The 576,716-nt window shown below is 41.5% G+C and overlaps 2 protein-coding genes across 4 annotated transcripts; one reads left to right on the top strand and one right to left on the bottom strand.

The window, feature by feature from the left end:
- Positions 1-136,102: 136,102 nt before the first annotated feature.
- Positions 136,103-533,905, bottom strand: DYNC2H1 (dynein cytoplasmic 2 heavy chain 1). Of its 2 annotated transcripts, none has more exons than XM_077805779.1 (89): positions 533,658-533,905; positions 530,067-530,237; positions 528,795-528,930; positions 528,305-528,423; positions 527,559-527,703; positions 524,993-525,225; positions 524,525-524,659; positions 524,314-524,427; positions 524,016-524,127; positions 523,678-523,802; positions 510,110-510,285; positions 508,301-508,496; positions 507,630-507,725; positions 504,989-505,141; positions 504,774-504,872; positions 498,155-498,294; positions 497,840-498,068; positions 497,008-497,135; positions 495,910-496,025; positions 493,570-493,697; positions 491,968-492,117; positions 490,811-491,016; positions 490,023-490,178; positions 489,817-489,931; positions 489,184-489,354; positions 488,624-489,006; positions 486,855-486,987; positions 486,654-486,771; positions 486,117-486,229; positions 485,895-486,014; positions 483,384-483,534; positions 482,323-482,525; positions 481,420-481,602; positions 480,998-481,180; positions 478,089-478,312; positions 476,905-477,020; positions 475,724-475,923; positions 475,139-475,403; positions 474,553-474,760; positions 471,676-471,805; positions 470,382-470,537; positions 467,956-468,215; positions 461,954-462,200; positions 460,698-460,849; positions 459,970-460,114; positions 457,798-457,900; positions 454,350-454,517; positions 454,115-454,245; positions 451,795-452,043; positions 450,320-450,428; positions 431,918-432,031; positions 431,010-431,152; positions 429,303-429,384; positions 427,136-427,290; positions 425,078-425,215; positions 420,653-420,766; positions 411,322-411,482; positions 404,949-405,072; positions 400,363-400,484; positions 398,351-398,437; positions 393,589-393,715; positions 387,365-387,506; positions 385,716-385,846; positions 382,824-382,922; positions 380,399-380,522; positions 369,563-369,726; positions 368,036-368,155; positions 354,024-354,158; positions 352,964-353,107; positions 343,602-343,691; positions 336,576-336,641; positions 331,867-331,917; positions 323,880-323,957; positions 322,924-323,055; positions 311,376-311,448; positions 298,599-298,759; positions 294,021-294,146; positions 293,169-293,279; positions 286,848-287,003; positions 281,768-281,843; positions 279,147-279,358; positions 278,129-278,233; positions 244,822-244,938; positions 215,307-215,516; positions 205,439-205,528; positions 151,362-151,471; positions 150,920-151,001; positions 141,838-141,954; positions 136,103-136,453 (listed from the first exon to the last, which is right to left on the bottom strand). In XM_077805779.1, exons 1-89 carry the CDS (start codon positions 533,853-533,855, stop codon positions 136,295-136,297), a joined length of 12,945 nt encoding a protein of 4,314 aa, XP_077661905.1. In that variant the 5' UTR covers positions 533,856-533,905; the 3' UTR covers positions 136,103-136,294. The 2 variants fall into 2 exon arrangements, with proteins under 2 accessions (XP_077661905.1, XP_077661913.1); XM_077805787.1 differs by having other exon boundaries at positions 385,737-385,846.
- Positions 533,906-540,334: 6,429 nt separating this feature from the next.
- Positions 540,335-557,942, top strand: DCUN1D5 (defective in cullin neddylation 1 domain containing 5). Of its 2 annotated transcripts, XM_077808645.1 has the most exons (8): positions 540,335-540,644; positions 543,249-543,340; positions 546,025-546,095; positions 546,538-546,629; positions 552,145-552,253; positions 552,337-552,441; positions 553,211-553,313; positions 554,140-557,942. In XM_077808645.1, exons 1-8 carry the CDS (start codon positions 540,568-540,570, stop codon positions 554,193-554,195), a joined length of 705 nt encoding a protein of 234 aa, XP_077664771.1. In that variant the 5' UTR covers positions 540,335-540,567; the 3' UTR covers positions 554,196-557,942. The 2 variants fall into 2 exon arrangements, with proteins under 2 accessions (XP_077664771.1, XP_077664781.1); XM_077808655.1 differs by lacking the exons at positions 540,335-540,644; positions 543,249-543,340 and adding an exon at positions 547,876-547,928 and having other exon boundaries at positions 546,020-546,095.
- The last annotated feature ends 18,774 nt before the right edge of the window (positions 557,943-576,716 follow it).

The following is a 576,716-nucleotide window of genomic DNA, read 5'->3' as shown; positions in this document are numbered from 1 at the left end:
CCCCCCTATACATTTGCAAAAAATGATAACATCTTTCAGATTATCCAACTCCATCAGCTTTTAATATCGTGTTTAATACTCCTGTGAATCTTTTTTCATGTTTGGACAAGCTTAATTGCTCTATTCATTTCATTCAATGTTTCTAATTACCCTCTCACGTTTGCAGAACTTTAACATTTCTTATTATCTAATTTTCTTGTTTCCAGATCAAACAACTCAAAATTGTTTTTTTTTAAATCAACTTTTGAAAGTCATTTAGCATTTCACTGGATACCTTTTAAAGTCACACTAGAGAGCCTGGCACAGAACTTCTACTGGCTTGCATGAGCACCATCTGTCAGGGCCCGAAAGAGCAAATCACCTATCAGGAGCAGGAAGCAGATAGAAGAGGATTAAATTAATCATGCATCTGTCCCATATTAGCATCCACCTGGCTCTCCCGTTTCCTGCCCACTGGCCTCAATTTCCCACTTTGAAAAGCAGCATTGCCAACTTGATGTTATTACAAGTCTTGTGATATTTCATGGTTTTTCTTAAAACGGCCAGGAGTCATGTATGGATCTTTCAATTTTATTGGAGATAGGAAGGTTTATACCACAACATGAATTAGAATAATAGAATATCAGGGTTGGAAGGGACCTCAGGAGGTCATCTAGTCCAACCCCCTACTCAAAGCAGGACCAATCCCCAACTAAATCATGCCAGCCAGGGCTTTGTCAAGCCTGACCTTAAAAACTTCTATGGATGGAGATTCCACCACCTCCCTAGGTCACGCATTCCAGAGTTTCACCACCCTCCTAGTGAAAAAGTTTTTCCTAATATCCAACCTAAACCTCCCCCACTGCAACGTGAGACCATTACTCCTCGTTTTGTCATCTGCTACCACTGAGAACAGTCTAGATCCATCCTCTTTGGAACCCCCTTTCAGGTAGTTGAAAGCTGCTATCAAATCCCCCCTCATTCTTCTCTTCCGCAGACTAAACAATCCCAGTTCCCTCAGCCTCTCTTCATAAGTCTTTGCTAAAGTCAAGGAACAACACGTCCACTGCTTTCCCCTCATCCACAGAGCCAGTTATCTCATCATAGAAGGCAATTAGATTAGTCAGGCACGACTTGCCCTTGGTGAATCCATGCTGACTGTTCCTGATCACTTTCCTCTCCTCTAAGTGCTTCAGAATTGATTCCTTAAGGACCTGCTCCATGACTTTTCCAGGGACTGAGGTGAGGCTGACTGGCCTGTAGTTCCCAGGATCCTCCTTCTTCCCTTTTTAAAAGATGGGCACTACATTAGCCTTTTTCCAGCTTTTTAATCAATTCTGGCTGAGTTTGTTGAAGTTAAAATACACAATGAATAGCCTAACTGCAAAAGAGGATTGTTTTGGCACTTTAATAAACAAATCTGACACGGGAGTATTTTTATAGACTCTATTCTGGGAGGATTGTTAAAAATATACATTTTTATTTGGTGTGTTTAATTGTCATTGGTTACGAGCCATACTGTCATTAACTTTGCTGATGAAGATTTTGAAAGTTGAACCTTACAGTTTTTGGAAATATTGGATGCCACACCAGGCCTGAATACTGTTTTTAAGAATGGACTTTTTAAATCCACTCAGTTCCCTCTTTAGGTCTCTTCTTTTTGTCTTTTTAGAAGGAGGCTCTAGTAAGAAGTGGGGTCCATCATCACAACAGCACCAATAGCATAATGCATTCCTCAGAAAGAAAAAGACTGTGTCCAGATTTACATAGCTGGAACAATAATTTTTCCTTTTTTATCATGTACCTTCCAACAAGCCAATTTTAGTTCTAAAGGCTAAAGAACTGTTGTATTTAAATCAATAACAGGAGCCATTCCACTTCTGAAGCAAGAAGAGCCAGCCACTGATGCACTAGTCAGAGAAGCTGACAACACCAGTTCTGATTTCACACTAGTATTGTGTCACCTAATAAACAGGATGATGTTGAAGTTAATGGGAGGGGGCAGAAATGGAGGATATCAGTGAGGAAGTCAATAATGAGGAAGAATAGGAAAACATATAGTGTTAGAAAATTAAGGACAAGGGGCAACAAAATATTGCTGCCTATAAAGTACAGGGTGGAACCTTGCAGACCTGATAAAAATATTTTTGAATATAGAGTGAAGCCAAACTCGCTCTACCCAGCTCTTATGATCTCTTTCATAGCCCTATTTGAGAAGCACAACATGACACAAGGAGTGAAGGGATTACATTAAGAAAACTAGAAATATATGGAATGTTAGGATTTAATGGTCAAATGCTCAGATACTTTTGCTGATAAGTTCATAAGTCCTGATTCTCAGGTACACTTAGGCCTCTTTTAAAATCACTCTTATTTGTATTGCATTACAAGAGCCTAGGAGTCTCCATCATGGATCAAAATCCCACTATGCTAGGCACAGTAGAAGTAGTTCCTTACCAGAACTCTGGCAGTGTGAAGGGGCCTTAAAGTGGGTGCAAGTGTAATTTACACCTGAATCCACATGAAACCCACTTGATTTCTTATATGTACACAACATTGAAACCAACAGTGGGTTTTTATTTGTTCCCACTTGTAAGGTTTCTTGGTCCTTCTAGAACAGTGTAAAATGGCCTAAATGTAAATGAAAATCAAGCCCACAAAGTATTATCCCTACTTGTGTCAGATTCTGCAGAGTGCTGGAATACATTTCCTAGTTTTTATTTTATTTTTTTTGTGGGGGGGTGGGGTCTGTAATGGAGGTACCTCCTAGTGGTGGGGTGTAGTATTGCAGGCCTTTTCTCAGCCTGGCACCCCCTGCAGGCTGCTGGCTGACCTTGGTGGGTCTTCAGTGGCTTGGCCCTCTGGACAAATCATAGTCCAAATACACTTCTTCTGGGGTAGTAAAGAGTACAATAAATCAGTCTATTTGTCCTCAGTAGAGTCTTCAGCCCCAGCTCTTGGACCTTTAAATTCAGCCTTTGGTTTGGGCTCTCAAATAAGCCATCCACTTTTGGAGGTTTATGCCACTGTGGCTGATAGGGGAACCCAGACCTGCCTACTCTGAGTTTCAACCCAGGCACCTTATAAACAGCTCAGTTTCCATTCAGTGCTGCTTCTTCCCTCGGCCTCTTCCTACAGGTCCCTTATAGCTTCATCCTCACCCCGGGGTTAAGTTCCTTAGGGCCTTTCTCCCTGCAAACCCAGCTTAAGCAAATGCAGCTGGAAACTCTGGCTATCCCTTGATCTCCTATTACCAGAAAGCAGCATCCTTCCTCTCCCCTCTGTTCCCAGCCAGGAACTGAGTTGCAATGCCCCTGCAGCAACTTTTGTCTGAGCCTGTTGGGCTCTGATTGGCTGCTTCCATGAGTCCTCTCTAGGCAGGACTGGAGGACCCACCTTCACTGCTCCTTGTCCATCACTTCACTGTTTCCTGGGGCGGTGTGTAGTTGGACCACTGGGCCTCTGGTAGAGAGCCACAAAGGCCAAGTACAGCCCATTACCAGATCATACAACCGCCACCAAAATTTTAGCTCCATTTTAATTAGATGGAAGACAGTTGATCTCTGCATGGTTTTTTCACATATGTAATAATACTTTTGCTGTAGATATCTACATTCATTTTAGGCAAGTCTAAAAAAGAATGTTGATTCCAGAATGAAATCTTAGGTGGATCTTCAACATAGTTTTTTCCTCCCCATAACTCCCATTTTCCTCCCCAGTTCCCCATTGGAAAAAAGTATATGAGAGAGAGAAAGTGGGGGGGGGGGGGGCGGGGCGGGGAGAGAATCAGAAATCTGTCAAGATGAAAGAATTCATTTTGAAAAAAATCTCACTTCAAATAAATATTTTTGTCAAAATAGAAAAAAAGGAAAAAAGTTTCAAACAAAATAAAAACAGTTTTCTTTCTAAATGTTTCATGAAAAATAAATTGCAATAATCTTTTGCAGGCATTCACAACACCTGTGTACATGACAAAAAACAAATGATCAAACATTTAACTTAATAGGATGAAAGTTTTATAAGGGCTGGCCTGATGAAAATCAAAAGCTTTGCTTTCATTGAGGATGGTGGTGTAAGAGGGACAACAATTAACTCAGTGACATATCTAATAGGATACTGTTCCATCGAGTGTCCAGAAAGTGAAGAAAAGAAACTCTATAAATATCTACTTTCATCATGTACTCCATATACTACAATGAGCCAGAAAATGGGCTGTGGTGTTGCACCCTTTTGCAACACAACTGGTACAAAGCAGCCTTTACACTGGTGTATTAAGCTACCAGCAAAGGGATATCTTCTGGTGGCATAGGGCCAATGTGATGCCTCTTCATCCTCTCCAGCTACTGGCATAAGAAAAAGGGTCAAGGCCAAGACACCCATGTGCCACAATGATCCAAAACCATTGGGGCCACTGGCATCCAGTACAATATGCAGCAAAATTAGGCTGCTTTGACTTACTCTAAGGACTGGGGGGAGGACTAGCTCAGTGGTTTGAGCATTGGCCTGCTAAACCGAGGGTTGTGAGTTCAATCCTTAAGGGGGCCATTTAGGAATCTGGGCCAAAAAATGGGGATTGGTCCTACTTTGAGCAGCAGGTTAGACTAGATGACCTCCTGAGGTCCTTTCCAACCCTGATAGTCTATGACTAACCTTGTGTACAGCTGACCCAAAAACAAAGGACAAAAATGGTTTGAAGCCACCTCTGCATTCCCCCTGCTGAGTTGTATTGTGCCGTCAAGAATCTGAGCCACCATCTTTCAATATAATATATATATTTCATTGCTCAGGATTTCAACTCTGTGAGTTGTAGTTATGGGGAAAAAAACATATACATCATGGCTTTTCTTGGAGTTGTGTTTGATGGTTTTTCTTGTTTATACTACATTGACACATATATTGGGAACAGGAAATCTGAGTGCTTCCATGCATTGATAAAAAGTTCTTTGCAATAAAAATAATCTCACATGTCAAAGACCAATTGTTAATGGATTAAACAGTTTCCCTTGACTCTGGAAAAATGTCTTTTTCTTAATCTTGGGGAAAAAATGAGACACCAACACTCTAATGCCATTTCCCCAAATCTTGAATCAACATGAAGGTAGAGGCAACAGTAAGAATGTATTAGCACCACATGAATAATAATAAATACAGCAGATGATATAGGCATTTATTCTCTCCCTCATTGTGTTACGCTTTGCAGGAAGTATCACGTAATGCAAAGAAGCTGCCTTAAATGTGTTAAAGCAGCAGTTTAGTTATTTTTCATAAAAAATTATAGCAGCTTTATACTACTTACACTTCTGGGAGCACGTTGTACATGGAATACATTTTCCTGGTGACATATGAGCAAAATGATTGTTCACAAAGCTGCAAATCTTAAGTCAAGAGGTTATGATATTTACGATAGGTGCCTCAATGGAAAGCTATCTGCTTGGGAGAAGAAGTGTTTTGAGACCAATCTTTTCTCATTTAAGAAGGTCTCATACAGACGTTTTAAGATTTTTCCAGTTTTTAGAACATTTTCTTGGTTGTTTGGGGTGCAGAAAAATTGAGTTTTCGATTTCATTACAAACTCAAACCATGGCTCAAGTTAACGAAGCATCTGGTGAACACAGGCCAAGTCTTGAACAGATCCTGGACTAATATGCTGCTTTGGGATGGAAAACAGGAAAAACAAATTTTACAGTGATCCAAGGACATCTTGATGGTAACTGGCAGATGGCAGAGTGGTACATAAGGGTTACAGGGAGCACCTGGGTCTGGAATCTACATATTACTCCCCCAAAGAATGCCCTTTAAAGTCTCTACTGAAAGCCTGTATCACTATGGTCATTGCACAGTGTACATACAGAAAATGAAGAGTTATGTATATTTACTAAAAATTACATTCACTAGGTACGAGAGTTAAAGTTAATCCACATGCTCCTGCTAGGCAGGGTGGTAGAGATGCTTATCTCACTCTTGCTGGTCATGTGTAAATTGAATATTGTATAGTTCACAATAAATACCCAATTACATTCTGAGCAAATTGCTAAATCAATAGACTGTGGGGGCTGCAGGAAAAAGAAAAATAGCAAGGGTTATCCTGTTTCGGAGTAAGACAATGAACTTTTGAAGCTATACCCGCAGTGCAGATGAACCCCCAGTTATTTGTTCAGTCTATGAGGACAAACAGCCAGCAGGCTTGATTTTATGAGAAGGAATCACAGCCAAACTGGTTGAAAACACTGGGGAAAGGATAGGGTAAGCTAACTTGTAAGAAACAGGGGGAAATGCCTTATAGGTTATGTTTAGCTTTTAGAAAGCATTTGTGATTTTGTTTTATATGTAACCATGTATTTCCAGTATTCTTACTTTCCATCACTAGAATCTCTATCCTTTGACAATTAACTTATTCTTGTTTCCTCTCTCTCTCTCTCTCTCAAATGCTATGTGTTAAGTAGCACAGTGATCCGTCGAATCTTGTAAGCTGGGGTGTACTATTCCTTTGGGAGTAACAAATCTGGTCTCTATGTGTACAGTGGTATGGACCTGAACACTCCAGTGGGACTCTCAGAGGACTCAGAGGTTGGTTTGTGCCCATCACTAACCTGTACACAGGAAGCAAGGCCTGCTGAGATGCCCCTGCGAAGTATCACATACATGTTTTCTACCATTGACAGTTTTGTGCTTTGAAAGTTAAGAGTTTGTTGGAACCTGTACAAATTGCCAAATTCCACACAACTCTCGCTAGGAAGGACCCCCAAGCTACTTCTTGCTCACACTTGGTTTCAGCATTTTATCCAAGCTTAAGCCATGCAAAAGCTTGCCTTCCACTTATTTCCCCCAGCCATGAGCGTTATACTGAGTAACCAAAGATCTGACTTTCACAGGGCTCAATTGTGTGCTCTACAGCACAGCTGTGTGGGCTACCTTCATCACTGTGGGTGGGTGAGTAGTCACCACCGCCTCATCTTATGCAGATGGGTGGAACTTTGACTTCACCCCCACCCCATGCACCAGGACACACGGCGGAGTCAAAGCAGAGAGGAAAGCAACCCTGAGTAGTAGCTCGATTACTTCCCCCACCAGAGTAAGGCACAAGGAGGAACCATGTTGTGACTGAGCCACAGTCTGTTTCCTGCCACCCTCCTAGGCAGTGCAGTTATGTGCTGCCTCTTATTCGAGCTGCATTCAGTCCAGCCCAGAGTGAAGATTTTGCATCTTTACGTAAGTGGGTCAATAACATATTAGCCTCCAAAGTGACTCAGAGGTAGGTTCTCCTCCTGGATATACTAATTAAAACATATTAAATAATGAGCATTACTACAGTCAGATTACTCTTACAATTTCCTTTTTATCTATCACTTTTCCAGGGGTCTAGGAACCAGGGACTCTTGAATTCTAACCATGGCTCTACCAATGACTCATGTGACTTTGGATAAGCTTCTTATCCCATTTCTGCCTCAGTTTCTCCAGCAGTAAGACAGGGATGATAATACCCTACTACTTTGGATAATCAGTTAATGTTTTTGCACAGTGCTCTGAAGACGTAGTCCCCAGGTGTACAGAGTGTTTCAGAAAACACCCAGTTTAGACAATTCCCCGCATCATGAAGTTTATAATCCAGAAGTGGTTGGGCACATCACAACACATCAAATGGATGAAGGGTCAGAAGACAGCATCTTCATCTATCTGAGATGGGAGACTAGGGAAACAAAGTGGGTTCTAAGCAGCAGATATGGAGAGAGGAGAATGGGCCTGTGCAGCTACCAGGCAAGAGTAGGGGGAAGCATGTAAAAAGGCATGTAAACAATTACATGGTTATTTTTAAATAACTATCCCCAAATTAGGCTGCTGGAGAGGTGGTTTCTTTTCACCCTTCAATAGGCGATCCTAGTATAACTCAGGAACTAAGTCTCAACTGAGCAAAATGTCTGTTGATGTCAATTTGAACATTGAGTAATTAAAGACTACAGAATTTAACTCTTTGACCACAGACTGAGGAATCACCATCTTCATGTCTCAAACTAGTTGGGAACATTTTGTTTAATTTAATAGACAGGGCTGTGATTTTCTTTTCCCCAATTTAGAAGGATGAAAGGAATTTTCAGCAAAACAGACTAACTAATGAGTGGGAAAGTTAGCTCATTAGCTACTAATAGCTGGGTAGAGGAAAGGCTGGGGACAATTTATGTTTATTTTTTTAAAAATCTAATTAGATTAAAAAGAATAAGACACAAAACTAATAAGACTTTTGCTTATGTGCGTTTCATCCCTTTCCTCTGCCCTCTGTCTGTAAGTTTTTGGGGATAAGGTCTCTGTTTTTATATGTATCTGTAATGCATCTAGCTCATTTTGTGTGCTACAGCAATGTACATAATGATCATTAGTAAGAGGCTATATACAAAAGATGGGCAAGAAGCTAGGAAGGAGAAGCAGTGTGATCTAATGAGCATAGTACTGAGAGACCTGGTTTCTACCCCTGACTCTGACTGATTTTGCCTAAGGTCACACAGCAGTCACTTCACCTGTGTGTGCTTCTTCTGGTTCCCCTTCTGCCTCCAGTCTGCTTATTTGCAAACTCTTCAGGACAGAGGTGATCTCTTTACTATGTCTCTGGAGAGTGCCTAGTACAATGGGTCCTAATTTCAGTTGGGGCCACCCAAGCATTGCTGTAATATAAATGATGATAGTGATGTCACTGTTATTATCAAGTGGTTTATATGTGCAGTAAAGTCAGTTTCTTGTGACTTAGTTTAAATTACAAAAAAAAAAAAATCAATGATTCCACAAATGCAATCAAGTCAACGTTCTTAGTTTAAATTCCCATCTACATGCATTCTGTTAGGTAGCTTGGGTTTTTATTAGTACATATTCAGGGATATATGTGCTTCATCTTAAGATGGTTTCCAGTGACAAACAGCCCATGTAGGGGTGAGCAGTGGTGTGGATAAAAGCGGTGCAAAATTCAAGTTAATGAGTATTCAGTCAGCTAAACACATTTAACCCCATTTTACAAGTTTGATTAAGTTTTCATGTGAGCATTTGCATTCAGATATACACCTTTCCTACGTGGACAATTTCAATCAGACAAATGCAACCTAGGGATTGCAACTAGTTACTAGACAATAAAATTCATCTGGTGAGCTGCTGATTGATCAGCCCATTTTCATTTTGTTTGGCCTTGCCTGGGAATTAACAAGACCAATACTTTCAGCTCTTGAAAGGGTTCACAATCGATCTGCCCCTTGATGGAAAGCATTGTGGTCTGTGTTTCTGAGGAAGAGTGCCTTCATTCTTAGCATCATAATGGGAACTGGAGTGGGAAAGACTGAAACAGTGTCAGCAGTAGAGAATAGGGCCCAAATTCACTGCTCCCAGGAGTAGGCACCATGCCATTGATATACTTCTGTTCACACCAGCTGTTCATGTGACCCAATTAATTAAATAGTCGAGACATTTATCACTTTTTTTCCCTTTGCCATCTTTAAAGAGTGGTTATAGTTAGAAGGCAAAATGACTCCTTATGCTTTGTATCTGCTCCCAGGCCATCTGAGCCATAGCAGTTTAAATTATTGACGAAACCAAGTTTTGCCTATTGCAACAGCTTTGGTAATTATCCCTTTCATACATAGAACACGCTACAGCACTCTGGGCTTAGGTTGATACCAAACTGAATAATGAAGCGGTGCTTCTCTTACTTTACCTATGAGTCAGATCCCCTGTTGCTGTCGAGCAGTGGTGTTCCATTGATTGCAATGGATCAGACACTACTTTATACCAGCTGAAGATCTGGCCCTACCTTTATTTTACCATGATTCTTTCTGGACTAAACTTTAAACTAGCATCACTTAAGTTACTGCTGGGAGACAAACAGCAAGTCTTTCACAACAGGAGCATCTTTCTCCTTCATGTCCTCAATTTAATTAATTAACTTAAACCAAAACTATTTCTACCTTTCCCATCCCCTAACACCAATTTGTGGCCTATCTACGAGTGAAAGCAATGCAGTAGAGTTCCTCCCAATGTTAGCATATGGATTTGTATTACTGTATCACCTAGAGGCCTCAGCTGAGATCCAAGCCCCTCTGTGCTACACACTGTACAAATACAGAATCCAGGCTGGCCTCTTCCCTGAAGTGCTTACAGTATAAATAGACAGGGTAGAGTGGAGAGGAAACAGTGTAGTAAAGGACAGTCACGTTATTTCTGATTCATTATACATCACATTTGTATACTGTATTCCACCCACAAACTATCATAAACACTCCTTTTAATTAAGAACCATCATCCCATTTAAACGATGAGAGAAAAAAGAGTCAAAGAAGTTTGGGGACTTGCCCAAGGTTACCCAGGAGGTCTCTCTCAGAACCCTGATCTCCTGCCTCTCAGACCTGAGCTTTCGACTTACAAACATCACTTCATCATTAGAGTCCTCACTTCCTTCTCTGCAGTCAATTCTCATTCAAGTTTTTCAGACAGCACACCTGTTACTCAGACATATGACTGTCTACATCAAGCGCATTTAGCTCAGTAACTCAAGTTGCTGTAAATAAGAACCTTCACAAGAAGGTAAATTATTTGCTCTCTAGTGCAATTATTCCTTTATTTTTTCCCCCCACAGGCTGCATATATTTAATAGATTTTGAGAGCTTTCCCATGTGCAAGATAGCCTCCAACGCTGAGATTTAAGCTCCCACAAATGACAACATATATTGCTCTTCACTTCAGAAACCTCTTGTTGTACTCAAGAAGCTCTCTCAAATATAGTAGTTTCACACTGAAAAACTCAAGAATGGGCATGAAGTCTCTCTTCTCCCAGAATACAAGGGATTTCTGGTAGTCCTATGTCTTTTTAGATAAACATGACATCAAACTACTTCCTAATTAGCAACAATTTTTTTATTTGTATGATCATCATAAGACAGCACAAACACTTTCCATTATTAGACTTGTTTTCATTTGATTATAATTTTGCCAAATTTTAACCATTCAGGCTGAAGTTTCTCATGCTGAGTGTCTGCCCAACCCTGAGCTGTTTTGTAAAGCTTTAGCTATAACAGCCCACCCATTTCTAATAACAAGATTAGGGAAAGATACATTGTTTTGTCCCTGTTAAAAAAGTATTCGTATGTCCATTCCTCCAGTGCCCCCATGTTTTAGAGCAGGAATAATCTGAATCGGGCAAAGTAGTGATTTGACCTGACTATACTAATGCCTGACAAATGCCCTAACTACCAGGCTATTGACTATTCTGGGGTGGATTTCATTCCCCCCCCCCCCACACACACACACTCGAAAGGTCTGGTTTACCCACACTGAAACAATACAATTTTTGAAACCTTAAAGTTGTGTGAAATGGAATTTTTGTTTTCTGCCTAGCCCTATTTGAGACACCTTGAAAGGATTCTATTTTCAGAAATTTTGAGCACCCATCCTCCTTGGGGCAGTGAGAAACAAGCTTCCTTTGAGGTGTTTTTAACTGTGCAAACAAAAATCTGGATAGGCAAAAATCACTGGGCATTTCTGAAAATCTTGACCATACTAAAAGGAAATGTCAATCTTAAATTTCAGGGAAAATGAAGACGAGTGAAACAATGCAAAGGAATGAGGGTGGAGGTGGTAATAGGAAGACAATGATGTTTATCATAGACCAGCTGGGTGCACAATTTGTAGGTATAGAAGATATCTGGTTAATTAAATTCAGTATGTTTCAAAGGTCACAAACAGATTTAATCTCCCACAGCAAACCTACTCCCAGAATATTACTAGCATCCCAGCTCACACAGCATTTCCAGTCACAGTCAGCCCTCAGTCAACTTTCATCATCACTCTCATTCCGCAGAGACAACAATGAGACATGTAGGTAGGCCAGATATCCATATGTCCCATGAGTATCTAGATACATGAAGGTGAAAGTCAAGCATCTTCAGCCACCCAAGAAATTCAAGTATTTTAACTTGGTAAAGTACATCTGATTGAATGGCAGCCTTTTTACTTGGAAAAACCTGATAAAAATCAGAGTTTACATACATGTTTAAGTGATAAAATTCATTTTCAAATAATGGATTTCCCATCCAAAAATCTTAAGTATTACATACTTTAAAGATAATACTCTCATTACACCTCATATACAATGAAAATTCATTCTGGGATCATGGAACTCTCCATCTTATTGTCTATTTATGGAGTTAAAACAATCAAAATACAGCCCCAGTCCTGAAATTGGGTCCATAATGGCAAACATGAGAAACCACACAAAGCCCCATTGAAATGGGGTTATATAGACACCAATGTCCACCTGTACAGATGCAACTTCATTACTGGGGCCTTGGTTTTATTCCCTAACATTCCCATTTATGGATCTGAGCACTCAGAATTTTGGAAAAACATCCGCTCAGATTATATGAAATTGAAATCTTACAAAGTTAGCCACACTAATTGCCTCATTTAAACTGTGCTAGACAGAATTGCACAAGTTCCTTTAGTGCTGGAAATCGCCACCAGCAGCACATATCAAGAGCCTTGAAAAATGCAAGCTACAGACACATTTGTTCCAGTCATTTTCCAGAGTCCTTTAAAATATATTCAGCTTTCTTTAAATGCCTTTTCACAGGCATTGATAATTTTGTTTGAAGTTCACAATATGTAAGTCTTGCTTGCAGCAATCTAATATAGTTTAAATACATTGAAAAAAGTTTCCCCCCCGGCAAGAATATTTGTTAACAAGAGAAATCATAGCTAACCACTACAGGGCATGAATGTTCAGAATGGATTCCCTACCCCATTATTAGCACTGTGCCCTTTTTACTCCTTATCATGTTTGTCTGATTACACAACACCATGATTCTAATCACTTCAAGGAGTCGACGGAGACCTGTGCATATGAGGCACCATGAGGTAAGGTCCTTCATGGGTGACAAGCCAATGAAAATGTATACCCAAAGAAGGCCATTACATAATTTAACCTAGACAATGAGTATCAAATTTTGCATTTTAAATATCTTCTTGAGAAACATTTCTAGTTTTCTTCATAGCAATTGTACATACTCTTTACTGTAGATTTGCATTATGTGGCCTGTGGTGGTATATTACAGTATGCCTGATTTCCTTCCACTCGCATCAGCTCTTATTCCTTTTTCCTCTGTTTTTGTCATTTTGACTTTTACTGAACTGCAGAGTAAGTTACTACTCAACATGAGTAAAGGTGTCAGAATCTGGCTCTACAATAGCAGTATTTCTGAAGGAGCAATTCCAATAGAATTGCGTATACAACAGTTCATTCAGGGTCTGAGTGGTGACTGACTGAAAATAAGAACTGTTTCTGGAATTGTGCTTTTCTAAGATTCTTCCCTACCCTGACCACAAAGTCCACAACACCATAGTGATTTATGCCTTCCAGTTTACCATACCATTCTTTCTAAGCTCCTTGTCCAAATATTTGGAACCTGGAAAAATGGGAGAAGATTCCTAAATGGTACATTCTGGACTGGTTGCAATGACATCAGGCCTGGTGTTCCAGAATGTTCTGTTGTGCCAGTGCTTGTTTTTTCTAAAAACATCTTCCCACCTTCACTGTCAGGAGGAACAGGTCTTGGGAGTGATGGGAGAAGAATGAAATTTCTACACAGGAGTATTACAGTAACAAAGTAGTTGTTTTTTTCCAAGGTGATTACTGACCTTTGGTGGAGAAACTGAGAAATCCTCCCCTTAAGATGGAAGTTAGAAAAGGCAAAATCCTCAAAATGACTGTTACATTCCCTTCTGGAGTTATCTGGACCAGTGATCTGCTAGGTCACTCCAATCCTAGACTCGGGGAACCAACTTTACCCTGCTCTGCTGTGAGAATCCCCCACTCCTGGGCTGTTCATGCATGGCCTCCAGTATGTAAGCTGTTCCTTGGATTGTGCAACCAAATGACACTAGCCAATATCTCCAGTCCCAGACACAACCCTAGGAACCTCCGTCTTGCAGTGTCCAGTTATGCCCACTGGATGCTGAAAGCTTTTATGAGCTTGTCAATTTAACAAAGAAATTGACATGTACCAGGTTTGTTATCCCAAGGAGAGTCTCTGACATGCTTCAAACCAAACACACTGCTTCAGGTAGAATAAACAAACAAATTTTATCTCTGAAGTTAATAAATGTAAGTGATTATAAGTCAAAGCATAACAAGTCAAATTTGGAAAATAAAATAAGAACAAAACGCATTCTAAGCTGATCTTAACACTTTCAGTGCCCTTACAAACTTAGATGCTTCTCACCACAGGCTGGCTGGTTGCTCTTCAGCCAGGCTCTCCCCTTTGATCAGTGCTTCATTTGCTTGGTGTGGTATCTGCAGATGGAGGTGGAAGGGAGAGGAAGAACATGGCAAACATCTCTCCCTTTTATTATGTTCTTTCTTCACTCTTGGCTTTGCCCTCCCCCTCTTCAGAGTCAGGTGAGCATTGCCTCATCGCAGTCCCAAACTGACCAAAGGAAGAGGGGTGACTCACTTGAGAGTCCAACAGATCTTTTTGTTGCTGCCTAGGCCAGTGCCCTTTGTTCCTGTGAGGCTGGGCTGGGTTTCTCCCATACATGCCCTGATGAGGTGTGAACTGCCTCTCTGCTTTTGGAGAGTTTTTGCCTGGGCTTATGAAGACACATTTTCAGCCTCATAACTATATACATGAAGTTATAACCTATAACATTACTATAACATTGCTGTAACAACAATTACTATAACATCACTATAACAACAATGCTCAGTGCATCATGAGCCTTCCGAAGACACCCAACATGACAAACTTAGTATTGGATACCACACAATCATCTCACAAAGATGAACATGGGGGTGCTGGGTGTTCCCCCCGAGGTACAGAGCATCACAGAAAACTGTTCTTTGTTAGAGAAAGGCTCAAAGAGCTGCCCTGATTTGCAAACAAACAAACAAAAAAACAAAAATAAACAAACCACCCAAGAGGATTTAAATAGGCAGAAGTTAAAGGAGGCTGTTAATAAATGTTCTGTTGTTTTAACTCACTTATCCTATTTTGACTATCAATTAATATGTAGCATATGTATAAGCTATAACTATTTCATATGGTAGAAGTACTTATGGGGGCATAGGTATTTGGGGGAAATAAATGATAGGGATGTGAGAATGTGCCATCTTCTCTGGCATACAAATGTGAAAAATATAATAGGAGGTGAGGGTACTCAAAACCTAGAAGAGAGAAAAACAGCAAGCAGCAGCCAGTTGCAAAATGAACACTTTAGAACTGCAGCTGTGTCTTTCTGCACAATATATATACACATCCCTGGAGTGGCATTCCTCTTCTCTAGTAGAGGTGGGCTGGCAGCAGGGCTGGTGGGGGTAGGGCTGGCCATTCACACTGCAGCCACGGGTATGTAGAGGCACGTTCCACATCCTCAGACTTCCCCACACACATTCCCGTAGCCCAGGCTAGGTGTCATCCATGCAGCTGGGCTCCTGAGGTTTGGGCTGCAGTTTATCCTGTCTGCATCCAGAGACCCCCATGACTCCTCTCTGTCTCCCCCTCTAGCTAATCCCAAATCCCCTATAAAACTCTGATGCACCCCAGAGCAGCAATCTCAAGAATACACACAAAAATGATGCTAGATATGCAGGCAGGCTGTCGATCAAAACATGCAATAACTGTGAAATGGTTAGTTCAGCAACAGTCCGAACAGCAGACACTTAGCTGCAAGCCCTGAGCAGCTGTGCACACGCACACACTGGTTTATGGAACCAGGAAACAGCACAAGAATAGGGAGCAGGAAGCAGGCAGGCACTGCACACACCAATCATCGTATCCCCCTGCTGGTTCTCAGCCATGCGCACAGCCAAGAGAGAAGAAGGCAGTGTTGGTGGTGTCAGTGGTCCAGAAGCAGGGGAGGTATGAGGCTACTGCGGGAATGGAGACTAGTGGGTGAACATAAAAGGAACAGGGGCTACCGGGGGGCAGGGAGGAGCTGTTGTGAGGAGCAAGAGCAAATCATGGAACAAAAGGGGAGGACAGAGGCCAACGGCAACCTATCCCCTCCTCACTTTTTCCCTACCCAGCAACCCCCAGCTCTCCCCCCAAAACCTCTGGTTACCTCTAATTTCTCCCAAGCTGCCGCTAGGTCCCCACACACACTCACTACCATCTCTTTTTAAAGTCGCAAGGAATAAAGGTCTTACCTGCTTCCACTCCTCCAGCCTTGTGTGGGACATCTGTTGTCAATCCAACAACTTTCACCAGCACTAAATCCATATGGAGTTCTATTCAAATTATTTGCAAATAAGCAAATTGGTTAATTATGTAATTTGCATAAAAGATCACACATGAAAATACCCAAAATTTGGCAGGTCAGAACTGGTTGAAATTTTCTAAAAATATTTGGAAGAAAAAAATGTCAATAAAAATGCTTGAGGTTTTGACGAGCTCTAATATAATTTTTAGGTAGGATTTCTGTGCTGTAGAATAAAGTGTAGAAATGCCACACATCCTCTACACTCTATGCAGTCTTGTTTCCCCGATGACACTTCCTGCAGGGTAAAAAAACAAAGAAGCCCAGGACTTGTAACAAAAAAGTATGTCCTGCAATATGCTGGCACATGGCTTCTGACAACACAAACAATGAATTAGAGTGGTTATATCACTTACCCAACATCTATCATGGCAGCATCATTCACAGACGTCAAGCACATCCATCCACCGTCAAAATGATATAAAGAGTAATCTAGATGGCATGCTTTTTTGTTCTTGAGTTCCACAGGGGTGGGATGAGGAGCTCAAGAAGCCCCAGTGGTAAAAATGTAAGTTAAACCACCTGTAACCATGACATATCCTGTTGTAATGAAGAAGGATCTTTCAGTTCTTAAGTTTAGCTCTCACATGCTCCTCATAACAGATTCAGAGACTAGGGAATGCAGATTAAGTTTTCTATCTGCCAAGAAGTGTGCCATCAATCCAGAATATGGTCCCAAACCAGAGGTTGCTGCTGTTTTTTTAGAAAGATCATGACTGATGAACTAAGAAGCTCAATTATTTCACAAGAGGGACATCTTGACCTTAGCTGGCATTTTTGATGTGGCTTTGAGAAAAAATTGTGAAGTAAGCTGTCTTGATAGTTGGCTGCATGCAGTCATGCTGCCAGGGCCCTGTCTTCACACCTAAATACTGGGGCACAATGCCAGCCAGGACTGGAAGGTTGGACACTGGAGTTGTCCAGGTTGCACCAGTGACGATACAAACAGCAGAGTTGATCGTTGAGTCCAGCTTGCCACAATGACAACTGGAGCCTCATGCTGTCGCACAGCGTTCAGCAGTAATTAGGTACAGAAATTAGGGCCTTTGTAGGTTTCAGAGTAGCAGCCATGTTAGTCTGTATCCGCAAAAAGAAAAGGAGGACTTGTGGCACCTTAGAGACTAACCAATTTATTAGAACAAAAGCTTTCATGAGCTACAGCTCACTTCATCGGATGCATGCAGTGGGGAGATATATACACAGAGAACATGAAACAATGAGAGTTACCATACACACTGTAACAAGAGTGATCAGGAAAGGTGAGCTATTACCAGCAGGAGAGAAAAAAACCAAAACCTTTTGTACAGATAATCAAGGAGGGCCATTTCCAGCAGTTGACAAGAATGTGTGAGGAACCGGGGGGCAGGGGGGAGTGAAATAAACGTGGGTAAATAGTTTTACTTTGTGTAATGACACATCCATTCCCAGTCTTTATTCAAGCCTAAGTTAATGGTGTCCAGTTTGCAAATTAATTCCAATTCAGCAGTATCTCATTGGAATCTGTTTTTGAAGTTTTTTGTTGAAGATTTGCCACTTTTAGGTCTGTAATCGAGTGGCCAGAGAGTGTGAAGTGTTCTCCGACTGGTTTTTGAATCTTATAATTCTTGACATCTGATTTGTGTCCATTTATTCTTTTATGTAGAGACTGTCCGGTTTGGCCAATGTACATGGCAGAGAGGCATTGCTGGCACATATCACGTTGGTAGATGTGCAGGTGAATGAGCCTCTGATCGTGTGGCTGATGTGATTAGGCCCTATGATGGTGTCCCCTGAATAGATATGTGGACACAGTTGGCAACGGGCTTTGTTGCAAGGATAGGCTCCTGGGTTAGTGTTGTTGTTGTGTGGTTGCTGGTGAGTATTTGCTTCAGGTTGGGGGAGGGGGAGGGGGGCTCTCTGTAAGCAAGGACTGGCCTGTCTCCCAAGATCTGTGAGAGTGATGGTCGTCCTTCAGGATAGGTTGTAGATCCTTGATGATGCTCTGGAGAGGTTTTAGTTGGGGGCTGAAGGTGACGGCTAGTAGCATTCCGTTATTTTCTTTGTTGGGCCTGTCCTGTAGTAGGTAACTTCTGGGTACTCTTCTGGCTCTGTCAATCTCTTTCTTCACTTCAGCAGGTGGGTATTTTAGTTGTAAGAACGCTTGATAGAGATCTTGAGACATGAGACTCTCGACTGGATTTCAGAATGTGTCTTCGCAATGTGCTGTCAAAAGAACAATTTTGAAGCCAAGATTTGTCTACACATGAGTAGGGTAGGTTTCAATCATGGAATCTTAAATGATTCTTTCATTCAAGACTAGATTGTCTTGGGATGCAACAGTAAAAAAAAGTAGATAAATGATTATTGAGAGGTGGATCTGACATTAGAAAGGGCAAAATGGATATGCCAAGCAGGAAAACAAACTCAAATAAAATGCCTAGAGAAAGGCACAGAGCACATAACTGAGTACCATAGCTAAACCAGTGAGGAAAAAGTTCACAGAAATTAATCTTTCCAGGGACAGAAAAATGGAAAAAAACAGGAACAGTGCCAGCAATGTGGCAGCTGGCATGAGTATAGGAAAATGGCCAGCATTTAGGCAAATATGTAGAAACTGTGGTAAGCCCAACCATTATTCTAAAAAGTGTACATAGAAAGAAGGAATGTGTATTTAAATACAAAAATGGATTCCTCAAGTGAAAAGAAAAGGAGTACTTGTGGCACCTTAGAGACTAACCAATTTATTTGAGCATGAGCTTTCGCTCACGAAAGCTCGTGCTCAAATAAATTGGTTAGTCCCTAAGGTGCCACAAGTACTCCTTTTCTTTTTGCGAATACAGACTAACACGGCTGTTACTCCAAAACCTGTCAAGTGAAAAGCTATCCTTAAAAACAATAATAGAGGAGGCTGAAAAATCAGAAGATTAGTAAAATGGCATCTATGTGACATATGAGATAGACACTATGGCATAAGTAAATGTAATAAACAGAAATAGAGACAAGTAAGGAACACATAAAAGTGGACAGGTCAAAAGTACCTGTGAAAAACTATGGAAAAACAAATACAGTGCTGGGAGAATGAACACTGATGCATACAAAGGGAAAAAATGATAAAAACAAGAGTCTGTAGTGGTACATAGAGGCAAGCAACCAGTTTTGGCCTACACATGTGTGAGGCGCTTGGTCTCATTAAGAGGATGTATACCACAGAGAGACAACTTAGAACCAGATATGAAAGTATTAATAGCATGATATGAAGATGTATTCACAGGGAATGGTTGCCTCCCAGTAACATACAAGATGCATCTTCAGCTTAGAGGAAGGTGTATCACTTGAGAATAGAAGAACTGACATATTAAACTCATCAGTGAGCCCAGAGTAAAAGGATGGGCTTTACAGTTGTGTATGGACCCTAAGCAGATGAACAAAAATAAAAGAGAACACTGCTACTTGCCCACAATAAGTGAACTATTATCTGATATGGCGGGAACCAAATTGTTCAGAAAATTAAATGCCTCGGCAGAATTTTGGTAGATCCACTTGGACACAGAGCTCCAAGATCTGTACTTTCAACACAACAACATTTGGCAGATACAGCTCCCTAAGACTGCCTTTCAGAATATGTTGGGCTCCAAAAGTATTTCACCATGCAATCAGTCAATGCCAGAGGATCTAGCAGGTGCACAAGTGTACACAAATAGCATAATGATTTGGGGCAGCACTGCCGTTGAACATGGGAATGACTGGAGGGAGTTCTGGAAATGGTGAGAGCTAATAACCTTGAACTGAATAAGGCCAAATGTCAACAGGAATAACAATAGGAACAACATACTTGGGAGAGAACGTTACCTCAGAGAATTTAGCCAGTTGAGGGCAAGGGCCCAGGTAGTGACACGCACATTCTGGAAATGAACGCATGAATATACAGATGGTGTATATGTGTTGAGATGGGAGGGCTTGGCTTCCTTGACCATTGGATGCTGTTCTGGAAGGAGAACTGACTTGGGAAGGGGAGTTGACTAAGAAGATGAGTGAGAGCGATCTTCAACTGGTGGGAGGAGGACTTTAGACTAGGTTCAAAGGGGCAGATGACAAAGCCTATAGTTAGGAACAAAAAAGGGAGCTTAACACAGGCTAAATGTTGGGGAAGGGAAATGGAAAATTACATAGGGTCATAGTGCAACAAGAGGATAACATTGGGGAATTTGATCTAGAGGTCTATAAGCAGATAACAGAATAACAATGGAAGAGGTTTTACTTATATATCATGACTGAAAATTGGTAAAGAAGGGTATAACCTGTTCAGGAAGGATAGGCATGAGAGGGTAAGAGACAGTTAGACTTGTTTCATATTGAATATACACGTGAAGTCCAGAAGGAGGTGAGAGGTAGAGCAGTTGAAAGTCTCTCGATGAAGATAAAAGGGGAGGGGAAAGAGGGGCATGGGGGGGGGCAGGGGGGGGTGGTGGGGGGGGGGGCTCGAGGGGGGGGGGGGGGGGGTGGGGGGGTATTTCTAGAACAAATACAGAGACATCCAAGAGACAAGACCTAATAATAATGGAGGACTCTAGCTATCCAGACATCAGTTGGGAAGTAACATGCTAGTCAGTAAGGTCTTTGAATGTCTGGGGACACTTTTGGTTGGAAGTAACCAGGGGGACAGCATTTAGACTGCTTGTGACCAGGGAGGAGGAACTGGTTGAAGGTTGAAGGCAATTTGGATGAAAGTGATCATGACATTTTAGATCTCATGAATTAGAAATGGAAGGAGTGAAAGCATCAGAATGAGGACTGTGTACTACAAAAACCCTCAGATTTTAACAAGCTCAGAGAACTGATAGGTAAGGTCCCATAGAAGAAAATCTAAGGTATAGAGGAATTCAGGAGAGCTGGCAGCTTCTCAAAGGGACAATATTAAAGATGCAATCTATCCCTCTACAAAGTAAAAAGAGGAAGAATCGTAAGAGGCCAATATGGCTACATCAGGAGTTCTTTAATTACCTGAAAATCAAAAAGGAATAGTACAAAAAGTGAAAAAATGGACAATTGCTAAGGATGAGTACAAAATAGCACAAGCATGTTGGGACAAAATCAGAAAGGCTAAGGCACAAAATGAGTTACACCTATCAAGGGACATAAAAGGCAATAAGAGAAGGTTCTTTAAATATATTGGAAGCACTTCTACTTAGCTGGGAAGGAGAGCTAATAACTGATGATATCACGAAGGCTGAGTTGTTTAATACCTAATTTTGCTTCAGTCTTCACTCAGAAGATTAATGGTGACCAGATGTTCAACACAATAACAAGGGGGAAGGAATGCAAGGCAAAATAGGCAAAGAACAGTTTCAAGAATATTTAAATAAGTTAGAAATAGTCAAGTCAGCAGACTCTGATAAAATTCAGCTAGGTTACTTAAGGAACTAGCTGAAGCAATTACCTTTGAGAACTCATTAAGAGCAGTGGAGAAGGGCATATGTTGTAGCTATCTGGAAAAAGGGCCTGGGGAATTAGAGACCAGTCAGCCTAAACTTGGATACCTGGAAAGGTTCTGGAACAAAAATATTAAACAATCAATTTTTAAGCACAGAGGATAATAGGGTCATAAGTAACAGCCAACATTGATCTGTCAAAACAAATCATACCAAACCAAACCAATTTACTTCTTTGGCAAGATTACTGACCTAGTGGATGGGGGAAGCAATGGAGATGATATATCTTGATTTTAGTAAGATTTTTGAGAGTCCCACATGAAATTCTCATAAGCAAAACTAGACAAATGTGGTCTAGATGAAACTATAAAGTTGGTAGAAAAACTATACTCAATGTACAATTATCAATGGTTGTCTGTCAAATGGGAGTGGTATGTCTAGTGGGGTCCTGCAGGGATCTGGTACTATTGAATATTTTCATTAATGACTTGGATAATCGAGTGGAGAGTATGCTTATAAAATCTGTGATGACACCAAGGTGGGATGGGTTGCAAGCACTTTGGAGGACAGGATTAGAATTCAAAGCAACCTTGACAACATAAATTGGTCTGAAATCAACAAGATGAAATTCAATAAAGATAAGTGCAAAGGACTAAATTTAGGAAGGAAAAAATATACAACTACAAATGGGGAATAACTGACTAGGTGGTAGAACTACAGGAAGGATCTGGGTTTTCTTTTCTTCTTATGTGGCATCTCCATTACTGGAGGAATGCAGCGATGGTAGCCCATTCTATCTGATCCTCTGCTAACTTCTTTGTGGATAAATAATCCTTTTTATCCACCCAGGATACCACATTATCTGTCTGAGAATTTTCTGCCTCTTTTTCTTCTGAAATCAACTTTCCTTTCCCTGGCCTGTAAACATGTATCACTGGAACTGGAAGTTACAGTGGATCACAAATTGAACATGAGTCAACACTTTCATGTAATTGAAAAAAAAAGGCTAATATTTTGGAACGTATTAACAGGAGTGTGATATAACACACGAGAGGTAGTTTGTCCCATTCTACACAGCACTGATGAAGCCTCAGCTGGAATATTGTGTTCTATTCTGGGCCTGGATGCTGCATTTTAGGAAAGATGCAGATAAATTAGAGAAAACTCAGAGGAGAGCAAGAAAAGTTATAAAGATTTAGAAAACCTGACATGAGGAATTGTTAAACAAACTGGGCATGTTTAATCTTGAAAATGCAAAGTGATGGGACCCTGCAGTTCCAATCTGGACATCACTTAGTACTGGCAGACTGACAGTCTGTACCTCAGAGTAACACCCTGGCTCCCCCATATTCACCATGGTGATATGATGATATGTTTTGTACAAAACATACCTTGTGATGTATCATTTTAAAGTCTTGATTTGCTGAACATTAATATCCTGCTGGACTGTACGTGCAATCATTATATATGAAGGTATGAAGCATTGCTGTATGCGTCACTGAAATATATTGTGAGGTTGGGAACACCCACAACCAGCCTTTCAGATACAACATGGAGTAGCCATGTATAGCCAGACAGCGTTAAGGGCTCATCAACACCCGTCAAGGAAAGAATCCACTACCACAGAGGCTGTATACAATGGAGACTGCCTGATCCCCACCTCAAAGCAAAGATCTTTCCAGCAAGCTGGAAGAAAATATAAAAGAGGGGAAGTGACATTACTTGGCCTCTCCTGTCCAAACTCAATACCTGGAGGAATGTCTGGAGGACAAAGACTTTGAACTGGGAAGCGTGGTTCCAGGCTGGGGGAAAAAAAAAGAGTCACAGCCTGTATATTGAGGATCTGTAACCTGCTTGTACCATCTGTCAGGGTGAGATACTGCTTGATTCAAAGCCTGCTTAGTCTGTAGAACTTAGACTGCAAATTTATTTTTTTTCTTGAGTAATCAAATCTGATCTCTATACCTGTTACTTATAATCACTTAAAATCTCTCAGTAGTTAAAAAAAAATCTGTTTTATATGTTACCTAAAACAATGTGTTTTGGTTGAACTGCTTGGGAAATTTCAATTCTGTTTACAAAGACTAGTGTGTGTCCTCTCCCCTTTGAGGGATGAGTGAACTGGATAATGAACTTACACTGGCCAGGCTTCTGACCGGTGCAAGATGGTACAGTTCTGGGGTGTAAGACTGGGAAGCTGAGGGAAGTTGGCTGGAGCCTCGCTATTGATGATTCATGAACAGCTGAGAGATCATGTAACACAGTTGGCTGACCCCTGCCTGTGGATGTCTGTGTAAGTGCAGTGCCTATCAGAGGTCTGTAGCTTGACATCAGCACCACAGTGTGAGAGGCAGTCCAGGTTGGTAGATTTGAAGAGCTCAGAGGTCCCACAGTCCAGCACCTCAGGGACCCCATCACAGAGACAAACAGTCCAGAACGTCTGCTCCAGCTGACAATACAGAGCCTTATGATCTGGAACTATCAATAAACATACATGTGAGCACGGTAAAAGTGTTATGTGCTGTATCTCTAGGTATATGGGATGAATTGGAGACAAACATCTGAACATTATATCCTGCAAGCAGTGAAATAAGCAATAAGTAAAGGAGGGGGGAAAACACTTCTCACCTCCCTGCTCCCACTATAAAGTGAGCTCTCAATGAGTCAGGAATGCTCCTAAGAGGGGGACAGATCATGGTTACCACAGTAATAAGAAGGAAAATATTAGAACAAATACAGAAAGGGCACCTGAGAATGACCAAATCAAGGAGGAGAGCTAGAGAAGTTGTGTTCTGGCCACAGATGAATAGTAACATTGAAGAAGTGGTGTGAAGGTGTGGACTGTGTCAGAAATACAGAGATTCAGAGCAGAACGAACCAATTATACCCAATGAACCATTTGCAATTCAACAGGACAAAGTCAGAATTGACATGTTCAGCCTGTGAAGACAGGATTACCAGGTTATAATGGACTCCTTTACCAATTTCCCAGAAGTAGTCACACTCGAAGATACCACAGCAGCTACAGTTGTCATACACATTAAATCTGCATTTGCACATCATGGACTTCTTAGAACTGTAATAACTGACAATGGGCCACAGTTCAAGAATAGGGAATTTCTTGAGAGATCTAATCCAGATACCTTCAAGACAATGGATTAGCTGGATATGGAGTACGTATAATGCAAAATATTACAATAAATGAACTTCCACAGTTAAAAAAAACATATTTTGTGAGAATTTGGCAAGGTCGGCACTAGCAGTCAAAGCTATAGTGACCAAAGAAGAGTCACCTTGCTCATCCACAGTGATCACAGATTAAGGAAAATCTTACGAAGGAATCATAAGCATTGTGCAACATGTCTGACAACTTGGCCAAGACAAGTGAAGTGAAAGCAGACATACAAGGTGAAAACAGTTCACAAACTGACCTGGTTACTGACCGCAGAAAAGGTTACTCACCCTTTGCAGGAACTGTGGTTCTTCAAGATGTGTGTTCCTATAGGTGCTCTAATTCAGGTGCACGTGGGCCCCACATGCCTTCGATCAGAGATTTTCACTAGCCAAAAAGACACAGCTAGCGAAAATCTCCACTCAAAGGCACATGGGGCACACTCGCACCTGAAGTGGAGCACCCATAGGGCCACTGCTCAAAGAAGAAATGTATTAAAGACAGGGCCTTGCCTACTGAGATCTTGCAATACAGCAGATCAGAAAGATTGCTGAAATGCCCTCAGAGACTGATTGAGACGTTAGGTTATGTTTAAGCAACCTGAAGGTTTGCTAAGTCAATTATTCTATTTGTCATAGTTTGTTAGTTCAATTTAATAGTGTGTTAGCTCAGTAAAGGGATCTAAACACAGAGAAGAAGTGCTATAGAGTATGTCCTTCAGGAAGTGTAAAGGATGCCACACTTCCTGTACACTGTAGATGCAAAGAAGCTTAGGACAGGGTAGGCATAGACTGCAGTCACACAGCGTAGTAGAAAGTTTCATTACCTCATTTCTGTACATAGTTCTGTTCATAATAAAGGGTTTATCTTGACACCAGTCTGCTCAGCAGTAAAATACTAAAGTTTGGTCAACCACAGCAACAAAAGCAGCAAACTGTAGTTCTCAGAAATGTGTCTATCCTTCGTTGCCATGGCTAGTGAAGTGATACCGTGATTCACACACAGACCCTCCAGTGATGAGGTGTGTCAAGGTTCCTTCCCCACTCTGAACTCTAGGGTACAGATGTGGGGACCTGCATGAAAAACCCCCTAAGCTTATTTTTACCAGCTTAGGTTAAAACTTCCCCAAGGTACAAACTATTTTACCTTTTGCCCCTGGACTTTATTGCTGCCACCACTAAGCGTCTAACAAATATATAACAGGGAAAGAGCCCACTTGGAAACGTCTTTCCCCCCCAAATCCTCCCAAACCCTACACCCCCTTTCCTGGGGAAGGCTTGACAAAAATCCTCACCAATTTGTATAGGTGAACACAGACCCCAACCCTTGGATCTTAAGAACAATGAAAAAGCAATCAGGTTCTTAAAAGAAGAATTTTAATTGAAGGAAAAGTAAAAGAATCACCTCTGTAAAATCAGGACGGTAAATACCTTACAGGGTAATCAGATTCAAAACCTAGAGAATCCCTCTAGGCAAAACCTTAAGTTACAAGAAGACACAAAACCAGGAATATACATTCCATTCAGCACAACTTATTTTATCAGTCATTTAAACAAAACAGAATCTAACACATATCTAACTAGATTGCTTATTAGTCCTTTACAGGAGTTCTGACCTGCATTCCTGCTCTGGTCCCGGCAAGAGCAACACACAGACAGAGAGAACCCTTTGTTTCTCCCCCCACTCCAGCTTTGAAAGTATCTTGTCTCCTCATTGGTCATTTTGGTCATGTGCCAGCGAGGTTATCCTAGCTTCTTAACCCTTTACAGGTGAAAGGGTTTTTCCTCTGGCCAGGAGGGATTTAAAGGTGTTTACCCTTCCCTATATATTTATGACAAGGTGTATGTAAGTACCCAGTTACATACTGTCTGAACATAAATATGATCATGGTGGAGTATGTTCTCCCAGGGACATTAGTAATGATTAACAGCTGAGACAATAGGATTTAAGTGGTGCAATATCAGTCACAGCAGATAATCTCATGCAATATCTTGGAGGACAATATTCTATCAAGTACGTATGGCTTATATCTCACTGTGGGCCCGGGACCGTCTGTAACTCCAGAGGGGAGGATTACCAGAGCTCATCCAGGAACAAAAAACAGTGTGTGGGGCTCAGGGAGGAGAGGGATTGTGATTAAGGTGAATCATTTAAATAGTAAATATGTCCAGAGAGGTACCACCCCCGGGGAGACTTGCAAATACTGGTTCATTCTGGGTTTTCCAGATACCAACAGGCACAGGCTGCATTTAAACAGACTCAGTGCCTTCTTTCTGACTCAGCAAATGGGGGACAGAACCTTGTGTGCAAGGAGGGCCCCAATCCTTGAAGAAGAGTTGGAAGGATTTTGGCCTAGTAGGGTCATATGAGACTGATGGGTGTCTCCTGGTATGGTTAGTGTGAGTTTAAATCTGCTTCTTGTTATTATGTTTTCTCTGTAATGCTTTAACTAAGAATAAAGGAGCTTGCTAAGAAAAAACTATGTGGTAACTGCTGGCAGTACAATGTTCAGAGCCCTAGGAGAGAAAGCAAAGCACAGGTCCTCACCATTAGGCAGACTGGCATGCTGGGGTATCAAGGAGGGAACTGTGCAGCCTGTGCAGCCTATTCAGAAGGGCGTGGGACAAGAATCCCTGCCCAGGGAGAGGTGACAGCTAGAGACCCCTCCTGGAGTAGATTACAGGGGGGGAAGATACACCCATCTCTGAACACAACAGCACCCCATTGCTGATTCCCCATTTACAGAAGTTCACCAGCGTTGCTGGTGGTTGATGTTCTAATGCTGGGCCTAGATCCACACAAGAACAGTCAAACATAGTCTTTGTCATATGGAGGTATGTCAGGTAGTCACTGTTAGGCCAGCCTTCTTAACTAGTATCCCACTGAGACCTGAGTGAATGGTAGGAAAAATTATTCATAAACATTTAGCAGCTTTAGAACTTCATTTCTGATGATGGTTGCACCCCTTTTTCTTAGTTAAGAACATAAGAACAGCCATATTGGGTCAGACCAATGATCCACTTAGCCCCATATCCTGTCTTCCAATGGCCAATGCCAGATGCTTCAAAGGGAGTGAAAAGAACAGGGTAATTATCAAGTGACTCATTTCATCACAACATTTGGCAGTCAGAGGCCTATAGCCACCCAGAGAATGGGGTTGCATTCATCACCATTTTGGCTAATGGCCATTGATGGACCTATCCTCCATGAACTTATCTAATTCCTTTTTAGCCCATTTATACTTTTGGCTTTCACAACATCCCCTGGCAACAAGTTCCACAGTTTGACTGTGTTGTGTGAAGTATTTAATTATGTTTGTTTTAAACTTGTTGCCTATTTTAATTCTGTTGGGTGACCCCAGTTTTTTCATGGACATACATATGAGCAAACTACTTTCGAGATGGTCACTGAAGTTAAATTATTAAACTTATTTCTGTGACAAGATTTAATTAATTTCAATTAATTATTAAATAATTTATAAAGGCTAGACCATACAGGCAAGGAACGTAACTAAGTCCCATGGTATTATTTCCAATCTGGCATCTGGGCCTGGTTTAAGTCAAGAAATATTCAAATAAATAGTCCCAGTGAACAGTTTGTCAGCAGCCCACAAGCTGAAATCTCAAAGCAATTTTTTAATGAAGTCACAAAAATATTGGTGAGTAATTGCAAACAGAGAACAAATTAATAATTGTCAGAGTCCATTTAGGAAAGAGTACACAGAATAAAGTGATTATTCTGAATTGTTTACACAGCTACAGTCCCAGTAGTGAGTAAAGCTAGGTGTGACAGATTCTTGGTTCAAGTTCTGCAAATTGCAGAAAGATAGAAACCTCACATGTAGCTGCTTCCTATTCATGCATTATTTCCAACTGCCCTGCCTACAAGTGCTGCAGCCCTGGTTCCCTTTAGGCAATTAAGCATGAAAGTCAAAGCCAGAAGATACAGCAGTTTGAACTGTCAGACTGGTCTCCATTTTGGAAATGAATGAAGGCAAAGGATTCTGGGATCTACATAAGAAATCCCAGAGTTCTAAGTGACCAAGTCATTAAAAAAACCCAACAACAATAAAAAACACTTAATAATCCTCCAATCTGGCAGCAGCAGTTGGAGCAGTCAGGGATTGCTATCCTGATTTTCTCAGTATGCACTGAAACACAATTCGGTGGCATGCTTTGTGTGGCTATACATACAGTAGAACCTCAGAGTTACAAAACACCTCAGGAACGGAGGTTGTTTCTAACTCTGAAATTTACATAACTCTGAACAAAACATTATAGTTTTTCTTTCAAAAGTCTACAACTGAACATTAACTTAATACAGCTTTGAAACTTTACTATGTAGAAGAAAATGCTGCTTTCCCTTTATTTTTTTTTAGTAATTTATATTTAACACAGTGCTGTGTACTGTATCTGCTTCCCCCAATGCCCCTCTGCTGCTGCCTGATTGCATACATCCAGTTGCAAAGGAGGTGTGTGGTTGATTGGTCAGTTTATAACTGTGGTGTTCGTAACTCTGAGGTTCAACTGTATAGTGGAAACATGGATAAATTGGGGGGGAAATGTTGTAGTGGAGGCATAACAACGGTATTTGTAAAGCAACAGATGGTCAAATTAGAAACCACTTACACTAAGTCAGTTCTAAATGTTGCATAGATCATCATTTATCAACTGCGCAACACCAGATTTAGGGTAGTAAGTGACAGAAGGCAGAGTTTTAAGGAAAATTGGTTATGTCATAATTAAATTGAGTATGTGTCTTTTCACACGCAAAAAGGGATAGAAAAAATAAACCAATATATCCTTAGACCATGTTAGTCACCGAGTCTGTCCACAGAATGACAATGCTGCACCAGTTTACTCATTTAGTTAAATGGCAAGAAACAAATGGATGAGGCATCACAGACTGTGATATTGTGAACAAAATCAGCAGCTGCCACTAATTACATATTGTAGACACAAAGTCAGATGCAGAGACTTAAACAGAGATATAAAATGGCAATGCACTTGGATAATGAACTGGATTAATGTAGCAACTGAAGTTTATTAAAATGAATCCTTACTGGAAAACCAGAAAAATTAGGAAAAAGAAGTTAAAGTCGGGCAAAGGAGGATAGTAAAGGAGGATGAAATAATACAAGTACAACCTTGGCCAAATCCTACCATTCTTATTCAAGTTAAACTCATGTTGACTTCCATACTTTGAGAAAGGAATGCAGAATCAGGATAAACGTGTTCAGAATGAATGGGAGCAGCAACAAATCTGACATCTTTACCATTTTAAAAGTGATTTTTAGATGAAGGCTATGTGACGTTGCATTTCATATGCTTTATGAAAATATGCTTATGAATGTGATTATGATGTACTAGAACATGCTTTATGCAAAAGGTCTCTTGTAAGGCATCATTACAAAGCTTATAATCTACTGAGTGTGTTCATCCTATTTGTTTGCATGTATTATTTTTATGTCTGGAATCAGGAGACTAAGATATAAACTTGTATCACTGATGTAAACATATTAACTGGAAAGTATCAGAGGGGTAGCTGTGTAAGTCTGTATCCACAAAAAACAAGGAGTCCAGTGGCACCTTAAAGACTAGCAGATTTATTTGGGCATAAGGTTTCATGGGTAAAAAGCCACTTTTTCAGATGCATGGAGTGAAAATTACAGATACAAGCATAAATATACTGGCACATGAAGAGAAGGGAGTTACCTTACAAGTGGAGAACCAGTGATGACAAGGCTAATTCAGTCAAAGAGGATGTAGTCCACTCCCAATAATTGATAAGGAGGTGTCAATACCAAGAGAGGGAAAATTGCTTTTGTAGTGAGCCAGCCACTCCCAGTCCCTGTTCAAGCCCAAATTAATGGTGTTAAATTTGCAAATGAATTGTAGCTCTGCAGTTTCTCTTTGAAGTCTGTTTTTGAAGTTTTTGTATTGCAGAATGGCTACTTTTAAATCTGTTATTGAATGTTCAGGGAGATTGAAGTGTTCTCCTACTGGCTTTTGTATGTTACCATTCCGGATGTCTGATTTGTGTCTATTTATTCTTTTATGTAGAGACTGTCCGATTTGGCCAATGTACATGGCAGAGGGGCATTGCCGGCACACAATGGCATATATCACATTAGTAGATGTGCAGGTGAATGAGCCCCCAATGGTGTGGTTGATGTGGTTGGGTCCTCTGATGGTGTCGCCAGAGTAGATATGGGGACAGAGTAGGCAAAGGGGTTTGATACAGGGATTGGTTTCTGGGATAGTGTTTCTATGGTGTGGTGTGTAGTTGCTAGTGAGTATTTGCTTCAGGTTGTGAGGACTGACCTGCCTCCCAAGGTCTATGACAGTGAGGGATCGTTTTCCAGGATAGATTGTAGATAGTTGATGATGTGCTGGAGAGGTGTTAGCTGGGGGCTGTATGTGATGGCTAGTGGTGTTCTGTTATTTTCCTTGTTAGGCCTGTCCTGTAGTAAGTGACTTCTGTGTACCCATCTTGCTCTGTCAATCTGTTTCCTCACTTCCCCAGGTGGGTATTGTAGTTTTAAGAATGCTTGATAAAGATCTTGTAGGTGCTTGTCTCTGTCTGAGGGATTGGAGCAAATACGGTTGTATCATAGGGCTTGGCTGTAGACAATGGATCACGTGATGTGTCCTGGATTGAAGCTGGAGGCACGTAGGTAAGAACAGCACTCAGTAGGTTTCCGGTATAGGGTGGTGGAAACCATTAAGGTGCTTCAGAATCAATGAACTATAAATGGCTCTTACTTGGAACCTTTCCTGTGTACATGTGGGCCAGCCCAAGAAGAATGGAGGCCAGGGTCTCACAGGACATGTGACTATGTCACATGATGCTGGGATCCATCTTAAATCTGGTACTTTTCCATTTAGAAGGAGGGGTGGGGACCCAGAGAGACAAAAGATTCTCGCCTTGTGCCAAAGCTATAAAAGCGGGTGGAACAGGACAAAGAGGCTGCCAGTCATGAGAAACCTCTAAGATGTCTGCTGGAACTAACAAGGACTGTACCAGGGGAAAGGATTAGGCCCAGACTAGGAAGGAGTCTAGTCTGTGAAAGAAGCTTATTGGAACATCTCTGAGGGTGAGATATTACCTATAATCAGTTTCTTAATGTATTAGGCTTAGACATGCGTGTTTTTTCTTTATTTTGCTTGGTGACTTACTTTGTTCTGTCTGTTATTACTTGAAACCATTTAAATCCTACTTTTTATACTTAATAAAATCACTTTTGTTTATTAATGAACCCAGAGTAAGTGATTAATACCTGGGGGAGGAAACAGCTGTGCATATCTCTCTTTTAGTGTTATAGAGTGTGGACAATTTATGAGTTTTCCCTGTATAAGCTTTATACAGAGTTAAATGGATTTATTTGGAGTTTGGATCCCACTGGGAACTGGGTGTCTGGATGCTGGAGAGCTGTTTTCACTTAAAGCCTGCACTTTTGGGGCCACGGCCCAGACCCTGGGTCTGTGCTGCAGCAGGCTAGTGTGTCTGGCTCAGCAAGGGAGGGTTCTGGAAGTCCCAAGCTGGCAGGGAAAACAGGCTCAGAGGTAATTCCAGCGCGTCAGGTGACAGTCCCAAGGGGGTCTCTGTGACCGAACCCGTCACAGGCTATATAACATCCAGAGTAAGTTTCAGCAATGCAAAGAAGTCAGATGCTCCACTGATCAAATGTTACATCCTTGGCTGATTTTGCACTTGAGAGGGAGACATGGATGGAGCAGATTGTGACATCGCAGCCCTGCAGTGCACAAGGAAAAGCTCCCCAGGAGGCTGTGCTTGTCTGTGGCTGATCTACACAGTTTAATGTGGTACATAACTACATTGGTTTAGAAACTAAGGGGTTGGATTGCTGTACACACATAAGTGTTGATGTAGTTATATTGTTATAACTTATTTCTGATAAAGAAACAAGCTATAACAATATAAGCACCTTCATTCTTGTATAGCTGTGTCCAGAGTAGGGGGTTGTTCCTCTTTAACTATAACTGTTTCTAAATTCATTCAATGCCCCCATAACACCCCCTACATTAATCCAGAGCTCAAGTGGCTTGGTAGTATGTTGCCCCTTGCAGAATGCGGAGTTGCGCAAAACTCCAACTTCTGCAAACCAGGAAATGCACAGTAAAGGTGGCCAATGCAATCAACACTGCTCTCTTTCACTGATGCTCCCTGTTAATACACACACACACCTTTACTCTGCCAACCCCACAGTTGCTGAAATGTATATGCTTTTCACCTCCTTTTACAACCCATCCACTCTCACCCAGGAAGTTTGTGGTGCATTGACAGAGCTATGGGATCCAGGCAGGTTGGGGTGCACTGGCAGAGCTGTGGAGTGCACAGGAATGGGGTTGCACAGACAGAAATGGAGGATGCAGTGGGGTTTCCATTCAGAGTGACTGGGGTGCACTGGCAGAGCTAGGGGTGCAGGTAGGTTGGGTGCACTGGTAGAGTGGGGGTACTATGCCTCCCTCACCTGAGCCCCAACCTCTCCCCTCCCCTATCATCTATCCCCTTTTATCCTCCTAACCCTAACCCCTTCCCCTTACTGCAGCCCCAAACCCTTAGTCCCCAACTCCTCTTCCCCCTAATACGTTCCTCCTTCCAGGAAGCATTCACATGTCCTTCTCTCCAAATGATTCTGTAACCCTTCTGCCAGTCAGATGTCAGCAACAATGGTCGGGTTCAGTATCTGAGGGATTTCTTATCAACAGTATAACACAAAACCAACTCAAGGCCCCACCCAGTGACCTGGGACAATTACATACCACCTCCTTGGTGCCTCTAAGAGGCAATACCTCCCCTCTCACAAGCACAGAGTCTGAGCGTAGCAAAGAAACTTTTAATAAAGGAGGAAAGTAACCCAGCATTATTTGGGAAAATGCCATAAACACGGTTCATAAACATAGACCATGAGCAAAAGACCCACCCTAAGTAAATAGGGCAGTGCCCTTTTCCCTCAGGTTCTTAAGTCCAGCAACCAAAAATCCCTTTAACATGCCTGTCCCTTCTCTGCACCCCACTCACAGTTGTTGTCCTTGGTCATTGCAGATCCAGAATCCAAAGGTGCATCTGCAGAGTTCCCCTCCCACCCTGGGTGGGGTGGGAGGAAGAAGGCACCTTACTTGCTCCGCTGCCCGGACACTCGCTTGTCATTCCTTTCTGCAGCTTCCCTGCTGGCTGATCATTGTGCTGCTCCTATCTGCCAGCCACCCTGCCAGCCAATCACCATGCCTCTTAGCTGGTCTCCACTGTGATTCTTTCTGCCTGCCACCCTGCTGGTGGCCGATCACCATGTTTCTCTGCAGAGCTCCACTTTAGTCCTCTCTACCAGCTGATTACCAATCCACCAGGCTGTCTTCAGGTCTCAGCACTTAACACAGCCCTCAGTGATTTCAGCAATTAGTGGGGAACCCTCACTGCTGGTGCACACTAGGCACTCTCTTGCATCAGAGACACTGTCCCAAAACAGGTCTAATGCTTAGATCTAGGTATCACTGATTTCAGCTCTACAGTGTCTAACAAGACTTTCAATTGAATCTTAATCAGCACTGTTATTTCATAGTGGACAACCACACCACCACTTACAAACATCTTTTCCCCCACCAGGCTTTGAAACCCATGTCCCCTGCCTAGCAAGTGCCATTTAGTTGAGGGCGAGTCCCTCAATCAGGGTATGCCAAGCACAGTTCTGCTGACCTTAATGCATACAACAAGGATAAACAACCCTTTATTACTCCTTCCCCATTAACAAAGAGACTGCGGATCCAACACCAGCCCAAAGTGATTATTTAGGCAAGCAATCCCATCATGTTGAGTACTTAGGCAGGGTGGGTGTGTCTATGCAAACAAGATCAGCTCCTGAAGTCCTCTTCCACAGCTCATCACTAGATGTCGGGGAGAGCTCATTCAGACTCTGCTTACACTTCTTACAGTCTCCCTGCCCCCTTCCCCCAATAAAGAATTCCCACCCATGATTCAAACTGTAGCAACTTTCAGCCGCTTAGTTCAAAACTCCTAGATGTGTTAACTGAAGGGTGAATTCACAATCAAGAGATCTGTGATTCATCCAGCCATTATTACCTCTCAGTTTAACAGTATAAGTGAGCAGAAGAAAATCATTGGGGGGGGGCTGTAACCCAGTAGTCCCTTGGCTAAGTGACCCCCAAATATGTGGGTACTGCCTACACTGCCTATAGTATATTTTGAGCCAGTGCTCTTCTCTATGGCAAGCTGTAGATTGTGGTGGTGAGTGACAGAGCTCAGTACTCATTTAGTTAATTTACAATGCTAAATGTTCATTTTCATTCATGTCAAAATGCTGCATGTTTTTACAATTAAACACAAGCTAGAAAGAGATTGGTCATGTAAGCAGTGGGTGAGCCTTTAATTCCCTTCATCATGTGACAGCTGATTAGACCACAGTCCATTGTTCCTTCCATGCAGTATATTTCCTGAAAACACCCATGCTGAGTAAATGTAACCACATCCAATTCCTAAGGGCACAGAAAATGGCAACAATGATTACTGGTTTAAATAAATATAGCAACACTGGTGGCAATGCAATCTATTCCCACAGTGAATGTAATTTAACATCCCCGTCTAGACACTTCCTGTTATCCATCAATTACCAGATCAGCAAGAAATAGCATTCTCCAGCAGAGCCTCCTGTATAAATGTCCTGTAGATGGTATCTATGCCTTTTTAACCCAGCTGAGGAGTTGGATGGTTTAAAATCAGAAACAAGGCAAATGGTTTCAGCTTGGAAATCTTATACCTTAGTGGCTCACAATGAGCACAGAATGATCTGGGTTTGTTTTTTTAAAAAACATCTGATTCACAATGAGAGTTTCTAAAACTTATGCCTCATATTCATAAAAGTTGAAAACAGACAAGACCAGTTAGGCCTCCTTACATAATACCATTGTAGTATTCTTGCCTACAGTGCTTTTAAATGAGTGCGTTATTTTGAATAGCCAAGTGACAGGGCTTCCACCGCTTGTCTTGTGTGTTTGTTCCATAGAGTAACCCTGTCACAAAGCTTTGTCCTGGTATTTAATGTAAATGCCCCTTTTCTGAACTTCACCCCATTACCTCTTTCTACCAATTTAAATAATTCCCCATGTTCCTCTCACATTGGAAGAGTGAATGTATAGCTGCACTTGAGCATTCAACTAGCTCTTTGCTGGTTGCTTTTTGAAAGGGAGTGGCAATTTTGTGGTGTAAGTTAGCCAACACTCAACTAGCTGAAATCCTCAGCTGAACACAGTCCCCAGCTAGCATCCAGCCAGCTGAACAGGCAAGCTTCCTTCTCTGTAAACATACAGGTGAAGAAAAATGGTCATGAAGAGCAGAAAATGGAGAAGATGAGAAATCAAAAAGCAAAAACCTGGGACAAATATCAATCCCTGTTTTCAATTAGATTGTTTCAGTGTGGGAGTGCTGGACACTTAGGGTACCTGCTGCTCCTCTTACACAACTCAATGGCCAGAGAAATGTGAGTCCTTTTGGCACATCCCTTTGGATAATCCTTACATATACTAACACACACAGAGACCTATGGGAACTGACAACAGTTTATCAGTTACATCTATTATTCTAAGGCCAGAAGGCACCACTGTGATCATTTAATCTGACCTCCTGTATACCATAGCTCATAGGTCCCAGAACCTGGGCTCCAGCCCAAGCCTGAACATCTACACCTCAGTTTTACAGCCCCGCAGCCCAAGCCCATTGATACCAGTGGGGGAAGTAGAATTCATTTCTTACCGGTATGCTGTACCAGCTACAGGGGGGGCATGACCTTCCCATGCGACTCCTCACATGACCCCCACCCCCAGCCTGGGCCCTGCGCTCTCCCCCTCCGCTCCCCATGATCCATCCCATGTTACCTGAGGGGGGCGCTCTGTCCTCCTCCTGCTTCACCAGAGACTTCTCAACCACAGGGCTCTCCAGAACTGCAGAGGTGAAAGGAACAGAAAGTGAGGCCACCAGGCGGCCCCATGCCAGCAGCTCCTCTAGCTTTACCACCCCCCAGCCCTTCCAGACAGCTGCATCTCCTGAATCCTGCCCGAGGTCTGTAGAGCAGCCCCAACGGAGGACAGGGTGCTGTGGGGTGAGGCTAGGGGTGGTACAGCCATGCCAGAGGAGCTGCACATTCTGGTCCTTTCGCTGCTGCAGTTCTCGGGAGAACCCTGTGGTTATGAGCTCTCCTGGGAACCGCAGCGGCAAAAGGAGCAGAACTTGAGGCCAACGGCAGCTCCTTTGGTGTGGCTGTACCGCCCCGAGCCCTATCCTCTGGTGGGGCTGCTCTACAGACCCCGGACAGGAGACGCAGGCACACAGCTGTGTGGAGGGGCTGCCGGTGTGGGGCCGTTCTGCTCCTCTTGTGTCTTTCCAATATGCTGTACTGGCTATAAATAGCTTACTGGTACAGTGTACCAGACCATATTCCCTACTCGCACCAGTGGCTGATATGGGTGTTTAAATGCAGTGTAGATATGCCGTTAGTGAACGTGTTACATAGAAATGGCCCAAACACCATCCAAGCAGCACTACAATAGGGCCTCAAAGGAATTTAGGCATCTCAGTTCAGCACCCAACTATGTTGAGACTCCAGGCCCAGATTCCTTCCCCATCCATGGAACCTAAGTACCTTTGACAGGTTTCAGAGTAACAGCCGTGTTAGTCTGTATTCGCAAAAAGAAAAGGAGTACTTGTGGCACCTAAGAGACTAACCAATTTATTTGAGCATAAGCTTTCGTGAGCTGAAGTGAGCTGTAGCTCACGAAAGCTTATGCTCAGATAAATTGGTTAGTCTCCATAGTGCCACAAGTACTCCTTTTCTTTTTAAGTACCTTTGAGGATCTGAGCCTAGATTCTTCCCCCATAGCACTATGTCACAATTCCACCTATCAAAATCCCACTATTAGCTTCTGTATTTCAGCCAATGTTTTACATTTTAAAAGCATGGTGGTGCTTAATATTTTACTGTAGCATGCAGTGCAATCAGATCTTGCTTGCTTTTCTTTTTTTAATCCTTCTCACTTTGAGACACACATTGAGTTTAATCATTTTGTGACCGAGAGACCCTCACTGCTCACATTTGCATTTCCATACAGGAATGTCTCAAGAATTTCTAGCCTGTCTTTTGCAAACCAATCTACTCTCTGCAGGACTAGAAACAGTTGTGCAAAACCCATCTGAAGATGACAGATGTAAGACTAGGAAGATGCCACAACTTAGAAATCATAACATTATTCCAATAGCTGTTTGTTTGGAAGAGAGATATGTCCTCTCTCTCAAACCATGATTGAACCAAGATTGTGGTAGCTCTGAGACACACTTAAAGCAGAAATCTGCTCAGTTGAAAGTAGGGTTGGTAGCTAAATCTAGCTCTCAGAACACATGACAAACTACTGGTGTGTGTCACGTTAGGATGAACTAGTCTCCAGGGAGACTACTGCAATAAAGAGGTGGAAAAACCAAAGTAGGACTCTTACCTGCACTGAATCCCAGTTAGACTTGCTTCCCCTCTGTTGCAAACTTCACATCCCCGGCTGCCAGCTGCTGCCTACCCTCACAAGAAGCAAACATCAAAGGATAGGCAGCAGACACCAGAGTGGGGATTTCTAGCATGAAGCACCCATCAACTCTCTCTGAAGCCAAGAGAAATTGGGGACGCTCGGAACGTTCCAGAGTGCACTCAGCACTTTGATGGAGCAGGCCTCATTAGACCTTATGTTGGGTATGAAAAGTTATATTGTTCATAATTTATTAAGTTACATGTGTGTATAAGACCCAATAATCAGTTTCTAAGGATATTTCTAAGCAATCCAAGATGGAGTCTGAACTGTCTTCTTGTGACTCCATTTTGTGACTATGCACTGTCAACTTGGCCTGGATGTAACTGGATTAAATTAGTTTTTCCTGCCACTGGGTGTGATCTCAAGGCCAAACCACCTCAGACTGTTTCCCGCCTTTCCCGAGATCATACCATGTTTTCCTGCCAGAAACTGTATAAAAGGACTGTAATCACAGACTGGTGGTGCAGTCTATCTTAGTTACTGTGTGTGTGCGGCTCGGGTCTTCGTGGCACCAGTGCACCATCGAAGAATACTATTCACTCCTGAGGTGAGAAGAAAGAAGAAGACGTATTCTACCTTACCTGCTCCTGTTCCTGGGAAAGTCAACAACCAGAGGGTTCTCAGTCCATTTCTTCCATCCCAACTGTCATCGAGGGACTCTCCAGTGCTCCTCTTCTACGGGTTCTAATTACCCATGGAGTGGAGGTCCTGGACTTCACCGCTGCCACGGAAGTGCTGGGAATATAGTGAGACATAATAATTAGGGTTTTCTTAGTTGGGGTTACATTTTCAATTGCCAGGGTAGGTCCTGTATTTTTGGGCCTGAGCTTTATGCTCATAGGAAGAGCTGCTGTGTCACTGGTTTTGTGTTGTTTATATAGTTATTGCTCGTTTACATTTATCCCTTCCTTTATCTGTAATTTATTCCTTAATACACTTACCTGTTGTTTAACCCTTATTTCTGGTTAGTCTATATTTGTGCACCACATAGGGAAGAGGGAAGGAGATCTGCACCAGTCCACCGGTGACAGATACGGCAGAGGGTGGGTTTGCTCTTCAGAGAAAAAGAGGCTGTTTATATTCTGTTAGCTACACCCCTTACACAATTAGAGTCATCTTGGCTCCCCTTTGAGATAACACTTATACCACACAACACAGACTGCCAGAACTGTCCCTTAGGTAGGGTGAATTAGGGCGACCACTCTGGGCCCCACGCTTTGGGGGGCCCTGCGGGCCAGGCCAATTGGCTGGTGCGGTCGGTCCCAGAAGAGACTAATCCATCACTTCCACCCCAGGCCCCGCACCTCCCTAGGAACAGCCCTGCAGGCTGCCTACTAGTATCTGAAGAGTTTTCAGCTGAATTCACAATATGTTTTTAAAATATTCTACATTTTAATGTAAATTAAAATATTGTTTGGGGGAGAAACAAATGAAAGCCAATTGCAAAAAGGTTATTTTGGGAAGAGGGGAAGATTTAAGCTTATTTCCTCCCGTCACAAAGGCAAAACCTCTTCAGAGACAATGGGACAGGTTAAAAAAAGGCTGATTCAGGCAGGTTTGAAAACAGACTCCCCTCTGCACTAGCGTAGCCTCTTGCATCAAAGGGGAGAACGACTTGTGCAGACAGCAGATAGAAATTCTGGGCTGCCCTGCTGTGTATGGTTTCTATCATGGGAGTAGGAATTTTATCAGTGCCTATAGGAAGAGTTTTGCTGCTGCATCTCTAAATACAGACGCTTAATTAGTGCCCTGACTGAGAGCCTTGATCATGTCCACATTTTAGGAAGCACCAACCTCTTTTTGGCTGCATTGGACTCATATAATCTCCCTCCCACTCACTGAACATAAATTGTTTTGTGCCTCTGCAACGTGGTCCCCCAATGTAGTTGTGGTTGCCATCTCTCTGCTGTTTGCTAGCATAAAACAGAGGTGAATGTGCTCTAATGGATTTATAGTCTTTTCTACAGATTCCATATGTATCCTGTCTTTGCATCCACCAAAATGAGAATGCCTGTTGCTTATGAGAATAATGCAGACCAGTGCATTTTAGTGCCTCTTTTTGTTCTGAAATCGAACATTTAGGATAGCTTCATAGTCTGGTCCTTTCTGCTACTTGTTTCCCAAGATTCCTTTCTCACCTCTCCATTTGAAGTAATAGACAAGACAAACATTCTCTGATAAGCTAACCCTTTTGCATAACTCTGGCTCTTTATACTCAGGGCCTGATTCTCTTTACTAAGGCCCCTTCACCTAAATAAGAATAGGATCCTTACATAGGGATAAACCCAGTGATGAGCTGCCAAAATCTTAACAACCGGTTCCCTCCTCGTGGCCCACCCCCACACCCTGGGACTCCTGCCCCATCCCCCTTCCAACCCCCCGCGTTCCTTGATGCCCCCCACCCCGGACCTCTGCCCCATCCATCCCCCTTCCCTGTCCCCTGACTGCCCCCAGAACCGGGCAAGAGGGTCTTGTGGGCCAACGTAGTAGGTGCCCACCCTGCCCCTAAGAGCCAGAGGGACCTGATGGGGGCTGAGGTGGGGAGTCCTGGCGTTGCTTACCTGGGGCAGCTCCCAGGAAGCATCCCGCAGGTCCCTTTGGCTCCTAGGGGTGGGGGAGCATCCCCCCTAATGGTCCCCCCCGCCCCGCATGGCACAGTGGCACAGACAAGATGCTGGGTCAAGGACCACAGTGGCTCTCCTGAGAAACCTGCGCAAGCGCATTGCCCACGTCCTGGATGAGACTGTTGAAGAGATCACTGAGGCCAGTTACCGTGATGTGAGAGAGCACATCAATGACCCATTCCACATCTAGGCACGCATGCAGCCCTAACCATCCTCTCCCCAAGAGCCCGCACCGAATAACGTCCTTCCCAAAATAAAAGCTGCTTATCAGGAACCTCCTCTGGTGTTTGTCCTTCCCCAAGCACCGGCCGCCGTGACTGGCTACCTTCATCCTGGCTTGAGAGCAGCTCCTGGCTGTATGCATCTAGGGATTCTGGGGTGTCTTCCTCCGCCTCAGCACCCTCGCTCCTGCTTTGCTCCTCCTCCCAACTTGTTGAACTGGGCTCTGAAGTGTCCATGGTGGTACTCGGAGTGGAGGTGGGATCACCCCCAAGTATTGCGTCCAGCCAGTGATGAGCTGCCAAAAATCTTAAAAAACTGGTTCCCTCCTCACCCTAGGAGGGGGTCGTGGCCCACCCCCACCCCCTAGGACCTCTGCCCCATCCATCCTCCTCCCCTGTCCCCTGAATGCCCCCAGAATTGGGCAGGAGGGTCTTGTGGGCCACCATAGTGGGTGCCCACCCTGCCCCTGAGAGCCAGAGGGACTGGCATTGCTTACCTGGGGCAGCTCCCAGGAAGCATCTGACAGGTCCCTCTGGCTCCTAGGGGCGGGGTAGCATAGCTGGGGGGGAGCAGGGGAAGTGGCCTTTCCCCCCACTGATCACATCAGAAGTGGTGCCTTAGGGACCGATTCCGTGGGTGCTCCGGGGCTGGAGCACCCACAGAGAAAATTTGGTGGGTGCAGAGCACCCACCTGCAGCGCCCCGCCCTGCCCTGCGCCTGGCCCCAGCTTACCTCCGCTCCACCTCCACCTCCTCCCCTGAATACCCCGCCCCGCTCTGCTTCTTCACCCCCGGCTTCCCGCAAATCAGCTGTTCATGCAGGAAGCCGGGGGGGGGGGGCCATGGTTTCATTGGTCCTGTGAAGTATCAAGTACCCTCAGCTCCTACTGAAAGCAATGGTGGTTAAGGGAGCTCAACCTATTCCAGAGGGTCTCAGCACCTACCCAGAGCAGATCCTAAGGTTTTCAATCACTATTTGTCAGAAAGGAGAAGGGATGCCCTGAACCTTGAAGAGGTCTCTTCTTACCAGCTCTTTTTCTCCCCCAAATCTTGTCCTCCCCCGCCCCCGCCCATTTAGTGCCATTTATTAAGGAACCACAAAGGCACTGTGGTTCTCCCAGCATGAGGACAGTGTTTGTAGTCATCAGCATGCTCCTGAATTTCAGTTTTACTAGGTTACCAGTAATTACCATGCATCACACCACCCTGTGTGCCATTATGCACATTTGTATATGGCTCGTCTGCACTGCTTAAACAAATATTTATCATCCTTTAAAGCTTCCCTTGGAAAGGGGGAAAACAGAAGGTCTGACATCCTGTCATATAATGTGCAGTGTGATTTGAACTGCAAACAGGTATTTCTGCGTGCGCTCTGGTGGCTGGAGTCTGTGGAGAAACTTTACTTGTAATTCTAGAAAAATAAAACATTGAAAGTCATCTGGTATCATTTTGTACTAATCATAAAACTAATTACCATCGCATTTTACAGTCCAACAAACAAATCCAGGCTCCAGTTATTCTGGCATGATAGTGCTATACCCTCCATTGCTGTGCAGGAGCACTCTGGAATACTCCACTCTTTGCCAGTGGTGCTCATATGCACATGACAGGCATGACAGATGCTCTTAGGAACCAGACCAAATAGGACGGTGACCCACTGCACGAGTGTTGCAGCAGTTTGATAAACTTTGTGTGTTTCATCAGGCACGCGCTGCATGAATGTTGGATGCTGACCAAGTCAAAGGTTGCGTCAGCAACTTCCTTTCAGGTGGGAAAACTCCTCCTCTGTTGTTGTTTAGGATGGAACACTTATGTGAGGAAGGATTTAGATGGTAGTCTCCAAATAGGAGAGGTAGTTAGAGAAGGAAGAAGATTTTACTTGAGTCACTGCTGCAGGTTGAATTGACTTATGGCTGCCTGTTATGTCATTTCAGCAGCCCTGGCTAGTTGTAACAGTGTGCTTCAATCACTCCTCTTGCTGCTGGCATACCCCTATGCTGAGGGCTGGAAGGGAAGGATTGGCTGTATGCCAGCTGGGATAGGCCCTGGTGTTAGGAGGCAGCCCAACTGTCTATTCTACTTGGGCTTTGGCCCCTGAATATCACCTGAGTCCTTGTACAGGGGTTGCACATAAGTCAGAATCAGGGCCTTTTATTCTCTCACAACACTTCCTGGTTCCTCCCCACTAACTGGAGTTACAGGAGAAGTATAGGGCTTCTTCTCACAGACATGACACAGCCTGTGATCACTGCTGTACCACCACTTAACAGGGAGGGTGGGGGGGGGAAGAAACCAGACTGACTCAGTTATAAGATATTTAAGTCTAATCTTATCTAAGACTCCCTGACCCCAGTACAAGAGATGAGATAACCAAGGAACAGAAGCTGCAAGAAGAGAATTTAACAACCTGCACAGGCTGGTGATCAAGATTACCTCAAATGAATGAAGCACAGGACACAATGACAAACAAGTTCAGACAGAAAGTTAGGCTGCCTTGAAGAGATTTTGGTCAAAGAGGTGAGGGAAGAAATCATAGAGGAAGAAATCAGTAAAATATAGATTCATTCATTTTCTTGCCTGTTTTTCCATAATTGTCTTTTGTCACACAAAATTTACAACCCAGGTTGAATCAGACATGAGGAGGTAGTTAATGGCTCACATAAATCAGGTAAATTAGCTATTTTTACCATTTTTCTTCCTGAAAGCAATTTGTGCTGTCCCCCAATTGGAAAAGAAATTTCTGTGCTGTGTGAGCCATTGTGATAAGCAGACTGGTACTTGGCAGCAAGGTTTTCTAATACTTTGGGGTTCACCCTCTACAAGGCTAACAGATCCTGCTTGAGCCCTGCACAAGGATACAGTAAGAGAAATGAAATGTGTGTAAGACAAATTCAAAGAGTCAGGCCACTTGTCACAGAAAAACTGGCCAAGATTTTCCAGAGTGACTAGTGAGTTTGGTTCCTTCCATTTTTGGGTGCCCAATTTCAGATTTGCTCACCACCTGCCCTTTGGAAATCAGGCCCCTTTATAGTGTCTTGAATTGGGTTCCCAAAAACTGTGTGACTCAAAAGTCTCTGGACACTTCTGAAATCTTTTGAGATTTTCCTAGGAGAATTTGTTTGCCAAATAAAAGCTCCCAGATGTTTTCCTCATAGGAGAAAAAACAAAAGCTTATTGCTTATATTTGCCTTTTTATCATCCAATGATAAGTTCATTTTATTCTTAATATTTGTATTGCAGTAGAGTCTAGAGACTAATTGGGGATCAGGATACCAATGCATCCACTAGATAGTCCCTGCCCCAGAAAGCTCGCGGTCTAAGTACAGATGAGAGATAACAGGTGGATGCAACAGAGAAAGGGAAAGCACACACAGACTCAATGATCACCACAATGAGGAGCAATAAGTAGTAGTCAGGGAATTGTTACATTTCTATGCAGCTTAAACAATTGACCCAGGAGTGCCAAGGCATTACTATCATCTGATTGCAGAGAACATTTGATAAAGCAGGTTTATGTATAAAAACAAATGCTGAGCAACACCAATCTGCATGTGACTGATGCGCACAACCCACACTGAGGTATCCAAGTCTAGTGCCATTTCATATTTTTAGTATTGGTGACAAAAGAGATAAGCATGTCAAATTAAACAGTTCTTTGCAATACCTCCATCTCTCTGATATGGAGAATTACCCCCTCATGCAGAAAGGGTTATGAACAGGCTTGGCAGAATCCAATATTTAAATAGAATTTTGATAGATAACGTTTATTTTAAAGCATTTTTTATATTTAAAGTTTATGTTTGTGGAAAATTAGGAAGTGGGTCACACAATAGTTATTGAATGACACTAGGCACAATGACAACATGAATTGTCAACATCACATGTCAAAATATACAAAGTAAATATCCTTATATCTAACTAATAAGTCTTTAAGCAGCATTTCTTACTTTGCCTATCTGTACATTTCAATGATTATCAATGGAAATATTTTGTCTTTGGTTTGTGTGTGCAAGGTGAAATCAACATTATTGACATTTACTGATAAAAATCTAATCCTTCCAAGCCTAGTTATAAAGCTGAGGAGTCCAGTATTAACTGGAATGTTTAGCTGTTGTCTATGGCCAGAAGGAGACTGTTAGGGCAACCAGCATGTGTTCCGTACCAGATCCAGGTATCAAGCCAACCCTAGAAAGGATCTAAGATTAGGAGACTTCAGCTGTTTCTGGAGCTGCCTCACCACCCCTCTGGCAATCGTATTGCCCAAGAAAAATTACAAACAGTGACATAGTCAATGAGATCACTGGTGTCAAGATCTTGCGTGCACAGGACATATGTAAAGATGGCTGTTAGTACTTGAGTCCACAATGCCTCCCTTGTGCTTTCACCATCCTCAAGAGGCATGGATCAGTGTTGGATGTGATGACACAGATTTCCCTCAATTTCAGAACATCTGCTTGCATGACTGGGTCAAACTCCATCAGCGAGGCTGGTAAAACTACCTCTGTCTCTTCTTCAGAGCTGGAGAGACTGTTTCAAACTCAACAGAACTCTGTGAAGTAACGCAACTGCTCCTCACATCAGGAAGCAAAGGCAGTCCAGGCTGATTAGAAGTCTCACATTCTGGAACAATTCTGCTGGTAGAGACATGGCAGGAGCAATGGCAGAGGAGAAAGATCTCTTGTCCTCCTTCATAATCACAGCAAAAGATCAAACACCTTCTGCCACAGTCCATCAGCTTTAGAATCAGCTTTATGCTACCAGCATCCCAATTTCCCACCTGCTCCTGTTTCCATCTGTTACATGTTATAGTATAATCATGGCAATCTGTTTCCTGGAGAGTAAAACATGTAGGACCCAGTGTATCTGTGGCTGTGGACGAGAGAAAGTTGTAATGCTCTACCAGCCCAGCCCAGGAATCTATCTTAAATACTTAAAGATTGTGAGGCACTTGGGTTATGGGGGCCATGTACTTACCTACACACCACTTTGTGAATTAAGAAAGTGCTATAATCTCAGTTTCTACAGATAGGGAACTGACAGAGAAAGAGACCAAGTGACTTGCCCAAGGTCATGTAGGAAATCTAGGGTGGCGGGGGCATTGAGCTCCGGTCTCCTGAGTTTCAGGCTAGTGTCCTAACCACTGGACCATCCCTTCTCTCCAAACCAGAATTAATCTGTTCAAATTTTGCCAAACCGCCCCCTGCTTTTGCAGATCCATGGTCTTTTCATTGTAGGAGTACCAGGGGATAGATGATGTCTCTCAAACACCTTATCACAAAGACAGCTTGAGCATTCACCATCTTCAACCCTTCCTGTTTTGAAATTAACTTTCCCACACTAATTTTACCATGCAAACTTTCACAGGGCATGTAAATTATTTTACATAATTTAAAAATGCCTAGAAAGTGCTGTAGGTTGACTAATGTAAAAGGACATTAATGGTGACAGAGTGGAAGATATTTTAGAGACGTAGTGAATTCAGGTTGGAGGTTCTACAATAGATGTCAGCAGTTGCCTTTAAAGAATTGTTGTGGAGCTAAACTGAAGCACATGTTCCCAACAGAACCTTGAAGTCACTGAGTAGGAGTAAAAGTTCATCACACTCAAAACTATTTCTTGTGGCCAACAAGAAATTATTCAGGATGTGGAGGAGCTGTTGGCAAAATGATCTGTAGGTTAGTCTTCCACCACTGCAAAATGCACTGAAACACAGATTAACAGCCATGATGGAGAGTTAGCTTTTCAGACTGAGTGCTGTAGCTCTCAAAACTCCACAGAGACAGAAAACTCCTCAACGTCTGCAGTCTACCAAGATCTAGGAAGCTGTTTCCTTGGCAACATGAGGACAATCATAATTATTCCCCAAAGGTGAGAAGTGGAAAGCGATGTTTTCATGCTGTTACATCATGTTTCCTGCTTTGATAGGCAGAATTTATTGTGTTAACATTCCTAGAAGTTTGGCTGGTACTTCTGGTGCTGTGTGTTGTTTAGAAACAAGAAAAAACAGTTTTAAAACTCCAGACGACTTGGTAGTGCAAGTTGAAGGGAATGGAAGTTATATTTCAGGGTGAAACTGGGACTGCTTTAAAATCTTCTCAAACTTTAGGACAGTAAATAGTCTTTTCCAATTCTGTGTCATGGAAATGTATAAGGCTGTGTCTACACTAGAGAGTTTAGAGCAGCACAGCTGTACCAATGCAACTGCTGTGCTGCAAGATCTCATGTAGCAGCTCTATGCTGACGGGAGAGCACTCTCGTCAACATAATTAAACCACCTCCAAGGAGCAGCGCTCGCTATTGCGGCCGTAGAAGCTCTCCATTTGACATAGTGCTGTGCACGCTGCTACTTATGCCAGCAAAACTTATGTCACTCGGGAGGTAGGGAGGGTTCACATTCCTGAGCAACATATGTTGGCAAAACTTAAGTTGTAGTGTAGACATGGCCGAACTTAGTTTCAGACGTAGCAGAATACCTATACATTTCATTAAGTGGAGCCTTAGTGTTGGTTAGTATTTCTGCTCATCCTGAGGTGATTATAATTTAACTTTCACATCTCTGAGCATGTTAGAAGTCTTTTATGACTCTGCTGGGATTGGATTACAGGGTGTGGGCCTAATAATTAGTAGTGTCCCTCAAGCAAGTAAGCTTCAATATGTTCAAATTCCTTTTGTAATTATGCCCTAGTATTTTCTTTCTTCTGAATAATTCAAATCTGGCACCTGTGAAGCAAGGATGTTAGACTGAATCTGCAATCCACTACTGTGCTTAGTAGAACTTTGAGAATACCTTAAACTACAGCGACAGAGAGAGAGAGAATTAAGAAAACCCGATGAATACAGAAAGTAAGAAAACATGGCCTCCACTGCAGAGAGATTTGAAAGTTGGTGCCCCTTTAAAAGGCAGTTGAATGTGTGTCTGCAGCTGTGGCACAAATCTATTTCACACTTGAAGAATGAAATTCCCCCTGGGTTTGGGCTGGTGAGAAATCACAAGTAGGTGAGAATGGCAGGTCGATAGTAACTTTTATTCTTAATGTGGGTCACTACCAACTATATAAGGCTTTATCTACATTATAGACTTGCAGCTGTTCCGCTGTAAGGTCTCCTAGGTAGCAGCTCTGTGCGAGCGAGAGAGAGCACTGCCCGCCAACAGAGTGCTGTCCACACCAGCACTCTTGCTGGTGAAACTTGTGTGAGTCAAGAGGGTGTTTATTCACACCCCTGACTGACAAAAACATTACCAACAAAAGTGCTAGTATAGACAAAGCCTTAATGACATAAATCCATGTCAGAATGAATGTCTGAGGATGGCATTGTAAAATCCCATTGCCTTATCAAGAGGTTTATTCTCATTGTTCTACCACTAATATGATACCCTATTTCTTTTTTAAAAACACAGACGACAGTACAAAAGTTAACTGAAAAAAAAACCACAGCAAAACCCACTAGTTAGCAAGATCTACATATGCTTACAGACATGGTATACCCATTGAGACACCCATGTGACCCTCCTAGAGCCTCCCAGCACAGTTATTCCCTGTTATGTTTGAGGGACTGACGGCAGTTTGTGGGACTACACTTCTTCAGTTTAACATGTGAGCTGCCCCGACACTTGTGTTTCTCACCATCACAGCCCCTATGAGGCTTGCAGAAGCTGAGCATGGTCAGGGCATGGATGTGCCTCTGCCATGCCTCCCTCCCACTCACTCTCCCCTTTGGCTTCCCAGGGGCTTCTGCAGACTCTGTGCAGGGCTGAAGGGGCTGGCTTTGTTCTTGGTGTTCAGACCCTGTACCAGTGCTATCTGGTGGTGGGCCTTAGGACCACGGGCATACTGAGTGCAAAGGGCAGCAGGGGAAAGGTGAATCTGGCCCTCAGTCCCCACCTTAGGAAATCAGGTGTCTGATGGCAATTAGCCTTGATAAGCCAACAGTATTTCTTGAGCAGAATGCTGACAAACCTAACCACATAGCTGAGAGGGGTCTCTTGTTAAGAACTGCATAAACAAGCTGCACAGAAGAAGCCATTTCCAGTGCACAACACTCAAAGTTTCTAGTCTGACATACCTAAGAACAAACCTCAGAACAATATTGCATAGAAGAGCTGGATGAGAAATGGCATTTTCATCATGTGAGAAATTTCAACATTTCAGACTTAGTTTCTGTTCCGATTCAGGCTGCAAAGTTGAAATATCCAAAAAATTCCACCCAATGAAAAATTCTCAGTTTCAATTCAGAACTGTCAAAACCATGTCAACATATTTTATTAAAATAGAATGATTCAATGTGTTGAAAAACACTTTTCCATTTTGAGCTGACACAGAGGCAAAAAAGGTTGTTTTGAATCAGTGTTTCATTTTGAAGTGACGACTAGAAATGTTTTGTTTGATTCTCCTGAGCAGAAAATATTTTCAAGTCATCAGATTTGACATTTCCTATGGAAAAGTTTGACAAAGCCACATTTTCTGGTGGCAAATTGAGAGAGACAATTTTTGGCCAGTTTTACTATATATTCTTGATCATAATAATATTATGGCACCTCCAGTACACACACATCCCTTCCCCCCCTCCCCCTTTGATTGAGCATTCAGGTAACTTCTCTGGCTCCATGAGAAAACGTTAACTTTTGTTGTGCCCTGTTCCCTGCAGGGTCCATCGACCCCATAGAAGCAGGTTTACTATTGGTATTTTCACTGCTTCTTGGTACAGTGGGCATATCTGAGGAGTTAATTCAGTGGCAAAAAAAAAACCCCTACATTCATGCACAATTAAGATTATATAGTGGAAGTATGAGTTTTGCTCAACTCAGCATTCTGCAAGGGAACGAAATACCGCCAAGCAACCTTAACGATGCATTGGTGTCATTTTTTTGCCATTGAATTTCCTACTTTTCTGAACAGGGAAAGATGTTGCTGGAAGGAGTGAATAGTCATTTGGACAGTTGTACATGTTATGTCCCACAATTTGCATACCAAGCCAGCCCAGTCCCTGCTTCCCACCAATCAGCTGGGCCCCACTACTCCTGCTTCAGCACCCCTTCTCAGCCATGCACCTGGCCCATTCCCTGCATTTCACCCTCCAACCTGGTCCCCTCCCCACTATTGCACCAGCCTCTACCACTGCAAGTAAGGAATGCAGCTCTCTGAAGTCCCTACTCCCTGGTATACAAATATTTCTATTGCCAATACTTTCCATGCTTCCTATAACTTTACTCAACTGCACTGCCTGAAGCAAAGGACAACTATATTACAATGGAATTGTGTTCCTGGTTGTATTTCATAATGGCTGGAGGAGAATTTGTGGCAGGGCCAGCAAGAGGAATCCCACACAGCGTTTCTGTTCCAAAATGCTTAGTTTTAGGTTTAAGATACTCAGACTCCTGTCCAATAGATCTACCCCATTGCCAAGAAACAGTCAGGTATCAGAGCTTATAGTGTTTTTATGCCATACAATACACATTTTCTGGTCAGCCATGAGCCCTCCAGTTTCCAGATTAATGTTCTCTCAATACTTAATAGCTTCTGTATTGTAGCTGTTGCAATTATTCTGATGCTTAGCCAAATCAGAGCAAGCTATCATAGCTCCTGGACACAAATCTCTGTTGTGGTCCAAAACTGCTCTCATACATTGTGAGATGTGCACCAGAAATAATGTCCAGATCAGTGAATCACCACAATGGCTGGTAGATCACACCCTCTTAAATTAGATGCTGCAGCGTGGGCAAAAAATGATGCAAAGGCAGGTCACCTCTCTCCCCCATATCAGACTGTAGTCAGAAATCCCCATGTCCTGCTGTTCTCCCTGCAGTCCTGCGATTCAGGAATTGCACAGAATCCACATACTGGCAACGATGGTAGCACACATTTCTGTTCCCTCAGTGGCCAAAGTACTTGCACCCTTAGTTCTAAACCTCTGCACTGTGTCTTTGGAAACATCACATTAATTTGCCCCAATATCAGGAATTAGCTACTTTCCCCACTTCTACATGCCCTCCTGCCCCCCTCCCCCACCGCCACCAGGTACTAGTAAAATACAGATTATTAGACAACCAATCCAAGGCATGCTATCACTTGTCCACATTTCCCATCCCCTTCACAGCAACAACCCCTCTCCCGTCCCCATTCCCCCCACCAATCTCATGCACACACTCCCGCGTCTAGGCTAGAGGCCTTAGAGTGGCACAGTTATACCAATGCAGGTGAGCTGCTGTAAGATCTTCCATGTAGCCACTCTATGCCAATGGGAGAGAGCTCTCCTGTCGACATAATTAAACCACCTCCAACAAGCAGCAGTAGCTCTGCTGATGGGAGAGCATCTCCTGCCGACATAGCGCTGTCCACACTCGTGCTTCTGTTGGCATAATTTATGTCAGAGGGGTGCTTTCACACCCCTGAGCGACGTAAGTTATACTGACAGAAGAGCTAGTGTAGATATAACCTAAATCCTTTGTCTCCTCCTCACCCAATATAACAAAAGTTTTGATCAGACCAATTGCTGATTATTCTGTTGTGTTCACAGTAAACCTCCACAGAAAAAAGGTTCTTCTATTCATCCATCTGCAACACAAAAGGCTCTGAAAGGTGTGAAGTGGCCCGTTGACCTCAGTATGATGTTCTCAGCTAAATAAAAAGAACAACTCATGGAGATCAATGCAACCTCAAACAACAGCTCAGAGCCTTGTGAGCCAGTCCATTCCTCTCAGGGCATGGCTACACTTGCAGACGTAGAGCGCTTTGAGTTAAACCCACCTTCGGAGAGCGCAGTAGGGAAAGCGCTGCAGTCTGTGCACACTGACAGCTGCAAGCGCACTGGTGTGGCCACATTTGCAGCACTTGCAGCGGCATTGGGAGCAGTGCATTATGGGCAGCTATCCCACAGAGCACCTCTTCCCATTCTGGCGCTGTGGCTTGTGGGAAGTGGGCAGAAGTGCGGGACATTCTGGGTCCTGTCCCAATGCCCCGTGATGCATCGGTTCGCATCCCAGCAATCCCTGTGCTTCCGTCCACATTTGGCGCCATCTTTTAACATTTTTGTACTGCGCGCTCTGTCTTCCCTTTCAGTCTGCAGGAATGGAGCCTGAACTGCTGAGAAGTGTGCTGATGAGTGTTGCCAGCACATCACGTTTGGCAGTAGAGTTATTCCTTATGATCCAAAGTGACAGCGAGGGCTCCGACGATATCTACTCAAGTAATGCATATGACATGAGTTTGCTTGTGGCATTCACGGACATGCTCACCACCGTGGAATGCCGCTTTTGGGCTCAGGAAACAAGCACTGAGTGGTGGGATCATATTGTCATGCAAGTCTTGGATGATGAGCAGTGGCTGCAGAACTTTTGGATGAGAAAAGCCACTTTCATGGGACTATGTGAGGAGCTCGCCCCCACCCTGCGGTGCAAGGACACGAGATTGAGAGCTGCCCTGACGGTGGAGAAGCGGGTGGCTATTGCAATCTGGAAGCTGGTAACTCCAACTCCTACCGATTGATCGCTAACCAGTTTGGAGTGGGAAAGTCGACCGTTGGAATTGTGTTGATGCAAGTTTGCAGGGCCATCAATCGCATCCTGCTCAGAAGACTCCGGGTAATGATATTGTGGATGGCTTTGCATAAATGGGTTTCCCTAACTATGGAGGGGATAGACGGCACACGTTCCAATTCTGGCACCAGCTCACCTACCCTCCAAGTACGTTAATCGGAAGGGCTATTTCTCTATGGTTCTCCAGGCGCTTGTGGATCACGATGGGCATTTCATTGACATTAACGCAGGCTGGCCCAGAAAGGTGCATGATGCACGCATCTTTCGGAACACTGGCCAGTTCAGGAAGCTGCAAGCCGGGACTTTATTCCCAGACCAGAAGATCACTGTAGAGAAAGTTGAAATGCCCATTGTGATCCTTGGAGACCCCGCTTACCCTTCAATGCCATGGCTCATGAAACTCTACACAGGTAGCCTTGACAGCAGCAAGGAGCGGTTCAACAACAGGCTGAGCTGGTGCAGAATGACTCTGGAGTGTGCTTTTGGCCATTTAAAGGGCTGCTGGCGCGCTCTGTATGGGAAGGTGGACCTGGCTGCTGACAGCATCCCTGCTGTTATATCCGCATGCGGTACCCTCCATAATATTTGTGAAGGGAAGGGTGAACGAGTCACTCAGGCATGGAATTCAGAGGTTCAACACCTGGAGGCTGAATCTGAACAGCCAGAGAGCAGGGCTATTAGAGGGGCCCAGTGCGGGGCTGCAAAGATTAGGGATGCCTTGAGGGAGCAATCTGAGGCTGAAAGACACCAGTAATGTCTGGTGCCCTGCACAGGAATGAAGTGCAGTGGTTCCAATGTTAGTAGGAATCTGTGTTTGCTACGCTGACTTGCAGTGCCTGTTTCTTTCCTGGGCTAAGGTATCTTTTACTTTAAGCAATAAGAAAGAATGTTTTCAAAGCCAAAAAAAATCCATTTATTGAAAAGAAACACAACTGCTTGGGAAACAGAAAGAGCAAGGGAGTAGAGTGGGGAACAGTACAATCACAGATTTGCATATGTCCTGTTATACTACTCAGCCTTCCTGTCTAGAGTGCTGTGTAATGAGCGCTGCACTTCAGGATGGCTATACCGCATGGTGATGGGGATTGTGTGCAGTGGGTAAGGGTCATAGTTTTCAGGGCTGGGTGGTGACACTACAGGTGTTGGAGGCAGCTGGTGGTGGTAAGAACCCAGATGCTGGGGAAAATGGGTTGGAGGTGACATTGGGGCACAAGGGAAAAAGTTTTGGGACAAGGGCTGCGGGTGGGGGTGGGGGGGAATGGTAGTGCTCCACCTGCATGGCTACTAGTGCCTGGATAGAGTCCACTTGGTTCTCCATTATGTTTATCAGCCGATCCATGCTTTGCTGCCGGAGCACCGCGCTTTTGTGCTGGCACTCCTCATTCTGCTGGTGGATCCTCCTTTCGCTGTCCCGCCACTCCTGCACTTTTTGATTTTCATTATTTGAATGCTGCATTACTTCATGCAACATGTCTTCCTTGCTTCTACATGGCCTCTTTCTGATTCTTTGGAGTCCTTCGGCCAGTGATAACATGGACGGCTGAAATCTCAAGGTTGCATCTGTAAAGGCAAAATGCAACACTTAACAGAGGCTGCATTGTTCACACCAGGCAGAGCAAGGATTCCCCCATACTTAAGGGCAAACACAGTCTACACAATAGCATAATTTGCCCATGCCAAAGCGAGCGCACATAACCCACAGGAGCCCCGAAATGGTGAGTAAGCACAGGTCAAGCATGACTGATTGTTTCACGGCTGTACTGTCTTCTGGGTTTCTGTGCCTTGGGGAGAGCCAACAGCAGCAGAGGGCCCCTATACTGAACACTGTCCCCAACTTTTCCAGCGGAGTTTGTCCTGGAAGATATCTTGCTGCTGAGGGTGACCTGGGAAGCAAGGGAGGGTCTTCTACTGCAATTCGGCTTCCGTGCTGGCCCATATGCAGCTTGCCTGTGTGCACCAATGGTCCCCCCGCCCCGCATGGCACAGTGGCACAGACAAGTTAGCCTTACTGGGACAAGGACCACAGTGGCTCTCCTGAGAAACCTGCGCAAGCGCATTGCCCACGTCCTGGATGAGACTGTTGAAGAGATCACTGAGGCCAGTTACTGTGATGTGAGAGAGCACATCAATGACCCATTCCACATCTAGGCACGCATGCAGCCCTAACCATCCTCTCCCCAAGAGCCCTCACCGAATAACGTCCTTCCCAAAATAAAAGCTGCTTATCAGGAACCTCCTCTGGTGTTTGTCCTTCCCCAAGCACCGGCCGCCATGACTGGCTACCTTCGTCCTGGCTTGAGAGCAGCTCCTGGCTGTATGCATCTAGGGATTCTGGGGTGTCTTCCTCCGCCTCAGCACCCTCGCTTCTGCTTTGCTCCTCCTCCCAACTTGTTGAACTGGGCTCTGAAGTGTCCATGGTGGTACTCGGAGTGGAGGTGGGGTCACCCCCAAGTATTGCGTCCAGCCAGTGATGAGCTGCCAAAAATCTTAAAAAACTGGTTCCCTCCTCACCCCAGGAGGGGGTCGTGGCCCACCCTCACCCCCTGGGACCCCTACCCCATCCATCCTCCTCCCCTGTCCCCTGACTGCCCCCAGAACTGGGCAGGAGGGTCTTGTGGGCCACCATAGTGGGTGCCCACCCTGCCCCTGAGAGCCAGAGGGACCTGCTGGGGGGCGAGGTGGGGAGTCCTGGCATTGCTTACCTGGGGCAGCTCCCAGGAAGCATCTGACAGGTCCCTCTGGCTCCTAGGGGCGGGGTAGCATAGTTGGGGGGGAGCAGGGGAAGTGGCCTTTCCCCCCACTGATCACATCAAAAGTGGTGCCTTAGGGACCGACTCCATGGGTGCTCCGGGGCTGGAGCACCCACAGGGAAAATTTTGTGGGTGCAGAGCACCCACCGGCAGCTCCCGGCCCCGCCCCACGCCCAGCCCCAGCTCACCTCCGCTCCACCACCGCCTCCTCCCCTGAATGCACCGCCCCGCTCTGCTTCTCCTCTCCTGACTTCCTGTGAGTCAGCTGTTCACACGGGAAGCCTGGGAGGGCTGAAAAGCAAGTGGCAGCTTTGCCCTCAGGTCCAGGGAGGCAGAGGCAGAGGCAAGCTGGGGTGGGGAGTGGTTCCCCTGTGCCCCCTTGGTTACCTGCTGCGGTGTGGGCGGCCCTCCTTGCACCCCCCCCGCCCCAGCTCACCTCCGCTCTGCCTTCCTAGGCCTGAGCACGAAGCCACCTCTTGCTTCTCAGCCCTCCCCGGCTTCCCGCGTGAACAGCTGATTCACGGGAAGCTGGGAGGGGGCAGAGAAGCAGAGCAGGGCAGTGCGTTCAGGGGAGGCGGCAGAGGCGGAGCGGAGGTGAGATGGGGCTGGGCGGGTCAGGGAGGAGCTGCCGATGGGTGCTCTGGACCTACCAAATTTTCCCCATGGGTGCTCCAGCCCCAGAGCACCCATGGAATCGGCGCCTAACTGTGCCACTTTTGGCCGGTTGTTAAATTTAGAAGACCTTTTAGAACCGGTTGTCCCTCAGGGGACAACCGGTTCTAAAACAGCTTCTAAATTTAACAACCGGTTCTAGCGAACTGGTGCGAACCAGCTCAAGCTCAAGCTCACTACTGCATCCAGCTCTTTGTAGAAACGGCAGGTCGCAGGGGCAGCACCGGAGCAGCTGTTTGCCTCGTGGGCTTTGTGGTAGGCATTCCGCAGCTCCCTCATTTTAGCCCTGCACTGCAGTGCGTCCTGGTCGTGGCGCTTTTCCATCATGTCCCTTGACATCTGCCCAAAGGTATCGTAATTCCTACGGCTGGAGCGCAGCTGGGACTGAACAGCTTCCTCCCCCCAAACCTGATGAGGTCCAGCACCTCACCATTGCTCCATACTGGGGATCACCTGGCGCGTGGAGGCATGGTCACCTGGAAAGATTCGCTGAGAGCACTCCACGCCTGGATGAGCAAACAGGAAGGGATTTTCAAAATTCCCAGAGAATTTAAAGGGCAGGTCTGACAGTTGGTCACCTGAGGGCAGGGCAGTAGAGTTCAAAGTGATGACCAGAGTGGCTAGAACAGGCATTTTGGGACACTTCTGGAGGCCAATCAGAGCTCATTAATAGACCAGGCATACACACTGGCCCTAGTTTGAGAACCACTGATCTACACAGCAGTGAAACAGCCCTGCAGCCCAAACCATGTGAGCCTGAGTTGGGTGGTATGGGCCAACTGTGGGTTTTTCTCTGCTGTGTAGACCTACCCTGATATGCATGAAGTATATCCATTCTCAGCTCCCCATCCAGAGGGGAAGGACTTCCTTGAGATCCTGTCTCACTTTGGGGGTACAGAGGGTGCCTTAGACCTTCCAAAAAGGGCAAGTTCCCCAGAACCCAACTCACATCAGTGCGATGGTGGGAGTCCAACACTAAATAAGAAGGTCCACCTTCTCCACAAAGATACTGGCACACACACAGGGGGCAACAAGAAGGGCTCACACATACCCGGGGGGCATCCCCCCCACCCCATCTCCCAGCTCATGAGGGAGCCCAGAGGTGGCTCAGATCCTCCCTAAAGGGACAAAGCCCCCCAGATCTTGGCGCACACATGGAAGGGGACTTGGCTGACAAGTGTCTCTACCCCTATTCTTCCCCAGTCTCTCTGCCACTCATCCCCATATCACACTTCAGTGTCCCATTCCCCCTAGCCCCATGTCTGAGCCCCCAACCTCTCTCGCCTCCCCAGTTCCCCCTCCCCTTGCTGCAGCTCCAAACTCCTTTCCCCCATGCCCCTACTCTTCTGCTCCATAATACCCCTGCCCTCACAGGAAGCATTCATATGTCTATTTTTCTCCCCACATTCATTGATAAAATGCCCCTCAAAATAAAATTGCCACCCATGACACAGGGATCTTTTTTTGCCCTACACTATTTAACATTTCCGTCAGTGATCTGCAAAAAAAAAAACAAAACCACCACCAATAAAGGTTGCAGAGGACACAAAAATTGGGAGAGTGGTAAATAACCAAAAGGACAGGTCATTGACACAGTTCAATATAGATTGCTTGGTAACTGGGCACAGGCAAACAATATGTGCCTTAATACAGCTAAATGTAAGCATATACATGTAGGAACAAAGAACATAGGCCATACTTACAGGGTGGGGGACTCTATCCTGAGAAGCAACCAAATCTCTGAAAGAGATTTGGGGGTCACGGTGGATAATCAGCTGAACATGAGCACCAGTGAGATGTCGTGGCCAAAAGAGATAATGCGATCTTTGGATGTATAAACAGGAGAGTCTCAAGTAGGAGTAGAGAGGTTATTTTACCTCTATATTTGGCATTGGTGCGACTGCTGCTGGAATACTGTGTCCAGTTCTAGTGCCCCCAATTCAAGAATGATGTGGATAAATTGGAGAGGGTTCAGAGAAGAGCCATGAGAATGATTAAAGGATTAGAAAACATGCCTTACAGTGATTGAGTGCTTTGAGTCTATTTAGTTTAACAAAGAGAAAGTTAAGGGGTGACTTGATTACAGTCTGAAGTATCCGCATGGGGGAACAAATATTTAATTCTGGGCTCTTCAATCTTGCAAAGAACGATATAACATGATTCAATGGCTGCAAGTTGAAGCTAGGCAAATTCAGAGTGGAAATAAGGCACACATTTTTAACAGTAAGAATCATTAACCACTGAAGCAAGCTACTGAGGGTCATGGTAGATTCTCCATCACTGACAATTTTAAAATCAAGATTGGATGTTTTTCTAAAACATTTGCTCTAGGAATTACTTTGTGGACATTCTGTGGCCTGTGGAGTGCAGGAGGACAGCCTAGGTGATCACAATGGTCCCTTCCGGCCTTGGAATCTACAAAATTGGAGCAATCTCCAGGCATTTAAAAAACTTCAGTGATGTTTGTTGAATGTTATAGTGCTGGAACCCCACCCCTCCATTCCCCACTCACAGCTGCCCCAATCCTTCCCCTCACCTGTCCTTCCATTTGCCCACTGGCGCTTCTCACTCCTGTCCCACATGATACTCACTCATCGGCATAGCCACCTGGTGAAAATATTCATAGGGGATGCTGAGTAAAAAAACAACTGTTCTCTGGTGTCTGTGTATGGGGGCAGTGGAGGGTCACTGGGTCTGTCCCAGCCTGGTGTGGAGGAGAGGCCACAGGGGAGGATGGGCTGGAGAGCAAGCCCCCCAACCCACTCACCCCCACAGTGGTGGCTCCTGTCCAGTGGTGCACGTAGAATTTATTTCTTACCAGGACATTGTGCACTGGCGACTCGTGGGAGGGATACAAAGGGGGGCACCAGCTAGAGGGGGCACCAGCTAAAGGGGCTGTAGGTGACCCCCCCATGACCCCCCCATGTGTCTTCTCCCCATCCTGCCCCAACCAGGCCCCCCCCCTTGCTCTCCCCATCCCATGTTACCTCTGGGGGTGGAGGGGCTCTGTCCTCCCGCTCTGCGGGACAGAGACTTCTCAGCCGCAGGACTCTCTGGAACCGCAGCGGCGAAAGGAGCAGAACATGGGGCCAGTGGGCAGCCGCTCGCTGGTAGCTCCTCCGATGCAGTTGTACCGCCCCCAGCCCTGTCCTCCGGTGTGGCTGTACAGACCCCAGACAGGAGACGTAGCTGCATGGAAGGGCTGGGGGCAGTTCAGCTGTGTTAGAGGAACTTCTCGCATGAGGCCACCCAGCGGCTCCACATTCTGCTTGTGTCTTTACAGTACGGTGTCCCAGCAATAAATGTCTTAATGGTCTATCTGACTGTACTGCTCTACTTGCACCACTGCTCCTCTCTCATGGGGTTGGGCCCAACTCCCTGCTCTGGCCTGGTGGCTCTAACCACTCACAGACTTGCTGTAGCTGACTCCTCTAAATCGGGGGTGGGGCTGAGCAGGGCTAGTCATCTGACCACCCTAAGAAAGCAAGGAATGGGAGGGTAGAAGAGGGGGAAAGGGCACCAGTTTCTAATGTGAACATGGGATGCTGATGCTAGGGATAAAGGGTGAAGTCCCCAGTGGGGATTCCTGGCTAATCCATGGGGGACTGGAGCAACCGAAGTGGTGGCAGGTGCATCCAGGAGTTGCTAGCATTTGGGCTGATGGACTGGGGTGTCAGGGTTATCAGAAGGATCATTGGGGGAGTAAGGGATGGTGGAGAGGAAAGGGGAAGGGAAGTGGTTTGGGGACAGTGCGGATTGGGGGATGGGACAGCAGGGGAGGATTTAAGAGGTGGCTTCCTGGGATATGGGGCTGGGGGGGGGAGATTGGGAGCAGTGGCGGAGGAGGTTTAGGGTGGAGATGTGGGGCTTTGAGGGTTATTTTTATGGGTATGTTTATATGGGAGGTTGTGTGACAGGGATGGGTTTATTTGGGGAGATGGAGTTTGGTGTCGCAGGGAGGTGGGATGGGTGGGTAATTGTGGCAGGAGGAGTTTTGTGGGTTGGGTGGCTCTGCACAAAACAAAACCCACAGAAGCTTTTTGGAAAATTGTCATTTTCCAGGGCTTAGATCTCCATAACCCCTAGATCAAATGACCCAAATTTGGGTCTTTAACCCTACTCTGCACCCTTCTGAGCCAGCTCAGTGGTTTGAGCATTGGCCTACTAAACCCAGGGTTGTGAGTTCAATCCTTGAGGGGGCCATTTGGGATCTGGGGCAAAAATTGGGGATTGGTCCTGCTTTGAGCAGGGGGTTGGATTAGATGACCTCCTGAGGTCCCTTCCAAACCTGATATTCTATGGTTCATACCAAATTTCAAAGGGATCAACCTTCAAACAGACATCATGATGCAGCTTTCACTATAGTGGCACGGCTGCACAACTATAATTCTGGTGATAGAGGTATTACTTATGCCCCATTTTAAGCGTAAGAATGGAGAAGGGCTCACCAGGCAACCACCCCCTCATGGCTGGGCATGATATAGCAGGCTCTCTTCCTGTGGTGCGGCTGAGGACAGCCGCTCTGCTCCTGTGGTTGTCAGGTTTTTCACATGAATCAGCCCTCCACCCATTTCATGTTCGGTCCCATTCCTTCTCGGGCAACAGAGTCCCACAAAACAACACTCCAATGACTTGACATCAGATCTCCGGACCAATTCTGGGGGCTTACACACCACCTGGCCCAGTGGCCAGTAGGTAAACCCAGCCCCTTCCTCTATTCTGGGTTCCAGTTAAGGTACCCTATAGCAAAAGTCGCTCCTTCAGACATCTTCCTGGCTTACTTTCTGCCTCTGCCTGTCGCTAAGACCCTTTTCTTCAGCACCTTCTAGAACTCACTCTTCTGCAGGCTCATCCCCCTTCCCAGGCTCCATAGAGTTCTTCCCAGCTCCTGTACTGAGCAATGCTTCCCAGAGCTCTCTCTTTCTCTCTCTGGAAGCCTGGCTCCCATTTGTCTCTCTCAGGACTGTCTGTCTCTTTCTTCTGGAAACCCAAACCACAGCCTGCATCCCTAGAATCTGCCCTTTTCTCAATGCTCACCACAGAAGTTCACTTCATCCCAGTAGCTTCCCAATGTCTCTCCTGACTTACTGGCAGAGTTTTTTCCCTCTCAGAAGAGGATCCCAAGGCCTACTCTTCCCCTTAGTCTTCTTGCATCTCTTATACTGTCCTGATGTCCTTCTTTTGTTAAAAAGAAAAGGAGTACTTGTGGCACCTTAGAGACTAACCAACTTATTTGAGCATAAGCTTTCGTGAGCTACAGCTCACTTCATCGGATGCGTACTGTGGAAAGTGTAGAAGGTCTTTTATACACACAAAGCATGAAAAAATACCTCCCCCCACCCCACTCTCCTGCTGGCAATAGCTTATCTAAAGTGATCACTCTCCTTACAATGTGTATGATAATCAAGTTGGGCCATTTCCAGCACAAACCTGGATTTGTGCTGGAAATGGCCCAACTTGATTATCATACACATTGTAAGGAGAGTGATCACTTTAGATAAGCTATTGCCAGCAGGAGAGTGGGGTGGGGGGAGGTATTTTTTCATGCTTTGTGTGTATAAAAGATCTTCTGCACTTTCCACAGTATGCATCCGATGAAGTGAGCTGTAGCTCACAAAAGCTTATGCTCAAATAAATTGGTTAGTCTCTAAGGTGCCACAAGTACTCCTTTTCTTTTTGCGAATACAGACTAACATGGCTATTACTCTGAAACCCTTCTTTTATTAGTCACCTTGCTCCTCTCAGCTGAGATTCATCCTTAATTCATGCACTTAGTGCCTCCCCAGGTGGGCCTACTCTTAAATTTGACCTGATCCATCCTCCAGCTGCAAATGAGCGCACTAATTGCTCTCTGGCTGCGGTTAACTCTTTCTCTGCCAGTGTGAGATATATACCCCATTATAAGGGAAAATAGAGGGAACTGCTAATACATCTAAACTGCTAATACATCTCAATGAACATTTTAACTTTGCCCACTGTGTAAATTACCTCTGTCCCCAGGACACGTAGTGCTGTATCCTTTGGGTTTTATTTTATTTGGTTGGGATTTTTTTTTGCAAGACTAAAACCATAAGCAAAATAAAACCCAAGTAAATGTAGGGTTTGATTATGAAATAGAGGAGAAAAATGTGTCTCTTTTTCTAATTGAAGAATTATTACAGCCACACTAGTTATTTCCCTAACTTCTTGATTATTATTTAGAAAAAAAAACCCTACAGATCAGGCCCTAACCAGCCAATTCGTCTGTACTGAACTCACCTGCAGCCACCTATGAGATCTTTCTGTGATAGTCAGAAGCCCACAGCAAACACCTTGTAATCATATTCATCCTTCTTGATATTTCCAAAGAACATTTGCCAATTAAAATTCTCTTCATGCCCCTTCTATCACTGGGGCTCTCCAGTTTTCATATGTTCATCCTTTGCCATTATTATGATATGGATATTTTTCAGGTGCCATTATCTCCTCTCACAGCACAGCTAAAGCATCTCGACTGTGCAATGGCATGCAGAAGACAGAATTATTTGATTAGGTTCTCTTTTTAAAATCTGATATAGGGAACCATTTTTATATTATCCTGTAATGTGAAAACTAAATGAAAGGCTGAAATTAATAGGCTATGGAGAATTGCATCAGCTCCATGAGAGAGATGCTAGCATTAGAGCATTCTATATTTAACCTTCCCCTTCTAAGGAGGAACAAGAACAAGTCAACTACATACAGTAGGCCTAGTAGTTGTTTTCAGTCTCAAATTTATTCACAAGCCTCAGTAGGTTTAGGTACAATCATTTGTAATACACCAAAAATTTAAGTTAGGTGGACAGATTAGCCGACCTGGAAATCCTAGGGAAAAATAGCATTGAGCTCTAATAGAGTTTTACAGCAAGAAAGTGACAATGTTTCTGACACGTGTGTTTTCCACTTCAATATTGATATACTGTACATTAACTGTAAGGCGTGAGATATACGTCTCAAGATATAAAAGCAACGCAGAGTGGAAGGAACTGAGTGAAGCATCACAGAGCTCTGTCAAGAACCAATAGAGATAGAATTTGAATTGCAAGAAGAAAAGATGGCAAAAGTATTGAGGGATGTACTACTTATTAATTATTATTTTTATCATCATGAATCTGATACCATAGATATGCTGCCCCAGTTACACCTCTGAACACTGATGCTCAAACCAGAGAAAAGCAAGAGCTGCAACATGATGCTGGAAAAACATCAGACTATCTCAGACCATCAAAAATAATTTGACACTCTGTGACAAATGCAGAGGGACTTCATTAAAGACTTGAACTTCATAGTGGGAGGAGCAGGGTTACCATGAATAAACAAACCAAAGTGTTTTAAAGGCAAATAAAAATGTTGCACCACTTAGCACAGTGGGATCAAAAATAGATCTTAACAGGGGACTTCACTAACCAATAACATGCTGGGGAAATGATTCATACAATGGGTGTTTCCTTGTGCCAGATAGTAGCTGAGCCCCTACTGGTCTGGGGTAAACTGACTTATTAAACCATAGCACTCAGTTGGGCCTGGGCAACAAGGAATATTTGGCATTGAAGACAAGATGGACCCCAGGACGTAAAATGTTTAAGTTTACCCAGTGCTATTCAGATGCTGATGCAGGTGCAGACAAAAGAACTCAAAAACCAGGCAGGGCTCTAAGAGTGCTGAGATTATAGACAGAGCTGATATCAAAAACAAAAATCCATTTATTCCTTTTCTAACCTACTTTGGTTTTTATAGCACACCTATCCCTGTGGGATGAGAGCCCCATCCAGTGTTAGACACATACCAGACGATCTGCTAAATGACTTACACCCACAAAATCAGTTTTCCTTAACTTTCTCCCCCAACTGTGATGAGCGAGTTTTATCATTTGTACAAATCTTTATGTAAATGCTATTCAGTTCTGAATGCCTGTGTGATGGAAGAAGTGAGTTCTGCGTTTGGACCTGAATGCTTATGGTCATTCCTATTGCCTGCAGGAGTGAATTCCAGTCTCAGACCAGCTTCTAAGAAAAATCTGTCTCCTACACAAGAGTATCGCCTTAAACAAATGACTGAAGGATACCTTTGCCCCAGAAGAGGGCCGGAAGTGAGTGGGCATACACCATGCTTTGCATCTCCCCCTGTCTCCTGAAGATTTCACAAGAGTTGTGTCCCATGTATTCTCTACTGGGAGACAAAAGGAAAGACTGATGATGAAACAGCACCAGGGAGAGCACATTGGTCAGCCTCCTAACTCCTTCAGTAGCTCAATTGTGATACAACAGCATCTAAGTGTATGTGGGTGCTATAGCTCGTCCTTGGGTTTCCTTCAGGGGTGCCCCAAGACATTACCACAGGCAATGGCATATGACTCCGCGATGCAACTTTATTTTTAACCTCCCCGCCCGCAAAGAACTATACTTTGTGAATGCCAATTTCGCCTTCATTGTGTTTCTCATTTCTTCCCCAGAGGTATATTTGAACAGATACCCTGTCCTCAGGATCACTACCAGCAACTCAGCAGTAACAGCGGCAACTCCTTTCTATACCCCCGTCCCACATTTTTAGGGAACATTCTGCATATGCTTCCAAATGAATTGAAGAATCAACATTATATATAGAGAAAGCAATTTTGTACAGGGTAGGGGAGGAAGAAGTGTTAAGAAAATTGCAGAGCAGGGAGGTTAACAATACCTGATTTTGCACGGTTGACAGAATATTTGCGCTTTTGCGGGGGGTGGGGGAATGAGCAGCATTCAGCATAGCTTTGCTGCAATTGTGGTTCAATGAAACCAGGAAAGCCATGGAACAGGAAGATAATGTTGGTGTAATCTGTGACTAGCAGAGACTGAATTCCATTGAGAGTAAAGGCAGGAAAAATGCTAATGTAATTACTTTTCTTTGGAACAATACAGCCTAAGTGAAAACCCATATCTTTATTTTTGGCAGTATTTTGTGTACAACAGTTAATAATATAGGATGGCAATGTGTTTAGATATTAGAAACATGAAGTTTTCTTTTATCATACATGAGAAAGCCCTGTACGATGCAGCAATCTGTTTTCTATATATTATATTTTTGAAGCTGAGTTCTGCACAAAATAGGACTTGACTGTCATTGTTACTTTACAATCTAAACATTGGCTTGCATAAGGATGATGTAATACAGATGCCCTCATAGCCTACAGCTCCCAGAGGATGTCTCTCTTCCTTAGGAAAGAATACATCTTGTGAAAAGCAGCAGCCTTAAGCTAATTATTTTAACACACTGTAAATCAACCATCACCAGTTTTATAGATTTTAAGGTAAAAAAAGACCACTATGATTATGTAGTCTCATCTGCTGCATAATACAGGCCACTGTTTGTAACCCAAACCAAACTTAGTAATTGTAGGTATCTAAAGCTAGACACCTAAATCAAACTGGCTTGATTTTCAGTGCGCTTATCGATACATCCGGCGAAATTGGCATTGCTGCAATCAATGCAACGGTGTCAATTTAGCAGGTCTTGTGAAGACAAGCTAAGTTGATGGGAGAGTGCTCTCCCATCGACATCTGTACTCCACCTCCCCAAGAGGTGGAAGGTAAGTTTGCGGGACAGCATCTCCTGTCGACATAAGCGATGTCTACACCGCACTCAGTCCTCCTAAGTTACCTTGTCTTCAGTTACATAACTGAAGTAGCGTAACTTAGGTCAACTTACAGCTTTAGTTTAGATGAGCCCGGTGTGTTGAGCATTCACTACTCCTAATAAAATAAAGAGGAAATTTGAGTGCTCAATAGACCTCATTGGAAAAATTCCAGCAAAACTTTTTTTTTTGGTCAGAAGTTGCCAATTCATCAAAATATTTTCTGGAAAGTGGCACAGGAGATATGGAACAGAAGACTGTCTGAGGTGACATAGGGACAGTTTGTCTGGCAGGACTTTATTATCCCAAAAGTGGGGGACTACATGGACGGCCAAGTCATAAAGAGGGAGCACCCGAGTCACAGAGAGAGAGAGGGGCCATAGCATGAGTAACGAAGGGCTGGTGGCACCAGATGTGGTGAGAGCGAATTCCCAGACCTAGCCACAAGGAATCACACCTGAAGTGAGTGGACTCCTTTACAGGGACCAATCCAGATCAGGATCCCATTGTGCTAAGCACTGTAGAGACAGAGCAGTAAACAGTCCCTGATCTAAAAATGTGGGCCCAACTATCTGTCACATTTTAAATATATCCACAAGGTATTTGGTATTTTGTCAGAAACATATGGAACTAGGGAAAGGGGAGGAATTATAAATACAGTAGATAATTTACAAGTTCTATCAGATTTTTACAACTTTCATTTCTGAGCAAACAAGGTGAATGCACCAAGAAAAGAGAACTGTCTAATAAAAATCATTTACATTAGATTACATTCAGTTCACCAGGAAAAAAACAAAGCATGGGCGTATTTTATCTTGGTGTATTTTTCAAGGACACAGTCAGTGTAAGTCACTTATAATAATGCTCGGTTTGCAAAAGTACGTTAATTAATCAGCTTCACTGGCACAACATAAGTTTCTGATACTAATAAACTATACTCAAGCTGGTGATGAAGATGGGGCTTTTACTTTACAATTTCAAGCACCCACAGTAAAATGATTCCTTTTCCTCCCAGTGAATTAAGAACAAGCCTATACTGCACATCAAAGATTCATTTGCATACATTGCCTCATTATTTTACACCTGCTACAGCCTCCTGCTTTTTGTTTGCTGTGTGAAAGAAAGATTGAGTCCTTGAAAAAGCTTTTATTAGGCCTGTGAAAGGAAATAGCCTCAGGCCCATATTACTTTGAAATCAAAGGATAACTCCACAGTGTGCCCTGTATTGGATAAAGGAAGCTGAAAGTCTTAATTTAATTTTAAAAGTGTCAATAATGGGACTGAAACTTGCCGGAAGAACTTCTATTTTGTTTAAAGGAACAATAAATTAAATCACAAGAACCCAGATTTTGTCCTCCCTTAGCTCATTGTGAAATTCTACCATGAGGACATTTAAATCCCAATCATGTTTTGGCTAAACTACTTTACTAGTAGCATAAATCTTTAACCATTAGCAGTTAGACACCTAAATGCCTTGGGGGATCTGAGCCCAGCAGGTTTGGAATGTCCATGAATAGAATAGCTAACAAAAATAGATAAATAAAACATGGACCAAATATAAATATACCCCAAACTACCAGGACAGAAACCAGAACACAGATGTCCACAACATCTCTCTCTAATATAATGCTACAGAAAACTGATAGGGAACAAACAGGCCTTGAGCCTCAGCCTGATGTACCTGAGAAGGCAGCACAAGAATGGCTAGGGGCTGCTCTAACTTGTGGCTGCCTACAGGCTATGCAGCAGTCCAGCATCCTACACAGCACTCAGGACCCTCTCCCACCCTCAGTGCACCTCTTACACCAGGGTTTGTAGGAGTGAGAAGTGGCATAGGGCCCTCCACTGCTCCTTCACATCAGTTGAATTCTCCCTACAGTCCCTATTCACTATCTCTATTCACTATCTCAGAGGTGTATAGGTGTCAAAGCAGGGATGCTGAACTGGTCACCTATCTCTTAGAATATCAGGTTGGAAGGAACCTCAGGCGGTCATCTAGTCCAACCCCCTGCTCAAAGCAGGACCAATCCCCAGATTCCTAAATGGCCCCCTCAAGGACTGAACTCACAACCCTGGGTTTAGCAGGCCAATGCTCAAACCACTGAGCTATCCCTCCCCCGCAATCTTTAGTAGATGCACTAATACAAGTTATGCTGTTCAGTGAGAGAGGGGTTTTTTCCCCCCAGTTTTAGAGTGCTTTTCTGAATTGGAAATTGGAAACATCATCCAAGTCTGAATTTCCTTGAATGTGAGAACTCCTCCAGATAGTTCAATGTACTTTAACCACTGCTTGCAGACTTTCTGTTACTCTCTTGCTCCTCAGACAACTCTCAGGTGAGGTGTGTTTGAGTCATATCCAGAACTTGTATCTAACTAAAATATGTATCACCTGACTACAGAACAATAAACATGGATTCCACCAACACTTTAATTTAACCAGGATAACATCAGCTCCCTACCCCCGCATCCCCTATGTTGCAGCTATAACCCAGGGCTAAATGTACCTGCAGAAAATTGTTTCTTCAGGAATTTAATTTCCCTGTTCACTAGTTTTATATCTATTAATTAAAAGCAAATTTTTAGTCATGTTTTCAGTCACAGCTTAATTGGCTGGGAGAAAATACCTTCGTATACAAGCCTTTCTGAGTAAAAATCCCTTTTAATTTCAACACAGACCGCCTACAAGAACCTCTGTTAAAACCAATGCTATCGTCCTTTGTATCTAGCTGTGCATTTTTCTTGCACCCATTGCTGTAGTGTTTAGGCATTAGCCAAAAGGCTAAGATCCACAGCACATTTTATCCACCTCCTCTTTCCCCTGCTTTACAGAAAGAGAAGTTGGGTTTAGAATTGTTTTTATGATTGTCATTCAGCACCTCCCGTGCTTTTTATTATTAATAATGATAACCTGGGTTTCCCAGGACAGGAATACATTATTAGGCCCCTCTGATGCTTCTCTAAGTGGGGAGGACTGTGTAAAGAGATAAGTCTTTTGCCCTAAACGTGGTAACACTTAGTCTCAACTTGATTTCTGATGGCGGAGAGTTCCAGAGCCAAGGGACACCCACCAGTAGTGCTCGTCTTCCAGCCCTTCAGAGTTTCAGCCTTGGAACTGCCAGCTGTGTGTCATAGCCAATCATATTAGCCATGACAGGCTGTAGAGGAGGAGGTGAGTTCTGAAACAACTTAGACCAATCCCTGCTTTAAAGATCAGGGCTGGTACCTTGACATAGATCTACGACTGATTGACAAGCCAGGGCCAGCACAGAGGACCAGTGTTCACCTCTGTGCCACTGAAGAGGTGAGCTGCTGTATGATGAAGCACTGGCCGTCTCCATGTGTCCTTCAGATTCAATCCCAGGCCTGTTATGTTGCAGTAATCCAGCCTGGGGGTGACAAAAGCATGGATCATGGCACATAGGTCTTTGTCCAAGAGGAAATGGTGCAGGCTCCTTGCCAGTTGAAGACAGAAGGTGTTTCAGATGGCTGTTGTTCTTCGGAGTCAAGGAACAGGATCCAAAGACTGTACACCCCCTCAGCCTCTGGAAGGGAAATTCCACTGGCAGAGAGTGAGACGACTGAATCACAGACAGGCTTGTAAGAAATAGTATTTACTAACACCGGTAAAAAGGATGACTTAAGCCTGTATTGACTCCATGTGTCACACACCTAGAAGACTATTCTCCTCAGCCGTGACACAATAATGGCTCTTGGACAGAGAAGGGACTGCTGGTATCATATATACCTCACATTGCATGCGCACTCCTTATTGAACAGTGACTCCATTCACCAATGCGATAGAGTCAGTTGAGCACGGTCTTAACTGTTAATGTACTTCACAACCTGCACCAGTGTCACTTCACGTAGTTTGTATGATCAAACTATGACAGCCATGATATTAAATCTATGTTATTCTGATGCATCTCAAATATATTCAGAAGTAGAGAAGGGCATCATGTAAAAATGAACACAGCCCCAAAAAGAATTATGCAGCTTTCATACTATTAACATGGCAACACTGTTAACCATCAACTAACTTCTAGGAAGGATGGTCTTGTGGTTAGATAATAGGATTGATGGTTAAGACACCTGCCTCAATTTGAACGCGCAACTCCCCTCTGACTCAAAAATAACATTTAACCTCTGATTATTTATTATGTATTTATTACTTGTTATTGTAAAGCATTTTGCAATCCATGGATGGAAGACTTCAACATATTTATCAGTTACTATCCAGCTGTACAACAAAGTAAAAATTCATTTAGGGTTTTATTTGATAGAAGAAGAGAGGTTATAAGCATTATATCACCGCTGTGGTTTATATATTAAGCATTGGGGTGAAAATTTTAATTGAATTCCATATGTTTTAATATGCTCGTATTACTCTAATCTTTGTGACAATTATAGCTGTGTAATGCAAACATACAGACATCTGTATGTATGCCCTTTCACAGCACATTCCATAAATTCCTGGATGCTTGTCTAAGCTGTGTATTCACATCCATGAGCACTGAAGGAACAGAGATGTCCTCCTGAGACAGATGTCCATTGGCAAAATGACATGCCTTATTTGACCCTAAGCATGTACGACATTTAATAGAAGCATATGGACATGTGTTATTCTTCTATGCTGCAAAATATAATCCTCTTTGCAGGGGTATTTTATATTGGGAAGTATTTCAACATGGCTCCATAAATTTATGTCCAAGGTACCTGTGTTCTAACTGGAGCTGGACAAATACTGCAGAAAACTTTTCACAAGCATCCACTTAAAATATATTCAATTACTGCCATTCATTGTTCTGAGGCTGCATAGGGACACTGTGCTGAGGATAATGTTCCTTTTTCCCTAGTACTCCACTATCAGCCATTGACAGAGTGATTGATGGTCAATGGAGATGGGAATGGAGTACAGTGGGGCAAAAGGAGGCTGACCTAATTCAAAACCCTTTCCCCTCTCTCTTTCTCTCTCCATATATATATATATATTTCTACAAATATTCCAGGAAGCAGAAACAATTCCCCTGGTTATTTTCTGACATGAGTCACACATGGAGCACCTACCAGCTAAGCCACCAGCCAGGTTTAAGTATCTGTGTCTTGTTGAGATGGTAAACCCATTCATCTCTGATCTCAAAATGGGGCCACAGTCACCTATTCACTACCACCAGCTGCTCTTAAGCCCAACTTTAGTTTCTGGTCATTTTTATGATCACTGATTAAATCCATGTCATGAGCCAGGAGGTCAATCTCTGACCTGGGGTGGCCTCTCAGCCTCTGGTTGTCTGAGAATGTAAAAGGGACACTGAGCAGCCAAAGGTCCCCTTGCCAGGCTTCTCTTCCACCCCAAGACCTACTAATTTTACAGGTTCCAGGTTGGCCCTCCCCATGGCTCCTTCTGACAAGTGATCACTCCATGCTCTCAACACTTCTCCCAGGGGTTTCCAATCCTGGCCTCAGGTGTCTGGATAAGTGAGCTTCAGTTTAAGGCCTACCGGGAGAGGCCTGGTGTGCCTCCCTACTGTCAGCTCAGCCTGCTGGCTGGGGAAGGGTCACATTGTCACATCCCTGTAGACATGTTGTAAAAATGAAAGGTATCTCCAGGGACCCCCTCTGATCTGCTGAACTAGACTGGAATCTGTAGATCCAGCTACACCCAGGGTCCACTAGCCCCACCCCTTCTGCCCCATTCACCTAACAGGGACAATTAGCTTAGCCAGGCCTTGCTTGCAGGCCTGTGTTTCGGCAGTCCACACCTGTCTGTATACACAGTCTATGGAGTTTCCCATCATGTTTGTGGATGGTTGTATCACCTGCACCTTCTGCATCAGTCTTCGCCTGATAAAGATGGCTTGAATCGGCTGACACAGCTGTGCTATCAGCTGCAACTGTTGTTGTCTCTTTTGGAAATGGGTTCAGACCTATCTAGTTTATAGATGCCCCCTAGACCCTGTCAAAGGGGTAGTATATATATTTAATGTCACATCTTTCATCAGGACTGGAAAGATGTCCACATTCTCCACTACTTGTGGTAAAGTGACTCACCAGCTGGGTGCAGCATTGCAGGGTTTCATTCTCTGCCACCTGCCACCCATGTTCTCTAGAGATCCCCTTTTGTCTTGTGACTCAGCCCTCTGGTTGGGTGACCTGTGGGCCTCAACCCTTTTGGGATAAACTAAGGTTTTCCCCTAATAGTCCCAGGACCTCAAACCAGGTCAATGGCCTCGTCCAGGCCCTGGGCCTGTGTGTCTGGGGTCTTCCTGTTAGTTTTCTGGGGGAAGCTGTAGGGGACCCAGTCCCTCCTTCTATCCTGGGGTCAAGTCCAGGGACCCTTGTGGCAAGTGGTTAAGGCCTGTCTGGTCAGACCTCTTGCCTCTTCCCTGGACTACTTCCTCCAATGCATCCATCTTCTCCTCAGAGGGCTCGCATTCTCAGAAAGGGTCTGCCCAAGGGCCAAGCCCCAAGTCTCAGGCCTCAAGGTAACAAAGGACAAGAAACAAATTGTCAGAAATAAAGCTTTTTTTATTTTATTTATTTACCACTTTTGCAGAAAAGGATAAATAAATGTCTCTAGTTATGGTTCATGCTTATGACAGGTGGCCAGAAGTAGGAGACCTCATGGAACCATCTGCTGCTAAGATTATCCAGACTTTATGTAATGTGTTCCCAGCACATGGGTGACCTGAAGAGATTCTCAGATGACAACCTTCAAATTGTTTCTGATGAAGTTCAAATAGTACTGTGAAAAAAATTCAATAAATTACACTAGGGTCAGTGCTTAACATAAAGAATCTCATAGGTTAGCAAAGCATTTGTACAGACACTTAAAAGCACATGAGAGAAAAATGGAAGTAAAATCCCTCAACAGTACACTGCAAACAGGTCTATTCCACAGCCTATGACAGAGAAAACACCAAGGTTGAAATCCTGGCCCCACTAAAGTTGATGGCAAACTCTCATTGACTTGGATGGGGGCCAGGATTTCACTCCAGGATTATTACTTCTTTAATATAATACTTAGGCTTAAATTGGCAAAAGAAAAAAGCTCAGAGTGAGGAACCCCACAGGATATGCCTGACAGGGTTTCCTACTTAGACAATAGGGGTTTGATATGAAAATACAGGGGAGAAAGAAAGTAGGGGGAAAGGTGTTTTCAGGAAGTTATTTAGCCTAGGGACTTGGTAGAAGACAAAAGAATGGGTACTTACCTTCTCAGAACTGTTATTTTTTGAATGATTGCATATGTCCATTATGCTAGGTGTGTGCATGTCTCATGTACCAGTGCCAGAGTGTTTTCCCTAGAGTTTTCTTGTAGGGTTGGCCACCCATGCATTCTGGTAAATCTCAAGCTTTGAACCGAGGGTATAAAGGGCAGAGATGTCCCACCCATTCCTCAGTTCCTTTGAACTGGACTCTTGGGTGATAGGCTCTGATGTGTTAGGGAAGGAGAGTGAGTTGTATAATGGACAAATGCAACACATCTCGAAAAGCAACAGTTACAAGAAGGTGAGTAGCCTCTGAATGACTGTATCTGTCCATCATACTAGGCCAGAGGTCCCCAAACTGTGGGGCACACCCTCCCCCCTAAGAGGGCACGGAGTGACGTTCGGGGTGTGTGTGTGTGTGCAATGGACCTGGGCCAGCCCCCAAGCAGGGTGGGGAGGGACTGCCACCCTACCCCCAGCTCTGCTCCAGCCACACACCCCAGCTGCAGCCCCAGCTCCCAGCCCCATGCCTGGTCCCATCCTCCAACCCAGTGCAGCTCTGTTCCTGGCCCAGGGCCAGAGCTGGGGGCAGGGGTGGGGCCAGCAGCGAAGTGACACCCGGCTGAAGGCCTAGCACCGTGGCCCAGTTGCAGCTCTGCTTCTGTCCCCACCCCAGACTCAGACTCTGTGACTCCGTCCCCAGCCCATGGCTCCAGACCTACCTTCAGGCCCCAGCTTCGGGGAAAGGGGAGGAGAGAAGAGGGGTCGGACAGGGATAAGGGGGGCACAACCCCTAAAAGTTTGAGGACCACTGCACTAGGTGATGCCCAAGCAGTTTCCAGTGGAGATAGGGTTAGAAGTCTCCTGGAAGAGGGACTGCAGAACTGCTTTCCCTACATTTGCATCTTCCTTTGGTGTGGTAGTAATTGCATAGTGTCTAGCATGGATGAGGACTGAAGATCCCATTGCTGTTTTGCAGATGGCTGCCTTCACTGAGAGTTGTAACAATGAACAGGAGGCTAACTGTTCAAAAGGGGGACCCAAAAGGGCTGATGGCCATAGGGTTAGAGAATACAATCCTACCCATAATATGGAGGATGAAATGCTGACATTGTGGCCAGGTGCATTTTGATGGAAACGACCATCAAACCTGACTCTTCTATGTGGAACAAATAATGCAAAATCTTAGATTGCATAGGCGACACATTGTGTGCCTCCTGTAGGTTTAGCCACTGAGGAACCAGGCCATGAGGTATAATGACTGAGGGTTCAGATGCAACATCTGCCCATGAGTCTATGATATCAGGTCCTTTACTAAAGGCAAAAAGAGTAAGGGTTCCCTGATAGACAGTCTGTGGAGTATAAGAACCCCAGATGCCTTTCCCAGGCTGGCATCAGCAGTATCATTTTGGCTTCACTCTTGCTTCATGTTGAAAATTACCTTGGGAATCAGCAGCACTGGAGGGTTGGTGTAACGCATGCTCTTGTCCCATGGAAGGCAAAGTGCATCTGAGATGGACTAGGGCAGTGGCCAGCCCTGAAGAGAAAAGGGAATATTTCCTGTTCTGATGGGTTGCAAATGGTCACTGATGGCACTCCCACTACTAGAAATATTGAACTTAGAATGGTTATGTTGAGTGGCCATTCATGCTCTGAGCTGAAGGATCTGCTTATTTGGTCTATAAAGCCATTCTGGACCCCCAGTTTTATGATATTATGAGAGTTAGGGAATTTCATATGCAGAAATTCAAGATCTGACTTCCAACTAGCACAAGATGTTTGATCCGAGATCCCCTGTTTGCTGAAATAGAACACTGATGCAATATTGTTAGTAAGTACTGGATAGTCCTCCCCTGTACATGAGGCAGGAACTGGTGGCATGCTCTGGTGATTGCCCATAACTCTAGAATGTTTGTGTTCAGCCTGACCTCTTGAGTAGTGTTAAGGAAAAGCTAGCACATGTGATCCATTTTGGTTTGGGGCCCACCATTGTTTAAATGCCAGCACATCATACACCAGGAGGAGTGATCCTTAGATACTGAATCCCTGTGAAAATCCTCCTCCTTGTCTCCAGCCTGCCTTGACTCCCAGTATCTGGTTTTTGTCAGTCTCTAACTCCCTGTCTCTTGGCCTTGATGTGAGGCCTCCCATTCTGATAATAAAAGTTACTGATGCATGGCTTTAGGACCATGCTGTGTAATTAACATACTGGTATAGCACGAGGAATGCACCAAGCAGGGATAGGTGGTAGATAAGACAAGGGTTTGTTTATTGGCTAAGGTTTCTGATGCACGAGGGCAACATGCTTTGCTGAAAAGTATATAACCTTTGTATAATCTGTATTCAGGGTCCCCCCCTGGCTAGCAGGGGGGCACCACGCTCGAGCGTAATAAACTTAGTGTCTTTTGGGAACTTTGCAGTTGTGGACTTTGTTTCTGTGCCTCAGCCTAGATTCGAACTGTGCGTGACCTATCAGGTATAATTCGCAGCATTGGTGTGCGTGTCCTATCAGGTGTAATTCGTAGCATTTGTGTGCGTGTCCTATCAGGTATAATTCGCAGCATTTGTGTGCGTGTCCTACCAGGTATAATTCGCAGCAGTTGTATGCGTGTCCTACCAGGTGTAATTCATAACAGTATACCACAGGCCTTGAGCTTGCAGGTCTCCCAGATGCACTCCCTATCCCATGGCGAAAGCATCCATTACCAAAGGACATAAGAATGGCCACATTGGTCCATCTAGCCCAATATCTTGTCTTCTGGCAGTGGCCAGTGCCACAGAGGAAATGAACAGAACAGGGTAATTTTTAGTGATCCATCCCCTGTCATCCAGTCCCAGCTTCTGGCAGTCAGGGTCTTAGGGACACCCAGAAAATGAGGTTGCATCCCTGACTATCTTGGCTAATATACATTGATGGACCTATCCTCCATGAACTTATCTAAGTCTTTTTTGAACCCAGTTGTAATTTTGGCCTTCACAACAAGTTCCACAGGTTCACTGTGTGTTGTGTGAAGAAGTATTTCCTTATGTTCGTTTAAAACCTATTGCCCATTAATTTCACTGGGGTGACCCTTGGTTCTTGTGTTATGTGAAGAGGTAAATAACACTGCCCAATTTTCTTGCTGCACACCATTCATGATTTTATAAACCTCTGTCAAATTCCCCTTAGCCACCTCTTTTCTAAAATGAACAGAGCCAGGTTTTAATCTGTCCTCACTCGGAAGCTGTTCCATACCCCTAATAATTTCTGTTGCCTTTCGCTGTACCTTTTCCAATACTACCTTTTTTTGAGACCGTGTGACCAGAACTGCAGGCAGTATTCAAGGTGTGGGAGTACCATGCATTTGTATAGTGGCATGATGGTATTTTATGTCTTATTGTCTATCTCTTTCCTAATGGTTCCTAATATTCTGTTAACTTTTTTGAGCGACATTGCAGATTCAGCAGATATTTTCAGAGAACTATCTACGATGATTCCAAGATCCCTTTCTTGAGCGGTAACAGCTAATTTAGAAGCCATCTTTTTGTATGTATAGTTGGAATTATGTTTTCCAATGTGCATTACTTTGCATTTATCAACATTTAATTTCATCTGCCATTTTGTTGCCCAGTCACCCGGTTTTGTGAGATCTCTTTGCTGTCAACTTTGGACTTATCTTGAGTAATTTTGTATCATCTGCAAGTTTTGCCATCTTACTGTTTACCCCTTTTTCCAGATCATTTATGAATATGTTGAACAGCACTGGTCCCAGTGCATATCCTTCCATAGAGTGAGGAGATAGGAAAATGGGACTCTCCCGCAAATATTGTCATTTCATCCACCAATCCAGGGACCCTGGGATCTTGTCTCAGATACATACTAGAATGTCCAGGTGATGTACCTGAAGGTGGTTACACTGACTTGAGCCAAGTCTGTAACTGTCTTAGATATAGCCTGTCATGGAGGAGTTAGATAAGTGATGCTACCATATGCCCCAGGAGTGTGAGGCAGTTCCTCACTGAGGTTTGGGGATGGTCCTTGAAGGACACACAGAGGTCTTATAAAGTTATAAACCTTGGTATTGAAAGAAAAGCACTGGCTAAGGTTGAATTGAGGACTGCCTTGATAGATTCCATTCTCTGGTGGGATATGAGGATTGATTTCAATTTGTTCACTTCCAGACGTAAGCATGACAATAGGTAGACTGTTCGATGAATACCTCTCTCCTCCTGCTCCAGCTCGCCATCCGGGTATGGGTATATCTGGATATCGCAGCAGCAGAGGTAGGCTGTTACCACCTCACTTGGTGAAAAGCCTTAGTGCGGATGTTAGGCCAAAGGGTAGAACTGTGAACTGGAAGTGGTTTCTTCTTACTGTGAATCATAGTGGCCAAGGTGGATTGCCACATAGAAATAAGTGTCCCCCTGGTAAAAGGCAACATACCAATCTCCTGGATCTAGCAAAGGGATTACAGCTGTGTAAGAAGTCATATGGAACCATAGCTCTTGCTGTGCTTGTTCAAGTTCTGAAGGTCCAGAACTGGCCTGTGACCCACTCTTGCCTTGAGCATTAAATAGCAAGAGTAGAATCCCCTGCCCTTCTCCTGAGGATGCACTTCTATGGCTTGTATTTCTCCCAAAGAACATAGAGTCTGCGCTTCCTGCCTTAGTACAGAACAGTGCGATGGGTCCTGAAAAGGGACAGGAAAAGTGGGCGGGAAGTTGGGGGGCTGGGGGAGAGACAGGAAATGCAGGGTTTTACTTTGCTTTTTTACTGTGCGCACTTGTCTGAGGGGGTGGACGGCCACGCACTTAGGAAATGTCACAACCTGTTTCCAAAGGGCAGGGGTAGATTCTCTATAGATCTGGCATGCTATGCCATCCTCAACAGGGGATGCTACTGTGAGGCATGTGGCTGCTTGGAGGAAAGATGGCATGGGCCTCATTCTTTGCCATTTGTACTTTAACCTATACTGATTTGCTGGAGGACAAAACTTTGTGTTTTGAGGGGGCTGAGGTATACAGACCAAAGGACTTCAACACCGCCCTCTAATCAGTGCTTTGTTCATCTTCAAGGCACATGTGTGATCTGTTGTACCTCTACAAGAATCCCTGATGACTGTAACCATGACTGGCAGCTGAGTCTCCAACATCCAAGACTGTAGTGTGGAGCATGAGACCAGCTATACTATCCACCAGGAGAGACTGGAACTCACTGTTGGAGACGCTGGAGCAGCATGTTGAGGAATTTGGACAAAGCATTGCAATTAGAATAATCATAACAAGTCAACAAGGCCTGATGATTCGTTATGAATAGTTGTAATGCCTGAGTTGAAAATATTTTCCATCAAAGAGGTATAATTTTTTTTGCACCTTTGTCTTTGGGAGTTTCTTTTAGTCTAACTTGGTGTCTCAGTTATTGCTGCCACTGTCAGGGAGCCCAGTGTGGGTACTACAACTAGTGGACAATATATAAAAGAAAGAAAATGGAAGAAAAGAAAAGGAGTCCAAGGAACAATAACAAATGCCACTAACTAACAAAAAGAACTAACTTTGATGGCATGTTGACAGAAGAAATGAGTGTCAGCGTGCTCCAACAACCAGCCAGGGACAGTAAGAAGGAACTCAGGGATTCCGGGAGAGGTGTGGCTACACACTTTATAAGTTTAGTTCGAAGCATGAGGGATACCAGAGTGCAGGTGTGGCCATCCCTACAGGCACCACAAGGGAAAACGCTCTGGCAAAGGTGCAAGAGGCAATCACTTGAAGAAGAATTTGTGGACCAATTATTACAAAACAAAGGTTTAGAAAAGGCAGTGACCTGTACATTGACACCGAGGACAGTTTAATCACCGGAAGAGAAAATGGTTAAGGGTCAGGGGAATGTTTCTGCAGAAGGATGAGGAACCAGAAGAGGAGCAAGTCCCAGCTCTCCTTCCAGAAAGGCACTTTTGCCCACAAGAAAAAACATATAACAATAATTAAAAAAAAAAATAACAGGGGAGCACTGCAGAGTGTGCAGCTGTGTAATAGGAAGGAAACAGCCATTTTCTTTTCCATGCAGTGAACCTATAAACAGGAGGCATCTCTCCTTTTGGGGAGCAGAGAGGCCAGAGCTGTACTGAGAGGCAAGTCAAGATGAGGGGGTCTTACAGCATGGGTTTGTTTTCAGAGATTTTATTATGAATTTGCTCTTCCTTAACTGGAAGTAAAAGCCATGCAGACTGTAACTATGTGCTTTGTTCTTTGTGCATGGAAAATATAACACCATATCTAGGATCTTGGAAGCCTTTCAAAACTTGTTCTCTTAGCTGGAGGAGATGCCATGAGCTATAGAGCTTAATAAAACAGCCCTGACCCAAGGTTTACAACACTAAATTGCACACTTGAGGCTGCATTAGCAAAAACAGATGGGCAAGATGTAACATTGCATAGGGTAATTGGGCACCCTATTGGTGAGCACTTTCCGTAATCAGGGGGGTTTAGCATGACATATGTTGATCTTTCTGCTCTTGTTTGGATACTGTTTTATTATACACACTAATAAGGCACCTGGTCGTCTAGTTTCTGTGGTTTAAATCCTTATTTGGATGTTCACCTGCTGGGCACAACCTTTCATGGTGACAAAACAAAAATGTTTTATCCTGACCCTCTGGCTCTCTGGAAAGTATAATTATCAGAGTTATGAACATTTAGGAAAGTCTCTGCCTCAGCTAAGATTGGCTGCTGGACCGTTTCTAAATGCTTTACTGAGGAAGAAAGGTGATGGCTGATAGAATGGCAATGGAATGCAAGAGCTTGGGAATGAACTCTCCCATGTGAATGGCTGACTTTGTCAAAACCCCTCACACCTCCTTTTGAGAAGGCTGAAAAATTCCATTAGGTTTTTGCAGTTTTAAGCAACTCCACAGTTCTGTGTCTGGGGCATAAATGCTCCAGTATAGATAGAGAGCGTACTTGCTGTGTTTGTGGCCTGTCTCGGAGCAGGTAATGTTGGAAACCTCATGAGAGCCTGTTCGGATGAGATTTCAACCCCTAGAGTTTCAGATAAACATCCAAATTTGTGGGAGATTATCAGAAATGAACCCAAACCGCTGAACCTCCTGAGATTTGTCCAGATGGACCTAATCCAGATGGACCTAGTACTCAGGCAAACCTCTGACTGAAATCAAAAGCAGATGAGAAGGCTCAGCACCTTGCTGGGTCAGACCCCAAGGGCTTCAGAATCCTAAAGCTCAAAAGTTTCAAAACTGACTAGTGACTTGGGGTGCCTCATATTTTCGGGTGCCCTGCACAAGGCACTTTGAAGGGGACTAGTTTTTTAAAGTGCTAGGCCACTGCCTTCTGAAAGTCAGGCCCTTTTAAGGTATTTCAAGAATGCCTTTTGAAAATGTAGGCCAAAATCTAAAAGGTCACATTATCATTTTTTCATTAAGAAAAATGAAATGAAACGGATGGGCCTTGAAAAAGCCACTGCAGAGAGATTACCCTGTATTAACATCGAGCTCAAAAAAGGCTAGACTGTACTTTAATAAGGGACAACACACAAGTACATTTGTCTTTCTTCTACAGAAGCATCAGGAGCATCACCCCAGAAGCATACCAGAGAATGTACTCTGACTCAGAGTCAGAGTCTTCCGCTTGCTTTGAAGGGCCAGTGAGTAACTTCACCCCTTTCTATGGAGTAGCTTTCTCCCCAGTGCACGCCTGATCAGCTACTTTGGTTGATGAGTAGAGTGGGAGGAGTCAGGCACCTGTCCATTGCCTCCCACACCCAGGTCCTCACTTGTGGGAAGCACTGGGCAAGCAGCCTGTGAGTTCTGTCTGTGGGCTGGAAGCACAATTTGATCAGGACTGTAAAGGAATCTTGCTGCACTGCGCAGCTGACTAAGGGCATTAGGGCAATGATAATATAGATCTAAGGATCTGGATCCCTGCACAAACAAACAAACCTCAGCAAGCTGAACAATAGCTGAGCACCCTGGATAGAGTGATGCAGGAGTGAGTAAGTCAGTCAGTGGAAATAAGTGGATTTCTCCAGCCACTGTGGTTGTATATCCTGTATATACCGCCCCCTCCTCCCCCGCCCCTTCGCCCACAATAATCAAGCTCTATGACTAAAACATTTCTAATGACTGCAATGAAATGTGTATTCACAGCATGCACCAACAGATAAATCCTGACACAGAACCAGGAATGCATTCCACACATTACATATGCCAAAGGAATAGGATTTAGTGAGGTCATTTATGCTGCACTGGAGTGGAAAAAGAAAAAAAAAACAGACCTTGTTGTAATGAATTGGGTCCCCTGGGTACTGCAAAGAGTCATCAGCTGGGCATCAGAGGGAAGAGAATCAGACAGGAAGTGAGCTGTGGGAGGAAAGTGAACGAGGAGAAGCCTTGGAGGCCAGATGTGCAAAGCTGGGCTCTGGAAGTACCCACAAAATGCACACATGTACATTACATCCTGAAATCCCTGCATTTAGCCTCACAAATGTGTACCAATGACAATCTCTTAAAGGAGACTTAGAGGAACCATGAGGAATTTTATCCCACTCCCCCATAGCCCCCAAATGAAATGGTATTTTTAGAATTAAAAATATGCTACCAGTACAGTAACAGCTCCATTCTTTCTGATGGGTAATTCATTCACAAAATAATTGCTAACATTTACAGCACTCCAATGACCTTCTCTGCGGGATTACAGTGGAACACACCAACTCTGAAAACATCCAAAGGTTAAAAGAAAATCTATAGTCTATTTCAAGTGATGAATTTCAGCCATCCACATATTACCTAGATAAATTACCCTTGGATACAGAAGAATAACACTCTTACTCAGGATAAAATATTAAATGCTCCTGATGCTTCTGTAGAAGAAAGACAAATGTACTTGTGCTCAGCAGCATACATTTCCATACCAATGAAACCTCAGGATCAGATTCCAGTGCATGCAAGCATTAGAAAAATTACCATACCTCCAGATATTCTGGCTCAGTTGGAATTCCAATCTGCCCTTCTGAATTTACAAGAAACATTTGAAACTTGATTGTCCTATGATGATTTTTTAACTTCAATGTGGCAAAATGGCACAGTTTTCAATAGCACCAACATAAGCCTTATTACAGACAGGTCAAGAGACTCCAATCAAGGTGCAGGAGAAAACTGTGCATATTCATTAAGAAGCAGAACTTTTCTCTCGTAGCAAAACAATCTGTGCAAGAGGAAAGAACTAAAATCTCCAGTTGAGACAGACAGTGGGGTCAGTGGAAAGTGAAGTAAATATCTAGCAATGGCTTTTAAGAACTAGAATGATTTCCTGAGAAGCTGGACCTGGTCTGTAAATATGACAGAGAAGATTCCCTCGTGATAAAATCCACCTACTAGTTCTAGGTGATGAAAGAAAGTTCTATACTTTTTCCTAAAGACACCCTGAAGTTAGGCAAGAGAAAAATGTCCCATTCCTCACAAGCCCTTTTTGAGGCAGGAGAACAAGAGGACCTTGCAGACTAATAGGCACAAATGGAATATTATCCTTATCAGTCCCCACCCTACAATACCAAAAGATCCTGAGCTGCTACTGTGAAACATAAACTGCAGGAATGCTAAGTGCTTCATCTAAACCCTCTCAGGAGCAAAGGAAGACTGTGCAGGGGAGTTGAGGGTTCATTTGGGAGCAGTCCAGGCCATTGGGAATAGGGCAGAGGTAAAACATTTGGCCACATGGTATTCTGTGGACCAGCTTCAGCAATGGAGATGGACCTGCCACGACTAGATAGAGAGTGGATCTTTCTGGGTATTTATCATTTTGGGCACAAATTTCACAAAGAAGGAACCAATGTTCAATGAACAGAGGTGAGAGGGAGAGAGGAACAGACGCTCAGAGGTGCAGCTGAGCTGTGTGAGATTTTTTTCTAAAGACACCAGCAGGACGGAAATGGTTTATGAGAGAGGAGGAAGACAAAAGCAGAACTGTGTTGCAAGTCTCTATTAAATTGCGAAATTAGTCAGACGCTAAAGGCCAAATTCAAATCTGGCATAATGGGATAACTCTGGATACCAAGTAAGACATATTTGCAGTATGATATGGCCTATCTCCACAAACCAAAGATCCCTTCTCAACCAGCTGAATGCCGGAAGAGGACCTCTATCCCCAATGAGTTGACAGCTTGTCGTTGCCATCTTGTCCCACCCCCACCACTCTTGTACCTTTAGCATATCAAGCCAGATTCTCTGTGCCTTGCTAACCTCCATTGCTGCTGGACCTTGGATGCTCCTCTCTGCATAGGGAAGTTCTACTGGTATAATACAGGGAGAGAATTTAATGTGTTATACCAGAATAACTCCCCCATGTGGGCACTCTTTCCCATTTGTAAACCACTTGCAAAGAGACAGAAGCTATAGTGGAAAAAGGCAATCTTACACCGGAAAAAGAGTGTCCACACAGGGAGTGATACTGGTATAACTATAGTGGTTTAACTATATTGGTATAACTGAAAAATATATCTCATATAGACATGCCTTGAGTGAGGCAAGGGCTTTGTGCATGTGTAGATGGTTGGGGACTTAACAGAAGGGAGAAAGGAACAGTAAAGGCTGGGTGAGTGAGAAGTGTTTATGGCGGATAGAGATCAAGTGAAGATTTCCTCCTCCCAACACCCATGGCCTCTGTTGGAACTCCAGAATACCCCCTAGAAGGACTCCAAAAGCCTTTAGGAAGCTGACTATTCATCCAGGTGTTTTACATGGTAGGATTAGCCAGGGTCCTAAGGCATAAGTGACTTGCCCAAGGATCCGCATGTCACAACCTTGCCTAGTACCCAGCTGTATGGTCACCAGTCTGTTGTGAGTGGACCCATTTGCTGGTTCCCACATGCTTCCAAGCCAGCTATGTCTGGGCAGAAACTAGTAATTGTTTCTAGCTCTAGGTCTATATACGGCACACTCCCAGGATCAGATCTCTTCTCTGAAACCCTTCTTTGGGACGTTGGACTCCAGCTACCCTTGTCCACCTGCTCCAGACCATACAATCTGTCAGACTTCCCGAGCCCCCCAGTCACTTAAATGTGCTCCCTCAGAGCTTCAGTAGTCTGAGAGCACTTGGAGCTTCTAGTTTAACCCCCTCAGCTACAACATGGCAGGAAAATGAAGGAAAGGGGCTCAGTGAAGTAATTTCTTAACCACAGTGACTTCATGCTGAAAGCTCTTGAGAGCTACAGATCTTTGAAAAATAACAAAAGTCCTGAGACCCACTGTCACCTAGTCTATTCTCATCCTTCCTGTGAGTCCAAGGTTGGTCAGCATTTCAGGTAGGGCAGAGTCCCTTCTGTCCGCTCTCGTTTCAATGCTGTGATGGTTGTCTCCCTTACATCAAGTCTCTGTCTCTCTTGCCATGTGTTCAGCTGGAAAGCTCCGACCCCCTCGCCCAGTCATTCCTGCTTTAACTGTGTAGAAAACAAATAGTTCCAAGGGGCTACACCAGTAGTTGACAGACAATCAGAGACAATGGCCTCAGACTGGAGTCTTGATAGCTTCTTCATAGTTCTGGTAAGTTTTCTGTTGGGAAAGGCTGATTCAATGGAATTGAAACATTTCATGGGAATGTGTTGATTCCATAGAAAGTTTAACAAAAGCCAGGCAGGAAGGTAGGCTGTCCCTGCTGCCTGGTTTACTACCATCTCGCCCAGCTACCAAGTTCTCTGGGCTGCCCAGCTCTCCGTCTCCCAGGCTCCCCACCTGGCCACTTCCTGGGTTGATCAGTGGACTGACAGGGAGCAAGGTTTTCCAGGGAGTTGGGCAGCCTACCAGGGTGCATATTACATTTTGGAAACATCAAAATATTCTTGCTTCCTGGGCTACCCAGGCAGCTGGAATATTTTACTATTTTCAAAACAAAATATTTTAAAATTTAAATCCTGAGAACATTTTTAGGTTTTTAATTTGTCATCCTGATGGGGGACTTAAACCTTTCAAAAACTGACAGCTTTTCATGGGATGGAAATTTTGTTTCGCAGCCAGCTCAACTTCTATTATTCTTACTAATATTATTTTGTGTTACTGTAATTCTTAGAAGCCCTAGTCATGGGCCAGGACCCCATTGTGCTAGGGGCTGTGTAAATACAGAACAAAAAGAAAGAGCTTATAATATAAATAAAAGACAAGAGACAACAGATGGATACAGACAAATTGGGAACACAAAGAAATAACAAGACAATATTGTCTGAATAGACAAGATAAGCACAGGGTTGGGAGAAGGGCATAACAAGCAATAGGGCATATAAAAATAATTACTTAAAAATGAAAATTGATCTTTAAATATTAAATTAGACTCTTATTACTTCAATTAAATACAGGTTTATTTAAAAAAATAAACTTATTTAAAATTCAATTTTAAATTGTCATCCTTTGTTAAGGCCTAAATTTATTATACTCCACTCCATTAAAATTAAATACAAAATATAATGCTAAAGATTACATGTTTGCTGACAAGTTTTAAAGAAATTTCCAAAAGTAGAATGGTTTGAATCACAGGCTAAGCACCCGGCACCAGAACTGCAGAAATGCTAAACCAGCTTTTGACAGCATTAGCCTCTTCTGCAGGTTCAGAGAAAATATTTTCTTAATTTCAGTTTACTAAAACAATTCAGTGCAATGAGTAGTTCATTCAAAGAAAGCAGGAAAGTTTGCTTTACTTGTCCAATCTATGAATAAAAACTAGATGTTAGAGGATGAGACCAACTATTTTAACATCTTGAAGAACATGGTGATCAGATACAATCAGTTCAATTCACTAACTGCAGATAATACTTCCTTCATTTTAAATGCAAAACATGTTTGATATACTCTTTGATAAGCTTTTTTTCTTATGTATCCACCATATATAAAGTAATTTTATTGAATTACAAAGAAATTAAAATTCTGGTTTTGTGTTTTTTAAATTGAATTTGCATTTCTATCAAACAGAGCTTGACACAAATTTCAAGTAAAAATTAATCATCTCGATAAGAACTGCTCCTTTCACCATTTTCTAATGTAATAAGAAATGTAAAACAAGAATCTGAGTACTGGTAAATTAAATTATATGATTGCTTAAATTAATGTGCATAGATATAGTGTATCCTCCTGGTTAGCAAAAAAAAACAAAAACAAAAAGCAATATACACAGCACCAAATTTAGTGTGACGGTTATATTTAGTTGTAAATCAACATGTTTTAATGGTTACTGGCCCATGAGAATCGATCTTTCTTTAGGAAAATAACTAAAATGTACAAATGCAAAACACAATTAAAATTTCTGATTTAAATCAAGGTTTTCCGCTTGCTGATGTAAATTGTGATTAAAATCAGTGATTTAGATTGCTTTGACTTAAATCAACCCATCCTGACACTCAAGCAGAGTGAACAATGTGACGTGTTAGTTCCATGATTTAGATATTTATTTAAGAGGGAAGGGCTGTTACTTAGAAGGGGATCAGCTAACTGGAAAGAAAAGAGAACAGAAGGTGATTGAGGGGGACATGGTAGGAATAGAGTGAAGCTGAGGTGCAGAGACTGCGAGAGCGAGCGAGTGGGACAAGGAGAGGTAAAGGAAAGGGGAACAAACAGCCAATCAGCACATGATCAGAGAAAGTCGGAACATTCTGCAGTTTTCACTGCAATGTCCAAAGTTCCAAAGGTTTGGAACCTGGTCCTACTAGATAATATCTGTGGCTGGATCCTCTATGCAGCCCGCATGGCAGGGGGATGAGAGGTACCGCTTAGGTCCTAGTATCCCCATGGTGGGGGAGGTCTCCTCTGAACAATTCTGGGTCCAGGGGGTTGCTGGTCCTTCAGTGAGAGCTTTTAAGTGAGAGCTTTCCTGGGCAGGTTGGTTCTTTGAAATGCAGTTCAATAATCTGCCTTGGGGAAGTTCAGACATGTTCAGCACTGTGACACAAAGGCACGTTGGTGGTTCACTAGTGTGTGTCAGCAACCCTTGTCAGGCCTGACATATGCACTACACCTAACACACAGTTGTTATAATCTGGATATAAAGGTATCATGTAAGGTTTCATATATAAATGGGTAACATACTGGTCCTGAAAAATCATTGTGTGGTGCATGTATGGGGTGTGTACAATGAGTTATAAATCTTTGCTAGCATTATGGTCCTAAAATGTGTTTGGCAAGCAATACATAAGCTTAGTCTGTCCTGGACAAAGGAATGTGTATATGCTTATCTGACCTGCCTGGTCATCAGGCAGCGACAATGAAAGTACATTTACATACAAGGTAGGCAAAGCCACAAGGCAAACCAGAATAGAGGATGGTCATGTCACACGCTCGGTGGGTGAAGGAAGCTGCAGCTCCAGAAAACGTTTCTGCCGCCTGATGCAAGGTCATGAACTTTGGAAGATACAAGCAAAGCCAGAAAGCCATTTTAGCATCCATCATTGGACAGACACACAGGCCAGAGCTCTTATAATCTGAGAAAGATGGACCCTTCAACCACAGGGCTTGAAATCTCTGGGAACTGACTATAGGTGAGAAACCTGCTGAGACAAAGATTGTAACTTGCGGAAATTAAGTTTGAGTTACTAGAAAGCATGTTGTGTTTTGTTTGTTTGTAACTATTTCTATCTCAATTCCTTCTCCTTGGTATCACTGAAACCTGTGTCCTTTTCTTAATAAATTTAATCTTGTTTTATGACACAACCATCTCAGTGCAGTGTTTCAAATTGAAGAGTAAAATCATCAGCCTGACGAACAGGCTGGTGCCGTGTACTCTCTCTTTAAAGGAGCAGTGAACGTAAAAAGGTTCTGTGAGTGTTACAGTCAGAGGGGCTGAGCACTGCAGAGGATGATATTTCTGGGGGGAGAACTCAGGGCTGGAAGGGTGGTTGAGGTCCCCCTGCAAAAAATAAATGAATAGTGGAAGCTAGGGTGTGACCTGCATGCTTGTATGCTGGCTGTTGGTATCAGGGCTGTGAGGCACAGCAGGATAGTATTTAAGGCACCCAGAGCTTCAAAGCAGGTGTTGATGGAACCCTTACCAACCTGGGTGAACCCCCAAGAGTCACAAGAACACAATACAAAATGGAGCTCCTAATTCAATATAGAGTTCACAATTTGATAGACATCTCTCAAGGTGTACCGGAGCCCAAATTAGTAGCGAGTGCTTGTCTTACAGTCCTGTGCTCATCCCAGTAGACCATACTCCTTTCATAGCCAGTTGTGGACTTGACGAGATAGATTTGTCTGGCAAGGGGTAACAGGCAGATGCTTTAACAGCTTCTCCTGCAGTAGCGAGGAAGACAAGAGAAAAAAGATGGTAGCTGGAAGGAAGCTGTGGGAGAAAATATATGATGCAAATTGTGGTCTTCCAAAGAAGAGTTGGTTACTGGGCATCAATGTGACCATTCTGGTATCCTGAAGATGGAGGAACTTGCTGGGAGGAAGAGGAGAAATCAGGTCACAAATAGAAAAACACTGTATTCTTAGTACAGTACTGTGAATCTCAGTACCCAGGAGAAAAAATGTTGAGTTTGAACAGAGCTGGGATACTGTATGTGGTCTGGGTTCCTTGAGGCTCATGCACACCTACCAGCCAGACATCAAGAGTGATAGCTCAACAATTGCCGACATAAATCCCAACAGGGACATGAAACTTACTAGTCTTCTTCTGTCTTACTGTCTTCTCAGTGCCAGTGGTTTAGAATAGCGCATCTAAATCCTATCTAACCTTCCTATGCACTTATAATGTGTTCATCACTGTATCCCCTGAGTCAAGTTGTAGAATGAGGTATTCAGCATTACAGGATTAGACTCACAAGACCAGATTCTGGCCTGACATTCTGCCAGTAGAAGCCCATTGAATTCAGACATCATTTACAACTCACACAAGTCCAGGGAGTTCAAGGGGGTGCGGGGTGGGTTATACAGGCTGTAAGTCTGGATTTGCATTTGGTCCCAGCAGTCTATTTCTGTAATACTGAATCTTCTTGTGGTGTATATTTTCAGCAATGTTAAATACCTATTTAATAACAGCTGTATAAAAAACACATTGATCATATTTTAAAGTGTCTAATGATGTGACCATTCACTGCTAAGGCAGCTTAGTTAAAGATCTTTATATTTAGGTGAGCTGTCCACATAACCAATAATGATATTATGGAACGACTCTCCTGTTTGACTAAAGGGACGGCATGAGTGGAAGCTACAACAAACAGAGGAAATTGTATATTTGTTCACAGCCACAGGAGCTCTTTGAGGCAAATCCTGTGCCTGGATTTTTAAAAGGGCTGGATAATTTTATGATGTATTAACATTTGTAACTGTGCAAGTGAAGACAAGATATGGGCAATCACATTTTATGCTTCAGGATACTAGCTGATCACCTGTGGGCTTCAAGGAAGGCATTTACCTCCCCCACATCTCCCTAAAGAGCACTGACCAAATGCTTACATGCATTATGAGATTGTTTTGTCTGCCTCTGAAGCATCAGGCACTGCTCAGTGCCAGAAGCAGGATGTCACAGACAGGGCCCAGTCCTACAAACACTCATGTTTTACACGTGTAACCTAACTCATGTTGTACATATGTGTAACCTTACTCATGTGAGTAGCCAATGCTAGGCAGGCAGCCCACAAGGATTACTAATATAATTAATCTTTCTTATTTATATGTCATGATGTGACGGAGAGACTGCCGAGACTCATCAAGCCCTCGGATCGCTTCCCCTTCCTACTTCTCACATGAGCACCAATGATACTGCCAAGAATGACCTTGAGCGGATCACTGCAGACTACGTGGCTCTGGGAAGAAGGATAAAGGAGTTTGAGGCCAAGTGGTGTTCTCGTCCATCCTCCCCGTGGAAGGAAAAGACATGGGTAGGGACCGTCGAATCGTGGAATTCAACAAATAGCTACGCAGGTGGTGTCGGAGAGAAGGCTTTGGACTCTTTGACCATGGGATCACTGTTCCCTCTAAGCTGTGTGTGTGCGCACGTGCACACAGATCCTAAACCCCGCACACATGGCGAAACACCGCACTCACAAAAATTTGCAGAGAAGCACAACAATTTGCACAGAATAATTTTTTTGTGCACACAGCCTGTCAAAAATTAGAGGGAACATTGCATGGGATGGTGTTCCAAGAAGGACGAGTGCTAGGCAGAGACGGGCTCCACCTACGAAGAGAGGGAAGAGCATCTTCGCGAGCAGGCCGGCTGACCTAGTGAGGAGGGCTTTAAACTAGGTTCACCGGGGGAAGGAGACCAAAGCCCTGAGGTAAGTGGGGAAGTGGGATACCAGGAGGAAGCATGAGCAGGAGAGCGCAAGAGGGGAAAGCTCCTGCCTCATACTGAGAAAGCAGGATGATCAGCCTATACACAAATGCAAGAAGCCTATGAAACAAGCAGGGAGAACTGGAAGTCCTGGCACAGTCAAGGAATTATGATGTGATTGGAATAACAGAGACCTGGTGGGATAACTCGTATGACTGGAGTACTGTCATGGATGGATATAAACTGTTCAGGAAGGACAGGCAGGGCAGAAAAGGTGGGGGAGCTGCATTCTATGTAAGAGACCAGTATGACTGCTCAGAGCTCAAGTATGAAACTGCAGAAAAACCTGAGAGTCTCTGGATTAAGTTTAGAAGTGTGAGCAACAAGGGTGATGTCATGGTGGGAGTCTGCTATCGGCCACCGGACCAGGGGGATGAGGTGGACGAGGCTTTCTTCCAGCAACTAACTGAAGTTACTAGATTTCAGGCCCTGGTTCTCATGGGAGACTTCAATCACCCTGATATCTGCTGGGACAGCAATACAGTGGTGAACAGACAATCCAGGAAGTTTTTGGAAAGTGTAGGGGACAATTTCCTGGTGCAAGTGCTGGAGGAACCAACTAGGGGCAGAGGTCTTCTTGACTTGCTGCTCACAAACCAGGAAGAATTAGTAGGGGAAGCAAAAGTGGATGGGAACCTGGGAGGCAGAGATCATGAGATGTCAAGTTCAAGATTCTGACACAAGGAAGAATGGAGACCAGCAGAATATGGACCCTGGACTTCAGAAAAGCAGACTGACTCCCTCAGGGGTCCGATGGGCAGGATCCCCTGGGAGAATAACATGAGGGGGAAAGGAGTCCAGGAGAGCTGGCTGTATTTTAAAGAATCCTTATTGAGGTTACAGGGACAAACCATCCCGGAGTATAGAAAGAATAGTAAATGTGGCAGGCTTCCAGCTTGGCTTAACAGTGAAATCCTTGCTGATCTTAAACACTTGTTGCCAAGAAGGCTAATGGCATTTTGGGCTGTATAAGCAGGGGCGTTGCCAGCAGATTGAGGGACGTGATCGTTCCCCTCTATTCAACATTGGTGAGGCCTCATCTGGAGTACTGTGTCCAGTTTTGGGCCCCACACTTCAAGAAGGATGTGAAAACATTGGAAAGTGTACAGCAGAGGGCAACAAAAATGGTTAGGGGCCTGGAACACATGACTTAGGAGGAGAGGCTGAGGGAACTGGGATTGTTTAGTCTGCAGAAGAGAAGAATGAGGGGGGATTTGATAGCTGCTGTCAACTACCTGAAAGGGGGTTTCAAGGAGGATGGATCTAGACTATTCTCAGTGGTAGTGGATGACAGGACAAGGAGTAATGGTCTCAAGTTGCAGTGGGGGAGGTTTAGGTTGGATATTAGGAAAAACTTTTTCACTAGGAGGGTGGTGAAGCACTGGAATGTGTTACCTAAGGAGGTGGTAGAATCTCCTTCTTCTGAGGTTTTTAAGGTCAGGCTTGACAAAGCCCTGGCTGGGATGATTTAGTTGGGGATTAGTCCTGCTTTGAGCAGGGGGTTGGACTAGATGACCTCCTGAGGTCCCTTCCAACCCTGATATTCTATGATTCTACAATATGTTACAGATATGCAACCTCTGATCCTGCAAAATGTGCACATAGGTAGGCTCTGAGACATGGATACTAACCCACCAGCATTGCTACTCTCCTTGTCCCTCCACTATTCACTCTGTTGTGTAAGACACTTATTACAATGACAGAGGGTTTGTTACACCCACTTGCATCTCTTCCTAATGTAGGGTCTGATGCTGCAAGCCTTTACACATGAATTACTTTACTCATGTGAAAAGTTCTATTTCGTTCAATAGGACTAGTCACATAAGTCATGTACCAGTGTAAGCGTTTGGAGGCTCAAGCCCTGAGACTGTAAGCACTTCATGGCAGGGATTATCTACATAGAATGAGATCCAGATCTACTTCATAACTATATATATATAGTTATATATATGGTGTATAAATATGGTATATATATATATTATAAGAGCCCTGTTAACTACCTGAAGTTACTCACAAACATAAGCGTTTGCAGGATCAGACCCTTACATGGAATAACAGAATGCTTCACTATAGCAACTCCAGTGTGCGTGCACGTGTGTGGTATTGTGAATTGAAATAAAATGTAAAGGAAGATAAATTTTACTGGGATTTTCAGATAATGAAAAGACAGTAACAGCCAGTTTCTGATAATCGGATTATCAGCCTGGTTGACTAGAACGCTCAGCTTCTGTGATTTATCGCTAGTTTCAAACAGCTGCTGCTCTTATTATGATCAGCATTAACAAATTAGGATCCTGTGAGCTGCGGAGGAAAAAATATGTCCTTAAAGCACTGTCTGCATTCCTAATGGCCATTAGCGTATTCCTAGATCTCACTACATTTCCATTTTTAACTGAATTACTGAGCCTGTTAATAGGTGCAGCAATTAGATTTTTTCTTGCAAATAGAAATGGTTCCAGGAGGAATCTCTTCTTTTAGTACCCACCCTCACAACGGACAGGAACCCCATTCTCTCACTCTTTCAAAGTCTGTTGCACTTTCGCAAGGACTTCACAAATTCAGCACCACTAAAATGATACCGCCGCCTCCTCTTGGATCCATGGCACCCATCAGATGGCACACAGGTCACCAAGACAAACACCTACTCTCACAAGAATAGCCAGTTTTTAAGGTCTTGTATGAAAGACCACTCCAAGATGAACTGCATGAAATTTAGTTTATCTGTAGTGGTTGCCTTTAAAAAGGCAACTGCGACAAACATGAGGGTGCTCTTTAACAATTATTAATACTGTATCTCAATCTATCACCCTTTCTGATAGTCACCTAAAAGCTTACACATACGGATCATTAAGAGACAATGCCAGAGCAATGAGCCTTAAAGTCTCTCCTTGGACAGCACCTAAACCAGTATGAACAGGGAGGTTCAGAGAGAACTAGACTCAGGCCTTCTCTTCATGGCCGATTAAGGTGTATTTTTTTAACCTGAGGGTAACTAATTCACATGAGCTATCCCAAGGTAAAAACACAATGCACTTTAGAACCACACCCCAAAATGGGAGAAGTGCCAGAGACTCCATGAACTCCACATAGAACTTTGCTATTGCTATCTATTTTCCATGGAAGACTCTCAGATACTATGGTGATGGGCAGCATATAAAACCTTAAGATAGAGAGATAGTGTCCATGAGTCCCAGTCTAAGAGTGAAGGAATCATGAGATCCCACCCTGAGATAAGTAGGGGTAAGATGCTGAACACCTGAGGTGGGTGCTCTCAGAGACACCAAAAAGGGGGCAGAGGTGCAGCTGGCCCCATAACTGTAACAACACACAAGACAACACACAGTTACCCCACCATCTCATATTCTAAGTAGAGGAGAAAACTGTAGTGACTTCAGACACCACTGCATGATAACTACTGGCAAAGGCCACTGTATACCAGAGGCCTGAAAATCTTTCTAGAATAGCAGAGATGTTTTTGTCTTGCTCATAATGGGTTGTAGAACAATTAATGCTTACCACTGAAGAGTGATCCTATTTGCAGGAGGAAACAGAAGAGCATGAGGGTCCAAAGTTGTGAGGGCTTTTTGCCATGTATCTGTGTTTCTCTTCTCATAGTCAAGCTCACACCAAGGGGTGGCAAAGTTATTTGAAAACATCCAGAAGTGTGTGAACAAACTAATTAGTTACTGTAAGAAACAAAGTCCTCCATTTTCCTGCCAGAGATGGAGACAAGATTGTTTGGTGAGTGAGATTTGTATCACATTCACACTATGATAGGTACAGCCAAAGATTTTTGTTGTTGTTGTTGGCTTCTTTCATGTGTCAACAATAATTTAAATTTTAGGCTTAGACAGAAATGCATGTTGGCAAGTGAAAACTGATAGGATATCAACAAAAATTTGTTAATTAACTGATTAAAAATCATCATTGCATTGCCAACAGTCAAATGGGTTGTATGATACAAGTGCTTATTTCTATTCACTATGGCACCATATGCTTTATACTCTGGTGTTTCTGTGCTTTAGAGTCATACCTCATATGATCCAAATTCCAGGACTTGGAGCATTGATAGAATGGAGCCTGTAGCAGCTCTACAGGGTTCCTGGGCATCACACAAGCTTCATTGTATCCCAAGGAGGGAATTATCCCTCAATGAGATGAGCAGCTAAGCTGTATACATCCATATACCTCTTATTACCACAATGAGAGCAAAGACTCCACCCCTCCTCCCAGTTACCCTGTAAAACATCTGGTCCCTTGAAGATGATGTCAGGGAGACATCATGCATGAGCATTTCCTTGTGTCATGTCCCAGGAGTGATGGCAGATTCCATTCCCTTGCCTTCCTGGTGATTAATAATCAGACAGGAATAGATTTAAAGGGAACATGAACCTCAAAAACACATATCCTGATTGACAGCTCTGAACCACAGTTCAGCAAAGATCCACTGAAGAAGAATAGGAAGAAAAAAGAAGGGCCTATTGTGATAAAGATCCCTGCTCCTTAGGTAATTGGGGAAGGAACACAGAGACTCCAACATCACTAAAAAAAACATAGGGGCCCTGTTTCCAGCCTATTCCCTGTCCTGCTGGAGCAATAGAGGGATTATCACAGAATTCAAGAGTTTTTCCACTGACCTACTTACTGCCTCTCAGAGAGGTGGATTTAGTGCACTGAAAGAAGAACTCCTTCCATCACTGTAATATCTACACTACAGCGGCACAGCTGCGGTGCTACCGTTATGTCACTGTAGCATTTCTAGTGTAGACATACCTTGAGAATTGCGCTCTGTTCCACTCTAGGACGGTTGTGTAAGACACTTACTATAGTTACAGAGCAGTTTTTCCATTGCTGTAGTAATTCCACCACTCTGAGAGGAAGTAGCTAGGTCAAAGAAAGAATTCTTCCATCTACCAGTGATGTCTATATCACGGTTTAGCTCAGCTTAACTACATCGCACTGAGCATGCATTTTTTCAAGCCCTGAACAATGTAGTTAGGCCGACCTAACTTTGTAGTGTGGACCAGCCCTGCTTTGTATAAAGTCTGGATGATACCAAGCTGGGAGGTGTTGCAAGTGCTTTGGAGGATAGAATTAACATTCAAAATGATCTGGACAAACTGGAGAAATGGTCTGAAGTAAATGGGATGAAATTCCATAAGGACAAATGCAAAGTACTCCACTTAGGAAGACAAAATCAGTTGCACACATAGAAAATGGAAAATGACTGCCTAGGAAGGAATACTGCGGAAAGTGAACATAGTGGATCACAAGCTAAATGAGAGTCAACAGTGTAACACTGTTAAAAAAAAAACAGAAGCAAACATCATTCTTAGATATATTAGCAGGAGTGTTGTAAGCAAGACATGAGAAGTAATTCTTCCACTCTACTCCGTGCTGATTAGGCCTCAGCTGGAGTATTCTGTCCAGTTCTGGGTACCACATTTCAGGAAGGATGTGGACAAACTGGAGAAAGTACAAAGAAGAGCTACAAAATGATTAAAAGTGTAGAAAACACGACTTGTGAGGGAAGACTGAAAAAATGGGGTTGTTTAGTCTGTAGAAGAGAAGATGGAGAGGAGACATGGTAACAGTTTTCAAGTACGTAAAAGCATGTTACAAGAAGGAAGAAGAAAAATTGTTCTCCTTAACCTCAGGACAAGATAGGACAAGAAGCAATAGACTTAAATTGCAGCAAGGGTGGTTTAGGTTGGACATTAGGAAAATCTTCCTGTCAGGGTAGTTAAGCACTGGAATAAATTGCCTAGGGAGGTTGTGGAATCTCCATCATTGGAGATTTTTAAGAGAAGGTTAGACAAACACCTGTCAGGGATGGTCTTCTAGATAGTACTTAGTCCTGGCTTGAGTTCAGGGGACTGGACTAGATGACCTCTTGAGGTCCCTTCCAGTTCCACAATTCCATGATTCTATGAATTATATAGAATCCTAAAGATGTGCTAGGCCCTTTACAGACACAGACCCTCGGTTCATGCACAGAGGAGCTAAACAAATGGGATATGGATTTTAACAGCATTGCTGGAGGAGGAAGGAAATGTATCCCCCTTTTCTGACAGCTGACAATTAAGAATGGGGAGGGAGAAGAACCCTTTCTCACACTCCAACTCCACAGGGCCTGCCAGCCGCAAAAGAACAACTGGCCTTGTGCATAGCCAGTGTGCCTGATCATGAGTCCACTAGGCCCTTTACGGCTGAAGGCACTGGCTTCCAGATTTGCATACCTTCATACTTCATAGCAGTGGTGGGCAACCTCTGGCCTACGCCACTTCCCACAGCTCCTATTGGCCAGAAACGGCAAACCACAGTCACTGGGAGCTGTAGGTGGACCTGCCTGTGGACGGTCAATGTAAACACTGTCTCGTGGCCTGCCAGTGGATTACCCTGACTAGCCGCATGCAGCCCACAAGCCGCAGGTTGCTCACCACAACTTCATAGATGCTGTTTTATGTGAAAAACAAGGGATCTTTAATGATTGTGTTAATTCTTTCATAGAGCTGGGATATATATTTAGTGACTCATTTGAGGCTACCTTGATGGGATGGAGAGAATGTTTTAGAGAGCCATTTGTGAACAAGTTCTCACCTTTGTCCATTTGCACTAGCAATGTGTGATTGTTTTTAAGGCAACCTACATTTCATGTTATTTTATTTTATTTTTGTACCTAAGAGGATTGCTAGGTAATGTCCTGTGTGTTTCATTGAGGACTTGTTCTGTCATGTTCTAAATCAAAACATTTCTCCTAAAACTGTCTGACTTCCATAACCTTTATGGCAGCCTTGTTGGCTTTGATTTTACAAGTGGACATGACACCAGATGCCAAGAATTTTCTTGTCATCTCCATTGTAGATTCACTTTGGTATGCTTACTGGGCTACAGAAATCTGTCACACACTAATCTGCTTGGAATGTCAAGAAAGCCTGAGCTGAAGCCTTGATGTATGAATCTTCTATGCTGATAACTCTCTGCTGAGCTTTGATGAATGCATAAAGAGCTGGCAGATGAGTGGAGTTTTTGATTAACTGTGCTGGTCTATGCGCACTCAAGCTTCAGTGAGATCATATATTGTCAGCCTGCTATCTCCTGTGTGTGGAATTCTCTTTTAAGCTTTTGTGTTTAGCTGGAAATTCGTTCACTACGCAGTTTAAAATGAAGTTCAAATCAGACATAACTTACAGTGTTATAACAGCTATGTAATATTTTCTGTCTCTAAGTAGCTTTGAAATGGAATTACCCTTAATGTTTATAACCTTTTGTATTCACATTTGCATTAATGCATTTTCCTTAACAAGATAAAAACATTTATCCTCCAAGCATATTTGTATGGCATTTTGCTCATGCATATATTTGTCCCAGGTACCACGCTGTTCCAGTTCTTCTGACTTTAACTTTCTTCTTCAACCAGCATCTCCCCTCTTCTGAGGGAGAAGGTTGTGCCTACACTGTCTTCCTTTGGAGAGCTCCACCCAACTAACAGGAATACCTGCCCCTCCCAACATTACAGGGCTCCTGGTCCCATGCCCTTAAAGAGGCAGTGCCCTGGGGTTCCCCCCCCCTCATTCAACTACTCATTCCCTGGGACTGCTTCTTCTCTTCTGCTATAAGGCCATTTCTCGGTCCTTTGTTCATTCTAGCTTCCTGGGGTGGTATCTTCTGGACCCTCTACTCTTAGGGGGTCATCATACATTTTTACAGTAGCTTTAACATGCCATTGTGTATTGTTTTATAATAATTATGGTAATACATTGTGTCATTACCATACACAGACTTCTAATCTATAATTCTACAAGGGATATTTTCTTTACATAAATGCTATTTTATTCAATTATTTGTGTAAGAAAATCCTCTGTTATTTTAGTTGTGTTAAACAGAGCACAAAATGCAACCCAATGCAATATAAAACATCACAATAGAGCAGTTTGTTAAGGCAAGTCATCTTCACAGCATGATACATCCAGGCATGTAGAAGCAAGAGGGAAATGGGGTGTATTAGGTTTTACCAGACACATTTAAAATGTTTCATTGTACACCTTTCAGTTTGTACCTCTCCTCTGAATTCCTCTGTAGCAGTTTTCATGGCAATAGATAAGGTAGCTCTTACCATCCATAGGATTCCCTCGTGGCAGATATCCTTTACAAGCTACTCAGGACTCCAGTCAGTATTTACAGCTGAGGGTTGTTATCAGTGCTTTTGCTGTGGTTCTAATCATGCAACATGCTGTATATTAACAATATTGAAAAGGCAGTAGTTTACTCTCTCCTTACATCCTCAACACTTGTTATTAGAGGGACACTCTAGTGGTTTGAAAGCAGAATGCTCTCCAGGATTGACATCACACAATGCTTTGGAAAGTCTATTGCCCAAGATCATCCTTAACTGCCCTGATTTACAGGAGAGACAAGGTGGCTGAGGTAATATCTTTTATTGGACCAACTTCTTTTGTTGAGAGAGCCTGACTTTCAATCTTGCACACAGCTCTTCTTCTCCAAAGCTCAAAAACTTGCCTCTCTTTCCAACAGAAGTTGGTCCAGTAAAAGATATTACCTAATCTAATACCCTGGGGCCAACACAGCTACCACAACATTGATTCACAGGGACATTCCTGTTTAAGACTAAGGGTGGCATAATGCCAGGCTAAAAGTCCTAAGCAGAGCTATGAGAAATATATGATTTGGGGTTGAAACCTTTCTTTCTTTATAGTTAATATCGTCTAAATTCTGACTTCAAATGAGCTTGAAAAATCAGATTAAATATCATCTGAAACCACTGAATTTTGCCTGGTTTGAGATCAAAATATTCATGTTCTGCTCTACCAGGCAGCCGAAATTTGACCCATTTGCACTTAAGACTCAACTTGGGTTAACGGTAAAGTCCATGAAGACTCAAATGGGACTTCAGAGAGACTAAAAGAAGAGAGAAGGGGGAAGCTGAAAACACCATATGCTTTGAGGGAATTCAGGCTCCAATCTGCAATAGTTGAACAAAATCTGACATTCCCAACAAATCAATTTTAAATGTAAATACTACTTTTCCATTTTAAGATGCATTTTTTAACTATCAAGCATTCCCGGAGATACATTATGAATTTGAGCTGTGCTGACACACTTTTCCATCGGCTCTTGTGCCTGATAATACCGACTGTGCCTTCCTAATATACTTATTTAAAGAGGTACTCTCAACAAGAAATGTAGTTGATTTTTAAAAAATGATTTGAAAATAGCTTCAGGTACTTCTTGCTTATTCCAAGGCACTCTGCCATATTTTGTGGGTTTACAACCTCTTTTTCTGTGGTATTTTCAAGGCCACAATTTTCACAAGTGACAGTAATTTTGGGTGCCTAAACTGACATGCTTTAAAAGAGCCTGTTTTTCAGAAAATGCCAGGCACTCTCTCTGATAATTGGTGCCCTTCAAAGTGTCTCAATTTGGGCAACCATAATCCCTGGTCACTTTTGAAAATTTTAGCCTAAATGTTCTCTCTCTTGTGTTGCTCTATGAAACACCCACAGAAATATCAGAGGAAACTAACTTACAGACTGAAAGTGACTGACTCAAAGTGCTGTCACTACACTATTAAAGGTAGAAAAGAAGCAAACAGAAGGAAAAAAAAGAGGAAAATCTCTCTCTCTAATCTCTCTCAATTAGAGTATCCTTTGGTGTTACTGGTAACAACGGTAGGTAAGAAGCTTTGAGAGAGAAGACTGACAGCATAACTTTAACGACGGAAACAATCAACAGGAGCTGCTGGATGTTAAAAAACCAATGCACGTAGGGGAATGTCTTCACTGCAGAGTTAACTCAGCTGATTGGCACCAAACTAAGTACCCAGATTAGCCTACCCAGGGTGTGAGCAGCCACACTGCAAAGCCCTGCCTTTTTAAACTGTGCCCTCACCTTTCCTGCCCTACCGATGTGTGCACTAAGATTTCTGGGGAAAATCCCGCATTCTTTGTCCTGTAACAAGCTGAACAGCTCTATAATACTTTCCCATTGATCTGTGGAAGAACTTTCTGTGCACACAAGGGGAATTGTGGGAAGGTATTGGAGGAATATCAGCACTCGAGTGACTTAGCCTGTGTCTTCACTGCACAACACGAATGAAAGCAGAACCTGGGCCTGGGTTCTAAGCCATACCCTCAGGCATGCCAGCTAACCCAGGTTTAAAGCACCACTAAACTCAGGTGAGAATTTTCTGTATGTGGAGGGGAAGGGGCTTATGGGACAATATTTGGGTAAGAGACTGAGAACTCTGTAGCGAAGACAATACATAACCAAAGTGAGAGTGTAATGGTCCCTCTCTCTCCCATAGGAAGGGAGGCCTCTCAGTCTGGTCCCATCTGGCCAGAACCAGAATGCGCAGGCAGTCAAGAGCCCACAATAGGGCTGGGCAACCAACAGTCACAATCAGGCTTTAGCCTGGGTTTGGGTGGCTCAATCTGCCAGCCCTTAAACAGAGTCTGTACCTGAGCTGGGGCGTGGGCTTGAGGAGGCTCAGGCACCCAGCAACAGTCTATCTGTGGGCTGAGCCTGGGTTTAAGGAGGCTCAGGCTGCCAGCAAATAAACAGTCTTAAGGCTGGCTTTAGCCTGGGCGGGACTCAGGCAGCCAGCAAAGCAACAGTCTATAAGGGAGCTGGTAAGGGAGGCTCCTTCTTCAGAGTTGGAGCTTCCCTGCACAGTGTCTGGAGTGGGGTGGGGTGGCAGGGGGACATGGGACCACCCTATTCCACCCTGTCCCAGCCCAGGGCCCTGGCAGTGCCAGGATTGGCTGCCCCTGCATCCGCCGGGATCCAGCTGCAACATGCCGACTGAGCCATCCCTGGCTCTGCAGCTGGCTGCTCTGTGGCTGCCTCTGGGCCACTTCCTGCCTCCCCAGGGTTTGGTACCTGTGGCCTCCAGGCCTCTTCTGGCTCCTTGGGATACACAGTGGCAGGCACTCTGGGCCAGTCCTCGTTGGCATCTGAGGATCAGAAACAGCCGGGGGTAGGTTCCTCTCTGGGATGCTGCAGAACAGGTGGAGCGTCCTTCTCCTCCACAGGCTCTACCCCAACTGTGCTGCAGGGCCTGCCTTTTATACTTCCAGCCACACCCCAGTACTTCCGGTGAGGGGGCGGGGTGATCTAGGCTCCGCCCTCCAAGGGGAGTGTAATGGTCCCTCGATCTCCTGCTGGGAGGGAGGCCACTCGGCCTCACTACAGAGAGCTGTTGTGTGCTGAACGTGTGTGAAAACTTGACCGTAAAAGCACATGATCAGATTTTCAAAATGCCTAAGTGGAATTTTTGCTGATATGGGGAGTTCTGCCCCATAACTGTCAGAGTCTAAAATCCATCTGTTCATCTCCCAAGGATATATATTCGTGTTTGTGGTTGGAGGTTTGATTATTGTATATTATGGGGTAGAATGAAGTCATTGTACTATCTGGCTTTTGGATTTCTTTCAGTATTCATTGTGCCTTATTTTATAGTAATTTTGGTTTTATCAAATTTTCCATTAAGACAGCCAGAGGCCTGTGGTAATTTGTAAGGAATGATTGTGTGATGAAAAATGATGGCATGTACACTAATAAAAACAGGGGATACATTGTCATTTTACTTTGACCCGAAAAGGTAGTTCATCTGGGTGGGTTGAGGTTTCATGCTTCACATTGTAGGATAGTTTGAATGTCTTGCACTATGCATCCTAGTATCATCTTCATAAAGAATTTCAAATGCCATAATTTGTGGAATCATTTAATCAGAAAAACAATTTATATAAGGGATGCCTAAAATTACAGTTACACTTTGGAGGAAAGGTTATGCCACATATACTCTGTACGCATAGATTCTGCGGGCCTAATTCTCCCCTTTGTGCGTCCACTGGAGTCAACTGGAGTTGCATCCATGCAACTTGGGAGAGAGAATCATGGCTTTGGATACAAAACTAACTAATTCCATTGCAGTTTTATAGTACAATTTAAGACTATGTCTACTCTGCCCTGCAGTTCATACTACAGGGGTATGAATAGCAGTGCACATCAATGTATCCCGTCTCCCCATGTGCATGCTGCAGATGCAAAGAGGAAGTTACTCACCTTGTGCAGCAACGATGGTTCTTTGAGATGTGTGTCCCTATGAGGGCTCCACTGTAGGTTTGTCTGCGTCCCTGCACCTCTGATAGGAGATTTTAGATAGCGTTGTCCATTCGGCCCGCACATGCGCGCTTTGCCTCAAGGATATCTAGCATTGCTCAGGCAAACCGCCCTCAGTTCCTTCTCTGCACAGAGTCCTGTATTGAGAACTCTGAAGTAGAGGAGACAAGGGTGGGTCGTGGAGCAACCATAGGGACACACATCTCTAAGAAGCATTGTTACTGACAAAGTGAGTAACTCCCTCTTCTTCCTCAAGGTGTGTCCCTATGGGTGCTCCAGTGTAGGTGAGTCCACAGCAGTATCCCTGATGAAGGGCTGGTGCTTTGGAGCCAAACTATTACTGATGACTTTACAATGGAGCTGAAGTTGGCATCAGAAGCTGAGTCTGGTGTAATTCCGTAATAGTGTTCTCCAAAAGTATGAGCAGACACCCAAGTTGCTGCCCTGCATATTACAGTTACACTTTTGAGATGAGATGAGAAGAATCTGGAATAAATTTTGGATTAGGTCAGTCAAAATGTTTCCTTTCAATAATTTTGAAACATTTGTTTGGATTTAAATCTTTTAAATTCTTTTAACCTTTAAAAATATAAATTAACTAAAATTTCTAAACACAAAAGTATTTCAAACTGAAAAATTTTTTTTTTCATTTGAAAATGTCAAAATGCAAAATGGGACAACTTTGAAACATTTTTCAAAATTATTTCAGGAGATTCATCAAAACTGACCCTTTTCCAAGAACAGTTTTGGTTTTGACAAACCGGCACTCTCTGACGAAAAACCAACGGAACCCAGGCAGACCCATCATTCTGGCCATGGCACTCTTACTGAAAGAATATTAGGAATCATAGAAACCATCTTGAAACCGCTCAATACACAAAGGGCCAGCTTCCTCCAAGACACTACCGACTTCCTCCAGAAACTTCACACCTTTCAAGATTCATGGATCCTATACATGCCTATCACAACATGTGGTGTACCTCATCAAGTACATCAAATAACCCAATAACAACTATGGGGGTGAAACCAGACAGTCACTACACTACCAAATGAACTCACACAGAAAAATAACAAAAGACAGAACCACCCTATGACTTGCGGGTGAACACTTTTCACAAAGCCATAACTCCATATCTGACCTCTCAGTCTTTGTCATCAAAGGAAACTAAAAAAACCACCTTAAAAAAACAAGCCTGGAAACTTAAATACGTAAAAAGAAAAGGAGGACTTGTGGCACCTTAGAGACTAACAAATTTATTTGAGCATAGGCTTTCGTGAGCTACAGCTCACTTCATCAGATGTATGAAGTGGAAAATACAGTGGGGAGATTTATATACACAGAGAACATGAAACAATGGGTGTTACCATACACACTGTCACAAGAGTGATCAGGTAAAGTGAGCTATTACCAGAGGAGAGAGGGGGGGAAAAAACCTTCTGTAGTGATAATCAAGGTGGGCCATTTCCAGCAGTTGACAAGAACGTCTGAGGAACAGTGTGGGTGTGGGGGGCATAAACATGGGGAAATAGTTTTACTTTGTGTAATGATCCATCCACTCCCAGTCTTTATTCAAGCCTAAGTTAATTGTATCCAGTTTGCAAATTAATTCCAATTCAGCAGTTTCTCCTTGGCGTCTGTTTCTGAAGTTTTTTTGTTGAAGAATTGCCACTTTTTGGTCTGTAATCGAGTGACCAAAGAGTCTGAAGTGTTCTCCGACTGGTTTTTGAACGTTATAATTCTTGACGTCTGATTTGTGTCCATTTATTCTTTTACGTAGAGACTGTCCAGTTTGGCCAATGTACATGGCAGAGGGGCATTGCTGGCACATGATGACATATATCACATTGGTAGATGTGCAGACTCCAATAAGAGACTGCTGAATTGGAATTAATTTGCAAACTGGATACAATTAACTTAGGCTTGAATAAAGACTGGGAGTGGATGGGTCATTACACAAAGTAAAACTATTTCCCCATGTTTATTCACGCCCCCCCCCCACACACTGTTCCTCAGACATTCTTGTCAACTGCTGGAAATGGCCCACCTTGATTATCACTACAAAAGGTTCCCCCCTCCCTCTCCTGCTCTCCTGCTGGTAATAGCTCACCTTACCTGCCCACTAGCCTTACAGCGTGTATGGTAACACCCACTGTTTCATGTTCTCTGTGTATATAAATCTCCCCACTGTATTTTCCACTGAATGCATCCGATGAAGTGAGCTGTAGCTCACGAAAGCTTATGCTCAAATAAATTTGCTAGTCTCTAAGGTACCACAAGTACTCCTTTTCTTTTTGCGGATACAGACTAACACGGCTGCTACTCTGAAACTTGTCATTAAATACATAAGTCTCCTGGACACTAAAAGTCATATACTAAACAGAGACATTGGTTATAACAATTTGTAACACACCTAATTCTTAATTGCCCACTTCGTTTTAAGTGGTTTCCTATAGTATATGTGAATGCCTTACGCTTATCAATCTGTCCTAACTTGTGTTTAGCTTAGACACTCTGATTATCTCTTCCAAACCTGAGGAAGAGCTCTGTGAAGCTCAAAAGTTTGTCGATTTCACCAACAGAAGTTGATCCAATAAATTTTTTTACCTCTCCTACCTTGTCTTCTCTCATATCCTGGAACCAACATGTCTACAACACTATATAAAGAAGTCAGGAGCTTCTGGTTCTCCCTGTCTCATAACACGAGAACAAGGGGACATTTAACAAAGTTGAAAGGTGGCAAATTCAAAACTGATAAAGGAACTACTTTTCCACACAACATGTAATTAGTCTGTGAAACTCTTTCCTTCATTTTGTTTTCCTTCTATTTTAGCTTTCTGCATATTATTCAGACCCTTCTTGTCTTTCCGCTGTTCATGGTTTCTTGGCTTTCAGTTGTCACTTTTTTTTATTTAACTTCAAAACTTCAATCCAGTGCATTTTTAGATCCTTTTCAATTTCAAAGGCTCAGACCTTTTCAGTTCCATCAAATACAGTTGTTGAGCCCTGACCAAAAAAAAAAAAAAAGAGAGAGAGAGAGAGAAATTTTAAAAGTATTTGACTTTCTAAACAGGTAGAGCAAGTTATATTTAAAATGTGCTACACTGGGATTAATTTCTTTGGCACTTCAGCACATAAGAGGGTCAATCAGATTGGCCTGTGGTAGTACAAGAGTTTCAAATCTCATCAGTACATTCTTAGGGGCAGACATACACATGGAAAGTGGCCAGCTTTGAATCCTCTGGTTTTTTTCTTGTGGTTCCATGAGCCATGAAGAAGTGTGGTCAAAATACCATTGTTCGCATTATTTCCTAGAGAGATGTCCTCACTGCCCCAGGCAACCCCGGGAAGCAGTTAGGATGTACAAGCTATTCCTTTATGTGAATAGGATTACATCTGCCAAGATAAAAAAGACACTTCATTCTCCACACATAACTGCTACCTCGCTTTAACAATTCCAAGCCAGAAGTAGCAGTAATATGAGGCACGTGAATCTCACCTTATCTTACTGAAAATGTCACTGACTTTGTATTGATTACTTGAGAAAGTAAAGCAATGTCACCTGTGAGTCAAATCAATCATTTATTAAACATAAGAAAGGCCATAGTGGGTCAGACCAAAGGTCCATCTAGCCCAGTACCCTGTCTTCCAACAGTGGAAAATGACAGGTGTCCCAGAAGGAATGAACAGAGCAGGCAATCATCAAGTGATCCATCCCCTGTCGCCCATTCCCAGCTTCCGGCAAACAGAGGCTAGGGACACCATCCCTGCCATCCTGGCTAATAGCCATTGGTGGACCTATCCTCCATGAACTTATCTAGTTCTTTTTTGAACCCTGTTATCGTCTTGGCCTTCACAACATCCTCTGGCAAAGAGTTCCACAGACTGACTATTGTTGTGTGAAAAAATAGTTCCTTTTGTTTGTTTTAAACCTGCTGCCTATTAATTTCATTTGGTGACACCTAGTTCTTCTGTTATGAGGAAAAAATAACACTTCCTAATTTACTTTCTCCATACCAGTCATGATTTTATAGACCTCTATCATATCCCCCTTAATTGTGTCTTTTCCAAGATGAAAAGTCCTAGTCTCAATAATCTCTCCTCATATGACAGCCATTCCATACCCCGAATAATTTTTGTTGCCCTTTTCTGAACCTTTTCCAGTTCCAATATATATTTTTTGAGATGGGGCGACTACAACTGCATTCAGTATTCAAGATGTGGGCATACTATGGATTTATATAAAGGGAATATGATATTTTCTGTTTTATTATCTATCCCTTTCTTAATGATTCCCAACATTCTGTTAGCTTTTTTGACTGTTGCTGCACATTGAGTGGAGGTTTTCAGAGAACTATCCACAATGACTCCAAGATCTCTCTCTTAAGTGGTAACAGCTAATCTAGACCCCATAATTTTATATGTTTAGTTGGGATTATGTTTTCCAATGTGCATTACTTTGCATTTATCAACATTGAATTTCATCTGCCATTTTGTTGCCCAGTCACCCAGTTTTGTGAGATCCTTTTGTAGTTCTTCGCAGTCTTCTTGGGACTTAACTATCTTGAGTACTTTTGTATGATCGGCAAATTTTGCCACCTCACTGTTTACCCCTTTTCCAGATCATTTATGAATATGTTGAATAGGACTGGTCCCAGTACAGACCCCTGGAGGACACTACTATTTACCTCTCTCCATTCAGAAAACTGACCATTTATTCCTACCTTTGTTTCCTATCTTTTAACAAGTTACCGATCCATGAGAGGACCTTCTGTCTTATTCCATGTCAGCTACTTTACTTAAGAACCTTTGGTGAGGGACCATGTCAAAGGCTTTCTGAAAATCATTTCTTTTCCACCTTCTAGGAGGATCAATATTTCAGTGTTTGAGATACCACACAGGAGACATGGAGAGGTAATAAGATAACCTATATCCCTTTGGAAACACTGGAGCAGAATTCCAGCAAGCTACTTGGCTCTCCCATCATAAAAGCACAAAAAGTTGCTGATCAGCTTTAAGTCAATGAAGTTGATGGAGCAATGGTGATTTGAGGATCCGGACTCATGGCTCTGACTGGACAATCTGGCAAAGATAGTACAATTAATGTAGGTTTCTGCTGGATGTAGTCTGACATTTTTCTATATGGTGACAATATGTTTTGCTTGGAATTTGTATTTTGTCAAAGTTGGATAAAGCACATTTGGAACAGATCCTCAGCTGCTGTAAATTGCTACACCTCTACTAACTTCAATGGCGCTATAATGATTCACACCAGCTAAGGCTTTGGCCTTCTTGCCTCACTGCAAAGACTTTCAAGAATTTATACGAATATTAAAAATGGTTGAAGGTCACTTGATTTACTGGCATTTTCTAAATTGGCCACCAAACCTCATACTGGGAACCCACCTGAAATCAAATATGGTATTTCCCAGCTCCCTAGCCACCCAGCTGAGTTCTGAAAGTACCCACGCCACTGTGTGGTTAGAAAGAGCCAGTTGCTCTCTCATCTCTTCTCCACTCTTCTGTATGGCTGTTCTTCTCGACCTTGGCTCCCAACGTTGCTCGCTTTCCTCTGCTGGTCCCTAGCCCTAGGGAGGAGTTGGGAACTGGATACAGGTCACCTCAGAGGCAAAGAGATGAGGATTTCTGGCAAGGGGGAGTCATGGGACTTCCTCCTCTCCAGAATCCCATCATAGTATCACCTCCTAATACCCTGTACCTCTTCCCCCACCAACTGCCCACCTGTATACACTAGACACTGAATAGCCCCAAGGTGTTAACACACCTACTTGGGGACTAGCCAGAGTCTGCAGAGATAAAACTGGAACTGATAGTGACTCCTCCTATCATCCATTGAATGATAATCACTCCTATGCATGATTGTGGTGAGTCATCCCTGAGTTACTGCTGAGCCTGCTTAATCCTGAAGAGTCATCCCGACCCAGAAAGTGGGATGAACCATCAGAGGAAATTACTTATTCCTACAAGTCTTGTGATAGGTCCCACACTATTCAAGCAGGGTTCAGGAAATACATAGGCAAGGGCCCAAACAAGTGATCTCCAGGCAGGTGTATAGGCTCCTAAGGGACACAGTCTCTCTAGTCTGCTCAATGTCACTACGTGGCTGAGAACATTTCCTTTGTCGAGTAGTTCTGACAGTTTGCACCTGCTCCCATCCGGGCCTGTTTCTACACTAGCCAGTCCCTGCATCTGCTCCTTCCTCAGCTGGCCACCCAGTGATTCTGACAATGTCAGACACCACTATCACACGAAGCTTCTTTGTCTGATTGGCAATATAAATGATAACAAGGGCATTGACTGACAGAATTTGTTTGGTATGAGCCTGGATGGTCTCCCTCATAAGGAATATTTTAAGTCAAGTCATGCTGAAAGCAAAGATTAAACCTTTCTTTAGAAATAGCCTTACACATTTACTGCAGCATTATGAACTGACTGATTACAGAAGTACAGCTTTGGGGAAGACTAACTGATGACATTCAGAACCATTCAGCTGATGAGTGCCTACTCCTGAGTTTGGTATTGTGTATGCATAGAGGGCAAGCAGAAGTTGGATGCGTTGGTTTCTTTTCAAGTGAAGTACCCCCTTAATGTATTGTTGCCCTTTGGCTGAGTGCTAGCATGATTCAGGGCCTTACAGGCCAGTTTCCCATTTGGAGCAATATCAGTGATGGTCAGGGGATTTTCTCAATGTAACTTGTTAATTTGCAGAATATACACAAGCCCTGCTTCCTTGGGCAGAGGTGGTTACACACCTCAGACACACTCTTCCCTCCTGCAGAAGCCTCTAGCCAGGCACCTCTGCCCTGTCCCCAGAAGCAGCTGTCCTGTACCTCCATCTCTCTCCAGGGCCTCGCACAAGTTTAACCGCTTAACAGACTGTACCTCTTTTCCTCCCTCAGTTCCTGCACTTTCTGCCTGGGAAGCCACTAGTCAAAGGTTGGTCATGGCCTGGAAGGTGAGTTTGGGCATCTAACACTGCTTGTGTGCATCTGCTTTGAGACACGATAGTGGCAGAATGTCTAACGGCCCAGACAAGAAAAATCCTTTAACCTGCACAATAGCCTTAATGACTCACTGAGTGCAATTACTATATGGTATCTTTAACTACTTCTACACAGAATTTTCATCCTGGGTGCTCATAGGCCAATGAACCCAGTGGGCAAGTTGTTAGCATCTTTTACAATAATATATTAAACATGAAAGATGAAAGAGTACCATAAAGCACTGTAGTGAGGTGGACTGGCCCTCCCCAGACAGAGAAAGAGGGTAGCTCCACCCCCTCATGGGCAGAGCCCTATCCCTATCTCCACCCCACACTCCCCAGAAGCCAGATCACCTTACTTCACTGGACTAGTAGGTACCCTGGGAGGGGGAGTGCGGAAGTGGCCCAGGGGTAGTAGACCCCTCTCTGGCTGCAATGCTGGCAGAGGGTGAGTCGGTGTGTTGCGGTTTGGATCCCCGCTGATGCAGGGGCGGACCCCTCCGCCACCCTTAGGGCCCTTGGCCAGGATGCAGTGGAGTGGGGGGGCCTGCGTCCTCCCTGCCACCCAAGTGGTGGGTGGCAGTTTCTCCCTCCCTCAGGCTAGCTGAAGGAAAGCCTGAGGTAACTGACTTTGGGTACAGGCCCAAGCTGAGGGACTTTGTTTTCCATCCAGCTTTGAACCAGAGCCTGGGCTTGTTAACTATTTGCAGCCCCACCTGAGTATACAGGCGGAGCTGAGAGACTTTGCTTACTGTCCCGCTCTGAACCAGAGCCTAGCCTAATTGACAATTTGCAGCTCCACCTGAGTGCAGGCTTGAGCCAAAGGACTGCAGTTAGCCCCGAGCGAGGGGCTGGACTACCGGCTCTAGCTCGCCACTGTGGCGAGAAGCTGGGTGAAGGACTGCTGGTTCCCACAGAAGTGGTGGAGATGATGGAGTTGGGACACAGCCGGAGGTCCAGGAGCGACGTGGGCCCCCACAGACAGAGGAAACAGCAGAGCAGACAACGGGTGAGTTACCACCTGTAGAGAGCGCTCCAGAGTTGGACAAAGCTAATTCCCAGAGCAACCAACAGGAGGCACTGCGGTGGTGAGCACAACCTGTTACAAGCACCTTTAAAGAACCACTGGCAAATGTAAAGAACCTACCCTAGGCAATTCTGCTGATATGTTTTCTGATTCTCTTTTGTTTTTGCCAAGGAGTTTACCTTGGTTCCTGGGTCTTGGTGTGATTGTGTAATGGGATCTACAAACCACATACTGAGCACAGGCAGAAGTGGGAGGGGAGCCTCTCCTGCTTACAGGCAAGCAGCCTGACTACACCTCCATGAAGCTGCCGCAACTGCCAGTCATGGAGGCAGGCACCCTCAGCTTTAACCAATATGGAAAACAAGGCCTGCTATAAAAGAAGAAAGCTCAGAGAAGGGGGAGGGCAGAAAGGCCTCGGACAGCAAAGGGGCAACCAATACACCTGCACCAGGCTGCCTCCAGAAATATGGCCCAAAGGGACTGAAGCAGACCAGTAGGTCTAATTAGAGACCAAGAACTGTGCTGAACAGGGGCTAGCTAAAGAAAGCCAGTGAGGAGGCAGTAGAGACACCTGAAAGATCACATCAAGGACCGGTGACAACCTGGTACCAGAAGTGGGGTTGTGCATCAAACTGTCGCTGAAGAGAAGGGAAACAACAACAACAACAAAAACCTAATAATTTTTTTTCTTCTTTCTTTCTTCTCCTGTATATGCCAGAGACTACGGAGGTGAATCAACTCTTGCAATGGCTGGCAGACTCATAAACCCAACAACAGAGGCAACAACAGCTATTTGAACAGATGGCAGCCCATCAGCAACACATGTTAAAATGGATGGCAGAGCTAGTACCAGCCGTTACCCCTCAGAGTCCTGCTCCTTTTGGGATATGCATCACCCTTAAATCAGGGAAATGCTCCAGCCTGACAGTCCCTAAGATGACAAGAGACGATGACACAGAATCGCTCCTGATAACCTTTGAGAGGGTAGCCACAGCTTTGCACTCTTCCCAGGCTCAGCGGGTGATCTGCTTCACCCATTTCTCATCAGGGAATCTCAAGCTGCATATTGGGCATTTGAAAATATGGCAGCCCAAGACTATGAGCAGGTGAAGGCAGCCATAGTAGACAGACTAGGCCTAGACAAAGAAGCCTACTGCCAGCTTTTTCTCCATGAGCGCTAACCCCCCTCCCCATGTGAGACCTCAGACAATCACTCAAAGGCTTAAGAATTTCTGCTTGCATTGATTATAACTAGAGACCCAAATGGAACCCCAGCTAGTGGAACTCATGGTCCTAGGCACCGGCATGGAGGACTATATGGTCATTCAAGGCATTCGAGGACTAGTCAGGGAAAGAATGACAGCTGTAAATACACTGCAGAAGGAGATGGGCCAGGGACCTAAAAGTGGTGGTCCCTCTTGAATAAACCCCAGGAAAGCTCAGGCAGCTGGCTGGCCAATGGATAGCATAAGAGACAGGGGCACACCTTAGGGTCTATGGGTAAAATTTCCCCACAACAACATGCCCATGCCCTTACACACCTCACCAGCTCCTCCTCCCATACTTGCACAGGAGCAAGGACCCACTGAAACCCAGAAAAAAGGTGACACAGCCACTAGAAAACAAAGGACAGACACAATAACCTGTTACTCCTGTGGACAAGAGGGGCACCGATTTCAAGCCTGCAATTACATGGAGTGTAACTTCGGGCAGGTCTAGACTGGTGAGAATAGGGCCTGAAGAAAAAAGTCCAGAGAAACTCATAATCCCAGTTGAAGCAGAGAGCCAACAGACTCTGGCACTCGTAGACTTGGGGTGTAACCAGACATTCGTCCAAAAATGGATAGCTGAGGTAACAGAGAAACCCGAGAAGGGAAAAAACCCTATTAAATATATCCACAGGGATGTTTTATAGTATCCCATTAGGACAATAAGACTGACTGTCTATGGCAGAGGTGGGCAAACTATGGCCCGCGGGCCACATCCAGCCTGTCAGACCATTTAATCTGGTCCTCAGCTCCCACCAGGTAGCGAATTCGGGGGGTTGCCCCGCTCCGGTGCTCCAGCCGGATAGTAGGGTCAGGGGCTTTTCGCGCTCTGTGCAGCTCCCAGGAATCAGCTGACATGAACCCGCTCCAGCTCCTAAATAGTACACAGAGGTGTGGCCAGGCAGCTCTGTGCGCTGCCCCAACCACAGGTGATGGCCCCATAGCTCCCATTGGCCGCGGTTCCCAGCCAACAGGAACTGCAGAGGTGGCGTCTGCGGACAGGGCAGCGTGCAGAGCCATCTGGCCGTGCCTTGGAGTTGGAACAGGGACATGCTTCCGGAAGCTGCTTGCGGTAAGCGCTGCCCGGAGCCTGCACTCCTGAGCCCGCCCCACACAGAGGCGTGGCCAAGCAGCTCTGCGAGCTGCCCCATCCACAGGTGCCGCCCCCGCAGCTTCCATTGGCCATGGTTCCTGGCCAATGGGAGCCTGCAACCTGAGCCCGCCCCACACCCCAAACCCCTGCCAGAACCCTGATCCAGCCAGGAACAGTGTAAGGATGGGAATGATTAATGCTAGTGGTTTGTTTCTTTGTTTGTTTCTTTGTTCCAATAGGTGAAGGGGGCAGTGGAACAGGGTAGCAATCTGTAATTCTCTATGCCATAGTCTGTGAGTTGATTTCTGGTCAGATTCTGTTGTTGATTTACAGGCTTGGGCTGAAAAGCCTGGTTGAGTAAAAAGATGTGTCAGAAGGACAGGGAACATCTGGAGAGAAAGGAAAGCTAGAAGTAGATTTGGATAAGATTTTGGCAGATTTCATGCAGGTGCATGATAATGGGACTTGGAATCCTGGGAGCTGTACCAGTCCTGGAGCATTCCTGAAATGTTGTAAGCAGATGGTAGAGGTAAAGGCAGAAATAAAGGAGTTAAAGGAAGAGAAAATTAAGAAAGACAAAGAAATATCAAGACTGAGGGCAGCTGAAATAGTGGTACTGCAGAAGCAGGAGTGTGACAGCAAAGTGAACTACGATGCACTAGAGATCTCCCTGAGTGTGTGCTAGGAGGGCGCAATCATCCACAAAGAGTGCTTCTCTTATTTGTAGTTACATTACTTTTGCTTTTGCTTTAAGCTTTATAAGTTTGGAGTCTGAGCTGTCATGTCTGTATCTGATGTATTTTCTTCTGTTGAGCCCGTTTGTAATATCATCGAGAACTTGGGTGACGAATAGGTTGAAAAGTACAGGGGCAAGGACACAGCCTTGTTTGACTCCATTTGAAATGGGAAAGGAGTCAGTGAGATCTCCATTAAAAAGTACCTGACCTTGGATTCCCTCATGGAATAAATGAATGATCTTTACCAGTTTTGGTTGGCAATCAAGTTTGCTGAGGATCATCCATAATCCTTCTCTATTGACTATCAAATGCTTTTCTCAGATCAATGAAGATGCTGAACAGATCCATGTTTTGTTTGATACATTTTTCTTGTATTTGCCTGATACTGAAAATTATATTTATGGTGCTACGACCAGGTCTGAATATGCATTGAGCCTCAGGTAGATTGGCTTCTGAAACAGATGACATCAGTAGGTTGAGGAGGACACAAGCAAAGATTTTCCAGCAACAGATAGAAGAGATATTCCACAGTAGTTATCACAGACTGTTTTGCTGCCTTTATTTTTAAATAAAGAAATAATTGTGTCATTTGAAGTCTTGTGGCATTTCTATGTTGTCCCAGATGTCAGTAAGGATCTTCTGGAATGGTGTTACCATCTTTGGATCAGCAGATTTATATATTTCTGCCAGTATTCCATCTCTGCCTGAGGACTTTCCTGAGTTCATTATATTGATCGATATATTGATCACTGTTTCTTCAAGTGAGGGGGTGAGTCAAGGTGGTGTAGAATAAGATTTTGAGGTATCTGGTTAATAGCACTTGTTTCAATTGAGGATGGTCTGTTCAGTAGTTGGCTAAAGTGTTCAACCCATCTCTGTTCCATGCCATGTTTGTCTTTGACTGTTCTGCCATCAGCCATCATGAGTGAACCTGTGCCCACCTTTGAAGGTCCATAAACTAGCGTCAAAGAACTTCTTTGTTTCATTTGTTTCCCCATACATTAGAGTGTTTTCTGTTATATTTTTCTACCATTTATCTTCTAGTAAGCATAGTTTTCATTGTGTCTTGCTTTGCAGATGTTTGAATCTGTCTCCATTTGAGTTGGGCTGAATATCATTTGCCAGTTTTGGACAGCCTAATTTTTTTCTTTCAAGAGTACTGTGATTTCCTCATTGTTTTCGTCTAACCAGTCATGGTGAGCCCTTTTCTTCCATTTGAGGATGTCAGTTGTAGTTTTTTGTACTGTCTCTCTGGATTCCTCCCATGAGACAAGGTTATCGCCAAGGTTGGTTTCTAGTGTACTTTGTAGCTTGTCTCGATAGGATGCACGGTTTAGTTTAGCAAAATCAGGGGACGTCTTGATTGTTTTGGGCCGTTTCAGGTGTGGGGTATAATATGTAGATTCAATATTGACCTAATCATTCTATGATCCGTCCAACATTCTGCTCCACACATGGCTCTCATGATCCTGACTTGTCTTATGTCACATTGTCAGACAATGATGTAACCTTTTAGATGCCATTGTTTGGATCTGGAGTGTATCTATGTAGTTTTATATTAGTCTGCCTGTCTGAAAATGGTATTTCTAATTGTCAGGCTATGTTCTGCACACTTGCTTAGGAGTAGGAGACCATTTTCATTCATTTTTCCAATGCCATGTTTTCGAATGACACCTTGCCAGTTTTTGTTATCTTTACCTACTCTTACATTGAAATCTCCTATGATGATTAGTTTGTCACTTTGTGGTGTTGACTTGATGAGAGAGCTGAGATCAGAGTAGAACCGTTCCTTAGCATCGTCAGGGCTTGTTAATGTGGGCATATATGCACTGATGATGGTAGCAAATCATGACTTATTTAGCGGTAACTGGAGTTTTATGAGTCTTTTGTTGATGCCTATATTGCACAAGGGGTTGGGGGGGGGTGAGATGAGGGCTCTGGCTGGGGGTGCAGGCTCTGGGTTGGGGCTGGGGATGAGGGGTTTGGGGTGTGGGAGGGGCTCAGGGCTAGGGCAGAAGGTTGGGTGTGGGTTGAGGGCTGCGGGGTGGGGCCGGGGATGAGGGGTTCACAATGCAGGAGGGGGCTCAGGGTGGGGCAGAGGGTTGGAGTGTGTTGGGGGGGGTGAGGCCAGGCAGCGCAGAGTGGAGCAGCAGGGCAGCCATCCGCTTGAGGCAGGGATACTCTGGGGCCCAGGGGAGGTGCGTGGGGGCAGCAGGCAGGGCCGGGGGAGAGACCTGGCTCCGAAAATTAGTGGATCTGGGCCCCCGGGTCCTGAATATTCCTGGAGCCTGGGCACCACAGGCCCATATACCTCACCGCCCCTGGCGGAAGTGTCTGCGAGAAAGGGGGAGCTGTAGAGTCCAATGATTGACAAGTAAAAGCCTGAGAAGAAAAGCTACCCTGACCAATAGGAAGTGAAATGCCCGCCCCCAGGAGCTCTGTCAGAGTGGAGAAGCTATTTTGGAGGAATCTAGAGCCAGGCACTGAAAAGGAAGGACTGGCTGTGTGGGCAGCTGGTGAGTCACTGGCCTGCACGCAGGGTTCCCCCTAAGAACTGGCCTCGGGTACGTGGAAGCAAAATCCCTCAGCTTGGTCCTTTCTTTCCCTCTTCAAGGTAACTTCCCAGGCTACAGAATTTGGTTAGGAAAACTCCTCACCCACTCAGGCTGGGTTAGCCCCCTGAACTAGCTTTCAGCTCCCTTGATGAAACTACTTATCAAGTGGCAGGTACTGCTCTTGCTGCTAGCTCAGGCCTGCCCACCTGCTGTGACTGTATCTGAGCTCTAGGGTAGGAGATGAAAGTTAGGATTTTAGTAGAGTTATTATTATTTTCAACTTGAGCCCTGCATCCTGTTGTGGTGATGGGAAATCTTGGGAACAGAAGCAGCCGGATGCCTGCATGAAGAGCATGCTTGCCAGCAGTGATCATTAGCCCTTCTGCAGTTGCTGAGGTGTCCAGATTCAGCGCTGACCCTGAGGATCATTCACAGAGTGTGAGAGCACCATATTTTAGTTAGCTAGTCAGGGAAATTGTTTGGGACCCCTCCTACTCCCTGAACCATGCCAGGAGGTCAGGGTTTGTGGATTTTATTACCTGCTGGATATTAAATCTGTGGAGGGGCTTATGATCTTATCCCACTTGTGAGTTTTGTGGGCTGTCCTGAACCCAGCCAGCCAAGCTGCTTTGTTGCTCCAGAAGATATAATTGTCACAGATCATCAAGGGCTCCTGTGAAGAATGCAAACCAATGGGACACTAAATTTTACTCTTGCTCTATCAGATCTGGGGGAAATCATGGGTATTATCAGTGTGGGCAAAGTGATTCTGAGAGTGGTATTTTACCTGTTATATTTTTACTTTCTGTTTAATATAATAACTGTGTTGAATATATTGTATATGTTTGTGTTATTTCTTCGGAGTCTCCACTTACCTCCACTTACCTGTGGTTTCAGAGTAGCAGCCACATTAGTCTGTATTCGCAAAAAGAAAAGGAGGACTTATGGCACCTTAGAGACTAACAAAGTGCCACAAGTCCTCCTTTTCTTTTTACCTGTGGTTAGAATTTTCCTTCCAAGCTGTCCTGGTGACCCTGCCAGCAAGAAGTGAGGGGGCAGGCTGCACCGCCAAATAAATTCATATGGGAAGAAAATTAGGAAGTTACACCCTGCTGAGCTGGGTGTGGGATCCAGATGAACCCAGGTCTGTCCATCAAAACCCGTAAGGAGATTGGCATTAAAGGAGATAACCAGGTGGATGAGGTGCTGTACTTTTATTATAAAGGGTTGAAAACATGATTACAGTGTGTACGTGCTCATCGCTCCTGCTGCTTATTCCTCAGGGGACTATGACTTCACAAGAGGAGATGAACTAGTGAGACGCAGAGATCCTGCTTTCTTGCCAATGTCCTTTTCAACAATAAGGGTCAAACTGCAGGCCTGAGAAGGGAGTGGTGCTGTCTCTGTTTCATGAGGACTTTGGGGAGGAACTGTGCCTCTGGGAGTCTGATACTCCTTCGTGTGGCCAGCATTCTGGGAGTAGCCACTGCGCTCTTCAAACAGGAGAGAGAAAGATGGAAACAGACTAGACACAAAGGGATGCAAGAAGACAGGAAGGAGAGAGGGCCCCAGAAGAGGGTATATCCTAGGACACACTGTGTTCCAGATGCTCAGTGGCAATAAAGGTCAGTCTTTCAACCACACTCTTATGTGTCACACTCTTCTTGTTAGTGCAGTCAGGTCCCCTGAGCTACTTGTAAAAGAGTACAACTAAACACAGTAGGCCAGCGTCTGCCCTGATTTATACTCACTGAAATCAGTGGGGATGCCCAGTTGTTAGAATGGTTGGGGTCATCATTAGGATGTCTAATTTCTCCCGCTGCTGGGTGTTTTTCCATAGCATTCCCTATCTCTGCAGAAGAAGACTTCCTTGCACCCAGCTGAGTGTTCCTGGAACTTGGGTCTTCTCCGAATGGGCTCTGCTATAAACACCAGCATGCGTAGCTATACGTATTCCAATTAATGAAGGAAAATCCTTCCTAGACAGATGATAGTCAGGGAAACTCTTGTAACGTTAATTTTGTGCTTTCCAACTTGAGTGCACCAAGGTTAAATGCAGCTTCTCCCTTTGAAGAACAGCTCCCAATGAACAAATCCCACTGACAAAGCAATAAACTCTCTGAAAAATGACAGATATGGGTTGAAACTTCTGAAGTTAGAACTAATTCCCTCTCTGTTGCTGCATGTACCTGCTCAGGGCTCGCTGTTTGTTCTTCCTTTCTCACCCACACCTGAATTCTTATAACACTAAGAGCAGAAAGTTACTGGTACAGTTGTTAATTGGCTAGCAGTTCCAGTATCTGATGCAGGATTCCTGTTTAATCTTTCAGGGAGGTGTAAACCCTAGTAAAGATAGCTTGGCTAATTCCTCCTTGTTTCCACAAAAAGAAAAGGAGGACTTGTGGCACCTTAGAGACTAACAAATTTATTTGAGCATAAGCTTTCATGAGCTACAGCTCACTTCATTGGATGCATTGAGCTGTAGCTCACGAAAGTTTATGCTCAAATAAATTTGTTCGTCTCTAAGGTGCCACAAGTACTCCTTTTCTTCTTGCAGATACAGACTAACACGGCTGCTACTCTGGATCCTTGTTTCCAGTTACTTTTATAGCCCACCTGATTCTTCTTTGCAACAGAGACTGAAGACCTATAGGAGCAGCTGGAAACAGGTAAGAGACCCAGAGTGCACTATGTGATCAGTCAGCTCCCTGTGGACTATGGAACACAATTTGGATATCTCTGCTCTAGGCAGCAGCTGAAGCTAAGAAATGATTCAGGAAGTGAGGGAAAGGCAATAAATTGTTTTACTTCCAAAAAGAGCTACATCACAACTAACTGTAAGCATTGCTCCAAGATTCATCTGCCTATGCAGTAGAGCTGGTCAGAAAATTCCTCTTGAAACAAAATTTTCATGCAAAGATGGAAACATTTTATATAATTTTTACATTTTTTTTTTTACATTTTCTGACTAGCCCTGCTCAAGTCATTATAAGGCTCTATGTCATAGTACCATCTAGTGGCATCCAATAATATTACATTCCTTGTCATAAAAACTCTTAATACCTTGTGGAAATGGTTGGCAGCGTCAGCAGAGACATAATGGATGGAATGGATGTAGAGAGTGAAATAATCTCTTACCCTTAGAGGTGGTCTCTCTATGTCAGAGCTTAAACAAGTTGATGGGGTAATGTGCAGGGAGTTCTGCTGCCATTGACTGATGTGCCTTAGGTAATTCGTTTGGCAGAGCTGTCTGTCTAGAACACTTCACAAGCACGATATTGCAGATTGCCTTTTCTGAAGAAGCGTGAAACTGATGAAAAAATTCTTAAATGCTGCTGTCCACAAGAAGAGAAACGTTGTGAACCTAACAATGGAAAAGGAGATGCAGGAACTTTCCGCCTGTGTTCCTAATATTTCTTTTTTCACTAGACTCCAGCTTTTGACTTTTCCCTGAGAGATGGCAAGCGAGTGACTCTTCTGACAGGCTTTTACTATGAAGCTGATCCCAAAAATATGAGATGCCAGGAGTGGACTTCACTTTACACATAACTGGTTATTGCTATTTGGATAAAATCCTAGATGGGACCATCAAACTGTAATTATCCCACCACAATGTTTTTCCATTGTAACTGAATCTTACAGATTCTCAGTTAACTTACGTCTTCATCAGAGACAGAGCAATGGAAATGTTTTTGACTATAAGAATGTAATAGCCAATTCTACATGTTTTAATAGTACTTAATTGTCAACATTTGTTGCAGTAAATCGTTTCTAGGCATCTGTTTTACACATAAAAGCCATTTTAGAACCAGGCTGTGCAAAGATCCTGAACATGTGCTATAGAGATTTTTAAAACATTGTAACTTGGCCAAATCAAAACAATTTTTCACCGAAATGAAAGGTACATCTGTGACCGAAGGACGCTCTCTCTGCCAAATTGCACCAAATTGTTGACGCTCTGGTGCTGTTCAAAAAAGAGGAACAATGACTTTTATTCGTTGACCTTCCAAATCAACTCAGTGAAAATTTTAGCAATTATATAGCAATGTAAGTCTTTGTGTTTTCTGGACTTTATACATAGGCAATGCAAACAACATTCTGTTCTATGGTCCTCACTCAAACATCTTAAGTAGGGGGCATGGATTAGCAATTAAGAATTTAAAGATGCAGGAGAGGATGTCCAAAATGCCATCTTTTTGTGGCCTCTGCTGTATTTAGCAGTTAGAAAACATTTTACTGGAAATTTTTCCTTCTAATAACTACACTTCACTATAAAACAAAACTAAAGAACAATAAAGGAAAACCTTACAACAAAGAGAAAACCCTAAAGTAGAGGAATAAACAGCTGGAGAGCTGAGGAAGAAGGAGAAGAGGAACTGCTGCTTGGGTGGCTAGAAGGAGCTGAGGACACCACCTCCAGGGAGCTATGATTCATCGAATAACTTTGCATGGATAGTTCGGGGCTTGAGGCAGGGATGCATGGCCCTCCAATACTCAGAGCTTCCCAAAGCGTTGCAGGCTTCTGTGGAGCATGCAGGTGCATTCCAAGAGTGGGGATCTGTACTGAAAGCATTCAGAGGAGAACATAGTTTTATCAAGGACTCATTTATAGCCAGGACCTGCTGGGCCAAAGCTCTCACCTGTTCAGCGAGATTATTCTTCAGCTGTGACAGTCTCTGCATGTAGTCTGAGTCTATCCTCTACATCTAGCTTCTCATTCACATCTCTTCTCTTGTTCCCGTGGGATAATGCAAAGGCTTGAACAGAATGTTGTGAAATTTTCCAAATATTCAGTGCTTGGCTGAGACCAAGAATAAGAAATATTAGTCCTAACGGTACATCATTTAAAGAAAACAATAAGCAACAGAAAATATTGGTGTGCACACTATCAGCCTTCATTATGCATATAGGGTATGTCTACATTACAAAATTAGGTTGATTTGATTTAAGTCGACATTGAGCCTTCGATTTAAACAAGTCGATTTTGCATGTCCCCACTATGTTCATTGTGTTGGCAGAGCACATCCTCACTGGCAGGGCTTGAATCAACTCATGGAGTGCCACACGATGGGTAGCTATCCCATACAGCACAGAGCCACATGGAATATTGGGTTGGGCTTACAATGCCTCATGGGATCAAAACATTTGTGCGGGTGGTTATGGGACCACGGTGTTAGCCTCCCATGATGCACTTACCTCCCTCCCTCCCTGAAATCAATGGCAAACAAACCAAACCTTTTTTGCACCTTTTTCCCTAAGCCTGGGTTATCCCTGCAGATGCCGTAGCATGGCAAGCATGGACCCTGCTCAGTAGTACACTATTGTTGTGAGCATTAAAAACATCTCGCATCTTATCCTGCAGTATTTGCTCAGCTGCCACAGGAGCTGCCGCGTGAAACAATGTGATGCTACGGAAGCAGCCCTGCTGGAAGCCATGGGCCCGGGAAACAAGCACTGACTGGTGGAACTGCATGGTTGTGCAGCTATCGGATGACAAGCAGTGGCTGCAGAACTTTTGAATGCACAATGACAGAACAAGGAGCAAAGGTCTCAAGTTGCAGTGGGGGAGGTCTAGGTTGGATATTAGGAGAAACTATTTCACTGGGAGGGTGGTGAAGCACTGGAATGGGTTACCTAGGGAGATGGTGGAATCTCCATCCTTAGAGGTTTTTAAGGCTCAGCTTGACAAAGCCCTGGCTGGGATGATTTAGTTGGGGATGGTCCTGCTTTGAGCAGGGGGTTGGGCTAGATGACCTCCTGAGGTCCCTTCCAACCCTGATATTCTATGATTCTATGACTCTGGGCAATGTGCAGGACATAGTGGATAGTTTTGCTGTGATGGGGTTCCCTAACTGCACTGGGGCGATAGACGGAACATATATCTCTATCTTGGCACCAGATCACCTTGCCAAAGAGTACATAAAGTGAAAGGGGTACTTCTCAATAGTGTGGCACGCACTGGTTGATTATAGCGGCCATTTCACCGACATCAACTTGGGATGGTTGGGGAAGGTGCATGACGCTCATCTTCTTTAGGAACTCCAGTCTGTTCAGAAAGCTGCAAGCAGGAACTTTCTTTCCAGACTCCAGAATAACCATTGGTGATGTTGAAATGCCATCGTGATCCTGGGAGATGCATCCTACCCCTTGCTCCCATAGCTCATGAAGCTGTACACAGGCAGCCTGGACAGCAGTAAAGAGCATTTCAACCATAGGCTGAGCAAGTGCAGAATGGTGATGCAATGTGCTTTTGGACATTGAAAAGCACGCTGACGTAGTTTGCTTACTAGGTTAGACCTCAGTGAAAGCAATATCCCCATTGTTGTTGCTGCGTGTTGTGTGCTCCATAATATCTGTGAAACAAAGGGAGAAACGTTTCTGGTGGGGTTGGGGGTTGAGGCAGATCGTCTGGCAGCCAATTTTGAGCAGCCAGACACCAGAGCAATAAGAGCACATCGAGGTGCACTGTGTCTCTGTGAGGCTTTGAAAACTAGTTTAATCAATGACCCACAGTAATGTGACACTTATGTGTGTTGTTCCTGTCAACTTCATTGCATGTACTCCCCTGTAAACTCCACCCCGGTAACTACAGTGTGCTGAACAAATAAAGAGCCTTTTGTTCTCAATCCATTTGTTTTTATTATGCTCACAAACACAGATAGAGAGCAAAGAAAAGTAAGATAACCTGGGGCAAAAGGGCTGATAACACTGGGGAGGGGGGAGAAACAAGGACAGCTTGCTTACAACTGCACTACAGTAACAATCAAAGGTGTGGGAATGGGCGCCTTCTGAATGCAAGGGATACTTGACCTCCCCCCCATCCCCGCATCCTAGGACATCTGGGAAAGGAGGATGTGGAACTTGGTGACGATGCAGCAGGTTTAGCATAGTGGCAGCCGGACTCTAGCATCCAGCTGCCTTACTTGAACCAGACACTCAACATGTCCAATTGCTCCCTCATAATCTGCACCATCTCTCCTGCGTGTCATGCTCTTGTCCCTGCATGCTCTCCTGTCTCCGCAGCCAATGTGCAGGCTGTCGGGCAGTGCAAGCCTCCATGTGCTGAGCTCCGTCTTGTGACTCTTGGAGGCACACATTAACTCACTGAACATGTCCTCCCAAGTCTTCTTTTTCCACCTTCTAATCTGGGAAAGTCTCTGTCCTCGTGTGGAGGAAGCACCTATGGACAAGGTTTCAGCTGGAAAGAATACAAAGCACAAGAAAAGGAGTACTTGTGGCACCTTAGAGATGAACAAATTTATTTGAGCATAAGCTTTCATGAGCTACAGCTCACTTCATCGGATGCATGAAGTGGAAAATACAGTGGGGAGATTTTATATACACAGAGAACATGAAACAATGCGTGTTACCATACACACTGTAACAAGAGTGATCGGGTAAGGTGAGCTATTACCAGCAGGGGAGAAAAAACTTTTGTAGTGATAATCAAGGTGGGCCATTTCCAGCAGTTAACAAGAACGTGGGGGGGGGAGGGGGGAGGAAGGAGAAATAAACATGGGGAAATAGTTTTACTTTGTGTAATGACACATCCACTCTCAGTCTTTATTCAAGCCTAATGTAATGGTGTCCAGTTTGTAAATTAATTCCAATTCAGCAGTCTCTCATTGGAGTTGTTTCAGAGTAGCAGCCGTGTTCGTCTGTATTCGCAAAAAGAAAAGGAGTACTTGTGGCACCTTAGAGACTAACAAATTTATTTGAGCATGCTTATGGATGCTCAAATAAATTTGTTAGTCTCTAAGGTGCCACAAGTACTCTTTGTCTCTTTTTGGAGTCTGTTTTTGAAGTTTTTTTGTTGAAGAATTGCAACTTTTAGGTATGTAATCAAGTGACCAGAGAGATTGAAGTGTTCTCCGACTGGTTTTTGAATGTTATAATTTCTGACGTCTGATTTGTATCCATCTATTCTTTTATGTAGAGACTGTTCGGTTTGGCCAATGTACATGGCAGAGGGGCATTGCTGGCACATGATGGCATATATCACATTGGTTGATGTGCAGGTGAATGAGCCTCTGATAGTATGGCTGATGTGATGTGTCCCCTGAATAGATATGTGGACACAGTTGGCAATGGGCTTTGTTGCAAGGATAGGTTCATGGGTTAGTATTTTTGTTGTGTGGTGTGTGGTTGCTGGTGAGTATTTGCTTCAGGTTGGGGGGCTGTCTGTAAGCAAGGACTGGCCTGTCTCCCAAGATCTGTGAGAGTGATGGGTCGTCCTTTAGGATAGGTTGTAGATCCTTGATGATGCGCTGGAGAGGTTTTAGTTGGGGGCTGAAGGTGATGGCTAGTGGCGTTCTGTTATTTTCTTTGTTGGGCCTGTCCTGTAGTAGGTAACTTCTGGGTACTCTTCTGGCTCTCTCAATCTGTTTCTTCACTTCAGCAGGTGGGTATTGTAGTTGTAAGAATGCTTGATAGAGATCTTGTAGGTGTTTGTCTCTGTCTGAGGGGTTGGAGCAAATGTGGTGGTATATGTGACCATCGCTTATTAGCACTGTAATGTCCAGGAAGTGGATCTCTTGTGTGGACTCGTCCAGGCTGAGGTTGATGGTGGGATGGAAATGGTTGAAATCATGGTGGAATTCCTCAAGGGCTTCTTTTCCATGGGTTCAGATGATGAAGATGTCATCAGTGTACCGCAAGTAGAGTAGGCGCAGTAGGGGATGAGAGCTGAGGAAGTGGTGTTCTAAAACACCATAAAAATGTTGGCATACTGTGGGGCCATGCGGGTACCCACAGCAATGCCGCTGATTTGAAGGTAGACATTGTCCCCAAATGTGAAATAGTTATGGGTGAGGACAAAGTCACAAAGTTCAACCACCAGGTTAGCCGTGACATTATCGGAGATAGTGTTCCTGATGGCTTGTAGTCTATCTTTGTGTGGAATGTTGGTGTAGAGGGCTTCTACATCCATAGTGGCTAGGATGGTGTTTTCAGGAAGATCACTGATGGATTGTAGTTTCCTCAGGAAGTCAATGGCGTCTTGAAGATAGCTGGGAGTGCTGGTGGTGTAGGACCTGAGGAGGGAGTCTACATAGCCAGACAATCCTGCTGTCAGGGTGCCAATGCCTGAGATGATGGGGCGTCCAGGGTTTCCAGGTTTATGGATCTTGGGTAGCAGATAGAATACCCCTGCTCGGGATTCTAGGGGTGTGTCTGTGTGGATTTGATTATCACTACAAAAGGTTTTTTTTCTCTCCTGCTGGTAATAGCTCACCTTACCTGATCACTCTTGTTACAGTGTACATTGTAACACCCATTGTTTCATGTTCTCTGTGTATATAAAATCTCCCCACTCTATTTTCCACTGCATGCATCGGATGAAGTGAGCTGTAGCTCATGAAAGCTTATGCTCAAATAAATTTGTTAGTCTCTAAGGTGCCACAAGTCCTCCTTTTCTTTTTGCGGATACAGACTAACACGGCTGTTACTCTGAAACCTATCATGCAAAGCACAAGAGTAGCACTGACAGCGCATACATTGTTTCTGGTGCAAGATCAAATCTTTTTATAAAAGAAACACCCCTCGATGCATTTCCCTGCAAGTCACAACGTAATCACAACCACTGGCTACTGAAAGAGTCGGTTTGCTGCTCCAGCCATGGTGAGTGAGGCCACGATAGGTCTTGTGCTACAGCTTTTGTTAAGACACCCTTTGGATCAATGGTTCTGACCTCAGTACAGTCCCCTTTCCCATAGCAACCTGGCTGGTAATTGAGGACAAACACTAGCATAAAGCCCTACAAGTAGTTTGATTGTTACAAAAGTGGAACCGGGTTGGGGTGGAAGGGAGACAAACAGGAAATGTCACCACCCCCTTCATTAAATGCTGGCTGCAATACAGGGTGATCCCTTCCAACCACAACCAGGTCACGCTCAGAAAAGTGTGGTCGTGTGACCCAGAATTCACCAAACAGGGGCGGATTACTTATCAAATTGCTTGCAGTTAAAGGGTTAGCATTTAAAACTTCCCGTTTCCCCTAGGTAACCATATGCAATACCACTCTCGTGATGGTAACAGAGGCGGCAAGGGAGAAGATGCTGCAAGTGTCTGGGTACAGACCTGGTCCTTAAGTTGCAATGCTGTGTGCCACAATGATGCCAGCAGAGTTAATACTGGAGTGGCACGGGAAAGTGTCCTACTGTGGTGGATGAAATAAGGCAGCCCTTCCCAGAAACCTTCTGCAAAGGATTGCAGAGTACCACCAAGAAAGCTTCCTAGACATCTCCATGGAGGATTCCCAGGCACATAATCAGTCTTTTTCAGAGAGCACCCTCTGCGTAGCTGGAGTGGCCACCGATAATCACTATCCCAATTTTTTTATTCAGATTGAACATTAAAAATAATAGCATGTAACCCCTATGGTTTGATTGGAAATGTGTACTCACCAGAGCTCCTCATAGAAGTGGCATGTCTGTGGCTCAAAACCACAGCAACTGTTCACCTCCCTTGTCTTCTGGTATGCTTGCTGAAGCTCCTTTATTTTCTCGCAGCACTGCTGTGTGTTCCTGGTGCAGCCCTTCTCTCCCAGGTCCTGCGTGACTTTGGCATAGATGTTAGTGTTTCTTTTGCTGGTTTGGAGCTCTGCCTGCACAGACTCTTCTCCACACACAGCAATAAGATCCACCACCTCTTGCGTACTCCATGCGGGAGCACATTTTCGGCCTTGAGCATTCATGGTCAGCTGTGCTGACGAACTCTCCATGCTGATCAAATGGGAAATGATCATTCAAAATTCCCGGGACTTTAACAGGTGGGCGGCTGTTTCCTGTGTACTTGGCAGAAGTGCAGTAGAGTTGAAAGGGTTCTCCAGAGCTGTCACAGTGGAGCACCGTGGGACACCTCCTGGAAGCCAATTCATTTGAATTACACAGCGCAGTGTCTACACTATCCCCATGGCGACGCGTGGATGTAGACTGAAGTGCTACGCCTCTCGCAAAGGTGGAGTACAGAATTCAACTTTTAAGCCCTTTAGGTCTGTGGAAATGACTCAGTAGTGTAGACACATACACTATTAACTCAACTTAACGCGGCGTATGTCGACCTAACTATGTAGTGTAGACCAGGCCTAAATATAGCTATGATATATACTGCCCGTAAGCCATTCTTCTGGATGAAAGTCTTGATCTTAACATCTTAGGATGTTATACATTAGACTATGGTCATTTGGAGGTTGGGGTTCAGATAATTATATTCTGGGTTGGGATAATCTCTCCTCATCACCTCCAAAAACGATAGTGTTGCCTTAGAAGATATAACCTCTAGTCCACAAAGCATTCGCCGAAAGCTGCCAGTATGGAAAGTTGGAGGAAAAGACCAACATTGTGGCAATTCTATTTGTAGTCAGAATAATATTCTTTTTAATACATTTTGTAACGTTCTAAATATGTTTTGCAAAACTTGATCCAATAAACACTTCAAGCTTTCCCCATAACCCAGCTAGGTTTTCCTATCATTCTCTCAACTGTAGTCACATGAGCCTATAGTAATTAATATTCAAGGCTGCTGTTGCCTCTTATAAACTTATGACTTGTTCCGTTTTTAAATACATCATTATAACTTGAAATTCCTTAGTCAACGCTGAGACCTACAGATTGGAAATAGAGTTACAAAGAGAAAATATCTCTCTTCTTTTGTAAACAATGGTGGCATTTCAAAACAACTAAAACATACTTCTTGTTTCTGAAAGCCAATTCACCTCACACCACAGCAACAAAAAGACTGCAGTGGGTTTGACTCTTCAATAACATTTATTCTTCTGTCTGAGAATGTAACATCTTCTCTGACGCAGACTTGTCTTTAACTTCCTCAGTGCACCGAATGCTGTGTTTTCTGACAGCTGACAGCACCAAAAAACCCTTGACTGCCATGAGGTTGTAGCATTTTCTTTTAAACATATGAAATGATTTTTTATAATTTTGTCTTTCAATGCATTTATTTGTAATTTAAGTCTACCCATGAATTATGTGAACTGAGATTCTTTTTAAGGCTTCTGCATTCATTCTGTTAAAGCTTTTCTGTTGCTATTTAGATTTATAATTATACTTATTTGTATTTACCCACCACATGTCCCTTTTTCAGCTCCCTGTAAGAACACTGGTTCTCATAACACGCACCTCAGCAACTTAGTTCACACTGCATCTGGCGTTCCTTCAAAGCCAGTTACAACCTATATGGATAGTCAGAGTTAATATAGGACTAACAATAGAAGTATTAGACAATGTTAGGCTACATTCCGACAATGTGGTCAGACCCTACACCTGTGAAGAGCCTCACTGACTTGAATCAAGCACATACAGGTGCTGGGCTTTGCTCATGAGCGTCACATTGCATGATCAGAGCCTAACATTGTCTTTTTTTTGTAATTACAATTGGGGTCTTAATTTGCTTTCAGGAAAATTTTGCAGCTTTAAGAATGTACTGTGAATTCAGTAAAGCACTAAGTATTACAAAAATATGTATAGCAACAGCCCAATGTTTGACCCCAGATTTTAAATAATTCTTTAATAGCTGATGGATCTGTTATGTTCTATTAAATTAAGATTTAGGACTATATTCAAATATATTTTAAATATCCCAAACTTTATTAATTATTATTATTATTTTTCACATGGAAGGAAAGATATAACCAACTTGTTCAGTCCCATCTCTGTTTAATACATTTACACATTGATTTTGGTCAAATCTTTGGGTATAATGTCAATTTTACCAGAAATATGTCTTTAAAATAATTACAGGCTTTTACACAAAACTCCACTTTATTGGTATAATAGGAAGTTCATAAGATAACTAGACTTAATTTTCAGAAGTTCAGGCATGCACATGTATGCTTAATTTGAACTTACATTTGTTGTGACTGCATGTGCATTCACGTGATTTGTGAGAGCACGTGACCAACCCGCAACTAATCATCTGTATATGCAGACACCGTGATTGCTTGTGCAATGGTGCATATTGTGGACTTGAACTTAAGTCTTTCCCTGTAATTGGTTAGGTCCAGACTGTGAATGGCCCTTGAACAGGCATATAGGTGAGATAAAGAGCTTCCTTACATTTGTGAGGCTGTGCAAGGACCACTTAAATAGCAGTCCCAGTGCTATATGGAACACAGTAACAGCCTGCTTCTACTCCTCACTGGACAGTCAGTCTAAGCCCTGGCCTACACTAGGACTTTAGGTCGAAATTAGCAGCGTTAAATCGATGTAAACCTGCACCCGTCCACACGATGAAGCCCTTTTTTTGACTTAAAGGGCTCTTAAAATCGATTTCCTTACTCCACCCGACAAATGGATTAGCGCTTAAATCAGCCTTGCCGGGTTGAATTTGGGGAACTGTGGACACGATTCGATGGTATTGGCCTCCGGGAGCTATCCCAGAGTGCTCCATTGTGACTGCTCTGGACAGCACTCTCAACTCAGATGCACTGGCCAGGTAGACAGGAAAAGAACCGCGAACATTTGAATCTCATTTCCGGAGACTGCGGGAACTGTGGGATAGCGACCCACAGTGCAACGCTCCGGAAGTCGACGCTTGCCTCGGGACTGTGGAAGCACTCCGCCAAGTTAATGCACTTAGAGCATTTTCTATGGGGACACACACACTCGAATATATAAAAACGATTTCTAAAAAAACGACTTCTATAAATTCGACCTAATTTCATAGTGTAGACATACCCTAAAAAGACAGTGAAAAAGGTGGGACCTGTGGAATAGGGCTGATGCCCTGGCAGAGTAATCTGCTCCATGTCAATAGATAGAACAAACTTCCCATTCCTTGAGGTGTGATCTCTGGTGATCCTTCTCCACTGGTGCAACTCTGCACTGTTCCCTTTGCAGCATAAATGCCACAATCCAGCACTTAATTATATTTGGTGGAGTCCTTTAACGATTTACACAGGTAGTCCTTATACAGGTATACAGTCCTTATTGTCTTCAGTGAGAGTAATTGTGTGTGTAAACACTACCTGCTTGAGTAAGGATTGTCGCATCAAGCCCCTAGGCTCTTAAATACATTTTATATATGTGTCTGTTACAAAATTTGGCTGGATAGACAGAAAGATGTCTGTGCAACTCATAAACAGGGAAGGAAACAAACAAACAACTGCTCCCCTCCTCACCAAAAATCCCAGACTCCTCTGCAGGGATTTGTGCTTCAGTTTATCCCAAAAGGCAGTATCAAGGTTCCTTCCCCACTCTGAACGCTAGGGTACAGATGTGGGGACCTGCATGAAAAACCTCCTAAGCTTCTCTTTACCAGCTTAGGTCAAAACTTCCCCAAGGTACAAAATATTCCACCCTTTGTCCTTGGATTGGCCGCCACCACCACCAAACAAATACTGGTTACTGGGGAAGAGCTGTTTGGACACATCTTTCCCCCCAAAATACTTCCCAAAACCTTGCACCCCACTTTATGGACAAGGTTTGGTAAGAAGCCTCACCAATTTGCCTAGGTGACTACAGACCCAGACTCTTGGATCTTAAGAACAATGAACAATCCTCCCAACACTTGCACCCCCCCTTTCCTGGGAAATGTTGGATAAAAAGCCTCACCAATTTGCATAGGTGACCACAGACCCAAACCCTTGGATCTGAGAACAATGAAAGAGCATTCAGTTTCTTACAAGAAGACTTTTAATAAAAATAGAAGTGAATAGACATAAAGAAATCCCCTTCTGTAAAATCAGGATGGTAGATACCTTACAGGGTAATTAGATTCAAAACACAGAGAACCCCTCTAGGCAAAACCTTAAGTTACAAAAAAGATACACAGACAGAAATAGTTATTCTATTCAGCACAATTCTTTTCTCAGCCATTTAAAGAAATCATAATCTAACACATACCTAGCTAGATTACTTACTAAAAGTTCTAAGACTCCATTCCTGGTCTATCCCCCGCAGAAACCAGCATATAGACAGACACACAGACCCTTTTCTTCTCTCCCTCCTCCCAGCTTTTGAAAGTATCTTGTCTCCTCATTGGTCATTTTGGTCAGGTGTCAGTGAGGTTACCTTTAGCTTCTTAACCCTTTACAGGTGAGAGGATTTTTTTCTCTGGCCAGGAGGGATTTTAAAGGGGTTTACCCTTCCCTTTATATTTATGACAGGCAGTAAAACATCTGTGCAAAGTAACAGAAGCTGTTTTTGATGTGCTAGCAGTGTCTATTTCAGAAATGATTGCAAAGAGCTTACTTGCCCATAACTTCCAGGAGAAGTTGCTAGCACAGTCTACTGCCTTCCAGCTCTCTCCCATCTGTGAGCAGAATGAAGTTAATATACTCCCTTATTTCCCAGCCTGTCTTGCCCCAGGCTAGGACTACTACAATTGCCCTGGTATATTACTGTTCTCAGCCTGCCTTGCCTTCCTGGTTCTGAGAAAGAGAAACTGAAACTACCAGAAGCCAGCTGATCCCTCATCCCTCAGGGAAGTTTCAGCCCAGCCTGCTTTATGGGACTTACCTTCAGGCTCTAAAATTAGGGTCAGCAACATTGTCTTCTTCTTAAACTGCAGAGGACTTCACTGAGACCACAAAGCTCACTTGATAAGCGTATTTCCTGCCCCACAGGTATTTTACAAAGCAAGCCTGGAATGGAGCGACATTGGCTCTGGGGGGTGCCCCTCATAAGTCCTCAGGGAGTGTGTATATTACAAGAGAACTACTGTTGTCCCAAGAAATAGTACAACAGTACTGTGTCCTCCTAATAACGTCCATTTTTGGGGCAAATTCTCTGCATTTTTACTCTTTATTTGTTGTGTGTGGGGCAGGATTCAGTATCTAGGACAGGGGTGGCCAACCTGTGGCTCTGGAACTGCATGTGGCTCCTGCTAGAAGCCAACTCTGGGGAAAATATGGTGGGTGCTGAGCACCCACCAGCAGCCCCCCCTCCCCTGTGCCTCCTGCCCACTGCGATCAGCTGTTTTTTATAGCTTTCAGGAGGCTCGGGGGGGGGGGGGGGAAGGGCAGAGGACTGAGGACGTGGCGTGCAGCCCCTTCCTTCCCCTAGCGCCTCCTGCCCACTGCTATCAGCTGTTTCACAGCGTTGAGGAGGCTCTGAGGGGTGGGGGAAGCAAGGGCATAGTGTGCAGCCTCACTCCTCCCTCCCTGTGTCTCCCACCCACCACAATCAGCTGTTTTGTGACACGCAGGAGGCTTGGGGGAGTGGGGGAGGAGCGAGGACACAGATCACTCGGGGGAGGGGGTGGGAAGAGGCGGGATGGAGGTGGGGGTGGGGACTTGGGGAAAGGGATGGAGTGGGGGGTGGAGCTTGGGACAGAGCCGGTGGTCCAGCACCTCCTGACTGGCCAGTGTCTCCTTGAATAAAGCTATTCAGTGACTAGCTGGTGTGGAAATTTTTAATCAAAAATTTTCTTACACCATCTAACAACGGAAGGCAAGTGCAAACAGAAAAGAAAATACACAGATGAAAATCGAGGCTTCCAATAGGAGTGGGAGAAAAAGTACTTTTTCGCTGAACGTAATGGTAAGGCCATATATCTTCTTTGCCAGACATGTATCTCTCAGTTCAAAACTTCAAACTTGCAGCATCATTTCACTTCTAGTCATGCACATATGGATCAAGAATTCCCACAAGGTTCTGAACTCCAAACTCTAAAACTGAAAACTTTGGAAAAAAAACAACAGATGTAGAAACCCAGTTCTTCACCAGATTTGCCAATTCATCACAGGCTGTAATGTTAGCCTCATATTATGTGGCCTGGCACATAGCCTGTGTGAAAAAGACTTACTCTGAAGGAGAACTTATAAGAACACGCCTCACTGACGTGATTTCAAACCTGTCACCAGAGAACGAGAATCTACAGAAGAAAATGTCTGGCCTGCAGCTTTCACGCCACACAATAGAATGCAGAATCTCCAACCTGAACAGTGACATCGAATCGCAATTGCATTCGCAACTCCAGCAGTGTGAGTATTTTAACATCTCTTTGGATGAGTCGTGCCATGCACAGGATAAACCTTATTATTGGTATTTGTCGGCACTGCATCTGACTATTGTGTTGTAAGGTAAGAACGCCTCAATATTGTGTCACTAAAGTACAGAACTTGTGGACAAGATCTAAAGGAGACATTGATGTTGGTAGTTGCGAAAAGCCACTTGCCTTTACAGAAGCTCATTGCCATTGCAACGGACGGAGCTCCGTTCATGTGGGGATCTGCGAATGGATTAGTAGGGCTTTGTAAGTCTGATGAGAGCTTTCCCAAATTTTGGACATTTCACTGTGTTGTTTATTGGGAGCAACTGGTACCTAAAAATCTCTAATTTGATCTCATCATGAAACCTGTTTTGCACATTGTGAAACTCATTCTCTCAAATGCACTCAATCACAGACAGTTTCAAAATCTAATTGAAGAACTGGATGAAGACGACTCCCCTGCTGATTTGCCATTTCACTGTGCAGTTCAATGGCTCTTGAGAGGTAAAGTTATTTCCTGTTTTTTCGAGCTCCTGGAACCAGTAAAATTGTTTATGGAGAAGAAGCAGAATACACCCCGAGAGCACAGATTCTGGATGGGTTCTAGACTTGGCATTTCTTGCAGACATGCTACTGTAATTGGATAAACTAAACAATGAAAATTCCGGTTGCTGTCTGATCTAGTGCAAAGCATATTGCACTGCAGTTGTTTCACACACAAATGCTTGAGGGAGAGCTGACACACTTTCCCTCAATGTCACAACTTCAAGCCAGATGCAGCAGAACCCCTAAAACGGAGCACAACTAGGTATGTGAGCGTGATTAAAGATCTTAAGGACAGTTTTGAGGAAAGATTCCAAGATTTGCAGCAGAAAACAGCTCAAGTCAGATTTCTGATTGACCCTTTTAGTGCTGAAGCGGATTGTCTGAAGCCCCTTTAGTCACTGATGAAGCAACATCCCAGATGGAAATGACAGAACTTTTGGAAGATGACAGATTGAAATCTGTTCAGCGGGGACCCTTACTTTCTGGAAATCTATACCAAAGGATAAATACCCCAACAACAGAGGTGCAGCCCTAAAATTAATCTCAATGTTTGCCTCAACCTATCTTTTGAGTCTGTTTTCTCGACACTCAAACATGTGAAAGCTAAGCACTGATCCATTTTGACAGACAGCCACTTAAGAGAACTGCTGCGTGTGAGCAAAACTGAACACAAACCAAACTTCAAGGGAATTGTTGAAAGCAAAGATTGCCAGAAGTCCCACTAAGTAAAAGATTGTTATCGTGAACTATATTATAAATGTATAATAAATATACATTATCAACGTATATAATTGTGTATGCATATACACACATGTATATAATGTTGTGAATATGCATAATATGTAATTATGTGTATACACAGTAATATGTAATGATGTGTATGTACAATATATGTAATGTATATATATTTATATATAATCATTACATATTACTGTGGCTCTTTGGCAATGTACCCTGGTAAATTCTGGCTCCTTCTCAGGCTCACGTTGGCCACCACGATCTAGGATGCAGTGCTCCATTTTCATGTCTCCACCTTTTATAAAGGTGTCCCTAAAAACTGTATCCTTAAGAGATTTGTTGTTCCAGTGGGGATTAAATACCTTTATTCTAACTGAAAAAAGTATATCGGCCCCACATTTATGACACTTAGGCTCAACGTTAATTTTCTGAAATGTAACATTAAAGCTGAAAAGCTACCTAGGCAAGAGACAAAATGCGGGATGTAGGGGGTTTAGGGGAGTGGGGCAGGTTTGAAAGGAAGAGGAGCTTCCTTAACAAAAGCAAACTGCAAATATGGCCAACCCTTCCCCACCCCCAAACAAACATCAATTAAGAGAGATATGGCCTTAATTTTAAAAAAATTGGTATGGGCTTATGCCAGTTCTACACTGGTATATCTACATTGCCTCCTGACTTGCACCAATGTAAAAGAGATCAGAGTCAGTCCTTACACTTTTCTTTGGGAACTATTTTTAGTAATGCAATAAATACATTCTTTTCTTGTTTTCTAAAATAATCTTCATAAAGTCATTGTACAACCATAATTAGATACTAAGATGAGCATCATGATGGGATTTTGTTATTCTTGGATGGTTTTGGCTCATCTCATTTGGCATTGTATCTAACAGCATACCCAAAGTATGGCACTATCCCAACGTGACACCATCTTGTGTCATATTGCTTGGAGTGAATCAGTGTGCGTCAAACACACAGTATCCTGAACTGGACTCACTTGATGCCAGGAGCCCATAAACATAATTATGTCTCTCTTATGTCAGCCCACTGCATGGTGAAGGTCTCTTCAGTCTGACAGTATTTTATTGACATTAATGGTAGCCCCTCTTTTAGACATATTAATGGATAAGTAAAATGCAGAGTTTTAAAAAAAATTCTAATTTTGAACCCATTAGCGTTCACATTAACTTGTTCTTTTATATCTACATTGTTTGAATACTGTCCGGTTTCATAATTCTGTGTTCAGCCATTTCTGTGTGATAATTGCAATGGACATAGGTCCCAACTCATAGCACACAAAGACTGCATGAATCTCATGTAATTTACTGATCATGCTCAAATAAAATGTGATTAGTTAAAATCATTACAGTACATTAAAAAATAAAAACAAAAAACTTTCAATTTGTGCATAAAAAGACTGCTTAATCATAAAAAGGCTCATCAGCTACTTTTATTACATAATAATTGTAAATATAACATATCAAACAGAACACAGATATAAGATGCAAAAATAAGCACAACAAAGAAAACATGTTTGATTTTCACTTCTGTTAAAGCTCTTTCGGACTGCAATAGTCAAAATATAAGATTGCAATAAGACAGAACAGAAAATAAATTACATTACAATCTTGAGAAACTGCCACTTGTGTGTCTGGCATTACAGTACTGCAGATCATTTTTACACCACCTCACAAAGATGCAATGTATTCCAATCCCAGGTCATCTTTTTCAAAGTTGTAAACATTTTGGGGATTTATACACCTCTGTTTTAAAAGTAATATTTAACATACAATAAAACCAAAGCCATCTGACAGCAAACAGCTCAGATGTTAAAAAAACCTGACTGCACAAAGTTAGTGTACTTTCATCTTACTGATTTTTTAAAAATAATGCAGCTCCACATTGGATCCACTGGTCTTGGTTTCCTCCACAGGGTACATCAATATTTGTCACCACACAGTCCCTCTCAGCACTAGTATAGACTGGCAGGGATATGCACTCCTCCGGAGAATACGGACCATATGCATCCTGTCAACAAACCACCCATTAGTTATAATTTAAAAATACAGTAGGTATATTAACACGACACAAGAACAGTCTTGGATGACAGTGTATCTAAAGAAGAGTCAGAAGTTATAATGTGATAAGTGCAACCTTTGGTAGGTGTCAGAAGAATAATCTGTTGGCTAAGACTAGGAAGAGGGAGGAGAAAGCAAAGGTTTCAGAAAAAGTATTTTTCTCTAGACTTCTGACACAACTCACCATTTGAACTCTCTTTACTGTGTCTGTCGGGTTTTGAAGGATAAATTGATAACATCTGACATCATATAACACCTGCATCAGAGATCTAAAGCAGGTTGAATTAGCTCCCATGAGCACAGCTCCAACACTTTCCACTTCAAAGATTTTTAAAGTCTGCTGCCAACCAAGTTACTCTTATTTAAGCCATTAGTGTCCAAAGAAACATTTACATATTTTAACTGGAATCATTACACATAAATATTCTTGGTTTTTGACCTGCAGTGAGTAGAAAGAGACAAAGACAAAGTAGTCTTGTTTTAAAATTCCAGAACAGTCATTTCTAAATTCTGACATATAGTTCAGTCTGTGCAGAACTGATGTGCAGGGTTTGTAAGTGACTGAGTTCTTACTCATCCTTGTACTCACTGAAGTAAATGTCTTCAGCAGTTTCAGCAGGCGAATGATTGGGCCTCTGAAGTAGTACAAGAGCTGCTGCAAAAGGGAAATGGTTATGAAGGAGAATGGGCTGTCCTGGAGGATATGACTTGTTACACATCCTGAGATGCACAAACTGATGAGCAGCAGCCATCGTTTGTGTTTATTGTGACAAAGGTCTGTCCTCGTCTCCGTGGGTCCCGTGTTTCCTGGCAGATTTCGCTAGCCTCAGAGGCTCACTGTGACCCTCCACATAACCCTTCTCTCTCTAGAGTCAAGGGTCACAGTCTACTGAGCCATTTTCATCATAAACCAGTGAGGGAGGTGAGGAGAAACTATCCTCCTTTGCACAGTCTCTGTTGTTTCCCAGTCTCATTGATTAATTGGGAGGGGGCGCAAAGGGGGGAGCCCAGGTCCACTCTCTACTCCAGGCTCCAGCCCAGGGACCCTAATAGTATCAGCTATGGTAGCTGACCTTTTAGAAACATGACATGTACAATTCCCTGGGCTACTTCCCCCACAGCAGCACCCACTTCCTCAAGCCCCATTTCACCCTTACCTCAGGGCCTCCTTCCTTGTGCCTGATATGGTGTGTACTGCTCAGCCTCTCCAACAGCACAACTTCCTCCCACAGCTCCTGACATCCACACCCCCCTGACTGGCTGGGAGGCTTTTAACTAGTTTCAGCCAGCCCAATTGGCTTCAGGTGTCCCAATCAACCTAGCATTCTCCCTGCCTTCTGGAAAGTTCTTAATTGGCCCCAGGTGTCTTAATTGACCTGGAGCAGCTGCCATTTCACTTATCCTGGTACCAGGTATTTGTTTAGCCTGGAGCTAATATATCTATCTCCCACTACTTTTCTATAGCCATCTGGCCTTGCCCTGTCACATTATGTATAAAAAAAAATCCTCTTAATCCTGCCCTTGGGCACTGGGCAGACAGACAGAACACAGCTCCACACAGATTCCCCTTCCCCATTGTTGCAGACTACTTTGAGGATTTTTTAGTGTTTATTAGGGTATTGTTTAAACAATGAATTGTTACTAGGAGGGCTCTCCAGGCCACAGAGAGCTGCTTTAACTTATACCAGGGACTGACATGGTCCCCAGCCAGCAGCAGGACAAAGGGATTACAAAGTTCGTAAACTAAGCCAGACCAGAGGATCTGGCCCACAGCGTAAAACCTGCCTACTGTCTCTTCCATGCTCTCTTTATAACAGACAGACAAGAGCTTAGATAGAAAGGGAATCAATCACAAGTATAAAACAAAAAAACCTTACATGCAATTTTAGCAATCCAAAACATGCAAAAATATTTAAAATGATTGAATATTAGTTAAAACAAGAAGGGTGGATGCTTTCACTAGTCATATACAGGGAAATGCATTAACTCTTCACAGCAGTATTCACTACAGCGGCATGTGGTGGTGTTTGGCACATCTGGAAAATAGACCATTTCCATTAGGTGCCTAAATAGGGATTTATCAAGTTAACTTTAGGCACCCAGGTTTAAACAGTTCGAATGAATTTATTTATAAGCAGATATTCAGATAGGCATATACTTACTTCATTACTGTGCAGTATTATCAGCATTGCTATTACATGAATATTACAATTATCTGCTAAATTTTGTTATGGAGGAACAAGTGAACCAGGGGTTGATGGAACCATGGCTCTGCCTCCTCTTCCCCCACACTGACCAGTAGATCTGGATGTAGCCCGAGAAGTAAAATATTCCCTCCCCATTCCTAAGCAAGAGGGAGCTAGGGAGAATTGTGGCTGATGCACTGTTCCCTCTGAGGGCTCCTCCTGGGGCACTGCAACTATAAAGCACTGAGTTTAAAGGCTCATTCTAGCCCCTACTCTTCTGTTGTATTTAACTCTGCCTTTAAAACACGATACAATAATCTGATTTAACGAAATTTGTTTGATAGAATTCTGGGCAATAAGTTTGTGGTCAGAAAACCATACTCCTCACAACACTCAAAATCTCATTTTATATTCTCGGAGAGGTATCAAAGATTTTTGTGAAACAAACAAGCCATTTGACTTCTGTCAGTAAAGAACTGGAACAAATAACAAGCATGAGTGAGTTAAGTTTCATTATTAGAAAACGTATAATATCTCAAAACAGGAAAGAAGTTAAAGTGCTAACAATGACTGTTTTCAGCACTTAGACCTGAATGTCTAGCCATTTTTGAAGATTTTATTGCTGTTGTAAGTCAACTTCCCTCATCTTTTCAACACCAGGGGTGAAATTTTGGCTCCAATGACGTGAGTGCGAATTTTGCCATTACCTTCAATGAGGCCAGGAATGCACCCCACAGCTTTATGTCCTAATAACTTCATGGGACAAACGTATCAGTCTTACTTTCCTCTTCTGGAGATAATATTGTTTGCCTCATGCCCTGTTTTGTTGCCATTACATGTCTGATTAATAGAGCATAATGCATGCAGAATATCTATCTGTGTTCATGGCACCTGCAACTGCTAGAAGAGGAGGGTCCCCTTTAAAGATAATATTAATGCTATGCTTTGGTTCCACCAGTAACTGTACAAGATAGATACAAACTTACCTTTCCACTTCCTAAGGCTAAATAGGTCACCTCTGTCATGTTCCCAAATACTGGCAATCCTAATTTTGAAAGGCTACTTTCAAAATAAATTCTTTTGAACAAACCAATGACCAAGTAGTCTGCAGATACTTTTCATTCATAGACAAGAGATTCTTGATTTTGAGACGTCTACCAGTATAGCTTGTTTCTCAGCTGGACGGACAGTGCACAGGGACTGAATCAGGATTACGTAGTTAATAAGGATGTTGTCTGTAGTATCCCAGACTCATTTGTTACAGAAGTTGGAAGGTGTGTAGTGAATGAGGCAGTGGAATGCAGAAAGAAAAGGGACCATCTCATGGTTAAGACAGATGAATTACACCCTGAACAACTGGATTCTGTTCCTGCTTCTGCCACAAAATTCCTATATGATGCTGAACAACCCATTTAAACTTTTTTTTTTTAAACCAGTGGCCACTAATCGTGTGTTCCTTGTTTTCTGGGTGCCCAATTTCAGATACTTCAGCACAGGCTTAACCTTAACACTTGGTTGAGTGCTTTGCTGAATAGGAATGGGATTACTCACAATATTGCTTAAGGTTAAGCATGTTGGGTACGTGCTTTGCTGAATCGGAGCCTCAATATAAAACAATCTGTATTTTCGCCAGACTCAGTAACTCCTAAGTCTAGAATAATTGTATTTAGCAAAAAGAGCACATTTTGGAAAGTTTAGGAATCTGTTCATTTTCATTAACAAAACAAGGATTTGTGAACTACTAAAGCATTTTTTACTTGGTGAACTGAAAACTGCTTTATTAGCCTTGTCTATATTTTTTCTTCAAATTTTCAATCATTGTAGCGTCATTGATGATAGCAATGGTGTGAGATCCAGTGTAGACCAGCTGCTAGCATTTTAACCACTGTGTTCTCTAACTAAACCTGACAATTAGTCTATATTAACATTTGACCTGGCAATTAGTCTATATTAATGCTTTCACCATGGGCATCACTAGTGTAGCAGCATTGGTGGTAGCAAAGTATTGGGACATTTTAAGAAAAAAGTCTAGTGTAGGTGCAGTTAATATGTCTCAGCTACAGAGCCTCTGTTTAATGTCTGTTTCCAGATATTCAATTAGAGGCACTGTTACTTCTTGGTCAGGAAACAGTACATCAATAACAATGAAATATCTAATGTGATCCTCAACATGTTTAATACTTAGTACTGGCTAAATTTATGATTCCCCAAAAGCTAACTTTGTCTGAAGAGTTCACGAGGTTGACACATACCAAAAACAACCATTTGCCACTTCCATTTGTTGTACAGGACCTTGTTTGCAGGATGGGAGAAAAAGTGACACAAAACAATGGAAAATAATGTACTGCTAATTGAATTTACGGTAATACAGAAGTGGAAAAAAATCCATCCCTACCTATATAATTCTTGCTTTTCTGTATTTACATTTCTATATATCTTCCATAGTTCTGTTAAGCTTTTTAGTTTGCTTTTTAGCTACAGCTTTTATAAGCTTGTGATTTTGTAATGCTAGCCCATGCTTTGAGAAATTGCTATGTAAGACACATTTCTTTGCAGCTTCTGATTCCAGTATTTAACAAATAATATTATTGTAATTGGAAAATTGTACAGGTTACAATTCTTACTGTTTGGATTACTTATTTTGCTTTAATCTAATGCACTTCAATAATCACTGGAATTTATTTTTCATTAGGGCTTCATAAGAAGGGCTAACGGTTTTATTTTTTTGCCTGCAGCTCATAAGATGTTCTTTACTTTAACTCAATTTTTACATTATATGGTGTTAAAACTCTAATGGAAAAATTCTTTTTTAAGAACTTCCAAATACTTTTATAAGTTTTATTAGATATAGTTTTGAAAACGTATGATCATATATTTAAAGCAGAGAAAAAATAATAATAAAAACTTTGATTTGAATACATTTCCTCTTTACAGCGTCTTTCTCTTCATTTGTTTTTTACTATTTAGAAAATATTGGCCAAAATGTAAATAAATCTGCCATGTTATACCTAACTGTGTGTTCTATTAAAACTGGGAGGTGATCGTTTTTTTAAAAGAACAAACAAACAAGTTAGGAACATCATACTGGAAAGCTATTACACAGAAGAAAGGAAACTATAAAAGTTTAGGTGCCTTAATAATTTAGTACCTGTGGAATCCAGCCCATGTAACAAGGGAGAACTGATGACACACTGGGAGAGTCATGCTGGTTTTCTGAAAGTCGACGTCCATCAAAACTGCAACCTTCCAGTTGCAGGCCACTTATCTGTCATGGAAACATACAAAATATTCAGATATATATTAGAGCCTAAAATGTCAGTAATGATTATACTGTGCCTTAACAAAGGCATCAATAGTCCTCTCTATTGTGACCAAGTTCTAAACAATAGGAAACTAATTATCATAATGTTGCATGTGAGAATAAGAAATACGATTTGAAAAGAAGATCTAGACTATTCTTCAGAGTGAACTTCCTCTGGTTTGGTTTAACCTTCTTTGAAAATACTAGAGAATAATACCTGTAAATGTCATCATTTATGAAACTGCGGGTGCCCTGGCATTAGACATATAGTGGCAACAGCCAAGTAAACATTTATTAACAATGTCATAAAACAAAATTATAAAAAAGAAAACTACACACCAACAACAAAAATACAACAATAACTGAAAAGGCAAAGTTCTTGCTTGGAAGTTTGACCTAAGCTTTCAAAGAATGGAATAATCTCCTGTATGTTTTTTACAGAAGCAAATAAGATAATTTTCTACTTATATTACATTCAGAAATAGTATGTGGGGGGGGAATGAACAAAATAAATGTTAAGCAATACGAAATGAGATTTTAGGCTAAAGTGCTATTGGGTAAAACAAATTCTAACGGGTTGTCATAAACATGAAGGGAAGGGTAACTGCTTTTCTGTATACAGTGCTATAAAATCCCTCCTGACCAGAGGCAAAGTCCTTTTACTTGTAAAGGGTTAAGAAGCTCAGGTAACCTGGCTGGCACCTGACCCAAAATGACCAATGAGGGGACAAGATACTTTCAAATCTGGAGGGGGGGGAAGGCTTCTGTCTGTCTGTGTGATACCTTTGCCGGGAACAGATCAAGGATGCAAGCCCTCCAACTCCTGTAAAGTTAGTAAGTAATCTAGCTAGAAAATGTGTTAGGTTTTCTTTGTTTTGGCTTGTGAAATTCACTGTGCTGGAGGAAATGTGTATTCCTATTTTTGTGTCTTTTTCTAACTTAAGGTTTTGCCTAGAGGGATTCTCTATGTTTTGAATCTGACTGCCTGTAAGATTATCTTCCATTTTGATCTTATAGAGTTGTTCTCTTATCTTTTTTTGTTCTTCTAATAAAGTTCTGTTTTTTAAGAATCTGATTAGGTTTTTTGGGTCTTAAAAATCCAAGGCTGGTTTGTGCTCATCTTGTTTATTCTCAAGCCTCCTCAGGAAAGGGGGTGTAAGAGCTTGGGGGGATATTTTGGGGAAATTGGAACTCCAAGTGGTCCTTTCCCTCTTCTTTGTCTAAATCACTTGGTGGTGGCAGCATACTGTTCAAGGACAAGACAAAATTTTTGCCTTGGGAAAGTTTTTAACCTAAGCTGGTAAAAATAAGCTTAGGGGTTTTTTCATGCGGGTCCCCATATCTGTACCCTAGAGTTCAGAGTGGGGAAGGAACCCTGACATGGATTGAATGCATAAGTAACTATCTCCACATTGTTCTACTTGTAACATATTTAAAATGAATGATTTTAATAAATGATGATCAAATCAGCACTTTCAGCTTCTGAACTAAGAAAAACTATTTTTCCTGCTTTAAACTGAATTTAAGCTCTGTGTTAATGACAAAGGAGATCTAGTGTGTGTAGCAGCAGTTCTAAAAACATTTCCTTTGAAGATCTACAGTCTTGGAGTCGGGTACTTTCCTTGACTGCAACATATGGGCAACTACAAGTCAACATGAAAAAAACAAAATTAATGACACAGCAGAAAACTCTCCCCGTCAAACAATGAAGTTAACCAAAACAGAGTAAAATTGTATTACAGAGACATGGAGATTGATCCTAAATTACACATACCTGAGCCTCATAAAAATCCATTGTGGGATTCAGACTGGCTGTATTACTATAACAAGAAAAAGCTCTGCAGGCTTTCTACGCTATAAAGAAGCTACGCACCTAGGTAGCTACAACTACACCAATACAACTACTGCTAATTCAACAGTATAATTAAGTCATTTTACATTGTAAGAATGAAGTTTGGAGCTCATCTTAATAGGTTATTACAGTGACTGGGATAAAACCACAATAAAAACTCAGCACCTGCAGTTCTGCAAACAAATGCTCCATGAACACAAAAACTCCAGCAACAACCGCTTCAGACCAGAACCGGGCCAATTGCCCTTGCTAATCAACATGCAGAAAAAATATTCAACTCCTGGTGCCCTCTCAACCAAGGCATCAAATATTCTTTCTCGTGTGGCTTTGTTTGTAAAATGTGTGATTTTGGTACTTGTGTTCTTTACAAGTGGAGCAGATTTCACCATAAATGAATAGCACCTTGCAAGGTTTTGCATTTTATTACTTTCTGGCAAATTTGCTCTTGCATATTAGGGTTCACGTCATTTTAAATGAATTTAGGGGAAGTGAGCTAATATCAAGGTTCAAAGACACTGTCTCCATAAGACCATGTTCTCCACAATAAACATTTCCTGTCTATTAAGTGCCATAATTTCCCACAGGACAATACAGATCTTAGTAGCCTACAGGAAACCAAATGTAATTTTCTCCACAGGCTGCATGGTTCTTGGTGCTTGATAGAGGCAAGCTGTGTAAAAAGTGCTTCCTATGAACTCTTTTAATGATATCTTTATAAACATCTGGAAACTTAGTTTCAATATGTGTTTTATAGCTTCTCTTGAGTGGCTGGATATAACATTCTTGCAATAATATTTTGTGTTACAGAATTTATATTCAGCTTTACCTGAATTCATAGCATTTACTGTCAAAAAGTCCTTTACTGTGCTTCTTCTGTTTTTGTCATGAATTTGGTTCCAAAATTATTGAAAATGGAGGACTTATGTCAAAATGGATAAGACCAGCTGATTTCAGATGTTGACAGACCAATCAGTGCAAACAGCAAATAGGACAGGTATATGTGCGTAGCAATGATGATTGTCAGGTGAGAGCCAGACATTTTCAGAGTCTCTGTCCAAGCAATTCCAAGTGCCATTAAAGAAGGTGCCATTATATACAAATTGATTCTGAATCAGGTATTCTTCACATCCCTACTAGGAAGGAACTGCTATTAATCATGCCTTTTTGTCATCTGACAAATTAATCATCCATTTCAGAGTTGGTAAAATTTATTTCCCCTCCTCTGTCACTTCCACCTGATAAATCCTCATCTTATTCAAAAATTGTGTGCATGCCCTTGAACTTTGCACTATGAAATCTAATCTCATTGCTATTATCCAGTTTTCAAGGTTATCCAAATCTTGTTGCATGATTTTTCAGTCCTGCTCACTACTGGCAATACCTCCCAGTTCTGTGCCATCTGAAAATTTTATTAACACACTCCCAATTTTTGTCTTAAGGTTGTTAATGAAAATGTTAAAATGACTGATCCCAAGTGTGATCCTTGAGGACCGTCATTAGTAACCTCCTACAGAATGATTTGTTGTAGTCTCCCCTTTAACCAGTTCCTTTCCCACCTTTTGATTCTTGTATTAATCCTCATCTTCTCCAGTTTAACTAATAATTTCCCACGTGGAACTGTATTAACCGCTTTACTGAAATCCAGATAGACTAGATATACTGTATTTCTTTTGTCTAGAAAATTAGTAGGGCTGTCAATTAATCACAGTTAACTCAATTGATTAACTCAAAACAAATTAACTCAACTAAAAAAATAAATCATGATTAATCATAGTTTTAATCGCACTGTTAAACAATAATAGAATACCAATTTAAATTTATTATGAATATTTTGGATGCTTTTCTATATTTGCAAATATATTGATTTCAGTTACAACACAGAATACAAAGTGTACAGTGCTCCCTTATATTATTTTTATTAAAAATATTTGCACTATAAAAACGATTAACAAAAGAAATAGTATTTTTAAATTCACCTCATAAAAATCACTTCATCGTGAAAGTGTAACTTACAAATGTAGATTTTTTTGTTACATAACTGCACTCAAAAACAAAACAATGTAAAACTTTAAAGCCTAAAAGTCCATGGTCTGATGGCAGCATTATCTCCTATAAATGTAAACAAACTTGTTTGTCTGAACGATTGGCTGAACAAGAAGTAGGACTGAATGGGCTTGCATACTCTAAAGTTTTACACTGATTTATTTTTGAGTGCAGTTGTGTAACAAAAAAAATCTAAATTTGTAAGTTGCACTTTTATGATAAAGAGATTGCATTACAGTACTTGTATCAGGTGAATTGAAAAATTCTGTTTCTTTTGTTGATTTTTTTTACAGTGCAAATATTTTTAATCAAAAATAATAATATAAAGTGAGCATTGTACACTTCGTATTCTGTGTTGTAATTGAAATACATATATTTGAAAATGTAGAAAAAATCCAAAAATATTCAAATAAATGGCATTCTATTATTTAACAGTGTGATTAAAATTGTGATTAATTGCGATTATTTTTTTAATCTCATGATTAATTACAATTATATTTTTTAATCTTGTGATTAATCGCAGTTATTTTTTAAAAATCTTTTGACAGCCCTAAAAATGAGTGCACCTCACCTGAAATGGGGGGAACGTTGTCCGGGCTTGCCGAAGAAAGGCAGCAGTGCTTTATGGAGGCGGCAGGGTGGGCGGGGCGGAAGGAGGTCAGAACCTGCTGCAAAATGTGAGTGGTGGTGAGCTTTGTGGCGCTGACTCACCCCCTGGGAATGTGATGGCGGAAGGCTTTAAAGGTGCAAGCCCTGGTCGTTGAAAGCCCTTTCTCCACACAGCAGGCAAGGCAGCACCAACGCTCCTTCCCTTTGAAATGCGAATATCCGGTTGGGTTAGGACCTGCTGTGAGCATTGCACTAGTCACTCCTTTTTAAGGGGGCTCAGAAGGAATTTTTCCCTCATCACTATGGAGTGAGGTTTTTTGCCTTCCCCACAGTGCGTGTCAGGGAGGACCTTTTCTGGTGAGGAGAAAAGGTGGTAGGCCATATATTGCAATTTTGTAATTTTGTAAGATTATTTTGTAAGTGAGGGGCGGATGTCTAGTACAGATACTCCAGAGGGAAGGTATCCAGTGGCCAGATAAATGGCCTGGTAAAGGACTTGAAAAGAGGTGCTGGATAAAGGATCGGAACGGGGGCGGGGGTTGGGGAGTCCTATGATTGGTACGGTAGGGACCCAACCCTCTTTTCTTATAGCCCACCTTAACCCTTCTATGGGGGGAGGATGGTAAGGTCCAAGCCATGGATTGGTTGGGGGACCTGGATGGAGAATGAAGGAGTGCTGGTGGAAGCCCCAGGTACTTATTTGAATAAACATGGATTTGCCTGCATTGTACACTTTACTTGCCAAGTAGTCCCAGACATCTATACAATAAAATTGTGGCCTGATTAAATCCATATCAAGTGTCTCCTGTCCTTTCAGCATCCCTTTTTATATTCTTTGTAGGCTTTCTCTTAATAACCTATTTGAGATGCTTGTTCATCCAATGTGGTCTGCGACCCTTCCTTATGAGTTTTTGCCTTTGTTTGGGATACAGGCTCCAGATAGTTTCTGCAACTTTGACTTAAAATAATCCTAAAACTCCTTCACATTCAGATACTTGAGTTCTTCAGTCCAGTTAACTTCCTTAACAAATTCCCTTAATTTTTTAAAACTTGCCCTTTTGAAATTAAGGACCCTAATTGCAGACCCATTTTGGTTTATCTTTCTATTTACCTTAAACTGAAATAACTCATGATAACTCAAACCAATATTGTCCTCTACAACCAGTTCTTCCGTGGGGTCCTTGCTACTTACCAATACTACAATCTAAAATGGGATCATCTCTTGTTAGTTCAGTGACTATATGGTGACGAAATCTGTCATCTATCACATCCAGGAATATCAGGGCCCTACCATTATTAGTAGCATTTGTCCTCGAATCTGTGTCTGAGAAAATAAAGTCTCCCATAATCACATAATTCCCAGTAGCACTTATTTCATTAAAAGATTAAAGAGGTCTCTATCCATATCCAAATCAGATCACGTGGAATCTGTAGCAGACCCCAAGCACTATCCCTGTGGAGCCTCTGCTACCATTCTTTTCCAAAGTTATTTTGACCCAAACAGATGCATTCCATCACATCTGATTTCTTTACACTCTATCTCACTGTTAATATGCAATGCTACTTTACCATCTTTACCTTTATTTCCTGAACAACATATACCCTTCAATACCTGCCTACCAGTCATGAATACAATTGCACCATATTTCCATTATCACTATAATATCTCTTTTTTCCCTTGTACTAGTGCTCTAGTTCCTCCATTTTGTTACTCAGGCATTGGTGTACAATACCAACATTTTAGTTGTTTCTGCTTAGCATCATCCAATTTCCTTGCCAGATTAGGTATAGTCATTTTATTGCTAATATTGCCTCCTCACTGTTACTGTTATCGGTGTTTGTATTATTGTTACTCTTGTTGTCCATTCGCCTATTCTCTGTTGTTCCTTTCTCCATTGCTGTATCCTCTTTCACTTGATTTTCCTCCAGCTGAATATTAAAATCAGTGGTGGAAAATATATAAGCATCTCCCAACCATCTGCCCCACATTCCTAATTTAAAGCTCTTTTGATTACATGTGCCAGTTTCCATCCCAGAAATCTATTACCCTCCCTACTCAGGTGCAATCTATCCCAGAAGAAGTGTCCTCTGTCTGTGAATGCCTACTAGTAGTCCAACATCCCAAATCTCCCCTTATAGAACCATTGCATGAGCCATATGTTGATCCTCATAGTCTTGTCTCACCTTCATTCTCCTCCTCTAGGGACATGTAGAATCCCACTGAAGATCACCTATGTTTCCATTTCTTTATGCATCTTCCCCAGACTGGCGTAGTCTTTCTTGATGCATCCCAGCGAGAATCTAGCAGTGTCATTTTTTTCCCATTTGAAGGACAATCAGTGAATTCTTTCCTGCTCCCATCAGGATTCTCTTTAGCCTGAGGTCCACATCCCATATCTTAGTTCCTGGTAGACAACACACTCTTCTGTTCTCTGGATCAGCTCTGGTGACAGGCCTGTTTATTCTTATTAAGGAGTCTCCAATTACACAAATCAGCCTCCTTCTGGTGTTGGTGTGATTCTCAGGTCTTTCCATTTCCATAGTTTTATCCATCTAATCTTACCTACCTATGATCTTATCTACCTACCTATCATCCATCCATCCATCCATCCATCCATCCATCCATCCATCCAAGTACTTACATAGAATTTCAAATTAAAAACAACAGCATTTTGAAATAAAAGTAACAGTATCCTTCCTTCTGTTTTCTCAATTGTAGAAAAATGAACTTGGTTAGATTATAGGGTCTTTGTGTCTGTGTTAGTGTGTGTATAAAGAATTTATGAAGGAGAAAGCTAAGTAGAAGAAAGAATTCTGAAAGTAAGGCCTGCAACTCTTCTTATCTCTAAAGACAGAGAGAGTGCCATAATCTTGAACTAGCTCTTGTGAGAGTTCTGTCTCCTACGCTCATAAGCCTCTCCCTGTTGGTTAGAAGTTTCACTGTTCCAAAGGAATGTAGCCTTGAGAGCAGCAATCTCTCAGACAGTTTGGGTCAATTCCATGGGAAATACTGAGTTTCAGGACAGACACCTGGAACCTGAATCATAGAAATTAAAAGGCACTCTCATTTTAACAGCAAGGCAAGGCAAGGTTGAGCACACTGGTGGAATCATTTCAGGTGGCCTCTATTGCTGCTGCCTTGCTTTACATGTTTTATGCGTTAACACACAGGATTTCACTGTCCAAGGCTGTCAGTTCAGCTTCTTTCTATGAACACTAAATTCACAAGCACCTTCTTTAGAGAGAAGTTTCTAATTGTTATTTTAACATACAAGACAAAATTTTCAAAGGAGCCTCTGAAAACTTTGCACATGAAGATGCTCTTTTTTGAGTTTGTGGGATTTCTATACATGAAAACCGATGTCCACATTTGGTGGCATAGTTAAGGAGACTCAATGTCAATTTAGCCCAAAGTTTACACAACTTGTCAACTGAAAGTTAGATTTGCATGACCTCCTCTCAGCTACTATAATTATCCACACAATGAGGAAGAAGAAGATTCTGAGTCTCACTTACTACAGCTATAGTCTGGTATAAAGTATTTAGTCTTTAATTATGCGATACAGTATGTATTTTGGATCATATTTTATATATAGTGTTTAATACACAATACATGAGATTCCTTTACAAAAGAATGTCTTAGATACTGATTGGGTACAGATTGTGCTGGTAATGTATCAGTGATTAGAGTTTGGATTTTAATGAGAACTTAAAGAGTTAGCTGTCCATTAAAAATCACCGAGATTGAGTCACATCATACATACTGAAAGTCAATGGGGTTTGGAGACCTAACTCCTTTCAAAATCCCAGTTCAGAAATTCAGCAATTCCTTACACACAGTCTTGGTCATTAGAGCCAGTTTTCCTAAAAAAGGAGATGTTCACCATGATGCTAAAGTTACTTATTTTTATGTCCCTTTATATGTCTTGTTAAATGCCACAAGGTCTTTAAGTATTGTCTGGACAACTGTTAGAGATTATCAGACAGGATTATAGTTTAAATTCTTGTTTGAACGACCGTGAAGAGAACAGAGGAAGAACAGTTCTAAGATGATAATTATAAATAATAATGATAATGATAACTAAAAAAAAAAAAGACACTCCAAAATTAAAACTAAAACCAAAAAACAAAATTGTCCCTATCCTCTCCTTTACCTCTGAAGAACATTAATAATAATATTCTACTGTACTAATATTTTTGTACCCATAAATTACTGACGATCCTTTGTATCTCAGGTACAGTACTTCACCTGGCAGCGATCTTTGTTGGAAAGATCCCTCGATTCAGTGAAACACCAGGCTTTGATTGCCACAATAAGACATTTCAGCAACACTTTTGTAACACCTATATTGTGATTCTAACCACTATTTTTCTGTTATGTATAAGCTCCAGAAATTCAGATGGAAATCTAAGTGGGCACAGTACCTTAACTTGGAGTTTTGCTTCTTGAATTTGACCTTTCCACGATGCTACAAATTTAAGGTTGTCCACCGAACAGCTCATTACCCTAAGAGATAAACAAATATATCCTAAATGTCACATACATGTAATAGGAAATTCAAATATAAAAACAGGAATAAGATGTTCACACTGTTTATTACATCACATAATACAGATTTAAAAGAAAAACACATTTACAATTCCACAACAAAGTAAAGGATTTTTTTTAGCATTGAATTAACTAAGTAGCTATTTTACCTCAGTGTAAATAATAAGAAAATAAAATGATTAAGGACTCTATTTTGAAGCGTAATATGTTAAGTGTGCTTCTTGACAATGAAGGCACAGTAATAAAAAATGAATATAAAGGGGAAAGGGGAATAATGGAACTGAGAAATGTGTAAATAGGCTGCTTCATGTCACCTACCTTGCAGTTTCCTGGCGTAAGGCATTAAGAAATGTGTCTGGATGGAAGAGCTCTGAGAGGTCAAGGGTGTCTGAGAGCAGTGTCTTTTTTTCTGCTTTATCTACCCAGTTCTAAAAAAAAAATGTATTGCCCATTAATTGGGAGAACAATTAAACCAGTAATTTATTGCTTTATCTTCTAGTACTTTGAGTTGGTGCAAATTTGACAGCTATCTTTAATGTTAAATGTGTTAGTATAAATGATTTATTAGTATAAATGTACTATAATCTTAAAGAGGAACACTGATTCCTACTCTTTGGTACCCGCAACCAGAAAATAAACAAAACCAAACAGCATTTATCATTTTGAAGATAGTAGTTTATTTTGTATGTCTCTGAAGTGACTCACCAATATGAATAAACTTAAAAAGCCTTCCAACCTTTGTACAATGCAGCCCGTTTGTAGAACTCAGCTCTTTGCATACCAACACTGGCTTTTTAGGGTGTTCTCTAGCATTCCTATTTCACCTTTGGTAACCATAATTTCTAATTAAAATTATTTCCAAATGGGGATGTGTGCCACAAAAATGTCATCACCATTACTGTTATTAGTTTATTTAGTTTGGATAGATTACTGAATTTCTTTCAATTTATGACCTCTGATTTTCTTTTGTGAAAATCATCTTTTAAATTCAGAAAGTTTGATTTTCATGCTGCAGTGTGAAAGAAGTATTTTAAAGTATATTCCAGTAATTTCCCTTCAAAATATCTGGTATGATTATACAAAGAGTATATAATTTTGATAGGAATTAGATTATATCTACATTATAATACAGAGTTACAGGATATAATGCTGGAAAAGACCTCCCTGGTCCTCCATTTCATCCTCTATCCAGAGTGCATGGTTTCCCTTTTCTCTGAATCTCTTAATTTCATAATAGTCTGCTCTTGAATACCTCTAGTAATTAAAAATGGTAGTTTCCTCAATGCTACATTCAGCACTTTCTTCAAGGATTCTTGAACTACTGAATGATGCAACTGCAAAATTATTTTGGTCATAAATCCTTACAAGGCTCTTTTGTTTCTATGATACTCTGTATTGCAGCGTTTGAGGCTTATAAAGGTGTTTCTGAGGTGGTGTTTCGCTGAGTCATGTTTGGTCATGATTTTTGACCATGGACCTAGTCTCCTTTACCTCAATTAGTAAATGATTGATCTGAGAACAAAATTTAATGAGGCAAAGTATTGCCACAGTTACACACATAGCTTCATCCCCACTGAAGAAAGTTTGCATATGTATGACTCAGGGTAACATCTGGCTCATGGTTTCCTTGAGAATTGCAGATTCAGCATTTTCAACTGCAGGTTAAGCTCTAAACTTCTTAGATATGTCTTCTCAGTGTAATTGGTGAAGGCAACTCCAGATACTTTGATAACTGGAGTAGGGACATGAAATGAAAATTAAACTTCATAGTCTCTGTCATTACAGCATTTAATTAAAATTAATAGGAGTTACCGCACCCCTGAAACTCAGGAGGTTTATTTAGCTGATCCAGAAAATAGGAGGGTGTGCTGTCTTCCGGGTGCTAAGATACGGGATGTAGACCTGAGGTTGAAAAGGATTCTAAAGGGAGCGGGAAAGAATCCCCTAATTATCCTTCATGTGGGAACAAATGATACGGCTAGATTCTCGCTGGAAAGTATTAAGGGAGACTATGCTAGGCTGGGGAGGACGCTTAAGGAAATTGAGGCTCAGGTGATCTTTAGTGGGATTCTGCCTGTTCCTAGAGAAGGGCAACAAAGGTGTGACAAGATTATGACTATCAATAGATGGCTTAGGCAGTGGTGCTATAAGGAGGGCTTTGGGATGTATGGCCATTGGGAGGCATTCATGGATAGAGGACAGTTCTCTCGGGATGGACTTCATCTGAGTAGGGAAGGAAATAGACTTCTAGGATGGAGGCTGGCACAACTGATTAAGAGAGCTTTAAACTAGGAATTTGGGGGAGATGGTTGGGAGATGTCCAGGTAATCTCCAAGCCAGAATTAAGCATAGAGTGGAAAGAAAATGAAGTAAGAGTGGATACAGCTGTAGGTAGGAGGAAGGGCAGTGTAGATACAAGTCTAATAGGTTATACTGGTAGTAAAATAACCGTGCCTAATAGGGTACAGAATGTGAGTGAGGCTAAACAGCAAAAATTAAGATGTTTGTACACTAATGCAAGGAGCCTAGGTAACAAAATGGAGGAACTAGAGTTACTGGTGCAGGAAGTGAAACCAGATATTATAGGTATAACAGAGACCTGGTGGAATAGTAGTCATGACTGGGCTACAGGTATTGAAGGGTATGTGCTGTTTAGGAAAGACCGAAATAAAGGTAAAGGTGGTGGAGTAGCACTGTATATCAATGATGAGATAGAATGTAAAGAAATAAGAAGCGATGAAATGGATATGACTGAGTCTGTCTGGGCAAAAATTAAATTGGGGAAGAAAACTATTAGAGCCTCCCCTGGGATAGTGCTTGGGGTGTGCTATAGACCGCCGGGATCTAATTTGGATATGGATAGAGCCCTTTTTAATGTTTTTAATAAAGTAAATACTAATGGAAACTGTGTGATCATGGGAGACTTTAACTTCCCAGATATAGACTGGAGGACGAGTGCTAGTAATAATAATAGGGCTCAGATTTTCCTAGATGCGATAGCTGATGGATTCCTTCAGCAAGTAGTTGCTGAACCGACTAGAGGGGATGCTATTTTAGATTTGGTCTTGGTGAGTAATGAGGACCTCATAGAGGAAATGGTTGTAGGGGATAATCTTGGCTCAAGTGATCATGAGCTAATTCAGTTCAAACTGAATGGAAGGATTAACAAAAATAAATCTGCAACTAAGGTTTTTGATTTCAAAAGGGCTGACTTTCAAAAATTAAGGAAATTAGTTAGGGAAGTGGATTGGACTGAAGAATTTATGGGTTTAAAGGTAGAGGAGGCCTGGGATTATTTTAAATTAAAGCTGCAGAAGCTATCGGAAGCCTGCATCCCAAGAAAGGGGAAAAATTTCATAGGCAGGAGTTGTAGACCAAGCTGGATGAGCAAGCATCTTAGAGAGGTAATTAAGAAAAAGCAGAAAGCATATAGGGAGTGGAAGAAGGGAGGGATCAGTAAGGCAAGCTACCTTATTGAGGTCAGAATATGTAGGGATAAAGTGAGACAGGCTAAAAGTCAAGTAGAGTTGGACCTTGCAAAGGGAATTAAAACCAATAGTAAAAGGTTCTATAGTCATATAAATAGGAAGAAAACAAAGAGAGAAGAAGTGGGACCGCTAAAAACTGAGGATGGAGTGGAGGTCAAGGATAATCTAGGCATGGCCCAATATCTAAACAAATACTTTGCCTCAGTCTTTAATAAGACTAAAGAGGATCTTAGGGATAATGGTAGCATGATAAATGGGAATGAGGATATGGAGGTAGACATCACCATATCTGAGGTAGAAGCGAAACTCAAACAGCTTAATGGGACTAAATCGGGGGGCCCAGATAATCTTCATCCAAGAATATTAAAAGAATTGGCACAAGAAATTGCAAGCCCATTAGCAAGAATTTTTAATGAATCTGTAAACTCAGGGGTTGTACCGTATGATTGGAGGATTGCTAACATAGTTCCTATTTTTAAGAAAGGGAAAAAAAGTGATCCAAGTAATTATAGGCCTGTTAGTTTGACATCTGTAGTATGCAAGGTCTTGGAAAAAATTTTGAAGGAGAAGGTAGTTAAGGACATTGAAGTCAATGGTAAATGGGACAAAATACAACATGGTTTTACAAAAGGTAGATCGTGCCAAACCAACCTGATCTCCTTCTTTGAGAAAGTAACAGATTTTTTAGATAAAGGAAACGCAGTGGATCTAATTTACTTAGATTTTAGTAAGGCGTTTGATACGGTGCCACATGGGGAATTATTAGTTAAATTGGATAAGATGGGCATCAATAGGAATATTGAAAGGTGGATAGGGAATTGGTTAAAGGGGAGACTACAACGGGTCCTACTGAAAGGTGAACTGTCAAGTTGGAGGGAGGTTACCAGTGGAGTTCCTCAGGGATCGGTTTTGGGACCAATCTTATTTAATCTTTTTATTACTGACCTGGGCACAAAAAGTGGGAGTGTGCTACTAAAGTTTGCAGATGATACAAAGCTGGGAGGTATTGCTAATTTAGAGAAGGACAGGGATACCCTACAGGAGGATCTGGATGACCTTGTAAACTGGAGTAATAGGAATAGGATGAAATTTAATAGTGAGAAGTGTAAGGTCATGCATTTAGGGATTAATAACAAGAATTTTAGTTATAAGCTAGGGACGCATCAACTAGAAGTAACGGAGGAGGAAAAGGACCTTGGAGTATTGGTTGATCATAGGATGACTATGAGCTGCCAATGTGATATGGCTGTGAAAAAAGCTAATGTCGTCTTGGGATGCATCAGGAGAGGTATTTCCAGTAGGGATAAGGAGGTTTTAGTACCGTTATATAAGGCACTGGTGAGACCTCACCTGGAGTACTGTGTGCAGTTCTGGTCTCCCATGTTTAAGAAGGATGAATTCAAACTGGAACAGGTACAGAGAAGGGCTACTAGGATGATCCGAGGAATGGAAAACTTGTCTTATGAAAGGAGACTCAGGGAGCTTGGCTTGTTTAGCCTAACTAAAAGAAGGCTGAGGGGAGATATGATTGCTCTCTATAAATATATCAGAGGGATAAATACCAGAGAGGGAGAGGAATTATTTAAACTCAGTACCAATGTGGACACAAGAACAAATGGATATAAACTGGCCACTAGGAAATTTAGATTAGAAATTAGACGAAGGTTTCTAACCATCAGAGGAGTGAAGTTTTGGAATAGCCTTCCGAGGGAAGTAGTGGGGGCAAAAGATCTATCTTGCTTTAAGATTAAACTCGATAAGTTTATGGAGGAGATGGTATGATGGGATAACATGGTTTTGGTAATTAAATATTCATGGTAAATAGGCCCAATGGCCTGTGATGGGTTTTAGATGGGGTAAGATCCAAGTTACCTGGGAAAGAATTTTCTGTAGTATCTGGCTGATGAATCTTGCCCATATGCTCAGGGTTTAGCTGATCGCCATATTTGGGGTCGGGAAGGAATTTTCCTCCAGGGCAGATTGGAAGAGGCCCTGGAGGTTTTTCGCCTTCCTCTGTAGCATGGGGCACGGGTCACTTGCTGGAGGATTCTCTGCTCCTTGAGGTCTTTAAACTACAATTTGAGGACTTCAATAGCACAGATATAGGTGTGAGGTTTTTTTTTTTGTAGGAGTGGTGGGTGAAATTCTGTGGCCTGCGTTGTGCAGGAGGTCAGACTAGATGATCATAATGGTCCCTTCTGACCTAAATATCTATCTATCTAGGTGCCTAAGTAAACATGCAGATATGTAACTGTGGGCACCTAAGTTCGAAAATTTTGGTTTTACATTTATTGTGTTCTTAGACTATTCAACTCTTTTACGATCTGTTAGCTGAAGAAATGAGCCATCTCCTTCTGAGCTACATTCTCTGAACTTCCCACCATTATATCAATAAAATGCCATTAAGATGCAAGACATAACCTGTGTGTCTTACTTTTCAATCTTTACAATTGCTGTTTTCATTATTAATTATAGTGAACTGCTGAGCTGTCTCCTACTTTCCATTATTTTACCCCAAATGTTGTTAAAAGACACAAATACAAAAGGTGTCTGCAATCTTAAAAAAACATAGGCTATTAACTACCCTTCTAGATATTTTTCCACAGCAGACATCTCTTGAACATTTTACTCCCACTTTAACCACTCACTGAAAAGGTCTGAGACTCTTGCCAAAATCTAGCACACTAAAAAACTTTTCAGTGAAAACAGCTCACTATACATGAATCCGGTGGAACTATCTTTCCTTCATGACTGAACATATCCTTGATCAGAAAATAATGGGACTACTCTTATTCATAAAGTTAAGCAAGTGCATAAGTGTTTGCAGGACTGGGGCCTGAGCATCAGGGACCTATCCGCAGCCTGCAGTTATTCTAGTACTGCTTGTCTCTGACAAAGGAATAACAATTTATTTATATAAATATTACATTTCAGTTTAGGGTTTTTTGGTTTTAAGCTTTGTTTTGTTCAGTACAATAATGCTTAATCACCTAGCACTTGCTCACACTGAGCACTCCAAGACCCTTTCCCTCTGCAATTTTAATGCCAAACGCCAAAACAACAATTTCAAATCAAGGAATCTGATATTCTCAAAATGTAGATATGAACTGTGAAACAAATACTTGCTGAACTGTGATCTTTCAGATTTAAAATTTACTCAACTTGGTCACAATGCTGTGTAATGTAAATACGTCTTGGCCAAAAATTTCCAAAACCAGGATCCTAAAGTTAAGCTCCTGAATGAAAGGCCCAATTCTTGAAAGTAATGAGAACCCAGCGGTTTCCACTGATGTCAGTGGGTGTTGCTGGGTGCTCAGCACTTTTGAAAAAATCATGATAGTTGGTTAGGTGTCTGAATTAGGATTTAAGAGCCTTAACTTTTAAGATCCCATTTTTTAAACTCTGGGCCTTAGATTGTAAACCCTTCAGGTCAGAGAGGATATCTTCATATTTGTTTACACAACAGGGCCTCATTCCTGACTGTGGCTTCTCCATGTTACAGTTATATAAATATTAAACAACAGCATACACTTCTAAATGTAGTTTAGTGGTGCAATTCTACAAATAGTCGCAAGTCTCATATTTGTATACAGAAAAGTTAATGACTAATACTAAACCAATAAATACCAGCTCACAAATTCTTTATGTTATCACCATATAGAAAGGATGACAAGTTGTGCTCTTTGCTAAGTACCATAATCCATGTAACTGTATCTATGAGTCCATTCTGGATTCTGAGTGAATAAAAAAGCTGTGAAGCTACATAACTTTTATAATTGCAGGTAGCACTTACCAAACGCCCACATCTTGCTGAAAAAAAGCATACTTCTCTGATTTCTTTAAATTGCTAATAGGCTGCTTCCATAAAATTAGCTTAGAAATGGGAAGTCATCTAAAATACATCTAAACTATCACTTAAATAATTGTAGTTTTTTCTCTGTCAAAGTGTCAAAAGAGATCTCCATCATGTTTCCACCATACTCAAACATTTAATTCAGTGACCTTTAAATCTGTCACAACATAGATTATGAGCTCTCATTCCAAACAATTATGACAAGTTGGTTTTTTTGGTTTCCATTTTCATTAGCTAAAGATATGCAGTTAATTGCTCTTGTCTGCACACTTCCTTTACTGACTCTAAATAACAGTAATACCTTTTATTGTACAGTAATAATCGTGGATGATGATTATGACAGACTTTAAATTGCTTTGCATACTATAAGAGGCCACACAATTATTTCAATTTATATTTAATAAATTCATTTTATTAGTGTTTTCAAATAAACTTTTAACTGTTAAAGAGAGATATTGGCAGGAATATAGATGCACATGTTTAATCTAATTAAAAAGGCCGGCACAGTTGACAATCAGATTTCACTCCATTAATGTCTGGATTAATATAATTAATTATGGTTGGGAATATTGCAGTACCAAAAAGTTTTCATTAGATCATAGAAGTAAACATGAAATTGCTACTTGCATCGGTGTACAGTACAGAATGGGAGAAGGATATCTTTTTAAATTAAAAAAAACGTTTAAATAAAGATACAGGTAAAATACACTTATAATTAGGGCTGTCAAGTGATTAAAAATGAATCACGATTAATCGAGTGATTAAAAAATCAATTACGATTAATCACACTGTTAAACAATAATAGAATACTATTTATATAAATACTTTTGGATGTTTTCACATTTTCAGATATATTGATTTCAATTACAAAACAGAATACAAAGTGTACACTGCTCACTTTATATTTATTTTTATTATAAATATTTGCACTGGAAAAATAAAATAGTATTTTTCAATTCACTTAATACAAGTGCTGTAGTGCAATCTCTTTATCATGAAAGTTGAATTTACAAATGTAGCATTATGTACAAAAAAAAACTGCATTCAAAAATAAAACAATGTAAAACTTTAGAGCCTATAAGTCCACTCAGTCCGACTTCTTGTTCAGCCAATCGCTCAAACAAGCTTGTTTACATTTGCAGGAGATAATGCTGCCCACTTCTTGTTTACAATGTCACCTGAAAGTGAGAACAGGCATTCTCATGGCACTGTTGTAGCCAGTATTGCAAGACATTTACATGCCAGACGCACAAAAGATTCATATGTCCCTTCATGCTTCAACCAGCATTCCAGAGGACATGCGTCCATGCTGCTGATAGGTTCTGCTCGATAACGATGCAAAGCAGTGCAGACTTTGAATATTCATTTTCATCATCTGAGTCAGATGCCACAGGTACAAGATTGATTTTCTTTTTTGGTGGTTTGGGTTCTGTAGTTTCTGCATTGGAGTGTTGCTCTCTTAAAACATCTGAAAGCATGCTCCACACCCCGTCTGATCTGATTTTGGAAGGCACTTCAGATTTTTAAATCTTGGGTCGACTGCTATAGCTATCTTTAGAAATCTCACACTGGTACCTTCTTTGCGTTTTGTCAAATCTGCAGGCAAAGTGTCCTTAAAACGAACAACATACTGGGTCTTCATCAGAGACTGATATAACATGAAATATTACGGCAGAATGCAGGTAAAACACAGAGCAGGAGACATACAATTCTCCCCCAAGCAGTTCATTCAAAAATTTAATTAATGCATTATTTTTTTAATGAGCGTCATCAGCGTGGAAACATGTCCTCTGAAATAGTGGCCAAAGCATGAAGGGACATATGAATGTTTAGCATATTTGGCACATAAATACCTTGCAATGCTGGCTACAAAAGTGCCATGTGAACATCAGTTCTCACTTTCAGGTGACAAATAAGAAGTGCGTAGCATTATCTTGTGTAAATGTAAACAAACTTGTTTCTCTTAGCAATTGGATGAACAAGAAGTAGGACTAAGTGGTTGTAGGCTCTAAAGTTTTACATTGTTTTGTTTTTGAGTGTATGATGTCCCCCTCTGGTGTTAGCTGGACCGGTGATCTGCTAGGTCACTCCAATCCTTGACTCTGGGATCCAGCCTTACCCTGCTCTGCTGTGAGAACCCCCCACTCCTGGGTGTTCATGCATAGCCTCTGGCATGGAAGCTGCTCCTTGGATTATGCAACTGAATGACACTAGCCAATATCTCCAGCCCCAGACACAACCCTAGGAACCTCCATCTCGCAGTATCCAGTTATGCCCACTGGACACTGCAAGCTTATACGAGTTTGTCAATTTTACAAAGAGATTGATATGTACCAGGCTTGTTATTCCAAGGAGAGTCTCTGACATGCTTTACACCAAACATACTGCTTCTGGTAGAATAAACAAACACATTTATTAACTACAAAGATAGATTTTAAATGATTATAAGTCAAAGCATAAAAAGTCAGATTTAGTCAAATGAAATAAAAGCAAAATGCATTCAAAGCTGATCTTAACACTTTCAATGCCCTTACAAATGTAGATGCTTCTCACCACAGGCTGGCTGGTTGCCCTTCAGCCAGGCTCTCCCCTTTGATCAGTGCTTCAGTTGCTTGGTGGTGATGGTGTCTATAGATGGAGGTGGAAGAGATAGGAAGAGCATGGCAAATGTCTTTCCTTTTTTATCATGTCCTTTCTTCCCTCTTGGCTTTGCCCCCCCCCCCCGCCCCAGAATCAGGTGAGCATTACCTCATCGCAAACTGACCAAAGGAAGGGGGGTGACTCACTAGAGAGTCCAACAGATACTTTGTTGTTGCCTAGGCCAGTGTCCTTTGTTGCTGTGAGGCTGGGCTGGGTTTGTCACATACATGTCCTGATGAGGTATGAACTGCCCCTCTGCTTTTGGAGAGTTTTTGCCTGGGCTTGCTTTAAGTCATGAGAATACATTTTCAGCCTCATAACTATATACATGAAATTATAACCTATAACATTACTATAACATTATTGTAACAACAATTACTATAACATCACTATAACAACAATGCTCAGTGCATCATGAACCTTCCGAAGACACCCGACATGACAAACTTTGCATTGGATACCACATTGGATACCATTTTATAAGGATGAACATGGGGGGTCTATGGTGTTGCCCTGAGGTACAGAACGTCACAGAGTGCAATTATGTAACAAAAAAAATCTACATTTGTAAGTTGCACTTTCATGATAAAGAGATTGCACTATGGTACTTGTATGAGGTGAACTATACATTTGTCACCTCCAGGCTGGAATACTGTAAATGAGTATATCTGAAGCTGAATGTAAACACAATTATTAAATAATAGAAATGTAGGGCTGGAAAGGATCTGAGGAGGTCACCTAGTTTAGCCCCCTGCATTGAGGCAGGACAAGTATACCTAGACCATACCTGAAAGATGTCTGTGAAATCTGTTATTAAAAAATTTCAGTGATAGGAATTTCACAATCTCCCTCAGTAACCTTTCCAGTACCTAACTATCCTTATAATCAGAAAAATTTTCTTAATATCTAACCTAAATCTCCTTTGCTGCAAATTAAGACAAGTACGTCTTCTCCTTTCTTCAGCAGACATGGAGAACAATGGATCATCCTCCTCCTTATAACAGCACTTACATATTTGAAGGCTATGATGTCCCCACCAAGTCTTCTCTTCTCAAAACTAAATATGCCCGGATTTTTTTTAACAACCTTTTATTATTTTTGTTGATCTCCTCTGGTCTCTCTGCAAGTTATCCGCTTCTTTCTAGAAGTGTAGCACCCAAAACTGGATACAATACTCCCGAGGCCTCACCAGTGCAGGGTAGAACAGACAATTACCTCTCATGTCTTCCATACAACAGTCTTGTTAATACTCTGCAGAATGACATTAGCCTTTTTCGCAATTGCATTACATTGTTGGCTCAAATTCAATTAAGGATTCACTGTAACCCTCAGATCCTTTTCAGCAATAATTTACATTTGTCTTTTTTTTATTTCATGTTGTTGATTCCACACCAATTCTCCAGTTTATTAAGGTCATTTTAATTTCTCATTCTGTCCTCCGAAGTGCATGCAACTCCTCCCAGTGTGGCATCCTCTGCAAATTTTAGAAGTGTACTCTCGACTACATTATCTAAATCATTAATGAAAATATTGAAAGTACTGGACCCAGGACAGGCCCACACAGGACCCAGCTAGATGCAGACTTCCAGTTTGAGAGTGAATCATTGATAACTACTTTTTGAGAATATTTTTTCAACCATTTGTGACCCATCTTATAGTAATTGCATTTAGTCCACATTTCCCCAGTTTTCATATTAGAATGCTGTGTGGGACTGTGTCAAAATAAAGATATATCGAGTCTACTACTTCCCCTGGTGTAATAATTGGGCCTACAAAATTACCCTATGTGTAATTTAACTTGTAAAAGGTGAATGATAATTGATAAAATGTCACAATACCTTTAACAACAGATGTTGATGGGAAACGGTACAAAAGAAAAACAGAGAGATTAAATTAGTCCACAAAGAGAGGCCTACTTATATAATTCAAGGACTGTGTTGAGATCATGCTTGGTAAACAAGTGTGGGACTGGAAATGAATGGACCAAAAACTTGTGTGTTAGAAATTAGGCCTAATTGGTGGACAAAATAATGAGGGCATGGGCTATTCCACCCATCACTCCCCTTTTGGGGCAAAAAGATGGCTACTGTGATGCTGGCCGACTGAAAGAAGGGAAAAGAAGTGAGGTTCAACCATTGTGGCCATTACCACAGTATCCTGGGATCCCAGGATAGTACCTGACAATGTTGCACCTTTGTCGTCCTGATCCTCAGAAATATCCTGACTATACCAGACCAGAGATGGGATACAGATAACACTGTTACCTCCACTGGCTCTGGCTAACTCCAAAGACCACCTGGAATGTGCAGCTTTGTCACCTCCTCTTTCCCCCTCTCAGTGTGTTCTTTTCCTTCCCTACCGTATTTCTTTCCTTTCCTAGCCCTCTCCTTTTTCCTTCTGTCTAATAAAAGTCTGGTTCACCCACCAAGATGGTATATTTTGCAACTCTGCTGTTAGCCTGTGACTCAAAAGAGGAAGCTAAAAGCAGTGCCCTAAACAGCCCAATGCTGGTACAAGTTTGCCAGGTCTCAGAGTGGTTTATAAGACCATGTGCTGTACCTGTGTTTTTCCAGCAGTGAGATTCCTAGTGAAAATCAATACCTGAGGGAGAAGCTGCACTTTTCTATTTTTACTATTCTTTTTTTCTTCCCTCTTGTATATGTTTGTCTTTAGGAAACACAATCTGACGTTAACAACAGCAGCAACATCAACGGCTTTAGTCCATCTCAACTAACTTTTTCTCTTTTCTCCAAAAGGGACAGTTACTACCATCTAACAGACAGTCAAATAGTGGGGGTTTTCTTTCTAAAAACACTCTACAGATAAAGGGGAAAAGGAATGTTGTTAAAATGAAAGCTTTATTTAATACTTAACATTTCAAATGCTCTTTTTTCATTCTTTTTAATTTTAATAAAAGGTTAAAAGAACTTTTAATGGTGTTTGCATCATAGTACTAAGCAGGCGGAGATCTCTGTATACCAAACTCCAGACCCTATTTAATGTTGGACATTGACTGGGCTATGTTAGCCCATATATTCCATCTAAATTAATACAACAGCCTTAGTCACTAGACGAGTAACCCTGTCAAAGAAGGAAATTAGAATGGTTTGGCATGATTTGTTCTTGTCAAATCCATATTGGTTACTTCTTAAAACCCTATTAACTTCTAGGTGCTTACAAATTGATATTTTAATACTTTGTTCTTAAACTTAAACAAAACAGCATCTTGGTCTCGCCTGTTATTAGCTGTCCTTCCCTGCTAAGCAGAGAACGTACACTTTCCTTTGTCTTTATCTTGCTCCTAATGTATTAATAGAACATCTTGTTGCCTTTTATGTCCCTTGCTAGGTAACTCATTTGGTGCCTTAGCCTTTCTGATTTTGTCCCTCCGGTGCTTGTGCTATTCTTTTATTCTCATCCTTTGCAACATGTCTATGTTTCCACTTTTCAGTAGGATGCCCTTTTTTGATTTTCAGATCACTAAAGAACTCCTGATGAAGCCATCTTAGCCTCTCACAATGCTCCAGTTGGTACAGAATCTGGCTGCCTGACTCCTCCTCCATGACTTAGGCCACGAGGAGCACATCAGGCCTATGTTCAAGTCCCCCCACTAGTTTCTAGTCAGTTTCAGATGCTATTTAAGATTTCGTCTTAATCTTTAAAACACTTAATGGATCAAGCCCCAGCTACATTAAAGCCCAAATTTCATGACTGGTGTGTTCTCATAACATAAGAACTAGGGGACAACAAATTAAAGTAATATGCAGCAGGTTTAAAACAAACAAAAGGAAGTATTTCTTCACACAACGTACAATCAACCTGTGGCACTCTTTTCCAGAGGATGTTGTGAAGGCCAAGACTAGAACAAGGTTCAAAAAAGAACTAGATACATTCCTGGAGGATAGGTCCACCAATGGCTATTAGCCAGGACGGCACAGATGGTGTCTCTAGCCTCTGTTTGCCAGAAGCTGGGAATGGGCGACAGGGGATGGATCACTTGATGATTACCTCCTCTGTTCATTCCCTCTGGGGCACCTGGCATTGGCCACTGTCGGAAGATAGGATACTGGGTTAGATGGACCTTCGGTCTGAACCAGTATGGCCATTCTTATGTTCTTCTAACTATGAATTACTTACAGTTTTTTCCCTCTGGGACAGATAATACAATTTATAAAGCCCAGCATGAAATACGTGAGAGCTGGGATCAAATCATTATTGGTTGACAGCGTCTGACTATGGAATAAAATTCCAGATGATATTAGGTGACTCCAGAGCCAAAATATCTTTACAGATGTTGAAGTACCTTCCTCTTAAAAAAAAATCTCTCTATCATAGCAAGAATGACACTTGTAACTTTGAATCTCCCACATACCCAAAACCATTCCTCCCAAAAATAAAAATAAAAAGTTGTAACACAACTCTATACAATTGTTGAGATAAGCACTAATTTCATATTTTTCTAAAACAATGTTAGATTTCTTATTGCTGTGGTCAAACCAGCTTTTAAAATGTTATAAAAACAGCCTGTTGTAGATTAATTTTGCATGACGATTACAAATATAGTATGAAAAATAACTTTGCAGACATATCAAAAGAGCTTTGCAAAGCAATTCCAAGGAGAATATTTAAAAACTTTTCATTAATCTGAGTTAGCAAAGCACCCCTTTCATTATATTATAAATATAAGATTTTCTTTTTTCCAAAATAAATCTGCTAGGATAGTCTCAGTTGGTTCAAGTTAACATCCAAAATGTGTATTTTCCATTTTAAAGAAAAAGCTTTCCTTATCTTCTACACTCTCCAAGCACTCCCCAAATGAACAGCGGCCACAATATTTGCACATTATCATTGATACAACTTTAGGTTCATATAACTCCTTTACAATATAAGTCAAGCACTTCCCCTCTTAAGTTTTGACTAATTACAAATGTATTCTCTACTATAGTATTTTTACCCTTTGTCTGATCCCCCAAGGGGTCTTCTATTGAAGTAGAAAACCATATAAAACTACAGGCCCATCTACACTGGGAGTTATTCTGGAATATATATTACTGATTAACTTTATGTATGGAGGCTCTTACTGAGAAATAAAGCACTCTTATTCCAGAATAAGAGCATCCACACATAGAATTAAGCAGCAATAGTTAATCTGTTTAAATTCACACCCTATTTTATTCTGGATTAACTTTAACTTTCATGTGAAGACAAGCGCAGAGGAAGTGAAGCAATTTTTTGGTAACACTGGCAACTGCCTGAAAACAGTACAGTACAATTCTGTTTTTCCAGTGGTTTCAGAGAAATTCAAAGCCTTTAGAAAAACAGGTATTTGGGTAAGCAAGGCAGTAATGAATGATAAATACTGCTGTTGGAGGACAGGGTGGATATCCAGATGTGCAGGGGCTTAGGTTAAGAGAAGTTCAATTAAGCAGTTATACTGTATTTCCTTTTTCTTCAAAATGCAAATTTCAGAAACGATAAATATACAACAGTTTAAAAGTCAATATTTACTCTCAGACTCTGAGATACTTCTGTTATTTCCTTCTCTAAGTACAAAAGAAATATGAAATATTCAGATATATGATAAGCTGTGGGAAAATAACTCTTTAATGGCAACCACTAAACTTGCAATTAGAGTTTCCTGAAAAAGTGTACTCTTTTTGAATATACATTGGAGGGAGTGCAGGAAGCACTCCATGCACTCACCTCTATACAAGGACACAGGTGGGGTGTATCTCTCCACCCCTGCACACCCGACACAGGTCTAACCACAAGGAAGCCAATAATTTAGGTAAATATGTCTAGTATAGTAGGGTTGCCATTTTCAAACCTGGGTGACCAAAGTTAGACACATGTGCGTCCCTAAGGATTAAGCCTCTTTTACTTAGCTGCTAAATATGGATTTAAGGGATCCAGGTTTGAAAATCTGGGCTTCTGTCATGTGTGAACAGGTGGGTACGTTTCTTAAACTACATGAATTAAGCCTTTAATATGACTGCCTTATACAAAGGGACTTACTAACTGAGATATCAATTGCTCCCTCAATGCCATCTGTTGGAGTCTCTATAAGCTAGAAGGAACACATACAGAATACTAATCTTTAGGCAAAAGGCCTTCCCTTAGGTCAAATCATGTACTAATCATATTTTGAGACATAAGACAATGTAATTCTTTTTATCTTCTTTCCAATTTTGCCTTTGATTTTTTAGTGTCTAGAGACCAAAATTACTATTCACTGCTTCAAATAAAACACCATTTCCCCATTTTACTTTGACATGCCCCAGAAACCATGTTTGTTCAGTAAGTCTGGATAATAGCACAGAGTTTGAGTATAAAATTTCTGAGTTCATTAGGATCAACATGCTAGGTAACAATGTGCCAGAAACTGATATGCAACAAGGCATAGCTGAGGAAAGCATTAGCAAATATGATCTAATTTCAGCTGCAGTGGTAATTTACTTTTATCAAACCAGAGTCAACTTTCCACGGGTTACTGTTTTCTGAAATTTAATAAGAATAGCAGAATGCTGAATACAGGTATAAACTTTAAATGTTAGTGAACACATTCATTTTAAACATCCTAAAACAAGTTGAAGATTGGAATACACCTCTAAAAAGATCCTTTGGGATATTTCCTCCATCTATTGTCATCAGACAATGCATCCAGACAGCATTCTTACCCTGTGTTTTACTAACCTTTACTTTCTCTGAAGCTAAATATACTAGACATACAGGATTAGACTGTGTCTGCAAGGGGGAAGTGGAAAGAAAGGGTAGTAAGGAGAAAAAGACACCACTATATTTTTCCTTAACAGTTGCAGGTCCTAAAGAGTGAAAGGAAGAGGGAATGGCAAACTCTTCTAGCAACTTAAGTGGCCCCCAGAAAGGGCCATGTTCCTGCTTCTCAGCCCCAACACCAGCAACAGTGCAGTCATGAACACAAACGACTCCGTTCCTACAGGATTCCTGGCAAATACTGCATACCATGCTCCCTGGGAGAAATTAAAACAATCACAGTTATACTGACTTCTTTTGCAGTATTTTGACGTGTGAAGTGCTTCCCTTTCCCCCATGATGCACATCAAATCCATTTTGTGCAATTACCCTACATGCTGTGGAACAAGGTTTAAAGTAAGGAGGAAGCAGCAGGGAGGTCAGCTCCTTGTCCTCTGTTAACAGAAGAGAGAGAATAACTCTGAAGGAGGGCAGTTTTCCTGGAGCGCCTTCTTTTCCAGCAGCAAGAGCTGGTGCCTGGCTGGAGAAATGCCGTGGCTCCCACCCTTCTGGCATCTAGATGATGTGACATTTAGGCACCTGATCCTTTTGTGAACCCAGTCTTTATACTTTTGCAACTCATGCATCCTTTATTGAAATTAAATTTACAACGAGGGCTGTCAAGCGATCAATAAAATTAAAAAAATATTTGTAATAAAAATAATAATATAAAGTGAGCAATGTACACTTTGTATTCTGTGTTGTAATTGAAATCAATACATTTGAAAATGTAGAAAAACATCCAAAAATTAGCAATTAATCGTGTGATTAATTGTGCTGATAAACAATAACAGAATATCATTTATTTAAATATTTGTGGATGTTTTCTACATTTTCAAATATATTGATTTCAATTACAACACAGAATACAAAGTGTACAGTGCTCACTTTATGTTTATTTGTATTGCAAATATTTGCACTGTAAAAACAAAATAAATAGCATTTTTCAATTAATTTAATACAAATATTGTAGTGCAATCTCTTTACCATGAAAGTTGAACTTAAAAATATAGGATTATGTACAAAAAAACCCTGCATTCAAAAATAAAACAATGTAAAACTTTAGGGCCTACAAGTCCACTCAGTCCTACTTCTTGTTCAGCCAATCACTCAGACAAACCATTTTTTTACACTTATGGGAGATAATGCTGCCCGCTTCTTATTTACTATGTCACCTGAAAGTGAGAACAGGTGTTCGCATGGCACTGTTGTAGCCGGCGTCGTAAAATGTTTAGGTGCCAGATGTGCTAAATATTCATGCTTCAACCTCCATTCCAGTGGACATGCATCCATGCTGATGATGGGTTCTGCTCGATAACAATCCAAAGCACTGAGGACTGACGAATGTTCAGTTTCATCACCTGAGTCAGTCACCACCAGCAGAAGGTTGATTTTCTTTTTCGGTCGTTTGGGTTCTGTAGTTTCCACATCGGAGTGTTGCTCTTTTAAGACTTCTGAAAACATGCTCCACACCTCATCCCTCTCAGATTTTGGAAGGCACTTCAGATTCTTAAACCTTGGTTTGAGTGCTGTAGCTATCTTTAGAAATCTCACATTGGTACCTTTGTGTTTTGTCAAATCTGCAGTGAAAGTGTTCTTAAAATGAACAACATGTGCTGGGTCATCATCCAAGATGCTATAACATGAAATATATGGCAGAATGTGGGTAAAACAGAGCAGGAGACATACAATTTTCCCCAAGGAGTTGAGTCACAAATTTAATTTACACATTTTTTTAACGAGCGCCAGCAGCATGGAAGCATGTCCTCTGGAAGGGTGGCTGAAGTATGAAGGGGCATGTGAATGTTTAGCATATCTGGCACATAAATACCTTGCAATGAGGGTTACAAAAGTGCCATGTGAATGCCTGGTCTCATTTTCAGGTGTCGTTGTAAATAAGAAGCGGGCAGTATTATCTCCTGCAATGTCAACAGACTTGTTTGTCTAAGCGATTGGCTGAACAAGAAGTAGAACTGAGTGGACTTGTAGGCTCTAAAGTTTTACATTGTTTTGTTTTTGAATGCAGTTACATTTGTAAGTTGCACTTTCATGATAAAGAGATTGCACTACAGAACCAGTATGAGGTGAATTGAAAAATACAATTTCTTTTATCATTTTTACAGTGCAATATTTGTAATAAAAATAATTTAAAGTGAGCACTGTACACTTTGTATTCTTTGTTACTGAAATCAATATATTTGAAAATGTAGAAAAATATCCAAAAATAGTTAATAAATTTCAATTGGTATGCTTGGTTTAACAGTGCAATTAAAATTGTGATCAATCGTGATTTTTTTTTAAATTGCGATTAATTTTTTTTTAGTTAGTAGCTTGAGTTAACTGTGATTAATCAACAGGCCTAGTTACAACCTTTTTTGAGTTAAATAAATATTCTGTTCATCCAATGTAAGTAAGGTCAATGCTCTAAAAGAGTACTCCATCTACATTAGTCCTTGGTCTCCTCTTATTTGAGTACTGCATGCAACATCTGGAAGCATGTTTGATCAATGAACTTAGAAATGAGGGTTTGGTTTCCACAAAGAACCTCTATGCTGTATAATAAGTATGTTGTGATTTACCTGCTAACCCAGCACCAAGAACATGTGTAAATCCAAACAAAAAATATTAAATCAGGGACTCTGCTTCCGACACGCATGTTCTGAAGTTATCTACATTCATCTTCTATTCATATGAGCTCAAAATATCCCTCCCAAACTATTCTCCCTAGAGGTCCCACTTTTAAGAAAAGACTAAACAGGACCAAACAGGTACTTAGGTACACAGGTGATTTTGTGCTAATGTAAGGTGCTAGATGATAGTCCTGGAAACTGAAGACTTCTCTTTATCTGCAAAAGAGGTACAATACGGGTAGTGGCAGTGCAAGCTTTCTATACACTCTCTCTCTCCTACATGACTCAAATTCCACTAGAAGGGAGCTTCTTTACAGAGGAGAGCATAGATTGGTTTTGCCAGAAGCTGGGAAAGAGCGACAGGGAATGGATCACTTGATGATTACCTGTTCTATTCATTCCTGCTGGGGCACCTGGCATTGGCCACTGTCAGAAGACAGGATACTGGGCTAGATGGACCTTTGGTCTGACCCAGTATGGCCGTTCTTATGTTCTCTTTTTATATTATTAAATTCTTGTCCTCTCTGATGAGGCTAACAAGAGTGCCAACTAGCAAGAGTGTTTTTTGTAGTATGGAAACTTGTTTCTATTACAAATTGGATGTCTGTCTTTTTTCACCTATATATACCAGTCATGATTTCATAGACCTCAATCATATCTCCCCTTAGCCGTCTCTTTTCCAAGCTGAAAAGTCCTAGTCTTATTCATCTCTCCTCACACGGAAGCAGTTCCAAAGCCCTAATCATTTTTGTTGCCCTTTTCTGAACCTTTTCCAATTCCAATATATCTTTTTTGAGATGGGGTGACCACATCTGCACGCAGTATTCAAGATGTGGGCATACCATGGACTTATATAGAGGCAACAGGATAATTTCTGTCCTATTAGCTATCCCTTTCTTAATTATTCCCAGCATTCTCTTTGCTTTTTTGACTGCCACTGCACATTGAGTGGATGTTTTCAGAGAACTATCCACAATGACTCCAAGATCTCTTTCTTGAGGGGTAACAGCTAATTTAGACCCTATCATTTTATATGTATAGTTGGGATTGTGCTTTCCAATGTGCATTACTTTGCATTTATCAACATTAAATTTCATCTGCCATTTTGTTGCCCAGTCACCAAGTTTTGAGAGATCCTTTTGTAGCTCTTCGCAGTCTGCCTGGGTCTTAACTATCTTTAGTAATTTTGTGTCATCTGCAAATTTTGCCACCTCACTGTTTACCCTTTTCCAGACCATTTATGAATATGTTGAATAGGACTGGTCCCAGAACAGACCCCTGGGGGACACCACTATTTAACTCTCTCCATTCTGAAAACTGACCATTTATACCTACCCTTTGTTTCCTATCTTTTTAACCAGTTACCAATCCATGAGAGCACCTTCTTTCTTACCCCTGGCAGCTTACTTTGCGTAAGAGCCTTTGACGAGGGACCTTGTCAAAGGCTTTCTGAAAATCTAAGTATATTATATGCACTGGATCACCTTGCTCCAAGTGCTTGTTGACACCCTCAAAGAATTCTAGTAGATAGGTGAGGCATGATTTCCCTTTATTAAAACCATGTTGACTCTTCCTCAACAAATTATGTTCATCTGTATATCTGAGAATATTGTTCTTTATTATAGTTTCAACCAGTTTGCCTGGTACTGAAGTCAGGCTTACAGGCTGGTAATTGCTGGGATCACCTCTGGAGCCCTTTTTAAAAATTGGTGTCACATTAGCTATCCTCCAGTCATCTGGTGCAGAAGCTGATTTAAAGAATCATAGCATTCTTACATGTAGCTGCTAGATACATTTCACTTTAAAGTAATAAATCTGAAAAGATGGCATGATAAAATATTAATAAAAGTTGTGCATTTAAATTGTTAAAATTTAATGTGCAGATTGTTCAGTTTTGAATTACAGATATTTTTCATGACATCTAGATCCTTCATTGTGGAACAATGATCCAGAAGAGCTATTGCTGGGAATAAAATCATAGCCTGAATTAATAATAATTCTTGAATCTCATATTACTTTCAACTCTCTCTAGCTGTGGCGAAGTCCTTTCAAGCTGGCAAACAGAAAAGCACTCATGAGAAATAGGGCAATCTCATCTGTCTCCCTTCTTCCGGACCTAGCAGTCCTCAGACTTATCATCCCCACTTCAGAATGCTAACTTGTATTCTTGCCCTTTTGAAGACTGCTGCTCCTGTCTCCCCTGTGGCACAGAGTGAAATTTCTTCTGACTGTTAAAGGTCACTCAATCCAGTACCATTCCATGCAGCCATCCAGCCCATCTTCCCCATCCTCTTAGTGAATATGTTAGCAACTGCACCTGTTCAATCCTTACTAAATTCTGTTTTGATACTTTAAATAAATGTTCTTCCACCCAAGAAATGCAAATAGCCTCTAAAATGCCTCAGTGAATATTGGAATTTTGCCCATATTTTTGTGACTACCCAAAATACATTTTGTTAGGAAAAATATCAGTATCGAAAAAAGGATGCTATGATGACCTGCAATAGATAAGGCACAATGTAAAACTGATAGTGGTCTCTGACAAAAGCTGAAATGATAAGTGAATTTTAATGTATGCGGTAGAAAGGAATTATGTGCCATTTGCATATGAAAATGATACCTCTTATGTTATGCTTTCAGATTTATAGATTCATAGATATTAAGGTTAGAAGGGACCATTATGATCATCTAGTCTGACCTCCTGCACAATGCAGGCCACCGAATCTCACCCAGCCACTCCTGCAATAAACCTCTCACCTATGTCTGAGCTATTGAAGTCCTCAAATCATGGTTTAAAGACTTCAAAGTGCAGAGAATCCTCTAGCAAGTGACCCGTGCCCCATGCTGCAGAGGAAGATGAAAAACCCTCAGGGCCTCTTCCAATCTGCCTTGGAGGAAAATTCCTCCCGACCCCAAATTTGGCAATCAGCTGAATCCTGAGCATGTGGGCAAGATTCACCAGCCAGATACCCAGGAAAGAATTCTCTGTAGTCACTCAGATCCCACCCCATCTAACATTCTATCACAGGCCATTAGGCCTATTTACCTTGAATAGTTAAAGATCAATTAATTGCCAAAATCATGTTATCCCATCATACCTTCTCCTCCACAAACTTATCGAGTTTAATCTTGAAGCCAGATAGGTCTTTTGCCCCCACTGCTTCCCTTGGAAGGCTTCACTTCACTCCTCTGATGGTTAGAAACCTTCATCTAATTTCAAGTCTAAACTTCTTGATGGCCAGTTTATATCCATCTGTTCTTGTGTCCACATTGGTACTGAGCTTAAATAATTCCTCTCCCTCCCTGGTATTTATCCCTCTGATATATTTATAGAGAGCAATCATATCTCCCCTCAGCCTTCTTTTGGTTAGGCTAAACAAACCAAGCTCCTTGAGTCTCCTTTCATAAGACAGGTTTTCCATTCCTCGGATCATCCTAGTAGCCCCTCTCTGTACCCGTTCCAGTTTGAATTCATCCTTCTTAAACATAGGAGACCAGAACTGCACACAGTATTCCAGATGAGGTCTCCCCAGTGCCTTGTATAACAGTACTAACGGTATCTCTACTGGAAATATCTCGCCTGATGCATCACAAGACCGCATTAGCTTTTTTCACGGTCATATCACATTGGCGGCTCATTGGTCAACCAATACTCCAAGGTCCTTCTCCTCCTCCATTACTTCTAATTGATGCATCCCCAGCTTTTCCTATTGATCCCCAGCTTTTCCAATTTAACTAATAATTCCCCATGTGGCACTGTATCAAACGCCTTACCGAAATCTAGGTAAATTAGATCCACTGCGTTTCCTTTGTCTAAAAAATCTGTTACTTTTTCAAAGAAGGAGATCAGGCTGGTTTGGCACGATTTACCTTTTTTGTAAAAACCATGTTGTATTTTGTCCCATTTATCATTGACCTCAATGGCCTTAACTACTTTCTCCTTCAAAATTTTTTCCAAGACCTTGCATACTACAGATGTCAAACTAATAGGCTTGTAATTACTCGGATCACTTTTTTTTTCCTTTCTTAAAAATAGGAACTATGTTAGCAATTCTCCAGTCATATGGTACAACCCCTGAGTTTACAGATTCATTAAAAATTCTTGCTAATGGACTTGCAATTTCATGTGCCAATTCCTTTAATATTCTTTGATGAATATTATCTGGGTCCCCCGATTTAGTCCCATTAAGACTTTTGCTTTTACCTCGGATATGGAAATATCTACCTCCATATCCTCATTCATCATGCTACCATTATCCTCATTATCCTCATTAAAGACTCAGGCAAAGTATTTGTTTAGATATTGCGCCATGCCTAGATTATCCTTGACCTCCACTCCACCCTCAGTGTTTAGCGGTCCCATTTCTTTTTTCTTTGTTTTCTTCTTATTTATATGGCTATAGAATCTTTTACTATTGGATTTAATTCCCTTTGCAAGGTCCAACTCTACTTGACTTTTAGCCTTTCTCACTTTATTCCTACATGTTCTGACCTCAATAAGGTAGCTTTCCTTGCTGATCCCCCTCCATCTTCCACTCCCTGTATGCTTTCTGCTTTTTCTTAATCACCTCTCTGAGATGCTTGCTCATTCAGCTTGGTCTACAACTCCTGCCTATGAATTTTTTCCCCTTTCTTGGGATGCAGGCTTCTGATAGCTTCTGCAGCTTTGACTTGAAGTAATCCCAGGCCTCCTCCGCCTTTAGATCCGTAAGTTCTTCAGTCCAATCTACTTCCCTAACTAATTTCCTTAATTTTTGAAAGTCAGCCCTTTTGAAATCAAAAACCCTAGTCACAGATCTATTTTTGTTTATCCTTCCATTCAGTTTGAACTGAATTAGCTCATAGATTCATAGATTCATAGATATTTAGGTCAGAAGGGACCATTATGATCATCTAGTCTGACCTCCTGCACAACGCAGGCCACAGAATTTCACCCACCACTCCTACAAAAAAAACCTCACACCTATATCTGTGCTATTGAAGTCCTCAAATTGTAGTTTAAAGACCTCAAGGAGCAGAGAATCCTCCAGCAAGTGACCCGTGCCCCATGCTACAGAGGAAGGCGAAAAACCTCCAGGGCCTCTTCCAATCTGCCCTGGAGGAAAATTCCTTCCCGACCCCAAATATGGCGATCAGCTAAACCCTGAGCATATGGGCAAGATTCATCAGCCAGATACTACAGAAAATTCTTTCCCAGAAAATTCTTTCCCAGGTAACTTGGATCTTACCCCATCTAAAACCCATCACAGGCCATTGGGCCTATTTACCATGAATATTTAATTACCAAAACCATGTTATCCCATCATACCATCTCCTCCATAAACTTATCGAGTTTAATCTTAAAGCAAGATAGATCTTTTGCCCCCACTACTTCCCTCGGAAGGCTATTCCAAAACTTCACTCCTCTGATGGTTAGAAACCTTCGTCTAATTTCTAATCTAAATTTCCTAATGGCCAGTTTATATCCATTTGATCTTGTGTCCACATTGGTACTGAGTTTAAATAATTCCTCTCCCTCTCTGGTATTTATCCCTCTGATATATTTATAGAGAGCAATCATATCTCCCCTCAGCCTTCTTTTAGTTAGGCTAAACAAGCCAAGCTCCCTGAGTCTCCTTTCATAAGACAAGTTTTCCATTCCTCGGATCATCCTAGTAGCCCTTCTCTGTACCTGTTCCAGTTTGAATTCATCCTTCTTAAACATGGGAGACCAGAACTGCACACAGTACTCCAGGTGAGGTCTCACCAGTGCCTTATATAACGGTACTAAAACCTCCTTATCCCTACTGGAAATACCTCTCCTGATGCATCCCAAGACGACATTAGCTTTTTTCACAGCCATATCACATTGGCAGCTCATAGTTATCCTATGATCAACCAATACTCCAAGGTCCTTTTCCTCCTCCGTTACTTCTAGTTGATGCGTCCCTAGCTTATAACTAAAATTCTTGTTATTAATCCCTAAATGCATGACCTTACACTTCTCACTATTAAATTTCATCCTATTCCTATTACTCCAGTTTACAAGGTCATCCAGATCCTCCTGTAGGGTATCCCTGTCCTTCTCTAAATTAGCAATACCTCCCAGCTTTGTATCATCTGCAAACTTTAGTAGCACACTCCCACTTTTTGTGCCCAGGTCAGTAATAAAAAGATTAAATAAGATTGGTCCCAAAACCGATCCCTGAGGAACTCCACTGGTAACCTCCCTCCAACTTGACAGTTCACCTTTCAGTAGGACCCGTTGTAGTCTCCCCTTTAACCAATTCCCTATCCACCTTTCAATATTCCTATTGATGCCCATCTTATCCAATTTAACTAATAATTCCCCATGTGGCACCGTATCAAACGCCTTACTAAAATCTAAGTAAATTAGATCCACTGCGTTTCCTTTATCTAAAAAATCTGTTACTTTCTCAAAGAAGGAGATCAGGTTGGTTTGGCACGATCTACCTTTTGTAAAACCATGTTGTATTTTGTCCCATTTACCATTGACTTCAATGTCCTTAACTACCTTCTCCTTCAAAATTTTTTCCAAGACCTTGCATACTACAGATGTCAAACTAACAGGCCTATAATTACTTGGATCACTTTTTTTCCCTTTCTTAAAAATAGGAACTATGTTAGCAATCCTCCAATCATACGGTACAACCCCTGAGTTTACAGATTCATTAAAAATTCTTGCTAATGGGCTTGCAATTTCTTGTGCCAATTCTTTTAATATTCTTGGATGAAGATTATCTGGGCCCCCCGATTTAGTCCCATTAAGCTGTTTGAGTTTCGCTTCTACCTCAGATATGGTGATGTCTACCTCCATATCCTCATTCCCATTTATCATGCTACCATTATCCCTAAGATCCTCTTTAGTCTTATTAAAGACTGAGGCAAAGTATTTGTTTAGATATTGGGCCATGCCTAGATTATCCTTGACCTCCACTCCATCCTCAGTTTTTAGCGGTCCCACTTCTTCTTTCTTTGTTTTCTTCCTATTTATATGACTATAGAACCTTTTACTATTGGTTTTAATTCCCTTTGCAAGGTCCAACTCTACTTGACTTTTAGCCTGTCTCACTTTATCCCTACATATTCTGACCTCAATAAGGTAGCTTGCCTTACTGATCCCTCCCTTCTTCCACTCCCTATATGCTTTCTGCTTTTTCTTAATTACCTCTCTAAGATGCTTGCTCATCCAGCTTGGTCTACAACTCCTGCCTATGAATTTTTTCCCCTTTCTTGGGATGCAGGCTTCCGATAGCTTCTGCAGCTTTAATTTAAAATAATCCCAGGCCTCCTCTACCTTTAAACCCATAAATTCTTCAGTCCAATCCACTTCCCTAACTAATTTCCTTAATTTTTGAAAGTCAGCCCTTTTGAAATCAAAAACCTTAGTTGCAGATTTATTTTTGTTAATCCTTCCATTCAGTTTGAACTGAATTAGCTCATGATCACTTGAGCCAAGATTATCCCCTACAACCATTTCCTCTATGAGGTCCTCATTACTCACCAAGACCAAATCTAAAATAGCATCCCCTCTAGTCGGTTCGGCAACTACTTGCTGAAGGAATCCATCAGCTATCGCATCTAGGAAAATCTGAGCCCTATTATTATTACTAGCACTCGTCCTCCAGTCTATATCTGGGAAGTTAAAGTCTCCCATGATCACACAGTTTCCATTAGTATTTACTTTATTAAAAACATTAAAAAGGGCTCTATCCATATCCAAATTAGATCCCGGCGGTCTATAGCACACCCCAAGCACTATCCCAGGGGAGGCTCTAATAGTTTTCTTCCCCAATTTAATTTTTGCCCAGACAGACTCAGTCATATCCATTTCATCGCTTCTTATTTCTTTACATTCTATCTCATCATTGATATACAGTGCTACTCCACCACCTTTACCTTTATTTCGGTCTTTCCTAAACAGCACATACCCTTCAATACCTGTAGCCCAGTCATGACTACTATTCCACCAGGTCTCTGTTATACCTATAATATCTGGTTTCACTTCCTGCACCAGTAACTCTAGTTCCTCCATTTTGTTACCTAGGCTCCTTGCATTAGTGTACAAACATCTTAATTTTTGCTGTTTAGCCTCACTCACATTCTGTACCCTATTAGGCACGGTTATTTTACTACCAGTATAACCTATTAGACTTGTATCTACACTGCCCTTCCTCCTACCTACAGCTGTATCCACTCTTACTTCATTTTCTTTCCACTCTATGCTTAATTCTGGCGTGGAGATTACCTGGACATCTCCCGACCATCTCCCCCAAATTCCTAGTTTAAAGCTCTCTTAATCAGTTGTGCCAGCCTCCATCCTAGAAGTCTATTTCCTTCCCTACTCAGATGAAGTCCATCCCGAGAGAACTGTCCTCTATCCATGAATGCCTCCCAATGGCCATACATCCCAAAGCCCTCCTTATAGCACCACTGCCTAAGCCATCTATTGATAGTCATAATCTTGTCACACCTTTGTTGCCCTTCTCTAGGAACAGGCAGAATCCCACTAAAGATCACCTGAGCCTCAATTTCCTTAAGCGTCCTCCCCAGCCTAGCATAGTCTCCCTTAATACTATCCAGCGAGAATCTAGCCGTATCATTTGTTCCCACATGAAGGATAATTAGGGGATTCTTTCCCGCTCCCTTTAGAATCCTTTTCAACCTCAGGTCTACATCCCGTATCTTAGCACCCGGAAGACAGCACACCCTCCTATTTTCTGGATCAGCTCTGGTTACAGGCCTATCTATTCTTCTCAGTAAAGAGTCCCCAATCACATAGACCTGCCTTTTCCTAGTGACTGTACTATTCTCCAGTCTATCCCCTGTTCCCTCTGGCTGCAAGTTCTTTCCATTCCCATTCTCCCTTGTAATCCTTTTTAACCCATCCTGTATCCTCCTGGGGCTCATATTTGGTGTAATCTCCATTAACTCTTCCCCTTTTCCTATAGGACTAACCTCTCTTCTCTTCTTCCTTGCCCTGTCACCTTCAGTGACTACCTGCTGAGCCCCTTCCTCATTTTCCAACTCTGCAAACCTATTCTTAAGCTCTATTTCTCCTTCACTAGCCCGTCTTTTCCTCTGCCTAGTTCTTTTAGTCACATGCTTCCACTGACCACTTTCCTCACCCAGTCTCCCCTCAGAATTCCCTAGTCCTGCTTCCATCTGCAAGTCTGAGCTTTTCCCTTCAGATACCTCATGTCTTTGCTCCATAATCTGCTCAAACCCCTTCCTAAACTCTACCAGACTTTCCACCTGCATCTCCAAACCTCGGATCTTTTCCTCCATCAGCTCTATCAGACGGCACTTCATGCAGACAAAACTCTTACCAGGTGCCCCCTCCAGGATCATGTACATACCACAGCTTCCACATCCAGTCATCTTCATTGTGTCTTCTGCTACATGGGTCACTCCCACTGCCACCTCTGTATCTGTCATATCCTTCCCACCTAAATCCTGTTACTCTGGGAAACACAAACCACACCAAAACACCACCACCCACAGCAAAACCAAACCCAACACAAGCACCGCAAGACAAACTCCCCTTTCAAACTCCCACTCAAACTCCCCTGTTTACAGCTCTGTTTGCTAGCTCCTGTGCCGCTGCCTGACTGGCTGCTACCTTTATAGGACCCCTAGTCAGTGAAGCCCCGCCCCCTAATCAGGGCTCAGCTTCTCTCCCAGCACAAAGCCCCTACAAACCTCTACACATACAAATACTACCAATACAAAACCAAGCACACACAAATACCTTCTCCTCCAACAGAACTCCCACTCAAACTCCCCTGTTTACAGCTCTGTTTGCTAGCTCCTGTGCCGCTGCCTGACTGGCTGCTACCTTTATAGGACCCCTAGTCAGTGAAGCCCCGCCCCCTAATCAGGGCTCAGCTTCTCTCCCAGCACAAAGCCCCTACAAACCTCTACACATACAAATACTACCAATACAAAACCAAGCACACACAAATACCTTCTCCTCCAACAGAACTCCCACTCAAACTCCCCTGTTTACAGCTCTGTTTGCTAGCTCCTGTGCCGCTGCAGCTGTCTGTGCCGCTGCCTGACTGGCTGCTACCTTTATAGGACCCCTAGTCAGTGAAGCCCCGCCCCCTAATCAGGGCTCAGCTTCTCTCCCAGCACAAAGCCCCTACAAACCTCTACACATACAAATACTACCAATACAAAACCAAGCACACACAAATACCTTCTCCTCCAACAGAACTCCCACTCAAACTCCCCTGTTTACAGCTCTGTTTGCTAGCTCCTGTGCCGCTGCCTGACTGGCTGCTACCTTTATAGGACCCCTAGTCAGTGAAGCCCCGCCCCCTAATCAGGGCTCAGCTTCTCTCCCAGCACAAAGCCCCTACAAACCTCTACACATACAAATACTACCAATACAAAACCAAGCACACACAAATACCTTCTCCTCCAACAGAACTCCCACTCAAACTCCCCTGTTTACAGCTCTGTTTGCTAGCTCCTGTGCCGCTGCCTGACTGGCTGCTACCTTTATAGGACCCCTAGTCAGTGAAGCCCCGCCCCCTAATCAGGGCTCAGCTTCTCTCCCAGCACAAAGCCCCTACAAACCTCTACACATACAAATACTACCAATACAAAACCAAGCACACACAAATACCTTCTCCTCCAACAGAACTCCCACTCAAACTCCCCTGTTTACAGCTCTGTTTGCTAGCTCCTGTGCCGCTGCCTGACTGGCTGCTACCTTTATAGGACCCCTAGTCAGTGAAGCCCCGCCCCCTAATCAGGGCTCAGCTTCTCTCCCAGCACAAAGCCCCTACAAACCTCTACACATACAAATACTACCAATACAAAACCAAGCACACACAAATACCTTCTCCTCCAACAGAACTCCCACTCAAACTCCCCTGTTTACAGCTCTGTTTGCTAGCTCCTGTGCCGCTGCCTGACTGGCTGCTACCTTTATAGGACCCCTAGTCAGTGAAGCCCCGCCCCCTAATCAGGGCTCAGCTTCTCTCCCAGCACAAAGCCCCTACAAACCTCTACACATACAAATACTACCAATACAAAACCAAGCACACACAAATACCTTCTCCTCCAACAGAACTCCCACTCAAACTCCCCTGTTTACAGCTCTGTTTGCTAGCTCCTGTGCCGCTGCCTGACTGGCTGCTACCTTTATAGGACCCCTAGTCAGTGAAGCCCCGCCCCCTAATCAGGGCTCAGCTTCTCTCCCAGCACAAAGCCCCTACAAACCTCTACACATACAAATACTACCAATACAAAACCAAGCACACACAAATACCTTCTCCTCCAACAGAACTCCCACTCAAACTCCCCTGTTTACAGCTCTGTTTGCTAGCTCCTGTGCCGCTGCAGCTGTCTGTGCCGCTGCCTGACTGGCTGCTACCTTTATAGGACCCCTAGTCAGTGAAGCCCCGCCCCCTAATCAGGGCTCAGCTTCTCTCCCAGCACAAAGCCCCTACAAACCTCTACACATACAAATACTACCAATACAAAACCAAGCACACACAAATACCTTCTCCTCCAACAGAACTCCCACTCAAACTCCCCTGTTTACAGCTCTGTTTGCTAGCTCCTGTGCCGCTGCCTGACTGGCTGCTACCTTTATAGGACCCCTAGTCAGTGAAGCCCCGCCCCCTAATCAGGGCTCAGCTTCTCTCCCAGCACAAAGCCCCTACAAACCTCTACACATACAAATACTACCAATACAAAACCAAGCACACACAAATACCTTCTCCTCCAACAGAACTCCCACTCAAACTCCCCTGTTTACAGCTCTGTTTGCTAGCTCCTGTGCCGCTGCCTGACTGGCTGCTACCTTTATAGGACCCCTAGTCAGTGAAGCCCCGCCCCCTAATCAGGGCTCAGCTTCTCTCCCAGCACAAAGCCCCTACAAACCTCTACACATACAAATACTACCAATACAAAACCAAGCACACACAAATACCTTCTCCTCCAACAGAACTCCCACTCAAACTCCCCTGTTTACAGCTCTGTTTGCTAGCTCCTGTGCCGCTGCCTGACTGGCTGCTACCTTTATAGGACCCCTAGTCAGTGAAGCCCCGCCCCCTAATCAGGGCTCAGCTTCTCTCCCAGCACAAAGCCCCTACAAACCTCTACACATACAAATACTACCAATACAAAACCAAGCACACACAAATACCTTCTCCTCCAACAGAACTCCCACTCAAACTCCCCTGTTTACAGCTCTGTTTGCTAGCTCCTGTGCCGCTGCCTGACTGGCTGCTACCTTTATAGGACCCCTAGTCAGTGAAGCCCCGCCCCCTAATCAGGGCTCAGCTTCTCTCCCAGCACAAAGCCCCTACAAACCTCTACACATACAAATACTCATGATCACTTGAACCAAGGTTGTCCTCACTACTCACCAAAACCAAATCTAAAATGGCATCCCCTCTTATTGGTTCAGCAACTACTTGGTGAAGGAATCCATCAGCTCTCACATCTAGGAAAATCTGAGCCTTATTATTATTACTAGCACTTGTCCTCCAGGCTATATCTGGGAAGTTAAGGTCTCTCATGAACATGCAGTTTCCATTTGTATTTACTTCATTAAAAACATTAAAGAGGGCTCTATCCATATCCAAATTAGATCCCGGCGGCCTATAGCACATCCCAAGCACTATCACAGGGTGAGCTCTAGTAGTTTTCTTCCCCTATGTGATTTTTGCCCAGATGGACTCTGTCTTATCCACTCCATCGCTTCTTATTTCTTTACGTTCTACCTCATGATTGATATACAATGCTACTCCACCACCTTTACCTTTATTTCTGTCTTTTCTAAACAGCACATACCCTTCAATACCTGTAGTCCAGTCATGACTACTATTACACCATGTTTCTGTTACCCCTATAATATATGGTTTCACTTCCTGCACCAGTAGCTCTAGTTCCTCCATTTTGTTACGTAGGCTGATTGGCCGATGTTAAATTCCAACCTCTAGATACTGCAAAAGTGGCAGTAAACCATACTAATTTAACAAATTGCAAATACAATCCACCAATCGTTTCATTTTACAATATATATTGATTACTGTAACTTTCATTCTCCCTCTCTCTAATTACATTGAGTTTGATGCTAATAGGGGGTCTATTAATGACTGCCAATTTATTCAAAATCATTTGTAATACAGGAAGTTGTTGTGCTTAATTTATTCCTTTATTTTCATAACCAGACATGCCTGTCAACAGATATTCTTTATTTTTAGAGTAGTGACTCAGTTTATTGCTAAAGAGAAACTGTTTTTGTTGATTTTATGTTTTGTACTATAGAGACTTTGGTGGAAATTGGATGGATCTGGGAACTGGCAATGGTCAAACAAACATTTTACTTCTTGGCCACTGGTTATAATTTCCCTAAGTCAGAGGTGATTCAAAGTTACCATCATTTGACAGCTGTTTGTTTGCCTATGTGAAATATATAGAGAATGTACAGAGAAAGTAGATAAGGAGGTGTTGTTTACTACTTCTCATAACACAAGAACTAGGGGTCACCAAATGAAATTAATAGGCAGCAGGTTTAAAACAAATAAAAGGAAGTATTTCTTCAGACAACACACAGTCAACCTGTGGAACTCCTTGCCAGAGGATGTTGTGAAGGCCAAGACCATACCAGGGTTCAAAAAAGTACTAGGTAAATTCATGGAGAATAGCTCCATCAATGGCTATTAGCCAGGATGGGCAGGAATGGTGTCCCTAGCCTCTGTTTGCCAAAAGTTGGGAATGAGCAACAGGGGATGGATCACTTGATGATTACCTGTTCTGTTCATTCCCTCTGGGGCACCTGGCACTGGCCGCTGTCGGAAGACAGGATACTGGGCTAGATGGACCTTTGGTGTGAACCAGTAGGGCCATTCTTATGTTGTTATTGGATCAAATAAAATACAGCAACTGCAGCTTTAAAACAGATATATATATAGTACAATTTCTAATACATTATTGCAGTGGTTCTCAAACTTTTTTTTCCCCACGGACCACTTGAAAATTGCTGAGGGTCTCAGCGGACCACTTAATGATCTTTCCAAATGTTGTTTGTACCATTAGCTAACTACTGTAGTTTGGATAAAAGCGCTATATAAAAAAAAACTGATTTAACATTTTTTGTTCTACAAATAAAAGCACACAACTCATATTTTAATATCAGTAGTCTTACCTTTCTAATGTGATGGATGTGCCCTCTCTTCCCTCTCTCCCTTATGTTCTTAAGGCCTTGTAGTTAAAGGTAGGTCACTCAATAGCAATGTGCCTTGAGAAAAACTTCTCAAGACAGAAGGTGGGAGACACTGATCTCCTTAGTTAACTGTTGTGTATTGTGTGCTTTATAGTAGAAGTCTGTAACCACCTGTTTCCAATCATCTTATTTACTATCATTTGAATCTCTTTTCTTTCATAATAAACTTATTCTTGTTTTCATTGTTCTGTGTGTTAAGTGGAGTAGTGATCCTAAGTTAAAACTAGTAAGCTAGTGTGTGCTATTCCTTTGGGAGCAGAGAATCACAGTTCTGTGACTGTTCAGTGGATTAGGGGCTGGGGACCCTAGATGGATGTTCGGAGGACTTGGCAGTTGGTGTGTGCCTATTCAGAACCTGTACAGAGAGAGCAAGGCTTGCGAGGCCTAGAATGGAGTGCTTGTATTGCCATAGACTGGTGGAGTCAGGGAGCTGATCCACAGCAGGCACAGACAAGACTTTGTCAGGCTAAGGGCAGGCGGTAGCAAGGTGCTTCACAACCCTGGGTAATGTGCTCTATTACCAGAAAAGATAAAAAAGGATAAAGGAATACATACCACATTTAGAAGTACAACATGAAATGTAACCAAATAAAGATTTGTAACAATTCGTATAATTATTTTTAGCTGAAACCTGCATACAACCAGTATTCATTAAATAGTTCATGGTCCATGACTCTGAACATAATCTTTATGCTTCAGATGTTCACCATATCTAAAGTAGTCTCTTGATTGTCAATGGGGATTAATTTTTAAAGTCATCTGATCAAAAACACCATTCCAAAAAAATGCATGCTCTGTTTTATAAGTTACTCCAAAGCTGGAATGATCAAAAAATTTGAAAGAAATATTTTATTGTCAGAAAGTGAAGTTTTGTTGAAATCATATTTTCCATTGGGAAAGCCCATTTAGTTTTGGGTCAACTTGAATCAAAAATTTTTGTTTCAGTCTGCTGACCCTCAATGAAACATTTTGTTTCATGCCAACATTAATCTTTGGCTGAGCTTCTTCAATACCTCATGAGAGCTGAAATTCTGGTCCTTCCTCCCCGCATTCTGCTTTTTGGGCAACTCCCTACATCTTCCCGGAGGGACTACATTTCCTATGGTGCACCGATACCTGTTGCTGAGCGGCCACGATGCTTTATGACAGGGAAAGGTTGTGATGAATAATGGGTAGGCTTGAAAGGATTAGATTTTATTTTTGTTTATGGTGATTTCACCAAATACACACAAACCGATGAAAAAATGTTTCCATTGATAATAATCAAAATGTACACATAGGCAAAATAAGAAAAAATGATGCCTGAAAACTTATTAGCATTTGATTTATTTTGTATATTTTGACACATGCTTGACAATTTGTGTTTTAATGGTTATAAAGATTGAACTTTTTGAATCTCACTGTCCACTATCATTAAATAATTATCGGACCCAATTTAATTTCCTGTGACTGAAAATTTAGAATGACAAAAATTAGAAAAAATAAACATCGACATTATGTGTCAAAATTATAAAAAAATAAACATTGGCTTTTTCCTAATCATGGGAGATTTAGTACAGCTGAGGAGCTGCACCCATATGGGAGACTGGGGCGGGGAGGGGAGGCATGAGGGGCTCATCTACAACTCTCACAACTAACTGTTACAGCTCAGGCAGATACATCGTTTCATGTTGACCCAACACAAATATTTCAGGTCAATAAACTGTAAACAAAGTTTGATTTGGGTATTTTGTAATGTTTTGTTTTGAGTGAAAATGTTTCACTCAAAACAAAACATTTTCATCATACCACATACAAAATTTTCAATATATTGATTTTTTGCCCCATGTCAAGACAAAAATAATGTGCATTTTGATCAGCTCTATTCACTCAATAATGTCTTGGTTGATAAATTCTTTCAGTTGCATGGATTTTTTATTTTGGCATTCAGTGAGTGAATTCAGATTAGAGAAAATGAAAACATTACCTTAGTAAAATCCTTTACCTGGGTTTTTGTTGTTGTGCACTGCTCTCCAAACTTTGTCATGTTTGTGTAAATCCATCCTAACTGTGACCATACCACCTCCCCCATCAGGCCTACGGTTCTTTTCCTAAGAGGATTCTTCTAAAATATGTCTAAGTAATGTGGGTTGTCTTTACTAGTTAGTGCATATCCAATATAGTTTGGGCAGCAAATCTCCTAAGGATACAATGAAGCCTGTATCCTTAGTATACATATATTTTTAGTAGGAATCAGATTTTACAATACCTCAATCCTCCTCTTGAAGAATACCTCAGTCAAAGCTGCTTTTGTCAAATAAAAAATCTGAAGCCAGACTGATACAAATAGTTAAATTACAGTAATAAAAAAAATGTTTAAGAGCAAACCAAAATTTCTTTTCCCCAGAATACCAAACCAGAGGGCCAAGCCAGCAGAACAGAAGGATGTCGGAGAGGCACGGGAAAAACTGAGTAGTAAGACCGAGGTGGCATATTAAAACCATCAGAAAACAACACCTTTATTAAAGTATAAATCTGAAGATTATTCTCCATAGCGCTGATGATGGAAATCTATGAACCTTTATTAAATCTGTGACAGTTTGCAGATGGAAGGAACCAATGATGAGCTAATTTTATTTAATTAATAATGAAAATTTACAGAGAAGGAAAGTTCATTAAAAAATCATTTAAGGATAATCAGAGTCTCGGTGTAATATGCATAAGCACACATTGGGGTCAAAGTTGAGGAGAAATGTGTGCAAAATGAAATGCACACTTGCAAATAATAAATATCAGTTACAATTAATAAAAAATAAACAAAAGTTAATTGGAGTAGCATTTGTGGAGGGGTTCTCACTAGGATCTTGGGGAACAGGTGTGTCTTTCTGTATTGTTATTTAGCCATATTCCAAATACAAGAATATTTTATATTTAACATTCCAAGGTCATTTAAAAAAATAAATTTTATCTAATATTCTATCATCTATCACTATTCTCTACAATCATTGACAACATAAATGGAGGTTACTTATCTGTAACTGCAGGTTCTTCGAGATGTGTGGTCCTTATGACCGCACATGCATAGCTGATTTCCTTGTGCTCTGAATTGAAGGTATAAAGGGCAGCGCAACACCTCTTGTGATAGAATGTACCTGAGTCCATACCCTACAAACTAGTGTAATAATCTTTCTACAAAGTATGCCTTGTGAGGTATCATTTGAAAACTCATGATTTGCTGGTAATTATTGTCCTGGTAAAATATGTGTGGCAAAACTGTATGGAAATTAAAAGATTTAATTTCCAGGAGGTGGATCTCTTGTGTGGACTGGACCAGGCTGAGGTTGATGGTGGGATGGAAATTGTTGAAATCATGGTGGAATTCCTCAAGGGCTTATAACATTCATAAACCAGTCGGAGAACACTTCAATCTCTCTGGTCACGCGATTACAGACATGAAAGTTGCGATATTACAACAGAAAAACTTCAAATCCAGACTCCAGCGAGAGACTGCTGAATTGGAATTCATTTGCAAATTGGATACAATTAACTTAGGCTTGAATAGAGACTGGGAGTGGCTAAGCCATTATGCAAGTATGCATCCGATGAAGTGAGCTGTAGCTCACGAAAGCTTATGCTCAAATAAATTGGTTAGTCTCTAAGGTGCCACAAGTACTCCTTTTCTTTTTTACATTTAAGTAGTAAACAGAGTCATCAAGCAGGCAGGAGGGACAAAGGAAGCTCAAACAGGTGAGAAAGAAGCAGCAGGAAACATCCGTCCACACAGACTTTTTGTCTCCTGATACCCATCTGGGAACGTTTTTCAAAAGGGGGACTGAAACTATAGAAAGGAGTAGCAAATACCCATGCCACCCCTCCTCCCTGCCCATCACATTCACAGCACCTGAAGCAACAAAGGAAGCATTCATTGGATTCTGGGAGAAGGGGTCCTGACTTAAGAAGTTTGTTCAGTAAGACTGCTAAAAGCATATGGTGAGAAAACTTTGCTTTGAATTTAGCAGTTTGTTAAGGTAGGCACCAGTTGCATTTTATCTTTACTTTTCTTGTGACCATTTCTGATTTTTATGCTTCATTACTTGTATTCACTTAAAATCTTTCTCTTTGTACTTAATAAACACGTTGTTTTATTGTTTTATCTAATCCAGGGTGTTTAAATTGAAGGATCTGGGAAACTCCATTTGGGGTAGCAAGTTGTGTGCATATTATTTCTATTAAAGAAATAATGGACTTTATATAAATTTATATTGTCCAGAAGAGAGCTGGGTAGCATAAGATATACATATCTGGGGAAAAAAAATCTAAGACTGGGAATGTGTTGGGGGTATCCTGCAGTATCACCAAGGCAGAGCCAAGGTGTGGCTGACTGGGTGCAGAAGACACACAAACATAGCTGGGAATGACTTGCATGCTGTAGGCTGTTCGTGAGCAATCTAGGCTGGAGGCTACAGCAACAAAACATTGTAAAGGGCACTCCAGATTAGAGGGCAGTGACAGAGCTAGTGATTAGTCTGCTATGTCTGGTATGTCACAGCCTCTCCAGTTCCTTTTCTGGCTGTGAATCTGGTCATGATCTGCAGCAGAAGGGATGGAAAGTGGGCAGTGGAATACAGATAGGGACCACAAATCTCAAGGAACCTCCAGTTACAGCTAAGTAACCTCCATTTCTTCTTTGAGTGATGGTCCCTACGTGTATTTCATATTTGAAAGATTATTAAGCAATAATCAAACAAGAGATGGGTGTGAGGATGCAGATGGTATGGATGTCTTTAGTACTGCCATCCCCAAAGCTTTATCTGTAGAAGTCTGGAACAATGCATAATGTCTTGTAAAGGTGCGTAATGGAGCTCCAAGTTGCCACTCTGTATATATCTAGTAAAGGTACATTTCACAGAGATATCATAGAGGTTGCTTGCACTTTGGTGGAGTGGGCTCTCATCCCCTCTAAGGGGAATGTGAGCTAGTTGGTAACAAAGGATGATGCAGCCCGAGATTCACTTAGAGAGTCTTTGTGAAGATAGACAAAACGGATATTTAGAGAGGGAAGCCTTCTCTACTCATCAGAAGCATGATGTTCTGGGAAAAAAAATACTGGTAAGTGGATGGTTTGATTCATGTGAAACTCCAAAATGACTTTAGGGATGAATTTCTGGTGCAGGCAAAGAAAGATGAAAGATGGTATATGGCTGATCTGCCCTGAGGGCTTCTTGCTCACTCACCCTCCTGGCTGATGTGATAGTTAGTCATCAAGAGATGGGATATAGAACAGATGGCTAATGGTTTGAAGGCAGGTTTGGTGAGAAGCTGAAGGATGAGATTGAGATCCCATTGTGGTGTTGGTTTTACCACTGGTGGAAAAGTTCTAATAAGTCCCTTCAGGAATCCAGTCATCATAGGACAAATAAGCATGGGCAGCATGTAGCACAGGCAGGGGAAGGCTGTGCCTCCAAAAACAGCCTGGTGTGGCCCTGCCCATGCTCTGCCCCCAGCCCCCGCTCCGCTTCAGTTCCCTTCCCGCCGGCGCTCTTCCGCGGCCAAGAGGCTGGCTGGGGCCGGTGCAGATAAGTCCCGGGGCTGGAGGCACTGGGGCTGAGGCCACGCTGTGTCACCCATCTGTCCAGTGCTGGGGGCGCTGGGACCACGCTGCTGGGGGCGCTCCAGGGCAGGGGGCACTCCGGCCGCACTGCCCGCCCGCCCAGCGCTGGGACTAGGAGAGCTCTGGCAGCCCTGCCTGTCCAGCATTACAGGGCTGGGGCTGGGGGAGCTCTGGTTGCACTGCTCGCCCAGAGCTGCGGCTGGAGGCGCTCTTCCTGCATCGCCCGCCCAGTGCTGGGGCTAGGGGAGCTCCAGCCATGTCGCCCACCCGATGTGCTGGGGCTGGGGGAACTCCGGCTGTGCTGCCCGCCCCGCCCTGCTGGGTCTGCCTGTCAGGAGCCAGTTGTTGAGATATGGAAAGACAGTAAAGCAGTTTCTACTCATGCAAGCCACCACTGAAAGTAAAGATGATTGGTGCTGTAGCTGGTCTGAATGGAAGGACTCTGAATTAGTAGTGATCTTGCTCAGTGAGGAACCTGAGAAACCTTCTTTGGGATGGATGAATGTCTATGTGAAAGTAAGCATCGTTCACATCAAGAGCTGTGAACCATGTGCCCTCTTCTATAGAAGGGATTACTGATGCCATTGTGACCACATGGAATTTTAATTTTCAGGTGAATACATTTGGTTGGCATAGACTGAGGACCAGTTCCCATCCCCCGTTCTTTCTGGGAACCAAGAAATACAGGGAGTATAATTCCTTCCCTTGATGCTCAGGTGGCACCAGTTCTAAACACCTTTTCTGGAGAAGAGAATTTACCCATTGAGATGGGTCCAGGAAGGGCTCTCTGATGGAAAGGTGAAATAAATTTGAATGTGTAGCCAAAGTGGATGATATCTAGTACCCACTTGTCTGTCACTGCCCCCCAGTTATGAGCAAAGTGGAAAAGGCAGTCATCAAAGGTTCAGGGGCCAATAAGACATGACATTTTCAGAATGTGGTCCTTGAGCACGCCATCAGAAGAACCCTTTGGATGATAGGTGGGGCTGGATGGCAGTTGTAGAGGTGGAGGAAGAGTTGGAGGGTCTTTGAACCCTTTGTTGTTTGCATGGAGGTCTGGGCCTGTAGGTTTGCTCATGGTGTTTCCTCTTCAGGACTGGAGTGTAAATGCCCAGAGAGCGGATAAAGCCATTAGACTCAAAGAGAAGTTCCTCGATGGTATTCTGATGCTCTGGTGGAGAACTCCAAAGATTTCAGACACGAATCATGCCTCATGACTTTAGCTTTGAAGATGGCGCTAGAGGCAGTGTCAGCTGTCTCTACTGCCACTTGGAGTGATTTCTTAGCCATCAGCCTGCCTTCCTCTGTGAGAACTTGGATCTGGGTCCTCTCTGCCTAAGGAAGTTTGTCCTTAATATCTAGAAATTTTAAATTAATCAGGAAATATTATTTTGCTAACAGCACCTGGTAATTAGCAACTCTGAATTGGAGACTAGCTGATGCAAATATTTTCCTTCCCAAGAGGTCAGGGTGTTTACTGCTTTTATCAGTTGAGATAGTCTTGGGGTGCTGTGTCCTGGACCTTTTTGTAGCCACTTGCACTTCTAAGCAGTTGGGCGCTGGATGAGTAAATAAGAACTCTAACTTTTTAACTGGCATGAAATATCATTTTGAAGCCCTCTTCAGGGTAGGATCACAGGAGGCAGTGGTATCTCACACAGATTTGATGGGCTCCAAAATGGCCTGGTCAACTGGAAGGGCCGCCCTAGAAGGATCAGAGGGTTGAAGGATGTCTAATAGACCACATTGTGTGCCCCGGACCTTCTTAAGAGGCATGTGGAGCTTGACTGCTACTCTTTGTAACAGCTCCTGGTACTGCCTGTGGTTGTTGGGCTAGGAGGGAGATGGTTTAAGTGTTTTATTCTAGAGTTCGTGCTTGGAGGGGTACTGCTTGCAGTCTGAGGCTGCTGTAGAGGGGGGCTCTCCCTGACCTGTATCCAAATGGAGCCTCATGGCCTGCTCCATGAGGTGCTTCTGTAGACAGATCTCTCATCCCTTGTGTGTTCAGAGGGAAGGAGCAGCAGATACAGCACTTGGTGGCAACATGAGGCTCCCCAAAGCAAAAAAAGGCAGCGCTGGTGTTCGCTGCTGATGGAGAAACAACGGGGCAGGAGACACAGTTCTTAAACCCCAGGACTCCTGGCATAGTCTCTCTCCATGAGCAGAAGCCCCTCAAGGGAGAGAGAACTAAGCTAATTATGCTGACTATAAAAACACTAAGTCTACACTCTAAAAACTATTTACAATATATATTTGCAGGTATTAAAGTAGAGAAAGATTGAAGTGGACATAGAATTCTGACTCAGGCCATGCAGTGGTAAGAAATAACTGGAGAGACACTAGTCTACATTGCCCTTTACAGCCTTGGTTCAGAGCATGAGGAGGACAACTGCATGTGTGTGGACCAACAGACCCTGTTTAAAAATTTACAGACTGAGATGCATAGTGCGCATGGGTATCCATGCGTAGAATACACATGGGGACAATTGCTCAAAGAACTGTGGCATATGTTCATGTCTACAGACTTTACTGGGTGATGTTGTAGTTGGATCTCTGCATTAAAGTTCTGGCCTAAACTCTAGGAAAAATGTAAACAAGTTCGTCTCTCTTCTGTGTACAATTAAGCATTTTTGCATTCCCAACAGTCGTTACACATCACAAGCACATATAACGAGAGGTAGTATCTGCCAAAAATAAATAATTAAACAGACTGACAGATTATAAAAACAGAAGAGACCACTGGGATCTTCTACTCTGATCTCCTGACACCCTGACCGCAGCTTTGACATAACAATCTAGCTCTTTAGCCAGTGATAGACCATGGCGATATACTGAAATGGAAACTTTTTTGATACCTGTACTGGAAAAAGCAGGTAGTCTACTACTTCTGCCCAAAACAAAGTTGCATATTATCTCTATTTTAAATGTAAAGTCCCTTCGATAACTGTGACTAATGATAAGGACCAAGCCTGTCTAGTTTCAAGACACAAGTTATGTCTGTACATAGAGTACTGCTTTGTGGAACTGAAATTTTTACATTGTATCCTCTGCTAATAAAACTTATTCTGATATTAAAGGTAGACATATTTTCTCTTTCTAAAAATAACAAACATTTCCTTTTAATATAGCTATTTTAAGATTATGAAAGGTTATTAAATTAGGGTTATGAAAGGATATTAAATTGAGGTATTTCACATATTCCCTCAGACCTGCCTCCCCTCTCACAATAGAAACTAACTAAAACCACAATTTAAACCTACTCCACCATTTTCCTTTAACTTCAGTTTTTCCGCCATGCACCTGAAGACCAGTTCAAAATAGATATTCAGATAGATATTATCTAATCTGCATTTTCCAATTTTTCTCCCTACAGCACAGTAACTGCTCAAGGAAGTTTAGTTTTCCTTGCATTGTTCCCTTTCACATACATTCTTCCCTCCTCATGTAGGGTCTTCAGATTTTCCCTTGTGTTCACCCACTGCAGCCCTTTCCAATACTGTTTAGTAGGATACATCTCTGCCCATGCCCATCTGACCGAGACCATGAGTGTGACACTAGGCTCCACAATCTCCTTACCTTCAGCATCTTTCTCTAGAAGGTGAGGAATTCTCATCTCATTTGGGGAAGTCTGTGTGAAGTTATCCAATACTATAGTAGTCAAACATAAATCTTGGCTTTAAAAAGACAAATGATGAATTAGGTAGTTAAAATAAGTTAAATTAGAGAGAAAATGTTAGTGAATCAAAATAAATGGTTTGCATAACAAACCTCTTCTGAATAACTTGCAAAGCCCAATAACGTAAGCACCCTTAGCTTTATTACAAAAAAGAAAGAAAGAAATTGTATGTCTCTAGAAATCAAGTCAGTCTGTGAACATTTCCTGTTCAGTCTGACAGCCACACTATGATGTCCAGACAAATCTTCCTGTGACAAAGTGACTCACCAGTTAGTGTGCCGCTTTATGGCCAGGAATGATATTGCGAGGTTTCATTCTCTCTAATCCTGCCAACCTACCTTCTGACTTGGCCCTCTGGACAGGTCAACTTTGGGCTCATCCCTTTTGAGGGAATCCAGGATTTTCATCTAGTAGTTCCAGGACCTTACCCCAGGTCGATGGCCCCAATGCAAGCCCAATAAACCTTCTGGCACTTTGCATCTTGTGTCTTGCTGCTCGTCTACCAGATGAGGCTATAGGGGAATCCAGTCTTTCCCTCTTTCCCTCAGCCCAAGGATCCTTGTAGAAAGTGGTTAAGATCTGTGTGGTTAAATCACTTGGTTCTTCCCTGGGCTACTTCCTGCATTGGCCCAACTTCTCCTTAAGGAGTTCATATTCTCAGCAGGGTGGGGATTCTGTCTGGGGCCCAGCCTCTAGTCCCAATTTTCAATGTATTGAAGAAAAAGAAACTAAATTTACAGAAATAAAGAGCAGCACCAGTTTCTCTGTCCTACCCAGATTCTCCAGCCACCTATCCTACCACTTTGTGCTCACAGGTAACCTCAGGTAGTTTGGCTCTCTGCTGTACTCCTCTTTGAGAGCTGAGGATAAGAGGTCTGTGTCTGCCCACAGATTCCAAGTACAGAAGGGACTATTATGACCATCCAGCACTTCCCCCACCTCACTCGTAGAATTTCTTCCAGAAGCTGCATTAAAGATATCTTTTAATAAGACATATAATCTCATTTTAAAGACTTCAAGCGACGGTGAGGCCACCACCTCCCCTGGTAAAATGGATATATCCAGTTTCTATTTTAGCTGATCAAAGAATAGCATGGATTTATCTCTTTTAAATGTCCTCTAATCAATTTTCTTTTTCCATGAAATATAAGTTATTGTCAGACCCCAGGTCCTCTTTCACATAGCCTTTTAGAATTAGAGATTATGAATAAGATTAGAGAATATGAATATATTTTCTCTGTTTCAAAGCAAAGGACAATTTGCTATTCTCTTATACATTGCTCTCATCAGAATTGTCTCTCTCTTTTCTCTCCCCTGCCCATTTAAAATATATATATATATATATATACACGTGTGTGTCCATTAATATGTCTCTATAACTATGTACCTGCACTTAGCTGTATCACATCTGTCTATTCTTTCATTAGCTATGTCTAAAATCTGTTTCTCAGTTTCTTCTAGAAATATCAAGAATAAAATAACTATCTTTCAAAATGGTCTGAAATTTAATGTGGATTGTGAAAAGTGGTTCCATATATGAGATGTAAACAATTACCTTTACTGGAAGTAATAATATTACTGATGTGCTGGAGCACATTCGAGCATATGGTGAAAATTGGGTTCCTGTACAATGAAGATAGTAGTCAGGTTAAATAGAAAAGTGCACCCAGTTCTCCAAGCAACAATCAGAAATTATTAATATGAAGTAAGGAAGCAATGACCCACAGTAAATTATTCTCTAATTCTAAGAGAGTATGAATTTTAAAAAATTGGCAAATTAAGTCAAAATACGAGGGAACATAAAGATGGCTCAAGTCTCTAGACCTAAGATTTGAAACAGGAACAAGAACTCAAGATGAATATCACAAATAATATTGGACAAATGTTTAGCAAAATATCCAGGATACTTCTAGTTCTAAGATTTTACCAAAATGAATTTCTAAATTTGTAATAACCGATCCCAGGGTGACTCTTTCAGGTTAACTGAATGAAACGTAGCAAATGTTAACAGATACCATATTAGAATAATAGAAATGTAAAAATGGAAGGGACCTCAAGATGTCATCTAGTCCATCCTCCTGGTGCTCAAGCAGGATTAAGTATACGTAGACTATCTCTGACAAGTATTCTCTAATCTGGTCTTAAAAACCTCCAATGACTGGTTTCCACAGCCTCCCTAGGTAACCTGTTCCAATGCTTAACTATCCTTATAGTTAGCAAGATTTTCCTAATACCTAACCTAAATCTTCCTGGCTGCAAACTAAGCCAATGACTTCTTGTCCTACCCTTAGTGGATTTGATCACTGTCCTCTTTATAACAAGATTTTACATAGCTGAAGACTGTTAAGATGTCTCCCCTTGGCCTACTCGTCTCTAGACTAACATACCCATTTCTTTCAACCTTTTCCCACATGTCATGTTTTCTAAACTTATTTTTGGTTCCTCTCCCACAGACTCTGTCCAGTTTGTTCACATCTTTCTTAAAGTGTGGTGCCCAAAACTTATTCCATCTGATGCCTCATCAGAGCAGAGCAGAGCGGAAGAATTACCTCCTGTGTCTTACATATAAGACTCCTGTTAATACATTCCAGAATGACATTTGCCTTTTTCCCCAACTGCATCATACTATTCCTTCATCTTTAATCTATGATCCACTATAACCCTCAGATCTTTTTCAGTGGAATTACCATCTAGCCAGTTATTCTCCATTTTGCATTTGTGTATTTCACTTTTCCTTTCTCAGGGTAGTATTTTGTCCTTGTCTTTACTGAATTTAATCTTACTGATTTCAGACCAATTCTCCAATTTATCAAGATCATCTTGAATTTTAATCCTGTCCTCCAACGTGCTTGCAACCCCTCTCAGCTTGATGTCATCTGCAAATCTTATAAGCTTACTCTCCACTCCATCATTCAAGCCATTAATGAAAATATTGACTCATACTGGATTCAGGACAGATCCCTGTGGAACCCCACTTGATATGTTATCCCAGTTTGACAGCAAACATATTGTATACAAGCCATAAATTATGTTCCTATTAGAATAAACAATGCCAGGTCTTCTCTTTTGTCCTGGGAACGATCATACAGCCCTCACCAGAACTGTGCCAGTTAGTCATAAGGATCTGAATCTGCCAAACAATAACGTAACATGGATTTCTGTTGCAGTGACAATAGCAACCATGTTAAATTGAGAAAGTGGAAGTCTTAAGCTTCTATAATGGAAGACTGACAGGATGAAATGTAAAACAAAGCATTAATGGAAACATTAACATTATTTGGGCAAAAAAACCTAGAAAAATACATCAGCAGATAGGATCAAATAAGAAAAAAGTGACATGCATTGTAATAGTATACATTTGGAGTATACCTGTTCTGACAGACTCTCTAATTTACCGGTAATTAAGATGGTTATTACACTGTTTGATCTCTTATAATTAACTATGATATAAAAATATCTCACTTTCTTTTTCACATGTATTTATGAGAACAATAATTAGATACTGTTGTCAGAAAACTAAGCCAGACACTGTTGGAAGGTTGGTATTAGGAACCTTCTTGGAATTGCCTCCTCCCCCTGTGATCCCTGATATATATGAATAATTTTGCCTGGGAGTTATATTAATGATAAAGACTGCACCCACCGGCTAGAGGGGAAGTTGATGCCTATGGCATGCCCTTCCCCCAGCCACGGCAGGTTGGCTTGGGGGGTTCCCTGAGCAGCTGCACAGCGGGCCATGGAGCTTACAGGGAACTTAGGTCAGGGTGGTATTTTATTCACACCTGTGACCGACAAAAGTTTTGCCGACAGAAGTGTTAGTGTAGACAAAGCCTCACACAAGTTAGATATCTGTCTTCAGGTTGGGAGGGCCTGATGAAATACATCCTGGAATGCTTAAGGAATTAGCAATTGTCTTTGAGAACTTGTAGAGGATGGCAGAGATCCCAGGGAATGGAAAAGGGCAAATTCAGTACTTATTTATAAAAAGTAAGACAGTCAAGTGGTTAAAAAAATGAATCACAATTAACTGCAAGATTAAAAAAATAGTTGTGATTATTCGCAGTTTTAATTGCACTATTAAAGAATAATAGAATACCATTTATTTAAATATTTTTGGATGTTAATTACTTCTGTGCTGCTGCTGTGGGTTGTGGTGCCTAGCAGTCAGCTTGCGGCTCAAGGCAGGCTTCAGGCTCCATGGGGCTGCATCTTGCCGGAGCCCACAGCCATCCACATCCCTTTGGCCACTCTTGGTTCACCATGGGCACCATTTCATATTTTGGCTTGGTGTGTGTTTGTTGGGGGGGGAAGTGTGTGTGTGAGTGTGTTGGGGGAGTGCTGTCTCTTTAAGCAGAGCACTCAGGAAGCAGAAAGCATTTTCAGCCAGCAGCAGCTGCCGGTGGTAGCACTCATTTCTGAGGTGGCAACAGCAGCATACAGGCTGCCTCTGTTCCCTGACCCCAGCTCTGCGGCAACTGGGTACACGGGCAGGGGGAGGGGGACATCAGCCCCTCTGCCCCTGCTCTGCATGGGTACAGAGCAGCTTAGCCAGTGGCGACTCCAGGGGGGTGGGAGAAGGAGGGAGCAGCAGTGGTGCAGGGAGGCGGGAGAAGGGGCATTCCTGCCCCGGAGGAATGCAGCAATGCCCCCCTGCACACAGCACCCTGGACGATGGCCCATCTCGCCTAACCCTAAGACCAGCCATGTTTCCCTCCCCGCCCGCCGAGTTGTCTCCAGAAGTGTGCAATTAACGCTTGTTAAAAAAAAGCGCATTAATTTCTTTTGAGTTAATTACACGCATTAACCATGATTAATTGACAGCCCTAATAAAAAGGGGAATAAGGACAACCTGGGGAATTACAGACCAGTCAGCTTAATGTAAGTATCTGGAATTGAAGCAAATGATCAAACAATCAATTTGTAAGCATCTAGAAGATAACAAGGTGATAAGTAACAGTCAACTGGGATTTGTCAAGAACGGATCATGTCAAACCAACTTTCTCTGACAAGGTAACAAGTCTTGTGGATGGGGAAAAGCAGTAGATGTGACTTTGGTAAGGCTTTTGATACGGTCTCGCATGTCTTTCTCATAAATAAACCAGAGAAACATACCTTAGATTAATCTATTATAAGGTGGTGCACAACTGGTTGGAAAACTGTACTCAGAGAGTAGTTATGAATACTACACAGTAAATCTGGAAGGGCATGCTGAGAGAGGTCTTGCAGGGATTTATTCTGGGTACGGTTCTATTCACTATCTTCATAAATAACTTGGATAATGGAAATAGAGAGTATACTTATAAAGTTTACGGATGATACCAAGCTGGGAGGGGATACAAGCACTTTGAAGAACAGAATTAGAATTCAAAATGATCTTGAAAGCTGGATAAATGATCTGAAATAAATAGGATGAAACTCAAAGACAAATGCAATCAACTGCACAAGTACAAAATGAGAAATGACTATCTAGGAAAGAGTAGTGCAGAAAAGGATCTGGGGGTTATAGTGGATCACAAACTACATATGAGTCAACAGTGTAACACTGTTGCAAAAAAGCAAACATCATGTATTAGCAGGAGTATTGTAAGCAAGACATGAGAAGCAATTTTTCCACTCTACTCAGCACTGATAAGGCCTCAACCGGACTATTGTGTCCAGAACTGGGCACACACTTCAAGAAAGATGTGATCAAAATGAAGAAAGTCTAGAGGAGAGCAACAAAAATGATTAAAGGTCTAGAAAACAAGACTTTGGAGGAAAGATTTGAAAAAAAAGGGGTTGTTTAGTCTGGAGAAGAGAAGACTGCTGGGGGACATGATAACAGTCTTCATGTATGTGAAAAGTTGTTACGAAGAGGAGAGCGATAAATTGTTTTTCTTAAACACTATGGACAGGAAAAGAAGTAATGAGATTAAATTGCAGCCAGGGAGATTTAAGTTAGACATTAGGAAAAACTTCCTAACTGTCAGGGTAGTTAATCACTGCAAGTTATTACCTAGAGAGAATGTGGAATCTCCATCACTGGAGGCTTTTAAGAACAAGTTAAACAAAGTATCTGTCAGGGATGGTCTAGAACTTAGTCCTGCCTCAGTGCAGGGGACTTGACTAAATGACCTATCAAGGTCTCTTCCACTCCTACATTTGTAGGATTATATATATATATATATATATATATATATATATATATAAAATCTCCCTACACACACTTTTTTAATCATGTCCAAGAAAAGGAAGATTCCAAGGTATTTCTCTCTATGCCCTCCTCTAAGGGGATTTGTGACAGGATGGGTCACAGAGACCCCCTTGGGACTGCTACATGATGTGATGAGACCTCTGAGCCCATTTTCCCTGGCAGCTTGGGACTTCAGAACCCTGCCTTGTTGAGCCAGACATGCCAGTCTGCTCCAACACAGACCCAGTGTCTGAACCACATCCCCCCAAAACTGCAGACTTAACTGAAAACGACTTAAGAAGTGCTCCTGTCTCCAGCACCCAGATACCCAGTTCCCAATGGGGTCTAAACACCAAATAAATGCGTTTTACTCTGTATAAAGCTTATATAGGGTAAACTCATAAATTGTTCACCCCCTATAACATTGATAGAGAGATATGCACAGCTGTTTGCTCCCCCAGGTATTAATTACTTGCTCTGGGTCAATTAATAAGCAAAAAGTGATTTTATTAAATATAAAAAGCAGGATTTAAGTGGTTCCAAGTAATAACAGACAGAACAAAGTAAATTGTCAAGCAAAATAAAACAAAAACATGCAAGTCTAAGCCTAATACAGTAGGAAACTATATGCAGGTAAATCTCACCCTCAGAGATGTTCCAATAAGCTTCTTTCACAGACTAGACTCCTTGCTAGTCTGGGCCCAATCCTTTCCTCTGGTACAGTCCTTGTTTCAGCTCAGGTGGTAGCTAGGGGATTTCTCATGACTTCCGCCTCCTTTGTTGTGTTCCACTCCCTTGTACAGCTTAGGCACAAGGCGGGAATCTTTTGTTTCTCTGGCTCCCCCCCCACACTTCTAAATGGAAAAGCCCCAGATTTAATATGGATTCCAGTACCAGGTGACATGGTCACATGTCCTGTGAGACCCCCAAGCCTTCATTCTTCCCAGCCTGACTCACAGGAAGGCTTACAAGTAAACAGAGCCACCTATAGTCAATTGTCCTGGTTAATGGGAGCCATCAAGAATCCAAACCACCATTAATGGCCCACACTTTGCATAATTACAATAGGTCCTCAGAGTTATATTTCTATTTTTCTAGTTTCAGATTCAAGAATGATACATTTATACAAATTGGATGACCACCCTCAGTAGATTATAAGCCTTGAAATGATACCTTATAAGAGACCTTTTGCATTAAGCATATTCCAGTTACATTATATTCACACTCATTAGCATATTTTTATAAAATCATATGGAGTGCAACATCACAGGATTCTTAGCTGTCATTTAAATATAACAATTACATTTCAAGCCTGGTTCACTGCAAAGATAACCTTGAAATAGTCAACTGATTACTAGTGTTGAATGCTTGTGACTATGGTTTCTGTATCACCTGCGATCATGGATTAATTCAATGCAATTTCATCGGGGTAAATTTAACCCACAACTTAAATGAAAGCGGATAATAGAAAGCATGCCATCAGTGTTCAGGATATTAATAGATATGGGACAGGAAGAAGAGTCAGTACAATTTTCTCTGGTTTCTCTGCAGTCATCACTGAAATCTAAGAACATATCAGTGTGATACTTTTCTTTAGAACTGTGTGACCTGGTTTCACTTAGAAAGCAATCCTGTAAGTATGAGATGTGCTGGTTTGTTTGAGAAAAACAGCTAGAGAAATATTGGCCTAGAACACTATACTTAGTATTAGAAAGGTTGTATGGTGACATGACAAAGGTGGGGACAACAGCCAGTGAAACCATCCGTGTTTTCTCAATATTATAATAAACTTCTATTTCTACTCTACTACTGCTCCTTCAAACTCAGTTACCCTCATTTTTCTTGGCCTTAATATTTGTCTCCAAAAATACATAAGGAAGAACATTTTATGTGCTTTACAATAGGTATAAAAATATCCCCAGACATTCAGACCACAGTTATAAAAGCTTAAGAGATAATATTCTGCTAAGGAACTCAGTTTGATAGCTGGAGAAAGGTTCTTTCACTATTTCCACTTTTAAACTTTGAAAATGTTTGCCATACTTTTGTTTTCAAAGAAACCTGAATTATTGAATGGATTATATAAGGCTTCAAGTATTTTCATAATGTTTGAAATTTGTATTCGTCAACTTAATATGTTTACAATTAATTATGGAATGCTAACATTATGATTATTGGGAGAGTTTCAAAAGAGACTTTGTTTTTATTAAAGAATGTATATACAATTGCATTTTATTGAGGCACTTTCAATAAAATAAATCCTCACAAGAAAGGAAATATTTACTTTGCTTTGTCACTCTTTGAAGAACTGCTTGCTGAAGCAGCTTTTTCTTTGGAAGATTTTCTATTTGATTGTTTAATTGCTGGGGTTACATGTCCTAAAAATATTCATGTACATGTATCTAGTGACTTCAATGGCACCAGCTGCTGCTATGCACTTTTCAAAAAGGGTGAAAGTAGGCATCCAAATCTTGGGACTCATTTTAAAAAAATCTGGCAGACAATCTTACTTTTATACATGATATTGCTTTTCATACCCAAGTGCTGTCTGATTGAAAACTTATATAGGCATAAAGGGTAGGATTTTCCAAAGCACATAAGATTAAGAAGCACAAGCCCTACTGAACATCAGTGGCGCATATTCTTCTAAATCTGTTCACCACTTGAGAAAAATCTCTCCCAAAAAGCAATACTTTCTCCACCAGCTACCTGTATTTTTCAAAAATGTCCAGCCACAATACAGTGTAAACTAGAAACTGAAACTGCAGGAGAAATTTCACTTGAATTTGGCCAAGATATGGATTTATACCTTTAATTTTATGAAGCGTTTATTATAAGTTTGAATAACAATATAAGGTATACAGAATTATACAACTGTAAATTATACCCTTAGTACTTTTTGTCGCCATTTAAGAGAGGTTGAAGCTCAAATAGCTTAGCAGATTCACGTACAGTATTAGAAGGTGGCAAAAAGATATCAAATATGATACATCAAGTATGAATCAGCAGCTAATTCTTATTAAGGTGACATGACATATACAAATAAATGTATACGGAAATGAACTTTATATAAACACTACTATTGATTTCAAGAGTGCTACAACTGGAATCAATGAATGCCCAAGCATATGCTGTGTCGGTTTCTTCATTTGGATAAGTATTATTTCACTTCTCCTCTTAGGATTGTTATTTATAATGTATGCAACATAACTCAATGTGCTTATTAATGCTATAGGCAATGCTATTATACACAGAGATACCATAAACAGAGCTCCATGAAAATCTTGATAATTTTTCATTTTTTTTTTTTTTTAAATTTCATTTCATTTTGTTTTATCCCCCGTGGGAGGAGGCTAGGTTCTGTCCCAGGAGATGGGAGTCCCTGGGTGGGATGCTTGAGAGTAAACCCATCCTGTCCTCATGAGGAGGGCAGGCCCCGAGGATGGACAGTGTTGGCGAGCAAGCCTGCCCTACACTCACCCTGCAGTGGTGGTTCCTATACCTCTGGCCTTGGCCTGGCTTCCTGCTCTGGGCATTGCAACCTGGTGCATGGGGTTGCAGGGCAGCTCAAATTTGATTCTGCCATCCTTCTATCATCATGGAGTTGCTAGGCCAAATCTAAGCAGCTCTGCAACCCTGTGTACCATGTTGCAAAGCCACTCACTAAAATTTGGCCTGGCCACCCCCTTGTTATCACAGAGGAGTGGCAAGGCCAAACCTGAGCAGTGCTGCGACCCCATGTGCTAGGTCACAATGCGTGGAGCAAGAAGTGAGGTCCAGCCCTGCAGGACAGGAGCTGCTGCTGTGGGATGAGTGCATTTTATTAAATTTTATTAATTGCTTTTCTTTTTCTTTTGTTTTATTCATTGTTTTTCATTTCATTTCATGTTACTTCAGACTTCCAGAAAGCATGGGGCTCTAACTATAAACAATATTGTTAATGCCCTACCTAGCCTTATGAAGTGTTTGAACAAAAGCAACAATGCCTAAACATACCAACCGTCTAGACAACAAGAATAATGTATCAAAAAAACTTATGGAGTATGAGTAATAGTAAACATTCTGCCGGAGATTTATACAATATCTCTAAATTGCAAAACAAGACAGGCAATAATTACTGACAGTGGGAAGATGCTTTTCTCCAGGTATACGCATAAATATACATAACCATACATACCTGCGTACACACATATATTTCTATTTTCTTAGACTTACAGATTTTAATCTAATTTTTACATTGCTCCTCCTAAATAAATGATATCTCAGTCATCTGCTACCTGAACAGACAACAGCCATATCTGCTTTTTGCCTGAGACATGAAAGTGGAGTAATTCATGTTAGCATTTTAGTCTGAAGGCACTTCTCCACAGCCATGTGCCATTTCAAATACATGCTAGACCATATGGTACAGTCCTTTAGAAAACAAATTCTCTGAAGTCACCTCATAACAAGCATTAATTCAACAGACTGAAGAACAGCATTTATTGTCCAATTATATCTTTTCCTTGCTGTTTCTCTCAGAGCAAGTAGCACAGAAATTAAAGACAAATTTGCAACTAAGTAATACATTCAGGAACACACCTAGGACAAACAGATGTAATCATCCACCCTATTCCATGGAATAAAACAGTGTGTCTTCAGAAACTCACTGCATTTAAAAAAAATATTATTGGGTTGTGAAATCTATTTCATGCTTTGATATGATTGTCTAATTTTACTTTTTTATCCTCCTGTCCCGGACTCCTTTCCCGCAGCTCATTCACCTAGTTCTCAGAGTATGAAGGAATTTTAATTTGCATTCTAACATAGGAACGCCACCTTCAAACATAAAAGTTGACTATTTTTCAAGAATGTGGTAAAACTGTATATCAAACCATACCCTAGTTTCACTGGCAACTATATATGAAGTCTCATAAGGGACCATCCTTTCTACATATAAAAGTTCAGTTTTATTTCAGAGAGCATGGCATTTAGAAAAACAACAGGAGTTCTACAAAGACAGCAAGAAAAACAAAGATCTTCCTTCCTTCTCCACAGATCCTGAGTTAAAACTTTGATTGAAATTCAGGTCAAGTTAAAACTGCTGTAAAAGTGAACAGCAATGTTACTGCACTCCGAAAATAAAGTTTCAGGGTTTACTGGGACAAAAATTTGAGGTCCTTATGTTGTACCTCCATGTTTATGGTTTTTAACATTTAATTATTTACACACAAGTTCTAAATCTCTCTCAGACAGCAGCTTGGAAAGTCCTACTATAGAGAAGTACACAGTATATTGTGGTATAAAAAGCAGTAATGTTCTGAAGTTAACTGAGTCTTCTACTTTACCTGGATAGCAAGTGCTCGAGCTACAAGCCCTCTGAGGTATTGTAAAGGATCATCTGGGCCTTCCCACTTACTCTGCCATGTGAGGGGACACTGAAATAAAAACAGATTAATTGGCTATGCAGTACAATTCAAAACTACAGGTATTACTACTGTTTTAATGCAACTATTTGTATTACATTTAATTATCTGGAGACTGAGTGTAGTTTAAAAAGAGAGCGAGTGTCACGATCTGAGCATACAACTATGAATTCCCAGCTCTAATGCAAACTCCTTACATGGTGCACAGACACAATGGTGACAAAGGCCATACAGAGACTCTGTTTAACAGATAAATGTGACCTACCACGAGCATTATCCTTTTACAGTAAGGACAAAAACATTAACAGTACCTACTTGACAGGAGTGAGGTTAGTATTAACCAATGCCTGTAAAGTGGTGTGGGTCCTGATTCTTCAAGGTGCTCCCCCTTAATTAAATGGGAGTTGAGGGCACTTGGCATCACACAGGAGGTGCTGAGCACCTTGAAGGATCATGCCCTTGAAGATTAAGGGCCAGATTTTCAAAAGAGCTCAGCGTCCAACAGCTCTCATTGAGAACAGCATCTGATGACATTTGCAAGTCTGGCCATTAAAGCATATAAGAAAGGATGACACTCAAAGTGAACTAAACAGTGCTAACTTTCACTGAATAAACTTCATCTTAATACAAATAACAGAAAAACTTTGGGTCTAGAGACTTTGGTAACGTTTAAATAGACCAACAAACAAAAACAAGACAAAGAAAATAAAGAAAAAACATTATCTCTGTGGACGCTTTTGCTTAAAAAGCATGACTTCTGAAAGACAGTTATAAAAAAATGGTTACTTGCCCGTTTTGTTGTTCTTTGAGATGTGATTGCACACATGTATTCCACTCAGGGATGTATGTGTCTAGTGTGCCAGAGCCAGAGAGTTTTCTGCAGCAGAACCAGTCAGAGCAGCATATGTGCCTTGCACACTGCCGTGGCCCCTGCCAAGGTTATACAAAGGTGGCAATGCCCTAACTTGGCCTCAGATCCTTCACATCGAAACATAGCAAAACGGGATCCAGGGGGATGGGTCCTGGAATACCTGTATACTATAGCATCTCTAAGAACAACAGCTGAAGAGGTTACTTATCTGTCTTATTTCTTCTTCAAGCGGTTGCACAAGTATGTTCCACTCAGGTGACTCACAAGCGAGTACCGTTAGGTGGTGGGGCTCAGTGTCTACTTAAACATGGCCTTCCCAAAATTTGCATCAATCTTTGAAGCAGTTGTGATGATATGATGATGAATGAAGGCACAGAGGACCAAGTGGCAGCCCTATAAACATCCAGTATTCAAACATCCTTTAGAAAAGCCACCAACGTAGCATGAGCGTTCATTGACCGAACCAACAGTCTTTGTGGCAGAGAGGTGTTTGCCATGGTAATACAGGAATTAATCCATCCAGAAATTGTCTGTGCAGTAACTGCTTGACCTCTCATTCTATCAGCATAAAAAAATAAAGAGCCGGGGAGAAAGCCTGTCCAGATAAAAGGTTAATGCTTACATTCCATTCAAAGTATGTAGACATTGTTCATCCTTATGTGACTGTGATTTTGGGAATAAAACATGGTACGTATATTGTCTGGTTCCAATGAATAACTGATACCACTTTGGTTAACACCTTCAGATATGGCCTCAAAGCCACTTATCTCTGAAAAATACCACTTATGGCAGGGGTGGCCAAACTTACTGACCCTCCAAGCCACATACGATAATCTTCAGAAGTTCCAGAGCCAGACGCACCTATCAGGGCTTGGGGCTTCTGCCCTGTGGCAGGGTGGTGGGGCTAGGGACTCTCGCCTGCAGGAACTGCACCCCACCCCGCTCAGTTCCCATTGGCCGGAAACCAGTGCTCAGGGCCAGGGCAGCATGTGGAGCCCCGTGGCCCCCCTGCCTAGAAGTCGGACCCACTGCTGGCCGCTTCTGGGGCACAGTGTGGTGTCGAGACAGGTAGGCGCTAGCCTGCCTTAGCCAGGCAGCACCGCCGATGGGACTTTTAATGTCCCCGTCAGGAGTCCTGACCAAAATGACTCAATGCCTGACATGCTGCGATCCAGTACTGGGTCGTGACCCAGTACTGGGTCATGACCCGAAGTTTGAAAAATGCTGATCTAGAGAGAGAGGCTCCATGTTTCAGAGCAGTTCAAAGTTATCAGCAGCAGAAGGGTCCAGGATGCCCCAGATGCCTCTGATCCCAGTGTAAAGAATGCTTTGTAGTGGTGTGGAAACTGAGGCAGGGAAATGTGTTTAGGGTTTATTATTTTTGTATAGATTTGTGTATTTTTCATGCTATTAAGTAAAGAGCAATTTTTTTCCGAGTCTGCGTGTGTTATGTAGTACAGTGGTTCTCAAAGCCGGTCTGCCGCTTGTTCAGGGAAAACTCGTGGTGGGCTGGACCAGTTTGTTTACCTGCCGCGTCCGCAGGTTCGGCCGATTGCAGCTCCCACTGGCCACGGTTTGCCGCTCCAGGCCAATAGAGGCTGCAGGAAGGGCAGCCAGCATGTTCCTTGCCCCGCACTGCTTCCCGCAGCCCCCATTGGCCTGGAGTGGCAAACCGCGGCCAGTGGGAGCTGCAATCGGCCGAACCTGCGGACGTGGCAGGCAAACAAACTGGTCCAGCCCGCCACGGGCTTTCCCTGAACAAGCAGCGAACTGGCTTTGAGAACCACTGATGTACTATACCTATCATGTGCCCTTGAACAGTTAACCAGTGGATTCAGAATGCCCAAACTGACGGAGTTCTGGCAGAGAGTGTGTTTAAACTTTGGGGAAGTTTGGGGAATCAGCACTGGTCCAAGGAACTAGACTGCAGAGGTCTCATCTCTTAGGAGGGGGTACTAGAAAGAAGATTCCAAGGTAGGGGCAAGGCATGGATTCTGTTCAGACTCAAGGTTTAAAGCACATACAGATTCAGCATCTGAATCAGTCTTTTGAATATCCAAAGACAGATTGTGAGGGTACATTTTCTATTTTTTAATGCACACAAAATTGTAAATATTTGCTGGCTAAATCAATGTATTATATTCTCTACTCTGTGTATTAAAAGAGAGACTCTACTTTGCAAAAGTATCATATTCTTTTAGAGATGAGTCAAAACAAAATCTGTGATCTGGGTTTAGAATAGAATTTGTGACTTCACTCCCTTTTATAATGTGATGTATTTGAGTACCTCAGACATCAGAAATATTCCAGTCCACTGTTAAGAGTTCTGCCCATTAGAGAGACATGAAGCCTGGGTTGGGCTTATTTTTTATTAAAAATCATATGCTCCTCTTTCACTAGTCAAGATGCCCCTTTATTCTTCTTAATGGTGTAACTAAAGCAGCCACAATGGCTGGTAAAAAGCAACACACTTTTGAATTCTGATTTTTAAGTTAAGCTCCCCCTTGCACTCATCCCCAACCGTGTGTCTGGTGTCTTCTCTTCTTCCATCATATTAAGTCTTATGCAACCTGGACTGGAAACTCCTTGTGGCAGTGACTACAAGTCACAATCTGATATCACTTACACTGGTGAGAATGAGTTTTACAATTGAGATGAAAATTGTCTGTATCTTATTTGCCTGTATAGTGTCAACAACATATTTAATGCTGTTTACATTAACTACTACTACTACTGCAACTAATAGCAGTAAACAATTAAGTGTTCCAGAGTTTGCCTTTATTAACAGGTCAAAGCATATTCAATTTATAAGTCATATTCAGATAATCTCTTAAATTACTTAGCAAGGAATTCTTACATCTCTGTAAGACATTATACATTTTAGATTTAAGGTTTTTATGAGAAGTGGAGACAGACTGGACTCATCACACATTGCCCTGGGGTATTCAGCTGCAGTAATTGTGTTGTCTTCTTCAAATGACATCTCTGATGTGGACATTATCAACCATCACCTTCCATCTTTTGAAGTTGCAACAGTGTTGGAAAACTTCCACTCTCCTTTGGATATCAGTCCGCCTCATGACATTTCTGACATAACTGGCACTCTTTCTTCCTCTTCCTGGTTTGCCTGTGATCTTTCCTGATGTCATGAGTGCTGGAAACATGTCACTTTGTGATCGGCAAGCTATGTGTCCAAAAAAGAGGTTATTCTTTTATCTAGGGTCATAAGTAATTGTACTCTTTTAAAATTTATCCTTCTCAGCACTTCTTCATTTGTAGTTTTAGTTATCCAGCTAATTTTTAACATTTTTCTATTACACCAAAACCTGAATGTTCTGAGTCTCCTCCAAGTGTCCTTTTTAAGCATCTGTCTCTCACATCCGTACAGGAGAGCTGACCATATGTAGCACTTCAGCAATCAAGTGCAAATATGCACTTTTAACCTTCAACAACACAGAAGTCTTTGGAAGTTGTTCTTCATCATCTCTTCTGTTTCTTGTTATTAGACTCCCTAAATACGGGAACCTATTCACTTATTCCATCATTCAACCATTGCCTACCTTGTGCTCACTTATTATAAGACCCTCTCTTCCTAATGTTGATCCTCATTCTGTATTTCTTGCTGACACTGTTTACAGTAATACACAAGTTCTGAAGTTCTTCCTTAGTTGAAGCAATGCAAACTAGGTCATTAGCATATCTTATGTTGTTGATGTATATGCCATTGACATGATGCCCTGGTTGGTGTTTTCTAAACTTTCCCTCATTATAACTTTTACATATATGTTAAATAGTTGTGGAACTAAAAAGCAACCTTGATGGGCACCTGAAACTGCAATACTCATAGTTCATAGTTAATTTGGATTGCGGTTTTCTGTCTCCAGTATAGCTTTTTATTAATTGTATATCTATATGAGAGTTAATATTACATTCTTCAAGAGTAAGAATAATCTTGTCATGTTGGAATTTATCAAATTCCACATATAAAATTTCCTTTCGCACTTCTTCCATGCTCACAAAAGATCCTCAGGGCAAAGATTGCCTCCCTCTTGCCTATTCCTGGACAGAAACCAAACTGACTACTACTAATTCTGTCTCCAGATGGAGAGGTATTTATGTGCCAACAATTTTCAACAAAACTAAGTGTGTGGCTTATCAAGCTTATAGTTTGCAGTTGTTCACATTCTCTAGCATTAACCACCTTTGGTAGAGGAACAAAGACTGACCTCTTGAAGTCCTCCAGAAATTCTCCTGGTATGTATGTTTAAAAAGGCATTCTAGCATTTCAATTGCAATACCATCCTCCCCAGCCGCTTTTCCTCAGTTTATGCTTTTTAATGTTCTTTCTAGTTCCCATATTGTAAAATGTGTTGCTTTTTCTTCTCCTCTTTTGATGTCTATATGTCCTAATTTTTCAAAATCGTGAAAAAGTTCCTTCATGTATTCCATCCACATTTCCAGAACGATGATGTTTTCATAGCATAGCCTCCCATCCTTAGTTCCAATGCAGCTCAGCTCTTTTCTTGACTTCTTTATTTGTCTCATAATTTTCTGTGGTGTTATGAATCTTTGTAGTTCTTTCTGGTTTCATATTCTTTGATTTCATCACATCATAACTATGTACAACCTGTTTTTTCCCCTGTGTCGGGTTGCTCTCCTTACCACTGGATGGGCCACCTTCTGGTGATTCTGGGGATTAGCTTGGTCAGGCCAAGGTTACCCCATCCTTGGTCACCCCATCCTGAGGTTATGCCCCATCAGTTTCTCCCCTGCAGCCCCTCTCTTGCTCTCAGGAGCTGCAGCTGTCCTCTTTGTGACTCAGCCCTCCGGCCAGATCACTATTGTAGTTTTCCATCCCGGGGGAGTGTATCAAGGTTCCTGCTCTCCAGCAGTCTCTCAGGAAGTCGTCTGCTTCACTGCTTTACAGTACCACTCCCACAGCAGCTGGCAGTGAACCTGGGCCTACCCTCTACTCTGGGTTCTAGCTCAGAGACCCTCTACACAACAGCTAAGGTCCGTTCCCTGCAACTTGCTGCCTTTCCCTGGGCTTCTTCCATATCTCCTGGCCCTCCCCACTCCTCTGTCGAGCCTCCTCCCAGGGAGTAACTTTAGGCAACTCATCTCTGAAGCCCCCCAAACACACTTCCCTTTTCCCAGGGAGTAACTGTAGACTCCTTCCCGGAAGTCCCTTCTGTTTCCAATTTCCTGTCTTTTGTAGAAGCCCCGCCTGCCCCTCACAGGTGAGCCTCTCTCTAATTAGCTGCCTCCAACCTAAAGCTCCACCATTTTCAGCTTAATTAGCCGATTGGCCTACCTGGCCCAAGTCAGCTCTTGCAGGGCCAGTGTGGGAAGCATACCCTATCAGATCCCCATACCCAATCTTCATGAGTTTTAAAAGATATATACCCTTTAATTACACAACTGAACATAAAGGTGAGGAAAGGCTCTCAGGTAGTTAGCTAAGCCAGTGCAGAAACAGTGCATCAACAGCTAGTCAGCTCAGTACTTAAGTTAGGGAAACCAACAGTTTCTAGTTTTCCTTACAATTTTTTCTACACTATGTTCTTTATTACTGTTATGATTTTATGCTATTTTTAAAACCAAACTGCTTGCAAATAAAAGTGGCAAAATCTAAATGTCAGACATCTACAATTCTGAATGTGGGACCAATGTAACTTTCCTGTGTTAGTATGGTACGTTGACTATTTGTGAATGCTCACTATTTATCCAACAGATAACAGGCCTTATGCAGCTGTTACAGTATTAATATTAATATGCACAGGTTTCAAGAGTCATTTTAAAAACCTTTTGAAGTGAAAATTCTCCTCTATCTGTTTTGGAACATGTACTAAGCACCTATACTTTACAGTTCTCTTTATAAAACAAACAACAAGATACTACATATCACAGAAAAAACTGAGGAAAAGAAAGTAATTTGGGATGTCTATGTATAGAAAGTGAATCTATTTAACTATACTAGTTTCTAAATCAATTTAGTTAAATCAGTGCAAACCCTGTGTTTGAACTGGTTTAAATTAAAATTGGTTTATGTTTACTTTATAATGACTTCCCTTAATTCATAAACAAACCAAACAGCTTCAAACTATTGAGGAAAGTGAACTGTCAGTTGGTCTAAATAAGCCATCCAACCTAGCCCAAATCCATCCTGGACTATTTGTGTTGATGAAGACTGGTGGGAGCACAGAACCTCCAAAAGAAGACAGAAAGTAACCGCTACCATCATAAAGTTCCCAAAATGTCTCGTGGAAAAGACAAAGACTAAATTATGTCTCATGGTCTGATAATCCATGCTCAATTGGCACTGAGGTAGTGCTATTCTAATATGTGCATTTGGGGAGACAGATACAACAGGTTATGAGCCAAAGTAGTCTTGGGGGTTTGGGTCTGGAACAGATAGGTCCTAAGGTATTTAAGCCTGGAATAGAGTTTGCTATGTTCTGTTTAATACTTCTGATCATAAAACCAAATCCCAGAAAGGGTGTAATGTTTAATTTGTACAAAGTATACATTGCCTTTTGCTGTAGCAGGGCCGGCGACTCCCCCAATGTACAGGAATTCATTTAACCAAGTAATAATTCCAAATATTTTGAATATTAATGGACTGTACATTGTAATGCAAAATGCCTGACAAAGTTGGCTGAAGTTTTTACTGAGCATTAGAATTGCTCTAGATTTAAAAAATTTCTTATTGTTTATGGACAGCAATGCAAGCCTTATTTGGTTTGAGTTGCACTAATCTGTACTACATAAGAAAAGGGTGCCGATATATACAGAGAACTGTTGTATTTACCACTGTGAAACAGCAAAAAAATAGAGAAGAGGCAGCATTTTATACTAAAACATATTTCCTAGGATATCCTATTAGCAAAATTATTTCCAATATGTTTTAGTTGTAAATGCAAGTTTCACTAAAAGGGGTGTGATGCTGTATGACTGAAATATGACCATTTATATAATTAATATTGTCACTGTTTAGACAACTGCAACAAAATTTGTACAAAGTATATAATGTAAGGTGTCAACAGAAGCGATATGATTTTCTAACTAAAATTATCCTGTTTAAATCCATGTATCATCACTGTAGCTGAAGTTATGAATATTGGCTATAGATCTGTATCCCAAATGTGTTTGTAACACTCACCAAGTATAATTTACAGTGAAGCCAGACCTCTTTGTATTGATGGCCCATGAAAGGCAACTGACTCTCACAATGGTCCATAGAAGAAACTCATTCCGCCCAAGATGGCTGTTCCTGCAGATACCTTGGCCTGCAAGTGACCAATGGCTGCCTCTAGGAGTCAGCAAGCCATGTAAGGGCATGTGACTTGCTCATTTGACCGTGCACTCCATCTTGTGCCTGTGACTTTCCACAAGTAGACTGTGAGCTTTGTTTGGGACAGTAAAATTCCATTCACATGGCAGAGGATATAAAAGACCCTAAATAATCTCCAGTTGCCTCTTTTCTGCTCAGATTCTCTAGACTATGGACTTACAACTAAAAGGCGCATTCAAATCTATGAACTGAGGACCTTCCAAGCTTTTGGAAGTTACCAGAGACTTTAGAAGTCAACAGTCTGTAACATCACTGCTACAAACCTGAGATAAGAACTTTGCAATTATTGTATGTATATGATCTATTAACCATTTTAACTGTCTTCTTTTCTCTTATAAATAAACCTTTAGATTTTAATTACTAAAAGATTGGCAGCACCGTGATTATTGGATAAGATCTGAGTTATACATTGACCTGGCTATGTGACTGATCTCTTGAGATCAGAAGAACCTTTTGTTTGATAAAATTCGTTTTCAATAACCACTCATCATAAACTCTAGTGTCTGTGTGGTGAAATACATCCTGGAATGCCTAAGGAGATTGCATTTTTGACTTCTTGTTAACCAGTGTGATGAGACAGAAGTTTACTTTTGTTACTGGCTTGGTATATCTAATCATAGAATAACTACCTGTTCGGAGTGGATCTGCCCTATTTCTCAGCAGTTTGACCTGAAACTGGCATCCTCAGCTGTGACCCACTGAGGCACGTTGATGGGGGTGGAAAATGATTTATACATTTTTAAGGGATAATATGAATGATTTGGCTTGTGAGATATTATGAGATTTGAGCTGGAAATGCTATTCCAGGATCATTAATTCTACCATCTTTGTATATCCTTCATAGAGAAAGATCAGCTAATGTGCATAATATGCTCAGAAGCCCCCACTGATTCTTAAAGCCAATATTTTTTAAAGTTTTCATTCTGAAAAGCCAGTTATGTTTTCCTTAAAATAGTAATATTTGTATATTTCAGGATAGTTGAGTAGTTTGGGAGTTTTGTTTTACTATTTATCCTAATGTCAATAAAGAATTGTGCATACTTAGCACCTCTCAGGCCTTAGTACTCATCAAAGGTGCCAGAGTGATAGCCCTAAAGGTAGAATTCATTTTTCTGGGCATGATGGCTGCACTGCCAATGTCTTTAAACTTCTAGGTATAAGAAAGTAGCTCTGTTTTAATTCTTGGACTCTCTCCTTACCCTACTACTTAAGAAACCAATTAACATAGCAGTTGTTTGTAAGGCAGATAGCTAACCACTAAGCAACAGATCGACAATTTAGTACAAAGGGCACTAACAGCCTTTAAATGGTAACAACATTTGGTGCTAAAACCCTGAACCAGTTTTGAACTATAAGTGACCAGAAGGTGAAAGGTTCCCTATTTGATTAGGAATCCCCTGAAGCATCTAATCTACTCTTGTGACAATTTTAAACAAACCAAACAAAAGGTGAAATGTATATACGTATCTGAATTTAGCCGACTTCTGTTCAATGTCATAGTTACAGAGTAAGGATTTATAATGCTTAGTTAAGTGCATAATTTCTTTTTTCAAATACTAACTTACCTTCTGGTTTAATAAAGCACTTGCTAGACTTTGTACTTCAGAACTCAATAGTGAGGTGCCTCTGATGACTTTACTGAGAGCTGCAAGTGACTGATGGACACTTTGCACTAGGAGAATGGCATTGAATTGTTCAAGAATAATGAATGATAAGATTGGGGATCCTTGTTGCTCAGTAGGAGGAGACACCTTCTGATGAATCAGGTTGGAGTTCTAAAAAAAAGAACGTAGAATGCTCAATTAATAAACTCAAAGTGATAACTATATTATTATCCTACATATTGGTTTCTTTATACTCTCATTCATGATTATTTACTATTTGTAGTATAGAAGTCCATAGTAGTATTGTGCTAGGTGTTGCACAAACACAATGGTAAGAACAGTCCCTTCACTGAAGAGCTTACAATCTAAACAGACAAGGAAGACAAAGAGTGGAAAGAGAAACAGAAGCATACAATAACTTGCCTAAAATTATAACAGGTCAGTGGCCAAAGCAGATATACAACTTAAGTCTCCTGACTCCAAGTCCAAGGTCCTATCTGCTGGACTTTTGTGTCTTTTTAATGTGAGACAGGATGTACAGGACATATATTTCATTGTGTATATACAGTCTTATTAATACTTTTCTCTTCAGTATTTTTCTCTGTCACTGTATCTTTATTTTTTATAATACAATGAAAGGTTTTACTATGGAGATTCTTTATGACAATGTTAAAGTGAAAAGGAGTACTTGTGGCACCTTAGAGACTAACCAATTTATTTGAGCATAAGCTTTTGTGAGCTACAGCTCACTTCATCGGATGCATAAAGTGGAAAATACAGTGAGGAGATTTATATACACACAGACCATGAAAAAATGGGTGTTTATCATACACATTGTAAGGACAGTGATCACTTACGATTAGCTATTACCAGCAGGAGAGTGGGGTGGGGGGAGAGAAAACCTTTTGAAGTGATAATCAAGGTGGGTCATTTCCAGCACATTTCCAGGAGTTAACAAGAATGTCTGAGGAACAGTGGGAGAGGGGGGGGAGCAGGAATACATAAGGGGAAATAGTTTTACTTTGTATAATGACTCAGCCACTCCCAGTCTCTATTCAAGCCTAAGTTAATTGTATCCAATTTGCAAATTAATTCCAATTCAGCAGTCTCTTGTTGGAGTCTGTTTTCGAAGTTTTTTAGTTGAAGGATAGTCACTTTAAGATCAGAAATCGAGTGACCAGAGAGACTGAAGTGTTCTCCGACTGGTTTATGAATGTTATAATTCTTGACATCTGATTTGTGTCCATTTATTCTTTTACGTAGAGACTGTCCAGTTTGACCAATGTACATGGCAGAGGGGCATTGCTGGCACATGATGGCATATATCACATTGGTAGATGTGCAAGTGAACGAGCCTCTGATAGTTTGGCTGACGTGATTAGGCCCTATGATGGTGTCCCCTGAATAGATATGTGGGCACAGTTGGCAACGGGCTTTGTTGCAAGGACAGGTTCCTGGGTTAGTGGTTCTGTTGTGTGGTGTTTGGTTGCTGGTGAGTATTTGCTTCAGGTTGGGGGGCTGTCTGTAAGCAAGGACTGGCCTGTCTCCCAAGATTTGTGAGAGTGATAGGTCGTCCTTCAGGATAGGTTGTAGATCCTTGATAATGCGTTGGAGAGGTTTTAGTTGGGGGCTGAAGGTTATGGCTAGTGGCGTTCTGTTATTTTCTTTGTTGGGCCTGTCCTGTAGTAGGTGACTTCTGGGTACTCGTCTGGCTCTGTCAATCTGTTTCTTCACTTCAGCAGGAGGGTATTGTAGTTGTAAGAATGCTTGATAGAGATCTTGTAGGTGTTTGTCTCTGTCTGAGGGGTTGGAGCAAATGTGGTTGTATCGTAGAGGTTGGCTGTAGACAATGGATCGTGTGGTGTGGTCTGGGTGAAAGCTGGAGGCATGTAGGTAGGAATAGCGGTCAGTAGGTTTCCGGTATAGGGTGGTGTTTATGTGACCATCGCTTATTAGCACTGTAGTGTCCAGGAAGTGGATCTCTTGTGTGGACTGGTCCAGACTGAGGTTGATGGTGGGATGGAAATTGTTGAAATCATGGTGGAATTCCTCAAGGGCTTCTTTTCCATGGGTCCAGATGATGAAGATGTCATCAATGTAGCGCAAGTAGAGTAGGGGTGTTAGGGGACGAGAGCTGAGGAAGCGTTGTTCTAAGTCAGCCATAAAAATGTTCTCATACTGTGGGGCCATGCGGGTACCCATAGCAGTGCCGCTGATTTGAAGGTATACATTGTCCCCAAATGTGAAATAGTTATGGGTGAGGACAAAGTCACAAAGTTCAGCCACCAGGTTTGCCGTGACATTATCGGGGATAATGATTCTTGACGGCTTGTAGTCCATCTTTGTGTGGAATGTTGGTGTAGAGGGCTTCTACATCCATAGTGCCCAGGATGATGTTTTCACGAAGATCACCGATGGATTGTAGTTTCCTCAGGAAGTCAGTGGTGTCTCGAAGATAGCTGGGAGTGCTGGTAGCGTAGGGCCTGAGGAGGGAGTCTACGTAGCCAGACAATCCTGCTGTCAGGATGCCAATGCCTGAGATGATGGGGCGCCCAGGATTTCCAGGTTTAGGGATCTTGGGTAGCAGATAGAATACCCCAGGTCGGAGTTCCAGGGGTGTATCTGTGCGGATTTGTTCTTGTGCTTTTTCAGGGAGTTTCTTGAGCAAATGCTGTAGTTTCTTTTGGTAACTCTCAGTGGGATCAGAGGGTACTGGCCTGTAGAAAGTGGTGTTGGAGAGCTGCCGAGCAGCCTCTTGTTCATATTCCGACCTATTCATGATGACAACAGCACCTTCTTTGTCAGACTTTTTGATTATGATGTCAGAGTTGTTTCTGAGGCTGTGGATGGCATTGTGTTCTGCACGGCTGAGGTTATGGGGCAAGTGATGCTGCTTTTCCACAATTTCAGCCCGTGCACGTCGGCGGAAGCACTCTATGTAGAAGTCCAGTCTGCTGTTTTGACCTTCAGGAGGATTCCACCTAGAATCCTTCTTTTTGTAGTGTTGGTAGGAAGGTCTCTGTGGATTAGTATGTTGTTCAGAGGTGTGTTGGAAATATTCCTTGAGTCGGAGACGTCGAAAATAGGATTCTAGGTCACCACAGAACTGTATCATGTTCGTGGGGGTGGAGGGGCAGAAGGAGAGGCCCAGAGATAGGACAGTTGTAAGAATGCTTGATAGACAGACTTACACGGCTGCTACTCTGAAAAATGTTAAAGTGGAAGCACTAATTCAGAATGGAATATGGACTCCGTTTTTAAAAATTAATGCTATAAGTAGTGAGACTGTTGTATTAAGTAAAGAATATTGTGAAGATCCTCACTTTCCAGTAAGAAAAGATAAAATATCAGGGTTTTTTTTTTAATAGATTACTTTAGACTGCTGCCATTTCAATCAAACAAAACTTGCAATTTCAGGCATATTGTCACTTCTTTTATAGAATTCAAAGTCTATTTAGTGCAGTAGTGGGGTCGTGGTTCCAGTAATACAATTTCTAGTGCTTACTGGCCCATATGTGCCTCTCACTGAAGCACTGTCTTTTATTTAATATAGTTATTACACATATACAATGACTGTATATGAAGCTTTATTTTTCTAAATTGTTTATAGCATTTTTTCTGCAAGACAACCAATTTTCCCCCATCAGGACATTTCTATTAAATAATAACAGAAATACTGTTTTCATTGTTCTTATTCTTTCTTTTCATCTTCCCTGTCCATGCTCACTTCTCCCTCTCTTCCGCCCCCCTCCCTCTGATTTTCATTTTCAATGGAAAGCAGCTCAGAGACAAATGACACTGCCAGAAGAAACTCTTGGGAACTGTGGAAGGTCTGCTGGCATGATCTCCTTCACTCCAAGGAATGGGATGTTCCTGGCAGTGCTGGAAGAATCATGATCCTGCAGAAAATAGTCAGGAGAGAGAAATCAAAGATATTGGTTTTCCTTGTGTATTCCACATTCAATTGAGTACCCATACCCTCATGCTCCTTTTACAAGCTTCTTTCTTCAGAAGTACACCTTCTTTCATACATTGTGCTGGGATAGTTGTGGGAAGGTTAGCAATTGTTAATGGTTTATACAAATGTTCAGTTTTCTAGGGGTTTTGTTGCTGCTGCTTTTTTTAAAAATTTTTTTTCTGTTTCAATAACTCCAACATTGGAGTTGTAGTGAGGGCAACATGGATGTAAACATTGTTCTTTTTTCTTTTCTACTATTAACACTGCCAAGATCAGTCCAACAAATGAAAGGTGTATTAGTCTATTCATAGATTCCGAAGCCAGAACATTGGTGAAACATCCAATTATGATTTTAAAATTGTCAGTGATGGAGAATCCACCACTTGTTAAATGTAAATCTTATTTCCAGTCTGAATTTGTCTAGCTTCAACTTCCAATCATTTGATCATGTTATACCTTTCTCTGCTAAACTGAAGAGCCTATTAAATATTTTCCCCCATGTAGATACTGATAGACTGTAATCAAGGCACCCCTTCTCTTTGTTAAACTAAATAGATTGAGCTCCTTGAGTCTATTAGCTGAAGTGAAGTTAATTAAACTAGGCTGATTTACACAAGCTGACGATTAGGCCCAGAACTCTTATATCTTATGAAAGTGGAACTTTCAGTCATGCCTTGTGAAGCAGAAACCTCTTTCACGTGGCTAAGAAGTGGTACTGGTATCAATTGCTCCTCCATTGTAAGAAAAGCTTCATGGGGAGGGTATTAATCAAGCAACAAAGGAAAGAAGAAAAACTCAGAGGGATAAAATAAGACAGAGGAAACATATATGAAAGTGTATTTATAAGGATAACAGGTAAGTAAAATGGAGGTATTCCTATTAAAACTTGCCAGTCTATTTCTTAGTACAGTGCCGTAAATATACTTAACAGTATTTAACTGTATGCTGGGGAAAGAAAGGGTACAGGCTGGGCTGATAGGTACTGATTCTCAGCCTTGAAGATTTGTTCAAGATGATCATGATATTTAATATAACATAAGTTGGGGGATGCTTGGATCTGAGTTTTTGGGTTTGGATCATTTTAACTACAGAAGCCACTTGCAAAGTTCAGGTCTGGGTTCAGAATTTGAGTATCCTCAAAATTCTCTAGTATTTGCAATTGGGATTTTGATGTAGGTCCAGCTCTAAAAATCATGTTTGGCCCTGAATTATCAGAATCAGAAAATTCCACTTCTGTAAGGAAAGTGAGAAAATTGAAATTCAAATAGGCTATAGTAAGAGAATTACATGGTGTAAATCTGTAATACAGATTTTACTAAAACAAGGTTTTAATGCTCTAGTTTTAAAGCAACTAATTACCTCTTCCTCTTCAATAATGAATGTTCTTAACTTTTCACAACTTTGCAAATCACTCTTAAGTAAAGCCATTAACAGAAAATTACTTCTGACATAATTTTCTAAGGATCTTGATTGTTTAAAAATGATGCAGTGCAATCATATTACTAATAGATAATGAAACAGAAAATGGAACCAGCAAGAATAAAAGACTCTACTTAAACCATTACTTTATATCAATCAGAATTTATCATTCAATATGTAGGCATAGAATAAGATTAGACATTTAACTAGGTGGTAAGTGCGTGATATCTCTAGATGACGTATTCTGATTTTCATTGTGCTTGGGCACTAAAATAAGGAAATAAAATTAGGTTTATTGAGTTCTCAAGATCAGTTATATACCATATGAAAAAGTGGTTTTCCTTTCCAGTATATTTACTGAATGATTTCAGAAGATATATCAATCTTGCTATAATTACAATTCTAATGAATACTAATAATAGTTTATTTTTATCTTAAACAGTTTCAGTTTTATAGTTTATCCTGTGCTATGATGTATACAATCTACCTACTACATTATGCTGAAATATTTGTAGCGTTGTGTTTTATGGAACAAGGCACAAACTAAGTTACTTTTCCAAGTAGTTATCTCTCTCCTAGAAGATGAAAAAGTATGTATACTACATTTGATTTCATACTGACCTTCCCTACGAAACACAGGAGAGCTAATATTCTGGTATTAGTTTTTCACAATTTAAATGTAAAATGAAAAGTCTTAGAGATATTCATGTTTTCAAATACCCACTGTCATCTTTATTTCACACTTTTGTTTTGAGTTTATTTTAGAGCTATTCACAATTCAAATTTATTCATCACTTGACTTATTATCTTGAGGGATATTACCAGTTTGTAAATATTATCGTACATGCAGATTATTACCCAATCCATATTTCTGAAGCAACTGTTCTGAGATAATGAACTCAACTCATAGTAACAATATACTGAACTGAATCTTAAACATGGGATGAATACACTTTATAAAATATGTTCAATAAGCCACATATACCTCAAAATCACTATTTTGCTAATTTGCAAAATATTTTTGTTCACATGATCATTTTCCACTGATTTCCTAAAGGTAAAAATCAGAGAAGTACCCACGGTGAAAGTGACTAAAGGCCCTGGCTTTGTTTAAATTAGATCAAATCAACTTCTAAATCTGCTTTGCAGTCCAGGTGACTGTCTGCTTTTCTATTTCATCTGTGCTCGCAAGCACTACAAGTCCAACAGGATCCTTGAATGTCACTGGTCTCAAGCTCATAATGCAACTAAAAGATCTGTAGGGCCATTACTGGGAAAAGAATAAAGGGACAGGGAATCATGGCTGCCAACAAATAGAATAAAGGTCTTCAATAGACAATTAAATAAAGTTGGTTATTGTTGAGAAATCTGTATAATAAATGCCCAGTATTTGAAAATTTGGCTTTATTTATATACTTCAGATTTCATATAAATTATGAAACAATTATATTATAGTTTACTTTTTAACTTTAATATATTTTGTGTCCCCCAACCCACTGAATCTATAAATCTACACTTATATGAATTTTCATGATTCAGGATTGTGCATGATGAAGAAATACTTCTGGATTCTCTGGCTTAACGTAGTTCATTGTTTTTATTCAATATTCAAGTACAACATTCAGGCTCTATTGCTTCCTTCACATAGAGGATCCTATCTTATTAAGCACTTCCTAAAAGTAAGTTCTCTAGTTCCTAGACATTACCCAATTCAAAGCATACTCTAAGCTTCCCAACAAAGGGTGTGTCTATCATAACAATCTTCTACTATTCCCTGGCAAAAGATTACCCTTTTCCCCATGTCATTCATATCCTGGGCTCTGGGGTTCCACAGGAATCTCAAAAACACTTTGTTATCACATGTATTTTGCCCGTATTCTAGTGCATCACTGGTGAATTTACAGCAGCAATGTCTGAGAACTAAACAGCTCACCAAAAGAAAATAGTGTGAGCAACCTGTTTTCCCTTTCAATTTTCTGTTCTTTACGACTACTCACATGGGGAGGAGTCAGAAATGCATGTGAAAATTAGACATGAGAGGTGAAGTGGGCAAGTGGAGCCACTTGGAAAGAACTGCTGAAGTTAAGTGTGCTCTTTCTAATCCAAAACAATTAGGGTATATTTGTACCTTTAACCTCAAATACCATTTTATGTGTTTCATATCCAACTGTGCATCATCAACCTTTCTAACCATCTTTGATACCTGCAACATTGCTTCTATTTCACCTTTTGCTGAAATCTCCACAGTTAGACGGCTTTCCCTTCACCCTCTCCCCTGGTTCTTGTCACGCAGACAGAAAGCAGAAGATCAGAATTCCAATGCAGGCAATGCAAAGTTTATTGGGGTTAGTTTCAAGCAAGCATAACCATAGTTCTGATGCCTCAGAGCCTTGTTTCCCAATGTACCATTTGTCCCCCTCCTTAACAGGCATAAATATAGCTGTTAATACACGTCCTTGGTCCTACCTCTTTCAATTTATGGTCATAAATGGTTCAGTTTTGTGGGGTTGTGAGTCTGGGGTCTTCATCCCACCTCTTTTGTATCCCTTGGGAGGGGTAAGGAGTAAGGCTGTGTACTGGCCAAGGCCAGGCTTTTCTTTGGCTTTTAGTGTTTCTTATGCCTCCCCCCCCACCCCCTTGCCACTGCTAACTGGTTGCTTGACCTTGGCTTGACAGAGGAGCCAGGCAGCCTTTCAGTGTATGCTTGTATATTACACTCCCACCATGCTGGTAACACTTTAAGTGTTCTTATGTTAAACATGTTAACTGTTCTTATCTGTTCCCATTATACTAACAAACCCATCTGGCCAGGCAAAACCAACACACACAGTGTCTTTGTCCTTTGTTGACACATATTAGTATAAAATATAAAAGTATATACATATAAAAATATCAACAATCAAATGGAAAACCCAAAATTCTATCTCAAGAAAAAATACAGGACTGAATCTTACATTATTACTAGCACTCCTAACATCCACCTAAACTCCATATCCTTTCATCTAAACTATTCCAACTCCTTTATCACCTCCCTTCAGCTATTCTTTTTCAGATGTGTATGAAGTAGGATAATGAAATTGCTTCCCTACCGAAATAACTTCACTGGCTCTGCACTGACTTCAAGATCTAATTTATATTTTTTTCTTATTTTATAACTTAACATTGATATATTGTAATTCATAGAATACACAAAAATATAGGATTGAAAGGGACCTTGAAAAGTCATCAAAGTTCAGCCTCATGCACTGTGGTAGGACCAAGTAAACCTAGACAGCAGTGTGCCCTTGTTGCCAAGAAGGCCAATGGCATTTTGGGATGTATAAGTAGGGGCATAGCGAGCAGATCGAGGGACGTGATCGTTCCCCTCTATTCGACATTGGTGAGGCCTCATCTGGAGTACTGTGTCCAGTTTTGGGCCCCACACTACAAGAAGGATGTGGATAAATTGGAGAGAGTCCAGCGAAGGGCAACAAAAATGATTAGGGGTCTAGAACACATGACTTATGAGGAGAGGCTGAGGGAGCTGGGATTTTTTAGCCTGCAGAAGAGAAGAATGAGGGGGGATTTGATAGCTGCTTTCAACTACCTGAAAAGGGGTTCCAAAGAGGATGGCTCTAGACTGTTCTCAATGGTAGCAGATGACAGAACGAGGAGTAATGGTCTCAAGTTGCAGTGGGGGAGGTTTAGATTGGATATTAGGAAAAACTTTTTCAGTAAGAGGGTGGTGAAACACTGGAATGCGTTGCCTAGGGAGGTGGTAGAATCTCCTTCCTTGGAGGTTTTTAAGGTCAGGCTTGACAAAGCCCTGGCTGGGATGATTTAACTGGGAATTGGTCCTGCTTCGAGCAGGGGGTTGGACTAGATGACCTTCAGGGGTCCCTTCCAACCCTGATATTCTGTGATTCTATGATTCTAGACCATTCCTGACAGGTGTTTGTCCAACCTGTTTTCAAAAACTTCCAATGATAGGGATTCCACAACCTCCCTTGGAAGCCAATTCCAGAGGTAAATTACCCTTATAGTTAGAAAGTTTTTCCTAATATCTAACCTAAATCTCCCTTGCTGCAGATTAAACCAATGACTACTTGTCCTAACTCCAGTGGAAGTTTTTATAACAGCCCTTAATATATTTGAAGACTGTTATTCGGTCTCCCCTCAGTCTTCTTTTCTAGCTCTTTCTCTGCTAAGTAGAGGACCTATTTCCCCCATCTTTCTCTTGCTCCTAAGTCATATAATACTACCCCCAAATAGATAGGCTGACCATACTTCCCTATGCTGAATACGGGACACCTCGTAAAATTACTTGTATTCAAGCGAGTTCAACAGCAGTCGGTCAGAACTATGCAGTACAAATGTTAAAATTAACATCAAGTTGACCGAGCCCCTTTAAAAAGAAATACTGCGCAGTTGGATTTTTTTATTTGCCTTCTTATTCTTTAAGGCTTTAAGGTTCACACGGGAAGGGGTGACACACACACACCCGTCCCCCCCACACACAGGGAGAGGTGACACAAACACACTCCTGTACACCTCTCTCATACGGGGGAGAGAGGACGGGTTGACTGACCGACCTGACTCTCCCTGTCTAGTGTTCTTTGCCCTCCATGCCTGGCTGGGTCCCCGGGAAAGACCCACCTCTCCTGCTACCTGGCGCCATGTCTTCCCGAGGCAACATGTGGTGGGGGCATGCAAGGTCACATGCCCCCCCCCACCCCAGATTTCTGCCAGGGTTCACACCACAATGTGGTCAGCAGCAGCCTTTTGGCACTGTGAGGAAGGGAAGGGACAGGAGCTACGTTCAGCTGTGGGAGGAGGGGGGGAGGGGAGCATGACCCAGTCCATGTCTTTGCAGAGCTCATCCCTCCCTCCCCCGCCTCCGTCCCACTCCGCTGTGGCTGGAAACAGCTTGTCCCTTCCTGCCACAGTATTGAAAGGCAGCTAACACCTCCAGGCTGCTGCTGGTCACTGACATAACCCAGCTGCCTCCTGTCCCATGGCTACAGCACAGGCAGGAAGGGGTTAAGCCTGAAGGATGCATTGTGCACCAGGGCCCAGGGAACATGACTGCAGGGGCTTCAGCGAACCTGGCCAGACAAGCTGAAGCTTTACCCTGCCACCAGCCTTGCACACCCACCCACAGGGTTGGCCATTGGACACCCCACCACCACCACTGATGGGTGGATGACTGGCAAGCAGGAATCCAGCCAGCAGCAGGACCCACCAGTGTTGGGGGCAGGAGGGAGAGAAGACAGAAAATATAGGACAATTTGCCCGTTTTTAAGAAAAAGTCAGGACATCTGCAGGAAGGCTTAAATACTGGACTGCCCCTTTAACAACAGGGTGTCTGGTCACCCTACAAATAGCTCAGTGGTTTGAGCATTGAGGTGCTAAACCCAGGGTTGTGAGCTCAATCCTTGAGGGGGCCATTTAGGGATCTGGGGCAAAAATTGGGGATTGGTCCTGCTTTGAGCAGGGGCTTGGACTAGATGACCTCCTGAGGTCCCTTCCAACCCTGATAGTCTTATTTTAGGGGGGAGGGATAGCTCAGTGGTTTGAGCATTGGCCTACTAAACCCAGGGTTTGCTACCATGTCAGAATCTAAGATTGTGCAGTGACTTAACAATGCCTATTACTCACAACATATGCTGATTCTTCACCAATTTACATACTAGTTTACTAGTTTCATTTAAGAAGTGCAAATAAATCCTATGTGAAATCCTGGCCCCACTGAAATCCATGGGATTTTTCCCATTGACTTCAATGGAGCAAGGATTTCACACTCTAGGACATTACATCAGGCATTGTATTAATTTAACTTTGTTCATGTACTGTATATTTATAGGGAAGAAATGTCTGCTTTTTGGCAGACATAAAAAAGAAGCTTGGTGCTCAGAGAAATATGACATCAAGAGTAATGTATTGTTTAACAATCTACAAAATTTTAAGATAATCATGGCATGGAGATTACATGTGCACACTTGTAGGTTGTGAATAGTTATCACAACCGTTATTTCCAGGACAAACACACGTCAACTGGTAATTTTTATTATGTTCTGGAAGCATCACCACTTTTGTAATGAATAATTATTTTCAAGGCATTTGTAAGTTGGATGGAAACAAAATCCCTTTGGACTAATATTTGGTTCTCTTTCTTGACAGACTATTTTTAAAAATATGATTTACAGTCAATCTTGGTCTGGATAATAATTTAATTGGCTTCTGACGATTTTTGCTCCTTGTGTCAGGGGTGGGTGCCAGCAGTCCAGCTCAGTGGTTAAAACAGGGCTGAGGGAGACAGGAACCAGAGCCGGGGGCCAAGAGTCATAGCCAAAGTGGGAAACCAGAAACAACAGCCAGGCATTGGAGCGAGTCACAGAGCCAGGCATTGGAGCCAGGAAGCTTTCTTTGACAGGCTAACAAGCCTTGTGGATGGGGAGCAGGGAGGGTAGATGTTGTATATCTTCACTTTAGTAAGGCTTTTGATACTGTCTCACATGACCTTCTCATAAACAAATTAGGGAAATACAACCTAGATGGCGTTACTATAAGGTGGGTGCATAACTTTTCCCTCTGTTGCAGACTGAAGATTTACGGGAGTTAACCAAAGCAGTAATCAACTCATCTTCTGCATTTCCAATTCCTATATCTTTATTTAATGCTTGTGGAGCAACCTGATGTTTTTCATCCAGTGATAAGTGGCGAAAGGAATAGAAACCATTTTTTAATTTCTTGGGGTTATTTCTTTGTGTTAATTTTTGTATATTTGCTGGGGAAAGAGTGCTTTTAATTCTGAAACTGTGAAGCTCAAAAACACTTTAAATTGTTTCTCTTCAATGGTTAACCTACATTTGAATTGTTTAAAGGGCATAAATTCATTGTCCTGAAAGCAGCTAATGATAGTACAAAGCCCTTTGATTGTCCACTCTCTGAAATATGCTTGAAACTTATTTATTGCAAGACAGCACAAGATAGGTTGCATGTACTATACTTAAGAATTTCGGTGCCATTTTTGAATAGGAACAGTAAGAAGCTTAGATTTTGTCATGGGGTGGTTCAGAAGTGGCACTGGTCGGTAATGTAGATAAAGTAATAGGATGTACTGTATGTTGTTCTATGGAAAGCCTTTCAGGTATTCATTGTAAACGTGGAATACAATGACTTAATTCCAGTGGTATTCTTAGTTGACCAGCAAAACTGTGTAATTTTCATTTAGGATGGAAAAGCTCTCCTTTTTCATTAGGCAACTCCATTGTCAGAAGATTAGTCCTTATTTGTTTCTCTTCTACAAAAGAATGTTAGATACATTTATCATATATTTTTATATGGTTGTGAGAGGGTGGTTTATTTTCATGAGGTGGATGAGGCCCTAGAATGAGGAGTGGGGAGATCCTGCCTTTTAACTAGACCTTTTGTAAGAGAAGGAAAATGTTTTAAAAATCTGTAAATTCACTGAGACATTAAATCCTGAATATTTAAAACCATTTAGGACAACTCAAGTTCAAAGTCAGGGTGTAGACTTTTCCTAGATACTTACACACCCTATTTACGACTATTTCAGATTTTCCCCATCACTTCAATAAGTGAGGTATGAATGGAGTTCAGATAACATCACTGCAAATAAGGATATTTTTTGTTTAAGTGATCCAGTTTTAATACCACGTCCATCTGGACTAAATTGGATGGTTATTGCTGATACCCATTACAGAGGAAAAGGATAAGATGCCTCTAGGTGTGTTCTTCTGTTCATATAGACTATTCCTAAAAGTTTGCAGTCACATTTAGGAGTGGGAGTGATCTATAAGAAGCACACTGTATAACAAATGCACCAGAGATTTTTCAGAGTTTATTTTGGGCACACTGCCTACCGGGAAATTATCAAAGCAGAATATGGGTTGTGTTTGTGTTTTAAAATTCTGATCTCACTACTGGCTGCCCAGACATTGAAATTTGCAAAGGCTCTCTGCTACAGGCAATGGGGTCTTCTGTTTCTTTTGTTACCATATCCCTTTCCCTTCCAAACCGTTCAGTGTCATTCAGGATGCTTTAGCAATTGTCTGCTGGGACAGTGCAAGCTCACAAATGCCTGAGAAGTCCCATAAATAGATTAAGGGAAATAGCTAGTTATTTTTTAGATGTGCTAATAGACTGGCATTTCACCAATGTAGCAGAAATAGAATATGAAGATATTCTACATAATATGGCCATAATTTTCAAAAGTTTGGAAAAATTAAAATATGGCTCAACTTTGAGTTGGGCACATAAAGCATTTTCAAGGCCATTGTCTAGCACACCTAAGTTGCCAGAGCACAGAGTGCTCAGTAAAATGTTCAGCTGTGAACATGAAGATTTTTGCATGTTCAAAGCTGAATGGAAATGCTGACTAGCTGAACACTTGATATTATAAAGATTTCCCAATACTTCCCATTATAAATCCTTGTTTCTAGCTGCTTATAACTGTGCCAAAATTTAACAATACAGGCTGAAATTTTACGTTGTGGGTATCTGCCTCAGGATGAATTTGTTTGAAATTTTCCCTTTTTTGTCATCTAGAAGAACCAAACTAAATAAAATTACACACATGTTCTTGCAAGGCAATAGTCCATATATCTATGGACATACATATTTTAACTGCACATATTTAAAAGAATTACAGCAATGTAAAAATTCTGTCAGTTCAGGAGAGACAGTAAAAGCATAGATAAAAGGTCACTAATGTCACATAATAATCAAGTTCTTAAATTCTGCAAAAATATTCTCCATCATGAATGTGATTGAAATGACTGAGAATAAATAATCCTTTCTTTGATGGACACTATTCAAAACAATGTCAAGTATGTAAAAGCAACGTATGTATGGTGATGTCAATTAAATCTGTAAGGAAACATAACAACGAATATGGCAGTGAATGTTCAGTGCGATGATCCAAGAGTGTTTTGTCCCATTGCTGCTTTTATCGAGGAACATAAGACTGCAGTACAGCTTTCCTAGCACTTATTTTGAAGATATAATTAACAAAAAGGCTACCACTAATTACACGTAAGAACATAGGTCTTTAGAGAAATATGGGATAGTTTAATACAGCTGGTCATTCCATAATCCTAATTAAATTATATAACAAGTGTGTTGTCAGTACAATGCTAATAAAAGGGTTTTAAAATCAATAGCATTACCAGAAGATCTATCCCTATTTTGAATTATGGATACACACTGAACACACATGAGTGAACAGACAAAAACAGTACATACACCAAAAATCTTTTCTATAGTGTTTGGGGTGCCAAAAAATCCTAGATTGTTCGGCAAACAGTGTTTATTTGTGTTCCATCTAAACATTTTCAACTGCTAGACAGACAAAAATAAAAAGTAATTTACCAGATAAGTGATGAAGACTGCCTAGTAAGTAGCCTCCCTTTTAGCCTAACTGGGAAAAATTAGTCAAGACATTTATTGGAGTATCCTCTTTTGATCCCTTAGACTGTTCCATGTAGGTAAAACCTTGTATTGCAGGTTGGTGCATAAGTAACATTATGCATAAGGGAAATTGCATACAGTTTCCTTGCCTGTAATTTACTTCCAATTACTTTTAAAAAATAAAAACATTTTTTAAAAGTTGTATTAGTGTATTTCACATTAGTGTGAAACTGAAATTGTAAGCCTTCATTCATCTAAGTAGACTTTACTTAAATGAGTACTCCATAGATGTCAATGGCGTGCAGGCAGCGTGCAGAGCCCCCGTGGCCATCCCTGTGCCCAGTAGCTGTGCGGAGCCAGAGCAGGCAGGGAGCTGCCTTACCCCTGCTGTGCCACCGACCGGACTTTTAGAGGTTGAAAACTTGGCAACCCTAATTCAAACACAGAACCACCACAAAACACACACATGTACAAGTTCATGACAAACACAGTCAAATGCAAAAACTTTACATCCACCCCAGCCAAATAACATAATGTGATTAAAAGACATAGGTGTAGTGTAATATCCAAAAGAAAAAAGGATATTAGTGTTAGAATATTGCATTTCAATGCTGTTGCCAGGAATTGGATGTATGTGTTCTGAGTAATTCTATTTAAGAAAAGACAGTTACCTTTTCCGTAACTGGTGTTCTTCTAGGTGTGTGTGCTTGCCATGTGCACCAATGCCGGAAGTTTTTCCCCTAGCAGTACCCGTAAGGGGGAGCGTCCCCCCGTAACCCCTGGAGTGGCACCTAAGGAGGGCTGCGCTCCCCCCACCCCCAGTTCCTTCTTGCCAGACAACTCCGACAGAGGGGAAGGAGTGTGGGATGTGGAACAGATATGAGCAACACGTCTCGAAGAACACCAGTTACGGAAAAGGTAACTGTCTTTTCTTCTTCAAGTGATTGCTCATGTCTATTCCACAATAGGTGATTCCAAGCTATATCTGTTGGAGGCGGGTAGGAGTTCACAAGTTCTCGGGACGGAGTACTGCCCTGCCGAACCCGGCATCATCCCTGGCCTGGGAGACGATCGCATAGTGAGAGGTGAACATGTGAACCGAAGACCATGTGGCGGCCCTACAAATGTCCTAGATGGGGACGTGGGCCTGCGCCCGAGTCGAGTGTGCCCTCACGATAGGTGGTGGGGTGGGGGGTGGGGGAACCCCCGCCAGCTCATAACAGAACGGATGCACAAAGTGATCCATTTAGAAAGCCGCTGAGTGGAAATCGGCTGATCCTTTGCACACTCAGCCAAGGCGACAAACAGTTGCGAAGACTTTCTGAACGGCTTGGTCCACTCGAGGTAGAAAGCCAGAGCTCACCTCATGTCGAGCATGTGGAGACGGCATTCCTCACTAGTCACGTGAGGCTTGGGGCAGAGGACTGTCAGAAAAATGTCCTGACCCATGTGGTAGGCGGAGACCTTGTCCTTATGAAAAACTGCATACAGCGGTTCAGAGGTCAGGGCCCTGAGCTCCAAGACCCATCTGGCTGACGTGATAGCTACCAGGAAAGCTACCTTCCATGGGAGGTGAGACCAGGAACACGTGGCCAGTGGTTCAAACAGGACCCCCGTGAGATGAGCCAGCACCAGGTTTAGGTCTCACTGTGGAACCAGGGGCTTGGAATATCGGTAGAGACGGTCCAAACCCTTAAAGAACCGTCCGATCATAGCATGGGAAAACACCATGTGCCCTTGCACTGGGGGATGAAAGGCCGATAGGGCCGCCAAGTGTACCCAGACTGATGAGGGCGCCAGTCCCTGGGTCCTCAGGAGGAGGAGATAATCAAGGATAAGCTGGATCAGGGCAGCCATCAGGGAAACACCCTGGCCTGCTGCCCACCTCGAAAACCGAGACCACTTCGCCACATAGGAGAGGCAAGTGGAGGGCCGTCTACTTTCGAGGAGGATGAGCTGTACCTGCTCCGAACATGTCCTTTCCTCGCCACCTTGCCACTGAGAAGCCATGGCATAAGGTGAAGCGTTGCTAGGTTGGGATGGAGGAGGCAGCCCTGATCCTGAGAGAGCAGGTCCAGGCGGAGCGGCCAGTGGAGCTACCGCCATGGTGGAGCTACCGCCAGCCCTGAGAGGGTCCCATACCAGTGCTGCCTGGGCCACACCGGGGCAACGAGGAGGACCCTTGCTTTGTCCGTCTTTATTTTCTCCAGGACCTTGCTGATCAGAGGGAACAGGGGAAAGGTGTAGAGGAGCTGGCCTGACCAGGACAGGGTAAAGGCAGTGGAGATAGCGCCCCTCCCTAGGCTCCCCCGGAGCAGAACCAGGGGCATCGTCAGTCCTGCCCAGTAGCAAATAGGTACACCTGGGGAGTACCCCACCTTCGGAAGAGCTGGTGAGCCACTTCCGGGTGTAGAGACCACTCGTGCTGAGAGGAAAAATTCCTGCTCAAGCGATCCACCCTGACATTCTAGGTGCCCAGCAGGTGGAAGGCTTTTAGGTAGATGTCGTGGGCTATACAGAAGTCCCACAGACTGACAACTTCGCGGCAGATGATCGGGCCCCGCCTTGCCTGCTGATATAGAACATTGAGGCCGTGTTGTCCGTGAGGACCCTGACTACCTTGCCCTCCAGGTGTGAGTGGAAGGCCATGCACGCCAGTCGCACCCCCCTGAGTTCCTTGATGTTTATATGAAGGGGTAGGTCTTGTAGAGACCACAGGCCTTGGGTCTGAAAGTTCCCCACATGGGCCCCCCAACCCAGGTCCAACGCGTCAGACACCAGCTCCCACGATGGGACCTTGTCCCTGAATGCCCTTAGAGCATGTTGTTTCAGGCGGACCACCACCACAGGGAGGTGATCACCGAGTTCGGCACGGAGTGGACTTTGTCCATTCTGTCCGTGGCCTGGGAGAACTGCGAGGCCAGCCAGAGCTGGAGGGGCCTCATTCTGAGTCTGGCATGACGGACCACATATGTGCACGCAGACATGTGACCCAGCAGTTGCCGGCAAGCCCTGGCTGCCATCACTGGAACCTTGTGACTGAGTCGATGAGCCCTTTCAGGGTCTTGAACCTGTCTGGTGGGAGAGAGGCCCTGGCCGACGTTGCGTCCAGTAGCAACCCACTAAACTCTATGTGTTGGACTGATACTAATGTGGACTTGGCGTTGTTTATCAACAGGCCCAGGGCAGTACATTTGGACAGGAGGAGCGAGCGCCACATGATCCCTCACCTGCGACCGGGAGGTGCCTTTGACTAGCCAGTCATCCAGATATGGGAATATCTGGACCCTCTAGCATCTGAGGTAGGCCACTACCACCGCCATACACTTTGTAAAGACCCTGGGGGCAGTGGACAGACCAAACGGTAGGACCATGAACTGGTAGTGACTCTGTCCTACCACAAAATGGAGGAAACGTCTGTGCCCCTCGAATATGTGGATGTGGAAGTACGTGTCCTGTAGACCAAGGGCAGCGTACCAGTCCCCGGGATCCAGGGAGTGGTTGATGGAGGCCAGGGAAACCATGTGGAACTTGAAATACCGGGAGTAATACCCCTTTGCCCAGGAACTCCTTGGGCACTGCCTCTATAACTCCTAGGTCCAGGAGCCGCCCCACCTCCTGCTCGAGCAGAGCCTCATGAGAGGGGTCCCCCAGGAGGGACGGGGGCAGAGGGTGGTTGGGCAGGGAGGAGGTAAACTGAAGGGTGTAACCTCAGGAGATGGTGTTGAGGACCCATCAGTCCGAGGTGAGCCGCAACCATTCCAGGAGGAAAGCACACAACCGACTGGAGAAAAGGAGCTTTACTGGGGGTAGGTCCCTGCTGAGAACTGGTGGGGTACCCCTGAGCGTCATGTCAAAAACACCTTTTGTCCGCATGCCTGCCCTTAAAAGACCCAGGCTGGGGTGCAGGCCAGGATTGCCGTTGCGGGCGCTTTCTATAGTCCCGCTGCTTTTTGTGGGTGGCCTCATACTTCGGGAGGGCGGCCTGAGCGGGAGCCTGCTGCGGCTTGAACTTGGGTTTTGCCAGAGGAGGGACATAGAGGCCCAAGGTCTGGAGGGTCGTGCAGGAGTCTTTCATGCCATGCAGCCTTGTGTCTGTTTCCTCAGCAAACAGAGCCTTCCCGTTGAAAGGGAGATCCTCCATTGATGACTGTGCTTCGCTGGAGAGCCCAGAGAGCAGAAGCCATGATGCCCGTCTCATGGACACCGCTGAGGCCATGGACCGTGCCGCCATGTGCACCGCATCCAAAGCAGCCTGCAGGGATGCCCTTGTGGCCACCGCCCCTTCCTCCACGAGCGCCTTCTTAAACTCCTTCTTATCGCGCTCCCAGAGGGAGTCCTCAAACTCGGGGAGGGACCCAGAGGTTAAACTCGTAGCGACCCAGGAGAGCCTGATGGTTTGCTACTCGTAGCTGAAAGCTTGACGACAAATAAACTTTTCTCCTGAAAGTATCCAACCTCCGAGAGTCTTTGTTCTTGGGAGTCGGGGCTGGTTGCCCCTGCTGCTCCCTTTAGTTGACTGACTCGACCACCAAGGAGTTGGGCGCTGGCTGGGTATACAGATACTCGTGTCCCTTCATGGGTACAAAGTACTTGTGCTCCGCCTTTTTAGAGATGGGGGCCAATGAGACTGGTGTTTGCCACAGGGCATTTGAAATTCTTGCCACCCCTTCACAGAGCGGCAAGGCCACCCTGCCCAGTGCTGAAGGGGACAGCACATTGAACAGGGAGTGTGAGGGCTCTTCCATCTCCTCAGCCTGGAGGTGGAGGCTCACTGCCACCCTTTCTAGGAGGTCTTGGTGGGCCCGGTAGTCCTCCTGTGGGATGGAGGGGGGCAGGGCCGCAATCAGCTCATCTGGATGGGGCGAGGCTGGTGCGGTGCTTTGGGTGTCGTCCAGCACCCAAGGATACACCACTGATCGGACTCCGGGCACGGTACCGAGGACACAGGTCCCCCCGACCTTTTTTCTGGCGGTTGAAAGATGGACACTGATGGTGCTTCGAGGCCCCGGCCACCAAGTGAGCCCCGACTCAGGGCTGCGCCAGAGGCCACAGTGCCCACTGGTACCACTGGGCCGGCACGACGCTTGGTGCCATTGCGCTTGCTGAGGCACCAACAGGGCCGGCTGTTCGGGCTAGCTAGCTTGGCCTGTAGACGGGCGGTTGTGAGGGGAGGCCGGGCTGCCGTATGATCCGCTGCTGCCTCTGGACCGGGAGTATCAGCGATGCCGGGATCTACGTCAGCCACGGGACCGCAATCTCGACACAGAGGAGTGGCACCGACGGTAGTAGCTGCTCCGCAAATGGCCTTGACGGGCAGACCCGCGTCGGTGAGACGGTGGCGATCAACACCCGGGGCTACGGTGCCTTGGTGGGGACTTGGAACGGGAATGGGGACTCCAAGCGGGAATGGCGTTGACGATCGTGTTGCAACCAACTGCGGTATCTCCTGCGAGATGAGGACCGTTAGCAATGTCCGCCACAGTCCCATCGGTATTCACTCCACGAAGACGAGTGGTGCCGGGAGTCCCGGTTGGACGGCACCCATCCGGACAGTCTGGCCGGCGTTGAGGGCTATCCAAATGGACTGATCCCTGAATGGTCACTGGGCGGTGAGTGGTGTCAGGAACATTCCCTCAACAGAGACCGATACCGGGCTGGTGGTGACTGCGGTGATCCCAGCGATGGCTTGCCTCTGGAGCATGGGGCTGACATCGGCAGAGCTCCGGGCACCGGCACGGACATGACTTCCCTGGCTGCCTGGAGGGCTTTCAGCATAGATGGCATCCGGACATCTGGAGAGGCCTGCTCCGAAGGGGCCAGGCTACTCCACTCAACGTGAGTTGGAGGCCTAGAGCCCGATACGGATCGAGTACTACCCGACATGGGCCTAGCCTCTGTCCCAGACTTCTCTCGGTGTCGTTGCGAAGAGGGAGTTTTTCCGGTCCTCCTGGCGTGCCCCGTGGACAGGGAGCGGTGCCGACTGGATGATGGTACCGGAGGGTCTCCGCGTACCGACGTCGAGGTGCTCGGTACTGGTTGGGAGTGGCGTGCCTGGGTCGCAGCCAGCACCAGCTCCATCAGGATGGCCCGGAGCCTAATGTCCCTTTCTTTTTTGGTCCAGGGCTTGAAAGACTTGCAGATCTTGTACCTTTTGCTGATATGGGTTTCTTCCAAGCAGCGCAGACAATCTGCTTGCGGGTCGCTCCTTGGCATAGAGCGCCAACAAGAGCAGCACGACTTAAAGCCTGGGGTGCGGGGCATGCCCCGGCCTGGGCTCAATGACTAACTAAACTAACTGAATTAGCTAACTGACTACAGGTACTACTGAACAAACGAAGAGTTCTGGGGATGAGCTGCAGCAAAGCTGGAGCCGAGCAGTTCTGATGCACCTTCACTGGCGGCAAGAAGGAACTGAGGGTGGGGGGAGCGCAGCCCTCCTTATACTGTGCCAGGCAGGCACTGCTCCAGGGGTCGTGGGGGGGCACTCCCCCCTATGGGTACTGCGAGGGAAAAAACTTCTGACACCGGTGCACATGGCGAGCACGCACACCTATTGTGGAATACACGTGAGCAATCACTCGAAGAAGAACCAAAAGTGGTTTATTGTGCAATACAAGGTCCGTGAATGAGTTTTGGTAGCAAAAAAAATCATAGAAAAATAGGGCAGGAAGGGACCGCAAGAGATCACCTAAGTCCAGCCCCTGGTGCTGAGGCTGGACCAAGACCATCCCTGATAGGTGTTTGTCTAACCTCTAATGATGGGGATTCCAGAACTTTGCTTGGAAGCCTATTCCAGTTCTTAACTAACTTTATAGTTAGAATGATTTTACTAATATCTAACCTAAATCTCCCTGACTGAAGACTAAGCCAATTATTTCTTGTCCTACTTTCATTGGACACGGAGAACAACTGATACCGCCTTTAAGCTATCTGAAGACTGTTACTTGGTCCCCGCAGTCATCTTTTCTCAAGACTAAACATGCCTGAGTACCCTGAAATGGACACAGTACTCCACTGAGGTCACACGACGGCAGAGAAAAGTGGGATAATTGCTTCCCATGTCTTAAATAAAAGACTCCAGTTAATAGAGCCCAGAATGATATTACCCTTTTTTGCAATTGCATCCCATTGGCTCATATTCAATTTGTGATCCACCCATATTATTTTCAACAGTACTATCACCCTCTGTTGTAGTGGCACATTTGATTTGTCCTTCCTAAGTATTGTACTTTGCACTTGTCTTTATTAAATTTCAACTTGTTGATTTCTGATCAATTCTCTAATTTATCAAGGTCCTTTTTCAATTCTAATCCTGTCCTTAAAAGTGCTTGCACCCTCCCAGCTTGGTGTCATCTGTAAATTTAATAAGCATATTCTCTACTTCATTATCCAAGTCATTAATGAAAATGATTAAAAGTATCTAACCCAGGACAGACCCCTGCAGCACCTTACTAGATACCTCCTCCCAGTTTGACAGCAAATCATGGATAATTACTCTTTGAGTACAGCCTTTCAATCAGTTGTACTCCCACCGTATAGGAATTTCATCTAGATCACATTTTTCTAGTTTGCTTATGAGAATGTCATGTGGGACTGTATCAAAAGCCTTTCTAAAATCAATATATATCTCATCTACTGCATCCCTCATCCAATAACTTGTCAAAGAAAGATGTAATGATTATCAGGGTCACTTTTTTCCCCCGCTGCCTCCAGTGATAGGGAGTCTTGATAGTGCTTAACTGGGTGTCAACTCCCTGACACCTCCAATCTACTCACCACCCAAAAAAATCTCCTCAAGGCTATGCCAGCCCTTACATTTTCCTGCTGGTTAACCATAGGTGCATCCCAGTCTCAGAGCCCCTTTGAAGCATTTCCCCATGATATCCAGCCCCGTCACTGGCTACTCACAGAAGCTATCCCCAAGGTGACAGAGTACAAACTAATCTGATTGATTCAATTAAGTATCAGCTCCTGTATAACATCACTTCACTGAGATATATTTATCACGAAAACAATCATAAGTTCATTATCAAAGATTAAGATTTAAGAGATAGTACAGATAATGGAAACAGAAAAGTTACCTATAAAACAAAATCAATACACATTTTCTAAAGGCTAATCTTAGTAGACTAACCTTAAGTCTAAAAGCAGTCTTATTTCACCTAAATGTCTTTTACAGTGCTTCCAACCAAGGCATGTTGGGATCCCATTTTTATGAATATATTCACATTGTCCGAGTACTTCTTCAGGTGCAGGATAAGGGGGTATCTTCTGACTTTTCCCTATATCCCTGCAAATTCATTGTTTGTTCCAAGAGTTCAGATGACCCCCTCACAAGATTTATTCCCTGTTGTGCTGACTTCATATTGACTCAACATCCCCATGTTGACTTTGGATGCAAACAGGGTTTCCATTGTGTTGGCTCACAATGCTTAATTTACTTGTGAACTGAGGCACACAGGTGAATATATATCCTTTGTCTGGTGGAAACTTGTGTCAACCTTGCCTTGATTCAGACTTTTTTTCCAGTACTTATATCCATAACTTCTTACATGGTATTTGTACATACATTTCACAATAATCTTAATGACCAGTGTGTGTCTGGCTTTTATTGAAGCTCACACATGACTTTCTTCTTTCTTTATGGATAAATACTATGAAAGCACTGTGCTAGGTGTAATTAGTTTGTTAGACCTGTCAGGAGTTACTGTTTTAGAACTGTTTCAGAGTAGCAGCCGTGTTAGTCTGTATCCGCAAAAAGAAAAGGAGTACTTGTGGCACCTTAGAGACTAACAAATTTATTTGAGCATAAGCTTTCGTGAGCTACAGCTCACTTCATCGGATGCATCGGATGAAGTGAGCTGTAGCTCATGGAAGCGTATGCTCAAATAAATTTGTTAGTCTCTAAGGTGCCACAAGTACTCCTTTTCTTTTTGTTTTAGAACTGTTTTTGCCAGTTGAATTTAGCAGCATTCTTACAGTCACAGTTCATTGACAAATATATACTGGCTAAAACTTATTACCCTATTATTCTTTAAGTGCTTACAGCCTAATTGTTTAATAATTTGTTCCTGTATCTTTCCAGGTATTGAAGTTATGCTGGCTGGTCTATAGTTCCCCAGGTCCTCTTTGTTCTCCTTTTTAAAGATAGGTATTATGTTTGCCCTTCTCTAGTCCACCTGTCGTCCATGAATTCTCAATGACAATGACTAATGTTTTGGAGATTGCTTCAGTTACTTCCTTAAGTATCCTAGGATGAATTTCATCAGCCCCTAATGGCTTGAATACATCTAATTTATCTAAATATTCTTTAATCTGTTCTTTGCCTATTTTGACTTGTGTTTCTTCCCCCTTGCAGTCAATATTAATTGAGTTGATATCTGGTCACCATTAACCTGTTTAATGAAGACTGAAGGAAAATAGGCATTAAAGACCTCAGCCTTCTTGATGTGCATCACTTATTAGCTCCCCTTGCCCGATAAGTAGAGGACCTACACTTTCTTTTATCTTTCTCTTGCTCCTAATGTATTTATTGCCTTTTATGTCCTTTGCTAGGTTTCAACTTATTTTGTGTGTTAGCCTTTTGATTTTGTTCCCACATGCTTGTAATATTCTTTTGTTCCCATCCTTAGTAATTCCTCTATGTTTCCACTTTTTGTAAAATTCCTTTTTGATTTTCAGGTCATTAAAGAGCTACTGATGGAGCCAAATTGGCCTCTTACTATTCTTCCTATCTGTCCTTCACATAGGGATAGGTTTCAGAGTAGCAGCTGTGTTGACAAGTATTTGTATTTTCTCTTAGCTGGTCATTTCCTTGATTTTTAGTGATTGTGCCTGTAGAATTTGCACGTTGACAAGAACGTGTGAGGAACAGTGTCAACTGCTGGAAATGGCCCACCTTGATTATCACTACAAAAGGTTCCCCACCCCCCACCACTCTCCTGCTGGTAATAGCTCACCTTACCTGTTTCAGAGTAACAGCCGTGTTAGTCTGTATTCGCAAAAAGAAAAGGAGTACTTGTGGCACCCTAGAGACTAACCAATTTATTTGAGCATGAGCTTTCGTAAGCTACAGCTCACTTCATCGGATGCATACTGTGGAAAGCGTAGAAGATCTTTTTATACACACAAAGCATGAAAAAGTATCTCCCCCACTCCACTCTCCTGCTCGTAATAGCTTATCTAAAGTGATCATCAAGTTGGGCCATTTCCAGCACAAATCCAGGTTTTCTCACCCTCCGCCCCCACAAACTCACTGTGAGTTTGTGGGGGGGGGCGGAGGGTGAGAAAACCTGGATTTGTGCTGGAAATGGCCCAACTTGATGATCACTTTAAATAAGCTATTACCAGCAGGAGAGTGGGGTGGGAGGAAGTATTGTTTCATGGTCTCTGTGTATATATAATGTCTTCTGCAGTTTCCACAGTATGCATCCGATGAAGTGAGCTGTAGCTCACGAAAGCTCATGCTCAAATAAATTGGTTAGTCTCTAAGGTACCACAAGTACTCCTTTTCTTTTCACCTTACCTGATCACTCTTGTTACAGTGTGTATGGTACCATGCATTTTCCACTGTATTTTCCACTTCATGCATCTGATGAAGTGAGCTGTAGCTCACGAAAGCCTATGCTCAAATAAATTTGTTAGTCTCTAAGGTGCCATAAGTACTCCTTCACATAGGGATAGTTTGCTGTTGCACCTTTAATACTATCTGTTTAAGAAACTCCTTTTCCCCTTAGATTTTCTTCCCAGGAGACCTTGCCTACCAATTCTCTAAGTTTCTTAAAGTCTACTTTTTTGAAGTCCATTGTCCTTATTCCACTACTCTCAGTCCTTCTTTTCCTTAGAATCATTAAGTCTATTATTTCATGATTACTTTCATTCAAATTGCCTTCCACCTTCAGACATGTAACCAATTCCTCCCTGTTAGACAGAATCAAGTCTAAAATGGTTACTCCCTAGTTATTTCCTCCACCTTCTAAAACAAAAAACTGTCCCTATTAAATTCTAAGAACTTATTGGACATTTTGTGTTTTGTTGGATTACTTTTCCAACAGATGTCTGGGTAGCTGAAGTCCCCCATTATGACCAGATCTTGTGTTTTGGATATTTCTGTTAGTTGTTATAGAATTGCCTCATCCACCTACTCCTTTTGATTTGAGTGTTGAATGGATGGGAAGCCATCTAGGGATATATATATTTTCCTCTTAGCTGGTCATTTCCTTGATTTTTAGTGATTGTGCCTGTGGAATTTGCACTTGAGCAACAACTGTGTATCAATAAAGGTTTTACATTTGGAGAGTTTCCCAGGTTTTTAAAATAATATATCTCAATGTTGATATTTAGTCACATAAATAATTATGAACATTGATATCCCCGCTGTTCCCCCCTCAAGGAGTCCCGATGTGCCTCCCTTTCTTAGCCCTAATTCCAAGACCCCGTAGAGCTGTACTCCTTCCCTATATACTCCTTGCACAGCTTCTTTTCTCCTACACACTGTGAGGCAGATGGGCGTGCATATAAAAATTAAACTCCAAAATTGTGACTTTTAAGAGAAAAATATATTTTACTGTTAATTAAAGTTAATCTTTCTCCCAGATTTTTTATGTTAAAAATGGAGTTCAAAATAGCCACTGAGTAACAAAATATACAGGGTAAGTTATGTGCATCTGTCTATAGAGCAGGAACTGTCCCTCCTAGGGCATGGCTGAATGAATGTATGATTGGCGTATCCCTATGATTTCTGTTCCAGCTTTACATTTCTTAAATTGTTTTTGAGACAGGACTTTTTATGATGGTTGAGATAATGCCTGTGAATTGACCCATGACCTCAAATATCTCAAAATACCTATGAACCTGCTGGTGGACTGGGTATATTTTTGGAACATGGACTTTCAAAGCACAAAGAAATAGAGGTTCTTCTTTTGCACAAAGATGACCTTATCGGACCCCATTTTGTGACACCAGTGACTTCTGAAGAGAAGTGTCCCTTTCTGATTTACTAAGAAGCTCCTGAGAGGAGTTCCCAGGGGGAGAAACCAGCCAGGCCACCATCTTCAAAACAGAAGGAAGGGAAGAGGTTTTTTCTGCTGCTGGCTTGCCTACTTCTGGCATGTTTACTTGCAATGGCTGCTGTGGCCCTGGCATAGCACCATGCCTGGCAACGAAGTTTGTGCTTCCTCCAACCTCCCAGTTGGCCATTGAGGAAGGAGTTGAGAAATGGGAAACATGTAAGCTTCAACAGACATCCAGCAAGTCAAACAGAATTAAACTGCTAATTTTTTCAAACAGGTGTTAGAGGGCTTTCCCTTTACCCTCTCCCCCGGTTCTTTTCACACAGACAGAAAGCAGAAGACCAGAAGTCTGAAGTGCAGGCAATGCAATGTTTATTGGGGTTAGTTTCCAGCAAGCATGTATACCATAACTCTGATGCTGCAGAGTCTTGTTTCCCAGTGTCCCATCCTCCCCACAACTCTCCTTAGCAGGCATAATTATACCTGAACTGCATGCCCACAGTCCCATAAGTTACAACTTATGGTCATTTCGCTGGCCTTTTACTGTTTTACCCTCCCCCAAATCCCTCCTTGCCCCTCCCGACTGGTTGCTTGACCTTGACTTGAGATAGGAGTTGAAGCAGTCTTAAAGTGTGCGCTCATATATTATATTCCCACCATGCCCGTAACACTTTAACTGCTCTTATCTATTTCTATTATACTAACAAACCCATCTGGCTAGCCAGAAGCAACATACACAGTGTCTTTGTCCTTTGTTTACCCATATTAGTTAGGATCCTTTTGTTCACACATATTAGTAAGAATGTATGTGTATCAAAAAATCAAACAGTCAAGCAAAACCCAAAATACTATCTCAGGCAAAAATTCTGGCCTAAATCCTACATTGGCACCAGGACTCCTAACAACAGGTATCAGCTTCATGAAGCTGAGTGAAATAATATAGGTCACAACAATCATCCTCCATAAGTATCAACCTTTTGAGTTTAATTCTGCTAACCAATCCATTATTAGTAGAGGGATGTCTCTCCCTCAGCATTCTTGCACTTGATTTTAACTCCAGCAGATGGCTGGTCGTGTGTATGTGTCCATGTGTATGTATATGCAGGAGTATGGGTGACTAGAACCCACAGAACTTATCTGAGAACAGCATCTATATAATAATTTCTCAAATACTTAAAACAGCCCTAGGTTAAACAATTTTGCTGTCTAAAAGATCATACACAGAGGTATTTCATGGATTAGCAGTTGCATGTTTAATCCTGAGACATCATGTCGAATACAGTATGCATAATAAATGGTGGGATTTGTTATTAGTTTGAATCAGAGTATCTTTCAAGATAACTGTGTTAACTTACAATTAAGATTCCCAAGACATTGATCAAGTATTTGAAAAAAATCATACCTAAATATAAACATGACTAAAAAAACCCTCTAGTACTAAAAAGTTAGAAAGTGCTATGCTAAAATATACAAAAACATTGTTTACACATCTGTTACACAAATAATGTAATTAAAAAGAAAACCCAGAACTTTTAATTGCCCATGTATCATGTAAATATTAAAGTAAACAATAATTAATGTAAAATTATATCCATTTATTTCACTGTTATGTGTATAGTGTTTTGAGATATTACATTTTTGAATATAACATACTGTATATGTAAATGACTTTTTAAGTGCTTAGCAGGTGAAAAGTATCAGACTTTTGAAACTCTAAGAAAAATCCTTTCCCTCCCTTAGAGTAATCACAACAATGTTCACATAGTCATGACTAGTATTGCAATTGATTCAAACATTATAGTGAGTGGTATTGAGGTGATTTGCCAGTTTCATGCAAAAGAGCATTGTGCATAATGTTGATGTGTTTGAAGGCAATGCAGATCTAGGGCCAGATTCATCAGTATGCTCTTGCTTGCTCAGGCTGATTGTGCTGTAAACCCGTTTTAGCTGCCAACTAACACATGTTTATAGCTCCTGTACTTCAGGTGTGATTCAAAGTAGTCAGAGTATACTGGTGAATCTGGCCCCTTGATTATTATTTATTTAGAAATAAATCAAGTTAAGGTAGTTCTAAAAGATGGCATTATTTACAACTTCAATTATGAATTTTTTTAAAAATTACTAATTACTTACAAAACTACCATTCTGTACTTTGGCAATATTACGCAGAAAAATCAGTGTCAGTGCTCTACAAGCATCTCATTTACATACATCTCAAATAAATTTTAATAATTATACCTTAAAGAACTTGAGACACATGGGAGACGAGAGTGGGGAAGAGTTGCACAAAGTGTCAGTGGTTTCTTAATTATAATGGCAATGTTTTAAAATCTAAAATAATCTCTACTAGATGCCACAGAAAATGAGCAGATGGAGTTTGAGACTTACACATTTTACTGTAGGTTTCAAAGCCACATAGGAGATCTTATTCACAAACTTTGGGTCTGCGCAGTCACATCAATATGAAGAAAAGATTGACAGTGAAGATGATTATCATCCTGAATGTGTACTTTATCCCTAATCCAACTGTATGTATTCCTTATGATACTTCTGATTTCAAATAAATTTCATTTACATTGTTGTTGTAGTGTCCCATTATTAAAAAACATATCTTAAAATTTATTATGTACTTCTGAAGAGAAATAGCAGTATTTTTAACAAGCTGTTTTCTTACCTGATTAAGTTTCTTCCATAAGTTGAGAACAGGAGAAAGCTCATTAGACCAGATTTCTCTGTCGAATTTGCAGCCAGCAGTTACTGACCTGCTCAGGATTCGAAGCTGTGAAATGACCTGAAAAATGAGAAGATAATGTAAGAGGAAGGCCATATACACATGCCAATCTTGAACAGGATTAGGAATAAGATCAATAAACAGAAATTTACTCCTTTATAAAAATACAACACAGAAGCAAATGAACTGAAATATGTCCAGACTACAATTTTGTGTACAATTAATTTTTAATATTGTTATCTAAGCCAAACACAAGTCATCCCTAGACCCAGTTATGCCTATTATTTGAGCCCTATTCATTAAAAAAAATCTTGGCAATGTCCTTACCTCTGTCACATTCCTGGTGTCCAGTTATAACTTATACACTAATGAGGTTTGTAATTAATTAAAGCTTCTCTTTTTCGTAACATACACAAGGTGCAAAATTCTGACCTTAACAGAGCTCTGTCTGTGCAAATGAAGGCAAAATTTGGCTATATATATATATATATATATATATATATATATATATATAAACTCCCAGGTATGCACATCCCTGAAGGGACATAAAGTCAATTAAAACTCGTTTATTCTTATTTCACAGTGGAGCTCTGTTGTTTACTTAGCTACCCACATCTGCTCAAACTATTCTCCATTTATTTTAAGGAAAGAGAAAAATAAAAATGTTTATGATAATATGGATGATGAACTGGAGTTATAATTTAGCACAGGAATAATGTAATGGATTTCTGGGAAATTCAGCCTTGGTCCTTCTGTGTTTGTAAATATTCAGGGTGAACTCTTGGCCCCACTGAAGTCAATGGCAGAACACCCATGAGTGTCAGTGGGGCCAACATTTCATCCCAACTTTCAGGATTCTTTACTTTTACAGCACAGCTGTTGAATTCCCTTTAAACATGTTTTTGTAATAAATCTTCTTTGATGGCAATACAGTGTGCCTCTGACACTACACGTAAGGTAACAGTTTTAATGAATATGCCAAATGATCTTCTGTTGATATGTTAGTTCAGACAGTCAATTCCTTTATTGTTCTCAAATCATGTGATTCTTGTTTTGTTTGACTTCAAAGAACTAAAGTTTGTAATAAAAAGTACACTAATCTTTCAAAAAGACTGGACTATATAATTGTTAAGCATTCACAATCATACACTTGAAGTCAAGTGGTTTCTGCATTTTCTAACCTTGAAAAATGTGTAATGATGCACTGTTTCATTTTCTTTTGTTTCCCTGATATATTATTTTCATTTGCTTTGGCTGAACCAAAACAGCAGCATCTAATTTATCAGCCTTGCTACAGCATGAGGCATCATTAATTGGTAGAGCATGGAAATGTTATTTTAACTTTTACAATATTGACTATCATTTATTCTTGTTTTAAATTTGCCAAACATGACAGAAAATGAGTAAGAACTTCCGAGAAACATACACAAAATGGCAAAGGCTTCATATTATATTTTTAATTAGGCTAAAAAAGGCTTTAAATTTTTGTGAAAAATTCACCATTTTATTTAATGTTAATGTTTTATTTCCTCAAAAATTTTTGAAGAAAAGTAAATCAAAACAACATTTTATCCTTTTGGCCTGTATAGTAGAGAGCATAAATGAGGAAAAACGGTTCTTGTTTCATTATTACCTTGATAAGGAATTGCAACAACACAAAGTCCTATGGAACACTTATCTGACAAGGGTCAGAGCATGTCACAATAAAATACATTGGTCCTGATCCTGCATTTTACAGTGGAAAGGAGACTTTACTCAGGCATAGTGGTCTGCCTGCGAGAAGCACACTACAGTGCTCACCTCTTACTGCTTGCCGACATTTAATCCTTAGGGTAAATGATTAAATGTATCTGAAAAAGTACAGAACTGAAAACTACCACTTTGTTCTTAATGCCTTTTTAACTGAAATTATCAATATGTTTTCAAATTCAATGAGTATGTACCTAACCAAGAAAAACTTCTTATTTAATTAAATATTCTTGAAAATTGTCTGCTCCTATTTTTCATCACTTCCATCTTTACGGGAATTCCCTATTTTTGCTTATTTTCTTCCTTAACATTGACTAGAGATTATTTTATTCTGCTACTATGACTTTCATTTAAACCCTTCTCTAGTCTTCTAACACCAACACCCTTAAAAGATGCTTTGGAATGTCTAGTTAATTTTATTAAAAAAGAAAAGATTCTTGTTTAACTCAGCCAAACTGATTTTTTTCCGACTACAGTAAAGGCTGTTTTATCTGGCATGTTGGGGGAATGTGCAGAAAGAATAGCAAATATGGCAGGCAACCATATGGCAGGCGACTTAGAAATCTTTGGTGAGCTTAAACACAAAAAGGAAGCTGACAAGAAGTGGAAACTTAGAGAGATGACAAGGGAGGAGTATAAAAATATTGCTCGAGCATGCAGGGGTGTAATACAGAAGGCCAAAGCACAATTGGAGTTGCAGCTAGCAAGGGATGTGAAGGGTAACAAGAAGGGTTTCTACAGGTATGTTAGTAACAAGAAGGTGGTCAGGGAAAGTGTGGGACTCTTACTGAACGTGGGAGGCATCCTAGTGACAGATCATGTGGAAAAAGATGAAGTACTCAATACTTTTTTTGCCTTGGTCTTCACAGATAAAGTCAGCTCCCAGACTGCTGCACTGGGCAGCACAGTATGGGGAGGAGGTGAGCAGACCAGTGGTGAAAGAACAGGTTAAGGACTATTTAGAAAAGCTGGACATGCACAAGTCCATGGCCTAGATCTAATGCATCCGGGGGTGCTGAGGGAGTTTGGATGATGTGATTGCAGAGCCATTGGCCATTATCTCTGAAAACTCGTGGCAATCAGGAGAGGTCCCAGATGATTGGAAAAAGGCAAATATAGTACCCATCTGTAAAAGGGGGAGGAACTACAGACTGGTCAGCCTCACCTCAGTCCCCAGAAAAATCATGAAGCAGGTCCTCAAGGAATCCATTTTGAAGCACTTGGAGGAGAGGAAGGTGATCAGGAACAGTCAATATGGATTCACCAAGGGCAAGTCATGCCTGACTATGATGAGTCAAGTGGCTCTGTGGATATGGGGAAAGCGGTGGACGTGATATATCTTGACCTTAGTAAAGCTTTTGATACAATCTCCCACAGTATGCTTGCCAGCAAGTTAAAAAAGTATGGATTGGATGAATGGACTATATAGTAGATAGAAATCTGGCTAGATCGTCAGGCTCAACGGGTAGTGATCAACAGCTCTATGTCTAGTTGGCAGCCGGTATCAACCAGAATGCCCCAGAGGTCAGTCCTGGGGCTGGTTTTGTTCAACATCTTCATTAATTATCTGAATGATGGGATGGATTGCACTCTCAGCAAATTCGTGGATGACACTAAGCTGGGGGGAGAGGTAGATACATTGGATGTTAGGGGTAGGGTCCAGACAAATTGAAAGCCGTTCATTGATTGCCCTGGCTTCTGCAGAATCTAAGACCACTTCTATAAATGCTATTTTCTGAACAGGTGAGAGGATAGACTTTCCCTCACTGATTAGCAATCCCCATGAGCTGAAAGTGGACTGGATCTTAGCCACACTGGACATAACCTGGCTCTTGGATTGGAGTCTCACCAACTGGTGATCCAGGTACAGAAACACTTGAACTTCTGATTTCCTCAGGAACACAGCCACCACTGCCATGCATTTTGTAAAAACACATGGGGCCACAGAAAGGCCAAATGGCAGGATGGCAAACTGATGGTGAGATTGGTTGACCATAAATCCAAGGAATCTCCTGTGTCTTTTATGTATTGCCACATGGAAGTATGGGTCCTTCAAGTCAAGGGCAGCATACCAATCAATAGGATCCAGGGAAGGGATTATGGAAGCCAGAGTGACCATGCAAAACTTTATTTTCTTTATGCATTTGTTCAGCCCTCACAGGTCTAGTATGAATCTGATACCTCCCCTTTTGCTTTTGGAATTCCATCATGAATAAAACCTGTTTCCCCTGTGTAAAGGAGAAACTTCCTCTATGGCTCCCAACAGGCGGAGAGATTGTACCTCCCAAAGGAGAATTTCCTCATGAGTGGTCCCTGAGAATGAATGTGGAAAGGAGATGTGGAGGGGTTAGAAATTAAAAAAAGTTAAACTAACAGATACAAACTTTAAAACTCTAGAATATAAAATCTATTTACATATATCTTAATATATTTTCACAGATAAGGAAGAAAGCAGAACCTCCGGACACTGGAGGTTCTGACCCTGACCATACAATGGTGAGAAGGAGCTGGATAGGTGGTCAGTCTGCCTCTCCCGTTATCTCCTTATTGGGAGGCACAGAATGAGGTAGGGCTCATATGCAGACTTACGGACACCACTTTTAAAATTCTTGGCTCCAGCTGCATGGAGCCCATACATAATCACGGTGGAATACACACAGGGACCAGCACTCAAAGAAGAAAGTCAATTGTAGATAAAGAAAGCCAGCACCATCCATGGCCTGATATACCTGAGACATGAATAAATAACACTGCCAGTCTTGTACTAGCATACCTCACGCACTGGGACACATAGTGTAGCAAAACCCTGTCAAGGTCTACGTCAAAGCCTACCCCCTAAAACACACCGCTTGGATGTATACAAGTAGCGTACAAGATACAGGACAAGTCCAATGTGGTCCACCCTTTTATATTACCGATTGACATCTCCACTTGTTTCATATTTGAGTTAACAAAGCTTCTATCAAGCCTGATACTGGAGTGTCCAAAACCCGTTAGACTCACCTAAATAACACCTTAAAAAAAAAAGCCTGAAATCTCAACATCCACTATGAGTAAGCCTCTTATCCATTTCAACACAAAGGAAAAGAAAAGATTCAATACATAATGAATCATACTCAATAATAATCAACTCACCTCTCAATCTTTTTCCTGATAAAGACCTCAATCTGTGTAGTTTAAGACCATCAGTATAAGGCATTTTTTCCATATCTAAAATTATTTTTGTGGCTCTTTTCTGCACCCTCTCCAATTTTTTCATCATCCTTTTTAAAATGTGGACAACACAACTGGTTGGAGTATTCTGTTCACCAATGCCACAAACAGAGGTAAAAATCACCTCCCTACTCCTTTTCACTACTCCCCTGTTTATACGTCCAAGAATAACATTAAGATAATATTTTCAAACGTACTAAGCATACACCATCTCCTTGAAGCAAATACAACCTTATTTTTATGAAGAGATGGAACAGTAATCAGGATATTATGGTTTTTCCTTAGTCTTTTGAGAAGTGCTGTGGGACCTTTCATGTTTACCTGGACAATCACCAAAGATGGCCTTAACAGTCCTCCTATTATTTCATCTGAAATATAGCTTCTCTTACAGTAAATAACATTTTATATTGTATGACACTGTCAGCAGTGACTGTGAATCAACGTCCTAGTGTAGAATTTGAACACAGGAACTTTTGCATACAGGCATATCATAACTGTCATGATCATAATGGTCCCTTCTGGGCTTAAAATCCATTAACCAAATATTATAGGCAGGGATGGTTATCACCACCTCGTAAGGTTCCCCAACACTTCCCATTATAAGACCCTATTTTAGTTGCCTAGTGATATTTTCAAAATCACCTAGCAGCCTAACTCATATAGGTATTAGAGGACTCGGCTTTCTTGAAAAATCACACACTAAATACTTTTAAAAATCTGGCTCTAGGGCTGGCATTGTCAGGAGTAAGCTAGCCTGCTTACCCGCTAGTTTAACCCCCGGACAGTCTAACAAGCACAGCTGGGCCCCAGCTGAGCCACCTGATTGGCCAAACCACCTGATCAGCTCTTAAGATCAGTAGCAGCTGAGGGTACTGGCTACTCATAATATTCACCTTTTGCTGAATTAGCTTCTGATCCTGCCTTGCCTCACCTCAGGTAGCCTGACTCTGACCTTCCACTCTGATTCCTGACCTTGGCTCCAACCCTTCACTCTGGTATCTGGCCTCTGACTTCGGCTCTGACCCTTGGCTCCGATTCTTGACTTCAGTTCTGATCCTTGGTTCTGATATTTGGCCTCTAACTCTGGTTTAGACCTTTGGTCCCAATTCCTGACTTCTGACTCCACTGTGACCCTTGCTCCTATTCCTGGCTACCAACGCTGGTTCTAGCCATTACGCCTGCCTCCTGCTGTAATCACTAGGCACAACCTTCTTGTCCCAGTTCCCGACACACTAAACATGGATAAAACAATGCAGAATGCTGCTCATTAACTAAGCAATGTCCACCCTGTGCACTGAGTGAGAAAGGGGTCCTGCGGAAAAAATAGTATTTGATCATGTAATTAAAGACCATATCACAATACATATGCTCAAGGGGGACAAATTAAGATTGCATAAGCAATGCTAATTCTGGCATCTCCTAACTTCTGAGTGTTTGACTTTGCAATCTTGATAATATTCTTTTAACATAGTTTTTTTTAATATTATATGCCATACAATACAGTCCAAATATATATGCAGTATGTAAATTACTACTCTTCAATATAAAAAAATCTGCCATGAATAAAAGCAAGAGAAGGAAAGAAAACAAGGTAATCCAAATATAAAAACTGCCAACAACAATAATAATAATAATCTGTTTTTAGCATGGTGAAAGAATAATACAGAACCATGAGAATTTTCAAATAATCAACCTGATTTATATATGGAAAACTAGGCAAAGCAGCATTTATATTAAAAATCAAAAGAGAAATTTATTCATGAATAGCTCATCTAATATATATGGAAAATACCGAGAACTTGCTATGTGATTGAAGTTTTCCATTCGCAGTAAAAACATCTCATATCAGATGTACCATCTTGTTCTTGACTTTAGGAAAAGTGAAATGTACACATTAACATAATTAGTAAAGGTACAGTGATCACCTGAAGAAAGTCAATATTTACCTATCCACAATTATCAAAATTTAACAGTATCTGAGATTCTAACATTATTGCATATTCTAATTATGAGAGCACATTCTAGCTTAATATTGACTACTGCATTACATTAAAAGAAAATAAATTCTGGGGAATTAAGAAATATAACAGACATGATGTGATGGGACAAAGTATTAAATCTGTAAGGGGAGGAGGTTTGACCTTTGAAAAAGAAAAACACAAAAGATTGTAAATAGTCTAATGTGGCTTCACATAGAACTCCTCACATACTTTTGGATTTGAAAATGGAAAAGTGGGATGGAAATAAAGAATAGTCAGGGCTAGATCATTCCTTCCTATGGAAAACCCATAGACAAGGAGTGCTGAGGATGGGAAAGCTCCAAAGTTTGCCCCTCCCTCTACTCACCCACACAACAAACAGGAGGATCTGCCCTCAAGAACTTCCAGTTACAGCAGAAAATACTATTTCTCAAATACATATGTGATCATGTGTTACAGGTTGGGTTAAACCTTCTAATGATCCGGGAGTCACCACTGCCTTATATTCAGGATAAACGTAAAGAAGCCATTGTAAAGAATTCGCTGAAACAATAGCAGTGGCAACCGAAACACTGACACATGAAAAAGCTTGATTAGAAGTTGAACTAAGTTGCCCAAGGGGTTTCAAATGCCAGAGCTAAGGTTTGGATTGGTGGAACTGTTCTTGTCTGTATGTCAGAGAGAGAGAAAGGAGGAGGAGAAGAAAGGGAAAGACACACAAGAGACAGAGTCAGAAGGAGCAGAAAATGAGACAGCCTGAACAAGCAGCTGGTACCACAACCCCGAGTAAAGCCTGGAGAGCGAACCTTTGGGGGTTATAGGCTGACAGAGGTCTGGTGCCGTGACCAAGAACACTGTCTCCTGTTTGGTTCCTCTTGTGTTCGGAGAAAACAGGACTTTGTATATTCTTCATAAATAAACAAGGCTGCATCAAAAGTACCAGACTCCTTCACCAATTTCTCCTCCCAATTGAACAACCTATAAGACCCGGAATTTTTGGCTAGCCATTTGGGTCCAAAGGAGCAACACATGTAATAGGACTATATTGTAATTCAAAAGAAAAGAGGTGCAGAGCTAATGTTGCAGACACATTACCTTAATTTTCTGCACTTAAGGAAGCAACCGTAACATTCTTTTAAGACATTTTTATATGAAATAGGTGTGCTTATTTTTCCAATTACAGAAAAGCAAGAAAATACATAATATTACTGGTCATTTTTGTAATGATTCACAGAAAAAAATGAGCATAAAAACTTGCAATTAGGAAATTAAAAGTTTGTAAGAACATAAGAAAATATATATAGTCTAGTAAATTATTTTTCCCAAAGAACTGTTATGTAATATCAACAAAAAAAATAATGTCCCCTATAGCTAGTTATGCTGAATAAAGCAATATACTCATCTTGATGTATAGGGAATGCAATTGGATTGGCAGCCATTTCTGGGGTTAGGTTGATGTCATAGCCACTTTAAGGCAGGTTCAAAAACAAGGTAGGAAGAGAAAATTAAATGTTTCTAGACTCAGTTTTGGGAAAGCAGCACAGTCATAAACTACAGGTTCCAAATCAAATAAAGCCATTGCAGGGCAGTTTTATTCAGACCTACGAAAGCCTGTCTCTCTCATCAACAGAAGTTAGTCCACTGAAAGACATTGTCCTCATCCACCTTCTCTCTCTAGTATCCTGGGACCAACACAGCTTCAACAACACTGCATACAGACTATGACATTACCATCTACTAAAGTAAAATGCTAAAATTATGTTTCATTAGAGCTTATAGAGGACAATTTTCTCAAAACCCTCAGCAAACTTTTTCAAAACTAGGAGAGAGAGAATAGGGATTTTTATTCTGCTCTACAAAAATTAATAACCTTTTAAAATCTGTAAATCTACAAAAACATATACAGGCAGGTACTCTACTGCCATCTAACAGATTTAATGCAGAAATATATATCTGTAGCACAGGAAAGCTCTTTCTACAGGTTTAGTACATCAAAATGAAACTATAAATCTCTTTACCATGTTGTTTTGACACAATTTTACAGCTCTAACTAAAATATGACAGTCTCACAATGGTCTCATTTACTATTTCTATAACTAAAATTATAGTATATATCACTTAGTAAGTGCCTCCCTAATCCATGCATGGAGAAAGGGGGTGGGGAGGAAGAGTCCTTTCAGCCACAAATTTCTTCTGTGGGGAAAAGGGCGTGATCCTCCCACACTGCAGTGTTCATCCACTTCCCCTTGACCTCAGAGAGGACTCTTTAAGGGTCTTGGGATCTGCACAGGTGGAAAGAATGAAGAACAGATGGGCCTAGAGTGCCACATATTATCTCTGCACTGGCCTTGTTGGGATTCCAGCTGCATTCTCTTTCCAAGGACGACATCTGTATTACGGATCCTCCATTATAGAGATCATCAGGACAGCTGTTGGCTGGAGAAGCACTAACAGCACAGTTCTAATGAATACACCCTAGCAGGGAGTAGGGTTAGCATGAGGTCCCAGCATTATCCAAAGGCGTGGATAATCCTGGCCAACTGTGAATCCTGGGGAATTCAAGAGGTTTTGGGGGATAAACTGCAGCCTTTTCTGGGAGGAGGACTAATTCACTACCCTCAGGTGAACAGCATCATTCTAATGAAAATTAAAAAGGATACTTGAAGTGCTGCTTGGTGACAGTTCAGCCACAAAACAGACTGAATTCTCCAGGACTACTGTGGTATGGTAAATTTCTTTTATGTTGTACTCATGGAGTATGTAAACTAGGTACAGAATACTTTCTGCATTTTTAGGATGCTAGCTCGGCAGAAATGTTCAGGTTGCTCATTAACTGATTAATGGTACCCACAGCTGGATATTTCACAACCCGTCTAGCTCTATTAAAGCCTATTAATCGTATGTACGTGATGGCAAATTTATTAAATAAATGTCATCAGTGAATATTCTTTCTAATAAAAGATTTTGTACAATTTACATAAGGGTAACAAGCCGGCTAAATTCCTCTTAAAGGAATAGTGCATTTCTTAGTTCTAATACTATCAATAGTGTTATCAATATTTACTTAGTAAGATATAGGAATGTTTTAAAATTGTGCACTTTAAAAAATACCTGTTACTGTTTTAGTGTCTTCATAATTGTGAAGAACACTGTCTTTCAGTAAATGCTTCCATTTTTTTGCTATAGTAATTCTAATCAGGAAGTGCTCAACTCCAACACTGGACTGATCCTATAAACACTGGACTGATCCTATAAACACTCCAACACTGATCCTATAAACACTCCAACACTGATCCTATAAACTCTTAATACCAGAGGCAGACCTTATTCCCCTGAGTAGTCCCATCATTGGAACGCAATGTTGGAACTACTCACAGGCATACATCCTACCAGGGAGTAGGGTTAGCATGAGGTCCCAGCATGGACGAGGAGGCCAAAGGCGTGGATAACCCTGGCCAACTGCGAATCCTGGGGAATTCAAGAGGTTTTGGGGGATAAACTGCAGCCTTTTCTGGGAGGAGGGCTAATTCACTACCCTCAGGTGAGTGTTTTAATGAGTGTTTGTTGGATTGGACCCATAATTTTGAAAAAGGAAACTCCAGTCTTCAGAAAAATGAATGAGAGGCTATAGACTTATTATTTATATTACAATAACACTGAGAGAAGCCCAAAAAATAGGATCCCACAAAGTTTAGCACTACACAAACACATAGTGAGAGGCAGCTCCTGAACCAAAGAGTTTCAGTTTAAATAGACAAGACAGACAAAGAATGGGAAGGAAAACAAAAGACACAGAGATGAGTGTGACTTGTGGAAAGTCATACAGCAAGTCAGTGACAGAGGTGGAAACAGAACTCCAGGTTAAAATTTTGCTTACTGAAGTCAGTGGCAATACTCCCATTGACTTGAATGGGCCAAGATTTCACCCCAGGTTTCCTGATACTCCTTTCAGTGCCCTGGAGCACTAGACCACTCTGTCTTACACCGTTGCTTTAAGATATCCAGTATTCACTTGATTAAAACAATTATTTACTATACAAATAGTATTCATAATAAAGCAGTAGTAAGTTTACCAAACAATATATGCTAATAAATAACTAGTTAAAATTACTGTAAAAATCTCCAGCCTATCTTATGATTTAAAATGCATGGATACAAATGCTAAGTACTGTACCACTTTCTGACAGGCTTCCTATCTGTTAAGTAATTTTAACTTTGATCTCTACTTAGTAGCTGTTTTAAAGATCTATCCTTTTTGACATCTAAAGTGATTATATATGTTATAAAATAAATTGCAGTTTTCCTTTAAGCAAGAACATCTATAAAAGGAATGTATCTAATATACAGCTCTTTGTAGTTGTAAGGTTTGCATTATGTGTAAAATTAAGCAGCATATTCTTGACTGATTTTGTGCACCCAGCTCCCATTGTCAAATTCTTTTCCATTTATCATTATTTACTTAAGTCACCTGGCTGTAATATATGAATGCTATCTGTGTCAATATCAAGTTGATATTAGCAAAGGCAACAATACAAATTTCCAAACTGTTCAGATGCCATTCATGGCATAAAGACACAAAATACAGACATAGGATAAGGACACAGATTACTTCTACTTGCTTTTAAATACTCTTTCTAAAAATATGCATTCTAGTCTTGCACATGTCCAAATTGTAATTTGTGGTGATGATTTGCAAGATAAGATTTTTACAACGTATCAGAAGTAAAATGCACACACTATCACTCTATACTATGTAAAGCAGGGGTTCTCAAACTAGGGGTCGTGACCCCTCAGCGGGTCACGAGGTTATTACATGGGGGGGGTCGCGAGCTGTCAGCCTCCATCCGCAAAACCCCGCTTCGCCTCCAGCATTTATAATAGTGCTAAATTTATAAAAAAAATGTTTTTACTTTAAAAGGGGGGGTCGCACTCAGAGGCTTGCTGTGTGAAAGGGGTCATCAATACAAAAGTTCGAGATCCGCTGATGTAAAGGAACCACATCCACATATTTTTCAAGGGAGTTAAATCTTTAAAGCTTGAACGGAAATCACATGAGACCTGTTAGGTTATGCAATATTAACTTAATCAAATTAAGAGTGAACCTCTCCATCACTGAAGCACATTCTCGTATTGCCATTTGTCAATGTGTCTTCAAATTTCAAAACTATGTACTACTTATTTGTGTGTGAAAAGGCCATATACCTCACTATATTAGTAATACAGTTAAGTAACCGAGGGCAAAATTCACCACTGGTGTACATGGGAGCATCTCCACTGATTTACATAATATGGTGATGGGCACTCTCAGAATATTTTCTATCCAGGATTTAAATTCCTTTGATTACACACAGCGTGCTGGGGTGTGCTGGGTGCCTTTTCCTCTCACTTCCTCATATACTGTATTCAGCTCAAGGTTTGGGGGAGGGAAGAAGTAAAAATGTTTCCACTTTTAAGTGTAACAATCATTTTCACAGTATGCTGAAGAGGCAAATTGCACATGAAGAGTGCCTGGTGTATTGGAGACACTGCATGGGGGGACAGAGAGAGGCAGCAATCAGCCACTAGCACTCTGATTCTGGGTCATGTTCATGGATTGAGAAACAATGAAATCAGACAGAAGCACCTGCTTACACCATCAATGAATTCTAATAATTCAAGTCTCTGAGAGCACACGGGAACAGTTGGGAGCAGTAGACACAGCAGCAGGAGCCTGGAGAACCTCAGTGAGAACACTCCACCCCTCTCAGGTTCCAGCAGGATTTGGGAAACTCCTCCTCCCCATCCTGGGGACTCAGCAGCCCTCCCCTATTGCTGGGGAAATCAGAACAGAGTCACCTAGTAGTAAAACCTACCCTGGGAGCAGAAGAAATAATCCCAGTAACTGCATGTATAGTGAAGCCCCTTCATAGCTCCCAGGCACCAGTGCTGTCTGAAGATTGATTTTAAAAATGTCACTCTGGTTATTTGCTCTGAGATCATCCCTGCCCTTTCCCTGAACCACTGTTGCCACATTCGCTCTCCCTAAGTTCCAGGATTGTCTGCACCTTTCTGTCTTCCATCTATTTCCCTTCTCTGCCCTCCTATTCAACATCCCTTTCCCCTTCTTCCCACTCCTTTGCCCATTTTTGTTTTTACATTTCATCTGTGATTCTCCATCTGTTGCCTCTCCCATCATAACAAAATTGAAAAAAGAAAATAAGTTAACAAGACATTTTCTCATCATTACCCTGATCACTTTGCTTATTCACAGCATCTCTTTCCTATAAGATTTTTCTGGAATTTTGAGTCTTTTAGATAAGATCTTCAGGATAGGGGCCATGGGTGGGATTCACAAGGGGGACTTAGTCTGAGCATTACAACACCTAGCTTTTAGGTGCCCTGCTCCCAATTGGAATTCACAACCCCTAGTTAGGCACCCAGATGCCTTACACAATATATGGGGAGAATTAGGGGCCTAAGAATGGGATTCCCAAAAGCCAGCCCACTGAGCAGGAAGTAATCTAAACTAGCCAGCAGGAAATGCCAATGAGAGGAGTGTGACCTAAGCTCCACCCCTCAAAGGAGTTAGGCACTTAACTCCAAGCCAGGGATTTGAACACAGGTCTCCCACAAGAGTGCCCCAACCACTTGGCTACGGAGTGGTCTGGGGTGGGTCTCAATATCTTCTGCTGAAGCTGTTCCACTTTGTATAGTTAAATAGTCATTGGAGCAGGGACTTCAACTAGGGTCTCCTATATCCTGGTGAGTGTCGATGGGGTTATAAAGTCATTTTCTCTCTGTCCAAATGACTATTTAAGTATTTTATACAAAGTGGAACAGCTTCAGCAGGAGAGATAGGGAGGGAGGGGGAGAGAAAGAGAGAGACACCTCCATCCCCACAATACCCCACAGCCATGCTGTAGGGCAGTATCTGAGCACGTGTGCGAGATCATGCCCCATTGGTGAGATGGCAGGGGAATGCCTACTTTGTGAATACCGCTGGGGCTTAGGCATGAGTTAGGTGCTGAGCTGCTTGGCAGTGTCAGGACTGAGGCAGCTGTGTGCATACCCAGCAGCAGAAATGTAGGTGCCATAAGGATTTTACCAGTGAAAACATAGATGCCTTGGGTGTTTAGCTACCAACAGGATTAGACTGTAGTTGGATAGGCATTTTAAAGATCTAAATTTTAGACTCAGGTGCCTAAAGTACGCTAAGTGACTAAATCTCACTTGTGAATCCCATTCCATATCTTTATTGCATATTTGAACATTAGTCAGCACAGTGCCAACTCAGTCTTAATTGGGGCTTCTGAGTAAGACAGTAATTCTACTACAATCATTGTCTTTCCATGTGTTTGTACATCATCCAGCACAACAGAGATCATCCTCCTGACTAGGTCCTTTGGGCACTCCAACAGTATGGGAAACACTGACTTGCTCTGTGGAACAATTTCTACCAAGCTCACTACTCTGTGCAGAGGATGGAGAGTATGACATATGCAACCACTGCCTTCCCTCTGTTGTGGTAAATGGGGATTGGGCAAAGACAAAATGTCGGAGAAATAATCTGTCTGGTATAGGGCTGGCATAGATTATGGTTCCCCCACAACCACGGGAGAATCTTGGAAGAAACTGTGAATGAGTTAAAGTCCATTTACTCTGGGGTAAATAGACACTGTTCCTTATACGGGGGAAGACAAATGTTCAATATTGCTGTATATCAAAATAATCAAGACTAGTTTTTAAGCTATATTTTAACTGAAGTATACAACTAACAGTTAAATACAATAAACCATCTCTCTGTCTTTATATTGCCTACAAGAGACCGTTATTAATTACACAGCAAAACACACAACTTAGTTAATATACTTCAGCCTTATTAATTGTCCAGATCAGAGAACAATAAATGGAGCAAGTAATAACACCTACTAAAGAGACAGGAAGGGAATATTTTCTTAATTATTATTGTAAATAGTCTTTGCCATTGGAGAACGAGGACTTAAGCTTTAGTAAATTAAAATGCTTTATAGCTTTTTGCAAAATGAACAGAATTTAGCTGTTTATCATCAGTGTACTGGAGATATTAATTCAGAGAAATGTAAGTTATATATGTAGGCAACCTAATTACATATTTTTATATTTTAAATAGAGAGCAAAATTATTGGTATTAAAATAGGGACAAGTACAAAATGAAGGCTGATCATAATCAGAGCATCCACTTTTTCAATGCTGTAAAATTTTGTAAAGTGTGAAAACCAAATACAGAACTAGTTTAAAGTAGAATAGTGGTATAAGATTTTATAGTATTCCTATGGCAAATAACAGAAAATAGAAGCCTAAGGTGATACAGCATTGTGTGCACTAGAATGTAATAAGCTGATAAGTGTCACTATCTACCCCCTATTGAGTTGTTAGCATTATGACAACCCATTAAAAAATCCACATTTTGCTTTGTCAGCTTTTATAAGCCTCTTCAAAATGTACGATACCATGTACATGATTTTGGAACTCTTTGAAGGTACGTGGGCTATAATCACCACTAATAGTCTCATGCTGATAAAAGACAAACAAGGCAGGGTACTGTATAGAAAGTGAATGAGGAACAAATCTGAGGATATTTTGATGACATTTCCTGACAGGGATGTGCAGGCAGGAATCAGTAAGCAATAAATTCCTGGTGAAAATATGGCTGGCTTCAAGCATAAGGTCTCTTTCTGGAATCTTGGCTTCTTGATTCTGCTATTTAGATTATTCATGTAGAGGGCAGCTCTGACTCCTATGGCTCTGTTTTTCATAATAAAAAATATGTAGTAAAGCACTGAGATCTTTTCGGAAGATCTAGAATTCCCTCCCTAGCATATCTCTCTTTGTTTTGGCTACAAAAAGGACTAGTGGAGCTATGAGGTTCCTGAATCTGATTAAATTACAGGTTGTAACAAAGCGGTCTTTGGCAGGACACTACTGAGAGTATCAATTCAGGATAAATTGCTTAGAGAAGGGCAGTCACAGCCCAAGGCTGGGGGTCCTTTGCACACCAAACCAGCCAAACAGAGAAGACTTCGGTTTTACCCCAGTGGCTAACCAGAAGTCATACACGCAATTCCCTTAGACACTCCAGCTTCCCAGTATCACCACCAGCACCACTCCTTATGGGGATGAATGGTTATGAAAACCAATACCACACTAAAAGAAAAAAGGTTCTCCCAATCCCAAAGAACCATGCCCCAGACCGAGGTCAATATATAAGTCAGATTTAACCCACAAATCATGCTGTTGCCAATCCTTTAGAATCTAAAATCTAAAGGTTTATTCATAAAAAGAAAGAAATATAGATGAGAGCTAGAATTGGTTAAATGGAATCAATTTCATACAGCAATGGCAAAGTTCTTGGTTCAGGTTTGTAGCAGTGATAGAATAAACATTTCAAATCAAGTCTCTGGAGTACATCCAAAGCTTGGATGGGTCATTCAGTCCTTTGTTTAGAGCTTCAGTTTGTAGCAAAGTTCCTCCAGAGGTAAGAAGCAGGATTGAAGACAAAATGGAGACGATGCACTGCCTTTTATAATCCTTTTGCCATGTGGCTTGTGCTTCCTTTGTTCCAAATAACAAGCTACTCAGCGCATGGCATGGAAAAGCCTTTGAGTTCTGTCCAAAGGCATGTCCCTGTATGCCTTGCTGAGTCACAAGGTGTATCTGCCTTTTCTTAATGGATCAGTTGTATAGCTGATGGTCCTTAATGGGCCATCAAGCAGGCTAGGCAGTGCTCATGCCAAATTGTCTGGGGTGTCACTCAGAAGCATAGCACAAGTTTGAAATACAGTCAGTATAGAGCAAATACTTATAACTTTAAATTCAAAAATGATACATGCATTCAGAGAGCATAGTCATAACCACCAAATCAAAACTTTTCAGAGACACCTTACTTGACCTCCTTTGTACAAGATTTGGTGCCAGTATATGACCTTTGTTGCAACAATGGTCTATACAGTCATAGTTCATGTCACGTCACACAGGTATTGACAGTAAAGTCTTTGTTTTATGAGACTATTCCCACTCTTACCTGGTAACCTCTCTGAAATAATGATGGAGAGGCACATTTGCATTTAAAGAACAGATACTTGCTAGGAAGATCTCTATGCACCTATTTCTCCATGTTGGATGCCTATGTCACTAATTACTCTTTCAGATGTTCTGATGCTAAATGTTTTGTTGCTAGATGTCTACATTTAGCCATGTTAAAACACATATTGTTTCTTTGAATTCAGCTTACCAAACGATCCAGATCGCTCTTTGTCACTGACCTGTCCCTCATTATTTGTCACTCCCCCAATTTTTATGTTATCTGTCATTTCTCAGTGATGATCTTATGTTTTCTTTCAGGTCATTAATAAAAATGTTAAATAACATAGGGACAAGAACCGATCCCTGCAGAAGCCTACTAGAAACATACCCACCTGAGGCTGATTCCCTGGTCAGTTACATATTGAGACCTGTCAGACAGCTAGCTTTTGATGTTTGCCATATTAATTTTATATTGTTTTAGTTTTTTAATCAAAATGTAATATCAAGTCAAATGCCTTACAGAAATCTAATTATATACATGAACACTATTATCTTTATCAACCAAACTTGTAATCTCATTAAAAAAAAAACATGTTAGTTTGACAGGATCTATTTTCCATAAACCCATTTTGACTGGCATTAAGTATATTACTCTCCTTTAATTTTTTATTAAATCCCATTATCTTGCTTAGGATCAATGTCAGACTGACAGGCCTATAATTACCTGGGTCATCATGTTTACCTTTTTTAAAAATTGGCACACCATTAGCTTTCTTCCAGTCTCCTGGAACTTCCCTAGTGCTCCAAGATGTATTGAAAATCAACAGTAACAGTCCAGTGAGCTGCTCAGCCTGCTCTTTTAAAACTCTTGGATGCAAGTTATCTAGACCTACTGATTAGAAAATATGCAACTTTAGTAGCTGCTTGTAGCGGGATGGTCACCCGCTCCGGCCTTAAAACAGCCCAGGAGAAGGCTGTGGCTGGGAGCAAGCAGTTCCCAGGCTGATTGCGGAAGCAGGCGCAGCTGTGACCACACCCCAATCAGGGCTCAGCTGGCCCTTATAAGAGGGCAGTGGGCCAGGAGCAGACAGTCTCTCCTCTAGCTGTGGAGGGAGCTGGGCCTGGCTGCTGGAGAGCATACCAAAGTACCTGAGGTGGAGCAGGGCTGGGGAAGGCCAAGGGAGCCTGGAACCCCCCAGGCTGCAGGCCCAGTGTAAGGCCGGATAGGTATTGGGGTTGCAGGGGACAGCCCAAAGGTAGGCAGAGGCAGCAGGTCCAAACCCCCCTTGCCTGTGATGATTGGCTTATATACTGCAGTCCGCCCCAGTGTGCGGGGGCTCAGTGGTGACTGGCAGTAGCCAAAGACTGAGGTGAGGTGGGGATAGTAGGTGGGGGTCCTCTGGGGAGGGGAGACCCAGAGACTGTGTGGGTACTGCCAGGGGACAGCATCCTGGGTAAAAGAGGCACCGGGGTCTGGGAGGGACATGGGGGCCAGCGGCAAGTGGGACACTGGCCTGCAGAGGGCGCTCCAGAGGCTGGAAGAGCTAATTCCCTGAGAGACCAGCAGGAGGCGCCACAGGAGTGAGTCCCGCCCCATTACACTGCTGTTTAAAATCCTCCTGAGAAATCATTTAGGCACTCTTAAAAATTCCTCCCAATATACACAAACAGAAAAACAAAACCAACTTTTGAATTAGCAGAACATATTTTTAAAAACTGTTAAGCACAATGTCAATTCTACTGCTACCACTAGCTGGTAGGATAAGAACTCTTGAAATGCATGTCATACCCAATAGTTTGACTCCTTTTCCAGTACCTATACATGGTACTGAACTATTAACAGGTTAATTCCAGCTAGACATTTCTAGCTTAGTCCCGGGAGATAGAAGAGCAGACTCAAATATCATCAAGACAGCCACCTAAAACATCTAATACACTTAATATCAGAGACCAAAAGAGAACTTGTATGTTCATGGAATCACATCATATTGCTATAACACTGCAATAACACTTTTCCAGACTACAGACATCAAACAAAAATCTAGACTAACACGTAGGTGAAAACACATACCCAAAACAAAACAAAAAAACAAAACAAAACCCAATAGACTGTCAAACCTCAGCATCAATTCAGTATTACACAAGCACACATGTACCTGACATCCTATATCTTGTCCTTGGTTTCTTCTATGAGATTCAAACTAGTTTAAAGTAGAATAAATTGACTTAGATTGACAATTATTTCAGACTTGAAACTATTAAAATAACTCTCCTCAATAATACGTCCAACCAAGATACGGTCTCCAAACCAGAATGCACTGGAGAACAAATATGTGAACTAATATCAAAATCTGAAAATGAATTGCATAAATTCAGAAAAGCAGGCATATCAAAAAACTGACATCCTCTAAATGGCTCAGAATAGTGATGCTAGAGAAATAACAAAACATAAAAGAAAAATAAAAGAGAAATATGAAACAGAATTTCTAGGTATAATAAATATCTTCAGGCCAGATAAGATTAAAATTCACAAAGCACGACATCTCTTACAGGGAGATAAATCCAATAGAAACAAAGCCATCAACACCCGAGAAATCACCAACAAAATGAAATCAACCTTCCAAACTTTGCAACTAGGACATATCATACTTTTTTTGGGTGGAACACCCATATTTTTTGTCATACGTAAAAAAGTTATAGCAAATATTTGACATATGATACATTGATTAAACCCCTACCTATTATCTAAAATGACATTTTCCCCAAAATGAAGAAATATTTATTCAGAATATCAATAGGAGGAAGAAATATGAATCACCACACTAGTGAGAAAGGCCAGCAGTTACTTTGCTAAACAGACGTCAAGAAGTTTATGGAATGGATAAATATTTAGGTTTAGATATTTGGAAGTATTTGTCTTTAGCCAATAAGACACTTATAAAAGTGATTAATCATCATAGCAATAGTGGTTCTTCTCGATTACTGCTTGTGTGGACCCTCACTCCTTGCAGCTGTTCTCCCATGACATGCAAACTTGGAATCTTTTAGCCATACGTCCTTTGGGATTGTCTATGAACCCTCCCTTATGTCATACACTAAAACCTGAGGGTATAAATGTATGGGGCCCCAACTGTCCCATAACTCCTTTCAGTATTTCAAGAATCCACAGTCAATACAGTAAAAAAGCAGAGAATGTGGGCCATTATATCCTTATGAAATACACTGTACTTCAAAACAGATTGTCTGGTTTCCTTAAACCTGGGGAGGCCTAGGAGACCTGGATAGGGTAGAAATTGGGAGAGGATAAGGTCCTCTACCATTATATCCAATAGAGGTGGCTGTATCCAAGTACCAAGGGACCTTGAATCAAGACCCATTCATGATGGCAGTGAGACCGTCTCCTGGTCCCTCAGGCCAAATCTCTACCAATAGAGGCTCTGGTGCCAAAGACTGAAGCATGAAAAGAGAAAAGGATTCCTGCTAGGGTCAACAAGGAACAAATAATAACATCACACAGGTGTTCAGTTCTCCCTTTGGTTAGAGGAAGCACCAAATGGGGTCATTGCTGGAACCTCCACATCCCTCAGTGCTGAGGGTACTGTTCCAATTTCTGTTTGCCCTGGAAAGACCTGGACACAGGACCATGACTCCCCAGTTGTTCAGTACTGATTATGGGCTAAAACACTCTTCATTGTGCACTATACAGAAATATTTCACTCTCTTTTACAGGGTTCAATTGTGCCTTGAAGTACTCTCCCCTGAGCAGGGGATAGTGTGGAGACACAACCATCCAATGGATCTCAGGAATTGCACAATGAGCTTGGTGATACATATGGTGTGAGCACCCATTTACAGCATATTCACACTTGTGTCCTTGGTTAGGTCTACTCCATGCTTCCTCCCTGCCTCCTTTAGAGTGTCTTGTGTACAAAGGGAGTTGTCCCAGCAGGTATGAGGGAGAACTCAGGAACCGCAACTGTGCCCGAGTGGTGTGAAAAGGAGTCAGAGGGTGGGAGTAGCTATTTACAACCCTCCAATACTTACACAGCCATAGAACAACAGAGCATGATCTGTACTACACTGAATAAATAATACATGCATGCCTACCCAAGGCTAAAAATTATGTCCAAATACCTAGGTACAAACCCACTTTATAAATAAAAACCTTAACAACTACTTGTGGATTTATCAGTTTATAGCAATGTAACATTGTATAAAATACTTGTGTTCTTAATTGTATAATTGTATAACCTTAATGTCTGTCTAAAACTTTTTTATGAGTACTTTTATGAAGGGGTCAGTGTGGAAGTAGAAGAGAAATTCATTTGCGGTAAAACAGCAATACTTAGATAATACAGATTTTCAATGTCTTCATTATTATTTCTTTATTATAAAAAAAGTGTTATGGTGTTCAGTTTAACTCTGTAACCTTGCTGATGTCCAAATAATCCCCTTTATTTCCTCTTCCCCCAACATACACAGATGCTACACTGCTTACCCTTGGAGGATGTTATACATTATCAGAACTACACATGGCTTCCTTTTGAGCCCATCAATGCCATTCCTTCAATTAATATAAACATTTCCTCATCTCAGGAGCTGAGAGCATTCCCTATGCAGCACTACTGGTCCTTGCCAATAAAGGGAATGAGAAAGAGGTTATAAAAACTATTAAATGCTCAGATTGACTAGCAATATTGAATATGATCAAAACTACTCATATACCTCACAAAAGAGAAATTTAATGTTTATGTGAAAATGCAGCCTTTGCTTTTGAAGTAAACCTGCTTAATGCCCTATAAATCACTTTCTTATATAAGCATTAGTAATATAGTAGGACATTTACAGTGAAGATCCCTTGACTCTGCAGTATGCTGCATTGGGCTGCAGCAAATCTCTATCTTCTACATCACAAAGTCATGCTGCAGCACTAAGAACTTTCTAAACTAAAATATACTAAGGTGTAAACATTCTAAAAATGACTGTGTGATATTCCCAGAAAGCCAACATAAAGCCAACACTTTTATTAATCTCCTACATGTCCTGGCTTTTGTTAGAATGAGAATTTTATAAAATACAATTAGATACCAATTAGCTCACAGACTCACTTCAATATTTACTGTTTATTTAATAAATGACAATACTGTACTGTCTTAAATACTTGTTTAAAACAGCTCTGAAACAATGAAGCATGGGATATAACAATTTCTGATTGAAAAATCAGCCTAGAATGAAGACTTTAAAAAAAATCTTTTACTTAAATCAACTGGCAACAATTTTGACATTTCTCTTCTATTAAATCTAAGGGATTACAAAATACCTCATTTAAGAAAAATCCTGCACCCACTTAAGTGGGCTCACACTGTGGCTCTCTTCACAGCAGGGCAGAGGGATGTTGGTGAAAAAAAGCAAACTAAGCAGCAGAGCAGGAGTGTTAGAAACCACTACTCAGCATAAGGCAAAGAAAATGTGTATGAAACTCCAACTCATTTCTGCAGTGAAAATGGTTAAGGGACTTTCATCTTTCTGCAGTTGATGGTAATAGCAAAATGGCTAATCCAGATGGTGGCAGCATCTTCCGAACTTCCTCACTTTTATGCCTCTCTTACTCCATACTTTAACTCTGGAGTGAGTACAGAAGAGAGGCTGTACTAGAGGTCACTTTCAGTTTGGTAGGCATACAACCAGCAGCTAACTGCACAGCTGCTAGTTATAGAAATTGGATAGGATTTGGGCCAGTGTGATTACATCCTTTTTTAGTAAAAACTCCTATTTGGACTACTTGCACTTCCCAAACTAGAGGAGCCAATATGATGAGAAACAATTATATGTTAATCAATATGCAGTTGAAGAAAACAATCTTTTTCCAGTAAAATATACAATTGTTAGAAATTCCCTATATTTAGTGGCTCAGCCAAAGATGACACAACTATTCTGAGAAGCTCTGGTTGTAAGATCTGCCAACACAGGATATTCAAAAGGGTCTGTTGTCATAAAGTGACATTGAACAAACTGTTCAGAATCAATACTATAATTAGAAAGCAGTAAACTGGGGGGGAAAAAAATCTTATGTTTGCACATCTTTCCTCAAGTTTGCTAAAAATAAGACTACCATATTCTGCTTCCTGTAGAATGGGAACAGATTTCTAGCAAAGGCCCAATCATGCTATGAATATTAATGACATTTTGAAAGAACTGTATTTCAAACATGGGTATTTTACAAGATATGTTTTTTATTTCAAAAATATAATTATTTCCACTTACAGATAAGGAAAAGACACAGAGCCAAATTCAGTCCTGGTGCAAGTTAACATCGATACCTAATTTGGACACAACAATTTGGAAAATATGATATTATAATTTGGGAGTTCCTGAGCTCAATCCACTAGATTATACACTTCTCATATACCTATTAAAGCACTCTTTTGCATTTTATTGATTGTAACATGCTTACATAAAAAGAACTGCTTTAAAATGTATGTATGCCTAGATGTGATCACAAAAGGGATTAAATAAAAATTCTTACGTTTTAAAGCCGTTCCTGCAGAACCCAGGACATAGACCACCAATGATTCCTGCATCAAGCCCATAACTTCTAGCTCAGCTACTGCACATCTTTAGAAAGACATGGAATCCTGATTTAAAGACTTCAGATTATAGAGAATTCACAATGTGCCCAGGTAAATTGTTCCAATAGTTAATTACTATTAAAAACGTGCCTTATTCTAGTCTGAAATTTTTCTAGTTTCACCTACCAGGCACTGAATCTTGTTGTGCCCTCCAATATCAGAAATCTTACAGACCATGATCAAGTCATCTTTTAACGTTCTTGTTGATAAACTGACTACACTGGGAATTTTTAATCCCTTAACTGGTTTCCCAGTCTTTCTTGTAGCTTTTTCTGAACGCTTGTTAAAAAAAGGATGTTATCCATTTGAAGGGTAGAAACCAGAACTGGATTCAGTTTTCCAGTAGATGTCTCACTAATGCCATATATAATGTTAATAACACCTCCACACATCCATATTCCCCTTATACATCGTAGTCACCAAATTGCATTGAAAGGCCATGTTCAACTGATTACCTACCATAACCCCATGTCCTTTTTTGAGTCACTACTTTCCAAAACACAGTACCCTTCATACGTAAGTGGGGACCTAAGTTCTTGGTTCCTACATGTGTATCTTCACGTGTAGCTGCATTAAAACACATATTATTAGTACTAATATATGAAGTATGGTACTACAGAGGGGCCAACTGAGCACGGGACAGCAGTATGCTAGGCACTTTACAGCATAGTAGAGATGCTGTTCAAGTGAATCCCGTTTACCATATGATCCTTATCTATCTACAAATCTGACCTGTCATTATTTACCACTCTACTAATTTTTTTTATCTGCCAACTTTACCAGAAATCGATTGTTTTTTTAAAAAAAATGAAGTTGTGACAAATATTGCGACCATATGCAGCATCTTTGGGGACAATATTGTATTTTATGTTTAAAGCATTAAAACCTTTATATATATACATATTGAGATGGGCCAGACGATATAAGACATGGGAATATTCATAGCCCTTTGTACCAATACAGGTGATATCTGTGTGTATGTTCTTAACACACTGGGCAGGGGCTTTCTGCAGAAAATTGGATCATGAAGAGGTGATTAATGCAAAATCCCAAGGCTGGCTACACAGATACCCAGCCTTGGAAGCGTGACCATCAGGAGAATAGGGAGAGGTACAGTTTAACCTGTTTTCAAGAGGCTGAGAAGAAAAGGGTTTGGGGTATAAAGGCTGAATTCAAACAGACTCAGGATCTTTTTTATTCAGCAAACTGATAGGACCCTTTTGTCCACAGGGAACCCAATCCTGCTTGAAGGTTTGGAAAGAGTACAGCCTACCACGATCACATATGGAAGATGGGAAATTTCTGTTAAGTTTAGTGTGCATGTAAATTTATTATTTTTATTGCTTCTATATGCTTTTGTATTGAATGAATGCATTCTGCTTTGAAAGAGCTGTGTGATCACTGGCAAAAGCACTGTCCTTGTCCTTGGAGAGAAACTAGAGAGAGCCGAGGGCTGGTGGTTGTCAGATCTGCTTGGAATAATCATAGTGAATTGCAGACTAAAGAGGGGTTATGAGTCCCTGCCCATAGAGAGGTGAAGGTTACAGGTCTGAGATCTGAAGTGGGTGCCCTCGAGGAGGCCAGGGTGTGTGTGTCAAAGATGCAGTTAACCCCAAAACTGTGTATTGCATTCCAATGTCTGACTTCTCACCCAGATTTTTTTTGAATGCCAGAACAATGAAAATGCATATTAGGGACCAAAAATTACCTCTAATTATTAGGCTGAAACCACCAAATTGATTCCACTTGTGAGACAAAACCAGTTTGATCCATGCCTTCAGAGATGATGGATATGGGCATCACATATTTGGAACCAGGAATAATCCTCAGGGGCACCACCACCTTGTGTGCCAGGTTGCAATGACACTAACTCAAGTTTGGCTCCACCCCCATCCCCCATGATGATGGAGAGATGTCAGGGCCAAACCTGAGTGGGCAGCGAAACAACCAGCACTGCTTCTCCTTTCCACAGCCATGGGATTCTCTCCACTCTTCCCTGGGGCCTGCCTGGCCTCACCTCAGCCTGTATCCCCTCTGCTCTGTCCACAGGACTTGCTCAATGACAGCCTCAAGACTTCCTACAAGTATGGGGAGCTGTGGTGAGTGCCTGCACAGGGGAGCTGGCTGGGAGGTGGAAATGAGGGGTTTTGCTTAGGGTTCAGTGATGGGCTAATCCAGCCCTGGCCAAACTACAAATTGTTTTTAAAAAATGAGGGTGACCTCACTTCCCCCATCTACCAGCATAACCTGCTTTCTATCCAGGCTGAGGCACAGCCAGCTTTCATCCAAAGCTTCATTCCAGAAGACATTGGGAAAAAGTGCTCCAATGAATTATAGAGTAATGATCATCAGCCGCACACTACAGGTAGCAAGCCCACACCACTTCACTATCTCCCTTAGTAGTCTGACAAAACAGAACTTTGTTGTTCTTTCTCTAGCTAGGTATAAGAGAGCATACTGATCAAGTTTGCAGATGACACCAAATTTGGGGGTGAAGGGGTTGCTAATACTTTGAAGGATAGAGCTAAAATTCAGAGGGATCTTGATAAATTGGAGAACTGGGCTATAGACAACAAAATGAAATTCAACAAACTCAAATGTAAATTGCTACACTCTGGGAAGAAAAACCAAATGCACAAAGACAGAACAGGGGAAAACTGGCTTGGCAGCAGCACTGCAAAGAAGGATCTGGGAGTTGTGGTGGATCATAATCTCAACATGAGTCAGCAATGCGATGCTATTGCAAAAAAAAGTAATGCAATATGAGGTTGCATTAGCAGAAGCATAGCATGCAAGTCACAAGAGGTGACAGTACCTCACTACTCGGTGCTGGTTAAGAGTCAGATTTAGCACTGGGTCCAAATTTGGTCACTAATCTATAGAAAGGATGTGGAGAAACTGGAAAGGATCCAGAAGTGAGCAACAAAGATTATAAAACGGATGGCATGCAAGCAATATGAGCAAAGTCTTAAGAAACTGGGTATGTTTAGTTTGGAAAAGAGAAGATTAAAGGGGATATGATAGCGGTCTTCAGATACTTGAAAGGCTGCCATAAAAAAGATAGAGAAAAGTTGTTCTTTTTTGCCATAGAGGACAAGACAAGAGAAAATGGGTTCAAACTATAGCCCAGTAAATTTAGATTAAATCTCAGGAAAAATTTCCATTGCCCTACTGTTCTTACAGTTAGGAACGGACTGCCTCGGGATGTTGTGGAAGCTTCTTCATTGGAGGTTTTCAAAAGGAGACTGGATAGCTACCTGTCTTGAATGGTTGAGACACAACAAATCCTGCAGCTTGTCAGGGGGTTAAACTAGATGACCCTTTGTCAAGGTTCCTCCCCCACTCTGAACTCTAGGGTACAGATGTGGGGACCTGCATGAAAAACCTCCTAAGCTTATCTTTACCAGCTTAGGTCAAAACTTCCCCAAGGTACAAAGTATTCCACCCGTGGTCCTTGGAATGGCCGCTACCACCACCAAACTAATACTGGTTACTGGGGAAGAGCTGTTTGGACGCGTCTTTCCCCCCAAAATACTTCCCAAAACCCTGCACCCCACTTCCTGGACAAGGTTTGGTAAAAAGCCTCACCAATTTACCTAGGTGACTACAGACCCAGACCCTTGGATCTTAAGAACAATGAACAATCCTCCCAACACTTGCACCCCCCCCTTTCCTGGGAAATGTTGGATAAAAAGCCTCACCAATTTGCATAGGTGACCACAGACCCAAACCCTTGGATCTGAGAACAATGAAAAAGCATTCAGTTTTTTACAAGAAAACTTTTAATAGAAAATAGAAGTAAATAGAAATAAAGAAATCCCCCCTGTAAAATCAGGATGGTAGATATCTTACAGGGTAATTAGATTAAAAAACATAGAGAACCCCTCTAGGCAAAACCTTAAGTTACAAAAAAGATACACAGACAGAAATAGTTATTCTATTCAGCACAATTCTTTTCTCAGCCATTTAAAGAAATCATAATCTAACACATACCTAGCTAGATTACTTACTAAAAGTTCTAAGACTCCATTCCTGGTCTATCCCTGGCCAAGCACAGCATACAGACAGACACAGACCCTTTGTTTCTCTCCCTCCTCCCAGCTTTTGAAAGTATCTTGTCTCCTCATTGGTCATTTTGGTCAGGTGCCAGCGAGGTTACCTTTAGCTTCTTAACCCTTTACAGGTGAGAGGAGCTTTCCCCTGGCCAGGAGGAATTTCAAAGGGGTTTACCCTTCCCCTTATATTTATGACACCCTTGCAGTCCCTTCTAACCCTACAATTCTATTATTCCATGAGAGAAGCCTCAGGGCAGACAGACACATATTTCTGTGTTCTAGTTCCTCAGAAAACAAACAAACAAACCAGAGCCGCTTGGGAGAAACTGCTAATGCTACCATTTACTACAGGTATAGCACCAGTATCTTGTTGACAATGTTACAGGCAACTGACAGATCTAAAAGAAGTAGCGTTTGTACAACACTTAGCACAATGGGTCCCCCACCACTGTATTAAAAATAAGTAATCAATATTTGATCTTTGTTGATAACTAGAAGGACATAATTGACCAAAAGTCCAGTTCAAACTCTAAGACGTATCCAAACCTGAAACTAGACTGATAGAGGTCAATGAAAACTGTGGATTCAGCTACTGCCACAGCTTTCTTGCAACAACTACAGCAAATAAACTGATCTTTTTTTGTTTGCTGGCCAAACTGAAAAATCCAGAAAAGAAAAGTGTTTAGCTTCAAACTAAAACTGAATTTTCAGTTTTCTCTTGACAAAACAATCAGTCAAAAAAGTATCTCTGGAGGATGTTAAATAGAAGCTACTAAAGATGGACATTTTAAAACCAGCAGGTATCCAACAGCTTGTATCCAAGAGTTCTTAAAGAGCTGGCTGAGAAGCTCACTGGACCATTGATGTTGCTTTTCAGTAAGTCTTGGACACTGGGAAGTTCCAGAAGACTGGAAGAAAGTTATGTTGTGCCAATGTTTTAAAAGGGTAAATGGAATAACTTGGGTAATAATAGGCCTGTCAGACTGACATTGAACCTGGGCAAGATAATGGACTAGCTGATGCAGGACTCAATTAATAAAGAACTAAAGGAAAGTAATGTAATTAATGCCAGTCAACACAGATTTATGGAAAATGCATTGTGCCAAACATTGAGTGGGGTGTGTTTCTATTCCCACGAGGATTGTTTCTTCATCCTACACTATTAAATGTTATCATCAATGACTTGGAAAAAAACATAAAATCATCATTGATAAAATTTGCAGAGAACGCAAAAATTGGGGAAGTGGTAAATAAAGAGGACATGTCACTGATTCAGAGCTATCTCGATTGCTTGGTAAACTGAAGGCAAGCAAACAATATGGCTAAATGCAAATGTATATATCTAGCAACGAAGAATGTAGGCCATACTTACAAAAGGGGGGCTCTATCCTGGGAAGCAGTGACTCTGAAGAAGATTTAGGGGTCATGGTGGATAATAAGCTGAACATGAACTCCCCAGTGTGACACTGTAGTCAAAAGAACTAAAGTGATTCTGGGGTGCACGAACAGGGTAAGCTCAAGTAGGAGTAGAAAGGTTATTTTACTTCTGTATTTGGCACAGGTAAGACCACTGCTGGAATACTGTGTCCAGTTCTGATGTCCACAATTCAAGAATAATATTTGGAAAGGTTCAGAAAAGAGCCATGAGAATGGTTAAAAGATTCTGGGAGCATGTGCAATTCCATGGGCAAGTTAATGACAGAAAGTAAGGAAGGTGCTATTTGAGTCATAAAAATTTATAGAATCATAATTTCAATGGTGTCACGATCTACGGCATGGCCGGGGGGACTCACTGCCCACTCGTGACTCCCAGCTCCAGGTCCTTTAGATTAGGGGTTCTCAAACTGGGGGTCAGAACCCCTCAGGGGGTCGTGAGGTTATTACATGGGGGGTCATGAGCGCTCAGACTCCACCCCAAACCCCGCTTTGCCTCCAGAATTTATAATGGTGTTAAATATATTAAAAAGTGTTTTAATGTATAAGAAGCGTCACACTCAGAGGCTTGGTATGTGAAAGGGGTCACCAGTACAAAAGTCTGAGAACCCCTGTTTAGATAATACGTCATAAAAAATGGGTCAAGTTGTGTATCATTCAAAAGCCCTTTCTCCCACCAAAAACAAAGGAAGCAAACATGACAAACCTAGAATAAATATGCAGATATATATTTGAGAAAATGTTCAAAAATAAACATTTTAAAATTATACTTTAACACAGCCATGCCAAAAATGCAGCTCCCAAAAAGACAAATTGTGGCCCTTGTCTTACAGTACTGTTGTCAGATAATGCTCAGAACATTATACCTGATTAATTTTTTTAATGTTACACATTACTATAAATGGAAGGAGTGCTCCAAGTTAATTGGCCATCATCTGCACGCAAAAAAAAAGCGGTTCAGGTGTATTGATTATCTGCTTTATTTATTAACCAAAAGAGTTGTAATGAGGCATTGGTTCAAACTTCAGCATCCAGCCAGAAATTGCTGGAATCCATCTGCAAACTAAATGTACATAGTTACAGAACATAATTAATTACAATCCCAAATTAATTTCTCACAAAATCTTTGTTTTTACGTGTATCTTGATCATTTTTGGCATCAGTAGGGAAGAGAGAGTTACAAGAGTAGCTGAATCTTTGGAGAATACTACTGGGGAGGACTTGGTTAAACATAATGCTCAATGGCACCTTACATATTACAAGAAGTGCACCTATAAACTGAATTTGGCAAGGTTGGAGAGGAACTACACTGAGTCACAGGAAAAAGTTGAAGAGGCCGGGACAAGTGCCAGCTGTAGGCAAGACTAGTTCCACACTCCAGTGTACATTCCTCTCTCTATGACCTTTTGCACATGCTGGAGAGCTGCAATATCACAGATCAGATCAAGCAATTTGGTGAGGCTGAACTGAAAAGAAAGCACAACTTTCAGGATGTTGTGGCAATACATGAAGATGGTTGAGTCTTTGCTGTTCTTTATGCAATCTGTCAGGACTGCTAATTGAAATTTGCACTTCACAGCCGTGGAAGACTTAGTGAAATACTTTTTAGTTTAGATTTAACCAACTGTTCTGTGGTGATTGCCTTGTACCTTGCTGAAATAAGAGGCATAAAAAAGTCTGACCTTGACATATTGGAGGAATTGTGAAAAAAGAAATTGGGTTGTTAAAATGTCACCAGTTCCCTTGTATGCATTTTGTGCAGACGAAGCCCTAAAATACCACTGCTCTATACTGGGCATAAGTCTATTCTTCCATTTTTGTAAAATCATGCACTTGGTGATCATTGCAGCTCTCAAGAACCAAAATCTTTGTGGTGGTGTTAAATCCAATTTAGCAGGTAAATAACCTAGGATATAATTTTCGGCTGAGGTTTGGTTGCTTAACTGCTTCCATTTCAACCATTGGAACTACTCTTGTAAATACTATTCTTTGTGAGTAAAGGTTGTAGAATTGGGATCTAAATTCTACCGCAATTATATGGCAGATAAAAGATAGGTCAAATTTTTGGCCTAAACTTTTAAAAAGTGAACATTTAATTATCTGATAGTACTCTGACTGTTATGGAAAAAAACTGTTTTATTGTCCTTTAGAGATGTAATGTAAAATAAAATGAAAGCCAAATTATACATACTGCAACATACTACAAATACTTAGATATTTGTAACAAATACTTGAGAAGGAATAATAAAACACCAATGCTTACACTGGTCTGCCTTTCTGCTGTTAATAGTGTGTTTCAGAGTGCATGCAACAGTCCCTTAATTTATTTCCTATATGGTACATTGAAGCTTGGAAATGAAAAACTCATAAGTAAAACTAAAAGTTCCTCACCATTTTCATGATGAATTTGCAAGCCTACAGTAAATGAACACTGAGTAATTATTCACAGTACTAATGGGATTACTAAGTAACTACTTTTCAACATGAATAAGAGTTGCATAATTGGACACTAAGAGTAAGAGAAGCACAAGAATTTTGTTTTTATGTCAACCCTAAAAACGTCTGGTTATCTCTGAAGCTGCAGTCAACAACAATCACATTCAACTCAGTTGTGCACAATCCTCTATGTCAGTGATACTCATGAAAATGTTGTTGGCATATGCTTATTGAAAACAGAACAAATGCTGGGTAAAATACTCTGTGTGTGTGTGTGTGTGGTGCTTAGTACAGTGATGGTACTACTATAGGTAGTAATAATGATAAGAAAATATATTTCACTTTCAAATTTGAATGCATTACCAACAATGATTAAAAAGCACAATTAGTGCCTCTAAATATGATGAAATACATATTGTGCCAGAATGCCAAATTTGTGGCCAGCACAGAGCCTAAATCCAAACTCTTTCCTTTCTCAATAGAAAAGTATACCCTTTTTGTGCTTCCTGTGGTGTGTGGTATTTTGGGAGGAGGGTCTGTTCTACAGGAATCCCTGCATAGGTGTAGTCATGGTAGGGCATGTTGCATCCCTTTTTATAAAAAGCCTTGACTCCTCTGGATATTCTTCCTTCTGTGTCCTCACACTCGAAGTCCCAGTCCCACTGCTTTTGGAATGGGATCTCATTCTGAGAATCCCAATTCACACTGGGAATTAGGGAAGCTGTGCAGGAGCCCTACTTTTTCCCCAGGGAGCTGAGGACCCACTTGAAGGGGTTAAAGTTGGATCACTTAAGAGATTTTTTTCTTCTGTCTAAGGTCTTCAGGGTAGGGAAGAGGGACCTGACATGCCAGTCTGTCTCTGAGCCCTGTGACCTGACAGTGTAAGAGTCAGCTTGCTGTGAACAGCTAGGACATAGTTCACCCTTCGAAGAGACTGTAAATGTAGCTGTGCATATAGAGCACTGCTCTGATTCAGTGTTTGTGGGACAGCCCTGCCATAGCTTGGGAGTGGGGCGATAGAGGATACCAAGATGGGTAACACTGAAGCGGTAGATCTGGGAGGCTGAGACACCTTTGTGCCAATTACCCAATCTAGTGGAAGAGGAGGGGAAGGAAAATAGCTTCATTGCTCACTACTGTCTGAAAAACAAATTAAAAGTAAAGTTGGCAAAGGAAACAGTGTCTGTTTGCTTTGCTCCTGACTAGCTACTACTGTGGAGGCAGAATTCTGGTCACAAGTCGAAGAAGGGGGATAGCCAGTGTGGCTATGCTGTGATGTTGAACTGCCTCCAGAGCTGCAGAGAGGGGAAAAGACCCTACTTCACAAAATTGTAGGAGACACTTGGCCACCAAAGCAAGTTATTCGTTCTAAGTAAGTAGTATTTCAAATGTTTACACTATTTAAAACATTAAGTAATGTCTCACAATTAACTCCCACAGCAGAACAGAACTCAAAACATGTGAAGTGACCCAAATAAACATTTTACTTGTATTACCAAATAATTGCAGAAGTTATTTTTAAATAATTCCAACATTCTGAATTTATAATGAACATTACACAAAAGTTTTCAAAGTGTAACAGGCAACAAACTAAAAATGTCTCAGTGTGATGTGATTTTCTTATGGAAATGCATATTTATGAACAGATGTCTGGTCTCCCGGGCTGGTCATATTTCAGATGATACTAACAAGCAGTGCAAAATTTAAAACTTACCAGGGAACTGATCATGCGTTGAGAAGAGCGTGCAATATTGGCAGGCAGGCCAAAGAAATCGGGTTTATCATTTTCTGGAAGGCTTTCAATAATATCACGGTAATCCTACAAAAAAAGGTAGAAAGAGTATAGATAATTGTAAAAGTTTTCTGTGCAATCACAGCTCATGAAAATCAACAGTATATGGTCAGGATAATTCCAGCACTATATTTTCAAAACATAAACTCTCATTTCATAGGATTTATAATTAATTGCATAACAGCATTTTGTGGACATCACTAAAATAGTACCAGCTCTAAAATGAAATGACTTAAGCATATGAACATATGCTAATATTGAAACACTGTAATGAAACAGAACAGAAATCCCCAATTGCTTCAGTTTACAATCGATAAACAACAACTCCAATAACAGTGAAGCTGTGATTTCACCAGACAAAGGCTCTCTGCAGTACAATTACAAGACTTCCACAGATCAGTTTGATGTATATCCTACATTGCTATTAACACCACTTTTAAAGCTTTTCACTATTTGGAATTTCAATTTGGAACTATTAGTCACGTCCTTCTTCGTGTTGTAGTCCATTGCAAGATGCTTCCACTTACATTTAAATTTTTGATAAGCTACCATTTATTATACAAAGTATGAAATGTGTGGCATTAAAATATATGGTTATATGGTGATAGGAGGGGTAGAGTAGAACCAGCTCTGTGTCTAAAAGACACTCAAGCTACTGTTCTGGTACAAGGCATAAAGGCTCATTATGGGCGAGGCTGGAAGGAATATGAAACAGGGTATTTCTTACTACCCCTTACTGCCTCTTACTATTAGTGTTATAGGGCATAGTCCTACAGGGACTGAATATCCTTCAGCTCCCATTAATTTCAGTGGGATTGAAGTGTGCTCAGCAGCTTGCAGGAATCTGCCTTTAATTAGTATGTTCATTTGCTAATTTAGTACTGTAAGAAAAAGAACAAGATTTGGTTTCCATGTCTGATAACAAGGCAAGCATACATACCAAACTGCTGCAGGAATTGGGTAGAGAGATGGAATATGGGAAGCTGGTCATCTTTTTGCCCCTAAGATTTAAACCTCCAATAACTCTGGAATTAAAAAGCTGCTCCAGATAGGTCCGAAGGACTCTCATATCAAAGTAATTATCTATGCGACCTCCATAAATAGCATTTTCAAACAGGCCATGCACAAATTCCCACTGAAAATCTTTGGAACCTGTAAATTACAAAATATTACTGTCACATTGACCTTTTTTTGCATAGTGTGATGAACATTTCCTCTTATTACAGTTAACCTTCAGAGAAACAAGGAAATACAAAGAAACCCAGTAAAGTAATAAAATCATTACTTAGCAATTTATTTCGTAACTCTAACCAAAAAGTAAAATAAAATAACTGTAAAATGTAAAATATTATATGTTCCAACAGCTGTACTGCAGATGTTCTCAAATATTTTTTCATGTGATAAGAGTGTAATTAATGTGTTTTAAATCCTACCGAATGACATAAATATTGCAGATGTCTTGGGGAACTTTTTATCGTAGACCTCAAACATATCAATCAACCCTATTTAGTTGGAGAACAAAAGCACCTTCTCACTAGAGGCCATTCCATATTCAATTGTGGCCTCCTATCTCCTAATCCTTTGTCATCAACCTGTTCAACTCCCCTAACTCCAATGGATCTTTAAGTGTGTTACAGCCATATCACTTTGTGCTGTGATCTCATCAGGCCTCATAAAAAAAGCAGGGTGATTGAATAATACTCTACCATGCCAAAAGAAGACATTGTTACTGAGATGCTGGCTTTCTTATGTGATGTAAAAAGAGGTCCAGGTTATCTGTGATAATAAAAGATCACACAACAATGTGTTTAAAATTAAGGATGTTAACTTTGGTGTTCTGACCAAATTGTATTCAATAAATTACACTCTGCCCACTTAATTATATCCTACAGTTTCAAATAAAATGTCTCTCCCTCTCACTTCTTTGTCCCAAACTACAGAGGAGGGTTAAATCAATGCCGCATTTCATCCAATATGTGATTGTTTAGCATGGGTGAAGTAATTATGGTGCAAAAGAACCTTGAGATTCTTCAAATGAAAAGGTTTGGTATCACACTTAAGTTATTAGTGTTCACACTCAAACTCCAATTACTGCAGGAAAAACTACCCTCAACACAACAGTTAATATCGATGGCCTAAAGTCTCTTGGTAATATATTCAAACTGTTAAGTCTGCATGTACATAGAATGAATTCCAAAAGTACTAGCCACATATAAATCCCATTTAAATCAATAGAAGCTAGAGATATTGAACACTTTTGAATATTGGATCACTAGTTTTATTGGGATTTGGAACTTAAAGGCCTTACCAAAAAAACCCTTATATTTTTCATTTAAGTAAGATAAACAGAGGATCCAAATTAGAGCTGGTTGGAACATTTTCAACACAATGAAATTTTGCTGAAATATGCTGTTTTGTGGATGTGTATCATTCATCCAGGGCAGAGGAGTGAAAAGAGACACGTACACACTATAGCCTGGTAGCTAGGGCACTGGCCTGGGATGTGAAACACCCACATTCAAGTCCCGGCTTTGCCTGATTTTGGGTCTCCCACATCCCAGGCCAGTGACTGAACCCTCCAGACCACACACAAGCACTCACGCTTACTTCTGTGATAATGTTCAGAAGATTTTGTTTTTGATCCAGAAACAGAACTGTAGTGGGGTGGTCACCTGCTCCTGCCCTGAAGGGCTTGAAATCAGCCCTGGGAGAGGGCTGTGGCTGGGAGCAAGCAGTCCCCAGGCTGATTGGGGGAAGAAGGCTCAGCTGTGGCCATGCCCTAACCAGGCCTCAGCTGGCTCTTATAAGAGGGCAGTGGGCCAGGAGCATAGTGTCTCCTCTAGCTGTGGAGAGAGATAGGCCTGGCTGCTGGGGAGCGTACCACAATACCTGAGGTGGAGCAGAGCTGGAGGAAGGCCAAGGGAGCTAGGGAGCTCTGGCCTGGAAACCCCCCAGGCTGCAGGCCTAGTGTAAGGCCAGATAGGTACTGGGGTTGCAGGGAACAGCCCAAAGGTAGGCAGAGGCAGCAGGTCCAAACCCCCCTTGCCTGTGATGATTGGCTTATACACTGCAGTCCACCCCAGTGTGCGGGGGCTCAGTGGTGACTGGCAGTAGCCAAAGACTGAGGTGAGGTGGGGATAGTGGGTGGGGGTTTCCAGGGGAGGGAGACCCAGAAACTGTGGAGGTACTGCCAGAGGGCAGCATCCTGGGTAAAAGGGGCACCGGGATCTGGGAGAGACACGGGGGCCAGCAGCAAGCAGGACACCTGCCTGAAGAGGGTGCTCTGGAGGCTGGAAGAGCTAATTCCTTGGGAGACCAGGAGGAGGTGCCACACGGGTGAGTCCCGCATCGTGACAAGAACAGAAACAAATTTAAAAACCTCAACAGTTGCCACAAAACAGAATTGTCATCCCCCACTCAGCTCTAATTAAAACAGCCAAATTATTAAAAAAATAAATTGATCTATGATCTGCTAATTTTATAAAGATCTGAAATGGAAGACAGTCAGAAATACTGGACTAGGCAAACAAAGGAATCAGCAATCCTTAAGGAATAACATACCATCAAAGAGTCCATCAATAACGTCATACCCTGCACGGAGATCAGATAAAGAAAATTCATAAAACTTGGTCCAACCCTATCATTAAAACAAACACACAAAAAGTTAATATGAGTTATGAAACAATGAGCATTAAATGAACATGAAAAAGTAAACAAAAATAGCTTTTTACAGAATATATATAATACGTAACACCCGGGGGAAAAAATCCACATCACTGGTTTGAAGCCATCTTTTCTAGGCTGCTGCTCAGAGATACAGAAACAGGCAGCAGAGAGACAATATGAAAAACATCTCTATCAATGTGTTTAATTTTACATAGACATACAGGCTAGATGCCATCAGGTGTATGCCTACTTGTGTAGCAACTGAGAGTTTTTCTATAAAAATAAATATATTTTAAAAATCCTAATCAGCAACCCTTCTTGAGAATGATGGACATGAGCGTGCAACTCTCTCCCTTCCCTAATAGCGCTTGTTGCAACAATGACTCATTGATAATTATAACTAGACACCTCACTTCCTTACTCTCAATGGCTTTTTTGAATTTCAGTTTCCTTTCGGACTTTGATAAGTATGTCTGCTTCTTTTAACCACTGTCTACAACACATGCCAACCATTATACTCCTCATCTTATTTTACCTCTATATTAAGAAAAAAAACAGAAAAAAATGGAGCAAGCCATTAGCAAGCAAGCAATGATGCCTTCAACGTGTACATTCTTAATTGCTGGCCCAGTCCTAGATCCTTATTTATTGGAAACTGTATTATTCTTTGTATAGTATTAACATATACTAAGTAATTTACAAACAAGTATAAAGACAAAAAGTACCTGTCCCAAAATGTTTACAAGACAAAGAGGCATATAGGCACAAAGGGGAATATACACCATATATTAAATAAATTAAAAACTATCTGACTGATAAATCTCAAAACATAAATTGTTAATGGAGATCATCAGCAAATAGCAGTGTTTCTGGTGGGAGTTCAGCAGGGACCTATTCTCACTTCAACACTATTAAAATTTCTAAATTAAATTATATGGAAGAAAATATAAAATCATTGCTGATAAAGTTTGTAGATGCAACAGAGATAGGTGGGATGGCAAATAATGATGAGAACAGGTCATTCACACAGAGTAACCTAGATTACTTGCTAAAATGGGGGCAATCAAATAACATGCATTTTAATACAGCAAATGAAATGCCCTACATCTAGGCACAAATACTGTAAGCCATACTTTCCAGAATGCAATCCCGCATCCTGAAACAAGAACTCTGAAAAGGACTTAGAGGTCATTAGAATCATAGAAGATTAGGGTTGGAAGAGACCTCAGGAGGTCATCTAGTCCAACTCCCTGCTCAAAGCAGGACCAACCCCAACTAAATCATCCCAGCCAGGGCTTTGTCAAGTCAGGCCTTAAAAACCTCTAAGGATGGAGATTCCACCACCTCCCTAGGTAACCCATTCCAGTGCTTCACCACCCTCCTAATGAAATAGTGTTTCCTAATATCCAACCTAAACCTCCCTCACTGCAACTTGAGACCATTGCTCCTTGTTCTGTCATCGGCCACCACTGAGAACAGCTGAGCTCCATCCTCTTTGGAACCCCCCTTCAGGTAGTTGAAGACTGCCATCACATCCCCCCTCACTCTTCTCTTCTGTAGACTAAACAAGCCCAGTTCCCTCAGCCTCCCCTCGTAAGTCATGTGTCCCAGCCCCTTTATTATTTTTGTTGCTTGCCGCTGGACTCCCTCCAATTTGTACGCATCCTTCCTGTAGTAGGGGGCCCAAAACTGGACACAATACTCCAGATGTGGCCTCATCGGTGCCAAATAGAGGGGAATAATCACTTCCCTCGATCTGCTGGTAATGCTCCTACTAATGCAGCCCAATATGCCATTGTAGATAACAAACTGAACTCAAGCTCCCATTGCAAACCATCTTTCAATACATAAAAGGAATACTGAGCAAGAATAAGGAGGTAATATTATCTCTATGGTTTATTAGTGGCACAACTACAGGAATACTTGTTCAGTTTTAGTATCCACACTTAAAAAAATATGCTGAAAAAATCAGACAAGGTTCAGACAAGTGCTACAAAAATGATTTGGGGTCTGGAAAGCTTGCTTTAAAGGAGCTCTGTCACAGAGGTTGAGAGGTGACTTGGTCACAGTATATTACCCACAAAGGGAGAATATAACTGCTACTAGAGCATAGACATAACAAAATTCAATGGCTGGAAGTTCAATTCAAAAAAATTCAAACTGGAAAAAGATGAAAATTTTTAACAATTAACTAGTCATCCAAACAAGTTACTAAAGGACATGGTAAATTCTCCATCATTTTGAATCTTTAACTCAACCTCTGCTCTCTTTTGAAAAGATATGCTGCAGTGTCAATCAGAAGTTATCGGGCCAGATGCAAGTATAACAGAGGAAATGACTTGTGTCAAGAAGGAGATGAAACTAGATGAACATAATTGGTCCTTCTGACCTTGAAATCTGAGTGGTGAAGTTTTATTATTTCCATGATTTCTGTGTGGACTGTTCTAATTTGAGGTTAAATTTTAAGTCTTTTGGTAAATTAACACATCTCTGCATAGAAGTCTACTTTTAGAAGCCTTTATGGACAAAGTACATTTTGAAAAATGACTTGAAGGAGGAAAGTGTGGAAGCATGGCAGATTGGAACAGGCAGTAGGTTTTAGCTTTGGGAGCCAAAATCATAAAAGGCTCACAGTCAAGAGTGAAATTTCATAATGATGAAGTGGGGGTAGGGATAGCTCAGTGGCTTGAGCATTAGCCTGCTAAACCCAGGGTTGCAAGCTCAATCCTTGAGGGGGCCATTTAGGGATCTGGGGCAAAAATTGGAGATTGGTCCTGCTTTGAGCAGGGGGTTGGACTAGATGACCTCCTGAGGTCCCTGCCAACCCTGATATTCTATGATTCTAAGTGATCTTAATTTATATTATACTGTTTTTAACAAGAAACAATATTCTATGTTAATCATATTTTTTTTTCTTTTTTCTTGCATCTTTCCATGTTCTGGATCAGAAATTTTTATAACCTACTTCCCAAACTCATGATTGTATGCCTGGTTGTCCTGCAAATTGGCTTATCTAGGGTCTGCTGATATCCAGTTCATGTGCCAAATCTTTGGCCTCTCCCTTGGACTTTTCTGTCCATGATCATTGCAAGGGCCATCCTACCAATATAACACTCAGGTCTCAGTTGGATATGTCCACACCAAAGTACCTTCACCTCCTTCAATTTCCCTTCAATTGGAGCAAGCTGCATTAGCCCTTAACCTCATTTTATTTCCTGGAGTGGCCAACCAGTTGACCACCTCAATATCTTCATTTCCATAGTGGAGAGTATGCTGATTTCTTTGCTTATGGCTGGCCATGTCTCCATTCTCTATACATCTGATCAATGTTATTATGCAATATCCTCAAGTGTTCTAATGTTTGGATGACACATTCAAAACCAAACTTCCAGTCATAATATTACTGCAGTGACCCTGTAGGTCCTTCAACAACACCATCAGCCACCTCTGCAATTAGGGTCATAGTCCCTTTAAACAAAGACCCAAAAAGGAAAAGAAAGCAAAAACAAAAAAGACTCCAATCATTCCAGCCTAAATCAAAGGACAATAAAATAGTCACAGGAAAGGTTCATTTAGCCACGTGTCCAAATAAAAACAAACCAAATGCAGGGAAGCTTCCTTTTCTCTAGTCAGGGCTGCCCCCTTCAGCCAAGGATCCAGTTGGAAAACAAAGAAACAAGGAAGTTCTTACTATGGTTATAGTCTCTAGGCTTCAGTATAATTCTTCTCAGTACAAGCGAGGTAAATAATTCCCCAATTTTATCTCTCCCACCCAGGATCTAGGTTCAGGAGGAGACCAGACATCATCCTCCTTGCCTTGGAAAAGCCAGTTCCTACTTCCAGGTTTGCCAACTTGGTGATCTTTAAGGGCTAGTTTCTACCTTTCTGTTTGGTGAAGAGGCTTTTAATGCTTTCTTGAAACATGCAAGAGGGAGCACATACACTTTGTCACAGGGCCCCAGACCTGTATCAGGATCAGCTAGCTCAGATCTCTAAGCCCATGAAGAGTTCCACTGGAACCAGTGGGACTCTGAAAAGCTGTAGGTGTCTGTGCTATTAAGCCCCAATTCTGTACTGAGGCCATATCCAATCATTAAGATCTCCAAATTAGTAGCCACCAAAAAGTTCCACATCAGTAGCTATTGTGACAGGGTCGGGCCAGATGGCTACAGGAGAGTAATAGAAGGCAGATATATTAGCCCCTGGTTAAGTAGGTCCCTTTTCCCTGGGTAAGGTAACAAGGAAGGTTCCAGAACAATCAGGAACCTTCTGGAGACAATTAAGACAGACAGGCTGATTAGACCACCTGCAGCCAATCAAGAAGCTGCTGGAATCAATTAAGGCAGGCTAATCAGGGCACCTGGGTTTAAAAAGGAGCTCACTTCAGTTTGTAATGCGTGTGTAAGGAGCTGGGAGCAAGAGGTGCTAGGAGCTGACAGTGAGAACGCATACTGTTGGAGGACTGAGGAGTACAAGCATTATCAGACACCAGGAGGAAAGTTCTACGGTGAGGATAAAGAAGGTGTTGGGAGGAGGCCATGGGGAAGTAGCCCAGGGAGTTGTAGCTTTCACACAGCTGTTCCAGGAGGCACTCTAGACAGCTGCATTCCACCGGGCCCTGGGCTGGAACCCGGAGTAGAGGGCGGACCCGGGTTCCCCCCAAACCTCCCAACTCCTGGTCAGACACAGGAGGAGTTGACCTGGACTGTGGGTTCATGAAAACAGCCAAACTGAGGGCTGCCGTGAAGCTCCAAAGTGAGCAAATCCGCCAATAAGCGCAAGACCCACCAAGGTAGAGGAGGAACTTTGTCACACTATATTTATCACTTGTGCATGCCCCAACATACAAAAAAGTGCATATTTTATGTTAAACAACAAACTTAAAAGCTGGTAAATATGAAATGATTTCATTATGAAATGAAAGAAAATATTTTAGTAAACAAACCGAATATTGGCAAGAAGTTACAGTATTTACCTGAGGGATATAATTTCTTCTTTCTTGGCATGCAGCATGAAACCATGCCAAACTAAAGAGTGCATGGGCTCGAGACAAATTGCCCTTTTTACCAATCTGCTCTGGACTCCACGATTCATAGGTTCTCATCAAATTCTTTTTTAGGCCTGGAGGGGCCTAGGTAGACAAAAACAACTTAGTTGTGCGTGCGTGTGTGTGTGTGTGTATGTATATGTGTATATATAATATAGTTAAACAACAACATCAACAACAGCACATATATATATGTCTAAATGTCTAAGACTAATTATTTCCTAAATCTTCAAAATTAACTTAATTAGATTTGGAAAATAAGAGAAAAGGCTGATTAAAAAAATTGTAGTAGGTGGCCTAATAATAGAATCATCTTAGACTGGAGATAATGTTGACTCACGGAAGGGAATTCTGAACAGAACAATAAACAAATTGTGGGACTGAAATGCAATATAAGAAAGATTAAGAGAAGGCCATCAGCTTGAAAAATGTTAATTTAAAAACAGACTGAAAACAAATTTGTTCAAATATGAATCAAAGAGTTTCTTGTTTTGAAATCAGTGTTACTACTTATTATTTATGTTTCGATGAAGCCTAGTGGTCTTGATCAAGGATAAGGGCCCCCTGTGCTATGCATATAGGCATAGTACATACATATGATAAAAAGAGACAGTCTCTGATCAAAAGTATAAGTCAAGAGACAACACACAAATATAAGATGTGGGAAGCACAAGGTAACAGTGAGAAAATTATGATTACTGTAATAAGAAGGTAACACTACGTGACAATCCATTATCAAGTGTAAAAAAAAACACAAGAACGGCCATATTGGCTCAGATCAATGGTTCATCTAGCCCAGTATCCGGTCTTCTGATAGTGGTCAGTACCAGATGCTTCAGATGGAATGAACAGAACAGGACAATTATCGAGTGGAGAGGTGGTGTCAAAGGGGAGTTAGGTTTAAATCTTTTTAAAGATTTTTTCCTCTCCTTTGAAAAAAATGATGTTTTTGGCTAATTTCTCCTACTTACAGCAACCTTAAGGTTACTTGTAACAGTGGCAAAATATTTTCTGACTGATTTTTTTAATAAGTTGATGATTTGCCTTAAATAAATATGTATATCTTGACCAGATGATGATTAAGGGGCTTTGACAACCAAATAATAATCACCAGTGAAAACAAGCCAAGTGAACAACTAGTGTCCTTAGTAAGAACAAGATGTTGGGCTTATAAGAAGAGATAAGGAAAAGAATCAGTGCAATTATATCATTGTGGAGCCTCAGTGATTTTAGAGGTGGTGGATCCAACAACACCAAGGAGCTAGAACATCAGGAAAGGGCCTAGAATCTCAGAGACTCTGTGGCTAGTGTGTCATTAAGGCACGCAACATTGGTAAGAAGGAGTCCCTACCCTAAGTGCCTAAAGTAAAAACTCCACTCAGTATGGAACTGCCAACATTTGGAATACAGAACACAGAGCCATCAGACCTTGTAATATGGAGCTGCTGGGGTCTAACTGGAGGAAACCTCCTGAGCACTGTTGGTTCAGGTGTTCCTGAGAAGAGCATCTGCTCTGTCCACTCCTTGAATTACTTCCTTTCTGTGGCACAGGACCATCTGCTGTCAGAGAAGAAGAGCTAAACAATGTAAGAAGCACCAAGGACAGCAAACTGCTGTGTTCCGGTAGGTAGCCTTAGATCACCAAAGACATCAGTGAAGCTTGCTCTGAAGATATGGTAATCCCACAGGTGCCTTGGAAGATAGCTCAATACACTGGAAGCTCTGTTACTATTCTAGGATAGCTTGCAGCCATGAACTGACTTGGGCAATAAAGTGTGATGGCAAAAACCTGAACAGGTGCCGATGCTCGAAAGTGCCTTTCCAAATTAAAGACAATGAAGTGAGCTGTAGCTCACGAAAGCTTATGCTCAAATACATTGGTTAGTCTCTAAGGTGCCACAAGTACTCCTTTTCTTTTTGCGAATACAGACTAACACGGCTGTTATTCTGAAACCTTTCCAAACTAAAGCATCAAGGGAGCCCTTCTGTGACAGATGCAGTCAAGCAATTTCCTTTCAGTGAGTACCATCAAACCATGGAGGGTAACTAATGCTCAAATATCAGCCCAGCCTTCTTAGCATCTAAGGACAGAGGGGACACCAATACCTTTAAAGCACCTCCATGCCAAAGTGTCAAAACTTGGGGTATGTCCAAGATGCCAATGCCAAGGAGCTGACTTCTGGTGGACCTTATCTACAGGTCTGACAGTTGAGATCTCACCTCTGAAGCTTGTGTGGTTAGGTACCTCACCTTCTGGCAACTATACACCAGCGTGACGTGACACCTCACCTTCTTGGCACTCTTGCAGCAAGTTTAAAGCACTGGCATGATGAGGCACCTCAGCGATATGCAATGCACCTCACTTCTATATGCTAGTGAGCTGCCTTACTCCAAAGATGCACGAGGGTGCCTTATCTGCCAATTGTTAAGGTATTAGTGCCAATGTGCTGAGGTAGGGATGCTGAGGCACTTTTCCTGACTGGTGCATCTAGGCAAAGATGCTGATGCATTAGATTGCCTATTCTACATTGAATAGCTAAATCTGAGTCTCCTTTGACTGGCATCAATGTATCCAGAGAAACATAGTGTCACCCCTACCTCACACTGATGTAACAAAGTTAAGGCACAGATAACCAATTGCCTGGAGCTCATACCTCAGGTCAGATATGCAGGAATGCCTCTTCTGCATGTCAGATTTCTGTGTCTTCAAGTTTCTGGGCTCAAGAGTTCCTGCAAGTCTTGACCTCAACACAGAAAGATAAAGCATCTACAGTCTCTAGATCCCTCCCAAGCCCTTAAGCAGGACAGCATGCCTTAACAACTCCAGCCAGGAGCAGAATTGGAGATTTTATTAGTCTTGTGGCAGGGACCTAAGAGTTTGCCATCCAGAAAGCATCACAGGAAACCACTTAAATGTTGTGTAGTGAGGTACTGGTGAAAGGAATTTTCATTTGAAATGAACCCTTGAAAAACAAGATAGGAGAAACACAAAAGAAAACAAAGATTCAAAAACTTAATCTACAATTTGTCTGACAAAGCAAGTGCTCTCAGTCCGGAAAGATAGACAGATACATCAAGGGCAAGCAACTGCCGTAAGCTGTCACAGGCAGATAAACTTCTAAAATGAAGGAATTTCTGTTTTCAATTGGTAGAAAAGAGCAGGAAGTGGCTGCATTGAACTGCAAATTTACTCCAGCTCAGAGAAAACAACCAAAGCTTTGAAAGAAGCTACCAGTTAAGCCTGAGACGAGAGGTTCAGCACCAATTGAAAACTGATTACTTGGCATGACTGAAAGCTAGAGAGCAATAAATGATATTGTGAAATTACCCAAAGTCAAACCGCATGTAAAAAAAGCTGAAGCAGCAAAGCAAAAGGTCTGGCAAGCGACTTCTGTGGATCCTACCTTGACTAACTGAGATTAGAAAAGAATGAACAGAAAAAGTGTTAACAGGGAGCTGTGGCACTGGCAGTTGGAGTGGAACTTATATTTTCCACCTGATGGGTTTTAGGTGAAATACACACCCTTGGGCAGAGGCTCTTAACTTTAAGTATGGCTGCCACTGTTGCCTTTTCCATTACAACGTTTTCTTGAGGCAAGAATTTAAGATATTGCAACAGGCATAAATCCCACCTATTCACATTGATTTTGGATATAAAAGTTTACATAATTTTTGAAATTCTAAGAAGAGGAGACACCTAGAGAGTGAGAAAAACATCATCCTACCTAACAGAACCAATTCAGAAGAAAACAGTGTCTGCACTGTCACAGATTGAGTCATAGAAAGATTATCATCCCTGGATACTGTGAGAGATCACTAAATAGGAACTAAACCACCAGACTGCAGACTCAGAAAAAACATATTATGCAATATGATGTAAAGCATGATACAGAGTATCAAGAGCAGCTTATAAGGCAGGAACATTAAGAAGTTATCACTCTTGCCATAAAATATAAAAACAAAAAAGAAATTCAGAAATAAATCTTTCATTCTGTTAACTCTTCTGTTTGTGCTTATACTCTATAGAAACTTCCGTATGATCATGCATTGTTCTGAGGCAACGACATTACCCAGGCATAATAGGATGCAATAAGGATAATGTAAGAGCCGTAAGTCTGAATTTCCACATTTTTGCTTGCTTAAATCAGCTATAAGAAAAGGAGTACTTGTGGCACCTTAGAGACTAACCAATTTATTTGAGCATGAGCTTTCGTGAGCTACAGCTCACTTCATCAGATGCATACCGTGGAAACTGCAGCAGACTTTATATATACACAGAGAATATGAAACAATACCTCCTCCCACCCCACTGTCCTGCTGGTAATAGCTTATCTAAAGTAATCATCAGGTTAGGCCATTTCCAGCACAAATCCAGGTTTTCTCACCCTCCACCCCCCCACACAAATTCACTCTCCTGCTGGTGATAGCCCATCCAAAGTGACAACTCTTTACACAATGTGCATGATAATCAAGTTAGGCCATTTCCTGCACAAATCCAGGTTCTCTCACTCCCTCACCCCCCTCCAAAAACCCACCCCCATACACACACAAACTCACTCTCCTGCTGGTAATAGCTCATCCAAACTGACCACTCTCCAAGTTTAAATCCAAGTTAAACCAGAACATCTGGGGGGTGGGGGGGGGGGTAGGAAAAAACAAGAGGAAATAGGCTACCTTGCATAATGACTTAGCCACTCCCAGTCTCTATTTAAGCCTAAATTAATAGTATCCAATTTGCAAATGAATTCCAATTCAGCAGTTTCTTGCTGGAGTCTGGATTTGAAGTTTTTTTGTTTTAAGATAGCGACCTTCATGTCTGTGATTGCGTGACCAGAGAGATTGAAGTGTTCTCCGACTGGTTTATGAATGTTATAATTCTTGACATCTGATTTGTGTCCATTTATTCTTTTACGTAGAGACTGTCCAGTTTGAACAATGTACATGGCAGAGGGGCATTGCTGGCACATGATGGCATAAATCACATTGGTGGATGTGCAGGTGAACGAGCCTCTGATAGTGTGGCTGATGTTATTAGGCCCTGTGATGGTGTCCCCTGAATAGATATGTGGGCACAATTGGCAACGGGCTTTGTTGCAAGGATAAGTTCCTGGGTTAGTGGTTCTGTTGCGTGGTATGTGGTTGTTGGTGAGTATTTGCTTCAGGTTGCGGGGCTGTCTGTAGGCAAGGACTGGCCTGTCAAAAAAACTTCAAATCCAGACTCCAGCGAGAAACTGCTGAATTGGAATTCATTTGCAAATTGGATACTATTAATTTAGGCTTAAATAGAGACTGGGAGTGGCTAAGTCATTATGCAAGGTAGCCTATTTCCTCTTGTTTTTTCCTACCCCCCCCCACCCCCCAGATGTTCTGGTTTAACTTGGATTTAAACTTGGAGAGTGGTCAGTTTGGATGAGCTATTACCAGCAGGAGAGTGAGTTTGTGTGTGTATGGGGGTGGGTTTTTGGAGGGGGGTGAGGGAGTGAGAGAACCTGGATTTGTGCAGGAAATGGCCTAACTTGATTATCATGCACATTGTGTAAAGAGTTGTCACTTTGGATGGGCTATCACCAGCAGGAGAGTGAATTTGTGTGGGGGGGTGGAGGGTGAGAAAACCTGGATTTGTGCTGGAAATGGCCTAACCTGATGATTACTTTAGATAAGCTATTACCAGCAGGACAGTGGGGTGGGAGGAGGTATTGTTTCATATTCTCTGTGTATATATAAAGTCTGCTGCAGTTTCCACGGTATGCATCTGATGAAGTGAGCTGTAGCTCACGAAAGCTCATGCTCAAATAAATTGGTTAGTCTCTAAGGTGCCACAAGTACTCCTTTTCTTTTTGCGAATACAGACTAACACGGCTGTTACTCTGAAATAAATCAGCTATGTTTTTAAACATATATTCAATATTGTAACCACTGGTTCACTATGCTATCTTTTAATAAAGTTAATTTTTCTAAGTCCAATTTGGGGAAAAAATCTGGAAGTCTTATAAACAACTATTTTATTTCATGGATCAGCAAGTTCTCATACATGATCATACAAATGATCACTACAAATATCCTAAGGTAAATGAATACCAATGTGTTTCATTCATATTTTAAAAAAATGACAAAATCTAAAAAAATCCCCTTATTCTGTATTACTTACAATTTGCTGAACTTCCTTCTATAAGACATATGCCTGTTGTTTCATCTCTCATGAGTACTTGTTTGGAGCTATTCAATAAAAACGTTCCTTAGAAATCTTACCTCATATGTTATTTTCAGACTTGACTGAAGCAAAATCGGAGCAAAGTTTGGATGAACTTCAGCAGTAAGCCACAGACGAAAATTAGGCTGGGGCTGAAGAGTATTTAATTCCTATTTAAAAAAGGAGATGTACTCTATTAAAATTATGAATATTTGATTTTTCAGAACAGTAAGAGTTTAAAGGAATACTATCAACTTAAAATCATACTTCTGTTTGAAAACACCTACTGTTGTTGCAAGCAACATCTGGGATTACATTAATTGACAGAGATTGGAGAAAATCATTTTTTTCAGGTTGGTTTACTTTGTAGTTTTCACAGCACTTAGTATATAGCTATTTCACTATTACACCTTTATATCAGTTTTCCCCTGTCTGTGTGAGTCTTTCACACAACATGGAAGAGTATCTTTTTGTAAATATAGGAAAATATGATTGCAAAACAACAAAAACCAGCAGGAAGACTCAGGGGCAGGTACAGTACTTAACTAATTTAAAAAAAAAACTAGATTCTGAGCTGATGCTGTTGCTTTAAGCAGTACACATTCTCAAGCATGTATGAGTCACAACAGGACTGCTCAAATAATTAAGTACTAATTCATCATATGGGTGGCAGAATAGGGCTCTAAGGAAATAGTTCATTTTCTACAACTCAATGAAAATTAAAGTAAAAAACGCATCAAACGAGGTGTGTTTTTCTTTGATTTCAAACATGTAATCACACTGGTGACTAGGAAACCTGTAAATTTGTGTTCCAGACCCTTGTTTTCCGGTCATCAACTTTGCATACTTAGAATAGAAGTTGCCAGATGTTTCTGAAATAACGCAGATGACTCTGATGCAGTTATCCTCACCTTTTCCAAAATAGGAAGCCAAGATACAACAAGATGCAAGTTCTTCAAACAAAGCCATTCTCCATTGCGTGCACATTCTTTTAGAGTTTGAATGGCTAAGTCAGCTTGGCCTTGACCCATGGCAACCTGCAAAAAGAAATACATTTGTATTGGGAATTTGTTATGCCTTAATATTTTGTTCAATAGTGAAAACAAAACACTAACTAGAATTCTCTGAATGTTTTGCTTTTGAAGATCCCCATTGTAGGATTAGAACAAACTGCACGAATCTCCCAAACATTGCAAACATCTGAGTGTTAGGGAGCGTACACGCATCAACACACAGAACTGAGCATTCTGGACAAGATGAAAGGGATTTGATCTAGATGGTATATCCTTTATGATCTACAGGAACCATTGGTCTAATGTAATTAAAACGGAGATAGGTCTTTGCATAAGATTGGACTGGAGCTCACTAGCCAAAATATCAAAATCGGTGCTTGGTACTGAAAGAGCTGATGGTGCTGGGTGATGGCAATGTTCTTTCCCTTTTAGGTTGACATTGTTAAGGAAAAGTTAGCACATGTGACTCCATTTTGGTTTGGGGCCCACCACTGTCTAAAAGCAAGCACATCTTGCACCAGGAGGAGTGTTCCTTAGATACTGCATTCCTGTGAAAATCCTCCTCGTCTCCAGCCTGCCTTGACTCCCAGTATCTGGTTTTTGTCAGTCCCTAACTCCCTATCTCCTGGCCTTTGATGTGAGGTCTCCTATCCTGATAATAAAAGTTACTGATGCATGGCTTTAGGACCATGCTGTGTAATTAACATACTGGTTTAGCACGAGAAATGCACCAAGCAGGGATAGGTGGAAGATAAGAAAAGGGTTTGTTTATTGGCTAAGGTTTCTGATGCACGAGGGCAACATGCTTTGCTAAAAAGTATATAACCTTTGTATAATCTGTATTCGGGGTCCCCCTCCTGGCTAGCAGGAGGGCACCACGCTCGAGTGTAATAAACTTGGTGTTTTTTGGGAACTCTGCAGTTGTGGACTTTGTTTATGTGCCTCAGCCTAGATTCGAACTGTGCGTGACCTATCAGGTATAATTCGTAGCATTTGTGTGCGTGTCCTACCAGGTGTAATTCGTAGCATTTGTGTGCGTGTCCTACCAGGTATAATTCGCAGCACTTGTGTGCATGTCCTATCAGGTATAATTCGTAACAACATACAAATTGCTTTGTTAGACACTGAACTTTGATAGTGTGACACTGCTGGTACTGAGATTACTGATGCCACCTTTGGTAGCAAAAAAGATGGACTTGATTCTCTTCTACTCACATGGATGTAAATTAGGAATAACTATATTGAAGGTAATAGAGTTACATCAGTGTAAAACTGGTAAGGGATAGCAGAAACAAGCATCATGACAGGTTTCAGAGTAACAGCCGTGTTAGTCTGTATTCGCAAAAAGAAAAGGAGTACTTGTGGCACCTTAGAGACTAGAGAGTGAGTTTGTGTGTGGGGAGGTGGAGGGTGAGAAAACCTGGATTTGTGCTTGAAATGGCCCAACTTGATGATCACTTTAGATAAGCTATTACCAGCAGGACAGTGGGGTGGGAGGAGGTATTGTTTCATGATCTCTGTGTGTGTATAATGTCTGCTGCAGTTTCCACGGTATGCATCCGATGAAGTGAGCTGTAGCTCACGAAAGCTCATGCTCAAATAAATTGGTTAGTCTCTAAGGTGCCACAAGTACTCCTTTTCTTTTTGCAGAAACAAGCATGTTTTCTTTCTATGAGAAGAGTGGGGAGATACAAATGACCTAACATAGGACCTTGTCTTTTTCATTTTCTTAAGAGTGCTGTCTGTTCAGCTGCTAAATAAATTAGGACTTCCAAATGGAAAATCAAAAATCTTAAACTGAACTTTCTGATGAACAATGTATGAAGACAAGATTTCCCTTTCCCCATCTCAGTGAAATTGCTGAGTTAGTGGAATAGGCATCTGTGTCAGATGCACTGTACGCTACTCTTAACGAATATTCCACCAAGCTTCCCTATCATCTAACAAAGACTGTCAAATAACAAGGAACTTGGTGCAAGATAGGTTAAGAAGATGCTAAAGTGCTTCTGAGGGAGCTACTAAAGTCTGTCTTGGCTTGTCACTGATGAAACAGGTAAGGGGAACCATGACTCTCTGGCTAACTCCAGTAGACAACTATTGATGGAAGAGTTGTTGTGCTTTTTATCCTTGAGTTCGAATAAATCAAAGAGTTTGAGGGCCTTCTCTTGGACTGGTGGTGCAGGGATGTCCAGTGTATAAGCCAAACAGCTGATACCTTATCTTGGAATGCTTTTGAATAATCAGGAGGAGATAAGGAAAAGGTGATCAAGTTATCAGGTGAGGTGGAAGTAAATGCTAAACCCTCAGTGGTCTGTTCCCTATCTTTTACCATTGATTCAGAATTACTCTTTCAGCTTTCAGAGATGATTTACGAGATAAATAAAAAAATCAGAGATTCTGTCTCCTGTGTGGAATGTTTGGGGAAGATGATTTTGGAGACTTAGTGCTTCTCTTCTAATCTTTTTAAATAGGACAACCTCCAGTAGATTTACCATAAGAATGTCACTCTTTGTCCAGATTTCAGAGTGGTAGCCGTGTTAGTCTGTATCAGCAAAAAAAAACGAGGAGTACTTGTGGCACCTTAGAGACTAACAAATTTATTTGAGCATAAGCTTTTGTGGGCTAAACCCCACTTCATTGGATGCATGCGGTGGAAAATACAGTAGGAAGATATATATATATATATATATATATATATATATATATATACATATATACACACACAGAGAACACGAACAAAGTGGTTGTTGCCATACCCACTATAAAGAGAGTGATCAGTTAAGGTGAGCTATTATCAGCAAGAGAGAAAAAAAACCCTTTTGTAGTGATAATCAGGATGGACCATTTCGAACAGTTGACAAGAAGTTGTGAGTAACAGTAGGGGGAAAAATAAGCATGGGGAAATAGTTTTACTTTGTGTAATGACCCATCCACTCCCAGTCTTTATTCAAGCCTAATTTAATGGTGTCCAGTTTGCAAATTAATTCCAATTCAGCAGTTTCTTGTTGGAGTCTGTTTTTGAAGTTTTTTTGTTATAGTATTGCCACTTCTCGACCTTTTGTTGTTTTGCAATCATGTTTTCCTATATTTACAAAAAGATACTCTTCCATGTTGTGTGAAAGACGCACACAGACAGGGGAAAACTGACTATAAAGATGTAATAGTGAAATAGCTATATACGAAGTGTATTCTTGATTAAAGACCTAGAAGTGGTATATATATATATATATATTCTTACTGTATTTTCCACTGCATGCATCCGATGAAGTGGGTTTTAGCTCATGAAAGCTTGTGCACAAATAAATTTGTTAGTCTCTAAGGTTCCACAAGTACTCCCCTTACTCTTTGTCCAGATATCATTCCAAAATGTTATATGGGATGGCCAAGAGGGAAGGAACGTTCTTGGAGCTAATCACACAGAACTAATGTCAGATGTGTCAGAAGATGAAAAGAGAGAAAGCTGCCCTTGTAGATATTAATAACAAGATGGGATCCCAGAGAGACTTGAATCTTTAGAGTATGAGAGGAGGGACAGATCACACTAGAGTTCAGTAGAGAAAAAGGTATAAATTCGAAGACTGCTGAGAGGCAAGATTAAACTGCCCCTATCCTGTTATGCTGTTATCAGAGGAGTTGTGGAAGATTGCTTCAAATCCAAAGTGGAGTACTTCATATTCAAATACCCATTGGGGACGAGTGCATCAGTTTTATGGGAAGACCTTAAAAGGTTAATTGCTGTCAGGTTACACACATATCATGGACCCAATTGTAGCTAATCTTGGTCAGCTCTAAGCAGCTAACTTTTGAAGATGAGTCCTTCTCATCCTTACTGGGCATTTTTTTAAGAGCTGCATTCAATGGTACCAAATATTCTCTGTACTTGAAACCGAGAGGCTTAGAGAAGGTTGGAGTCGTCTGTTTATTCAGATGCAATCCAGAGTCAGGCTATATCGTGCTGATGGATGGGCTGATGAGACCTGCTCTTGAAAAATGATCTTCAGACTCCTTTGTCAAATCAATTGACCTTTTGTGATTAAATGCAGCGTAGAGCAAACAACATGTGGAGACCAGTTCAGACAACATGTGGAGACCTTTTCAGCTTTCACGCAGGCAGGAAAGCATCTGTTGTGCTGGTCAGTGATAGACTTCATGCTGTCACAAAACATGCACCTCTTGAACCTAAGTGCTTCTTCAGAGAAGCCATCTTGAATGATCTACTGGGCAGACCTGAAAGAGTAAAGTACTGTACAAAAACTACTATCAGCTATCAATTGAGTAATACCTAGTTTTTAAGATTCTCAAACTATTTTACAGAATTTTTCTTAAAGAAAATGAAGACGAGTAGTACTGAACATTACTTTAAATTTCTGATTTAAGTTTTTCAGTTAAAAATAGAAATTAAAAACACTGCTATGACCATTGTAACATTTTAGACACAAACATTATATTGTATCATTTTGCATATCTGAGACCAACCTGGTGGTAGCACTCTCCATGTCTTTCCACACTGGCAAGTTCTTGTAGTTCTTGAGAAGGATCAGCACCAGGAGAAATAATTATCAAGATGGGCTCAATTTCCAATGTCTCTTTATACAGACGTTTTAGATTCAGAGGTGGTGGGGACAACTCTTTTATTCCTGCAATTGGATAAATATTAAGAAAATAAAGCAACAATAAAGAATAGAATGTTCCTTAGAAATAAACTCCTTCAACTCAAAGATAAACCAGCTACATATATAGTTGGAAGAAAACATCATTTCCTAAAAGACTAAGGTTTTTTTAAAAAACTTCTGATTCATACAAAAGACCCACTTTGGTATATAAACAAGGTACTGTAATACAACAAATTCATATTGCAAAATTAAACAGAAAGACAAATAGGACAAAAATAATGAGGAGTCCGGTGGCACCTTAAAGACTAACAGATTTATTTAGGCATAAGCTTTCATGGGTAAAAAACCCGCACTAATACAGACTAACATGGCTACCCCTCTAATACAAATAGGACAGATGCTATTATGGATATGGGACTGCCTTAGCTGCTGTGACTGAACTTAGTGATCACAAAAATGTGCCTATGTTAGAACCACATTATTTATCCTGCAATTATCAATAGCAATCAATTGTTTACACATTTATACAGACATCACATAGGTTGGGGGGATCAAATCTGGAACCTTCAGAACCAAACAAAACAAACCACCACCAGACCAACAAACCAGGTTGGTCTCCACGGTAACAACAGCAGGAGATAAAGAGAGATGAAATTTACTTGTAGATGATAAGCAGAAACAGCTCCCAAGTGCACCCTAACATTGGGAAAAGACTTCTTCAAAATTCACAATCTCAGGAAATGATGATATGTGACAACTCTTTAATTGAGGCCAAAATGAAATTGCTTTGATTTCAGAGAATAACACTTCCTTGCTGAACTTTGAGAGATTGCACTTCCTTAGAGCATTCAACATCAGTATTTGATAAGGTATCATGATCTACACCACCTAGCATAGGGACTCTTCAGTTATTTGGATAGAAAATATTTGGTCTTACAATGAGAAAGATCTGGGAGCACAGGTAGAAGCACCCATGCTCTAATGACCCATCCATATGATCCAAGCACAAAATTGATGCTCCTAAACTGGATCAATGAGAAGGACAAGAGTGTTGTGTCTCCTTATCTTCCAGGTAATATATAGAAAGAGAAGAATTGGAGTAAAAGAATACAGGAAGTTTTGACATAGGCTCAGGTTAACTCCATTGTGGCAGTACCACCATACAAACCTTATGGACTTGTCTTGCTTGTGTTGAGAGCCTAAGTGATTAGGATGACCTTGTACAAGCCTGCTGCACCAGGATGAATTTCATCCATAATTTGCTGCAGCATGTCACTTTGATGTTGAGCACTTTGACCTAATTCAGCAAAGCATTTAAGTACATGCTTACAGTTATGTGTATAACTGAAGACTCACTGATGTAAAAAGGATTTAACCACATGCTTCAGTGATAATTCTGAGCTTGGCAACCATGCATTTCTCTCACACATCTTAACCACTTGAGGAAAACTGCAGTTAAGGTGAGGACACACAATAACCTTCTTAGCAAACTGGCCAGCACTTCTTAGGGAACAAACGCTCAAACTACCCGATCACCCAGTTTAGCCTACTGTTACTCTGCACCAAAATACAGTGCTCCAATCTAGCTCCATTCAGCTCACGTCAAGCTGGTTGACACAAAATTACATTTAATCGTGTGCATTGTAACTGGGATGATTAGACCCACACTAGTACCATGACTCCCCATGTTAAGCAACATCACTCCTCCACACATTTGTTGTGAGAGTGCTACAGCCAGAATGGTTGAGAAGATCAGGGCAAATCCGAGCCTACCACTATACACAGTCCTCTTCAACCACCCAAGAGCGCACTTGTCATCAAGGCACTCACTGTGGGCCCACTTGTCCTGCCCAGATTTCTCTGTGAAGTCTATGTGGTATGAAGAATGGTCTGCAGCTGACGTCAGAAACCAGTCTCTTATAACTATCCTGACCATATGTGTACCTGGCTTTGATTTGCTATGCCACTCATCAAATCCCTTCTTAACTGATTTTGATTGGGGAAGGGTTAATATGCAGCCAGCCTGCACACGTTGGTCCAACAAAAGGATCCCTCATTCAGCTGTGGCCAAAGACAGACAATGTCACACACCGATGACTGCCCTCTGACCAGATTTGATGGTGGACTGAGGGCTCTACACTTTGCTGATGAGGCTGCTGTAAATTGGCTTTGCAAGTTCTGCATCTCATAAGAAAACTGAACTGGGCTTAAGATACTGAGGTGTTAGGTGCTATAGAAACCCTACGATGACAAATCAACAGCTATGCTCCATGTCAAACATTAAACCATTTTAAAAATGTATTTGAGTTTAAATGAGTGGGGCAAATTTTTAAACATATTTACCTCATTTTAGTCTAGAAGCCTATATTCTATAGTGCTTTAAATTGTTAAAAGCAATTTTACTAGACACCCCAGAATATACATGAAGGTCCTATAACACCAACTTTGGGCAGTCTCCCAGCTCTCAGTTCAGGTGCCAGACAAGGCCTTGTTTGTAGCCTACCAGAGCTGCAATTGAAGGGTAAGTCCTGCTCAGCATCTGTTGCAGCATGCTCAGTATAAGAAAATGAAAGAACAGAGGCTTATCATTGGAGTGAATCATAGAATATCAGGGATGGAAGGGACCTCAGGAGGTTATCTAGTCCAACCCCAGGCTCAAAGCAGGACCAATCCCCAATTTTTGCCCCAGTTCCCTAAACGACCCCCTCAAGGATTGAACTCACAACCCTGGGTTTAGCAGACCAATGCTCAAACCACTGAGCTATCCCTCCCTCCTCAGGGATAAGCTTTTGAAAAGCACTGTGTCAAAGTGTTTGAATTCCATATTCGACAACCACCACAATTTTCTCCTATACAGTGATTTATAGCATATGACTACTGACTGTATACTCATTTCAATTGGTTAATATTCTCCACATCTACTCATACAGAAATTCAAAAATTATAGTGAGTTACAGTCTTTCTTCCCTATAAGCTATATCAAGTTTTCAATACCTACAATAACTTAACTGGGCCTAATTATCAGTGGTAGCCCACTAATCACCACCCTTCTTGAAAAACCACTCTCTGCTTTCAATATTCAGGCCAGTTATTTTTTGATACTGATTTTTCCAACATTACCTTTCAGACCAGGAACTATGTTTTATTCTGTGTTTGTACAGTCCCTAACACAATGGAGCCTTGATCCTAACTAGGCAATAATGTAACAGAAGTAATAAGCAGTGTGAAGAACTATGAGTGCAATATGGATATATTCCTAGTTTCCTAGAGATACCATTAGATCATGGGAATAACTCACGTCTTCGCCCTGAGTGAAGCATTCCTGTAAGATTCAGTTTTCTTCCAGCTCACAAGTAAGCGGCTGCATGACATGTACCAAAGCAAAGCTGGCAGAGATAATTTCAGGCTTACCAGCTTTGATAGAGTTGCTTTTAAAAACAAGAGGTTGGTAGGAACAAAGTTAAATAAATCACTGAAAAAGAACTTAAGTGACAGCTATTCATGTTCAGATGATGACAAGAAACAGAAGTACTGAGAAGGTATCTTAATTAGTAGCATCAGAATACCTTAAATGAAAGTCACAAAGCTATCTCATTTCTCAAAGTGGGAGCCTATTTCTTTCCTCAGAATAGGTGAGAATTAAATGCTAAATAAGTAATAATTACCTAGGCTATTGTAATAAGCTAAAATAATTCAATATTAACCAAAGGCAGTCTAATACACACTGTACAAAACTCATTCATGGAACCAATCCATTTAAAGTGTACCCTCCCACCAACTTATTGTAAAAACCTTAGAAAAATATATATTTAAAAATAAAACTTAAAAAGTTAACCCATCCTGTATGTTTTCATCTTGTAAAGGAATGATGTTTGGCAAATCATTAGCCTTCAATATTATTTTATCACTTTTTGCTAATTAAATAAAACAAAAACAGCACTCCTACAGTAACAGTTAACCTAATGGTAGACATTTCAATGATCTACCTGAACAGGAAAGAAGAAGACACCAGCCAAGGCTCCACTACGATGTTCAAGAGCTGGGAGAACCAAGGCATCCATATTCACCTGGGGTTATCAAGCTTGGCATTGTCTGCTTTTCTTCAAAATCCTTGAAACAAGGCTGTGAAAGTGGGAATAGATATTCTGTTCCCAATTCCAGAAGAAGGCATCCCAGTCCAGCACTGAAGGGTCAAAATTATAGGGGGAAAATGTAAGGAAGCTTTGTATTATTTCTTGATGTGAGAAAAATCTATTGACTGTATGCCGTGCAGATGATAAATTCAGTGAAAAACTTCAAATGCTGTTCACCTGGGGCCAACGACGGATGGCTAAGACAATCCATTGTGACAATTTTCTTCATTTGAAGATCAGCAGCTCAGAGAAGATAATTTAATTTCTCCCCAGGAACATATAGCTTTGCCTTTCAAAAGGAGTAAATTGCTTTTCATTCTTTGCTTTCCAGCAACATACACCACTTACCACTTCTGTGTGATTTGTTAGCTTTGCAAAAGCCCACCCGATAGGTCCAAAAGGTTGAAGATATGCTTTTACTTTTGTTAAGACCAAGTGTCACAGCATGAAACCTTACTTTAGATGTACTCCCCGCTCCTGGAGACTGGCATCTATGGGATTTAGGGTTGGATTCCAGAGTTCTGGAGAACTACAGGCGCTGGTCAAAAAGCAGTGCAAAGACCACCACCTCAATTATTATCAGAGCTTGGAGGCAACGCAAAGGGAATCCTACTAGGACTGAAGACTGATTCACCAGTTGAGAAGGAAATTTTACATATACTATATAAGTGTGCTCAGAAAAGCAATGCCCGCACAGGTTGCACAGTGACCGAGTCAGCAAGGAACAGACCTGGTTGAGGTTGTATGGCTGCCTAGGACAGAGCAGATCCAATGTTCTAGGTCTTTTTTTTGCACCAGTCACCAGGTTGATGAGTATTCACAATAGTATCAAATTGGACTTTACCAGATTATCTATGGAGACATGTTGGTTTAGGCAACTCAGGACCCTGTCCCTATACAATCCCCAAGTGAACCAGCCCTTATGAAGCTATTTCCAAATGGATTCACTCCAATGATAAGCCTTAGCTCTATCATTTTCTTACACTGTGCCAATCACAATGGCATTCAACAGAAAACAGAAATTGGAGAATACAATGGAAATCGAAGAAGGGTGTGTCATTTTTGGAAATATGCTTTGTGAAGTAGTTCAATGTCTCCTGATAAGAAGAAGGATGCACTCCAAGAGGTATACCTACAGCCCACCACAGTGCTTTTTAATAGAATAATGAAAGATGGAGGTACAAGATCACACTTTGATGTGAGCACTATCAAATGCTGAGTCAGAGGATAAAACTGACACCTGAAACAAGTAACATATGACTCATCTCACTGTGGTGAGAACTAAGTTCTGAAATTATAGTGTCAAATGGGTGTGACAAGTTGAGCTGCATAGTTCTGGAAAGAAGGCTAAGTGAATGGTCACCATGAGAAACTGGGCAACAATTTCAAACATCCAATAGAGGGTACAATTAACTATCTTCATGGTGTTATGAGGGATGGTCATAGAGTTGGAAGGGGGTACTGACCTAGAAGTGAACTGAAGACCTTTGTATTCACCTTTGGAACCTCACAGGATTCTTGTAAGAGATTGCTTTAGAGAGAACTCAATTTGTTCCCATTCATACTAGTGTCATTGAAAAAGACTATATTAGTTTTTACAGGTTTCAAGAAGCGGAGATGGACATTCCAGGAACCCAGAATCTAAGACTATCACCAGGTTAGTAAGTCTTTACAAAAGTTTCAAGTGCTCAGTTTGCAAACGTGACAAAAATGGAAAGAAAAACTGGAATTTGGAGCCACAGTGCTGAGGGATTACATAGCCATTGTGAAGTTGTATGATGATCAGAGGAAGTACAACAGGAGCAAAAATAGCATACGGAACCCAAAGCCCATAATACAGATCTGCCTGTGGTGCTGCAGGCTGAGGCAATTAAAAGTTCAAAGGTCAAAAATACAGAGCCATTATCTCTGAAAAATTGTCCTGAGTAAAGAAAAAAACAGGGGAGGAGAAAAAAGTCTGACATCTAAACACAACAACTTCCAGATATAATGAGCCAAATTCTCTGCTGGTGGAAATTGGTGTGGGTCCAGTGAAGTCAGTGAACAATTTTTCACAGCAGCTCTGTTTTAAAGTTCATGCAGCTAGGCCAATTTATGCCAACAGTAAGCATGGCCCAATTTTTTAAATCCCTTGTATCAGGGATCTGTGGGTAGTAATGTTAACAATATACAACAGACTAATGCTATTTATAGTTGCAAACAGAAATAGCAGATTTAATTATATTTGTTTTAGCAAATAATTATGATTTACCTAGATGCAAGGGGACCAAAAGAATTCCAATGTGGTTCAGTTTTAGGAAAGTGCCTGTGATAATGAATTCTGATGTGCTGCTTAGCATACATATTATTTTATTTCTGGATACCATTACTGCCTTCTTAAAGAAAATGAAGCTGTAGATAATTAATGTCAAGCCTCTTTAAAAACTGTATTTCCATTTTAGCCAGATTTTTTAAAACAATAAGTCACCCCGAATGTGGCCACTCTACTAGTGGTCCTGGACTATCTGTTGACTGTCAAGAAATCGGGTCTCTCTATCAGCTCGCTAAAGGTTCACTTAGCAGCAACTGTAACCTTTAACCAGCAGGTAGAAGAATAATCGTTTTTTTCTCATCTGACCACAAAGAGGTTTCTCAAGGGCATAATGAACCCCTTTACCCAACCCAGACTTCCCACTCCTCAATGGGATCTCAACCTGATGCTAAAAGGACTGACTAGACCAACATTTGAATGCATGGCCACTTCTTCATTAACTCATCTTTCAATGAAGACCGTGTTCCTGATCGCCATGACCTCAGCAAGAAGGATATGGAAGAGAGAGGCCCTGATGGTGCAACCCCCCTTCACTGTGTTCTTCTCTGACAAAATCACTCTTTCACCACATCCGAAGTTCACTCCCAAGGTGACTTCCGCTTTTCATATAAATCAGCTTATTCCACTTCCAACCTTTTCCCCTAAACCTCATCAAGATAATAGGGAAACCATCCTACATATGCTCAACGAGTGGGAGAGCCCTGGCATTCTATTTGGACAGAATAAGAGCTTTCAGAAAAATCTCTGAGACTTTCTTTCTGTTGCAGATAGATCAAAAGGTGCAGTGATTTCAGTTCAAAGGCTCTCCATATGGGTCGTGAACTATATCAAGCTCTCTCACCAGATGCATAATGTAGTACCCCCATTTTCAATACGTACGCACTCTACAAGATTGGTTTCCTTTTCTGTCGCCTTCTCCAAGGATATCCCTATATCAGCAATCTCCAGAGCAGCTACCTGGGCATTTGTACATACCTCTGCAGAACATTATGCCATCCTGGAGAAGATAGCTGCTGACACCAGATTCAGTGCCATTGTACAGATAGTGTTGGTACCAGAGGTGGTTGTTAGGGCCAAAAGGCTTGCACTGATGGGTTCGGAGATGCGGACCTGGCAGTGAGGTCTGCTGGTGCCAGGTGCACCAGGGTTGGTACCAGTGCCGATGGCCGTACCAACAAAGCCTTCCCCAGGGCAGATCCCTTATGTTTTTCGCGCCCCCATGGTACTGGTGCTTCTTTGCCCGGACCCATCGGATATTTGGGCAGTCCAAACTTGCTCTGTGTGCTCGGTAGCGTGCATGTCCTGGGCACCAGCTTTAGACAGCTTCGGTGCCATCACTACCGATGATACTGATGGAGCTAGACATGGGGACTCACAGACCTTTTCTTAGAGACCTTATGTGAGTGGCTTGTCTCTCTCGGCTCACCCCCCCTTCGAAGTAGAGGGTTCTGGTGAGATTTCCCACCGGGACTCCAGGGGTTGAAGGGCAAACTCCATGAGTAGGATTTTGAGTCTCTGCTCTTTGTCTTTCCTGGACCTGAGCTTCAGTTGCTGACATATGCCATACTTTTGTGGAATGTGCTTCTCTCCCAGGCAGCAAATGCACTGCAGGTGTCCGTTAGTCACTGGGATAGATTAGTTGCAACTGAGGCACTTTTTGAAGACCGGGGAGTCAGGCATACCTTTGTCCAGGGGGTTCCCCCTGACAGGTGTTGGCAGGAGGCAAGCCCTTCCTTCTTTTATTTATGTATTTATTTAAAGGCAGGACCAAACAACAATACAAAGGAAGTAACAAATAAAAAAGGCTTCAATGGAAGCTAAAATTAGTAAAGGGCGTTAACATGGACAGCTCTAGCTCAGTCTTTAGCCAGGGGCAGTTAGAAGGAACTGATGAGGGATTGCCCTGCACGCTGGGTAGCCTCTTGGGAGGAGGGGAGCAGAGAAAGCATAGGCAGGATGGACTGCTACCAAATTTCTCCAATCAGCAGCACAGGGATGCAGACACACCTACAGTGGAACATGCTTATAGGGATACTATTCGAAGAAGTTCTGCTTTTACTTCATTCACTTAAATGCAGATGGAATTTCAGCATCAGAATGCCTATCCACCGCATGATGGAACATCCCTGAAGAGTTCTGGGTTGTCAGAGTGAAGAATTGAACAGCCAAATTTGAGTTACCAGGGTGGAGGGTGGGGGCAGCAGATTAAATTTTACAACAGTTCTCATGCTCACGATGGATAACATTGGGTCAAAGTCGAGGTCTGACTTTTGTCCTGGTCTCTGGTGGACATTGCTCCACTCATGCCAAGAACCACACTGGGCACTTCTGCCAACATATTGTCACTGGGGAGCTTTCACTTTCACCGGGGAGCTGGCTTCAGTCTGTCCATTTACTGTCATGATGGACACTACTTGGCCAGTAGTGACCTCTCACAGGTTAGCCTAAGGCCCTCTAATTGAAGATACTGGCATTGTTTGCTCTCTTGGAGCAGGATTCGACTGCATGACTAATCTCCACAGAGAGGAAGCAAGACAAAGAAAAACAATAATGTCACCAAAAACCCCCCAACAAACATGGGTCAGAGGCCTAAATTTCCATGCTCAGAGCACAGCTACTGTGAATAGTTGTTCACAATGGCAAAGAAGTAGCAGATGTAGGCTGCATCTGAGCTTCCAAGCTTATATGCAAGGAGCCTGGAAGGCACCATGGTCTTTGGCTTATTAGCTGTTTCTGTGACCTTTGTGGGCATGCTTAAACCCAGTCAGTCAATCTCTAAATTGGAAAATTACTTCTTATGTGTAAGAATAAGTATTAATAATAAGCTGGTATTTCACATTTTGATCATGGTAAATGCTAAAACAAGGAATGATAATTATAAATTTCTTAAAAGAATGTCCGCAAAAAGAAAAGGAGGATTTGTAGCACCTTAGAGACTAACCAATTTATTTGAGCAAAAGCTTTCGTGAGCTACAGCTCACTTCATCGGATGCATGCAGTGGAAAATACAGTGGGGAGATTTATATACACAGAGAATATGAAACAATGGGTGTTACCATACACACTGTAACGAGAGTGATCAGGTAAGGTGAGCTATTATCAGCAAGAGAGCGGGTGGGAAAAAACCTTTTGTAGTGATAATCAAGGTGGGCCATTTCCAGCAGTTGACAAGAACATCTGAAGAACAGTGTGTGTGTGGTGGTGGTGGTGGGAGGGGGGCAGGAATAAACATGGGGAAATAGTTTTACTTTGTGTAATGACACATCCACTCCCAGTCTCTATTCAAGCCTAAGTTAATTGTATCCAGTTTGCAAATTAATTCTAATTCAGCAGTCTCTCGATGGAGTCTGTTTTTGAAGTTTTTTTATTGAAGAATTACCACTTTTAGGTCTGTAATCGAGTGACCAGAGAGACTGAAGTGTTCTCCCACTGGTTTTTGAATGTTATAATTCTTGATGTCTGATTTGTGTCCATTTATTCTTTTACGTAGAGACTGTCCAGTTTGACCAATGTACATGGCAGAGGGGCATTGCTGGCACATGATGGCATATATCAAATTGGTAGATGTGAAGGTGAACGAGCCTCTGATAGTGTGGCTGATGTGATTAGGCCCTATGATGGTGTCCCCTGAATAGATATGTGGGCACAATTGGCAACGGGCTTTGTTGCAAGGATAGGTTCCTGGTTTAGTGGTTCTGTTGTGTGGTTGCTGGTGAGTATTTGCTTCAGGCTGGGGGGCTGTCTGTAAGCAAGGACTGGCCTGTCTCCCAAGATCTGTGAGAGTGATGGGTCGTCCTTCAGGATCATCATCAAGGGTCATCACCAAGGATCTACAACCTACCCTGAAGGACGACCCATCACTCTCACAGATCTTGGGAGACAGGCCAGTCCATGCTTACAGACAGCCCCCCAACCTGAAGCAAATACTCACCAACAACCCCTCTGCCATGTACTTTGGTCAAACTGGACAGTCTCTATGTAAAAGAATAAATGGACACAAATCAGACGTCAAGAATTATAACATTCAAAAACCAGTCGGAGAACACTTATACTAACTATGCCAAGCTGTTCTTCATGATCTAAAAATGTTACAGGTTGAAACAAGCTGTTGTTGATGTGTATTGTCAAGGTTCCTTCCCCACTCTGAACTCTAGGGTACAGATGTGGGGACCTGCATGAAAGACCCCCTCAGCTTATTCTTATCAGTTTAGGTTAAAAGCTGCCACCACCAAAGTGTTACATAAAGAACAGGGAAAGAGCCCACTTGGAAATGTCTTTCCCCCCAAAATCCCCCCAAGCCCTACACCCCCTTTCCTGGGGAAGGCTTGATAAAAATCCTCAACAATTTGCATAGATGAACACAGACCCAAACACTTGGGTCTTAAGAACAAGGGAAAAGCAATCAGGTTCTTAAAAGAAGAATTTTAATTAAAGAAGAAGTAAAAGAATCACCTCTGTAAAATCAGGATGGTAAATATCTTACAGGATAATCAGATTCAAAACATAGAGAATCCTTCTAGGCAAAACCTTAAGTTACAAAAAGTCACAAAAACCGGAATATATATTCCATTCAGCACAACTTATTTTATCAGCCATTTAAACAAAACAGAATCTAACGCATATCTAACTAGATTGCTTACTAACTCTTTACAGGAGTTCTGACCTGCATTCCTGCTCTGTTCCCAGCAAAAAGCATCACACAGACAGAGAGGACCCTTCCCCCCCCCGCCACCTTTGAAAGTATCTTGTCTCCTCATTGGTCATCTTGGTCAAGTGCCAGCGAGGTTACCTTAGCTTCTTAACCCTTTACAGGTGAAAGCGTTTTTCCTCTGGCCAGGAGGGATTTAAAGGTGTTTACCCTTCCCTTTATATTTATGACATGTATTAATAGGCAATAGTTAGGCCTTTCACAGAAACTGAGAAAACAATGAAGGGCATTGCTGTATTTTTTAGATATAGCTCAACAGCTACTGGACTGACATTCCAAACTGCTGATTACCAGTCCATGCAAAATGCTGATCTACAAAAATGTTGGCAGCATTATTTCAGTCATGTCACGCCTCAGCCTTTGAGTCCCTTTACCAGCTCCCTTTTACCTTCACATCAGACAAAAACTCTAGTCCTTATTTCTAAATCTTTCACAATTTAGCCCCTCCCTGCTATTTATCCAGTCTCTTATCCTACTACGCCGTAAACTGTTCTCTTGCCCCTACCAATAACAGCAGCCTTTTTCATCTGCTTGTCTACTTCCCTCACAAACACTTTTTTCCATGCTGCCTTCTATGTGTGGAACAACCTGCACAAATGGGTTGCACCGCCACTGCCCTGGTGTTCATTCAAATCCCTTCTCAAGGCCTGTTAGTATTGTGACGCCCAGGTAAACTGCCTAGTGATAACAGCTAAGGAAGTAAATTGACTGTTAGAGATTCACTAGCAGTTCATCCTCTTTTCTTGTTAATGAAAGCTTGGAAGACTCCAAATTGTACACTTAAGATTATATGCAATTTTGTGTTCCTGCTACTGTCCCCACTCCCATCTTGTGTTCTGCATCACATATTGCATCTTTTTCCTATTTAGAGTGTAAGCTTACTAGGGCAAAGGGTGACTTTCACAAATATACAGTGCCTAGCATGGCAGCCTCAATAATAATGCCTCTTCTGTGTATACACCTTGACTGGTTGTCAGACTCCTAAAGCAAGTCTTGAGTGAGCAGCGCTGCAAGGCTATGAATTTGCTGAGTTTCATATGTCAGAAACAAAGACTATGACATGTCTCAGATTCAGACATAACTGAGGCCTGGTCTAAACCTAAAACTTAGGTTGACCTAGCTACATCACTCAGTTTTGGAAAATTAAAGCTGCAGGAAAATACTGCAGAATAAAACTGACACAAAATCAGCTGCCTTCCCCTCCAAAGAACCTGTAGAAGTACAGTAATAGTAAAGAAGAGCAGAATAAACAAATTTAGTAATTAAATTTGTAGCTAGTGTTTTAAAAACACAGTATAAACAAAAAAGTAATTATTAGCCTTTTGTATTAAAAAAAATACCTATATACTAGAAAGAAATAAGCAAACCTAAATCCTACTGTGCTCTTAAATTCTAAGATTTAAGACATAGATTGCTACTGTAAAATAAGAAGAGCACATATTTTATACTGCAGAAAAAAAGACATGCTACAAAACCCATCAAACTTACCTAGGGCTTTACATGCAAAAACGGCCATTGAACTCTGAAGTCTGTCTGGTCTGACAGCCTGGACCACAAGGACCTTAAGATAAAGTATATTCAGTAAGAGTCAAGTATATTAGAAGAGCAATACATAGTACCAATTCTAAACCTGATCAGCAGGCTTACAATAATAAAATAAAATAAAAGCTTTTCAGGGGAGAGGGAAGATTCTTCTTAAAATAACTGCATTTTAAATGTTTTTTTCCAGAACAGGTTTATCGACTTTTGGTATATAATTATAAATCATCTAGTAAAACTATTCCAATTCAAATATAAACAGCTAACATAACTGTTCCTTTTGGGTGCAATTCATCCCTGTGTAGACAGCTGCAGAAGCACTATGGATCACCTAAATTCTCCCTTATGATGGGGTATTCACCCCACACTAGCCCAGAAAGGCTTAACAGGCTCAGGAGGGGTTAAGTAACGTGTGAGGACACATCTGAGAGAAAATTAGGGTTGATAGGCAAGCTTTCATTGGAGCCCAGCTGGGCACATGCAGGTGGGGCTAGTATAAGGCCAAGAAACAAGGACAGAAGATGCTGCAGTGTGGAAGCTTTCAGCCACTCTCTGGGCTTAAAGAGGGAAAGGAGGAAACCCAGGGAGCCAGTAGAAGCCTTGGGATCCTAGCCCTGAAGGAAGGGTTTACCCAGAAGGGTGATGGAGCAGAAGCCAGATAGAGACATGGTAGGAAAACATCCAGAGAAACGACAGCAAGCCTTGAGACACTGCATACCTTGGTTGCTGATTTGAGGGTCCCTGGGCTGGAACCCGAAGTAGAGGGCAGGCCCAGGGTCCCTACCTGCCACTGGATAAATGGCATTGTCTTGAACTGGAGGACTGGGAATCATACCCAATCAGCCAGTCCAATGAGATTTTTATGGAAGGGGAAAACTATAGTGAGCTGGCTAGAGGGCCAAGCCACAAAGAGGGAGCATCCTGAGTCACAAAGGAGAAGCACTGCAACTCTGGAGTGTGAACTAAACATGGGAAGGGGTGTCAGACAAGGCAGAGCTATTCCCCAGATGCAGTCATGAGGAGGTGCCCTATTGGTGTGTAGTGAACCCCATTACACACCTGAAAGGCTGGAACTGCTTGTCCAGTAAAGAGAGTGCATTATGTGGGTAGCTAGAGTGACAAACTCCAAGATTAGCCTTATTTTTGCTAATTTGCACATGAAATGTATTTGTCTTCTTAACTGCTAATGTTAGCATCTTGCTGCCCTTTGATTTGTTAGAGCAGAGTTCAGGATGCAGAGGTAACTCACCTTGTGCAGTAACTGGATTTCTTCTATATGCGTGTTTCTAAGGGTGTGCTGTATCAGGTGCACATGTCCCCCATGCCTCTGTTTGGAGATTTTTTGTAGCAGTGCCTATTCAGCCCACATATGCGCCCTACACCTCTTCATGCCCTGTACCAAGGATATACAGGGCTATGTGGGCAAACTGCTCTCAGTTTCTTTTCTACTACAAAGTCCCACAGAGGAAACTCCAAAGCAGAGAGGAAATGGGGCTGGTAGTGGAGGACTCATAGGGACACATCTCAAACAACTATAGTTACTGCATAAAGTGAGTAACCTCTGTTTTTTCTTCGAGTAGTCTCCCTCTAGGTGCTCCACTTCAGGTGACTTCCAAGCAGTATTTTCAGCAGAAGGAGGTAGCTTCGGAGGCAAGTCCAGTACTGAAGACAATACTGCAGTCCTCAGGACAATATCTGGTTTAGGAGAGTGAACTAATGCACAATGCTTGGAAAAGATATGAATTGAGGACCAAGTAGCAACCTTGCAGATCTCAACAATGGAAACGTGTTTAAGCAGTGCTACAGAGATGATCAGAGATCTCATGGAAAGAGCTAACACCCTAGAAGGAGGTTGTACATCAGCAGATTCATAACAAGAAGTTATACAACTATAAATCCACCTCAGAAGTCTTTGGGTGGAGATTGCAGTTCCTTTATATTTCTCAGCAAAGGAAATGAACTGGCTAGTAGATTCTGTAAATGATTTTGTTCTGTCGAAATAGAAGGCTAATGCCCTTCTGATGTCCGAAGTATGGAAAGCTGCATCCTCCCTGGTATGGTGTGGATTTGGGGGGAAAAACAGAGAGTTGAATAACTTGATTAATGTGAACTTCAGACTATACCTTGGGTAAAAATGTAAGATGCAATCATAATGAAACTTTGTCTTAGAAAAAGAACTGTAAAGGGAGGGTCTGCCATTAAAGCCCTTATTTCCCCAACTCTTCAGGCAGAAGTGATGGCCACCAAGCAGGTTTTCTCATTGATAGGTGAAGAAGTGAACAGGTGGCCATCAATTCAAAGGAAGGTTTCATAAGGCACTTAAGAACAAAGTTTAAATCGCAAAGGAGCGATTTATCCTTTAATGAATCTGATCACTGTGGGGTGAACGAACACCTAAAACCCCAAAAAATGGAAGAATGGAAGGCCATGAAAGCTGCCAACTGTACTCCAATTAAACTCATCTGGTAATTCTAACAGATAGTCAAGAACAGATGAGAGGGAAGAATGGATGGACAAAAGATGCCAGAGCACAAACCAGTAGTGGAATCTTCCATTTCTGAAGGTAAGTGGAACAGGAAGTTTGTAATCCCATGAGCCAGGGAGTAACCAAGCCTTGAGGTGAAGAAATCCGAAATTCTGATGGAGAGCGTGAAGTGGTGTCTTGAGAAGGGAGGTGTGGAATGGCAAGGTGAGTCCAGTAAGGGTACCAAGACTGTCTGTGCCACATTGGAGCTATTAGTATGAGCTTGGCTTTGCTTTATTTGATCTTGTACATCACTTTCAACATCAGGGATGGAGCCACAGACTGGGGCTAGGCTTCATGGGTCTTGGGTAAGCAGTTGGCAGCAGGCTGCCAAGTAGAGGGTTGGCTCCTGTGAACCCTGTGGACTTTGGTTGAGACCCGTGGGTCATGACACTGGAATTGCTTGAAGTCACTAGACAAGGAGGATGGGGGAGATATCATAGCCTCACCTGAGGATAATGAGGTACTGGTTTGTGGAGTAGTCTCTTTATCTGCTTGCTCTGACCTCTTGCTCCTCAAAGGTTTCCTCCTGCATCTGAGGTGGTTGAGGAGGAACAATAGGAACAGGAAACTGCCTGTCCCCACAGTCCACATGAGAAAGGCCAGGAGCTCATGACAACTGTTGTGGGTAGGCAGCCGAAGTGTCCCAATATTGACCACGAGGGTAGTGTGTGTGTGTGGGGGGGAAATGGGACCATAAGGCATTGGAGGTGACACCCATTGATGCTCATACCATGGAGGAGGAGCACAAATATGTCTGACTTGTGAGAAGTCCTTCTCTCTGTAGGAATCAGTAGGGAGCCATTATAATGATAGGTAGGGGAACCTTGGATTGAGATATGCGAGCCAGATGAGTTATCCTCTTCAATCTCCAGAGAGGGAGTCCTACCTGGCTTCAAAAGTGCTGGGGAATCAAGCCGTACTGGAGAGATCTATAGTTCCAGCAACCATGACAATCTTGGTATTGAGAGGCACTCAATACCTTTAGAACGGGAGACTCTGGTTCACTGGAGACATACAGATCTTTTGGAACACCTAAACTCCTGCGGTTCCTGATGAGTCAAAAAAGACAGAAAGGAATCTGTTTCACTGGGTCCCTTCTGGACTTTGGTACTGATGATGCAGACTGCCTTGAAGAGGGTCTAGTATGGAATGCTTAGATTTCTATGATACTGAGGGAGTCATATGTCTCAGTACAAAGGGTTGTATAAGTTGGTACGGCCTTGCTCATAGTGGGGTGTTTTTCCTTGCGGCCTCGATCATGCTCAGACAGAATCAACGGTGGTTTAGGCACCAAAGTATGCTTGGAGTTGTGGCTCCTAGATAAACTCAGGATTTTGGATGCAGTCTTGGTACCAGAGGAACCTGGAGCCCCACTGATACCCGACAAGGGACCCGAGGGCTCAGAAATGGTCAGTTTTAGTGGAGACTGAGACTTCTTCAAAACAGGCTCTCTGTAAGGAGAAGTAGAACTTCTGTTCTTAGACACCACCCCAGTACCTTCTGATGATTAATCCTATGAAGGTCTGGGAGAATGGGGTGCCAAGGTCAGCTCCCAGACTGCTGCACTGGGCAGCACAGTATGGGGAGGAGGTGAGCAGTCCTCATAGATTCATAGAATATCAAAGTTGGAAGGGACCTCAGGAGGTCATCTAGTCCAACCCCGTGCTCAAAGCAGGACCAATCCCCAATTTTGCCCCAGAACCCTAAATGGCCCTCTCAAGGATTGAACTCACAACCCTGGGTTTAGCAGGCCAATGCTCAAACCACTGAACTACCCCTCCCCCATTGTTGAAAGAACAGGTTAAAGACTATTTAGAAAAGCTGGACATGCACAAGTCCATGGGGGCGGATGCAAGGTATCCAAGGGTGCTGAGGAAGTTTGGCTGATGTGATCGCAGAGCAATTGGCCATTACCTTTGAAAACTCATGGCAATCGGGGAAGGTCCCGAATGATTGGAAAAAGGCAAATATAGTGCCCATATTTTAAAAAGGGAAGAAGGAGAATCCGGGGAATTACAGAATGGTCAGCCTCACCTGAGTCTCCAGAAAAGTCATGGAGCAGGTCCTCAAAGTATCCATTTTGATGCACTTGGAGGAGAGGAAGGTGATCAGGAACAGTCAACATGGATCCACCAAGGGCAAGTCATGCCTGACCAACCTAATTGACTGCTATGATGAGATAAGTAGCTCTGTGGATATGGGGAAAGCAGTGGACGTGATATACCTTGACTTTAGCAAAGCTTTTGATACAGTCTTCTACAGTATTCTTGACAGAAAGTTAAAGTAGTATGGATTGTATGAATGGACTATAAGGTGGATAAAAAAGTGGCTAGATCGTCGGTCTCAACGGGTAGTGATCAACAGCTCGATGCCAGTGCCCCAGTGGTTGGTCCTGGGGCGGGTTTTGTTCAACATCTTTATTAATGATCTGGATGATGGGATGGACTGCACCCTCAGCAAGTTCGCGGATGACACAAAGCAGGGGGAGAAGTAGATCTGCTGGAGGGAAGGGACAGGGTCCAGAGTGACCTAAACAAATTGGAGGATTGGGCCAAAAGAAATTGGATGAGGTTCAACAAGGACAAGTGCAGAGTCCTGCACTTAGGATGGAAGAATCCCATGCACTGCTACAGGCTGGGAACGACTGGCTAAGTGGCAATTCTGCAGAAAAGGACCTGGGGATTACAGTGGACGAGAAGCTGGATATGAGTCAACAGTGTGCCCCTGTTGCCCAGAAGGCTAATGGCATATTGGGCTGAATTAGTAAAATCACTGCCAGCAGATTGAGGGAAGTGATTATTCCCCTCTGTTCGGCACTGGTGAGGCCACATCTGGAGTATTGTGTCCATTTTTGCGCCCCCCCCCCTCCACTACAGAAAGGATGTGGAAAAAATTGGAGAGAGTCCAGCAGAAGGCAATGAAAATGATTAGGAGGCTGGGACACATGAATTAGGAGGAGAGGCTGAGGGAACTGGGCTTATTTAGTCTGCAGAAGAGAAAAGTGAGGGGGGATTTGATAGCAGTCTTCAACTACCTGAAGGGAGGTTACAAAGAGGATGGAGCTAGGCTGTTCTCAGTGGTGGCAAATGACAGAACAAGAAGGAATGGTATCATGTTGCAGTGGGGGAGTTCAAGGTTGGATATTAGGAAAAACTATTTCACAAGGAGGGTGGTGAAGCACTGGAATGGGTTACCTAGGGACGTGGTGGAATCTCCATCCTTAGAGGTTTTAAAGGGATGGCTTGAAAAAGCCCTGGCTGGGATGATTTAGTTGGGGTTGGTCCTGCTTTGAGTGGGGGTTGGACTAGATGACTTCCTGAGGTCTCTTCCAACCCTAATCTTCTATGATTCTACAGTGGACAGGGCATTAAACTCACTTGGCGGCTGATGTTCCCTGGCCTGATCCAAGGCAAGTCAAAAAGAACGCTCCATCATGAGGAGTTTCAGTCTGATCTCTTGATTTTTCCTGGCCCTGCTCTTGAGGGCTGCATACAAATTACATTTTTGAGGAATGTTTGTGTGTGTGAAGGAGTTTACCAGAGTTTAACTCTGCACTGATTAAAGAGTTGCTCTAGGCCCAAGAAACCACACCCCTTCACTTCTGCTGGGCATGCTCCAAGTTGAGGAGCATTTTAAAGGGAGTGACTCAGCTCAGTCTGGGCCGAGTGTGGAGGAGAGCAGTCAGGTGCAGCAGCTTCCTGCCAGAAAGTCGTCAAAGCTCCACATTGCCAGGACAGAGCCTCATAACCAAGCCAATCCAAGGAAGTCCAATAACTGTGGGAGCTGAGGGTGACAATTCACTGGGGCCAGCGGAAGAGATTCCAGAGACAGATCAGAGGGGAATGCAACAGACACCCCATATCCAACTCTATGACGCTGGAGGGACTGAAACAAGGGTAGGAAGTGACCCAGGGAGCATGATTAGGGGTATCAGGCCCTGAGCCCTGTGTGAGGGCCACTGTTTCAAAGGACCCTGGACTGGAACCCAGTGGAGTAGGGTGAGCCCAGGTTCCCCTATCATCCTCCCACTCTCAGCACTATCCTGAATCATAGCCACTGAGCAAGGTGGTCTTTGGACTCTCGCCAGTGGGCAACCCTACCCGAATCATAACTACCGGGTAAATCAACACTTGGACTCTCGCCATTAGGCGTTATGCCCCAGAGTATTGCCATTAGGCAGTACTGCCAGCTTGGACCACACAGCCGACCCCCATCAGCGTATGTCCCAGACAGCTAATACAGCTAAATACACATAAGGGAATGCTTGAATCCCAGTTATGCTGGCATACCCCTGCAAGGGAGAAAAACAGCACCCTCTGGAGGGAAGTTAGGAAAAAGGGGGAAAAGAAGGAAAAGAAAAGAAAAGTATCAAAACACTATACTGAACTAAACTACACACTAATAAACAACTAAACTAAACTAGAAGGCAAATTAACAGTTAAGCGGACATGGTAGATACTCTGTCTGAAGCCAAGGCAGCTGAGAAGGAACTGAGGGAAGGTCGCCCACGTAACAATATATATCCTTGGCACAGGGCATGAGGAGGTGTAGGGTGTAGGCCAAATGGGCATACTACCAAAAATCTCCAATCAAAGTTGCATGGGGTGCATGCACACCTGAAATGGATACAGGGACTCTTGAATTGGAGCATCCACAGGGACATTACTTGAAGAACTATGTGTTTGTCATGAAAAACAAACTAATATCATAACTGTATACCATCATTTCCTGCAGCTGGAGTTTAGTGGAGCACACCTCCTCTGTTGGGTGAATTTTTAACAGATACAAAGCTATGTATATTAGTCAGCACTGACTTTGTACGTGTTATACTAATGTGCCTGTTCTCAATGTGTTTTTATACTAAAATAATCAATTTTGAAAGCATCTTTGCTTGGTTTAAGATAAATAGCACCTGTAATCTCTTTATTCTGAGATACTTCAACTATGAACCTCCACATTACACAAATGTTTTTATTACCAAAAATACCAAAAACCAACCCTATAAAGCACATATAGTTGATTCACTCAGTCCCCTTGTCTTTCACAGTTAGGCTGTGATGTATATCAATTCAGTCCAAACCGACAAAGGTGTTGTAGGTTCCTAACTTCCAATGAAATCAATGGAATCAGGGCTCTGTTTATTTTCCAACACAAAACAAAAGGAAATGTAGAATAATAACAAAAGAAATAGCCTTGTTCTTGGCTGAGATTGTGGAGCCCTCAATCAACTTGTCTGGACCTCACTGTCCTAGGGAGGCCCATGGGACCTCCTTGCAGCCTTCTCCTTGTCTCTGTCTCCTCCTATTCACCCCTGCCTCCCTCCAGTGGAGCTGGGACCCTCGTTTATATCTTCCAATTAGGAATCAGGCCCAATCACTGGGAGATGTTCAGCTGATTCCCTCCAGAACAAGGACAGCTGTTCATTGGAGCCCCTGGCCTTTAAAGGGCCAGTCCTCACTGTTACGGTTACATGTACCCCAGGAATTCCCAAACTGTGGTATGTGGGGTACATGAGACATCTCGGGGCGGGGGGAAGGACTTGGGAGAAATTGTGCAATGGTGGATTTTATTTATTAATCATTGCATTTATTGCATTTTCATAATAGGCTGTTCAGACAACGCTTTAAAACTGTGAGAATTTGTTATATAAAATATGCTAGTTAATTTACTTCATGATGTATCAATGAGAACAGAGATACACAGAGATGCTGACGTACAGAGCCCTCAACTCCAATCACTGTACAGAGCAGGTTCAGTTGCCCAGCAACTGTCCAGTTTAGCTGAGCTCAGAACTTAGTCAGGGTTTTGGGTTTGTTTTTTTTTTCCAGTTGCACTATAACTATATTTGTACATAACAGTGAAATATAGACAGATGGCTAAAGACTGGCAGTATTAAGAAGAACACACAAAGTATCAGTGATGAGAAGAGTAGGGATACACAGGCAACTGGTAAATCTGGAAGGGGGTAAGCAGGCAGCTGGCAGATCTGGAAGGGGGTACATAATAAGAAAAGTTTGAGAACCTCTGCCCTAAGGGTGTATCTACACTGCAATTAGACACCTGCAGCTGGACCATGCCAGCTGTCTCAGGCTTATGGGGCTCAAGCTAAAGGGCTGTTTAATTGAGGTGAGAGGGTCCCAGAGCTCAGGCTGCAGCCCAAGCCGGAATATGTATACCACCATTGAACATCCCCTTAGCCTGAGCCCCATGAGCCTGAGTCAGCTGGCACAGGCCAGCTGCAGGTGTCTAACTGCAGTACAGACATACCCTAAGAAGGGTACACTACTTCTTAAAGGGTACATCATGCAAGAAGCTAACCTCTGAGTGGGTCTTAAATAATTCTGTGCACATGGTTCCTCCCATCACTGTTGGGATACATTTTCACTACGTTTTAAAAGACAAAGATACCCTTTACACTCATCATACTGGTGTTTGAGGAGTTTTTTTCCCTTTCGGGTTTTTTTTTAATCCTCTAGGAACTGTGACAAAAACACAATGGCAACATATGAAGTATTGTTCTGCATTTTATAGAATGAAGCATCTTACTCAGATAAGAGCTTTTGTAAAATGGTTTGTTTATAGTTTATTCCTAATTTCTGTGAATGCTGTTAAAAAAGTTCCCTTCTTTTTCTCTCTCTTTTTTTTTTTTGTGCTAGATACCTGGTGGCTGTTTTTTTAAAGATGAATTCATTGAGATATTTAGGGAAAACTAAGTGATTTATGTGCTCTGGCAGTAATTGCAGGATGTTTAATTTGTCAGAAGTACCCGACCACGGTTTTGAGAAGTGAGAGGCCTTTGTCATTCCTGCTAATCGAGTTTCTGTTGTTTACTGTGCATAGCAACATCTGGTGGCAGCACAACTTAGAGGAATTGGAAGTAGAAAATCCATTGTAATCAAGTTTTCTATTTTCATTTGTGTTATATGCAGCCTGTATATTTCTAAGGCACACAAGATTCCCTACGTGCAGACTTCTGTACCCCGGTCTCGGTGGGAGGGATGGTCTTGGATCTTAAAAATATTCTCAGCATACTTTCCACAGAGAAGTCGTGCACACTAGTGTACTGGCAAGCTCCCTAGGGCAAAGGCCATGTCCTTCTGTACGTCTGTATAACATTTACCACAATGTGGCCCTAATATCTATTTGAGTCTCCACCTCCAGACACTACCACAATACAGATAACATGGGAACCAATAGGCAGCCAAGTAGGTTTTGTATATTTGGGGAATCATAGCAACGGCTGAGCTGTTGAATGTGTCCTGTATGGTTCTTTGCAGAGGGTTACAGCTGACTGTGCTCTCCACAATGGCTAACTTTGCCTAAGGAGTTATCATAGATTGGGAAGTGGTGTACCTTTCTTTAGGCTAAAATGGTTGCTAAGCCCCTTATTTTCATGCTAGGATCAAACATAACTATCTGACTCCTTATCCCTCTCCAAGTCCACTTCAACTCCATCTACCAGAATGTGTACTTTGGGCACTTGTCACCCTTCGTATGTGTTCAGAATCTCACTGGCAGTGCTCAGCATCTCACTGCACTGATCTCTGCGGTTTTAAAACATTAAACCTTCAGACCTAAGCTACAAAAAATATTTCAAAAACACAATGCAGAGGGGGTGGGGAGAGATAATGAAAAGGGGCAGGAGGACCTTCTATAGGGCAGGAGGCATTTATCAGATAACTGTACACCTACAAGAATAGAGCCATTGCAAAGTATGAAAATAAATAATATACACTGCTAACAAACACTTTAGCAAAGCTTTGCTCAGCTGCTACTTAGTAATCTAGAAGTGCACACTTTATTAATGATGTTGATAGGCACCATCTTACTTTCGCCAGATGATATCTGTTATTGTAATTCTAGAAGTGAATGATTTCCTCTCCCCTCACCCTTTAAAAATCTTTGGAAATTAAATGCAACTTTTCACCAAAAAAAACCCCACCCACCCTATTTCAATATAATATTAACACTGTACATTAAACATTTAAAAGTCTAGAAAAGCAAAAATCAAAGTAAAAATTAATGCAACATTAACTCTGTCTTCTGTATGTACTTCATAATATGATCATATGTTATTGTAGATACATAAGAGACACTATATATAAGGTTGTAGAAAAAAAATAATCCTATTTTATCATCTGAAAACTAATAATGACAGCAGCATTATAATATTTAGCACTTACAAGGATTTTTTTATCATACTTTAAAGAACTTTTGCAGGTGAAAAGGTATCATTAGCTCCATTTTACAAAGAGGAAGACTTGAAGGGTAGACAGTTAAGAGACAGATGAGATTGTGAGTCAATGACAGAGTTGGGACTAGAACCCAGTTCTCTTGACTGTGAATTCCATGCTCCTATTCACTGGTTTGAATTGCCTCCCTAATGTGAATTCAAACTACATAAATAAAGATTTTTGTGCAAAAATGGGCAGAATTCATGTTGCATGTTCAACCTTAACTGTTTCATTTCCTAACCTTTCAGTACTTAACTTGCAATCTTAATGTTGCATGAATGTTGGAGGTTTTACATTTAATGTTGGGGTAATTTAATGATATCCGGCTTGACAGGCTGATAAATACTGCAATAAGACACCAGTGACAAGGAAAGGAGAGTATCACCTGTCTGGAAAATGAAACTTATACATTTTAATGAACAATCTCCTATCCTAAAGCAGATGCTCAGTTTGAGTACCAACCCACCACCACATACATTAAAGACCTTGGTACAATGGTAATGGACATTAAAAATAAATAAATAAAATAAAATAAAATAAATAAATTAAATGGCCATTAAAATAAATAAATAAAATTTAATTAGCTAAACTAATCAGGATCCCGTTGAAGACAACATAATTTTGTCAATGATTATTGTTAAACAAGGATTGAAGCCTAATCTCTTAATCATGAAGTAAAATTGAGTTTCAACACTAAGAGAAGTATTTTCAAAATAATTCAGTATTAAAATATTACCTGTTGAAATAGGGTAATATTCTTTGCAACAATGGATGGAAAATCTTGTTCACACGTAGAGCTCTGAGAGAAAGTACGCCACAGATCTGCATCTTCAAAGCAGAGTGTCTGATATAGAGCTGGGAGAGAGATCTACAAAGCAAATAGTGTACATTTAACAGTAAAAAAAAAAAAAAAAGCAAAAAATAAAAGCAACAATTTATAGCCGCCTGACACATTCTCAGTATTATTTTTATTCTCTCTTTTTAAAAATACTTTTGGTTCCTTTCCCTTCCTCCATCGCACCTCAGTCCTTTCCATCACCCATGGCTAATTTATTTCACTCAATGCATCAACTGTTCTCTGTCCCAAATGCTCCCATACCTACCCCCAATTGCTTTTGGTCCCTACGGAAGGGAGGAAGTGAAAAATAACCAACATTGAAGTATCACAGTTCTAGTCCTCTGAAGCTCGTTAATTTATCTCCCTCATGAACTCTCAGATCTTCCCTTCTTGCTGGTGAGCTTTATGCAGTAGGAGAGTAGCCCTAGATCAGCACTTCAGAGATTGTTACTTTTATTTCACTCCTTTCAGCAGCGGAACATAGACTGTCGTAAGAGAAATCAGTCCAAGAAAATGTTGGGACTTCAAATTAATATGAAGCTACCCAATCTGACCACTAGGGACCTCAAACAGGCCTCAAATGTGTGCATGGAAATTTAATCTAGCTACCCAATTTATGCATGCAAAATTGCAGATACTAATTTTTAGGCTACTTATGAAAATACAGTCTTGCATTCTAGAAATGTGTATGTCAAAATGCTAAGTAATTTTTCTACTTCTAATTTTGAATACAGTTTAAAATAACTAAAACTGCAGTTAAGTTGGAAAATATTTAGTTTATTTTCAAGTCCATATTAATACTTCTGAATATATCAAGACCATTTCAAAATGATTTTAAATCACATAGACAATACCTTCAGAGATGCTACTGCCCAAGTTCGTTCCTGTTCTATCCAAGATGGAATTTGGTCACGGATACCTCTTTGTGAATCCTTATAAAACAAAGTAAGCTATATATTTGTAAAATTCAAACCTACAAGTTGTTTAATAACTAAAGTTTCAAAATGAAAACAGATATGAAAACACTGGCAACATCCTTTACAAGAATCTTTTAATGGTGTTCTATTGACAAATTTATGAATAGTGTAGCAATGTTTGTTTATTATTTCTATTTTATAAAGTTATTACATTTTGCTAATACAAGAGGCAACTCAGACTTGACTAGATTTAGTCCTCCCCCTTCCATCTTCACAGCAGATGAGTACTTCTAAAATATTGAAATCTAGATACTTAAAATAAACTTTACAATAATGTTTTATTGCCTTGTTAAAGCACATTCATGATACACATGGACTCTTAGGAGGCCACTGTAGAAGAACGCACAGGATTTATCTCAATTTAGGTCAGACTGCAGGAGATGTCATACTGAGAAAGGAAACAATCTAGTCAGAAATGTTCCAGTCTGGATCTTGACCTTTCTCTAAGACATCTGGTGTATTCAAAACAGGAAAAAAAAAAGATAATATGGAAGGAAAAGCAAGTAATATTCAGGAACAAGATTTCTAAAATGTTGTATAGTTGACCATGTAATGGGGCACCATTACATGATCATGTAATGATATGACCCCCATATCAATCAGGAGAAGGATAACAAGCGCCTCCGTGCTCAACTGTTACCAGATAGACACACCTGCAGAGCCTACTCCAGCTGGAGGAAGCAAGCTTTAAAAGAAGTTGCTTGTCACAGGAAGGCATGGCAACTAGGAAGAAAGCTGCTGAGCCTCAGGAATAGCTGGTCCTTGCTACAGAATGACAGAGAGGAAAACAGTTGGCAAGCCTCTGCTGCCCACGAGACTTTATAAGGTACCTTATAGAACGTCCCCTTAAACAGGAGGAGGACCAGAAAGGGTGGAATAAAGCTCCCGAAGAGGGAAAGGACTCTTAAAGGGGAAGAGACTCCAAAGCTGCATGAGTATGATCCAGATAAAGACCCAGCCTATCACAGAACACCATTTGGAGCAATTAGATGCCGAAGGAATTTTTCCCCTCAGAGGAAAGAAGGTCTGACTGTAGTACTCAATAAAAGTGTTGATGGATGATCAGGTGGCAGTGTTATATATTTCCTCTGAGGTGACTCACACTCTTTCTGCTCACCATAGCACCACAGTGTGTGCTGAATGGATTCTGCTCCCTTTTTGGACTAGTTTCTGTGCAACCATGTAAACTTCAGTACTTCACAGCATGATCCACCTGGCTATTAAGTATTTAGAAGCTTGCAGACCTAAGCACTTTTAGTGAAAGGAAATAAATAAAGATGACATTTAAGTAAATTCCATCTTAATGTCTATTTCCACATCCAGGAAGATGAGCTTCCTTTGGGCAAACCAAAGGAAAAATAATTCCTGGTAATGTATGGAGAACAGCGTTTATCCTTGTGAAGATGATTCTGAATTTGGAAGAATCTTCTCTTCATGGGCCAGTGTGTATTAAGAGCATACATTTTGGAGATATTTCTGGCTGTTGTGCTTGTAACCAGGAAGCATGGCATTAGTAGCCATTAGTTTGAAATATTTGGTTCTGACAGACTTTAGCCCCCTGGACAGATCCCAGATAGGGAAGACAGGATTATGGTTTGGACAAATGCTGCACAAGGACATTTATTATTCTTGGATGATCTACCAGAGATTTAGATGAGCCCTTGTGTAATATGCTATTTAGTGTTGGGTCATCAGCAATGATGGTGGGAGGTCTCAGATTAGGTCATTCTGTAAAATTCCAGAAGAGCTACAATGCTTGTTTTCTTGGGCTTGACTATCTTGACACCAATGGGAGAACACTGTCCAAATTCTTGCACAGGCCAATGGATAGAAACTCTTTGGAGTTTCTATGAAGCTATGAAACACCATTATTTTGGAGGAATCGATTATCTTGTTTAGTACCCGTCATTACATAGCCATTATGTCACTCAGTCTGGATTAGGATGCAGTAGCAGGCTATAACATAGCAGATGGAGTGGAGACCCTTTATGACATCTTCACTAGGTCCAAGTACCATGGACTTCTTGGCTGATTTTAGAGCAACAACAATAGCAGTTTCCCCCCATTTTTTAAAACTTCTGTAAGACTCGTCCTAGTAGTAAAAGGGGGGGAAGCATAGACAAGCAAATTCAGCTGTTAGTGAATATTACTGTATGTTTCCAGTCATCTTGGGTGAAGAAAATCACTGTTTTTTTGGTGTTCTGACTGAACACAAATAGATACTCTTGGTGATGGCCTAGCTCCCTGGATATGAGCTTTTTAGCTTTTTGGACTGTCTATCTGCTGAAAGCTTACCCTGTCCACTTGTATCGTCAATATGCCCCTTTTATACTGATTGCTGTTATTAGGTGAGGTGACCTTCTGCCCAAGAAAAAAAAGTTATTGTTTGGCATTTAGATTTGCACTTCTTCTGCCCTATTCCTGCTTGATATATTCCATGATCATTGTAAAGTCTCATTGAACAAGAAAGTGCTCCTTTCTCAAGGGCTCCCGGAATTCTGATGAGCCATGCTGACCATCTCTAGGAAGTTGATACTGTAGGGAATTTCTGATGCTGATCATGTTCCAGGATGTTGTCCCACATGTAATCCCCATCCTGGAAGACTGGCATATGCGGTCAGGGTTTTGGACTCAAGATTTTGCAGTAAGAATGCTACCATACTATCCTGTTTCCACCCAGTGATAGGCTGGATGTTATCTTTATTTTCCTCTAAATCTCTAATTTGGGAATGGTTACAGGTTTTTAAAAGGAATCCCAAAAACTCTCTCATGTGCAGTCCTGTCCACAGAATAATGTTTGAGGCCAAATGACCAAAGAACAGCAGGTAAATATGGATGAAGGATACTCTGTTCTATAATACCCCGGACATCAGTGCCTTTGTTTTTTTAAGTCTTTCTTGTGTAGGAAATGTTCTGGTTCTCTTTGTGTTTATCTCGACTCCTCGAATATCCTATGAAAATCCTATACTAGTGTAGCGGATAGGAGGGAAGCAGTAGATGTGATAGATCTTGATTTTAGTAAGGCTCCCACATGACATTTTCTTAACTAAACTAAGGAAATGTGGTATAGATGAAAATATTATAAATTAGGGGCATAACTGACTGAAAGATCATACTAAACAAATAGTTCTCAATGGTTTGCTGTCAAACTGGTAGGACATATCTAGTGGGATCCTGCATGGGTCTGTCCTGGATCTGGTACTTTTAAACACTTCCAATAACAACATGAATAATGGAGAGGACTATGTTTATAAAATGTGTGGCAGACACCAAGCTTCGGGAGGTTGCAAGGACTTTGGAGAATGGATGAGAATTCAAAATGACCTTGTCAAATTGGTCTGAAATCAATATAATGAAATTCAGTAAAGACAAATGCAAAGTACTACACGTAGGAAAGAAAAATCAAATGCCCAACTACAACATGGGGGGTAACGGTTAGGCACTAGTGTTGCTGAAAAGGATCTGGGGGTTATAGTAGATCACATATTTACTAAAAGCCAAAAACGTGATGCAGTTGTGAAAAAGGCTAATATCATTCTGGAGTGTATTAATAGGAGTGTTGTATGTAAGACATGGGAGGTATGTTGTATGTAAGACATGCCGCTCTACTCAGCAGTAGTGGCGCCTCATCCAGAGTACTATGTCCAGTTTTGGACTCCACGCTTCAGGAAAGATGTGGACAGAGGAACAAAAATTATAAAAGATTAGAAAATCTGACCTAAAAAGAAAGGTTAAAAAAAAAAAGGTACATTAGAACCTTATTTATCCAACCCTCCCTTAACCAGCTCTCCATAGTTACCCAACAACCAGGACTCTGGGGCCAGAAGCGAGTGATCTCTCCTCTGGCCACTAGATGGCACTGCAGCATCACATTTTCCCATTCTCCGATTTACCTGGAATTTTGATTATCTGATCTGGCCTTGATCCCAATTAGATTGGATAAACTGAGATCTACTGTAAGTTTAGTCTTCTGAAAAGAAGACTGAGTAGGGATCTGATAACAGTCTCCAAATATGGTAAGGGCAGTTATCAAGAGAATAAGTGATTAACTGATTAACTGTCCTCCATGTTGGGCTGCATTAATAGGAACATTGCCAGCAGATCAAGGGAAGTGATTATTCCCCTCTGTTCGGCACCGGTGAGGCCACATCTGGAGTATTGCATCCATTTTTGGGCTCCCCACTACAGAAAGGATGTGGACAAATTGGAGAGAGTCCAGCAGAGGGCAATGAAAATGATTAGGAGGCTGGGGCACATAAATTAGGAGAAGAGGCTGAGGGAACTGGGCTTCTTTAGTATGCAGAAGAGAAGAGTAGAGTGAGGGGGGATTTGATAGCAGCCTTCAACTACCTGAAGGGGGGTTACAAAGAGGATGGAGCTAGGCTGTTCTCAGTGACGGCAGATGACAGAACAAGGAGCAATGGTCTCAAGTTGCAGTGGGGGAGGTTTAGGTTGGATATTAGGAAAAACTATTTCACTAGGATGGTGGTGAAGCACTGGAATGGGTTACCTAGAGAGGTGGTAGAATCTCCATCCTTAGAGATTTTAAAGGGATGGCTTGAAAAAGCCCTGGCTGGGATGATTTAGTTGGGGTTGGTCCTGCTTTGAGCGGGGTTTGGACTAGATGACCTCCTGAGGTCTCTTCCAACCCTAATCTTCTATGATTCTATGTACACTGAAGGTAGGCCAAGTAGTAATGGGCTTAATCTGCAGCAAGGGAGATTTAGGTTAGATATTAGGAAAACCTTTCTAACTATAAGAATAGTTAAGTACTAGAATAGGTTTCCAAGGGAGGTTGTGGAATCCCTGTTATTGTCTAACCTGTTCTTAAAAACCTCCAAACACCTGTCAGGAATGGCCTACGTACATTTGGTCCTGCTTTAGTGGGGGCGAGAGGGGAAGAGGGACTGGATAAGATGACCTTTCGAGGTCCCTTCCAGCCCTTCATTTATGATTCTATGAGATATTATCAACAATCTCTTATTTAACTTTATTACAAATAATGTGATTGGGATTGGGTCTATGGGTCACTGGTTACAAAGTCCCTGGGCATGATGCTCTGATAAGTGTGGCATCTAAACCATGCGTCAGATGAATCCCTGGACGGCTCAGCTGCTTTATTACCATTTTCAATAGCTTTGTAAACATCCTGGTGGAGGACAACACATAGTAATTGTGTTGATTTTCATAAACAAAAACAAAGAAACTGCAGTTGACTGAACCTTGACTTTGCATATAAGTCTCTGCCTGTTCCACCTACATTAAAAGATCTTCTTGAGACATGGCAGCAACAATAGAAGCTGCTCTCGCTATCCTCAGTTTTGTCTTCTTCAACAACCTGACCAGCCTCATGACATTTAGGATGATGAAGACTTCTACAGATCTTTTTCTTACCATGAAGATTATTGAACGAAGCTTTGAGAACTTTTGGTTGAGGGACAAGATGTAAATCTCAAGGAAATGGGAGAACTTCTGCAAGACAATTTTTTTCTTCTAATCATCTCTTGAGGCTGAAGAAAGAATAAAAAAGGGATGTGGAGGAGCCTGAAATTCCAGAGAATATCTGTATCACTTGTCTGAAGTCAACTGGAATTATGTCTGAAAACTGGGAAATTCTGCTCCTTCGGCCTATTTCTGGACTGAGGCACGCCCTGCTGCAGTCAGAGTGATAGCTTGGATTGGAAGGAGAGACTGAAAGCATTCCCTGATCTGGACTTCCCTATGCTATGCCAGGTCTTACCCCTGCAAAAATAAAAATCCCTTCTCTTGGTCCATCATTGTGAGTAACAACAAAAGAGCTTCTGACTTTATATTACAGCTGGCAGTCCACCTCAATTTTGGGGCAGGGGCTAGAGTTTGTGAAAAGAAGTGAAGATCTGGAGTGCTTTGGGACCCTTTTTTCCTTTTGAGTTTGGCTTTTTGGGTTGTCCTTGGGAGGTGATTTCACCATTGAAGGACTGGTCTCTTATCATGTGATGCTCTGTTTTGCCCCACAGCCTACATGGGGTAGGATCTTGAGCCCCATATTCAGAATCCAATATATAATCAGAGAAGAGGCCCAGGAACTTCTCTAAGAAATCCTCAGGAAGAGGCAGAGTCCAAAAAGACACTAAATTCCTTGACAAGTCAATCAATTATCCACATAAAAACCTGGGAAAGACCTTAGCCATTGTTCCTTTAGAGGTGGATTGGACCAAATCGTCTGGAGGGTTGGACTTACCCTTAAAGAGTTCTTGATGCGTGAGTAAGCCCAGTTTGCTGAATCCAAGGACTGAAGTTGACTGACCAGCCCTTGCAGAGGTATCTTTGGAGCAATCTCTACTGATGTGAGGATGACACAGAGGCCTCAAAATCCATTTACCATCCAAATCCCTTCCCCTCACAGAGCAAGGTTAGGCTCATAGACTTTAAGGACAGAAAGGACCATCATGATCATCTAGTCTGACCTCCTGCACATTGCAGGCTACAGAACCTTGCCCACCCACTGCTGTAATAGACCTATAATCCCTGGCTGAGTTACTGAAATCCTCAAAACATAATTTAAAGACTTCAAGTTACAGAGAATCTGCCATATACACTAGTTTAAACCTGCAAATTACCCCATGCCCCATGCTGCAGAGGAATGTGAACGCCCCCGCCCCTGACCGCCCCCAAGGGTCTCTTATTAATGTGACCTGGGGAAAATTCCTTCCTGACACAAAATATGGCAATGAGTTAGACCCTGAGGAGGTACAAGACCCAGCAGCCAGACACCTGGGAAAGAATTATCTGTGGTAACTCAACACTCGCCCCCATCTAGTGTCCCATCACGGGCCATTGGAGACATTTGCTGACAGCAGTTGCAGATCGGCTACATGCCTTTGTAGCAGTCTCTTCATACCGTCCCCTCCATGAACTTATCAAGCTAAGTCTTGAAGCCAGTTAATTTTTTTTTCTCCACTGCTCCCTTTGGAAGGCTGTTTTGAAGACTGTGAGCAATAATGGCAGAGTTTCCCTTCTGTGGCTCCCAAGAGGGTATCCTCCTCAGAGATGTAGCACCACTCAGCCCTTAATCTGTTCCTTTTGGTTGGCTCCAACATGCTGGGAGGGAGGGGTATGAAACCAAGAGCACAATTCCCCTTCTCTGCACAAAAAAATGTCTTCCCCTACTGCTCATTCTGCTCTAAAATGTGGCTTCCAAACCCAGGGCAGTAATGGATAAGGTGGGAGTGTTCAGTTTCCTTTCTGCCTACATAGTCAGAGACAGAAAATCTAAGGTTGGGAGAAAGGGTTGTCAAGGTCTCAGAACAATGTGGACATGTCTGATTGCCTCTGGTGTTTTTAAGAAGACAGGTGCACCCAAAATATTTTGTGCTGGGGAGAAGTCAGAATCTAGAATTCCCTATTTTAGAGAAAAGAAAAGGAGTACTTGTGGCACCTTAGAGACTAACCCATTTAAGTGAGCTGTAGCTCACAAAAGCTTATGCTCAAATAAATTGGTTAGTCTCTAAGGTGCCACAAGTACTCCTTTTCTTTTTGCGAATACAGACTAATACGGCTGTTACTCTGAAACTTATTTTAGAGAGGGTGGATTTACTGCATTTAAATATAGTTAAATTTACATTTAGGGACAGTACTGCAGTCACACAACAAAAAATGATACAACTTTATCAAAAGTAAAAAAATTACTTATGTTCACATATTTTTAAATATTTCTATTGCTATAAAATAGCTCATCTGTTCATACTATACATACATACACACATATATATATATTTATACAGTAAATAACAAACGTACAATACATTTGAGCATAATCTTTTAGGATTCTATCAATGTATTCCTTATTTCAGAATAAATAAATAAATAAATAAATAAAGCTTACTGATTTTCTTAACATGTCTCCAATGATCACACCTGTAAAAGTATCCCATTCCTATGGAAAAAAATCAAATAAAACAACTTAGACAAGGCATAGGGATATCTTAAAGCACACAACATAATAGTTACAGATAAAGTAGAGGGAGATCTGAGAATAGTACTAACAATTATGAATGAATTTTTAAAGGGGCCTACGGAGTCACCCAGCTCCTGCTGATGTGAGTGCTTAATTCCCTTTGTAAATCCCAAATAAGGTGTTGGAGGGATGGATTTATGAGAAAAGATAAAAGAAGTTAAACACACGTAACTTGACTAATAGAAGTATAGGATGTAGGGGGCATGATATACATTAAAGCCAAGAACTTAGTGGGATTCAAACAGGCACTAGAGATTTCTGTGAATAATATGATCATCAAGAATTACAACAGCATGGACTAAAAAACAAAAACAACGTCTACAACAAAAAAGCCTCCTAAAAGTTATCAAAGGAATATAAACCATCATGCTTCAGTACATAAGCCAACTGAAAGTTTTCCTGTGAGTAGTTTCTTCACTCAGGAACCTATTTTCAAAGGTATTTTAGGCACCTAAAGATGTGTGTAAATCAATGGGAGTTATGCACCTAACCTGTTCAAGGAATTTTGTAAATCCCACTAGGCACCTATCTACATCTGTAGGCATTTACCTAATTACCTTTGAAAATCTTACCGCAACTGCCTGCTTCTGGAGTTCTTGCATTTTCCTCTGAAGCAGCTAGTACTGGACTAGATAGACCTGATCTGATCTGCTTCCTATTACCATTTTGCAGTATTTGAAAGGTATAATCACCAGAGAAAGAGAGGATTTATTTACTGTCATACACTGTGATATAACAGAGTACTCTGACTAAATTAAGAGAGGAAAAAAGTAGAGACAACTTCTTGATGGCAAGATCTATTAGACTGTGGTATAGTCATCCAAGATGAGTACTTTGAGTCACTGTAGCCTAGGCCAGATATTTTTTAAAAAATATTTTTGCTGGGCACAATCCTTCAGGTAGAGGAGGAAAGGGGTAGACCAAATAACTTAATAGTATAAATATTTTACATCTCTAGTATCTATGATTCTATGGCCAGGGGCTAATTTATTATATTTTAAAATATATATAAAAACAATAATAGAGGTTTTCTTATTTAAGGAAAATAGCATTTCTCCGACTTCAGTAGGTCAATCCACACATCCACTGGGCTTTTGTCTATGACGTTACACAATCAAAAGTCAACAGCATCAACAACATAGCAGAGCGTTCTATGGATGCTAGAGCGTTAAATATTGATGCCATTCCATCTCTCCCAAGATTCTTTACAGCCAGTGACTTAGCTAATTAGAAGCAAATTATTTATAACCATCCAAATATAAAAAGGCATATACATATACACATAAACCAGATGCAGCAAGAATCAGGCTACAAAGACTAAGAGGGACCATTTCTTCCTCTACAACCGTGCCCCATTCCCATAATAGGTGTGTTCCTCTTGAACCACAAAACTGTTGACCAGTAAGGGAAGACTCATGAGCACTTGAGACAGAATTTTTACAGTAGTAGGACCTATACTATAGAACTCTCTAGCAAAAGAGATGTAACTTTTAACTTTGCCACATTCAGAGCTAAATAGAAAACATCTCTTCCACTTTGATTTCCATCAATACATTTGTCTCACAAACAAATACTCAACTAATCAAGTAACTTACTTCTAACTGAAGGGAAAGGAGAGAAATATTGATACTAGTTACTTGTTTTAATTCTTGGGAAGTACCTGGATACCGCAGGAATGTGCACTGTATATGAACTGATGTTAGACAGGCAGAAATTCTAACAGCTAATACAAGTGCATAGTAAACATACGTAATCAAGATATAAATTAGTACTCACAAACATTTAAGAAGGCTGAGTAGCCAGGCTTTACTTTAGTCAGAAAAATACTATTTGCAAGTCCTTGCCCTGTAGAATTTATAATCTAAAAGATTAAACAGAGAAGGCAAAACATTCTCAAAAACTGAGAGAAAGGGATAAATTTGAGTCACGGCCTTGAAGTTGGTGAGTGTATCTTAAGTCTTCATACCCTAACCTTGCAACCTTTGTACAATCACTGTCTCCACTGTTTCTTTCAACTTTCCTGTCTTTTTTTCCCCTCATTTCTTTCTCTCTAACAGCTCTATAATTCATCTCTCACTCTCACTACTTCCAACACCCTTGTGCTTGCCTTGGTAATCTTCCACCTTCTCCTTTCTTTCTGGTCTGAGTCGCATCTTGCATCCTAAGGGTAGGTCTACACTTATGGCAGCGTGTAGAGTATAAACACTGCATGCCGGTTAGTATGGTTATAAATGGCAGTGTAGACAGTGAGGCACTGCTTAGGTGAGCAGATAACAGACATGTCAGAACCCTAGGGTTTACTATCATAGAAGAGTAGGACTGGAAGGGACCTCGAGAGATCTTCTAGTCCACTTCCCTGCACTCAAGTATTAACTAGACCAGTGGTTCTCAACATATTTACCATTGTGGGCCACATATGCAGCTCTCTATGTATTATGTGGGCTGCATCTACACAGTATATATACTACCTCTATAGCCCTGAGGACGTCATATGGGCCACAAGCTGTGTGCTTATTGGGCCACAAGTGGGCTGTGGTTGAGAACCACTGATCTAGACCATCCCTAACAGGTGTTTGTCTAACCTGCTCTTAAAAACTCCAATGACAGAGATTCCACAACTTCCCTAGGCAATTTATTCCAATGCTTAACTACCCTGACAGTTAGGAATGTCGAACCTAACTCTCCGTTGCTTCTTGTCCTATTCGTATAGGTTAACAAGGGCAATTTTTCTCCCTCCTCCTTGTAACAACCTTTTATGTACTTGAAAACTGTTATCATGTCGCCACCTCAGTCTTCTCTTGTCCAGATAAAACAAACCCAATTTTTTCAATCTTTCCTCATAGGTCATGTTTCTAGACCTTTAATCGTTTTTGTTGCTGTCTCCTGGGGACTTTCTCCCATTTGTCCACATCTTTCCTGAAATGTGGCACCCAAAACTGGACACAATACTCCAGTTGAGGTCTTATCACGGCAGAGTAGAGGGAAAGAATTACTTCTTGTGTCTTGTTTACAACACTCCTGCTAATGTATGATGATAGCTTTTTTTTTTTTTTTTGCAAGAGTGTTAACTGTTGACTCATATTTGACTTGTGATCCACTATGATCCCTAGATCCCTTACTTCAGTACTCATTCCTAGGCAGTCATTTCCCATTTTGTATGTGTGTAATTGATTGTTCCTCCCTAAGTGGAGTACTTTGTATTTGTCCTTATTAAATTTCATCCTATTTACTTCAGACCATTTCTCTAGTTTGTCCAGGTCATTTTGAATTTTAATCCTATTTTAATCCTCCAAAACACTTGCAACCCCTCCCCGGTTGGTATCATCCACAAACTTTATAAGTGTAATCTTTATGATATTATCTAAATCATTGAAGACGATATTACACAGAACCAGACCCAAGACTGACCTCTGCAGTTTCCCACTCGATATGCCTTTCCAGCTTGACTGTGAACCACTGATAACTACTCTCTGGGAATGGTTTTCCAACCAGTTATGCACCTATCATACAGTAGCTTAATCTAGGTTGTATCTCCCTAATTTGTTTATGAGATGGTCCTGCGAGACAGTGTTGAAAGACTTACTAAAGTCAAGATATATCACATCTACTGCTTCCCCCCTTATCCAGTAGGCTTGTTACCCTGTCAAAGAAAGCTATTACGTTGGTTTGACATGATTTGTTTTTGACAAACCATGCTGACTGTTACTTATCACCTCATTATATTCTAGGTATTTGCAAATTGATTGCTGATTATTAGCTCCATTATCTTTCTGAGTACTGAAGTCAAACGCTACATGGCTTTCTACATGCCCAAACAATGCCTCCCATATCTACTCTGCCTTTTTTAGCAGTGAATTGTCCCACTTCCGGAGCCTTTCCCTGCTGCCTCTCCACAGCCAAAGCCTTTTCCTATCACATGTAACTAGCCACACTGCAGTGTGGATGCAGCCTGCCTTTCACTGCATCATGTACTCTACGTACCCTACACACCACCGTAAGCTAGACAAGGCCTAACGGTTTATCTAAAATGCCATTACCAAACTCATCTTTCCCTCCTGCTGCAGATGCCATCTCACTTCTTTCAATCTCTTAACCTTCTCAACATATATTTCCACATCAGATTCAAACTTCTCGTCCTCACCATCACCCTACATCTTCTCTGTTGTTTTCCACCTCTCTCCTTTGGGATCTGCACACTAACTCTAATCACCTTCCTGTCAGAGCTTTCTCTAAAAAACACACTGCATTTTCTTCCATTCTCTCTACACTCCCACATGTTCATCCTGGTCCTGGAAGCCATGCTGTGCCTTCTCCTTAAAACCCCTCTTTAAAATTTACTTTTCCATGATCTCTCCAATGATGGCCTATATTTCCAACCTAATATAATTAAAGTTAACACCCAAAATAAGAAACTGTTTAAAATTATCATACAGAAATACAAGTACATAAATACAAAAATAACCACTGTATATTTACTGCACCAGGCCACTACACAAACATATGAATCCTAATTTACATTTATTTGGCTGTTTTAAGATTAAGTAAAACACCTGGGTTTGTTTTTTTACAGTACTTACGTTATCTTGGAAAAGTTCAGGGTGCATTCCTCTTACAAAATGCAAAGCAAACATTAGTTGATCAGCCTGAAATAAGACCAAGGTAAATGGATAAATACATTTTTCAGACATCACCATCCTGCTTTTCTAATTTTACCTCTGAGTAAAGCTAGCTAACAGAACCTCAGTCACTAAGCACCTATCCTGATCAGTACAGCAGGTGACATGGAACATCACTCAGATACACTATATATCACTCCAAGATAGTTAACTGGAGACAGATTCAAACCACAACTCCAGATCTGAATACACACAAATTTTGCAGGAAGAGAGGGGATGGAGTTTTAACCAAAAACCACAAATTATTTTAGAAACAATAAAAATTAGAAATGTTTTGAAATAATGTGCTCTGCTGATGCAGGAGGTAGAACTTCCAGCAGTAGCTCAATGGGATAAAGGGAGCAGATATCTAAGCCAAGATTTTCAAAAACAGATGTCTAAAGGTTGTTATGGTCATATTTAGATTCCTGAATAGGCAGTATGATACGTAAAGATTGTGAGCACCCAACAACTCCCACTGTAGTCAGTGGGGAGATGCTGGAAGCTCCTCACTTTTGAAAATAATATATGTATTTCTTTACGTTTCTAAATATGAACTTAGAAACCTAACTCTAGGTCCCCATTCTGAAAAATCTTGAAAAAAATCCTGGAAACTGGAAGACTCTTTCCACCAGACTACAAAAGTTTCCAGGTATGGTAAACTTTGGGATGAATGTTTTTCTTCACTAGAGAGGGGAGCAGGCACAATAAATCTGTTCCCTCATCTCCTGTTTGCACCTGTGAATGTTACAGGTAAACTTCCTTCCCATCAAGTCCAGCTATTTGGATTCCTTATTTGATGAAGAGGGCCTAGATTGAATTTGATGGTTCCTCTTATTCATAGCCTCCATCACAAGAGAGTTGGGATTAGGGTGGGAGAAGAATTACCCTATTCCTTTGTGTGGGATGTAGTATTTCTTATTTACACACTTACATGTTGGTGGAATTGTGGCAGATGTTTGCCTCAGGGCATGTGCAGGAGATAAGAGTGCCTCGCTGACAGGCAGGGCAACCTTTCCTTGGGGATTGATGTTCATGATATCAACCAGGGAATGTTTGGACTCTTGCACCTCCTCAAGTGGCACTTGAAGGGAGTATGCTGGACTTTTCATCTACCTAGAAGGGTGGTGGTGGCATTACAACCTTGTCTAGAAATGAACAGGACTTTCCAGATGGAGGTGACATCTCCTCTGAGACTCCTGTTCCTCTTCCATATGTGCCAGTACCTGAGAAGTGTGTGTACTGAGGTGTGTGGTGCCAATGTTCACTTTATTCTAGGATAGTCTGTAGGAGCCAGTCATTGGTACAGTACTGGTGGTTACCAGTGCTTTCTCTTAGGCATCCGATGGAGCTGGTTGCCAAAGTGGACCCATGGATCCCTGTAACCTCACTGAGGAGGTGTACAAGGGAAGGGACCCCAATGATAATCATAATCTCTGGGTCTATGATGTCTTGCAGGTTCCCCAGAAGCAACTTTATGAAAGGGGATACTGGGGATAAGGTAGAATGCTAACAGGATGGATCCCTGTACCAATCTCTGAGTCAGAGGAATCTTCCCCTGCATTAGAACATCCTCTGATGTTCTAATCAGTACCGAAGGCTGGAGTTTTAAACCAGTCCCAACATGCTGCTTTTGTAGCTGTAGTGTGGAGGTGAAGCTGATAGATCCTCCCATAATTGGAGATTCAGGTTAACCAGAAATAATGAGATTCTCTGAAGAAAGGAACCTGGAAACGGGTGGATGACTCTGATATCCTTCACCCGAAGTTAGAATTAGGGTGGTGAGATGGAAGTTGTTGTGGTACTGAGATGATTGAAGGGGAATGTCCCCTTGCAGAGGCACTGCAAGATACCACTACTAGGGCATGAATGGCAGCCCTGTCAGTGTCTCTCGGAGCCACAATGGATCAGAAAGTGCCACTGTGGTAGTTGCTCTTGTGTAGGCACCTCCGAGCAGAGCTGCTTCCTCAGTAGTGATGCTATGGTACCAGACTCAGCAGGAGAATGTATCCTTACAGAGATGAGAAGTCTTCCAAAAGTGGGTCTTATGTGATGATCTGCCTCTCTTCTTCATTTCCATGCTCAGGGAGGTATGTTTCCTCTTTTTTGAACTTAAATTGTCTGGGGTTGCAGACAAAGCAGAAACAGTGACCCAAGGGTGTCTGTGTCACAAAGGCCGATGTACGGGGAGGGCGGAAAGCGGACACCTCAGGAGCTAGGGCATATTTATTAGTATGAGCTTAAGTCTAGCCTCTCTGTTGTTCTTGGATCTGCTCTGAAAACCCAGACAGACCTTTCATTTGGCAGGGGAAAAAGACCTGCAGCAAGTCTCACAGGTCTTAAACCCTGGAGTCTTCAGCATAACAATTATGCTCCAACACAAAAACTTGGAGAAAAGGAGGAGCTGCCCCCTCTTTTTGACCCACAAAAAATAAAGTGAAATAAAGGTATTGTGAAAATAAATAATGCAAAAAGAGAAACAACTAAGCCAAATAAATAAAACAGTCATTCACAAGTTAATGCAGGAAGCTGAATACAGCAGGCAGAAGAACTATCCATCTCAAACTGCAGGTGACTGAGAAGGAACAGAGTGGTGCCTACCTATATACTCTCTTTCAGAGCACGAGGCACCATTCTGCACAGGCACAGGTCCCCAAATACTACTTTGCAGTCTTCGCTTGAGAGTGCAGAGGCACGCACAAATCCTCCAGTGGAGTATCCGTAGGAACATATATACAAAGAATAACAAGGGGATAATCCCTCATCAATCCTGCCTGTAAGAAATCTAAGGCTTGTGTCGGTTAGTGTGAAGTCTTTCATGTTACTGTCCTTCCTCAGGTTGTGCTGGCTTTGCTGCCAACACAAGGATAAATTCACATCTTTGTTCCAGGTTGACTCTCAGAGCATGAACCACTGGAGTGGTCTGGAGTGACTCTGTGCCCAGAGGTCCTGGCCATTGCATCGAACCATTGTACCCAAAAGAGAGGGGACAAATCTCATTAGGGTGACAAGGTCCAAAATACAGGGGTCACTAGCTGGTCCAGTTTCTGTAATCTCTCCTCTTATAAGAAATCCCTTTTCTGTTTTTGGTGTTTATCAGGGGCCCATATGGATCATTTCCTATGAGGGGATGAGAACAGGCTTCTTGTGGTTCAGATCAAAGAATGTACACCTGCATTCCAGCCTGTCTCAGGTCCATACTACTTGAGTATGCCTCTTTTTAATGATGTATATGTAGTATGTGTTCATTTTTTAAAAGTCAAAACTAAATAATGCAAGGAATGTCTGACTCATTTAGTTTACCAGTACGCAACTGCTTTTATTTTTATTGAAAACATCCTTTACTTAAAAATCATTACATATAGAACAGTTTAGATGTTAAGACATCAGGCAATGCCACAGTTCAGCTGGAAATCAACTTACGAACTTGTTCATTTCTGCACCAAGCCACCATATAAATGCCAGTTTTTCCAGTAAATTCACATTTAATGCTAAATTATAGCATTTTAAATTCATCTATAAACCCTGACAAATCAAAGGGTCAGATGTGGTAACATCAGTGATCTCACAATAAAAGTAAATGATAATGATTCATTTTCAGGCTGGAAAGTGGTTGAGAAGCGCACATGAGAAAAAAAAAGTTTGATTAATGACTTGCTGAGCTTCTCCTTAACAACTGCAAAATTCTATAGCTAAATGAGATAGAGAAGAAAGTAAGTAACAACAGTGTTCCACATTCAACTGGATAAAAACACCAATAATAATTACTAGTTTCTATGTGTGCCTCTGGTTCTTTATTTGAAAGCTTGGTGGCTGGGCAAACAGCTGAGGCAGAGAGCTAGTGCTGAAGTTGGGGTATGGGGGCAGACATAAAGGCCTATAACTTGGTGGAAGTAAATAAGAGAAACAGGAGAGTTTTGATGACTTCCCAAGAAAGTTCTAAGAAAAGGAGTTTAAACTGCTGATCCTGACAACAGCCAACAATGAAACTCAATTCAAGAAATAACTTAACTGGATATAGAACTAATTTCAAAAGAATCAAGGTCAGCTGAGGTGGAAGTTCCATGAAACTTTTTCAGGAATGAACACTAGGAGAGTTACATTCAAATCAAACGTAAACTGATGTCTTTTCTGATTGGAAATTAGTACATGGACTCTGAGTAGCAAGTGAACTTACTAAGCGAACACAAGAAAGCAGTCATATACAGTACAAAGAGTCAAAAACACCCCAAGGTGAAACAATACCTGTGATAACATTGAAGAAACAAGAAAGTAAACTGTGGCATACAGGAAAAACAGCAAGAGCAGAGGGCAAACATCTGTGGAGCCTTTTGACCCAGTCACCAACAACAGGTATATTACTCTTGGGAAGAAAAAAGAAGGGTGCAGAAAAATAACAAAAGGGAGCTAGAGAACTTAAATACGGACAGAAAACCCTGGGAATGATACTGGACAGCAAATTACATAAGAGTTGTGATTCAATAACACAAGAACAAAATATGAATATAATTATGTAGCAATATGTTGCTAAGGAGATAGGTAATATTCCTGTCTTTATACAGTTCTGCAGCATGGCATTCAATTGTGTAAATCTCAGAAATATATTGACATATTGAAGGTAGTGAACTGAAGAGCAATTAGATAATCAGATAAAATTAAGACTTTGAAAAATTAGGCTAAATATCAGGAAAAACTGCCTAACAATGAGCTCTATTACTGTTTAGAATAGTTTCCCAAGAGAACTGATATAAGATGCACTGCTTGGGAATTTTCAACGAAGTTTGGATCAAATACTAAAAAATGTACCACAGGGAACACTATCTAAGTGTACTATAGGAAAGAAGATGAAGTATGTGACCTAAGGCATCATTTTCATCTCCAACATCTATGATACTAATAAACGGGATAATTTAATTTTACTTTATGTTAGTTGCGTTAACTAATGTTGTATGCGATTAACAGAAAAACAAAATATGCTCATTGGCTTTCTTATACAGATTGTTTTGCAAGCCTGATCTGGAGCACTAGGTATTTATAATCAAAATATGTGGGTATTTACCAATGAATGAGTCTATGTCACAAGATGAAACTGTTACAACAGTAGATATGTTAATGCTGATATTTAGGAAATATATACTGTAATATACCATTTAATTCCATTTAAAATACTTTTGGGATTTTTGCAGACATAGAGAGTCAGCAATGTATTTACCACAAGTTGTTATGGTGATTGAGTGACATAAATGTTAATGAGTATAAGATGAACTAACAAATTAACCTTTGAAAAACGGCGCACCCGAAATGTAGTGGGGTGTGGAAATATAGATAAGGGAAAGGAATTGAAATTTTCATAACTATGTATGAACCTCAATGGGCATCAGCATAACAAATTATAAAAGTGTATTCCAGTTTGCATGCCTTGGGACACACCAGTGTGACAACCACTGCTGATGATGACGAGGAAGATAATGACTTACACTCTGAGGTTCCCAAGCAGGAGATGTGAGTGAGGGCTGAACATTTTGTACTATTGCTCTATCTGCTGTTGTATTTCAGGGCTTGTGGGATTGTTCATCTGTTTGGTGGATTTGTTAATCAATGGACTGGTGATAAATTGCAAGTGTTTCCTGTGTGATCCTCAAGTCTCTCATTCTAACAATATTGGTAATAATCTTCCTGATGCTGTAGCCACTGAGGAGACTGAACCCTTATCGACTACTGTAGTTTAAGAGATTAATCAATAATCAACACACTAATCCATCAGTTAGGTTAAAACAATTCAGCATGTTCAAATTGTCAGATTGGTTAGTCCATTTTAAAAAAACAATGTTATTAAAAAGTCTACTGTTACAAAAGAGGTCAATGATTTTTCAGTGTCTCTTCACTTCCTTTTCAGTCCACTGTGTCTAGCATACTAACATATAAAATCATACTTTCTCTCTATTCTTAGATAGTCCAGTGGTGTCATATTGCTGTCAATTGACACAACAGCAAAAATTAACAGCGAGGCATGCTCAAAGCATGCCTAAGCAAATATTCCTTTAATGACCTGCAACAACAGAGGAAAAATATTATTCAAGCTAAATAGAAAAAACAACACTGCACATGAACCAAAAAGTGTATAAGGATCCTCGAGCAACTCAACCACTTTATCTTTCTTTGTGTGCAGTAGAAGTACCTTAGGTTGCATCTACATTTCCAAATGTATTTCTGCATTTTATTGCAGAATCTAATCATCAGGGTGATTTAAAAAAAAAACCCCTAAATGTTTATAACTATTAATATTAAATTTTCTGATTCTAAGCCACACTGTCTGAAGTACTATTCAGAATAAAATTCAAGCCAGTGAATTTTGTGTGTGTGTGTGTTTTTTTAGTTGTGTAAGTATTTAGTTATTGCTGGTATTACTGTGGTAGTGCTGAAGAGTGAAAAGGTTCCAATTAGAGATCAGGGGACCTATTATGCGGGACTCTGTAAAAGCGGACACACATAAAACAAAAAAGATTTAAGGATAGAAAGCCAAAGCCGTTTCTGCTTCTTCCTAAACAAGAATTATGTGTTTGATGGGGACAAACTTGTAGCCTCTGCTGCAGTTCTGCAGAGGCTAGTGCAGCCTCAGCACGGAAAGAACCCCGTGATCTCTGCATAGGGTTAAAAGAGCGACAGTACATGTAGTAGGTTGCTGATGGGGCACAGAGGTCATTTTTTCTCCTAAAGCAGCCACAAAGCTGCTCTGTTTTGGTGTATTACCTGCTGAAGAACAATTACATGATACAAAGTCAGCTCCCAAAAGCTAATGCACCCATTACTCATACACACCCAGAATTTAGTATTATAGTATATACAGTGATCCAAAATACTGCATATGTGAAGCAGGCCAAGTTATGGTTGCTGTGAGAATATAGTTTCACATTTAGTACAGAAAAGAGCAAAGAAAATGCATCTTACCTTAAACAAGCAGCGACAGACATATTCATACACCATATGTTTTAATGAGCTGATAAGAGACATAATTCTTTCTTCAGTATTTTCTGAATCCTGAAGAAAAGTAGTTTGAACATGAAAAGTTCAACTGGACAAAAACATGTATATATGTGCAAATACCAGCCCATGTATTTAAAGTCAGACACCTAAATAAGAGGCCTAATTTTCAGAGTTGCTGAGCACTCAGATGTCCTACTGAGCTCCCTTGCAGCCCCCAGTGACTGTATTTATGTCCCACAATATAGATTTAGAGGTCTAAATTCATATATGAACATTCTGGCCTTAGTCATGGAAAACAGGCTGAATATTCAAAACATCTGTGACAAATTCCAGGGGATCTGAACCTGCAACCATTTGCACATAAACTATTACACTTCCCACTGCTCTACTCAGATACTACACCAAACAAAATAGACTAAACTGGCAACCCAGGAGACTGTTTCTCTAAACCACAGACCAGGCACAACGCAGGAAGCGATAACACAAGTTTCTCCACACTGCCCCACCCATGTTTTATCCCGGCCTTGGAGAAACCACATCTAAGAATGAAAGAATAGTTAATTCTCCATACCCATTAAATCCTTGGTCTCTACGCTGATAGCTTGGCCTCACTACTGACTTATTAATTATTATTATTAATTAAATTAATTTTGCTAAAGGAGTTGGCGGATGTGATTGCAGAGCCATTGGCCATTATCTTTGAAAACTCATGGCGATTGGGGGAAGTCCCGGACGACTGGAAAAAGGCTAATGTAGTGCCCATCTTTAAAAAAGGGAAGAAGGAGGATCCTGGGAACTACAGGCCAGTCAGCCTCACCTCAGTCCCTGGAAAAATCATAGAGCAGGTCCTAAAGGAATCAATTCTGAAGCACTTAGAGGAGAGAAAAGTGATCAGGAACAGTCAGCATGGATTCACCAAGGGAAAGTCATGCCTGACTAATCTAATTGCCTTCTATGATGAGATAACTGGCTCTGTGGATGAGGGAAAAGCAGTGGACATGTTGTTCCTTGACTTTAGCAAAGCTTTTGACATGGTCTCCCATAGTGTTCTTGACAGTAAGTTAAACAAGTATGGGCTGGATGAATGGACTATAAGGTGGATAGAAAGTTGGCTAGATTGTCGGGCTCAACGGGTAGTGATCAATGGCTCCATGTCTAGTTGGCAGCCGGTATCAAGTGGAGTGCCCCAAGGGTCGGTCTTAGGGCCGGTTTTGTTCAATATCTTCATAAATGATCTGGAGGATGGTGTGGACTGCACCCTCAGCAAGTTTGCAGATGACACTAAACTGGGAGGAGAGGTAGATACGCTGGAGGGTAGGGATAGGATACAGAGGGACCTAGACAAATTAGAGGATTGGACCAAAAGAAAGCTAATGAGGTTCAACAAGGATAAGTGCAGAGTCCTGCACTTAGGACAGAAGAACCCCATGCACCGCTACAGACGAGGGACTGAATGGCTCAGCAGCAGTTCTGCAGAAAAGGACCTAGTGGTTACAGTGGACAAGAAGCTGGATATGAGTCAACAGTGTCCCGTTGTTGCCAAGAAGGCCATTGTCATTTTGGGAGGTATATGTAGGGGCATTGCCAGCAGATAGAGGGACGTGATCGTTCCCCTCTATTCGACATTGGTGAGGCCTCATCTGGAGTATGGTGTCCAGTTTTGGGCCCCACACTACAAGAAGGATGTGGAAAAATTGGAAAGAGTCCAGCGGAGGGCAACAAAAATGATTAGGGGACTGGAACACACAACTTATGAGGAGAGGCTGAGGGAACTGGGATTGTTTAGTCTGCGGAAGAGAAGAATGAGGGGGGATTTGGTAGCTGCTTTTAATGACCTGAAAGGGGTTTCCAAAGAAGATGGATCTAGACTGTTCTCAGTGGTAGCAGACGACAGGACAAGGAGTAATGGTCTCAAGTTGCAGTGGGGGAGGTTTAGGTTGGATATTAGGAAAAAATTTTTCACTAGGAGGGTGGTGAAACACTGGAATGCGTTACCTAGGGAGATGGTGGAATCTCCTTCCTTAGATATTTTTAAGATCAGGCTTGACAAAGCCCTGGCTGGGATGATTTAGTTGGGGATTGGTCCTGCTTTGAGCAGGGGGTTGGACTAGATGACCTCCTGAGGTCCCTTCCAGCCCTGATATTCTATGATTCTATATTATATTATTATTATTATACATTTAAATTGCAGTTGCGTATAGACACTCAAGCCGGGTTGGGCCACACTGTACCAGGCATTATACAAAACATATAGAAAATGACAGTCGTAGCCCCCAAAGCATTTACTATCTAAAAGACAAACATAGCAGGAGGATGAAACAAACCAGGGTATCAGGGTGAGGGTAGAGGAGATGGTGGGTGTAATAAAAATAATATAATCTGTATAGTTTTTGGCTAATCTGCAGCAGTAAGCACAATTTGCACATGCTTAGCCATTATCAGGTTGCAGTATACTGTAAGCATTATGAGGAAGGACTTGAAGAAGGATAATGTGGCTTTACAGATTGACTTGATGGGAAGTTTTCCCACATCTATAGGGCAACACAGGAGAAAGCTTGAAGACACTTGTCAGAGAAGCAGGTAATCAACTTTACAATAGGATATTAGGGTGGATAGGTAGTATGACGCTAAATTGTGAAAGGTTTTGAAAATAAAGACAAGAAGTTAGTGTTTGATGTTATGGAAAGAGGTGGGGCCAGTGGAGGATTGTAGGGATGGGGATTTATATAGTCAGAGTAATGAGCCAGCAAAATGATTTTAGCAGCAGCATTTTGAATGGCCTTGAACGGGTCGGGGGGAGGTAAAGTTGAAAGCATTGAAGCCAGAGAGATTACAGAAATAGAGGTGTGAGACATTCAAGATTTGGACAAGAGTTTTGGAAGTGGGGTTGGGGGTGGGGAGAGGGCAGAGAGAAAAGGTCATATCTTGGAAATGTGGTTCAGGAAGAAGTAGTAACATTTAGTCACAGCCTTAATTTGTGGGGTTAATGAGAAGGCTGATCTGAAGATGAATCTGAAGATGAGCAACAGGGAGGGTGTTTGTGCTATCCACTACAATAACAGGGGGAGAGAATGGGCTTGTGGGGACAGGAGCTATATTTTGGTCATGCTAGATTAGGTTGTATTCAAACTAGTGAAAGGTTCCATTTCCTCTTACTAAACTACTGAAACATTTAGAATCCCAAACCTTTGTTCCTTTCCTTATTCTGTCCCTTACGGGTAGGATTTGCTTTATTCACAGATTAGCTAATCACTGAAGAGCCTACAATTAAATAAATAAAATCTCAAGATTCACTATATTCAGCCTTGCTTTTTCATATATACTGTAATCTTAGCCAAAGAGCCTAAACTACAGAAAAAGAGGTTACTTAGGTGGTACAGTAACTAGAGTTCTTAAAGATGTGTCCCCTTCACGTGTACCGGCACCTATGCTTTTGATCAGAGATTTCTGGTAGCAGTACCCATTCAGCCCGTGCATATGCCCCACACATCCTTGTGGCCCAGGCCTAGGCTACATGCGGCTCTGTGGGTGAACTATCCACTGCAAAGTCCCACAAGGGAGGCTCCAAAACAGAGGGGAAGGAGGACAGGTAGTAGAGTACCCACAGAGACACCCATCTGAAAAAATTCCCGTCACTGGAAAAGGTGAGTTACCTCTCCTTCAGGTGACTCCCAAGCAGCACTCCACTAAAGAGGTGGGAGGTTCAGAGCAGAGTTCAGTACAGAAGAATTGCATTGCCTACATCAGCTTCTGATCTTTCCCCAGGCACTACGGCATAATGATTAGAGAAAGTATGAACAGAAGAAGTTGCCACTCCACAAATGTCTGCAATTGGTAATCCTTTAATATGGCCACAGATGTAGGCAGTGCTCCTGTGGAATGTGCTATCACTCTCAAAGGAGGCTGAACATGAGTTCTGTTGTAACAGATCTTAATACAACCAGAGATCCACTTTGATAACCTCTGCTTTGAAATTACTGAACACTTGTTTCTGTCAGCAATGGATGCAACTAATCTATGAGATCTTCTAAATAGTTTGGTCTTATCTACATAGATAGCTAATGCCCTCCTGACATCTAGGGTATGGAATATGGCTTCTTGACTAATCTGATGCAGTTTGGAGAAAAACACAGGAGATGAATGGTTTGATTAATATGAAATTCTAAGGACACCTTAAGTAAAAATCTTGGATGAGTCCACAGTGACACTTTCTGTCTAGTGAGTAACGTAAATGTTGGTACTGCCATTAAAGCCCCCAATTCCCCAATCCTTCAGGCAGAAGTGATAGTTACCAGGGAGGCTGTCTTCAAATGATAAATCTAATAGAAAATACATAGCTAATGGCTCAAAAGGATGTTTCACAATGCAATTAAGGACTAGGTTTAGATCCCAGCTAGGAGTAAGATCTCTGACTTGTGGGGAGATATTTAAAAAACCTCTTAGGAATCTTGCTATAGTTGGGTGACCGAAGAGTGAAAAGCCCTCTAGGGGTGTGTGAAAAGCTGTTATTGCTATTAAGTGAACATTAATGGAATTCATAGAAAGACTGGATGTTTTCTAACTGGTAATCCAATACCTTAGGAAGAAGAGAGCGAGTTGGCAAAATCTGATGATAGTTACATCAAAGATAACATTGTTTTCATTTCTGGAGGTAAGTATTTCTTGTAGATTCTTTTCTGCTATTTAATACAAGGTGTTTTACCTCTGACAAACAGGATATCTCTATTCCTGAGAACCATCAAGGAACCATACTTGGAGCCCTAGAAAGATCTTGTCAACAGGGGTGAAATGTTCGACTAGCATCCTAAGTCACTAGGCAAGGACCAAGTGGAAACTGCTATGAAGAGTGAGAGATCAGTCTCACTAGACAGGAATACCAAACTTGTCTTGGCCATGTTGGTGCTATTAATATGACTCTGGCCTGATTTTGTTTGATTTTGCTGAGAACCTTTAATAGTAACAGTGTTGGTGGATACATGTAGAGAAGTCCTTTCATCCATGAGATGAGAAAAGCATCCCTCAGGGACTAGGGAATAAGACCTCCTCTGGAGCAATAGCTGATGCAATTTGTGTTGGCTGCCATGGCAAACAGAGTGATCTCCAGGAAACCCCAAGCTAAGAACATCTTGTGGAAGCCTTGTGGAGTTCAGTTCCCATTCATAATATAGAAAGAAATGAGTGCTGAGGTTGTCTGTCCTGGTGTTCTGAATATCATAGAATCATAGAAGATTTGGGTTGGAAGAGACCTCAGGAGGTCATCTAGTCCACTCCCCTGCTCAAAGCAGGATCAACCCCAACTAAACCCCAACTAAATATGTGTGACGTAATAAGCTCAGATGACTACCTGGTTGGCTATGCACCAATTCCAGAGTTTTACCAATTCAGCACAGAGAGACAGGGACTATTCTCTTCCTTGACAGTTGATATAATACATGCAAGCCACATTGTCTGTCATTATCCTTACTGACTTGGATCTGATTAGAGGTAGCAAGTGTATGCAAACATGTAAGTGAGGCCACCTCTAGTGCCGGCAATGGATTGTGACGGGGTCCCTGAAGAGCTATGGGAAGGATAAATGGGTAGGAGGGATAGACTTGAAATCAATAGTGTAATCAGATGTTATGACTTCCAAAACCCATTTGTCTGATGTTACATTCTCCATGCAGCCTGAAAATGGGAGAGGCAGCATCCATAAGGAGCTGGGGGAGGGGAGGTATGATGTTGCAACTGTAAAACCCTGTTGATTGGATGGGTGTGATTCTTGACCAAGCCATCAAAATGGTTGCATGGAGGTTGTAGATGGCTGAGAAGATGTAGCTATAGCTAAAAGAGGTTCAGATGGTCTATGATAAGTTGCATGTGGGGCTGGGTGTGCTCTTTGTGTCATCTGAAACCTATTAAATCTCCTCTTATTTACAGGAGTATACATACTTATGGATCTCAGCAGGGTTCTCGAGTCCTTTAAAGTGTGGAGAGATCTATCCATCAAGTCTGCAAAAAGCTTGCAACTGCAAAGGGGAGGTCTTTGATGGTACTCTGGACCTCTCTGGGGAAGCCTAATACCTGGAGCCCCAGACACGCTTCTCATAACCAGAGTAATAGATATAGACCACGCTGCAGTATCTGCAGCATTCAAGGAGGTCTGGGGCGATGTCTTTGCCAGGAACTGACCATGTTGTATAATGGCCTTTAATTGGTCACAATGTACCTCTAGCAGGTGCTCAGTAATCCAGTTGAATTGGTTGTAATTTAAATAGTCTTATATGGGTTTGAGTGCCTAATGCTTCACTATTCTGAGGGGGGCTAAAGAGTATGATTTGTGTCCAGAAAGATCAAGCTTCCTGTGATCCTTAATGTACAGGGCGGGCTTTGAGCTATGTTGTCTGCCTTGTTCATTAATGGTCTCAACTACTAGGGAATTCAGAGCCGAGTGAGAAAATACAAACTCCAGTTCCATGGCAGGGACATAATACTTTTTATCTGCCCTCTTGCAGGTAGGCTGAGGTATGCCAAACTGTCTTAGTGGGCTCCATCAGAGCTTCATTGACTGGAACGGATATTCTCATAGATGTCAAAGTGTGTAGAATATCTAGGAATTTATGATGGGACTCCTGAACCTCCTCTAAGTGTGTCAGCAATTTGCTTAATCAGGTCTTGAAACTGTCTGAAGTTATCCATCATAGAAGATAGTGGAAGCATCACAGTTTCATCAGGCAATGAGGAGGAACTATGAGTAAGAGGTGTCACCTTATTCAGCCTTGCTTCTTGCAGATCTCCTCTGGCACAGGTGGTGGTAGAGGAGTTTGAGGAGAATGGTCCCTTCTCTTTTCCCTCCAGTGCAAAGACCTCATTGCAAATTGTTGATCACAGATCACCAATGGTCCCAGAAAGGCCACTGAGGGGGCACATATGGCCTAGGTGGAGGCATCCGTCTGTGTTCCTGATATGTGATGTCATTTGAGGTCTATCCTTCTGTAATACATCAATGTAGAGGGGAGAGCTAAGTGTCTTAGAATAGACAAGGGAACTGAGCACCGAAATTTAAGAGTCTGAGGAGTCCTCTTCCACATATTCCAAAGGGAGCACAGATGTTCAGCTTGCAAAGCAGAAGGGGGAGTAAGGTACTCCAGATGACTGAGTGGTAGGTGACCGAGCAGTAGATGACCAAGAGAATCTTGATGCTGACAAACCCCCAGCACCCATTAACTAAGGAGACTCAAGCTCCAAAAATATTATCAGGTCTTTAGGGTACCTAAATTCTTGGAGTATTGATGTTGTCGAAGACAGGGTTGAGTGAGAACCTGAGGAGGATGGCTTTGATACCAATGCAGGTGGTACCGAGTGCTGGGGTATGTAAGAGTTAAGTAAAAACCTGGGTAACCACTATAGGGGGTAAAGGCACAGGCAAGCACTGTCTCTTCACATGATAGATAGAAGTTGCCACCCTTTTCCCTCCCCTTCTGTTTGTTAAGGATAGATAAGTGTTGCAGCTGCATAAGGAATGTGGTTGTCTGAGGGATACCCTTTGGGTGAAGAAGTGTTATCTCCCCACTCCCTTCCTTTCCCAGCTACATAAATGAGCTCAGGGTCATGGCTCCTTCCTCCCTCCCCTGTGAACTGCTGATTAAGGGAACTTGTGGCTACGATTACTGCAAAGAAATGTATCTTCAACGTAAAAATGTCTGTAGAATATGCTTAATGCTGTAAACAGTAAACAGGGAAGGTATAATTATATTCAGTATATAGCTATTAATATTTGTTATATGGGCATTCATATGATCAAATAAGGGCTTTGGGGGTGTTGTAGTAAATGTGGGTATTTACATATTAACTTAGATAAAAGAGCGTGAGGTGAGCTTACTTGACAATTCGGTTGAGGGGAACAAGTACCGCAATAAAGAAGCCCATTTACTCAATCTGCCTCTGGGTCTCCCTGTTCCTTCTTTTCATCTCTAACATGGAGCACTTGGCATGGGAGTGAATCAGCTCCATTTCCATCAGTATGGTAAATAACCAAGTGGTCTTTGGTATTGTTGACTTCCATGTTACCAGCATCGAGTATTGTTTAGGGACATGCTTAGAACTCTTCTCAACAATGTCTTTGTCACTTTGGGTATGAGTACCCAAAATCAGTACTGAGTCTTTGTTAGACAACTGACTCCTCTTTGCCTTTGCAGTACCAGGATCACTCAGAGCCTGCAAGGAACTCCTCTTGGAACTTGAGGTCTCAGTAGCCTTCTTGTGCATAGGTAACTGAGCTCTTCTTGGAGATTTACTCCTTACCTCCTTTGGCTTAGAAGCAGATGTCGAGGCTACCTATGCTGAGGACTTCAGCACCATAGAATACAGTGCTGCAGTACTGCCTATCTCTCTAGCAGTCTCTGGTGACTGAGATCTTGATGTGGATGGGGCACTGGCCGTACTGGGAAGTCTATGCCCCAGGGGGTCTTCCATCCCTGAATCTGAAGCTGGTTATAGAACTTTCTCTATCATCAGGAGTTTAAACTAGATCTCCCTATTTTTACAGGATCTACCGTTGAAGGAAGTATAGATTTGGGAGATATGAATATCACTCAAAGAGTGGAGGCACTGGGAATGCCTGTCACTGATCAGAATAGCTTCATGGCAGGAAAGGCACCTCTTGAATCCCGGGAAGGCCCGGCATTCCTGAGCAAAATAATGAAAAATGACCCCTAGCAGAGGAAAGTGGTTAAAAATTACCTAACTGTATCTATGAAAATATATGTATTTTCATAGATATAATTAGGGTGTGTGTGTGTGTGTGAGTGTGAGAGAGAGAGAGAAGGGAATGGTTCCAACAACTATAAACATTATAAGATAACTAACTATATGCTAACTAATTAACTAATTGCTAAATATTAGAGATAATAAGCACACAGTAGACTCCATCTCAGGCCAAAGGTGACTGAAAAGGAACTGAGGGCAGTTTGCCCACGCAGCCCCATATAGCCTCAGAGTGGAGCACAAGGACGTGTGGCGCACATGCACAGGCCCAGTGGGCACAGCTACCAAAAATCTCTGATCAAAGGCACAGGAGGCAGGCGAACCTGAAGTGGAGCACCCACAAGGACACTACTCAAAGAAGAATGGATGTTACTTGATTTTGAGTGTTGCAACAAGGATATGACTCCTACATACTGAAAGTAAATACATATATTTGGAATGTATAATGTATAGTAGTACAACATGTCCATACTAATGTTGTGTTATTCTTTAAAAACATCTAGAGCACTTACGAATTTTTAAAAACCACAAGCATATTGATCCCTCTCCTGAATTCACAGCTGCAAAAAAACAGGACATACCTGCTTGCTTTGCAAAGCCCTTTGGAAAAGTCGTAGGAAAGCAGCCAAACTAAAACGGTACATGTTATTAATTTTGGACAAGTCAGAGATAATAAAGTACATCTTGCTGGCACTCTCAGCTAAAAGGAGATAGGCATCCCTCTCCTGTGGATAAAAATTAAAAATACTCAAGATCAGTACTCTACTGCCATCTAAGGGTCACTGAATAAATACTTGTTCAACCTAGCAAAAAACCACTCAGATGCATTCTACAACTTCAGAATATACCATATCCAATCACATTAAAATCAAAGATATTTTGGTTCCTAACATACTTTAAACTCTACTACACTAAAAAATTAATCCACATACAAATATGAATTAAACAAGTTCGTTTGTGTTACTAGAATTAAAATTATGTTTATACTCTTATTATAAGACCTAATGCTTTAATTTATAGTATTCTTATTATAAACCCCCCAATTTTAGGACATATAATCCAGGCCTTTACATTAGTTCCAGTTTGAAATTTGGCATAAAACATGTTAGTTCAAAATTACTTTTCTATTCTTTTCATTTTAACCATTTTTTTATTTATTTTAAAATATTTCAGTTATGTATTCATTCAAGAAGTGTAAAACTGATAAAGTGTAACAATTAAAAACGCTTTTGGTGCTTGTATATCTGAAAATATCCCTTACTTCAAAGAAAGAAATAAGCACAGCACTACCCATACACATGGAGATGCATGCATGAAATCTTGGCTCCATTTAAATCAATGGCAAAACTTCCATTGACTTCAGTGGGACCAGGATTTCACCTCTGATTTGTTCATGTCCATCTTTAAACATCAGACACAATAAGTGCTCTCATTTTAGCATTAGACATGTAGCTAAATAGCAAGTATAATAGTACAAAAATAATAACCGACCAACTAAAGCGGAAAATAACGTATGTAGGAGATAATCCTTATATATTGCAGGGCTGGTCCATGGACATCAACAGGATTACACAGGAGCAATAATGTTATTTCTGACATTGAAAAAATAATAAAAAGAAACATTTTAAGAATAGACATCACCTGATCAAGAGAAATCTGAAGTTTGTGAGACTCAGCAAGAGATTCTTGGATGAGTGCACTACTTGCTTTGGTCTGATTCAAAGATTCAATCAGATCCTTATTTTCAAGTAGGTTGCCTTGTGATGTTGCAAGAGTCTGAAAAAAATTAAAATTAACTTTAATAAATTAACTCATAAGTTTACACTTCAGGAAACTGTGCAATGTATAAATGGAATATGATGCTGATACCAATACCAGAATTTATCTTGAGAGAGAAATTGCTTTTACCTTTGCAGGTGCCTCTAACATGTTTGTTAGTCTTGAAACAGATAAAAAGCATATTAGAGATAAGATGGTCAGCCTGAAAACTGAAGTGTTATGTTGATGCAGCAATAAAACACATGAACAATCTACAAAAAATCGAGAAGGAGTTGCTAGCTTTTATTGGGCTTATAGAAAAAGATGGCCTCATAGTCAGAGCCTTATCCACTCCCCCCTAAAAGGCAGATCTGAGACTCAGATGCAGGAATTATTTAATACCTTTCCTTTTACAATTTTAACTTGTAGTTGGCTGGCTTTTGTAATCTTGCAGATTCCAAGGAAGTTTCTACCTAGCTACTTTCTCTCTAAAGACACTCAACCTCTGTAAGATTTACTCTTCCTCTTTCCCAACTGCAGTTACTGTGATTTACTAGCAACTAAAAATATCCAAATTATACAATCAGAACTCCTCTCTGAAATCCCAATGACCATTCCATAATTTTTTTCTGAATTTTCTTGTACAATTATCTTTACTTCATGTTAATCTAGAAAGTTTGAATGTAGCACTATTATTTGGGGTGAGGGGGAGAAATACCAAAAGATTTCTTTTCTGGGAGTAACATTTTCCTGAATCTGCCTTCTGATGGGAAGTTATTTTCCTGATGGTCAGATGAATGCATAACATTATTTAAGCCAGGACAGAGCGACTTTGGCAAATCAAACAGTGACAAGCAATGCACAAAGGGCAGTTTTGAAATCCCTCCTGAAAACACTCTGTAACTGTCTATCAATTGATCTTTGAAGAAAAAAATTCCCCCTATGAGGAAATGACCATTTCTATTTCTAGGGAGGATATGGTCCTGTTGGCTTTAAATAGGGCCAGGATGGTATCCTTTGATTCCTGAATCTTAGACAACTTCAGAGCCTGTTCGCTCAGGTGTTTTTATTTGTATGGGTTCTCACATTCTTCCCTTAAGACACTCTTCAAGGACAGATGGAGAGGAAATGCAGTCTCTGCTTGGGCATTCAAAGATACCGGGGTTTGTCTGCAGATTCCTCCTTTTCTGGATGATTCTCTATTGCAGCCACCACTTTTTTACACTTGTTGGCAATTTTTTTTGTTTACTGGTTCATTTGTGGTGCCTGCTCTTGATCAGACTGAGAAAGCTCTCCCTCTTAGACTGACAAGCTGAAGGAGGAGTGGGGGAAGCTTTGCAGTACTTCCCAGGCTTCTTCTTTCCCTTTTTTGGCTTCCAAGGGTGAGCAAGTTCTCTTCCCCTCCTTGACGCAATTTGACACTCTTGGTGGTATCTCTCTCGGACTGATTTCCATAAATTTCTTGGAATTCATCCTGAGAGGATGGGTAGATTTGCAGGATGACAGCCTACTTTTCCAAGGACAATAGCACCAATTTCAAGAAATGGCAACTTCAATGGGCTAGAGAGCCAGTTTCACCAGTTCCATTCCCTGGCAGTAACAACATCAGTGGTCTGAAAGCAGGCAGGACACAGTCTATCTTCCACTGAGCCTGCTAAGCTAACCTCACGGATGGTGCACTTTTTGGACTTGTCTCTGTTTCTTAGGATACTGAACCATGAAAGGGAGATGAGAGCCAAGCAGGGAGGATGTGAGTGGTGAACGGTGGTTGGATACTAATGTGAGGGAGACTAATGTGAAGACCCATGCATAAGAATTTATTTAGTGTCTCTGCAATGGCCTTATCTTCCTTGAGCGCTCCTTCGATCATCCAGTGACTCTATTGAGTGTTTGGCAAGCTTCCTGCTTCTGGTGTACTTTAAAAAAAATCTGTTAGTATTTTTTGCCTTTGGCTAGCTGGTCTTCAAATTCCTTTTTGGCCTGTGTAATTATATTATTACACATGACTTGCCAGAGTTTATGTTCCTTTCTATTTTCTTCAGTAGGATTTGACTTCCAATTTTTAGAAAATGTATTTTTGTGTCTAACCACCTCTTTTACTCTATTGTTTAGCCATAGTAGCATTTTTTGTCCTCTTACTGTTTTTTTAATTGGGGTGTATAATTTGAGCCTCTATTATGGTGTTTTGAAAAAGTTTCCTTGCAGCTTGCAGGCATTTCACTCTTGTGACTGTTCCTTTTAATTTCTGTTTAACTAAAATGTACTAATGGAATCATAGTATACTGATATAATCTCATGTCAATGCACAAATGAGACTTCCATATAAATCCTTGTACATCGAGAAGTACAAATACCTTTAACAAGCGTATGCTGTGTCACTGATAAGCCCCACAGTTTCAAGGAACAGCTGCTTCTCTCCCCCGCCCTCCAAAGAACAGCAACCAGGAGGAGAAACCCCTGAGGGTGGAGAGTTACTAGGGAAAGGAAGGTGGAAGGGGAAGGAATCCTCAAGGAAAGAAGAGTCCTCCAAAAGAGCCAGTGGAGCAGGAAGATCAAGGATAGGGAGAAGATGCCCATAGTGGGGCACTTTATGGGGAAGACCAGGAAAATTAACAAAAAAGTGGGAGGTGAGTGTGACTGACCATGGACAGCATGCACAAAGAGGTGTAAGGGATACCCAGAACACATATGCCTTCAATATTAATAACTACAGATTCCTTCTGGCCTTCAAAAAGTATGAATAGCTATCCACCTTTGTTTATCCCCAAATAGGATCTATCTAAGAAGTAAAGACAATTTTAAAAACATTTCACATAATTTGAGACACTTTCTCTAAGGACCCACAGATAAGCCAAAGTTGGGAGTTCCTTTCCCAAGAATAGAAACTAAAATGGCTAAGAGTATTGTTAATCACCTAGGCAAAAATCTCTCATAATTTGCATATGGGCAAAACCTCTTTCTCACTCCCAACCTCGCTAAAAAGAACTCCAAGTTACAAACCAACAGTCACACCCTGTTTTCCTATGTAATGTGGCCCATTGCACATTGTGACTGGCTCAAGAGATGGGTGGGGAAGCTACAAGTTAAACAAACTAGAAGTGTGGCTGCAAGATTGAAGGGCAAACTGGGCAAACTGCCTGTCATCCCAAGAAATCCAAACCATGTTTTCATCCCAAATTATGAACTACACATCATTTTCCTTATTAAACAAATATACCAGGAATAATCCGTCTTTCACCTCAAATTAGAAGCTACAGATATGTTAGTGTTGAAAGTCAGATCTACCTCCTTCTATATGTGGAAAATATCCCTTGTATTGTAAGTCCTAAATAATGTGAAATGCTTAGAAGATTATTATATATATAATTAGAAGATTATAAGAGATATTGTTGGTTTTCACTGTAAATAATTGTTGTACTCCAGAAGTAACAGGATTTGTCTGGTACAAGGAAGAAGAAATGTTAGAAGATATAAAAAAGGATATAACTTTTAAATATGAAAAGAAATTACTTGGGGAGGGGAGTACCCCAACTGACAGTGGGGGCAAATAATGAAATACAATCCTTGAAATGAATCAAACTTAAAAAGCCTCTGATAAGAAAAAAAATTGAAGAAATTTGTTATACCCCGTCACCATCTCCTGCATACCAATGGAAACAGCAGAAAAACTAAGGATATGTCTACAGTGCAACGTAAGTCCAGAGTTAGGAGAACTCAAGTTAGCAGACCCTGCATTTGTTAGCCATGGGCTTGAGTGTCTACACTCGTCTGCAAAGTGAAGGTTAGGAATTGCTGAACCCTGGGTCCCAAGCTGGGACTCCAGCATCTTACACTGCATTTTGCTAGCTCAATTCCAACCACCTACACTCCTGACTTCCCAGTGCCTTCCTAAAATGTGGTCGCTCTAGCCCTTTGTTTGTGGTGCAGTGTGGGAAAACTTGACTGAACACAGGACAAAGAAAGTCAGAGCATGAGATTGTGGAACACTTTTGGCAGACTCCGAGAGCACAAGTGCAGTGAGGCTGCATCTACACTGCAAAGCAATAGGGCTTGAACCCTGGGTCCCAGCTTGACTCAGGCTCAGACCCTCCACCACTCTGGGGTCCTGGGACCCTGGGTCCAAGTCCTGGGTTAGCATGATTTATATGTAGACAGAAGGGGTTAGGCATGAACCCTGAGTTTGAACCCTGGACTTACACTGCAGCATAAATATACCCTAAACTGAAACCTGAGCACCCACTTGGCATGTGTCCCATAGGAATAAGAAGATGGGCCTCTCCAAAGAGCCCATAAACTCTAGTATATAAAACTGAGGTCACCATGTGCTCAAGAAAATTGATTGAACCCAGCAAGAAGCTGCAGAATCTTAAGAGCAACTGCCGCGCAGAAAGGACTCTCCCCCATCCCAGGGTGAACAGGAAAACAAGTGGGGAGGTTTCATTTCAAAGACTATTTCCCCTTCTATTTTTTCACATACAGATAACTAGGTTATCTTGATAAGTCTACACACACTCTAGTGAGACCTCAAGGAAGAATATATTAGTTTTTAACTCCTTTCTATGTCTAAGCAAATTGGCCTAGAGACTGAAAACAGTAACTTTAAGCAATTGTTTTTAATATTCTAAACTTGTCCACTTTTGGATCAATCTAGTCCAGGGGTCGGTAACCTTTAAGAAGTGGCATGCCAAGTCTTCATTAATTTAAGGTTTTGCATGCCAGTAATAAATTTTACATTTATAGGGCGCCCCCCGACGGAACCCCAGACCAGCAGCAAGGTGAGCGGGACCAGCGGCTGGTATCCCAGGCCGGCAGCAGGCTGAGCAGGTCCGATGGCCAAGATCCCGGCTGACAAGGGGCCAGTGGCCAGAACCCCAGACCTTCAGTGGGCTGAACGGGGTGTCAGACAGAACCCCAGACCAGCAGCAGCTCACCCACTGCCGGTCTGGGGTTCCGTCCGCTGGCTCCTGCCAGCCAGGGTCCTGGCCACCAGCCCCGCTCAGCCCGCTGCCGGCCTGGTGTTCCGTTCACTCAGGCCGGCAGCAGGCTGAGCGGGGCAGGCGGCCAAGACCCCAGCTGGCAAGGGGCCGGCAACCAGAACTCCAGACCATCAGCGCCCTGAACAGGGCCGGCAGACAGAACCCCAGACCGGCGGCGGGCTGAGCAGCTTAGCCCACTGCCGGTCTGAGGTTCTGTCTGCAGGCTCCTACCAGCTGGGGTCCTGGCCGCCGGCCCTGCTCAGCCTGCTGGGGGTTCCATTCACCCAGGCCGGCAGCAGGCTGAGTGGGGCCAGCAGCCGGGACCCCGGCTGGCAAGCGGCTGGCAGCCGGAACCCCAGACCGGCGGTGTGCTGAGTGGCTCAGCCCACCGCTGGTCTGGGGTTCCGTCCACCGGCTCCTGCCAGCCAGGGTCCCTGCTGCCGTCCCCGCTCAGCCTGCTGCTGGCCTGGAGTTCCGTTCACTCAGGCAGGCAGTGGGCTGAGCGGGGCCGGCAGCCGGAACCCCGGCTGGCAGCAGCGTGCCAGTAAAAATCGTCTCGCGTGCCACCTTTGGCATGCATGCCGCAGGTTGCCAACCCCTGATCTAGTCAAAGAGTACTAACCACAATCTGTGCCTTAAAGACAAGTGAATCATTGAAAGTGTGATCAATGTGTTAGGAATTGAGAATTTATGATCATAAGTCAACGTAATAAAAAATCTTGGTAATTTGCATTGTTCCTTGATATAAGTCCTGAGCCTCAACTCTAGTCTATGGTAATTGCTTGCAAGACTGTACTGTGTGTGTAATACATGCCTAGAAGATTGGTATTATCTACACATGAGTTGTGAACTGTGGCTGGATACTAATGTGGTTCTGGATGAATTAGTACATTGTTGGTTGGTTAAGAATAAGAAAGTGTCCTGATTTGACAAATACTGTTTGAGTTAAAAGTTGACGGAAAAAGAACCCAGTATTAAAAGTAGCAACACTCCCTGGACTCAATAAAAAGGGGTTATTCTATTCATACTTATCCAATTGGCAAACAAAGTTTGTTAGATTTCAGCTTGAAAATCTAACTAGCAAATTCATAAACGTATTCCCCTTTCCTGCTTACAGAGGTAAGTAAATGGACAGTGGAAGGATATTATTTACTTTTTTTAAAGAGAAAGTTACTCACCTTGTGCAGTAATTGAGGTTCTTCGAGATGGCTGACCCTGTGCATGCTCCACTTCAGGTGTCTTGGTGCCCTGCACTTGTAATCAAATGTTTGTAGTAGCAGTGCCCTGGTTGGCCGCTCATGCGTGGCAGCCGTCTCGTGCCGCTCCAAGCAGCCACCTAGCATGCGCAGCCAACCATCCCCCAGTTCCTTCTCTACCCCAGAGGATTGGCGTAAAACTCTGAAGTAGAGGGGAGCAGGGGGTAGGGAGCACCCACAGGGACAACCATCTTGAAGAACCTCAGTTACTGCACAAGGTGAGTAACCTTCTCTTCTTCTTTGAGAAGAAGGTGACTGTTGAGCAGTGCCCCCAGTGGAGGGGAGGAGCTTCGGAGTTGGTTTATGTATGGTGGATAGCATCAAGAGTCCAAACTGAGCGTCTGCAGTTGATTGTTGTTCTAAAGCGTAGTGTTTAGTAAAGCTATGGGCTAATGCCCAGGTAGCTGCTTTGCAAATGTCCACGATGGGCACATTGTTGAGAAAGGCCACAGATGTCAATATTGCTCTGGTGGAGTTTGTGCATACTCCAGAGGGAGCTGTCAGATTGTGGTTTTGGTAACACAACTGGATACATGTCAATATAGATTTGGATAGTCTTTGGATATAGTTTGACCCTTTGATCATTCTGTTGTGGAGAAAAAGAGTCTGGATGATTTTCTAAATGTTTTTGTTTTTTCTATATTGAACGCTAGAGCTCTGTGAACGTCTAACATGTGAAGGGAGGCCTCCCTGCTGTCAGTGTGTGGTTTCGGGAAGAATACAGGTAAGTAAATGGGATGATTTAAATGGAACGTTGATATGACCTTGGATATGAATTTAGGGTGTGGTCACAGAATTAATTTGTCTTTGAGGAATGCTGTGTAAGGTGGGTGTGCCATTAGGGCACCTAGTTCTCCCACCCTTCTTGCTGATGTGATGGCTACTAGGAAGGGCACCTCCATAGATAAGTGTAACAATGAACAGGTTGCAAGGGGTTCAAACAGTTTCCCCATGAGAATGCGGAGAACAAGGTTGAGGTCCCACATAGGAGTCAGGTCTCTTAGTGTGGGATAGGTGTTATCTATGTCTTTAAGGAAGCATTTAGTCAATGGACTAGCAAATATGGTGAATTCGTCCACCTTGGTGTGGAAGGAGCTGATGGTAGCCAAATGTACTCTGAGTGAGCTGGTGGATAACCCAGATTTTTTAAGTGCCAGTATATAATCGAGGATACGGAGTAATGGGGCCGACTGTGGAATAATATGGTTGTCTTGGCACCAAGTACAGAATCGGTTCCATTTATGCGTATACATCTTTCTTGTAGTTAGTCTGTGGCTGTTCAGTAGTATGTCTTGTACTTCAGTAGAACATTCCCTCTCGAGCCCTTTCATCCATGGAGTAACCAGGCCTTCAGGTGGAGTACGGCAATGTTGGGGTGACGGATACATCCCACATCCTGTGTCAGCAGATGAGGCACTAGGGGAAGGGTTCATGGTGGTTTCACTGCTATCTGTTTCAGGTAGGGAAATCATGTTTGTCTGGCCCATATTGGTGCAATGAGAATGACCCTGGATTTGTTTTGCCTAATCTTGTGAAGGACACAACTCAGCAATGGGATTGGAGAGAAGGCGTACAATAGTGGAGCTTCCCATTTCAGAAGGAAGGTGTCGCCCCGGGAGTTGTGCCCCAGTCTGGCCTGGGAGCAGTACTGTGGACACTTGGCATTGTGGGCAGTAGCAAATAGGTCTATTGTGGGGAATCCCCATTGTCTGAATACGGCTTTGAGGATTCCGGGAAGCATCTCCCACTCATGGATTTGGAAGAAGTCTCTGCTTAGTTGATCCGCTGTTGCGTTCTGGCGTCCGGGCAAATAGGATGCCAGAAAATGTATGTTGCTGGTGATGCACCATTGTCAGAGCCGAACTGCTTCTGAACAGAGGGGATAAGATCGAACCCGCCTTGGAGATTTATATAGTACATAGTTGCTAGATTGTCAGTGAGAATCTTGACAGTCTTGTTGTGTATTAGAGGAAGAAAGTGCTGGCAAGCGTTCTGGACTGCCCTTAACTCCAGTAAGTTTATGTGGGGATTGGATTCCGCTACTGACCAGCGACCCTAGATGGTACTGTCATGTAAGTGTGCCCTCCAACCCAGGAGGGAAGCTTCTGTGGTGATTGTCATAGATGGAGCTTTTTGTAGGAAGGGGACACCTGAGCATGTCCACCATGTGAGCAAGTCCTTCACTCTGCGGGACATTGTGAGACATCTGTTGAGGGAGTGTCTGGGCAGAATATAGACCATGCAGAGCCAGGCCTGTAAACATCTCATGTGGAGCCTGGCATATTTTACAACAAATGTTGTAGTCGTCATGTGCCCCAAAAGTTTTAAGAACGTTCTGGTGGATGTTTGTGGGCTGCCCCTCACTGTTGTAATCAGATTAGTTGAGGTGAGGAAGCGTTGTTGGGGTAATCTTGCTGTCACGTTGAGACAGTCGAGATGTGCCCCTATAAACGTCCACTGTTCTGTAGGTATCAGGGTGGACATCTGAAGATTTATTTGTAAGCCCAGGGCTGTAAAAAGGGTTATTGTCATGCGAGTGGTGCTCGTTGCTGTCTGTTGTGTTGGTGCCTTTAGAAGGCAGTCGTCTAAATATGGAAAGATCATCACTCCCTGCTGGGGAGGTGAGCAGCCACAATGGCGAGAACTTTGGAAAACAACCTTGTGGTGGTGGACAGGCCAAAAGAAAGCACTCTTATCGGAAATGTTGTTTCCCTAGGGTGAAGTGCAGGAATCATCTGTGCGCCAGGTGGATGGTAACATGAAAGTAAGAATCTTGTAGGTCGAGGGCCAAGAGCCAATCTCCTTTCTCCAATGCCGGAATTATTGTGGATGGAGTCACCATTTTGAAACATTGTGTTCTCACAAACTTGTTGAGTTTCCATAAATCCAGGATGGGACTCCACCCTCCAGTTTTTTTTCTGAGTGAGAAAACAATGGGAATAAAACCCTCTCCCACTGTGTTGAACTGTTACAGTTTCCACGGAACTTAATTGTAAGAGGTGATTTATTTCCTGTTGTAACAGGTGCTCGTGAGAGGGATCCCTGAAGAGGGACAGGGAAGGGGAATGGGCAGGTGGGATAGAAATAAAGGGGATGGAGTAACCCTGCTGGATAATTTCCAGAACCCATTTGTCTGTAGTGATGGTCTTCTAGACTGGGTAATATGTTAGCAGTCGTTCTCCAAATGGGCTGGAGATACGATGTAAATCTGGAATTAGGGAATATGGGGTTCTCGTATCCTCAACCAATACTTCAAAATGTTTGCCTGGAAGTAGATGGTCAGGCGTGGATGGCTGATCTTGGAGCTGCCGGCATTGGTCATAGTGTCGTTGGGGTTGAGTATATGGAGCAGTGCGGAATCGTGGCTTGTAAATTCTGCCCTGTTTCTGTTTATTTGGAGGGACATAAATTCCAAGTGTCTTCAAGGTTGCCTGGCAGTCCTTTAAGGTGTGTAATGGCGCGTTGGTGTTGTCCGCAAACAGTTTTTGGACTCCAAAAGATAAGTCATCAACTGTGGCTTGAACTTCCCTTGGAAACTGGGACAGATGTAGCCAGGAAGTGCGATGCATGACGACGGATGTAGCTACTGAATGTGCTGCCATGCCTGCAGAATCAAGAGAAGGCTCAAAGGCTGTTCTGGCGATGAGGGAACTCTCCATGATGTTAGCCTTATATTGTTCTCATTTGTCATCTGGAAGCTGTTCAATAAAAGCTGACATTTGAGAGAACAGGTTTCGTGTATATTTGGCCATTTAGGCCAAGTAGTTGGCTATACGGAATTGGAGGGTAGCTGATCAGTAGGCTTTCTGCCTGAAAAGGTCTAGCCTTTTCCAGTCCTTGTCACAAGGGGTGGTTCTAGATTGATGTTGCTTTCCCCTTTGATTACCACCAATGAGTTTGGGGTGGGGGGGGTGAATAAAAACTCAGTTCCTTTTGTAGGGACATACTACTTCTTGTCAGATCTTTTACAAGAAAGTGGGGCTGTGGCAGGTATCTGACAGATTATTTTTGTCAGATCCATTATGGCTGCATTAATAGGCAATGCAATCTTTGCTGATGGGGATGCCTAAAGTATGAGTTTGTGCTGGGTCTCTGGTAGCTCTGCTAGTGAGATGTCTAGGGATTCAGCTACTCGTTTGAAGAGCTCCTGGAAGGATTTGAAATCATCCCCCAAGGTGGGGAGTGGTGGAATTATTGTTTTGTCTGGCGATGAAGATGAAATGTGGGTGGGTGGAAGGGTATCACCCTCAGGCGCATCTTCAGGTTCCTCTATCTCCTCATCCAGCGCTTCTGAAGGAGCTGGTGCAGGAGGTGAAGGGGAGCAAGTTGTTCTGGATCTAAGTGGGTTGGGGGGGGCCTGTGGTTCTGAGCCCTATACAATGCCCATGGGTCCCAGTATGCCGAGTTGGGTGGAAACGCCATGGGAGGCAGTACCAATAGTGGAGGCTGCCAGCCTTCTGCATCTGTAGACATGCAGTGCTGAGAGTGTCCTGGTTTAGGTGAGGAATGGTGCAGGGTGTAGATCCCTGCCTCATCCTCTTCGTCCTCATCGCTGAAGAGAGGAGGAGCTGAGCCAAAGGGAGTAGCAACCAGGCTTGGTCCCGGTCTGGCTGGGGTGCCGTCGGTGCCGAATAGCAGAGTCCCAGGTGTTGAGGTAATGTTGGAGACCCCAAGGTATGGCCACTAGTTAAGTTGAGGGGATAAAAAGCCATAAAAGTCAAAAAAGTCTCCCTGCTGAAGGCCTAAGGGCTTCTTCTCAACCCCCCTTAATAAAATTCAGGCCTAGCTAGTTTAAATAAGCTCTTTTGCTTTTAAAACAATGTTGCAGTCGCAAATAATGCCTCATAGTGTAAGGTTTGCTGACGCCAAGCTAAAGATAATAAGAGAGACAGTTACAAGGCCAGACAAAATGTGCTAGTTGTTTAAGTTGCTAAAAATGCTTGTTAAAAGTTGCAAAAAATAAACATTGTTGTAACCCATATAAAAAAGCAAAGTATTTATATAAAGTTTTAATTAGCTAATGTGTAGTGCAGTAGCATTAAAAAATATAAAAGTGTGTATAATAACCTGCTCTAAGGTGCAGGATTTGAAATTCTATTCTCCCTGTACCTTGTTTGCAGCTGCAAATAAACTTTTCAGCTTCTCCACCCCACTGTGATTATTGAGTGAAGCACACCGGGTAACAAACCCCCCCTTGCTGTTGTTTTGCCTCTCAGCACTGGGTGCCGGCAACAGTAACAAGGAGATCTCCCTGTTTGATTAATTGCTGTGGCACCGGGAGAATCAGCACCAAGGACAGCAGCATGCTCTGGCTGGGAATCAGGGTGAGAGCTGCAGGAAATCTCAGGATTGCATATTCCTGGTGCCTCATGGTCCAGTGCTTTTGGTGCCTTTGGTACCGGGGTAGATTTTTACTTCAGAGATCGCTTTTTTGGAGGCGACTCTCACTGTGGCGAAGAATGAGACCTCTTTTTTGCACCCTTTTTAGGAGAAAACTCCTAGTAGTAACTTTGGAGGTAGAGCCCCAGTCAGACGCTGCCACTGGTGACCGTTGGCCAGGAGACATCCTGGACTTGGGGTCAGAGGCTGGTTTGAGGGATTTCTCCATCATCAGGAGTTTTAATTGGAGATCCCTGACCTTCCTCGTCTGAACGGTCAGTTTTTTGCAGTGGGGACATTTCTGAGCAATGTATGTCTCCCCTAAGCATTGGACACACTACACGTGGCCGTCAGAGACCGGCACAGAGAGTCTGCAGGTCAGGCAGCATTTAAAGCCAAGAGAGATGGACATATCTGAAGGGACATTAGTTTTGAAGAAGAAATAGGAATAATCCCATTCTGTCCCTCTTCTGTTTTTCGCGGGGAAGGGAGACAACTAGTAATTTTTTTCATAAGATAAACAAGAAATAGGAAAAATAAAGGAATAAGAGGTTACTAGCTGGGGGGGGGAACACAAAATAATATCTAAAGTTATAAGGGGCGCTGCTGTCGCTCCAACTCAAGCCAAAGGCGGTAGAGAAGGAACTGAGGGACGGTTGGCTGCACATGCTTGGTAGCCACTTGGAGCGGCGTGAAACAACTACCGCGCATGTGTGGCCAACCGGGGCACTATTACTACAAATCTCTGATTACAAGCGCAGGGCACCAAGACCCCTTACGTGGAGCATCCACAGGGACACTCCTCGAAGAACAAAGTCTAATTATCTCTAAATTCACTATTTAATTTCACTATTTCTGGCACACTCTCTAGTCAGACAATATTGCAAAATTTGCCTCTTGCCAGTTAACGTTTTTACTCCCTTCTTTTAACCCCCATCTGAAATCCTAATTCAGACCTCATCACTGAACAAGTGTGACATACTTGCTCTAAGGTTCTAACTTCCCTTCTGAAATTAGCTAATTAACAGCTTACAATATATCTGCAACTACGGTAATTACGTTAGTATTTACTTCAGTAGGAAATTTTAATAAGAAACACTGCTGACTTGCAAGGACATAGTCAACTTATCAATCTTTTCATTCCTATGTCGTTTTGAAAGGTTGACTGCATGTAATGGTACTGTACATGGAGCAGGCCCATATTCAGCAAGACAAGTACAATAAAAGGCAATATGACCACACTGTGATCCCCTTACTCCTAATAGTAAGCAGATACTCTGAAGAGTTCTGACATTGATTTCAGTGGGATGACTCAAACAAGAAACTGCTCACCAGTGGGAGTAAGGAGTTCACAGCCTGGCACAAAGTCTTTCTGGCTCAAAAGCAACAGAAAACAAAATTCACTCTTTCCTAAAATGTACTGTACCTAATGAGGCTTATTACACACACAAAAAAACAGTTGCACTGCTTCAAACAAATTGTTGGATGTTTTCACAAATGCATCAACTGTGCTGAAACTTAATCCTCTTCCTTTGAAGTTATCCTTTCTCTACAGGTGTACTATTCAATTCAGATCATGTTCTCTTTCATTAGAATCAAAGTCCAACAGAATATTTAGAAAACCAATTTCAAAATAACAGAAGGAAAACAGAACTGAAAAGAGAAACTTGGCTCATAGGCAATCAGTACCTTTATACTAATGGTAGAGTATTAAAAGTGAGAATCACATTTTCTGAATTAATTTTCATATTTTAATTTTTTGAGATCTTACACATTTCCTGTATTTATTTTCAGAAGGCACAAAAGTAAAACACATCTCGGTCTCTGTACATCCTACTGGATTTTATTTTTAATTTCTACATTTCAACATACATATCTTGATTAAATGGGGTACATATCCTTTGTGACTATCTCCTGACAGAAAATATGGCAATTTTTCATCACTCAAAATAAGAGAAAAAGTATTTTCTAAACTAACGAACATTTTCCTTTTTTCAACCCACTTCAGTAAGAAGTGGTAGCCTGATATATGAACCTCTCCTACATCCAGCTGCACAATTCAAGCACTAACTGGATATTTGATCCTAATGTGGCTGTGATAATCTCGAATGTCCTGAAATGCTACAATTCACCTTTACAGTTTACACATTTCCTTTCCCCACCCCTCCAGACAAATTCTTAAGCTCATTATTGCTATTAACAATTTTAGCATCTGCCTTTTAAACAGATACCAGTATTAGATCTACTATGTTAATCTGAAATCAGTAGGACATATTTATTTTACCTCCAAAAGAGATTCCTCTAGTTTAGCTAATTGTATCTTCTTCTCCTCTTCTTGTTGCAAGAGTTTTGTCTTCTGGTCTTCCAAATCTGGTTTTTCGTGTTGGATAGTTAAAGCTAAAAGCTAAGAGGAAAGCAACATATTCAACAAGAAGGAAAATACTAACCTCAGTAACATATATGTGCTTCAATTTTGGCCATGTACATTACCCAACATTTTTAACACATGCTTAAACACTAGACTCTGTAAGTCCAGTATCGTAGCCCTTGTGTATGCAAAATACAGTGATGATAAATGGAGTACATTATAAGAACAGGGGAAAGCATGGGCTTCAAAGACTACATCTACACTCCAAGCTAGGGGCGTGCTTCCCAGCTCGTGCAGACTTACTCATGCTAGCTCTCTGATTTAGCAAGCTAAAAATAATAGTGTAACTACCGATGCACAGGGAGCAGTGGCAAGGGCTAGCCAGATGAAGCACAAATGCACCAGAATACCATGGGTACATATTTGTGGTGACTAGTCCATACCACTGCTGCTGCTCCTTGTGCTACTGCAACTGCACTACTATTTTTACTGTGCTAGCTCAGATGAGAGCTAGCACAGGTATGTTTATCTGCGCTGGGGAGCACCCACCTAGCTCATAACGTAGACATAACCAACAAGTAGATCCAATAAGAAATAATGGTAATTTCTTACCTGTTTATTTGGCTTCTTCCAGCAACTTTATGCTAACTCAAACAGCCTTCCTACCAATGCTGCTCAGCTGTTTTCCTGTTTTCAGTAGGCAGAGATGAGTTGTATGTCTGGTTAAGCTAGACATTTAGTGTTTTACCTTTTTCTCCAATGTCAAATTTTATGTTTGTTAGTTTTGAATAAACTAGCTTCCCAATGAGTAATGTTTTGAAATGATGAGGGGTTTTGTTTTCTAATTCCTCGTTTTTTCTAGTGGCCCTCTATTTGTCCCACTTCTCTCTAAATGTCATAGACCAAACTCTCAGCAGCTCCCAGCAATTTGGTGGAAGACCTAACACGTTCAGCCTTTAGATTTCATGGACCTCTGCTTCACCACAAGGCAAAGTATTTTGAGACTGGGAGTACAGTTTGGCAAGGATAGAAGTCTGGAGAACTGTTTTGCTAAAATTTCAAAAGCACCATGAATGCGCTTACAAATGTAACTAATAATTTAGGGCTCAATCTGACTCAGTTAAAGTCAATGGAGAACTTCTGCTTATTTCAGTAGGTGTAAGATGGATGAAGACTGTTACACCTGCCAGTCTACATAAAAAAAAGAGCTACAATTTTTAACTTAATTTAATTATTTTAATAATGATTTTATTGTTTAAACTTTTTTGATGCATTATAACCTCCTAGTCCCTACAACAGATCGGAGATTGCAGCTATATTCTGTCAATGGGGGCCTCTGCCAGGTCTGTGTTGTCAGAAGTCAAGGTGTTTCCAGAGATGAATGCAGCCCAATGTCTATTAATTATTATCATTATTTTATTATAAGAAATGTTAAATGCCTACCTGTCCTCTTAAACCACTTCTTGTTGTAGTAAAGTTAACTTCAGTAATAATAGAAGCTGCATCAGGTGGAATAAAGGGATTTGGGTTTCGCGTTGACAGAAATAGGCGGAATTCTTCATTATAGTCAATAATTTTGTCACCTATTTGTACAGCATATCGTGGACCTATTAAAAATACATACAAATTATCCTAAGTTTGATAAGGAAATTCCAGAATTGTCTGAAAATAAATACCCACCATGTGAAAAAACTTGAGAACCAAATTTTAGGTTTAGTTTAAAGGAAATAGTCTTATAAAACTAACAAAACCATGTTAATAAATATTATAAAAAATAAATTAAAAGATTTTTATGAGATTAGCTTTCCCCTATATTGTTGGAAACAAAAATACAGCAGCATTGTAGAAGTGCATTAGAACCAGACACTAAAAAGACTCAGACCAGTCTGCTTTAATTATCCAAATACAAAAAAGTAAATGAAAAGCATAAATGGCAAAAAAATTACATTAGAGGTAAAGTAATAATAATAATAGTCAGAGCCTCAGCCAGGTTAAATCTTCTTTGAATTGCTGCGAGTGATGCAAAGTGTACTTAAAATCATTCCAAGTTGCACAGCTGAGGATTCTTCCTACAAGAGAGGAATCCTCTGGTGGTTTATATTCACTGACTCCCCAGCCCAGACAGGAGGCATTTGGGACACATGGGAGGGTAGGTGGGGGCATAACATGGGCACTTTGCCTATCTTGGGCCCCTGAAATGCTCACAGCTGATGTAAATTAGAGCAGCCCTAAGGCTACTGTAACTTGTTGTAGGGGTCATTCTCCTCTCCCTTCCCACCCACCCCCTCCCCGTCCCGCCCCACAGCTGACCCAGGATCCCTTCCTTTCTTCCTCTGGTGCTGAAGCCATGTTCAAAACATCTGAGGACTGACTCCTACAATTTGAGGCACATTACTTGTAACAGTACTGAGATATGCACCATTCTAGAAATGCACAGCAGGTATAAACCCAGCTTAATTGGCTAGTTAAAATGAGTTAATACTCATTTTGTGTTTCCGGGAGTGATGGAAAGCAATAGGATTTTACCAGTGAACCTGGCCACATTGTCTGTGGAAAGTCTTCAGGCGAAACCTATTGGTGCTGTGTAATATTAGTAGTTCCAATATGATTTCTACCACTCTCTGTTGTACGTTTATGTAAAAATGCACAGTTTGAAACTAAAGATGCTGTGTACCAAATTATCAGACTATGAAGGTAAGAAGTATTCCATTAATCACTACAGGTGGTTCTTTCACTAAATATATTCAGTTTAAACACAATGTGCAAGAAACAGTTAATTAACGCAGCTGTAAATGTACATTACTGAAATCTCTGTCTATACCTATAACAATCAGAAGGTTCCTGATATGAGATCCAATTGTGGACCAGCCTAATGTGGCCACCCAGAGAAAAGAGGGGATATAAGGCTTATCACTATCTCACTGGTTAGCCTACAGATCATTACTTCGGATGTGGGGAGAAAGCAGATGTAGCGTGACTTCTACTTTCCCTCAGAAGCAGGTGAATAAGGAGAGGGCAGAGTGGGGGCAAAGACTTGATTTTGCCATGAAATGTACAAATCAGCAGATCTGGCAGGGTGCATGGGAAGGGAAACAATCTACATCTGGTAAAGGGATTGCACAAATTATTGCCTTCTGGAAGCAACAGAGGAGCGGGGAAGAAATTGCAATGGGACAGTACACTCAGGTACCTCTGTATTTTCAGGGGTAGGAGAAAAGAGTCAAAGTAGCCCTAAATAGGAATCTGTTACTAGATTGCTGTTGGTGAAGGCTGTGTTTAGATTCTTCACCAGAGACCAACATAACTTTCAGGCCTCTGTTGTAAAAATGTCCAATCAAAAATAGTATCTGTAATAGTACAAGTACAAAGTAACTACAATATATCAAACCACTTTTTTTTATTAACAAGTCAAGAAAAGTTGTAAATCATTCTTTTAAACTGACTCAAAACAAAGCGCTATAAGAAGAGCCATACTGGGTCAGACCAAAGGTCCATTTAGCCCAGAATCCTATATTCCGACGGTGGCCAATGGCAGATGCCCAGAGGGAATGAACAGAACAGGTAATCATCAAGTGATCCATCCCATTACCCATTCCCAGCTTCTGGCAAATAGAGGCTAGGGACACCACTCCTGCCCATCCTGGCTAAAAGCCATGGATGGACCTATCCTCCATTAATTTATCTAGTTCTTTTTTGAACCCTGTGATAGTCTTGGCCTTCACAACATCCTCTGGCAAAGAATTCCTCAGGTTGACTGGGCATTGTGTGATGAAATACTTCCTTTTGTTTCTTTTAAACCTGCTGCCTATTCATTTCATTTGGTGACCCCTAGTTCTTGTGTTATGAGAGGGAGTAAATAACATTTCCTTATGTGCTTTCTCCACAACAGTCATGATTTTATAGACCTCTATCATATCCCCCCTTAATCGTCCAATCCTATTAATCTCTCCTAATACAGAAGCTGTTCCATACCCCTAATCAGTTTTGTTGCCCTTTTCTGAACCTTTTCCAATCCCAATATATCTTTTCTGAGATGGGACGACCACATCTGCACGCAGTATTCAAGATGTGGGCATACCATGGATTTATATAGAGGGAATATGATATTTTCTGTCTTTTTATCTATCCTTTTCTTAATGATTCCCAATATTCTGTTAGCCTTTTTGACTGCTGCTGCACATTGAGTGGATGTTTACAGAGAACTATGCACAATGACTCCAAGATCTCTCTCTTGAGTGGTAACAGCTAATTTAGACCCTATCATTTTATATTTATAGTTGGGATTATGTTTTCCAATGTGCATTACTTTGCATTTATCACCATTGAATTTCATCTGCTATTTTGTTCCCCAGTCTCCTAGTTTTGTGAGATCCTTTGTAGCTCTTCGCAGTCTGCTTTGGACTTAACTATCTTGAGTAGTTTTGTATCATCTGCAATTGTTGCCATCTGACTGTTTACCCCTTTTTCCAGACCATTTATGAATATGTTGAATAGTACTGGTCCCAGTACAGACCCCTGGGGGGACACCTCTATTTACCTCTCTCCATTCTGAAAACTGACCATTTATTCCTACCCTTTGTTTCCTATCTTTTAACCAGTTATCAATCCATGAATGGACCTTCCCTCTTATCCCGTGACAGCTTACTTTGCTTAAGAGCCTTTGGTGAGGGACCTTGTCAAAGGTTTTCTGAAAATCTAAGTACACTATATCCACTGGATCCCCCTTGTGCACGTTTGTTGACCCCCCTCAAAGAATTCTAGTAAATTGGTGAGGCATGATTTCCCTTTACAAAAACCATGTTGACTCTTCCCCAACAAAATTATCTGTATCTGTGTGTCTAACAATTCTGTTCTTTACTATAGTTTCAACCAATTTACCTGGTACTGAAGTCAGGCTTACTGGCCTGTAATTGCCAGGATCACCTCTGGAGCCTTTTTTAAAAATGGGCATCATATTAGCTATCCTCCAGTCATTTGGTACAGAAAGAGATTTAAAGGATAGGTTACATAAACCAGTTAGCTACCTTTCGTAACTGTTGTTCTTCGAGATGTGTTGCTCATGTCCATTCCATTTTAGATGTGCATGCGTCTATGTGCACAGTTGCCAGATATTTCTGCCTTAGTGGTACCTGTAGAGGGCCAGCTGTGGCGCCCCCTGGAGTGGCGCTCCCATACAGTGGTGTATCAGGTGCTGCCAGACCTGTGCCCCCTCAGTTCCTTCTTGCCGGCGACTCCGACAGCGAGGTAGGAGGGCGGGAAATGGAATAGACATGAGCAACACATCTCGAAGAACAACTGTTACGAAAGGAGGTAACCTTTTTTCTTCTTTGAGGGCTTGCTCATGTCAATTCCATTTTAGGTGACTCACAAGCAGTATCCACAGAGGTGAGCTCAGAGTTCACAGTTTAGCAGCTTGCAGTATTGCCCTGCCAAAGCCAGCATTCTCCCGGGCTTCTGGGTCAGCGCAGAGTGGGACATAACGGTATGGACAGAGGATCAGGTGGCTGCTCTGCAGATGTCCTGGATAGACACACGGGCCAGAAAAGCTGGCGAGGAGGCCTGTGCCCTGGTAGAGTGGGCCATGACAATCGCCAGAGGCAGCACCTTCACTTGGTCATAGCAGAAGCGAATACAGGCGGTGATCCAAGAAGAAATTCTTTGAGTGGATACAGCGCAACCTTTCATCCTGTTCCTGATCCCTGGAAGGTGAGCGGCTATGAGATGGACATTGTGCTCCAGGCAAAAGTCCCAAAGCCAGAAGGCTTCCTGGCAGAGGGCATGACCTGGCTCCGCCCTGCCTGCTGATATAGAAGACTGTAGCCGTATTGTCCATCAGGACCTGAACCACCCTGTCTTGAATCTGAGGAAGAAAGGTTTAGCAGGCCAGTCAAACCACCCTGAGCTCTCTGACACTGATATGTAGAGAGCGATCGCGACTTGACCAGTGACCTTGAGAGCTGAGAGCACCCAAGTTCGCTCCCCATCCCAGGTCTGAGGTGTTGGAGACCAGGGTCACCGACGAGGCCAGGGTCGCAAAGGGAACTCCCTTCGGCTCCGACACAGGATCCTGCAACCAGGCAAGGGATAAGAGTACTTCGTCCGGGATCCTGACCACCTTGTCCATGCTGTGGCAGCTGGGGACATAGGTCGACTCTAGCCATGCTTGAAGGGGTCTGAGGCGGAGATGCGCGTGCCGGATCACGTAAGTACATGCCGCCAAGTGGCCGAGCAGTCTCAGGCACATGTGGGCGGTGGTGAGTAGGTGGGCCTGCAGGCTCGCAATGAAGTCCACATGGCCCGGAACCGAGCATCAGGGAGGAAGGCCCTGGCCCGAGTGGAGTCGAGGACCGCCCCAATGAATTCTATGCATTGTACTGGGTTTAGGGTTGACTTTTTCTCATTTATAATCAACCCCAGGTCATGACAAGTGGAACATACCAGGTCACGATGCCTCCGTACCTGATCCGGGGACCATCCTTTTAACAACCAGTCATCGAGGTACAGCTATATCTGGACCCCTCAATGTCTCAGGTAAGCAGCCACTGGAGCTATGCATTTTGTGAATACCCTTGGGAATGACGAGAGACCAAAGGGCAATGCCATAAACTGGAAATGGCACCCACCCAATGTAAAATGGAGGACGAGCCGGTGCCCAGGAAGATGGAGATGTGGAAGTATGCGTCCTTCAATTCTAGGGCGGTGTACCAGTCTCCCAGATCCAGGGAGGGAATGATGGAGGCTAGGGAGACCATGCGAAACTTCAACTTCTTGAGATACTTGTTGAGGCAACGCAGGTCTAGGCTGGGTTTGAGGCCCCTTTTTGCCTTCATAATTAGGAAGTAATGGGAGTAAAATCCTCTGGCTTCCATGTTCCACAGGACTGTTTCCGCTGCCCCCAGGCGTAGGAAGTTTTCGACCTCCTGTACGAGAAGTTGCTCATGAGAGGGGTCCCTGAAGGGGGACAGGAAAGGGGGGTGGAAAGGACAGTCAGCTGCAAACTGCAGGGTGTTGCCTGAAGAGACCGTGTCTAGCACCCACCGGTCTGAGATGACCCGGGACCAGACCAACTGGAAAGGGCAGATGCGGTTGAGGAAAAGGAAGGGTGGATACGGTGCATTGGCTGGGGAACTGTCCTCGAGCACATCCTCAAAATGATTGTTTCTGGCCTCCCTGACTCTTGGGAGGGTCAGCCTTCGCAGATGAGCAGAAGGCAGATAGGTAGCACCGCTTAGGCCTTTTATCCTTGTCATTCCTCCTGTAGAAGCCAGATCTGGGAGCTCCCCAGGACCGAGACTGCTTCAGAGGCGGAGGAGGCGGACAGTTTCCTGGACTGCTGCAGGGTATGCAAACCCAAGGACAGAGGGTGGCTCGGGAGTTCTTGAGCCCATGGAGCCTAGAGTCAGTTAGCTCAGAAACGAGCCCCAAACCCTTGAATGGCAGGTCCTGTATTGTGGTCTGTATCTCCTGGGACAGCCCAGAAGCCTGCAGCCAAGCGCTACGTTGCATGGTCACTGCTGTCGCATCCCAGGCCATCTGGAGGACTCCGGGGGGCTACCGCTGTGCCTTTGCTCAGCAAGGTGGAGCACCCTTGGGCATGATCCTATGGGAGGGCCTCCATGAACTTATTTAGGGAGTCCCACAGGTTAAAGTTATAACCCCCTAGCAGAGCTTGGTAGTTGGAGACCCGGAACTGTAAGCTGGCCGTCGAATAAATTTTCCTCCCAAATAAGTCCAGTCTCTTTGCCTCTTTATTTTTGGGCGTTCTGCTGGGATGGCCCTGTCTGTCCCTTTCGCTCACTGCGGACAAGACCAGGGATGCCATGGGGTGTGGGGGGTGAGCATACAGATATTCAAAGCCCTTTGCAGGGACACAGTATTTCTTTTCCACCTTTTTTGAGGTAGGCAGAATAGATGAGGGGTTTGCCACACAGACTTGGCTAACTTGAGCACCTCTGGGTAGATGGTGCTAGGGGACAATTTCCTGGTGCAAGTGCTGGAGGAACCAACTAGGGGCAGAGCTCTTCTTGACCTGCTGCTCACAAACCAGGAAGAATTAGTAGGGGAAGCAAAAGTGGATGGGAACCTGGGAGGCAGTGACCATGAAATGGTCGAGTTCAGGATCCTAACACAAGGAAGAAAGGAGAGCAGCAGAATACAGACCCTGGACTTCAGAAAAGCAGACTTTGACTCCCTCAGGGAACTGATGGACAAGATCCCCTGGGAGAATAACATGAGGGGGAAAGGAGTCCAGGAGAGCTGGCTGTATTTTAAAGAATCCTTATTGAGGTTACAGGGACAAACCATCCCAATGTGTAGAAAGAATAGTAAATATGGCAGGCGACCAGCTTGGCTTAACAGTGAAATCCTTGCTGCTCTTAAATACAAAAAAGAAGCTTACAAGAAGTGGAAGATTGGACAAATGACCAGGGATGAGTATAAAAATATTGCTTGGGTTTGCAGGAGTGAAATCAGGAAGGCCAAATCACACCTGGAGTTGCAGCTAGCAAGAAATGTTAAGAGTAGCAAGAAGGGTTTCTTCAGGTATGTTAACGACAAGGAAAGTGTGGGCCCCTTACTGAATGAGGGAGGCAACCTCGTGACAGGATGTGGAAAAAGCTAATGTACTCAATGCTTTTTTTGCCTCTGTCTTCACGAACAAGGTCAGCTCCCAGACTGCTGCACTGGGCAGCACAGCATGGGGAGGAGGTGAACAGCCCTCTGTGGAGAAAGAAGTGGTTCGGGACTATTTAGAAAAGCTGGACGAGCACAAGTCCATGGGGCCAGATGCGTTGCATCCGAGAGTGCTCAAGGAGTTGGCGGATGTGATTGCAGAGCCATTGGCCATTATCTTTGAAAACTCATGGCGATCGGGGGAGGTCCCAGATGACTGGAAAAAGGCTAATGTAGTGCCCATCTTTAAAAAAGGGAAGAAGGAGGATCCTGAGAACTACAGGCCAGTCAGCCTCACCTCAGTCCCTGGAAAAATCATGGAGCAGGTCCTCAAGGAATCAATTCTGAAGCACTTAGAGGAGAGGAAAGTGATCAGGAACAGTCAGCATGGATTCACCAAGGGAAAGTCATGCCTGACTAATCTAATTGCCTTCTGTAACGACATAACTGGTTCTGTGGATGAAGGGAAAGCAGTGGACATGTTGTTCCTTGACTTTAGCAAAGCTTTTGACACAGTCTCCCACAGTATTCTTGCCAGCAAGTTAAAGAAGTATGGGCTGGATGAATGGACTATAAGGTGGATAGAAAGCTGACTAGATTGTCAGGCTCAACGGGTAGTGATCAATGGCTCCACGTCTAGTTGGCAGCCGGTATCAAGTGGAGTGCCCCAGAGGTCAGTCCTGGGGCCGGTTTTGTTCAATATCTTCATAAATGATCTGGAGTATGGTGTGGATTGCACCCTCAGCAAGTTTGCTGATGACACTAAACTGGGAGGAGTGGTAGATACGCTGGAGGATAGGGATAGGATACAGAGGGCTCTAGACAAATTAGAGCATTGGGCCAAAAGAAATCTGATGAGGTTCAACAAAGACAAGTGCAGAGTCCTGCACTTAGGATGGAAGAATCCCATGCACCGCTACAGACTAGGGACCGAATGGCTCGGCAGCAGTTCTGCAGAAAAGAACCTACAGGTTACAGTGGACGAGAAGCTGGATATGAGTCAACAGTGTGCCCTTGTTGCCAAGAAGGCCAATGGCATTTTGGGATGTATAAGTAGGGGCATTGCCAGCAGATCGAGGGACGTGATCGTTCCACTCTATTCAACATTGGTGAGGCCTCATGTGGAGTACTGTGTCTAGTTTTGGGCCCCACACTAGAAGAAGGATGTGGAAAAATTGGGAAGAGTCCAGCGGAGGGCAACAAAAATGATTAGGGGACTGGAACACATGATTTATGAGGAGAGGCTGAGGGAACTGAGGATGTTTAGTCTGCAGAAGAGAAGAATGAGGGGGGATTTGATAGCTGCTTTCAACTACCTGAAAGTGGGTTCCAAAGAGGATGGATCTAGACTGTTCTCAGTGGTAGCAGATGACAGAACAAGGAGTAATGGTCTCAAGTTGCAGTGGGGGAGATTTAGGTTGGAGATTAGGAAAAACTTTTTCACTAGGAGAGTGGTGAAACACTGGAATGCGTTACCTAGGGAGACGGTGGAATCTCCTTCCTTAGATATTTTTAAGGTCAGGCTTGACAAAGCCCTGGCTGGGATGATTTAGTTGGGGATCGGTCCTGCTTTGAGCAGGGGGTTGGACTAGATGACCTCCTGAGGTCCCTTCCAACCCTGATATTCTCTGATTCTATGGGCAAGGCTATCTTTGCCGGAGCGGTGGCTGAGATGATGTTGAAGAGGTCGTCAATTTCTTCAGTCACCTCTTCAATCTGTAGGGACAGATTCTCCGCCACCCGTTTAAGGAGAGCCTGGTGCTCTTTAAAATCATCCGGAGGACTGCTAGGATGGAAGGGACCGGCTACTGCCTCGTCTGGGGACAACGATTGCACTGGCTCCGGAATGGTGCTGTCCCCCTCTTTCTTGGGGGAGGGCTCCCCCAGTGTCGGGGTTTGGTGCGCTGCCTCGGCACCATACTCTGATGGTGGTGCTGGCGGTGCTGCAGTCAGCTTGTCTGATGCGGCCAGGGACGGTTGAGAATACTGAACCGGTACCATCGGCACCCAACAGTGGTCCCAGTACTGTCACTGGGGAGTCTACTGTCCTTGTTGCACTGACACCAATACCGGTGCCACTCCGGACTCCCCTGTTGGTGGCAAGTCGACTGTTCTGGGCGATGGGCTGAAGTTCCGGTCTGATCCCAACCACTGCCCCTCTGGATACGAGGGAGGGGCCAATGAGGCCTGCATTTGTCTGCTGACCCTGGTGGACAAACGCTGGGGCGATGAGAAGTAACGCCACTTGTCTAAGGACCGGTACCAGGGCAAGCGAGACTGGCGCCGAGACCCCGAAAGGCCCCTCCTAGATGGTGGCTGACGTCGAGGGGACCACTTGGACGAGGGAGACCGACGCCTGAGACTCTAACTGTTAACTAGCAACTATACTTAACAGCTACTTGACTAACACTATCAACTTACTATTTGCAGAAGGCCCTAAGGCATGAAGTTGGACAAGAAGAAAACCGCTAGCCCTTGCTACGCAAGGAAGGTGCTCTGACTAACCACCACACGTGGTAAGAAGGAACTGAGGGGGCACAGGGCCGCCGGCGCCTCATATGCTGCAGCATGGGAGCGCCACTACAGCGCCCTACCGCTACTGCTAAGGCAGGAATCTCCAGCAACTGTGCACATTGATGTACACTACCTAAAATGGAACTGACATGAGCAAACACTCGAAGAACCATAATTAGTAGTTCTGCGATTTCACATTTGAGTTCCTTCAGAACTTTTGGGTGAATACCACCTGGTCCTGGTGATTTATTACTGATTAATTTATCAATTTGTTCCAAAATCTCCTCTAATGACACCTCAATCTAGGACAGTTCCTGAGATTTGTCATCTAAAAAGAATGGCTCAGGTTTGGGAATTTTCCTCACATCCTCAGCCATGAAGACCAATGCAAAGAATTCATTTAGTTTCTCTGTCATGGCCATATCATCCTTTAGTGCTCCTTTAGCATCTCGATCGTCCAGTAGCCCCTCTGGTTGTTTAGCAGGCTTCCTGTTTCTGATGTACTTTTAAAAACTCTTGCTATTACTTTTTGAGTCATTGGTTAGCTGTTGTTCTTTTTTGGCCTTGGCTATCTTCCTGAATATACTATGTATATCAGTTTTTCTTGCACTTTATCCCATCAGCTCACTGGACCTCACAGCCTGTGGATAACTATTTTCCCGCTCCGTCCTCATTTTGATGTTTCTCTTTTTCTGCAGTTATCTAATAAAATTAAAAAGAAACAGCAATACTAACAATCTAAAAAGCTGATTTCCAGCCCTAGGTTAAGGCACTTAATTTTTGGACTCTGTAAGGGTTAGAGATCCCAAACAAAAGCATGTGCTTCAAAGTATGACTCGGAAATCAACTTAAACTTTAGAATGATTCAATGTGTCTGGTTTTATCCTATTTGAGAGAACTTTAACTATACTTAAATATTTCCAACACAGATCACACATTACATGAGTCATGGAAGGTAAACATAAAAGAGCAAGATCCTAACCAACATTAATGTTTCTATAAAGTAGTAAGTTAAAAATTAGATTCTGTACTAGGTACATTGATTTAATTCACAGGTATCTAAAACAGCTCTCCCTCAAACTGTCAGGTACTTACCTTGAGCAACAAGATCTCTTCTTAACAGCGGATAAAGAACTGGCTCTACTCCATCCACCTCCTGTAGAATAAGTGTTTTCCCAAATCTCACTGCCAGCTCAAGAGCAGTAATGAAGCTAGCATCCTGTGTAAATAAAAATTAATGCCTATTAATTTATTTAGTTTCTTAATATTAATATATTTCTTAGTCAATTGTGGAAATACTAAAAATTATGCAAAGAATCTATATCTCTTTAAGGATGCACACCGTAAGATTCTTTTATCAAAAAAGTATTGTAGTTACCCGTAACTGTTATACATTAAATATATTTGTCTCTGATATTCGCATTCTAGGAATAGCATGTCCTGCCAAGCAAGTTACTGAAGAATTTAAAGCAGTAAAACTGATATGCCAGGGACATCAGATCAAGTGATCTGCAACCAAGAGCACAAAACACATCTTCACTTAACTATATTTTGGTACCTCTCTACTGCCAGTGTCAGGGGTATATACCCCATGCAGGCCCAGCAATCAAGGGGTTAATTCAGGTACTGCAGCCAGACAGGCTTAAGGGCCCTAACTTGGAACCCAGTGGAGTGAGCAGGCCTGCCTTCTCCTACCAACCCCTGAGAGACTTAAGAACTGAAGGAGTTTCCAGACCCCCTAAGCACTAGGACCAGCTGACCCAACAAAGTATAAGGGGAAAACCCACATACCCCAGGGGGACTCAGGCAACAGGAACTGACTGACTGCTCCATCAGAGGGAGCGAACTCTGAGGCAATGCTCCATCTGGCCAAAAGCAGTTCGGTTGCATCAATACACCAGATCACCACCAGGAAACATTACTAATAGTCAAAAGCAGAGAAGCAGTGTATTTGGGAATAATTATTATGTAATCTTCTTTCCTCCTTTGTGAAGTTGCGTCTGTGGTTCTCCACTGTAGCAGTCCAGCAGACATTGACACTGTTGAATAGTGGAGGTACTACCTATTCAAGAAAACAAGCACTGCTCTCCCAAAATGAGCATCTGCTCATGTCTCAGAATAAGAATAATGGAAGAGTGACATAGACTTGACATGCTACCTTTCCAATTTCATCTTTAGACATATTGGAAAGACAAACTGTAGAAGCTGTTACTACTCTAGGAGAATGGACCCTGAGTCTTTCTTGCACACACAATCTGGTGAAGCTTAGATAGTTTCTGCCCTAAAATAGCAAGGTCTTTGGTTCTCTCTCCCACACCACAAAACGGCTTTCAAGTACAGTTCTCAGGATCCTAGCAAGGACAGTCAGGGCACAGGGTCAGAACTGAGTCAAACCAGAAGCTGCGAGCAGTGCAGGAGTTCATAGTCAGGTTTCAGGACAGGGTCAATACCAAGGTTCAGAGTCTGAGTCAGGTTTCAGGGTCCGGTTCGAAGGCGAAGTCCAAATCAAGCCAAGGTCAAAGCCAGGAGCTCAAGAGCAAGGAACAGGAATGGTCATGAAAGCTAGAGGAGATCCACACTGTTGCCTGGACATTCCTGGAATGCCCACTGTGTTTATATCGGGTGAAGAGCCCATCGGGAGCAATGAGGTTGCTGCCTGTCAGACCCCTTAAGGCAATACTATCCATGGTTTATGTCCACAGCAGGTCATGAGCAGTGGAGCACGTGCTGATTACAGCTGTTGCTGTATGGCAGTATAGCGATGTCAGCAGCCTAGTAGATCTACAGGTCTCAGTTCTAGACCCACGGGGCCTTACAGTAAGTAGTTCTTCATGGGAACAACCAATAGCCTTTTTTACATCTAAGCTATGAAACATGGCTTTGTCTGGTAAATCATAGGACTTTGGAAAATCTTTAGTAAAGAAGAGATTAATTCAAAATAAAGTCTGAGACTACTTTAGTCAAAAATTTTGGATGTGGTCCCAAAGTTCCTTATCTTTATTTAAAAAAAATTAAAAGAGCATGAGAAAAGTTCATCATAAGAACTTGCTGCTATGAAATCATTCTGTGTGGAAGGAATATAAAGCAGGTGACAGGGTAAAGGATCTGGCCCTATAATTTTAAATAATCTGATGTCTCTGCTACTCAAGTCAACCTATCATCGCTATTAAAACTGTAAATACCAATAATTTTATTTTTAAAATTAGAGCACCAAATTTGTAAAAACAGGTAAACTTTTTAATGTTAAAAGTATGTAAAATGTGAATTGAATTTGCCAATTTTACATAATCTTTTGGTACAACATATATAGTTAAAGGGCTTCCCAGTAGTTTTAGAAAGAGTGAGCCAGCATATGTAGTTATTTCTTCCTAGAACATTGTGTGAAATGATATAATTCCAAGAACCTGGCTCCATCATCAGTGAATACCATCACACTTCCCCTCAACCCACACTGTGAGGTCCTGGGGCCAGCAGAGCCCAGCCAGAACTTAAGATCTAGGATTAAGAGTAAATACTGGACCTGTTGGTTAATCACTTCCAAGCGAGATTCTTTCAAATGTGTCTTCAACCATTCTGTAGCCCTTGAAGAAGGATCGATCAAAAAGGGACAAATTCGACTCTGAAAAAAAAATTATTATATGCTACCTTCTGGTTTTAGGAAGAAAATATGAAATTAACAAATTTCTTCATTTCCAAAAAATATAAATAACACTGAAGAGTCAAAAATTTCAACAGCTGTTGTTATTACTGAACTGCTTGATCAAAGGAGGCAGCCTAATAACAGAACCACAGCGACTGATTCTGGCAGAAAGAAGACTAATATTTTGTAATACAATTATATTCCCAGATGTTGGGTCCACTGAAGTTCAACACATCTGCTCCATCTCTCTCTGAACTATTACTATATTGTCATCTACATCCACGACTACCACCACTTTGTGCCTTGTTAGAAGTATGTCTTCTCCTTTCAGCTCCACAGTTTTCTTCTCCCTCTGACAAAAATATAGCACTTTTCATCTGTACATCTGAGGGTACTTTACAAAGGAGTATTATTATGGTAATTTTACAGACAAGGAAATAGGTAAAGATAGTTGTTTGCCTATAGTCACAAAGAAAACCAGTGTCACAATTCTGCAGACGCTATTATGTGTAGTATTCTGTATTATAATTAGTACCACTAGGTCATCATCACATTATAACCTTCATATTAATGATGTGGTAGGCTTTCCTTTTAATAAAAACTCATTTAACTAACAGCTGGTGCTGCAATGGAAAACCATACTTCATTATCTGTATAAGAATGGTATCAAGCTGTGTTAGCTATTAGTAAGCTGGAATGTATATTATGACTAGGTCTGCCATGCTAGAAGGCTGCAAACAGATGTATGGGATATATTCTGAACACTGAGATTTTAACCCTTGCTACATTGTCTTATACTTAAGTGTGAAACACATTAATTGCTGGTCATTTCCTAAGTATACAGTGACCATTCAAAGAGTGCTGTTGTGCTAAGTGCAAGGAGAGTTTGTGGCTGCTGAGAGGTACAGCCAGGTTTGGACTCTTGTTTTCAAAAAGTCATGACCAGCCCCATTTCAACCAGCTCAAAGAACTCTTCTTTTCTTAGATTGGTCTGTTTTAGACAGTATTACAGGAGGAAAGAATCTAGCATATTGCCAGTAACATGTTTGTATAAAACCAAGTCTTCAGTATGAGGCTCTCTGTCTACATCCCACTTTGGGGTCTGATGTAGTGAGAAATGTGGAGTTTGAAGGAGACAAATTAACAAGAAGAAAGGGAGACAGGGATTCTGCCTTGGTGAGGTAAAGAATACTTGGCTCCTGTATATCATCTTAAAAACAAAGGGCCAGATTGAAAATGGACCTTGGTGCACGTGTCCAGTAGGAAGCTGAAGTAGCAAGATTTGCCACGGTTACTTGGCCTACAAAACAGCCAGTCATAATTTCAATTGTAGAGGCAGAAATGCACATTGCTTTAAAGGGGATGAAACTACTCACTATAGTAACCTCAACACATGAGAGATAATATGTGAGAGACTATCCTAGAAAACAGTGATTGAAAAAGCAGCAACTCTGAGAAAAAACAGGAGTCAGAGTGGAAAAACAAGTCAACATGAGCTACCAGTATGATGCTGTGCCAAACATCGCTAATGTGATCCTTGGATGTATAAAGAGGGGAGCAGTAATTCAGAGCAGGAACGTGATTTTACCTCTGCTGAAATACTCGGTAGAGTTCTGGTGTCCACATTTTTAAAAAATTATGTTGAAAAACTGGAGAGATACAGAGAAAAGCCAAAAAATTATTCGAGGGCCAGAAAAAAACCTACATTTAGAGGCTTAAAGAGCTTACTCTGTAAATATGATCAAAAAGAATACTGAGATGTGACATGTTTCAGAGTAACAGCCGTGTTAGTCTGTATTCGCAAAAAGAAAAGGAGTACTTGTGGCACCTTAGAGACTAACCAATTTATTTGAGCATAAGCTTTCGTGAGCTACAGCTCACTTCATCCGATGAAAGCTCACGAAAGCTTATGCTCAAATAAATTGGTTAGTCTCTAAAGTGCCACAAATACTCCTTTTCTTTTTGAGATGTGACATGTTGACAGTGTAAAAATACCTTCATAGGAAGAAAATAACAGGTACTAGGAGGCTCTTTGACCTAGTGGGAAAAGGCATAACAAGAATTGATGGCTGGAAGTTAAAGCAAAACAAAGGCAAATTTGAAATAAGGCACAGATTTTTTTTTTTTTAAATAGTGAGGGTGATTAACCACTGGAACTACCAAAGGAAGTGGAGAATTCTCCTTGTCTAGATGTCTTCAAGTCCTCAAATCAAGAACAAATACCTTTTTAGAAGATATGCTTTAGTCAAGCATAAGTTATTGGGCTCAATACAGGAGTAACTGGATGAAATTCTATGTCATACATCTCATACTAGATAATCTAATTGTCCCTTCTGGCCTTAAAATTATGAATTTATAAATCTATAAAAGTGTTTGCAGGATGTGGCCATTTTTTATATTTCTTGGCAATCGAAACGACAAAAATGCACATTTACAACACAGTGGATAATTCTCAAAAGTTTGTAATAACGCTAAAGATAACTCACGTTTGGCCTAATTTGATGGACTGAGGGCCTTTCCTTTTGGATTTTCAGATTAAAATGATAAAAGCAAAAAAGCAAAATGCATAGCTGATGGAACAATTTTGTTCCTTTCATTTTAGACAAATCAGAGTTGTATATATAAACAAGTAGCATAAATATTTTATTTCTGTAATGCTTGTGCCTTCAGGAGTACTAACAAGATAATAAAGATTGAATGAGGTTATCAAAGAACCCAGAAAAACCACGTGCTTCAACCAGTTACAGAGAAAATGTCTCCAAGAAAAGAAACAAAAAATTCAGAACTGTTTACCTGCAAGATCACAAGAGCATTTTCTATTGAAAGGTCATCTGAGGGTAAACCTTCACTTTTCCAAATTAGTTGTTCACTCTCTGTGCACAGAAACCGCCTCATATCAAATTCTGGCAAATTAAAGATGGATTTGTTAATTATATACCATGTACCTGGGCTGACATTTATATTCTGTTTGTATTATATGTCCCCAGTCACAAGAGATTCTGCTGTATACAATACAGTTCTGTATATTTCCTTCATAATTATTTTTTTTAAATTACTGATATTTGCTATATCTCTGATGTTATAGGAGAGTGTTATTAATACATAAAGGATAAAAAAATGATTGCCATCAGACCATCCCTCATTTTTGGGATAGGCAAATTAACAATATTTCACAAGTAAGAGGATCTATACTTTCCACCATTTATTTCTCTGCAGTGATCGTGTGCCTATATGCAATCAAAAGACGTTACAGTCTGTTCAGGTTTATGTTGTTGTGAATTCTTGGGAAGATATAGACCTGGAAGAAGAATTAATTTTTGGCACTTTCCCATCCAGGGATAGCAAACTCAGATCACTGATGATTGCCAAAGTTGTGCCTAGATGTAGCTAACATACATAAGAACATAAGAACGTCCATACTGGGTCAGATCAATGGTCGATCTAGCCAAGTATCCCGTCTCTGACAATGGACAGTGCCAGATGCTTCAGAGAAAATAAACAGAACAAGGCAATTTTGACCTATCCATCCCATCACTCAGTCCCAACTTCTGGAAGTTGCAAGTTTAGTGACATCCAGAGCATGGCTAATAGTTTTTGATGGACCTATTCTCCATTAACTTATTTACTTCTTTCCTGAATCCAGTTATACCTTTGGCCTTCACAGCATCCCATGGCAACGAATTCTACAGGTTGACTGTGCATTGTGTGAAAAAGTACTTCCTTTTGTTTCTTTTAAACCTGCTGCCTATTAATTTCATCAGTTGACCCCTAGTTCTTGTGTTATGTGAAGGGGTAAATAATTTCTATTCACTTTCTCCATACCATTCATGATTTTAAAGACCTTGATCATATTCCCCCTTAGTCTCCTCTTTTCTAAGATGAACAGTCCCTGTCTTTTTACTCTCTCCTCATATGGAAGCTGGTTCATTCCCCGAATCATTGTTGCCCTTCTTGGCTTCTTTTCCAATTCTAATATATATATATTATATATATATATATATATATTAATGGAGCTACCAGAACTGCACCTGGTATTCAAGGTGTGGGCAAATCATGGATTTATATAGTGGCATGATGACATTTTCTGTCTTATTATCTGTCCCTTTCTTAATGGTTTTTAACATTCTATTAGCTTTTTTGAATGAAGCTGCACACTGAGCATGAGATATTTCTGAAGAATTATCAACGAAGATTCCAAGATCTCTTTCTTGAGTGGTAATAACTAATTTAGATCCCATTATTTTGTATGTATAGTTGGGATTATTTTTTCCAATATGAAAGCAGTTATTAATCTGTCAAAGCGTTATGAATTTCCAAAAACTATAAACAAAAATATGCATTAGAATTATCAATATCTCTCACTTTGTAAAATTAACAATATCTCTCACTTGTCTTCATGTCAAAGAAAACAAAATACGTACTTTCAAGACCAGCTGATTTTGTCCATTCATCCAAACTAATTTTTCGCTGATCCTCTTGAGCAGCAGAAAGGTAAGTAATAAAAGCAGCAGCCAACTGAGCTCTTTTAGGCAGAGTAGTTAGTTCATCTGTGATCTCTGAAACCTTTAAAAAAAAAAAGGTATGTAGTGGATTCATGACAGATGGCACCGTCAGAGACAAATGTATGGAATGATGACCAGCTTGCCACCTTACAAATATCCAGACTTAGCACTCGAGCCAGAAAAGTCACTTAAGACACCATCAACCTGGCCCAGTGAGCCACCACTTTATTAAGAGGTGCAACATTGGTCAATCGGTAGCATAAACAAATACAACCAGAGTTTGAGTGAGAGTTCTACTAGAGGAGAAGGAATTTGTAGAGGCTTGTTTTACTTTGGGTAAGACTTTGGGCAGGAATGCAACTGGAGGAAGGATATACAAAAGGCCTCTTAACCAGGAACAAAAAAAGACGACATTTTTTGTTTTCTCTTGTTGCGAACAGGTCCACTTGGGGAGTTCCCCACCCCTGGAAAATGGACCTGGAAACGTCCAGTAGAAGACACCACACATGGTGGCCTGCAAACAATCTGCTCAGGCAATCTGCCAGAGTGTTCTGAGCTCCTGGAAGGTAAGCAGCTTTCAGGCTGATGAAACCGGTGTTGCAGAAATTCTACAGAAGGTTTGCCTCCTGTCATAACTTTGTGGATTGAGCCCCTCCTTGCTTGTTTACATAAAAGCATAAATGCTGTGTTGTCCATGAGCACCAATAAGTTCCACTCCCTGATGTGTGGAAGGAATGCCATACAAGCCAGATGGATGGCTCATAGCTCCGTGATATTTATATGGAGACTCAGATCCTGGGGAGTCCAAAGGGCCTGAGTCTGAAGGTGACATAAGTGAGCTCCCCAATCTAGATCCAATGTGAGGCTATCCAACCATGTAGATGTCTGATGTAGATGTAGATGCAGTCTTAGCATGCTGCACCACATAGGTGCACACTCCCATGTATCCTAGAAGTTTGAGACATTTCCAAACTGTGATGTTATGGTGCACCTTTATATCTAGAGCAAGAGTCAGATTGTTTGGAACATCTTCTGTGGTAGGAGAGCCCTGGCCTTTGTAGAGTCCAGGACTGCTTTAACGAATTCTATTATTTGAATAGGAGACAGGATGGACTTCTCTGTATTAATTAGTAGCCCTAGCATGTCAAAAGTGGATTAAATAGTGGCTGGAGAGTACCTGAAACCTGGATTGGCTTCTGACTAGCCAGTCATCCAGGTAAGGAAATACATGGAGTCCTGACTTTCACAGGAATGGTACTACTAAAGCCATACATTTTTGTGAAAACGAAAAGCGCTGCTGATAGTCTGAAAGGCAGCATTGAGAATTTGTAGTGGAATCCATTTACCATGAACCTGAGAATTTTTCAGTGGCTCTGGTGAATTCCCACGTGAAAACAAGCATCTTTTAAGTCAAGAACAGCATACCAGTCCCTGGGTCTAAGGAATTGATAATAGACACTAGAGTGACCATCTGGAATTTCAGATCTAAAATAGGTCTGAAAATCCCCTTCCCCCCTTTGCCTTTGGGATTAGGAAGTAGTGGGAATAAAATCTCTTCCCTCTGAATGACATGGGAATGTCCTGTATGGCCCCCACAAGGAGAGACTGAACCTCCTGAAGTAGTATGCTCCCGTGACAGTGGTCCCTGAAGAGAAGTAGGAAGGGGGAGTAGAAATAAGGGTGTATCCCTGTTCTACTATGCTTAAGGCCCCTCTGATGCGGGTCCAAGCATGTAGGAAGCAGGATAGGTGGCTGGCAATAATAGGGGTCGGGAAAGATGACACAGTGGGGAATGGTACACTGCTCTCAACCAGTGGGTCAAAGTGACTGCTAGATGATCCAGGTTGCCTAGAAGAGTTGGCAGCTGAAGAGAAGGATGGAGGAGAAGGACGAATCTTGCAACCCTGCCCCTCTTTTTGGACAGGTCCTGGAAATGCACCAAGAATGGCTGACACTGTTGGGAATGCTGTGGAAGGAATGGCTTTCTTTTTGCCACCAGTTTATAGATCCCCAGAGACTTAAGGGCCGTCCTTGAATCCTTAAGGCTCTGAAGTCTCTCATCAAGTTTTACTGGAAAACGGCAAGAAGCCTTCCAATGGGAGGTCTTGAATTGTTTGTTGCACCTCTGGGGGGGAGGTGTGACTCCTGCAGCCAAGATGAACATCACATCGTGATGGCAGAGGCAATAGCTCGAGCTGCGGAGTCTGTCACATCCAGGCTCACCAGCAATGTTATTCTGACAACTAATTTGCCTTCCTCCACCAAAGCAGAGAACTCCTGCTTTGTCACATCAGGAATCTGGACTTTGAATTTCAGGATATTACCCCACAGGCTGAAGTCATAACAACCCAGCAGAGCTTGCTGGTTCGCAATCCTGAGCTGTAAATCTCCCGTGGAATAAAATTTCTGGACAAACAGATCTAGTTTTTTTTGCTTCCTTTCCCTTTGGAGTAGAGGCCTGGTGTCCTTGCCTTTGGCAGTCATGACCACAAGAGAGACTGGAAGAGGGTGTCTGTAAGAGTGCTTGAATCCCTGTGAATGGACATAATATCTCTTCTCCACCCTTTTGGCAAAGGCAGAGGCAGAGTAAAAGGAGTCTTCCATAAAATCCTGACAGGCTCCAGAATAGCTTCATTTATAGGAAGAGCTACCCTAGAGGGTCCTGCAGATGCTAAAATGTCCACAAGCCTGTGTGACCTTTCTTGTACCTCTTCTGACTGGATATCTAGAGTTGAAACAAGTCTTGAGGAGCTCTAAAGCCATCAAGAGTTGGGGAGGTAGACTCAGCCACTACTGCCTCATTGGGAAACAAAGAAGGGGGATGATGTGATATGGCCATGTGATATGGCCATGAAAAAAGCTAATGCGGTCTTGGGATGCATCAGGCGAGATATTTCCAGCAGAGATAAGGAGGTGTTAGTACCATTATACAAGGCACTGGTGAGACCTCATCTGGAATACTGTGTGCAGTTCTGGTCTCCCATGTTTAAGAAGGATGAATTCAAACTGGAACAGGTACAGAGACGGGCTACTAGGATGATCCGAGGAATGGAAAACCTGTCTTATGAAAGGAGACTCAAGGAGCTTGGCTTGTTTAGCCTAACCAAAAGAAGGCTGAGGGGAGATATGATTGCTCTCTATAAATATATCAGAGGGATAAATACCAGAGAGGGAAAGGAATTATTTAAGCTCAGTACCAATGTGGACACAAGAACAAATGGATATAAACTGGCCATCAGGAAGTTTCGACTTGAAATTAGACGAAGGTTTCTAACCATCAGAGGAGTGAAGTTCTGGAACAGCCTTCCAAGGGAAGCAGTGGGGGCAAAAGACCTACCTGGCTTCAAGATTAAACTCAATAAGTTTATGGAGGAGAAGGTATGATGGGATACCATGATTTTGGCAATTAATTGATCTTTAACTATTCATGGTAAATAGGCCCAATGGCCTGTGATGGAATGTTAGATGGGGTGGGATCTGAGTGACTACAGAGAATTCTTTCCTGGGTATCTGGCTGGTGAATCTTGCCCACATGCTCAGGGTTCAGCTGATTGCCATATTTGGGGTTGGGAAGGAATTTTCCTCCATGGCAGATTGGAAGAGGCCCTGACGGTTTTTCGCCTTCCTCTGCAGCATGGGGCACGGGTCACTTGCTAGAGGATTCTCTTCACTTTGAAGTCTTTAAACCATGATTTGAGGACTTCAATAGCTCAGACATAGGTGAGAGGTTTATTGCAGGAGTGGATGGGTGAGATTCAGTGGCCTGCATTGTGCAGGGGGTCAGACTAGATTATCATAATGGTCCCTTCTGACCTTAATATCTATGAATCTATAAGAAGAGGCTAAAGGTTGTTGAGGTGGTCCCTCCTCCAACTCCTCTACAGAGGGTCCCCAGCATGCAGCTCTGTCTGCACAGTACTAATCCCAGTACTGAGGGAACAAAGATGTTCCCAGCACCTGGCTGATGCAGAGGTGCAGGAAGGGAGCAGAGAGGCTCTGGAATGTGGAGGGAAGCCCCAACGGGTCCAGAAGGGCCATTGGTATGGAGGTGGTATCCAGCTCTGTGTAGGCCACTAACTCTTAGAATGCTGAGGCTGTGAATGGTACCACGGCAGACAGGCACCCCACTAGGGCTGTTGGGCATGCTCAGGTTAGAACACAAAGGATCCACTTCCGAATCTGATGTAGAGTCCATTTCTTCTGACCATGGGGGTGCTGAACCTGTTGATACGAGGGGCAAAGGGTTCCAAGCCTGGAGAAGTGGGTACCAGAGAAATCATTCCTGGCTTACCTCTAGATGCAATAGGGCTGCAAGAGTAGAAGTGGCCAGTACCGAGTAGTGCTCTGGGTCCACAGGAGTGTGGGTTCCAATATCTGTTCCATGCAAGTTTCCTGAATCATGGGAGAAACCAGTACCAACAAGTTAAGCAACTCTGTGGTTGCCTCAAAACCCTTGGATGTCGACGGCATTGGAAAGGGCTGCCAAGCCTTCAGGGATTATTCTCAACAGGCCCTTCCTGGGTTCCGGAATCAGCAATCCCTGCTGGCTCACAGATTGCTTTTGGGGGTATGACTGTTTGGAACGTCCCACTGAGACCTTGTGAACACTCAGTGCCTTCCTCTTCAAGTGTCCTGGTACCAAGTCCTCAGGAGACTTATGCAGTCTCTTCTTAGGCACCAGCGATGTAGATCTGCCTGAGGACTCTGTCAGAATGGGAGGAAGCACTCCTAACAGACTTGGATGTGCTCTGTACCCATTCAGAGCAGGAGAGTTCTGATGGAGGACAAAGTGCAGACTCCATGAGTAGGTACCTGAGCCTGGCAACCCTATACCCTTTTCAAATGGGATTTGAACCCTCTACAAATGCGACGTTTGCCACTGACATGCACCTCTCCCAGCCACTTAAGGCAGCTGGGATGTGGGTCACTCACTGGCATAGATCTGTTACATGAACAACAGGCCTTGAAGCCAGGAAAACAGGGCATCAGTCCAGTATCACACTCGGTGTCCAACTAGGCACCAGTAACTCCACACTAAAAAGATAGCTCATTCAAAACTTAACCCTATAACTATTTATAGATATACCATACAAGACTAAAAACTAATGCACAGCTACTATTTACACTAAGGGAAGGAAAATATGAAGAAACAAAGATCATCGCTCCAACAACAACCATCACTAGTGATAGGAAAGAACTGTGGTGGGTAAGGGGCAGTGCAGCCCTTCATACTTGTGTGCCGTGGCACCAGGCACCGGAGGGAGCTAACACTTCCCCGACAAGTATTGACAAGGGAAAAATTTCTGATAACTGTGCATAAGCCACATACACATGCCTACGGTGGAATGGACAATTGCAATCACTCCAACAACTATAAAAGTGTGACATTTTCATGAATAGAAAAGCCAGAGGATCACTTTGGGGGCTAGATTCTCTTCAGCGCCCAGTTTCTGCTTAGTGTAGCCGATGGGGCATCTCCAAAGAAGCTAGTTGCAGCTTCACGATTCTAGAGAAAAGAAATCTTTAAATGAGGATTAGGAGGGATGGCTTGAGAGAAAAATATTCTTCCCCCCCCCCCCGTGTCACTAGTTACCAAACTGTGATAAATCACATATGCCAAGATTTCATAAGTAATGCATGATTTTGGGTGCCTCAATTTCTGAGTTCCCAATATGAGACACATAAAAGCTCATTTTGAGAGATTTCTGAAAAATCAAGCCTGTTCAAGATGTCTCAAAATTGGGCACCCAAACTCACTAGATATTTTGATAATCTTGGCCATAAAACAGTCACGTGACTGCTGAGACTCCAAACAGTTTTACATCAGAGAAATTATAATACATTTTATCATATTAATTAAATAATGCATTTTGTGCACATTCAGACCTTATCTGCCAAGAAAAGCTAAATAATGGAATAGGAGAAAGCTTCAGAAGAATTTTAAAATAAAGCTTTTGAGTGGTGACAACAGCTTTTAAATATAATGGAATAAACATTCAGGAGCTGCAATAGAGTGCCATGTAATTTATATTCCATAAACACATTGCATGATCAAACAATTGCCTTCAAAAAAAGAGAATATAAAGTATTAAATCAAGTTTTTAAACAGTAGCATCTATTTTATTAAAGTTTCTGCAACAAACCTGTGTGTTCCATCTCTTATGTTCCCTATCAAGTTGATTAATCAGTATCTCTGCAGCTTTGAGTGTTTCTTGTGCTTTAACTACTTCTGCTTCAAGTTTAGCTGCTTCAGCTGTTCTACTCTGGAACCTGTAAAAAAACTATACTTTTAAATTATTGTCAAGAACCAATTGGTATACATTTTTAAAGTCAAATTGAAAGGCTCTTTTAAAAAATGGAAGGTTTTGTTTAAGTTTTGAAATAATTAATCCCTGAAATCCTGATCTAAATGCCCAGCCCCAATAACTAAACTGGGTAACTGTTCAGACAGAGGGAAAGAATCCTCCACGCCCGACTACAGAGCAAACCTTACTCCACAAAGTTTGATGGTAGGTGGATCCAGGCAGTGGTAGATGCACTGGCCCCAGCCCAACTCCCTTATGTGACAGCAGGCAGGCCGCACCCACAGAATTGGACTCCACATCACACAGAAGTTGTGTATCCCTACACAAACTCCTGGAATCCTGCTCTTACATCTCTGAAGAACAGAACTGTATTTCAGCCCTTCTGCATCTGAATGGGAGGGGCATCAGATTTTCCCCAACGTACATAGTTGACATTTGCAGATACAGTAAACACACTATATAACATAATATATGCAAATCATTTCCTCCTTTACTTAACAGTTGATACCTGATTTGATCAGTTTATGATTTTAAGCCTGATTCAATGCCCACTAGGTCAATGAGAGATTTTCCATTGACTTCGGTGGGTATTGGATTGGCGCCCCTCTAAGGGGTAGGAAATGCCAGCTCTCTGAATTTCTGTAGATATTAGTAATAGCATCAAACATAACAGGGGAAATGGCAAAATATTGAAGTCAAGTCTTGGCAGGTAACAGGCTTCTCTAATCTCCTTAAAACTTGTAAGAAACACTACAGACACAAATTAACTATTTTGGCTAAGAAATATCTCATATGGGAACTGCATACACTTTGAAATATAGATTGAAAAGTTGTATAATTTTGCCATGACTTTTATAAGTACCACTGTATATATTTTCTGCTGAAATACACTTTACAATACCTTTATAAAGGAATTCTCTTTGGTAAATTTCAGTGAATAACCCTATACAGTAGGATCTCGCTAACTCACACTGGTGACTCCACTACAGTGCAAAACACTGAATTTTGTGAATTACTAATGAAAAAGAAACCAAACTCCAATCAAAAATCAAGGTTAATACTTCACAAAATGTAGCTGTTCATTTAACTGTACATCATATGTGCTAACTATACATCCAAATATGCTAGTAAATGAAATGCATTATATTTTGGAAAAAATAATACACAACTTATTTGTAAAATAAGAGACTTTACTGAATCATCTAGTTTTAAATCTGTGCTAAGTAGTTGGAAGAAATCACCAATATTTTTGTGCAAATGATGTAGTGGGGTTTAGTAACATCCAGATTAGTGAGGCTTCAATGTATTTCTTATCGTAACGGGATATAAATAGCATCATTTTTCCTTTTTTCTAATGAAGGAACTATGTTCATAAAAGCCCTTACATCAGATATTTCCCTCTCCCTCTTTGCATGGTGCTAGTTACGCTTGGAGCTATGTGCACAATTTTGGGTACCACAATTTTGGGTATTGTGGGTACAAAAATAAAAGGTTTGGTTAAAAATGAATTTGAGTAAAGAATTCCACCGTAGATAAGAAAAAAAGGCCATTCTATGCCACTGTTATATAACAGTACCTGATGGGATGCTACAAAGAAGAAAGGGAGGTACTGTCACTGGTTGGTCCCAATAATGAAAAATTTCTTACTAATAAATTTCCTTTCTGCTAACATCTCCCACAATTATGGATTTCTAGGTTGCTCTCCTGTCTCTGAAGCTTACACCAAGGACAGCTCTTCAGGACAGGCTGGACACTGCGGACTGAGCAGCTTGCTCCATGGTATCTGCTATTTCTATAAGGAGGTGTTTGTGGCTCCAACCTTCTGGTCTCCCTCCTGAAGTACAGCAGACCATCCAGGATTTGCCATTCGAGGGTCCTTCCCTTTTCTCAGTAAAAGATGGACAATAGGCTGCATAGCCTAAAAGATGCCAGGGAAACACTGAAGTCCCTTGAAATTTATACACCAACAATAAGAAGAAAACAATTCCAGCCCCCCAGCAGGCTCACAAATATTAGAGCTTAATACCTTGTCCCCAAGACCCGCTGAGAAAAACGAGCAGGAATTACAGGAGGTGACCACCGCCCCTCAGCACATGCGACAGCAGGATCCATTTGACCAAGGCTAACTCTAAACATGCATTTTGACAGGCTTTGAGGGCAGCATACCACTGCTTGCAGACTAATTTGTTCCTACCCATACCTTTGCCAATCATCCATCCCACTTCCTTAGTGCTTAGACTCACATCACATCAGATCAGTGGGTCCCAAGCACAATGGATCTGGGATATTCCCTTCTATCTATATTAGTTTCTATCACCCCACACCACCCCCATCCTTCTTCAGGGCTCACTCTCATGAGATCATTCCTCAGCAGAAATGAATAGTTACCGTATGACTGTCTTCTTTGGTCTAATGTACATAGTTATTTTTTCTCTCTAGAATGTTTGTTAATAATATTACGCAAATTTTACATTTTGGGAATAACTCATCTGACATCAAGCAAAAGCAAACAGGGCACGGCCGTGTGGCTCAGTAATGAAGGTGCTAGCTGTAGACCAAATAACTGCTTTGCAAATTTCTGAAGTGGACACACTTGCTCGTTCCACCTCAATCCGTTCTGGGACAGGAGCCTCTGATAATTTGTAGGCTTCCACAATACATAGTTTAATCCATCTAGTGATGGAGGACTTGGAAGCTCTGAGGTTCTGGCAGTTTGGGTGGAAGGACACAAATAAGGAGCCCAATTTTCTTATGGATTCTGTGTGTTTGAGATAGATTTTCCATGCTCTTCTGACCTCTAAGGTGTGCCACAGCTTTTCTGTTGGATTTTGTGGCTTTGACCAAATGAAGGAAGCACAACTTCTTGGGGTGTGTGGAAGGAGGAATTTATTCAGAATGAAGGGATTCTGGTGTCCTGAGTACCAGCTTGTCCTTATGGAACATGCAGTAAGGCTGCCAGCTCCAATACTCACCAGGCGGATGTGACAGCTACTAAAAAACAAGTCTTAGTGGATAAATGAAAGGCCAATGCTCAAGAACAGACTTGTTCCACTCATCCCTAATCACTTGCTTGAAGAAGCAGCAAAGCGGTACTGCAGCCTCAAGGGAGGATTTTGAGGGGAGACATTTACTATGAGGCTTACTCTTTGGTACCTGCTTAGATTTCAGAGGCAGACAGCTCACCTTCCTCAGCGGAGACAGCAGAAAGAGGAGTCAGAGGACTCGTATCTCCAGGATTTTTTTGTGCTTTTTCTTTCCCTTTTTAGCCTTTTCAGATTTTTTAACAGTTTTAGCTTGCTTTGGGAGTGCAGAAACGCTGCTGTGGCTTTGGTGAGGACTTTTGTGACTTGCCTTTCTTAGGACCTAGAGCATTTTAGGGAGGTCTGCCTCACAGTCCTTCCGCAGTGGGTCCCATTCCCCCTGGGAGATGGGGTGCAGAGTCTTTGTCAGAGCTCTCCTGGTTGGCTTGTGAGAAAGGACGGCTGACTAGAAGCCCAGCTTCTTTTCCCAAGGTGCTCAGGATCCACTTTAAGACTTGAGGGGGAGGGGACCTGTGGCCCCGCAAGCCTCCTCTCTTTGTTTTGAAGAGGTCCCCTAGGTTTTATTGTGAGTCAAGTGGTCAGGGTCCTCCTCAGTTCTGGAGCCCCTTCCTGCTTTGCACTGGGGTTCCTGAACCATTTTCCCTTCATTGGAGTTGCAGCTGCCTCAGTGAGTACAGGACCCAACCTGCCTGTCTGACCTGCAGCCCCCAGACCTAACTGAGTTAGGACTGGAAGGCTGGGTGCAGACTGGGCAAAACTCTACATCTGTTGATCCTGGGAAGGCTGCCTCATATATAGAGTATGTCCACACTGTAATTAAACAGCTGTGACTGGCCCATGTTAGCTGACTCGGATTCGAGCTGCAGAACTATAAAATCGATGGATATACATTTGGGCTCAGGCTTGTGCCCAGGCTCTGGGACTCTGCAAGATGTTTTACTACAATGTAGGTATACACACTTGGTTTTGACCCAGTGCTTTCTTGGCTGCTTGGCTATACCTCTGAGGGGCAGAGGAGCCAGCAGAGAGATGCTGCAGCAGAGGCTCAGGGAGAGTTAAACCCCAAGTTGTTAACCAACCCAGGGAGGAGGAGGAAAAGTTAAAATAGAAGGAGAAAGGACAGAAAAAAAAGAAATTGCCACGGTCTGCTGCTGCAGAGGAAGAGAAAACTGGCAGCAAACAGGTGCTGGGGTGGGGCGGACCAGAATATGTGGCTACAAAATGCTGATCTGCCTCTTGAGCTGCAGGGAGAGGAGAGCAAGGCATATGTCCAGAATCATAGGAGACAATGGGCTGCAGAAAAATAGGGCAGTGGATTAAAACCAAATTAAAGAAAACTAGTTGTCCTCTTTTAGACAGAGGACAACAAACAGCTTCTATCTGAACTTTTCGTAAGCCTCAGGGAGACATCTCTAGACATTTCAAGAATAAGGACTAATCACCGTAACCGTATTTTTGCTGTGAAGCCTCTTCTGTTAAAGTAGAATTAAAATATTAAAATCAGTCAACAAAATTATTATGAAAACCATTCAAAAGACATGTAAGCAAAACCAACGTACTTATCTTTTAATTCTGACACTTTTTGACCAACAGAGTTAAGCAGATCTTCTAGTTTCTGTTTTCTGTCTTCAGTTTTCTTTAGGTTACTGAAAAATAATTTTTTACTTTATTATTGATATAGATTCAGATTCATACCAACCAAAAAGCAAAAACAATAAAAAATATTTTAAGGCATTTTATCCAGCCTTTTTATCTAGCCATTTTATACATAATTTTTAAAATATGGACACCAGAACTATATGCAGTATTCCAGTATCAGTCTGACCAACGCCACAGACAGCAGTAAAATCACCTTCCCACTCACTACTCCCCTTTTTATATATCCAAGGATCACAGTAGCCCTTTTTGTCATAGCATCACACTGGGAGGTTATATTGAGCTGTTTGTCCAGTATGATCACTAAATACTTTTCAGAGTCACTGCTTTCCAGAATACAGTTCTCCATTCTGTAGGCATGGGCTGCATTCCTTGTTCCTAGATGTATAACTTTGCATTTGACTTCACGAAGACACATTTTGTTTGAATGGTCTTAGATTACCAAGTTATCCAGATCACTCTGTATGACTTTTCTGTCATCATTATTTAACATTCTGCCAGTCTTTGTCTTCCACAAATTTTATAAGCAGTTATTTTATATTTACTTCTAGATCATTGATGAAAATGTTGAATAACATTGGGCATAGTACCAATCCCTGCAGAACCTCCTTACAAACATTCCCATACTATGATGATTTCCCATTAAAAATTACTTTTTGAGTTCTGTCAGCTATCTAGCTGTAAAGCCATTTAACACAAGCTTTACCGATATTGTATAGTGCAAATTTTTTTTATCAGAAGGTTGTACATTAAGTCAAATGCCTTATAAACATCTAAGTATATTACATCTACTCAGTTACCTTTATCAAACAAACTTGTAATCTGATCAAAAAATGAATTCATGTTTGTTTGACAAGCCCTATTTTCCAAAACAAAGCAAAAAAAAACATGTTAAGTGGCATTAATTATATTCTTATCCTTTAATTCTTTATCAGTTGAATCCTATATAAGCTTTTCCGTTATTTTGTCCAGGATTGATGTCAGGCTAAACAGCCTATAATTACACAGATCACTCCACCTGGCCTTTCTGAATAGTGCCACAATATTAGCATTATTCCAGTCTTCTGGAATTTCCCCAGTATTCCAAGATTTATTACAAATTAACATTAGCAGGTCAGAGATCTCTTCAGCCAACTCTTTTAAAACCCCTGGTTGCAGGTTATCCAGGTCTGCTGATTTAAAAGCGTTTATCCCTAGTAGATAATGTTTAACAGCCTCCTTAGTTACTAATGGATTGGGAAGTACTTCATCATCCTCATGTGATATAAATACATCATGCTGATTCCTCCTAAGTACTGAACAGAAACATTTATTGAACACTTCTGCCTTTTCTTCATCACTATTAACAGTTCTGGCATCTCCAGCTATGATACGGACCTATACCATGGATAGAAATTATTTAGTTCCTAATATACTTTAAAAACTCCTTATTTTCCTTGCCTTGTCAGCAATGGATTTTTCCCTGGTGTCTTTCACTTCCCTTATAAATTTTCTGCACTTCATAACTTCTAATTTATACATAATCTATTTCCCCATCTTTCCATTTGTTTTATATATAACTGCTGTCATCATTTTGCTATTGAACCAGCATGCGCTTTTGGGCAAAGCTGTGCAAAGTTATGTACTATCACTGTACAGGTTTCAGAGTAGCAGCCATGTTAGTCTGTATTCGCAAAAAGAAAAGGAGTACTTGTGGCACCTTAGAGACTAACCAATTTATTTGAGCATAAGCTTTCGTGAGCTACAGCTAGCTCACGAAAGCTTATGCTCAAATAAATTGGTTAGTCTCTAAGGTGCCACAAGTACTCCTATTCTTATCACTGTACAGTATCACTTTTAAAAAATATTTAATTAATAACACTACAGGTATCTTTGGAATGCAGAACAATTGCAGAGTAAAATGCATCTTACTCACGCTTCCAATCCTGCCTGTTCTTTTTCCAGAGGCTGAATTCGTTCCAAGACATAGGAATACTGGACATTGGCCTTAACCCAAGCTGCAAGTGGAGCAGCTGCAGTACTAGCTCGTTTAGCATTCTGAAAAAAAAATCAATACAAATTATAAAAAGGTCCTTACTGAATTTCAAAAACACAAGAGAAACTGCATAGTGGACTCTGAGGATAACTCTCCAGGGGAGGGAACTCGAATTATTAGGAAGAGACAGGTAATAGTTATGGGGGATTCAATCATTAGAAACATAACTGGGTTCGTGATGACCAAGAGAATCACATAGTGACTTGCCTGCCTGGTGCGAAGGTTGCGGATCTCTCGAGACATCTAGATAGACACATGTATACCGCTGGGGAGGAGCCGGTGGTCAACGTATATGTAGGTAACAATGACATAAGGAAGGATAGGAGAGAGACCTGGAAGCCAAATTTAGGCTGCTAGGTAAGAGATTGAAAGCTAGAACCTTCATGATAACATTCTCTGAAATGCTTTCAGTTCCACATGCAGGGCCACTTAAACAAGCAGAACTGCAGGGTCTCAATGCGTGGATGAGACGATGGTGCAGGGAAGAGGGGTTTAGATTTATTAAGAACTGGCAAAACTTTTGGGGAAAGGGGGAGACTATACAGGAGCGATGGGCTCCACCTAAACCAAAATGGAACCAGATTGGTGGCACTTTAAATTAAAAAGGTCATGGAGCAGTTTTTAAACTAAGGACTGGAGGAAAGCTGACATGTGGTTTGGATGGAAGCATCCTCTAGGGGAGGATCTATTAATGGAGATTCTGTATGTCCTAGTAAAGAGGAGAGAATGGAAGATGATAAAATACAGGTGGGATCTGATGAGAAACAGTCAAATGAAAAAGAATCCCATTCAATTACATCCTGTCATGGCAGACAGCTAAAAAATGACAAGTTTTTAAAGTGCTTATATATGAATGCTTGAAGTCTAAATAATAAGATGGGTGAACTAGAGTGCCTTGTATTAAATGAGGATATTGATATAATAGGCATCACAGAAACTTGGTGGAATGAGAATCAGTGGGACACGATATTACCAGGGTACAAAATATATTGGAAGCACAGAACAGGTCATGCTGGTGGGGGAGTGGCACTATATGTGAAAGAAAGCATAGAATCAAATGAGGTAAAAAACTTAAATGAACCAAACTGTACCATAGAATCTCTATGGATAGTAATTGCATACTCTAATAATAAGAATATAGCAGTAGGGATATATTACCAAGCACCTGACCAGGATGGTGATAGTGATTGTGAAATGCTCAGGGAGATTAGAGAGGTTATCAAAATAAAACACCCAATAATAATGGGGGATTTCAACAATCCCTATATTCACTGGGTACATGTCACCTAACGAAGGATGCAGAAATAAAGTTTCTTGACACCTTAAATGTCCTGGAATCCATAAGAGGAGAGGCCATTCTTGATTTAGTCCTAAATGGAGCACGGGATCTGGTCCAAAAGATGAGTATAGCTGGACCGCTTGGTAATAGTGACGCTAATATAATGAAATTTAACATCTCTGTGGCGGGAACACCACAGCAGCCCAACACTGTAGCATTTAATTTCAGAAAGGGGGACTACACAAAAATGAGGAAGTTAGTTAAACTGAAATTAAAAGGCATAGTGCCAAAAGTGAAAGCTTTGCAAGCTGCATGGAAACTTTTTAAAGACATCATAATAGAGGCTCAACTTAAATGTATACCCGAAATTAAAAAAACATAGTAAGAGAACCAAAAAAGTACCCCGGGGCTAACCAACAAAGTAAAAGGAGCAGTGAGAGACAAAAAGGCATCCTTTAAAATGTGGAAGTTAAATCCTAGTGAGGAAAATAGAAAGGAGCATAAATTCTGGCAAATGAAGTATAAAAAGATAATTAGGAAGGCCAAAAAAGATTTTGAAGAACAGCTAGCCAGAGACTCAAAAAGTAATAGTAATTTTTTTTTAAATACATCAGGAACAGGAAGATTGCTAAACAACCAGTCAGGCCACTGGACGATCAAGATGCTATAGGAGCACTCAAAGATAATAAGGCCATTGCAGAAAAACTAAATGAATTCTTTGCATTAGACTTTATGGCGGAGGATGTGAAGGAAATTCCCAAACCTGAGCTTTTCTTTTAGGTGACAAATCTGAGGAACTGTCCAAGATTGAGGTAACATTAGAGGAGGTTTTGGAACAAATTGATAAATTAAACAGTAATAAGTCACCAGGACCAAAGGGTATTAACCCAAGAGTTCTGAAGGAATTCAAATTTGAAATTGCAGAACTACTAACTGTCATTTGTAACCTATCATTTAAATCAGCTTCTGTACAGGATAACTGGAGGATAGCTAATGTGACACCAATTTTTAAAAAGGGCTCCAGAGGTGATCCTGGCAATTACAGGCCAGAAAGCCTGACTTCAGTACTGGGCAAACTGGTTGAAACTAAGAACAGAACTGTCAGACACATAGATGAACATAATTTGTTGGTTTCAGAGTAGCAGCTGTGTTAGTCTGTACCGGCAAAAAGAAAAGGAGGACTTGTGGCACCTTAGAAACTAACAAATTTATTTGAGCATAAGCTTTAGTGAGCTACAGCTCACTTCATCGGCTGCATTCAGTGGAAAATACAGTGGGGAGATTTATATACACAGAGAATATGAAACAATGGGTGTTACCATACACACTGTAACGAGAGTGATCGGGTAAGGTGAGCTATTACCAGCAGGAGAGCGGGGGTGGAGGGGGAACCGTTTGTAGTGATAATCAAGGTGGGCCATTTCCAGCAGTTGACAAGAACATCTGTTAGTCTCTAAGGTGCCACGAGTCCTCCTTTTCTTTTTATAATTTGTTGGGTAAGAGTCAACATGGTTTTTGTAAAGGGAAATCATGCCTCACCAATCTGCTAGAATTCTTCGAGGGGGTCAAAAAGCATATGGACAAGGGGGATCCAGTGGACATAGTATATTTAGATTTTCAGAAAGCCTTTGACAAGGTCCATCACCAAAGGCTCTTAGGAAAAGAAAGCTGTCATAGGATAAGAGGGAAGGTCTTCTCATCAATTGGTAACTGGTTAAAAGACAGGAAACAAAGGGTAGGAATGAATGGTCAATTTTCAGAATGGAGAGCAGTAAATAGTGGTGTCCCCCAGGGGTCTGTACTGGGACCAGTCCTATTCAACATAGTCATAAGTGAGCTGGAAAAAGGTGTAGAAAGTGAGGTGGCAAAATTTGCAGATGATACAAAAATGATAAGGGATATGGAACAGCTTCCATATGAGGAGAGATTAATAAGATTGGGATTTTTCAGCTTGGAAAAGAGATGACTAAGGGGAGATATGATAGGGGTCTATAAAATCATGACTGGTGTGGAGAAAGTAAATAAGGAAGTGTTATTTACTCCTTCTCATAACACAAGAAATAGGGGTCATCAAATGAAATTAATAGGCAGCAGGTTTAAAAGAAACAAAAGGAAGGATTTCCTCACACAATGCACAGTCAACCTGTGGAACTCTGTGCCAGAGGATGTTGTGAGGGCCAGGACTATAACGGGGTTCAAAAAAGAACTAGATAAATTAATGGAGGATAGGTCCATAAATGGCTATTAGCCAGGTAACGGGGGGTTGGGTGTCCCTAGCCTCTATTTGCCAGAAGCTGGGAATGGGCGATAGGGGATGGATCACTTGATGATTACCTGTTCTGTTCATTCCCTCTTGGGGCACCTGGCATTGGCCACAGTCAGAAGATAGGATACTGGGCTAGATGGACCTTTGTTCTGACCCAGTATGGCCGTTTTTATGTTCTTATGTTAATCATAGATACTATATATCAGGGTCTACCAACCAGCCATTTTGTGCTATTGAGCTGATCTTTCAAATGACGGGTGGGAAATTGTTATAAGAAGACCCATGTGCCCATGTCAAGCCCCGGGGAAGTCCATTGGGTTTGGAGAGTGCCGAGTCCACTAGCATGAGTCTCCTATTTGCAAGGTCACATCCTTATACTCTTCCTTTTAAAAAATAAGGAACTAATGTTGTAAAATTCTTTTATATAACTATTGCTGTCTTGATTTATTCAAATTAAGCTTTAAAGGCCATTAACCCATTAGGTTACCTTAGTCTCTTTTGTTAATTAAAATTAGAAGTAAGGTTCTGACTGCAGGGAGGTCACAGGGAGCAGGTTGCGGTTCCCAGATTCAGAGATGCCTGGCTCCACCACAACCCTAATTTATGCCATCGCCAGAAGGTCCCTGAGGCCTGTAGTTTATCACACCACCACTTTTCCTCATCTCATCCACGTCCCACATCCAACAAACCCCCTTACACTCAGGATGGTGAGGCAGCTGGGGCAGAAGGCAGTAGAATCTCCTCTGCCAGATTTTCTCTCTCTGCTTCTACTGATAGCCTTCCCCTCTGTTGGAAGAATTCTCCACTGGCTACCCTCTATCAGTTTGAGTCCACTTTACGCTGTGCCCATAGTGCACAGTGATCCTGGTGGACCACAGAAGCTAGTCCATTTTTTTTTATGTAATGCAATAAGAGAGTTACCTTTGGATCAAAAGATGCCTTGTTTTTAGACAGAAGTTCTTCTACACTCTCTCGTATTTCCTTTGGAATGTTACGGGCATCAAAGGTTGCAATGTCTTCTCTCACTCCTCTTTTGGCAAGGAAACTGCAAATAGTATTAAATAATTAAATGACAAAGCATTGATAAAACAAAGTTACTCAGTGTAAAGTAACTGGAATTCAAGATGAGTTGTCCACAGGCACATTCCACTGATGGTACGCATGCACCTTGTGTGTCAGAGATCAGAGTCTTTTTGGACGGCAGTACAAAGGGAGAGCATATACGCTCTTCAGTCCTCATGCTCTGCTCCAAGGGCATATACGGCGGACCTTTCCATCTTATGGGATTCTGGGCAATCTACCAGACCTTGAGGCAATGCAGATCAATCAAGTTTGACCTCACCTCTCTGCCAATGAAAGAGCCAGTGCCAGGCTCTAGAACCCCAATTGTATTGTGGGGAATCCAGACATTTGTGGCAGGTTGCCCATCCAAGAACCAATGCCCCTCTGCCCCCCCCCCCAAACCCTTCAGGCTGGGAAATGCCAGGACCCAGCCCCAGAAGCAGAGCCAGGGCTGGGTTAGTACTCCACTCTGCCCCCACAGTGAGCTGCTCTGCCATGGCTCTGCCAGAATCCGGACAACCCCTAACCAGCACACCACTCCACTTTGTCTTCCCCTCCACTTCTGGCACCCTGCAATGCCCAACCTCTGCTTGAAGAAACTGGTTGACTAGGATGTATCCAGTAACTTCATCAACCAAGAATTTGTCAAGAGTCATCAGATTCCTACCCTCCACAAAAACTCCCCCAAGCTCTTTGAGACCATTGATGGGTCACCCCTCTCTTTGGGGCTCATCACATATCAAATGGCACCCCTGGAGGTCATCACCAGTGGCAGCCACCACGGAAATCATGCAGTTTTGGATGATCGGCTTGTCACATTTGCCAGTCATCCTTGGCTTCCCTTGGTTTGTCACCCACAACCCCTTAATCAGCTGGCAATCAAGGACAGTGTCCTTCCGCTCTCTGCAGTGCTGACATGAATGCCTCCTTAGTCCTGGTTCACAACTGACCACACTCTGAGGTGCACTCCAACCCTCAAGGCTCCCAGAGAGAAGAGCAGCAGGTCCAATGACATCTAAGATTCCTGTCAAATACCTGGAGTTCACCAGAATGTTCAAAAAACAGAAGGCAGATACCCTACCACAGTTACGACTCCCCCACTGAACTGTGCCAAGGGATGGAGATTCCCTTCAGACACACTTTCTTTGGAAAAAGACCTACAGGCCCTCCAGGAGTACCCAGAGTAAAACCTGTGAGGGGATTCATTCATCTCTCCCCAGCTAGTGCCCCTATACTCTTTGTAACCAAGAATGATGGCTTTCTCTCCAATGCTGTGTTGAATACTGAGCACTAAATCATATCACAGTATGCAATCAATAACATTCTCATCTTCTATGAGAATGAAGAACTCCATGACCACCATTTACATATCATTCTAGATCGGCTTACACAGAATCAACTCTATGCCAAGCCCCAAAAGCCTCACATGAGACTTGTGAGCGATCTCCATCCCTTCCCACATCCCCAAACCCTTGATCTACCCTCTCCATGGACTTCATTGTGGAGCAGCCCCACTTCCAAGGGCATTTGGTCGTTCTGACACTGGTGGACCTCCTGATGAAAATGTCCCATTTCATCCCCTCTCATACCCTTCCATCAGCCGTGAAATGGCATGGCTTTTCTTGGAACACATCTTCCAGTACCACGGCATACCAGAACACATCATTTCTGATTGGGGCACCCAAATTGCCTCCCAGTTTTGGCTGGAATTCCTCTGCCTTCTCAACAACACGCCCCTCCTCTCAACTGCCTACCACCCTCACACTGACTACCAGATCAGAAAAGTCAACCAGACATAGGTACAGTACGCGAGCTGTTTCCTGAATTTTCACCAAAATAATTGGGTTCCCCTGTTGTCTTTGGCCAAATTCGCTTAAAATAACACAACACAAGCAAAGTCATTCTTCATAAACTTTGGCTTTCATCCCATTTCACCCCAAACTATCAGAAGGCCCCTCTATTCTGGAAGCCACAGACTCAGTCCTGTATGCCCCACTAAGAGCACAGGACCAGTAGAGTGAGTGCAGCCTAGGGCTGTCAATCACAGTATCCCGTGTGACCTTTGTGGATCTGTACATGTTGAGAAGGGACTCCTGGCTTGAGGAGTGCGAGTCTCAAAGTCCTGTTACGGTTATGATTCATGTGAAGGGTACTAGTCTTACTCTGCACTGCAAAAATTACTAATTTACCCAGCAACAGTTCCTGATTTGTTAATCTGTTTACCTATCAATAACTTCCTCGTACTTTTTATTGATTGATCAATTGTTAATTTATATACTGTTACCAGTTCTTTGGCATTATCTGGCGAGGCATTATCTGGTGTGACAAATTTCCTCCTCTGCCTTGGTGGGTCCTGTGCTTATTGGTGGATTTGCTCACCTCTGAGATTCACGGCAGCCCTCAGTTTGGCCACCTTTGCTAGTGGCTCAAACCTGCCGTCCACTAAGCTAACCTCATCACTAGCCAGCATGGAAAAAAGGAAGGAGAACAATTCCCACAGTCTCTGCTGGCCCACCTACTGGGTCGGGGGACAGGCCAGGGCCCTTCCCCTCTGGTGGGACCCACAGTCCAGGTCAACTCCTCCTGCATCCAGCAGGGAGTTGGGAGGATGGGGGGAACCCAGGCCTGCCCTCTACTCCGGGGTCCTTTTTAAAACCAGGTGCCCTGATTAGCCTGCCTGTCCTAATTGATTCTGGTAGCTTCTTAATTGGCTCCAGGTGTCCTAAGTAGCCTGCGTTAATTGGTTCCAGCAACTTCCTGATTGTTCTGGAACAGCCAATTATCTTACTCCGGGAAAAGGGACCTGCTTAATCTGGGGCTAATATATCTACCTTCTATCACTCTCCTGTAGCCATTTGTCACACTGGCGAGGAATTAAGCAGTTATTTGGCTTTGCATTATCTGGCCAGGAGTTTTATCTGCTAGCCAGGTTGCCCCACTGTGACTCTGCCTGACCAACAGAGCTCCAGTGTTTATGATTCTCACAATGCACAGTCAACCCATGGAACTCCTTGCCAGAGGATGTTGTGAGGGCCAGGACTATAACAGGGTTCAAAAAAGAACTAGATAAATTCATGGAGGATAGATCCATCAATGGCTATTAGCCAGGATTGACAGGGATGGTGTCTCTAGCCTCTGTTTCCCAGAAACTAGGAATGGGCAACGGGATGGATCACTTCATGAATTCCCTCTGGGACACCTGGCATTGGCCACTGTCAGAAGACAGGATACTGGGCTAGATGGACCTTTGGTCTGACACAGTAGCAACTGCAATCCAGTGGCTACTCAAACATTTGCCCATAGTTGCGATAGGTCCTGTGCCTGCTTTGTTCCCATTACCATTCCTGCCTTGGTGCCAGCCTTGCCCCCACCTTGCCTCACTCCAGGCAACCTGGTTCTGACCCTCCACTCCAACTCCTGGCTCCTGACTCTGGCTCAGACCATTGGCTCTGGCATCTGGTCTCTGACTCTGGTTCTGACCCTCGGCTCCAACATCTGGCCACTGACCCATGTTCTATCCATTAGGCATGACTCCTGTTCCACTAGGCACAAGTGCTCATGCCCCAGTCACTTGACAGTTGGTTGATGCACCAGTTCCAGAATTTGACTGCTTCCTGGCAGAGAGGGGATAACCTGGTACTGCCTTGTTTGTTGATGTAAAACATAGTGGTCATGTTTTCGTCATGATTTGAACTGACTGTCCTGTTAGGTGGAGGAAGGACTCGCAGGCCTTCTGTACAGCTCTGAGTTCTAGGTGACTGATGTATATTCTCCTCTTTCTCAGAGACCATAGACCCTGTGTTGTTAGTTTGTCCATATGAGCACTCCATCCCTGTAGGGATGCATCTGTGACAATAGTCTTGGATGGTAGGGATGACATGAAGGAGACTCCTCTGCATGCACCTATCCATTTCAGTAAGGATAGGACCAATAGAAGGATGATGAGGGGTGTGTCCAGGTGATGTCTGGAAGGTGTGCAGACCAACTACAACCAGCCCTGCAAGCAGCAGAGGTGAAGTCTGACATGCAGCATCACAAATCTGCAGGTGGCCATTTGACCTAGGAGGGCAAATCATGATCACACATCAGCGTTTCGGTTTCTTTCTAGTTGAAGAATTAGGGAAGCAGGCCTTGGACATGGAGGAGTCCAGGATCACGCCAATGAATTCAGTCCTTGAAACTGGATGGAGAACCCCTGTGTTATTGCCTCCATGGTCCATTGATCAGTGGTGTTAAGGGGCCACGTGTGCCTCAAATGAGCTAACCAATTTCCAAAGAGGAGGTTGTTGATTTCTGGAGTCGTTGCTGGCAGAACCCATCTCTCAACCATCCCATCACAATCACTGCTTCTCGGACTGGAAGACTTTGTAGTTTGTGATGGAGCAGTGGGTTGTCTTCTCCTGTGAAAATGCTGCCATTTCCTGGATGGTTCTGAAGACTTTTGATGGTGAAAGAGCAGCTGGTTTGGTCTCTGTGAGGAATACTGTTGTTTCATTTGTTTCCTCTGAGGAACTGGTGTGTACACTCCAAAGGAAAGCAAGATGGCTTGTAAGTCCTTTAGCGTATGGAGAGCCTCACCTATCTTAGAGCTGAACAATTCAGTTCCATCAAAAGGCAAGTCTTCCACCATCATCTGGACTTCTCTTAGGAAACCCAAACCCTGAAGACATGATGCCTGATGCAAAACAACAGCCATTGCCATTGATCTGGAAGTCATATCCGCCCCATTGAGCACTGCTTGGAGTCTCATTCCAGCTACAAGTTGACTTTCATTAAATAGTGACATAAAGTCCTCACAAACGCCACTGGGAAGGCAGTCCACAAAGGCAAGCAGTCTCTCATGTATGCAGAAGGCATATATCGCTCATATGACCTGATAATTGGCCACACATAACTGTAGGCTTAATGAGGAGTAGGCTTTCCAGGCTCAGGTATTTCCCCAACTCCACCAGAGATGCAAATCAGTCTGTGCAACAGCACTGCCCGGCCAGGAACCCTGCTGCTTCCTCACAGTGCAACAGACTCTCTAGACTTCCAGCCTGCTCTTGATCCAGTTCCTGTTTCTGCCCCATTCTTGCCCAAGCCCTATTCCAGCCTGCTCCAGGTTTGTCTTTGCCTTACTTTGATCTTGCTCCAGCCCTATAGCGAACCCACTCCAGCCCTACCTCCACCTCCTGACTCCCCCCAGACCCTCAGACTCTGACCACCCGGCTTCAACCTTTGGCCTGCATCTGGACTCCAGCTATGGTACTGATTTTGACTTGTAGATGGACTCTGATCTTGGTTCCGACCAGGACTTGTCCCCGGATCTGTTTCAACACTGCCCTCGGCCAAGTCCCGACCCTATGTCTGGCTTCGACCTCTGCTCCAACCACTAGGCCTGACTACCAGAAGGCAGTGCCTGACACTTGTGATCTGTCTGAGGATGATGCTGTCATTGTAGTCGTGATTTGAGTTAGGGTTCTCTAAGGCAAAGAGTCTGTGCTCATGATCTTTGGAACTGAAGGTCCCTTTACAGGGGGATCTAGACTTTCAAATCTATTGGGAATGTGCAATTCTCCCAGGCAACTCAGGCATTTTGAGTATCTGTTCAAAGCTGGGATAGCTCCCTTGAATGAGAAGCAGAATTTGAATCCAGGAGAACCAAAAAACAGTATACCAGATGAATAAAAGTTCTAACAACTAAAAGTTACAACAGGCAACCAAAAAATAAAATTACTAAGACTACACTATAAAACTAATTGTAAAAACTATTAGCTAAAGCCATTAAGAGGGCTTGGTGGTCTCTCGGACCATCAGGCTCCATCCCTAAGCCGGGAGGCAGTGAGAGAAACTGAACTGCCAGAGGCACATCTCATTCTTGTATGCCCTCAGAGTTGAATACAAGAACTGAAGAGCGCATGCATACCCTATGGGTACTGCTGGCATATGAGACGCACATCCATCTAATCTCTGGCATATGTGCCCCATCAGTGGAATATGCATGTGGACAATCACTCAAAGGAGAACAAATGTTAAAAGGTCTCTGAAACTAGAGTCGTAGGAGTATTTTGCAGAAAATGTATCAGTTTTATCCATAAATAGCTATATGTTATCTATTCATTGTTAGGAATAAAATTATTTTCCTTCAAGAAGATCATTAAAAATTACATCCAAACCTTTCAAGAGAGTACAACAGAATTGTCCATTATACATTACTGCATTAATGCTTTAAATAAAATCCTCAACTTACCTCTTCATGCTCACCCATGATGTATCAAAAATCCCCATCAGTCGTAAAACACCCTCTAGTATATCTCTGATTATGTCAGGTGGCATTCGTAGTGACCGGATTTCTGACAAAGACTCTGGCTTTATATTTCCAACTGCTAATTTAGCTTCATTAACCAGTGGCTACAAAATATAAAAATAACTGTTTTATCAACAGGAGACAACAGAACATTTATGTCCTCTCAGTTTTCACAGAATTTGGCTTTATGTTTCACCTTTAGCATTTTATTTTCTTCATTACATCCAACTTATCTTTTAAATTGGTATTAACTTTTCAAAAAGTTTAATTTTTAAAAGCTGAAGTAAACAGGTATTTACCTATGGCAAGAATTTAATTTCATGTTACACTGTACATTATAATCCTAACATACTCTCCATTTTTATTCAGCACAATCATCCAAAAATACTGTACAGCTATTAAAACTGAAACAATTTACTTATATTTTTGATCCCTTTTGCTGTTGGATACTTCAGTTTTATAAAGAATACATAATGAATCTTATTAAGGAAGATCTACACACCACAAGCCAAATTAAGGCTGTCCTTGAGTAGGTATATGGGAGTGGTGGACCACAAAAAGTCTTCTCTTCATATGCAGCTGCATCCGAAGCTAAGTACCAGCCACAATTGCAGCCCCCATGCACAGAGCCATAAAAGGAGCGAGGCTGAAGAAGCAGACTATTGCATCCTAAAGGATTACACATCTTGCACAACCTCCATATGCACCAGGGAGCATGAAAAGGGCTGCACCTGCAGAAGTTCTACACAACTCTCAATACAGGACTGTGCCTAACCAGCACAATCAAGCCCTAATGTATTTTTAGATTAAATAAAAGAATTAATCTGCCAGAATTGTTATCGTTCTCTAGTAGAATTTTTACAATGGCTTGGATGAAAAGCAGAGATCTCAATGACTGAAGAGATCTATTTCAAGTAATTATCTCCCAAAACATGCAAACTTAAGGGCTATAAAACCTTTCTACCAATCATACAACTACATCCCCACTACTCCACACCCCAGGTTGCACAACCTTAAAATACTTTTTATAAAATACAGTCTTAAAGTATAATAATAAAATGTTTTAGTTTAACATTAAGAATTAATTGTAAAATAATTCTCCATCCATATATCTCTGCTTTTTAAGCTAATTGCACCAACTCTATGGTATTATCACCTCCCCTAGGGATAATATATTTGGATCTTCAGAGGACAGTAATAATTCAGAAGTATTCAGTGATATCTGCAGGCTTTTGTGAAAAAGAATTGGTTACTCCCTTGTGGTTCTTCTAGATGTGTGTCCCTATGGGTGCTCCACTCTAAGTGCACTAGCACCTCCTGTGCCTTTGATCAGAGATTTCTCATAGCAGTGTCCTTTCAGCCCGTGCATACATTAGTCAGTCTCACACCCTGTCCCGTTGTTATACATCACTGTGTGGGCGAACCAAACTCAGTTCTTTCTCTACTGCAAAACTTGATAGCAAAAATTCCACAGAAGAGTGGAAGGAGGGCAGGTAGTGGACCACCTGTAGGGGGACACATCTCGAAAAACCACAGTTACTGGTGGGTGAGTAACCATTTCTTCTTCTTCAAGGAGCAACCCTTTGGGTGTTCCACTCCAGGTGACTATTGACCAATACCCTCTAAGGCAGAGAAGGTTTCCAAGTCGAGTCCAGTGTGGAAAAAAGTACAGCCAAGCCCAACACAGTATCAGAAGCAGAGTCGTGAGTTATAGCATAGTATTTTGTGAATGTATGTATAGACACCCAAGTAAAGGCTTTACATATGTTAATAATGGGCATGTTCTTGAGGAAGGCCGTAGAAGTGGCAATGGATTTCGTAGCATGAATGCATATATTTGAAGATGGCTGAATATTGTGAGACTCGTAACAAGAATTAACGCAGCCTGACATCCACTTGGAAAGCCTCTGGTTAGAGGCTCCTGACTCTTTTGATCTATCTGTTAGCAAGAAGAACAACCAGTGGGTCTTTCTGAAGGACTTCATCCTATCCAGATAGAAGAACCAGGGCTCTCCTGACACCAAGGGTGTGTAACAGTACCTCCTGGTTATCTAGATGAGGTTTGGGGTAGAAGACAGGCAGGTGAATGGACTGATTGATATGGAACTCAGAAGAAACCTTAGGTAAGAATTTGGGGTGGGGCCACAGCGTGACCTTGTCCTTAAAAATACTGTGAAGGGGGGTTATGCCATCAGGCCCCCATTTCTCCAACGCATCGTGCCGATGTGATGGCTATCAGGAATGTCATTTACACTGACAAATGGAGCAGCGAGCAGGTAGTCATTGGTTCAAACGGTGGTCTTGTGAGGTATTTAAAGGCCAGATTAAGGTCCCATACTGCAGTAGGGCGTTGGACTGGTGGATCAAGGTTTCCAAGCCCTCTGAGGAATTTCACTGTGGTTGGGTGGGAAGAGGCAGAATAATTCTCTACTGGGAGGTGGAAAGCCATGATGGCTGCTATGGCAAGCAAGTCTATCTGAGGGGTGCTCCATTGACGGAATATGTGGTGTAATATATTGGGGTCTATTTCCCACTCATGGTCTTGGAAAAAGTGCCTGCTGAGTGGATCTGCGGTCACATTCTGAACCCCTGTAAAATAGTCAGCTGTGATGAGTATCCGATTGCATATGTACCAATTCCAAAACTTGACAGCCTCAACACTTAGGGAGGGGGATCCTCCACTAGGGATGGAGAAGGAGGTATAACTGCTTCAGCCAGAGATGAAGAGAGGCTGGATGTAGGAGAAACATCTTCATGTGCTCTAGCTTCCTGATCCTCGAAGAATTCTTCTTGAGGGTCAGGTCTTCTGGAGGGAACAGGTGATGCAGGTTGCCCCTCTCTGTGGTGGGTGGTGCTGGATGCTCTGGAAAATTGCTGGTAATAGGCTGCCCAAGGGTCCCAAAACAGCCAAGGAGGAGGTGCATAAGGCATAAGAGGAGGCACCCACAGGTGCTCAGACCAGCGAGATGTTAGTGGTAGTTGTGGGTCATGGGTAGTTGCAGGTTCACCTGAGGCTACTGGAAAGGGGCCTCTACAGGAGTGAGGGGGAGAACCATGAATTGACACTTGAGACACCAAGGCAAGGTCTTCATCAAAATCCTCTTCCTCAAGTTCACCCTGGAATGATGGAAAGCCTGGAGAGATCGAAAGTGAAACCGGCAATACCAGGCAAATCTCAGGTGTTTCTATGTTCTTGGTACTGACAGCACATCGGAGCTGAGCAGAGGAGAACTGGGCATGTGAGATACAGCCAGGTCCCAGGAAATTTCTGTGGTACCGAGAGTGTTATTGGTACTGAGCCTATAGTCTGCACTACAGTAATCACAGCCAAGGGCGCTGATGGTACTGTAGGTCTCCAGCACTTGGAAGTAAGTGCAGTCACTGACTGTACCAAAGGTCTCATGTACTCTGAAGAAAGTGCAGTCGGAGCCAAGCAGGCTTCTTTGGTACCAAGAAAGCAGAGGAAGATCTCTTCTTATTGCACTGGTCCCTCAATGGTACAGATGATCTCTCCAGGCCCAATGCTCTGCCATCTTTCGGTCTAGCCATGGCCTGGGTACCTGAGGAACCAGCATCCTCATGGGTATCTGATTGGAGAGCTGATGGCACCAGAGTAAATGAAGATATCAACAACGTGAGTTTTTTAGAGGCAGATTCTCTACCTGGTAAACCAGGGCACGTTCCTTTGAGGGCTTATCAGAGGAGTCCTGGCTCTTCCTCTTAGATGCCCTGGAGGCGTGTGTGACGGTGCCCCCTATAAGGCTTTAAGGAAGTATGCTTATAAATTATATATGACATAACTGGAATATGTTTTATGCTACTTATGCCATGTAACACATCTCTGTAAAGGTTATGATCTACTAAATACATTCCTCCTATTTGTATGCATGTATCATTTTTGTACTTGAAGTTATGAATATTGGCTGTATACTTGCTTTATTTCTAAGTAACCTTTGTAAGGCATTTGGTCAGCTTCTTTAGAAATTTGCAAAGTTAAGTGCCCAATCAAGAAACACTTAAAGAACAGTGGATCTTGGAACGTTCCAATCCACATAAGAGATCTACTTGAGGATGTTCAAGGTAGCATGTGGACCCTGGCTGCTACCTGTAGTTCTGAGTCATGCAAGGTTATGTGACTGGCCCATGTGACTCCAAAACTCCATATTGTAGCTGGGATTCTACACAGGGGTAGGAAGGGGTGTCCACCCACAAGAGAAAGTCTATTTAAACCCTGGGGAGACCCCTCCATTTTGTCTTCAGCTGGCTAAAGAGAGAGCCTCTCCACCCTCAAGGATACCTGAAAGAAACTGGAACAAAGAACAGTAACTACAGGGGGTGTGAGTGGTTGCTGGACCTAGACTAGGGAGACTAGTCTGTAAAAGGAAGCTTACTGGGTGAGGATTTTATCTGTATTCAGTTTTATTACTGTATTAGACTTAGTCTAGCATGTTTTGTTTTATTTTATTTTACTTGGTAATTCACTTTGATCTGTCTGTTAATACTTGGAACCACTTAAATCCTACTTTCTGTATTTAATAAAATCACCTTTTACTTATTAATTAACCCAGAATATGTATTAATAGCTGGGGAAGGGGGACAAACAACATTGTATATCTCTCTGTCAGTGTTATAGAGGGTGAACAATTTATGAGTTTACCCTGTATAAGCTTTATACAGGGTAAAGCAGATTTATTTAGGGTTTGGACCCCATGGGGAGTTGAGCATTTGAGTGTTAAAGGCAGGAACACTTCTTAAGTTGCTTTCAGCTAAGTCTGCAGCTTTGGGGCATGTGGTTCAGACCCTGGGTCTCTGTTGGAGCAGACTGGGGTGCCTGGCTCAGCAAGACAGGGTGCTGGAGTCTCAAGCTGGCAGGGAAAGCAGGGGCAGAAGTAGTCTTGGCATGTCAGTTGGCAGTCCCAAGGGGGTTTCTGTGACCCAACCCGTCACAGAATCATAGAATATCAGGGTTGGAAGGGACCTCAGGAGGTCATCTAGTCCAACGCCCTGCTCAAAGCAGGACCGATCCCCAATTAAATCATCCCAGCCAGGGCTTTGTCAAGCCTGACCTTAAAAACTTCTAAGGAAGGAGATTCCACCACCTCCCTAGGTAACGCATTCCAGTGTTTCACCACCCTCCTAGTGAAAAAGTTATTCCTAATATCCAACCTAAATCTCCCCCACTGCAACTTGAGACCATTACTCCTTGTCCTGTCATCCGCTACCACTGAGAATAGTCTAGATCCATCCTCTTTGGAACCCATTTTCAGGTAGTTCAAAGCAGCTATCAAATCCCCCCTCATTCTTCGATTTTGCAGACTAAACAATCCCAGTTCCCTCAGCCTCTCCTCTTAAGTCATGTGTTCCAGTCCCCTAATCATTTTTGTTGCCCTCCGCTAGACTCTTTCCAATTTTTCCACATCCTTCTTGTAGTGTGGGGCCCAAAACTGGACACAGTACTCCAGATGAGGCCTCACCAAGGTCGAATAGAGGGGAACAATCACGTCCCTCGATCTGCTGGCAAAGCCCCTACTTATACATCCCAAAATGCCATTGGACTTCTTGGCAACAAGAGCACACCGTTGACTCATATCCAGCTTTTCGTCCACTGTAACCCCTAGGTCACAGCGTGGGACTCCGATGTTGTGGAAGCAGCAGACTTGCTCAGAGACTGGTATAAGAGGCAGTGAGGGTCCCTTGGCCTGGGTCAGAAGCTGGGTGTATAAAGCTCTCCATCATTAGGAGACAATGTTTTAGCTCTTTGTTTTCTCTGGCTCTTCATTTCAGTGCCAGACAAAACTTGTACTTCTGGGCAATGTGCAATTCCCCGAGGAAACAGATGCAGCAGGAGTGTCTGCGGTTGACCAAGGTCGCCTCCCAGCATGACAGACAATGTCTGAAGTCGGGAGAACAGGGCATAACTCCCCAGTAAAGAAGAAATACTAACTAACTAGTATCTATCTAAACATAATGCAAGAGAAAATAAAATAAAATGTTGTTTTTTCGAAAAAGAAAAGATAAAAAGCTATACCACTACTATTTACTAACTACAGAAACTAACACAAACACCATGACTAACCATCAATAAGAGAAGAGGATAAAGTTGAGGAAATCTCAACAGGACAACCACCAAAACTCTATCTCAGGCCAAGGTGGTTGAGAAGGAACTGAGGTCAGTTCGCTTATGAAGTGCTATATAACTAGGGCCCTACCAATTTCATGGCCATGAAAAACATGTCACGGACCACGAAATAGTCTCTTCCCCATGAAATCTGGTCTCTAGCAAATCAGCTGGGTTGGAGAGGGGCAGGACTTGTCCTTCCCCTGCATGGCTGTTATTGGAGGGAGATCAGCCCCACCTCCACAAGCAGTGCAGAAGAGGGTGTACCACCCTCATTTTGGGCTGCTGCCCCCCGTGGCTCTTGCTGGCTCCTGCCCAGGCTTGGGGAGCTGATGACACTGCCCGCAGCTCCTGCTGTGGTGCCAGGCTGCTGTTCCTCCCCTACCCCGGGTCCTGCTCGGGCTGCGGGATGCCCAGGCTCCAGCCAGGGCTTGGGACTGCCAGCCACCGCAGCTCCAGCCCCTGAAGCTCCTGCCCAACTCGGGGCTGCCGCTCTCCCTACCCCCACTTCCCAGTGGCTCCTGCCCGGGCTCTAGACGCTCAAGCTCTGGGGATTCTGCTCCCTCACCCCACCCCCTGACTCCTGCCCGGGCTATGGGCTGCTGCATCCTCTCTCCCCTGTCTGACAGCTCCTGCCAGGACTCAGGGCTTCCACCCCCTGCAGCTCCTGCCAGGCTCAGGGACCTCGGCTGGGGGCTGCCACTCCTGCAGCTCAAGCCGGGACTTGGTGCTTTTGTCCCCCACAGCTCCTGCCTGAGCTCCAGGCTTCCTCCCCAACCCCCTGTGGCTCCTGCCTGAGCTTGGGACTGCTGCCCACCACGGCTCCTGCCCGGGCTTCAGGCCACCCAGGCTCGGGGCTTCTGCCCCCTTTCTTAGCTCCTGCCTGGGCTTGGGGCTTCAGCCCCTGCAGTGCCTGCTGGGGCTCAGGGACCTTCAGTTCGGGGCTGCCCCTCCATGTAAGTCCCACCAGGATCAGGGACCTCGGCTGGGGGCTTTTCCTCGCTCCTCACAGCTCCCGCCAGGCTCAGGGACCTGGGCTTGGAGCTGTCCTCCCCCTTGCAGCTCCTGCTTGAGCTCCAGGCTTCCGCCCCCCACCACTGTGGCTCCTGCCTGGGCTTCGGGCTGCCCAGGCTTCAGGCCACCCAGGCTCAGGGTTTCTGTCCCCATTCCTGACTCCTGCCGGGGCTTGGGGCTTCAGCCCCCGCATCGCCTGCTGGGGCTCAGGGCTTCCACCCTGTGGCTCCTACCAGGGCTGGGGCACCAATTTTTCAAACTGTCCAGGGCCCATGGGCACAGGCCCCATGGGCTCATGCATTAATCCACCACTGACCCTGACTAGCAGCTAGGAGGACCCCAGTTGGGGCGCTCCCAGAAGCACTGGGGAGATTGGATCTACCTCCACCTCCGGGAGCATCCTCCAGCTGCAGGAAACTCCATAGCTGCTGCCTTTCAGAAATGAGTATGGCAATCCTGCAAACCCCCTCACTCCCAACAGCTTTGGGATGCTCCCCCACCCCCATCCCCTTTTGGATCAGGACCCCCATGGTTACAACACACCATGAAATTTCAGATGTAAACATCTGAAATCGTGAAATTGACCAATTTTAAGACTCTGTGGCTGTAAAATTGACCAAAGTGAACCGTGAATTTGGTAGGGCCCTATATATAACAATGGCACAGGGCACAAGAATGACTAACACACATGTGTGCACCAAAAAGACAATGCTATGAGAAATCTCAGATCAAAGGTGCAGAGGGCACTAGCACATCTAGACCGGAGCACCCAGAGGAACACTCGAAGAAGAACAGTAAGTTTTTATTGCTTTTTACCTCTTTTAGCACTGGAGACCAAAAACAGCTATTGGAGAATAATTTCATTCTTGTGCATTAACAGAATTATTTACAAAATTCCAATTAATTATACTTCTCCAAACCCACTTGTCATAAATATAAAGGGAAGGGTAAACCCCTTTGAAATCCCTCCTGGCCAGGGGAAAGCTCCTCTCACCTGTAAAGGGTTAAAAAGCTAAAGGTAACCTCGCAGGCACCTGACCAAAATGACCAATGAGGAGACAAGATACTTTCAAAAGCTGGGAGGAGGGAGAGAAACAAAGGGTCTGTGTGTCTGTCTATAGTCTGTCTTTGTCCGGGATAGACCAGGAATGGAGTCTTAGAACTTTTAGTAAGTAATCTAGCTAGGCATGTGTTAGATTATGATTTCTTTAAATGGCTGAGAAAAGAACTGTGCTGAATAGAATAACTATTTCTGTCTGTGTATCTTTTTTTTGTAACTTAAGGTTTTGCCTAGAGGGGTTCTCTCTGTTTTTGAATCTAATTACCCTGTAAGGTATCTACCATCCTGATTTTACAGGGGGGATTTCTTTATTTCTATTTATTTCTATTTTTATTAAAAGTCTTCTTGTAAGAAAACTGAATGCTTTTTCATTGTTCTCAGATCCAAGGGTTTGGGTCTGTGGTCACCTATGCAAATTGGTGAGGTTTTCATCCACCATTTCCCAAGAAAGGGGGGGTGCAAGTGTTGGGAGGATTGTTCATTGTTCTTAAGATCCAAGGGTCTGGGTCTGTAGTCACCTAGGCAAATTGGTGAGGCTTTTTACCAAACCTGGTGCAGGAAGTGGGGTGCAAGGTTTTGGGAAGTATTTTGGGGGGAAAGACGCGTCCAAACAGCTCTTCCCCAGTAACCAGTATTAGTTTGGTGGTGGTAGCGGCCAATCCAAGGACAAAGGGTGGAATATTTTGTACCTTGGGGAAGTTTTGACCTAAGCTGGTAAAGATAAGCTTAGGAGGTTTTTCATGCAGGTCCCCACATCTGTACCCTAGAGTTCAGAGTGGGGGAGGAACCTTGACACCACTTAAGGCAGTAGGTTAGCACAAGGGTAGTGACTGAGGGCATGCTTTGGCCTGAGAAATCTTTATTGTTATAGACAGAAAATAAAACAGCTTGAGTCCAAAATCCCAGACTGATTGTCAGGGCTGGCAATTAGAGTATCCTGAACATATTTTTTAATATAAATCATTGAGAGAAAATAAATATGAAACCCCATGGTGATTTTTTTTCAAATCTTGCAGATTAGAACTGCAGTCAAACTCAAATAGGATCAGTTTTATCTATTCATTTTCCTTATCAGTTCTCACCTGAACCTCTTTTAGTTCATCTTCAATTTTTCTTTTTCTTTCTTCAATTTTTACAACTTCTTCTGCTATCTTGTGTTTAATTTTTTCCATTTCTGTCTTTTGCTCACTGGCATCCTGTAAGAAGAGAGATTATTCATGAGGGAACCCACTTTACTTTCCAAACTTGATTATGTGGTATTATTACACTTTTGATACTCATGTTTCTTTAAATCTTCATTTTAATTTGAAAATACATTTTAATTTGTATAGTATTGTTCATGCTAAAGTACTAAAAAAGACTTGACACTGAATTACTGTTTATAGTCCTGAGTCAGGAAGACACTTAAGTATGTTTAACTTTAAATGTGTTTAAGACTCACTGACTTCAATGGGACTTAAGCATGAATTTAACTGCTGTCCTGAAAATAGGAACATTTGCCTGAATTGGAGCCTATGTAAGCTAATACACATATTTCTTCAACAGGCTGGTAAGGAAAAAAAAGAGAGATATTATTATTGTTGTCTATTTTAAAACATTTGAGAAGCGCTCAGATACTATGGTTGTGGAGGACATATAAATAAATAGATATGACCAAATTAAGGAAGTGTATACTGTAACTTGGACATCACGTTCGATTTGGACCTGTCTCTAGCTCCTCACATCCAGGCCATGTCTAAATCTTGCCAATTCTTTCTACATAACATCTCTAGAATAAGGCCTTTCACTTCCATCCAAAGAACTAAAACGCTCATTCATGCTCTGATCATCTTGCATCTCAAATACTGCAACATGCTTTTCTCTAGCCTTGACAAATTCAATCTTGCCCTGCACATGTTCATTCAGAATGTTGCTGCAAAGATGATTTTCATAATCTGCTACTTTGAACACATCACCTCTCTCTTTGCATCCTTCCACTGGCTCTCACTTCTCTACCACATCAAACATAAGCTACTTGTCTTCATTTTCAAAGTCCTCCATGGCACATCTCCACCCTACCAATCATCTTCCATTCACAACTGAGATGTTGATTCCTGCCTCCCATCGGTCCATGATGCCAGCCTCTTTCACCTACTTGTTCAATTTCAAACAAGCACCTTTGTGTTTTCTCCCATGCTGTCCCCCCATGTGTGGGTGGAGCTCCCCATAAACATCTGCAAATTCACCTCATTATCATCCTTCAAACCCTTCCTTAAAACTTTTCTTTTCTATGATGTCTAGTAAAAACATTTACAATGGTTAGATGGCTTGTGCTGTGACCACTGCTTAACGTGCTGACCAATACTGTCTCATTGTTTCCCTGAATTCCTTTGTCTGTCTATTGATATCCATCTGTTGTCTTTTGTCCCATGCTTAGACTATAAACTCTTTGGGACATGGGATGTCTTTTTGTTCTGTGTTAGTGCAGCACCTAGAACAATGGAGTCCTGATGTATGAGTAGGGCACCTAGGCACTACATAATACTACTACTACTCCTCAACAATAACATAGCCTAGAAGTGTTGAGCACACACAACTGTCATTGAAGTTCATGGGAGCTGACAGTGCTTAGCACCTTTGAAAATCAGGCCAATAATGTATAATACATGCACCCCACAAGTAGCAACAATAAATGTGATAGCATGGGTTAATATGCAGGCCACATTTTGGAATGGAAGACTGAGCATAGGGAACAGGGCATAGGTCAAGAAGAAGAAAGGGGAACAAGTAGTGATCTGAAAGAGTTAGGGTAAATTGAACATAAAGAACCTGTTCAAAATTCTGGAAACTCCCTGGAAAAATAATCTACCCTACACTGCACAGAGAAAGAGATGGAAAGCCAAAGAGTGTTAACACCCAACTAGAGAACAATGGCGAAGGATACGTCCGCAAAGAAAGAGATCACTTTGGTGAGACTGAGGTAATCAAGGAGGCATAAGAAACGGAAGGTCAGAGGTTCATGTGGATTGTGAACACAGACGTTCATATCTCCAGTTATGATTATGATTGAAAAGACAAATTCATGAGCATTAAGAGAAGCAAAGTTGATATATGAAGTGATATATGATTCCAGGAAGTGAGGCACTTGTACCCTGAGTTGAAGTGATAGCACAAAACAGTGGCTACGTATAAGCAGCAGAAATGAAGGATAAGATTTGTCTATTACAGCATTCAACCTGAAAGTATCTGCATTTACAGAGAGTTAGGTCACTAATATATTATAATGATATAGCATTGAGTCATCCAAGACTAGGTCAGTTGTTTCAAGCAATGCAAATGTGAATATATCACAGGTAATTAAAAAAAGACGTCATAACCTCGGTCACACATCAAAATCACTGTTCAGAGAGAGCATCATTAGCATCTTGTGAGCATACATTAGAGCCCTCTGCACCAACTCAACTGGTTCCTTTTCAAGTTTCTTTAAAATATCAGAGGGACCTTATGCTTCTGGAGTGCTTCTTACAGGATGTTAACCTCAGAACAGTCAGTCCTGTTAGCACACCTTTGATACCACTGAGCATATCATGTTTCACTGCTTTTGGTTCCAACTCCTATTTTAGCCTTACCAAACATCATTCTGGAATGTATTAGCAGGAGTGTTGTAAGCACAAGAAGTAATTCTTTTGCTTACTCCATGCTGATTAGGCCTCAACTGGAGTACTGTGTCCAGTTCTGGGTGCCCCATTTCAGGAAAGATGTGGACAAACTGGAGAAAGTCCAGAGAAGAGCAACAAAAATTATTAAAGGTTTAGAAAACATGATCTCTGAGGGAAGATTGAAAAAATTGTGTTTGTTTAGTCTGGAGAAGAGAAGACTGAAGGGGGACATGAAAGGCTGTTACAAGGAGGAGGGAGAAAAATCAGAGTATAGGACAAGTAGCAATGGGCTTAAATTGCAGCAAGGGTAGTTTAGGCTGAACATTAGGAAAAACTTCCTGTCAAGGTAGCTAAGCACTGGAATAAATTGCATAGGGAGGCTGTAGATTCTCCAGCACTGAAGATTTTTAAGAACAGGTTAGACAAATACCTGTCAGGGATGGTCTAGATAAGATTTACTCCTGCCTTGAGTGCCGGGTGGACTGGCCTGGAAGACCTCTCTAGGTCCCTTCTAGTCCTACAATTCTATGATTCTATGCCCTACAAGCATACAAGGGGATTTATGGATAGGGTAACAGCCAAGGAATTTCAAATGCCTTTTGGCTTCCAACAGTCTTCCAGCGGCCCTGGGTAATACTGGTAAAAGTTATCTTTGCTACAGGGAGCCAACACACATAGGTAATCCATCATCCTGGCTAACATTCAAGTACAATAGATACAGAATACATAAAAACCACAGAAGACTTGAGAAAAATTCCCTCAAATCTTCATGATTTCACAGATTCTATAGGATAAACATAATGTATGTAGCTGTATGGCCACGTATTTTGCAAGCCAAGTATTTTGAGGCTGCAGCCACCTGGTGGTCTACTATACATAGGAAATCTGTTCTCTTAGACCTCATTTACAGTTGGAAGTGTAATTTGTGCCTGATCTGCTCTCATTGAAATCAATGACAAAACTCCCGCTGATGCTGACCAGAGTAGGATCACCCCATTATAACCTTCTGTTTCTGATCTTCAGAGTCACATGTATATCAGATACTAATATCCACTTTCCACATAAATTGGAAACCTTGCATTTAACTTGGTAAGTGTCACTAAAGAAAATGGAAAAGGAGTACTTGTGGCACCTTAGAGACTAACCAATTTATTTGAGCATGAGCTTTTGTGAGCTACAGCTCACTTCATCGGATGCATTGGTTAGTCTCTAAGGTGCCACAAGTACTCCTTTTCTTTTTGCAAAGACAGACTAACACGGGTGTTACTCTGAAACCTAAAGAAAATGGCTTCTTCAAAAAAAAAAAAAAAAGAGAGAGAGAGAGAGACTACCTCTAAGCCAAGGGCTAGCGGTTCAAAGAGTGGTCTAAAGAAATAAGCTTGTCTATTTAAAATCAGAAATCTCAGGAAATCCCTACTTTCAGCTAGATGCAAAAATGCCACAGAAGAAATTTACAGAACTTGGCACTTAAAATACTACAGATAAAATAGTCGATCTGGTTGAAATTTTTTTGAAAATTTTAAATTTCATTCTCTGACCAACTCTATAAAGTAGAAGTTAGATACAGAAAGATCTGGAGGACCTATCAGTCTGAACTGCAGTAGTAAGTATCAGTCAGCTGCTAAATCCCTACTCTGCTTGGTAGACCCACACATGGATTAAATTCCCTTATAAATAATGTGTTAATCTCCTCAAGTTTCAAAGGTTCATGTAACTTCCTAAGCCAACTGCTTTGAAATATTTTCAGGTTTTTCAGCCCTCAATATGCAACTCCAGGCGTGGGAATCTGTAGAGACAATTTCACGTAGAAAAAAAAGTGGGGAAGGGGGATTTTATTTTTTAAGATTCTGTTGTGACAATCAACATTACCTGCATAGACACTGTAATTTCTTGGAGCGCAGCATCAGCTTCATCTTGCTTAGTTTTGAGTAATATGCTTTGTTCTCCAGCTTTTCTGTTCAGTTCATCTACTAGGGCTTTGGCTTCATTCAGCTTAGACACTCCTGCCTACAAATACATATATATTTAAATGTGGTTAGCAACAATTAGTAGACAAAGATATCTTCACCGGAGAGAAAGTTTGGTACAGACAACCTTGGAAGGACTAAAAAGTGACCTATTTTGACAATGTTTCCATTCAGGAGTGCTGGGAACAATTTTTATATTGGGGGTGCTGATTATGGAAACTATGTATCTGGTGTTTGTTCAGCACCCTAGCACCCCTAGTTCTAGCACCAGTGGTTCCATTTTAAACTTAATTTAAATTTCTTTATGTTAAGGAGTACATATTCCTACCCTCACTCCCCTAAAATCTCAATCATTTCTCATTCAGGGGAAAAGAAACACACAATTGGCTTAATGACTGTTTCGTCATCAATAAATCAGGGTACATGAGCTATAACCAAGATAGGATTTGATTTAGTTACCACTAAAGTCAATGGCTCCACAGTACCCTGACCAGCATCTTGTGAGCTTTTACACTCCATTGTGCATGATTTTCTTAATGTATTTTCACCCCAGCTTCTCAAGGTAGATCAGTATTAGGACTCTCAACCTTAATGGTTTCCTTTCACTATAGTGAAAACCTGTAACCTAATACCAAAAGTAGTAAATGTAATTTTTAATAAAAAACAATTATTGGGATTTAATCTGATTGCCATTAATTCAATTACATCTCAGTAGCTAGAATAATTATATTCTCTCTGAAGTAGGGTGACCAGACATCCCGTTTTTAAAGGGGCAGTCCCGTATTTAAGCCCTCCTGCAGGTGTCCCGACTTTTTCTTAAAAACAGGCAAACTGTCCAGTATTTTCTGTCTCCTCCCCATCAGTACTGGTAGGTCCTGCTGCTGGCCAGATCCCTGCTTGCCAGCCACTGGCCCAACAGTGGTGAGTGGAGGGGAGGGGTACAGTGACCAATGATGGGGGTGGGTGTGCAAGGCTGGTGGCGGGACAAAGATGCAGTGTGCAGGGTTGGCCACTCCCCATGCTGGTCCTTCAGCATAGCCCCTACTGTGTGCCAGTTCTCGGTCACCAGGGCCCCGTCCGAAGTCCCGTTTACGGCTGGCACTGCCTGTGCGCTGCGAGCTGCGGTGGTTGGTGAGTGTGGGCCGGTTACGTCTCACCTCTGCTGCCCACCCATCAGCCTTTCACGTGCTCCCCCTATCACTATCCTCTCCCGGATTTGCCTCTTTGCCCCACCCCCAACCCCGCTGCTCCTCAATATCCCCCACAGCAGGGCACATCCTGCTCCCAGCACTGTGCGGAAATGCTCAGCTCACCAACAGCCTGGCCAACAGGCTCCTTCCTTCCCCACTGCCTCTGGCTGGGATGGCACCCCGGGAAAGCCCAAGACCCTCTGGCCCAGGGCCCTGGCCAGGAGAATCCGAGCCCTGCATGTGCCAAAGCCCCGCACAGCGCTGGCACAGGAAAGCCTCGCCACCCTTCAGATAAGCTCTGGAGTGGCGGGGTGGGAAAAGCGATTTCCAGCCTGTTCATGCCCCAAACCTGCAGGCTCCACAGCAGCCCCCAACGCAGGGGCTTAGCACCCTCTTCACCTGCCCCAGGGAGCATGGGGCTGCTCCATCCCCTAGACACCCTATTCTGCTGAGTCACCTCTCTGGTCAGGTTCACTGAAGCCCCTGCAACCAGGTTCCCTGGGCCTTGGTGCACAGTGCATCCTTAGGACTTAACCCCTTCCTGCCTGTGCTGTAGCCAGGGGATAGGAGGCGGCTTGGTTATGTCAGTGGCCAGCAGCAGCCTGGAGCTGTTAGCTGTCTTTTGACACTGTGGGCAGGAAGGGACCAGCTGCTTCCAGCCACACAGGAGTGGTGGGGGTGGCAGAAGAGATAAGCTCTGCAAAAACACAGATCACAAATATGGAAATATTTTGCCAACTCATAAGTAGAAAATGTTATTAATTACATACCTGCAAATGGCTTTGCCTTTTGAGCAACTCTGCTCTTTTGCTTCTATTGATGGCACTATACACACGCAGGAAAGTCATGTATCTGCTTGGAGTTGCTCCATATGCTTTACTTGACTCATGGATCACCAGAAAAGACTTCAAAAAATCAGAATCACCTATACAGCAAAATACATTATTTACGAAACAGCTTTATCATTCCTACTGCACCCAGAATAATTTAGGATGAGCAATGTGATACACTTTTAAAATCATGAATTGAGGACATACACAGTATCTAAAAAGGCAGAGTTTTGCAGGGTTCCATGAGAGAAAAGAAATAGCATTCCACTCTAAAGATTTGCCCTTCAGAAGGCAACACTCTGTTCTTGTTTTAAAGCCATAAAAGTTTTATACTGAATTGAAAAAGCATATGAGCATTGCCAGAATCAGTTCCACATCACTGAGGGCTCGATCCTAAGAGATGCTGAGTACCTTCATTTCCCACTGATGTCAACAGAACTTGAAGGTGCTCAGAAGCTTGCAGAACCTAGGCTTGAGTGCTTTTGGTGTCACTGGTGCTGCATACAATACATATTTTTTCTGGTCATTACAGCTTCTACAGCTTGCTAAATGGAATTTTTGTAAATGAACTCAAGAAGACATGAAATAAGCTATGCAACACTACAAACAAGAAAAAAACACTAAGATATGTATACGTGAAGGAATGTCTGGAAGCAGCATCAAGGTAAACATATAAAAGTATCTAGAATTATGAGTCGTTGGGGACCTTAACCCTATAATCAGAGTATCACTTCAAAGGTTTCAGTATTTTTATATTAAAAAGTGAGGCAACATAAGAAATCTAGCAGGAAGCATTTAACATTTGGTTTTCTCCTTATCACTAGGATTTCTGCATATAATCTTATTTAAAATTATGTTTTTATACAGTAATTTGAAAAAAAATCATTTTTCAAACCAGGATGAGTGTTGATTTTGTGATTTAGACTACTCTTGCTACAATTTTTTTTAATGAATAAATGTCCAGTTTTAGCACATAATCTGATCTAATCACTTAATAATTTCCTGTTCTGAAAACACATTGTATTATTTTTAACTATTACAGACAGTTCTAATTAATCTTTCTATTTCTTATATTGTTACCCTGTTCCTCCTTTTTCTCTTCCTCTCAACTCTCTAGTCTCTCTCTCTCTCTCTCTCTTTCTCTCTCAACTCTTTACCACCAGACACTTTCCTCTCACTCCTCTATCTCATCCACTGTATGACTTCAATTCTTATTTGTACGGCGGTGGCTTACAAATTTACATCTTCACTCAATTCATTCCATTCTGGCAAAGCTAACACCAATCATCTTTCTGATGTACAATCGTGGCTGTTCTACTAGCTCAACAAGCTTTACAACCTCAACATACAAACTATTAGTTCTCATACTTCCCAAATCCTGTCCTCTTCCTGCCTTCTTCAAAGCTGTCTACAAAACCACCATCCTTCCCATTATCCAGGCTCACTCCCTTCTATTCTCACAAACCTGGTTGTCATTACCATTCCTTGATCTACAAGATATTTAAAATCTGATCCTTTCTCACTAAATGCCAACGTGACAGCTGAAGTGCATACGTCCTTCTCTCTGAACTCTCCATTTCCCATCTTAGTCCCATTCCAGTATATGTGGTCATGAAGCAGCTTAACTGACTTTCTATTTTCTGCTTCCACCATCTCACACTTCTTGAATTCCTCCACTATTTTCCCCTTTGTCCACCTACTCAAGTTTAAGATCTTCATCCTCACCTTCAAGGTTCTAAGAAACACCCACCCTACCCTACCTATGTCTCTCTTCATCTCAACTCCTTGCACCACTTGTGATGTTAGAGTCACCATCTTCTGTGTTTCTTTCTCCAGCACCATTCCCACACTGTATATCTGATGCCAATCCTGAAATTCATTGTGCAGGGGTGCTCTGCTCTTGTAGAGCCTCACTGAAATGAATGGAGCCCTTCTTACGAACAGGAGTCTGCCTGTTCCTAGATCTACTTGCAGAATCCAGACCATTATTTGTGCCTTGTACAACACTGAGCAAATTAATTAACATAAATGAATAAATAGACAAACGAACAATAATAAAATAATCATGTTAAAAACACAACTTTAATCAAATTCACCAAAATATTACCAGAATATTTTTTCTTGGGTTCTTTATGTGCTCTACCAGTCTTTTCTTGTTCATCCAACTCAGCAAATAACATTTCAGGTATCTAAAATAAAAAGCATTTTTTGTCAAAAAGTGAATATACCGAACTTTCAAGTAAAGATAAAAGCAAACAAACTATTAATAAAATGGCAACATCAGTTATAAATGTAAAAAGGATTTGAAAACAGCAGCTTTGTTCAAGAGCCCTTTACTGAATAATAAATAATTATTATTAATAATAATAATTAATAATACATTAATATCAGTTATTAGTACTGATTCCCTGTTCTCTCAAGCAGAACAATCTTTCACCAACTCTAAGGAAACAGCAGATAATACCTTTACAATTATATAAATACCAAGGAAGTATCAAGGTACACAGCCTTATTATAAAATTCAACATGAATTCAGAAGACCTAATAAAATGCCTTGTTTAAGGAGGCACCAGGGAAATAAGCTTCCCTCATGCAGTGCAAACTTTCTTAACCTTGATCTACAGTAAGATTTTCAAGTCTTACTACACGGTCATTGTTGATCTCATGAATTTCACAATGGTAGACAATAAACACTATATGGAAATATGACTACAGGACCAAATCCTGGGTCCTTATTCAATCCACACGGAAGCAAATCCTACTGAGGTCACAAAAATATCCTAAAAAACATTTTTCAAACCTAGACAACTACAATTTGATCAAAAAACTTTGTTTCATCGAAGCCGAAACATTTTGCAGAGACATATAGACTCTGACAATGTTTTTGTCTGGAAAGTTTTTGAGGTCCAGGACCCTGATAATTTCTGATCCAGAAAGGTATGAAAAAGAGAGAGACCTGAACCAAAAATTTGAGGTTTCTTTAATCTGAAAACAGCTGTTTGACACAATTCTGTTTCACAAAAACATTCAAAAACTTTTGGTTTTGTTTCAATGAGGAACAAAAACACATTTTGAAACCTCAGAAGTCACAAAACAGAACTGTCATCCTCTGGCAGCTCTACATACAGTCCTATATATCTTTCTCAGAATGATGCCACTAACATTCTGACATAGGGATAGCTTGCTGCTACAAGGTGCTCAGTTCCCTGGCCTCAGTCCAGCAAAGCACTTATGCATGTGCATAATCCCACTAAAATCAAAACTTAAATTCTGTGTTTGATCAAAGGAAGAGTGATCAGCCGATAGTGAGATATTAACATGTTACTGTTGGTGAATTATCAAATCATAATAATATTTAACTTTTCTAAAGCACTTTCTATTTTTAAAGCACTGTACGAACATTAACTAAGAAAGCAAAATATGTCAGAAGTTCCTTAAACACTTTAACTAAAACCAACTTTGCGTCTCTTTTTTAGAGCTGAATAATTTGGAATTGAGTCATTTAACATGAACAGATGGCATTTTCCGCATGCAACACTTTTGAATTACTGATAATCTCAACAAAGAAATCTTATTCAAACATGATGCAAGGGAAGTACGTTGGACTGAAAAAATGTGATTGCTAGCTTTCCTTAGTTTTATAAAAAACTGAATATTTGGCTAAGAGAAGATTACATCAGCATGACAATTTGGTCTGATAAAGAAGCAAAAAATAACCTAATGGAACAGGAGAGAAAGCAGTACAATGACATTTACAAAATAAATGAATTAATGCTCACTTTTAAATTTTGCTTTGTTTGTCTTCTATACTTACCTTTTTCATACTGCTTTCAGACCAGCTTTCCATCCATAACACCTGACATTTTTTATGCAGTGCTGGATTACTCTCACAATTTATTGTGAAATTTAAATTGGTAGAATCCATAATCAAGACAATGTGCAGGTTCTGCTGAATCCCTAAAGGAAATACAACATATTAAAATATTAAGCCAATTGAATTCTAACTACCCAATGACAAATTTATTGTAGATCCAATACTGTATAATTTTTGACTATCCTTCATACATTGTATCACAGACCTATTTCCAGAAAGAGACAATAACAATAAAAATAATTAAGGGATACCATTATCTTAAAATGTAGCCAATTCTAAAACAAGTCAGAAGTAATGTTAGTGCCCTGGAGTCGGCCTGCCAATTTCTGTGTTTTTTCAATCATGCTTTCCAATTGTACTTCCTTGTTTCTATGTTCTATGGGTGAAAGACCCACACAATCTAGTAACTAAAGCCCCTATCTTGCAAACATTAACTTCATTACAACTGCTCACTCATGTGTGGAAAGCTCTTCATGTGCATAAGTGTTTGTAAGATTGGAGTTAACTGACTGTAAAAGGGAAACATTGGAATGTGCTATCAAATGCACAAAATAAACAAACTGAAAAGAGAGACAAACATCTTCTTTCCTATAATCACTTTCAGTTATAGGATTCTTAGATGCTATTTGAAACCATGAGTATGAACGCAATTTCAGACAGAATGTGATTTTTATGTTGTGTTCCTTTAATTAAACCAAAGTATTGATTGTTCCTTACTGTTTTTTAAATAACTGCATGATTCAAAATGTACTCGAAAAGTAACACCCCTTTGCATATTTTATTATTTACTCATTTTGATAACCTTTCATAACTAATCAATTACAAATTATGTAGTCCAATTCACTTACTATATGTAAAATAGTTGAAGACTGGTCCTGTAAATCCATCTTGGGAAGCTTGATCCTTCAGAGGAGACAGTAATGGTTCTAATTCTTCTATAGTGTACAGTCCAGGAACCTCACCTATGTCAGGAACAGTTTCAATCAGTTTTAAAATGTGTAAAATGAATTAATCAAAATAAAATTGATAAAATACCTCTGAACATTTTGTTTGGTGAATTTGGATAATACAGAATCTATTTACATATCAGCATACTTATATGACCTTCCTTTTCAAAACAACAAAACCGGTACTGTTCACAATCTCATTTTGAATGAAGCACCCAGTATTGCTTGCATCACTGAGACATGATTCAGTGCTTCTTCCAATCGTATCCACAGAAAATAGAAAGAAGAGGCAGAATACAAATCCTGTTCCTCTCCAGCTCAGATACAGAAGACGCTCCACTTCAGAAACAAAAATATTTGAGTGCATACATATGATCTGTGCGCCAAAGGACAAGAGAAACTTAGGTTTCAGAGTAGCAGCCGTGTTAGTCTGTATCCGCAAAAAGAAAAGGAGTACTTGTGGCACCTTAGAGACTAACAAATTTATTTGAGCATAAGCTTTCGTGAGCTACAGCTCACTTCATCGGATGCATGAAGTGGAAAATACAGTGGGGATATTTATATACACAGAGAACATGAAATAATGGGTGTTACCATACACACTGTAACAAGAGTGATCAGGTAAGGTGAGCTATTACCAGCAGGAGAGCAGGGGTGGGGGTGGGGGGCTTTTGTAGTGATAATCAAGGTGGGCCATTTCCAGAGAAACTTAGGAATTCTAGTGGTATACAGGCCTCCAGATAGAAACCCTGTCAACTGCAGAAACTTAGAGCTACTGCCCTGCGTGGTACAAGAATGAGACATTACTTACCTGATAATTCTCTTTTTGTTAGCAGCTTCTCTCCTTCATCACAAATGGGTAATAGCTCCACAAATGGATAGAATTAAGAGACAGTCTAAAGATGTTGCTGGAGGCCCCAGGAGTAAGCCCTGCCCTTCAACTCAGAACGAGAGTTCTTCTCAACATGATGAAACATCCCAGCATACAGATTATTAGCATTAAGATAAAAAATGTAAATTATATTAATCAACCTTAAGGCAATGATATGTTTCAAGGCAATGATATGTTTAAATCTTCCTTTAGAGAAACATTTCAATTTGTTACAAATTGTTTTCTGATCATTTGCCACACTACCAGGATGGGTTGAATAAGGAGAGAAGCTACTAGCAGAAAGAAAATTATCAGGTGAAAAATTTTTCATTCTGTTACACAGCTTCTCTCATTCATAATGAGTGGGTCTCAGAATTCAGGGAGGAAGAGGATGGGAGGAAAATGAAGAATTTTAATTATTATTACAGTAGATAATATATAGAAATGGACGTTCCACCTATAAAAAGCAAAAGCTTTGTAATTTAAGGAATTATTTGGGAACCAACCCCGTAGCACTTTTCCTACCAAAGGATGCATTTGCAGAGGAATTGGAATCTACTTTACAGATGTTCCTCAAATGAGTAGGGCCCTTCCAAATTCACAGTCCATTTTGGTCAATTTCACGGTTACAGGATATTAAAAATCATAAATTTCATGATTTCAGCTATTTAAATCTGAAATTTCACAGTGTTGTAATTGTAGGGATCCTGACCCAAAAAAAGAATGGGGGGGGGTCACAAAGTTATTGCAGTACTGCTACCCTTACTTCTGCGTTGCTGTGGGCGGAGGCACTGCTTTCAGAGCGGGGCAGCTGGAGAGCGGCAGCTGCTGGCCGGGAGCCTAGCTCCGAAGGCAGAGCAGCCACCAGCAGCGCAGAAGTAAGGATGGCATGGTATGTATTGCCACCCTGACTTCTGCACTGCTACTGCTGCGGCTCTGCCTTCCAAGCTGAGCACCCAGCCAACAGCTACCATCCTCCAGCTGCCTACCTCTGAAGGCAGCAAAGTAAAATTGGCAATACCACGACCCCCCCAAAAATAACCTTGCCATTCCCCTGCAGCACCCTTTTGGGTCAGGACTCTCAATTTGAGAAATGTTGGTCTCCCTGTGAAATCTGTATACTGTAGGGTAAAAGTACACAAGAGATCAGAGCAGATTTCACGGGGGGAAGACCAGATTTCAGTCCGTGACACTTTTTTCATGGCTGTGAATTTGGTAGGGCCCTACAAATGAGGCTCAGACTTTTTCTTTCTACAATGCCATTAAGTATGTTGTAGAGCAGAGGTTCTCAAACTGTGGTCCATGGACCACCAGTGGTCCGCGAGCTCCATTCAGGTAGTCTGCGGATAGCTCCCTCTAAGGTGCGCGCCTAGGCAGTCGCACACAAGAGAATGAAGGACCAGCCACCTAATTAGTGGAGCCGCGCAGGCGTCGCTCCACTAATTAGGTGCCTGGACCCTGGAGAAGACGCACATGTAAGGTGAGGTGGTGCCCTTGGGGGGAATAGGAGGTAGGTGAGAGGGGGCAGTGGGGTGAGAAGTGAGGGTGGGGGAAATTTGGGATGTGCAGGGCTGCAGCAGCCAGAGAAAGAGGCTGCGGCTGCTGGGGAGAGACAGCCCTCTTTCCCAGCCTCAGCTCTGTGGCTGCTGCAGTGGGGGAGAGAGGGCACATCCATTGCATTAGAAAAACTACTGATATTAAAATATGAGTTGTGTGCTTTTATTTGTAGAACAAAAAAAGTTAATTATTATTACAGTTTATTTATATAGCGCTTTTATCTAAAGAGCTTTACAATAGTTAGCTAACGGTACAAACAACATTTGGAAAGATCATTAAGTGGTCCCCCGAGACCCCCAGCAATTTTCAAGTGGTCCGTGAAAAAAAAAGTTTGACAACCACTGCTGTAGAGGGAACTTTGATTACCTCCATTAATAGTTTCCCAGATGCTTAATATGGCAACTTCTGCAAGATTTTAACATCTTGCCTGCAGCAACTCTGAGGCCCTAAGGCCTTGGGCATTTTGGATGGAATTAGATGAATAGGGTACAACTGACCTGCGTACCCTGAATGTTTGAATGGAAAAATTCTTACTAATAATTTCCTTTCTGCTAGCTGTGTTCTGGGCTGCTCTCCTCTCTCTGCATCTCAAGGAGGTGGATCAGCATTTTGTACATTAGACCAAGAAAGACAGTCAAATAGTAACGTCTCCACTTAATATCTGACTCATGAGCCATTCGGGGCGGAAAGAACTGTGATAGACACTGCTAGCAGAAAGGAAATTATTGGTAAGAAATTTCCATTCTGCATCTCCCACAATTCTAGACATCCTGGAAGTAGCAAGCCGTGAACAGATGTAGGGAGGGATACGAAACAAAAGTTTGGTAGGAAGGAAGTACTAACCCCCTCTCCCCTGTTTGGTCAACTCATTCAAGTCTGTATTATTTCTGCCCACCGCCTGCCGCAACTTCCTGCCAAAGGAGGTCTCTGCAGAAGACAGGTCCATCTTGTCATGCTCAATGAAGGGTTAGCTGTAGACCAAGTAGCTTGCTGCCATTCCAGTCCGACCCAGTGCACCCCCTTGGATGCAGGCATAGTATTGCCGATGAACTCTTACTTGATTTTCCCTTGACCAGGATATCAACAAGTCCAAACAGCCAGTTAAGTGCTAAAGAGCACCTCCTTGTGGTGGGTCTCCTTTACTAATGGAGAAACCGAAATAGAAGATAAACAAAACTTTCACCCCAACATTCCAGCATGCCGACTAGGTCATTTTTAATTCATGTCCCCTTCTGAGTCCAGTGTTCACCTCTACTCAGGCTTTTCCTCCAAGGTTCTCTTAGTTCCAGTCTCTGCCCCTGATGTTATGCCTCTTGCCCCTACTGGAGTACTTCCTCCTCTGGAGTCTGAGGTCCAGAGAGGTCTCTCCACTGCATACGTATATGCACTGCATGTATACGTCCACTTCTCCAGGGGCAGAGGGTAATCCTTTACAGGCTGGGCTTCTATCCAGTATCTCAGGGACTTCTGACTGAGACCAGGTCCTCTTGAATGCCTGCTGGCTGCAGCCCACTGTCTAGGAGGCTGCCCTCTCCAGGAGCTCCTCTTACAGGCTTCCAGTCCTGGTAGGTACCCTAGAGACCTGATCTTCTGGATTCCCTGTTCAGGCTCTGGTTTCACTTGGGAGCTCCCCTCTACATGAGCCTCCTGTCTCCCTTTGGACTTCCCTCTAAGGCCTTTTCTATACTATGCAGTTTTGTCAACAAAAGTCACCTTTCATTGACGAAACAGTGGTGGTGTACAGACTGAAATGCTCCTCCTGCCGATGTAACTCCCCTGTTTGCCAACTTAATAAAACCACCTTGATGAGCAGCACAGAGCTTTTTGCAACACAGTTAGAGCAGTGTAGCATCAGTGTAGACATGATTTATGTTATGTTATGTTAGTATTGCACTAAGTGGCTTCCAGGAGGCATCCCACAGTACCCATCCTGACCACTCTGGTCAGTACTTTGAATCCCACTGCCCTGAAAGTACTCAGGTATGCGCTCCTCCCCCATTTAAAGGCATGGGAATTTTTGAAATTCCTCTTCCTGTTTCCTTGGTGTGCACAGTTCACACAGCATCTTCCCAGCTGACCATGCTGGCTTTCTGCAGCAGATGCTCTCCCGCATGGAGCACACTGGAGCTGTTGGGTATGCTGTGTTTATGGGGAGAAGAGGCTGTGCAGTCTCAGCTTCACTCCAGCCGTAGGATACCTATGGCTGATTGCTAGTGGCGTGCAGGAGAAGGGGCACGAGAGGGACATACAGCAGTGTCATGCCAAGACCAAGAAGCTGAGGCAGGTGTATCAGAAGACAAGGGAGGCCAACCGTTGCTCTGGTGCAGCACCAAAGACATGCCATTTCTATAAGGAGCTGCATGCCATCCTCAGCAGCAACCCCACCTCCACTGCCAAGAGCCCCATGGATACTTCAGCCAGCGACTGGAGGCAGCAGCCAGTGGACCCAACCTCAGTGACGAAGTGGTGGACGAGGAAGTGGAGCTGAAGGACAATGTGGAGCAAATAGCAAGGTCGTCTGGTGGTGCGATGAGTTAGGACCTCTTTTCCAGGTCAGAGGTGCCTAGCCAATCCCAGTACTCCAGTTCTGGTGCACAGGATGCAGGAGAGGGAAACTCCGGTAAGTGCTCATTTTGCTTTGGTGAGAGGAGTTTGAGCTCTCATGAATTTTGTTATATGGTAGAGGAAGGATAAGGGACGGAAAGTAACAACAGAGCCTGTCCATTTACACTGTGGGTCCATGGAGGAAAAGTTTGTTAATGTTGGTGGGGATGTTCCTGGAATCCTCTGTAGTGATGTCTAGGAAACTTTCCAGTAGGTATCCTGCAATCCTCTGTCGAAGGTTCCTTAGCAGAGGGTTCTTGTTTCTCCCCCCACTGTAGGACACTTTGCTGCGTCACCCAGCAATTATTTCTGCATGGACCAGCACACAGGCGAGCAGCATACAGAGCTGATCTAAAGCCACACACGTGCAGAAGATGCCCCCTTGCATCCTAGGTTACCCTTAGAAGTGAGATATTGGGTTCAATTAACCTATACTGTGGAAAAGGGTACCTATATTCAGAATAGTCTCCCTAGCCGCTTGTAGTAACCCCCTTCGTGAACCACATTTTGTCCATTCTTGCCTATTGCCCCTTGCCACCACCATCACCCCTGAACTCACCATATTTGGAACTCGCGCCAACCTGTGTGCTAGCCCAGGGACAGTGAGAAAGAGGTGTGTGTAACTTTTGTGATTCACGGCTGTGAGTGCACTTACAATACTGTTTCTGTTCTTTGTTTCTTTGGTCAGGAGGATATGTTTCGGGAAGTGCTACAGTCAACAGAGACAGCATATAAAGAAACAAGAGCATTAAGGGAGACAATTACTGAAAAACTGAGACTGGATAGCCTGAAAAGGACTCAGGGGCAGGAGCCGATGATAATGCTCCTGCAGGGCCAGATAGAGATGATGAAGTCCCCCATTACCTTGCAATCTGAGCACATCCATGCATGACTCCCTGTAACAGGGTGGTTATCCGCTCCTGCCCTCTAGGGCTTAAAAGCCAGCCCTGGGAGAGAGCCAGGGCTGAGGGCAAGAAAAGTTAGGCTGATTGGGGAAATGGCCGTAGCTAGGCCATACCCCAATCAGGACGCAGCTGGGCCTATAAAGGGGCTGCTAGGCTGAAGCTTAGAGTCTCTCTCTGCGTTCAGAGGGGGAAGGGCCTGGCTGCAGGGACCTGAGGGAATACCTAGATTGGAGCAGGGCTGAGGGGGAAAGGCCTTGGGAGCAGGGGAGCTCTGGCCCGGAAATAGGGCCTATTAGGTACTGGAGTTGCTGGGGGCAGCCCATGGGTAGACAGAGGCAGCAGGTCCAAACCCCCTCGCCTGTGGTGAGTGGCTGATACACTGCAGTCTGCCCTGGGGAGCGGGGCTAAGCGATGACTGGCAGTAGCCAAGACTGAGGCGAGGTGGGGGTAGTGGGTGGGGGTTCCCCGGGGAGGGGAGACCCTCAGGGATTGTTGGGGTTTACTGCCAGGGAGCAGCACCCCAGTGGGAGAAGGCACCGGGTCCTGGGAGAGACTGGGGCTGGTGGTAAGGCCGATCACCAGATGGCAGATGGCGCTCCAGAGGCTGACGAGCTAATTCCCAAGGACAACCAGCAGGAGGCGCCACCAGGTGAGTCCGGCTCTATTACACTCCCCTGCAGCCACTAAAGAACTCCAGTCCATGCCCTCCCCAAACTCCCCCACCGAAGCCCTTGCAGTGTCCCGTGCACTCCACACCTAGGGACTGGTTTCCCAACAAAAGCTGGAGTTACAGTTGTGAGAGCCCTGTGAAACTGTTCCTCATTGTCATGTCCGGTTTAACCAAAAAATTGTGTTTTGTCCTGTTATTAAAGCAACTTATGATTGTCAACATAAGTCAACTTAACTCTGTAATGTAGACATGGCCTAACTGAGCTTGGGTAACCTTTATTAAGTCCAGGTACTTGTTGACTAATCAGCCAGCTGGGACAGTCAATTACACCTCTGTGAGGCATTCATAAGACAGTCACAGGCAGACTGACCCTAGCTCCCCATAAAGCGCAGTTGCCCAGAGACATGGCCACTTTGCAAATTTTCAAAGTGGATGCCCTTTCTCATTCCCCCCATGAGGCTGCTAAGGATCTCATGGAGTGTGCCTTGATCCCTTCTCAGACAGGACGATGATGATATGTAGGCTTCCACAATACATAAGTCTAATCCACCTAGTGATGCAGGACTTGGAAACTCTGAATCCCTGCAATTTCATTTGGAAGGATACAAACAGGGAGCCCGATCTTCTCGTGGATTCTGTATGCTTGAGATAGCTTTTCAACCTCTTCTGACCTCTAAGGTGTGCCACACCTTGTGAAGTATTTTGCCTCTTTGTATTCATAAAATTCGTGAGCAGGTCGGTTGAAGGGAGACTGAACGTCTGAATGATGAGATAGAAAACCTTCTGATTCAGGCACCACTTGGCGTTCTTGAACCTGTGCCTTCTGAGCCAGTCTGCTTTTTGGTGCAGCTCCCCTTTGATGTGGATCACTCTGAAAGAAAGGAGGACCATTCCATCTGTCTCATTATTTACACTGCTTCCACAAGGAGCACCAGACTCTAGTTCCCCCTTTAGTTGTTTAAATATGTGACTATTGTTGTGTTATCTGATTGAACCCAGGATATGGTTCCCCCTTAGGTTGGGCTGCAATCTTCACAGAGCTAACTTGATCGCTCTAAACTCTAGGATGTTTACACTGTGAGCCTTTTCCTCCTCACTCCAGAGGCCCTGGGCTGTTTGGGTCTCCAAGTAAGCTCCCCAGCCCTCCAGGCTGGCATTGGATGTGAGGACTAAAAGATCTGGAAGGCACATAGGCATGCCTTTCAAGATATTGTTGTGGGCTGATCAACATTGTAAAGAGTTGAACATCTGTATTAGAACTCCTACTTGATTGTTCATGTGTCCAGGGAGTGGTGCCACACCTTCAGTATGAAGGCTTGAAGACTTCTGATGTGTGATTGTGCCCATGGAGTGATCCCAATGCAGGATAGCTGAAGTCCTAGCAGTTGGGAGGCATAGTGCTACAATAGGCCTCCTGCAGCTCTGGAGAAGAAAATAAATTCCTGGATGGAACTAGAGAACTTTTCTTGGTAATGATGATGAAACCATGTGCCTAGGGGAGATTCAGTATTTGAGACATGGTCCTCTGTGCTGCTGACTGTGATGGAGTTCTAATCAAGATGTCATCCAGGAAGTGTATAGGTGAATTCCCTGTGACCTGTGTCCGGCTATTATCAGCACCAATATTTTTGTAAAAAACCTGGAGGCTGAGGACAGGCCAAACAGGAGTACTGTTCAGTACTGATAATGTTTCCTGAGGTAGGAAAACCTCAGAAGTCTGCAGTGGCATGGGTCTGTTGAGGATATGATGGTATACGTCCATTACATTTACTGAAGTCAGGAAGGTCCCCCAGGACAGGGATGACATCCTAGAGGCCAGGGTCTCCATCTGAAACTTCATTTTCTTCATCCACTTTTTGAGGGTCACCTTCTGGATATGGGAAGGAAAAAGAGTGTTCATCCAGATGTCACTATTGACTTTGGCTCCACTTTAATGGAGGTCTCCCTACCACGTTTGTAGTTGACATCTTAATGGATGCTGTGATAAATGAAGTGGGGGTAGCTCCCGTTTATGGACACCCAGTCAGCAAATTAGCTATAAAATTCCTCTTCGTAGCTGTTCTCTACTTGCTTTACCTGTAAAGGGTTAACAAGCCCACAGGTAAAAGAAAAGGAAGTGGACACCGGACCAAAAGGGCCAATGGGAAAGTAGAACTTTTTTAAAATTGGGAAAAAACTTTCCCTTTCTCTGTCCTTCTCCGGAGAAGGAGACATGGACCACCAATGCTATAAGCAGGAATGCTGTGTAAGGCTTGAACCAGTATGAAAATTCATCAGATCATACATAGAATTACTTATTGAAACCCCCCAAATATGTAAGTAAATTAGGAATGTTTAGCTAGACGCAATCAGGTTTACTTCTTTATTTTGGCTTGTGGATCTTCCCTGTGCTAACCCCAGATGCTTTTGTTTGCTTGTAACTTTTGAGCTGGACCCCAAGAAAGCTATTTTTGGTACTTAATTTTTGGAATTGCTCTTTTAAAATCTAGCAAAAGCCTAAGTTACAGATGTATTTTCTTCCTTTCTGTTTCTTATAAAATTTACCTTTTTTAAGAACTGGATTGGATTTTTGGTGTCCTAGGAGGTTTGTGAATGTTGTTTGATTAGCTGGTAGCAACAGCTAATTTCCTTTGTTTTCTATCTCAGCTCTTCCCCAGAGGTGGGTGAAAGGGCTTACGGGTACCCCACAAGGAGGAATTCCCAAGTGCTCCTTTCTGGGTTCAAAGGGGGCTTTTTTTGCATTTGGGTGGTGGCAGTGTTTACCAAGCCAAGGTCAGAGAAAGCTGTAACCTTGCGAGTTTAATATAGGCCTGGAGTGGCAAGTATTAATTTTTAAAATCCTTGCGGGCCTCCACCTTTTGCACTCCAAGTGCCAGAGTGGGGATTCAGCCTTGACAGATACAGTGAGGCTACTGGCTTCCAGCTCAGTAGCTGAAATGTGGATACTCACTCTAAGCAGGTCCTATGCACAGCTAAGTTTACAAGCTCCCTCCTTTTTGGAGAAAAGCTGGATAAGATGGTGGCTGACAATGTGGAAGAATCCAAACAGTCTTGTCCCTTCCCCACTAAGGGCCGTGAGGAGAGAATACAGACAAGCCATCACACAGAGGCACTCCTTTCACTCCTTATCCTCACAGAGGCACCAGTGAAGGGACAACAGATTCCCTAATGGAAAGCATTGGAATCAAGGTTGAAGGAGAAAATCCATAGGAACCTTAGCTCCCGGCCCCATTCCACTTTATGACAGAGATCACATAGGCCTCCTCTCAGAGCTGATGGTAAGGGGCAGGATTTACCATTTTCTGGAAGCTTACTCACACAGGATAGCTGGCAGTGATTTACACGGTGAAGGCGGTGTGTGAGTAGACCAGGAGTGGTTGCTCTCATAGTGAAGCAGGGTAAAAGGCACCCCAGAATGGAAAATTGCAAGGACACAGCTGTCCATCAGTCCAGACTGTACCCTAGATAATGTCACATTGTCTGACTCCCAGCCCTGGGACGTAATGGAGTTAGGAACAGAAGGCTGGGTACAGGCTGGGCACAACTTGCCATCCGCCAAGCATGGGAAGGCTGCCTCACCTATAGAGCACCACTTAGATTTAACCTGGTATTTTATTGGCTGCTCTGCCATGCCTGTAAGGAGCAAAGGAGCCAGCAGGGATATGCTGCGGAGGAGGCTCTGGGAGGATTAAGCCCCTGAGGGGTTAACTGATCGAGGGAGAAGGAGGAGGAGGAATGCTGAGGAGGTAGAACACTGCTCTCCACTGCCCAAAAAACTGGGCAGAAAAGTTAAAATAGAAGGAGGAAGGGTAGGAGCAAAAGAAACCACCACTGTCTGCTACTGCAGAGGCAGAGAATCTGGCAGCAACCAGGAGTAGAGGGGGCATGGCTAGACCACAGTGCCAAAAAGTTGATCTGCCTCTGCGAGCTGCAGAGAGGAGAGAAGCCCAACATCTACAATTGTGGGAAACACTGGGCTGCAGAAATACCTCTTTAGAGCTCTAGAAATGGCAATTTATGCCACACCTTCCCACTGGAGTGATAAAGACTGGAACAAAATAATGGGGGAACTATTTCCCAAGAATTGTGGAAAGAAGAACTTACCTTGGGCAGAAAGGATTTTGGATCTCTAAACAAGATCTCTTACCTGCATTACAAGATCTCTTACCTGCATTACAACCGTTGTTCTTCAAGGTGTCTTGCACTAATCTATTCCACTTAGGTGTAAATGTGACCAGTGCACTCAAGCCAGAGAGTGCTGTGTAGAAGCACCTGCCAGGATGGAGCATGCATCCTGCATCTCGTTTCGCCTCCAGGTGAGGAGATACACTGCAGAGCCATCCCAGCCCCTCTTCAATTCCTTCACATCCGAATCATGTTGGAATAGACTCCAAAGCAGAGGTGAGGGAGGGAGAGTCATGGAATAGATGTGCAATGCATCTCCAAGTAACCATCCTTTTGTCTTTGAATACTCAGATATATCTATTCCACTTAGGTGTCTCGCAAGGGCCAAGATGTACATTATGGCGGTGGGGCCAGGAGTCTGATTGAAAACAGAGTGAAGGACTGTTCTCCCAAAGTTCGAGTCAGCTCTGGAGGCTGTGGTAACTGCATAATGCTTGGCAAAAATATGCACTAATGACCAGGTCACATTTGCAGATGTATTCTTTAGGCACACCTCTCAAAAAGGCAAAGAAGTTGCTTGAGCCCTGGTGGAATGAGCTAACACTTCTGAAGGAGGTAACATGTTCACTATCCCTTAACTTATACACAAGGTTACACAGTGAGACTGTCTCTGAACTAAAACCACCTATCCTTTCATCCTGTCTCCATAGGATACAAATAAATGTGGAGATGATCTAAAGGATTTGGTCTTATCTATATATAAAGAAAGGCCATAGTGGAGCCTTTCCTCATCCTTATGTGTATGCAGCTTAGGAAAATAGGTATGCAAATGGATAGTCTGGTTAGGTGGAAGCTGGACACCACTTTAGGAATAAATTCTAAACGTGGACTCATGGAGACTCCATCTTTAAAGAATACTGTGTTTGTGGACCTACCATTAGATCCTGCAGCTTACCTACTCTATTTGCAGGAGTACTAGCCTCCAAGAAAGGAACCTTTGCTGACTGCTGGGTCACATAGCAGGTTGCTGGAGGCTCAAATGGAGGTCCCAATAAAGCTGACAATACAAGATTCAAGTCTCAAAGAGAAACCTGCCATTTGATGCGGGGACAGATTCTATTTATCCCTTTAAAGAACCCAACCACTTTAGGTTTAAAGAACACCAATCATCCTTGGATGAACTGAGATAGCAGCAAAATGTAATTTTAGCAAGCTAATAAAAAGCTCCAAATCCTTAAAATGAAGTACTTGATCTAAGATGTCCTGTATCTTTGTATGCTGTGGGGAAGAAGTTATGATCCTGTGCCCTAAACAAAAATACACTTCCATTTATACAGTATTTTTAGTAGATGGTTTCCGGCTGTTTAACAGAATATTTGAGCAGCTAAAGAACAGCCCTTTTCTGTATTGTCCAGCCAGTCAACAGCCAAGCTATCAGGTGAAGGCTGTTAAGAATTGGGTGAAGGACTTTAACCATAGTGAAGAACCAGTAGGTCTCTGCAGGAAGCTGAGCAGTTATAGATAGCTAAACAGACAGACTGTGCAAGTCAGAGAACCAGTGTTGTGTCAGCCAAGCCACAGCTATCTGAATCCTCTTTGCCCAATCTTGCTTCAGTTTGAGGATGACCTTGGGAATGAGTGGTTTTGGAGGAAAAAGTCAGAAGTGAACCCCATGGAAAGAGGACTGCATCTGTGAGGCAACCTGGACTGTGACCTGCTCTGGAACAGAACTGGTGACATTTTCTGTTCTGTCATGTTCTAAACAAGTCTATGGTAGAAATACCGCATATGCTGAAAATAAGTCTGACTATGCTCTCCTTCAACGACCACCTATAATCTTCCTGAAAGGTCCTGCTAAGATGGTTTTCTAGGACATTCTATGATCCTTGAAGATGAGAAGCTGTTACAGTGATTTTGATCTAGATACAAAAAATCCATAGGTTGATAACCTTGCAACACAACACCATGGATCTAGAAACCCGCCTCCCTGTTTACATAAAACACTGCCGTCATGTTATCAGTGAGTACTTGGATGGTCTGACCTTTGATATGAGAAAGGAAGGCTTGACAAACCTTGTGTATAGCTCGGAGCTCAATTGTATTGATAGGGAGCAATGACTCTCTCTTCAATAATGGAGCCTATGTCTGTAGCTTCTACAGATGGGTTCCCCACCCGGAGCTGGAAGCGTCCGTAGTCAAAGTCATGGATGGAAGAGGAGTGGAGCAGGGCACACCCCTGCAAACATTTGTCAGAGTCCTACTCCAGTTCAGTGAGGAAACAACCCTGGCAGATACATGAATTAGCATGTCCGGGGATGTCTGGTTGAACAATACACAGGCTTCAGCCATCCTTGTATGCATCTGAGGCAAAGCCTGGCATATCAAATCACATAAGTGCAGGATACCATGCATCTTAACAAGCCTGAAACAAGACCTCACTTTTGTGTTGGAGTTAGATTATAGACTGTAGCAAAGGTCTAGGATAGTCTGAACTCTGTCCTGGGACTGATAATCAGTTGCAGTTCAAGAATCAAGTATTGCCCTAATGAACTTGATTCTTTGAACAGGTATGAAAATCGACTTGTCTCTGTTTATTGAATGGAAATCTCCTAAATCTCAGGGTAATGCTGTAACAAGTGAGCCCATTAGGCTACTCTTATTATTTTTTTAAATCTTCTCTTTTTGCCTTTCTGAAAATGTTAAATTCCAAGGACAAACCTGTCATCTCCCTGTAAGGCTCCTCTGTCTTTTCCTTCCCACTGCCTGATTGCTTAAGGAATTTGAGGTGTGTAGGATTAGTTGTTGTTTTTTTTAAAGAAACATCCCTGACTTGAAATGTGATCTACTGGGAGGGCAAGTGGCAACTTTTAATTATTGCTAATGAGGTAGGCTCTAAATCTAAATAGAACCTATATAGAAATTGATGTGCCCTTCTACGCATTTGCTGCTTCATTCAGAGAGGGCACAAGAGCTTATTAAAAATAATCATCATAATGAAGAAGCAGATCTTCTGATTTCAAACACTGAGTGGAACAAATAAAAGACGATAAAGAGTTGGAAATATGCTCCTGGAATGAAAGTAATAAAGAGACCCTACATGATAGTGGAGACACCTGATGCTGCTGTGATGATGATGATAACAGCTAGAATGGTGCTGGCAGAGCTGGGGGATTTTAGGATCTTCTATTAGAACCTCTTCTGAAGATCAGGGAGGTCAATGGAAAGGCTCCCAGTGATGGCCCTTGGCTTTGGATCAGACCCTTGAGGAGAAGGACAAATTGGGAAACGAAGACTGATTCCTTTTCCCTGAGGAATATACTATCTGGGGAGAAAAACCTGTCTGTTGCTAGGGTAACGAAGTGGGACCCTGAAAGGGAAAAGATTCTCCTCATTACTATTAGGTCTTATAACAAGCATGAAGAGTCTTGCAAGCTCAGGGTAACAATTACATCCCCCTTATATGAAAAATTGTCTGTTGCTAGGGTAACGAAGTGGGACCCTGAAAGGGAAAAGATTCTCCTCATTACTATTAGGTCTTATAACAAGCATGAAGAGTCTTGCAAGCTCAGGGTAACAATTACATCCCCCTTCATTAAAAATGAAGGTGTGGGTATCAAATCTGGCTCAAGTCCTTGCTGTGCTATAGACTCCCTGTGTGACTATGTCACGTAGTCCGTCTGTGCCTCTCTCTGGACAACGGGGATAATAATCCTTCTTCTATATGTCTTGTCTTCATAGAGTGTTAACTCACTGGGTCAGAGAACTGTCTTTTACAATGTATGTGTGCAGTGAATGGCATAGCTAGGCCCTGATCTCAGCTGTGGCCTCTAGGAGCTAGTGTAATACAAATAATGATAAGAAGAAGATGATACATTAGAAATACTCAATATACAAAAGGTATTTACAGGTTTAACGTGAAACAGGGTTAGGGCAGGAACCCTATTGGAATGTCCATCCTGTGAAAAACTCTGCAGTGTAAGAATTTGTTTTTGACCTGAATTGGGACAGAAAGAGAAAATATCTAATTTTTTTCATGGAATAGAAGATTCAGAAAAAAAACTGATTTGAAACATTTTGACATTCCTGACATTGATGCTAGGCAGGTGCTTAAAACATACTTTTATCACACTTTGAAAATTCTGCTGGCCACCAGTAAAACATGGAGATGTCCAGTTTTAAAGTCTCGAGGCTTGTCTACTTAGTGACTTAGTGCACAATAAGGACCCTGCTTCCACATACTAAAACCTTCCTAGTGTGCTTTGATATACTTAATAGGGTCCACAAGGCAACTGAGGGAGCAACATGTTGGTGTGCTGTCACTTCACACCTTGGCTTGCTGCCCACTAAATCGCCATGTAGACAAACCCTTGGGAAATCCCAACCAGACTGTAATGCAAGGACTCTCCAGCTGGTCTGAGCCTCCCATGGCATTGGCTGTACCTGCCTGATCATTTCTCTCACCCTCCATGACCATTGTTAAGGGCTGATGTAAAGAGCTGCATGTTCAATTGTTCTCTATGTCCACTGAAGGTAGGACAAGAGATAATGGACTTAATCTGCAGCAAGGGAAATTTAGTTTAGATATTAGGAAAAAATTTGTAATTAAATTGTAAAGGTAGTTAAACTCTGCAATAGGCTTCCAAGGGAGGTTGTGAAACCCCCATCATTGGAGGGTTTTAAGAATAGGTTGGACTAACACCTGATGGTCTAGGTTTACTTGGTCCTGCCACAGTGCAGGAGGCTGGACTTGATGACCTCTCGAGATCCCTTCCAGCCCTACATTTCTGTGATTCTGTGATTACTAGGCCCATCTGAGCAAATAAGGAGTGAATCTGCTGCATACTGATCTCCACTTGATGCCTGGAACAACCGCAGACCAATCAGTCATCCAGGTAGAGGAACAACTGGATGCCGGCCCTCTTGAGGTGAGCCACTACTACTGCAATGCATTTGGTAAACACCTTTGGGGAAGATGACAGGTTGAAAGGGAGGACAATGTATTGGTAATAGTGGTCCACAACTAGAAATCTCAGATATTTTCTGTGGTTCAGGTGGATTGCCACATGAATGCAGGCATCCTAGATACCAAGAGCAGCATATCAGTTGCTGCGATATAGCGATGGGATGGTTGCTGCCAGGGAGACCATGCAGAACTTGATCTTTCTGATTAAATTTAACTTCTACCTCAGACCTCCTTCCCCCTCCGCCTTCTTTTGGGAATGAGGAAGTAGTGAAAATAAAACCCCTTTTCCTGGGGATGAAGGGGAACTTTCTTGATAGGTTCTAAATGAAGAACCTGCTCTTCTTGCTTAGGTGCAAACTCATGAGAGGAGTCCTTGAAAAGGGATGGGGAAGGTGAAAGGAGGCAAAGTATAGACTGAAACTGGATTGTATAACCCACTTGCACGGTGCTTAGAACCCACTGATCTGAGATGATGGACTCCCAAGCTCCAAGGAAATTGAGGGGAAAGAGGGTAGGTCTAGCATAGCTGGAATGTTGCTTACAAATGGACAGTCAAGTGGATTGTTTAGAAACTAATGGCTATTGTTTAGAAGAGGCATAAGAGATATGCCTTTTCCTCAGAGACATGATTTTTTTGGAAGGGTTAGGCCATCTAGGTTCATAGTAACTTTGCCAGGGTTGTTGCTGCAGCTTGTATTGCTTCCTTCAGGGAGCTGAGGAAACGCAGTGCCCTTCTTTCTTATGCAAAAAAAGATTTCATCCCTCAAAGGGCAGATCCTCAATAGTCTGTTCAACTTCCATAGGTACGTCAGAGTTCTGATGCCACAAAGCTCTCCTCAGGGTGACCACTATAGCCCTTACCCTAACTACAAAGTGACCTGAAAATTAGAGCTAGCTACAAGATGCCCTTCAGACAAGAAAGTCTTAAATTCATTCTTCATATCTTCTGGGAGCTTGTCCACAAATTCACTCATTGAGTGAATAGTCATATTTAGATAGAAGTGGCTGGGGTGGTTGAAAATGTGCATCTGTAGACTTGAAGTAGAGTATGTTTTTCTGCCTTCTTTTTCTTTTGGTGTGGTGCGAAAGCGTTCCTGGCATGATCAATCACACCGTCTACACTGGGATATGAATAGAACTACTCATAACCCAGAGAGGGGAACTTATAGCGTCTGTCAGTTCTTTCTGCCATCAGTGTGAGGCTAGCTGAAGTCTGCCACAGGATTATGGAAGGATCTAATAAAGCCCCATTAACAGGCAGCACAACTCTGCCTGTTAGGTCTGTAAAATATCAACCACCTTGTGGGTATTTTCTACGTTGTGGTTATTGATTAGTCTGGAAGCTGTGGGAATAGAGGACCTGTGCCCAGGGGAGAGGAACGAAGACTTTGAAAAATGTAACCCTAGTTCCATGTGAAAGCCCTTCTACAGAGGGAGATCAGAAGTCTGCCAGGTATGCCATTTAGAAGCAGAGAATTCTGAAGAGTTTTCCCTTTGGGATGGCCCTAAATCCACAGAGCAAAGATCTGGTCTCCCTCTAGTTGCCATGGAGACAAGGAACACCCCACTGTGAAAACTGTCTCACACAGAGGGGACTGAGAAATAACCGGCTTCTCGGTGTTTGCCCAGATATGCTGCAGGGTGTGGTAAAGGTAGTAAGCGTCACACATAGCACTGAGAGACAGCTTCTGCATAGGATAAAAGTCCCAGCAAACACTCCCTCAGAGTGGGAAAGAAAAGGAGAAAGGGTTTAAAACCAGTTTTTTTATGCCACTTACACATTAACAATTCAAATTACTTCCTTACAAATGGGATGTTTGCTTTTCTCTTTTGAGAATCTCAACCCTCTGGACTTTGCAAAATCTTACTCCTGAATAGGCTGTGAAGGGATCCTCTATCCTTGGGAATCATCATGCCCCTGGTTAAGCTTTTCTACAATGAAGTAATGGCTTTGGGAAGGGAGATAAGGCTCACCATATGTGTTGCCAAATGAGAGCCCAATGCCCTGCCAGAGCAAGGAACAGTGGCTTGTGGTAGAAGGCTTCAGAAAAGTTGTGTATAGCATCTCTTGGTCTTGGCTTTATGCTTGGAGGGCTTCTCTGCTGCTGTGGTGAGGGGCAGAGAGAGCTCAGCTGAAAAGTGCTCGAGATGTTAGTTCCTCAGTGCTCCAGTGATTCCTCAGCTCAGGAGAGCAAAGCTAGATATTGAAATGAAGTTGCTGCTGCATGTAAATGAATAAAACAAAGTGGTCAGGAGAAGCTGAAACGTAATTTGTTTCCCCTAGAGGCAGAGATTCTGGTGGTTTGTGTCCAAAGGTGGGGCTTAGTCCTGGAGCCCCCAGCAACAATGGACTGTTTCTGAATTCCGTAAGTAAGAGGCATTATCCATTTGATGAATTAGGAAAGAAACACTGCCGCAGAAAACATAATATAGGATATTTATACCTACAAAAACTTCTTTAAAAGAAAGTTATTTAGGTTGCAAAACCAGGAAATGGCAGTTATATGGTTGTCAATGCAATGTCAATTCTGCCTTATTGTATGCCCACCCTGTGCACTGAATTAAGGGAGGGTCATGGGGAACCTTAAGCTTTTTGTACTCATCTCACCTGATGACAATAGACTGTTGACCATCTCAAGGAATGTGGAGTGGACAAACTGATAGTCTTCAAGCAGCAATACAACCTGCTGTGCTTCGATACCAGAAAGCTGCATCACCTAATAGTAGGGAAGTAATTTTAATCTAATTGAACAGAATGTGTACATTCTTTTATAATAGAATAATAAATCCTTAAATTTATTTTATATATTTATCTATTCCCCCCCACACACGTTCTGTATTACTACATTTGTATATTCTCAACAGATTTTGATTTTGATCATTTGTCAAATATAAAGATAAGGAACAGTCTATATGGAAGAACTGATTTCTAATTAGAAAATAATTAACATAAATACTTTGATGCTTACATGACATTAAGGACCAATTTTTCCAAATATGACCTCAAACTGTACCCACAAAACGATGCAGTTGGTGCTCCCTTTGTTGTGTGCACGATATCATGGAGTTTTCTTGTGCAATTTTGGAGGCCACTTTGGGAATTTTGACCCTAAAAGTTTTGTTGTCTGTTTTAATTTAATGTGTATATCTTTGTAAATCACTAGATTTTTGCTTGATAAAGCATATTGTACTGAGCTCACATGGTCCATACTAAAACAGAATACCCTCAAACAAACCTACAAATTCACATGCTAATAAAAACAAAAAGATGGAACAGAATTTTAAATATATAGTTTCAGCAATGAGGGATGTGATTCTTGAGAAAAAACTTTCAAATCAGATTCTGATCGTACAAATTACTCTGTAGAAGCAGACCCCTGCACTTGAAGAGAACCCTAAAGAAATCAGTGCGGCTCTATGTAAGTGCAGGTGTCCATACACACAGAACAGCTTTCAAGATCTGGACCTGAGCAGAAGACTGTATCTGGGTCTTTACAGTGCCTAAGGGCTTGTCTTCACTGCCCTAAATCGATGACAGAGCACTCTCTGGTCGACTCTGGTACTCCAGTTCCCAGAGAAGAGTAAGGTAAGTCAAACAGAGAGAGTGTCTCCTATCGACGCAGCACAATGAAGACACCACAAATCTACCTAAGCTATGTTGACTCCAGCTACGTTATTCACGTAGCTGGAGTAGTGTAACTTAGGTCGACTTACCCCAGTAGTGAAGGCAAGCCCTCATACAATGAGGCACTGATACTAATAATATATATAACTGTCAAAAATAAAATTCATAAGGAAAGATTTTATAATGTGATTAGCATCACAACTGGGGCCAGATTTTCAAAAAAGCTGAGGACCTTGCTGCTCTCCCTGAGAACAACAGGAACTACTGACTGCTGAGCTCTTTTGAAAATGTGGCTACTTCATTTAAGTTCCTAAATGGGTGCTCAACTCTTCTGAAAGTCAGACCTGCAGGAAACATTTTTATTTTGTGTCTTTTAAAGTTCCCTTAACTATTCAATTTTTTTCCCCACATAAACTTAATTTAAATAACTGTAAAACAGAAGATTGTGAGTGACACACCTGTTTAAGATCATTTTTGAACTGCTTCAGTTCATAACCTCTGGAAATCTTGGGAGTAATCAGAATAGATCCATGCATGTGACTAACTAAAGAGGTAACTGTCCGACGACCCACACCACTACGTCCTGCTAAAAGAAGTGATCCTCCAGGAAAACTCAGCACTCTGTCTATCCTGGACACATAATCAAGAACTTCTTGGAAAAGTAAAATCTCTATCTCCTTGTTATCTCGTCCATAATGAATGATACCCTATATAAAAATGAGAAATTAATATTTGCGTTAATGATAAATGCAAGTGTAACTATAGAATGCAATAATGTCCAACATTTTAAAAAGTTAAGAAACTGAGGGTCAGAAAACTTAAGACATGACACTGATGTTCTTTACAAACTGAACTATTTAATGCAATAGAATTTTGCTACCTTGCTGTCCCTGTTCCAGCAGTGGACAGACTTCAGAGTCCTAATAAAGAAGTCACTCAAACCCAAGCACAGACCCAAATATGGTATACCCTGGAGTAATGCTTACAGACTAAAATATATTGAAACACAAACAAAAGAACATACCAAGGGATGAATTTAAAATACATAATAGGCCACAGCGACAGGTCCAGCCAAACTGTGCTCAAAGCCACCTTTTTTTAGACATAGAATCATAGGACTGGAAGGGACCTTGAGAGGTCATCTAGTCCAGTCCCCTGCACTCATAACAGAACTAAGTATTATCTAGACCATCCCTGACAGGTGTTTGTCTAACCTGCTCTTAAAAAGCTCCAATGATGGAGGTTCCACAACCTCCCTAGGCAATTTTTTCCAGTGCTTAACCACCCTGACAGTTAGGGAGTTTTTCCTAATGTCCAACCTAAATCGCCCTTGCTGTAATTTAAGCCCATTGCTTCTTGTCCTATCCTTAGAGGTTAAGAAAAACTATTTTTCTCCCTCCTCCTTATAACAACCGTTTATGTACTTGAAAACTGTTATCTTGTCCCCCCTCAGTCTTCTCTTTTCCAGACTAAACAAACCCAGTTTTTTCAAGCTTCCCTCATAGGTCATGTTTTCTAGACCTGTAATCATTTTTGTCACTCTTCTCTGGACTGTCTCCAATTTGTTCACGTCCTTCCTGAAATGTGGCCCCAGAACTGGACACAATACTCCAGTTGAGGCCTAATCAGCATGGAGTAGAGCAGAAGAATTACTTCTCGTGCCTTACTTACAACACTTCTGCTAATATATCCTAGAATGATATTCGCTTTTTTTTGCAACAGCGTTACACTGTTGACTCATATTTAGCTTGTGGTCCGCTATGACCCACAGATCCCTTTCCGCAGTACTCCTTCCTAGACAGTCATTTCCCATTTTGTATGTGTGCAACTGATTTTCCCTTCCTAAGCAGAGTACTTTGCATTTGTCCTTACTGAATTTCATCCTATTTATTTCAGACCATTTCTCCAGTTTGTCCAGATCATTTTGAATTTTAATCACGTCCTCCAAAGCACCTGCAACCCCTCGCAGCTTGGTATCATCTGCAAACTTTATAAGTGTACTGTCTATGCCATTATCTAAATCATTGATGAAGATATTAAACAGAACAGGACACAGATTTTCTCCCTTATCTCCATCATCTGATCTTTGGCCCTGATTAGGGACCAAATTGGCCAATGGCATAACTTAGAACAGCCTTTAAGCTCCTATACATTACAACAGCTAGAGTGGTCACCTACCCAACCCAATCTGACCTCAGGTTTTAGGACTAAATTCTGGCCCTATCATACTTCACAGTACTGAGCTGGCCACAGCTTTGAAATTCAGCACTGCTGTGCAGTCATGGAACACTACACACATGACAAATAAACTCCCAGAGTTCTAAGGCCACCAAACCTTGTCCCTACCCACTATCCTCCATGTGCCCCACATGGGCAGAGTAAAGGAGAAAGAGCTACTGAGGACTACTTGGAGTTGTGGGGAGTTGATTTACATGAGTTTCCCATCTCCAGGCCCTACTACTCAAGTAAGCGTGGAACCCTGCCATGCTTCCTTCCACTGTGGCCTGACTATCCCCAAAATCAGTCAGACCAATTCAGAGCCAGCACAGTGCCCCTTTCTCCACAGGTTCTGGATTTGTCCTTTATTGCTTAAAAGCATGCCAACTTCTGTTTCTAAAATAACTGTATCTCCCTTTTAGAATACAAATTACATGTATTATTCTAACCAAAAGAAAAATGTCTGACAACACAGTTCTGGTTACTTTAAACAATGTACAAACATAACTACAGACTTTTGAAAGTATTTTCTTTTGTTATTACTCCTTATTCTTGACGCACCTTTTTGATAACATCTTTTAGGTCTTCTGAAGTTAATTTGCCAAGTGGCTTCCCATGAGGTGGTAATGCCTGCTCTGGTGCTCTGAATGCTCCCACCTCATGACGAGCTCCCCATGTTACATAGAAGCTATCTGTGAAAATATAACCATAACTGTGATAGGAGTCTACATTCTCAAGTGTTAAAGCATATTATCAGGTCAACAAATCTGATTTAATACATTTTATGTGTTATTACCTGCCATATTCTCCAGGATGTCTGAACCCCAGTCCCCTTGAAACACTTTCATTAAAATATTATCAAATATGAGGAGTTCTTTAGCACCAACAATCTTGTCACGGAAGAGGCGACGGGCTTCATAAGCAACAATTTCCAAAATGTAATCTAGTGTGTGTGTTGATGACCCTGCAAAGTATATATACATATATATATATGTGTGTGTGCTGATGACCCAACAAAGGATAGATAGATATAGATAGAATACAATTTCAAAGATTTGAAATTTTGCATTTCAAAATACAGTCAAATTGAAAAAGAGTAAATCAGATTACATACCAGCACGAACACATCAAGAGGCAAGAAATAAAAGAAAAAACAAGCATTATCAAATAATTTTTTAAATCTTATGGGTACAGACAAGATAAAATTATACAAGCACATAGAGAAATACATACTTTAAAAACAAGTTTTCTGCAGAGTACACTATTGTTTAATAATTGTTCAGTGTGCTCAAGATGCTGAACACAGAATAAAAACAAATATATTGTAATAAAAATAATAAAATACTATGCTCTTAAAATATAATCCTATTTAAAAAACTGTGTATCCAGTTTTAAAAGGGGAACAGAAAGGGACTGGTAATAAAGAACACATCAAGAACATAAGAATGGCTATACTGGATCAGATCAATGGTTCATCTAACCCAGTATCTTGCCTTCCGACAGTGGCCCATGCCAGATGCTTCAGAGGGAATGAACAGAAGAGGCAGTCATCGAGTGATCCATCCCATCATCCACTCCCAGCTTCTGGCAATCGGAGGCTAAGGACACCCAGAGCATGGGGTTGCATCCCCGACCATCTTAGCTAATAGCCATTGATGGACCTATCCTCCAGGAACTTATCTAATTATCTTTGAATTCCGTTATTCTTTTGACCTTCACAACATCCCCTGGTAACAAGTTCCACAGGTTGGCTGTGCATTGTGTGAAAAAGTACTCCCTTTTGTTTGTTTTAAATCCGCTGCCTATTAATTTCATTGGGTGTCCCCTGGTTTTCTGTTATGCAAAGGAGTACATAACACTTCCCTATTCACTTTCTCTACACCATTCATAATTTTTTAGACCTGTATCATATTCCCTCTTAGTCAACTCTTTTCTAAGACAAAAAGTACCAGTCTTTTTAATCTCTCCCCATATGAAAGATGTTCCATACCCTTAATCATTTTTGTTGTCCTTCTCTGTACCTTTTCCCATTCTAATATATCTTTTTTGAGATGGGATGACCAGAACTGCATGCAGTATTCAAGGTGTGGGCGTAACATGGATTTACATAGTGGCATGATGATAGTTTCTGTCTTATTCTCTATCCCTTTCCTAATGGTTCCTAACACTGTTGGCTTTTTTATCTGCCCCTGCACACTGAGCGCATGTTTTCAGAGAACTATCCACAGTGACTCCAAGAGCTCTTTCTTGAGTATTAACAGCTAATTTAGATCCCATCATTTTGTACATATAGTTGGGATTATATTTTCCAATTTGCATCTATCAATATTGAATTTTATGTGCCATTTTGACAGGTTTCAGAGTAACAGCCGTGTTAGTCTGTATTCGCAAAAAGAAAAGGAGTACTTGTGGCACCTTAGAGACTAACCAATTTATTTGAACATAAGCTTTCGTGAGCTACAGCTCACTTCATCAGATGCAACCGATGTAGCTCACGAAAGCTTATGCTCAAATAAATTGGTTAGTCTCTAAGGTGCCATAAGTACTCCTTTTCTATGTGCCATTTTGTTGCCCACTCACCCAGCCTAGTGAGATCCCTTTTTAACTCTTTGCAGTCTGCTTTGGTCTCAACTATCTTGAGTAATTTTGTACCATCTGCAAATTTTGCCAACTCAATGTTTACCCCTTTTTTCAGATCATTTATGAAAATGTTACACAGCACTGGTCCCACTATAGATCCCTATTTACCTCTCTCCATTCTGAAAAATTACCATTTACTCCTTTTTTTGTTTCCTGTCTTTTAACCAGTTACTGATCCATGAGAGGACCTTCCCTCTTACCTCATGATTCCTTACTTTGCTTAAGAGTTTTTGGTGAGGGACCCTTCAAAGGCTTTCTGAAAGTCAAGTACACTATATTCACTGGATCACCTTTCTCACATGGTTGTTGGCAAGAATTCTAATAGATTGGTGAGGCATGACTTCCCTTTAGTAAAGCCGTATTGAGCCTTTCCCAACAAACTTTGTTCATCTGTTGTGTCAGATAATTTTGTTCTTTACTACAGTTTCAACCAATTTGCCTGGCACTGAAGTTTGGCTTCCTAGCCTGTAATTGTCAGGATCACCTCTGGAGCCTTTTTAAAATTGGTGTCACATTAGCTATCCTCCAGTCATCTGGTACAGAAGTGGATTTAAAGGATAGGTTATATACCGCAGTAGTAGTTCTGCAATTTAATATCTGAATTCCTTCAGAACTCTTGGGTGAATACCATCTGGTCCTGGTGACTTATTACTATTTAATTTATCAATTTGTTCCAAAATCTCCTCTACTGACCACTCAAGCTGGGTCAGTTCCTCAGATTTGTCACCTAGAAAGAATAGCTCAGGTATGGGTATCTCCCTCACATCCTCAGCAGTGAAGACCCATGCATAAGAATTCATTTAGCGTCTCTGCAAAGCCTTATCTTCCTTGAGTGCTCCTTTAGCACCTCAATCATCCAGTGGGCCACTGGCTGTTTGGTAAGCTTCCTGCTTCTGATGTACTTTAAAAGAATTTTTTTTGCGGGGGGGCTCTTAGTTTTTTAGCCTTTGGCTCGTTGCTCTTCAAATTCTTTTTTGGCCTGTCTAATTATACTTTTACACTTGATTTGCTACTATATATGCTTCTTCCTATTTTCCTCAGTAGAGTTTAACGTCCAATTTTTAAAGGACACCTTTTTGCCTCTAACCACTACTTTTACTTTGTTGTTTAGCCATGGTGGCCTGATTTGGTCCTCTACTATGTTTTTTAATTTGGGGTATACATTTAATTTGAGCCTCTACTATGGTGTTTTTTAACTGTGCTTACTTCGCAGTGTAGACATACCCTGTGAATGCAGAATACATGAGATATCCTCACCAAAAACCAGATCAACTGCAGAAAGTGGAGTCCACGGATTTCATAATCAAAATGACTGAAGTGAACAGCCCAGGCGTATTTATCTTTTTTAAACTCAGGATAGTTCCCACCTATATTTTAAAAATCTCACACTATTTTTCAAAATTAAAAACAACAACATAACTTTTCATGGAATGGAACTTTTGTTTTTCAACTGACATTAGAGCCCATTCTGCAAACTTTCCAGATTTCAATGGGGTTTAGCATATGGAGAGTTTGCAGGATAGGTCAATAATAAGAAACACATCACAAAATATTTGGATATTCTAAAAATGTTTTCTCTTTTGGAACAAATCAGGGTAACTCACCTCCTGTTAAATCATATCGGAATAAGCCAAGAACCCACTGAGTAAGAATGTATGGTGTAAAGAGGTAATGACTATGATCATCAACTGTGAATTTTGCTCGTACCTGAAAACATAAGTTATTCACAACACAATTTATATTTTAATTTCAAAAGATTTCTTGACAATTTAGTTCAACAATTTTCTATGCTTTCACCAAGTAAATTTTCTTCACGTGTACAGGTTTATACATTTTGTTAATTCTTCTGAAAAATACACATCTTGGATTGTTTACATTTTGCTTTCAGACCAAAAAAGCAAAATATCTCATTTCTAAAATATTTATTCTATAATATTTCTGAGAAAAAGGTTATATTGGAAAAATTAGTTCCCTATTTCTTTCATCGGAGCAATCTCTCTACCAGTCTAAAACATCTATAGCTGGGTTGATTTTTTAGTTTGGCACCAGGAGAAGAATTTTGTCCAAATTCTTGGATAGACCAAGAGGGTGAAAGGCCTGTCCAAGGCTAGGACGACATCCCAAACACATTTGATATGTATACAACACATGCTTTCAAATAACCTGTGGTCAGACTAATCACATGTATTAAATATGACTGTATTTGTGTAGTGTTGCTTATGTATGGTACATGATTTGTCTAGGGCCAAGGTGTATTTCTGGATAGAAGATGCTATACAAATGTAAGGTATAATGAATAAAATAAATTAACAACAATGCATATCATAATTTGGCTGACTGATAATGGAAATATTAACTATTTATTGATATCTGAAAACACATGATATTTAACTCATGGAGTAACTGCATACCTCTCTTTGACGATGAGACAATTATCTACACAGATTTATACTAATATCTCATAAAATATACAGATAAAGGATAGGCCATATGAAAAGCATGCAAGGCATGAGACTGCAGGTGTTTACCAAAAGGATAACAAATATTTTGATCTGATTCTCCTTAGACTATTATATGTAAGCTATTGATGTTCAAAATGTGTAGAGTCTCAAAAGAATAGAAATATTGTTACTATTCAATACACAGGTAGTGTTTCTTTAGTATATCTGTTCTATTAAACCTGCCAATTGGGGTCTGAAATGGTTTATATGTAATACAATTCTCTGCATGGTGGGAAACGGCCTAGTTATTAAATTCTGCAAACTTGGCTCTACCTCCACCACAACCTTTTATCATCATAAAGATTCAGCCTTCCACTAATGGAAAACTTTTGGCTAACCTAAGTTTCCTTAATCAAGATTTTCAAACATCTATTAACCTTGCCTGACCAGAATGACACTTGCACACATTTCTTTGAAGATTTGAATTATGTGACTAGTTGGAGGCTGTGCCCATGCTCCATCTGTTTTTAAGGATGTGATCATTCTACCTACACGTGAGTTAAGCACCTGGGTCCCAATCCGTGTAATTAGTCCTACTAAATCCAGTGAGACTATGTTTAAATGCTTAACGTGATTATATTCTTGGCTAGGACCCTAAAATTTTGAGTGGGAAGTTAAAAATGTATTTGTGTGTCTCAATGTCATGTTTTATATGCACACTATTTGGAATACTTAGTCCTATGTATGGCCCCCATCATCATACAAAAGCATAGTATCTGAGCAACTTGCGATCTTCAGTGTGAAGTAGAGTTATCCTCATTTTACAGATGGGGTATGGAGGCTGAATCCACCATTTACTAGTGTAAACAGTATATCCTCCAGAACTTGAAATCTTTAAATCCTGATTTGAGGACTTCAGTAACACAGCCAGAGGTTATGGGTCTATTATAGGAGTGGGTTGATGAGGTTCCGTGGCCTGCAATGTGCAGGAGATTAGACCAGATGATCATGATGGTCCCTTCTGGCCTTAAAGTCTTTGAGTCCATAAATTACTTGTCCAAGCACACACAGGAAGTTTGTGGTGCAGCAGGGAATTGAACCCAAGTCTCACAAATCCTAGATTAGGGACCTAACCACCTTTCATGTCCATAACCACATGCATATACCCTTCACTTTAATTCTGAGATCAACATAAAAAATAACTTGCTTTTAGATTTTAAATATGATAAAACATTGTATAATCTATTGTTACTGTCCAAAGCCAGAGATTAAAAGACATGGCTGCTTCTCAGTTTTTCACCTCCATTTCCCAAAAAAGAAATCAAAGCACTATACCTGCTCATATACTTGAACCATTGATCCTGCCAGCTGATGTATTTTTGGTAAGGAACCCCAAACAGAGTGATTCTTTAGGTTTTTGTGAAGCACAGGCTCTAAATATGCACTATAAATTGTTTGCAGTTGGTCTCTTTCTGGATAGCTAGAGGGAAAAAAATAGAGTCCAAGGAAATTGTGATGTACCAACATTCTTAATTTCCATACCAAAAATGGTTTTAGATTTATAACTATAATTTACTCTGAACCTTCAATAAAATAGAGCCTTACAGTCCAGCAGTAACTTAAATGCATTTTGGTTTTATCTGAATATGCAACCCTCAAAGACTTTCTATGTGTATCTTTAAATATCTTCCAACTTACAAACCCTTCCTCACAAAGTATTTAATCCACTAACCAACCAGCACTTTAAAATAAGGCTGTAAAGCTGTAACCTACTAGAAGCAAAGTAATTCTACTTTAAAACTTATTTCAGATACTTCGGCACAACAAGGTGAATTAAAATAATTATATATTGCTCTTTAACTGGTTTTAAACACTGATAGGTAGCAACAATGATACTATGTGAAGATTCTACATTATTAGGAAAGATTAGAGGCTTGACTTGCCAGACAAAATCACATTCCTTGTTTTCAAAAGTCTCACATCAAGAAGGACAGGCAGAGGCAAGCAGACCTGCAAACCGAATCTGAGATCTCAAAGTCAGGTAGGTTCTTGCAGACACTTACTCAATTGCACAAAGACGAACAACAGAAGTAAATCTGGATGTAAGTTTATGCCTTCCTAATGTTCCCCCAGCAGACATGGATGCCACAATTTGGATATTTTCTAAACCAACCCATTCAAGATTTTCATCGTAAAATCCCTGGTATGTCAGAATCTTTAATATAACAAAACAAAATATTTTAGTAAAATTAAATGAAAAATAGCAAGGTACCTAATGAAAACAATAGATTAATGTTGAGTCTCTGGTTGCTATTATTTGTTAAATACCAACAATATACCCATCACTAACATTTTCCTCAAAAGTGTCTAAAAATTACTCTTAAGCAACTATGCAGCACTATAAACAAAAATTAACATGGTGCTTTATAAAATCATAAATCAGGCCAGAATCTTCTCTGTGACCCAACAGCACAAAGGAGCTGGAATCCAGGTGTAACGGGACAGCTGACAATTCCTCCTGGAGGGAGGTAGCTCTGAGCTAAAGTAAAGCCAAAAGACTTGGTTCCTTCCCTAACCTCCCTGTCAACCAGAATAAAGGGCATGTCAGGGGCATACTGGAGCTTCACTCTGCCAATTCTTAGCTCCTGTGTGGTCCCTTAGAGACCAGGAGCAGCTGAAGTAAGTTAGGGCAGCCCTTAGCCCACAGTCTTTGTCCCAGATAGCTTGCAATGTAAGAGAAAATTAAACCAAAGGGGGAAATATTTCAGTAAAAGGAAGAATGTAGTAAATTCATTGTTAAAAATCAACATACAACACAAACAATTTGGGGGGGGGGAGGTGGGGAAGTGGGTTTTAAGAAGGAATTTGGAGAAGGAGAAAGAATGCATGATGGACAGAATGTAAAAATGAGGAAAAAGTTACTTTTTAAAATACTGTAAGCATTACATTTCAATTTCCAATCTCTGAGGAGAGAATAATTATGCAACCCCATAAACTTACTCTGTTAACCACTATAAGCTTTTGGGGACAGAGACTGTCTTTTGATTACATGTGTGTATAGTGCCTAGCATAAATGGGACCTCGATACGGCAACTCTATATGCTATCACACTACACATAAATATAATGATAATAAACATGTAAGATGTTAACTATTACAATCACCAGCATATTGTAAGGCTTTCAATTCAAAATACAGTACTCTGCCTGTATATCAAATGATTTGAAATAGGACTCTAATATGTATTTACTGAATCATAATAAATCATTTCTAGTCTATAATTCTGAAGATAATTATTATCAAAGCCATATATGTTCACCTGTTGCAGGAAAGCCACTAGAGTGCTGGTTCCCCATTTATCAGGTTTGGGCAGGTTGATTTCCTTCAAGTATAAAACCAGCCTTTCACAGTCTTTCGGTCTGTATACTCTCCCAGTATTTGTACTGATTACCATGCAAGTCTGATTTAACTTTTGGAGAAGATGTCGAGATGAAGTTTGTGCACTGCAGTGAACTGTAGCAATCTGAGTAGATCGGAGTTGGGAAAAGGCATAACGAAGCAACATTCTAACAAAATAAAATACATAAATATATATTTTATATACACAGAAATTTTTAAAAAGCAATTTAAACACCTTTAAAACTGCCAGCACACTGTTTAATGTACTACATATAATGTACTGAATCTGTTTTGTTGAACTAAATATTCTTGATTATAAAATCAAATTGTATCATTTCACATTTATGAAGTTCCAGAAAAGTACTTATACAGATTTGTGTAAGAAATAGCTAGTTGGTGAGCAATGAAATATGGCCCCAAACCTGCTATTTACAACACATAGACAATGGAAGTCAATAGGGCTCTGCAAAAATTCAGTAGTCCTCTCTTGCAGTATACATTGCAGGATCAGAGACTATGCACATGAGGATAAAGAGAAGAAAAAGGAAAGCTGAATATCTTTTTCTTTTGTGACTGAATTTTAAACAGTGGAAATATCATTAGATTGTTGAGAAGAAACCAGTAAAAAAAAGAATATAATCTATTTGCAAATCAACAGAGACACAGGAAAAAAAACCTGGGTTCACACTTATTACCATTTATTATTATTATTATGTCAGGTTTCAGAGTAACAGCCATGTTAGTCTGTATTCGCAAAAAGAAAAGGAGTACTTGTGGCACCTTAGAGACTTTACATTATACATTATTATATATATTATATTATATTATATTATATTATAATGTATAACAACATCCTCACTGCATTTTCCACTTTTATGCATCAGATGAAGTGAGCTGTAGCTCACGAAAGCTTATGCTCAAATAAATTGGTTAGTCTCTAAGGTGCCACAAGTCCTCCTTTTCTTTAAGGGGAAATAGTTTTACTTTGTGTAATGACTCAACCACTCCCAGTCTCTATTCAAGCCTAAGTTAATTGTATCCAATTTGCAAATTAATTCCAATTCAGCAGTCTCTCGTTGGAGTCTGTTTTCAAAGCTTTTTTGTTGAAGAATAGTCACTTTTAGATCAGAAATCGAGTGACCAGAGAGATTGAAGTGTTCTCCGACTGGTTTATGAATGTTATAATTCTTGACATCTGATTTGTGTCCATTTATTCTTTTACGTAGAGACTGTCCAGTTTGACCAATGTACATGGCAGAGAGGCATTGCTGGCACATGATGGCATATATCACATTGGTAGATGTGCAGGTGAACGAGCCTCTGATAGTATGGCTGATGTGATTAGGCCCTATGATGGTGTCCCCTGAATAGATATGTGGGCACAGTTGGCAACGGGCTTTGTTGCAAGGATAGATTCCTGGGTTAGTGGTTCTGTTGTGTGGTGTGTGGTTGCTGGTGAGTATTTACTTCAGGTTGGCGGGCTGTCTGTAGGCAAGGACTGGCCTGTCTCCCAAGATTTGAGAGAGTGATGGGTCATCCTTCAGGATAGGTTGTAGATCCTTGATAATGCATTGGAGAGGTTTTAGTTGGGGGCTGAAGGTGATGGCTAGTGGCGTTCTGTTATTTTCTTTGTTGGGCCTGTCCTGTAGTAGGTGACTTCTGGGTACTCTTCTGGCTCTGTCACTCTGTTTCATCACTTCAGCAGGTGGGTATTGTAGTTGTAAGAATGCTTGATAGAGATCTTGTAGGTGTTTGTCTCTGTCTGAGGGGTTGGATTAAATGTGGTTGTATCGTAGAGCTTGGCTGTAGACAATGGATCGTGTGGTGTGGTCTGGGTGAAAGCTGGAGGCATGTAGGTAGGAATAGCATTGGTAGGAAAACTACCAATGTGATATATGCCATCATGTGCCAGCAATGCCCCTCTGCCATGTACATTGGGCAAACTGGACAGTCTCTACATATAAGAATAAATGGACACAAATCAGATGTCAAGAATTATAACATTCATAAACCAGTCAGAGAACACTTCAATCTCTCTGGTCACCCGATTTCTGATCTCAAAGTGACCATTCTTCAACAAAAAAAACTTCGAAAACAGACTCCAACGAGAGACTGCTGAATTGGAATTAATTTGTAAATTGGATACAATTAACTTAGGCTTGAATAGAGACTGGGAGTGGTTGAGTCATTATACAAAGTAAAACTATTTCCCCTTGTTTATTCCCCACCCATCCCCGTTCCTCAGACATTCTTGTTAACTCCTGGAAATGTGCTGGAAATGGCCCACCTTGATTATCACTTGAAAAGGTTTTCTCTCCCCCCACCCCACTTTCCTGCTGGTAATAGCTCATCTTAAGTGATCACTCTCCTTACAATGTGTATTTTTTCATGGTCTGTGTTTATATAAATCTCCTCACTGTATTTTCCACTTTATGCATCCGATGAAGTGAGCTGTAGCTCACGAAAGCTTATGCTCAAATAAATTGTTTAGTCTCTAAGGTGCCACAAGTACTCCTTTTCTTTTTGTGAATACAGACTAACATGGCTGCTACTCTGAAACCTTAATTCCAACTATACATACAAAATGATGGGGTCTAAATTAGCTGTTACAACTCAATTCATTGTGGAGAGTTCTCTGAGAACTTCTACTCAATGTCCAGTAACAGTCAAAAAAGCCAACAGAATGTTAGGAATCATTAGAAAAGGGATCGATAATAAGACAGAAAATATCATAATGCCACTATATAAATCCATGATACGCCCATACCTTGAATGCTGCATGGAGTTCTGGTCACCTCATCTCAAAAAAGATATAATAGAATTGGAAATGGTGCAAAGAATGACAAAGAAAATGATTAGGATATGGAACAGCTTCCATGTGAGGAGAAATTAAGAAGACTAGACTGTTCATCTTAGAAAATAGATGAGTATGGGGGGATATGATAAAGATCTATTAAATTGTGAATGGTGCAGAGAAAATGAATTAGAAAGTGTTATTTACCCCTTCACATAACACAAGAACTGGGTGTCATCTGGTGAAATTAATAGGCAGCAGGTTTAATACAAACAAAAGGTAGTACTTCTTCAAACAATGCACAGTCATTGTCATGGGATGCTGTGAAGTTCAAAAGTATAACTGGGTTAAAAAAAGAATTAAATAAATTCATGGAGGACAGGTCCATCAATGGCTATTAGCCAAGATAGCCAGGGACGCAACCCTATGCTCCATGTGTCCCTAAACCTTCAGCTGCCAATAGATGAGACTAGATAACAGGAGATAGATCACTCAAAATTGCCCTGTTCTGTTCATTCCCTCTGAAGCATCTGGCACTGGCCACTGGCAGAAATAGGATACCCAGCAAGGTGGACCATTGGTCTTACCCAGTATGGTCATTCTTATGTTCTTATGGAATCTGAGTGGTGGTGTGAATGGCTAGCTGATATGCAGCAGCAGCAAGCACTCAGCAACAGCAGTTTCAGCAACAATTGCTGCAGCAGTAAACCACCCACTAGCAAGTTCAAACAATGCAACAACAGCAACAGCTGCTGAGGGAGTTGATGACCTACCAGCAGGAGTTCCACAAGGAGATGATACAACAGATAGTGCTGACCTTACGATCACCACAAGGGCAGCCTTCTGTCAAAGTGGATCCCCCACCAATACCCATGAAGTTAACCAAGATGGGGACAGACAATACCCTAAGGCCTTTTTAATTACCTTTGAGAGCAGAGCACTAATCTCCTGGTGGAGTAGGCTTTGATTTGGCTCCATACTTGATGGGTCTGCCACAGATGGCCTACCACAACCTAGACCTGGAGAAGTCTAAGAATTATAAACAGTCAGCCATCTTGGACAATTTGGACATTTCTGAGGAAACTCATGTCAGTGACACTGCCAGTCGGACTACCAAGCATCTCAAGCAACTGAAGTCGGACCTGCAGAACAGGGGCCAGCCACTACTCCACAGCTGAGTTCGCCCCCAACTAGGAAAGATACCGTCAGTGCCAGCCAAGTGACTTGCTGCTCCTGTGGCCACACAGAACACACAAAAGAAAAAACGCTCTCTTAAGGAATGTAATTATGCCCAGGGCTGGACTGCAGAAACCCATTCATGGAAAACACCATTTCCCAAGTTGATGGTGCTGGTCCGAGGGAAAAGAGTTCAAGGACTTGGACTCTGTCTGTAGTCAGACGGTGGTCCAAGTCTCCTTCACAAGAGATGACAACACCCTCAAAAGGCTGATTCCATCTACAGTGTATACATGGCAAAGTGAAAACCTATCCTAGCCAATGTTTACAGCTGACTGTGGGGACATGTACCAACGTGACAGCTGTACCACTGGTGGAGAAACTGGAGTATCCCATAATGGGAGACCAGCACTGGCCATTTTTTTGGCAAGTGATTAATGAACAGGCTGGCCCAGCAAACAGGGATCCTGGTTGATCATTGCAGAGTGACCCGAAAGCCTAGTAAACCTTGGGGAATTGGAAGACCCTGAGGAGGGAATAAGAACATAAGAACGGCCCTACTGGGTCAGAACAAAGGTCCATCTAGCCCAGTATCCTGTCTTCTGATAATGGCCAGTGCCAGGTGACCCAGAGGGAATGAACAGAACAGATAACCGATCCATCCCCTGTCGCTCATTCCCAGCTTCTGGCAAACAGAAGCTAGGGACACCATTCCTGCCCATCCTTGTTAATAGCCATTGATGGACCTATCATCCATGAAGTTATCTAGTTCTTTTTTGAACCCTGTTATGGTCTTGGCCTTCACAACATCCTCTGGCAAGGAGTTCCACAGGTTGACTGTGCGTTGTGTGAAGAAATACTTCCTTTTATTGTTTTAAACCTGCTGCCTATTCATTTCATTTGGTGAACCCTAGTTCTTGTATTATGAGAAGGAGTAAACAACACTTCCTTATCTACTTTCTCTACACCAGTCATGATTTTATAGACCTCAATCATATCTCCCCTTAGCCATCTCTTTTCCAAGCTGAAAAGTCCCAGTCTTATTAATCTCTCCTCATACAGAAGCTGTTCCAAACCCCTAATCATTTTTGCTGCCCTTTTCTGAACTTTTTCCAATTTCAATATATCTTTTTTGAGATGGGGCAACCACATCTGCACACAGTATTCAAGATGTGGGCGTACCATGGATTTATATAGAAGTAACATGATATTTTCTGTCACAAGGAAAAGAACTGTCAGCCCCTTCAGGAGAGGAAGAGGTTATCTGGATGTGGACGCACTCTTGCAAGATAGGAATTTTTTGCAGGCACAGAAAAGTGACCCTACACTGAGCCATGCATATGACCAACTGGTCGCTGTAAATGGGGAAGTAATGGAGCCTCATCTGGTCAAGCAGTATCCACACTTCGTGCTTGAGAAAGAGCACCTGTACCGAGCTGAAAGAGATACACAAACAGGGGTAATAATGTTTTGTTAGTCACAAGGAGCAGGGGAAAGGAACTCTTATTTAGAGAGAGAGAGAGAGAGAGAGAGACACTCTTAAACAACCTGAGTACACCCCGAGCAGAGGAAGGACTCTGTTAGGGTCAGAGAAGAAAGTAACTCAAACAATGTTCTGGTAGTGAATAAGTGGGCCCCCACCAACCACAAGTATGTATCATTTACTATTTGTATTCCATTAGCACCAAAGTTCCAATCAGAACCAGCGTCCCATTATAATAGATGCTGGACAAACAGACACACAGACTGAGATTGATGTTACTAAGTTTTTAGTGACAGATGTGTCAAAGAACATTTCAAATGGTTCTATTAGTATTTCATCTAAAGAAACAACTTTATCAATTGAGCAGAAACCTTCACTATGCAAAAATGTTCCAAAACTTTATCACCAAACTTAGAAAAATTAGATTAAAACAGTTAAAACAAAAAACAAAACAAAACAAAAAACTTACCCCTTTCCACATCCTTCAGGCCCAACAAGAAGAAATGGCTGCTTATTGTCAAAGTCTAGCCATGGTCTGAAGTAATCTAAACCTCTCTGCATGTTTGGGGTTTGAATGACAGGAAGTGTTCGGGGATTACTAAAGTCATCAGCAGTCAAATGTATAGGTTTTTTCAGTTGATATGACATTAAATGTCCAGTGTCAGCATCAAAATATGTGTCCAGTGGCTTCCTGGGATCTGGCGGAGATTCTCGTGCCCAATTAAAAATCTTTACAAAAATTTTAAAAGAACAACGATTAAGCTGTTAAAAATCTGCATTCCTAATAACAACACAATAACTATAATTATGAGTACATCCAAAAAATTATGTTAAAAGAATAGTAAATTTGCAAAGTCAAGCGCTCAAAAATTAGGAAATGCAAAAATTAAGGTTGCCTATGCAACCTTAATTCAATCCCATTGTGCGTATACATTGGGTAGTTAGTGAATGGGTAGTTATCCAATATTTATTTTTCATTTGATGCATGGTGCCAGACCTCATGGAATAAATTTCCTCATTCATTTCCTTGAGACACTGAGGGCCTGACTTTACAAAGTACTTAGTAGGTTCAAAATACAGCTCCTACTGACTTCAGTTGCAGTCATAAGCACTCATGTAGCACTTATGAGCACACAAATGTAGCCACAGGCTTCTCACACTGAGTAGAGAGAAAATGAAGCACACACAATTAGTAGTCAACTGTAAAAGTTAAGAAATTCCAGAATTAAGGCTGCCTAAAGAGGTAACTGTTTCTTTCTTTTAAAGTAACTTTTTTCTTTTTCCTATTTTGTGACCTGGTAGGAACGCCTACCGCTCACAGTCATCATTTTTGTCCCTAATACTTTTAAGATATGAATGAAACTGTCTCTCTGTGTGTGAGGATTTACTTAGAATTTATACAATCTTAAATCACTTCATGTTATCCTGGGCTAAAAAAATGTGGCTGCACAAACTATACTGTCCTAACAAGGGAAATTATGGGCTGTTAAGGGAAAGTCCTACTTAGTACCACAGCCTTGGGCTGCAGCATGCCCAGTACGCACAGAATCTTCAGCAAATATATCTGCCAAATTCCAACAAGTCTCTCTCTATTGAACACGTGAAAACCGAGATATTTTGGAGGTTTATAGTTTGGCCAAATTTGGGCAAATTTTCATGGGGATGACAAAAGGCACATCCCTGTCATCAGGGTGATGACAAATTTCAAGCCATGGAAGTAGTAAGTTTAGCGGTATTAGGCCTTAATGAAACAATTGTAAGAATGTTTTTAACATGGAAAAAGACACATAATCTCATCCTCAGAAATGACTAAACTGCTTTAGCTGAAACTTTCCCAGAAGAAACCAGCCTTAGACAAACACCCAATACTGAAAATTTCAGGTGATTTTTGTCAAAGATAAAAGCAACTGAGTTCTGTAACAGAAAATGTTAGGCAACTTTAAGGATAGGTGATGGAACCAGCTCCACCTATAATAAAATGGAATATGTTTCTGATCAAAGAAATGGACATTTAAGGAGGGATGGGACTAAGAATGTTTTGAAGTATGTACATATGGATAAACGCTTTTGGGAGGCAACAGTATACCCACTTATTTTTTTAAAAGAAATGATGATAATTTCCACATGTTGAAGGGCTGGGAGAAATGAAGTATTTAATCAGCAGTTTGATATCCCATGGCCCCAGTTTGCCACAAGTGATGTTGTGGCAGGTGCTTCTGTAATGCTCCTGACTAAAAACCTTCCTCATCTTCCAAAAAATACAAATGCATAATTTGTAACAAAACTATATGATATCATCAGAATTAATTTAGGGCCCAATTTTGTAAGCACTTATACACATGAGAAACTTTACTAATATGAGTAGTCTAATTAACATCAATGGGACAACTCATGTGAGTTAAGTTACTCATGTGCATCCATGCCTAAATTTCAGAACCTGTGCTCCTTATTCATCCTCTTTGACCTCTCAGTGGCATTCAACATCCTTGATCACTCCCCAGTACTTGAAATCCTATAACCCTTTCTCCTTTGTGATCTCATCCCCTCACAATTCTCGTCCTACCTCAGTGATGGCACCTTCAAAGTCTCATTGGATGGATTCTCCTCCTTTTCCCTTCTCCCCATTTCCATGGGCTTCCCACAGGTCTCCATCCTTTGTCACCTTCTCTCTTTGCACCTTATCTATAAGTTATCTTGACCACTCTCATGGATTTGACTACCATCTGCCTCTCTATGGTTGATCTATTTCCCTCCATCCAATCTCAAATTAGATTATAAACTCACTAAGGCAGGAACTAACTCTTATTGTACTTTTATACTCTTAAACCATAGCAAAATCAAAATTTCTGTTTTATTCATCTAGTAGTTTGAGATAAGATAGAAAAAAAGTATTACCTCTTTTGTAAATTCTAGTCGTGATTTCATGTTGAGATTTGCACCAAGACCCCGCATTAAGCTAATAATAAATTGTCCACGATCAGTGCACCCACAGAGATGAGACAACCCATTCATCACAGTGCCAACTAGACTTGTTTCTACCACATAGTCATTCTGTAAATTTGAATTTATAATAGTGTATAAGAATTTATAATAATAATATAACTTTAAACAAATTTCTAGCAGCAAAATAAATGAGTTATGGTGCATTGCATAGTTTCATTGCTATTAGAAGCCACTTTTAGACTTTTAAAATTGGTAGAAAATTTGATCCATTCAGGTCTAGAAGAGGTGATCCATTTGCAATCACATACTTTTAAAATATTTACTTCTGACTCTTATACCAAACCAACTTACTATTTATGTTCAGTCATCCTTCTGTTATATATTAGCCTACTGAATGCAAAGAAATGTGCACAATTGTGCAATGGAGATATGTGTCCAGAAGGGACCCTCCATGTGTGAATCTCACTCTCCCCCACAGAAAGGGGTGGAGAAACAACCTTTTCCTAGATCCCACACAAGTGTAGAAATCTGCATGGAGGAAAGAGACAGCTATGGGAGAAACAAATCTTAATCCCCATCAGGCTATGTAGATTCTCCAAGGAAATACAGCAAGATTGCCTCTCAGCACTGGGGATCCCTCTTTAAAGGAAGTTCCATGGAACAGAGGCCAGCAGCACAAGGCCTGCATGGCTCCATTGTGAGGGGTATGAAGCCAGGAAGGGATGCTGGAGCCATAGGAAGCACAAAGCAAGCACAGAAACACCATAAAGTGGTCTATATGCATGGTCATAGACTCCCATCTGGGATCCATGGGTTTTCAGGACATCCTGCCCACTTCCCTTTCCTGAAGATAGCACAAGTGAAGGGAAATGTCTGTAAGGAACAGCTTGCAGAGGTTCCTGCCTATGTAGAATTATTTAATGATTTATAACGTTGTTTTTAAATTTTCCTCAAGCCTAGCAAAGCACATGCCTTCCTGTTAAGGATTTTGGGCAGAAATTTCAAATTTTATGAGCCTAAACTAAGATACTTAAATCCATGATTAGTCAATGAGATCTCTGGGAACTGAAAAATCAGACCCCTTATTTAGATGCCTAACTTTAGAGACCACATTTAAAAATTCTGGCTGATGTCTACACCAAGTTCATAGGTTTGAACGCATTAAAAAATTCTGGCTGATGTCTACACCAAGTTCATAAATTTGAATAAAATCCAGAAAGGTATTAAAACTTTGTGAGTTACTCACCTGTTTTAGAACCCAGTTTAACGCCTTTTCAAAATAGTCCCCAATCCAATTTTCAAGGTTATGTCTGCATTCTTCAGGCTGGTTTCTTAGCCAAGATTTTATCAAAGAATTAAGATCTGTATCTTCATCACTAGAACAAGACATACTTCAGATTAAAAAAACCAAAATAGCCATGTATCCATGCAGATGGATGCAGTATGATCTAAAGGCTCAAGCAGGATGACTGAGTCAAGGGGTCTGGGTTGTGTTCTCAGCTCTCCCAAAGATCCACTGTATAACTTTAGGAAAGTCATTTAACCTCTCTATATTTAAATTTGCCTTTCAGTAAAAAAAGGGTAAAAAAATTTATGCTCTTGAATAAAAAGCATTCAGATATGCAGAAAAAGGATGTAAACTAGAAATAGAGTATCTTGAATATTACTGTCAAATTTCAAAATAAGGCTCTAATACTATGAGAAACTGATTGAGTAGCCTGAAGATGTGTGCATTTACTTTCTGATTTCTGTAATTACAAGAAAAGGACAATGGTTTAATTTTGATTCAGTGCAATTTTCTTACATTTTTTCTAATAAATTGTGTTTTCTTTAAAATATTTGGGGGTCTTATGGTATTTAGGGGCAATTTAAAGCAACCCATTATCTAAGTCAGGGAAAACAAACTTCTGACCTTTGGTGAGAGAAAGAAAGGGGAAAGAGATATGACATGGGGTACTTGGTGAAAGGTGCAGGGCAAAAAACTGCCCTTCCCTAAGAGGTTTTACTGACCATAGTCAGTAAAGTGCAAAGAGAATGACTGGAGACATTTAGGAGTCTCAAATACAGTGGTAGCTTACAAGGTAACAGATGAAAAACTTGATTTCAGAGATAAATAGGCAAACACAGGTAACATCTATACAGACAACTCCACCTATTCAGAGTAAGTGAACATTTTCAGAAGTTAGCATTACAATGAAATCACCAGTTTTATAATATAAAATAAAATAAAATAAAATATCATTCATTAAAAAAAACAATGAGGAGTCCTTGTGGCACCTTAGAGCCTAACAAATTTATTTGGGCCTAAGCTTTCATGGGCTATAACCCACTTCATCAGATGCATGGAGTGAAAAAAAGTAGGCAGGTATAAATATACAGCACATGAAAAGATGGGAGTTGCCTTACCAAGTGTGGGGGTCAGTGCTAAAGCCAACCCCTAAAATACATATAATTTGTTAGTCTCTAAGGTGCCACAAGGACGCCTCATTGTTTTTGCTGATACAGATTAACACAGCTACCCCTCTGAAACCATTCATAAAAATTAATTTAAAAAAGGAAATTACAGACTTGTCAGTCTAACTTTTACACCTGAAAAGATATACTGGAACAAATTATTAAACAATCAATTTGTGAGCACCATGAGGATTATATGGTTACAAGGAATACCCAGTATGGATTTGTCAAGAATAAATCATGCCAAATCAACCTCATTTCCTTCTTTGACTGGGTTCCTGGCCTAGTGAATAAGGGCAGAAGCGGTAGACATGATATATCTTGATCTTATTAAGGCTTCAGATACAGTCCCACATGACATTCTCATAAACAAATAGGGAAATGTGATCTAGATGAAATTACTATAATGTGGGTGCACAACTGGTTGCAAGACCACACTCAAAAAGTAATTTTCAATGGCTCACTGTCAAACTGGGAGAGTGTATCTAGTGGGGTCCCGCAGGGATCAGTCCTAGGTTCGATACTATTCACTATTTTCATTAATGATAATGGTGTGAAGAGTATGCTTATAAAATTTGAAAATGACATCAGGCTGGGAAGGCTTGCAAGCACTTTGGAGGACAGGATTAGTCCTTTGACTGAAATCAGCAAGATGAAATTCAATAAGCATAAGCATAAAGGACTACATTCAAGAAACAAGAATCAAATGCATAACTACAAAATGGGAAATAACTGGCTAGGTGGTAGTACTGCTGAAAAGAATCTTGGGGGTATAATGGAACGGATCACAAAATGAATATGAATCAACAATGTGATGCAGCTGCAAAAAAGGCTAATGTTATTCAGTGGTGTATTAACAGGACTGTTGTATGTAAGACAGGAGAGGTAACTGTCACCCTCTACTTAGCACTGGTGAGGCTGCAGCTCGAGTACTGTGTTTAATTCTGGATGCCACGCTTTAGGAAAGTTGTGGACAAATTGGAGAGAGTCCAGAAGAGAGCAGCAAAAATGATAAAAAGGTTTTAAAACCTGACATATGAGGAAAGGTTAAAAAAAACTTGGCACATTTAGTCTTGAAAAAAGAAAACTCAGGGAGGATCTGACAGTCTTTAAATATGTTAAGGGATGTTATAGTGAGAATGGGGGATCAACTGTTTTCCATGTCCACTGGAGTTAGGAAATGAAGTAATAGGCTTAATCTACCGCGCAGGAGATTTAGGTTAGATATTAGGAAACACTTTTATCTGTAAGGGTAATTATGCTCCGGAATAGGCTTCAAGGGAGGTTACTGAATCCCCATCAATGGAGGTTTTTAAGAACAGGTTAGACAAACACCTGTCAAGGACAGTCTAAGTCTGTTTGGTCCCGTCTCAGCGCTGGGCGTTGGACCCGATGACCTCTTGAGGTCCCTTCCAGCCCCACATTTCTATGATAATATCAATAAATAAATGAATAAGCACAAAAAGGTGCAAAGATAGAAGGAAAACAAGACAATTTAGAAGAAGTTTAAGCATGTTGCTGAAACTCTATAAAGAGACTATATATAAATAAAAGTCATATACTAACCTATCACTGCCAAACACAGCTGACACAATAGGGTTTTAAAAAGCTAATAACTATTCATGGTGATAAATAAGTTATGTAAATTTCAAATGCCCTCGTGTCTCACCTCAGGAAGATCATTCCCATTCGTGAAATTGTGGCAGGAGAGGCACAACTCAGATCATGCGTTTCAAATACAAAGTTTACATTTGGGCCAAACTGAATTCTTTCTCCACTGGGCATAGTGAGTAATCGATTATCATCCAGAACAGAATTCAAAGACTCAATCCACTCAGGGTCGATATCACCATCGCAGATTATCCATGAGTTAACATCTACTTACAAATAAAAATACAAAACAACAAATCCACTGGAAAAACTTAAAGAATATGAAGCCTTGCTAAATTTCTAACCATTTTTCATTCTCTATGACAATTATAATTTATTAGTTTTATACGCTTCACATATAACCTTTTTAAATATTCCCTACATTCTTCACCTTCTGATGCATATTTGCATGCCATTTATCTCATATTACACTAACTTGGAAATTACAAACTGAGGTTCTTGACAATGGTATTGCAATAAGCCTTTTTGACCTTACACTGGTCACTTTCAACAATTTTAAATTAGCATATTGTCAAAATATGGACAAACAAAAGAAAGTTTATTTCAGTATGTTGAGCACAACACAGACTTCTGGACAGACATACCTTGCGGTTCTCGTACCACTTGTCGAGCACTGCTCGTAAGCACACCATCAGACCACTCCCTGGTGTCCACGTCAATGTGACCTAGTAACTGATGTCGAGGCATAGCTTTGGGATTCATGGTATACTGTTTCACCACTTTGCCAGTTTTACCAAGCGCTGTCCTTAACGTCTGCCAAAGTGTTGATTTACCTGCACCACTCGGACCTACAATTACCACACCCATTCTCTGACGTAGCTGTTCATACAATTCCAAAGCTTTCTTGATCTGTATAAAAAAGAAATAGTGGTTACAGGAGGTTAACAGCATTAAATCAAACCTGTTCTCTAACCCCAATTTCACACATTCCTGTTTGGTTTTGTATACTCTCATTCTCTTCCCTTAATTTAAATTTATTTTAGGAACTTGTAGGTGCAGAAGCAAAGAGTAGAAAAATCTCTGTATTCAAGCAAATCAAGGGCTCACGTTATAAACATTAAAAGGTTGAAAGTAACTAAAGCAAAATGAATAGATTAGCAACACAAGCCTCACTGACACTCTTAATTTAGAACATCTAAACTTGGTCTATGCTTATATTTCATATTTACCTGGGTGTTTATAATTTCCAAATTGGCTTCCTCAAAGACTTGTTGTAAAGCAGTGGTTAATTCAGCATATTCTACATCCTTAAAATCACTGCCAGGGAAGACATCTTTAACCAATGCATCAAACCGTGCACAGTCTGCAAATGTAAGCTTTGACATGGTATTGAGGCGCAAAGCTTGGACCACAATATGGCTTTCATTAACTGCAAAAGAAAGTTCAGTTTACGTTTATTTCCACAGCTGGGATATTACCACCTGACATCATAGTGGCAACATGCCAGGTTGTTTTTTGGCATCACAAAGGATTATGATTTTAGGTGGGAAATTAGCGTTAGTAACATATAGAACTTCTGAGTCTTAGGTTGCAAAGGGACAGACTCTAAGTGTACCCATCTCAACTTTTGTATATAACTGGGTTCTTGAAAATGATAATGCATGTCAGACTTGAGTATATACTATGGGAATTTCTAGATGTCCTAATATGCAGGGAGTCTCTATCCTGACTGGATAGTAGTCAGCTAAGAAGGAACTTTGAAGGGGATATACCCTAAAATATGTTGTCGGTGTGTTTTCAACTGACAGATGAATTCCTGAAGTTGATTATAAGTTGTTTGTTTGCTATTTGCTTTTTATATCTAATGGGAAAACAAGGGTTGTCTCTGATAATCCCAGGAACAGTCAGAGCAGATCTGTCATTTCTTAAAGCATCAAAGAAGGAATATTCATGTCCCAAACATTTAAACTCCTCATCCACACTAAACCTCTGCTCCCAACTCTCCCCAAGAGAGAAAATCACCACCCACTCAAACACACTTTTTTAAAAATACACAACATTCCCATCCCATAAAATTCCATCCTGTATTTGTGCTCTGGTTAGCAATATTCAGTCGGAATCAGATATGGTAGCCCAAGAGTAATTAAGATTTCATTTGCAAGAGCTCTCTCTTCAACTTTTCAACTCCGCAAATTATGTGCACTGAGTTTCTGTGGGTTATTTAGTTATTTATTTTTATTTGGGAAAGCTTTGATTAGAAAGGGCTTTCACAGAGGATTATCCTTTTGAATAGTCTAGCTTCCTACAATTCCAGGGCATATCACCTGGTACTTGAATGAACAAGAAGGCTGTAGATATTTATTTCAATATAACATCTTGATTGATCAAAAGCGAACCAACCCAAGCTTACTTTTTTCCTTCATTCCATTTTTCTTCAGGTGACGAAGGAGATTGCCACATCCTCTCAGAGCAGTCTTCAGTGCTCTTAAGCCCCAATCATAATGTTGCTGGGGTGTCAAAAGCTCCCTATGTTTTTAAAATATTAATATTGTAACAGGTTGTAACAGCTGCAACTCCAGTACTTATAGCTGATCATTGAGGAATTGACATTATACATTTTTCTGAAAACCAGAGCCATTAGAAAATAATATAATGTCCAGATGCAGTACCATTTTTCTTGAACTTCAGAGATAGATACACATGAAGTTGCATGTTTCCAAACTTTCAGAGAAGCAGTTTCTTCAAAAGCTAGATAATAATAATATTTTTTTAAAAAATAGGACCTCTAATAGTTCCCCCCCTTGGTTTTTGCAATATACACACAAATGAAAAAGTGCAACTGTGGTTATTTGGATGTCAGCTACTCCCCCAAAAATCACAAGTGCATGATTTTTATGGAGGCACTGCACACTCAGGAAAATAACCATGTATTCCCATTCAGACAAACAAATCGGAAGACGAAGAAGAAAAAAGCAAAGCAAAGTGTGTGTGTGTGGCAGAGACAAATTAATAAAAGTATCATATATGAACTTGAAAAATATTTATTTTAGTACTTTTATTACCTAGTAAAGAGAAAATTGCATTTATATTCAAGATGCCAAAAGAAAGGAAGGAAACAGTCAGGGTCTTAAGAAAGCAGTATTTTCCCATCTTGGGATTATAACTGGAGTTCCTGTATTCTTACATTACTTACATACAAAGCAGTGCATCTCAATAAAATTCAACCTATGTTTTGTTCTTACAGATTTACATATTACTAATTTTGGAGAACTGTGTTTGGTAGCATTCAAATACAAGATATTCTTGTTCAATGTAAAACACCTTAAGGAGACTATAGGCATGAGACAGCAACTCTATGTTGCTTATGGTATATAGCTTTATGAGGGTGATTTCTGGAGTGTCCATTTCATAAAAATCACAGTAAACATACAGGAACAATGTTTAAAAGATTTCTATAGCAATCTTGTCAAGGTTTGGTATTGAATGGACTGAAATGGAAGGAAGGTACAGTGACATAACATGAGGGGGAAGTACTACACTTCACAAAAGATATATATTGACAGAAATATGATTAATGGAACAGAATGTGCTTACCTGGCTAGATTAAAAATAGCCACCAACTTTCTGCCAAGTGTTTTAGCATCTTTAAAACCTTCTGAATACAGAATAACTTCCGCAATGAGTTCATTGTCTGGACGAGTCATAGCAACTGGCCTAAAAAGCTGTTTGAGGTTATCAGGCAGTTTTTGTCTTCCTCCATAACCTTTTCCAGCAGGATTCATAGTGATGAAAATTCCAGAATTGTGATCCATTTCAACCTGGCATTAAAATCAATATATTATCATAAAGATAGTATTTTCATCTCTATGTCCTTAGGTATGAAATAACTCATGTACTTAGAACACTATAAAATACCACTGTATGCTGTGGTGGTATTGCCATGTCAGTCCCAGGATAGTAGAGAGATACGGTGGGTGAGGTTATATCTTTTATTGGACCAACTTCTGCTGGTTGAGAGAGACAAGCTTTCAAGAGCTCTTCCTCAGGTCTGGGAAAGTTACTCAGGGTTTGTCCACACTACCGCACGGGGTCGATCTACGATATGTAACTTCAGGTACGTGAATAGTTAGCTAAAGTCGATGTACTTAGATCTACTTATCGTGGTGCTTTCACTGCGGTAAGTCGACAGCTCATGCTCTCTCATCAACTCCGCTTACACTTCTCATTCTGGTGGAGAACCAGAGTCAACGGGAGAGCACTCAGCGGTTGATTTATCGTGTCTAGACGTGATAAATCGACCCCCCGCTCAATCGATCGCTGCCCGCCGATCCAGCAGGTAGTGTAGACAAGCCCTCAGAGTGTCACAGCTAAATACATGATCAAACAGATGGATTATGTGCTAAGGGGTCATTCAAGGTGAAATGGCCTGTTAACATCCCAGTAGTCATAGGACAAAAAGGAGGGTTAGTGGGTTACAAACTGTTGTAATAAGCCATGAATCCAGTGTCTTTATTAAGATCATGATTTTTAGTGTCTAGCAAAGCTATGAATCGAAGCTCCCAGACTCATCTTTTAATGGTGGTGTGCAGGTTTCTTTTGAGGATGAGGACTGATAGGTCAGATACAGAGTGATCGCTTTGTGAAAGAGTGCTTACCCACAAGTGATATGGTGTTTTGTCTTTTTATCATTTTCCTGTGTGAGTTCATCTGAGAGCATAGTGATTGTCTGGTTCCACCAAGAGTTGTTGTTGGGGCATTTAGTGCACTGGATGAGGCATGTGTAGGACCCATGGATCTTGAAAGGTGTGTTGTGGGGGTTGTTGATCATTGTAGAAGTGGAGATATCTCTGTAGGTTTTGCTTTTGTTATTCTGGTAGGCTCTGGTGCCACTTTGAGTTGGTGTGTCCTGGTCTGTGAGGAGCTTGATTCTGATGATGAGGTAGGAGAGGCTAGGAGGTTGTTTGAAGGCCAGAAGAGGGGATTCAGGAAAGATTTCTTTCAGGATGGGGTTCCCATCGAGTCTTGGTTATAGTTGTTTGTTTGTGTGTGGTATATAAACAACTACAAGCCAGACTTCATAAAGCATTCACTCTATATCTGACTTGTCAGTCTTCATTCTCAAAAAAAACCCTGCACAAAAGGTTTCAAGAAAGAAAATTTTCAAAAGACAAGCCTGGGAGCTTAAATTCATAACTTTGCTACACACTAAAAATCATGGTCTTAATAAAGACACTGTATTCATGGCTTATTACAATAATTTATCCTATGATTACAGGGATGTTAATGGGCATTTCACCTTGAATGATCCCTTAGAACAGTGGTTCTCCATCTTTTTGGGCTCAGGACCCATTTGTAAATTCTTATGGCCTGTTATTACCCAATAAATAGTCTGGTGGTGGAGGCCCTGGGGCAGAGACAAAACTAGGCATTTTAGTGCCTGGGGCAATCAAACATATTTGCGTCCCCAACTAGAGGTGATACGTGGCGGTGGGGAAATCACGTGGGGTCACATCCCCGCCCCCCCCCCCCCCCCCAGGTTTCTTGGGTGCGCTTCCAAACCCAAACAGGCTGGGTGACCTGCTAAGATGAGTCAGAGGGTGGAGGTGGAGCTCCCTCTCTGAGCGCTGCAATGCCGGGCTGGCCTCACCAAGCCCTGCTGCGTGGGGCTGACCCAAGCCATCCCCTATGGGTTTGCACCCTGGGTGACTGACCCACTCTGGTTACGGCCCTGCCTTGGGTGATTATGGTTGGATCCTGCCCACACTCAGCCAACAGCGGCAGCTCCTGTGCTGTGGGGCTGACTGGTCTTGGCTCTCCACTCCAGGCACTGCAACCTCTGGGGTTGCAGCGCTGCTCAAGTTTGATCCCATCCCTTGACTGGACCAAATTTGTGTGAGTGAAGTTGTGACCCGGCTCATACGATTGCAATGCCATTCACACAAATTTGGCCTACCTGGACTTCCATCATCATGAGGGCTGGGCCAAACCTGAGTGGTGCTGGGACCCCAGAGGTTGCAGTGCTTGGAACAGGGAGGCGAGCCCACCTAGCCCTGTCAGACAGGAGCCATAGGAGCTGCCACACAACCCTTTGAAACATTCAGACAACCCAATTTTGGGTCCAGACACACAGGCTGAGAAACCTTGGCTTAGAATATGTGTTAACTACTTATGCTAACCTATCAGTTCAATGTTGTATTTAGCTGTGACATTCTAAGTACCTTTCCCAGACCTGAAGAAGAGCTCTGTGTAGCTCAAAAGCTTGTCTCACTCACCGACAGAAGTTGGTCCAATAAAAGATATTACCCTTCTTGTCTCTCTATAAAATAATATTAGAAATTTTGGGCAAAGATCTTCTTTATGTATGTGGGATTTATATACTGGACCTAAAACTGGTATACTTGTTAATAATACAAGGGTTCACAGGGTTTTTAGAAGACACTTGATATTAGTGACAATAGCTGAACAGTTTTCAACAAGAACAAAAAAAAAATGCTGTTCTATACCTCCTTGCCAAGCAGTTCACATACAGGTCTATGCTTCTTCAAAGCATGCTGAATTGTCTGAATTTGCATGGACACTGCAGACAAAACTGCCTCCTCCAGCCTATTGAACTCATCAAAACATCCCCAGGCACCACACTTCACCAAACCAACAAAAATACGTCCCATCGACTTCACATCAATGCCCTTAAAATAAAAGAACATTGTTTATATGTTAAATACCATGAAAGAAATCAATGAAGATTTTCTTCCTAGTTCCACTATGAGGTGTCTTATTGCCATTGCAAAGAGCCTAACGTTTCTATTTGATTATAAAGAAAAACTCTGTTAAATTTCACTAAAAGCTTTTTTTTTAAATTGTTCTTTAAATCCATATCGCATAGATACTCATCTCCTAAAATATATAAATATGTACATTAATTCACCTCATCACAATTAAAAACTAAAACTTGTCTTCCAAGAAGTCCACCCAAAGCCTTTACTGATTCTGTTTTTCCAGTTCCAGCTGGGCCATAAGGATTTCCTCCGAGGCCCATCTTCATAGCCTGAGTAAGAGTTAAGTAGCACTTATCTGTCAATGGTGTATAAACAAGTTTCGGGGAATTACCCTGTAGAAACAAAAGATATATTGCATGGATTAATACACAGAAACAAGGTCAATAAGTTAGCATTTCACTCAGTTTGGACGAAGATAACACAGATAACAAAGATAACACAGAATTCCAGATTACTAGCTGCCCAAGTTTGAGGACTACACTTGGGGCCATTCAATTTTTTGATTTATATTCACAAAATCTGTTAAAACTACTGCCGAAGTGTTATGCAATCCTTTATAAACCACAGATAGAGGCTCAAAAAAGGGAAACACCTGCTACATTTTCTCTCTCATAGACTTCAACAAACATTGCCCTCATATACCCAAGAGCATAATTTGTTCCATATTGTTAAAAAAACATTTTATTCAATTTAAATACATCTCAAAATTTCTTTCAAGTTATCATTTTGTCCGCATTTGGCATTTTATCTAGCATTGACATAAATGAGAAAGTAAGAATCATACTATGCTCTGCACTTTAATATAAAAGCTGTATAAATCCACTCAAGAATTCAGTATCGTGGGTATTTGGAGCTAAGAAGCAGATAAAGATTGAAGAAACACTACTACACCATTTTTCAATATTTTCTGCAAAACAACATCGTAAAATGGCAACTGACAAAATGGAAGCCAGGTGGAAGCAATTGTGGAGGTAAAGCTGCATCCCGGAACTGAAAGCTGAGCACCACACACATTTGAAAGCCAACAAAAATAGAATAAAAAAAACCCATACCTGATATTCATAAGTGTACTGGAGCTCAGCATCTACCATTTGAATGTAACATTTTTGTTCTTTCAGATAGAATCTGAGTTGTTTTTTCCAAGCCCAGTCACCAACACTATTAATCTGGGCTTGATTTAGCTGCTTCACCACATCAATGTTATGAATAATATCAAGAATCAGTGCTTTAAGCTTGAGCTCAAGGATTCCAGAATCTGTAAATAAATACAATTATTCACAAAAACACCATAAAGAAGATTGTCCTTTAGCCACTTTCAACTAGTTTATGTTGCTGTTTACAATCATAGAATTATAAGGTTTGACAGGACCACAAGGGTCATCTAGTCTAACCCCCTACCAAGACGTAGGATTTGTTGGGTCTAAACCATCCCAAACAGATGACTATCCAGCCTCCTTTTGAAATAGCTAAAAAACTAAAGCAATCAACATACAAATGAGAGGTTGATATAGTTACTAGATAAAAGCTTAACAGCCAATACACTTTAATCTAGAATTCAGCAGTGACCAGATGCACAAGGATAAGTATTGATGGACAGTACACATTATAATCTGCACATCATATTGGTATTTTATAGGCTTGTAATGTTATATTTAAGTCAAGAAATAACTCCAAAATCCAATAAAACATCATAGTCTAAGGGGAAAAAAAAACACCTGGATTTATAGAGAATGTGTAGACATGATACCATGTCTATCCAATAATATCTGGCCAGTTCCAGTGAAACATAACGTTAGAGATCAGTAGATGAAGACAATGATATAGAACCTGATTTTGTAATGACAAATTATTAGTAAATATATTAAATAACAAAAACATCAAGGTAAAGGAAATGGATAAAAATTGAAAAGGAAACAGATTCAAACTACCTAATAATGTTAAATATAGATTGAACACCTGGAAAAGAAAGGACATTCACTGTGAAAATATTAAATATCCCAAACCTGGCCATTACTGGTAGGTCACTCAATATCATTTCTAGCTCAGAGGAATGGATTGCTTAGCACCTTAAATTTATTTTAAGGAATTATACACTTACGATCATTTTTCATACCTACTCTCCCTGGATCTTCCATACTAGTATCTATGCTGGTATAATGTTCCAGTTTAGCCATAAGTTCTAACTCTATCTGCTGCAGGTTATGCTCTTTGATAGCAGTTTCAACATCTTCAGTGAACTGAATTTGTTCTGCCAAGGAAAGAATCTATTGACAGAAAGAATAAAGTAAAGTTTTAGAAATAGGTAACCAAAAAGGACAAAAGATTTTCCACTCATTTATAAATTCTCATGAAAGCTTACTGTTTAAATAAATCTTTTTAGTGTATTAAATTTTATCATGCCAATACTCCACTCTCCCTTAAAAAAAAAACATAGTTACTCTAAAGGTGCCCCCAAGAGCAAATATAATTGTATTTAAAACTTACTAAAATGTAACAAACAGCTGCAAAATAATTTAGTATAGCTATTGCCTTCGGTGCTATATTACGATTACTGTACATTCACTATAGCAGCCTATTGTCTGAGTTGTCACATTTCAGCCAAACTCGTTGCTTAAGGGAGATCTCCACAGTACTGAAAAACTGTTCATGAGTAGGAAGCAATATGGATTTGTTTCACCAATTTCACTACTACTTTGTAAATCTGAGTGTCTATCTCTTTCCTTCCTTGCCTTCGATTCCACTCCCGAAAAATATGCCAGAGGCTAAAGAGAGCTACTCACTGCCAGTACAATATTCTCCCCTTATTCACACCGAACTTCAATGCCCTCTGAAACTCGTGCCCAGAGTGAGGAGCTCAGTAATAATCAGAAGAACAGAGAATCAATATCTTGGCCAAAACTGGGTATTAAACCAGGCACTTCCTCGACTAAAAGCATGGAGTTTCTCAGGACAAATTTTTTGGTGGCCTCAGAGTGCGGCCACCAACTCTTGCTGGCGGCCACTCTCACACTTTTTCCTAAAATACTTAATTAGCTTTAGGAAAGCCAAATAAATATGCACATATACATGTCCAAATCATTGTAATTTATTTATTGCTAGCTAGTAAGTCTGTTGTCAAAAGTGATATTAACAAACATACAGGTATCACTTTCCACAGCAGACTTACTCCGCCCTGCCAAGCCTGGGAACAAATTAAGCCCTGGATGGAGGGTCAGGGGAGGCAATGGGAGCCAGGGGAGATGGGGGTGAGGGGCTGGGGGAGACAATGGAGGGCTGTAGCCTGAAGCCCTGCAGCTAGAACTTGTTGCCCTGCTACCCCAGGGCTGAAGCCCGAAGCCTGAGCCCACTTCTCCACTGGGAAGGTGGGGAACTCACTGGCTGCCTGCTCCTACAGCATTGTGCCCCAAGTGACTCCAGACAGGGGCAGGGCCAAACCCCTGCTGGTGGCCCCAGCAACCAACACCAACGCAGTCCATCCAGGAGCAACAGGAAAGGGGAGGGGGCGCTACTTTCCCTCTCCCACCCCATCACAGCCCAGGAGGCTGTGGCCGGAAGAAAAGCCCCTGGTGGCTGAATGAGGCCACAGTGGCCGCATTTGAGAAACCCGAGCTGTAATGGATTCACACATAACACATGCTGAACTACAGGTTCCACTTCCATAAGTTAAACGGAATAGGAACTCTCTTCTCATCAAAATTCCACTCTTTGCTTTAGCTATGTGATTCAGGTAAAGCAGGAAAAGTTAAACACCAATGACATAAGGAGAGGGGCAGGCCGTGGAGCACAGCACTCCCATACTCTCAGCATGATGAAGGAAGGCAGAAGATTGCAATGGTTTACCCAGATGAAGTGAAGATTTATTTCAACTAAAAAGCCAACACAGGCAGCTCGCTGCACCAACATGGACCCCATTAACATCAGTGGGGTTTCACATGGATCCCATTAACATCAATGGGGTTTCACATGGACACAAGGATCTCCCCACACATATCAGTCAGCAGGATCACAGCCTAAATCATTACAAAAGGTTAGTCTGAATGAATATACATTCTTAGGGTCATATTGATAATAACTCTCTGTGTCCATGATTTTTACATTTAAAAAAATGTATATATTATTTGCAAATATTTATTAAGTCAGGATTGGTTCAAGCAATATAAATTCAGATTAACAGTGTTAGCTAGTGTTTATATTATATTTTTCTTCAACCTGTCATTAGTACATTCTCTTTCACTAGCATTTTCTACCCAAGTTATGTATGAACTTCAAATACTATTCTAATAATGGTGTTTTGAATCAATAGCAGGAAACAGTTTCTGCATCACTGATTAGCCAGGGACCTGATTCAACATCAATTGAAATCAGTGGAAAGACTCCCATTGATTTAAATGGGCACTGAATCAATCTCCCAAGTGAGCAAAGAGTTCTATTCTACAGATGCTTATAACATTGCACATTCTGAGTAATTTCTATCTACCTAAAATCAAGGCATACAGCAAATCAACTGATTTTTCAAGTCTGTATATACTTCCAAAGCAGACCTGTCCTTAGGATCATTCCGAAATTGAGTTAGTTATATTTCAATGCTGAGACTAAATCAAGATGAGATTGTGTCACCAACTACCTGGGAAGGAAACAGTGATGGATCAATTGAACCTTGTGAACGTCTTCCAGCAGTAACACAGTCAAGCAATAATTGTTTCAATGTGTCCTTCATCTCCAAAGCCAAACGATTTAACCAAACCTGGCAAATAAAATATAAAGGGGAGGGAAAAAAAATCACAAATCATATAGCAAACATATTTACCACAATTGCTGGTAATATATTTGGACCTGGTTCTCTTACCTCAACATCATTTGACAGAAGAATTTTATTTTTAAAAGGCACAACTTCTCCTTCTAAAGATTTCATTGCAATTATGTTTTTAAAGTCCCCATCAAAGCTGACACTATTAATGCCTGTTAATCAGAAAATAACAATATCTCCATAATTAAGCTCAGCAAGTGATTAAATACAATCTAGATGATTTAATGTAGAATTCTTAAACACTTGTTTCTTGAAAAAGCAGTTACATAGGAAACAGTCAAAAAAGTTAAATAAATTATTTTTGTACATATAATACAATATTTGTGATAATTAAATAGATGAAGATAAAAAGTCCCTCAAAAGTTAGAGATATTTTGAAATATTTTTTTCTTTCTTTGCCAAATAAATGATGAAATATCAAAAACAACACTTTCCTTTTCTAAGCTATGTTATGGTAACAGAAAGTAAAGAAACAATTTCTAGAATAGGTTCTTCAGCGTCAAATGACTGTACTTCTGAATAAATACATTTTGCAAATGATAACTAATGCATTATGAAAATACTAATTTAGTTTACCAGCAAAAAGTTTCTTAAGATGAGACTGAATTACTGAAGGATTAGTGGACTGTCCCAAGATTTCTAATAAATCATCGTCTCCAATGAAATAGAATCTAGGGAATGCTGAACGCTTTTCCTGTTTAAAAAAAAAAAATTGTTGTTTTAAGCACTGAAGTATTGCCTTTTTATAAAATTATATATTAAGATAAGAAGTTGTACCTCCAGAAATTCATTCAAGGATTTTTGACATCTCTGAAGCTGGTCAAGTATGGTAATCAACGCATTCCTCATTCCTGTCCGAGCATTCAGTGATGTTATTCTATTGTCCCTCTTGATATCTACCATTATGGATCTTTAAAAAAATAAACCTTAATTGTTTGTAAATCTACCACTGCACTTTGTCCAAATATATCTCTTTTAAACATCTGATTAAAACTCAAGAGACAGATAAGTAATATTAAATATTCAGCAGTCAATATCTGAATGTAAAAATTGCAACATTTATGTCAAATTTCTTCCAGTTAAACATTAGCTATATCTACTCCTATCATACTGTTTCTGATCATGACTCTTCCTTTACCTCAAGACCCCTCTATCCAAGAAGTCCCATTAAGTTAAAATTTTGACCATTTTTTCTTCTAAGTGCCTCCATCTCTGTCATTTCAGCTCTATTTTTAAGCTCAACTACCACATCTAAACTAAAGAAACTTATTTGTGTGTATCTTTGGACACCACTAAAAACTACTCCCTGTTAATCCTCTCTGCATGTCTTGATCAAGTAAAGTTGTTTCATCTCAAATTCCTTCGTTGTAATATTTTTGGAAAGAGAATTACTTCTCTTCGTCAAGAAATCTTTTTTCAAAATCCAACATCTTCACTACTTCCTTTCTCAAATAAGACCCTCTATTTGCCTGCATTGTTCATAACCCTGGCCATCATACTTGACTCAGAACCTTTATTCTCTTCCCACATATCCCGTATCAATAAATCTTCTCATCATCCCTTTTGCAACACTAATTCTTTCTATACCATTGCCTCAATGCAACCTTTGCTGAATTCCTTATGCATGCCTTCATCTCCCTGTACGTCCTGTTTGTTTTGCATTAATTCACTTTGAATCTTGGCTTACAGCTGTGCAAAGGACGTTATACAAAATTGTCATAAATATAAAGGGAAGGGTAAACACCTTTAAAATCCCTCCTGGCCAGAGGAAAAACCCTTTCACCTGTAAAGGGTTAAGAAGCTAGGATAACCTCGCTGGCACCTGACCAAAATGACCAATGAGGAGACAAGATATTTTCAAAGCTGGGGCGGGGAGAAATAAAGGCTCTCTCTGACTGTATGATGGTTTTGCCGGGAACAGAACAGGAATAGAGTCTCAGAACTTAGTAAGTAATCTAGCTAGATATGCATTGGATTCTGTTTTGTTTAAATGGCTGAGAAAATACGCTGTGCTGAATGGAATGTAGATTCCTGTTTTTGTGTCTTTTTGTAACTTAAGCTTTTGCCTAGAGGGATTCTCTGTGTTTTGAATCTGATTACCCTGTAAGGTATTTACCATCCTGATTTTACAGAGGTGATTCTTTTACTTTTTCTTCTATTAAAATTCTTCTTTTAAGAACCTGATTGCTTTTTCATTGTTCTTAAGATCGAAGGGTTTGGGTCTGTGTTCACCTATGCAAATTGGTGAGGATTTTTATCAAGCCTTCCCCAGGAAAGGGGGTATAGGGTTTGGGGAGGATTCTGGGGGGAAAGATGTTTCCAAGCAGGCTCTTTCCCGGATATATATGTATCTGTTAGACGCTTGGTGGTGGCAGCAATAAAGTCCAAGGGAAAAAGGAGAATAGTTTGTATCTTAGGGCAATTTTAACCTAAGCTGGTAAAAATAAGCTTAGGGGGTTTTCATGCAGGTCCCCACATCTGTACCCTAGAGCTCAGAGTGGGGAAGGAACCTTGACAAAAATAAAGTTGCGTTTAATAACACTGACCTGAAGTCTTCATCAACTCTGTTAAAGCGTGCCTGCTCTTTGGGTAGAGCTCCACGACCAAAAATGGGTTCCAAATACACCCACTTCCTTTGAATCTGGTTTAAATTCTGCAGGTATTCATCCAACTCAGCAAGTTTTTTTTCCCAGATAGACACTTTATCCTCAAAGCCTTTGTAATATGGAGAGTCCTTTAGGGACTGAAGAAGACAGCGATTATCTCCAACCTGGTTAACTATGTCTTTCCAGTCTTTAATTAGTTTGATAGTCCTGCTCTGGCTGTCTTCATAATCTGTTAACGTAAAGACTGCTCCAACACCCCAGAGCTCAAGCTCACGTAAGGCCTCTCTGATTGTGACTTCACCTTGCGCCCGACTATTCAAATCCTATTTTAAAATATAAAACAAAAAAAATTACTACTTATATAATAGAAAACATATAAATGAGCACAGGAAAACAGTTTTACTAGAAAAATACATAACTTCAGTTTCCAAAAAGGAATAAAAGCTTATAGAACGTATGGTATAAAAAATGAATAGCATTACTTGTGAAATAATTCATACCTTAAGTGCTGCTGCTTTTTCTACAATTATATCTGCCACTTTGAGTAGATCTCCAAATAACAAATTCTCTAGACTAGTGCCTCTAGGGAGACCAAGAAGACGAAAGAGGTCCAGCCAATGATCTGGAGACAGGTGTTCTCCTCTAACATATTTCAGGACAGGAAGTGTCATCTATGGAAAATAATGCAAATTGGAATATACTAAGTTTTTACAATAACTATATCTATTCCATTCTACTGCCATATACTGTCAAAACATAACAAAAATATATTTTTCCCACTATGTATTGAGAATAAATACGTTTAAATTGAGATCTGCTTTGTATTTTCAATATACTAATTTTAATATTTGGTATTATGCCATTAAGGTTGTTTTATTACTAAATGTGTCTCAAACACATTGAAAAAAACTGTAATGATTGTCCTGTTCACTGGAAGTAGCTCAAATGTACTTTGAAATGAGTGATACATTTAAAAATAGTTGCAGGAGATATTTTGCTGAACACAAAATATCCTTAAGGCTCACTTTAATACACAAACAGACCTCCATGTAAATATACAGAGTGAAGCATATTACCCAGTAATACCAGAAAGCATTTTGCTTTGATTTCCCGTTGTATAATGAGGATCTTACTTTGTATTTGTCCACTTCTCTTTGCAACTTCACAGTCATTACAGTGTGTTCTTCCATCTTCCTCAGCTTGTCATGCCAGTTCAACAAGAATTCCTCAAACAGGTAAGTCTTACTCCTGTACAAAAATCAAATTTTAAAAAGAGCACAATAACACAGTACTGCAACAATCAATAATCATGCATAAAAGTTTAAAAACAAAAGCAGACCTAAAAGTAATCCAGTCTTCTTTGGCTTTTTCCTGAAAACCTTGATGAAACTCTTCATATAGTGCCCATACTTCTGCACAGCTCTCAATATCTCTACATACAGCTTTTGACAAAGAGAAATCAGGCTCTTCTAATTCAAAATGATGGCAGTCCTCGCTGAATAAAAAAGATCATTGCATTGTTATAATATTGCATATTGAAGCTATGATCCTGAACATGCTGTCATACATGCTTAACTTTACCCATGTGAGTAAGTCCATTGACTTCACTGTCCAGCAGAACACATTATGTTGCATTCCCCAAGCAGAAAAATATGTAGCATAAGAGATAATTATCATATGCAATGAACTTCCCTAGCATTCACAGCTTTCTTCTCCATATTTTTTCATTCCTTTGTATTAAAAAAACAGTACTAATTTGTCTCCCAAAAACTTAAAGGAAAATAAATTATCTTTAATTGTTTTTCTCTATAAGTAGTATCCTATATAGAATTACATGCCATTTAGTGCATAAATTCAGTTGTTTCAAAGCTTAATAGATTTTCAGAAACTTCCACTTCACAAGCGTCAGTTCAGAAGAGTCAAGTTATATAAAACAATGAAGTAAATCCCTGAAGGTTAAACGATACATTGAAATATAATTAAAATAGGATTTATTAAATTATCTTTTGTGTTCACTTTTAGTTAACTATTAGTTAATATTTTCTGACCCACCAAAGAGCTGCAGCTGCATGATTTACTGCAGAACATCCATAAAATAACATGCTATATACAAATAAATATACATACATCAGTTTTTTCTTTGTGGCTTCAAGTTCATCAAACTCAATTTTCTTTTCCTTTATGGTCTGAGCACTTTTCTCAAGCATATCCTGATGGCCTGTTTCAATTATATCATCGTTGGGCTTTAGCTGATCCCAACGAGCTTTAAACTTTTCTAGTTCTTGAAGATACACATTAACACGTGACATCACATTTCCTTTCATCACTTCAATCTACAAACCAAACGAGTTTAAAAAAATAAAATGTATTCCTTCAGTAATTTATATCTACAAAGTTATACCTAATCAAGATCAAAATAACCAACAACCTTTTAACTTGTTTTCAAAAAGGAGTACTATTTTTTTTACTCTTCCCCTTAAAATATTTCAAAATTTAAGAGAATCTGGTATGGATATGCATTTCCTGATCTTGTATTATATCATTTTACATCCACTGTAGTTACATATAATATTTACATCTGTTCCTCACTAGTTTATCAGCTATCTTGGTCTTATATCCTTATATCCACATTTTTTATTACAGGTCTTAGTGGTAAAAAATAAACAATAATTATAATTTTTAAAATCATCTACAGGTTCAAAATATAGGTGATAATCATGGAATCAGCAGCACACAAGAAAATTATTATGGCTGCATTGGTCCCATTGAGCCCCAGCAATTCACCTGCATATTCTCCATTGCAGGATTGCGGACATAATATTTAGCATAAATTTTCAGAAAAATTTCAAATATTATGCAACAATATTAATAAAATTTGTAGTAACATGGTAAAGTTGACAAATGTTCATTTTTAAACTACTATATTCTTTTCATTTCAGTTAATAAAAAGAAACCCATGAGGTGAGATATTTAACATAGTTGTGATTCTAGAGTGAGCTCCTGCACCTGCACAGTACCCTCGCTGACTTCACTGGTACTTTGTAGGGGCATAGAGATCATTTTAAGATCGGGGCCTACAGCAGTATCACCTGATGCTAGTAATCTTTCCAGTAGTTTAGATGTTCTTTCTATAAAGGCTCGCACTGATGCCATTAAACTTGGTGCCAATACTAAACTGCAATATCTTTGTGGGGGGGTTAATCCAGGAGAAAAAAATGTGTCTTCTAACTAATTCAAAATGAGATCAGTTGCATTTGAGTGAATTACTAAACCTTCATTCTCACCTGTTCCTTAATCATAAGTTGATGACTTTCCATCATTAATTCAAATTTATCCCACATAGCTCTCAGGTTGCTGATTGTGTCTAAACCCCCACCAGCCACAGTCCGCAAAAGCTTGTTTTTATCTTCAGCTTCTTGAAACTGGAGAAAAATCTAAAGTTGAAAAGATATTTTATACATGTATGAAAAAATTTCAATAAAATGTGGCATTTTTATGCAAACTTGTTTAAATAAAGACACAGTGGTAATTAAGAATATTTATATATTTTTATATTTATATTTAATTCTGTTAATATTTATCAAAGTAAAACTAGACAAAGGTAAATATGGGAGACAATACAGAGCAATTAATATATGTATGAAAACAGCAAGCAGGAGGAGAGAAGTTGAGAACAAATGGGAAATCTATTGATATATTAGAAGAAGAATGCATTTATAGTCTGAAAATAAGGAGAAAAATTAAGTCACCTGACTGTTTCAGAGATTATTTTTTCATACACTAAAAAAGCCCAATCAAGTTAAAAATCATGACAAAAATGATGATTAAGTAACACTACAAAAGTCAAAAAAATTGAAGTAAAAGAAGACATTAGTGAATATGTCCCAAAATGCCCTGTTTTGAGTGCATTCATTTCAAAATGAAGTGAAGACAACAGGTACTGAGACTCAGGGACAGTATTGCTCTGTGGATTATGGAGGCTTAATCCCCTCCAATATCCACCACCTCCACAAAACAATTTCTACAGAATTTAAGCGTTCATTTGAAAAAAAAAAAATATATATATATATATATACACACATACACACGCATATGCACATATTACTAGTCATTACATCCAAAGTGAAACCAATACAGTATTGTCTTACTGAGTATGCAGACAAAGTGACTGAAATAATAGCTATAAGAGAAGGGTCAAGTGCCCATTCATTGCAATCAAGTGTTTGGTGTTGAAGACTAATAATGACAATTCAGTAAATATTTTTAATTAATTCACTGCCAATCACTTCAGCAGAATCAAATTCATCCAACATTCTTAGATGCAGTAGCAAATGTAAAGGGGAGGTGATCCTCCCATCATTTTTTTAAAAAGTACTTTTTTTAAGTAGCAAAGCCCTGCAATATAGTTTGTTTGCTCTCTCTCTTACTCTCAGCACCTTGGTACCTTCCTGGTGAGTTCATGCCCTGCACAAGTGTGGTCTGCAGAAGAAAACTCAGCTGCCACTAGGCCTTCCATTGGTACCTCACTTAAATATGCATCATATTAAAGAAGCAGGGATTTTTAAAGACGAAGCTAAAATTTAATCACAGGATTTTAAGATCTTCCCCTCCCCCATTTTAATAGAAGCCAAATGTTATCACCATAGTCTAAAGGTCCTGGGAAACCAATCTGATTTGAATTTGCTGTGTAAGTGAGGTGTGGTGACACACAATAATTGACAGAAAACACAAGGAAGAAGCAAGAAAAACATTAACAGCAACAACAACAAACTGTTGTAGCAAACTCTACTAATAATATTTTGAAAAGTATTTTGCTCAGGCATACTAAAACATGACTAAACTTTTTGCCTAGATATTTTCCTGACTATGATCAAATAAAATCCTACCTCTGCTTTTTTTTCTTGTAAATGTCCATACTTTAAATTATCTTCTCCAATTTCATCTACAGTCTGGGGCCTAATTATTAATGCTTCTGTGGCATCCGTAAGAAATGAAGAAATATCATGTAGATGAGCTATATAAAGAATATTGGAAAACAAATTTATTACAAACAAAAATATCCATGATACCAGTCTTAAAATCAGATAAATATGTGTGCTAGACAGTCACTTGAACTACACGAAAGATGGTCCAGTTGTTACAGGATTAACCTGGGACCATGGAGACTCAGGTTAATTCCCTATTCCACTTACTGACTCTGTACTTCAGTTTTCCAACCATAAAGTGGGGACAATAGCACTTCCCTACCTCACAGAGCTGTTGTGAGAATACACATATCTTCAGAAAAAGGTTATATGGCATTCAGATATTAAAGGAATTAAAGTCATATAAATACCATAGATAGATCGATAACAGGGCAACAAGGGGGAATAAGAATCACCTCTGCACAGGTACCTAGACTATGGGTCCAGACACATACTCCTTTCTCTCCCAGAGCAGGGGAGCAGGAAGGAGAGGGAGATGGGCAGAGACCTGGCTCTGCCTCCCAAAACACAACAGCCAACATGAATAAGTTCTCATGTAATTTGCTGCCAGTAGAGGCTTACTGCTGGGGTAGTGCAGTTTATGTAGCACCCTTTACTTGTAGCCATGCCTAAAGGATACAATTTAGCCCACAGTAAGGTGCTATTCAATATGAGTCAGGGTGGAATAATTGGAAACTAAGGTTATTATTGTTTTAAAAAAAATAAACTGTCCAAGCAGGGCTAATAAGCTATGCCAGTGTATGTCACTACAAACTACAGGAAGACTGCAGCTTGTCGCTGTGGACAACCTAATCGCGCAATGATACTGTGGCAATTGAAATACAGACTTCATAATGTTGGTATTGCAGAGTCTATAAATCTCAAAAGACTTATGGGCTAGATCAGTGCTTCTCAAATGCGGCCACCATGGCCACATGCAGACACCAGGGCCTTTTCTTTCAGCCACAGCCTCCTGGTGGTGATTGGGGGGAAAGCAGTGGCCCCTCCTAAAAAGCCCACTCTGGAGACACAAACACTGGAGGAGCAGACAGCCAGTGAGTTCCCCGCCTTCCCAGAGGTGCTGGGGTCACACTTCAGCCCTGGGGCTTTGGGCTCCATCCCCCAGGCACAGGGCTTCAGGCTCCCGTCCCCTGGGTTCAACTCCCCACTCCCCTGGCCCCTGTTGCCTCCCTATCCACCTCCCCATCCAGGACTTAATCTGTCCCTGGGCTTGTCAGGGCTGAGTAAATCTGCTGTGAAAAGGGATATTTGTATTTGTTAATACCCCTTTTCACAGCAGACTTAGTAGCTAGCTGTGCGGCTGTGAAAAGTGATGTTAACATACAAATATCACTTTTCACAGAAGGAGATTTACTAGCTAGCAACCAAAAAAGCAAAAGAAACAACAAAAAAGACAAGAACGTGCAAAGCACCTTATTTGTGTTTCTATTCTGTTCAGGTCCAGTAAAGAATAGAGACAATTGTATATTTTTATTATTGAGTCTACCAAAAAAAAACCCCTACATAAATAAATTACAATGATTTGGACACTTTTATGTGCATATTTATTTGTTTTTCCTAAAGCTAATTAGGTATTTCAGGAAAAATTGTCAGTGTGGCCACCAGCAAGAGTTGGTGGCCGTACTCTGAGGCCACCAAAAAATTTGTTGTGAGAATCTCTGGGCTAGATTGTGCCTTAAGGCACAGTACTATACATTTGGTGATGTGTAAGCAGCATTGCATCTAGGAGCAACACCATTAGACACTGTACCTCAAGGACATCCCTTCGAGATACAGTTCCCTCCCCCATCCCTCTTGCTCCATGGTGGACAGTAATTTGCTACTGGCCTATATCATTCCCCTGTACCGTTGTAGGGATGGAGCAGGAGTTCTGTCCATTCCCTAGCCTCAACTACCCTCAAACTTTCAAGAATGCTTCTCTAGAAGAGTAATACACAAGAAATTTCATATAGATGTGGTTATTTCTGGCATAGTTTTTGGCCAAATTAAGTTTACAGCATCTTATCCAAAGCCCAAAGAAGTCAAAGGAAAAGATAAACATTGACTTTGAAGGGTTTTGTATCAGGCCCTTAATGGAAAACTAAAAACATACTACTTTTGCTCCAAAACAACTTTGGTACTTCAGTTTTCCCAAGGATAAAAGATTTTTGTTAAATAAAAAGGTTACTATATATAACAAACACAACAAAAGCAAAAGCCAAAAAAAAAAAAAACACCACCAATCAGCCACCACTTATTTACCTTGTATGGACTTTCTTAAAGACAGGACAAGAACATCATAGAGCTTCTGTATAAGATCATCAATCACAGTCTTCACAGGATTGCAATTAACAATTAAACAATCTATCTTGATGGTGCTTCAAGATTCAATATAACAAATTCCAAAATATAAAATAAAAAGAGAAAAGATTAAAGGTAATATGCTCTTTATGATACTTATTATATAATAAACTTTAAAAACTGTCATTTCAATACTTTATACATTATCTTCAATATTTTCATAGTTTTACAACTTAATATTTTACTAAGAAAATTGTTCATATAGAAGTGCATAAATAAATGTGGCTTAATGTGTGTATATGTAATTATGTTCAAATACTACAATAACTGTATATACAATTTTACTGGAAGCAATTACAAGCTAAGACCCTGACCCTGCAAATACTTATGCATGTGCTTAACTTTACACATGAATAGTGTCACTGAAGTCACAGGGGCTACTACACATGAATAAAGTAAAGTACATTCTTAAGTACTGGGAGGATTGGGGCTTTAGATCTTGATCCTGCAAGAGTATCTGCTAACCCAGACTTCTGCACTCTTGCAGCGCACTGACATCCATGTGGATGGGAATTCACAGATACAAGGGTCCACACTGGCATATCTCAATATGGGATCAAGGCCTCAGGGCCCAATCCTACAAATACTAGGCATATGTATTACTCATGAGCATAAGTGTTTGCAACATCAGGCCCTAAAGGCCCCAAGTACTTATTAACTGGAACAGTACTTCATGAATTCAACTGTTAAGAGCTGTATGTGTTTGATCAGGCCTTAATCTATAAGGAATCTACAATTCCCATGAAGTCAATGGGAGTCTTTCAATTGATTTCAGTGGGAGTTGGATTGGACTCAAAGTCATAAAATTCTGTAACACTAATCTGAAGAACAAGGAGTTAAAAAAATTATAATGGTACACAGACGTTAAAAAGCAGTGCTGAAATCCTGCCTAATTTTTTTCATATAGAACATATATTTCTATTACACTATTTACACTACAGTGATTGGCCAGTGAAAGAGTCCATTGTTCACACACAAAAATGTTTAGGTAAACTGTACCTTGGAAGGCGTTCCACTTCTTTCCCTTTCCCTTTTAACGCTTTAAAGTTTTTTTCCCAGTCTTGTTCACCAGAAAGATGTGTTTCCACCAGAGTTTCCATATCTACTTGTCCAATTATAGTCCATTCCTTTTCAACATTGTATTTGATTATGAGGAAAATAAGTAAGAGGTTAAGATTATGAAACATTACTTGACATGAATATTAATAAAAAGAGTAATCTCTTTTTATATTCTTAATCTATCATTTGTTAAAATATTTTGCACCCTTTCAACTCAATCATTTTAACCATAACAAATGGAGGTTCTCTTCTTCACACAAAGATACTTTCCATTAGTCAGTGCTCAAAGCAGAAGGCATAGACTGGTATGACATGGCCACACTTTTTAATGATACTGTAAAACAAACCTTGAACAAGGGGAGACAGTCTCTTACAATATTAAGATTTCAATGGGAACTACAAATATGCTTCAAGGTAGGCATGTGCTTAAGGGTTTTGTTGACTAGGGATGGACTTACTCATATGCTTAAAATTAAGCACATGTGAAGTGCTTTGCTAAATCAGGACCAGAATGTACAGAAACCAGGGGTGCTGGAACAATTTTTATAGTGGGAGTGCTGAGAGCCATTGAATGACACTGTAAACCTTGTATATAATGGAAACTACTTCAAGCCAGGGGGTGCTGCAGCACCCTCAGCACCCCTAGTTACAGCACCTATGACAGAGACTAACAAAAATCAATGTTCCACTTCTTCTAAACTGATTCATCCCTAAAATAATTGTAATTAGGTCTAAAATGATAAGTCTTACTCAATCAAAATACTGTACAAACCTTAAATTGGTTTGAAACTTCTGCCAGTCTTCTGAACAAATTCTCTGCTTTATTGAAAGTAGTCAGAAATCCACTTGCATTTCTTTCAGTCATAACAGTGAAGATGGACTCCTCTTCTGTTTCACTCACTCCTCTAAACTGATTTGGAAGGGAGATGAACCTCTTCATTTCTCTGTAGTATCTAGCTCGTACTTCTTCAAAAGGAGGTTTGAATTGTAATCTTCCTTGTCTAGAGAGAGAAACAAACCATATAAAAATTAATATTTTAGACAATTTCCAGCTACAATATTTTAACAATAGGAAAAAATATCTTACTTATAAGTTAAATCAATATTTATTTCTGGTAGATTCTCATTGAGTGCCTCCAAACCCATTTGATATTGATGCTCCAGAGCTTTATAGAGTTGATGATTCCAGTGTTGTCTCCATGCTTTCATATCACGAGGAAGGAAACCCTAAAATGTAATAACATTTATTTAATCTATATATCTTTCCTCAGTGCATAATTAGACTGTGGAACTAGTGCCACAAGATGTCATTGAGCCCAGGAACTTAATAAGATTCAAAGAGGGACAAGATGATTATATGGACAATAAGAAAAAGTGTTGTAACACTTAGTGCAAACAAAGAGTTTTGTTAGGGATAAAAATATCTCATGCTTCAGGGCTTAAGACAAAATCTATTAAATGTTAGGATGAGGTCTTTATGGAAGCACATTATCTCACATCTGTCTACTGTGGAGTGCCTGCACCTTCCTCTGAAGCATCTGGTACAGGCCACAGTTGGAAATAGGGTACTGAACTAGATGAGCTACGGGTCTGATCCAGTGTGAAAATACCTATGTTCCTATGATTTAGAAGCCTATCTTTAGGTACCGGTTATTGAAAATCCTGTGTGATTTGAAGAATTAGTATTACTTAATAAATAGATTTTAGATGTTGTCTCTCAAAGCAAGGACATTAGTCACTGAAGACAGTTTCTACAGGAGGAAGAAAGCACATTAGCAGGAGTGATTAAAGAGAATTTTACTGGAATCTGTTGTATTGTGCACTGTGAGGAAGTCTACAGCTATAACAAGCACTTCAACGTCAGTAAAAAGTTACTTAGTAAACCAATCACACTACTGCAGCAAATTTTCAAAGGACAAAAGGAACAATAAATTTCTTAACGGATCATTCTTTTTCTGTTAACAGTTTCTGTCCTCATTCATCACAAATGGATTATTCCTCTCACCTGTGGAATTCAGACAGTCTAAAGTTGTTCCTGGAGTCTCCAGGTCTGAGCCCCACCTTTGAACTAAGGCCCACAGAAGAGTTCTTCCAAAGCTCTAGAAACACTCCATCAATTAAGAAACCAATCTAAAACTGTATAAGGAGGCAATTATGTTTAAGTCCCTCTTTAGAGAAAAATGTTAACACGTTACAAATTGCATTCTGGTCATTTACGAGACTACCAGAGTGGGGTGAATGAGGAGAGCTGTTAACAGAAAGAACACTATCAGATAAGAAATTTCTCATTCTGCTGCACAGCTACTCTCCTCATATATAATAAATGGGAAGTAGTGAACAGTAATTCACAGAAGAAGGAGAGGACAAAGCAGAATTGTAATTATTATTACAGCAGAATAATAAGCAGAAATGGAAGTTTCTCCACCTGATGCAAGAGCTTTGTAATTTAAGGAATTATTTGCAGCATCTTTCTACTAAAGGATGGTTCTGCAGAGGAATGGAAAGCCACTTTGCAAATCTTCCTTGGATGAGGCTCAGACTATTTCTTCTCACAATGCAATTAAGTATCTTGTAAAGGGAACCCCAATTCTCTCCATGAATGGTTTCCCAAATGCATAGCATGTCAACTGGTACAGGATTTTAACATGTTGCCTGCATAGAGGCCCTAAGACCCTGCCATTTTGGATGGAATAAGATGAACAGGGGAAATTGGTGCGTATACTCTGTATGCTTTAGAGCTCTAGGAATTTCCATTTATGCCACAACCTTTCCAAGAGAGTGCCAGGTTTGGAACAAATTATGACAGAACTATTTCCCAGGGACTGTGGAAAGAAGAATTTACCTTGGGCAGAAAGGTTTCTGGAGCAGTAAGACATTTTCTCATGACAACAGCAGTTTGGCTCTTGAAAAGATAATTGAACTAATTTCAAAACCCATCTTTTGGAGGTAATGGCAACTAAAAAGGCTGCCATAGGCTTGTCTAATCTATCAATCTGATTAATTTTGACATGTGATACTCAGCTGGGGAGTCTGATATGCCTGTCAAACCATTATCCTGTTATGATGTTTGGTTTTAGGACCCCCACCAAATATCCTGAAGAAACTCTAGTGCAGCTGAGATCACCAGAACTTTCTGATTCTTTTAATTATTTGTTAGTATTATGGTAACATCTAGAGGCCAGGGACCCATTGGGCCAGGGTCCCATTTACAAACAAGAAACCGTCCTTTCCTCTGAGAGTTTTTTGCATCCCTTCACAACAGAAATGAAACCTGACCAGATCAATAAATGAAATTTCCTCCATGAGTTCTGTCTCGATACCAAAATGTATCAATGAGATTAACAGAGAATTCCTTCCAAATTATTCTTCTCTTTTAATACCCAGACTGTTAACTGTTAACTATTGCTTCAATATGTCTGGTCTTTGTGATGATGCAATGGATGTTCCTTGGTTCTCTATCAAATGCAAAAACATATGCATTTTTTGTTAGTGGACTAGAAGGACTCCAGCTCTCTCTTTTTCCTCATTTATGTATCTTTTATTTGAACTGTCCTGACAGGCAGCAGATTATCAGGATGGAAGACCAATGAATTACTAAACATGATTACAAAGGAAAGCCACTACACTGCCACTACAAAGCAATCATGTAGTTGCCAAAAGCTTCGGTGGCACGATGAGAACACCTACGATGGACATAAACTGTATATCCATCCAGACCATCTCAAGAACCTAGCTAGAGATAGATCCAGGTGGTACTCAATCTGCAAGGAGGCTATGTCTCTGTGAGATTTGCCAAGACAATGACAATGATGATAATACTCCTCTCTGCCCAGAACATTACTTCCATTGCCTCTGAGAGAAGCTTTGCCCTCTATTACTCCCTAAAAGGGAAATAAACATTCAAGTTCAGAGCATAAGTCAACTTCTAACTAACAGGTAGAAGAACAAAACTTTGCTTGGGGGCAAGTTATTCTATAACTGCCCATATAGAGTTCCTTGCATCTTCCTTTGATGCAGCTGGTATTGGTCTCTCTCTCATAAACAATATTGGACTCAATGTACTACTGGTTTGCTCCTGTAAGGCCATTTCTATGTTTTAGAGCTGTCAAAGTAAATTAAAAGGATCTATACTCTGAGATGCTAAAAATCTGTGAGGTGCACAAAGTGTGAGGTTAAGAGAGCTAGATGTTTTTCATTTTTGAGAGAGAGAGAGACCATAACCCCTTGGTCATCTTGTCTTCCAGTATGCTACCTATCCTGCAGGTATGCTTCCCCTGCCCACTGCAAGTAAGAAAGGGTCTAGAGTAACAACTGGGTTGGTTTTCAGCACATTGTCTGTACTGTCTACCCACAAAGGGGCATTCAGATGTGATGCAGGAATGATGCCTAATTTTGCATTGCATCTAGTGAGTTATTCCATATCTTCAGAAGGAATTTCCCAAGGCACATTTTCAGAAAATGAAACAAATGCATGGCACCAACTATCCTGGCTGCTGGAGATAACTAGCTATGCATGACAACTGCCAGAAAATGACTGATGCAATGAAGTTTTTGATCTGAGAGAATCTTTACTATAGTGGTAAAATTACAGACAGAGACATGTCTATTTTGACCCCTAGATGAGCAATTTTCTGTATTGTGTTGAAAAGGATCTGTTGATTTCGAAGAACTGGTGGGTATGAATCCTTTCCAGCAGCAAGCATGTTATGTGTGGGTCTGTTTCTCTGGACACGGCGCTGATTGGGATGTTGTTCAGGAACGGGTAAATATTTATGACTTTTGGCCTGAGCCTTGTTGTTACTACCACTAGCCAAAGTGTCTGGGTGGAGACAGTATATCAAATGGAAAAATATTGTACAGGAATTGCAAACTTTTCATGCACAAACACTCATTTCCTCTAATTATGAGGATTTTGTTGGTTTTGGAAGAAAACTTAATTTGGTCTTTGTGGGGAACTTCTGCTCTAGATTTTTCTTTCTGGTACGGCAATAGTCTCCTTTTGAATACACTTGGTGTTGATAGCAACCAGGGGATTGCTATGCTATATTTGATGGTGAGGCTTGAGACCTCTCTGCATTCTCAGCTACTAATTTCTCGAATGTTTCCTCAAATATCCTTACAGCTAACTACATCAAGAAAAAATTGTCAAAAAAATAATACTGAAATCCGGTACCACTCAGGGCTTTACTCAGTAAACCAGGACCCATTTTGAACATCTATATATCTTAGGCGTATATGGGTCCTATTATCATATCTGAGTGCTTCACAATCTTTAATGTATTTATGTTCAAAAAATCCCTGTGAGGTAGAGCACTCCTATCATCCAAATTTTTGCAGATGGGGAACTGAGACACAGAAAAGTTAAGTGATTTGCCCAAAGTCACACAGGAAGCCTGTGGAGGATCAGTGACTTGAACCCAGGTCTCCAAAGTCCTAATCTAATGCTCTAATTACTGGACCCTTGTTCCATTTTTTCAAATGCTTCTGCATGGAAATGAATAAAAATTAAAATTATAGAACCAAGTGATCAAGAAAAAACGAACCACCAACTTGTTCCACCACTAGGGGAAAAGTTTCCAGTGGGCTGAGTTGAAAGATGGCCTTAATTCTGGAGCCTCCATCAACAATGCTTGACTACCTCTGAATTCCACAGGTGACAGGCATTACCCATTTGAGGAGGAGAAAAGCTGTTCAGCAGAAAAATGTTTTTCTTTTAGTTCATTTCCCTAAATATTACAAAACAGCACACAAACAGCTTTTACAAGAATAGTGAAATTATTAAAGTTTTAAAAAATATATTGACTTCAAGGTAAAATTGCAAAGCTTTAAAAATTGAATTTATAAAAAACAATTAGGAAACAAAAGTACTAGCAGAATATGTGAAGAATCAAAAACGTGCTTAGTTTATTTCAGTGGTTCTCAAACTGTGGATCGGGCCCAAAGTGGGTTGCGACCCAATTTTAATGGGGTCACCGGGGCCAGCATTAGACTTGCTGGGGTCTGGGACTGAAGCCTGAGCCCCACCACCCCAAGCTGAAGCCAAAGTCCAAGGGCTTCAGCTCAGGACAGCAGGGATCTGGCTCCACACACCCCCTCCCCCGCCCAGGGTCATGTAATAATGTTTGTTGTCAGAAGGGGATTGCGGTGCAATGAAGTTTGAGAACTGCGGGTTTATTCATTATTCATACTGTGCAATTCAGGAGTTGGTAACAGACATTGCAAAGAAAATACAAGCTGAATATTTCCTTTGCCTACCTGCAAACACCTGACTATAGTATTCCAGGTTTGCTAAGGATATCACAACCATTTAAGTGTATAATTCCATAACTGCTGATTCATAGATATTAAGGTCAGAAGGGACCATCAGGATCATCTAGTCTGACCTCCTGCACAACGCAGGCCACAGAATCTCACCCACCCACTCCTGCGAAAAACCTCTCACCTATGTCTGAGCTACTGAAGTCCTCAAATCTGATGTCAATAGAAAAACTCCCATTGATTTAAATGGTATTTCAAAAGAAGAGCATTCCTTGCTTTGGCTTATGTAGTAGCAGTGTCACCAACTCTTATTGTTAAAATATGGTACTGTGTAATTAGGACTTGGCAGGTAAGGAAAGAAAAAAAAACCCTCATCATTATTTAAAACAGTGGTCACCAACTGGTCAATCGCAATCTCCATCTGCACAGTGGGGCTGCCACTAAGACAGGCTCCCTGCTTGCCCTGGCCCCACACTGCTCCCGGAAGCGACCAGTACAACCCCACGGGTGGGCGGAGGCAGGGGTCTCCCTACGCACACTGTTCATACCTGTAAGCACCACCCCCACAGCTCCCATTGGCCAGGAATGGGGAGCTTTGGCCAATGGGAGCTGCGGAGGCATTGCTTGCAGAGAGGGGAAGTGCGCCAAGCCACGTGCTACCCCCCACCCTGGGGCCACAAGGGGCACGTTGGAGCTTTCCAAGAGCCATGTGGGGCCAAGGTAGGCAGGGAGCCTGCCTCAGTGGCAGCCACGCTGTGCCGCTGACCGGGAGCTGCTGGAGGTCCGTGCAGCCAGGCGGAAGGCCACACCCCAAGCCCCAGCCCTGAGCCCCCTCCCAGAGCTAGCACCCCAAACCCCCTCCTGCACCCTCAACCCCCTCCTGCACTCCAGCACTGAGCCCCTCCAGGAGCCAGCACCCATACCCCCTCCTACACCCTAATCTCCAGCCCTGACCCCCGTCCCAGAGCCAGCACCCTGAACCACCTCCTGCACCCCTCACCCCCTCCTGCACCTCAGCCCCCTGCCCCAGGCTCAGCCCAGAGCCCCCTTCCAGACTGTGGAGCCCTCAGCCCCAGCCCAGAGCCCACACCCCCTCCCGAACCCCAACCCCTTACCCCAGCCCAGTGAAAGTGAGTGAGGGTGGGGGAGAGCAAGTGACAGAGAGAGGGGGAGATGGAGTGAGTGGGGTGGGGCTTTAGGGAAGGGGTGGGGTAGATCCTCGGTTACCCTTAAATTCAAAAAGTGATCTTGGGTGTAAAAAGGTTGAAAACCACTGATTTAAAAAGTAAATGCATGTCTAAATTTAAAGTCTACACATATATCCTATGCTGCCTTGGGATCTTAGGTTTTTGGAACAAAAGCTTTGTAGTTCACCTTTGCATTTTTATTATTAATTCCTCGTTACTGAAAATTACTTCATAGCCTACAATACAATAATTAAATCATGCCTGTGACTCAAGGCTGGCGAAACCAGATCTAAGTTCCTGTAGTCCATCTTTCCAACGCTGCTGCTGCCGCAGTAGATCAATATTCATGAGAACTACAACCTGTAGAAAAAAGAATTTAAAATGTGCTAAATATCGTACTATTGATTTGTCGTCAATGAAAACGGAAGAAAGTACGGTCCAGAAAAGGTTATTTCAGTTTCATTAATAAAACATACCTTTTCAATGAAGTTAGTATGCCACTTTCTTAGTTTTCTGTTTTCACTGGAAAGCCGTTCAGCAGCAGCTTGTAGTTTTTGAATATATGCTTCTAATTCTTTAGGGTTATCCCATGTTATCTGTGTCTTTCCCCCAGAGCCAGCTTTCGAATGCTGGGGGGGAAAAATAAAGAAGCAAATGCTGCAAGGTTTAAAGACAAATATAGAGCTAAATCATCAGTTTGCAATCTAGGCCACAGTAAGGGACAGCTTCAGAAGGAGTTTGTGAATTTGAGTCAATCTCTCTCACAGTCTCCCTACAGCTCCAGAAAGGAGTATATTGTCGCAGCATATGCTCTGTAACACACCAGTGTAACTAAATCAGTGAGTGGGTTAAGGGGGGAGGAATCAAAGCTCTGCCCACTCCCCGCCAACCTGACAGAGATGCCTAGCCACTACGCACAGCCTGGGACGGCACAGGTATGCCACACATCCCCTCTGCTCCCTTGCATCTTTGCTCAAAGTGAACCATGAACTGATCCACAACTAGTTACTTCTCCAAATTTACACATTCTCCATGAAAGTAGTAACTGTTTAAAAGTACATTGTAAAAACTCCTATTGTCAGACGACCTGACTTGCAGTTTATCTGGATGACATAGGCATTTTTGTATTTTAACTTGGTTTTGGAACATATCTTGCTAAGGTTATATTTTAAAAATTATAGAAGAAGGGCTATGCTTGAATGAGATTTTGAATACATTCCGGACTTAAGAGATGCAGCACATGATCTGCAGCCCCGGGGGGGGGAAGGACGGGACATAATGGCTTGAAGCCATCTTTGTGCCCTCCAATCCTGGGCCATTCTGGTGGCTGGAGAGACCTCCACTGCAACCTGCAGTTAGTCCTGGAAGACTGTCTAAGTTATAGCAGCCTCCCCAGACTGCCCTATGAGCCACAGTGACCTCCAATCTCCACAGCACCGCATGCTGTGACCCCACCCCTGACATGTCCCTCCAGTCCCCAGCTATGCCAGGGCTTGTGAGGAGTTCTCTGGAGGCCCCGTTCCAGCTGCCTTCAACAGTGCTTGCACTGGGGAACCTTCCTTAATTAGATATGGGGCTCTTAGAGCCTCTTTGCAGCACTCAGGCCTTTTCATAGCATAAAGGGGCCCAAGCAGAACAGAGGATCATACCAGACTATACCCAGGATACAGTGAAACTCATGATGTACAGAATGTTTGTCAATGAATAAAGTAAATAAACAGCAAAAATAGAGGAAAAAATTCTTCAGTCTTTCTCTTATAGTAATCTCAAGAGTTATCTGTACCAATGTTATGTTAAATAAATTCAGACAATAGGGTAAAGTTTTAAAGTGATAATATCCCTTTAAAGTAGGGGATGGGAAGGAAGAAAAGAAAAAAAATACATGAATGTCACGAATTTGGACACTTTCTAAAAATCTATATTTCAAACTCCTTAAAATAAGGTTCTAGTACTTCCTTTAAAAAATGGTGAGCTTTTTCTTAAATGACTGTAAACCAACACCTTGTTCACAAAACAAAAATATTAAAGTCTTTGACCATTAACCCACAGTAACAAATAGTATCCATAAGTGAAAAAACAAATGCATATAGAGAATTTTTAATTTTTCATCTAAAATTATAAGCTGTTTATTTTCAAACAGTCCAAATAGTCTCAGAAATCATAAACCTAAAGAGGGAGAGAATTCCAAAAGCCACATTTTTTGATGATCTATGTTTTTAGAGACGTAAGAGCTAAACTATTCCTTTTAATTAATTTCATTTCAAGAATAAACACCTTATATATATATATATATATATATATATCTCATATGTACTGAATAGACAAAAACTGTTAAAAAAGAAAGGGGTTGCAGAAAATTAAAAATAATAAATTAAAATTAAAAAATTTAAATTAAATTAAATTAAAATAATATACATGATTTGTCAAGATATAAGAAATTACACTTTTACCCCAAGTTGGTCCTTATAGGCATCACCTGCAAGCCTCCCCACCACACACATACACACCAAGCAAAGGCCTCGGTAACTATGTGGACCTTACAAAATGCCCTAAAGGGCAACAAAACCAAGCTATTTTGAGCTTACAGGAAGAGCACTCATGAGCACTTCAAGAAGAGTAATCTGCTTCCAGCCCCAAAATGTTCAAAGCTGAGGCCTGTCCTCAGTTGACCTCAATAGTCATAGTAATAAATAGAGAGCCTCTTGGAAAACCAGGACCCAAATCATATAGTGCTTTACAGTTCTTGAATTGCACCTGAAAGTAAATAGGAAACCAGTGCAAATTTCTGAGAACAGCTGTAATATTTTTCATACCACCACCATTACTGAAGCACACAGCCACATTCTGCCCCATCTGTAGCTTCCAACTGGTCTTTAAGGATAAAAAGCACATTATAATAATCAAATATGAAGGTAAAAAAAGCATAAGTAACTGTGGAAAGAACCGTATCTGAAAGAAATGGTCATAATTGTCTAGCTAAGTGCAGATGAAAGAGACGTTCTTGGTCACTAAAAAGTTGCAGTTATAAAATCAACAGGCTAATAAATAATCACAAAAAGATAAGGGCACATGAAATACATTGCCAAAGCTTAAAGCAACAAAGAAGGATTCCTTTACCTTAATTATCTGTTCAAATGCTAAGGCAGACTGTAACATCATTGGCTTCTGACTCTGAATCATCTGTTGATCAATTGAATTGTAAAAATGTGCCACCTATGAAACAAATAGGATTTACGATAAGCAGCATTTATATGCCAATAGTTTTTAATACTTACAATATATTCCTGAGAGTATTGCCAATTCCAATATTTTCAAGACTTACACTTTATCAATATGATTTTTAATAAGATATTTAACAAGTATATATAATACGCCATTTTAGAGCATGTGATCATGTCTCCCTTTAGTGGCTGGCCCTAGCAATTATAAATTTGCACCTAAAAAGGCTATATTTACCTTAAGTGGAAAATTGCAAATGGCTCTCTTTATTGTAATGTCTCATAGTCAATTTCAAAAACAGGTTAATTTTTAATACTGCACTAAACATTTATGTGTGTCTATTTCTTTATTTTTGTTCAGTTTTTAGGATTAAATTTATTTCCAATATTATCATCATTTAATGTTTTTAAATTGTTCAAGAAACACACTGTAGCTTTAATAAAGACAAAGGGTTATAGCAGAAAGCTTATTAGCCTGATAATCAAATGACAACATAATGGTCTGGAAATACTCTACCATTAACGCATAGAAATCAGTACAGATAGTGGTTATGGTTTATTATCTCATACCTGCTTGAGGATAACTGCTTGCTTGCAGAATTTTTGTGCAGTGTTTGCAACTTGCTGTATTTTAGCAGGAATAACAAAGCCAAGTGCAGATAATTGACGTACTTCTCTTAGGAGAGTCACCAAACGATCTGAATAATGTATTTTTAATTCTCCATCACAATGATCCAACTCCATAATAGGACTACTAGCTTGCATGCTAAACCAAAATTAACATTAAAAATTACCAAGTATTATTTGTCCAGGATCCTTTCCAAAATGCTGGATAACATTTACTTTTTTCTGACTATTTTTTATTTTGAAGTTGTTCACTCTATGATTCTTGATGTTAATCCAGTCACCTCTATTACTATCCAAAACCTCTGAAGACTAGCAACAAGGGCAACACATAACAGAACTTCATTTTAACATTTGTTTTTACTCAGAAGATTGTCAGGCATGTTATAATACACATTGTTTCTTTAGTTTCCATCCAGGGCTACTCTGAGCACTCTTTGGATTCACAACCATGCAAGGGGACTTCCAGTCTGAATGTGACAGGGCTCACGTGACACTCAGCCATGTGAGATGGAGGAAGAGAGAAATTCCAGGGCAGAGCCAGCCTGAGGATCAGAGACTCAGACCACCAGCAGCAGATACAGAAACATTTGCATCAGACACAGCAATACTGGTGGGGGAAGAAAAGATGAGCCACAAATCCCCTATACCAAGAACTATGCAGAGAGGACTCTCCACCTCTGGGGACACCAGAGTTCCTCAGTCATTTTTGCTCATGGAATGGAGAGGGCCTTAAAGTCTATTACTCTATGAGAACCAGCCCAAGGGCCAGAGACTCAAGCTAGCAGAAGCATTTGCAGCATATTGTCAGATACTAATACTGGCATCAGACTATCTTCAGTTTTTGCACTTGACAATCTCACTCCTGTGCTAACTGGCTGTTTGTATCGACCCTCTCCCAGCGCTCCTCAGTCATTTCTCTTCAGCTTTATTCCTTCTGCCCTCCATGCTCCCCTTCCTCCTTTTCTCACCCTCTTTCCTCTGCCTCATTACCCTTGCCTCCCTCTCTTCAATGCCTCCTCTCTCTTGTTTTCAATTTAGCTAATCCTCTCTCAACAAACCCATTTTAAAAAAAGCCTAACAAAAAGCAAAACCTTGTCAGGCATCACACTATTCATCTGGCTTGTTTGTTGTAACTCTTCACTGTTGCCAACTCTCAGGTGAATACCGGTATGTAAGAATCTCATCTTTCATTTTTTTAAAATTAAGTTGGTAGCCCTCATGTCTGCAGAGGAAAGATTGGAAGAATAACCCAAGTGTGTCTTAAGGCTTCAAAAAAACAGAAGGTAAATAAAAAGAACTGGCTACTCCCACATTTTTTTTAAATCTCATGATTTTAAAGATAATCTCATGAATGAGTATTTTAATGGCTTTCATCAATTCATCTTCTGTCTGCCTTGTCTATCTAGATTGTGAGCTCTAAGGGACACTGACTACCTGTTATCCTATATTTGTCTAGCAGTTAGCACAATGGGACTCCAATCTCATTCAGTCTCTAAGAACTACTGTAACACAAATAACAAGTAAAAATAATAATAAAAATATTCCCAAACATATTTCATTTTGCTTTACCAACCAAGTCTGATACAATCCACAACATTGAAGTGGCTATGAACTGCCTTATTTTATTTCTCTTATTTATTCTCTCTTCTACACCAGAGCATCACTGTACAGGTCTTCATCAGCTCTTTTTAGATTACACTGTAATACAGATTTTGGGAATAGTTCTTACTGCGTACAATATTTTATACTTACCAAAGTCCTGACCGGGGATTCGACAAACCTGACTGAATGTCCCTGGACCAACCATCAAATTGTTCTTGTTCGTAAACCTTAAACTGTTCTAAAAGATCATCTGCATTTTGACGGAATGTTTGAAATCCAGACAAGTCAGAAAGAAGAGCCTCTGCAATCTTGATGGCGTCATCCACCTTAAACACAATCCCATTTGTCAAAGATGAAAGGGGCATAACTTTTGGATTGTATTTTTATTTTAGACACATGACAATAAGTACAAAGATCATTATTTGCAAAACACAAAACATCTAAAGGCAAATTGTTATAAGTGGAGCTCTCCAAGAAAGGGATCTTTTGGTAAAGCACGTGATTTTCAAGGAACATTTGTGTTCCCTCTTTAAGAGCCAGATATTGAAAGTCACAGTCCCTAATCACAGGGTCCTTTTCACCCTTTACACTAGTTCTTTTTGAATCTAACATGAACATACTGTAGTCACTTACTTTAGTATAACCTCCAAACACTGACCATTAAAAACCAAACATTAAAAGATATCAACACTACATAGAAAACTTCCATTTACAAATTTTAAAAAAGAATACAGCTGCAGTTACCTAAAGACCTCAATGAACACTCAAAATCTTAAGGAACAGGATTTTGTCAAAATCAAGGGAACCTGCCAGTAGGCTTTGAAATTTGCACTACAGGCCCAAGCACAGAGTACAGTGAAGAGGTGCAGATGGTGGACTGTAAGGAAGGTTAGTACAAGCACTTTAATATTGGTGTAACATGGTGATCTTACCCCTATTTGATTATCAGATCCAGCTAGGAAGGGGTGGGTGATTCCTATAAAGAACTGAGATGGCTTAGTTGGAGGGGAGCTTCAGGAAGAAATTTGGTTCCTGGGGCTGGTCCTAGAACAGGCAGAATGAGACATAAGGGGAAAGGCCTTTGGGCCCCTGCAGCTTGTTTTGGTCATGAAAATAAATGAAGGTAACTTACTTGTAACAGAGTTCTTCAAGTTAACTCTGCATATTTACTCTCTGGGGACCTACACCAACCCTTGCAGCAGGACAGTGGAAATTAGTAGCAGTGACCAATAAGTGACCATGCTTCCCCACCCTCCTGCCTAGTGCTCAAGTGTGTTTTGAGCATATGAGTATAAAGGGGGTGTGGCACCGTTACCACCTCGGTTTCTTCCACCGTTAAAGCGGAAAACTACTGATATTTTAATACGGACTCTGGAGGAATGGAGAAGGTAGAGGGGGTATGAATATGCAGAGTCCATCTCAAAGAACTCTGGTTACAAACAGGTAACCTTCATTTCTTCTTTGAGTATTCTCTACATATTCCCACTTTTGGGGTAGTTTGACAAGCAGTGCAGTAAACTGGATGGAAAGGTGCAGAGTTCTAATTAAACAAGGATTGGAGTAACACTCTATCAAACTGGGCATCCAACTTGGATGCCATATCCAAAGTGCAAGGCTTCACAAAAGTGAATAGTAATCTACGTAGCAGCTTTGCATATCTCAAGGGAATGTGTTTATAAAAGCTGTAGCTATAGCTACTGCCCTAGTAGAATGAACTCTAAGCGGAGTAGGAATGGGAAGAGAAGCTCCTCCGTCTATAACACTCTTCAATGTACTGTCTAACCCACCTAGACAGAAACTGAGATGAAATGTCTTTCCCTTTGATTTACCAGCATATGAAACAAATAACTTAGAAGAAGACTTAAAACTCTTTATCTGAATAGTATGATAGTACTGTCTTCACATCCAACAATTGTATCCTGGGCTCCCTTTTAGATGAATGAGGCTTTGGAAAGAACACCAGTATATTAATAGTTTCATTTACATGAATCTCAGAAACAATTTTAAGAAAAAATTTAGGGTGTGGTCTAAGAAACACTGTGATACACTGTACCTCACAATGACACCCTGTAACCCACATATTCATTATTCATATATGGTTGTGATATTTCATACAACGCATGCCATGTAAGGTATCATATGAGAGGTCATGATCTGTTGAAACTGGTTATTCTGTCTCAGTATGCATATCATTAGTGTGTATAGAGTTACGAGATTGTGCTGAATGGTTGTCACTGAAATATGCTGTAAGTTTGCTAGTGGCATGCAAAAGATCTCAGCCCAGGTGGGGTGTTGACCATACATTAATCAACTGTGTGACTCAACTATGCAAGCACCACACAAAGGGAACTGATTTTTCACTGTGACTCAGCAACGCCCACCAGGACATGCTTAGGCTAGTGTCTGCCAGGCACATGGGCCAAGGGTATAAAATAAAGGACAGTTGAAGCAGGCAGGGGCCTTTCTCCTCTAACCACCTACACTGGAAACAACCGGGATGCCAAGAAGACTAAGATCATCTGAGGAATCTTGTCCAGACTTCAGCAGGGAAGTCTGTGCATTAAGGACTGTAACATCCAGTGGGGTGAGAACAGTGCCTGACTCAAATCCTGTTTAGTTTATAGAATATAGATTGGATGCATATTTTTATTTTCTTTGGTGACCATCTCTGTTCTTTTATGCATATCACTTATAACCACATAAAATCTATCTTTCTGTAGTAAATAAACCTGTTCTATATTTTACCTAAAACAGTATATCTTGCTTGAAGTGCTTGGGAAACCTGAGCTCAGGAACAAAAGCTGGTGCATGTCTTCTCCACATTGACAGGGGGGCGGACTGGGTTACAAACTTACAATTCTCAGACTTCTCAAAGTAGGACAGTAGTACGGCTCTGGAGTCCTAAGCTGGGGAGCTGGGGGAAATTGGCTGGAGCCTCTCTGTTGCTGCTTCATGAGAAGCACTCAAATAACTCGGCTGGGTGTGACCCTGCCTGTGGATGTCTGTGTAAGTGCAGTACCTGGAGAGGTTTGTAGCTTGTTACATCACAGTGCGAAAGGGAGGCCAGGTTGGTAAGCCAGAGGTCTCAGCGGTATCCCAGTTACAAGTTGCACCACGGGGAACCCGTCCCAAACATCTTGTCCTTACAAAAAGTACTAAAAGGGTGATCTATCACCAATGCATGTAGTTCACTAATTCTTCTGGCTGAAGTAACTGCTATTATAAAGGCCATCTTCACAAATAAATGGAACAAAGAGCAGCTCACTATAGGTTCAAATGGTTGTGACAAGTTGAATCAAAACTAAATTCCGGTTCCATGGAGGGACAGGGTCTCACACAGGGGGACACAGGTTCAATATCCTTTCAAAAAGTTCTTAACCAGCATATACGAAAAAACAGATTTGACAATTATGTGATAATGGTATGCTGCTATTGCTGCTAAATGAACCCTTAATGGAGGGCAGAGATAACCCATTTATTTTTAAGTGTAACAGATATTCCAGAATAAGTTGCACTGGAGCTGGAACTGGGTCAGCACCTTTTCCAGTTGTCCATAAAACAAATCTTTTCCACTTTAACTCATGTTTTGTAGTAGATGGCTTTCTGGAATTAATTAAAACTCTCAGCATCTCAACCAAGCATGATCTTTCTTACTCTGTCAAAGGCCTATCACCCATGCTGTCAAACGTAACAACCAGAAATCTGGATGTGATACACAGGATTTTGAGCTGCTCTCTTTTGTTTCCAAGCACAGTACTGAAAACACTGCTTTGCCACTATTAACTGAAAAAAGGGGAAAAACCTACATGAAGTTAATTAAATTGCTAAGAAATAAGGCGGCAGCAGTAGGCAATAATATTAAGATCCATAAGATAACAAGTATATATTAAAGAAATAATGTGATAATAATGTAAGAATCAATCCTGAAGCACTTACATGAGAGGAAAGTGATCAGGAACAGTCAGCATGGATTCACCAAGGGAAGGTCATGCCTGACTAATCTAATCGCCTTCTATGATGAGATTACTGGTTCTGTGGATGAAGGGAAAGCAGTGGATGTATTGTATCTTGACTTTAGCAAAGCTTTTGACACGGTCTCCCACAGTATTCTTGTCAGCAAGTTAAAGAAGTACGGGCTGGATGAATGCACTATAAGGTGGGTAGAAAGCTGGCTAGATTGTCGGGCTCAACAGGTAGTGATCAATGGCTCCATGTCTAGTTGGCAGCCGGTGTCAAGTGGAGTGCCCCAGGGGTTGGTCCTGGGGCCAGTTTTGTTCAATATCTTCATAAATGATCTGGAGGATGGTGTGGATTGCACTCTCAGCAAATTTGCGGATGATACTAAACTGGGAGGAGTGGTAGATACGCTGGAGGGCAGGGATAGGATACAGAGGGCCCTAGACAAATTGGAGGATTGGGCCAAAAGAAATCTGATGAGGTTCAATAAGGATAAGTGCAGGGTCCTGCACTTAGGATGGAAGAACCCAATGCACAGCTACAGACTAGGGACCGAATGGCTAGGCAGCAGTTCTGCGGAAAAGGACCTAGGGGTGACAGTGGACGAGAACCTGGATATGAGTCAGCAGTGTGCCCTTGTTGCCAAGAAGGCCAATGGCATTTTGGGATGTATAAGTAGGGGCATAGCGAGCAGATCGAGGGACGTGATCGTTCCCCTCTATTCGACATTGGTGAGGCCTCATCTGGAGTACTGTGTCCAGTTTTGGGCCCCACAGTACAAGAAGGATATGGATAAATTGGAGAGAGTCCAGCAAAGGGCAACAAAAATGATTAGGGATCTAGAACACATGACTTATGAGGAGAGGCTGAGGGAACTGGGATTGTTTAGTCTGCAGAAGAGAAGAATGAGGGGGGATTTGATAGCTGCTTTCAACTACCTGAGAGGTAGTTCCAGAGAGGATGGTTCTAGACTATTCTCAGTGGTGGAAGAGGACAAAGAGTAATGGTCTCAAGTTGCAGTGGGGGACGTTTAGGTTGGATATTAGGAAAAACTTTTTCACTAGGAGGGTGGTGAAACACTGGAATGCGTTGCCTAGGGAGGTGGTGGAATCTCCTTCCTTAGAAGTTTTTAAGGTCAGGCTTGACAAAGCCTTGGCTGGGATGATTTAATTGGGGATGGTTCCTGCTTTTGAGCAGGGGGTTGGACTAGATGACCTCCTGAGGTCCCTTCCAACCCTGATATTCTATGATTCTATGATGATTTATAGTTTAAAAGGCTGGTAATTTAAGGGTGTCATCAATGTTGGCACAAAGCCAAGGACAGGGAGATGGCAGTTCTAAGCTGTTTAACCCAGTGGTTCTCAACCCATGGCCCAATCAGCACACAGCTGTGGCCCACGTGACATCCTCAGGGCCATACAAGTAGTACTGGATACAGCCCACATATATAGGTTGAGAACCACTGGTTTAACCTATGGCTGGTGTGTTGCTGGGCAAATATGGACTGAGATTAGGTAAGGGTCATTCCAAAACTGCAGAGAGGGGTCAGTCAGACATACTCAGTCCAAAAACATGCGAGGGTCACCATAAATTTAGCAGTTATGATTGGTCTATAAATATGGACCAATCGGAGAGGGTCTGAAGGTGATTGGAAAATAGATATTCTAATGATAGGATTGAAAAATAAGCTAATCAGAACAGGCCAAAAACTGTATATACGGCAGAGGGCAGGCAGGCAAAGGTTGGAGCAGGAGAAGGAGAAGATCATAGAAACCTAAAAGAGCAAGGAACAGCAAGGAAGAAGACCCTGAAGGAAGAAGCAACTGCAGGGTGGCAGCAGCAGCGGTGTTGCTTGGTCACAGCAGAAGGACCCTGACAGAACAGAGGGAGACAGAAGCCGGTGGAAAGTGAACATGCCAATCATAGTATAGGATATAGAATAAAAAAAAGAGTTAATTAATGTGTATGCTTGGGATAATAAAGTTGGAGGTCTGTCTTTGTATGTTTGTTACTATGTATAAAATTTAGAATTTATTAAGATTGTTTTCAGTGTCCTGCATATGACTGATCACCATGTGCAGAACATAATCACTGAAGCCATTCCAACTGTATTACATTACAGTGTTGGGCACTTTAACTTGTATACCTGTACTAAGGTATTTATGTTTTAATTCAGGTTTAGATTAATTGTACTAGGAAAGATTGGTTACATTAAATAAAGAAAACACTTGGTTTTGGAAAAGTATTGCCTGGGTGTCAATCCTTTGAGCGGAAGGTTGTATCCATGTCCTCCCAAGGGAGAATAGATATAGTCTGTTCTGAAAGGTTTCCTGAAGAGCATAGGGAGATCTTTGGTAAACCCTGGCAATTTCACTAGGACAGGCCCCCTCCTTTCACCCTGCAGGGACAGAATAATAGGTTAACATTTGGGGTACCCAGAAATAAGCAACAGAAAGGCTACTCTGGGACCCCTGAGTCTGTTCTTGGGGTAACAGATGGAAGACCCTCCCCCATTGCTAGGGTAGCAAATCCATTGATAACAGGAGAATTTTGTGATTCCCCTTGGATAAACAGAGTAACTCAGTGTACCATTATCTCGGCCACACTGGATCAAGGTGCCACAAGTACTCCTTTTTACTGCATCACTGAGAATCACCCTAGCTGAACCTTGTCTTCTTTTCTTTAGGACTCTGGGAATGAGGGGAAATGGGAGGAAATGCATTTATCAAAACCTCTCCACAATCTAGGAGAAATGCATCTGTCAATGAAGTCTGTTTGAGCCTGCTCTTGAGCAGAAATGGGGACATTTTGTATGGAATCTAGTTGCAAATAGGTCTATGTTCGGAAATCCCAAAGACTGAAAATATCCTGAATCCCCAAATCTTTTGGAGTCCATTCTTGCATCTGCGAAGAATCTCTGCTCAGTCAATCTGCAATCACATTATATTGACCCACTACATGTAGGGCAACAGGGTATATATTATGCTGGATACACCAATCCCGAAGTTGTATTGTCTCTTTGCAAAGTTGAGACAATAGAGTTCCTCCTTGCTTGTTCACATAATATACTACTGACAAGTTGTCCGTGGCCCCTTGAATTACCGCATTCGACAACTGTGAGAGAAATACTCTGAGTCGGACTGCCCTCTGTTTTGAATACATTTATGTGCAACAGAGATTCTTTGCCGTTCCAAAGGCCTTGAATGTACAAATTGCAAAGATGCACTCCTCACCTTGTAGGTATTATTAAAAGTGGAGAAGGTGGGTTGAACAAAACTCCCTTGAGGACATTTTGAGGTTCCAGCCACCATCTTAGAGAGAGAAAAACCTTCTTCAGAACAGTGAGTACTTTTTGCATACTTAATGACAGGTTTCAGAGTAACAGCCGTGTTAGTCTGTATTCGCAAAAAGAAAGGGAGTACTAGGTGGCACCTTAGAGACTAACCAATTTATTTGAGCATAAGCTTTCGTGAGCTACATCCAATGAAGTGATGCATCTGATGAAGTGAGCTGTAGCTCACGAAAGCTTATGCTCAAATAAATTGGTTAGTCTCTAAGGTGCCACTAGTACTCCTTTTCTTTTTGCGAATACAGACTAGTGGCACCTTAGAAACTAATCAATTTATTTGAGCATAAGCTTTCATGAGCTACAGCTCACTTCATCAGATGCATCACTTCATTGGATGTAGCTCACGAAAGCTTATGCTCAAATAAATTGGTTAGTTTCTAAGGTGCCACGAGTACTCCTTTTCTTTTTGCATACTGTTCATAATGGATCTGAAATTCCTTAGTAGTTAGTGCTGAAGAGGTCTCATTCTGAGCCTGGCATATGGAGGCACATAGGTCATGGATGCCATTAGCTAAACTACCTGAATGCATCTGATTAAGTGAGCTGTAGCTCATGAAAGCTTATGCTCAAATAAATTTGTTAGTCTCTAAGGTGCCACAAGTACTCCTTTTCTTTTTGCGAATAACATGGCTGCTACTCTCATACCTTTTGACAGGGATATTGAAGCTTATGGTAGTTTTTAATTTTTAAAACCTCTTCCTTTTATGGAGTTGAGAATCACACCAATGAATGGAATCTTCTGTGACAGTGTGAGAAGAGACTCTTTTTCGTTCATGAGAAGACCAGAGGTTACAAATAAAGAATGAATGACCAAAATGGCTTTCTGTAATTCTTCTTTTGAGAAAGCCTTCAGAAGCCAATTGTTGCAGTACAGAAATACAAATATTTCCTGTCTTCTCAGATATGCAGCTACCAGAGCCATGCATTTGGTAAAGACATTGGGTGTGGCTGAAAGGCCACACAGTAGGACTCTGTACTGGAAATGGACTCTGTACTGAACCAATAGAAAAACAGGGATATTTTCAATATGAGGTTCTTTCTGAAAGATGAATCTTTGAGATTGAAATCACCAAAGTAATTCAAAAGTGGACAGGGAGGGAATAATTAATGCTATACTCACCATCCTGAATTGAAACTTCCTGATGAACATGCTTAAAGCTCTGAGGTCTAGAATTGGTCTGAGGCCTCCATTCTTTTTAGGGGATTAGAAAATAGCATGAATAAAATCCCTTGTGCCTGGAATCTAAAGGAATTTTTTCTGCAGCCCCTGCTTGCAGTAGAGCTTGGGCTTCTACCCTTAACAAGTTCTCGTGAGAAGGGTCCCTGAAAAGATAGTGAATAGCAGATGGATCACTTGATCATTGCCTGTTCTCTTCATTCCCTCTGAAGCACCTGGCATTGGCCATTGTCAGAAGACAGGATACTGAGCCAGATGGGTACTGGGATAGATATAATACTTTGTCCTGCCTTGAGTGCAGGGGACTGGACTTGAAGATCTCTCAATGTCCCATCCAGTCCTACTATTCTTTGATTCCATGCTTTTAGGGACCTTTGACCTGACTCAGTATGGCTGTTCTTATGTAAGGAAAGTGAGAGGAGTTGCATGGAGGAAGGAATATTAATTGGATGGTATAGAATGCTTTTATTTTATTTAAAACCCATCTGTCTGAGGTGATATTTGACCATGCACTGTACAAATAAGAGAGAGAGTTTCTGAAAACATGGGTAGTATTTATTGAAATTGGTTTGAAGCTCTCATTCATCACATCAAACCTGCAGGCTGATGAGAGGCAAGAAAGATGTAATCAAGGAGTTCTTCATCCTTGTCCTGAGCTTGTGGGATTTTTTTCCTCTCCTGCATTTTAGAGGATGTCTGTTTTCAGTGTTAATAATAAGGCTGCCTCTCATAGGTTTAAGAAGAAGAAGGGAACGAAGATAGAACGTATTGTCTAGGATATCTGAAGATAGATACAGATGTCTTTCTACAATAAAGAGGTAATAACCCCCAAGATCTCACAGGTGAGTTTATTTCCTTCATTCTCTCCAGCACTGTATCAGTTTTTGCACTAAAAATAATCCATCTCCTTCAAAAGGTAAATCCTCATTTTTGTCTTTCTTTCCATAGGCAAATATGAGGATTGTAGCTAGGCATGCCTGTGGAGAGTTATCACTAAAACCACAGATCTTGATGCGGTGTCAAAAACATCAAATGACGGCCTAAGGGCATGGTTCACCACATGTTGGCCTTTCATAATGAGAGCTGTTGTTAATCTCCTCTAGTCCTCTGGGAGGTTCTTGGTTAAGACAGATCTTCTCCCACAAGTGAAATTGATATCTGGACATTACTGCTTGATATCGACCACATGCATGTTTAAAGAAAGCGACAAAAAAAATTCTTCTTAGAGAGTCCAACTTTTTTCCTTCTTTGTCATAAGGAGTCAAGTGCTGAAGACCTGACCTGGATTTTTGACCTGATGCTGCTACCACAAGAGAATTGGTTTGAAGGTGCACATGAAAACAGAAAAACCCTTCCTGTGAGACCTGATATAATTTATCTGCCTTTTTTTAAACTGATTGACATGAAGATGGATTTGACCAAAAAGATTTTCTGGTTGCCAGAGACCTTCCAATATAGGCAATGACACCTTACTCTTTGCAATAGAACACAAAATACTGGACATGTGGCTCCTTTCAAAGCTACTGATGTAATATTAAAGTTGATGCCATCCTATCCACTAGCTTATGAAATTGAACGCTGTCCTAAGAAGGAGACATTGCTGTAACTACATCCACATTTTCCATATCTTTTTGTTGAATTCCTGTAGAAAAGATGTTGTCTGATGCTCCTCCTCAAATAATGTCTCCTGTGGTAAGGATTGGGAACATTCTCTAAATGTCGGATTCTTACCCCTCAGATCCACAACGCTCAGATCCATCAGTTCCAGTTAAAGATGTAGTGGCTACGAAGATTCAAGCTTCCTGGAGTGATAGTGGTAAGTAGGATTTGGCCGATACGTCCCAGGCATCCAAGGCAGTATATGCCAATCCTGCCATTCACCCCAATACTGTCTCACATACCTTGTTTGGAACATGGGTGCCATGGAGGGAAATTCTGATCTGAAAATGGTCAGATCATACTCTTGCTTGTTGGATCCAGCTCTATATCTGATTGCAGATCCCATCCCAGATCCAATACTGAAGCAGCAGGTGAAATGACCACTGTGGGGATCTGGGTCATGTAGCATGGTGACAAATCTCTTCTTAAAGTTGGGATCTTAGGTGGTGGAAGAGAGACTGGAAAATCTCCATGCTTGATGTCCCATCTTAGTCTTTTATCATGAGAACCATAAGAAATAGCCAGATCTGTTAGTAGATGTGAGTCCAAGTGAATCTGTACCATGACAGTTAAAGTATGCTGCTGAACTGATGTGTTCAGATCAGATGATCTTTCCTTCAGATCCGTATTTCTAGAATGGATCTACAGATCTACCATCCTTTGGTCTCAGATTCGCATGTGAAAGGTCTGACGTACTACCAGGTATATGTCTTAATTTAGCTTTCCGTTTCCTCTGAAATGGGGCAGCCAGTTCTAATAAGTTATTTGGACCCATAGGATGACTGTCTGAAATGGGTATTAATTTTGGAGTCAGATCCAAAGGCTTAGGAACAGTCAGATCTGCCAATCTGGAACTGCAGCTCAGTGCCAAGATGGAAGCCTTTATTCTTGCAATTTTCTGGGATATAAATTTACTCAGAGCTGATTCAAGCCTCCTATCCTTATTTTCAGATCCTTCAGAGTTCTCAGATCCCAGAGGCTTGACAGACAAAGCCTCCTGTAATAAAAGAGCCTAAACAGTGCTTAATTTGTGCCAGGGCTTGCCAGGGCTGAGCCCTGGCACCACTAAGCTTGAGGGTTCATAGCCCCTCTGGGTTTGCTGCATCAGTTATGAATGTAAAAAAGTCACCTGAGCCCCGGAACCTCTTTCCTTAAAAATTAAGCGCTGGGCCTGAAGACTATTTTGTCTTTCCTTCTGGGCCTGAGGTGTGAAAGTATTACAGGTAGCACAACATGCTGGGGAAAGGTTCTCCCCCAAACACTTTAAACACTGAACATGTATGTCAGACGCAAAGAGGACTGCTGGGAAAGATGTGCACCACCTGAAGCCATGTTTCTTCATACTGGGATCATCCATACTGAACTATAGAACTATACCTTAAAACTATGATGTAACCTAAATCTTGCCTAATTTATCCTAAAACTAAGTATAGACTACTAACTAAACTACTAACAGCAAGAAACTAATATGAAGGCACTACCAGTCAATACATCTGTGAGATCCAATGGTTCCCTCCTTCCGCGGCTGCTGTTGGAAAGAACTGAGGCTGCGGTGGCACCACAGCTCCTATATATTCGTGCTCTTAGAACACCCTCAAGCGCCAAACGGGGAGGATGGGGGAGCATGGCCACCTGTCGGGCACTGCTACCAGAAGCTTCTACCATCTTGCTGTACTAATCAGCAAAAGCCCCAAGAATGGCACTATGCAGAGGACACTTGAAAAATTTTGTGGTACTTTGCAAGTTTTTTTATTTGAAGAATAAAACTGCCCTGAAGGAAGAACCTGAATAGACTTTTGGGTGTAGCATGAGTCCTTCTTGGGCTGGGGGAGACAGGCCAGCAACTGGATAGTCCAGAAAGCTATCTAGCATCCTCTTTATTGTGCTTTTTGGTTAGAAAAGAACACAGCCTCTTTGAAGCCAGCTGGTGCCTTGTTAGTTAGTGTGCCCTGGATTGGGGGACCTGGAGCACAAAGAAGATTACAATACTATCATGGATGACATTACAAAGCTTTGGTTAACCTGAATTTGGTAAATCAGTATAAACTCTATCTCTCAAGATAATTATGTTGATAGATTCATCTCAGTAAGCCAGAATGAGGTATCTATTATACAGTCAAATATATTAGGAAGCAGTGTTTCTCCCAGGATCTTAAGAAAATGAGAAGATGAATTTCAACTGAGTGCCAAAAGCATAAGGAAATATTCAGAAGGTCCGAACACTTTTTCCCATCACTTTTAAAAATACTTTTTTATGGCATGTATGTTTAAAAAAAGTGCCTATTCTCATAATTCTGTCACAAACTGCAATTTAAGTAAAAAGTTTAAAATACTAAAATGGCTCTGGTGTTTTTAGAAGGAAAGCAGAGCAAGTAAGCCTTTCTCAAAAACCAAAAGTATGCCATTGGCAAAAATATAAGTGTATGTATAAAGAAGTGATGGTGCATATGTTATAACAGATGCTACCTTCTGAGTTCGATTTTAGAATATCTAAAAACTTGAAATGTTTCCTCTAAAGTCAAATTCATCAGGATGTGTGAATCTAGTGTATGAATCTGTACAAATCTTTCCATTCAATTAACCTATTTCTACCTGCCTTTTCCTTATTCAACTGTCTAAATGGGCCATCTTGATTATCACTACAAAAGTTTTTTTCTCCTGCTGATAATAGCTCATCTTAATTAGCCTCTTACAGTTTGTATGGCAACTTCCACCTTCTCAGTGTGTATATATCTTCTCTATACATCCGATGAAGTGGGCTGTAGCCCACGAAAGCTTATGCTCTAATAAATTTATTACTCTATAAAGATGCCACGAGTACTCCTGGGTTTTTTGCACTTAAAATGTTACATACTGAACACCTAAAAGCATTTCTTTAATCTCAGAAACCCATTTATATAATAAATTATAAATGTGATGATAGCAAGGCACAGATATTGTTTGATATTATTGTGTGAATACAAACTAATCAAAGGCAGGAAATTATAACTGAGCAAATACCCTTAACCCACCCAGTCGTGAAGCAGAAAACACTAATGTACAGCACCCTAACTTTATGACAAAGAACCAACAATTCTGCTTTTTAATATGATACTGGGAACCCCTTGCTTGCACTGGTGAGCACTTATTCACACGAGAAATACCACTGATTTCTGAAGGACTATTCATGAGTTACTATTCGCTACTCAGAGTAAGTGGGTCACAATCTGGCTCATTGTAAGCCTTCTATGGAAACCACATGTGCACACTTGAGGAAGCAATCTGAGCTACAGTGTCTACCACCACTGTAGAATTCTGGTCTTTCCCAGTTTTTGTAATACTCTAAAATATTTTGTAATAAACCGTTTTTAAAACATAAGAGGTTTTTCAATGTATTATGTATCCAAGAAACAATTTTTGCGTGTTGAATAAATGAAAAACTGTTTAGCAAGAGTCCTACTGAAGAGGAGCTTTGAACCTTTAACTCCAGTGAAGTCAACAAGTGTTGCAAATGTTGAGTACCCCTGAAGTCTTTTATGCCACATTTTTTACTGAGAAGTCAGTATGCAGTGTCTCAAGAAGAAGTTAAACTATTACCTTCAACTGCAGCTGCCGCACCCAAACAATATTATTGACAACTTCAGAAAGATTTTTGCCTGAAAGTGGCCCAGATACATCACCAGGAACACCATGACATCGAGCTTCAAAGTCTGTTCGAAAATCTGTATCGATCAAACAAACTGTTCATGTTAGACCCACAAAGCAACAGAACCAGTTAGCAATAATGAATTATAGCTACAAACAACATACTAGTCTCTTACCAAAAAAATGTGTTGCAAAATACTACTCCCAAAAGAAAACAGACAAAGTAGAGAGCAATTAACACATTTCCAAAAGTACATATTGATTTTGAATTCTCTATGATACACTTTTACCTTTGACAGAGTCCTGAAGTCTTGCTAGCAAAGTTTCCCTTTCAAAAAGCAATTCTTTGCTAATGCTTGGGCGTTTTACCAGTTCCTTATATTTCTGAAATGCTTGAAGCAGCTGGCATAAGAAATAATGTAAAGAAAAAAGGTTATTTCTACTCAAACTGAAACACATTCTTAGGCACCACTGTTCATAAATCCTATATGTGATCATAAATAACTATTTCTTTGTTTTAAAATGACTATTTGAGAATTCTGCAATCTGATACATAGTAAAGCCTTTGTGTTATAAAAATATTTTTACCTGTTGAGGACTGTCTTCAATTTCTGAAATAAATGTTTTCAGTTTGCTTGCTATTTTCTGTTCCACTGGTGCAACAATTCTCTCATATTGAGACACTGCAGCTCTCCATAAAGGCTGGAGATAATGAATAGCTGAGTTAGTTTGAGATATATTAATACTCACAATAAAGTCACAGAAATTATGTATAGAAAAATAAAAATAAACATTATACCTCTGTGTAGGGGTTATAGTGCACAGGATTCAGGCAAGCAAAGGGTTCAAACACCTGAGCAAGGTGCAATGTTTGTTGTTCCCCCATTGGTAAAAAATATGCAAGTTTTTCATGAAGCGTTCTAATAGTCAGCACCTAAAACAAAAAAAGTAGTATTTTATTTATTGTAATGGGATTTTTATACGCCCAGCATCATGATGCCTGGGCACATAACTTATATTAAAAGCAAGAAATGCAATACACAGTACAAACTCCCCCATCTGTACCATACCTCCCCATCACAAATAAACCTTCCTTCGCAATGAGCTACAGTCAAATAAACGTTAAACCCAAATATGTGTATTAAACCGTACTCTGATTATAAAAATGATGCAAAATATTACACATTATTAGTTTTATTTACAACTAAAAAATACCTCTGTAGTTTTGTTTCCAACAAAAACAAATCAAAATTCACCAAACTCGTACCTCATCAAGACGTTTGCCAAGTTTGTCTAATGTTTCAGGAACATATTTCTCACTTTTCCATGGATATGGTGTATACCGTTGCCATAGCTGTCCAGTTAGGTGATCACAGGCAGCTACCCACTGTTCACAAATCATGATACCAGCCTTCAGATTTTCTTTCACAATGTGAAAAGCATCTTCCCACAGATTCAAAGTTTCCATTTTTTTCTGAACAAACCTACCAAGAGAGCCTCCTAAAACAGCATAAAAACATACAACAAAGTATATAAATATAACCAAATATAACAAGTATGTTTAAAATCCTTTCTTTATCTTCCTCACCACAGTACATTTCCATTTTTAAAAGCTATTGAAGAGATATTTTGATACTAAATGCAAATCTCATAAACAAACAACTATTCACTTAGTGCCTGATTCTGCAATCCTTTGCTCATGAATAAGAGCTACAGAACTGGAATCCTTAATAAATTAAATTATATACATATTATGTAAGACAACATATTTAAAAATAAAAGTCTCACTTTTCAGTAGGCTGTATTTTAACAGATTTTATAGTTTTCATTGAGTTTTAGGCCAGAAGAGATCATTAGATCATCTAGTATGACCTGTATATCAAAGCCAAATAAATTTTGCTCATTTGCCCGTGTTGAGTCCAAAAACTTGGATTAGATTGAAGCATTTCAGTCCTCAGAAAACTAAACTGTTGTATGCTACAGGCAGAGAACAGAAGAGACTGAGGTCAGGGTGCCACAAATGCCTGAGGCCCCTGCAATGTCCAGATAATCCTAGCAGGTGATCCAGGCTCTATGCTGCAGAGGAAGGCAAAAACAAAAACAAAACCCAAGATACATGCTAACCTGCCCTGGGGGGAAATTCCTTCCCATCCCCAAATCTGGAGATCAGTTGAACCCTGAGCAGGTAAGCAAGACACACAAATAAAATACTGTACCAAAAAATGAGAATTCTCTATGCCATTTCACAGTAATGATCTACCCCATCTGGCGTTCTGACTCCAGCTATGATCAATCCCTAATGCTTCAGAGCAAGGTTAAAAAAACCCAAAAACCAGAATATATTTGGCCAGTTGTGCACTGGGAGGATATAAAGCCCTTCCTAATCTCTGCAGGGTGAAGCCTTGAAGCAAGAGACTTGATTATAGTCATTGTCTTAATACACAGTTGCATGTGTTATGAGCATGTTGAGGACAATGCAGAGCTTCCCATCCTCTCCATGGCCTATGAAGGGAGGAATGAAATGAAGATTCATAGACTGCCAGGCCAAAAGAGACCACTATGACCATCCAGCCTGACCCCTACATGCATAGGCTGTAGAATTTTCCACAGAAGCTGAATTAAAGCACACATTTTAGAAAGATATCTAATCTCATTTTAAGGACTCCAAGCAATGGTGAGTCCACCACCTCCCCGAATAAGTTGTTCCAATGTTTAATTACCCTGACTGTTAGGAAATTGAGACTTATTTCAAGATTGAATTTGCCTAACTTCAACTTCTACCCAATGGATCTTGTTATGCCTTTTTCTGTAAGGCTCTCCAGTATTTCCACATCTTTCTTGAAGTGTGGAGAACTGAACACAGTAGTCTAGTATTGGTCTTACCAATGCTGTGTGTACAGAGGCAAGGTCACGTCCCTATTTCTACTTGATATTCTCCTATTTATAAAACCAAAGATCATACTAGCCCTTTTTGCCACAGTATTGCACTAACAACTCATGATGACATGGATATCCACAGTCTCCCATCCTGCAGATGTTGCCTTCATTCTTTGCTCCCAGATGTATTACCTTGCATTTAGCTGTTTAAAATGCATTTTGTTGGCTTGTGACCATTTAATCAGACTCAGATAACTCTGTAACCATAACCTGCCTTTCTCTTGATTTACTACCCTACCAGTCTTCATGTCATCTGTAAAGTTTACCAGCAAAGATTTTATATCATCATCTAAATCTTTGATAAAAAATATTGAATAGCATTGGACCAAGAACTTATCCCTGAGGGACCCCACTAGAAATGGCCCTGCTCACTGATTTTCTCCCCATTAACAACCACATTTTGAGAGCTGTCAGTAACCCAGGTTTTAATCCATCCAATATGTGCTCCATTGGTTCCATATAATTCACGTTTTTTGGTCAAAATGTCATGTGATACTGAGTCAAATGCCTTAGAGAAATCCAAGAATACTATATCAACACAGTTGCCAAGATAACAGGTTTGACAATACCTGCTTTTCATGAAAATATATTGACTGGTATTAATTATATTTTTAGCCTCCAATTCTTTGTTGATAGTCCCAGATTATTTTGCTTGGGAACGACATCAGATTAATCAGTCAACAATTCCATGGGTCATCCTTTTTATTCTTTTTAAATAGTGAAACTATTTTGCCAGTCCTCCAATCCTTTGGATTTTCCCCAATTTTCCAAAGTTTGTTAAAATTAACGTTAGTGGTTCAGAGAGCTCCTCAGCTAGTTCCTTTAAGACTCCTGGGTGTATGTTATACAGACCTGTTGATTTGAAAATGTGTGATCATTTCTACCCACAGTTTTACCTATGACATCCAAAAGATTTTGCATGCGTGGCTGTGGAAAGGGATCATGTTCTGTTTGTCTCCATACATCATCAACAGTATCCCGCGTAGTCTCCACTAAGTCCACAACTTCAAATAAAGAGAGACTATCCAAATTGTAATAATCCTAGAAATAAAACACATTTTAAAATAACATGATTGTGCTACTGATGGATTAGAAATATTTACATTCTTTAGAATATTTTCAAATATGTTTGTTAACTGAGGCATTTTCTTGTTTACAGATATGTCAGGTCTTCATTTTAACTTAAAAATATAAGGCACAATCCTGCAAAAAAAATAAGGATGTGAGTAACTTTATTCATGTGAATAGTCTCACTGACTTCTGTGGGACTATTCATGTGAGTAAAATGATTCAAGTGCTTAAGACTTTGCAGGGCAGAGTCCATAATCACCATCTTGTGTGTTAGTTCATATTTTTATTATTTATCATCATCCCATTTTCAGCTGACAATCTTCTTACCATTCCTTTATTAATATTAATCTCTTTAAGACTGATTTTAGGATTGAAAGGGCCACACTCTGCTCTGAATTAAACTTGAGCAACCCCCACTACAGTCAGTGGGAGCTGGAGAAGAGAAACTGCAAGAAGAATTTTGCCCCAGATTTTGTACTTCTGAACATCTCATACCATTTCACAAGTTGAGTAAATTGTTTACTAAGTTTGATATAAATACATCACTGAATAAATAAAAGAAAAAACATACTCTTGCAATTACTTCAAACAGATCTTTAAAATGAGAGGCTCTCTCTTTGCTACATGATTTACTTCCACGATGAGCACGCTCTATCCAGAACTGAAACTCATCATTTGGTGTAAGTATTGCTGCAAATACAAAACAGAAATCACTTAAATACATTATTCAGATATAATGCATAATAACAAAATATCTTTAGGCAAAACACACTCTAAAATGGAAAGTTTTACCTTTGTATTATATAATTCTGCTTCAACTTTTGGGTCTAGGTGTGATATCAGCTTAATATTAAGGCACCATACACTCAATCCTGCTAGACAGTGGGTGCCCTCAATTCCTAACTGCTAAGAGTATTCACAACCTTTCTAGGTCTATTCTGTTTTATTTAGGTTCTTAAACCACTCACATCACAGTGATAGAGACATGAATTCACAACTCTAATGAAATATTCAATTTTTAATTTCAATTGTGTTGTAAAATAAGTAATTGTAGTACACACCGCGCACATCATCTTCACGGAATTTGGTTCCTGAGTAATTAGGATCTGATCTTCTGAGGACAGTGCCCAAACCAATCTCTAGCTCACTCAGAAGATTCTGGAGTTTGGGATCAAACTCCCTACTCCATTTCTCATCCTACAACAAAGATTCCAAGCAATAAAAACCATGTTAGAACTCTTTATCATTTTCCTATTATCTGCTTTTTTTTCAAATAATTGAGGAATAACAATTATTCATTTGATGGGGGGAAGAGAACAGGGAATGTACTTAAATTCAGGGAAGGACATCTTATTCTTTTACAGGTTGGACAAATCAAAACATTGAACCATATCATGCCAATCGTTTTTTTGAAAAAAACTCCTTACTGATTTAAACATGGCCTACAGCTCAAAAACTGATTGCAAGACATGAATTAATATTTTCAAAAGGATGCTGCAAACAGATATTCTTTCATCATTCTCTATTAAAGCAACCAGGTATGGAATATACTCCTGTGCTGGAAATTACTGGTTAAAATGAATAATGAAGGTTATTGTAATCTTCTTGAATCACTCTAAGACTATGACAGAAAATAAATTGGGGTTTGGAAACTATGAAACACTGAAATTTATTTTGCTAAGATAAAGAAATGTAACCATGATTTTCCTTTGTTTGTGAAAAACTGAATAAAGAAAATATCTTCCTTATCACAAAATAGGAAAAGGAGGTATCATTTTAGAAGATATTAATCCTCAGTTTAGCTTTTACATTTTCACATGTAAGATACACTGCTACCCTCTCCAATCCCTGTGCCAAATTCTGCAGTCTTCAATTAAGCAAAACTCTCAGAATTTAGCCCTCTGCGATCAATTCTCCTGTTGACACATGATGGAATTTAAGCAGGTAAAACCTAACAGCACAATGGAAAACAGAGTCAAATAAGTCAGTTTAGGAATCCAGCACACCTATTTACCATATAAAATAGCTATAGTGGTTTGTGTATTCCTGCCATTGACCCTGAAACAATATCTGATACACATTTTAAAAAATGACACAGACTTATGTAAAGGTTGCTGTAAGGTGCCTCCTTTAACTTGAAAATAAAATAAAATATTCACTCCTTAACCTTTGTATATATTTTAATTTTAAAGCTAACAGAAAAGCAAATTACAATAAATCTCAGAGAACAATTAACATGGGATGGGGAAGATTTATAGTGAAAATAGAGGAAAGTAATCTGTAAGTACACATTTTTTAATGTATAAAAATATCTGTAATGGTATATTACTCACCTTTAATAATACTGGTGCAAATACCTGTCGTACTGCTTGATAAAGTGTATTAATAGGTGAATCTAACATAGATGACACAAGAATATTACTATGAAGATTATCTTCTGTAATAACATCAGGTCGCAGCTTAAAGAATACCAACACTTTATCTTTTGAATCACCAGCTTCAACCTACAATGATCAAAAAACACAAGGTTCAAGAAAGAAAGAAAGAAAGAAAGAAAGAAACTGCAAATCACAAGATGTTTTTTCCCCCAAATGCACTTTCTATACAATTTAGAGTAAGGAAATAACTAATTACAAAATTTCATGTTACTTGACTTGTGATAAACATTCTGTTCATATCTGATTTGTTATAAATTCAAACCTACATGTGATATTTATATTGGGCTGAATAGGAATCTGAAATGTAATACAAAATCAAATACTTAAAATGGCCTCTGCATTACAAGTAGAACTGGGCAAAAAATGGTTTGAATGGTTTGGATAAAAAAGCATTTTGTCAAAAAATCCAAAACCAGTTCTAACTTCAAGTAACCATTTTACTTATATTATGCCGGCATTGTTTAAAGTACACTCCCCCACTTTTCAGTGTCAAGCAGATGGAGTGCAAGTGGTGGAGTGTAAAATATCACATGCTGCAGAATTTAAGCTTTCATTTTAAAAAATTAGTTTCTACCCTTCATGATTTTGAAGATAACTTTCCAAATGTGAATCTATGCAATCTTCATGGTCTACAGACAGCTAGCTCCAAAACCTTTGCAGCTGCTCATAGACACCTCAAACAATGGCTGAGTGAAATTGATATGAATTTCATCAATTTTAATGTTGTGGCCCAGTACAGGATGGGCAGCAGTAGAAACACAAGAGTCAAGTCAATTTCACAGTGCAGCTTGTTGGCAAAGCTACAAATAGCAGAGGCAAGCACTGAAGCTATTCACAGAAGAAGACACATAAAACAGAGGATGGGGAAAAGTAGACTAGCAGAGATCCCAGCTTCTGCACACCAGCCAAGAGCCTAGGTTTAGGAGGGGAAAGAAATCTTTTTCTCCCTTCCAACAGGCGGAGGAGGATCATGGAAAGGAGGTTTCAAATTTATCAGATGCTTACTAGACAGAGGTTAAAATGAAAAATGGAGCATCTCAGCAGGATCCACTTACAACAAGCAGTTTGCCTCTGGACTCCAGTAGTAGGCCCTCACCTCATATTTCATGTTGGCCTCTGGTTATAGTAAGTTCAATCTTTTGTCCAATAACTAGAATTTTCAACTCACATGCTATGGTTCCCCCTGCACTGAGGAGAACCTTCCCCAACTCCCCAATCCATCCCACCTGGTAGAAAGTCCTGTGTTTAAATAACATAAAGTTTCTACCAATCCGACCAAAACAAGACAAGAAGAGATAAAACTGTCTGTCTATTCTAAAATCTTATCATAAAACAGAGGGAAAAGGTCTACAATCAAACTGAAGAATGAAGTGTTAGCAATAACATGCAGTACGCTGACATTCTGCATACAGCACAAAACTCTGTCACCCCATTTTCTTTTCCTCATGTACAGTACGGTAGACACCCTTTTTACACAATCACGTATGTTACTTGTTTCTCAAGATATTATAGTGTGCAATGTTTTGGATAAAGTTAACTTTAAATGCTCTGTCAGCGGTACCCAAATTTTGTGCAACTGAGGACAACAAAGGCAATTCGCCAATAGTTCAATGTTGGCAGGAACTGCACCTAATTTACATAAAACAGAGCACTCTACATACAAAGGTGTTACCTCTACACAAGCATCTCTGAACATCCAAAGCTAGGTCTCTCATGTTCACAGATATTCAGATCAAACCATGTGCCCAACCCCAAAACCTACCTGGAAACCTGCACTGACACAATGTGATGCACACCACGGACACAGAGTGTACTAGGTGCCCTGGTCTGCACAGTTGCTTTCCATTAGTTAGCATGCCATACACAGTGCTCAGTGGTCTACACAAGCCCTAGGAGTAATGTGTCGCATACTGGATCATATGGTCTGCATGCACTTCCACCTGGACAGTACACTTCACACTAAACCCCAACGTCTATACAGACATAATAAAATGCCCCTCCCCCCATAGATGTTTCCTCTGAGACAGAACACTGTACAGTGAGTCTCGTGGTTTTTGTACACACTGAGACAGCATGTCACACACCAGACCTAGTGGTCTGCAAACTCACTCACAGTGAGACAGAATGTATATATGTCACACATTAGGACCTAAGTCTCTGCTAGAACTCTAAGGGAAACAGCATGTAACAACACCAGACGGCCTGGTCTCCAAATACCCTACTACTGGGGCAACATGTCGCACACCAGAGCCCCTGGTGTGCAGGGACATGCACACCAGAATGGTGTGTCACACACCAGAGACCATAGTCTATATAAATATAAAAACATAAGAACGGCCATATTGGGTCAGACCAATGGTCTATCTAGCCCAGTATCCTGCAGTGGCTTGTGCCAGATGCTTCAGAGGGAATGAACAGAACAGGGCAATTTCAAGTGATCCATCTCCTGTTGTTTAGTCACAGCATCTGGTAGTTGCAGGTTTAGGGACACCCAGAGCATGTGGTTGCATCCCTGATCATCTTGGCTAATTGCCACCGATGGACCTATCCCCTGTGAAACTATACTTTTGGCCTTCACAACATCCCCTGGCAACTAGTTCCACAGGTTGACTATGCGTTGTGTGAAGAAGTACTTCCTTTTGTTTGTTTTAAACCTGCTGCCTATTAATTTCATCGGTGACCCTTAGTTCATATGTTATGTGATGGGATAAATAACACTTCCCTATTCACTTTCTCCATACCATTCATGATTGTATAGACCTCTATCATATCGCCTCTTTGTCATCTCTTTTTCAAACTGAACAGTCCCAATCTTTTTAATCTCTCCTCACACGGAAGTTGTTGTATACCCTTAATTTTTTTTGCCCTTCTTTCTCTGCACCTTTTCCAATGCTAATGTTATATTTTATGAGATGACTACCACAGCACTCTGACAAGATGTTTTGAGAGAACTATTCAGGACGATCCCAACATTTCTTTCTTGAGTGGTAACAGATAAATTAGACTCATTTTGTATATACAGTTAGGATTATATTTTCCAGCATGTATTACTCTGCACTTGTCTACACTGAATTTCATGCGCCATTTTGTCACCCAGTCACCCTATTTAACAAGATCCTTTTGTAATTCCTTGCTGTCAATTTTTGTCTCAACTATCTTGAGTAAGTATAGTCTGCAAGTTTTGCTATCTCACTGTTCACCCCCTTTTCCACATGATTTATGAATATCTTGTGAAAACTGATCATTTATTCCTACTCCTTTGTTCCTATCTTTTAACTACTGATCCAAGAGAGGCCTTTCCATCCGATCTGGTGACAGCTTAGTTAGCTTAAGAGACTTTGGTAAGGGGCCTTGTCAAAGGCTTTCTGGCACCCGGGGGGGCACGTCACACACCAGAGCCCAGGGTGTGACACGCTCACCAGGATGGCGTCTTGCATACCAGGCCCCGTGGTCTGCACGGATGCCCACACCAGGACCAGGACGTACCTTGTTGGACACGGTGAGCTGGGTGCCCGAGTGCTGCACGGTGAGGAGGAACTCGTTGCCGTCGTCCAGGAAGTTGGCCAGTTGGGGGCTGGCAACGAGCGCACTGGACAGGTCGGCCGACGATGCCAGGCCGAAATAATTTGCTGCGGTGACCGATATGAAGCGTTTCCTCTTGTCTCCCGCCCCAGCCAGAGACATGATGGCGGGGTGGGGTTTCGGGGCAGGAGAGCTCACCCCGGGGTGGCAAGTACCTGAGGGGGGCTCATCGACAGGCTCGAGGAAAAGCCTAACACCGCCTGGCGTCCCCGGGTTGCCAGGAACCGTCACTATGGCGACCGAAGATGGCGGTCCCGGGACCGCGGAACGCTCGCGCGCTCGGCCGGGCTCTCGGGAACGCGCCGCGCCTGCCGCGGACGTTGGGGGAACCGGAGAGAAGATAGGCACTCGCTAGCCGCTCCCCGCTAGCGTCGATGCGATCCCCGCCCCGGCTCCTCAGGGGAGGGGCAAGGAGGGGGGATCCTGAGCAGGGGTTCGCCCTACTATGACCCCAGCGCGGCGCGCGCACGCAGATCCGCCGTCCCGCTGGCCGGGCGGTCTTAGAGGTCTCGCTGGGGTGGGGGAGCGCCCGGCCTCGCTCTCCGCCCCCCTGGGATCCCCCAGCGTCCCATCGCGCCTGGCCTGGCCTGCCCCTCACCCTCACCCAAGTGCCACCGTAGCCCCTGCGTCACCCGCCTTCGTCTGCAGCCTGTTCAACACCATTAAACGGTTAGGTCTCCATCTTCCCCAGGTCCCCTGGCTCCTCCACCCCCACACTTCCCCACCCAAGCCTTACGGCCCCTGCGCCTCTGTTACAAAAGTGCTACATGCAGGAGCGATTACCTAGTATTTTCCGCTGCATGCATCCGATGAAGTGAGCTGTAGCTCACGAAAGCTTATGCTCAAATAAATTTGTTAGTCTCTAAAGTGCCACAAGTCCTCCCTTTCTTTTTACCTAGCCGCAGTAACCCTACCTGACTTGGTTTGACACCACCACCAAGTCACGTCAGTCCCAGGATAGTGGGGAGACAAGGTGGATGAGGTTCTTACTATCTGTTATTAGACCAACTTCTGTTAGCGAGAGAGACAAACTTTGGAGCCATACAGAGCATTTCTTCAGGTCTGGGAATGCTACCCTGACTGTCACAAGTAAATGCAAGGTGGAAGAGATTATTTAGCATAAGTAATTAGTGCATATGCTAAGGGACCACTCAAGGTAGAGTGGCCCATTAACACCTCTGCAATAAGCCTGGTAGTTTAAATTCATAACTCTGCTAGCCACTAACATCATGGACTGAACAGAGACACTGTGGTTATGTCTACACTGCACAGCTTATAGCACCACAGGCATGCCACTAAAGCCTTGCCACTGTAAGGCACGCAATGTAGCCGCTCTTTGCAAAGGCGGCAAAGCCTGCCCAAAAGTGGAGGGATCAGGGGCCCCCGCCCCTCCTCTCTGCCCAAGGCCACACACCCCAGCCAAGCTGGAAGCCAGAGCGGGCTGGAAGCCATGGACCCTCCACCTGCCTGGGGGGTGGGGGAGGGGTGTCAAGAGCAGCTCCTAGCCCATGTCCCTGCCCCACAGGCCCCCTGCCCAGGGCAGGAGGGCCCGCAACTCCACACAGCTGCTCCTGCCTCTTACCTGGATCTGGCTCCAACTGAGGAGTCACCGCCCACCCATGGTAAGAGCCGCACAGGCAACTGTGGGGAGCCATGCCGTGAACGGTCCACCTGCCCTGGGTGAGGGGGTCAAGAGCAGCCCCCGGCCCGTGTCCCCACTCTGTAGGCTCCCCATAGCTGCCCCATGGCCGGGCCACAGGCCCACAGCTGGAGCTGGGTCTAGGTAAGAGTGGGGGCTGCAGGGCGGGGACACAGGCCGGAGGCTATTCTCGACGCCCTCACCCCATGCAGGCGGAGGGTCTGGGGCACCCAAAGCTGCCCAGGCTCCCCAGCTGGGATCCAACTGTCAGCCTGGCCATGGGGGCGGGTCCTCGGGGGGAAGTTGAGGGTTGGGGCCTCTGCCAAAAAGTGAACGGACCAGGTCCATCCACTTTCAAAAAGTGGGAGGGCCCTGGCTCTTTGTCGCCAGGAAAAAAGCTCTTCCCCTGACAAAATAAAACCACCCCCAGTGACGGGAGTTGGCCAGGGGTGCTGGAACAATTTTTATAGTGGGGATGCTGAGAGCCATGGAACCAAACTGTAAACCCTGTATATAATGGAAACCACTTCAAGCCAGGGGGTGCAGCAGCATCCCTAGTTCCAGCACCTATGATGGTAGCTTCATCAGCAGGAGACAAAGCACTGTTCCACACCAGCACCTTTTGTCATTCAGGGTTTTTTTCCCCACGTCCCTGAGGGACAAAAGTTTTAACAACTTAAGTGCAGTTTAGGCTACGGCTACACTACTAGGCTTTTAGGGACACAGCTATGCCAGTACAGCCATGCAGCTAAAAGGCACGCAGTGTAGCTGCTGTTCGTCAGCAGGAGAGAATACTCCCGCCGACAAACACTGTTCACACTTTTCGTCAGTAAAACTTTTGTGGTTGGGGTGAGGGGGGAGTGTTTTTTTAACACCCCGAAGGACAAAAGTTTTCCTGAGGAAGCACCAGCGTAGACAACTTATTAGGACATTTTGTAATCCACTAACCCCCTCTTTTTGTCTTATGACTGAAAGGTGTTAATGGGCCACTCTGCCTTGAATGCTAACTACTTATGCTAACAATCTGTTCCACCTTGCATTTAGCTGTGATGCTTGGTGTACCTTTCCCAAACCTGAAGAAGGGGTCTGTGTGGCTTGAAAGCTTTTCTCTCTCACCAACAGAAGTTGTGTCAATTAAAGATATTATCTCACCCATCTTGTCTCTCTAACACCAAATGACATTACTTGTACATCTTCCCACTTTTGTTAATGTTGTTACTACTCAAAGGAAAAATAACACACAAAAGCAAATAAAAAAATAAAGAAAAGGAGTACTTGTGGCACCTTAGAGACTAACCAATTTATTTGAGCATGAGCTTTCGTGAGCTACAGCTGTAGCTAAGGTGCCACAAGTACTCCTTTTCTTTTTGCAAAGACTAACACGGCTGTTACTCTGAAAAAAATAAAGCTGGTTAGGAAATGTTTTTTTCTGCAAAAAAATAATTCTGATTAAAACATTCTTATTTTTTTGTTTAAAATATTCCACAATAAAAATGGGGGGGGGAGTTGTAAAAAATATTCATAAAACAAAAATGGGGTTTCAACAAAAAACGGAATTGTATTTATTTTTGCAAAAACAAAACAAAAAAAACTTCTTTTTCACAAAACTCCATTTTCCAACTAAAAAACTTTTACCTCTGAAAAAAAGGGGTTGAGATTAATAATAATGGCTAGGCTAGGTAAATGACAAATAGAGAGACATTTATTTCTCCTGTTGATTTTAAAAAATCTGCCTTGACATTTGTGCATTAATGTTGATCTCATCTACTATCTACTACAGTCAACTGTTGTATCCTGTCTTTAATCTAGACAAATTCCCAGAGAAGGGACTGTTTACTGTATTTTTACAGCACAGTGGGGTTCTGTTCAGAATTTGATTGAAGCCACTCAGTGCAGGTGTAATACAAATAAATAATAAACAACAATAAAACAAATCACAAATGATTTTTTCAGAGTTATAGTCTCTGAATCTTGATAACTTTCTGATCACAGAACCATTTCATCTTATTCAAACAGTTCCTTCAGCAGTGGCCTGTTCAACTGTTACCATGCTTCCACCATCTGGAGCCTGCTGCTTCTGATGTTTTCATTGCCAATTAATATGCATTTTTAATTAGTTACTCTCCTGTTTATTCACTTTTTGCTAACACTGTCATTTGGAAAGCACAGTTTTTACTATTTCTGTAATGTCCACTTTTCTTTCCAATGGAAAGTCAATTTCTCTCAATAACCTTGCTTTAACTTGATTATGAGCTACACCACAAATAATTCAGACTCTAATTAACCCTATGTGTTAAATGTTCATATTCACATGACTTAGCTTTGTTATCTTGACCTGTAACGGTTGTCTTGTTACAGTGTATCAATGTGGGGGAAGAAATTAAGGATGTTATGAACCCCTGGCTAAGAAGTCACAGGTATGGCAGTCGCTGAATTAGGATCTATCACCTACTTGATCTCAGTGCAAATAAGGATAAGGGATAAGAAAAGGTAAACTAAAAAAAGTGCTTTACTTAACACAAGGTAAGTATATGGACAAAATATCTCAGTGGCTTGCCTGGGCATGAAACCCAGAATCCCCTCCCTCTACAAATGACAGACAAAGGTATTTATACTTTACAGGTCAAAGTTCGTCTGATTGTCTGCCTCAACCTCAAGATGCTGGATCTGGACCTACCACTGTGCAAAAGACCACCAAACTCAAACAAAAGGGTGCCAATGTTCCAAAGAAAAGGGTAGCCAAAATGGCTGCTAAACAACTACTAGACACCATTCAAGATGGTGATTTTAACAACTTTTTGACATTACCATTTTCCAGGTAAATAATACAAGATACCACATAGACATAAATCAAAGCATGAAAAATTAAAATATATATACATGAATAATACCATACAATCTGATCCAGAAACTAGTTGCTTGTAAAGAAAATGTTACTTTCCTATGTGACATTCTTGGATGTATCACAGTATTCTTGAAATTTTTGTGTGACTTTGTCTAGCGCAATGGTTCTTAACCTATTTACCATTGCACGCTGCATATACAGCTCTCTATATGTTGCCGGCACCCAGTGCTGAGAGGCTGAACAACAGCTTGAGTGGTTCATTACCCGGTGTGCTACACCCAATAATCACAACGGGGTGGAGAAGCAGAAAAGTTTATTTGAAGCTTCAAATAGGTACAGGGAGATTTGAATCTCAAATCCTGTACCCAGAGCAGGAAGTCACACAGGCTTTTATACATCCTTTTTCCCAGCATACTTACCCAATAGCAAGCTGCCCCAAGTATCCATATAGCCAGCCAATCCAGTTCCCAGCTAGTTCCCTGGTTCTCTGTATCATTTGTTAAACTATACATAAAGCTGCTTTATTCAGCATTGTTCTTCCGTATCTGCCCTGTGTGGCCTTGCTTAGTTTCAGGCAGTCTGACTCTGCAGCATATTGTTGCAGATCCTCAGCATAACTGCTGTGTGTGCCTCCAGGCGGGGGGGCCAAGGACACTTGGGCCTAGTACGCAGAGCTGCTGCGAGTGCCTCCAGGCGGGAGGTGGGGCCAAGGACACCTGGGCCTAGTGCGAGGGGGCTTCATCGACACTTGTGGTCTTCCATCCCCTTGAGTTACCTAGTGGCCATGCCCCAGTGTCCCCAACATATATGTTATGTGGGCAACACAATATATATACTACCTGTATGGCCCTGAGAAAGTCACATGGGCCGCAGCTGTGTGCTGATTGGGTTTAGAACCACTGGTCTAGCGGTTTCCTGTTCCCTTAATCTTACCACTAGCACAGTGGTTTTCGGCCTGTGGACTCCTGGAGGTCCAGACAGTAGGTCTAAGGAGTCCATAAAAGGCTGTCGTTACCACAGAAAAGTGGTTTTCAACCTGTGGTTTGATTTCCAAAGGGGTCCACACCTCCATTCACAATTTTTTAGGGGTCTGCAAATAAAAAAAGGTTGAAAACCACTGCACTAGTAGACCCCCAGGGCCTGTAGGGCTGTCACATGTAGCAATATGAAGGATTTCACTCTTTCCAGTTTTTCAGTAACTCTACAGGCTTCCAGAAAAGTTTGGAAACATTTTATCCTGTCTTTGTCCAACTGCCACCCAGACTGAAGGATTCAGGAACTTCTTTTGCTCTGCTCTTGGGAAAGGTTTAGTTTACTTCTGGCTGTGACATACATGGGTGTTGGTGTGAAACTGACCAACTTTATTTCTTGACCCCCACGCACAATGTTACTCCACTGTTTAGGGTTACATTCTACTGTGCCCCTTCAACATCATGTGCCGCCTATATGCCCGCCCCTCTTGCACGGCCACCTCCTCCTGGGTGTGGGAAAGTAGTCCAGCCAGGGAAGCCGTCTCTAAGGTGCCACAAGTACTCCTTTTCTTTTTGCGAATACAGACTAACACGGCTGTTACTCTGAAACCGTCTGAGGATGAGCTGCCCCTGGGGCGATGAGCTCTCCAGGAGGATCGCTGCTGCTGGGTACCAGGGCAGAAGGGTAGATCTTGGAAGGGAGGCACTTCAGGGCTGAGAACAGGGACCAGCTGTTGGAGCGCTTGATGTGTGTGTTTTAAGGGGAGGAGGGTGGGGGGCACGCTTGGAACTGGCTACCGCTGCTGGCCGGGAGGGTGAACGAGGCAAAAGGACTCATCACGGGCCGGGGACTGCCCAGAGAAAGGGAGTGTCTCGCGGGGCCGGCGTGCGGGCAGCAGCTCTGAGGCACGGTACCTGGGGAAGGCGGCCCGGGCGGCTCAGCTGAGCGACTTCGGCCGGCGCGCACATAGCGCGGCTCGCTACGCTCAGCCCCGCCCCGCGTGGGGCGCTAAGGCAAAGGTGCGCGCGCCGGGGGTGGGTGCGCCTGGCACCAGCCTTAGACCCGCCCCTCGCTGTTAGTCCCGCCCCCCCGCCCACGATTCTGTCACTTCCTGCTCCCATCCTGCCGTCTGTGTCCGGGTCGCGCTGCCGGGTCCCTCCTCACCCGCCCGTAGCGGGGCACGCACTTTCCCTGCCGGGGCAGAAGCGGCCGCCAGCGGGCGGCGTGTGAGGGGAGGGGAACACGGGACTCCTCTCCTCGTCGCCAGGAGGCGCCTGGGGCTGTGCCCTGGGGGGAGGCGCCTGAGGGCCCCGGCTGCCTGCAGCGGGGCGGCCCCTCCCGCTCCCAGAGGCAGGAAGATGCCGGTGAAGAAGAAGAGAAAATCCGCGGCGACGGTAGCGGACGAGACCGGCCTCAAGAAATGTAAACTGGGCAGGTACCGTATCCCCCCGCCCCCCAGTGGTCCCTGCTGCGGCGTCGCTAGGATGCGGAGTGGGGGCGGCGTTGCTGGGCAGCGGGGTGTCAGCGCTGCAGGGCGCCGCTGGGCACGTGTTGGCGCCCGAGGGCGGGTGACCCCGAGACCTGCTGTCACCGCTCAGAGCGGAGCTGAAGCGCGTTGTGGCTTGGCGACGCGTGTCCTCACGCCGCGACATCAGTTGGCCGCGACATCCCATGGGGTGTCATGGCCTGCTGGCATGTTGACACACGCCGGCCCGTTGCTCTGCGATGGGGTGTTGTATCGCAGCAGGGCGGCCCAGCCATTCAGTGCAGCGCATAGTACAGTGACCGCTTGACATAGCATAATGGGGTCACAGACAGCTTGCATGTTGGGGCATGGCCTCCATGTTTGGCTTGTTCAACAAGCTTACAACCCTGCCTCTCTTTCCTCTTCCATTTTGCATAACTGTGCCATTTATTATAGAGATTGGGTTGCTCCCAATATCTGTCTCCTTGTTCAAACCCACTGCATCACTCCTGCTGTTCTGTAGATCTGGGATGCTGGGTTTCATATTACCCGTAACCTCCAGGTTAGGTGTAAGTGTAGCAGAATGGGAGTAGGGCAGCAGGATTCACAACAAAACAAAAAGAAAAGGAGTACTTGTGGCACCTTAGAGACTAACCAATTTATTTGAGCATAAGCTTCTGATGAAGTGAGCTGTAGCTCAGGAAAGCTTATGCTCGAATAAATTGGTTAGTCTCTAAGGTGCCACAAGTACTCCTTTTCTTTTTTGCAAATACAGACTAACAGGGCTGTTACTCTGAAACAACAAAACAAGGAAGCCTAGAATACCCAAAACAAGTGAGAAGCATCTCATTAAAATGAATGAATATACCAGAGGTTTGCTGAGTATATAAAGTTGTCCCTTTTCAAAAACCAGTTGTGCTTCACTACCAGATAAACAGAACATAGCAATAATTAAACATTATAAAACACCCATTTTAACATAATATGGTAGGTACTAACGAGTATAGTTTCTGTAAAGGGAAATTGTGCCTCTCTAATCTGTTAGTATTATTTGAGCGTGTCAGTAAAACAGTGAGTGGAAGAGAACCAACTGACTGAAGTTATCAGGACTTTCAAGAAGCCTTTGAAAAGTTTCTCACAAGAGACTATTAAGGCAAATTAGTAGTTATGGGGTGAAAAGCAAGGGGTTGTCATGGATTAGCAATTTGCTAAAAGACAGAAAAAGAATATGAATGGAGTAGTCAGTTTTCACCATAGCAAAAGATTAGCAGTGGAATGCTCTAGTATTCTGTATCATGGCCAGTGTTTTAAAAAAATTAAATATATTAAACTGGAAAAAATTAACCAAAACTAACGGTATGGCTTTGTTTCTTCCTAATTATTTACATTTTTAATCTCAAATTGATAGATGCTTTTCTGCAGCACAGTGTTAAGTGCAGCTTGTCATTTAAGGCCTGATTTTACGAAGTGCTGAATGTCCTGAACTCCCAGTGAATTTTACGGTGCTTTATTAGGTGATAAATGTGCTCAGCACCTCACAGCATTGGAACCTTCTTTTTTTGTTTGACATGTCTCATTTTAAAGTTGCCATGAAGGAACTGCATAATTCCAAATCCTCTTTTACCGTCAGTTTTTATCTCATTTTTACATAAACTAATAATTTTAATAATCTGAAAGAATGTCATCTAAGTTTGAAAGGAAACTTTTTCTAAAGGTGTTATAGTTTGTTAAAGATGATTTGACCACTTTTAACTGAAAGAAATGTAGGTTATAAAGTGTAATCTATGTAGAATGATGGACTGTATGGATTTTATCTCATACACATTTGCATGTTACAATGAAGTCATAGGGGTTTAGTGCACATATGTAAGGGCAGAAGCCGATCTTTACTGTCTACATATTGTGTGTGTAAAATTAATGGATTTACTATGGATTGTTTGTTGTTACTATTTTCTCTGGCCTCCAGACATACTGTGCATGCCCATTTATAGGATATGTGATGATATAAACAGATGTTTACATTAGAAAAAGAGAACACATTTTCAAATTTATATATATAAATAAAAATAGCGTGACTCTCAAAGGTGCTGAACTCGGTGGTTCCCCTTATGTGGGATTTGTGGGTGCTCAACGCTTCTGAAAAATCAGGCCACTTACATTAGGATGCTTAATTATGGATTTAGAAGCCTAACTAGGCACCCAGGTTTAAATATTTGGCTGACAACATAAGAACTATTGCTGTTGCATTGATCTTTTGACAGGCCACGTCCTTTTGTGCTCTTGCAAACTAGTAGTATTTTTAAATATCAAACAAGGAATATTTGTAATAAATTTGGCAGTGTGAGAGAACTGTGTACAACTCTTATTAATGCATAGAACTTAAGTGAAGTACTGTATCAAACTGCTGCCACTAAAACGAATTCTATATATGCTCATTGTTCATGAAGACGTTTTTTTGGTTTAGTTCTGACTAGTAATGAAGTATTTGGAACTTAATAGAAAATAGTCATTTCTAAAAAATGAGGAACAGTGAATGTAACATTTTAGGCATCTTTGTATGTGTATTTTTATAAGCTATTGCAGATCGCAAGCTTCTGGTAAAGTGATAAGTGGAGAGGAGCATTTTTCAAGCAAGAAGTGCCTGGCTTGGTTTTATGAATATGCAGGTATGGAAGTAACTACAGACATGTTTAAAATCATATGGCTTTGTTTGAAATTAACAAGCTAATAATAAATTAAAGAAAATTAACACTTTGTTTTTTCACATTAATGTTTTTCTGAATAAATAGGCCATAAGACACATGAATTGGTGTTTCTTGTACAATTGTGTTTCCAGCTAAAAAGTATCCCTCTAACTTCTTTAGAATTCACCTCTTTCCCATCTCCTTCTCCCCCTCTTCTATTTGATCACTACTCCTAAGGCTTATTACTGACTGTAGTCTTATTTAAAATAATACAACTGTGTTGCATTGTACACAGTGCTTATCCAGAAGCCATGCAAGTGTCCTTCCTATTGATTTGGGGAAAACAAAACACAGTAAATCAGGGTGCGAAATGATTCTCCAGACAGTGAAATAACGTCTGATTATCTTTTGCATAACTAAATTTTGTTATTTAAAACATAATGGGGAAGGGTCATTCAATAGCACTGTGCATTAGTTCATAATACTGTACCCTACATTTTTGCTTTAATTTATGACAACAAACTGACAAACCCCACAAACATCAATATCTCAAACAGAAAAGGTTTGTTTTAAATGTTAAAGAAAGTTCCCTTTTTTATACATTAAGCCTGCTGTGCAGCTGATCACTCAGTGTGTTTTGTGTAATTTGTTAAACACTTTTTGCTGTTTGTTTACTACTAAACAGCTAGAAATTGGGCCTTAGGAAATTGCTAATGTTTACAGAGCCCTTCTTCTCTAGATTACTGAATAAAATTCATCCTAAATAGTTTATTATTAAGTCATTACTGTTCATTAGCAAATGTGAAATTAGTTGGTTTTGTCCACTAGTAAAGTGGATCAAGTATCCATATCACAACTGACACCAATTGACACTTTTTTTGATAGTCTCAGCTGCAAAGCTTAGAAGTGAACTATCTTCTCACCCCTAATGGTGGCCTCTCCAAACTAAATTTGAGGCATATTAGCCTGGGCTCTACCACATCTTTCCAGTGGAAAAGTAAAGGATTTCAGGCTCAAGGACTTTTGATCACTAAATTAATAGTGCTTTTATGAAAACTAAATTGATGTACAATTTGCAGTTTTATTTTAGAGAGTCTTGAACTATGTGAATTTATCATCTATCGTCATTTAAAAAAAATGCGTTTATCATTGCATATTAACCAGTGGACTAAATGTTTTAAGGATACAATTAAATGATTTCTCTTCGAATCTAAACATTTAATTTTTTTAAAAAATACGTCATGTAGAGAGGAAAAAACTGTAACCACAATGAAGGTGCAACCCATTGAATGGGTTTCATACATAGTGTCCTTTACAAAGTTCTAAGTGTCTGATCCTGCAAACACAATGGGGCTGTTTAATTGTAAAGGAAAGTTCCTCATATTTGTAACAGTTTCAGGATTGAATGCTCAACTATTAAAGATATTCCATGTGATTGCTTCTGCTCAGGAAGATCAGGTATTTGGACAGCAGTGTGCTACCTTGTACTAGTTCTATAAACCTGTGGTTGTGCTCTGCAAACCAGATTCACTTTCCCATCTGCCAATAGCACACATTACCTGAAAAGGAAGTAACTTTCAATATTCAGAATTGACTATGGCTCTCATTCCATTAACCAACAGAATTACCAACTTTTAAAAATGAGTTCTGATTCAGAATCATAGCCAGGATACTGCTAATTTACGATGGCTATAATGCATGGAAAATTATAGGTCTCTCTCATCCCCTCCAACGCTATCTGTGTACCCCCCAAAAGTAGTAATTTGCAAAATTACCATAGTTGTCCCAAAAAAATAACATGCACCCTTTTGTAGTTTGGTAACATGCTGTTTTAGCCAATACCTAAGTAATTATCCAGGACCTAGCAAAATGGTATGTAAAGTAAATAGACCTTACAACAACATGTGACCATCCAGCTTTGTTAATAGCCCAGTTGGAGTAATGGTTGGAACAAATTCAGCAGAAATATCTTAAGTACCAGGGAGAGGTTTATAGGAACAATGTAATGGATAAACCTCAGAATATGTCTGTATGTGTTTTTTTAATATGATGCCAAGTTTGCTGGTTGTCAGAGGCCTTATTAGACAAAGGGGCAGCATATAGCATAAAACCAAGCATAACAATCCCTGAAAGCTCATCCTTAGATGTTATGTAATACATTTAATGTTATCACACTATTATTATTTATTATAAAATTACATCCAAAATGCTAAATTATCAGCTAAACTGAGGCTGTGGGCAATTATTAACTAGTAAATAATTTCATATAACTTGATTCTTCCCCTGAAAATTTAGGCTTAAACCATAATGTCAGCAGTTCTTAAAAATAATAATAAAAACAATAGCTACTTGGCCTCAGTGAATGCTTTCCTTGACAAAATAGCTGTTGGGCTTTGTTGACTAGGTCAAAGCATGTTGAAGATGGCTGAGTTTTCAAATAGCCTTTGAGGATACTTTGTAGGTGATAACTGATACTCTTTACTTTTCATCTTCCCCTGCGTTACAGATAGGGTCATTTTCTACCACAAATGCTGTAATTCTGTGTCTGTTCTTAAATGTCATCTTTTATTTAATATCTCTTGTTTTTATGTATGTAACCAAAATTAGCAATGATTGTAATTTGAACGTTATATATAACTTCGACTGATTTCTTTTTGGTTTTGAAGGTCCTGATGAAGTTGTAGGGCCAGAGGGAATGGAAAAGTTCTGTGAAGACATTGGTGTTGAACCTGAGAACGTAGGTTTTACTGCTGAACATTAATGGAAATTTAAGTAAATAAATTGATAAACTTTTTTTTCATAAGACTAAATTTAAACTTCAATAAGTGAAAGGGGAAAGTGTTGTGGCTTCTTAATTATGGGGGTTTTTCCTGTATTCTCAAGGTTACAACTGGGGAGGTTTGTTTTTTGTTTTTTTAAGTGTGTCAACTAAGTTTATTTTTAAAAGAGCAGATATACTTTATTTTCTGAAATGTAGGATTTGGGAAAGATTGAAACACAGAATTCAACTAACTTAGCTACATTTCATATTTTGGAATCCTTTAAGTCTGTAGCATAATCACTTAATTATTTGAATGTTTTAAATGTTCTTCATAAACATCTAGATATCCATTTGTAAATTATAGTTGTAATTATTGTCTTCTTTGTACACTGACATTTTCCTTTCTTTTTCCCCTCAGATTATTATGTTAGTTTTAGCCTGGAAATTAGAGGCTGAAAGCATGGGATTTTTTACCAAGGAAGAATGGTTAAAGGGGATGACCTCGTTACAGTAAGAGCTTTTTATACACGATAGCATGTTCAAATTTGTGTTTGAGGAAGCAGATATTAATTACCCTTCTCTCAATTTCTGGATAGTATGCAGGACTGACGATAAAATATAGCACCTTTTGCTCGTAGGTCTCCAATTCAAACCTGGCCCCAGTCAGTCACTGGGAGTACCAGACATATGTCATCAAATCATCAATTTGATGATTTCTCTTGAACGAATTGGGGTCTTGTTTCAGACCCTAATAGACTAATGTTCACTGAGCAAAAATCATATCTTGAAATGTCATCCTAGTCAGCAGACACACAACTGAGTGGATATGGAGATATACCAGTGTTGAAGTATACTGGTGGGCAATATGGGGAAATTTGCAGTATTTCATCCTACACCAACTCAGTGGATAGAGGATTTCAATATCCAGTCTCTATTGCTGTCAGTCATCTTTATTATTATAGGCGGGGGGCTGGAAATGACACCTATGTTTAAATTGCCTAATGCTTTCCACTGTAAAAGATTCTAGGGACCATTCTTTGAGAAGTTCTCATATCTCCATTGTTCAGTCTTTGATATTGTCAGTGGGAAAGCCCTGAGGCTAGAGAAGTCTTTCCTTTCTCTCATGAAATTCCATCTAGCTTTTTGCCGAGATACTAGTGAAATCACGATTTTCTTTCTCTCTCTCTGTTGCTCAGGAAACTTTTGACAACGTATCAAGATAATAACTAAATGTGAACATTCTAAGGCTGGGCTGTTACGGCAACAACAGCACACACTGTAATGGAGATGCTAGGAAAGTGCCAGAGCAGCTGTAGTTTGGGGAAAAGAAAGCTTGGCTCACCCCCCGATCTGGCACATGGCCCCAGTAGCCTATGCCCCCTGCAAGGGCGTCACATGGGGCAGGATTCTCCACTTCCCAGTGAGTGCTGGGGAAGAGAGAGTCAGACTGGGGTCCACTCTGTAAACCCTCCTGGACCCAGCAGCTCATTTTCCCCCTCCACCCTCAATGGCCCCCCATGGGGCAGGAACCCTCCTAACTCCCTCTTTTTTGTTTAAACATTTTTTAAAAAAACTTTTTAAGAAATTACGTACAAAAAACCTGTCAAAAGAATGTTATTTAGGTTGCAAAGTCAAGCACTCGAAAGTTAGGAAATGCCAGATTTACAGTTGCCTCTTCAACCTTAATTCAATCCCCTTGTGTATATGTATTCTATACAGTCTTTAATTACATGATTACATACTATTTTTTTCACAGGACCTCTGCCTCAGTCAGTGCACAGGATGGACGCACAAGAGGGCAAAATTAAGGTTACTTGTGCAACTATACATCTAACATTTCCTAACTTTGGTGTGATTTACTGTGCAACCTAAATAATAATTTTAACATACTAGGTTTTTTGTATGCAATTACTTATATTTTGTCCAAAAGTGGGCTTTGTAGATGTGCAAGACGACAGTGTCTTGCCTCAGAGATCTTATATTCTACCTAGAAGTTGACGTGGAAGAAGAGAAATTTAAATCTGGGATTTTAATTAAATTTAATTCTGTATGTAACTGTCCCCCTTTTTAACTCTGTCTCTTTTCTTTGTTTTTAACCATAGCTATTTTAGTCCTTCCCTTTTTTTAATACTTCGATTGTTGTTTTAACGGAAACTTATTGACAACTCCTTTCCTTTGAATCGTTGGTTCTCCTTTTTTCCTTTATATATAAAACAATAAGAAGTCACCAGACCAGGTGGTAGTCAGAACTACTAACTGTGATATGTAACTTATCGCTTAAATCAGTCTCTGTACCAGATGATAGCTAATGTAAAGCTGATTTTTAAAAAAGGCTTCTGAGGCTATCCTGGCAATTACAGGCCAGTAAGACTAATTTCAGTACCAAGCAAATTGGTTAAAACTATAGTAAAGAACTGAACAATCAAACCCAGAGGAACAAAATACGTTGGGGAAGAGTTAACACGGCTTTTATAAAGGGAAATCATGCCTTAACAATCTATTAGAATTCTTTGAGGGTGTCAACAAGCATGTGAAAAATGGTGATCCAGTTGATGTAGTGTACTTGGACTTTCAGAAAGTCTTTGACAGGCTCCTACCCCGAAGGCTCTTAAGCAAACTAAGCAGTCATGGGATAAGAGGGAAGGCCCTCTCATGGATCAGTAATTGGTTAAAAGATAGGATACAAAGGGTAGGAATAAATGGTCAGTTTTCACAATGGAAAATGGTAAATAGTGGCATCTTGCAAGGATCAGTACTGGGACCTGAACTGTTCAACAGATTCATAGATGATCTGGAAAAACTGGTAAACAGTGAAATGGCAAAGTTTGCAGATGATACAAAATTACTCAAGATAGTTAAATCCAAAGTTGACTCCAAAGAGTTACAAAGAAATCTCTCAAAACTGGGTGACTGGGCACCAAAATGGCAGAGGAAATTCAATGTTAAGTGCAAAGTAATGCACATTGGAAAACATAATCCCAACTGTACTTACAACATGATGGGGTCTAAATTGGCTGTTCCACTCAAGAAAGAGATCTTCGAGTCATTGTGGATAGTTCTTTAAAAACATCTGCTCAGTGTGCAGCAGCAGTCAAAAAATACTAAAAGCATGTTGGGAGCCATTAGGAAAGGGATAGACAATAAGACAGAAAATATCATCTTGCCACTATATAAATCCATGATACACCCACACCTTGAATAGTGTGTGCAGTTCTGGTCATTCTATCTCAAAAATATATATGTGTGTGTGTGTGTGTGTGTGTGTGTGTGTGTGTGGAAAAGGTACAGAGAAGGGCAACAAAAATGATTGGGGTATGGAACAGCTTCCATATGAGTAAAGATGAAAAAAGACATGAACTCTTTAGCCTAGAGAAGAGATGACTAAGAGGTGATATGATAGACCTCTATAACATCATGAATGGTGTGGAGAAAATGAATTAAAAAGTGTTATTTACCCCTTCACATAACACAAGAATCAGGGGTCACCAAATGAAATTAATGGGCAGCAGGTTTAAAACAAATTTAAGGAAGTACTTATTCATACAACACACAGTCAGCTTGCGGAATTTATTGCCAAGGGATGTTGTGAAGCCTAAAAGTATAACTGGTTTAAAAAAAAACTAAGTTAGTTCATGGAGCATAGGTACATCAATAGCTGTTAGTCAAGATGATTGAGCGAGACAGCCCCATGCTCTGTGTGCCCCTTAACCTCCAACTGCCAGATGCTAGGATTGGATGACAGAAGATGGATCAATTGAAATTGCTCTGTTCTGTTCATTCCCTCTAAAGCATCTGGCACTAGCCACTGTCTGAAGACAGGGTACTGGGCTAGATGGACAATAGGTCTGACCCATTATGGCCATTCTTATGTTCTTATGAGCATCATTTAACTTTCCTTCCTGCTTACTTCCTCCCCATCATCACCTCTCCTTCCATTCTTCTATAGCCCAACAGAAAGTAGTAAGTTTAATGTAAATGAAACCTTCCGCCAGTTATTTCATTTAGTTGATCATCTGATATTGTGGAACCTCTAGTGCAACAAAGATGTGCTTCTCTGCTACTCCCACTGCAGCTATACTGTGTCCGTGGTCTGAGGCACTCTATAAGCTGTCCACTAATAATTTGGAAGAAGTTGAAGGGACTGCCTCTTTACATGACTGGAGAAATAGGCAGCATGGATTCAGTCCTCAGTGCACTTCTATTCAGTTGAATCAACCACGGTACAATTGGAGGTGGGAGCTGCAGAGAGGCCTTCTCTCTTCCCTTACAGATAGAAAAAAATGGTTCAAATAAAGCATGTATATGTCAGTACCATTTAAGCCTTTATGATATGGGTGGTGTTATTTCATTTTATGGGAGTACTGGACACACTAGCATAAAGCTTTGGGTTTTGGTCTTTTTTTAAAAAAATCTGGTAGATAAGTAACCAATGAGAACTTGGTGACAGACTGCTTTTGTCCAAAAATTCAGGTTCTCATCTCCATGCAAGATGTCTACTTTCCTCTGACACATCAGGTATCACTAAAGGCAGGATACTGGGCCCGATGGACAATGATTAATCTATTATGGTATTTTCTATGTGGAGTCTGCCTTACATAGACCCCGCAGAATAGAAGTCAGAGTACGACTCATTCCTGGCATTATATTGACTTAGATCATGCATACCTATATGTATTGCAGACATATTTTTTTATATCAGTTAATGTCAGGACAAAGGTTCCAACAGTGAAAGAGACATGCTTGTTATATATGCATCTTAGTTTTTTTAATTTATCTATAGTGTATTCAAATTTAGGGACAAGAGTCCAGAGTGAAAATTGACAAATACATGGTTCAGGCTGTCTTGGGAGGATAAATAAAAACTGAACTAATTTAGATCTTATTATTTATGAAGGGACCCACCATATTTTAGAAAACAAATAAGGCAGGGTTGAGGTTAACACATGTGTTAACTGTAAAACTAATAATTTTTGTCATGTGTATGTACAATCTAATTAGCTGATTATTTACTGAGCACTGATCTTCTCTGCACTCTACAGATTTGGCCCAGGGTCTGTGCCATTTTGTGTAGTTACTAGTGCCTCCACCAGCAGCAAAAAGTCTGCCAGGTAGAAGTTGTGACAGAGCAAAATGTCAGCAGTATTTTTCCCCTGGGAGGCATAGAGTGAGCCAACACAACCCAAAGTAGGAGATGCTGGTTGGGAAGGAGGCGCATCATCTCAGCAACATGCACTGCAAGACTCCTAATGGCCTGTCTTTCATGTATAACTCCTGCAATAGAACCTCAGTGGAGTGAAGAGTTAATATAACCAACTGCTCTTCTTTGAAGTGAATCCCTACAGTTGGTGAATCTAGCCCATACACTTTTTTTTAAGAGCCATACTAAGAAAAATATTCCCAAAGCTATTTTTAACAGAGCCAATTTCATGAGCAATAATTTTTATACTTGCAAATTCTGTTCTGTAATTTGTGAACCACTTTTTCTGCCAGTCCCAGTTTAATGGGCACTGAGCAGTTCATGCTGTGATATTTGCTCTTAACTTTCAGTTAAGTCATATAAAAGAGGCTCTAGGATATTTTGCATAGTGCTTGAGCAACTCTTACATATGTATAACTAATGAAAATTTTGTATATGCAAGGTGTGCAGCATAGGGTCTTTACTTACAGCTAGATTTGGCTGCACTTACTGACACTGAATGGTACCTTACTCCATCAGGCTTGAAATACTTGCAGAGCAAGGTACTACTAAACAGAAATAAACTGGCAGAATCTGGTCCTTAGTAATTTAAAAGGTTGTACTTTGAAAAGTACAAGAAGAGAATTCAAACTGTGTACTTGGTAAACAAAAGTCTGTTTACATGGCTTGAGCATCCCTAACATCAGTGACTTGTGAACGCATCTGAAAAACAGGTCTATATTACCCACTGCAAGCATGTTTATAATAGGAGCAAACTTGACCCTTGCATATAGGGGTTTTTTTTATTATTATTTTTTGTTTAACATTATTTGTTTGGTTTTGTTTAAGGTGTGACTGCACAGAAAAGTTACAGAGTAAGTTTGATTTTTTGCGGTCACAACTGAATGACATTTCATCCTTTAAGAATATCTACAGATATGCCTTTGATTTTGCAAGGGTAAGTCTGTCCGATCATTAGAACATTTGAATACAAATTCCTTAATCAATTTTTCCTAAGTGCTCCTTTCTTTGTAATTTTAGGATAAAGACCAGCGAAGTCTTGATATTGATACTGCAAAATCTATGTTAGCGCTTCTGCTTGGAAGAACATGGCCACTGTTCTCAGTATTTTATCAGTACTTGGAGGTATGCACTCTATTATTGTTTTAAAAAATAAATTGTCTCAGCTGTCTGGAGGGTGACATTACAGTGTCCTGCTGTTAGAAGAGGTTGTGAGGCTTGTGCACCTCTATGTGAGGGTTCAGCTATATTGCTCCTCCACTTCACCTTTATTGACACATTTATGAAACAGTAATAACTTCTATATATCTCAAAGGAGAACTTTTGTCCTATTGTCTGCACCCTCCCAAGCCAAAGGGAGCTGTAATATAAGAAGCTGAAACTTCTTTTTTCTCATATCGAAAAGGTAAACTTGGGAGTTAAATGTGCCTCTCTACCAGTTAAGCCACTAAGTGACCCAAAGTGAGTATCTTTGGGGACTCTACTTTAGCTCATAGTCTGGAGGGAAGGAGAATCCCTTGCTGAATTTGATTCAGGGCAAGATGTAAAACACACCCTTTTGTCCAAGCTTCCCAATAACAGCCACTAGATTCTCCTGATATTTTATTTTCTGGACACTGTTCACAACCAGTTTCCTCAGAGAAACTCTCTGGCTTCTGCAGAGGGTTGCAGAATATATCCCTCCCTAATCTTCTGTTTGTTTTTTCAGCTGGTATTATATGCCCTGAGATACCATTTTGATGGGCATCTTGTGAATCGATGAAATAATGGATGTCAATATCCAGTAATGGAATTATGTACATCGGGAAATAACTCAAGATGACTCTAGAAATACTAAAAATTAAAGAAATATTTTTATCAGATTCCCTGATTAAATATTTTTTATTTTTCTTAGCAATCAAAGTATAGAGTTATGAACAAGGATCAGTGGTACAATGTGTTAGAATTCAGCAGAACTGTGCATGCAGATCTTAGCAACTACGATGAAGATGGTGCATGTAAGTGTTCATAACATTGTTTATTCAAGTGTAGTTTCAATATTTCTAGTTCCAGAATGGAGGAATAAATTTAAGTTCCATGAAAAGAAACTTCACTTTAAAGTACAAAATATAATTTAGAATAAATCTAAAGAAAAACTGGCCTGATGGTTTACAAGCAACAGGCCAGATCATCAGCAGTTGTTAATTGGTGTAGCTCCCTTGAAGCCCACAGAGCTGTGCCAATTTACAGGAGCTGAGGATTTGATCCATTGTGTTCAGCTGCTACATGACACCCCGGGTTTGGACACAACCTCTCTTTTGAGCCAATGAATGCTGGGCTCCAGTTAAACTGAAGCAACATAGTTTCCCATCCTTGGGGAATGATCTGTGGTTTTCTTCCAGGCAGAGCTAAAGTACAGTCAAGTATATTATACTTTTATTGAATAAGGCATCTCATATTGCTCCTTATTCTAGACAATTGCATGCAATTTTGAAATCTTTAGCAAAAGGGAATTCTTTAGCCTGGTTTGTAGTATAGCTCTATTAAGATGTTAATGTAATATCATCTTACTACTTTAATAAAATCTACTCAAACTGTCAAATGCTTTATTTTAAAAAATAAACAAAACTTCACCTTCTCCAGCCCCCAAATACAACTCTCATTCATCTGTTTTTGGTGTGGCATAATTTTAGTCATCTTAAATTCTTCATAAACATTTGATCATAATAATTGACACTGAACACTATCTAGACTAAAGGATTTAGCCTTTATAGTTCAAGAGGAAACTAAAAAGTATTTTTAAAAGGCTTTGCATCTTGTAATTTTGAACATTGCTATTTCCAGGGCCCGTTCTCCTTGATGAATTTGTTGAGTGGCAAAAAGTTCGTCAAGTGTCATAGCAAGAACTTTGAAGAAAATGCAGAATTTTTTGATGCCCACCTCTATACAAACTAATGAGACAAAACCAAGGGTTGCATTTTCATGCTTATGAAAGACTTTACAGTGATTTTCTTTTCCTTTTTTTTTAAAGGAAGTTTTCTTGTTACATGTGATATGGGCATTGAACCACACCTCTTCTGAGACGGAAAGTTGGAGTTTGTTTTTGAGTCTTGTGTTTATAGCATTTATTTCAGAACAATAAAGATCCAGATTTGTGACAAAGGCCTAAAAGTGAAGGATGTCCCTTGAGTGTGAGTGTGGTGTCTATTTTTGAAATTCAAAACTTTTAAGATTTTTCTTTCTCAGAAATGCCCTTTGCTATGAGTTGTGTTGGTTTTTCTAAATGTGCTTAACTAGCACTGTAGTTTGCTGATGATATGATTTTCTTGTGAGATACAAGTTAGAAGGAATGACGGTTGATTTTAAGCTCCGGGTGGTATTTTATTAGTTTGCATACTAGTATCAGACATGGGTTGTGCCACAACATTCATCTCCAGGTGGAGACAAAGGCCTTAAAAATTCATTTTTCTCCACTACTCTGTCAGGGCTGTATCATTTAAAGGCATGGCCATTTTAAAAAAAATCATATGTGCATGGCTCCATATGCTGTATGGCTAGATAATAGTCACTTATATATCAAATGGTACTAACATTAATGCTGTTTGGTACAACAAGGCAGCTGGACATTCTTACCACAGTTTAGTCTCTGGATTGCTTTGAGTGAAAGTGTAATTTATATTTTAAAAGGGAAAGCTGGGAACACCTGATGACTTGACTACAAGGCTAATTTAGGTTCTTATACATTGGACTAGATGCATTCACAAAGGTGATCCTCTTAACTGTTGCTCCCTGAAGGTTTTTTTGATAGTTTAAGGCCAGAAGGGACCATTAGATTATCTAATTTGACCTCCTAAATATTGCAAGCCATTAAATTTCTCCCAGTTACTCCTGGTCTGATCCCTATAACTGCTTTCCATTGCCTCATTTTGGCATCTGATACCAGCTTGCAGCATTTAAATCTGGGGAGATGGTATCACTATTCTTTCCTATCAGTGAAGATGGATGCCCCATTGAAGTCTTGGCATACTCGTGAAGAAAAGGGAGAGGAATTTAATGAGAAAATGTGGGAGTCTGGGATGAATGAGGGAATGAATCATTTGTGACCCCTGCCTTATTATAATTACTTAGACTGTAGTAGAACCACACAACTCCAATCAGTGATCAAGGCCCCATTGTGCCAAATGCTGTAAATGCAAAAAATAAAAAATATAGTGTGCTCCTTGGGGCAGGGACTACACTAGATGTGACTTGAAGATCTTTGCCTCAGGGAAGTGATAGCTGTTTTGCATACATACTATCCAGGCTCAGGAAAGACAAGGAAAACTCATACCTGATGTAACTTTTTTCCTGGCTTCAGTAACTAATTTACAGTAGACAAAAGGGGGGAAAATAGTAGTGTCTCCATGTTCTTGTTGTTCTACAACAGAAAAATGTTTCTACTCTTTCTAGATGTACCTACTGTTCAAGGTGCAGGAGACAATGACAGCCAGTCTGTCCCATGAGCAGACTTCTAGGGGTCACTTTATACTGTAGATTTATACTTCTTTTATGGCTCTGTCCAAGTGAAGAAGCATTGCAAAAGACATTGAAACACTTTGAGCTTGCTATGCTTATACAATGGCTCTTGTTCACACATACATACTACATCTGTCCTAAGCATTTTTCAGGCCTTTTAGAAAAAAGACCTTTGCTTAAGTCCAGCTGATGTGTGCAGTCTACAACATTGTCTCCCAAGTATGAAAGCCACACATTCTGTATTTGCTAGTACTTCTAACTTCATCCACAACACAGTGCCTTTTGTTTGGAAATTTACCCTATATCTCCTGCAGAGAAGCAGTGCCAAGTCCTTTGAGAGTTTTTTCAGCAGTCCCAGAATGCACTGACAGAGCAAGGGTCATAAATATGTGGGATGAGGATGCACCAGAAAAAGTTCTAAGGAAGAACAAAAACTGCTATGTGGGTGCCTTGAACTGTTGGAAGAAGCAAAACATGAAATGAATTTTTGAAGTTAAGTAAGGATATCATTGCCGGGAGTGTGTTCAGACCCTGTGAGGCTCAGAAAGATTAACTCTTTTCCAAAAGTCGTGGAATACAAGTAAAGACATTAAATGTTTGTAGTGTAAAAAAAATTATCCTTGTAAGTAATTGGGAACTGTTGTGAATTCTGTTTAAACAAGATGGTCCTAAGAAGTGGTAATAGTGTGAAACAGTTGGAGTGATGCATCTGCCAATGCCCAGGTGTTTAAATACTTAATGTTGAGCTACAAATGATATATCAGAGTGTCTTTTATATCTCTGAAGTTTTTGTCAATATTCCTATAATAAATCCATATTTCAGGGATTTATAATTTGGTTGTGCGTGGTTAAAAATCATATGAATTACTGTATAACTACTTAGCCTGGGAATGAATGTATTTAGACTATTAAAAAATCAGTATAATTTTTCAAATTGAATAAAACAGGAGCAGGTTTTTAAAGTTATGTTTCTGTGCTCATAACTGCAGTCGGGCTTGTTCTTTAAATGTGAACTACTGGCTTGCAGTTTAAATGTGGACTTGTCACTTTAGCTGTTTTGTTGGACAGGAAAGTACCTAAACCTCTCCACGTCTTATTGCAGATAAGTGCCAAAAAGGTTACTAATGTATTTCCTCGCTTGTGTTTGTCGATGTCCACAAGCCAAATCTGAGTCTATCTGAATGCTTTAGCCTCAGAATTTAGTTTTGCTTTGCTCAGGAGCATTTCAATGGATGGATTAAAATAGCTACAACAGCTTTTTCATTATAGTAAAAAAAAAATGTTAAAAAGATAGTTCACAAGTAAAATGCATTGTCACATTTATGACAATAAAAGCAAAGAAACTTAAGTGGAATAAAATATATTGTCTTCCAAAACCTGATGATGATGGTGTCTCCTCTGTGGTATTATAAATACCAGTTCTTATGTTTTCAGATAGTTCCTTTTTATATGCCTTGTGTGGGTAAAGTACAATTTTCCTATTTCATAACCATTCATATTTATTTATTTTTTAAAAGAAATGTTCATGGTGAGGATGGCAATAGTTCATCTATTTAAAGATTTGACCCATTATTTAAAAGGCATAGTAATTAAAGGGTTAGCTATGTGTTCATATAATGCAAACACTTATTCACATACCTAACTTTGATTGTGCATAAAGTTCACTTACTTAAGCATAAAATTAAACATGCATATGTGTTTGCAAAATTGGATCTATGTTAGCTCTTTGTATCGTATTTAATGTTACCATTTGAGCATCTAATCCTTTCCTAATATGACTTTGTAATTTCACATGTTTATATGATGGAATTGTTTACATTAGGATTTGATTAATACAGATACAAACTTGGTATAGGTCACATTGTCAGAAGGGGGTATGTCATAGTCCATATTTGAACTGTTTGTTATTTCTTGGATATCCTTGTTTCACCTTTCCAAAGTATTTAAGCAGAATTACTGGTAGTGATGACAACATGCAATTTTCAACAGGGACCATAAATTTAACTGATGTTTCTGATGTATTTTGTTTTCAAAGCTAGTGAATAGTTTTGTACAAACTGTACAAACCTGGCTAAGTTTGGCCTTGTTAAAAATGAAGAATAAAGATAACTTACGTACTAGGGCAGAAAATCTGTTCCTGCTTCTGTCATGGTGCCTCTTTATCAGTTATTCATTTGTGTATATTCCATTGTGTTTAAAATCAAATGTACAACATCATGCTAAAACACAGCTTTACTGAATAACTTCTCTGTCTCTGCCTGAGTTGCTGGCAAATAGTGATTTGCTCTCAAATAAGAGCAGCAAAGTGACATGTCATCTTCTATAGCAGGCACTTAATCTGAGCACACAGTTACTAGACAACAATTATTGTCTCTACAAGTGCTGCTAATAATAATCCCATATGTATCACATGCTGGACGAGATACTTTTTGCAACAAACAGCTCCAACTTCCACCATGGAAAAGGAACACTTCATATGATTACCACTCTATCGTGCCATGTTTTTCAATGCACTTTCCCCTGTACCCTTTTAGTGTCTTCTCCAAGGAGGAATTGAAACAAGGAGCCAGCCATCTGGCTGAGTTAGAAACATTTCATTATCTGCCTCCTCAAGATTCTGACCAACTTGTACAGAGAGATTCAAGAACAAACTTTGGGACAAGGACCTCGCATAAATAGCAAATTAATTCCTGATGTAGGTTGGGTTGGCACCTTCATTCTGTCTTACAATGGACGCTTGCATATTGCTTAAGGTAATGGGACATGACTGAGGCTAGACATACACTAATATATTGACTTCCAGGAAAAATTCTGCACAGCTCAGTTGTGGCTGTCAAGTACACTACTGCCTCCCATCCCCTGGCACCCTATCCAAACTGAAATTGGTGAAGTATTTCTTCAGCCACTCATGTTTCATCTAGGTTGTTTTTGTTTAAATATTTAACATTATCTTCTAAAAGTCTTGAAGGCACATATTTTGTAATTATGCCTCCATACATAATCAAAGCTACTACATGACCTGTTTACTCAATGGAGTGCATCAAGAACAATTTGCTGCTTGACTGACTGCAGAGCCAAAGGCAACAACTCTCTGATACCAATGCTCTTTACAAGACCTTTCTCAGCTATTAAACAGGATCCATACCACTACCCCACGTTCTTCAGCCTCCATGCTGGGGAGGAAATTTTAAGGTATCTCTTCGTTCCCAAATCAATTTGGTGGAAGCTGGTCTGTAAAACTAGGTATGTCAAACACATTGTGATCAGGCAATATTACATCCAAAACTGTTTACCCCTTGCATTTCTGTAACCTTCAGGCACCATGCTTTTTCTATAACCCTTACTGATTTCAGGCACTGTCTTGACAGTACCCTACCACCATGGCTACTATTCTAGCCTAAATTTTAGAATGAATGCTCCAGGTTAAGTACCTCTTATCCCACTCTACATTTCAATAAAGGTCAGCAGTTTGTGGTGTATGAGAGTAAAGGCTGCAGGACCTGCCCTCCAAAATGGCCAAAAGTATTGTAAAGAAAGCAATATGAATTAAAAAATCCAAATCAAAGGCCATTAGTAGGAAACCATATTTAGGATAAAAGCTGCATACCAACCCTCATGGATGGAATAAAACCTTTCATCCAAATAATAAAATCCTTCCTTACTTAGTTTATGTATATGTCTCAGTCCTAAGTGTTGATAGGTTCTTTCTGTCTTGTCTTCTGTGGAAATTACACTGTCAGATCAGTATATTTTTAGGTGTCTACCTCCTCCAAATATGGGATAGACATGAAATCATCTTTTCTACCAAACATATAGATGATTGATTTACTGTCTACAGAACCATAAGTCTATCACTGCCTCCTTTAAGGCGCATTTCCCATTTAATGGTAAATATCCTAATCTGCAAGTGTGAGGAATGGCTCAGATTATAAATTATTTACTTGCATCAAAGAGTGGATGTACAGTAACACTACATTTAGGTGTGTGTTGATGTCTTCCCTAACAAAGTATTCTCCACAGCTGTTCTTGTTTCCAAAATGAAATGTTGGTCTCTCAGGGTAGGTTATTTACCCAGGCCACTATGCACATCTGCTTTCCCTTGTTTAAATCTGTTCTAATCACAGAATGGCATGCCCCATAGATTAATATTCCCTTATTTGTTATATTAATTTATTAGAATTTTGTCTTGGATAACACTATCATAATTGCATTTTTTGGGCTTCAGAGTAACAAGTAAGGCTACAATTTAGTTACAGGTATTTTTAGTAAAAGTCATGGACAGGTCACAGGCAATAAACAAAAATTCCCAGCCTGTGACCTGTCCATGACTTATACTAAAAATGCCTGTGATTAAATGTGTGTGGGGTGGTGGAGGCACTGGTGGGAAGTGGGGTGGTGGAGGCACTGGTGGGAAGTGGGGTGGCCACAGCTGGGGAGCAGAGAGGGGACCAGCAGCATCAGCTACCAGGGGCCGTGGACCGCAGCTGCTTCAGCTGGCCCACCACAGACTGCAGCTAGGGCAAGCAGACCGCGACCGCTCCAGCCGGCCGGGGACCTCTGCCCGGGGCTGCTGGAGCAGCAGCTGGTGTGGCTGTCCCAGTAGCCACCAGAGCTAGCTGATTGGGTGGCCCTGGGTTCAGCCACACCGGCCCCTGCAGAGGTTGCAGAAAGTCACGGAATCCATAACTTCCACGACCTACGTGACAGACACGTGACTAGTAATATATACCTGCACGTTAATGACTCTGTCCACAGTTGTAGACCCTACAGATTGCAGTGGGCAGAAACTGACTTCAAGATGGCCTGGGCACCTTTGGTCCCAGCAACTTTTATGACTACCCCAGATACTAGATTGCTCAGCTACAAATAACCCATAATAGGAACTGCAGTATCACTGCTATTGGTTAAATCTGGGGACAATTGGTGAACTTGCTCAGAAGTCAGACAGCCACGCTGATTCTGACTGAGCATTATGTGTGACTGACAAACCTACTACAAAGTCATTGGGGCATCTCAATTGCATGCAAATGAAACCAGCTTGGCTCTATGGTTATATGACCTCATTCCATGAATGTCAAGCAAACCCCTGAAATCTGCCAAGGGAAAAGAATGATAGTGGTGTGGGTAGCTTTACACCTGCAGGACTGTACATTTGACTAAGGCCAGTTCTACACTAGAAGCTTTTGCCACTATAACAATATCAGTTAGGGATGTGATTTTTTTTTTCCATTCTTTCTATATCATCAAAAGCTCTACTGTTAATGCAGTTACAGTGGCATAAAAGTGCTTTTTGCAATATAGCTTATTTTGTTTGGGGAACTGGAATAAACTATGCCGGTAAAAGCATTTTTTTTTTTTTTTTTTTTTTTTTGGCCAGTATAAACTGAGCCTATGCGAGGAGGGGGTTTACCAGTATAGCTAAACCAGCAAACTGTTCTAGTGTTGACAAGGTCAAAAACAGGAAGTGGAAGTTTTAGTCCACCATCAGCTGGTGGTTCTAAAATTAGAGTAAAACAGCAGTATTTCAGCAAAACTCTGTGTCAGTCTCTCCTAATACAACACTGATCTTTCAGTTAAAGATTACCAGAGGAGGAATAACATTTGCTTCTTATATTTAAAATGTGGTGTGTGTAGGGAGGGTATCTGTTATTCTTTCAATACATGCATGTAACTTTCATTTTTCCCCAATTTTTGGCCAACTATAGAGATGATTGAATTTCAGATTTAAAAAAAAAACAGGTAAACATTTTTTGAAATAAAATATTTAACAAACTTTTCTTTTTTTGGACTGAATCTACATCTCTCTCTTGAATTATTGGTGTTCAGAAAAAGGAGGATGGGAAACTGAATACATATAATTTTAATCTAGTCAAATATTTAAAGAATATAACATTTTCAGCTGGTTTGAATTCTGTCTCATATAATACTGAGGCATTTATTTCTCTTCATCGCCTACATATTTGTAATACTTCTAATGGGAATTATTCCATAGGTTGAATTCAGCAACATTCAAATGTATAATAAGTGGAACAGCCAGTATGGTTTGTAGTTACTAAGGACTTGAAGAAAAAAAAAAGGATACATAATTTTTAAAGTGGAATTCTGCTTGCAGGAAGCTTCGTACTGTGTAAAGAACACAAACAGCTCCAATACTCAAGAAATATCAGCTGAAAGTGTGGTTTCTGCAGCTAATTTAGTAAAGGAAGTGTTATTCCTTTTGTGAAACACATAAGAACTTTAAACAATACCACTGAAAGAAATTCTCTAATCAATACATTTCTTAATTTAGCTGAATTTACCAAATATTTTAATTGAAAACAGCATTAAACTATGACACAGTATCAATGTAGCAATAATAGTATGATGATGTAGGAAAAACTGGCAAGAATCAAGGTCAAATAAGCTTAGTCCTAGGGTTTTAGAAGTTTAACTTTCATTGTGCAATACTGATAGCAAAGGCTCCTGAAGTCCTCTATCCATGGTGGAGGGATGAAAAATAAATTCAATCTCTATGCCCATTCAGTCTTTGGCCTCCATGAATGAAAATATTAATTATGGTGATTCTTGTAATGGGGATTACATTCCTGTGCTCTTGGAACTGAACAGATATAATGAAGTCACTTTTTAATAACTGAAGAAAATTATTGTTCCATTTTTCTGAACAAAGCTTGTTCAATTCTCTCTTGAAGAAAGCCTACAATTCTAAGTAATTTTGAAAGAGAACAAAAAAAAAAAAAAATCATGATTAAAACCCAGAACTGGGAGGCCAGCAATCCATCTTTGGCAGCAATTCCCTCTTTGGCTTTCAGCAAATCACTTTTTCCTTCTGCCTCTGCTCTCCCACCTGTAAAATGAGGATAACATAGTACCGACCTACTCCATTGGTATATTGTGAGAATATACTAAGTATTATTATTTCTGAGGTTGCAATTCATGCTATCCAATGTATCTGGCCAAAATGTATTGGCATAGAGATCTGAATAGATGATTCTAAGGAAAATGATTGAAATGGATTTATTCCAACCCATACCATTAATTTGAACTTTTGTGGCATTTTGCACATAATCAATGAGGCGCCTTTGGTAGTTATGTGCTGATCACTACAGCTCTGCTCTGATTAATGGACATGACTTAGAATCTTGCGTAAAATTCTGGCTCCACTGAAGCCAATGACAATACCTCCGTAGACGTCAATAGGGGCAGGATTTCACCCCTGGTCTTCACATTCCTTGTGACAGGCTTAGTGTATTGTTGGGAGCTGTACAAATAACAATATGTACATTTTGCTTTAACCTCATATATCTTATGCACAGGAAAGAACATTACTATAATGTACATAGCAGGTAGCGTCTCTTAGTTGAGGGACCCAATCCTGCAATGGGCTTATGTAGGCTGATCATTGCACCCATGCAGAGCCCAATAGGGTGCGTAAATTCACAGGGCAATGTACGTTATTTTTTAGCAAAGTATGTTAGTTGTTTTTCTCTCTCTTGGACAGCGAAGGTAACAAGAAATAAAAAGTGTTTTGCATCCTCATGCCATAGAATCATAGAATATCAGGGTTGGAAGGGACCTCAGGAGGTCATCTAGTCCAACCCCCTGCGCAAAGCAGGACCGGTCCCCGACTAAATCATCCCAGCCAGGGCTTTGTCAAGCCTGATCTTAAAAACTTCTAAGGAAGGAGATTCCACCACCTCCCTAGGTAACGCATTCCAGTGTTTTACCACCCTCCTAGTGAAAAAGCTTTTCCTACTATCCAACCTAAACCTCCCCCACTGCTGTTGGATCATATTAAAGAAGTTCTGTATTAAAATCACAAATGAGTTTGATTCCCCATAGTTTAAATTCCAGGGTATTACTAATTAAGAGGTCTCTTGGTTTTTGGTACTGTTTCTCTCCCTCTATGTGTGAAACTTGCAAGCTCTAATTGTGTTAGTACATTCTAAGACAGAGTCTATTCTCAAAGCAATTCACAGAGAGAGAGACTCAAAGCAATACTCTAACAACAGAAACAGCACCCAGAGAGTCCCCGCCCTTTTGTTGTATTAACAATTGCGATTAAAATAGAGATAGAGGATGCATGTGGATGGATGCTTGGTGTGGATAATAACTGAATGATCAGGGAGGTGCCAGCCTAAGAATCCAGTGTCCATCGGCTGAAGAAGGCGTCAAGTGGAAATAACCAGAGGACCCCCCGCCCCGGAGGGCAGACTGGAATCCACCCAACAGCCTCAAGAATGGGAGAACCAAAGAACAAGATAACATCTTGGAGCCGTCAGGAATGTGCTATCTGCTGATTGATTCAGCAACAGCATGATGAAGCAATTCCCATAGACTGGCATAGGAAGAAATTCCTATAAAAATAGACTCTAAAAAGTGAGAACTTTGGGGTCTGATTCTGCAAACCAACTTCCAGGAGCATCAGATGAGCATCTGACAAGGCCCTGCTCCCTCCTCATGTCCAGGCCACCTGGCCAGTGGCTTGGCATGAGCAACTCTAAGGCTGGTAACTATGATAACAACCTTGCAGAACCTGTGTGTGTGTGTGTGTGTGTGTGTGTTTGTATGAATGAATGTGTGAATAAATATGAGATTGAATGGAATGTTATAACTATAACTAACTGCTTACTATGATTCTTTCTGTATTCACAATAAATGTGGTATTTTGCCTTTTTCTCTTTAATAAGATCCTGCTGGTTTTATTGGTATAACACTGCAACTTGAGACCATTACTCCTTGTCTTGTCATCTTCTACCACTGAGAATAGTCTAGAACCATCCTCTTTGGAACCCCCTTTCAGGTAGTTGAAAGCAGCAATCAAATCCCCCCTCATTCTTCTCTTCTGAAGACTAAACATCCCCAGTTCCCTCAGCCTCTCCTCATAAGTCATGTGTTCCAGTCCCTTAATCATTTTTGTTGCCCTCCGCTGGACTCTTTCCAATTTTTACACATCCTTCTTGTAGTGTGGGGCTCAAAACTGGACACAGTACTCCAGATGAGGCCTCACCAATGTCGAATAGAGTGGAACGATCACGTCCCTCGATCTGCTGGCAATGCCCCTACTTATACATCCCAAAATGCCATTGGCCTTCTTGGCAACAAGGCCACACTGTTGACTCATATCCAACTTCTCGTCCACTGTAACCCCTAGGTCCTTTTCTGCAGAACTGCTGCCGAGCCATTCGGTCCCTAGTCTGTAGCGGTGCATGGGATTCTTCCGTCCTAAGTGCACGACTCTGCACTTGTCCTTGTTGAACCTCATCAGATTTCTTTTGGCCCAATCCTCCAATTCGTCTAGGTCCCTCTGTATCCTATCCCTGCCCTCCAGCGTATCTACCACTCCTCCCAGTTTAGTATCATCCGCAAACTTGCTGAGGGTGCAATCCACACCATCCTCCAGATCATTTATGAAGATATTGAACAAAACCGGCCCCAGGACCGACCCCGGGGGCACTCCACTTGATACCGGCTGCCAACTAGACATGGAGCCATTGATCACTACCCGTTGAGCCCGACAATCTAGCTAGCTTTCTATCGACCTTATAGTCCATTCATCCAGCCCATACTTCTTTAACTTGCTGACAAGAATACCATGGGAGACCGTGTCAAAAGCTTTGCTAAAGTCAAGGAACAACACGTCCACTGCTTTCCCTTCATCCACAGAGCCAGTTATCTCATCATAGAAGGCAATTAGATTAGTCAGGCATGACTTGCGCTTGGTGAATCCATGCTGACTGTTCCTGATCACTTTCCTCTCCTCTAAGTGCTTCAGAATTGATTCCTTGAGGACCTGCTCCATGATTTTTCCATGGACTGAGGTGAGGCTGACTGGCCTGTAGTTCCCAGGATCCTCCTTCTTCCTTTTTTTAAAGATGGGCACTACATTAGCCTTTTTCCAGTCATCTGGGACCTCCCCCGATCGCCATGAGTTTTCAAAGATAATGGCCAATGGCTCTGCAATCACATCCGCCAACTCCTTTAGCACTCTCGGATGCAACGCATCCGGCCCCATGGACTTGTGCTCGTCCAGCTTTTCTAAATAGTCCCAAACCACTTCTTTCTCCACAGAGGGCTGGTCACCTTCTCCCCATACTGTGCTGCCCAGTGCAGTAGTCTGGGAGCTGACGTTGTTTGTGAAGACAGAGACAAAAAAAGCATTGAGTACATTAGCTTTTTCCACATCCTCTGTCACTAGGTTGCCTCCCTCGTTCAGTAAGGGGCCCACACTTTCCTTGGCTTTCTTCTTGTTGCTAACGTACCTGAAGAAACCCTTCTTGTTACTCTTGACATCTCTTGCTAGCTGCAACTCCAAGTGTGATTTGGCCTTCCTGATTTCACTCCTGCAAGCCCAAGCAATATTTTTATACTCATCCCTGGTCATTTGTCCAATCTTCCACTTCTTTTAAGCTTCTTTTTTGTATTTAAGAGCAGCAAGGATTTCACTGTTAAGCCAAACTGGTCGCCTGCCATATTTACTATTCTTTCTACACATCGGGATGGTTTGTCCCTGTAACCTCAATAAGGATTCTTTAAAATATAGCCAGCTCTCCTGGACTTTCCCCCTCATGTTATTCTCCCAGGGGATCTTGTCCATCAGTTCCCTGAGGGAGTCAAAGTCTGCTTTTCTGAAGTCCAGGGTCTGTATTCTGCTGCTCTCCTTTCTTCCTGTTAGGATCCTGAACTCGACCATTTCATAGGTCACTGCCTCCCAGGTTCCCATCCACTTTTGCTTCCCCTACTAATTCTTCCCGGTTTGTGAGCAGCAGGTCAAGAAGAGCTCTGCCCCTAGTTGGTTCCTCCAGCACTTGCACCAGGAAATTGTCCCCTACATTTTCCAAAAACATCCTGGATTGCCTGTGCACCGCTGTATTGCTCTCCCAGCAGATATCAGGGTGATTGAAGTCTCCCATGAGAACAAGGGCCTGTGATCTAGTAACTTCTGTGAGTTGCCGGAAGAAAGCCTCATCCACCTCATCCCCCTGGTCTGGTGGTCTATAGTAGACTCCCACCACGACATCACCCTTGTTGCTCACACTTCTAAACTTAATCCAGAGACTCTCAGGTTTTTCTGCAGTTTCATACTTGAGCTCTGAGCAGTCATACTGCTCTCTTACATACAGTGCAATTCCCCCACCTTTTCTGCCATTCCTGTCCTTCCTAAACAGCTTATATCCATCCATGACAGTACTCCAGTCATGTGAGTTATCCCACCAAGTCTCTGTTATTCCAATCACATCATAATTCCTTGACTGTGCCAGGACTTCCAGTTCTCCCTGCTTGTTTCCCAGGCTTCGTTTCTGATTATTTACCTATATGTGTGCTAATTGAGGCACTGATCTTGGAACTGCATCCATGCAGGTGGACTCCTGCAGTCACACAGAAACCTATCTAACCTAATGGGGCTCTGTAAAAATGTAGCCATACAGTTCTCAGTTCAGGATCCAGGCCTAGGAAGTAATGCAAAAAAGATCTGTGTTGGTTTCCAGAGGAATGGAACTACAGATTGCTGTTGCAATGTGAAAACCAGACAGGAGGACTTAGATATTGACAATTCAAACCCAACAACCCTTTCCTCATTTTTAATTAAATTATTTTTTAAAAATTTTTTGTATTGCAGTAGCACCCACAGGCCCCGAGGAGTCTAAACAAAATATTATGCCATGAGGTTCATTACTCAATTTAGGGACAATTTTGTCCCCACCTCTGATGCAGAGGGCCCTCTGGCTACAGAACCAGTGGTTTTCCACAGTACAATGGATGGCAGAATTTAAGATCTACTCAAGAGTGTATACACATCCTATACAGAGTTTAGCTGCAAGGGGAACAGCACATGGGGTATCTGAAGGTGGGGAGAGCAAGAATTGAGGTCAGGGGATTTGCATTATGTGAATGTTCCCTTCTTCCCCATATAGCAGTAGCACACTAGATGCAGAGGCTGCCCCAGCCATCTATGTAGCCTGGGAGGGAGAGGGAAGATTTCTTCCCCTGGATCTTTCCAGAGCCCAAATGGACCTTGTGCATTTGCCCCTTAATGCAAAATAGTTCTTTTCCTGTATTTGAATGGTTCTGTAACAAGATCTGGTTTAGGATTTTGATAGTATTTTATGATGTTCGTTCTCTAACCCCTGACTTAAAATGCCCTTTTTGCTCAGATGGGGCTCTCTGACATAAGGTCTACACACTGAGCTGTGCAAAATGTTGTCGTGGAACCAGTGATGCCAAAAATAACAGTACTCTTAGGAAGATAATAATTATTACTGACATGGAATGAACTACCAAGATATTTACATGCCAAAGCCCTTTACCAACGTTTCTGCTTCATGAAAGAATTGTGTTTATTAGTCCAGGGTTGAGGGGGGAGTTTTTTGGGTTTTTTTTAAACATATATGTAACCTTTCTGCCAGGTGGAGCCAGTAGCAACAAGGGCTGGGTTCAGTATCTAGGGGTTCCTTTCAACAATATAACACAAAACCATCTTGAGCCTCCACCCAGTGACCTGGGACAATTACACAGGACCCTCTAGGCACCTTGAAGAGGCAATACTTCCCCTTTCACTAGCACAGAGTCTGAGTGAAGCAAAAACTTTTAATAAAAGGAGGGAAGTAACTCAGCATTAATCTGGGAAAACACCACAACTAGAGTTCATAAAAATAAACCATGAACAAAAGATGCACCCACAACTAAGTTGGGCAGTGTCCTTTTCCCCATAGGTTCTTAAGTCCAGCAACCCAAAAGTCCCTTTAATGTGCCCGTCCCTTCTCTGCACCCCGCTCACAGTTGCTGTCCTTGGCCAGTGCAGCCCCAGAGTTCAGAGGTTCATCCGCAGAGTTCACCTCCCACCCTGTGGATGGGAGCAAGGAGGCACTTTACATGCTCCACTGCTCAGGCACTCACTCGTTGGCCCACAGGCCAATTGGCATACCTCTCTGCAGGGCTTTGTTCTGGCCTTCTCCACCAGCCCCCCTAGCTGGTCACTCACCAAGATGTCTTCAGGGCCCACCACTTAACACAACTCTCAGTGATTTCAGCTGTTAGTGGGGAGCCTGATTGCTAGTACAAATGATGTCTAGGACCTTTAAACAATACCCATACTACAAGGTACAAATTCCCCCTCATTGGGCTTTGGAACTCATGTCCCCTGCCTAGCAAATGCCGTTCATTTGAGGGTGAGTCCCTCCATCAGGGTATGCCAGGTACAGTTCTGCTGCCCTCGGTTCACACAACAAGGATTATTACTCCTGCCCCAATAAAAAGGAGACTGGGGATCCAACACCAGCCACAAGTGATCATTTCGGCAAGCAATCCCATTGTGCTGAGCACCTAGGCAGGGTGGGTGTGTCCATGCAAACAAAATCAGCTCCTGAAGTCCTTTTCCACAGCTCACCACTAGATGTCAGGGGAGAGCTCATTCAGACTCTGCTTACATCTATATAGGATCTTGTAGAGATGTAGTTCATGTAAGGGCACACATTCATCATCCTATAGAACAGCAGTGCATGTCCTCTAAAATCAAACATGTTTTAAACTGAAATGCATTATATTATATATGTTTAAAATCAAAGGCATGCTTTCCCACTGGAGGGCACAAGATAAAAGGCACAAACTTTGTCCAAGTGTTAATGTAAAACAAGTAAACCCTGGAGTGAAGAACACAGTGTACACTATGTTTTGAAACAAAGTGGCTACAATGCTTTAGCTAAGTGGAAAATCTCTCCTGGAATGAGAAACCACAACAAGATACTGTAAGTCCTTTCTGAATTGCCATAATGACTTGATCAGTAATTAGCCTCGCCACAGTGAACTGATCAGTAATTAGCCACTTATGTGAATAGCAAATGAGTTAAGGTTACAAAACAATGTCAGTTTAATATCCTGATTTCTCATGCTCAAAAATTTCAAAAAATTCCCCTTTGGGAACAAAAGCATCTAAGCTTAGGGTGGGATTCAAAAAGGTGCTTATGCATCTAAATCTGGGATTTAAGCACCTAAATCGCAGTTTTTGGCTCCATTGCAATCCACAAAACCCCCACCAAACTCTGCAGGCGCCTACACTCACCTGGTGCCTAAATTTTCAGGATAAAATTTCCCTCGTTGCCTAAGTTCCTGCCTCTGGGAATGTGCACTGCTTCCTCACTCTCGGCATCAGACTGCTAGCTCCTGTCAAAGTGCCAGAGTAATCCACAAACCGGGAGACGACAGGCACTGACCTACCTATCTCACATACAGGGCCCCTCTGGTAGGCGTGCTCAGAGGCTGATGACCAGATCGAGCCCCATTCAAAATCTGGCTGGAAGAGTAGGTGTTGACGGTAGCATCAGGGGCAGCAGTCACCTTATAATTTTTAGTTCAGTGGGTAGAGCACTCGCCTGGGATGTGGGAGACCCAGCTTCAATTCCCCTTATCTCCCTGAGGGGAAGAAATGATTTGAACAGGGAGAGTGCTCTAACCAAAGGGCTATGGGACATTCTTACGTGGGGCTGCCTCTGTTTGTTCTGCAAAAGCTGTTCCACGGTGGATAAATAGTTAAAAAGTCACTGGAGCAGGGGGACTGGACCCTGGATCTCCCATGTGAGTGCCCTAACCACCAAGCACAACAGATCTGATTCTTAGAGTCACAGAGTTTGAGCCAGCAGGGACCACTAGACCATATAGTCTGACCCCCTTTATATCACAGGCCACCATAATCATCCAGCACTCGCACCCTAAACCCAATAAACAAAATTAGATAGCTCAGAGGAGAGTAGGCAATTATGGCCCACAGGCAGAGATTAGGAGAAACTAAGGTGCACCAGTGCCTGAGGCCTCCACAGTGGTAGGGAAATAATTGAGATAAACAAACCCATGAAGGTAAGAGAGATGTCGTTCTCTTTGGTCAGGGCTCATGCAATCTCAAAGGTACGCTAGAGACCTTCCAGCAGAAGGTAGCTGCCCCAGGGCTAAGGGTTTCTTGGGTAAAAATAAAAGCTAGAGTGTAGGTGCAAAAGTTCTGGTACAAGACACCAATGCTTCCAGAGTCAGACAAATCATATAAATAGTGGATGCTTTAATCTATTTAGGGAATAAACTATCAAACAGAAGCGGCCAGCCAGACATCCTAAGGAGAACTGGTTTAGCAGCCTTAGCCATGGAGGACCGGAAGAGGGTCTGCAGTTAAAAGAAGGTGAAACAGTATATGCAATAGTACGGATATCTCAAACCTGCATAATTCTGATTCTCTTATATGGATCTGAAACATGGATGTTGCTTGAGGCTGGAGGCTGGAAGCATTTCAAAAGCATTGCTAGTAGCGACTATTGGGTATAAGATAGTTTGATTTTATCCGTAATAGGGATGTATCATTGAGAACTAGCCTTGAGAGGGCTGAAGTCATCATTGGCCACTGCCAGCTTGCCCTTTTTGGCTATGTTGCCCGCTTCGGAGACAAAGGGCCCCTACTTTGAGCTCTGAAGATCGGACTTGAGGTCAAAAGGGGACACTGTCCAATCGTGGATTGGTGGCTGTGATTAACTTGGCTGCATTAGCTCAGTACTAACCCTGTGGAGCTCTGAGATGCCTTGAATAAAACCATACAGTGTGGTCAGGGACACTCAGCACTGTGGACCTCCACTGTCTAAGTGTACTGTTGTTGTTGATATACCCAGATAATCCTGGCAAGTGACTCATACCCACATGCTGCAGAGGAAGATGCAAATCCCCAAGTTCACTACCTGTTTGACCTGGGGGAAAATTCCTTCCTGACCCCCTACAGGCAATCAGTTAGACCCTGAACATGTCAGCAAGAAGCAGGCAGCCAAGCACTCGACATTCTCTGTGAAACTGCAGAGCCCTTGGCCCACCTTGCCCAGCCTGGAGAAGTACAGATCCAGATTAATAGATCCATACATTTTGAGGCCAGAAGAAACCATTAGATCATCTAGTCTGGCCTCCTGTATAGCACCACTCAATTCCATTCCGTTTCTTCTGTATTGACCTCTATTACTTGTGTTTGACTAAAGCATATCTTCTGGAAAGCCATCCAGGCTTGATTTGAAGATGCCAAGAGATGGAGAATCCACTACTTCCCTTAGTAGTTTGTTCCAATGGTTAACCACCCTCACTGTTAAAAAATTGTGCCTTATTTCCAATTTAAATTTTTCTAGCTTTAACTTCCAGCAATTGGTTCTTGATATGCTGTTCACTACTAGATTAAAGAGGCCTATATTGCCTGGTATTTTCTCTCAGTTAAGATACTTAAACACCATAATTAAAGCACCTGCCAATGTTCTTTTGATAAATGAAACAGTTTGATCTCTTTAAGTCTCTCACTGTAAAATATTTTTGCTAGTCCTCAGATCATTTTTGTAGCTCTTTTCTGCACCCTCTCCAGTTTTTCAATATACTTTTTAAAATGTGGACACCAGAACTGGACACAGTATTCCCATATTGGTCTCACCAATGTCACAGACAGCGCTAAATTCAATTCCCTAGTCCTACTCTCTACTACCCTGTTTAAACATAGAATCATAGGACTGGAAGGTACCTTGAGAGGTCATCTAGTCCAGTCCCCTGCACTCAAGGCAGGACTATTATGTAGACCATCCCTAACAGATGTTTGTCTAACTTGCTCTAAAAAATCTCCAGTGATGAAGATTCCACAACCTCCCTGGGCAATTTATTCCACTGCTTAATGACAGACAGTTAGGAAGTTGTTCCTGATGTCCAACCTAAACCTCCCTTGCTGCAATTTAAGCCCATTGCTTCTTGTCCTATCCTCAGTGGTTAAGAGGAACAATTTTTCTTCCTCCTCCTTTTAACAACCTTTCATGTACTTGAAAACTGTTATTATGTCCCCTCTCAGTCTTCTCTTCTGCAGACTAAACAAACCCAATTTTTTCCATCTTCCCTAATAGGTCATGTTTTCTAGACCTTTAATCATTTTTGTTGCTCTTCTCTGGACTTTCTCCAATTTGCCCACATCTTTCCTGAAATGTGGCGAACAGAACTGGACACAATACTCCAGCTGAGGCTTAATCAGTGCGGAGTAGAGCGGAAGAATTAATTGTATCTTGCTTACAACATTCCTGATAATACATCCCAGAATGATGTTTGCATTTTTTGCAACAGTGTTACACTGTTGACTCATATTTAGCTTGTGGTCCACTATGACCCCCAGATCCCTTTCTGCAGTGCTCCTTCCAAGGCAGTCATTCCCCATTTTGTATGTGTGCAACTAATTGTTCCTTCCTAAGTGGAGTATTCTGCACTTGTCCTTATTGAATTTCATCCTATTTACTTCAGACCATTTCTCCAGTTTGTCCAGATCATTTTGAATTATAATCCTATCCTCCAAAGCACTTGCAACCCCTCCCAGCTTGGTATCATCTGCAAATTTTATAAGTGTACTCTGTATGCCATTATCTAAATCGTTGATGAAGATATTGAACAGAACCAGACCCAGAACTGATATCTGTGGGACCCCACTTGTTATGCCCTTCTAGCATGACTGTTGTAACCCTTCTGCCAGGTGAAGCCAGCAGCAACCAAGGCCAGGTTCAGTATCTAGGGGTTCCTTTCCATTGACACAAAACAGAACAGGCTCGAGCCCCTACTCAGTAACCTGGGAAAATTACTCTGAGAGGCAATACTTCCCCACGCACAAGCACAGAGTCCGAGTGTAGAAAATAAACTTCTAATGAAAGGAGGGAAGTCAACTGACATTAATTAGGGAAAATGCCACAAGCAGAATTCATAATCATAAAACTGTGAGCAGGACACCCACCCCAGAGTGCACGGGGTGGTGCCTTCTGCCTCATGTTCTTGAGTTCCACAACCAAAATTTCCTTTTCTGTGCCCCCTCTGCTCCATACCCCACTCACAGTGGTTGTTCTTGGTCAGAGAGGACCCAGAGTTCAGAGGTGCATCTGCGTGAGTTTACCTCCCACCTGGGGAAGAAGGCACCTTGTTTGCTCCGGCATCTAAGCACTCGCTTTGGCTGGCCACCCCGCCAGCCGCTGCTCCTCTCTGTTGGCTGTTCTGCCAGCTGCTGCTGCTCCTCTCTGCTGGCTGGCCCCCCAGCCGCAGTTCCTTGCTACGTTGCCAGCCACTTGTTCACGAGCTGACTGTCAGTCACCTGCCTCTCTGCTGTGACCTCTGGACATCAATCTCTTAGTAATTTTCAGCTCTTTGCAGGCTGGGCAGAAACATTACCCCACCACAACTGATTTCAGCTCTGAGCATTTAAAATAACAAAGAGGCTCCTAATGAAGCCTCTTTAGCTCTTTCTTTGAACAGTGCAGAGGAACGGGTTAAACCAGTCTGGGGAGAACACTGAGGGAGGCTCCAATTCTCCTGTCCCCACCCCTCTTACTTTCACAGGGTATGGCATTCAAGCCCCTGGCTTACCTAGGTCCTTTCAACTGAGGGTGACCCCCTCATTTGGGACAGGTTAAGCACAGTTCTGTTCCCCTTTAGTCATACAATAATGACAACATTGGTAACAGCATTTCACTAACCCTGCATTCAGTACTAAAGTGATTTGTAACCAAACACTAGCCAAAGTTGATCACTTTGTATAACACACTGGTCTGTTTGCTGGATATCTAAGCAGAGTATGTGTGTTCGTGTAAATACAGTTTGCTCGTGAAATCTCTCCCCCTCCCAGATAGCTGTCAGGGAAGAATTCATTTAAACCCTACTTACACTGTGAACCACTGTCATAAATATGAAGGGAAGGGTAAACCCCTTTGAAATCTCTCCTGGCCAGGGGAAAGCTCCTCTCACCTGTAAAGGGTTAAGAAGCTAAAGGTAACCTTGCTGGCACCTGACCAAAATGACCAATGAGGAGACAAGATACTTTCAAAAGCTGGGAGGAGGGAGAGAAACAAAGGGTCTGTGTCAGTCTGTATGCTGGTCTTTGCCAGGGATAGACCAGGAATGGAGTCTTAGAACTTTTAGTAAGTAATCTAGCTAGGTATGTGTTAGATTATGATTTCTTTAAATGGCTGAGAAAAGAATTGTGCTGAATAGAATAACTATTTCTGTCTGTGTATCTTTTTTGTAACTTAAGGTTTTGCCTAGAGGGGTTCTCTATGTTTTTGAATCTAATTACCCTGTAAGATATCTACCATCCTGATTTTACAGGGGGGATTTCTTTATTTCTATTTACTTCTATTTTTTATTAAAAGTCTTCTTGTAAAAAACTGAATGCTTTTTCATTGTTCTCAGATCCAAGGGCTTGGGTCTGTGGTCACCTATGCAAATTGGTGAGGCTTTTTATCCAACATTTCCCAGGAAAGGGGGGGTGCAAGTGTTGGGAGGATTGTTCATTGTTCTTAAGATCCAAGGGTCTGGGTCTGTAGTCACCTAGGCAAATTGGTGAGGCTTTTTACCAAACCTTGTCCAGGAAATGGGGTGCAAGGTTTTGGGAAGTATTTTGGGGGGAAGGACGCGTCCAAACAGCTCTTCCCCAGTAACCAGTATTAGTTTGGTGGTGGTAGCGGCCAGTCCAAGGACAACGGGGGGAATATTTTGTACCTTGGGGAAGTTTTGACCTAAGCTGGTAAAGATAAGCTTAGGAGGTTTTTCATGCAGGTCCCCACATCTGTACCCTAGAGTTCAGAGTGGGGGAGGAACCTTGACAACCACTGATAACCACTCTCTGGGAATGGTTTTCCTACCGGTTATGCACCCACCTCATAGTAGTTCCATCTAGGTTGCATTTCCCATGTTTGTTTATGAGAAGGTCATGTGAGACAGTATAAAACGCTTTACTAAAGTCAAGATATACCACATCTCCCACTTCCCCCCATCCACAAGGCTTGTTACCCTGTCAAAGAAAGCTACCAGGTTGCTTTGACAAGATTTGTTCTTGACAAATCCATGCTGACAGTTATTTATCACCTTATTATCTTCTAGATGTTTTCAAATTGATTGCTTAATTATTTGCTCCATTATCTTTCTGGGTACAGAAGTTAAGATGACTGGTCTATAATTCCCTGAGTTGTCCTTATTTCCCTTTTTATAGATTGACAATATATATGCCCTTTCCCAGTCTTCTGGAATCTCTCTTGTCTTTTCAAAGATAATCGCTAATGGCTCAGGTATCCCCTCAGTCAGCTCCCTGAATATTCTAGGATGCATTTAATCAGGCCCTGGTGATTAGACCACATCTAAATTGTCTAAGTAATTTTTAATTTGTTCTTTCTCTATTTTAGCATCTGATCCTGCCTCATTTTCACTGGCATTCACTATGTTAGACATCCAATCACCACCACCCTTCTTGGTGAAAACCAAAACAAAGTAGTCATTAAGCACCTCTGCCATTTCCAAATTTTCTATTATTGTTTCCCCTCCACCCCCACTGAGTAATGATGTCCTTGGTCTTCCTTTTGCTTCTAATGTATTTGTAGAATGTTTTCTTGTTTCCCTTTATGTCTATAGCTAGTTTGATCTCGTTTTGTGCCTTGACACATCCAAGGGTCTCATTAGCCCTTTTTGCCACAGAAAGATTCAGTTTCTATTGTTGTGGCTCAAGAACATCTATGATTTCAATTGAGTTACATGACTATAATGGGCCAAATTTGGCCATTTCAGCAATAAGTAACACAAAGTTTACTTTAGACATTTTTAGATTTTGAAATGGTCAATCCATATGTTTCTTCCACACCCCAAAGTGTGGATTTTTAAGTACAAGCTATTTACAAGTAAAGAGAACATGGTTAGATAAACTTCTGTCTTTAATTACCAGGTAGAGAACAGAAAGAGTCGCTCATGTTAAATCAAGTTTTTGCTAAGTCTATGTACACATCACTTGTTTAGCATAAAGTTTTTAAATCCTAGTCTGTGAACTTGGCTGTATTTCTGCTAAGTGAGCAGTTTTTTGCTTTAATGTGGATAGTGGGAAGTAAAGATTGCTGCATGCTATATAT

Source organism: Eretmochelys imbricata, chromosome 1 (genome assembly GCF_965152235.1).
Source record: "Eretmochelys imbricata isolate rEreImb1 chromosome 1, rEreImb1.hap1, whole genome shotgun sequence".
Taxonomy (NCBI): domain Eukaryota; kingdom Metazoa; phylum Chordata; order Testudines; family Cheloniidae; genus Eretmochelys; species Eretmochelys imbricata.
Note: the sequence above shows the minus strand (reverse complement) of the source record. Positions and strands in the feature narration are given on the sequence as shown.

Excerpts from the sequence above, each read along its gene's own strand:
- DYNC2H1 (XM_077805779.1), bottom strand. The coding sequence starts at position 533,855 with ATGTCTCTGGCTGGGGCGGGAGACAAGAGGAAACGCTTCATATCGGTC. Across the intron at positions 482,526-483,383 it reads GGAAGATCCAGGGAGAGTAG|ATTCTGGAATCCTTGAGCTC; the intron begins GTATGAAAAATG and ends ATTTATTTACAG. Across the intron at positions 429,385-431,009 it reads CTGAAAGCAGTATGAAAAAG|ATACCTGAAATGTTATTTGC; the intron begins GTAAGTATAGAA and ends TTTTTATTTTAG.
- DCUN1D5 (XM_077808645.1), top strand. The coding sequence starts at position 540,568 with ATGCCGGTGAAGAAGAAGAGAAAATCCGCGGCGACGGTAGCGGACGAG. Across the intron at positions 543,341-546,024 it reads TTGGTTTTATGAATATGCAG|GTCCTGATGAAGTTGTAGGG; the intron begins GTATGGAAGTAA and ends TTGGTTTTGAAG. Across the intron at positions 552,254-552,336 it reads ATGCCTTTGATTTTGCAAGG|GATAAAGACCAGCGAAGTCT; the intron begins GTAAGTCTGTCC and ends TTGTAATTTTAG.